Consider the following 523,174-nt stretch of genomic DNA (forward strand, 5'->3'; position numbering starts at 1 on the left):
GGTTCAAGCAGACCCCTTGAAGCAGACCCCCCACCCCACCCCCCGCACAGCTACAGCCTGGGCCACAGTGGCGGACTGAACATCACACGCAGCCTCGATGTCTCGGTGAGCCAGGGAGCATGGTGGGGTCTGCAGACTCTGGAGGGCCACCAGTAGGGACAGGGCACGGCCGAGGGCAGCGTAGACCCTGCATCGTTGGTGTGCCAACCATGAAGGACCCCCGGACCCTCAGCATCCTGGATGGACAGTCACCCGTGGCTGGGGTGTCACGAGCACTGCCCTGTCGATACAGCCGTGCAGGAGGCAGAGATCACCACCCCTTCTCCGGAGAGTACCCCCGACCACGAGGGCCAGCCCCGGCAGCTGGCTGGCTCTGTGTCGTCCCAGCCCCTGAGCGCAGCTGATGAGATTTCCGGGAGCACTGAGTTGCAGCCTAGAGGAGTTTCCATCCGGGCCACCGGGCTGTCACCTACAAGCTCAGTTGCTACGGGTGGCCACGTGGATGGTGAAGAAACGTGGGCCCCAAAGATGGGCAGGGGTGAAGAAGGGAAAGAGAAAACAGCAGAAGCAGAAGAAAGATGGGGCTGCAACCCTGACCGAGGCTGAGGCTGCTCTGGTCCTTGCCCTGCTTTCCGAGACGAGCCAGCTCGAGCTTGCTCCGAGGAGCCCCCACCGCTGCCGTGGAGGGTGTGGGGTGGGGTTGGGGGAGGGGATGGGGGAGGGTAACCGGGGGAACACCGAAGTGGGAGCTGGTCCCACCACAGGAGATGTCGGTGAGCCCAGTCCTCAGTTTCAACATGCAACGCTCGCGAGTTTCAAACACACTTTGCGTAAATTCAAATACATTTTCACTTACGCGTGAATATTAACAGCCTTCGTGGAAGAACGTCTTATTTAAAACAAGGAAGTGGCGGGGCGCCTGGGTGGCGCAGTCGGTTAAGCGTCCGACTTCAGCCAGGTCACGATCTCGCGGTTCGTGAGTTCGAGCCCCGCGTCAGGTTCTGGGCTGATGGCTCAGAGCCTGGAGACTGTTTCCGATTCTGTGTCTCCCTCTCTCTCTGCCCCTGCCCCGTTCATGCTCTGTCTCTCTCTGTCCCAAAAATAAATAAACGTTGAAAAAAAAAATTTTTTTAATAAAAAAAATAAAAAATAAAACAAGGAAGTGGCCTGCTTTGCCAGCCAAAAGAAAGCCAACCAGAACCTGAACTCATGGATTTGCTGATGCATCACCCAGAGTGGACGTTAACAGGTGTTGGTCTTTGGTTCCCTCCAAACGTGTCCAAGGGTTCGTTTTAATTTTTTTTTTTAATTTTTTAACGTTTACTCACGTTTGAGAGGCAGAGTGCAAGTGAGGGAGGGGCAGCAAGAGAGGGAGACACAGAATCCAAAGTAGCCTCCAGGCTCCAAGCTGTCAGCACAGAGCCCGACGTGGGGCTCGAACTCATGCCCCTTGAGATCATGACCTGAGCCAAAGTCAGACACTGTAACCGACTGAGCCGCCCAGGCACCCCAACGTGTCCCAGGGTTCAAAGCCACAAGATCCACGTGCGTGAGAGAGGACACGGCACCAGCAGTCCTGGAGACCTAGGACTCAGGAGATGGGCTTCCATTTCTTTAAGAATAAGACTTAAAAAAAAAGGCAGAGAGAAGAAATTATTTAAAACCTAAACTAATGATCATATCAAAAATAAACAAATACAGTCCAAGCTGACTATAGCTGGTTCCACCTTCTAAGTGAGACAACGTAACTGACATCACACTATAGTTTTCTATTGCTACACAACAAGTTACTACACGCTTAAGACGTTTGTCATCTCACGGCATCCAGGGGTCAGGAGTCCAGCACAGGGAAGCTGGATCCTCTGCCCAGGGTCCCTGAGGCTGAAATCAAGGAGTCAGCCGTCTGCACTCTCCTTGGAGGCTGGTGTCTTCTTCCAACCCCCTTCAGGTTGCTGGCAGAATCCAGTTCCTAGAATTCTTGAGACTGACATCCCTGTCACTCTTTGCTCCTCTGGGCCACCCTCAGGTTCCAGCCACCTGACCTTCTCACCCATAGCGGTTTGCCTCTTGGAAGCTAGGAGGAGAACGTCTGACTCCAGGAAGGGTGCCGTCCCTTTTAAGGATTCACCTGATTAGGTCAGACCCACCCAGGGAAAACTTAAAGCCTGTTGATTTGGGACCTTAATTGCATATTTATAACTCCTTCACCTTCGTCGTGGAAATGACTTAATCATCCAGTCTTGGGGAGACCCTAAAGTCTTCACGACCTTCGGGAAGATCCATTTCTTCTCCTCACTGTTACCAAGGACGATGCAAGTAGAAATTCCTGCTCACGGCCAGTCGAGGGGCTCACAGAACTCAGGTGAGCGTCCCCGATAGGCAGGGGCGGCCCCTTCCCTGTGTGAACTGCACCCACAGCCCCACTGTGTGTGACCCTCACGGCAGCCCTGGAGAAGAGGCAGAGGAAGGGGGTGCCCTTTGGAAAGGATGGAGTTGGGGGGCAGGACACTGGGGGAAGGGGCCCAGTCCAGTCCCCACTGCAAGCCGGGCCTGCCGGCTGTGTCCTCTCCAAGTGCCGAGCTTTGCCAGTCGCCAGTCCAGACCTCTCCAGCTGTAAGCAGGTCTTCCAGAGCCACCTGTGGTGAGGCGTGGTCCCTGATGTGCTCACCCTCCCTGCCTGCAGATCTCAGTTCAGCCTGGACTTGGTCATGACTGCAAAGGGAGGGATTGAGGCTGCCTTCCTGAAGGAGGAGGCCAGGAGCAGGGCCTGAGATGGGGAGGGGCCGGGCAGGGCTCCCAGGCAGTTGGGACCGGCAGGGGCTGTCCAGGCTCCTGGAAGGCCCAAGTTTCCCATTCCTGTGTCCACTGTGATCCTCCTCTCGTGTCTTTAAGTCTGAAATGCGGAATAGGGTGACCTTTGCCGAGACTGCTCATCAGTTACAGCCCCCGCAGGAAGGACTCAGATCCTTGCGCTGCCTTCGGGTGGGCGGGGGGCAGGAGCGCTGCAGCCGGGGAGGGGGTCAGGCGGCTTGGTCCCCAGCCGGACGAGGCAGCAGAGTGACCGCTGGCTGCAGGATGGACACCCCCTGAGAGCCCCCTACCCGTCCCAGCCCCCGCCCAGCCCCTGCCGGGCCCTCAACCCCGACAGCACGCCCCCCTGCACCCGCCCCGGTGCCCCCTACACTCCCCTGTCCAGCACCACCCACCCACCCCCACCCCGCCCTGCCATGCCCTGCCCTCCCCACACCTGCCCCTGCCCTCTCCCCCCCACCCATCGGGTCCTTGACCCCATCCCTGCCCTGACCCCGCCCCCCACACCCTCCCATCCCTGTGCTCCTAACCCTCCCCACACAGCGCTGCACGTCCCCCACCCTCCCTGGCCTGCCCAACCCCCTGCCCCCCAGCGCCCTCCCTCCCCCCTCCCCCCGCCCTCTTCCATCCCCACCTGACCCTGCTCCCACCCTGCCAGGCCCACCTCTGCTTTTTAACACATCTGTTTTGATGAAGGGGAGGTTGAGACCAAGCTAAAAAAGCTCCAAATACTGATCAACACCTCTGGCTTTGCTGCTTGCAAAGCCTCCCCTCCCTTTTTCACACGGAGGCACAAGGACGCTGGAAATCAGGGACCCAAGAAGCCCCTGCACACCGCGTCTGAACCGCATCTGAACCCCAGCTGTGACCCGCCCCCACCCAGTGCCAGACCTCTGCACATTGGAAATCCGTGCCTTAAAACCACCCAAGCGTCTGTAGATGTGGGAATGCTTGAGCAGCTGTGGCCAACCCGATGGACCAAGGCGCCCCCTTCATCGTGTTTTCACGGCTTGACTGACATAGAATTCACATGGCATACAATTCACTCGTTTCAAGCACACGGCTTGGGGCGCCTGGGGGGCTCAGTCAGTTAAGCGTCCAACTTCAGCTCAGGTCATGATCTCACGGTTCGTGGGTTCGAGTCCCGTGTCGGGCTCTGTGCTGACAGCTGGGAGCCTGGAGCCTGCTTCTGATTCTGTGTCTCCCTCTCTCTCTCGGCCCCTTCCCCACTCGGTCTCTCTGTCTCTCTGTCTCTCTCAAAACTAAACATTTAAAATAAGTTTAATAAATAAAATAAATCAAGTACACAGCTTGCGGGGGGTGGGGCGGAGTATACAGTCCCAGAAATGTGCCACCATCATCACGGTCCATTTGAGAACATTTTCATCACCCCCAAAAACAGACTCCACACCCCTTGACCGTCACCCTGTTGCCCCGACCCTCAGCCCCTGGCAACCTCTAATGTACCTGCTGATTCTGCAGATTTCCTGCTCTAAACATGGAAGCAGAACCAGACGACACGTGACCTTCCGTGTCTGGCTTCCTTGTCTCAACACAATGTTTTCGAGGCCCGTACGCACGGGAGCCCGTGTCCACACTGCACTCCTTTTTGTGGATGAAGACTCCAGTGTACGGATGGACCACATTCTGTTTCTCCAGTCACCTTTGATGGACTTGGGATCGCTTTCACCTCCTGGTGGTGGTCCCGCGGCCGCGGGTGTATGTGGTTTTGTGTGGACGGGTGCTCTCGTTTCTCTGGGGGGCACCCCTCAAAGTGGCATGGCCGCGTCGTGTGGCTCCTACACGCTGCACTCTTGCCTTGGGATCTGCGGAAATGTCACTCTTTCTGTTTGTCCGTCTGTTACCTTTCCATCCCCAAACTGGGAAGCGGATTCGAATCATACCGAGGGTTTGCTTGGCATGGATCCTAGGAGTCGGGCTGGGAGCCATCGAGCATGTGGAGGGTGTGGGCGCATCCACCCGGAGGCCACAGAGCTGGGGGGGGGGGGGGGCTCCCCTGTGTCTCCATCTGGAGAACGGGCAGGCGAAATCGTCAAGGGTGGTGTGGACAGCTTGCAGCCAGGGCACTGAGGGCAGCCAGCCACACGGCAGCGACCTCCCTCTTCATCCGCGACTTTTACTTGGGAGAACCTTGAGAAGCACCACGCGCAGCCAGCCGGGTAAACCGAGTCACGGGGCCCTGCGATCTGCCATCCCGGACGGGCCCGTATGTCGCATACGTTTCTTCATTTGTTCCCCCCAAAAAGAATGTTGGAAGAGTCACAACCGATGCATGGACCCAACACGGTCCCAGTCAAAATCCCAGCAGGGTTTCTGCAGAAATGGATACGCTGATCGCAGAATTCACGTAGAATAGAATAGCCCCAGCGACTTTGACAGAGAGCAAAGTTGGAGGGCTCACACAGCCCAGTCAGTACCGTCATCCTCCAATCTGTACTGTAAATCTCTGTAAAAAGAAAAGGGAGAAGGGGTCACTTTATACTCTGGTCTTTACAGAGGCTCTCACATATGGAGAGTTCAGTTACCTTATTTTTAATTACGGGGTATTGGGGCGCCTGGGTGGCGCAGTCGGTTAAGCGTCCGACTTCAGCCAGGTCACGATCTCGCGGTCCGGGAGTTCACGATCTCGCGAGATCTCGAGTGATCTCGCGTGAGTTCGAGCCCCCCGTCGGCTCTGGGCTGACGGCTCGGAGCCTGGAGCCTGTTTCCGATTCTGTGTCTCCCTCTCTCTCTGCCCCTCCCCCGTTCATGCTCTGTCTCTCTCTGTCCCAAAAATAAAATAAACGTTGAAAAAAAAAACTGATTTAATTACGGGGTATTATTCAGGAGCGACGTGCTGTGCGTGGCATATTAGGACACCGTGGACAGAGAAAGCAGCAGTGGCCACCACTGGGAGAGCTCACCTGGGGATCAGTCACAATACCCGAGCCGTGGGCATCGACTGATTGGTAACCAGAGTCGCAGACAACTTGATCTCAGAAGAACTTACATCGGGCATTTGCTTGTCCCAGGCACGTGCTAAGGAGTTTACTTACGGGATCCCATTAAATTTGCACATCAACCTATGACACGGTACATTCTGCCGTTACCCCCACCTACAGACAAGGAAAGGGTAGCTCGGAGAAGTCGAATGACAAGTGGCCACGTTAGAGCTTGAATTCCAGTCACTGGACCCCATTAGCCGTGATGTCGTGCTGTTCCTGCCAGGGGGCTGGGCCGGCTCTGCCAGACCCAGCAGCAACGACGGAGCAAGAACCCTCGATGGTGAAGTCGAGACACCGGCCACAGCTACTGTGGAAAGCAGTGTGAAGGTTCCTTAAAAACATTACAAGTGGACCAACCTGGCATTACCACTGCTGGGTATATATGCCCAAAGGAATGGCCATCGGGATCTCCTAGAGATGCTCACGCCTGTGCTCACTGTGGCATGATTCACAATAGCCAAGGTCCGGACCCAAGCAAAGTGTCCACGGATGAATGGATACAGGCGTGGCAGGCACACAATGGAATCCTATGCAGGCAGGACAAAGAAAAGCCTACCATCTGGGACAGTTTGGGGTGCGTTTAAGGGCACTGTGCTGAGCGAAATAAGTTAGATGAAATACAGTACGAAATGAATGCAGTACAAAATACAGTTCAGTACGAAATACAGTAAAACCCTGGATCACAAGTAACTTGTGCTGTGAATGTCCTGCAAGGTGAGCAAACATTTCTAACAAATGTTAACTTGATGAACGAGCAATGTTTTGCAATACCAGTCGTCCGTGACGCTGAATGTCACATGATCAGAACTGAGCCAATGGTTCTGTAAATTCGATTTGATATACGAGTGCTTTGGATTACAGCCATGTTTCCAGGACAAACTATGCTCGCAAACCAAGGTTTTTACTGTGCTACATGGTATCAGTCATATGTGGAATCTAAACAAAGCCAAACTCAGAGAATTAGATAATAAAGCAGTGGTTACCAGGGGCCGGGGGTGGGGGAAATGGGGAGATGTCTGTCAAAGAGTACAAAACTCCAGTTACCCGATTAACAAATTCTGGGGATCTAGCATGGTGTGGTGATGATAGCTAATGATACTGTATCATATACTTGAAAGCTGAAAAGCTGAAAAAAAGTAGCTCTTAAACATCCTCACCACACACACACACACACACACACACACAAATAGTAATATGTGAGTGGATGGAGGTGCCAGCTGACTTTGCACATATAATACGTGTATCCAACCAACACATAGGACACATTAACCTTACACAATGTTATGTGTCTATTACATCTCAATAAAGCTGAAAAATAAAACAACTACCCACCACTCTGCCATGCGGATGAATCTGAAAACAGAACTCATGGCTCTAGGGGCACCTGGAGGGCTCAGTCGGGTAAGTGTCCGACTTCGGCTCAGGTCGTGATCTCACGGTTTGTGGGTTCGAGCCCCACGTCGGGCTCTGTGCTGACAGCTCAGAGCCTGGAGCCGGCTTCGGATTCTGTGTCTCCCTCCCTCTCTGCCTCTCCCCCACTTGTGTTCTGTCTCTCTCTCGCTCTCTCAAAAATAAACATTAAAAAAAATTTTAAAGAACTCATGGCTCTAATGATATGAATTCTTGACCAGCTCTAGTCCTGTATCTGCCAGAAATGAGGGAGAAGCCTTACACTCTGATCCTTGAGATCACGAGTAGAGGGGGTTTTCTCCATCTCTTTATGGCAAAGTGGAGGGATTATTTGGGGAGAAATGAACCTCCCTGAAAGAACGTGTCGGTGCAGGCTTGGGGTGCTTACTGAGGCTGCCTGATGATGTCCTTCTAAAGGGAGGCAAAGAAATTTCTGGAAGAAAGGACGGAACTGCCAGCACAGGGGCTGCAGATTCTCCTAACAGTCTCCTTAGGGAGCACCCGAGTCCATGCTCTCTCTCCAGAGACCCCATAGCTTCACTTACAGGACAGAGAAAAACAAAGAGCCTTCTAGTGTTAGGCAAACAGGTACGTGCAGCCTAGGGTAAAACCTTCAGCACCAGGCACAAGTTCGTGGCATCCTGGAATCTTCCTCATTCCCTCCCGCACGGTTCAGCCCAGAAGCCGTCAGTCAGGCCCAAGCCAGACAGGCGTCTGCAGGGGCTGGAGCAGAGAGGGCCGTGGTCTCCCAGCACAAGAGGCCGGCGATGTGCAGGACGAGGCTGCCCCCGGGGCAGGGAGCTGCCTTGATGGAAATCAGGGGACGGGGTGGGGGGGGGGGGCGGTGCTGGAGCCCCAGCAAGGTGGGGTGGGAGCCGGCATGGAGGGTGAGGGGGCAATGATGTCTAGCCTGCAGGATTGGTCAGATAAATCACGGCACGTCCATACTGCAGGGTATTATGTAGCCGTGAAAATCAGTGTTGTAGAAAACCACTTAATGGCACGAAGAAACGCTCATGGGATACTGACGGAAAGAAGCAACTTACAAAAGGCGGCACCTAATGACCCTAATGACCCCTGTTGTGGTTTCCGCTGCACGACAATCCAGCCCGAAACTTGGTGCCGCTTGATTCACCCCTGGATTCTGTGGGTGGTGCTGGGGGCGGGGGGGAGGGGGGGCAGTGGGGGAAGGGCCCCCCCCCCTGCTCAGGGGGCCGGGGCTTCGGCTGGGGTGGCGCACGGGGCCCATGGCACAGGTAGTTGCCGGAGGATCCGGCCAAGGTGGCCGGTGGCCTCACATGCCTGGCGCCTGGGCCGGGGCCACCTCAGGCCAGCCAGGCCGGGCCTGTCAGCCAGAGCACCCGGTGCCCGTGCCCCTGTGGCACTTCTCACACGGCTGCTCGCGGCTCAAAGAGCTCGTGTCCCCGTGAACCAGGCCGACCCCGCGGGGCCTTTTATGACTTAACCCCAGGAGCCTGAGCATCACCGTGGCCACCCTCCGCTGGTGGCCGTGCTTCGGTCACAAAGACCCGCCCAGACTCAAGGGCCGGGCACTGACCACTCCCTGGGATTAGCGCCGAAGCCTTGGCGGCCAGACCCGGAAGCCAGCACACCCGCCCTCAAGAAGCAGCGGGAAGGCCCCGCGTGTCACCGCCCTTGTCCCAGAGGGCTGAGGGTCTAGACGACACAGGCTTCCTCCTTGTGCTTCTTGTGCTTCCCTCTACAGTGGGCGGTCTGTGGGTTCGAGCCCCGCAGCCCCGTGAGCGCGTACTGCCTCACTAAGCCGGGGAACAGATACGCGAGCTCAAGGTTAGGCCTTCCCATCCCCTCCCCACGTGCCCCCCTCGCTCCTCCTTCCGCGGGCGGGGCCTCTGCTGAGCAGGGAAGGGCGGAGGTGACCGGAGGAGCCACCGGGGCTGCGGCCGGTGCGGCCAGGACCGACCGCCAGGTCTCCCGGCAGACGGTCCTCAGGCCCGGGGACCCTGCATGCTCCTCTCACTGCAACAGTGAAGCAGAGCTGGGCCTGCGACGGTCCGAACGCCAGGCCCCCCGGGGCAACAGAAAGAAGCCTCCGAGGGTGTCACTCGACCCGCCTTTCCCAGGCCCTGCGGATGTGGGGGGCGGCGCTCCCCAGACGGGGCGTCCTGGAGGGCGGGGCAGGCCCCATGGCCAGCCAGCACGGGGCCGCAGCGCCCGGGCCACAGTGGCGGGACACGGCAGACCAGGGCTTACAGACCAGCACCGGCGGCCTGGATCCAGCCCGGAGACAAGGCTGTGTGTCCTTCCAGAGTTAGTTGGTGCGTTTTTCATTTGAGGTCACACTTAAAATTTAGGAGGCTGTGTGTAAAATCTCGACCTCCAGATTCTCTTGAGAAAGCTGGAGATTGGGCGACGCCAGCCCACCCTCGCGCAGGGCCGCCGGCAGGTGGCACTGGGCCAAGTCGCTCAGTCCTCAGCCGGACCAGCGCCACTCACACCTGGCCCGCAGCAGTCACACACTTACGCTGCCAGCCCCCGGGGACACTGGCTTTGTGACCCTTGCCAGCTTTGCAGTCCCAGGGTCCCGGCAGTGGGAGTGTCCTCAGAAGGGCGTCCACCCCTTTCGGGAATACACTGTGCCTGGCCGACGGTCACCACGTCTCACTGAAACACCTCCAGGGCCAGGGAACGCTCTCAGTGACGCGTGAGGCCTGGACCAGTCCGGCCCTGCCCAATTCTCCAGCCTCACCTTGTCCCACCAATGTGCTGAGCACCTTCCCCAGCTTCCTGTCGAACCCCTCTGCCTCTTCTACCAACACGCCTTCCCCAGACACCCTCAACAGTAGCTCCTTCTCATGCTTCCGGAATTAGCGTCAACGTCAGCTCCTTGGATAGACTTCTCTGGTCACCCAACCCAAAGCCAGCCCCCCCCCCGCCCCCATCATTTGCTTTCTCTTTCATGGCACCTCGCACAATATGGGAATGCTGTACTTGATTACGTGTTTAGTTATCTTCCTCCCCTACAAGGGTGTCACCTCCATAAGGGCAGGGAGTGGTTGTCTGTGCTGATTGTTGTATCATCACCACCTCAAACCGTGCCTGTTCTAATAATGAGCATCATAGGCGCTTAACAAATATGTGATGGATAGATGGATGGATGATTGTGTGGATGGATGAGTGGATGGATGGATGGATGGATGTGTGGATGGATGGTGGAGGATGAACGGTGGATGGAAGGACAGAGATGGAAGGACAAACCACTACTCATTAATTCATACTCTTATTCAGTGAGTGTGCCTATCTGTTGTAGACAAAATTCTAATGGTACCAATGGGAGCTACATAGAATTGGCTGGCCCCACCCAGGACAGCCTTTCAGATATTGGAAGACCCATAATTGTACCTTCCCATAATCCTTCCCCCAGGCCTGAGGGACCAGCTCCCACAGCAGTCGCTGCCGACCTCCATCCTCTCTGATTCACCCCCATTGCCCTAGCTCCCCTCAGTACCCCATTTAGGCCACTTTCTGCAGCCACAGACTTTCCCTAAATAGTGTCCGTCATTAATAAGTTGCTCTTTTTTTTTTAATGTTTCTTTCTTTTCGAGAGAGAGTGAGCACAAGCAGGGTTGGGGCAGAGAGAGAGGGAGACACAGAATCTGAAGCAGGATCCGGGCTCCCAGCTGTCAGCACAGAGCCCGACCCGGGGCTCGAGCCCACGAACCGTGAGATCATGACCTGAGCTGAAGTCGATCCCCCAACTGACTGAGCCACCCAGGCACCCCAATAAGTCTCTCTTAAGAGCAGACTTATCAACTTTCTGTGGAGAAGGACAGATTTTTTTATTATTTCCTATTCATCGTGAGCTAGTATTTTTGTAACATACAGTAAAAATGAATGGGTAGAAAGCAGTGGAAAGAGAAAAGACACGAGCTACAAGCCACAATTGTTTCATTACATTCAACAGACATAAAATTACCCTGAAAGTTACTGCAAGGATTTCCAAACGCTCACTCTCAATTCCTATACTTTTCTTGTCCAAACGGGTAACAGTTTGGGGACCACCCTTTGAGCAGCTGAATGAAGAAGAACCATAAGCCCAAGGAAATTTCTGGGAGGTGGGGTGGTGTTAACACCTGTGAGCAGATGTGAGTCAGAGGCCCCGTGCTGCAGGACACACGGTGTCCCCCCCACACGCACACACAACCTAGGGTGCTCCAGGGAGACCAGCAGGCCATGCCCCATGCGATCCCTCAGAGCCCAGAGAGCCCAGCCTACACAGCCCCTTCCGGCTCCGGTGCTGGCCCAGTTCCTTTGTTTTTCCGGGGCCAGAATCCAGTCTGGCCATGAAGAGCGCAGTCAAAATGCCAGCCTGGCAACAGCTTACGCTCTCACTGGGGAGGCAGAGAATAGTGGATGATTTAGTATCTGGATGTCAGGTGGTAACACGGGAGGACGGCAAGACTAGAGAGGTTTTAAAAAAATTTTTTATAATGTTTTTTATTTATTTTTGAGACAGAGAGAGACAGAGCATGAACGGGGGAGGGGCAGAGAGAGAGGGAGACACAGAATCGGAAGCAGGCTCCAGGCTCTGAGCCATCAGCCCAGAGCCCGACGCGGGGCTCGAACCCACAGACCGCGAGATCGTGACCTGAGCCGAAGTCGGACGCTCAACTGACTGCGCCACCCAGGCGCCCCAAGACTAGAGAGGTTTTAAATACGGCGGTCGGGAGGCCCGGCAGGAGATCCCAAATGCCCGAAGGAGGGTAGGAGGGAGCCATGCCCACACCCACGGAGTGTCCCAGACAGTGCAGAGAACAGCTGCAAAGGCCCCGGGGTGGGAGCACGAGAGGAGTGTTCCGGAACACCTCTTCCAGGAAGAAACGGGAGCATCTGGCACTCTGCTACTCTACCACCGCCCAGAGTCTTTGGCCCATAAGGGGAGGCCAAGGAGCAGCCACACCGTGCAATTTAGTTGCAGGTGGGGCTGGTATGGAATTTAGGACGCGGTCTCTGTCTGACGGGGAAAATTTTGAAGAAATCACTGACCTCGCCGAGCCTCACGGCCTTACCTAAAAAAAAAAGGGATAGGACACACACACACGTACATCCCCAAGGATGTTGTAAAAATTGAGCGAGAAGCCACAAAGGTGTCTGACGTTGAGAATGGCACATAGAATGACTCCGCATGTATTTAAAAAGAAAAAAAGAAGAAGAAGAAGGAAAGAAAAGCGCAACCTTGGAAGGAGACACACTCGGAGCCTCATCAGTCATTTCTGCTTTAGTGAGAAGTAGCAGCCGGGCCTGTTTGAGACCCCCGCGTGGGGACTAGAGAGCCAGGCCCCCCTCCTCCCAGGATCACACTCCCGTCTGAGCAAGCTCTTCTCCCTCCCGGTAGCAGGAAATCCTAGGGGTCGGCTTGTCCAACCTGCCGGCGGGGAGTGTCCTCTGGGTTCGAATGCCCCTAGCACGGGGGGCTCACTCGCAGGTCAGAGACGCTAACAAGAGCCCCTGCCCTCGGAGCAAAGGAGAACATGGCGAGCGACACTCAAGTACCTGCCGTGTCGGGAACACGTCACAGGCACATGTTTGAAAAGGCGTGAAGACATCTGCACACGCACCCTGTGAGTCAGGCACGATGTGTGCGGCCAACGAGTGTGTTTGCACAACTTGCCCATTTCACTAGGTATCTGTGGCAGAAAGAACTTAGTCCTCATCATGCTCCGAGCCTGAAAATAGGAAACGCATCCGTCTCCAAAAGATGAAAGCATCAATCGCCACTCCGCAACCAGGGCCATTTGGGAGGCATCCCCCCCAGCCCGTGAGGATCCCGCCCCGAGGACCCCAGGCCCCTGAAGTGGGGTCGGCATCTGAGGACACCAGAGAGAAAGTCCCACCGGGACTCCTGGAGGTGAGGTGATGCCAGGGGAGCCCCGGGGAGAGCGGATGCTCCAAGGATGGTGCAGAGCTCCAGAAGGAACCAGCAGCCAGCGAGAAGGGCTCCCATGAGCCACATCTGGGACAGTCGGAGTATGACAATAATGAGAGTGATGGATCGCAGCCCATCGAAATAACAGGAGGGGCGCCCGGGGGGCTCAGTGGGTTAAACGTCCGACTCTTGGTTTCGGCTCAGGTCACGATCTCACGGTTTTGTGGGTTGGAGCCCGCATCAAGCTTTGTGCTGGCAGCACGGAGCCTGCTTGGGATTCTCTCTCTCGCTCTCTCTCTCTCTCTCTCTCTCTGTCTCTTTCTGCCCCTCCCCCACCCACACTGTCTCTGTCTCTCTCAAAATAAACTTAAAAAGAAAAAGAAAAAAATAGGAAACTACAAGTCCATGCATACCTAAATCAATGAATAAGTGAGTACATTGAATAAAAATGGAACAAATTCAATAAATACAATTATGATAACTTTAATAAATTATAGGGGGAGACATGAAAACTCTTCCTTAGAGAATGCCTATAAATAAATATACATGACATGCTGAAATTAGGGAATCACCCATGCATGCTAAAACCAGTGGGTAAAAAGGGTTGTTTAGGGGGGTGCCTGGCGGGGCTCAGTCGGTTAAGCATCTGACTCTTGGTTTCAGCTCAGGTCATGATCTCACAGTTTGTGAGTTCAAGCCCTGCATTGGGCTCCACGTGGAGCCTCCTTGGGATTCTCTCTCTCTCTCTCTCTCTCTCTCTCAAAATAAACTTTTTTTAAAAGGTTGTTTAGGGGCGCAATGATCACCTAGTCTCAAAGCACCTCCCCATGGATGACCTGGTAATTATAACAGGAGACGAGGAACTCATAGCAAAGAGCCCCCAGGGACACAACCACAACCAAGTGATCAGTCCTTGGTCACCGAGGCCTCCTGTGCCTCCCGACATGCTGGGCTGGCGAGGACACAATGCCACCACCTCAGGAGTCCACCTGCCCCTGACACATAACCCAGATCTCCACACGAGGAAACGACACGAGACTCAAAGCCAGAGACGTTACAGAATAACTGGCCTCTTCTCTTCTAAGACGTCAAGGTCAGAGTTGCCAGGGGGAAGGCTGAGGAACAAATCCAGGCTGCGGGCGACTGAAGGAAAGTCTTAACAAAGGAAATGCACTGTGTGACCCGGGTCGGATCCTGGACAATGAGAAACAGGCACCAAGTACATCACGGGACGGTTGACGAAATCTGCACATGTGTACAGAGAGAGAGAGAGAGAGAGAGAGAGAAGGGTAAGGCAAATCGGGGAAAACGTGAACAGGGGTTGCATCTGTGGGGAACACAAGAATTCCTTGTGCTGTTCCCGCAACTTTGGCATAAACTCAGAATGACATCAAAATCTGAAGTTGCAAGAACTGTAACTTGGTTCTAATCACACTGGAGAGTCACGGTGTGTTCAAGGGTCCCCCAAACCACCCCCAGCTTCAGTGATTTGCTAGGAGGACTCCCAGAACTCGGGGAAGTCTTGATGGTCATGGTCATGGCCTGTCGCAAGGAAGGATACAGACCACAGTCAGCAGAGAGAGCGGGCCCGTGGGACAGCGTCCGGGAGAGAGCAGGCACGCGCCTCGGCTGCCGTCTCCCCGCGGGGGCGCGCGGACAGCCCTCACGTCGCCAGAAACAAGTGCCAACACGGACGGAGCGCTGTGAACCAGGGAAGCCCCGCCAAGCCGTGGTGTCCCGCGTTCTCTCTGGGGTGGTCACACAGGCGTGGCTAATGGGCGTGAGGCTGACCTTCAGCCTCCAGCCCCTGCAGAGGTCAGGGGTCAAGGGGCTGTCAAACCCTTACAGAACGTTCCGGTCAGTAGGATGCCGGAACTGAGGCCACTGCCCCTCTTACACAGCTCTGATAGATGGATGTCCTTGTAGGACTTTCTTCCTATCCTCACCCCCTGGGACAGAAGGGGATGCCTTCGCCAGGCCTTCTCAAACATCTGCATCTAACGCTTGGTAGCAGCATAGTCACAGCAGTGGCTAACGGGAAAACGACAAAAAGGTTCTCCAAGCACACTGACCATGTGCATAAAGCAAAGCCCTGTGCATTAACTCCGCTGTTAGGGTCCTGGTTTTAGAGGTGAGGCGGCTGGAGCTGAGAGACGGTGACCAGGGCGACTCTCGAACCGCTCCCCACCTGCCCCTATGCGGGGGCCTTCAGGACAGGTGGACGTGCCTCTGACCCGTTGTCCGCTGCTCCGGCCTCCTCCCCAGACTGAGAGCTGCCTGGCGGGACAGGTGCTGCAGGTGGGGGTGGGGGGCGAGACACGCTGTCCTTGTCCTCAAGGAGCACACCGCCCGGTGGGGAGACGGTTATTGATTGAACGGAAACGCCCACATATGTTAAGCATCACAAATCACAACTATTGTCCTGAAGGCAGAGGTGTGGGTGAGGTGCGAGAAACAACCAGGGGGACCTAGGGTTTAGACGGTGGCCGGGGAGCAGGAGGGACCCAGGCAGGGAGACGGCACACACAGGGGACTTCTTGGGCACAAGAGAAATAACATCCCCTCTCCCTGGCTGAGTTCTGCACCAACTGAAAACAAGACAAAGTGGCAGGCAGGGCAGGACAGAACTGTCACCCTCGTTACCATAAAAGGCAGAGCTGAAGGAAATGGCGTACAGGGTAGGGGTTCCCAAATCAGACACACCCGGCTCCCCTCCAAGCATGAAAGTCAGCCGTGGGCTGGAGGCGCAGAGGGACCAGATACTGCACCAATAGCCGCCCCTCCCCCCGAAAAAGCAGCCCCAGGAGCAGAGCCGCAGCCCCGCCCCCACCGCCCAAAGGGGCGGGTGAGAACAGAGCCAGAGAAAGTGCTGGACCTTCCTCCCCGGGGACCATGCGAGACCATCTGCTTTAGAGCAGGGCCATGCCCCGCTCCAACTTAGATTTCCTTTATTTTTTTTAAATGTATTTCCTCTTTCTGAGATACGATTGCCATACACAATGGCGTGTAAGTTTGTGCACAACACATCGGTCGATACGTTTACAGACTGCAGTGTGACTACTGACCTCTATCCTGTCACATCATTGTCCTTTGTTGTTTAAGGGCACCAACCTGCAAGTAGCCGAATGCCTAAGTCCTGGAGACCTAACGCACAGCAGAGAGAAGAGAGCCCGTGACCCTGGCTTACAAACTTCAAAGTCACTAAGAGACTAGATCTTAACTGTTCAAACTTATATTTTCTAAAGGTGGACATTGCCAGCGTGAGAAGAGCCGGTGGGGAGACGCAGAGGCAGCGGGACCCTAGGAAGCTGGTCCACGGGTCCGGGACGGTGGTGGTGGCCCGAGAGACGCGGGCAGGGGGGAGCTGGAGAGCTCCTGAGCGTGAACAAGCCAGGCCAGTTTTCGCCCCCAGGGAAGACGGCTTCAAGCCTCCCGGCCTTGGGCATTCTATTGTGAACACCCCCGATGCAAGTTATTTGGAGCAAGTATTAAAGGAAAGAAGAGAAATCTTCTTAATGATCTGGAGCACGACGGGGGTCTCTCTCCCCAGGCTGGCTGCAGCAGAGTTTTGGCGGCTCGTCTCCGGGCTTTCTGCTGCTGGCGCTGGGAACAGACCACTGAGATTTTGAGCTCCTACACAGGAGGCCAGGGCCCCGTGCAGCAGCTGAAAAGACACTGGATAAAAAAGAGGAGCACCAGGCTTTTCCAATAATAAAAGCAACACCAACACCGCTCAGAGTCACTTTGGAGAAGACTCCACGGAATCTGGAGGGCATTTAGCCCTTAAAGCGTGAAATGTTCTGTTAAATTACTAAAAGGAAAGATTCAGGTTTCTTTGAACCTGAAAGATATAGTAATTACTGAACCAGAACTCACAGCAGGAGATGTTTTATGGAACCTAATTAAAGCTAACCGGGAGGAGTGAGTCATCAGAACTGGTGTGAAAGAATCCATCACGGGGAGCTAAGTGAGCAAGCAGAGCTCGGAGGTGGCCATCCGGGGACAGGAGGCCCCCGGGGCGAGGACGGGCTGGTGCTGCTCCCGGTCTCAACAGGAGGCCAGGATCCCAAGTGATGCAGGGCACACAGGCGTCCCCTCCAGTGACCCCTTGGAAGGCAGGCCATTTTGTGCATGCACGCGCGTGCACACACACACACACGCATGTGCATTCCCACATACACTTGAGTGTGCATGGGTATACACAGGCGTGCACATATAGACGTGTGCACACACACATACACACACGTGCACACAAAACAGCTCCTCCCTTACGTCAGTTGCTCACAAGGAATACAGCCCTCTGTCCTCCTGATGCATCAAACAAAACTCTTGGGGGGGCTTGACCAGCAGCAGCAGAAAGACACAGATGGGCAGATGGTTGCTTATTCTCCACGGAGCCTTGAGCACCGCTGGGAGCCACGGTGATATTTTCTATCAGCCGATCCCGGGAGAATCTGCAACAAAGCAAAACCCCCTCCACCCCAAGCCGGGAGGTCTCAGCATGGGTTTCCCAGCACATCAAGCCTGAGGCAAGGATTAAAGTCCTGTGGCTTTAGCTGGGAGGTGCAAACCCGGGTCAGCCACAGTGAGAAAAGGAGAGGGACAAGTGTGAAACAAGCAGAGTGATGCACGAGGGCTGCGGCCGCTTGGCGGGGAGCCACGGAGCCCCGTGTGTCCCTGGGCGGGTATGTCAACCTGGCCCGTGTGGCTCCTGTGGCCAGGCTGCCGGCAGAAACTATGATCCCAGTCATTCCACGGTAAGGAAGAGGGGGAAGAATTTCTCTGGTCCGCCTCCCACTGGCCAAAGGTCAACGCCCAGGGCTCTGGTTCCCCAGCAGGGTGTTCAGGATGCGAAACCCCAATCTGGTGAGGCCAGGGCTTTCATCCAAGGCCACAAGTGGTGGAAGGAGCCAGAGGGGAAAGCCCCACCCCCCTCCCCCCAGGGCCAGTGCCAGGCTGGTCCTCGAGGACAGCACGCCCTCCGGGGCTGGTGAATATCACCGAGGACACCCAAGGCTTGTGTCCAATACGGCGAACCAGAGCCCCGTGTGAGCGCAGTGCTGGGCCGGGTTCCAAACTCCCCCACCCAGTTAGGTGGGCCATGCGCTCCGTGAGCCCAGCCTTGTTGGGAAGCCACGCATGCCACGATACCCAGGACACACGAAAGAATCCAGAATCTCATTTCTTCCTTTAGGGGGAAAGCTTGGTTTCCTAGAGGAAAGAAAATAAAATCCATGAATATGGGGGAATTTGGTTTTTTAATGGAGGAATGAAATCAAACAAAGGAAAGGCACCAGCCCGAAGGTCAAGCAGAGGCAAGGAAGAAATCAGTGGGACTTGCCACGTGCTTCATGGATCTGCCTCGTGTGGTCAATTCTGCCAGTGCCACTGGGGTGTCGACGGCGCGGGGCCGGGGTGGGGGGGGATGGGGAGCTCTGTGTGGAGCAGGAAGGCACTGACGTCCAGGTCGTGGAGGCCAGCAGAGAGGGGGCGTCCTGCTTCCTCGGCAGGAGGGGGGACTCACCCACCCTTCCGGGGTCAAGGAGCGCATTGCGGGAGCCCCTGCCGGAGAGGGCGCAACACCTGCTGGTCTCCCGCCAGATCCTAGACTTCTGATGTCGTTTCTCCACCTGTCCCCGCGCCCACACCCACTGCCGGGAAAGGGTCAAGCCTTCCCCAGGCAATCAGCAGGCTCTGTCCAAAGCCATCAGGCACACTGACAGCTCTCTCAGAAAAATGGGAGAAATGGAAGCTAAGCAAGGACACCATTTAGCTATTTTTCCCCAAGACCCGAAGGCATTTTTATGCACACCATTGTGGGGGCTGAGATTTCGCCTGGCTCTTTTACCCCCATCCATCTGGTTTCACTGGCAGCTGCTGGCAGCATGATGGAGCGGACGGGGCCCCCGGCTGGGCGCTGGGCCAGCCCCCTGGGCCCTGCTGGAGCCACGTGGCCCGGAGAGGCCCTCGACCTTCCCGACTGCGAGTGGGGCGGGTGGAGGGAGCGACGGCGGGGCCGGGGGCTCCCAGAGCTCAGCCAGGGCAGACTCAGCTCGAGCAAAAGTCGGGAAGGAGATGCGCCAGGGAAAGAGCCCACAGTAATTTAATCCATTAGGGCAGAGCCCTCCAGGGCGAAGATGCTGGGGGCTCGAGCAGGCCAGATCCCCAACATGGCGGGGTGGGGGGGGCTTTGGAGAAGGATTCGGGGAGCTAAGCCAAGCAGCGCCAAAAACCAGTCATCTGGCTCGCAGAAGCAGCAGCATTTCAGGCCCGGAACAATTAGAGCAGCTTTGAGCATCAGCTAACGTGCTCCATTTCCTAACAGCTGCCTCCGATCGGGACTCAACTCAGGAGGACACTTTCCTCAGGGTCACCCGCTAGACACACAGTCCTGCCTGAGACACCAGCACCAGGCCGGGACTCAGCTCTCCCCAAGAAACCCGGCCTCCGGCAACAGATGAATGTTCGGGCCGCATCCGGCAAGAAATAACGAGGGTTCCCCTTCCCTGTCAACAAGCAGCCAAAACCCGAACCAGTGGCTTGGCAAAGCCCCCTGGGAGCTCAGGCGACCAGGAGAGGGAGGAGGCTGCGGGCAGGCCTTCCCCCGAGGGACACACAGAGGCCGGGGGAGAAACTCTGGAGCCGCTCCTGGAGCTCAGAGTTCAGGGCGAAAAACCAGGCAGCGGATGCCAGGGCCCCTGACAGGTGGCTGGCGTCTCTGTGTCCTCTACCTCTGATGACACATACATGTGACACTGATGTCTGCTAAGACGTGGACGAGCCTGGAGAATATCACACGCAGTGAGAGGAGCCAGGTCTCCAAAGGCTCTGTGGTTATTGATACAAAATGTCCAGAAGCCGTAATTCCACTGAGCTGGGGTGGGGGCAGGGGTCCGGCGGAGAGATGGGGTTTCCTTTGGGGCGATGGGTTGCTTTGGAAGCATAGATGTGATGTTTGGACCACATCGCGAACGCATCAAACAACACTGAATTATCCATCTCAAATGGTTACTCTAACGTTAAGTGAATTTTACCTCAAGAAGGCAGTAGAGAAGGAGGAAGAGAGATTCGAAGTGGGTAAGACAAATGCTAAACAGAGGAGGAGACCGGGACAACAGGTGTAAACCCAGACTGTCCCAGCAAATGGGGGCGCACAGTCAGCTGCTTGAGGACATCGCCTGAGGACAGGGGCTCAGGCAGCCCAGGGGCTGCAAAGATGCACCCATCAGGGTCCCTCCCCCAGGCCAGCAGACATGGGAGGGGGGCACCTGGGGCCGGCACACGGCGGCTGCCTGCCCCACGTCCCTCCCAGCCCTGGGCGAGAACACCTGCAATTGACCCCATCTGCCCTCCGACTTCGGGCAAAGGCAATTCTGCCGACGATGGGTCAGCTCTGACTTCAGTTAGAAAGGAGGCTTTTCAGAAATGCACCTGCCTGGGCGCTCACGGTCACCTGTCCCGTCTCCAGAGTGGGGTGGGAAGCCATGCTGCCTTGTGAGAGCAAAGCCCAGCTCCGTCTCCCAACCCCTGTACAGCCAGGAGTCCTGACTTGGAAAAGCCCACGCTCCCACCCCGACAAGAAGCGGCGGTGGATCGGGGGGCACCTGCCCCCTCCCGGAGCTGCAACCCAAGAGCATTTCCAAGAGGCCGGGGCACGAGGAGCAAGCTCGCCCTCCTACACATCTGAAGATGCGCTAATTGATACTGAAATCGAGTTTCTAGAAATAATTACAGCCTGTGCCAGACAGAACACTTAACAAGACAGGGACGTTTTAAAAGGGAAGACATCCGATGCATCAAGAGGACTTAACAGCAGCGGAGACGGGTGAGCGAGGGCCCCAGGAGGGAGTCATTATCCTAAGAGGCTGGCAGAGTGGCCCAGCCTCGACAGGGAGGTCTGTGTGCTACAGCAACACCCATCATTAAAAAAAAAAAAAATCCCTCACACCCAAGGGAAGGGAAAGGCTCCCAACACTTCTCTACTCCGCCCTTGGCTGGCCTCCCTGTACATTTAAGCAAACCTTGGGGGGGGGACCCATATTCCTGGTATTCAGGCCTGGGGGGGGGGGGTCCATGGGAGAGAGTAGTGTGTTGAATAGTGGGCCCCAAAAAAGATACATCCACATACTAACCCCCAGAACCTGTGACTGCTATATTTTTGGAAACAGGATCTTTGCAGCTGTGATTTGAAGTTAAGTGTCTCCAGATGAGATCATGCTGATTATCCAGGTGGGCGCTAAACCCAGTGACAAGGGTCCTTATAAGAGAAGCCCGGGGAGTGCAGCACGCGGAGAAAATAGAACATCATGTGAACACAAAGGCAGAGGCAGAACCAGAAGCTGGAAGAGGCAGGAAGGATCCTCCCCTGGAGCCTTTGGGGGCAGCGCAGTCCTGCTGACACCCTCATATGAAAGGCCTTCTGTCCTCCACACTACGACAAAATAAACCTGAATCGTTTTAAGCCCCCAGTTCGAGGTAATTGGCAACGAAGGCCACAGGAGGCTAATGCCCACAGCCTGGCTCTTCCAGGTCTGACCATGCCCCCCAGCTGCTCAAACACTTCTCTGACTCCGTGGCACCCCCACAACAAAAGTCAAATTCTTTAGGAAGCCTCCAGGGACGTCTACAGCCTGGCCCCATGTGCCATTTCAGTGGCACTAGCCCGACCCAACTTCATGCAGCTTCAATACACCCTGGTGGGCCAGGGGCCACAAGTGGGGGCACAGACCAGGTCCCTTCTGGGGTGCTCTGGATTTAGAGACCATGAACAAGGCTCATGGCAGGGCAAGAGGACCCCAAGTCCACGGATGACTACTTACTCTAACCAGCCATGATCCCTGGTCCTCCACTGGCCTTCCTCTGAACGATCCAGGGCCAAGGGGGGCAGGTGGCCGGATGGCAGCCCGTAGGACAGTCTTAGCAGATCTCAGGGACACCCCACTGGGACAAAGCCACTGGGGCTGCAGGGACACCGACTGCTCCCGGCTGCCCCAGGGGCTGCACAGCTTGGCCCGGAGAGAAGTGGGACCCAGCTGACAGCATCCTGCCAAGGTAGGCAATTGATGAGCCTACTTTCTGCCAGGCTCAGCCCGCTCTGCTCCTCTGCAGGCCACGTCTGTGATACGTATGAGGAATGGCCGCTCCCGAGACCATTTCTGTCCACAGCCGGGCTCCACGTCCCCGTGGCCAGAAGACTCACCACAGTGCTCTCAGGTACGCGAGGCCACGGCCAGTCCGCCCCTTGAGGGATGCATGGGGGCGCTTTCACTGTCTTGCCCAGGGAGTGAGCAGAGAGGAAGGGAGGAGGTGGGGAGGCAGCTACTGACTACTGCTGGTATTCATGTGACTGGGAGACCAGCCCCCAAACATCCACCCTGGGCCCCCCACCTGCTCACTGCAGGACAGCAGCACATGGCCCTGGACCACTAGGGCCCTGGGTTTGCATCCTGGCACGGCCACGTACTAGCTATGTGACCTGGGGCGAGTTACCTACCCTCTCTGCACCCCAGTTCCCTCATCTGTAAGTTAAGAATGATGCTGCTGATACTAATACCTATCACAGGGCTGCTGTGCACTAGTATTCGTAAAGCTAGAAATTAATGAGTAAACTGTGTCTCTGAACCTCGGCTTTCCCAGCTGTAAAATCATAGAATTTTCCTGAGGGACAAATGGAATGGAGAATGGTGGCTACTTAACACAATCCCCGGAACATAGCCCATGGTAAGGAGTGGCTACAGTCCCTCACCACTGTCATCATCCTTGTAATCTCCCCATCGTCCCCATCGTTTGCAAGGGGGACAGTGGTGTCTTTGCCCCAAAATGCACAGGGCTGGAGGGAAGGCACCTGAAATTCAAGAATACCTCACAAAGGCATTGTTCTTATTGTTTCTGTTCCCCCCCAAAAAGCTGAGCTCTGCTTCTTTGAATCCCTGAACACATCTTCTCAAAAACCGATTTCAAGTTCCTGCACCACATTTATTAGGATGTTCACCGTGCAGTTCTAGGCTCCCTGAACCAGAAGTCTCATGCTTCCCTCAGTCCAAGGGTTAGGGGCCCCCATCTGGTCCTTGGGGTGCAGGAAGATTGCCCCAGACCCCAGCCAGCCAGAACCCAGTGTCACCAGAAGGAAACACCCATTGTATCAATTAAGCCTCTGACCTCTGAGTGCTCAGCCTTCCTCTGCCCCCAACCACTGTGAATCCACACACACACACACACACACACACAAAATCTCCTTGGCCAAGGAACCCAAGATTAATTGGGCAACAAGCCAAAACCTCCCCTCACCAAAAACATCTTCACATTTTACATTCTCTCTCACCTGCCACAACAAAATGCCACCGAGTCTCTGGCCCCTCCCCACTGAACCGATCTCATCAGTGTCAGGCATTTACACATCAACTGGGCATCACATGATACACCTGAAAATGTCAAGACCATCGGGTCAGACATAAACAATTTAACAGAAGCTGAATGAGTCTCATTCCGAAGCCTCCATTCAGTGCTGGAGCCTCTAGTGAGCAGAGTGGCAACAACGTGAATCTCCTCCTCAGACAGAAGTCAATGCCTATCAGGATGCCCAACACCTGAGCCTCCCCCACCAAAAGGAAGCGCTTTCTCAGAGCAAAAGAGAAATGATGGGGGGAGGGGTAAGAGTCAAGGACTGCCAGGTTCTCTGCCAGAGCCTGGGGCTCTGATATGGTTACTATAGTCTACCAAACAAGTCGTTTCTTCTTTCCGTCCACCCATCCATGCATCTTTCCTCTTCTATCCATCCTTCCACATGCCCATTTTTTGTTCGCTCAGAAGTGACTCTTTCCCAAAGCGTTTTGCATGCAGACTGGAACCTCCCACAGCCCCTGGGCGTCATAGGAGAACCCCTCACATGTAAACATATCAACTTGCTCTGTGTACTTTGGAGCCCAAGCTACAAATGGCTCCAGAGGGCATTTTTACACAGTGATAAAAATGGAAGAGGAGGGGCGCCTGGGTGGCTCAGTCAGTTAAGCGTCCGACTTCAGCTCAGGTCATGATCTCGCGGTCCGTGAGTTCGAGCCCCGCGTCAGGCTCTGGGCTGATGGCTCAGAGCCTGGAGCCTGTTTCCGATTCTGTGTCTCCCTCTCTCTCTGCCCCTCCCCTGTTAATGCTCTGTCTCTCTCTGTCCCAAAAATAAATAAACGTTAAAAAAATTTTTTTTAAAAATGGAAGAGGAGACCCTTTGGTTTCCTTTTACCAGAAAGACATGAAGACTTTTTTATTTTTTACATACCTCAGCAATAAGAGTGTTGTTTGGAATATGCCTACTCTGCTCTTATTTCATTCAGTTCTTACAACGTCATCACAGTGTTTGGAAAAGCCAGATCTCCCTGGGGGCAAATTATCAGGCAAATGTCACGATCTGCTCAGAAACCTCATCCTGCTACCAGCAGGAGACCCTGAAGACCTCGCCTTCACTGGGATCCCTCCTTGACCCACACTTGACCTCCACTGTAGCATTTCAGTCCTTCAAACGGGACCATCATACGAGTGCCAGCATGGCTTCCCGCCCGACTTTGGCACAGCAGTTGACTGAACAACGTGATGACGAGGTTGAGTAAATACCGAGCCACAGTTTTCCCCTAGGAAAATAGCAACAAATTAGGCACATTAGGAAGAGAAGTATCAGATATTATTCTGCATAGGTTTATTTTATTTTTTTATTCTGAGACTAGGCAATCAAACTTGTGTATATCCTGTAACAAAAAAGCCAACATAGGTATCCTTCAGGTTGTCTCTTTAAATCTTGTCAGGTTGGAACTTTGCAGGAGGACTATCAAAATAGGCATACTTAGCGATGCCCTATTCTAGAAGTCACCTTGGCAAAAAAAAAAAAAAAAAAAGAGTAGTCAATTTTAAGGGACCAGAATTATTGATACAAGCCCATAATTGTCCCTATTTTTCATGAGCTACATGCTCAAACTTTGCAAAATTAACTGGCCTAAATATTTTGACTACGTTCATCTCTCTTTCTGCAATTTGGATTGGCTTCAAGAGCCTTTCAGAATTGATTTGATGTAATGCTGCTCTGTTTCATTATCGATTTTAGTTCCAGAGTAAAACAAGAGGTTTATGTCCACATTTAGAATATAAATGCTACCACGCCATCTAAATATTATACCTCACTGTCACGGTGCGACACTGAAAGCGTACACATACTTTGATTGACCTTCAGGCACTTAGAGTAAACATAATTCATACTCACGCCAGGATTGGAACCTCCCTTCATCACGAATACAATACCTTCTGGCTGTGCAAACACTCACAAAGCCATCTCTCTTCATTAAAAAGCAAAGACATATGGAACCTTCCCCCGACAAGAGGCACTCCGTCTATTCACTCCAAGAAGGCCGGAGGGACAATGAGTATAAGTAGTGTGTCCTCCTACATGACAGGCAAGCGGGTAGGTCTTCACCAACCTAGAAACCGTTTTCTCTTTCTGGAAACACACAATGGTTTTGGTGAGAGAAGGTCAAACATGTCCAGCACCATGGACAGGGCACGGGATAAGCCATCCACCACATTTCCTAAAGGGAGAAAAATGTAACCATCTACCCAACCATTTTCTTCCAGAAAAAGAGAGAGAGAGAGGTAAATTAAATCTGGATTAGATGGCTTTTTTTCGTGTTTAATCCTTTAAACAGGAGTCAGCAAATGTTTTCTTAAAGAACCAGATGTAAGTAGTTTATCTTTACAGACCATACCCTCTCTATTGAAACTACTCAAATCAAAAGCAGCCAAAGACAACACGTAATAAATAGATGGGTGCAGCTGTGTTCTGATAAAACTTTATTTACAAAAGCAGGCAGATTTGGTCTGTGGGCTATAGTTTGCTAACACTTGCTTTAAGTTAGTAAAAGTGTTGAGAAATGGGCGAGGGCATCAAACAGACGGGAATTCTAGGGTGTCTCTGATTTTAGAAAGACTGCGATCATGTGGTCATGTCATGACTCATCGGGAACTTACCCTTCTGGTAAGGAATCAGCACTGTGTCTCCTGATACTCAACCAAGTCCTGTCGATAAACTTTTTTAAGTTTATCCCACGATTTCCACCTCCTTAAGCTTCAATTTACAAACTTGACAGTTAGCAGTAAAAACTGGAATGATGAAAAAGATCGGAGATCCCAATGAGCACCTCTCTAAAGATCGTTCCTCTACCCTTTACCTAGGTGGTCATCCCAAGGCTGGAGAGAGCCCCATCGAGCAGAGAGAGTCGATACTCGGGCTACTGATCCCTCACTGTTATCCTGGTAACAGAGCATCTCACTGACACCTCCACTAGCCTCAGAAATGGTGGAGGTCTGAACGGGAGGTTTGTAAGGGAAGCTGGTCCTTTGGAGACTACAAATGGGGGAAAATGAGGAAAGAGTAGGCAGAACTGTGTTGAAAAGCTTCAGGAAGGCTCTGTTCAGCGGTAGATCTGAGCGCTTCTCTCATAATTAAACACTCCAGCAGCTAATTGCCTCCAGCAATTTTTTAAAAGACTAGATTCAATTTCCACTCCCTTAAAATGCAATCTAGACAATTTATGAAAAGCAACCAAATATACTGCAGAGATGAATAGACTTTTTCTTGCCATAACCTTCCTTAAAAGCACTCGGAGAGGTAAAAATATTCTTAAATCAAAAGGAACACCATACTTAATAAAAGGAAAGCTGGCATATTTAATTTAGTGGCTCCTTTATTATCATAAAGGACAAACAAAGAGATTTGTTTCTACCTCTTAGGTTTTCTCCTGGATGAATCCACTAGGACAATTTCTAAATTTTATTTTAGAGAGAGAGTGCGCGAGTTGGGGAGGACAGAGGGAGAAAGACAGAGAGAGAGAGAGAATCTTAAGGAGGCTCCATGCTCAGTGAGGAGCCCGACATGGGGCTCAATCCCATGACCCTGAGATCATGACTTGAGCCAAAATCAAGAGCCAGATGCTCAACCGACTGAGCCACCCAGGCACCCCTAGAATGGACAGTTTTAAAATGAGGACGTTTCAAGCTGCTAAAGAGAAGTGCAGACCCCATGAAACCTCCTGCTATTCAGAAAACGCACGTGGCCTTAGCAGGAAACACAACCCTTAGAAAAGGGGAGGCTGAGAATGGCCTCCAGGTGCAGAGAAAAGAGGCAGGGCAATAGTGACTGGGGTCTACAGACTCAAGTGCAAAGCTGAGCTGGGAGTGTCTGGAAGAGGAATAAAAAGTGTGGTGGGAAACCTGTAAACAGGAGAGACAGAAGGTGCTAGAGGGAGATGGGGAGGGGTAAGGACCCGCTGCCAGGAATCCCCATGTGGATAAGGCCTCTCAGATCAGTGAACGCGAGCATACATGTGCGGAGTCCACGCATGGCACACGGAGAGACACAGAGGCTAGCGTAGACACACACGCATACAGCCACATACACACGTACACCCGCAGACACAGGCACAGAACAGCGGGCACGTGCACACACACACACACGCACACACAGCCACACCCTCCCACGCACTAAACACACAAGCACACAGACACAGAATAGGCCAAAACACACACATTCAAGTGCACGCATCTATGTGCACTCACACACCAGCACAACATACATATTACACGCAGCTGAAGAAGGAAACAAATTTGCTTCAGGGCCCAGGTCTCAGATGTCTCTTGAGGTGACTGGGAAAACCTCACCTGAAGAAGACGCGAGAAACTTTATGCACATCTTGCTAAGCACTGTGTTCGGAAGATGAGGAATAATGTATCATTCAATGATGTTGTCAACAGTCAACACGGGACCCGGCACATAGTAGGTGCTCCGTATATGTTGCACGAAGTACACATCGTCTAGAGTGTAAGTCCAGAATCTAAGACCAGTAACCTGAGGCTTCTGGCTCCTGACCCCCTCCCAGTCCTTCCCACACAAGGAGCGCATAGGGGTGCCCTTCTGGGCTGACCACTCCTCCCCACACAGGGTCACACAGACACCCACCGAGCAGGCACCTGGCTTCACGCCTTCATTCTCCAGAATCCGGCAAAGGAAAGCGGCCAAGCATGGCTCTGCCTGCCTTTGAACCTCAGCTCTGCCCCAAATCTCAGCTCCGAGCTTCGCAACCTCAGGATCCTTGCTCGGGTCTCCGCATCCGTCTCCTTGTTTGCGCGTGGGAATCTGAGCTTTAGAGAAGCTGAACCATGACGCTTTCCCCCCAAACCTGCTCTACCTTAGACCTCTCTGTCTCTGCCGATGGCAACTCCTTCCTGCCACCGGATTCCTCTCTTTCTCATGCGCCTAATAGCGGCTCTATCGGCCAATCCTGCTGGCTCTGCCGTCAGGACAGATCCAGAATCCAAGCTCTTCCCCCGCCCCTGCCCTGTCGTCTCTCACCCGCAGTGGCCTCCCACCTGATTCCCCAGCTTCTGCCCTGAACCCTCTGCAGTGAGCCCTTCACTCATCCACCAAAGTGACGCTTCACAATCCAGTAAGCAATCCCTACTTCACCCAGAGTAAAATGAACATCCTTACCCTGCCCCCCAGCCCAGGCCCACATGATCCGCCTTCCGTTAACTCTGGACTCACTCCAGCCACCCCCTTTCTCCTCCCTGCACACAGCAGGCGGGTGTCCACCTGGGTTCACAGCTGCTGCCGTCTCTGCCTGGAATACTCTTCCCCAGATACCTGCCCCTGATTCTCTCACCCCTTCCAAGTATTTGCTCAGAGGCCATCTTCTTCTGGAGCCCTAGCGTGGCCGCCCTGGTTTCTACAGCCTTCTGCCTCCCTCCCACCCTGGCACCACTATTCCTGAGCTTGGCATTTTTGCACAGCAATACCACCTTCTAATCTAGTATATCACTCGCTGATGTATTATGTAAATCTTCATTTTTGTTCGTCACTGTGCCCCAAGCACTTAGGACAAAGCCTGATGCACAGGAAGCACTCGGTGGAGATGAGTCGAATAGATGAATGAGTGGTCTATAGGTCAGATGCCTACCGTGTGCTCGGCGCTAGGCATGGGGGATGAAGGAGTCAGGAAGAAAGGGGGAGGTGCTCAGCTCCTCCCCTGCCAGACCTTCTCTCTTTACCTTCACAACAGTTCTGCGAGGTAAGACACCCAGGGTTTCCCTCCACGTCAGGGCCCTGCCCAAGGCACTCGGTAAGTGGCAGAACAAGAAGTCAAACCCAAAATGCTCACCCCAGATTGTGCACTCCGTCTTTTAAGCCACTCGGGAAGGATCGAGGGGAGGTGAACATGCTCTGTAAACTCCCCAACGCTGGATAGAAATTACTACGGTTACTAGGGACACACCTTACTCTGAATCTGCATATGGTTAACCCGATAAGCAAGCATGGGTTCAGAAGGGAGCAAAATCCAAGGAGAGGATCTGAAAGCAGTTAAAAGTGTACATAAGAACATGTAAATAAAGTATTTACCAATTCATTTCCCACCATTTTCCACCAGGTCTCAGAGCCACAAGAAGCATTGTTAAAAAATTCATTATGAGCTCAAAGAATAAAAGCCTAAAACCAAGAAGCAGAATACCCCTCAGTTTTGCCATAAGCGTGGAGTCTTTTTTTCTTTTTTTAATGAAAACATGCTGGGACCCAGGCCTGAGAGAGTCCTTTGAGGGACTCTGAAAGGTGATTGGGGGAACCTGGGGAAACCTTCTCCCTGCAGCACAGGATTGGGGCAAGGAGGCTGTCTGGGGGCTCATTCATCCACCAAGAAGGGCCATAACCTTTCTTCTTAAGGCCATGGGACAGCCCTTTAAAGGAAGCATTATATGTCAAGGCATGTTTCCTTCCTGGGGTCTCTCCTACCTTAATTAAAAATTTTTTTAATGTTTATTTATTTTTGAGAGAAAGAGACAGAGCATGAGCAGGGGAGGGGCAGAGGGAGGGAGAGACCGAATCTGAAGCAGGCTCCAGGCTCTGAGCTGTCAGCACAGAGCCCGATGCAGGGCTCGAACTCACAGACCGTGAGATCGTGACCTGAGCTGAAGTCGGACGCTCAACCGACCGAGCCAACCAGGCACCCCTCTCCCACCTTAATTTAAGTTGATGTCAGTTTCATCGTCCTTGACCCACAGAGAGCCTGTCCGTTCTCCATAAAGTCTCTTTCAATTGGAACCTTCCACTTAAAAGCCTTGTGGCCTTGGGCAGGTCACTTGACCTCTCTGAGCTTCCATGTATTTTCCTGGCCCACGTACCAGGCTGCTGGGAGAACCCAATGGGAAGAGGGAGAGGGGCCACCCCCCCAGTCATCCCCCCACTTTCCCACAGGCTCACTGATGCCTTTCTGTTACCTTCTTATTCTAGAATGTAGTTCCAGCTCCTCGACAACTTCTCTGTGATGGCTCCTCTATGGTTTCCTCATGCTTCTCACCCACCCACACACCATGCCTACGCCCACATCTACACACATTCTCTCACGCTTCTGTCCGCACGCACACGCACTCACACACTCACACACTCCGAGGTGCAGAAGCTTGTGTGGATCCCAGCCCCTCCCCTGCAGAACTTGATGCACCCACCAGACATGAAGTCTCCCCCCTGCAAAACGCCTGCCTGATGTTTCTGCCAGAGGAGGACTCAAAACGATGATGCCTCCTTCCTGACTATGCCCCATTTGCCAAGAATTTCCTCCCTGTGCCTAGTACACTGATCTCAAGATAATCAAAGTGGGCTCTTGCCCAGCAGGGACAGAGGCTGGTTAGGAATCTAGACAGTCATGGCCACGGCATGTCCTGCCTGCTAAGGAAGGAAGAACTCATCTTCCTCCCAGCCACTGCTCCATAAGTACTCATTACAGGTGTCTAGGACCAGCTGGTAAGCCCCTGCTAACAGCTTCCAACGGGCTCAATGGACATCAGCCTGGGAGCTCAGAAACGATGCTGCTTGCCATTTCAGAGCTGTTACCACTTTCCAAAAAGCAAGACTCCCTTCTGGGGTCTACGGGTGCTCTCTAGAATCCTCACAAGGTGAAAATCTCTCATGTGCAGAGCAGAAGGCAACTGTCAGAGCTCTGAGGCCCCTGGACACTTGCTAAATGTGTCTGCCTTCCAGCTTTGTGGAGCTGCTCAACCCCCACTTCAATAAGGAAGGAGCCTCTGGAGAGCTGGTGGGACTCCACATGAGGAAATTCCGACTGCATTTGGCTCCCCTGGATCCGAGGGGATAAAGACACCTTTCACGGATTTGAGTTGGGAAGGTTAAAATTGTTAAGTCAAGACAACCTGAAAAGGGAAATCGATTGTGCCCAACTATGAGCAGGGACCTCACCCAACCGCAGGTCTAGGCTATCACCCCCGGGGATCTGAAGAGACAAACCCCATGGCTGAAAATGAGGTCATTCAACTGGAAATGCCCTCAGAAGCCATTTTTAGATTGAGGTGATAACGGATGCATCGATCGGACCAGCCGAAGACCTGAAATTCTGCTTCGTTGAGCCCAGATGTGAAATGAGATGAAAGGAGGCCAGGAAAGAGAGTCTTTGCTGAGATTAGCTGACAGGGGGCACAGATTGCAGAATGGTCTGGTGTGCAATCTGCATCGCTTGAGATAGTATGGTCACACTGCAGGTCACCAAAGCAGATGCCACCTCGAGAAAGCATACAGCCTGCATTCTAGAACCCTTGGGTCAGACACCATGTTCTCTCTCACACCTTTGCACAGGCAGCTACCAGACCTGCCAGGCTGCACACCATTCTCTCCCCTCAAAATCCCTCCACGACCCATCCAGACTGAACGGATAAATCCATGGAGCGTGCTGACCGATGGGAAGACGGGATTCAGGCAGACCCGCCCTCAAACTCCAGCACCAGCTCTCACTGCCCATGTGAACCTGGCCGAGTCCCCCCTTCCTCATCTGAAGACGGACCCATCAATGCTCGCCTCCCCACAAGTTGTCCTGGAGATTCAACAACACGATGTAAGAAAGCATTTACCCCAGAGCCTGGCCTAGTGAGTGCTAAATGAATACCGATTGTTCAGATGAAGACAGCACTGCCCACAGCTTCTGCATCCTTACCAACGGTGATGATCGGCAGGAGTGTCTCCTGGTTAATAGGGCTCTCTGGCCAAGAGGACAGATTAGGCGGTTGGCTGCTCTCCGCAACAACACCAAGACCCCAGCGTTCTCATAATCCCAGTCTGTAGCCCTCTCAAGCTGCGGTCCGGAGTAGGCCAGACAGCCCTTTTGAGTCTCGTCCAGGCGGTGACTCGGAACTCCAGGCTCCTTCTCTCTTGCGGTGTCATCTTCAGACCTCTGAGGTTGCCAGGAAGGGCAAGTGCAAAAGGCCATGGCCAGGCCCGAAGGCGGTGTGCACCACTCCTGGTCTCATCCCATTGGCTAGGACGCCGTCAGGTGACCCCGATCTAACCGCAAGGGAGGCTGGGAAGTGCAGGCTTTATGTGTGCAGAGGGAGAGGAAATGCAATGGATCATCCTCTAACAGGCTCAGAGGATTAAATACGAGATCCTTTTTATTTAATCGATGTCGTTTTACGGTTTTCTTTTTCTCCCTTCTTTTTTCTTTTCAGTTTATTTATTTTGAGAGAGAAAGAGAGAGCACAAGCAGAGGAGGGGCAGAGAGAGAGAAGGAGGGAGAGAAGCCCAAGCAGGCTCTGCTCGGTCAGCTAAGAGCCCTACACGGGGCTCGAACCCGTGAACCGGGAGATCATGACCTGAGCTGAATGAAATCAAGAGTCGGACGCTCAACTAACTGAGCCACCCAGGCGCCCGTCTTTTTTTTTTCATTCATTTATTTATTTTTTTTAATGCACACAGTCTTCCCCTGTAGCAATAGTCCAGTCTTGCTCTGATGATTTCAGGGTTATCCGATACAGTAACGGAGATACGTAAAATGTTTTAGATTTGCCTCTATGAATACCGACAGCAGTGTATCCGTCCTATGGGGAAATTTTTTATCAAAACCTTGATACAGACATTTCCCAGACGTTTTCAAGAGGGGAAGAATTGGTTCATTCAAATGTTATTTTTGCTCCAATCTAAATTTCACTTCGAAATTTCACTTCGAAATCAGCCATATGAAGACCTCATTTTTCTTTTCAGAAAAAGCTAAAACCAGGAGATCAGGTGGCCACAAAGAAGCGGCCACATGTGTGTTCCTGGAAAGAGGGAGCATGGCGTGATTCACTGGCCAGCACACCTGGACAGGCATCAGACTATCTCTGCAGGGTCTATGCAGAATATCTCTGTTAAAGTGCAAATATCTAACCCCCCCCTCCCCCCAGCGACTGGAGACGGGATCCAGGTAGGTAAATAGTGGCACACTCTACCCGTGTTTCTGGGGCTCAACAAAGTGTGAGAACCCACCACTGTTGTAGAAAGTAAACAGCCTTTTGGGACTGGAGAGTCCTGGGTACCAATCTAAGCTCCCGCTCCGATACGATGGGCTCCCTTGGAGGAGGTATTAAACTTCCCGAATCTCAGCTTTCCCATCCATAAAATGGGGGTGATACTTCCCCCCATCGATTATTGAGAGGAGTTAACAAGACAACAAAGCACTAAGTTCAAAGCCTAGCACACGACAGGAGCACAGTCACTGGCGGCTTCTGTGAATGAGAGTGATCTCCGCGCGTTGCAAATGTCCGTCGGAAATCAAGTTTCCAACTCAGAAAGTAAGGGCTGTAAGTAACGCTGATCTGCTTTTACCTCAAATGTGCCAAAACATCCAGGGTGCACAAGAAAGGGAGCGAGGGACACAGAAGGCTGCTATGAGTCTCTGAATGCCTTTGGGGCGGGTGGGGGGTCGCCATGAAAGCAGAACCATTTCGAAGGAAGCCAGCGAGGTGGTAGTGAGAAAGGGGTGTCTCAAAGCACCCCGAAGCCAACCCGCTCCCTGGAGAGCTGCACAGATAGAGAAAAGCAGCTCCCAGCCAAGCTCTCTCTCTCTGCGGGGGGGGGGGGGGGGGGGGGGGGGGGGGGGCTCTCTCTGTAGGGGGAGAGCATCTCTCTCTCTCTCTCTCTCCCCTCTCTCTCTCCCCTCTCTCGCTCGCGCTCTCTCTCTCTCTCTCTCTCACTCTCCCTCTCTCTCTCTCCCCTCTCTCGCTCGCTCTCTCTCGCTCTCCCTCTCTCTCTCTCTCTCTCACTCTCCCTCTCTCTCTCTCTTCCTCTTGAGAGGAAGTCTCCCCCAAAGCAGTGTGAGGAAGTGGTGAGGACGAGAGGGGAAAGTTCCTCAAAGGGTGAGACAGGAAAGGCTTAGAAAAGACTTTGGGTGGAGAAGCCAAGCCCAGATGCTGCTCTAAATGACACCGACTCCAGACCCCCATGCAGAGAGAGCTTGAGTGGCCAGGAGAAAACCTCAGCAGCTCTCTCTAAACATGCTGACTTCCCTCCTTGATGAGAGACGGAGGGAGAGGTGGGGAGAGGGGGGAGGGAGAGGGGGGCAGGGGCGGGGAGGAGGGGAAGAAAAAGGAAAGAAAAACCACAACACAAGCTGCTCTCAGGTAAAAGCCAGTATTTGCCGCAGATAAAAAACATCGTTTTCACTTCCCGAAGTTTCTTTTTACAGTTACCCTTCTATTTTTGAAGAGCGGGTTCTGGTGTTTCATTTGGGACAATGCTATACATACATTTCCCTTTGGAAAGAAATGTATTTAGCTGAAACGCCGAGTCCGTCTGAAGAATTATAACGGTGATACGGTACCAGTGTTAACCGGGGATGGCCAAGACTGTGCAGAAGGTCAGAAATGACTGAGGTTTGGGCCGGGCTCCCCACGCCTTCACCCGACAGGTCAGAAGTCTGGACACCTATGGAGCTTCCTTTGCCCACACACCTTACGCTCTCGGGTGTGACTGGGTAGCATTGTTCCTCTAAGTATGAACCCCAGCTTTCCCAATGACACTGGCAGACGTATTTTTCATCCCAGCCCAGTGGCAAGGTCTGAGACTCAGGTCTGAGGGGTCGGGAGAGGATGGCACTCTCTGCACCCAGAGCCCAGCCGGCCAGAGACCCACAGGCGGCACACGAGGGCTGCGGCCGCTACCAAAGGTTTGCTGTGCTTCTCTTTGCCTCCTTAAGTGTCTCTCTTGGGGCTCTGCAGGGGGGGGGCTGCTGGGCCAGGGCAGAAGGCAGGGGTCCAGGCTTCCTAACCAGTAGCTGTCCTAAGAGCTCCCATCCCCCAACTTGACACCCTGTGTGACCAGCCCTGTGTCAGATGCCTCTGTGGATGTCTCATGTAAACATACCCACATTCTCCAAATCACGTTCAAGTGGCCTTGGGGTGCCATGAATAGGCTCATCTTGGTTGGAAAGTTGACCAAGGAAGAAGAAAGTCGAAAATGCCTCCATCAGCTGCCCGATTTTCTTTCACCAGCAGGGTGGCCAGCAGCTCTGATGTCCTTGCTTCCCCGATCCATCAAAACGAGGGCTTCATGGGAACCAAAGGGTCCCCCTCTCCGTCCAGGGGCCGACCTACACAGGACAGACACCTACCCACACAGACGCATCCCTCCCAATAACACCTCCCTCCTTTTCCAGAAGCCAGAAGGCACGGGCTCCCCTTAGAGACGGCAAAATCAGCCACCCGCCTTACAGGGCCGTTTCCTCCGTATCTTTATGATGGGTCGGAACTTCCCATGCGCACATTAATAATTAAAGCGTATCCCAAATTTGGGGAAAGGAAATATGACCACTCAACTCGCCGATATCCTGCGAGAGCATTTCCTCAGTCTGCCAGAGCATCAGATTCTCTGGGGAGCATAGCTTTGTTTCCCTAACAATGCGCAACAGCCAGGAGCCCAAGCATTCCACAGCCCTGAAAGTTAGGGGTTTTAACCTGTAGAAACCGGCAAGGAGTAATGGTTTTATGTTTCCAGTGGAGAAAATGGCCCCAAAGGTTATCTTTTTATTGCTCTGTAGGCCATTAAGTGGTCTTGAATCTAACTTAGCAAGCTTATTTCAGCTCATTTCAGCTTGCCTTTCCCCACTGACTTGCCCCTGACTTGTTCTTCAAATCAGCTACTTTTAACTTCCTGCTAGCTCATTAATTCATTCCTTACTAAAGTCAATTAAAGTTTAACATGCTCTCGTGCATATGTAGGAGAATTTTGTCTTAAGCAATGCAACGAGGTAGAACCAGTATTTGTAGGACAGGTACGTCAGCAATATCAATAATTATAGAGAACAAAACCCAGCATTTGTCAAATGCATGTTCTCTGCCAAGCAATGTGCTAGGGCCTCTATAAACATTATCTACTTTAATCTTCATATAAGTTCCAGAGAGTGTGTAATATGATTGTGCCCATTTTATAGACGATGAAAAATGAGGCACAGAAAAGAAGGAACCAAGGTCACGCCTCCAGGGGAGAGAGAGCATTCAGAGCCAAGCCATGGGCCCCGCGCAAAAAAAGAGTCAAAGACACGCTTGACAGGATACGAGTGACAAAATCCGCATCCCGTGAGTTTATGGCAAGCTTGATAGGTCGCAGAAGCTCCCAGTGCTAAGGAGTGAGCAATAGCTAAGATGCTGACACCAGTCCGGCCCTAACCTCTTACCTTCTGTCCTGAGTTTTAGGGGCCAACTTCCCCCCTGCTCTGGCAGGGTGGGAGATCAGGACAACGTGGTATGTAGCCCATGCCACCCTTTGGAAAGCGCAGTGTCCAGGGATTATGGGCTGTGTGTGGCCACGGGGCGCTGGCTCTCTCCATCTGTTCAGAGTCGGAGCACGCCTTCCTGGACTATGGAAGCTGCAACGCTAAGAACTACATTTCCCAGAACCCTTTGCAGCTTGAGTTCAAGCTGAGCTGTAGATTCCACCGATCACATGCACCTGTGCAGGACTTAGGCTTGACCTGAGCTGGGTGGGTGAGTGGGCCCGCCGGCTCCTGGGCAGCTTCCTGTCCTTCCACCAGGCCGGTACATTCCATGGCGGATTGTCTTTCCCGGACACTCAGCTCGAATCTCTTGTTTCCGGCCTCCCGATGGTTCCTGAAACCATTCAATACCCGATAGTGAATCCCTTTACACTTCAACTAAGTGAAATAGATCTTTTCTCTTCCACTGAACCCCGAGCCTCACAGGAACCGGCACCAGAAGTGGAATCTGAATTGGCTAGGGGACCCGACTACGCCTAAAGGGAGCGACGGATTTTCGGGCCCCTGAGGATAGAGCTCGGTGGGGAGAGGGAGCCATGGTAAACTTAGTGATGCGATTGCTCTGGGATCTCAGAGCAGCAGCGCTCATCCCCCAGAGCCCAGGGGGTATGGTGACCCCAATGAGCGGCCCAGCCAGAATGCTTACCGGAACGGCTTCACTCCTAGCGCTCACTGATAGCGAGCGATTGATCACGGAACCCCGGGGCTAAAATTGGTGGCAGCCTGCCGCGGTCCTGCTCGATCAGCCCTTCGGGCCTGGTGAACAGGACCCTGACCTGAGGCAATGCAGTAGTTACTGCCCCTTTGCGGCTCCGAGCCCTCTGAATGAAAAGGAGGCTGGGTCCCCTGGGGGTCGGCACGTGTATCTGCTAGACCTTGCTGCGTAACAAACCACTCGAAAACCAAGTGGCTGAAACATTACTATCGCTCATGAGTCTTGAAGTCAGCTAGGAAATTCTGCCTCTTAGGCCAGGCTCAGCTCGTCCTGGCCAGCCCCTCACGAGGCCTGGGGCCTCGGCCAGCTGGCCTATCTCTGCCTCCTGTGGCCTCTCATCCCCGAGGAGGCCGGCAGGGCTGCTTCCAATGGAGAAGGCGGGGTTGCCAGGGAAGGAATAGAAGCAACTAAGGCTTCTGAAACCCTTGGCCCCGAACTGGCACAATGTCATTTACACTACATTCTGTTGATCAGAGGAAGTCACAAGGCCACCCAGATTCAAAAGGAAATAGTCTCTACCTCTTGATGGGAATTGCCACAAAGTCACATTGCAAAGGGATGTGCGCACAAGGGACGATGGCCCTGTTTACAAATGGCCTCACACAGCCCCACACGTGTGTCCCGTCAAGCTTCTTAGCCTTCCCCAAAGGGACCTGTGGCCACAGACTGGTGCGCTGCCCACGCAGGAGAGAATACCCAGCCCTTGGGCATTCTTAGACATGGCTTTGAGCTAAGGATGATCCTGAGACCCCGGATCCACTGTGGCCCCGTCAGCATACAGGCCGGGGAGGCCACAACACCTTGACACTTGAGCCTCAGCTGTCTCACAGTGAGCCCAGCAAGCTCACCAACCACACCGGCTATTTCGGCACTTCCTGAGAGTGCGGTTGGGGGACACAGGCACGGAGATTGGCACAATCCTACACGGGCCCCAACCCACGCAGCGAGAGTCGTTATGAGAGGAAGGAGCAAGGCCGAGGCTCTGGGACTACCGTTTCCTCCCCCAGAGCAAATGAGAGCCACCCTGCCTCCCTGGAGAGATTCAGGTCCCGTGTCACCATCAGAGACATATTCCTATGTCTCCTTGTCACAACCCCGTTAGGCCCACCTGATGAATCCACGCAGAACACAAGTGGGTCTCAGAGAGCAACCGGGGGCCATCACAAACTTGCTCACGTGGTGACTGCAGTCACTGCCCTGGGGTGGTCCCCTTGATGGAGTGCCTGATACTTGGCTATTGACCTGGCACGTGCTTTTTCCTCTGCCACAATTCCATTGTCGTACCTGGAGCTACATCAGCTCTCTGTCTCAGAGTCCTAATTCCATCCATAGGGGCCTTCATCACCCCCAGGGCCCCCTAGGGGGTGCTGGTGTCCTTGTATGGATGACCCCATGGCAACAGGGTCTCAGAGAAAGAAGTCCTGGGCAGACCTCTTTTTTTTTTTTAACGTTTATTTATTTTTCAGACAGAGAGAGACAGAGCATGAACAGGGGAGGGTCAGAGAGAGGGAGACACAGAATCCGAAACAGGCTCCAGGCTCTGAGCTGTCAGCACAGAGCCCGACGCGGGGCTCGAACTCATGGACCGCGAGATCATGACCTGAGCTGAAGTCGGACGCCCAACCGACGGAGCCACCCAGGCGCCTTTTTTTTTAACGTTTATTTATTTTTGAGACAGAGAGAGACAGAGCATGAACGGGGGAGGGTCAGAGAGAGGGAGACACAGAATCTGAAACAGGCTCCAGGCTCTGAGCTGTCAGCACAGAGCCCGACGCGGGGCTCGAACTCACGGACCGTGAGATCGTGACCTGAGCCGAAGTCGGCCGCCCGACCGACGGAGCCACCCAGGCGCCCCTCGGGCAGACCTCTTAACCTTGCTAAGACCCAGGTGTGCCAGAAGGTAGGAGATAAACCTCTTGAAAATTCAGGGACCTGATCTGGGGTATGTTCCCATGTCCCCTCCAATGGCGACAATAAAGAGGGTGCTATACCTTGCCGCTTACCACTAAAACCAGGCACAGGCCCCCCCCTCCCCCAGGCAAGACTGGGGCTCGCAGCAGGAGGAAGCTCGCTAGCTGGTCCGGGCTGTGGCTCGAGCAGCATTTCCTCTTGGCTCTTAAGATCCTTGAGATCTGGCAGGGCTCAGAGTGTCTGTGGCAGATGGGGAGACTGTATGGAGAATCAGTGTCTGTCCCTTGGGTTTTGAAGTGAAGTCACAGCCTCTTCAGCAAACAACGATTTCCTTTAGAGACAACTGCGTCTCAGTTGCTATTAGACGGAACGGAGACTGTACTTCTAGTCAGGCACAGATCCCTACAGAGTGCCCAGGGACCCAGTGTCACCGGATGGGATCCCACCCCCTGGGCCGCGCCAAGCAGCAGCCCCATCTAAGGCGCGCACAAAAGACCAAGGCCAGCAGGTCCTGAAAACCCAAGATATCGCATCGGGAGGCAACTCACAGCTACTCCAATGGTGCGGCCACCTCTCCTTCCAGCCACCCGGAGGTCTCCCCGCGACCAGCCGACTAAGGAAGGAAAAGCCTAGTCTGCAGCCTCTGCACAAAATGCCGGCACCGACCAAAAGCAGATGTCGCCGTGCCAAGGCTCTCCCCCGGGAGGGTCCCAAAGTGGGTTGGCAGAGGGCGATCTTCCCCGTGGGCAGAACCCCAGCAGCACAGCTGATTTTCCACCGGGTCCCAGAAAGAGAAATGAGAGCACACAGGCCCAGTGAATGTGGGAACGTCTAAAGGTTTGGCCGAGGGGTTACACTTGGGAAGAGAAAGGGTGGAGGAGTGTGGGGGCTGGGCCTCTCAGAATGAGCCCCGGTCCCCACTGCAGGGGAGGCTCTCGAGAATCAGGTGGACCAGCCGACCCATTCTGCAGATGCCAGTGAGCCTCTGTCCCCGGCCACCCCCATGTGAGCTCAGCGGGCTCCCGGACACAGAGACGTGGAGGCAAGGATGGGGATTATGGGAAATGTCAACGGCCCGCTCTCCGCTCCCAAGGCAGCTCCACCACCACCCTCCCAAGTGCAGCAGAAGTGTCAGCTGAGCCCCGACGGGAGCACACCCCCTGGGGAACCAGGCTCTTTCCATCAAAGATGGGAAAGCCAGTCGGCCTCCCTGCAACAGACACGTATCTGGAATACAGATTTGTTTTCCCCACTCACCGTGCTTCTGCAAATCTATAGACCTGCCGACTGCCTTCCATGCCACCTCACACTGCGTGGCTCCTGGCAAAGGAACTTGCCACACACACACACACACACACAAAAGGAGGCGATGGTGTGGCATGTGGAGTGCACCGTTCTTACCCTGCACCTGTCACCCAGAAACATGGCATTCCAGAGTAATGGCGTGAGATAGGGGACCTTACAAAGACTCAGTCATGGTGCTGGATAGAAGCCGGTGACGACACATCAGGGTGAGCGCCATCTTGTGGGATGCGGGGTGAACTCTGAGCCCGCAAGTACCCTGCAACACTCCCCCAGGGAAACACTGGGTGTAGGCACCTGATGACTGTTTCGTGTCTGCACAACTCCAGGCTCTGCCAGTTTAGAGGCCTTGGTGTCCTAGGGAAGACCTAACTGGAGGACACAGCAATGCATCTGATGAAGAGAAAGGACCCCTTGGCCATCTGGGGCTCATCGTGCCACTGGATCAAGAGAGAACGTTGTCCGGGAAACTGACCCTCCAAACTCAAGGCTGCTCACCTCAATGGAGGTAGAGGGAGTGTTCTAGATGCCACACGATTTGGGGGAGCTGCTTCCTGTTACTGGAGTGTCTTGTGATGGGGTTGATCGAGTCTACAGTAGCCCCACAGTGGGGGGACCACCAGGAGCTCAGAGCCAGCAGGGATAGAGCCGTGAGTCAGCCTCCAGGTTGGGAGCCCAGCCCTGCAGAGGCGCTCACTGAGGATCAAAGAACAGGGAACAGCAGTGGAAGGAAAAGTTACAAATACCGACGAGATGGCTGACGGGCCAGTTGCATACAGAGAAGGTGTCTTGGGTTTCCTTTTTCCCTCTCTTTGCCCTACTACTTTAAATTGGGTGGGTGGTCAGTGGCTGATTTTAGAATTTGGTGGAACTTGGGTCCTCCTTTCGGGGAAGGATGTGGACAGTTGGCTTTTATGACGGACGTCTGCATTCCATCACACGGGAGCAGCTGGTCGCTCATGTTGTTTGCTCTGGAGTTGGCATTTGGGAAGGAGTAGGGTCAGGGGATCTTGGCTGCAGAGGGTAGACCGCCTGCTGGTGTCTGTTTCGGCCTCCTCAGGGCTGTCTTATTCTGCAGAGGCTGGGGAGGGGGGTAAAACTACCTCTCCCAGAATCCCCTGCGGCCCACCCCCAGGTGTGGTCTAGGCTCTACCGTCAGTGGAATGCGCTCCCACAAGGCGGGAGCGTGGACCCGAGCTCTGGGGAAGGGTGCAGGGATGTGCTCCACTGGTGGGGCTCAGAGCAGGGACCTCTGGGTGCCAGAGCCTGCAGTAGTATCAGGGGGCCCCAGTTTAGTGGAAACAACTTCCTGATCATACCTCAGAGCTCAGACTGGAATCTGTCTCTTCTGTGCCCCACTCCCCGCCCCCAACAGTTTAAGAAGCCATGTAATACTCCGTAATACACCCCTTTCTGTGACACTCCTGGGGTAAAATTCCTTCTCTGTGAGTGGACCCCACAAATCTCTGGGATCTTCCCACACTAGTGTGCTGCTCAGAAATTGAGAGGTGGGGGCACCCAGGTGGCTCAGTCGGTTAAGCATCTGACTTCGGCTCAGGTCATGGTCTCGCAGTTTGTGAATTCGAGCCCCGTATCGGGCTCTGTGCTGACTGCTCGGAGCCTGGAGCCTGCTTCAGATTCTGTGTGTGTGTCTCTCTCTGCCCCTCCCCGGCTCACCCTCTGTCTCTCTCTGTCTCTCAGCAATAAATAAACATAAGAAGAAGAAGAAGAAGAAGAAGAAGAAGAAATTGAAAGGTTGAGTTAATTGAGGGGTGATGATAGATTTAGGGTCCTGAGAAAGAAAAGGCACGTGTGGATTTAGATCATTTAATTCTTGTTTCCCTACTTAGGGTTCCTTCCTTTGGGCTCCCTACGAATATTTTAATGGCAAATTATCAGCTTAGAAAAGACACAGACACTAGATTCTAACAAGGAAATCTTTGAGTCCTTGATGTACAGGCTCTTTGGGCATCAGATTCACAAACCAGATCAAAGGTTAAATTGAGAAGCAAATAAGTGGTCTTCTCTACTCTTCCTCCCCCACCTGCCACCTCCCAGCACCCACCACAGGTGCCACAGGAGCCGCCTCCCTGAACCAGGCCTCATCTACACTTGGCCACTGCCACTGTCCTCTGAAGTCCTGCCCAAAGAATGGCCAGGGCTGGGCAGGAGCCCAAGTCCCAGAGAACGAAGAGAAGGAAAACACCAGCGCTCGTGGTCCATGACAGAAACTATTCTGACATCTTTCGAAACACAGAGGATGGTTTCCTCAATGCCTAGAGGCTTTTCCTCCAAATGACAGTGATTTTCTTCAGACAGGGATCCTGGCTGAATTAAAGACCTTCTCAGTTGGATAGAAACACAACTTAAACTTGCTCAACCATCCCAGGGGACCTTTTTGGCTCGTGTCACTGACAATTCCAGGACGTGTCCGAAACAGCTGATGCCTCGCACTGGAATGATGTCATCGGAACTCAGTTTCCCTCCGTATTGCTCACTTCTGCCCTCCCCACTGGTTTCGCTCCCAGGCAGGCCCGCTCCTGAAGCTCGCCCGTGACGATGTAAGCCTGCATTCAGCCGGGTTCAAGATCAGAATAAAGAGATTTTCTCTTTGCAAACAATTCTAGCAAGAGTGCCAGGATTAAAGCTCCTTGAGTCAAGGGGAGTCATGCATTCCGTTATTCTGAGAGCCCAAAGCCCAAAGGAAAAGTCCAACTGATTAGGTCTGGATGCCATCTTTACTCCTAGAACAGGGTCACGAAGCAGGGAGGGGCATCTAGTCCATATGACCCCCCACACGTAGAGTAGAGAAAGGTATTCTCCCCACCAAAAGAAAAAATAAATGGAGGGAGGGGAGTAAATGCCAGACAAGCGGAACAACAGATGTGCCGCCTCTGGCTGGCCGGAGTGGACAAGCTCTCCTTCAGAAGGGACAGCAGGAAGCCAGAACTCCACACAAAGTGGCGGCAGGCCGGTCAGTGCAGGGCAAGCATCCCAAAGAACAAGCTAGTCTGGGTAGCCTCTGAGAGCAGGACGGCAACTCTGCAGGGCAGGACACAACCAAGACCTCTCCAGCACGTGGTGCCCGCTCTGTGAGCAGGGCCAGAGGAAACACTCCAGTGCCTACAAGAACAGACAACTCTACAAAGCTCCGCTGCTCGAAGTGAACGCTGCAGAGGCCACTCAACAGGGAAAATGGCATCAAATAAAACGTTCCCCAGAAGGAAGAACAACAGATCACCTTCTTCTTCCCAGGCAAAGATGTCCTTCTTGACCTGCTCCTGGACGGGTCTCTTTTTGGCTTCTCTTCCCAAGAGTGGGGCCAGCCAGGCACTCAGCCACCCCCCCCCCCTCCAGTCCGTCCTCTTCAGGGAGCTTGAGTGCAAAGGCCCAGGCACAGGGCCCGGCGCAGGGTGGCACAGGCCACGGAAGGTGGGGGGAAGTGGGGGTCTGCTCAGCACTCAATGTCGGAGGCTGGAGGCATGGCTCGCTTCTCCAGAGTTCCCACAAGAAGACCGTTGGGGTGAGAGAAATGCAGTAGAAACGCATAGGTCAGGCTGCTTGCTGAAAGAACTCCTTTTGCAAATTATTTTGTGCTGTGAGAAGTCACCCCTATCAGTCTCTGTGAAAAGGATTCGTTTCCCAAGTGGGGCTCCCTTTACTATAAAAAATCATCGTTGCCAAGTAATATCATCTTTTGTTGGTCACCAGGGGCTTTTATGCCACCTGAAGCTCAGAGAGATCCTGATAGAGGGTGGCCGTGCTGGTGGCAGTGGTAGGGATGTGGATGGTTAGGGTGACAGGGTTGTGCTGGGCGGCAGTGGCTGGGGAGGTGGTGATGGTGGTGACGATTGTGGTGGTGGTGGTGGCCGGGGTAGTAGTGATATGGTAGCAATGGCGGGTGATGGGGACAGTGATGTCAAGAGGTTGGTGATGGTGGTGACGATGATGGTGCGGGCAGTGACGCGGGGGACAGCTCGCAATGGCGACCATGAGGCGACTTCCACTTTGCTGATCACGAATGTGACTTGAGACTCTTCAAGCTCACAATGTCTTGTCCAAAAGAGATGAAGTTTATTAGCTATGCTCCGGCCCAAACAGCGACTACCCAGGTAGGGCTGTTTCAGTAATGTTTAAACGATCAGGTACCTCATTTCACTTTAGCCGTGCATTTCACGAACTTCCTGGATAACTGAAATGCACAGGACCCGTGTTTGGTCCTTCGGGGAGCTCACTCTTGGAACCCAGCTGCCACGCTGTGTGTGTGTCTGCTTCCACACCTGGAGGGATTGCGAGAGGGCAGAGAATTTTAGCCTGATTTTCCTGGATGTCAGAAACTCCTTGAATGTCCTGAAAGTGTTGGCAAAAGCGGGTGTTAAGTGCATTTCTGGGAGAGGGGGCCACATTTATTAGTTATCTAAGACAGCATTAACAAATCGTCTGAATTTAACAGCTATGAACACTTATTATGTCACAGTTTCTGTGGGTCAGCAATCTGGGAGTGGCTTAGCTGAGTGGTTCTGGCTCAGAATCTCTCTCAAGGCTGCAGTGGGGCTGTCGGCTGGGGCAGCAGCATCCGAAGGCCGGCCTGGGGCTGGGCTGAGAGAGGCCAAGCTGGCTCACTCACATGGCTGTTAGCAGGAGATCTCTGTTCTCACCGGCTTCTGGCAGGAGACCTGGTCTTATACCATCTGGATCCACTTGAGTAGGGACTGCACGAGTGTCCTCGCAGCATGGCAACTGGCTTTTCCCAGAGTGATCCAAGAGAGAGCGAGGCAAAAGCCAGATGATTTCTGTGACCCGGCCTCAAAAGTCACTGTCTATCACTTCTTCAGTATGTTACATTACAGTCTGCAGAGGCTAGCTCTAGGTAGTGTGGGTGGGGACCACACGGGGGTGTGGATATCAGAGGCCAACTCAGGGGCTGGCTCCCGTTGCTTTCGTCAGTCTCAAAAAGGCCCTGACACCTCACAAGGGTGTCCTTCAAATCTTGAGTTCCAGGGGTCTGTTGCTACCAAGGACCCCCTCTGCTTCCTTCAGAAATGGAACCAACAGGAAAAGTGACAGTGGCTAGAAATGGGAGCGTACATTCTCTCCTGACCTGTCCCATCTCCAGCAGGTGACTAAGAACAGGGTGGGAGAGGGACGAGGAAATGTCGGTCTTATTCTCCCATCTCTCCCGTCAGCCCCCTCACTGCCCCAGAACAAGTCACCCACACACCTTCCACTCATCCCAGCACGTCCCAGAAAAGTCAACGGCCCTCTCTCCCGTCGGAGCATCTCTGCGGTTTCAAGACAGACTTCAAGGCAAAGATGTAGGGATGTCTATACGCAGCTCCCTGAGAGGAGGGCCGTAAGCCCCATAGTGACAAGCACGGCCTTGGAGGTGGTAGGTCTGACTTCTGACAGCGGGCCCAATGTCAATGGCAATATGTATAGGGCAAGTGCCTCAACCTCCATGAGTCACCTTGTGTCCTCTCAAGGCCATTGGGGATCATTTTAATAAGAAAAATGAATTGTTATCACATGCCCAGCCCCTTCCCAAGTCCCTGACATGCTCCACCTCCTCTGACCCCTGGCATCAGCCCCATTTTACAAGAGGGTAGAATGAGGAGAGGCAGGTCACGCTCAAGGCCACCACGTGTGCAAATGGCAGAGCCAGAAATGAAACCAAGAAGTCCGATTCCGGAACCGGGCTGTGATAAAGACAGTAATGGTGCTGCTGCTGCTAAGGTGATGATGATGATGGTGATGCAAACATGATCGCTGCTGCTGCTGCTGCTGCTGCTGCTGCTGATGTGAAAGAGGGTGATGGTGATGATGGTGATGGTGATGATGGTGATGCAAATGTGGTAGCCTGGGGAAGAACCTGCCTGATAGTGATGACGATGATAGTGGTGATGATGGTGGTGATGATGGTGAGGATGGTGATGATGCTGATGGTGGTGATGATGCTGATGGTGAGGATGGTGATGGTGATGATGGTGATGATGGTGATGATGATGATGATGGTGATGCTGCTGCTGCTGCTGATGATGTTGAAGAGGGTGATGATCATGATGGTGATGATGGTGATGATGATGATGGTGATGTAAACATGATAGCTGATGATGATGATGATGATGGTGAAGATCATGATGGTGATGATGGTGATGATGGTGATGATGCTGATGCTGCTGCTGATGATGATGATGCTGAAGAGGGTGATGATCATGATGGTGATGATGGTGATGATGGTGATGGTAAAGATGGTGATAGTGATGATGGTGATGATGGTGATGATGGTGATGATGGTGGTGATGATGATGGTAAAGATGATGATGGTGATGATGGTGATGATGCTGATGCTGCTGCTGCTGCTGATGTTGAAGAGGGTGATGATCATGATGGTGATGATGGTGATGATGGTGATGATGCTGATGCTGCTGCTGCTGCTGATGATGTTGAAGAGGGTGATGATCATGATGGTGATGATGGTGATGATGGTGATGATGGTGATGGTGATGATGGTGATGATGGCGATGGTGATGATGGTGGTGATGATGATGGTAAAGATGGTGATGGTGATGATGGTGATGGTGATGATGGTGATGCAAATGTGGTAGCCTGGGGAAGAACCTGCCCAATAGTGATGATGATGGTGATATGGTGGTGATGATGGTGATGATGGTGATCATGGTGATCATGATGTTGATGTTGGGGATGACTGTGATGATGGCGGTGGTGGTGATGATAATGGCGATGATGATGATGTGATAGTGATGCAAACTTGGTGGCCTGGGGCAGAACCTGGCTGATCGTGATGATGACGGTGGTGGTAAGGGTGTTAATGAAGCAGGGGAAAAGACAAGGTCCCAAGACAGGGGTGGGCTCTTAGGCCAAGATGACCAGGAGAAGTTAGGGGAAATGTTAGGCAGGAGACCAAGGTAACGGATAAAATTAGGAAACTTAACAAGGGGAACAGAAACCCAAGGCAGAAAAGAATGAATCGTGTTCAACTCTTCCACTTCCCAGATGACCAGACCAAAGCCTAGAAAGAAAACCCACTGGTCCAAGGTTACTAGTCTGCATCAGTGATCAGGCCCAAGCCCCATATCCCAGCTCCTAGTGAGGAGTTAGTCACCCAGCCTTTCCACAAATAGCTGAGTGCCAACACGGTACCAGGTCATGGGTGGGCTTCCATTCATATTTGTTGAATTCCCACTGACTTACAAAAGTTCCCAGCATGCACCAGAAATCTGGAAGGATGCCAGGCATGCAGCCAGCAGAGTACCCAGTCTTGCTTCTAGGGAAGACTGAGGGGTCCTCTAGGGCCCCAGAAAGATCCTGGCAAGAGGCAGAATACCCCAGCAGAGCCTTTCTGTCAACCACAGCTACCGTCTCAGGAATGGGGAGTAGATGTCAGGCCACCCAGAGCTGGGCTAGGCCAACCATCAAACCATAGCTGCTGACCTGATCTGCTGCCCTCCCCACCCATCAGCTGCTGACTGCAGACCCCCTTTCCAGCTACGGAGAGGTCTTAAGCTATCCCCAGGGTGCCAGGAAGCCAGCACAAGGAAGACCGTAGGCTGCAGAAAAGCCAGGAGGCGGGGGGGTGGTCAAGGCCAGTGACGCTGGCTCCCTAGCCAGGGCCGCCCAGCTGCTCCTTCCCTGCCCCTGTCCTGGTCTCCAGGCCCTCCCCTGTCCACTGTCCAGCCACTGTCCTCTCTGCCACCGAGGAAGTCCAGAGACCTCAACAAAACTCAGTGGTGGACTCGGGCCAGGAAACCTGCAGGGCTGTCTGGAAAAGAGAGGACTTACTGCCCAACCGGCTGCCCTAGCCTCCCCACCTCCCTCACTGGCCCGGGCCCAGGAGCCTGCAGAGCTGGCTGGCCCGCTGCCTGGTGTGAGCCAACAGCGCCACCATCAGATGCCAGCTGGGAAATCCTCCCTCCCCCTCCACCAAGACCCACCTTTTGAACAGAGGCTCAGCACCAACAGCTTGCCTGTGCCTCGGGAACCAGAGCCGTGATGGAGTGAGGGCCTTCCTGTCCAAGTGTGTGTGGAGAGCTACTGGGGAGCCTGAAAGATCACATCCGTCCTCTCCCTCAGCGGTTCTAGGGCTGGGGCGGCCATGCTGGGGCTGAGGATAACAAGCCAGGCCATCTCCAGGCACCGCAGGCCCAGCAGAGACGAAGGCGGACAGACACCGGCCTGCGGGCAATGACAGTAAAAAGAATAAGGAACATTGCCCGGGCTGCCGGCTTGATATTAGGGATCCTCCCTGGACACCCACATCCGAGGCAGCCACGGTCTTGTTCCCTGGGTCCACAAGAGGGATTGAGGCTCGGAGGTGTCAAGGGCGCTCCTGGCATCATCCCAGAGCTGGCAAAGCCACACGGGGGTGGAGGGGAAGCTCTCACAAGGTTGCTCTGCCACCTGGACCCCAGTCACGAGGGACGTCTGGATTGGCAGCTGCTGCTCAGAGAGAAGGAAGATTTTTTTTTTTAATTTTTTTTTTCAACGTTTATTTTTATTTTTGGGACAGAGAGAGACAAAGCATGAACGGGGGAGGGGCAGAGAGAGAGGGAGACACAGAATCGGAAACAGGCTCCAGGCTCTGAGCCATCAGCCCAGAGCCTGACGCGAGGCTCGAACTCACGGACCGCGAGATCGTGACCTGAAGTCAGACGCTTAACCGACTGCGCCACCCAGGCGCCCTGAGAGAAGGAAGATTTTAATATCTCCCCCTGCTTTGGCCTTCAGATGTGCCCTGGGGTCATTCCTGGTGACCCCAGGGTGCCCAGAGAAGATCAGGGGTGCATGCACCTGTCAGGACCAAGCTAGTCTCACACAGGCCCTTCCAGGGAATAACCCTGGATGAATCCATTTTGAGGTAACATGTGGCTAAGCCCCACCCAAGATGACCAAATCCTAGGTTTTCCCAGAGGTGACAGTAGGAGGGCCTGGTAAAGTGGCAACCAGCACAGGGTCTAGCACGTGGAAACACCCAACGTGACCACGCTGCACGATGGGTCCCTCTAGTCCCAAAGAGGGCTGCCTCGGGCTCCCCTGGGGCTTCGCAGAGGCGAACGGAAATCCTACAGGCCCACACAGAGGCAAATGCCACAACACAGCACAATGGCTCGGCGACGCTGGGGATCCTGAGTCACTGGACTGCAGAATGACCACCTTAACCGGCTGTGGTAGAATTTGGAATTTCCTGAGTAATAGAACCATGTTTTACTCTTCATGATGAGCCCCTTTCAACCCTACACGAGTTTACCCTAATGAGGTGACTCTTGGTGGACCTCTAGTAGCTTCTGGGTGGGGGCCGGTTGCCAGGGAAACCAACCCAGGGTTTAGAGGGTTGGAATTTACATCCCACCCCCTGACCTTTGGGTTCAATCGCCAGCGACCAATGATCTAATCAAGCATGGCTTCATCGTGGAATCTCCATAACAACCCTAAATGATGAGGTTTAGCGAGCTTCCAAGGTGGGGAGCCCGTGCAGGTGTGGGGAAGGTGGTGTCCACACCCCCCCACCCCACCTCGCCCTATGCATCTCTCCCATCTGACTGTTCTAAGCTGTATCCTTCAGGACAAACCAGTAAACCCAGGTAAAGCACTTTCCTCAGTGTTGTGACCTCTTCAAGCAAATTATCGAACCTGAAGAGGGGGTCGTGGGAACCCCCAATTTATAGCCAGTTGGTCAGAAGTACAGGTGGTCGGGGCACCTGGGTGGCGCAGTCGGTTAAGCGTCCGACTTCAGCCAGGTCACGATCTCGCGGTCCGTGAGTTCGAGCCCCGCGTCAGGCTCTGGGTTGATGGCTCGGAGCCCAGAGCCTGTTTCCGATTCTGTGTCTCCCTCTCTCTCTGCCCCTCCCCCGTTCATGCTCTGTCTCTCTCTGTCCCAAAAATAAATAAAAAACGTTGAAAAAAAAAATTAAAAAAAAAAAAGAAGTACAGGTGGTCTGGGCCGTGTGACTGGCCTCTGGAAGAGGGGGCAGTCTGTGGGACTGACCTCTTACACTGTGGGGTCTAATTCCAGGTAAGTCCGCGTCAGAATTGAACAGAATCCTTGGACACCCGGCTGGGGCCAGAGAATCAGACGGATTGCTTCAGAATGCTGACGTGGCCGGTAGGCAAGCCCGATTCGAAGTCCCCTGACCCACTGACAGCTCCCTCCAGGTGGCACCCATGTCGCCAAGGGTTCGGAACGGCCGTGTCGGAAATTCAGTTTCAAACGCGTTTGCCAGTGTCCCTCGGGAACATCCCCGTGGGGGCACCAGGGAGGATGGGCCTGAGGTTTGAGGGCTTTCCCGCTGGGTCTCCCCTGCCCTCGGCTCAGCCACATGAGGGAAACACCGGGCTTAGCAAGGACCGCTTCTGAGCCCAGGGGAGGCGGGCATCACCCCGTATGTCTGCTCGTTCACAAACACAGCCCTCCTCCTGCGTCGTTACCCACCCCGAAGTTCCTCCCCCCACACACACACTGAGCAAGTGAAACCCGGAGCCTGGGCAGCACCCCAACCTTGTCCCTCTGCCTCCCGGCTCCTGCCTGGGCTGCGGTGGATGGTGTGTGATGTCTGAATGGGCCGATGACATTGCTTTTTTTCCCCAGATCACAGACTCGATCCACAATCCAGCCAGACCTGTCAGAAACCAACAGCTGGGGCCGGTGCAGAGAGAAGGGGTGTCCCCATACCATGCCCCAAGTCCACATCCAGACCAGGATGACGGAGGTAGCCTCAGTCGCCCCGAGGTACAAGAGGACAGGAGGAAGGTCTCAACATCCTTGCACAACCACCATTTTGTTAACGTGACAAAGATTCTGTCTTTGACCAAATTCTACAGGGTCCTCTGAGCCCTTTACTTTTTTTTTTTTTTTAATTTTTTTTAATGTTTATTTGAGAGAGAGAGAAAGACAGAGAGAGAGCAAGGAAGGGAGAAAGAGGAAGACACAGAATCCAAAGCAGGCTCCAGGCTCTGAGCTGTCAACACAGAGCCTGATGCAGGGCTCGAACTCACAACCCATAAGATCATGACCTGAGCCGAAGTCGGACGCTTAACCGACTGAGCCACCCGGGCACCCCTCCTCTGAGCCCTATTCAACCAGGCCTTGATTTTAACTTTCCATGTTCACCTCCCCACCGTCTAATTTGAGTACGAATCCTGCTGGGTCAGTCTAGCCAGAATCCCCTACCCTCCATATCTGACGGGGTCCCTCATCGCCCGCCATCCCCAGGGGGTGTCTGATCACCCGGGTGTAGCCTGCGTCTCCCTCACTCCTGCTGTTTCCTCCTGGTGATTTTCCATCCACTGCCCCCACCCTTCTCGGTGGCTATAAATCCCCACGTGCCCATTTTGTGCTCTGAATTGAGCCCCACCTCTCCCCCACCGCAAAACCCCACCGAACCTATCGTGGTAGCCCGCCCCCGGAGCAAAGCCTGCCTTACTTTGTTCTTTAACTAGTGTCACTGAGTAATTTTTTTTAACCAAACCTTTGGGAACGTAGAATGCCTGAAGGCACGCCAAGCCGCAACTTGGCACGGAGAACCCCAAGTTTAGAAGCGATTGCCCGCTCCTTCCTGCCAACACTTAGCTGTTTGCTTTCTCCCAAGCAGCCCAGCCCCGAGTCCCACTCGGCGTGGGCATCACAAAGCTGCGTCTCAGGCTGTGAGCTCACGACGATGGGGCTGGGGACGAGGGGGAGGGATGTGGAGGCAGGACGCACATGGCACTCACCGAGTGGGGACAAGATCTTTGGTCTGCGGTGTCCCCTATGTCCAGGGCCCAGAGTGGCACCTGGCACAGAAGAGGCATTCAGACATCACTCAGTGATTGAAGGGAACAGACAAGTCTCCCTGGGGACACGGCTTCCGAAACACGCAGGTGCACAGTGGTGCAGGAACGGTCAGCTCCCAGAGGAGAAGAGGTGCACACGCCGGCTGGGTGCTATGGCGTGACCTCTGGCCGTCTGCGGCAAGGAAAGGCCTCCGTGGGAACTGGCTGCTCACGATTCCCCGCCAGGCCAGGGAGAGCGCCCCCACTCTGTCTTCTCGGAAACCTAGTGGCCCCCCAGGCCCGAGTTGTGAAGGGCCAGCTGGCCCGCCCAGATGGAGTCCCCGACCGTGTGCACGACAGCCCTCCCTCCAGGAGACAGACGTGGGAGCCTCCGCAAGAACAGGAGCGTTCCCACAGTGACACAACGCCCCTGGAAAGGCAGCCTGGCTCCGCCCTGGGGCCCCTACCGCGGGGTCCTGGACACTCAGCTCCATTTCCAACCCCAGGCACTGGCCAGGCTCTGGGGAGCCACCGAGGACGTCACTGTCCCCGAGGGCACTGGCAAGCCCTTGTCCCCTCGGCAGCCGAGCCGAGCTGAGCCATTTGCTCAGATTCCGTCAGGCGAGGCGGCAGGGCCTCAGGGAGCTCTGAGAGCCGGATCTGTGCCCAGCGGGGGCGGGATGTCCCCGACTGGTACAGCCTCACCCTTCTGCCAGACCTGTCCCCGTCAGCTTCCAGGGGGCTGGATCAGGCCCTGGCCTCAAGCGGGGGCGGGAAAGGGAAGCAGAGCCCAGGGGAGGGGGAGCCAAGCACGGGGTCGTGGCCCTGGCCCTTGAGTCCCTGAGGCTCACGTGTGGGGTTTCCTCCCCCAAAGCCTCCGCAAGATCCTGTTCACACACACGCCTCCCGCCCGCTCCAATACCCCTTACTGGAGCTTACCCCAGCTCCAGCATGCCCGCGGCCTCCTGCCCTGCAACACCTCCCCAAAACTTTCTTATTTCATTTTATCTATATTCAAGTAAGTTAACATACAGCGTAGTCTTGGCTTCAGGAGTAGAACCCAGTGATTCATCTCTTACATATGACACCCAGTGCTCATCCCAGCAAGTGCCCTCCTTAATGCCCATCACCCAGAGTGCCTGGGTGGCTCAGTCGGTTAAGCCTCCGACTTTGGCTCAGGTCACGATCTCACGGTTCTTGGGTTGGAGCCCCACATCGGGCTCTGTTCTGACAGCTCCGAGCCTGGAGCCCGCTTCGGATTCTGTGTCTCCCTCTCTCTCTGCCCCTCCCCCGCTCACGCTCGTCTCCCTCTCTCAAAAATACATAAAAATTGTATTTTACATAAAATACATAAAATACATAAAAATTTTAAAAATTGCCCACCACCCATCTAGCCCATCCCCCCACCACCTCCCCTCCAGCAACCCTGAGTTTGTTCTCTGTATTTAAGAGTCTCTTATGGTTTGCCTCCCTGTTTCTATCTTAGTTTCCCTTCCCTTCCCCTGTGTTCATCAGCTGAGTTTCTCAAATTCCACACATGAGTGAAAGCATATGATATCTCCCTTTCTCTGACCGACTTATCGAGACAATATGGTCCTGGCATAAGAACAGACACTCAGATCAATGGAACAGAGTAGAGAACCCAGAAACGGACCCACAAGTGTATGGCCAACTAATCTTCGACAAAACAGGAAAGAACATCCAATGGAAAAAAGACAGTCTCTTGAGAAAGCGTTGCTGGGAAAAGTGAACAGTGACAGGCAGAAGAATAAAACTGGACCGCTTTCTTCCACCGTCCGCAACAATAAATTCAAAATGGATGAAAGACCTAAATGTGAGACAGGAAACCATCGGAATCCTACAGGAGAAAACAGGCACCACAAACATTTTTAAGCCAAGCCTCTGCTTACTCCTGGGAGCAAGGAGAGCTGTTCCTCTGCTTAGCCCCTTCCTGTCGAGCCCCTTTCTGGAAGGATCTGCCCCATTCCTTCCCCCCACCCACTTAGGAGAGAATCTCTAACCGGCCCCCTCTTCTCCCCACAGGCAGCTGAGCAGATCCCGAGATGCAGTATTGATAAGCCCCTTGTTGCTGTGGGTTCAGACAGATGCACCCAGCCAGGCTGTCTGTCAGTGAGAGCCAGCTTCCAGCCCCCACATCCAGGCCCCACATCCCGCATCCCAACTGAGAGCTTGGCCCAGGGAAGCCAGGTTCCTCTTTGAGCCTTGTTTGATGTCTCATTTTTTCCCCTGGGCTTGCAGCCTGCCTGGGGCCCAGAAAGCCAAGTCTGGGCCCCCACCTTTCAGCACGAGGGCAGAAAACAGGCTAAAACCACACAGAAAATCAATTCGCTTTCGGAACCAGAGAGGACAGCTCTGTCCTCCCCACCCCTGCAGAAGTCCTGGGGGAGCCTCGCAGCCCTCTCCTCCCTCCTCAGCCTGCCCCTGCCATCAGACCCCAGGCTCCCTGGGACTTGTCTGCAGCAGGGCCAGCGGGACAAGGTGAGGGAAGGGGTGAGGGCAGCGGTAGCCCAGGCTGTGAGAGATGCGAGTCTGTTGTCAATCAGCCCCGTGTGGGGTTGTCGTAAAGGCAGCCCAGCTAGGAAGGGGCATGGGAGTGGCAGAGGGAAGTTCTCCGTTCCGATTAGCGTGCCCTATCTACAGGACCTTTTTCCAGAGTGTGTCTGTCCTCATTCTGAGCACTTACATATTCTTTCCTCTACGAAATGAGCGTGGCCAGAATAGTCCAGGTTTAGAAGGAATTCTTTAAATGCCCTTACTTAGCAAATAAGTTAGAAATTCCAAACTGATTCTCTGGCATTTTTCTAAGTTATTTTTATTGACCCATGACATCCAAAAGTTAGCAGTTCGGGTGGTGAAACATCTCCCCCTACCCCGCCCCGAGAATGGCCCACCCAGGAGCCCCTCAGCGGCCTAGCCGTGGCATCTGCCTGGCTACCAAGCTTAATCACTGGCTTCCAAAGAGCCAGTTAGTTGAGCAGGACCAGGCTGCTGCCATTAATTCTGTCCTAAGTGGTCACAAAAGGCAGTGGCTGGGTAGCAGAGGGGGAAGCTACTGTTGTAATTTCCATGAGCTGAGCTCATGCGTGTTAGAGAATTAAAAATAAAATTAGAAAAATTCTCACCAGAAGCAAGCCAGAGTCAAGCCCACCCCATTACATTTCATTAAGTCTGGACCACTGATGTGTCTCTGCGGAGACATGGACACGGGTGGCCAGGTAGGACACAGCCAGGGGGGACATTTACCAGAGGCTCTGAGCCCTGCGCAGAGGCGCCGGGGACAGAGAGCTCACCGAGGCAACTCCAGCGTGGATGATTCCAGAGACTCCCAGTCCCGTCCATCCTGGGGAGGTAGCGGGCGAACGTCCTGCCCGTGAGTTCATCTCACGGTTGCCAGAAGCTGATTTTCCTCCTGCTGGGGAGGGGACAGCAGGAGAATGACAAGCGGGAGTGATGTGCACACAGTGTCACTACCGGGGACAACTCCATCAGCCAGCCCAGACAACACAAAGATCACACTGGCTCCTTCCAGGTGGGTGCCCGTGGGAGACCCCGGCTTCCCCCCAGTCAAGCTGGCTGGTCCCTGCATTCTGGGGCGGGGGGATGTGTCTGTGGGTCCAGTCTGCCTGTGAAGAGACGGGGACGCTCCAGGCCTCTGGGGCCGCTGCCCTGCACTCTCTCCACTGAATTTTATTCTGGGGGCCACGGCCCGAGAGACCCCAGCCAGGACCCCTTGTAGCCAAGGTCGAGCGAGGCCGGGGCCACCAGGCTCAGGCCCAGCATCCTGGCCTCTCCCTCCCAGAAAAACCAGGCCTCTCCCCGGCCCAGCTGGGGTCCCCGCCCCACACCCCTGCACAGTTTCTCTCAAAAGACAGAATTCACACACGTAAAACTCACCCTTTTAAGGTGGTTTTCAGCACATTCACAACGGGGTACAACATCACCTGTACCTAGTTCTGGAACACTTAATCCTCAAAAAGGCCTTGGCAATGCTCCCCACTTCCCCCAAATTCTAGGCAACCACTAATCTGCTTTCTGTCTCTGGATTTGCCTATTCTGGACGTTTACGTGGAGGGAATCAGATGCTACGTGGCCTTGTGGGTCTGGCTTCTCTCACTCGGCACCACGTTTTCAAGACTCTTCCGTGCCGTAGCTCATGTGAGCGCCTTGTCTGTCTTTCCACGGGACGGATGGGCCACCTTGCTGTACCCGCTGATGAATGAGGCAGCTCCCGGACATGGTCCCCATCAGGCTGCACCTCTGATGGCACGGAAGTTCACGGTTTAGTCGAAGCTGATGTCGTGAGGACAGACTACCAGGCTCTCCCGGGATCCTGGAGGCAAGACAGGCGGGCGGCCCCTCGTAGGTATGGGGCGCCTCCCGCACAGAGAGGCTGGGGTTTCAGGCAGGGCAGTGCTGGGCCTGGCCGGAAGGGGGTCCGGGCCGAGATGCCAGCCACCAGAAAGGCCTTCACGCCTGGACTGTGCCTCCTCACCCCCAACACCGGTGACATCAGCAGACCGGCGGTCACTGCCCACCACCGTGAGTGACACCGTCCCTGCTCCCCAGGTCCCCACGCTGCGAGACGGCAGGAAACGACCACTTTCTGGCAGATGAGAGCGCCGGGTCTCGGGAGCTCAGGACCCCGAGGCCAGGAGTCTGCAGTGAGCCGTCCGGCCCAGGATCCCGGGCACAGGCGGGGCTGCTGAAGGGAGACGCGCTTCCCGGGAGAGTCGCCTTGCTTCCTCCTGTGCGCGAGATTCACGGCCAGCAGCGGCTGCAAATCCAGGCTCCATTCTGATGCTCATTAAGTGCCATATGTATTTATGAAGAAAAGGCCTCGCTAATTAAGGCTGTCACATCATCGCTTTATGGATCTCACCCAGGCTGAGTGCAGCCGGGCCTTAATTACCTGCTAAGGTGGCTGAACTTTCACAGGAAGCCGACTGCACTGAACAGCACCCCCTCCCCTCCGGCTCCCCCAGGTAACAAAGCCCTGATGCCAAGACTCGGGGCCAACACAGCACCCAGAGCGCGTCCTCTCCCTGCTCCAGACTCCAGCCCCACCCCCGCCCAGCTGCAGTCGGTAGAGTGGGGGTCCTTACACCCCACCCCCTGCCCGGCGGACCGTGGGGCTCAAGCGCTCTGGGCCCCACCCTCTCCGATTCAGGACACAGCCAGTCCCCCAGCGCCTGCCTGTGCTGGACGGTGAGCCCGAGGGTGGGTGGACCCCACTGTGTTCTCCCCACCCCCGCCCGTCTGCCTCAAATGCTCTTTCCTACCCACCCACACACCATTCTCCCCTCTTAAATCTCAGCACAGGCTTTTTTCCCTCTAGAAAGACCCCTGCCAGCCCCAGGCCTGAAGCCGGGCGAGCAGCCCCTCTCTCTGGGTTCCCCCAGCCCCATGGTCAGCTTGAGAGCCACACGCCCACGTCCAGGAAGCATCTCTCCTAACTGCTCTGTCCCCTCGGCCGCAAGCACAGAGCATCCCGGGGGCGCCGGAAGTTTCCCCTGAGTGGTCCTGGCCAAAGCCAACACTGTAGGTCATGCTGTCCCACCAGATTCCCCGTGGCGAGGGTTCTCAAAGCCCTGCTCCCTCAGTCACCCAGCACAGCTGCATCTTCCAAGAGTTTGTTCACCAGGCGGCTGGCCTCAGGGCTCAAAGATCTTCCAAAGACCCAATCTTGACCCTCATGCTGGGGTCGGAGCGGGGGGTCACCACACAAGATCCTTGGGGCCACACTGGATTACGGTTCAAAGTCCCGCCTCCGTCGCTGCAGGGGGACATCACCGCATGCCCTTTGGGGTGTGGCTTTGCAGTACCTCCCGGGAGGGCGAGCCTGGCGGGCCTGGCCGCGGGGCCTGCTTTGGCCGACAGAACATGAGCAGGTGTGAGTGAGCCCGGCTCTCACCCGCCCGGCGCTCTGCCCCCCCGCCTTGCTTCTGCTACCCGTGAGAACGGGCCCCGGGAGGCCGCTGGTCCCAGCACGAGATTCACCCAGGGCCAAGCTGACCCTGACCTGCAGCCCAAAGCGGAGCCGCCACTGTGACCAGAGAATCGTGAGCAAAGAAGAAACGCTCTGCTGTAAGCCACTGAGCTCGGGAGATGTTTGTTTCGCAGCATTATTACCGCCCGGAGCTGCCTCATGTGCCTCCTACGCCCACCACGCTCTGAACCAACTGGGATAAAGGGAGCATCAGGCCGGTGCAGATGGCACGTAGCTCACAGACAGTAGCTCGGGTGTCGGGCAACAGTGGCTTCCTGCCACTCGCCCCGAACTTGGGTAGAACCGCCTACCTGTCACAGGGAGGGGCGAGTAGCCCGGCACACGGGTCACCGCAGGCTGGTGAGTCCTGAGAGGAGAGGGCAGCGGGGACAGGCTGAGCTGCACGGGCCCGCAGCTCCTCCCAAACGCTCCCATCAGGGGTTCACGACACCCGCCTGGGGGAGCCCTGCCCCCACCCCCACCCCAGGGGAGTGAGAGGGAGGACTGGCTAGGGAGTCTGCAGGGCCCTGTGCAGACTGAAAGCCTGGATTATTCCACATTTCAAAACAGCAATAGAGCACGAAACCGAGTGCAGAGCCCCCCCTAAGCAGAGAGCCCCCCCTAAGCAGGGAGCCCCCCCTAAGCAGGGAGCCCCCCCTAAGCAGGGAGCCCCCCCTAAGCAGGGAGCCCCGTGCGACTGGATAGTCACACACCCACAGAGCCATCTGTGACGGGGAAGAAATGTCCCCGCCTCCACACACGTCCAGCCTGGGCCTGACAATGACTGGCTGACTTTCTCCCTGCACAGAGGGGGTCTCAGAACCACAGGCTCTCAGAGGCTGACGAGCTCAGGGTTTAGCCTCTCACTGACCTCACTGACCTGGGTTCAAGTGCTTGGGCTTGGGGGAGAAGGAGCTATTCCTGTCCCCCCGGCAGGTGCACATCCTCAAAGGCGGGGGTGGGGGGGCATTAAACTTTCCCACACCAGGCAGCTAACGTCTCCTGCAGGTGCTGGGGACCCAGCTCAGTTCCTCCCTCTACCTGGAAAGGGTGACTGGAGTCAGACAGCTGTGACCCCCCCACCCAGCTCCAGCCCCCACACCCTGGAGAAAGCTGATCAGAATCTCAGAAGTGCCCAGGCCCCTGGCCAAAGCCCAGCCCCCCTGTCCAAGCCGACAAATCCAAAGACCCAGCGGGATAAATCTTTCCCAGTCTCCTCAGTACCGCAGCCCCGGCACCTGCCGCTTCCTCAGCTGTTGCGCACGGGGCGTCTTAAAGATACCCGTGAGCGAGCACCTGGAAACTGCAGTCTCCGATCGCGTTTAATCTCCACACGACCCCGGAGCCTGCCAGGGTAACTCTGATGCCCGCACCCGCCTCCGTGTTCCCAGGGGAACCTAACGGGCCCTGCAGCTTGAAATGGTGCCCTGGAGCCACCCCCGGACATTTCTGGCTCGTGGCAGCTAAGGAGAGACCGGGGCTCATTCACAATCCTTAAGAAATGTTATTATTCTGGGAAAATTATTCAGTGGCTCCACTTTAATAAGCCTGTGTAGGGCCCTTGATGTACTGTGGTCTTGACAGAATTCTTTTCAGAAATACTAGCTGTCACTTTCCATCCACAGAGCTACAGAGGCACCCGGCATGGGCCCTGACGGGGGTGCCCACTTCTCAGCTTAATATGCCTTAAAAAGCAGTGACATTCCTCCCCGCAGGGCATCATCTCCCCGAGCCTAGGGAGGGTTTGGGGTGCAGACAGGAAGAGCAGTGAGCGGCTCCTAACAGCACCCCAGGCAGACCAGGGCCACCCTCTGCCTGACACTCGGGGAACCCAGGGCTCACCTCCATCAGCACACTGACCTCGGACACTGTAAGTGAGCAGCGATGACTGGGCTGTGTTCCAGGGATACAGAAATAGAACGGAGTGTCTGGGGCGGATGGACGTCACCCAGCACATCAGAGATCCCTGAGACACAGCTGTTGAATGAATGAGTGAATGAACAAATGAACGAATGAACGAACGAACGAACGAACGAACCGATCAACTCACACAGCCTCCCGGCAGAGTCATAAATACCACTTGATGCCCTGCCGGCCCACACGCCCGGGGAGATTGGCAGGCGCTGGGAGCTCCCACCCTCCCATCTGCCCCCCGCATCCTAAAGCCTACAGTCGTCTCTGCCTAGAGGCCCCCAGCCTAGGACACCTGCAGCAGCGACCTCCCGGCTGAAGACCAGGCCCTGCCCGGGGCCCAGAGCGGGTCAGGGGGAGGCTCCGGGTGAGGTAGCCCCTCCCTGGGGACCGGGGCCCCTCTCTCCAGTCTGTCCCAGGCCCCCCTCGGGGCCGACACTTCAGGTCTCTTCCAGACCACGCTGCTTCTGGAAATAAACTGTTTCCAGCAATGTCTGTTTCCAAATCCTCATTGATTTTTGTCTCTGTTTTCTCAGCATCCTCTCATAACGGGTCATTGCAGGTGACGGACGGGAACTCACCCTGCATCAACCCGCCTCCTCAAAGCTCTGGCCTGCTGGGGTGTGCGAAGGCCTCTCCCCTTCCTACCCCGGGGGTGGGGGGAGCCTGGGAAGCACAGCTGGTATTCTGGGAGGCCCAGCTGACCCATCTGTCCTGCCCCCACTCCCCACTGCAACAGGTTGCAGGGGCAGGTGGGCCTCCCCTCCTGCGCGGCACCTGCCACCTGCCGGCACCGTCCTGCCTGGCCAGCCTCTCCTACCCTCATGCTGGACACAGCCCCAAACACATGTCCTCAGAGCCCCTGTGAGCAGGCACTGCTATTGTCCCACCTTACAGGTGAGAAAGTCAAGGCCCAGACAGGTGAGTGGTGGGCACTGAGGGGACAGAGACCTGCCTAGTGACGAAGATGCTACTATTGTCCGGGAAGGGCTCATCAGGGCTTGCTGACCTGGAAGCTGGGGCTCAGAGGTTGGCCAGTCCCCTGGGCCGGGGTGAGGAGGGGACATTGGAGCGCAGCGGCCAGGGTCGCCCTCCCCCTCCCTGCTCCACACTGGGGACCTTTCAGACCAGTAGGGCAGGCTGCTTCTCCTCTGCCTCCGAGGGACCTGCTCTACACACTGGCCGTGGGGACCGCAGGGAGCGGGGCCACCCTGACCCAGGCAGGCAGGCGTGAGCATCTTCCCCAAGACCAGATTCACACACTGGTAATAACTCTAAAGAGAGAGGGGAGTGTCCCTGGGCCACACGTCACAGACAGTGGCAGCCACGTCAGCTTGGAGCTATCGGAACACAATGAGGGGGCTTCAAGCTGGAACCAGTGAGTGTCAGGAGGCCTCGGAGGCCGAGCACCTCCTCGTGCTTGGGAAGTGAGCAGACATGCCAGCCAGTGCAAGACGGAGGGGGGACCCAGCAGGGCCTCCCCAGGACACAGAGAGACTGGCTGGTCACCTCCCTCCTGGACCCTGGGGCCTGGCTCCACACAGAAAGCTCTGCCCAGGGGTGCAGGCAGCGTCCCCGAGGCTGAGGGGACGGAGCCTCTCTGAGCCTCAGTTTTCCACATCTGGTTCATACGGAAGGTTCCTACACGTTCTTGGCCACCCACCGCCAAGCGCAGCCACGCGGGAGGACAGAGCGGGTTGGCGACACAGTGGACGTCCCCGAGTCCGGGCCTCTTGGGGCACAGCCAAGCGTGACCGTCGGCAGAGAGCGGGGACCAGGAGCGGGGGACGGGGCGGCTGGAGGGAGACAGGCCCTTTCCTACCAGTGGGCACCACATGCATCCAGACCCCCCAGTGAGGCCCAAAGCTGCCATGGAGGAGGCTCAGAGGCAGGACCGGGGTAAGGGCCAGGCTGACCCAGCAGGGACCGCATCCTGCCAGCAGCACCTGAAGCAGGGACGGGGGGTGGCGGGCTGCAAGGTCCAGAGCACCAGCACCTGGTGACGTCAACGGGGCACTCCCTCCCCTCCCACCGCTTCCGGTCACTGGTGCCATGCGTCCTGTTGTAACCCAGCGCCGGGGGAAGGACCCAGGACGTGGACGTGGGTGGGTGGCCTAAGCTTCTGACAAGGCACCTAGGCCACTGAGCCTCAGTTTCCCAGCCCGTTAAGTACGGATCCCTGGGGGGGGGGGGGGTCCCTGAGGCCCAGACAGCGAGTCCAGAGAGAAGGCGTGGAGGGAAGCCGGGCTCTATGATCTGTCAGTCGATGAGTGAACGAGGCCAGGGGTTTGGAGGGGTTTGGTGTTGGCTACTATTCCGGAAGCAGGGCAGCCGGACCAGGACACGAGGAGGCTGTCAGGGGGCCCTTGCGACAAAGTGGCAGCGTGTCCACTGTTTGTTCTGTGGGATCCACCGGTCACAGTCCTACCGGGACGCAGGGGGCTCTCAGAGTGCGGCACCCAGGAGGGGAGCTGTGGGCAGGCCTTCCCTGCCGTCCCCCATGCCTGCTCCCTTGGGACACAGACTGGCGGGGATGTCCCCTCTCCAAGACGCCCCAAAGGGGGCACCTAGCCAGGACGTGCAGGTGGGCTCACACACAGCCCAGGGGGCCAACCAGGAAAAGCACCCACGGCCCTGACGCGTCAGATCCCCTAAAGCACCTGAGGCCACAGACCTGACCTTCCTCCGGTGACGGTGAATGTCTGACCCTGGCCTCACCTATGCAAGTACCCTCACCTCACAAGGAGGCGGTGGACCCCACCTCAAAGAGAGGACAGGGGACCCCATCTCAAAAGGAGGATGGGGGATCCCGCCTCAAAGGGAGGACGGGGGACCCCACCTGACAGCAAGGACTGAGCATGCCCAGAAAGGCCCCCGAAGGAGGGTCTGCTGAGCAGACATATGGGCAGGGTTGGTCCGTGGTCCTCGCACCCCCAGAGGGAAGCCAAGGGGTGAGGGAAAGTGTGGATGACGTGGGAGGGAGTTCAGAGACTTCGGGCCTGAGACAGCGTTGCCGTCCTCCCCACTGACGGGTGTACAAGGGAGGCCCTGGGACTAGGTTTGGGTTTCCTAGGGTCTCGCTGCCCGCCGGGGGCATGAGCTGGCGGGCCATGTGTAAGCAAGGAGAGCAGCCAGGAGGCGGTGTCTGGCCGGGCCCAGGAGGGAGAGAGGAGGAAGCGCAGATCCAGGCCTCCTCTCCCCGCACGTCTGAACGTCAGCACGAAAGGAGGCTCTTCCTTCTCTCTTCCCTTAAACGTGGTCAGAACCCTGGTCCTGGAGACCCTCCCTCCCGGGGAGGAGCGTGTCGCTCCAGCACGCGGTTATCTCACGGTTGAAGTCCGGCAGAGAAATGCCAGAAATCCTTGAGGCACAGATGAGCTCGGGACGGCTGACCAACGGGGACAGACAAGTGGAGGCTGCTCCCGCCAGAGCCGCCTCTGCGGGGAGGACGGCCACGCCGGGGCTTCTCCCCACGCACCAAAGTGCCCCCTGCCCGTGGGCCACTCCTCAGATCCACACCACCCCTCCCCCCACCCAGGGACCAGAAATCTGGACCCCCCGGGCCGTGTGGGCCCCAGAACTCCTTCCGTGTTCGTGTCCCAGGGCTGCCAGAACCGACTACCACGGGGTCAGTGGCCCTGGAACAAGGCACTTTCACTCTCCCACCGCCCTGGAGGCCACAAGTCCCAATGGCAGGTGTGTGGGGGCGGGGCTGCTTCCTTCCAGAGGCTCTGAGGGAGAATGGGTCCCAGGCCTCCGTCCTAGATTCTGGTGCCTTCCGGCAATCCTTGGTGTCCTTGGCCAGTCTCTCCTCCCTCTCCCGTCTCTCTGTGAAGCTCTCTGTGCACATGCCTGAAAATATCACCGATGCCACTACGCTCAGACCGCTGGGGGTCAGACCAACAAATGTACCTCGACCGCGTACAGGAGGAGGAAGGAAAGGTTGTTAGGGAAACGCAATGGTTGTTTTCTCCAACCTCTTAGAACCTGAAGCAACAATTTTAAAAGGCGCCTTAATTTATTTCTAAATCGAGACAAACATAGCATTAAATCATTATCAGACATGAGAAAAGCAAAGCAGCTAATCTGGCTTTCATTTGACTCCATTTAGTTAAAAGTGGCTTTCAACAGGAGTGGGAGGAGGAGGGGCAGGAGGGAAGGAATATAATAATACCCAAAAAATGCCCTTGATGGAAATGATAAGGTTCCCGCGTGAAGAAAGCCGCCGCGAGGCTTTCTCATGCAAATGCCCTGCTGCCTGGGAAGCCAGCTGCACCCTGGGACCGGAAACCGCACGGAGAGTCCCAGTGCCAGTCCTCGTCTAGGGCAGAAGGCTCTGGGTTCACGAAGGAGGGGAGAAGGCCCACCCTTCACAGCCCGGACCGCACAGCAAACCAGACCTGGAGCCCCGGCCCCAGCAGAAGAGCCTGAGTGGCCAGATCAAGGTCACGGTGCTGACCTTTATCTGACACTGGAATTCTGTCATAAGAGAAATCTCTGTTCTTTGTGAGAAAAGACGAAGGAAGGAAGGAAGGAAGGAAGGAAGGAAGGAAGGAAGGAAGGAAGGGAGGGAGGGAGGGAGGAAGGGGAGGGAGGAAAAGGCTCAGAACAGCGTCAAGTTTCAAGAAGCATGAGCCCCGCCTTGTGCCCGATGCTCACTTCCCGGAGGGGCCCCAGGTCCCCACCTGTACCCAGGAGAGGGCTCTGTCCCCCACAGGGACCAGAGGCCACGGTCCCGCTGGGGAAGGGGCAGGGAAGAGGAAAAGAATGGCTGGGTGTAGACCACCTGCTTTTCTGATGTAACCAAGTGCAGCCGCACCCTCCTTGCCAGCCGAGCCCAGCGCCCCAGCCCCGTAGGCACCGAGGCCGCGGGCAGCCTGTCCGTGCAGATGGCACACGCCCTCGGGTGGACACTGGGCCAGGTCACTGGGTTACAGCAGGTCACTAATTCGGCCCCAGGTGCCGGTGCCAGGGCAGGGCGTCTGTCCACCCCCACCCCATAGGCCCCTGGTGACCCCAAGAACCGAGTCCAGACTCCTCCCTGCAGGGCCTTTGAGCTGGCCCAGACCCTCGACTCCTGGCTCCTCCTTTTCACCCCGTATTTTGCTCCTCAGGCCTCAACCTCCTTTCTGAACTAGAAAACCCCAGGGTGTCTGCGGGGCTCAGTGGGATGAGTGTCGACTCTCAGTTTCAGCTCAGGTCACAATCTCGAGGTCTGTGAGGTCGAGCCCCATGTCGGGCTCTGTGCTGACAGCGCAGAGCCTGCTTGGGATTTTCTCTCCCTCTCTCTCTGCCCCTACCCTGCTCTTTCTTTCTGTCTCTCAAAATAAAGCCCTGTCACTGCTTTTCCCCTTCACAGACTCTATGGCTAACTAACCATGTAGGATGTGCCATTTTTTATCATCTGGGCCCCAGGAGGAGTTCCTGACCTGGGGCAGGGACTGTGTCTGTCTCGAAGCACCACAGACCCCTGCTCCTGCACGGTGCCCAGCATAGACGGGTGCCCATGAGTCCAAGTTGGGGAAAGGGAGGGAGGGAAGAAGGAAGGAAGGGAGGGAGGGAGGGAGGAAGGAAGGAAGGAAGGAAGGAAGGAAGGAAGGAAGGAAGGAAGGAAGGAAGGAAAGGAGTGGCGAGTAAGTGACGGAACTCTCCGACCTCTCCTTCATGAACCCAGGTCAGCTCTGGCTGATTGCATCCGTCTTGCCAAAGGCCCTGGGGCGCTCCTGGGGTACCAGTGAATGAGCCGCCTACAGGCCAACCCGGGCAAGTCCAGGAGGGGCACCCGCCAGCCACTGCCTGCCACCAGGGGCGGCACCGTCTTCCTGCCTCCACACGGCAGGGGCACAGCTGGGCAGAGGCGTGCCCCCTGCGCTAGGCACGCCGGTGTGGTGTGACGGCACACTTCAGAGCACTGCCAAGACAACTTGGCCAGGTTTCCACAGCCTCCTACCTGGGCACCCAGCACAGAAGGGCCCCAAATGACCCCTTTCAGTCTTGGTCTTACAGCCTACACGTGGGGTAAGCAAGGTCCATGACCCCACCGTTGCACAAGGACAAAATGGACTCGAGGTCGATCCGCCTCTCTAGGAAGAGCAGTAGTCCTGTGACTTCCCAGCTCTTGGAAGCATCTGGAAGCGAGAGGAGACGGAGGTGAAAGGGTCCAGCGCCCCCCTCCCCCACGGGCGACCCCTCCTCACCCTGTCTCACCAGGACAGCGAGCGAGCACAGTGACCAGATCTTCTGGCCGGGGCTCGGCAGCGCGTCAGGTGTGAGAGTAAAGTCGGGGCGTTGTCCGCTCGGCCAGTCCCAGCCTGTGAAGCCGGGAGGTGTGGGAACCCAAGTCCTCAACCCCCGGCCACTGGGAAGACAGACCCAAAATCCTGACCTTCCGCCGGGAGCCACACAGCACAGGCACTGAGGGGCACAAGCCACAAGCAGTGGGGAGCGGGGGTCGTCAGGGAGGGCTTCTCTGTAAAGAGCCCCGAAGGCACCCCCATTTCACAGGGTGTGCAGGTCCCTTAGGGGCACAACAGAAGAACGACCGCCCTCTCTGCTCCCTTGAGAAGCCAGCCTGCTTCCGTCACCCACGGCGTCGGCTGCCCCCAGGGAAGCCACCCTTCCCCCCTCAAAGACACACCCACCCGTGCGTCTGCCCTCAGAGACCCCCTCCTCCCACCCTCCCTGTCCCCGCATGGCCATGGGACCGAGGACCTGCAGTCCTGGAATCGCGGAGCTGGCCTGCTTCTGTACCACGGGGGCCCGCCGACTGCCACCTTGCAGCCCAGCGGGCCCTGAGAAAGGGGCCCCCCGACTCTCCTGTCCGTCTCTCACCTGATTCTCCCGCGGCCCCAGTCGTCTGTCGCCCACCCCCAGCGCGGACGCCGTGTCCGGACAGACCTCCGTGCATCTGGCCGAGGTCTTCTCCGAGAGGAGGAGGAAGTGGTCCCAACGCCCCTCCCCAGTGAGAGAGAGGGAGAGAAACGGAACATAGTGGCTTCACGATCACATCCACCAACACCGAAGTCATCTGGCAGGAGACAACCCCAGCAGCTCATCTCCCTGCCGGTCACGGGCAGTAGCGACTCACGAGCCTTGATCGCAGCCGCGCAGCCTTGCGGGAACGGCAGGAGACTCATGAGGCGAGGCCGACGGAGCAAGGCCGTCTCCCCGCAACACCTCGGTGGGCGAGAGCGACAAGGCTGCCCGGATGGCGGCCGTGAGCAACGAGACCCTGCAACCGCTGCCACAGCTTCGCCACGCGGGGCTCGGCAGGTGGCACCGCAAACCAAAGCCTGGAGGTCTCCCTGCAGGCTCGGGGCCGGCTGCCTGGATCTGGCTACACGTGCTGGGCCCGGCAAAGGGTGCAGACAAGCTGAGCTCTTGCCCTGTGACCCAAGTGCAAACTTAGAGGCCACCCTTTAGGAAAGCACAGCGTGGGGCACTCAAACAACAACAGAGTCGGAGATGAACTTTGGTACGTTGACGCACGGTAGAAAGACCCATAAGCACACCTGCTGAACGTGCCCCAGAATCCGACCTCCACGCTGCGGTGCACGTTCGGGGGCAGGGCTCGGGACCCGTGCCCGGGCAGGGCACATGGGCAGCAGGCCGGCTCCGGCACAGATGATTCTCTAACCCCGCCAACAGGGCCCAGTTCTAAATCAGGGTCCTCGAGGGCATCTGACGTCCTGCCCCTCACCACTGGGCTGCCTTGAGGACCGTCTCTCCAGCGTCTGTTCACAGCCGTTTGTGAGCACACCCGTGCCCTGGGTCTTGCTCCTAACTGTGGGAGGACCCCCGCCCCCAGCGCAGGGTGCCCCAGAGACCCACCCCCACAGGCTTCCTCTCTCGGTGGCCTCGGCTACCCGTCTGCACACTCGGACGGCTGGCCGCCACTCTGCTGCCTTCTCATCACCCCAAATTAGGAACAGCCTGGCTCACTACCTGCCAGGGCTCAGGGTCCCCCGCTTCCCGCTCATCTGTGTTTGCAATGAACTGAAAGTGAAGTTTTTGCGGTCAAACCGCACGATGCTCTGCCCCCTGGTTATGTTCCATCCTCTGTCCTGTCCCCCCACCTCCGAGTGTGCTCCCAGCCCACCCAGGTCGCAGCTTCTCCACCAGCAACTGTGGCAAAGGCCGCAGTCGTCCCCCAAAACCCGCTCCACCGGCTCAGTCGTAACACCCCCAGTTATCTGGACACACGACACCCAACAGAAGGGCAGTTCCCAGACCCTGCGGAGCTGAGTACAGCCACGTGACTAGGTTCTGGCCAAGCGGACTCCGGTGGACAGCAAAAGGCCCAGGGCGACCCCATCCTAATCCCTAGAAGCTATGACTAAGTGACCCGACATGCAAAAGGGGACTTTGTGGGTGGGATTAAGGAAAGGATCTTGAGACGGGACGGCCACCCTGGATTTTCATGGGGGGACCCAATGTAATCATAAGGGTCCTTGAAAGGGGGAGGCGGGGACCAGAACCAGAGGTCAGGCACCCCACCCGCCTCGGCCGGGTCCAAGCCGATTCCCTGGGAGGCCAGAGGCCCCAGGCCACCCCACTGCCCCTCAGCCATGTTGTCCTCAAGGTCAATACAGGCTTATCAGTGAAAACAGCAGAAAGCACTCAAGAAAACCATCAACAGAGAAAACCAGAGAAGGTTTAGTATTCCGCCACAACTTAAAAAAAGATATGAAATAATACCAATATAAAACATTGCATAGCAAATCACGTTTGTACAAAATCCAGTAAGAAAACATAATTTTATCATTTAAGATGATTCATAAAATACACTTTGCTGAGAAGCAAATCAACATCATAAACAGTGACGATCTCCCGAGCACAGCAGAGAGACACGAGCCCCGCGCTTCTCGGCGCCGTGCCCTCGCTGAGGACGCCCGCGGGGCTCGCCGCGTGGCTGGCGCCGAAGTAAGAGCGGTCAGGAGCACGGCGCCCCCTCCACCCTCGGCCACGCTCACCAGTGGCCCCAGCAAGGCACGAGGGGAGGAGGGGCCAGAGCACGTGAGTCTGTCCCCGTGCTGCGGCAGGAGGGCCGTGCCGGCCCCTCCGGCCACCACTTCACTGGTAGGTGACCTTCACGCAGAAGGCCTCTTCGTTTTTGTCTTCGTGGTCGTTGATGTAAATCAGAATCTCTTCCTCCCCGGCGCTCTGGCGAGATGCAAACCGCAGGCCGATGGTGTAGGTCTCTCCTCCCCCAACCTAGACGCACGCAGGTAAGCATCAAATCCTAGCCCCACCCCAGCCACTACTCTCTCTATTCCGGCAAGTTCTACATGCGCAACCCCAGGCTGACGGAGGATGTTAAGCTGAGGCTCCAGCCCCGGGTGCAGGGCGCGTGCGGGGCCGCCAGGCACCAGATGTTCCGAACTCCTTTCGCAGAGTCCCCGGCCACACCTGCTCTTCCCACGTCCCGGGGGACGCTTCCCGACTGAGGAAACGCCCTCCCCTGGCCACCAGGCTGCCAGCGCCGTACTTGCCTTGAAATACCCACAACGGAGGAAAGGCTAATTTGCAGGGCACTTGCAGATGAAAGCGCTGATAAGGTGAGGGCAGGCTGGCCACCAGAACCCCCACAATGGTGCCCAGATAGGGGGGCCCCAGACGCACAGGCAGAAGAGCTCAGTGAGGGGTGTCCGCTCCCCCCACCCCAGTTCAGAACGGCTCTGCTCCCTCCCGGGCTCTCAAGACCGTCACTGGATAGAAATGCTCCTAAACGCGGTGCTCACCTCACACCGCAGGGTCCAAGGGGCCCCCACACGGCCCCCCCGCCCCCCGCCCGGCGTTGCGCACCTGGAAGGACTCCTCCCTGAACTGCAGCAGGTCCGGGCGGTCGCTGAGCAGGCGGTAGGTCCTCGGGGTGGGGTAGGGGTTGGTGTAGGTGATGCGCTTGTTGGCGCCCTTGCCTTCCCCTGCGGCCAGCGTGATCTCGAAGGCCTGTGGGGGCGAGGACAGTCACCCTTCCCGAGCCGGCTCAGCTCGTGCGGCCCAACTTAGGGCACGTCCACGAATACGACAGACGGGGGCTCACCGTACAGGAGCAGCCCCACCGCCACCCCCAGGCCACAGGCAGCGGAGAAGGCAACCCCCGCCTGAGATCGGGTCGTAGGACCAGGTGACAGGTGACGAACCACCCATACCCTGTGGCCCAGCACATTGCCCCCTCCCCCACTGACCTTGGAAATGAGAGGAGGGCGGCACGAGAGGCACACGAGCCACGAGGCCACCAGCTGGTGGTAGTCCACATCGACCAGGTTGAGGTGGATGAACCGGGTCCCCGCCCTGCGGGGCGTCACGCCCACATGCAGGTCCTGCACCCCGCGAGGGGGCAGCACGAACACACCTCTGGGGTCAGTCTTCGAGAGCGGAAGAGAACCGGGTCAGGACACGGCCCCTCGCGCTGTGCAGACCAGGGCTTCCTGGACGCCCGCGGCGCAGGGAACGAAGGGAATCCCAAGGGAATCCCAAGGGAATCCCAAGGGAACCCCAGCCGTTCCGGGGTGGGGGGGCCCATGTGCCCTGCACGAGGTCAGCAGGGGCCCGAGGGACAATGCCAGCCTCGCCCTCAGTGTCACTGTGCGGCACGGTCCACATCGCCACCCATGCGGGCAAGTGCCCCCGTTGTGTGACGGTCCCCTGAGCACCAGGGCTGCCCCGGCAGGGGAGACCTCAACGAGCTCCTCTCTCCACCCTGGCAAGAGGCAGGGAGTCCGCACAGCCCCCGTGACCCGGATTCTAAATTAACTGCAGAGTCGCTCTTAGCATTTACCTTCCACCAATCCTAAATATCGGCCTTTGGGGTTTCTAGGTCACTCATCCAGGATGGCGTATCTACCAACCTGAATGAAGACGGCCAAGCCCCAAGCCTGTTCTTGGGACTCAGGCCGGCTGCAGCCAGTCCCCACGCCGTCCGTTCCCAGGGTGGGGTGAGGGTGAGGAGAGGCCAGAGAACACCCAGCGACCTACTGTCAGCTCCTGGGGGTGTGAGGTGAAAGCTCGCACTCTCCTAACCGCCTGTGTCCCCCGAAGGACAAGGGACAGGCGGGTCCGCTGGCCTGTGACGCAGGACACGTCCACGCGCTGTAAGGAGTGGAGGTGGATCCGCCATATTTGGACAGGTGTCGCCAGCCAGCGATCCCTGTGCGGGACGGAAGCACCAAGCGTGAGAGGGAAGCCAGGAGGAGGCCGACAAGGTGGCCAGGAGGACAGGGGCCAAGGGGACAGGGTGGAGCCCGGCCGCCGTCACGTTCACACCACTTGGACTCTCCACCACGACACCCTGCACGGATGACGACGCGGGCTTCTGCCAGAAATCAACAATCCCAAACCAGGGGGTCTGGGGCAAAGCGCGTAACATGGGAGTGCATGTGGGCCTAGAGGCCACGCGGGCCTGAGCTCGAGGGCCCCATCCTAGCTGCCTGGGGCCACAGGACACGGACCCTTCCTGTGAGTGGGGCTCAGGAGCGCTGCCCCTTGTCCACACAGCCCGAGACGGGCCCTGAGCTCAGTTAGCCCTGCCCCAGTCCCGGACGTGCTATTCAAAAGCCCCCAGCCGGCCCCAGTTTTTAAAGGGTCCTCAAGGGGTTGGGATAGGAGACTTCCGAAGAAAAGGTAAAGGAAAAGGGTCATTTCGACTGAGTGAGAGAAGCAGGAGGTGATGTGATCACCATCTCAGGCATCGAAGGACAATGGCCACCACCTCCTGTCTCCCCTCGTTGGAACCAGGCACCGTTCTAGCGCAGAGAGCGCCTTGGAGGGCTCTCTGTGCGTCCCCCAGGCTGCCGGTGCCTCTCTGAGCAGAGGGCGCCCTTTGCGAGGCTCCTGCCAGTCCTGGAGTCTCACCTCCCGTGACCAAAGACCCGACAACGACCCCCGTCAGGAGCTCAGGAAGGCTTGGGCCGGCCCTTCCAATGCCAAAGCCAGAAGTTTCTCACCCACGCCCGCCCCTCCAGACCTCCGGGGTTCAGGTTCTCGGACTTACGTGTAAACGAGGACAAAGAAGTCTTTGCTCTCTGGGCTCCGACCACTAGCCACCTTCAAGAACACGTCCCGTGGCTCCCCAGGGCCCTGCCGGACACAGGCACACCCTAAGGACACCGCCTGCCTGCCCACTCCAAGCCCAGCCCCCGGAGCCACACGAAGTGAAAACAGGCATGAACCAGGCTCCCTTCCCCCCAACAGGTGTTTAATTTTCAGTATTAGTCAGAATTCGCTATCTTTTTTCACTGCCAAAAAGAAAATCATTAACTTATCGATTTCATATTGAGTTCAATAATTATATTCTGCAGGAGACTTTATCCAGTTTCCTAACCAGTCATAATACAATTATTGCCATTATTCTTTACACAATGGCAATTAATAAGTGGTTTAATTACCACTCAATCTATTCACTCTGCTTCACGCCTTTTTTCTTTCATTTAAATTCAGATCATCAAAGAGCTGATCTCCTAGCAGAAGAGATGAGAATTCATGCATAAAGCTCCCACAAGGATGTCCAAATAGCCCTTGAGCACCTGAGAAAGACACCACTTAATGGAAACCTCACAATGAAGAGGCCGCAGGAGGTCAGGGGCTTGGACGACAGGAGGAGGGCTGGCTGGGAGATGGGCTAAGCGGGACTTACCACATTCTGGGTCTCACAAATGACGTTCGGGTCACTACATCGGACATGGACCTGGGGTTCTTCGCCAGGTCTTCCCACAGGAGCACCTGGTGAGGGGGATCATCCAAACAAACATCTTGGGGAGCCCGGGTGGCTCGGTCGGTTGAGCATCCGACTTCGGCTCAGGTCATGAACTCACAGCTCTGTGAGTTCGAGCCCCGTGTCGGGCTCTGTGCTGATGCCTCAGAGCCTGGAGCCTGCTGTGGATTCTGTGTCTCCCTCTCTCTCTGCCCCTAACCCGCTCACATTCTGTCTCTGTCTCTCTCAAAAATGAATAAACATTTAAAAAAAAATCTTTTCTAGACAGGCCTGGCCCGTCACAGGGGCTCAACAGATGCCCGCTGGGCGGTGGGCAATGCCACCCTACCCCAGTCCCGCCTGCTGGGGCACCGGCACCTCCGCTGGGAGCCGCGGCCTCGGGGCCTTCTCCAAAGGGAGGGACCAAAGTAAACGGGGGGCAAGGGGGAGACGACGGAACAAGGCGCCGTCGTGCTCTGAAAGCACCGGGCCAGAGCCACGCAAGTGAGTCGGGAGCGGGAGGCACGCGCGTCCTCCCCGCACAGCCCTCGGGGCCGAGAAGGCACCAGCCGCCGGCCAAGGACACGCCCCGACATCTCAGAGCACGCGGGAAGGTGGCCGTTTCAAAATCCAGAATCCAAAATTCAAAACGGCAGAACGTACGGACGGGTCACAGGTTGGAGTCCGAGCATCGGGGGATAACACGATGATGCCACTCGTGCCCCTCGGGGAAAGGCCCCTTCCCGTCCGTGGAGCCTGGCAGACGCGCGCCGCGGGGACAGCTGGGACCTGCCTGGGAGCGTGTGCCAGGGGGGCAGGCGGATGGCCTTCTTCAGGAAGGTGAGCTCCGGATGGTAGAAGCGGAAGACCTGGTCCGCCGCGGGGGGCTGGGTCTCCACGGTCACGCAGAGCACGGCGATGGGCTTGCCGCCGCCGCCCCGGAACACGACCTGCGGGAGCGGGAGGCGCCAGCGTCAGGACCGGCCCGCGGGCTCCGGAGAGCCGCACGCGCCACACCCCACGCCGGTCTGGTCTCCGCGGCCCGCTCGCCCCCGGGGGCAGGGGAGGGGCGGCCGCATCAGAAACGGGGCAGAGTCCGCGGCGACGTACGCCCACGCCGAAGGGGCGGCACCCGGCACGTGGCTGCACGCGGGCACGCCCCTGGGACACACGGGTCACGCGGGGCTGCCGCGACTGCCACTTCTCATCAGCCAGCCACGCCCCTCAAGCGCCGCTGACCAAGGTTTGCGGCCCAACGTCAGCCTCATCCCCCTCCACCAGGCGTGCGTGCGCCCCGGGAAGGCGCTCGGGGGCCTGACGCTAGCGGAGGGCAGCGGAGCACGGGCTGTTTGATTCCGGGCGGTAAAAGGGGGCTGTACCTAAAGCAGAATGGCTACGAACATAAACTTCCTTTAAAAAAAAAAAGTTACCTAACTTCTCTATCCCAAAGAGGCACTGCTGTGGACGACTGACAGGTGTCTTCCTTCCCCGAGACCTCCAGGCCCCTGAACGGGGGCAGGCAGGCAACCTTCCCACGGCCCCAGAGAGCCTGGGCCTCCATTCAGCCCCTCCACACACGGGACAGACGTTCCGCGCGGGCCTGTTCGATCGTGGAATCCCTCAGATGTACACACATACAAAGCCAGCCGTGTAAAACTACGTTCAAGCCGCAAATCGTAACAGGACGGCCACCAAGAGCCCACATCCCCGCGGGGACAGCCCCGCCATCCACACCGCTGAGCCCTGGGTGCCCCGCCAGCCCCGCCCGAAGAAGCCGCCCTTCCAGACTCCAGGGGCGCCGTCCTGGCTTCTCTTTGCTGGTTCCCCACCTTCGGCCCCTCGAGCAGAGCTGCGCGTGGTTGTGCCTATTCGGACCTTCAACCGAAAGGTCTCCGTCCCTGTCTCACGCGTGCTCACCCGGCTGCGAGAGCAGCTCCCACGGGCCCATCATCTGTGCCCGGACCCTCTGGCCAGAACTGCACCCAACGCTGAGACTTCAAGCCAAACACCTCCACGCATGGATCCAGCTGCCCATGCAGGGCCAGGTCTCTCTACCCCCCTGCTCTCGCAGCTGGGCCCCCCCACACCAGGTCTCTGCTCCCCAGGCGGCTCCTGGAAGCACAGAGGACAGCCAGGCTCCGGAGAAGGGAAACTTCCGGTCAGCCTCACCCAACAGGAGCTCTCCCTACAGCGGGGCTTGGATCCACACCGCAGACCCTGAACGGCAGGATGGCGCCCTCCTCGAGACAAGTCTCAGGCTCACCACCCACGCTGAGCCCCCGAGTCTTAGGATTTCTGGCTTCTTCCCTCTGTTCCCTAGCACAAGTGGGGGCGAGTAGCCACTTTCTGCCATTTCTGCCTCCTTGAAGGCTTCGAATTCTGGTTTTACCCTTCCAGTGACTTGGTAACATCAGGAGTTAGCCTAGTTAACGGTGCTTTGAAAGGGAGGGCGGTGCCAGAGGGAGGGCAGGTCCAGCGTCCAAGGCCGGCCTCAGCCGAGAAGCAGCAAATATAAACCTGCGTTCACAATGAGACTCCAAAAACTGGGCCATCTCTGGAGGTTGCTAGGGTACAATTCATTATTTTGAAAACTGATAAATAAAATGAAAGAGTCCAACATGGACCCTGACTTTCTGGTGTAAAGTATCTTTCAGGCACAGGGCGCCTGGGGGGCTCAGTCGGTCGGGCGTCCAACTTCGGCTCAGGTCATGATCTCACGGTTCATGAGTTCGAGCCCCATGTCGGGCTCTGTGCTGATAGCTCAAAGCTTAGAGCCTGCGTCAGATTCTGGATCTCCCTCTCTCTCTGCCCCTCACCCACTCACGCTGTCTCTCCGTCCCTCTCTCTCTCTCTCTCTCTCTCTCTCTCTGTCAAAAATAAACATTTTTTTTTAATTTAAAAAAAAAAGACGACATTTCAGGGCAACCGCACTGCTGGTGGGAAATGCTTATTTCCGGCAGAATCACAGCAAACAAGCACAGGGAGAAGGAGAAAAGTTGAATCGCCCCGTTTTCCACCCTGAAAATGAGCGTGGGCAATGAGTCTGAGGTGGACAGCAGAGGCAGGGCACGGGATCACTGGCCCGGACTCACACAGACCAGAGACAGGCGACCACAGAGTGGACTGTTGGCGGCACGGCAGGGACAGTGGCACCGTCCTCACGTGTCAGGCACACAGACTGAGGCAATCGTGGATGAGCTCCTAAGATTTCTGGGGTTTGCTTTCAAACTCCAAATTCACGTAAGGAAAAGGTATCAGCCTCTCGGATTTCATCGACAGCCCTAATAAAGCGCTGACGTATTCCTTAAGGCAAAGCTGTGCCTCCACGTCTAGGTAAAATACAGCCATTTGCACTGGTGATGGGGCTGTGGGCACCAGCTGCCACCACGGTGAGACGGGGACACAGGCCTGCCATTGGGAGCTGGCTCCTCATCTGGGATTCACTGGAATCCTCTGTCCTCGGCAGCGATGGGGCAAAACCTTGTCGCTTCTGTTTTTACTTTCAAACTACTTCAAACGGGCATTTGTCTCCCCCAGAAAAGCTTCAGAAACTCCTAACAACAAGCGTCCCAAGCTCTCACTGAGAACATTCTGAAGGCAGGCAGCTGTGTGTGCAAACACGCTTCCCTCAGAGGCGGCAAGAGGATCCCCAGAAGTAGCCCTCCCCCGCCCCCTGCACTGACTCTAGGGGACGCGGGAACGCCGCGGACGAGGGTCACGGGGCCCGTCTGACCCCCGTGTGTGGTGGCCGCATGCTGGGACAGCTGCACTTGCAGGGCCGTGGGGTGGCACACACAAACCAAGAGCTGCAAGGTGCCAAGCGGCCAGGGAGACGCTTCCACCCCAGACGCCCACCCGGAGGCTGTACCGGTATCGGCTGAAGCTGCCACCGCCCCGTCAGGACACGAAAGTCCACCTCTGGGGGCCCTGCCCCGCCACCACCCTCCCTGGGAGCAGGGGCAGGGAAGGGCCGAGGCCGGGACCCAGAGGCCGAGTAACAACAGAAATCATGAACACCTCACTGGGTCAGCTCAGAGGACACCTGGCTCTCACCGCAAGACCCTGCGAATGTCGGGGACCAGAGGCCTCCCGCCCCTTTACCTTGGCGTGCTTGGTCGGCGTTGCACTGCGCTTCTGGGGCGATCCGGGGTCCGTGCCCTTCTCAGAGCTCGGCTCAGCAGGGGCCTGTGAGACACCAATTGGCACCAGTGAGTCACGGGATGGGAGTCGGAGGCTGACAGGCACTGTAGAAACAGTTGTCCCCTTGGGGCCCCTGTGCACAGTGTCCTTTGCTCTCACGATAACCATCCAGGCGGCCGCTGTCACGAACCAGCCTTGCTACCCCAAAGAGGAAGCAGGAGCTGCCATGAGCCCTGCAGGCCACCAGACACGCGACCCGCTCTGCCTGAAGCCAAAGGCCTGATCTTCACTGTCCCTACGACCTCTTGTCCCAAAAGTGCACCCGAAGAGCCTGCATAGGGATCTGTGTGCCTCCGAGAGTCCCTCAGGCCCCTTTAAGTGAGGAGCCCTGTCCTACAGAGCTGACCTCAAAAGTCAATAAAACAGACGAACCGCGCGCCTCGCGCCCCCATCACACGGGCACGTAGCGCTCACGTCCCTCGATGGAAACCCCCACGCCCACATTTCCCGCAGCAGCGCACACGCCACGGAAGACATGGGCAAACAGCATTAACTAGAGAACACAAAGTGCTGGGAACTTTCAACCCGTTCGCTCTTCTGAGGGAAGGGGCGGTTCTGTGCCCACGCGGATAAGAGCATTCAGAGGGGACGGGCCGGCCCTTCCCGAGGCCCGCCGTGGACACACACGCGCAGGGGCCGGTGGAGCGGGTGACACCCGAAGGCTAATCGGCCTGCAGCACGGAGGGACAGGCAGAAACGGGCCACCGCTACTCAGCCTGGCGCGATTCCCCCGCATGCCTGTCCAGCCCGGCCGGCCCTGGAAGGGCGGCCTCCCCACCTGCCCCACGGAGAAGGTCTGGTATTTGAAGGGGATGTGGGCGGTCTCCCGGGGGCGCAGGAAGAGCTGCGGGGCGAGGCCGCCCCGCAGACGGAACATGTCCTCTTCCACCGGCGTGTGCAGCTTGGCCGCGTCTTTGAAGAACCTCCACTCCCGACTGTCCGAGATGATGCTAGAAGGTGGGGGAGACGCGCTGCTGAGGCAGAAACGTGCTTCCTGGCGAGTCCCCTGCCCGCCCGCTCAGAGATGGCACCGGGGACGGAGGACCCCGTCGGGGCCGCCGCTCACACGCACCTCAGCTCAGGGTTGTCCACCTCGATGGTCACCGTGTGCTGCGTGTTGTGGGGGTTCCGAAAGGCGAACTCGAAGAACTCGGCGGTGCCCAGCGTGACGTGCACGGTGTGCTTCGTGGTGATGGCCAGGCTCAGCGCGCTGGTGATGCTCTCCGCCTTCGTGCGCTCCCGATAGGCGGCAATGACCTGCAGGTCGCGTGCGTGCTGTGCGCGGACGCTCTGCTGAGCCTGCGGGGACACGGGTGCCCAACCGGGCCACAGTCCCGGCCTCACTCTCCCTCTCAAGGACTATGTGGCCACCTCCCCCCCCCCGCCCCAAATACCAAATTTCTTCTGGGATCACCACCAACCCCCTCCTCAGCCACCTGGGTTGGATGGGACTGGCCCGCCCCAGCTCCAGAGGACAGAGAACAACGGGTCTACGCAGCACTCCAGGCTCCTCGGTGCCCTGTCGAGGTCAACCCCCGGGGAGGCAGGGTCCGCCCTGCGTGTTCCCAAGAGACCACAACCGCCCGTGAGGCCAGCTCCCCCCAGGGCCTCGAGGCTGGCGTCTGGGTGTAGTGGGGAGTTGAGTAGAAGCAGAGGTTGTCAACAAAAGAGGAAAGAACGGCCTCAGAACGAAGACGGGACAGGCTGGCTGCGCAGGTCTCCAGCGTGGCAGCAGGAGCCTACTCTGCGAGCAGGGGCCCGGATGACCTGAGCTGGGCCAGAGTCCAGACAGTGGGCACGCTGCCTCAGTGGGGCTCAGCCACAGGTCCCTCATCCACCTCCTGCCTCGATGCCCTGACTCCTTGGCCTTGGCCAAAACGGGGTGTTCTAGAGGCCAGAGGCCGGCCTGCATCTTTTGTGTGACTTACTAAGGAGTGAGGCCCGTGGAGGCTGCCCCACAAGATCTAAGACCTAGAAGGGGACCCCCACACTGGGGAGGACCCGTGCTGAGAACCTCTGAACACCAGGGAGGCCCAGGCATCAGAGGGCAGGGCCGCTTGGACGCCTGTGGACTTCACCTCAAGAGGTAAGGACAAAATTTGGTGTAAATTATTTGGATATTGACTTTCCAACATCCTTTGCCCCCCGCCCCTGGCAAGGGGAGCCTTCCATTTCTCCCTGTGGATCTAGAAACAGGAGGAGGGTTGTGTCCACACTGGAGGCTTCCCTACACGGACACCGATGATTAGCGCTTCTTCACAGAGTACGGGGCAGCTCGGCCAGACAAAATTTAGGCCGAGAAACAGAACACAGAGCGGCTTTCCAACCAAATTGAGGCAGTGCACTATTCTGACCCATTCCCAAGTTGTGGGGACAAAATCTGAACTGCCCCCCAGTGGATGACACACAGCAGGCTCGAGGGGAGAGGCCGGGGCAGGGCACCACGACATCACTGCCTGGTTTAGCACAGACCACACGGTGAAAGGCCACAGGCGGAGTCGGCATGACCCTGCGGGTTGTGAGGAGGGCTCCTCGCCGGTCGCGCGCCCTTCCATGCATACCACAGAGGCGGCTATTACCAGGAGGCCTGGGCCTCCCTCCACCCCACTGACACGGGCGACTTCTCTGATAGAAAGTTCTGGAGTAGGAGCCAGGCAGCCACAGCCCTGCCCTCCCTTGCCTCTTCCTCTTGGGACCCGCCTGCCTGGACACAGCATCAGGTGCTCACTCTGGTCCTCGCCCACGGTGCGGGGTGGCGGGGAGAAGGTGCCGCCGTATGGCCTTGCCCGGGAGGCTCGGGTCTGGCCTTAGCTCCATACTCCGTGGCTCGAGCACCGCGCCAAGTCTCCAGGATCCGCTTTACGGTCACTAGAGTCATCAGTACCAGAGGTGACACTTTGGTCTCCCTCTGCCATACTCCTGACTTCTCAATTCAAGATCCAGGCGGGCAAAGGGTGAGGACACTTACCGGATCCCTCGGGTCCCAACAGGCAGCAGAGCCCCTCCCTGCATGTCCCAGTGACCAGGTCAAGGGCGAGCGCGTTACCCTGCTCTGGTTGGGCAGCTCTCCTCCGTGGCACTTGGCACAGGATGGCCACGTGAAATGGGGGTACTGCTGCCAGACGGCTACCGTGAGGGACGATCCGGGGGCTGCGGGAGCGGGAAGAGGCGGGGGCGGGTCCCAGGGGCTGACAGCAGCAACCTAGGACCGCCTGGCAACACCAGGCTCAGAGTGCTGGGCACCTGCTCAAACACGGAACAGCTGGTCTGGAGCCCAGGCGGAGGGCCCTGGGGACCCCACTGCTGCACAGACCTGCGTGCGCTGGGCTTTGTCACTGCCGCCTCAGAGGACCCCCCCCACACACACACACACACAAGGAGACAGCCTGCCAGCCCTCCTCCCCAGGCTCAGGGGGCGGAGAAGGGGCATTTGTGGAGAAGGCGCCCAGACCGAGTCCCGCAGCCTGGGACTCACACACAGCACACAGCAGCTGAGGCTGACCGACGCCAGAAGGCAGGGCTGGCCACTGCCCCGGGCACCGGACACAGATGAAGGGGGGCCACCCGCAGGTGGAGGCAGTGACTGTCCCAAGCAACAGCCAGGACACGAACACGGGGACCTGGCCTCTCTCCACGCTCTCCCACTGGCCCAAGAAGCCCCCAGGCCATCAGCATCCCTCGAGTCCGTCACGACTGCCGGGGAAGAACACCACACCCAGCGCTGTTCTCCGCCTCCCGAGGTGCAGCCTCCGGGGCCCAAGACCACCAGGCGGCATGAACCCGTCAGGCACCAAGGACCAGGCCAGGGGCTCAGCGCCTCTGCCGTGACAGCCTCTCCAGTTCCAGCGCTCCTCGCCCAGAGGACGGTGGATGCCCTGAGCTCCTACCCTCTCTCCCGGAGACGGTTCTAGATGCGAGGGAAAGTGCCGCGTACCCGACAAGCCAAGTCACTCTCAAGATCATGAGAATTTGGTGTAACGTTTCCTCATACTTAGAAATCCAATTACTTCCAAATTCACTGCTGTATTCAGAATGAGGGCTCCGAGCTGCTGAACCTCTACCAGAACGTGTCAAATAGGAGGAGACGCTTCCCCCGCCCCCGATATAAGAAGAACGACGACACCAGCGCCGACTCTGGCAGCTGCCTCACTGAGCACGTGCAGTGCGCCAGGCCCACCGCCCTCCGGGGCAGGGCTGCTGGAGAGCCCAGGTGGCTACCGACAGAGCCAAGGGGCCTCGGAGCCACCAGGCCCCTCAGCAGCTGCCGTAGGGGAGGAGGCCCATCCAGACCCCAGCCCCGGCAGCTCACTCCGGGCCTCTCCTCTCCCACCACACTCTACATCTTGCTCGCTGAGCTGTCTGCGCCTCTCTCCCTACAGCCTCCGCCTGAGGGCGGGGAGCCCTCTTCCCCAGCTTCTGGGAGCACCAAGGGCCGAGCAGGCTTTGCCCCTGGAGAAGACACATCTCTCCAGACACCTGCCTGCCTTGATGTAGACGGTGACCCTCAAACATCTTTCTCGAGATCCCTGCGGCTTCTTGATTCCAGAAACCCTTCAGGTACAACCACCCTCCTGTCACTTTGGTGCCGCACGATTTTACACCAGGCTCTTCTTGAGATTTTTAGCCCAAAATGGGAAGTTTTCTGGTCGGGATGACCAGTTGATTTGCACTGACAGCCCAAGACACGGAAACCGTTCGCAGCTCTGACCCCAAACCTGGGGGACCCTCAGGATCCCCCACGGAGCTTCTGAAGAGCCCCGGTTCCCAGGACCCCCGGCCCGACTGGACACAGGATTTGCAGGCGTGCCGCCCAGGAATCGGCTTCTGTCAAAGCTCTCCAGGTAATTCTGGCTTGAAAACCTCCCTTGATGGCTGAGAAGGGCATCTCCCCTACATTCTACAAGTAGGATTTGGGAGGGAGAGAGAGAACCACGCGGGGGAAGAGGAGACAAAGGACAAGGCTTCTTTTGCTCACAATGACTTTGCCCCCCACCCCCTACCCTGCACGGGGACACCCCGGGGGCGGCGGGGGATGGACGAAGCCCTCACCAACATGCTGGCCCCCCAGCAGCTGAGCTCTCCTCGGGACTCCTGAAGGCGCACGGACCTCATCCGCTCCAGCTTGCGCCTGCGGACGGCGTCCCCCTCGCGGCCGGCGCCCTGGGGCCCTTTGCTCCTGCGCTGCGTGGGCACAAACAGCATGGCGGCCAACTCACAGTCCACATCAGCCAGCTTCTGTGCTTGGACCACGTTTTTTACTGCTGGAAGGTTCAAGAGGGAGCAAGAAGTTAAAGTGTAGAGTTTACGTTCTTTAAGCAGACCCGGCAACGGGCCTCCAGCCACCTCACCCAGGGAGGGAGCCCAGCGATACGGACGAAGATGGTAATCCTATAACCTGGTCTCCACGGTGTCCCTCCCTGCCTCCCTCCCTTTACTAGCCTTTCAAATGAAGGAACTGATCTTGGTCCTTACTGACAAATTAATACACTATTAGATGATTTTCCAGAGGAGAAAAAGATCAGCGTTCTAGAAGATGATGCTCCCTGGATTCTCAAGGGCTGCCGACACCCTCACCCAGGACATCCACCCCTCTGCGCTCTCAGGTCCTCAGACCCACCTGTGAGCTCCCATCAGGAATCAGGGGCTCTGAGGAGTTGCCCACTTGGACTGAAGCCCCAGGCGGCTCAGGAGTGGGTGGGGCTCAGACCAGACCCGGCTCTAGAGCTCATGCCCTTGACTCTGCACCTGGCTGCCTCTAGACAGCCAGGCCCCCAGGGCATCGACTCCTTTGGGGGCCTCTGCTCAAACCACGGATGTACACGAAAGCCATGTTCGCAGACAAATGGAAGCCAAAATAGGCCAGGCACCAGCAGGAGCCTGAGGGTGCTGCACTCCCTCAGGTGACAAAGCCAACACGTGGCTCACACCAGGTCACAAGCTGACACACGAGGTTCCCGGACCACCACTCAGCTGGCGCAGGTGGGCAGATGAGAAGGAGCACCCAGCTTAGGACTGGGCCCTCCCTGACTCCTGGGACCAGCAGACCCCACGGGAAGTGAGTGTCTATTTTAAAGGTGTTTAGCTGCTTTTCAGACGCCATGAGTTGGTTTAGACTAGTAAAATGTCCACCCCCAAACAATGTTTCTCACATCTGCGGTACAGGCATGTGCGGGGGGCGACCCCACCCGGGCAGGGTTGGAGCGGCCTGAGGCCCACAGTCCCAAGGGGAGGAAACGGGCAAGAGACAAGCAAGGCTGGGGGTTAATCCACGGGCTCACGTGTCAGACTGCGTCACCCAGTCCCAAAGAAACCAGAAATGGGATTCCAGCACTGCAGAGAGCCTAGAAGCACTTCCTCAAACTCTGCACAACGTCCCGCTTCCCGAGCCTTGCCCGGTGGGGGAAGACAGGCTGTCCGATGAAGCGCCCCGTCCTCTGGCTTTGATCAAACAGGCCCCGGGTCGGGAACCAATGACTCCAGAGACTCTCAATTCGCTCAACAAACCCTCACCGGTCACAGCTGCCTGCGTTGTCTGGCAGAGCCCCTGACCTGCTGGGTCCCGAGGCCGTGCCTTTCACACATACTCCTAGCCTGTTCTTGGACCGGCCAGGGATGGAGAAATACCAGCCCCTAAGTGGGAAGTCTGGATCCCCACCCAAGTTCACCACCCTTACCCACTCAACGGGCCACATCACAAGACCTCCTCTGCCTCGGTTTCTTCAACACTACAACCAGGAAGCCTGGAACGCCTCTCCGCCTGACTGGATCACAGCTCTCAGACCCCTCTGAGCATCTGGAGCCCTGGGGCCCCTCTCCCAGGAGAGCATACGAACACCCACGAAGTCTTGGCTGGAGTTTCAGGGAGCTTGTGGGGTCCCGGAGGCCTCGAGGAGCGGGGGCACGGGTTCAAGGCCAACAGCATCAGAGGACCGTCCACACGGGAAGCGCAGGGCAGTTGTGGATCCACACCCGGTGGCCTACAACATGGGGACACTGCCCGGAGGGCGCACCCCGCTTTTCGTCCCACCGACACCTACTTTGCTTCCAGGTCTGCGGGTTATCTAAGAGGACGGAAACCCCTGGACGCTCCCTGCTATGAACAACATTCTCAGCAAGTGCAGCCTTACTCCCAGGCTCCGTAATGCTTTATTCCTCTCCCCGCCGTGGGGTTTTCAAATTTGCTTTTTAAAACTCAGTCTCCGTGCATCCTGACCTTTTCTTCGTTTCCTCTTCCCCTGCAGATGGGCAGCTATCCAAAAACACATGCTACTCGCAGGATTGGAATCTGTCTACAGAACAGCGCAGACAGCCTCCACAGAGCACGGTCTCCAGCGTGCTGGGTGCTGGGGCGGCCTGCCGGCCACTCAGGCAGGCACTGAGCTGGACACGACGGCCACGGCGCTGCCCCAGATCCAGAGGGACGGCAAAGCCCCACCCGGGCCCACACGTGCACCTGCGTGCATGCGCGCACACACACAGCCCTCACTCCACCCCACCCCCACACCAATCTCACATGCAAGTGACCCAGCTGCCCCCGCCCACTCCCCACTCACGTCTCGGCGCCCCGCGCCTGAGCAGGCTGCCTCCCTCGAAGTGGCCGGTTCTGTCATTTGAGATGACCCGTGACCTGGAGGGTGGCAACGTGCTGGAATCCCTTCCTCTCTGCTCACACACGTGACCTAAATGAAGTAAGTCATACAGAGAAAGACAGATACCATGTTTTCACTCCTACATGGATCCTGAGAAACTTCAGAGAAGACCATGGGGGAGGGGAAGGGGGAGAAAAAGTTAGAGAGGGAGGGAGCCAAACCATAAGAGCCTCTTGAGGACTGAGAACAAACTAAGGGTAGATGGGGGGTGGGGGAAAGGGGAAAGTGGGTGATGGGCATGGAGGAGGGCACCTGCTGGGATGAACACCGGGTGTTGTATGGAAACCAATTTGACAATAAATTTCATAAAAAAAAAAAAAAGGGGCGCCTGGGTGGCGCAGTCGGTTAAGCATCCGACTTCAGCCAGGTCACGATCTCGCGGTCCGTGAGTTCGAGCCCCGCGTCGGGCTCTGGGCTGATGGCTCAGGGCCTGGAGCCTGTTTCCGATTCTGTGTCTCCCTCTCTCTCTGCCCCTCCCCGGTTCATGCTCTGTCTCTCTCTGTCCCAAAAATAAATAAACGTTGAAAAAAAAAAATTAAAAAAAAAAAAAAAAAACAAAAAAAAACCAGCATAAGGTATTAACACTGAAAAGGAGTCTGATGAGACACATCAATATTCCCTGCAGGAAGTTCTGGTTTGCAAAGGGCCTGTCCGCACCCCCAGCCTGCTAACACCCCAAAATGGCACGCTGGGTCCCGAATCTGCTTGGTGGTCGAGACGCGTCCGCTTCCCCACAGCGAGCTCAAGCTGCAGGTACTCAGGGCGCCTGCTCAGACTCAGGTCGTGATCTCCCCAGCAGCCTCGTGATGTGGGACGGCTGTCACACCCCGGCGCCAGCCTTTCCGATGTCACCCTGCTCAAGGAAGGCCTCTGTGCACGTCCACAAAACCCTGACAACACGCTGAAGGTAAAAGAGCCTCCACAAGCTAGAATCTTCTGGAGCTGTTCCCATAAAGAAGCCTCAGACAGAAGCATGAGCTTCAGAGGGATGGGGCACGAGCCCAGAGGCACAGGGCACCGCACAGCTGCCCAGGCTGCTAATGGGCCGATGTCTGCGAGGCCCGGGGACAAGGAGTGTTTGCCTGCAGAAACATCTCTCCCGGGAGGGAGGACGGAGCCTCGGTGCCCGGACACGACTCCCACTGCAAGGAGGCAGAGCACAGCTGATGACGTCAGATTTCCAATGAAACACTCGTGCGGCTGGCTTCCCTGAATCCCACTGGCCGGGGCGGAACACCTGCAGGTGTGGGGCGTCCTGGCGATCTCTCTGGGAGTACCCCCTCCCCGCCTCCACTCTGCCCAGGGGAGGACAGGACAGAGTGGCTTCCCGGCTCCACTCTGCCCTCCTCTGCCTCTGTTCTGCCAGAGGCGGCCGCTCTCAAGGGCGAGCCCGGCGCCGGGCACACGAGCACGCCCGTGACCACGGTGTGAGCAGGTCCTCAGCAGTGGTGACAAAAGTGACATTTTCATCTCCAGCTGCCTGACAGAGGGTCTCCCTCTCGACGGGTTCGGAGCTGAGGTTGGGGAGGAAACGCCTGTCCTTCAAGGCAGGTCACGTGGTCTCTGCCGGCCACCAATGGGGCCACTGCTGCAGCCGCCCCTGCAGACCCCAGGGATTAGCAGCTGGACCCTGCAAGCGCAGCCGGGGACCCCAAAGATGTGGGTGTGACAGCAGACCACTCTCAGGAGGCCAGCAAGGACAAAGGCTCTAACCTGGGCGTGGGGGAAAACGCTCGATTCAAAAATGACAGATCACCAGCTCTGGCCAAATCAAGGAGTGACTCACTCGGGGTGGTTGAGAGGCCGGCGATAAACGGTAAGCAGGGTCCTCCCCTCTGGGGACTTTCATCCTTCTCGTTTGCAAATTCCTCGGTCGTCTTGAGCGCCTTCTGAGCATCCCAAACCAGACTGGCCTTCCCCCCAGCCTTCCTGCGACAGGAACTGCTCCTGGTCACCCGCCCTACTGCCCACAGGTGCTCACAGCTCCACAAACAGCCCCGGCAGGCGTCCGCGGCCTCCCACGCCCCGTCAGGGAGACCACCGCCTGGGGCAGAGGCGGAGCCTCCTCTGACACAGCACCTCACCTCAGGCCTGGGGAGCAAGGGGTCAAGCCACTTGCCCACAGCAGGCAGAGAGCAGTCCCCGAGCCCAGGCGCCGCCTGCCGGGTGCACGCCAAGTCACTGTGACACGCCGGACAGCAGGACTGCCTCCTCTGCAGCAGGCCCCTCACTCGTCCGGCCACTAAGGCGGCCGCTAAGGTGACAATCCCACCCGTGCCGGCCCTGTGTCCTGAGAACGCGCTTCTGGAGCCCCGAATGTTCTCCATCTCTGCTCTGCTGGGAAGCTGAGAACTTGCCCACAGGGGTCCACCCACCGCCCACCCTCTGTGACAGAAGCTGTGAGTCTCCTGCCAAACACACTCCTCTCATCTCCCGGGGGTCTGTTTACCCCAGTGTCACAGGCTTGTGATGCTTGTCCCCAAGAACAGAACCTGGTGTCAACATCCCTTTGCTGGGATCGGCGGCTGCTGACGCCTCAGGGCTGCTTTGTCCCCTCAAGTCCAAGAGGAACAGAAGTCGAGGCAAGACGGGCCCCCCGCTTGCTCTCCACCCGTTCGTGAATCTCTCACCACCAGGCCAGGTCACCATGGCCAGTGCTGGTCGAACACCCCCACAAGGCAGAACCAGCAGTGTCCCCAAGAAGCCCCGGGGCCCCTAGGGGGACAGATGGGCAGGGACACACAGCCTGGTCAAGCAGGGCCAAGCTCCTGCTCCCAGGAGCACAAGCCCCAAGTCTGACCCTCAACGCCCTGGTGCCAGCCAGCCACAGGTGCCCAGTTCCTGCCGCCAGCTGGGGCTCCTGGCTCGCAGCGCGGTTTCTTCCTGGTGAGGAGGGCGGCGTGGGGCCAGAGGGTCTCGCAAGCTCCCCACCCCACCCCGAGGACCCGCTCTGTCAGTCACCTGGCAGTGGATTCACGCCACTCCTGAGCGAAGCTGGGAACCGTCTGTGACCCTCCCTGAAGCACAGGCCAGGCGGCCTTCACCGCAGTCTTGCTGAAACGCGCAGACTGGTGACAGCTCCACTGGGAGGGACGCACGGAAACCCGGGGAGCACACGCAGGGCGGGGTCTGGTGCAGACAGCTCGCGGGGGCGGCCGGCGTCCTTGGAGCCCCGCCTCTCAGGAGGAGGGACGACGGTCACCAGAGCGTGCGGTCACCAGAGTGTGCCAGAGTGTGCGGGCGGGACCAGCAGGACCACGTGGTCACCTCCGGACGGACAAGGGCCTTCCCTGAGCTCCACCATTTCCTCTGACGGTATCTGTGCTCACATCGGTGATTCATTCGGAAGCGGGAAAATAAACCGGATAAGATGAACGTACACGTGCTTCCTCAAGGCCCGGACGCAGCGAAGACACAGGCCTCCTCCGGGCACGGTCCGCGATCTCAAACTGCTGCGGGTTTTCTTTCCCTTCAGGGAGACTGGGTTAAGCTGCGGACCCACATGTTTGCTGTGGGAGCAGAAACGGCCTCCAGGCGGGCAGGGCTCCCAACGCGGCGGCCGCAGAGCATGTCACCGCTGTCCGGCCCCAAATCCAGGCTCTCTGTCAGAGCGCACACCACCTGGTCCTCCTTCGGCCCTAACAACCCGGGGATCCACCCACGGGGCTGGGGATCGGGGCAGCCCCTCACTCTCCCGGGATGCCCCCAGGAAGGGCTGCAGACACAAGTGATAACTGAGCTTCCCGATGAGCCACAGCCACACCCACACCCCACAGCCAGGACCGCTGGGACGGGACAGCATGGCTCTCGCGATCCCTACGTGACCCACGATCACCGAGAGACACGGCAAACGAGGCCACAGAGACCATCACGGAGCCCATCGGAGCCGAGAGGCCGCCGGCAGGAGCACCACCCCCACCACGGGAAGATTCACGGGAGGCCTGGGCGCGGAACGGGCCCCTCGTCCCGTGGCCTCGCGCTTCACCCCACGCACTGGGAATGCAGAGCCACGGAGCATCATCCGGGAGAGGCCAAGCGGGCACTGTGACACCGGCAATGACCCCGCTCCCGTCCCCCGGAGGCTCACACGGCCCTCATCCGATCTGCAGGCCTGTGCCTGCAGCTCGGCGCAGAACAATCGGTTTTATAAAGAGACAAAAGCTACGACACCTCTTTGTTTTATCCGAAAAATGCAAAATTTACACAGGCAACCACAGCGCGGCCGCACGGACACAAATGTGCAGCTCGGCATCTGTCCTTTGTCAGCCCCCCTCTGCGTCCTCGCCCCGGCCTCGCGGCAGCCTCTCCAGCTCTCTCCCCTCAGGCGCTATCGCTCTCTGGCAGGCAAAGTATGGAAATGACAATTTAAGATAACATATAATGGAGCTAATCTTTCTTCTGAAGATAAGATTTAAAACCCGGAGTCACTGCACATTTGTGGGCTGGTGAATAAACATAAAAATAACCAACGCAATCTCAGAAACAGAGTGCCTCTCGAAGCTCCCTCGCTCGTGTGAGCTTCTGAATGATGTCTGCTTCTCACATGAGGCTCATTTATTTCTCCAGAACCTAATTGAGTTTTGCTGTTTCCATATTGTCTGTTTTCAAGGCTGCCTCGGATCCTACATTTGTAAACAAGCAGGCAGAAACCTCCAACCTGACTTAATGAGCTGTGCCCTCCTCCTGCTGCGGCCGCCCCAGCCCGCCCGCCTCTGCACCGCCCACACGGCCGGATGGGGCCCATGGGGCTCCAGGCTTTAAAGTCGGGCTGGGCTTTGAGGAATGGAAAATTCCCCAATAAAACGAGAGAGGTTTGAGTCCCATCTAGACAGACACGGCTCCGGAAACCTCAAATGGCTTGCTTCCATCCTGCTTGCCATTTCACCCCAAAAACCCCAACCCTTCCACAGGCCCCTCAAGGGAGACTGCGTGGGCTTGCCCTCTGGCCCCACAGGCCTCACTCCGGCCCTCTTCCCTGCGGGGGGCACAGGTAGGCGTGCCCGGCCCAACGTCCTGTCCATCAGGGCCTCGGTGGAGCCTCCAGAACGTCCAGGCGGGACCACCGTAGCCCCGCCCAGCACAGCCCAGCGCCCTGCTACCCACACGGGGACGGAGGAGCATCCGGGCTGCGCTCAGGGTCTCTGGGGAGCAACCCTCGGGACACCGTCAGAAGAAGGTCGGGGCGCTAGGCTCTAAAGAAATGTGTTTCTCTGTTCCTTCATCCCCAAGCTGCATGGAGGTCGAGGAACACTTCTTGCCTCTCTCGTGATGAGGTAATTCTACGGGCTGATGCTCTAGATGAAAATCTCCCCTGAAACCAGGCATTTCATCTCTGTGACAGGGATGCCCCATAGACAGCACCAAGAAACAAAACGTGGCCAAGGCTGAGATGATCAGAAATCGGGAACACCAGGGGTGCCTGGGGGGCTCAGTCGGTTGAGCGTCTGACTCCAGCTCAGGTCATGATCTCACGGCTCAGGAGTCTGAGCCCCGTGTCAGGCTCTCTGCTGTCAGCACAGAGCCCACTTTGGAACCTCTGTCCCCCTCTCTCTGCCCCTCCCCCGCTCACATATGCACGCACGTGCTCTCTCTTAAAAATAAATAAACGTTTAAAAAAATAGGTTTAAAAGAAAAGAAATCAGGAACACCAAACAACTGGTGCCAGGACAGGCTCGGGGGTCAAGAGCAGACCTAGTGGTTGAGGACAGGCTCAGGGGTCAAGGACAGATGCCCAGTAATCAAGGACATATTCCCAGTGGTCAAGGTCAGGTGTCCAGTGGTCAGGGACAGGTGCCCAGTGGTAAAGACAGAAGTCCAGTGGTCAGGAACAGATGATCATGGTCAAGGGTAGATGCCCGGTGGTCAAGGACAGATGCTCATGGTCAGGGACAGATGTCCAGTGGTCAGAGACAGATATCCAGTGGTCAGGGACAGATGTCCAGTGGTCAAGGATAGATGGTCAGTCGTCAAGGACAGATGCTCATGGTCAAGGACAGGTGCTCAGTGGTCAAGGACAGATACTCACGGTCAAGGACAGAGGCTCATGGTCAAGGACAGAGGCTCATGGTCAAGGACAGGTGCTCAGTGGTCAAGGACAGATACGCACAGTCAAGGACAGAGGCTCATGGTCAGATGCTCAGTGAGTAGTCAAGGACAAATGCCCAGGGGTTGAGGGCAGACTCAGTGGTCAGACGTGAGAGATTTTCTCAATTCCTACTGATTACGTGATGCCCACGATACGGCCACGAGGGCGCTCACGCACCAGCTGGGAAAATGAGCGTCCACCCGGGAGACGGCACAAGGCCAGGCAAAGCTACGGGGCCTCTTACCTATGTTGGCCAGGGTCAGGTGTAGCCAGCCCTTCACCACCGCGTAGACGCCGATGGGCTGGATGCTGCCAAGCCTGGTCACGTCCCCACTCACCACCACGTCCTGTTCATATTCGGTCGCCACGACCTCGAGCTCGTGCGAGACCTGCACGGCCGGCCGCCCCTGGCGAAGGAGATGCTGCAGAGAAAGCGGCAGTCAGAGGGCGGCCAAGGCAGAGCTCACCTGCTGAAAACCTAAGTCCTCTCGGGTTTTCCCGCAAATTCTTTAATAAAGTGCACCCGATTCACCAAGTAAACGCCACGGATTCACAAACAGGCCCGGCAGCCACCCTCCTGGAGCCCCCCCTTCTGTGGGAAGAACGATGGAAAATGAGCAACGGAACAAGGCTGGGGACACGGAGCGGACCCCGTCCCCGGCGAGAGCTTCAGGAAGGAGGTGTAAACCAGGCAGGGAAGGCTGGAGGCACAGCAGGCCCAGAACACAGAGTACAGACCTCCACACACAGCCGGGGCTGGGAACATCACACGTCAGCGGTGGCGGGTGGGAGCAGGGTCACGGGGTGGCTGAGGCCCGACTGTGAGGGTCCACACCAGGACCGGGCTGGTGAGACCCAGCACCAGGACCTTCCTGACCCGGTTCCCTCTGCCAACCCAGCTCACCCCTCAGTGCTCTGCCTGAGCCCAAGCACCAGTGAGGCCCTCAGGGGGGTGGTGGGACCACAGCCACGCCCAGGCCCAGCTGGGCCTCGGAGGCCGTGGAAAAGTCACCTGCCCTCTCAACTAGTGCTTCTCACACACAAACAGGCGCGTGGGACCAGACGAAGGTCCCGGCTTTTGGAATTCTTCTGCGTCTACAGCACCAGGCGTGACCGGCTCTGGGAGCAGAGGTGTCCAAAATGACCCCTCCTTAGTGGGTCTGGCGGCTGCCAGGTGCTTCAGACCCTGCCTGTTTAGCAGCGCGGGTCCCCAGAGCCCCACATAACCACACACACGTTCTCCAGGACCCCCCTGGAGAACGGCCAACCGATCTCCGTTGCAGGAAGCACACCCTGCCACACCGGGAAGCAGAAGTGCCAAAAACCCAAAATAAAACAAAACAAAAACCAAGAGCTATCACTTCTCACTCTGAGATTGGAAAGACAGTCTTTAAGCCAACACCCTTAAAGGTGGGTGTATGGGACCAGCAGGCGCCCTCGTCCTCATCCAGGAGGAGCGGCCCCACCAGGCTCCCGGGCGGCACGCCCGGCTGGCTCTGCAGGCCGAGGCTTTCGCACATGCACACCTCTGACTCAGAAGCACGCTTCTGGCAAGTTCTCATCTGTGGACAGCCGAGCGTAAGGGCAAGGAGCACGAGTTCCGAGTCAGAACTGCGCGAAAAGCCTGGCGCTGCTCTCGCCGGTGTGACCCGGGGCCTCGGTTTCTCAGCCGGACATGAGGATAACGCAGCGTGAGCTCAGGGCCGGGTGGGGACACAGTCAGTGAAGCACGGGAGCCACTGTCACCATCACCCTAACTACATGGTCGTATTCTCAGGAACTGAAGATGCTGCCTGCACTGTCGCTGGCTCGCTGGCTCCAAGGGACAGTCCCCGCCCGACACCAGCAGCAGGTGAGGGCAGCCACGCCCACGCCTTGCAGAGCACCCCTCCCGCAGGCCCAGCTCCTAACTAGCTCAGCATCTCGGAATCCAGGGGATTCTCTCCTCTCAGCCACAACTTTTAAAGACTTTATTTTTAAAAAGTAAAATTTAACTTGAATTTACCCAAGTAAGTGTCAATAATCACGACAGCGTTTGTTTAAGAGGCTATTCCTAGAGGACAAGAGAAAATAACTTCCTCTCCAGGTGATGGCACCCAGGGACATAGGGCTCAGCTGGGGATGAGGTAAGAGCCACAGTGGGGCCCAAATCCACAGGGGCTCCTCTCTGCCCCTCCAGCGCGGCCCCAGTACTGCCATGAGTATTCCTCCCCACATTCGTCCACTCCCTCCTTCCTCCTTCCCCATTCCCTCACCCCTCCCTCTTCCCTGCATTCATCTCTCCACTCACCATTCCCTCCTCCCTCCATTCCTCATCCCTCCTCCCTCCACTCTTCCTCCCTCCTCCCCTACTCCCTCCTTCCCTCAAGCCTCCTCCTTTCCTCCCTCCTCCCCCAACTCCTCATCCCTCCTCCCTTCCCTTATCCCTCTACCCCCTGCTCCGTCCTCCCCCCACTCCATTCTCCCTCTTCCCCCACTCCCTCACCCCTCTTCTCTCCATCCATTCTCCACCCTTCTTCCCTCCCCCCTCACTCCGTCTTCCTCCTCCCCTCCCGCCCACTCCCCTCCTCCCATTCCCTCCTCCCTTCCTCCACTCCCTCCTCCCTCCATCCATTCCACCACGCCCTTCCCTCCTCCCTGTCTTCCTCCTCCCCTCCTCCCATTTCCTCCTCCCTCCATCCATTCCCTCACCCCTCTTCCCTCCTCCCTCACTCCGTCTTCCTCCTCCCCTCCGCCCACTCCCCTCTTCCCATTCCCTTCTCCCTTCTTCTACTCCCTCCCCACTCCATCCATTCCCCCACCCCCTTCCCCCCTCCCTCATCCCTCCTCCTCCCCTCCTCCCATTCCTTCCTCCCTTCCTTCACTCCCTCCTCCCTCCATCCATTCCCCCACCCCTCTTCCCTCCTCCCTCACTCCGTCTTCCTCCTCCATCCTCCCATTCCCTCCTCCCTGCCTCCACTCCCTCCTCCCTCCATCCATTCCCCCACCCCTCTTCCCTCCTCCCTCACTCCGTCTTCCTCCTCCCCTCCGCCCACTCCCCTCTTCCCATTCCCTTCTCCCTTCTTCTACTCCCTCCCCACTCCATCCATTCCCCCACCCCCTTCCCCCCTCCCTCATCCCTCCTCCTCCCCTCCTCCCATTCCTTCCTCCCTTCCTTCACTCCCTCCTCCCTCCATCCATTCCCCCACCCCTCTTCCCTCCTCCCTCACTCCGTCTTCCTCCTCCCATCCTCCCATTCCCTCCTCCCTGCCTCCACTCCCTCCTCCCTCCATCCATTCCCCCACCCCTCTTCCCTCCTCCCTCACTCCATCTTCCTCCTCCCCTCCTCCCATTTCCTCCTCCCTGCCTCCACTCCCTCCTCCCTCCATCCATTCCCCCACCCCTCTTCCCTCCTCCCTCACTCCGTCTTCCTCCTCCCCTCCTCCCACTCCCCTCCTCCCATTCCCTCCTCTCTTCCTCCACTCCCTCCTCCCTCCATCCATTCCCCCACCCCTCTTCCCTCCTCCCTCACTCCCTCCTCCTCCTCCCCTCCTCCCACTTCCTTCCTCCCCCATCCATCCCCTCACCCCTCTTCCCTCCTCCCCCTACTTCCTCATCCCTCCTCCCATCCTCATTCCTCACCCCTCCTCCCCTCTTCCCCCATTGCTCCCTCCGTTTGCTCATTCTCAGCCACACAGCTCCATGCCTACTGTGGGTCACGACTGTGCTGGAGATGGGGTAACCGTCCCAAGCCCACCCTCCAGGATATCACCAGCCAGTGTGGGAAACACACAGTGGCCACGATGATCCTTTGGGGCCGCACCGGACAATGACCCAGGAAGGCCCAAGGGACCAGAGTGAGGACCGAGTGAGGACCGAGAACATGAGCTGACACCTGCGAGTGCGCGCTGTGGGCGACCCTGTTCCCCTGGGGGCAGAGATGGACACCGAGGCGGGTGGAGGGGGGACGCAGCCCCGTCAGCCCTTAGGAGGAGGAGGGGGAGCGTGGCGTCAGGGGAGCCACGCACATAGCCAGGGGCACCACGGGATGGCAGCCGTGAGCTCGTCGCAGTGAGGGCCACCCAGCAGCAAGGAGTGACTGGGCTGCTGCAGGGGCAGGGCTCACAGTGGGGGGTGGGGGGGGAACCGAGGGCCCCCGAGGCTGAATCTGGAAGGAGGTCAGCTAGTGGGTGACTCTCAGAGCCAGGGGGGCTGCAGATGTGGAAACGTGTCCTCTCGCACCTCCATGCCACCGTGGGGACGTCGTGTCCTCAGTCCCTGGCCCAGGAGCACAGTGCAACTACGCTGACCCTCTGGGGGCAACTCTGGGGAAGAGCCTTAAATTCACCCATGGACACAGGTCTTAGTATACGAGGAGGAGGGAAAGCTTAGAGACAGAATCAGGTTCCATTACAGTGAGGAAAGCACGACTCGAGTAACCGAGAGCAGGCACCAGGTGATCTTGGCACACTCCACTTGGTGCCCCAGCTCCTACCTCCGGGCTGAAGGGGGGACTCCCGCAGTCCAGGCTGCTGCCCACGGGGAAGGCGCATCCTCACGTCTAGGGGGCGGGAGGTGACCTAACCAGGGGTCAGTTTTGGGGGGAGTGGACCGATGGCTGAGAAAATAGAACCTGGTGTTGCACAGCTGAGACCCCGTGAAAACCTTCTCCTTGGGGCGGGACAGGATTTGTGAACAAAGAAGTCAGACCCCAGTCCCGCACCGCACCGGATGATGACCACCGAGCGGGCGGAGCCTCCCAGAAGGGCCACCCCACCCGGGCCGGGCTCGGCCTGCAGAGCGCAGCCACCTTCATCGGGACGGCTGCAGATCCAACGAGGAGCAGAGAGTCTCCATCCCAGACGTCCACCTGGAGGGCCTGTGCGGCCAGGTAGTGGCTGAACCGACTCTGCTCTCCGGGCCTCAGGAATCCAGGCTCCGCCAGGAACTTGAGCTGAAAGCCAGGAGAGCCTGTGCAAAGAGGCCCGAAATGAGTCCACAGGTAATTAGAGCCATGTATCATCTTCACACTTTGAAGAGATTTCTGCTCTGGTCACGATCACTAATTTCTGCTTCCGTCGTAACTACAGTTTAATAAACACATTAATCAAAAACGTCATAAAATATCCAAATTTATAAAACAAAGAGTCGTGTCCGGAAGTCTGCATTTCTTCCCAATACATACAATGAACTCCTCCCAAAACACGATTTAGGGTTTTCACCGAACCCTCGTGGAACAGTCCCTCCCGAACGGGGACAGGCGTCCCGGTGGGGCTGCGGGGGGAGGCCGTGATTCCGTGTGCAGAGTTTAAGGAGCATCACAGTCCGTGGTCTGCGTCTGCTTGTCAGAGCGGGGCCGGCAGACAGCCGTGGGAGCTCGCGCTGAGGTCGAGCTGAGCACACGGGGCTCGCGAGGCCCAGCCTCCGCCCCAGCACGGGGCCTTCTCGGGGCTGTCCCGGCCGCCAGGCTTATTACTGACAAGGGAGCAGACGGCAGCCCAGGCCTTCAGCCTCTCGAAGCGGCAACACCATCCGTTCTACGTCGGCAGAGACAGCGAGCTGCAGCGCCGGGAAACACGCTCACGGAGCCCCTGGTGAGCCCAGTACTAAGTCTCAGGAGGAAGGGCCACGTGTTTACTCAGCAGGGGGAACGGGTTCCAGGGTCCTCTCCCCACCCCAGGGGGGCCCACACAGTAACGCCCCGTCTGCTCTCAGGACCAGGACAGTGCTCCCTGTGGAAGGAGGGAAGCCGGTCGGGACAGGACACAGCACTGGGGGCTGAGAGCTGTTGGGGGCGGAGGGCCTCGCACGGGCCCAAGGGATACAGAGCCGGGACCAGCTGCCAACGGCCTGGCACCGGCCACAGCGAGGGAGGTCACAGGGGCACCTCCTGGAGCGGGGGAGCAGTTAGGAGTCAGGACAAAGGCTCAGGGAGGGCCGGCCATGACACCGTGCAGGCCAGTCCCGAGCATCACATCTCCAGTGACCAGACGGAATCACAGGCTGAATGGAGGCCAAGGACACCCACCACCCCTGCCCCAGTGCCACCAGCCAGCTGAGACATCCGGTGCTCTCTGGATACCCCTCCATAATGGGTGGCTCCTCAGAGGCATGGTGGACACTGGAACAAAGACCTGTGACCAGCCCAGCCCCAGCTCAAGGCACCGATGCCACAGCTCCACCTGCCAGGTGCACCTGCGCTGCGGAGAAGGAACAGCTCAGGCACCGGCTTCCACGCCGGTCCGACTTCTGACACAAAGAGGCAGAACAGATCTGAACCCTGTGGCCCAACTTCCCAAACGACACCCATAGACACCTGGCCCTGGGGGCTCCATGCTCCACCCCAGGGTCCCCCAGGCCCAGACTCTCCACCCGGGTTCTACTTGCTCGCCAATGTCCCCGCTGGACCCTGGACGCTCCTTCCCAGCCTGCGAGGCTGGCTCCTTCCCCCTCCCCATCGCTACCTCCTATCAGCTGCCCGGTCTTCTTGATGCAACATAATAACTGGGGCCCCCCCACCACGCACCAAACACCGAGTGGGGATCACACGGGAGAAGAGGACAAACGGGTCCCAGACTGATGGAGCTCACGGTCTCAGGACAACACACTGAGTCCAGAGCTGATGGTGTGCTGAGCACCTGGAGGAGGCCTGTGGGGGTCTGGGCCCGGCCTCAGGGCTCTCATGCGGGAGCCGCCCAGTTCCCCCGCCCCCCGCAGGCTTGGGTCCCTTCACTCTGTCCGGCTCAAACGACCGGCTCCTCGGCGGCCTCCCCTGAGGCCTCCGCTCCCTCTGGTCCATCCCACATCACTGCCACAGCATCCACAAAGAGAGCCCTGTGCCATCTCCACCACCCTCAGAAGTCTGCGATGCTGCTGACCATCTACTTAACCAAGACAGACCCCAGGGGCAGTGGCACCTCCCCAGGGTCCGCTCAGGCTCCCAAGCTTACCTCCCTCTCCGCCCTCACAAACACTGAGCCCCAGGCCCCCACCCCCACCCCCGGGCTCCTTCCTGAGCCTCAGTCCAGCCACACCCCTGTGTCCAAGTGTCGCAGAGGCTCTTCCTCTGGCTGGATGGTCCTCAGCCTCTGCCCCTCCTTCCTGACTCACAAACACCCCTGCTCCGTGAAGGCATCCACAACTCCCACAGATGACAGGCACGTTCTAAGACTACAGTCTACAATCACCAATGAACATACAGCAGCTAGGAATATCTAGGCACCAAATGACAATGCAAAAATCTAGAGACACAAGGAGAAACAGATAAAAACATAATAATAGTAGAGAACAACTAATCACTTTGTTTTCAAGGCAGGTCAAGTCCACAATAAATAAGGATATGAAAGATCAGACCAGCTAATCCCTGAGGTGGAGCGTGTGCATATACGTACGACACTGCTCCCCAACAACAGAGTACATCTTTCGAATGTATTTGGGACGTTAATAAAAGTTAATTATGTGTTAGGCCACAAAGAAAACCTAACTATACTCCATAAGGTAAAAATATTACAAATAATATTCTCTGATCACAATACAACAAACCAGAAATTGGAAACAACTTTTTTTTTTTTTTTTAATTTATTTTTGGGACAGAGAGAGACAGAGCATGAACGGGGGAGGGGCAGAGAGAGAGGGAGACACAGCATCGGAAACAGGCTCCAGGTTCCGAGCCATCAGCCCAGACCCTGACGCGGGGCTCGAACTCACAGACCGCGAGATCGTGACCTGGCTGAAGTCGGACGCTTAACCGACTGCGCCACCCAGGCGCCCCTGGAAACAACTTTTAAAAACAAATTTACAACTTACTTTTAAATAATTCAATGTCAAAGGGGAAACAAAATTGAAATAGATTTTCTAGAAAAGAATGAAAATTCTACTTATCTGAATCACCAAAACATAATGCAGCAACCAAAGGAAAATTCATAGCCCTGAATACTCTGCATCCATAAAGACAGAATTAAAATAAATGAGTTAAATAACTCAAATTAGTAAAACAACAGTAAAGAACACCCGCCTCCCCCCCAAAAAAAGTAATAAAGATAAAGGTAAGATTTCGTTGGTTTGAAAACAAATAAACAGCAAAACCCACCATGAGGTACACTTCTGAGTCTTTGGAAAGACGGGTAAATAGAAATGAGCAAGTGAGGAAATGTCCCTGTGCCAGGCAAGTCTGCTCCTGCCCCATGAGGGCCGTTCTCTTCATGTTAACCTATGGATTCCCCAGAACCCCTAAAAAGGGTCTAACAAGTTCATTTGGAAAACCAGCCCAGCCAGAATATACAGAGAGGTGGGGGACGGGGAGGGGCGGGGCTGCTATAAATACAAAGCACAGCCAAGTAGCACCTCTCACCAAATAGCATGCCTGCCTTTCGTGGTCAGATAATCTAATGCAGAGTCTGACAAACCACAGCCCACAGGCCGATCTAGCTGGGAGCTAAGAATGGCTTTCATCTTTTTAAAGAGTTGTTAAAAAAAAAAAAAAAAGAAAAGAAAAGAAAAGAAAAGAAAAAAAAAGAAGATTCCAGAGGGAACATATGTAACCCAGAAAGTCTAAAATATTTACTATCTGGTCCTTAACAGAAATCAGTTTGCCAACCTCTGGTCCAATGGAGCAAAATATAAAATCCAGAAATAAACCCACTTAATAAAAAAATGTTGGTATGTGATAGGGGTGGCCCTCAAGTCCCTGAAAAAAAAAAAGATGTCCTTTTTAATAAACAGCACTGGGTCAAAAGGAGAGACATTTGAAAAAAGATAAAATTGGATCCCTATCTCCGATCAAACAATAGAATAAACTGCAAATAAACCAGAAATCTCATGTGAAATATGAAACCTACAAACCCTCCAAGAAAACGTGTGCTTCTCTCTACGAGCTGGCGAGGAGGACGCCCTCATATCCAGGACTCGGGAAAACTCAGAAGCAATACAAAGGAAGACTGGCACATTAGACAGGACGAAAACAAAACTTTACTTTGGAAAACCCACCAGAAGCAAAGTAAAGACAAAGCAGGAGAACGTATCTGCAACTGACGTCACAGGCAACAGTTAATCCCCCTAATAAACAGAGTTCCCAAAACAGGACAGAACGGACAAAAACTCAGGGAGAGAAATGGAAAAAGATAGGAATAGAAGTTTGCAGACAAGGACAAATCTAAAAGACACTCCACTTCACTCGTTATAACAGAAATGCAAATTAAAACTTCACAAAGATCCATCTCACAAGATCAGACTGTAAAACTCCCAAAGGTAAACAACCCATTTTGTGGGCAAGACCCTGAGGAAAGAGGCAGCCCCAGGCACTGCCAGTGAATCACAGGAAGGTCATGGGTTAAGCCGGTGGGGGGGGCAGGGAGCGTGGGTAACCCAGTGGGAGGGGCTAACCCGGTGGGGGGCGGGTGCTGGCACATCTGTAACCTGACAGCTTGCCAACGCACCCTAAACACACAGCGCCAGGCGCAGAGAACACGTTGACCCCGGTTACTAATTGCCACCTTCTCTGAAAGGCAAAGCCCTGGCACCAGTCAGAGTGTCCCTCAGCAGGAGACCAGGCCGAGTGAAGCACAGGGCAGGCGCCCAGAGCAGTTCGATGCGGCGTGGAAACCAGCGCACAGGGGCTCCGTGTGGAGTCAGGTTCGGGGTGTAAGGTGAACTGAAAAAAGCAAGTGAGAAAGAGTGTTATTTGCTATGCTACCTGTTGAACAAAGAAACAAGGAGAAATAGAAATATCGTTGCTTACTTTTTAAAACAAACAAAAACAGAAGGAGAAGCTGGAAACTAAAAGGCTGGTTACCTCTAGGAGGCTGAGTGGGGTGTGGATGGTCTGGAGAGGACAAGGGGTTTATATTTTGAGCCATGTAAATATTCCAACATAAAATTAAAAACAAATGAAAACCAATGAATCTGACTGAATACCAAATTGGTACCAGCTCCCCAGAATCGTCTCCAGGTCTGTCCTCAGCGGGACGTGGCCCAGGAAGGGAGAAGGCCAGAAATCTGAGCCCTCCACTCAGTGATTGTGCCCTTAGCATTAACAGTAGCAATGTAATTCTTCTTTTTTTTTTAATGTTTATTACTTATTTTTTGAGAGAGAGAGAGAGAGAAGCAGAGAGAGAGAGAGAAGCAGAGAGAGAGGGAGACACAGAATCCGAAGCAGCTCCAGGCTCCTAGCTGTCAGCACAGAGCCCAACGCAGAGCTCAAATTCACGAACCATGAGATCATGACCTGAGCCGAAGTCAGACGCCCAACTGACTGAGCCACCGAGGTGCCCCAGTAGCAATATAATTCTGAAAATACATGATAGAAATTGTAAGGCAAAGTAAGTAAATACATTGTCAGGAAACACGATTCCCAGTATAAAAAGATACAAATAAATTCCTTTGAGGAAAAAACTAAATCTCAATGAGGAATACCAGTGTGAACTCATGCTATAATATACTCTCCAGCTCTACCCAGGGAAAGGCTTAGAAGCAATGCGACCCAGAATCAAAAGCACCCCAGCCCTGGGTCTCTAAGCGTGCCCCACACAGGAGAAGCAGCTGGTCCAGGTCGGAGGCAGAGAAGGCACATGGGGAGCCCAGGACATGGGGCCGTTCCAGAAAGCGAGGCTGCGTCAGGGCTCCTGGCCCACTGGGAGGTCTCCTACCGGCCAAACATAGGGAAGCCTGAGCATCAGAAAGTAGTAACGACTGGGGATGCCTGGGTGGCTCAGGTGGTTAAGCCTCCAACTTTGGCTCAGGTCATGATCTGAGGGTCTGTGGGTTCAAGCCCCATGTCGGGCTCTGTGCTGACAGCTCAGAGCCTGGAGCCTGCTTCGGATTCTGTGTCTCCCTCTCTCTCTCTGCCCCTCCCCCACTCACATCCTGCCTCTCTCACTCAAAAATAAACAACAACAACAAAAAAAGTAGTAACGATGAATTTAACACACTGAATAAATATCAGAGTGATGTTCTAAAAACAAAACAAAAACACGGACAGGACATATATCAACTGTGGACTGTCCCTACTGGGGTAGCTGTTACAACTTCTTACTCTGCAAACTGGAAATTCAAGGGAAAGTATCAAGCTTTTGTTCTGTTTTGGAGGATGTATATGTAGTTCACCCTTGGTTGATAAGGAAAAATTTTTCGCTAATAGAAGAATGTCAGTTAATGGAGGGAAACCAAATGATAAAATCAGAAAAACTACCACTTACAAGATTCCAACTCAAGTTTATTTATTTATTTTTGAGAGAGAGTGAGCGAGTATGCATGAGCAGAAAAGAGGCGGAGAGAGAAAGAGAGTCCCAAGCAGGCTCCACGCTGTCAGCGTGGAGCCCAATTTGGGGCTCGATCGCATGAACCATGACAGCATGACCTGAGCAGAAACCAAGAGTCGGGACGCTTAACTCAGTGAGCCACCAGGCGCCCCGACAAAATTCCAGTGAAAGACTTGACCCAGGCAAAGCTCCACCAAGGATGTTAGAAGAGTGGGTGAAGGTTGTTGGGTGGATACTCACGTGGAGCCCAAGAATGGCCTGAGAACTCCGTGCTGAGTGCCAAGGGGAGCCACCTCCCTTCCCCCAGAGGCATGTGGGGCGGTGCCTCACCCAAGGGACCAAACCAGCACCCTCACCATGAGCCCTGACCTCGAGACTGCAGATGGGATGTCACATGAGGCACGTGGAACGCTGGTGCCACATCCAGACCCTGACGGAGCGCGTAAGCCCTGACCCTCCGTGCGCAAGACCTACCGAGGGCCAGGGTCAGTAACAGTGTGTGGAAACCATCACATGCACGCAGAATGAGGGATGTTCTCCAGGACCACTCGCCTGGGCCCTTCAAACAGCCACTGTCGCCGGAAAGAGAAGGCAGGGGACTATTCCAGAGGAAAGGACGTTAAGGAGGTGACCCCCAATATCACACAGGTCCCAGACTGCGTGTCACAGAGAAAAAGCAGCCACAACAAACGTTATGAGGGAAAACGGGGACGGGGCAGTGAGACTCCTGTCCATTCCAGGACAACGGTGGAACCATTTCTCAGTAAAGCCTGACACTGTGTTTAGAGGTGAAGTGTCACCTCCCCTGATACTGGCTTTCAAATGATCGAGGGAAACAGATAAACAGCGAACGCAAGCGTGTCACAGTACACAGACACGGTTTTGGTAGGTGGGGACGTGAGATTGTACGCGGAGAAGGCACAGGACACAGAAGAGCCACCAAGGAAGAGGCAGCACCCAATGGGCCCAGAGCGGGGCTGGCAAACGCCAGCACGAGAGTTCTCCAGACCAGGGGGCTCCCGGCTGACCCAGAGCTCAAGGACTCCAGCTCCCGTGCTAAGAAAGGTCCCACTGGCCTAGACATCGGGAGGAACGTGTTAGAGACGCCCAACTCCAGGCCAGAAAGCAAAGGAAATAAGGGGAAGAAGGCGTCGCATGTGTGCGGGAGGATAGGACCACAAACGGCTGAGCCCTCCTGAAAAGAACAGGGACAGCAGTCGGCAAGGGAGCTCTGTCCTGAGGAAAGGAGGCAACAAAACACAATTCTCCTCACGAGCCGGAACACTGAGAAACGGGAGCCTGGGGCAGCCACCAGGTCCAGGGCCGTGGGTTCCGGAAACGTCTGCCCGGGAGGCTGCCACGTCTCCCGCTGGATCAAATCTACTCTAATGGATGGGCATTGGGGAAAACTGCTTGGCAAATCGACTAAAGATGACCACGTGTGCCCTAGAGCAGTTTCACTCGTGGGTGCACACCCAACACCAGTGCACACGCATACATACGCACCCAAAGAAGACGCAAAAGCCGGAAACAAGTCACATGTCTGTGGGCAACCGAATGGATAAATGGTGTGGAATACTCAGAGGAAGAATTTCCATACAGCCAAGATAAAGGCCGAACCACCGCTCCACGCGGCAACCTGGATGGACTTCGCGGACACGTCCAGCAGAAGTGAGACTCAGAAGGGCACGCACAACATGATCCGGCTCCAGTCCAAAACCACAGGTGCGCTGGTCTACAGTGACAGACTCTGAGGGGCGTTCACCCCTGGGGAAGCCAAGGATGGGGGGGGGGGGGGCGGGGGAGGCCCAGGTACCGGTCTGCAGTCCTATCAGGGTGGCTGGGCTGGTGGTCCACAGCGGTGTTCACTTTGTGAACACTACAACGTTTATAAACATTAACTCAAAACGGATCACAGACCTAAACTTGAAACGCAAAACTCTGGTACCCGGGAAGACAGGGGACACAAATCCAGGTGACCTTGGGTGTGGCGACAGGTTTTTCGCTCTAATACCAAAGACACAAGGCACCCATGACAGAAATAACTGATAAACCGGACTCCATTCAAATCAAAAACGTCTGCCTTCCCAAAGACACTGGTGAGACCACGAACAAGGGGAGCCGCAGGCGCAGAGAAAACATCCGCAAAACATATATCTGATGACGGTCTTTGGTGCAAAATAAACAAGGAACTCTTAAAACAAACAATAAGAAAACATAGTCTACAAATACGCAAAAGGAACGGGCAGACACCTCCCCAGAGAGACGGGCACGTGGCAAGTCACTCTTTGCGGACAGGCTCCCCATCGCACGCCATAGGGGAAACGCAAGCCAACCGGCAGCGAGATACCAACGTGTACGTGTGAGAACGGCTAAAACCCACAACACCGACAACGCCAATGCCGAGAGGGCGTGGAGCAGGCCCGCGCTCGTGGCTGGCGGGGACGCAACACGGTGCAGCCACTCGGAAAGACAGTCCTTCAACAGCAAAAGGCAAAAACTGGAAGCCGTCAACATGCCCTTCAGTAGGGGAACGGAGAAATACACGGTGGTCCCTCCAGACAATGGAACGGGACGCAGCGCTAAAAAGAAATGAGCTACCGAGCCCCAAGAAGTGATGGAGGAATCTTAAATGCATACTACTAAGTGAAAGAAGCCAGTCCGAGAAGGCTACGTCCTACACAATTCCAAGCATACAACACCCTGGAAACGGGAGACCATGGGGACAGGAGAAAGATCAGTGGTGGGGAGGGGGGAAGGGGGCGGGGAGAGGGAGGGTTGAAGACGTGGAGCACAGGGCATATGTGAGGGGTGAAGTTATTCTGCACGATACTGTACGGGGATCTAGATGTTCTGTGTTTGTCAAAACCCGCAGAATGTACACCACCAGGAGCAAGCCTTCGTGCGAACTCTGAGCTTTAGTTAACAACAAAGCGTCAACACTCGTCCATCGACTGTGACAAACGTCCGCACCTGATACGAATGGCTGCTAACTGGGGAGACTCTGGGAGCAGCAGGTATTTGGGAACTCTGGACGACCAGCTCAGTTCCTCCATAAAACTAAAACTTCTCTAAGAAATAAAACCTATTAATTTTCAAAGGCTGGTGCAACTGAACGCTTTGTTACACACATGTTCTGTCTCAACAACAGAAGAAAACATATCCTAAGTAAGGCTCAAGAGAGGCTAGGTGCTAGGCCGCGAAGAAGGACCCCAAGCTGGAGCTGCTGGAGGGAGCCCAGACCCGCCCAGGCAGGGGCAACATTGGCTACGTCAGCTGGGTAAGACACAGAAAGGAACTTCTTTTTTTTGGACTTGAACTTAAGAATTCTGGACTTTGAATTCTGATTCATAATGACAAATTTTGATTTTGGAGTTTAACTTCTTTGGACCTCAACTTGCAAGGAAATTTCTTTTTTTTTAAGTTTTTTTAAAGTTTTATGTTATTTTGTGGGTGAAACAGCACAAGTACGGGAGGGGCAGAGAGAGAACGAGAGAGACAGAATCCCAAGCAGGCTCTGCACCATCAGAGCAGGGCCCGATGGGGGCTCAAACTCATGAACTGTGAGATAATGACCCGAGCCAAAACCAAAAGTTGGACACTTACCCGACTGAGCCACCCAGGCACCCCAGGAAATTTAATTTTTGAACTAATTTCTCTCTGAGAAATTCATACGGTAAAGGAGTTTATATTCCAATCAGGCCTTCTGTACGGAATCGCCTAAACACTATCCCTTTAACCTCACCGCAGAACCTCCGGGAGCTGCCCTAGATAACGTGGCCAGATGGGGCTCAAAACAGGAAATGGAAGAGGAGACATGTTCTCGGCAACAGGTGCATGGGAGCCTTGAAATCAATGCACTATTCTGATCCATCTCAGAGCCTTCTGGGGACATGAGCTCAACTGTCCACCAATGGTCCCGGGAGGATGGGCAAAGAGAAGGCAGTCGGTTCGGGAGAAGTGGTCCCAAGAAGGCTGGGAAACCCAGGGAGCTGAGAGAACAAAACCTGGGAATGTGGCAAAGGTCCTTTCCTGGCCCACATGCTTCCAAGCAGAGAGACCTCCTGCGCCCACCCTCTGCCCAGTGCAGGCTCCTCCCCAGGCCAAGGACAGCTCATCAGCCGGAGGGATTTGGAGAAGGAGCAGACCTGAGCTGCACCCCCTTCCCCTCTGTCTTTTCAGACTTGCCTGCAGGGAGAGAGGATGCCAGGGGCCTCAGACAAGCAGGGGGCGAGGGCTCTGCCCTGGGGTCCGTGGCTGGCGTCAGCTGTGCAGCTACCTCTGCCGGCAGCAAAGCCCATCGGATGGAGAGGACCACCAGCAAGACGCCCGGCTCTCGGACCCACCAACGCCTGCAACAGCTCTGACCCTCTCGACCGATTCTGACCTTGTGACCTCCCCCCACCCCCCGGCCCAGCAACTTGGCTGACCCTGTCTGCTGTTTTCTAAGCATTTATGCTTATTTTCAAATTTCTCTCCCTCCACTTTTATTGGATTTGTTCTGGTTTTTCCCCAAACTTCATGAGTTGAACAATTAGATCGGCATTTTAAAAAATGCTTTCTTCTTCCCCAATACAAGCATTTAAAGCTGTAAATTTCCGGGGCGCCTGGGTGGCGCAGTCGGTTAAGCGTCTGACTTCAGCCAGGTCACGATCTCGCGGTCCGTGAGTTCGAGCCCCGCGTCAGGCTCTGGGCTGATGGCTCAGAGCCTGGAGCCTGTTTCTGATTCTGTGTCTCCCTCTCTCTCTGCCCCTCCCCCGTTCATGCTCTGTCTCTCTCTGTCCCAAAAATAAATAAACGTTCAAAAAAAAAAAAAAAAAGAAAATTTAAAAAAAAAATAAAAAAAAAAAATAAAGCTGTAAATTTCCCCTGGGGCACCTGGGTGACTCAGTTGGTTAAGCATCCAACTTTGACTCCGATCATGGTCTCACGGTTTGTGAGTTCAAGCCCCACACAAGGCTCTGCACTCTAAACATAGAGCATACTTCAGATCCTCTGTCTCCCTCTCCCTCTGCCCCCCTCTGGCTTGCTCTCTCTCTCGAATATAAATATAAAAACATTTAAAAATAAATAAATAAGTAAATAAATAGTCATGTCTATTTTTATTTCTTCATTAACCTATGGAATAATTACAAATATATTTTAAAATTAAAAAAACAAAAAACCCGGCAGTTCAGAGCCTTTTTTGGGTGAGGGAATGGTTGATTTCTGATCTGCAGCGTTTCGGTCAGAGAATGCCATACCATTAGATCGGATACTGAGTCTCCTGGTACAAGGTGATGCCTGCGTGATGGCCTAAAACATACACACATGTCTGTGAATGATCAGTTTCCATAAGTCTCAAAGTATGCTTGAAAAGAACACATATTCTCTAAACTGGTCCTGCAGGTTTTGTAAGATCATCTTTTTAGACTGTATTTTACAATTTCCCCCATTATTTTCTGCCTGATATGTCAACTCACTGACACAGGTCGGTCCAATCTTCTGTGACTGCAGGTTTGTCAATTTCTGCATAAAGTGTATCAATTTTTCTTTTATATTTTGAGGCTATGTTTTCTGGAAGTTCAACAGATACAGAATTATTTATTTTCTTAGTGATTATTCCCTCGATTATATTTCATAGGTTTCTTTATCCCTAGCACCGCATTTGCCTTTTGCCTCTTTTGTCTGTGCTAATGTCGTTAAACTACCCTCATTTGATTAGCATTTTAACACATCGTTTTCCACCTGCCCTTTCTACTTAAGAGACACAAGGTACCCAGCTCTGCCCCTTACCATGTGACTGGCCATCAAGAAAAACAACACTTTTGATCTGTTTTGGTCTACTGCAGTTTAAATCCACTGGTTTATAATGATACCAGAAACAAACTTTGGCCCCACTCTCGAAGGATGCTAGGGAACTGGCTAATTATTGTGAAAATTAGTAAATAAAAGGGAAGAACTGAGCATTATTCTGCCTTTCCTACGTGAACTGTACCTCAGAAAGTTTCTCTTCATGGAGGCATTCCAGCTGACAAATGAAGAGGGGTTCCAGAAGGAGAATGCCACCACTTAAACCCTGAGCATAATTATCCGGCCATCAGCAACGGACCTGGTGGCCACCGACACGGCACAGACAGAAGCGACCGGGCCCTATGCAGCTGCCAGACGTAGTGAATGCAACCCCGGCCCCAGAGAATTCCGGCCCAAAACAAAAACATGCCTCTGGCCACGCACATAGATCTCACTCCCAATGTACAGAAAAAACAGGGACAGAGAGGGACATTCTAAATGTCATCATTGGGAAGCAAAACCCCAGTGCAGACTGAGGGGAGCTCCACGGGACAAGCAACGTGGCTACTTCAACAAATAAATCGGAAGCAGAGACTGGGGACGGCAGGGGGACCGCGGACAGACACGAGAGCGACGCCACTGCAACGTCCGTCCAGGGAAACGTACCTGAGAAAACCTTTAAAAATGTTATCATCCTCAAAAACAAAACAAAACAAAACAAAACAAAAACCCTTCTTCAACCTCAAAATAAAAATGCATGAAGTTACTGGGAAAATTTTAACATCAGCTATTTGATGGCATTATGGGATTATTATTCATTTCAAGCAAGATATACTGAGGTTACAGTGTTCAGAAAGGACTCCTTAGTTTTTAGACACATGTAAGGAAATACTCGCAGATGAGATCAGACGACGTCTGGGGTTTGCTTCGAAGCGACCCTGGCTCAGGGACCCCTGGGGTGGGGGCCCGCCGGTGGACACACTGGTTCCCTACACCGTTCCTTCCAATTCTGCACGTGCTGGAAATGTTTCATCACGCGTCATTTGAAAATAACAGAACTTGCAGACAAGGCTCGGTGCAGGGCTTCTCACGCCCACCAGACGCACGAGCACTTACCAGCATCGGAAGAATCATCTCTGTCGGCAAGAACCAGGAGATGCAGCAGAGAACCGGGAAGCGTCCTGCCCGCCTCGTCCAGCCTGACCAGCTGCAGCCGCGGCGTTGTCACGGGCGGGAAACGGTAGAACTGGAAGGTGAAATACACGGTCTTTGGCCACGGCGCTGCCCGGCTGTCTTGGGACACTCTGAATCCAATAAGAGCCCAAATTAATCGAGCCTCCAGAGCAGAGAACCTGGGCTTTCAACAGCCCAGTGCCACAGGCCACACGCCGCCTCGTCCGCCCACCGGGCGGCTCCACCGGGAACTCGGGGAGCCCGCTGGACAGCAACCCACTTCAGCCCCAGCTGGAGAACCTGCCCACGTAGCCACACGAATACCGAAGAATTGACCGACACAACACATTCAATCACAGAAGACCAGGCAAAAGCAGGTTTGACCACGGTCAGAAATGGCTGAGTGGGCGTCATAGTAAGATGAAAATAAAAACAGACAGCGTCCCTTAGTCTGGTAAGATCTCAGCATGGAGGGTTCTCCCAGCTCAGAACCACACAGAAGTGTTTCTTCAACGCAAGGAAAGCGAGAGCCAGAAAGAGGAACACAGAACACTTAAGAACGTACCTGCTAAAGGCAAGAAACTGCAGTACTATTTCGTTGCCTTGTAGACAATCGGATTCTTCCTTCTGAGGGTTGAATTGCACGGGGTCTGCGGGATTTACAGTCTCGGCTGGTTGCTTATTGGCATCCAGAATCTCAGGAAAGCCGGAGGCCTGCAGGAGCACCATCGAGGCCCTCGAGAGCTTACTTCCAGAGCTGAAACAGAAAGACCCCCGCAGCCGGCCTCCAGGAAAGAGACAGGGAGGGGCAGGACCTGTGGCCCCACCTCTGGGGACAGCCTGTTGCTCGGGGTCCGTCTTCGCAGCACGGCACACGCCGGGACCTCCCACGGCCGCCCCTCACCTCCTGGCCTGGACGCCCGCGACAATCGGGACGTGCACCGGTGTGAAAGGTAGCTCCTGCAAGTGTTCGGCAACAGATGCTCCCAGGACCAAGGACGCCTGGCTCAGCTCGGCTTCCAGGTGACAGATCCTGCCCTCCAAGGGGAGCCCCTGCTGAGCAAAATGTGGGCCCGGGTGAGGCCAGCCAGGATCCCAGCCTGTAACAACCAAGGATGCTGGGGTGTGGGGGTTCACGGACGAACCACCTCTGTCAGACTGCCAGCTTCAGCAAATGAAAACACAGGAGGCCCAGTTGCCTTTTAACATCAGGTAAACAATGAATAATCTCGGTATAATGTAAGTACGTCCCGTGAAATATCCACGACTGACTTATACTAAAAAGTCACCGTTTATCTGAAACTCGGGTTTATCTGGGCATCTCGTATTTTGTGTGAGTCGGGAAGCAACGAGAAAGGTAGCATCAATTTTATGAACAGGTACCATGGGAGAGATGTGCTGTCTGAGAAGGTCAATTAACATAAAAACCACATTTATAGAACAGAAAAACAAGCCCTCCTTCAAACCACAAGACGCACTGGTCCCCAGCCCCCGGCTGGCGTGTGCAGACCTTCCTCTCATCCCATGTCACTGGGGTATTCTAGTCATCCCCTTGTATCCCACCTCCCACGTCCCTCCAGAGTAGAAGGCGTGTCTAACTGAAGAGCTTGTCCGGGGACCGGAATACTCTCCTTCGAGCCTGCTTCCCCAGCTTTCCGTTCCAGCTCAAAGGAACACCACAAAACCAGGGAGGACTCTCACACATCTCAGCTGTCGACACTAAGAGATTCAGGCTTTTCATAAACACACGAGCCCCGGACAGACTTTAGACCGAGGCATTTCACGGTCCTGGGCGTGTTCTCAAATAGATAAGGGGACGGCACTACTTTTCCTCAATAGACCCCCAGTATAGCACTGAAGACGTGGTTTACAGGAGCGGCAGCCAGCTTTTGGAATCAGACTTCACGTGCTCTCCCCAAGGTCAGCGGCAGCACAGGCCTGTCTGAGCCCAGAACGCACCGGGATCCAGGACGGCGGGTTCCGCTGCTTCTCCTTCAGCTGCTGACAGCGAGGAGAGTGTCCCGGAGTGCCGCAGGCTTGGGTCGGCCTCTATTTCTACCTCTGGCAAAACTGTCCTTCTCTTTCAGGCACAGAGACCTGAGGGTGGTCTAGCTCTGTCTGCTCAGCGGGAGCAAAAGCCTGATTAAGCCCTGTGGCAGGAAGAGCTCCCACCCCTAATGCTCCTTGGTCAGCAGGACAGAACGGTGGCAAACACCGGAAGCAAGAACTGTTAAGCCATGTCCACACACACACCCTCCCCCCCCCCCCCCCCCCCCCCCCGCGACCGTCACCATGCCCGTATCACGGAGAGCCCATGAGGGTCTCGGCCACCTCACCAAGGCCCGGCACAGCTCACAAAGCCAGAGGCCTCAGCAGAAGTCAGGGTTCGGAGCCACTCCCTGGAGGAAGGAAGGAAGGGAGGGCGTACTTACCGCCTGGGCCGGGGAGGGCTCAGAGCCGGCAGGTTGCGGGGACGACGGCGTGGCCGAGCGGCACCGGGCGGCGGACCGTGGGGAAGCCGCCAGCTGGGAGAGAGACAGCTGAAGGGGAGGAAGCGTGGACGAGACGTGAGACGCACCCCCGTCACGTCACGGCGCCCCCCCACCCACGCTGGCACAGACCCGGTAAGCGGGGCAGAGAGGGCAGCGGGAATGCGGCCTCGTGCTCGGAGGCTGCTCTGGAGCCCAAGACCGCTCCTGACTTCCTTCAGTTCAGCTGTGGACGCGCAAGGCCGTGCCCTCTCCCAGAAGGTAACGTTTGCTTCCAAAATCTTACTAGCACAGGAGAGCAAGTGGAGAGAGGGAGGGCCGGGGAAGCCAGGGTCTCTGCCACTCGCGGGCTGCAGGGCGGGCTGGTCTCTGGGCCTGGCGGGGTTTCGCTTCTAGCCGGGGACTGAACATCTCGAGACCCTTCGAGTCCCAGCACCTGCGCTCCCGTGGCATGAGCCTGGCACGAGGGCAACGACTGCGATGGCGGCCCAGGCGGGCTCTGGAGTCAGACCGCTGGGATGGAGTCCCCACCTCATCACTAGGATCACGCGACCGTGGGCAGGTCGCCAGACACCTTTTTTTTTCCCCTCGGTGTCCTGTCTGTACGACGAAGAAAGCACCTAAATCACAGGGCCAGCTGGGAATGAAGCGAGAGCCCGCGGGGAGGGGGTGGCAGGGAACCCGGCACGTGGCCAGCCTTCCGTAAACATCACAGGCGTTCGGAAGCTGAGTGCGGCCGTCAAGGGGGCCCACCGTCCACTGGAGACCCCCCTCTCAAATCCCGGACTCTGTCACACACAGCCACAGCCGGCCCGAGGAGGTGCGGGTGCAGAAGGACTCGACACACGAAGAGGTGGTGAGGGCATACGACCGAGTGGGGGCGTGTGGCAACAGGGGACCCCAGAGCCCTCGAGGGGGCAGAGGAGAGCCGCAGGGTCTGTTCAGCTCCCCTCAGACCCCACAAGCTGTCTTGAGCCTCTCCTGCCCCTGGAAGCAGACAGCGCTGTCCTGTGAGTCCCAAACATTTAGGGTGACATGGAAACTTCTGGAAGGAAAGTGCTTGAACAGGCCAGCAGGGAAGCCTGGGAGGCTGTCCCCACACACGTGTCTTCTGGCAAATACAACGCTCACTACTGAGCCAGTTTACAAGCTGCATGGTATACAGGAAAACTGCTTCTGTGGGGACAGTCTGATACTGAATTATTCGACTTTTCTAGAAAGTCAGTTCCTAGGGTGCTGCTGGCAGACAACGTTGGCTGGAAGACAAGCCAACCCTGGCCCTGTACAAAATGGCGCAGCCGGAACCATGGGCGAGCACCACAACCACTCGGGTTTCCAGAGGCCAGAGCAAGGCAGGCCCTTCTCTGCCTACGCAGGAAACCCTCCAACGCAGAGCCGTCTGCTGACTGACGGGCGGTCTCTGCCGGCCGCAGCCTGTCTCCACCAGCACCAGCTGCTCAGCCGCTGGGCCTGGCTGGTGCCCCAGGCGGCCATGACCTCGCTGGCCAGGACACTGGTCGCTGCCAGGCCCCCTCTCCTGGCAGAGACGGTGGGGAGGAAGGAGATGAAGACCATACTACGGAGCCTCAGAAAAGCAACCAAGGCTGTTCGGTCCCGAGAGACTCTCAGCCGCTAGACATAACTGCCGGGGAGAAGACGTCATTTCTCAAAAGTATTGAAATGTGCCTCTGATGGCTGACCGCGTGATCACTAATAACACTGGCGGCCTCCGGATGTATGGAGAGCCGGGCAGCCGCAGCCGGGAGGGTGGGGCACAGCGGGGGCAGGGCAGGGACGGGACGCAGCACCTCGGCCCCTCCCCTTCCCCAGCCCCAGCCCACCAGGCGGGACACCACTGTCCTTCAAGACGCAGAGAAATGTAGCTGGAACCTTCGGGTAACTGAATTTGGAATTCTGAAACAGGCCTCTCGGGCCTGGACTTACCCCCGGTCCCACGGGCGAGTCCTGGGGGGCAGCGTGTCCCCGGGCTGGCAGCGCTGGTGGGCCTGGGGGAGAAACAGATGGAGGTGGGGAGGGAGCCCGAGTCAGCCAGGACCTGCCCCGTCTGCCCCCTGGCTGTGACCGGTGCCGCCCGCGGTGCCAGGCAGCAGCTACTGGGCAGAGTCCGGGGACCCAGCACTTTGGAGCAGACTTGGCCTGGGCAAGAGTGAGGATCGCTCTGCGGGTGACAGAGCAGAGGATGGAGCCTGAGCCAGGTGTGCTGGGGCTCCAGCTTCTCTGCCTGGCCTCGCGCTCTCCGATCGTGTGGTCTCACCAAGGGTGGGCTTCGTGACCGTGAAAGTCCTTGCGTGCCTGCCCAGGGTATTTCCATCTTCCCGCCGTTCACACACACCTGACTTCAAAGAGCTGGGGTCCCGTGTCGGCGGGCCTGGCATCTCCCCAGCTGGGGTGGACTTGACGTCAGGTAAGGAACTTCTAAACACCCCACTTTTCCTGTCTCCCAGCCCTGCTGATGCCCGCTCACTCCAGGTGCGGACGTGGTGAGACCGGGAGGGGTAGAGGCCCCCAGAGCAAGGGGCCAAGTGTGTCCTTTGACCTCAGGGATGCCAAGGCAGGCTCCCACAGGCTCCAACCTGCATCCACCTCGGAGTCCAGAGGGCACCCCCGTCAGCGGCCTGCCTGCCCCTTGCTAACAGGCCAAGGCAGGTGCTTCCCAGGAACTTAGAAACACTTGAGTCCCAGAAACTTCAGTGGCCCAAACTAGCTCATGGCAAGCCACTGATCAAGCTGTGCCTCCGGGGAAAGGTGTCACCTCGCCAGAAGCAAATGCACATGAGGATTCGGCCAGCCAGGGCACCTCCGCTCCATTTCAGCCACCCTCCTCCCCGAAACTGTCCAGCCACCGAGTCTTGCTTTGTCCCACCCGGAACGGGGACGCTGGAAAGCCCCACAGCCTGACTTTGGCAACAAGCATAAAACTGCAGGAAACGCCTCTGTGGCCCTCCACTAAGAAAAACCGGAGCCTGCCGTCCAAGACCCCCTCCACGCACCCTTGTTCACCCACCTTCTCAAAGCTGGGTGCTGTGCGCCATGTTTCTTGAGGTAATAAGTCTTTACATTGGGACTTATGCAATCTTATCTTCCTAGAGAATAAATCAGCACAAGGAAGACTTTGGTCGCAGACTAAAAAGATGCCTGCCGGTGATCACAGGGCCGGGACGCCCGGGGGGGCAGGGCCTGGGCGAAAACACACCAAAACCACAAAACATCCCGGCTCCAGCTTTTTGTTCCAACGCTCTGGGCGGTAATCGGTGACCGCTGGCCATGTTGCTTCCCAAACAAGACCACCTACCAGCCACAGCCAGTGGCTGTGGCTGTGGCTCCTCCGGAGCGTGGCCACTTCAGTGCCTCCAAGAGGCTCCCTGAGGCCACAAGGCCGGACCCAGGATGGGAGGCCTGAGCTCCAGCACAGGGCACAGCCGGGCCGGGAGCCACCGGGCAGCACATGTGCGGTGACGGCACATCAGAAAGAGCCACGTGCACGCAACACGGACACACGGAGGGAAAAGCGGCCATGGTCACATGTGCGGCCTGGTAACAACCGGGGCGGGGGGAGGTCCTGATGTGGAAAGGGGACCAAGAGAGGTCATGGCGTGGGAAAAGCCAGTCCCCAAACAGCCTGTCATCTCATCCACGTTCAAGGGCGAAAAGTTGGAAAAGAGCGCCGTGGATGCAGGAGCGTAGACAAGGCCACTGAAATCCACGTAACGGGGTGCGAGGGCGAAGGGCTATCACCTCCCCCTTGATGCACCAGGGTAAGCGTGCACATTCACGGGTCGGTGATGAAATTACAAAGAACTTCGGGGCACCTGAGCGGCTCAGCTGGTTAGGCGTCCAACTCTTGGTTTCAGCTCAGGTCATGATTTCACAGTTTCTCCCCTGCACGCGCCCCTTCCGGGAACAGCACCAGCATCTGGCTGAGCAGCCACAGGGCTCTGGTCTCCTGAAGAACACGGAAATGCCGAGAGGACCAGCAGCCCGGCACGCGCTCTGGGCGGCTCAGGGGCCATGCAGCCTGGGAAGCCACGTGCACCTAGGCCTCGGAGGTGGCACAGAGGACAGCGGGAAGGGCCTACCCAGGTGGTTCCCCCACCACCAGGGCTGAGTGCTGTGCGGACAGCATCCCCACCGACCGCCTGAGACAGAGGACAGCAGGTCAGCCACCTGAGTGAAGACGCATCTTCCCCGACACCTTGCCACCCACTGGTTAGCCTCCACTTGCTGAAAACCACCGTCAACAGAAGCTCCCCATCCAAGCCGCCCTCTGTCAGTTTGGCTTCTAGAAGCCCAAACTGTGGACGCAGACCCTCAGGTCACGCAAAGACCTGTGTCCTGGCACCTCCTCTGCCTGGGGGATGCGTGTGCAGGATCACGCAAATCTGAAACGTCAACGCTCCACAGACCGGGCCTTTGGTGAGGGGACTGGGCAGGGGTCACAGAGAGTTAGGCAAACAAGTGCACGGAGCAGATGCCTCTCCGGAAATGCTGGGGGGCTCACAGCACAACCACCTCCCTGCCCGTCCCCAACCAGGGGCCAGCCCCGTACAGCCGGTACTACCAAAGCCCTTTGTCCCAAAATGCAAGCTGTCTTCCGGGAATGCTTTTCTTAAACACCGCTGTGCGTTCTGGGGGGAAACTGAAGGAAGGAGTCAGCAGGCGGGCCAGATGAGGGGTGTTCACAGAGGAATACGCTGTCCAGGGGAACAAACCCACCTATGTCCAGCTGAGGGGTCAGTCATTGACTAGCTCAGGTCTCGGACGGGGGGTGGGGGTGGAGGGTCTGGCAATATTACAGGGTCAGAAGAGCGGACACCAAAAGCATGGCTGAGGAAGGGTCAACACTGCTAAAGACAGCATCACCGTGATTTAAAGAAAGACCTGGAGAAACAGATTTCCTCACTGGGCCTTGAAAATAAAGGATAATAACCAGTATCTGATGGTTATTCAGACACCAAGAATTCATACGGCAAACCCATTTGAAAGGCCCTCATTCCTAATTATTTGGGGGTAAACAGTCATCCTCCCTGAGACTCTAACCACAGGAAATGGGGACAATGAACAAACCACAGAGATTAGGGACAGCCAGCTCAGAGATGGCGTGGCTATGGGGCTTGGTGCTGCACCCAGGGTGCATGAGGGTGGCCGAGGGGCTCCTGCACACCGGATGCCTGGGGAGGCCCAGCACACCTGGGGGTGCTGCGGGGGAGGGGATGGGGCTGTCCACAGCTGCACAAGCCCCCCTCCACCCCCCGCCGCAGCCGCCGCCATTGCTCAGGCAGGCCGGGCAGTCAGGGACAGAGAGGGACACGCATCCCGAGCACACCCGGGGGTCCTAGGGTCCTGCCTGCGCCAGCAGCTGCCACGATGCTGCTAAGTTAGGGCCCAGGGTCCAACATGCACCTGAGCACCTGGGAAGCGGCTCCGCACCTGCGGGAGCAGCCGGGCTCTTTGTGTGAGAGATGTGTGCACCTGGTAGAGACGCCCCAACCCAGATGTTCCCTAAGCACAGAGCACACGGGAGAAGATGCATGCTCCAAGGGCTGACGAGGGGGTGTCACTACAAAGGCGTCACGTCTAATGTCTGTCCATCCTGCTGCTAGAGGTGCACGAATGCCCCAACCAGGCCCCAGAGGAGTGGGGAGAGCCAAGGGGTGCCCAGAGCCTGTCAGCGTCAGGGGCTGGCCACTGCAGGGACCTGCCCCTTGCCAAGGCCTCTGCTCTGGGCCACCTGCTAACGTCCTCCCCCAGAGCGCACACCTGGGATCCCTTGAAATCTGCTGGCTCACGTCACTCCAGCTAGACAGCTCAAACGCCCCTTCCTGAATGACTGCCCTGATGACACAACCCAGGGCAGGGAGCCGCCTGTCGGAGAGGACGTCCCTGCAGTGCCAACACACAAAGGGTCACAACCATGGCAAGAACCCAACCCAGGGTATCCTGGGAAACACCATGAGGACAGGTTTCCCACGACCCCTTCTACCCAGCTGTTTTTCAAATCCGTGAAGCGAACACACGGACATTCTGAGACCGCCAGAACATTCAAAAGTAAAATATGGGTCAGGGAAATTCCAAGTTCCAAAAACCAAGAGCGAGTGCCCTCTAGTGGCTCCGTGCACTTGTTCCCGGCGGGTGATGAGTGGGCCTCTGCTCCCTCGTAATTCTCCAGAGGACGTAAAAAAGATAATTCATAACAGAGAGCCAAAGTCCCTCACTTAACGTGACAGCCGCGTGTCGTCAAGATTTCCCACAGAACCGGGTAAGTTGGTAAAATATCGAAGGAGGAAAGGTTTCCATCACCGCTTAAGCACGAGAGATATTTAAGTCTCTTGCGTCGGGTCCTGGGAGGCCAGGCCTTCAAATGCTTGGAATCTGGGATGAAGGCAATCCTCTCAATGTGATGTGAATGCAGCGATAAATCCCAATTAAATAAACCAAATGCAATCAGGTTCCATCCGGGCGGACCTGCTGGTCCCCAGATGGTGGTGGAGAATGGATGGCACTGCCACCACACGTCTGTACTAGGTCTGGATCCTTCCAGCAATCTGTCTGCCATGATGTGAACCATAACTCTCCTAGTAAAGAACTCAGAGGGCGCGAACCCTGCATGCCCAACTAGGGCTCGGTGAGCCCCGCACGGGGAGCACACACCCCCAGCCAGTCATCCAGAGAGATGTCCGTCCCACTGACTAACATGATCATCTCGAGCCCAAAGCCAGCGGCGTCTGTGGGGAGGGAGGATCCCCTTCCCCCTGAACCTCCACAACATGCCTGGAGCCCAGGAGTGTCTGGCTTCCCATGGGCACTGCTCTGTGCCTGGCTACGTGCGGAGAGCTGGAGAGACTGGGGTCCGAGGGACAGGCCAGCTCCCACCGGTCTCCGTCCTCGCATGGCACAACAGGGGCAGGACTGCTGATATCCGTTCATTCGAATATCTCAAAACGCAGGCAAAGCTGACCCAAGCTGGGAGGCCGCCCACGGCAGAAGTGGCAGAGTGCAGGGACCAAGCGGGGACTTGGGTCCGTGGGTGACACATCTGCCGGCCCCACCCTGACTCTCCACTCTCTTCCAAGAGCAGCACCGATGGCTGCCAGTCGGGAACCACGCGGACAAAGGCAGGGGACGCAGCAGGGGCCCCGGTCAGGATTTCTATGGAACGTGTGAACAGAGGTTCTTTCTGCTGGGATTCCCCAGAGCTTCCGGGGTCACTACGTGGAGAAACTCTTCCCGGAAGGAAGCCAACAACAAGAGAGCTCAGGGGTGAGGGGATGAGGTGTGGGAGGCAGACGGACAGACAGACATCACTCGAGAGCCAGAACACAGCCAGGTCTCACATCAGCTCTGCAAACGTGTGCTGAGTGCTTTACTGGGCAAGACACAGAGGAGGACACACAGCCCCTCTCATGAGATGTTCCCAGGACGTCTTCGGCATCGAACAAATGCCCACACCAACGATCTGCACCTCTTCAGCAGAGTGATGCTCCTCCTCCCGCCCCCCAAGTACCCACATCCTAGTCCCCAGAGCCCATCACTGTGATGCTCCACGGCAAGGAATCATGGCCGCTGATCGGGGAGACCATCCTGGATGACCGGGTAGGCCCGACGCCATCACAGCAGGCCTTGTTGGTGACAGGGTGACACGGAGCGGCATCTGTCGGGAGCACGGACAAGGGCTAAGCTCCCCTCTGCGGGCTGACAGATTTGTTCACTCCCAGCTTTCTAAGAGATGAGCCTCCTGTGATCTAGAACATTCTTTCAGCAGGCATGACCTCTAGAAGCCCCAGGCTGGGGCTCAATGCCCTGCAGAGTGAACTTCCCTCTGACATCAGCCCTGCTCTCCACCACTGGTGCGGTTCTCGGTCAGACGCTGCCCTGGGCATCCCTAGGCAGAAGCCAAGAGGCCCCGACCACCAGGTGCTGGGCCGGCCGGACACAAGGCCGGCAGCCGCGGTCACTGCTTCACCACTTGCACTCGTGCAGACACGTCCCCGCCCACGGGAAGGACGCTGCTCTGCTGGCAGCCCTCACGCCCTTCCTCACAGGCCCGAGCTGAGAGCAGACGCCCCCCTCTCGGACTTGAAGAGGGTGGGAAGCGCCTCGTCAGAAGGGCAAACCCACGACACGCTAACAGCACAACCCAGAGGCGCACCCATGGTGCTCAGCGCGGCTCCGGCTCTTGGGCCCGCGTCTGCAGGACCCCCGTGCCAAGGGCCCCGTTACGCGTCACCGGCACAGCCTTCCGCGGGCTTCTGGTCAGGGAGCTCCGGGTGACAGGTGACACCGCGCCAGGCCACCCCTGTCACCGTCCAATCCTGCACCTCCACATCAAGCAGAAGCTCAGCCCACTGGCTCAAATGACAGCAATCTGTGGCGATTCGCGGATGAATGTTATTGTACCAGCCCAAGTACGTCTCCTCGGGAACAGGCGGGAGTCACGCTGTGTGCTCCAAAACCAGTGCCCTGCAAACACTTACTTGCAGGGGACGCGGGTGGCTTCCTGGAGGGCTGTTGCTCCGCCTCCGGGCCGTGGCCGTGCCCTGGCAGCGTGTCCAGGTGTCCCTTGGGGCTCAGCGAGTACTGGAACTGGACCGTCCCCGACGCCACCTGCTCCACCTGCGAGGAGACAGCAAACAGCAGCCGCCTCCCTTAGTCGCGCCTTCGTGTCGAATCGACCCGGGAGCGAGTCCCCCTTCCTGTCACCCTTGACCCGGGAGCGAGCCCCCCGCCCCGAAGTCCGCGTAAAACCAGCGGCGTCTGAAGCCACATGCTCTGAGGTCATAATCGAGTCACTTGCCAAGCAGAAAAAGATCAGCGTCCAGCAGCATTCAAATCCCAGACGCCCACACGAGCACAGAATGGCCCCTACACGAGTAGAAATCACACCTCCCCAGTTTCGAATGTGTTTTTTAACGAATCTATGCAAAGCCAACCTTTTAAATTTTGGTGCATAGTGTGAGTGCCACAGTCAGTTCTCAAGGTCTTTGGTATGCTGTTCAGGGTCAGACTCGGGCACATGCACCTGAGGGTTAACCCGGCATTTCTTAAGCAACGTTAGGGGCTTGCTTTCCAAGCCCCTCCCTCTTCATGGCCCCCCCATCCGTACTGCCCAGTCCCCTTTACCATCCTCTAGGCCAGACCTCACTGTGCTGCACACTTCTGGCAAGAAATAGCCCCTGAATCCGAGGCCACAAAGTGGGAGGACAGAGTGGTTTCTTTAAACAGTGCGGGAGTGCATCAAAGGGCTAACGTTCTCATCTGTCATTACTGGAGGTCAATATATAACGTCTAAAATTAATCAACTAAGAAATAGAAGTAGAAGCATTAATATTTGGAAACAAAGTAAATGCCAGAAGTCACCGCTAAGAGCTGGAAGTGGCCGCCTCTGGCGATGGACATTTTTTTTAAAAGACAGTCATTTGCTCGTAGGAAAACTACAAGAGTTGTTTAGGAAAGAAAACATAATCATAACACACTGTTCTTTTTTTTTTTTTCAACGTTTATTTATTTTGGGGACAGAGAGAGACAGAGCATGAACGGGGGAGGGGCAGAGAGAGAGGGAGACACAGAATCGGAAACAGGCTCCAGGCTCCGAGCCATCAGCCCAGAGCCCGACGCGGGGCTCGAACTCACGGACTGCGAGATCGTGACCTGGCTGAAGTCGGACGCTCAACCGACTGCGCCACCCAGGCGCCCCAATAACACACTGTTCTTACCTTCACAGTAAATAACACTGAAATAATCATAACAGAAGCCCTCAGATTTACTTAGCCCAAAACTATGGGATGTTTACAATCTTTGTATTTTCCTCCAAGTAATATCTGCCACTTCCCCTTAACTGTAAGCTCACGGGATCAGGGATAGTTTCCAAGAATGTATACAGGTGCTCAATAGCAGTTCACTGAATGGGGGCGCCTGAGTAACTCAGTCGGTTGAGTGTCCGATTCTCGGTTTTGGTTCAGGTCACGATCACACAGTTCGTGAGTTCAAGCCCCACATCGGACTCTGTGCTGACAGTGCAGAGCCTGCCTGGGATTCTCTCTCTCTCTCTCTCTCTCTCTCTCTCTCTCTTTCTCTCTGCCCCTCCCCTGCTCACACACACACACACTCTCTCTCTCTCTCAAAATAAGCAAGTTTTTAAAAATTTAAAAATTAAGGGGCGCCTGGGTGGCGCAGTCAGTTAAGCGTCCGACTTCAGCCAGGTCACGATCTCGCGGTCCGTGAGTTCGAGCCCCGCGTCGGGCTCTGGGCTGATGGCTCGGAGCCTGGAGCCTGTTTCTGATTCTGTGTCTCCCTCTCTCTCTGCCCCTCCCCTGTTCATGCTCTGTCTCTCTCTGTCCCAAAAATAAATAAACATTGAAAAAAAAATTTTTTTTTTTAAAAATTAAAAAAAAAAGTTCACTGAATAGAAGAGTAAGATAAAGAGTGGCCTGGCGTAGGGGTGGAGACTAGGCACACGCCGGCCCGCAAGCTCTCTGCCTGCCAGACGCCGGCACGGCTGTGGAAGACAAACACGGGAGGAAGCAGAGGAGGGTACAGAATCGCGGCTGTGACCAGCTGGGGCCCACTGTGTCAGGTAGTTACATGTGTTTAGCACAGTGGTCCTATCAGGTGCAATTCTGCTCCCAGGAGACATCTGGCGACGTCCGCAGCCACTGTGTCCACACCTGGGGGCACGCTCCTGGCAACTAGAGGGCAGAGGCCAGGGCTGGTGGCAAACGTCCCCGCTGTGCAGGACAACCCCCGCAGCACAGCATTATCAGGCCCAAAATGTCAGCAGCGCGAAGGTGGAGAAAAGCCAATTAGAAGTGATATTCCTTGTGAAAAAATGGCAGTACTGGAGGTATCTGTGTCCTCAAGACAGTCGAAACTTCCAAACGCTTACCCCCCAACACAGCTTACGTACGCACGTAGAAAGTGAAGGAAACGTAGTGGCACGACAGGCTAAAATTAGATCCAATAAATATTTATTTAAACACATACATACACCCACACAGAGAGAGAGGGGGAGAGAGAGGTGATGGCCTCAGGATTTCCAGTGGCAATTTTATAACAAGGGCTCAGACTAGTCCATGGGGGGGATGCAGCAAAATGTGGCCCCATAATGAGACGCTCCCGGAACAAGAAAAGCCGCACAGTCAGCCGCTCCCTCATCCAGGTCCCCAAAGCATCATAAATAACAACACAGAAAATGATGTTTGTCACCTGAGTCAGCACACAGACGGCGTGCTGAAATAACACAGTGGCCCCTTCACCTAAGAAAAATGACACAGTTGAGCTCTAAAAGGTTCCCGGCCGCACCACTGACACAAGGAGAACACGTTTCAGGAACGTGAGCGGGAGAACCGAGAGCCTTTCCTCGACACAGGCACGGGGAGAGACTCCAGCCATCGGCCGGGGCCGCGGGGTCACGCGGTGTCTGTGACACCCCAGGTCCCTGCCATCCACCCTGCGAGGCTGCCGGTGGGGTGGGGGAGGCGGGGGACGAGACCCCTCACAACACACACGTCAGCTGGCCCTGCCCCCCCTTTTACCTGACTCCTCTACTGGGGTTCAGAGAAAGCTTCGTTCCAAACATGGATTTTCAAAACTGCTGCTGTGGCCTGCCCTCCACACAAAGCTGGAGGGAGCCAAGGGCCAGTGGGCATGAGGGACAAGTCACACGGACGGGCCGGGCTGGACGCGGATTGCCCGGCTCCAACCACAGCCCTGAAGCCCACCCTCCATGGCAAAACGCTCCAAGAGTCCTTTTTAAAAAGGCATGGACAGGGGCACCGGGGTGGCTCAGTTGACTGGGCGTCCGACTTCGGCTCAGGTCATAATCTTGCGGTCCGTGAGTTCGAGCCCTGCATCGGGCTGTGTGCTGACAGCTCAGAGCCTGGAGCCTGTTTCAGATTCTGTGTCTCCCTCTCTCTGACCCTCCCCGTTCATGCTCTGTCTCTGTCTCAAAAATAAATAAATGTTAAAAAAAATTTTTTTTAAATAAAAAAATAAAAATAAAAAGGCATGGATGGGGCGCCTGGGTGGCTCAGTTGGTGAAGCGGCTGACTTCAGCTCAGGTCACGATCTCACGGTTCGTGAGTTCGAGCCCCGCGTCGGGCTCTGTGCTGACGGCTCGGAGCCTGGAGCCCGCTTCAGATTCTGTGTCTCCCTCTCTCTCTGCCCCTCCCCTGCTCACACTCTGTCTGTTTCTCCCTCAAAAATAAAGAAACATTTAAAAAAAAAAAAAAAAAAAAAGACACGGAGAGCACAGAAGTGGATCTTGTTACACAGAGTGTACAAATAAGGGTCACAGGTCACCTTGCGAGACTGATGTGTGAACAGCACATCATAAGCCCCGAGGTGAAACCAGCCTCAGTGAGTTCGCAGCCAACTGTGACTCAGCAGTCACACCTGTCTTTTAAGGGCATATCCGTGACACGAGACACTCTGCTCATGACACATCCACAAACAGATCTGTCAACTTCTGGTTCTGAAAACATACGAGCTTGCTAAAAGCTTACGAGCCAGGACTCATACTTACAAAAGCACCTCAACAATTTACCTCTTTGGAGCTCATGCAGGCTGGGGGCACTTTATAGACCAGACGGTGCGATGGATTGGGCCGGATCCCACCCTGCAGAGGTAAGACCACCTTTCCGGAGCCGGCTTCCGGCAAGGGGTTCCACACAGCCCAGCGGACCATGTGCATGCATGCCACGCTGGACAGAGAGGTGACCGACGTTGCCTGGAAGGGAGACAAAGCACAGCGGTGTGTGAGTTACCAGCAAACCGGCTGGCAAACACCAGGGAGCAGGGCCGCCAGGCAGGGACCGTGCAAGAGGGGCCTGTGTAGCAGGAGGAGAGCACAACACAGAAGCTCGGGGGACAGAGAAGCAGCCGCCCACCTTGAGGAGCCCCCCTCAAGCTAACCAGCACCCTCCTCCGTCCAGGTCTCCCTTTCTGGCTCAAAGCAGCGGCGGCTTTTCTTTCAAAGACCGACATCATCCTTCTGACCTTTCCTGGTCCCATAAGGCTCTTTCTGCAGGTTTGTAAACAGGCTGTACCTCGCCCACGTCTGCACAAATCCATTAGGAAAACACCAGGAATGACAGTTGTGTTCGTGATAGGAAACTTTGTAAGATAATGAGGAACGCACATGGGAATTCAAATCAGGATTATTTACACACAGTTTCTGCAGCTAAGTCCCGGCTCAGAATGAATGGCACGTTTCGTCCATGGGACTCCGTGTACCTGGGAAATCAGCCAGGTCCTTCTCCTGCTTTCTCTATCACTGGCCAAGTGAAAGCAGTGAGGACACTAAGGAAAACCTAGGATTAGGGAAGAGTCATTTTCTCCAATATGGTTCGAGGGCTTGAGTCAGCAGTGTTTTAATGGCACACTTTCATCCATTTCACTGAGAAGTAAGAATAAAACCACATTCCAGGCCCCGGTCGGGTGGGAAAACCCCTCATCAGCTGGGCAGTGATTCAAGGCAGAAGGCAAGGTCAGGAACTCCGGCTCTGACCGAGCCCGACAGGCGGACACTGCAGGCTCCCTGGGAGGCAGCACATCGGGACCCCAGGAAGGCAAATTCTCGACCAGGGGCCACGGGACACTTGCAAGGAGGTCAGACTGGGAGCCCAGGAGGGCCCTTCCGGCCCAAGAGCACAGCGGCCCTAACCAGGGTCACAGTGACACAGTCCAGACCCGGGCCGCAGCCACACCTCCTCTGCCCCGACTCCAGGCCCGGCTGGTGACATGGGAGGAGCAAACCCCGAAGGTGGCGGGCAGTAACTGGAGCACGAGCACAGCACCCCACCTCCTGACGCTGTCCTCAGAGGCAGCAGAGGGCCATCTGCACCCGTCTGGCATGAGGACGGTGAGCCATGTGGTCCCTGGGCAGCCGAGGGAGCCGAGGGCCTCCGACCCTCTAGACCACCAGCCACACGCGCTAACCCAGGCAGCCCGGTTTGGGCCACGGTGACAGGGAGGGTGGACAGCCTGCGTGGAGGGGGCCTCACACTCTTGGAAAGGAACCGAAGCCCACACCCCATCTGTGATGGTGAAGGACATCGTCCCCAAGGAAAGGAGAGCCAAGGCGCCCGCTGACACGGGCTGCGTCCAGCAGAATGGCTGGGGCTCCCAGCGGACCCCGCCTACTTGCTGGACACGGGTCAGCTGCCACGCCCTTGTCCTGGCCAGAAGTCGACTGCGCTCGGATCCAAGGTCACACACGCACAAAAGGACTCTGGCTGGAGCCCCACGCGGATGGCTCGACAGTCAGCGAGGCCACACCATAGCCGAGCGTAGGTGCAAACAGCACCCAACATGGAAAAGGAAGCACATTTGTCTCCTCAGTCAGTCTCTCCAGACTGTTCCTTTGCCAGAGGCTCTTCCTTCCTGCTGTTTCCCTCAGTCACGTGGGGATAAATGTCCAGAGTCAGCGTCTGGTCTTGAATTAATCTCTTCCTGAGGCCCCATCGTTAGGGGACCGACCTCACTTCAGGGGGGCCTGTTCTGACCCTTTAACGGAGCCAAACTTCAGATAACAGCTGGGCTACCACCACCTCTGCCCTGGCTACAGGGGTGACCGGGGATTTGGGTCCCCACCAGATCAACGAGAAAAACACTCACATCCTGGAAGTACAAGGAACCAGCAAAGCGAGAAGCCGAAGCACATGACCCTGTGCGACACTCCCAACGCGTGTCGAATATGAAGACGATGCCTGCGGCTCCCCATCCCGTTAGCCGATGACAGGGACACAAACCAGCACCAAGCAACTATAAATCCACTGCCCTTTAAAAACAAAATAACTATTGGGGCGCCTGGGTGGCTCAGTCGGTTGGGCGTCCGACTTCAGCTCGGTCATGATCTCACGGTTTGTGAGTTCGAGGCTCTGTGCCGACAGCTCGGAGCCGGGAGTCTGCTTTGGATTCTGGGTCTCCACCTCTCTCTGCCCCTCCCCCACTCACGCTCTGTCTCTCTCAGAAATAAACATTAAAAATTTTAAAAATATTTTTTAAAAATGACTATACATGTACCGGCAAAAAAGGCCACTATAAAAACTACACAGACCCAATCATTTCTAGACTACTTTTCTAAACAGTCATCTATAAAATCCAGTTTATTATGGGATCAAAAATAAAATGAAATATGTGGCCAACTTTTCATGCTCTTTGTGCAAGTCCTTGTGGTTTAATCTTTCAAATTAGGTGATTCTGATATGCAATCTTCCAATTTCATGGTTCCTTTGGTTTCCCAGTCCTCGATCAATAGAGCTCTCCTCTGCACAGCGTATCCAGCTTCCCTCGCTCGTGTCTCCGACAGCTCCGACGAGAGGAGACAGTTAGCAAGTCACTGAGCGCTCCTTTGCAAAGATTTCTGCGACAATTAGGGCTCAATGGCAATTCAATTGCCATTTATTAGCCTGTGCTCCCTCTCACCAGGCCAGGGTGACAGCTGCAGGCAGGAACCTCCCCCACCCCACGTCCCTCAAATCCCCCCAGCCCCAGCCCCAGGCTCTGAGGAGAAGGTCAGGTGCATCCAAGCAGGTGGGCAGAGTGAAAGCAGATATTTAGCTGGCCAACATGACCAGGCTCCTCCTGTCGGTGAATTCTAGTGGTCGAGAGAAGATTGGTTACTGTAGAACGTCTTATCCTGTCCAATCAGGTTTGACTTCATGAAAAGAAGAAAAAAAAATACATCACATTGCTCCCACTAAGACTCTTAATTGTAACAGCAAACAACACACGGGAGGCCAAAGGAACACACTTGGAATGTGAGCCAGGTTTGTCGTGGAACAGAAGAGCCATGCCAACATTCACCAGGCAAAGCCCAAACAGACAGAAAACAGACACCTGACCCCAGGAATGCCGCACTCTGGGCTCCCTGAGGTGGGCTCGACGGTGGCCTCAAAAACACACGTTCACATCCTAAGCCCTGAGCGTTGTGACTGTGACCTTATTTGGAAAAAGGGTCCATGCCCATGGAATTAATTATTATGAGATTAGGAGATCTGGATTATCCAGCTGGACCCTAAATCCAATGGCAAGCATCCTTACAAAGCAGGACAGACAGAGAGACAGAGGGGGACGCCCAGAGGGAAGGCTGTGTGCAGGTGAAGGCAGGAGCTGCGCCATCAGATAAGGGCCACCAGCAGCCACCAACCCAGAAGAGGCGGGAAGGACCCTCCCCTGCAGCCTCCGAAGGGAAGGCTGCCGCCCTGCCTGCACTGGCTTCGGCCCAGTGCAACTGACTTTAAATCCGAGGCCTCCAGACCGTGAGAGAATAAATGTCAATCACTTTGAGACACACACAGTTGGTGGCAATTTGGGCCGGCCGCCCCAGGAAATGAGCAAAGTCCCCTTGGCTTCCGTCCTCAGACCAACTTGAAAGTCATCTAGAGGCAGGTAAAAAGTTCACGTTATTTCATGAGGGTGATTTTCTCCAGCATTTCGGGGAGACCTTTCTCTTCCTGCCCCAGGCTCCTGGCCAGCACGAGACTCAGGGCCTGGCCACACCATAGAGGTGACAGCAGCGCCTGTCGGGGGACATGCTTGGGTGAACCGGAATAAGGAAACAAATGTGTGTCAAAGTGCCTCCCGGTGTCCCCAGTGTCAGCCACATCACAGAGGGACAAGGAAGCCAGAAGAAACAAGACCAGAGAGACATCACAGCTGAAGGAGGGGCGAGAGGCCGGGCCCTGGGCTGAGAGCAGGTAAGCTGTGCCCCGAGAACGCCCCCCACCAACGCAGGTGGCAGGGACCAGGGAACGGCCTCCAGAGGGGCACACGGAAGCAGCCAGAGCCCGGCAAGGAGCAAGGCCGCCTATAAGTTGCTCTCTTCCCGGCATTCTCCTCGAAGGACGCCAAGTCCTTGATCCCGGAGGCAGACTGCACAAGGCCACCCGAGGTGAGGAGTCGGGAGGCAGACAGACACCCAGAGCCTGGGTGACGCCCACCGGGCAAAGCACAGGCTCGCACAACAGGTGTCACCGGCCCGGAGTCGCGCTTCCAAAAACGGATCGTTTAGATGCCAAAGCCCTTTGCAAATCTGACAGACAGTGAGGTGAGCTTGGCAGTGGCTGCAGGCTAATTCCCTTCACACACATTCACGGTGGAAGAGGAAACCCAACAACACAGAATGAAAGTCACTTAGTCTCCCCTTGTAGGACACAGTATACATCACTTAAAAGCATAGGAATCTTCAACAGGCAACATATTCATTTCATCCTGTGGAATAAAGGAATCATTTCTGAACATACACATGAGCAGTGAAAATCAACAGGACCGTGGTTTTAAGAAAGTTCCATAACCTGGGACAAGTCTTCATGCTGACTAAAGGGATCATAACGCTTTGGACCTCTCTGCAAAAAAAAGGTGTCACTTGACAGTAAAGGAAAGAAGCAAAGGCGAAACGGCCCTGCGCCTGGGTGGCGCAGTCGGTTAAGCGTCTGACTCCAGCCAGGTCACGATCTCGCGGTCCGTGAGTTCGAGCCCCGCATCAGGCTCTGGGCTGATGGCTCAGAGCCTGGAGCCTGTTTCCGATTCTGTGTCTCCCTCTCTCTCTGCCCCTCCCCCGTTCGTGCTCTGTCTCTCTCTGTCCCAAAAAAATAAACGTTGAAAAAAAAAAAATTAAAAAAAAAAAAAAAAAGAAACGGCCCTGAGCCCGGAGCTGTGCCTGGACCCTCTGGACACCGAGTCCCCAGCCAGCCGCCTTTGCACGTGCGTCCGCGGGAGAACCGCCCCCTTGCCTTGCTCTTCTTCCCGCCCCCTCCTCACACTGGGCCCATGGATGGCAGGGCCCAGGCTTGGCAGCCTGGCATGCCTTCCTGTGGGCACAGCCCCTCCACCTCTCAGGACCAGCCCCCCACCCCCGCCACAGGTCAACAGGGGACTGTGTGCTTTGAAACAGCCACTGCTCCAGGGAAGGGGTGCACGGGAGGCCAGGGCTCATCCCTGGGTGAGGGGACCCCCAGGGGCCTCGAGAGAAGGCAGCTGTCTTCCAGAGTCAGCATCGGGGGAAGAAGTGAGCTCCTCCCAGTGGGAGGGGGAGGGGGACAGGGAAGGACGAGGGGCTGACGAGGCTGCAGACGGTCCAGGAGAGCACTTGCCAGGCGTCCGACCCGAAGGAAAAGCCAACCAGGGGATGTGACAACACAGCTTCTGCTTGTCCAGAGACAGGCTTCCCCCTGGGGACGGTGGGAGAGGGACACGGAGCCCTCTGCGTACTCCTTACAGTGGGACTCACCTCAAAATACAGTGCAATTTTAAAACCAGTGTGTGGTATAGGGTAAGAGTCATGGGAACCTCTGATAAGTTTGTAAATGACTCTCCAGAAAAAAAACACCCACAGTGGTAAGCGAGAAGGTGCCATCGATGGAGGAAAAGGCCCTATTTACAACAGCAGCACAGAAATCAAGTACCTATCAATAAACATAATAAGCAACTGTTCGACTGTTTAAAAGCTACGTTTTAGGGGCACCTGGGTGGCTCAGTCGGTTAAGCGTCCAACTTCGGCTCAGGTCGTGATCTTGCGGCCTGTGAGCTCGAGCCCTGAGGTGGGCTCTGTGCCGACAGCTCGGAGTCTGGAGCCTGCTTCGGACTCTGTGTCTCCCTCTCTCTCTGCCCCTCTCCCTACTCTCTCTCTCAAAAATAAATAAGCATTAAAAAACAAATTCTTTAAAAAAAAAAAAAAAAGCAGGCGGCAGGGACGGGAAACCACAGCCCCTCACAGAAATGGCTGATTCCGGGGCTGGAACAGGGAGGACGCAAGGTGAGCCTGGGGCCTCTCATTATGCCAGGAAGTAGGAAACTGAGAAACAGAACATGATGGAGGACATCGCAAGGACACAGCCCGAAGGCACCGTGGACACTCTGGGACACTGTGAGCACCAAAATAATCAGGGATGGCAGCTTTCGGCTTCTGGGGTTTTTTTTAAAGGTGTCCGTGAGTCCATCCCCACAGGGAGCTGGAAACCCTCACGGCTAGATGAGGGGCGGAGGTCTGTGTAGCATAAAGGTCTCCCCACAGATTGCTTCTCAGCTGCAAGGAGGAAGACAGCAACTGCCCAGTGGGGACATCACACAAGACCTGACCAGGGATGCTGGGGTGCTCAGTCGGTTGAGGGCACAACCCTTGATCTCGGGGTCGTGGGTTCAAGCCCCACGTTGGGGGGTAGAGATTACTTAAAAAAAAAAAAATCTTTAAGGGCGCCTGGGTGGCTCAGTCAGTTGGGCGTCAGGCTGCTGATTTCAGCTCAGGTCATGATCTCACTGTTTATGAGATTGAGCCCTACGCTGGGTTCTGTGCTGACAGCTTGGAACCTGCTTAGGATTCTCTCTCTCTCTCTCTCTCTCTCTCTCTGCCCCTCCTTCACTCATGTACACACTCTTTCTCTCTCTCAAAATAAACATTTTTTGAAAATTAAAAAAAAAACAAAATCTTAGAGGCGCCTGGGTGGCTCAGCCGGTTGAGTGTCCAACTTTAGCTCAGGTCATGATCTTGAGGTTCATGAGTTCAAGCCCTGGGTCGGGCTCTGTGCTGACAGCTCAGAGCCTGGAATCTGCTTCGGGTTGCGTCTCCCTCTATCTCTGCCCGGCCCCCCCCCCCCACTCGTTTTATCTCTCTCTCTCTCTCTCTCAAAAAAATTAAAACATTAGAAAATAAAAAATAATAAAATCTTAAAAAAGAAACTAACTAGGCCAATGAGATGGGAGGGACCTCCCGCATCTCTGCTGTGGGATCCTGAGGGACACACCGCACCCCTACCCCTCTGCAGTGTTCCGGCAGGGATGCAGACACCGACTCCATCAGGAGGAAACACCACCAAATCTAACACAAGGAACACTCACTTCAAAATGTTTCTTAAAGAAGGGAGACTGTCCTATAAAAATAAAATCATGAAATAAAGCAAGTGTGGCAAATGAGAACAGGTGAATCTGGGTTAAGAGTGGACTAATATTCCTGGTACTTCTGTAACTTGTCTGTAAGCTTAAAATCATGTCCAGATAAAATGGTTTTTTTTCTTTTGTATTTGAACGCTTTATTGTTTGAGCATGAAGGCTTAGCCCGTGGATAGTTAAAAAAGAAAGAAGTTTGAGACAAATGCAAAGCAGTATTGCTCTACAGAGTAAATGAAACATGTATGAAATTTGCTTTCCTAAGCACCAGTGATAATAGAAATGTAATTTACAAGAAAAAACTACAAAGAGTTTCGTAGCAGGCCAACAGGTTTAGGGCACATTCCTGATCTGTTTAAGGGGCGACCAAAGGAGAGTATTTTCTCTAGCATGGAACTAAGTGGGCTGGCATGGGTCGGTACAGAGGCTGCCACCGTCCACGCCCACCTTCTCCCGGTGTGCTGAAATGCACAGTCATTCTGGGATATCCAACGTTCTGTGTTCCAACAGTAGGGACCAAGGCACATATGGAGACTGTGATTTTCTTTAGCATCCAAAGAAAAAGTTTTTAAAGACATTACATAAAGTCCTACTATGCCTTTTTTCCCCAAGAACAGTGTTAAGAATACGGAAAGGCAAGTGACAGACTGTGAGAACATATTCACAATCTGTGTATGTGACAGCAGACTTTTAGCAAAAATACATCAGACAGACTCCTATCTACCCAATAATAAAAAAGACACATGATCCTAAACAACGGAACAGCCACTTCACAAAGGGCTATTAGAATGGCCAACCAACACAGGAACAGGACTCATCACTGGTGACCAAGGAAAGGCAAATTAATGCCCACTAGAAAGGCTGAAATTAAAAAGACGAAACCAGAAGGTGGTGAGGATGTGGACCAACTGTAATTCCCAAACAGCACTGGCACAACCACTTTGGAAAAACAGGCATTGCTTGGAAAGGTAACCCGTATCTACCTAGGACCCAGAACTCTGTTCCACGGCATTCACCAAAAAGAAATGAAAACATACATCCACAAAGACTTGCCCAAGAATGCTTAGAGCAGCTTTATTTATTAGTTGGAAAAGCCAACCAACAGTAAAATGAAAACACAAATCTGCAAACACCATCACCTGATAAAAGATTAACACCCAGAACGCGGAGAGAACTCCTAAACCCCGCGACAATACAAGAGACCACCCGACTCAGAAATGGGCAACGGACTTGAACAGACATCCTCAACGAAAATACAGGCCCACAAGCATGTGAGAAGATATCTGTTCAGCATCACTGACCATCAGGAAAATGCGAATCAAAACCACAGAGAGACACCACCTCATGAAAACTATGAGTGCTGGTGAGGGTGTGGTGAAACCAGAGCCCTCAAGCACTGTTGCACTGTCCGTGGGGAACGTAACGTGGTGCAACCGACGTGGAAAAGTGTAGGGGTTCCTCAAAAAATTAAAAGTAGAATTTCCACACACTTCAGTAATTCTGCTTCTGGGTATACACCCAAAGGAATTGAAAGGAGGGTAGGGTCTCGAAGAGACACGGGTATTCCCATGTTCATATTAGCATTATTCACAATGTCTAAAATGGAGTAGCCACCCAGGCCCCTCAACAGATGGCTGGATCAGTAAAATGTGGGATAGCCGTCCTTCAGCCGTAAGAAGGAAGGAAATTCTCCAACACGCAGCAACATGGATGAGCCGTGAGGACATTATGCTGAGTGAAGGAGACCAGTCACGAAGTACAAATACTGTACGATTCCACATACGTGAGGTCCCCAGGGTTGTCAAAGTCATAAAGACAGAAAGCATATGGTGGTGCCCGGGGCTGGAGAGCGGGGCCAAGGAGGAGATAGTACTTCCTGGGGCCGGGGTTTCAGCTTTACAAGAGGTGAAGGGTTCTGGGGATGGATGGGGGTGACCACTGCCCAAGAGTGTGAACATGCTTAATGCCACCAAACCACAGCGCTTAAAACCAGTGAAGATGGCCAAGTTTATGTTGTGTATTTTTACTACAAGAGAAAAAAGACATTAAAAAATAAAAGTCAGAATACCACTAAACTGTACACTTTAAAATTCTTTTAGGCCTTGTGAATTTCTCAATGAAATATTTTTTAAAAAGACAAACCAAACAAACAATTTTCAAAAGACAAGTGAGTGCATATCTTTCTTAAAGCCCCGAGGGAAACCCAACATTCAGGACAAAACAGAAGAGCCGGCAGCAGATCCCCTCTCATTCAGCGCTCCCCCCGCCCACCTCCCCCTCCGCCGCACACACAGGGTGCACTCGGCGGGCGCCCCTCCCTGCCCCCCCCCACACGCACAGTGGGCACACTGGGCAGATGGAGGGCAGAGGCCCAGGTTGAGCAGGTGGAGGTGTGGCTACGCCATATGGAGGGCGCCATGGTGACGCTGGGACACCCGGCTCGCTGCAAGGGACGAGCCAGGTTATCCTGAAACATTTCCAGGAAACCCTCAAGACGCCTCTATTTCCAAGTTCTACAAGTGCAAATTCACATTTCAGGATAAATCAAGGCATGATTCGCACACGCCCGATACAGATAGTCAAAATGTTCGGCTCTGAGGAATCCCAGGCACCTGGCAAGCACCCAGATCTTTGTTACAGGGACTTGTCTTGTCCAGAGAATACCAGCAAACACATAAATAACAGACCAGCTCACCTTCCCCTTCTAGACATCCGGGAGGTATTCTGCCATGTGACTCCAAAAAGAAGGTCTGTTTTGATCCCTGGCAGCCCGTGGGGGCTGGCACTTCTGACATAAAAACGCAGCAGAGGACCTTGGGCCCGATTGTTTTTACGGCTGCCTTCGTTCTGTGTCTGTCTCTCAGGCCCCGGGAAGTCTGCTTTCTCGGCAAACGCTGATGGAGCCCACACTCCCGCAGCTGCCAGCGTTCCAAAATGCGCCGCCCCGTGCGGGCACACTGTCCCCACGCACTCAAATTCCCGGGAAGGAAGCTGTCTGGTGGGAACAAGTACCCCTCCGGCTCTTTGCCGCCAGCCCAAGACAAACCACCCAGGCTTCAGCTGTGCTGGCTAAACACAAGATGCGAAAGCCCCACAGCGGACCGCCACCAAGGGGCGTGTCTTCTCAAAACCGTTTCTCTAGTTTGTTTTTAGTGACCGAACAAAACACTCAGGACCAAAAACTTCTCTCAGACACAGGTGACGACTGGGTGTAAGCTGGACACACTCCAGCCCGGATGGTGTCTCCCCATCCGGATAAACCAGGTAAGAGTGACCCGTCTCACAAAGGGCCTCAGGAGACTGAGGCCCGTAGCTCCCGGTCCAAAGCGGGAGGAGTAACGGAACACGGGGTTAAGGGACGCGGCCAGGCCGTCCTGACAACAGGTCGCAGCACGAAAGGCAGCATCCGTGAGGGAGACGACCATGGCTGCCCCAGTCGTGCAGGAAGACCCGCTTCAGAAACCGTTTTCCAAAGAAAAGTAGTTAGCTTTCTGGCTCTGCCAGTTCCGATTCAGGAAAGGAGGCGAAGAATGTGCACGCGGGCTGCCTGGGCATCGATCGGGTGATACTGGAGAAACCCGCGTTAGGCGTTTAGGCACGTCGACGGTTTTGCAGCGGTGTTTTTAAGCCCCACCGTTAGGAGACACGTACGGAACCGTTCAGAGAGGCAGCGATGGGCTGTCTGGAACCTACGCGTCTGGCCGTGAGCAAGTAACTTCTGGGTCCACCACAGGCTTCTCTCTGCCATCGTATTTGAAATCTTCCACAACGAAAGGGTTAAAGGAAGAAAAGAAACGTACGTGCCACGACGTTCACAGAATGAAAGCAGATCGTGATTGGATTTTGCTTGAAAATAAATCAAAACGGACTGTGGGAGTCAGTCCAGACAGCAGAGGGCAGCGCACACAGGTGTAACACCACTGGGCCACCCGGTTCGTTTCACTGTTCGCCGTCTGCCTCAGTTCGTGTCTGAAGCATCCGCCATACGAAGCTCTAACTCAGGGAAGGAAGGGGAGACCTACAGGTGGAACGCAAGTGAAGAGTGTGCCCCACGACGGCCCAGAGAGGGTCCCAGGGCGAGCTGGCTGCGGCCTGTCCCCACCCCCCTCCCCGCCCCCGTCCCACACCCCACCACCTGCCACAGGTTAAGCATTTCCATGAAGAGTTAACAAAATAATAAAGTGTCACGTGAGACACATCCCTTTCTGCTTAGGTGCTCTGTAATCGCAAGCAAATCAACTGTATGCGACACCGTATGTCACATCATTACGTGGTATGACCACAGTCAACATTCTGGCGGGACACCATCTATGTAAATGGGACACAGAGGGCGCCGCGTCTCCCACCGCCACCCACGTCCTCCCAAGGGCAGCTCTGGGGTTCCAGGCCCAGAAGGCCCTCCCTCCCCGCAGAGCCCCCCCCCACCCAGGCCCAGGATGCCCACCCCAGGCAGCCAGGCACGCTCACACACGGCTGCATCTTAGATACAGTTCCTGGTAATAAATAAAGAAAAGCAACCTGGGAAGGACACAGCGTGACCGTGTGTCCAGCTACAATCACTACACCTGCCTCCAGATTTGCTCACCTGATCAGGACCCGCGATTATGCTGATCTGAGGTGTGGATGGCAGAGAGGTCAGCTCACTGCTGCCAGAGAACATGAGAAGATACAACCGCCCCTCCGCTCAGCACCCCGCTCCCCTTCCTAAGGTGCACCCCGGGGCCGTGCTCAGTCCCGCTCCTCACACCGGCCACCATGGAAGGTACCCGGTCATCCTGGTTTTGTTTTCCACCTACTTGTTAAATTGATAACTTGCTTTTTCAAACGGAAACCGGAATCTTAAGTGTGGCATGATCTGGGTTTTCCAAAGAATCGACCTCCATGATGTAAATGATGTCTATATGCGATACCGTGACCTCTGAATAAGGCAGGGGTGTGGGTACCGACCCCCACATGGACAAAAACCTGCGTGGAACTTTTGACTCTCCAAAAACATAACTGCCAAAGGCCTACAGCTGACCAAAAGCCTTACCAATAACAGAAACAGTCGATTAACACATGTTTTGTATGGGTACGTATTATATGCTATATTCTTACAGTAAAATCGGCTGGAGGAAAAAAAATGTCATTAAGAAAATCGTAACAAAAAACAGAAAATCTTAAGAAAAAAATACACTTACAGTACTCGACTGTATTTACCAAAAAACACCTGTTAGAAGTGGATCCTGTGTTGCTCAAGGGTCAACCGTATTTCTTCCAACTGAACCCTACAAATCCTTGCTCTTAGTTATGAGATAAGCACATTATCAAGTCACTGTAAGACATTTATCACTTGTCCAGATTCAAGCTTTACTACACTTAATGTCATATGGAAAATACATTAAGATGAACTCAGTTTCCAAAATAAGTATCAATCTGGTAATTGTGAATTAACGCTGTGGTCACGCCCACCTGTTGCACTCTTTATCACCACCGGCTGGCAGAGCGTCCTATCACCACAGAGACGGGAAATTACAGTGACAAAGCGATCACTAGGGAGAAGTGTTTTCTAGGCTCACGATCGCAATCCACACCTGTCACCCACACTGCTAATATTACGCTGCTCTTAACAGAAACAACATTAGTGGCGACTTTGTTGACTCTCGGGGCACGGAGCCCAGGGCCGGGTTCTCACCTTGCCGTCTGCCCCTGAAGGGCTGTTGAACACGTACTCCAGCTGAAAGACGATGGCGAACGCAGGGTGACGGACCAGCTCACGGAGTCGGAGGCGGCTTCTCAAAACTAGAGCCTGGTTTCCAGAGCTGGGTCAGGAACAGGGCAGAGGCACGTCAGGCTGTGCCCCGCTGCCCTACACCCACCTGGGCGCCAGGCGCTGCTGGTGCAGAGTCCCCCCCCTCCCAGCAAGGCCACTGGGCTCTTCTGTGTGTCCGGCCCCCAAGGCAGTTCCCAAATCAGAGCCTCTTCAGGTGCCTCAGTCAACACCTAAACAACAATTTCCAAATTGCCAGAGCGTATGTGAGGAGGACAGAACGGTATGGCCGGGTCTCCAGGGAGGCTCGTCCTCCAGGGCGCCCGCCTCTGCCCGGATTCCCACACGGCACTCCTCGGAGAGGTCTCAGGTTCTGACCTGGGAGGCACAGGACTCAACGGGATGCAGACCGTCCTGCCTGCTGGTTCTCCATCATGGGAGAAATGGATCACAGGCACAGCTGGGGGAAAGCGTGCCAGGGTCTCCTCAGACCCTAAGCAGCCATAGCGGGAGGCATCTCTAATAGCACAAATCAGGATTTTCCCAAGCTTATAACACTGAGGTCTGCTCCTGATGGGTACAAGTCGCCAAGACAAAACAAAGTCAGCCAGGAAGAACCCCAGGCGGGCGGTGCACACTTCTCGTGCAAAAACAAATTGCATTTCGCTCTGATCCCGGGTTACATGCACACTCATACCTCCTACCTCCGCAGGACCAGACCTCACGTCCCCGGGAAGAATACCTGGCCTTTGAAGAAGAGCCAACTTTCCTGCTGAAACTGGCAGAGCGCGTCAAGGCCACGTCCATCTCGGGCACCAGCACCACGACCTGCGGCCTCTGCACGAAGCCCAGACCGTTGTGCACACCCACGCACAGGCGCCGCTCCAGGATCTCCAGCGTGCCGCCGTCCCGTGGAATGCCCTCCTAGGAAAGCACGCAGGAGACAGAGTAAGTCCCTGCGCGGGCAGGCAGAAGCTCCCGGGGGAGGGGCAAGCAGAGAGAAGAACGTTCAACAGAAGTTGCAGGAGTTTGCAGATCAGATGGTGCTGAGTGAACAGGAGTCCAAGCAAATGACAGGCAAATAAGGCCATTGGAACTACTGGCCCTAGGCCATTTTCTAGGTAGTTGCAGCTTTTCTCACAAGGACAGCCTTCTGGGAGCAATGCACCCCGACACCACCTCCCCAAAGACGCCCGAATCGTTGAACTCTTGCTCAGGCTTCCATGGCGGAGCTCAATTCTCAAGGCGCACCAAACAAGCAAGCAGGGACCCAGGCCCCAGGGTGCAGGAGCCCACCGCCCCCGAGGCGCCTCCGCCCTCCCCGACACTCAGACACCGGAGACTTGGGCACAGGGGGCAGCAGGAACAGGGAGCATGTTTACGTGGGAAGTCATAAACCAATAAACATGGACTCTGCCCCAAAGTGATCGCTGGATATTAAAGTGTTTCATCTTAACAAAAAATGTACAGGCACTTTAACAAATGAGCAAGGATAGTCCTCCAGGCTATTACTGTTTATTAAATTGTGTGATCGTTGCAGAACGGTCCCTGAATTTTCAAGTTTTCTTCACTGCCCATTAATCAAGCTGAACAGACCTAAACTCAGCCTATGAGTAATGAAAATAAAGCGATGGAGGTAAGAGACCAGCTACCAGTTGGGTAGGAACAAAAATACAAAGCAGTAAACCACATAAGAAAGTGATTTTTATGGGAACACATAGAATTCAATGCTGATGCTCCTAAAGCAGCTCTCCCCTCACGCAATCCACTCTGAGCAGCAAGAACACAGCGGGAACCACAGCAAGAAAATGTGCGCTGCTATGGTTCCACCCTGTTCTCTGCTTGCGTTTCCGTGTCATACGACACATCACAGGGAGCTGCCTTTTCGAGAACGGGTAGTGAGCACAGAGTCCGTCTCACCCGTGCGTGCCGTACTGCCACAGAGTGCCAGGGGGGCACCCGCTGGTGGCATCACCCACCGTCACGGCACGTGAAGACTGAAGGTCTGTGACGGGACGGCACGGTGTGACGCACCTCGGCTGCAGTGGCGAACCAGCCAAGTCCCTGTCCTCCAGGTGCAAATACCCCACCGAGGGGACGACGACAGAGGAGCGGACAGGTAAGGAGACCGGGTGCTCTCGGGGAGGGCCAGGCACCCGGAGAAATGAGCCAGGGGGCGGGAGGGCCGCGGCCTCAGCAGCACGCTCAGGTGGCCGGTCAGGACAGCTGGGTTCACACAGAGACCTGAAGCCTGAGAGGAGCCACGTGAGGGTCTGGACACAGAATGTCCAGGAACGTGAGCTACGTGTCCAAAGGTCACCGTAGGGACGAGCTATGGCCCGTGACTGCCCGGAGTTTATGGGAATGTGTCACACGGGCAGGCGGAACTGGACACTGTGAGAGGAAGCCCCGTTCACAGAACGCGGCTCCACTGGGATAAAATGACAGATTTCTAGTCTTCTCCTTGGAATGAGCCAAGAATCTCGAAAATGGCCTTTGTAAGTGCAGAATGTTTTACTGGTTTCCCTATGCTCATTTGGAGGTTTAATTTATTTTTAAATGAAGACTGTTTTAAGATATAACAAAACCAACGTTAGCAGCTTACGGTAACAACACCTTTGTCACACCGAAGTTAAGACGACAGGCTAGATGTCCCTCTTCAGCCACAAAGAGGGAGCACACGGGACCGTGTCATCAGGGGCTGAGCCGTCCACCCTGGTGGCATCAGAGGCCGGCAGCACCCCCATCTCTGCCCTGCCCTGCCCGCGTCTCTGCTGATCAGATGAAGTTCCCTGATGGAAGACAGTACCTCCCGGAAGCGATCACTGACGAGGAGTTCCAGAAGCTCTTCCTCAAATTTCTCCAGGGAAGGATAGAGCGTGAAGAACAAATCATCCAAGTCCCACGTGACAGACTTCTGAAGGCGAGGCTTTCGGAGGGCGTCCCCTGAAAACAATGAGGGGGCTCGTGTAGAGTATCCGCGGGGAGGCCACGAGGGGGTCCAGGGCTCTCCCCCACTGAGGGCCAGGCCGCGGTGCCCGCCCTCCGGGCAGAGGAGAGACCACGGGCACGGCACTCAGACCGAATCAGAACCCACCTCCGTTCACACGGAGACACCAAGCTGATTCAACAAACCCAGATTTCATTTACGGCCCGATTTCTCCCTCCACCCTCCTCCAGACACACGTTTGATAATTCAGCAATCCAAAGAACGCAGACTACAGAATGCAGGCTAACATCTGTTCCTTTCGGTTTGGTTTCCCTTTGTCACTGACTTCCTCTCTAGCGAGAACCCAGCCAACGATGCCGTTTCTTATTTTTGTACATTTACCTTGAACCATTTGGAAACATGCAGAAATACTCACGAGCACATTAAGGCAACAAGCAAAAACACTGTCTGGGCTGGCACCACCAGGCAAGAGCCCCCGTCCTGGTCGGGAAGCAGCCCCAGACTAGGAGCTCCGTGAGGACAGAAGGGGACGGTGGATCCTGGCATCTAGCTCGGTGCCCGGCTCAGAACAGGTGCATAAACCCTCGGCCTCAAGGGGCGCAGTCAGATCTGTGCAGAGCCCTGCCCTCTGGGCTGTGGCGCAAAGACCAGGGCAGCAGGACAAAGGCCAAGCCCACTGCTTCCCCACGAGCCCACAGCCCAGGCTCCGGCACCATGGCCCCAATCCCTGCATTCGATCTTCCTGCCCTGCCGCCCTCTTTGTCTCTTCCCGAGCTTCTACAAGCAAGAATTAAGGTGCAAAGTCAGACTTTCAGAGCCGATTCCGAAGTCAGAGAACGAAAACAATCAATGTGAGACTGGCGGAGGAGAGCGCAGTGAGATCCCCCCGACGTCCTGCAGAAGGTCAATCAGCACAGCCAGAGGGGCCCCGTCGTCGCCCCCGCGTGTGCCAAGACCCTTAAAAATACCCACAGCCACCTTCGGCCTCGGTGATTCCACTTTTTCATCCTATTCAGCAAAATTAATCAAATGTAGAAGCAAAGCTTTATGTGCGAGAATACTCATGAAACCTGATTTATAACAGAAAAAAAATAAGAAACTACCTAGCACTCACTAGCGGGGGATGCCGAATAAACTACTGTGTGTCCATTTAAAATGAGAATGAACCCATATCGCCAAGGATGACTTAATGACTGAAAAGCAATCATAGCATCGCAGGTGAAAATAATCCACATAAAATTGTGCATTAGACCCTTTAGTGCCAGTTTTAGTTAAAAGTCTATGCACGTACAAGGACACAGATACCTGGGGGCAGTAATCGCAGATTATTCCATTTCCTTCTTTATGGTTTTTCTACACCTTCCCCGTCACAAACACGCATCAGATTTGATGCTTCTGAGAAATTTTCTGCATTCCTTTGTAACTTAAAAAGGAGCCTCTGAAGCTGGTCGGTTGATGAGTCAGAACCCATTAAAAGTGCAGGTATAATTACTCACAATGGCCAGAAGGTAAAAATAACCCAGTGTCCAACAGCAGATGAACGGATGAGAAAAACATGGTCAACCCACACGTGGAATATTCTCCAGCCTTCAGAGGGAAGGAAATTCTGACACGCGGATGACCCTTGAAGATGTTATGCTAAATGAAATAAGACAGTCACAAAAAGGGCGAATCCTGGGTGATTCCAGTCACGCGAAGTACCAGAAACAGTCAAAGTCAGAGACAGAACGCAGAAGGGTGGGCGCCAGGGGCTAGGGGGTGGGGGTGGAGAGTGTAGACAAGGAAGTTCTGGCCGTGGGTGGTGGGGGTGGGTACACGGCAACGTGAATGTACTTAATGCCACAAAAGTGCACGTTTTAAGCTGCTCACGTGGCAAATCTCATGCCATATCGACTTTCCCACAATTTTTCTTCAGAGTCCGACCTTTCTCGAAATGGTCCAGCAAGTGTCTGAGGCACATCCTGAATGGAGACCTTCCGTCAGAGGAGGAAGAACCGCATGTTTGCACAGCCTGGCCCCGAGGAGCAGAAACCACAGCCCCAGGGCCTCCCCCCACACAGGCCGACGGGCCACACGGGATTGCTCACGCAGGATTTCACAGAAGACGAGGCAGGGAGGCCACAGCCCTCCGGAGGCACAGAAAGGAGGAGCCGGGACCGATCCCTGGCCAGTCGGACCCGGGCAGGTGGCGCAGGTGAACGAGCAGAGCACCGGCGGCGACGCAGACCGGGAAGCGAGCACGCGGACGCAGCAGGAAGTTGAGGAAAAGGAGGACAACGTAAAAGCGAGTCTGTTACCTCGTTCTTTTTATAGGCTCCACGCTTCCCGTCAAGTAGAGAGCAAGGGCACGTTAGTCACTCGCCCACACGGTGGGCAAATAGGCTCAGTCCTCTAGCGGCCCTGGTGGCACCCTCAGCACACGGCCAGCGCCCCTCTCCCACAGTCACCAGAAGGAACACGTTGCCCGCACACGCGTGCTGCCTCGGAGCGCAAGCAACTCCTTCGCGGGTCACCAAACAATCCCTCCGCTCTTGACTGTGGCTGAACTGTCGGCCAACACAGCTGGCCAGAGACAGGGGCCAGTCTTGAGGGCTCCAAGGGGGCACAGTGGCCCTCAAGCTCCCGGTGAGACCCCCCACTACTGGCCTTAATGCAGTGGGACCACTTCCCCCTGCCCCCGACCTGGGCTCTGGTCACTGGCCCGAGGCACCCTGGGGTGGGGGGACAACCAGCTGTGCCCAGCGCCCTCCCGCCTGATGATCCTGTGCCAGCAATGGAGAAGGGCGCCGTCACCCTGCACGACACGGCCCGCGGGCAGGGAGGAAGGGAGCAGCCACACCGCACGACACAGCCTGCCGGTCACCTTCTAGGTGCGGAGAATAACATGCCCTCGGTGCCCGCCTCTCCCAAGTGCTAAGCCTTGTTTCTGCAGAAACACAAAGGGGAAGCCCCGGGGCCCGCCCACCACGACCCGCTTCTCCCCGAGCTACTCCTGGGCAACCCCCGGGCCACAGGTCCTTCCGGGGTTCCAAAAGCACCACTGACCGTGGAAAGACAGCCCACTGTCTGCAGGCTGCAACCAAACGCAAAACCTTGGCCCAGGACCAGGGGCATCACGGCCAGGACAGAGCCACGCATGCAGTGGTCGCTCAGAGCACGACAGCCAAGCGGCTCGGCAGGAAGGCAGAAGTACAGGAGGCAGCGGGGAGCAGGAGACAGAAGAACAGGGTGGAGAGGCACACCGGCAGCGACACAACAGCTCCAGGGCCCAACGTAACACCGCGACGGCGACAACAGACCAAGGACAGGCCGGCCACCAGCAGGCCACCAGCAGGCGCGGAGCCACATCCGAGACGCAGCAGACGGGGACGGGCTGGGCCCTGCGAAGCACAGGGGACGGTCACCAAACCAGGGCCCGTGAGCAGGAAGAGGACAGGCTGGCGGCGGGGTCTCCATTTCCCTGGGCCGACGCCACCGCCCGCCGGGGAGGGCTCGTGCGTCTTCCTGGCAGTCAGAATGAACTGTGCGCCTCCTGGAACCAGGGAGGGTAGCGGGGAGGTTACGTGCGCTCCGGGGCTTGGGGCCCGGGTGTGAACCCCAGTTCTAATCCTCAGCCTCCTCAGCTGCGAAAGCAAGGTGACAGCGCCCACCGCGGGACGGCGCTGCGGGGACCGAGCTAATACGTCAACGCTGTGCCCTGGAGAGGAGCCACGAGCTCGGAGTCACGGGCTCCCGGGAAAGGGCGCACACACATGTGTACGTATCTCCCAGACTGTCATCTTAAAGCCTCAGCACGGCTCATCCCGGGAAGAGTCTATTCTCTTTATCTTACAAAGGCAAACGGGCTTGGACAGCTAAGTGACTGGCCCGAGGCCACCCCACTCACAGGAACGTGCATGAGGGAGACTCAAATACTCAAGCTGCTGAGCACACGTCCACGAAGGGCCAGGCAAGTCCCGTGAGGACTTCAGGGAACAAGTGGATTCGCAAATGCAGAATCCGTGAGTAAGCAGGGCGGGGAGTGCTGGGAGCAGTGGACTCAGGCAGCACTTGGGGCGCTGGCTGAAGCCAGCCCTTGCAGAGACGGGCCGGCAGCACAGACGGACGGACAGACTCACGCTGTGTGCTGCCGCCACGGCCCATCCCGCGGCGAACCCGCTCCCCCTGGCCAATCGCCCACGTACGTAAACTGAAATGAACTAAATCGGTGGGGGGCGCGGGCCATTTCCCAGACAGATCTCCCCTGGGATGAGTCCTTCTGGTACCACAGCTCTGGGGGTGACAGCGCGGCAGCGGGGGCGAGCCCCGGGTGTTAGGAAGGGGGCAGGGCCCAGCGCTTCTGGAAAGGGCCCGGTCCGGCAGGAAGCAGGCTCTGCACAGCCTCCCCATGACAAGAGCCATCAGCACCAACAAGAAGAGCCATGACCCGGGGCGCCTGGGTGGCTCAGTCGGTTGAGTGTCCAACTTCGACTCAGATCACGATCTCACAGTTCATGAGTTCAAGCCCCGTGTCAGGCTCTGTGCTGACAGCTCAGAGCCTGGAGCCTGATTCAGATTCTGTGCCTCCCTCACACTGCCCCTCCCCCGCTCATGCTCACTCTCTCTCTCTCTCTCTCAAAAATATATAAACATTAAAAATAAATTAAAAAAAAATAATAAGACCCATGACCCTGGTCTCACAGTGAGGAAGAGCATCCCAGGCACAGAAGGGGGGGAGGAGGGAGAAAGGACACCTCTTCCATCAGGACACCAGGCTGAAGAGCCGTATCTGCACTGGCCACATAGAACCTTCTAGAGCCTGAAGGACCCGGGAGGCAGGGCTGGCTGGCATCCGGCAAGCTGTCCCCGGGCCATGTCTTGTGAAAGGCACAGGCTCCAGAGAAGGGCTCTCAGCAAAGCAGGCTTCCCGGATGCTGTACCACAGAAGGCAGCCCCAGGGCGGCCACAGCAGAGGACAGTGTCCCATGGAGAAAGGACAAGAGGTCCTGGGCTGAGCCCTTTCCAAGTCCTTGGCACTGGGCTTCACCAGCCCGGTCATCTGCTCCCAAATGCATCTCCGGGACAGGTCCCAAGAACGTCCCCCATTTTATAGAGAAAACGCAGCAGCAGAGACTGGGAGAGGTTAGGAAACTCAGGGCTCACCCCACGGCCAGGAGTGGAGCCACGCTCACCAAGGTCTGTCGGCCCCACTGGACGGCTCCAACACCACCATCTGTATGTACTTGCTCAGTGCCCCACCCACCTCAGCGGCCAGGATGGATGGAGCCTCGGCAGAGCCGACCTCCCCAGGGGGCAGCTCTTGGCCCTCATGCTCTGTAACTGGGCCTAGCTTTCATGTGTCTGTTGCCAAGCCTTTGGGTACAAATCTATTTCCCCAAAATAGCACTGCTCCTATGGGAAACAGACCCATTTCCCTCAGGGATTCCCACGCACGCACTGCCGAGAAAATGGGGGTTACAGGTGCTGAACAAGCAAGAATTCCCTCCTAGTGACATCCTTTGGGGAGGTGCTCGGAAACACCCCCAGGTGCCCAAGGAGCTCCCCACGAGGTCCCAACAGGGTCCACAACCTCCCGGGGACACAGCTCTCCTGGAAGGATACTGGATTCATCAGAACGCACCCTACCACACGAACAGCGTTGCAAGAGAGGCAACGGGAAGAAAGGAGGCTGAGGCGTGCGCTTCTACAACACCTGCTGCCTCCGATGGCCGTGGTGAGGCGTGGGGTCTGCCCCTGCTGAAATCCACCCAAGACATGAGCACTCCACTAAGAGGCGCGCGCCATGCCCTCACCCCTGCTCAGGGCCTGTGCACACAGATGCACCCAGTGAGCCTTCCTGAATCCCAGACAAACCAGAGCATCGGTGGCCAGAAAAGGTATAAAGGTGCACACCACACTGGGGGCAGTGGTTTTCTCTGGGGCGGTTCCCTGGGGACTGAGGCCGGAAGGAAGACTACCTTTGTCGTGTTAAAACTGGAGCTCACACAGGGCAGGAGCCTGCTCTGCTGGCACCGCCCCTGCCCACCCGCGCCCCGCGCTCACATGGGGCAATCCAGAAGCCGAATCCCCTCCTCACAAGGATCTGAATGGTCTGGGAGCCTGGGAGAAGAACCCCGCAGCCGCTGAGGTGCCTGGATGCCGTCTGCTGAAACGCACCATCAGCAGGTCAGGGGGCGGTGCATCCCTAAGGAGCACCTCAGGGCATTCCTGAGTGGGGACACCAACCAGAGCGGGCCACCATGTGGCAGCCGAGGGAGGGTCCGCGGGAAAAGGCCGCTTGCGGAGCATGTCTACAGGAGCGGACACGCAGGAGGGCGGGGCAGGGCCTTCCCAGTACAGAGCGGCCACTCAGTGAAACCAAAGGGAGGGACGAAGGAGGAAGGCAGTGAGGAAGGAAAGGTGGGAGGCAGATCACCAAAGCGGGTGTTCAGAGCGGATGAAGGGGTCAGAGAGCCACTGGTCTGCGGGTCAGGGAGGACGAAGGCTCACTGTGAGGACGGCCGTGGGGGACGCGCACGCAACAGGGACACCTCAGCGGCAGTCTTCCTCGGCCTCCCTGCCACGCACACATTCCCGGGACTCACGGCATCCAGACCACCTCTGTGACCTCCACACAGGTCTCCCCGGAGGCCCCGCCCCCCCCAGCCCAGATGCCGCCGCCCCACCCCCCGCCCAGATGTCGCAGAGTCACAGCTCACTCCCACTGAGCCCCTGGCAGAAGTCCATGGTCAAGTGCTCTGCTCCAGACGCTGCCGTGGTGGCAGCTGGCTGGGTGTGGGGGGAGCGGGAGGCCCTCCGCTTTCCTCCAGCTAGAAGCACCATGGGACGTGGGCCCAGGACCCCCACACCTCCCTGAGCACCTGGCGAGGAAGCCTCGCTCGGGACTCCGTTCCGTCCTGGCGTGGGCCCGTGGCCTTCGGGCCCAGTTCTAGAAAACGGGCTTCCCGCTTACATTGATGACCAGCTTCCACTGCACTCAGCCACTTTATGCAAAGCTCTGCATCTGCTCCAGGGCCGGATGAGCGACCCGAGCCCTCTCCCAAACCCATCTCCAGAGACCACCTCCCACGCCAAGAGAGGCAGCCGCACGGCACCGGGCCCGTGACCGGCTCACAGCTCTGCGGCCACGAGAGCAGGCCAAGGAACCCCAGGGCAGAGACTCGCTCGAAGCCAGGGTGTGGGGGCTCTCCTTGCAAGCGTCAGCTTTCAGGGGCACGTGAACAGTCACCCTGGTGCTGATGCGGCTGTCCAGGCCTGTCACACAGAAGCAAGGGAAAGGTCAGAACCAAGCAAAGAACAGAAGACAGAGCGAGGGAGGCTGCATGGATTTCCTAGTTGCAGAGAAGAAACGACAGACCGACAGCACCTGCTAATCTGCACAGATTCTGAAAGCGTCCCTCGAAGGGAAGGCCTGCCTTTCTTCCGGGGAGTGACAAGGAGCCACCAGAACAACCACAATTAAGACCTGTCGTTTCCAGTCCCTCCCAGGCTGAAAACCACTCTTCAAAAGTCAGTCCTCACACAAAGCGGGGAGTCAAACTAGGGAAATGGGGAGAAGGTCGCTGACTGTGTCGCCATATCCTGGTCGTGACGTCGTGCGACAATTTGGGGCAAACTGGGCAAAGGACACACGGACTCTCCCTGCATTATTTGTTAAAACCACATGTGAATCTGGAATGACCTCAATAAAAATTTCCGTTAAACAAGTCTCAATCCTCCTGTACTGTGGCATTTCCCAAGCAAACAAATATCCACGTCCCCCCATGACAGCAAAATAAAGTCAGACCCGCTGCAAACTGCACGTGAATTCCACCACGGAAGCCGGTCCCAGTCCCTGCCTTGGCCCCTTCAGGGTGATAAAACGTCACCTAGCAAAGAAACCCTTTTCCAAGACTGAGTCACAAAAGCCCAGAAGACCCTGGGCAGGATTTATAACACAGACCGTAACCGCTGTCAGGACGCAAGCTGAGGGTCGCAAGGCCGTGAGCTAGATTTTCAACCTGGCATCCTGCATGTGAGGCAAAGGCTGAGCACAATGGGTTTCCTTTCTCAGAGTCTCAGGTGGTCACTGGGGGCCTTGGTGAGAAGCTGCATTCTGGTCCTTTCTCCCCGAGAAGGGGGAATGTGCCTGCCTGCCCACCCAAGCATATTCAGGCTCCACTCCACAGTCCCTGGTCATTGGTTTTTATTTTTTATTTTTTTAATTTTTTTAATGTTATTTATTTTTGACAGAGAGAGAGAGAGACAGAGCATGAGCAGGAGGGGCAGAGAGAGAGAGAGAGAGAGACAGAATCCAAAGCAGGCTCCAGGCTCCGAGCTGTCGGCACAGAGCCCAACGCGGGGCTCAAACTCACAGACCGGGAGATCATGACCTGAGCCGAAGTTGGACGCTCCACCAACTGAGCCACCCAGGCACCCCATCCTGGTCATTGGTTTTTAAATATGACACAGAGGCGCCCGGGGGGCTCAGTTGGGTAAGCATCAGACTCTCGATCTCAGGTCAGGTCATGGCCTCAGGGTCACAAGATCGAGCCCTGTGGCTCGAGATTGGGCTCTGTGCTGACAGCGTGGAGACTGCTTAGGACTCTCTCTCTCTCCCTCTCTCTGTCCCTCCCTCACTCACTTGTGTACAAGCGCTCTCTCTCTCTCTCAAAATAAATAAATTTTTAAGAAAACAACAACCTAGGGGCGCCTGGGTGGCGCAGTCGGTTAGGCGTCCGACTTCAGCCAGGTCACGATCTCACGGTCCGGGAGTTCGAGCCCCGCGTCAGGCTCTGGGCTGATGGCTCAGAGCCTGGAGCCTGTTTCCGATTCTGTGTCTCCCTCTCTCTCTGCCCCTCCCCTGTTCATGCTCTGTCTCTCTCTGTCCCAAAAATAAATAAACGTTGAAAAAAAAAAAATTAAAAAAAAAAAAAAAAAGAAAACAACAACCTAAACTGTCATCAGTTTTGCAATTTCACAGGCACCGCCTGCATCCCGTAAGTGCCCCAGTGACCAGCTGGCTGCCCACACGAAGGGGGCAAATGGGAAGCCACTGGGGTTCAGATCCCTTCAGAAGACACGACCTTGGAGGACTCTGTAGCGGCCCCCCGACCCCTCGGACTGCCACGAGATACTGAGAACAGACCTGGGGCCGTCGGAGCTGCCCTCTTGCCCCAGCTGTAGTGACACAGACACAGGCCCCTGATGAGCTGTGGGTATTGCCAGGTTTTCCCTGCAGCTCTGCTGACACCCGCTGGCGAGTCTCAAAGTGATGGAGCCGCCTCGGGCCCCGACGAAAGGCTGCTTTCCCAGAACCCCAGGTCGGGTAAGACTTACGTAAGGGACTCTACGGCAGGTGTGCACCTAGGTTCTTGACATCAGCACACGGCACAGCGGCACTTACAGGGCCCTCCGTGACCGACGGGGCCAGGGTCTCCAAGCAGATGCAGGTTGTCACGTTGCTTTCAATTTCGACAGCAGAGACCCTGTGGCATTTTCTCTGTCTCCCTGTCTGTCCCCTCCTCCCTCTCGAGGGGACACAAGAGGATTACAGAGGGCGGTAAGACTTCCCATATGGGGCTGGGGGGTGGGGGGCTGAAGCTCAGTGAGCCACGGCAGACCCAAAGCCGGGACCAGTCCTAGGACTTGCTTCTGTTCATAGTTAATTTATCATTTTTCACGCATCGTTATCTCTTCTCAGGAAAAACAGTGACCTCGTGATGAGATGACCCCCACGGACCCATCCAAGAAACTCATGAACTCAGATAACAACGTCTGCATCCCAGCACGGACCAGAATACCAAGCCACGTGCAGGGACACCGTTACTGGAAACATCCTCATACTGGAGCTGAACTACACCTTTTCTTTGGGTTCTTGAGAGTCGCTGTCAAAACTCGGCACATCACAACTCACACTCACACCCCATCCTGCTCTCCCTGGGCCAGAACAAGGAGCCAGACCACCCAGGACAAGAGGTTCCGCCATGCGGGCGGGAAAGAACTGGGGTGGTCCCTTCTCCTGGATTCCTCACGCAGCCGGACTAAAAGCCCCTGGAAGTACCCAGAAGGAGCATAAGGCCCAGGTCAAGGCCCGTCAGCAGGACCCCAGAGCAGAGCACATCTCTGCAGTGATCTCCGAGGCATGAACGGGTTGTCCCAAATCCACCACTGGAGAACCTACTTCTAAATCACGCCAAGACGGAGTCCTGAGGCTTCCACGTGGATTCCAGCATTCAAAGATTACCAAGCCACTGCACGCCACGTTCATAACAGCATTAGGCACAACAGCCAAAAGGTGGAACGACCCAGGTGTCCATCCAAAGGTAAATGGATGAACACAACGTGGTCCATCCGTGCAATGGAATATTATTCAGCCTTAAAAAGGGAAGGAAATCCCAAAATGTGATTCAACACGATGACCCTTGAGGACATGATGCCAAGCGAAATAAGCTGGTCACAGAAGTGGAATCCTGATGATTCCACTTCTAGGAAGACCTTAGAGGAGTCAAATTCAGGGACAGAAAGAACGGTGGTGGCCAGGGGCTGGGGGAAGGGATATGGGGAGTGTGTATTTAGTGGGGACAGGGCTTCAGGTTGGGCCGATGAGAAGGTTCTGGATGCGGATGGTGGTGGTGGCGGCTGCACAACCACGAGAATGTGCTTAACACTACCGAACTGCATACTTGAAGAGGGTCAGAATAGTAAATTCTGTGTCGTGTCTATTTCAATACAATTTAAAAGTAATTAATAATCGAGCCACGGACAGGGGCGTCCAGGAAGGCCCAGAGATCTAGCAAGTGGTTTTCCTGACCTTGGTCATAAAGATGTGAACTATCTGTCTTACGAAAGCGTTTCCCCAGGAAAGAAAACAGAAGTGATTTGAGGGACACGAGACACTGCTCAGAAGGGATGACAGGCAGACAGGGCATTGCCCCTCCCTCCTCCTCCCTCTCATCCCCTCCTTCCCCTCCCCTCTCTCCCTCCCCTCCCTGTCCTTCCCCCTCGCCCCACATCACCACCACCACCTCCCCCCTCCCCCCTTCCCTCTCCCACCACCACCTCTACCAGGCCACTTGCTGAGGGTGCCTAGCCACACCCAGACCCCTCTGTAGAGCCCAATTCCTATGAGGTCTAGCCATCAGCCGTCAATAATACAGACACACCAAAGGGAGAGAGACGAGCAGCCCTTACCCTTTTCTCCGTGAGCGGGAAGGAGGCCAGGAATGTGCTGCAGACCAGACACCAGAAGGTTCTCGGGAAGAAGATGGAACACGGGCTCCAGGAGTGGGTGTGGCCTCAGCATGTACTGCAGGCTGCAGCTCTCCATGAGGGTCATATGCTTGTTTTCTGGGGGAGAAAACACCCATGTGACAGCTGTGACCAAAGGCCCTTTGGGTCAAACCAGTCGATAAACTGAGCATCTAAGAAAGAAACACCGCAAGCAGGAAACACATTTTTCCACGAAGGCAGGGGAAATGCTCTGTTCAGCCTAAAAAGCAAAAAGAATTGATCCTTAAGAACTCTCTGGTGAAACTACAAACACACATACCTGCTTTTTTTTTTTTTAATGTTTGTTTATTTCTGAGAAAGACCATGCATGCCACAAGCAGGCAGAAAAGGGGGTAAGAGGATCAGAAGCGGGCTCTGTGCTGACAGCAGAGAGCCCGATGTGGGGCTCGAACTTACGAACCGTGAGATCATGACCTGAGCGGAAGTTGGACGCTTAACCGACTGGGCCACTCAGGCGCCCTCCCAGATACTCGTTTTTAATGCAACACAACAAAATCCCTCCTGCTCACCCCTCCCCCCCAAGTCATGAAGTCCAGAAACCGCCCGGTCCCCATTATCACCAGGGGTCTAGAAGGCACCCTGGGCCCCAGCCTGCCTCCCTTCCCCACTCAGCACCTGCATCATCGAGCCCACGGAGCAGCAGGACTGGGACCTGGGAGCAGCAGCCTCTGAGATAGAACCCAGCCCTCAAGGACAGACCAAGACACAAACACCGCGATACCTGCAGCACAAGGGAGCACGGGACTGAACCCCAGGTAGGTGTGGACAGCAGATAGCAGACCAGGGAAAGTGAAGAGGGAGAGCATCCTGGAGAAAGCGACAGCTAAAAAGGGTTCGGACACAGAGCTAGGGAAGATGGAGGGAACAGCATCAACAGAAACTGAGGTTCAAGGAAGGGCGGCGCCCAGAACCACAGGGCCCTGGAGTTGAGACGGACCAGAGACAGCCCCTCTACACAGCCCCCCAAAAAAGTCTTGCTGGGACTTGATTTCTTCCACTGACAGGAGCCTAAGCACCTACTACAACGCGCTACACGATTTCATAAGAAATGAGCTAAATATGACCTACTGCATTCGTTGGAAAACGAAATGAACGAAAACTATATATTTAATACCTAACCACCACAGACACAGGGTCTGCTGCCTACTTTAAGATTTAAATGCCCTGAAAGGCACTCTCCGTATGGCTGGTTGGAAAGACGCTGGCCGGGCCTCCATGGAGGGAAATCAGGAGAAATGTTGCAAACTAGTCCTCAGACCCAGCACCCCAGCTTCCGGGAGTTCAACCCCCAGCTGTGCGGGCACGCGTGCAAAACGGCAGCTGTCCACACCAGTAACGTTCCCAAACTCTGTCCCCTGGGTCCCCCAAGGCTGGCTCGCAGGACCACTCAGTAAAGCACGGATCGCGACCTCAACGACAGCACGCGGCCGTAGGAAGAATGGGGGGCGCTCCAGGCACCAACAGGAAGACTTCACTAAGGCAAACTGTCAAGGGGAAAAGAGGAGGCAGAAATGAGAGCCCAGAAATGTGCTCTTGCCTCTGTTCCACACGAGGGTCCTAGAGACACCTAGGGGTGCAAGGGAGGGAGCAGAGCAGCGGGGTAAGGCCTCACTGGACCTTTTTAAACTTTTTTATGCTGTTTTAATTCTCAATCATGTGAATGTGTTGCCCATTCGAGCAAGAAATCGGTACATTTCGGGAAACGCCCGCGAGAAGGTGACCCCTCATGCTCTCAGCTCCCAGCACACAACCTTCCACTGCTGCCCCAGGACAAGCCGCTGGCTGTGCACATCCGTCTAAAGGTCCTGATCCTGGGACGCCCGGCTGGCTCAGTCGATGGAGCATGTGACTCTTGATCTCAGGATCATGATTCGAGCCCCACCGTTGGGCATGGAGCCTATTTAAAATTAAATTAAAAAAAAAAAAAAAAAAGTCTTGATCCTAAGGATGCACCAGGACACAAAATGCCAGCAAAGTAATGATTAGACTCAATTAAGAAATAACCTAAAAGTCAATTTGTATCAATAAAATTAAGTTTCAGGGGCACCTGAGTGGCTCAGCCGGTTAGGCATCCAACTCTTGATTTCAGCTCACATCATGATCTCAGGGTTCCTCGCGAGTTAGAGCCCCGAGTCAGGCTCTGCACTGACACCACAGAGGCTGCTTGGGATTCTCTCTCTCTGCCCCTCCCCTGCTCGCTCACACGCATGGATGTACATGAGCTCTCTCTCTCTCACCCTCTCCCTAAAATAAGTGAACTTTTAAAAAAATATCTTAGGTCGCCTGGGTGGCTCAGCGGGTTAAGCATCCAACTTCGGTTCAGGTCACCATCTCCCATTCCGTGAGTTCCAGCCCCGTGTCAGGCTCTGGGCTGACAGCTCACAGCCTGTAGCCTGCTTCAGATTCTGTGTCTCCCTCTCCCTCTGCCCCCTCCCCACTCACGCTCTGTCTCTCTCTGTCTCAAAAATAAATAAGCATTTTAAAAAAATTTTTGAATACTTTAAAAAATAAAATAAAGTTTTGGACTGATTGCTCTTCTGTAATGAAATTTTCGCCAAATTCAGTGGGCAGTGGAAGGCGTGGGATTGGTTCAATTTTTAACTCAGGCCACGGGGCAGGCTCAAAGTTCCTGTCACAGAATCCGGCAACAAGTCTAAGACAAGAAAAGCCATCCTCCCGAACGGATCCACCTCTGACCACCTGACCCCTCCACACCCCCACCCTGGGCCTCGGAGATGTTCTGCCAAGCGCCCCCATCCATCTGTCCATCCTCCACACGGCTGCTGGGCCTCGTGGGGGACGGCGGGAGGCCCCGCGGGACGCTCCTCTGCGGTCAGGCACAGCTGGAAGGCCGTGACGTGCCGAGCGGAACCAGCGGGCCTCACGGCGAAAGGTCTGTGGTGCCCGCGCGGCCGGTGACCGACAGCAACTACCCCATCCCATCTGGTGGGCAAGGCTGCCGCCCCGGCGGCCAGGAGGCTCCGGGGCTGCTGTCCCAGGTACGTCCGCAGGAAGCAATGCCCTCCTCTCAGGCTGGCACATTAGAGTTCCTTCAGTTGTGTCCAAACTCCAGGCCCGTGAGAAGTTTTGCCCTAATTCACTAAATAAATCTGCTAAGCTGATAGGTTTACACGGAGAAAGATCCCAAGATGGACTGAGGGCAGAGAGCACTCAGAGTTACAGGGTGAACCAGTGCTGCTGAGGACGGCAGGACCTTCCGCGGCAACACCGCGGGCCAGGCCGGGCCACGCCTCGTCACTTACGTTCTACGGGGTCGTGGAGAAGCGGGTGCAGGAGGGCTCGGGGGGTGCCGTGGTACAGCTTCAACCTGCAAGACACATCCAGGGGGTGCACGTCAACTCTCCGTGTCTTGCTTCCAGTCACCAGACATCAGCCACACGTCTCGGAAGGAAAGCACGCAACTCACCAACCGCCCCACACCTACTAGAGCTTTGTACACACCAGACAATCACACCTTCCACAGAGAAGAGAGATGACCAAGCGAAGCAACAGCCCCCCCGTGCCACCCACGCCCCTGGCGCCCCCCACAACCCCCCGTGCCCCTGGCCACACACTTCCAGCACACGGACAGCCCGCCCCCACGCACCCAGGTGCTAGAAAACTACACCAGGGAAATTTATAACGCTCTGAAATGTCCCAGCAAAGACAATGTCTGAGGAAGTGCCATGGTTGTGTATCCAGACCACTGGTTTTCTCAACCAGGGGTGAGACTGCCTGATATTTGGAAGCGTCCATAGGTATTTCCAATGGTCACAAGTGGGGGGAGGAGGCTGGGAGGTTTCTGGCATCTAGTGGGTAAGGCCAGGGATGTTCTCAGAGATCCTGCAGCACACAGGATGCCCCCCGGCAAAGACTTATCCAGCCCCGGGCGTCAGTCCGCCCAGGCTGAGAAGCCCTGCTCCAGAGGGACAACGTAAGCGTCAACCCCGGCCGGCGTGGGGACACACGGTCTTCTCCATCGTGGTCTGTGTGGCTCCTGGACAGGGCCTGGCACCAAGTGTGTATGGAGGAGTGCCCACTGCTCACCGGGTGCGTGCTCGAGAACGTATTTGGTACCCCCGCAGCCTTACGAGATGCACACCGTTCTCTCTCAGGCACACACGAGGGAATTCGGAGCCAAGAGTCTAGGTGCCTGGCCCAAAGTCCCCCAGGACTGAGTGAGAGCCTGCACCCGCCTTATACCACCCCCACGCCCAGGGCCAGAGCCGGCCTCACCCCCATCTAAAGGACAATTCTCTGGCTTACTCAGAAATGGCAAACACAGCTACTCCAAAGCAAAGACCTCCCAGGGTACACACCGTTGGGAACAGACCACAACACAAGTGGACAAAGGGAAAGCTTTCTGTGTGGGGGATGATGAGCAGTTAACTCTCCCCAGAGTGAGGCTGGAAAATCCCAAGGATAAAGAAAACGAGGCAGATACCGCTTGTCCTGGGAGGCTGAGGTAGGAGACTCCAGCTTGTTGCCGAAGATGCGAAGAATTCCAAACCCACATGACAAAGCCTGGAGGGAGCCATCCGGCCTCCTGCCCTCGGTGACCACTTCGACCACAGCCACGATGTTAGGGTGGTTTAAGGACGTGTGAAAATACAAGGACTGCAAAACAGAAACCAGAACGTAGGTGATGGACTGTCCTGCAGGTCCTAAAATGCCGCAAACGTGTCTCCTCCTGGGACACACCTCCTTCTAGGGCGCTGGGGCAGAATAGCTCCGTCGGAGTCGGAAGCTGGTATCACGGCTTTTCATTCGGACGGGAATGAATGAAGCTGTTCTGTTCCAGGAGCTCCCAGCCACTCCCATCCACTCCCATCCACGGAACGTGCCGCAGGCCCTGCACCTAAAGGAAGGCAGGAGCGACTTCACGCCCCTGTCACCTGGTGGGAACCAGTCATTGCAAACACACACGCCTGCCGACCCGTCCCACAGAACACTCACCGCCTGAAACTTCAACCCAGCTTGCCAACGTCGGCTCTAGTCCCTGTTTTCTGTGCAGCCGTTAAGAAGTTCCACCAAACCAACTGTTTCAACTAAGCAGGATCCTTAGATTTCTTGAGATGCTATGTAATCATCGCCAGTTCAGAGCCCAACTAACATCTTTTTACGACAAAAATCACCTCGACAGCATTTTCTTACAAGACTGTTTTTGGACCTAAGCCAAGTAGACGGTATTCAGGTGGCTCCTAAAAGGTTTCCCACCTGTCACCTTTTCGCTCCATCCTATGCAAACGGAGCCCCAGCTGGGCCCTGTCCCGCCCCGCCCCGCCCATCCTGGGGGTCGTCCTGGTGGTGGCCTTAAGGAAAAGACAACAGACGGGAGTCAGAGCCACCTGCCTCTCCGCCTGGCTGCACGGTGGCATTCTCCGTTGGCACAGAAGAGAACGCGCCTCCGCTCTGTGGGCTCTGTGGTTCTTTTATTTCGTGAGCCCAGCGCAGTCACCTCTGTTTAAAGCTAATAAACGTCGTCGGCACCGAGGATGCAGACAGGATCGTGGCCGGGCTTCGCAGGTCAAACCTAGACAGAGGTGCTGAGCTGTGGCTCTGCACTGGGAGCGTCCCCGGAACTGCGTCCCCACTGGGGGAGAGTGACGGGTGAGAGGTCACCCCCTTGCACACATAGACCCCCCCCCACCCCAGCCAGGGAGCGGTAAGGCAAGGCCACGCTGGGCAGCTTCAATGTGATTTAACCGTGGACTAATCCCCCATTAACGAGTCATTACCAGGGTGTCACCGAGAAAACGTTTCCTGTAATCACAGACTGTCAGCCCAGAATAACAGAGAGACACATTAAAACATCAGCCGTGAGATATAAATCGTTATTCTATTATCTTTTATGGCAAAATGATGAAATAATGGCCACTCACAGCTGACAGGTGGTGGGACCAACAGAGAATTATGTTTCTGTTTCCAATACTCAAGAACTGTTTTTGAACGGCCGGCCGCAGCGTCGGTTTGTCACCATCTCACCTGTCCTATCAATACCTGGGTACGTCCGTGTTAGCAACACCGCCCGCTTCTCCTTTCGGCAGCGAAACAGATGCTCCGATGCAAAGCCACGAAGGTCCCCCACTCGGAGGTCACCCTGACACTGCTCTGCCTGGAGCGGTAGCACCAGCTGTTCAGCAGGCCCAAGTTCGAAGTTAGGGCCGTGGCCCTTCCCTGCCATCTGCCCCCGAAGACGATGATTTGAGACCGGAAACGACGACAGCAGAGCCCCGCTGCTGTCTGTCCCCAAAGACCCCACCTTCAACCAGGAGCGTCGGCCGCCGGGAGCACAGCATGCCAACCGTGACCCGAGGCCTGAAGGGTGTTTACCCTGTCACTACTGACCGTGAAGGGTGCGTGCTCTTTTCCAAACGTCATTTACGGAGCCTTCAGTGTGGGGAGAGCACCGTGCTGAAGAATCTCTAAGGAACCTGAAGACATGACCCCACCCCCAAGTTCAGAGCTCAAAGGTAAGGCCAGCCTCAGCAGGTATAAAACACAAACCCAGTGCAGAACCCACCAGAAGCCTGTGGAAGTAAAAAGGCTCCCAGGGGTGAGAGCACAAGGCAGCCGTGGAGCTTCTCAGAAAGAACACAACAGGCCCCAGGGTCACCTGTGCCGAGCCCCGGTCAGCAAACAAGGCCACGCCTGACCTAGTACGGTCTCCACCTCTCGGGCACATAACCTTCAACCCGGCAACCTGGGACTCCCTGGTCGGTGCTGGTGACACAGACCACCTGGTTGACCCCTGCCTTCCCCCCACAGGAAGGGGACCTCGCCCAAGAACAACGTTCTCTCTGCAGAAACGACTTTTTCCCACCCTGTTCTATGAAAGCCCTGCACTCTGTCCAGCTCCCCGGAGCTCCTTTCTATTTGCCGGATGGGATGCCGCCTCATTCATGAGTCGTGAATACAGCAAATTAGATTGTCAAATTTACACAGCTGATTTTTGGTTTTTGGGGTTTGTTGGTGTTTTTTTTTTTTAGCTTAGTTATTTATTTTGAGAGAGAGAGAGAGAGAGAACACTCAAGCAGGCGAGGGGCAGAGAGAGGGAGAGAGAATCCCAAGCAGCCTCCACACCATCAGCACAGAGCCAACACAGAGCTCAGACTCACAATCCACGAGATGGTGACCTGAGCAGAAATCCAGAGTCGGACGCTTAACCAACTGAGCCCCCACGGCCCCTGATTTTTGTTTTCTAACAAGCTTTAATCCTCTGGTCGCCTTGCGGGGACCGTCCCCAGGAGGGCAAAGTGGGGCCAGCCCGGCTCACCCGGTACCGAGGTGCCATTCCCACCTTGCGGCACGCGATTGGACTCCGCCAGCACTCCCGCCAGCACTCAGCTGAGCCAAAACTGCAAATAAGCCCTTCAGTGTAAGGATGTCTAATTAACACCACGCGGCAGGCTGTGAGAGGAAAATCCTGTGTGTCAACTAAAACCGCGTGATTAAAAGTTTGAGTCAAGCCCATCAAATTACCTGCAAGAGAAGAACTCTCGGGACTGAAGAGGGCAGCTCTCGTTCACTCCAGTCACATCCCCACTCATCTACACTTGACAGGATTCCTCCCTGATGGGGTAAACAGGTTAATAAATCATGGAAATGCTCCTGTCTTAACGCCTTCATCTTCCAAAACATGGACACCATTTTGCCCAGGGGCCAGGTCCTCATTTCTCACCCACATGACAGAACTGAAATGGGGCGTCTGATGACGCGCCGTGATGGAGAGGCCACGGCCACGTGTCCCCAACTGCACTGCCACTCGACCTGCTCGCTTCAGTCGCAAGCGGAAGGCCGGGCGGCAAGGCCAGGGAAGAGAGGAACAGAGATCGCAAGTGTCTTCGAGCAATTCTTTTCCAACAAGCCTTTAACAGAGAATCTTCAGGAAGGCAGATGGCTTACCAACACTTCCTGCGGCCTCCCATTGGAGGCTCAGATGGTTTCCTGTGCACTTCCCACCATGAGCCCGAGTGCCCCAAACCCGGGGACTCCGTGACACAAAACTCTCCTCTGGGAAACGCAAAGTCTCCAGCTCCAAAGTCAGAGGCTTCTGTGCACCCAGGGCAGAGCCCGCCATCACCCACAGCACACAACACACAACAGGGCCAGCCCCAGGGGTCAGCCCGCCCAGGCTGAGAGGCCCTGCTCCAGAGGGACAACGTAAGCGTCAACCCCGGCCGGCGTGGGGACACACGGTCTTCTCCATCGTGGTCTGTGCGGCTCCTGGACAGGGCCTGGCACCAAGTGTGTATGGAGGAGTGCCCACTGCTCACCGGGTGCGTGCTCGAGAACGTATTTGGTACCCCCGCAGCCTTACGAGATGCACACCGTTCTCTCTCAGGCACACACGAGGGAATTCGGAGCCAAGAGTCTAGGTGCCTGGCCCAAAGTCCCCCAGGACTGAGTGAGAGCCTGCACCCGCCTTATACCACCCCCACGCCCAGGGCCAGAGTGTCCACTTTTTAATTTTTTTTAACATTTATTCATTTTTGAAAGACAGAGAGAGACAGAGCACGAGCAGGGGAGGGGCAGAGAGAGAGGGAGACATAGGATCCGAAGCAGCTCCAGGCTCCGAGCTGTCAGCACAGAGCCCGACGCGGGGCTCGAACTCACAGACCGGGAGATCGTGACCTGAGCTGAAGCTGAACACTTCAGGCACCCCTAGAGTGTCCACTTTTAAAGAGGAAATCACATGGCTGTCACCGCCTGACGAATAAGACCATGTGAGAGTGGATTCTCGTGGCACTGGCATGGTAGCAGAGGCTACCCCACTAGCTGAACCTCGAGCTCAGGCCACTGGGGTACCTACCCCTGTAGCAACACCAGGGGCTGAGGGGAGGCCTGGAGGCAGCCAGCCCGGTCTGTGTGGTGGCGGTCCTGTCTGGTCACTCCCATAAAACACGAGGAGGAGAGACACCTGGGTGGCTCAGTCAGTTAAGCGTCCGACCCTTGATCTCGGCTCAGGTCATGATCTCATGGTTCACGGGATCGAGCCCCGCATCAGGCTCTGTGCTGACAGTGTGGCACCTGCTTGGGATTCTCTCCCTCTCACTCTCCCTGCAGCTCTCCAGCTCTCTCTCTCTCGAAATAAATAACTTTAAAAATATACGAGGAGAAGGAAACAGGACGCTGTCACTGAAAGCCTGCATGTGCTTTGTTAGGGGGAGAGTTTAAAGGAGAATGACATACGTCTCAGAAGGAAAATGCAGAAACCGCACGGTACTCTGGCTTCCCAGATTATTTTTCAGAAGATACTTTTTGAGAGGTGGAACAAATTATTAACCATCTCAGCGGAAGTGAAAGGCGATTCCTCTGCACCAGGAGGGTCTCAAAGGACAGCACAGAACTCTGGTCTCTGAGCTAAGAGGCTACGCCAGGCAGCGCCTGGGTGGCCGAGCCTGAGGTCAGGAGGCTGAGCCTCAGCGGGGGAGGCAGGCAAGCCTGAAGGGGGAGGCTGAGCCTCAGCGTGGGGGGGGGGGGGGGGGGGGGCAGGAAAGCCGGAGGGGAGAGGCTGAGCCTGAGGAATTCATCACTCACAGAAATACCAGCTCAGGTTCAAGGCAAGACTTCTTTCTTCAATGTCTTTCTCCAAGACGTTATTTGCCAAGCAATAAAGTCGGGACCCATATGACACTGACAACTCAGTAAAAACCCTGAGCACACGGGCTTCGCTCATTAATCCACATTTAGACTGGACGGCCATGGTGATTCCAAGGATGGGGGCCTGCTACTGGCGGCCTGCCCACCTCTAATCAGATCTCCCCACGCCACTGCCGACCAGTAAAACCAGAAAACACAAGCAATTAATAAAACCAGAAAAAGATCTTCGCCAAATTCCGAATCCCCTCCAAAAAGGGCAAGTTGTACTTATTTCCAGAGGTGCGCGGGCAGGTGCAGAGCCTCCTGTCTGTGGGTGCCACCACGGGAGTGCTCCACATTTCCACGGCTCGCGTGCATGGAAACATGTATACGCGACACGCGCACACACACACACACTCCGCACGGGGTATTCTTTCCTTAACTAACTCGAAAGGAGCTGATTTTCCCGTATTCTGATAATCAGAATCAGAGAGGAAGTGCTGGGCTGGGAGGACTGTGCTCAAGGGCGCAGCAGGCCGGCCGGTTCCTGGGGCGCCACTGGCCTCTGCTGCTCGCCTTGGGCATAGCAGCTGGACAGCAGCCACTTCCTGAGCAACTCCTCTGGCATCACCGCCCCCCAAAAACCCTCTGCTCACCCACTGGCCCTGCTGCACGCTCCACTTCAGCAACTGCAAGACTGGAGGGCGCAGAATTTTCCAGAAACTTTAAACACTGTGTCCTCACTAATGCACCGTCCCCCGCCGCATGGCCGACTCAGCAGGAGACAAACAGCAAGGGAGGCTGAGCAGACGTGGAGGGCCCAGGACCGGGTGACATCTGACGCATCCCGCAGCCGGTGTGGCAGCAGAGGCCTCTGGGGGAAGCAGTGCTGAGCCTGGACAGGTCCAGCAGGAGCAGGGCAGTTCCGGAGGCTGTTTTCTACAGTGTGGCCAGTTCCGTGGGCCACCACTGCCTAGCCACTCTGGGCAGAGCGTGGCCTGGGGGACGTGACCCTGCCGCTACAGGGAAGTCCCACCACTAGGCACTGGTCAGGGACAGGGGTGCCAAGGGGGGGACATGGGAGAGGGACTCGTTCCCAACCCACGACTGCAAAGCACTCAGGCGCTGATTTCAGGGCTCACCTCCACCCAGTGACATGAGGGGCCCGGGAGCGGGCACTCCCGGCCTCCTGACCTGCTGATGACTCTGTAAGGAGGGACATATAACACCGTCCTCTGGAGGAGGGCTGGGGGGACGGAATCACAGAACGTGCTGTGAGCCAAGGCCCGGCCCACAGCCCAGCCCACGGTGAACTCCCACGTCCACCATTCCTCATTCACGTCCACACCTCCATCATTCGCTGTGGTCACGTCACAAACCAGGCTTCCGTGGGCCTGACCGGACACACAACAAAGAGAAATCCGAGCAGCCTGGCCCTCAGCGGAGGCTGAGCCCGGCCAGGTGATCCACGACCCCAGGGCCACGCTGCTCCTGGCGAACCTCTTCCAGCCGTGTCAGGGGCGAGAAGGCCATTCATCGCCCATGCTGACACAGCCCTGTAAGGAGTTGTCCACAGACCCACACGTGGCTCACATACGATGCAGCCAGCCAGACTCTTCAGTAGCATTTGCATAGGCTGTGTGACAACCTGAATATCAAACACATCTTTCGTCCCCAGGACACATGCTTTCCCAAGGCCTCATTTAACCTTCCTGACCTCTGGGGGCATGAGCGCCCTCCTACCCTGGGAAGGCAGGGCTCCAGCAGATGGATCCGCGCCCCGACCACAGCCCGAACCCTGGGTGGCAGCCAAATGCAGGGAGCGGCGTGCTCAGCCGGCCCCCCGCAGCTTCAGGACTGAGCCAGGACGGTCCCCAGCAGCAAAGGGGCACTCGGGCTGCGGTCACATGCGGTGACGCCTCCAAGGACGGCTGTGGTCACTGCCAGCTTCACCATTCACTGCACTACGGCTACAGCACCAGGCTCCCCTGAGCCCCGCTCGACACCCAAGAAGGATCAAGTCAACAGGGCACCGGCCTTCTCCACACCTGTGACGTCCCCACAGGAGCCCAATCAAGCAGACGGGCCGCGTCGGGAAGTTGCTGCGTGTGTGACCCTGCTCTACCTGCAGCGTCGGCTTCAACGTTCACTCAGGGGAGCCCTTCCTTCTTCCCCTCCCCGCAGAGGTCTCCCCGTCCCCCCGGGACAGCAGCATACTGGCCTCCTTTGGAAGCTCACCGCAACTTACGATGACTCTGTTACCTGCTTCTGCGCGTCACCCCCCTTCTGCGCGGTGAGCGCCGTGACCGTGACGTCCACCCTCACCCCCGGCACCCAGCCCAAGGCCCGAATACATGCTTGTATTGGGGGCAGCCGGACAAAGCCAGAAACCACCGGCCCGCGGGGCAGGGGCCAATCACGTTATCAGCAGTGCCAACGCAAGCACCCAGTGTGGACACAGAAGGCATGGGTCCCAGTCCAGGCTCTGCCCCCTGCCACCTGGGTAAGTCGCCTTCCCTCCTGCTAAGTCTCAAACACCCGTCTTGAAGACAAAGAAGGAAACCAAACTGAAAGAAGAAGGGGGACAAGGAGGGTGAGAGAAAACGGGGGAGTCAGTGAGACCGATAATCTCCTAACTTTGCTCCACGAACTCCAGGGTTCCTTGAAGGTGACAAGACCCGCGAGTGTCCCCCCGCCCCACTGCTTGGACCAGAGCCACATGCTCTCATCTGCCGGGACACGTGGCTGCCGCACGGGTTGGGTCTGGAAATGGAGTGCCCCAGGGCTAAGACCAGCTTTGCGGCCGCCGCGTGCCTCGGGTCTGAGATGCACAGGGCGAGTGCTTGGCCCCAGAGCAGCCCCGCCCACCGCCAAGGCCCACCTCATCGAAGACGATCCTGGACGGCTGCCTGGAGAGCTGCTCCACGGGCCTCACGGCAGTCTTCCACGTCCTCCCGAAAAAGTGTCGGTAGGTGACATCAAAGAGGGACACGCGCAGACAGCAGCCCACCTCCGAGAGCACCTCCAGCACTCCCTGCGAGACAGAAGGTGCCGGCCCTGAAGGCTTCCCCACATCACGAGCCATGCCACACGTGCTGACTGGCCAGCCTGGGAGAACTGGGGCACTCAGAATCCACTGGTTTTAGGGGTCAATATCCTCTGGGGGAACTGCCTCTCCCGTGGCTAGTGCTCTTGGGGTGTTGGGGGGGGGGGGGTTATGCGTCAAAGGGCTTAGCCTTCCCCTGGCCAATCCAAGCACTAAAGTCCCAAGGTACAGACAACACGGGCAAAAGACTCACCCAGTGCCAATGAGACACAAGAGGCCACGGCTGAAGAGACACAGGCACCTGACACCACATGGGCCCGAGAGAGAACAAGCCCAGGTTATGGCACTTGAGACCCTAGATCAAGCCACACCTGAAGTTTGTCCTAACTATGGATTTGTCTGTTGTGTGAGCTTTCTCTAACTTAAGCTGTTTTGAATGGGGTTGTCCTTATTATTTGCAAACAAATGAGTCCTTCTTGATACAATCACAAACTCTAAATCCTCAACTTGTCAGAATTATTCTGGGGTGGTATTAGCAAAGGAAAAGCAGGTCTTTGAGGACTGAGAAGTCATGGCTGCCAACACAGACGAAAACACCCAGGGACTGTAAACACAAGCCATCTTCCCAGAGCCACACAACCTACAGTGAGGCTCTCCTTTGTGCTCTTATCGTCTGCCCTGGAACCAAGAAATGGTTTTCATTCACTCATTCATTCATCAAACATTCATTAAGCATCTACTCTACGCATCTACTCTGTGCCAGGCACTGTTCCAGGCACTAGTGAGACAACAGGGAACAGGGCTCATGTAAAGAACAGTAAGAGTGGGGGAGACGGTGGGTGTGCATTTTAACAGGATGGCCAGGGGAGGTCAGGAAAGATGATGTTTGAGCTGAGAACTAAGGGGAGGGGAGACACCAGGCAGAAGGAGCAGCAAACCAAAGGCCCTGGGGCAGAGGAGAGCCTGCACCAACCATACTCAACTGTGTTAACTAGTTTTTCTGACACTGTGTTCTTGGTGCTCTGGCACCTGGGGCCTCACCACAGGAGACTGACCGCCCCCCTCCCCCCCGCCAGGACCAGCTAACTCCTACACAGAGTAAATGACTTGCCTTCCAGAACATCTCTGATATGCTAACCGGCCAATCCAGAGTCCAGACTCCCACCTGGTCCCCTATCTGGCTCCTAGCCTCCAGGAGGCCGCTGAAATGATTCACACCCGCCAATCCTAAACCTGGTCAAGTGCTCACCCTGCCTTGTGCCTTCCCTCCCATGAAAGCCAAGGTGAAGACTCTTGGCTATGGTCTCCCCGGCTGCTCCGCCTCCTGACAGACCCCATGACACCCTGGTGCCACCCCACATGGCCCTATGTGGCCTGGCATACCCCGCCTCTTAGGAACAATAATAAACTGTCTTCTCAGTGTTGCCCTCACCCCACATAGGTTTGTTTTTTTTTTTTTTTAAGTTTACTTGAGAGAGAGAGAGCACCCGAGCATGCAAAAGCAAGAATGGGGGAGGGACAGAGAGATCCCAAGTAGGCTCCACACTGTCAGCACAGAGCCCAACATGGGGCTCAATCCCACATGACCTGAACCAAAATCAAGAGGTAGATGCTCAACCGACTGAGCCACCCAGGCACCTCTCATGACATGGGTTTTAAAACTAAGCCCCCCATGGGGCGCCTGGGTGGCTGAGTCAGTTAAGTGTCTGACTTCAGCTCAGGTCATGATCTCTCAGTCTGTGTGTTCGAGCCCCACATTGGGCTCTGTGCTGACAGCTCGGAGCCTGGAGCCTGCTTCAGATTGTGTCTCCCTCTCTCTCTGCCCCTCCCCCACTCATGCTCTGTCTCTCAATAATAAATAAATGTTAAAAAAAAATTTTTTTTTAACATTTATTTATTTTTGAGACAGAGAGAGACAGAGCATGAACGGGGGAGGGGCAGAGAGAGGGAGACACAGAATCTGAAACAGGCTCCAGGCTCTGAGCTGTCAGCACAGAGCCCGACGCGGGGCTCGCGGGGCTCAAACTCACGGACCGTGAGATCATGACCTGAGCTGAAGTCAGCCGATTAACCAACTGAGCCACCCAGGTGCCCCCCAAATTTTTTTTTTTAAATAATGATATACCACCTCTAACCTCTCAGGTTAGCAACAATCAAAAACTTTGACAACTTCTGCCACAGGATGGGGAAAATAGGTATTCTTGTACAATTTTCATGGGCATATAAAATGTTACCGTCTCCATGGAGGGCATCTGGCAATACTGAAAATCTGATCAGATGCACCCTTTGCTCTAGCAACTCAGCTAGAATTTGTCCTCTGGCTACCCTTAGACAAACCCATAAAAATATGTGTATAAGAATATTCCCTGAGGCGCCTGGAGGGCTCAGTCAGTTAAGCATCGACTTCAGCTCAGGTCGTGAACTTGCGGTTCATGGGTTCGAGACCCGTGTAGGGCTCTGTGCAGACAGCTGGGAGCCTGGAGCCTGCTTCGGATTCTGTGTCTCCCTCTCTCTCTGCCCCTCCCCTGCTCAAGCTCTCTATCTCTCTCTCTCAAAAATAAACAAACATTTAATAATAAATAAATAAATAAATAAATAAATAAATAAATAAATAAATAAAATAAAATAAAATAAAATAAAATAAAATAAAATAAAACAAGGTCCCCCTGTGTAACTGCAGCAACCGTGAGAGAAGAGGGAGGGGCCGGATGTGTCATTTAACTCAGTGGGGGTCCTCACAATGTACAGTGTATCAAACCCCCCACTGGGCACCTTAAATAGCTCACAATTATTTTGTCAATTTCATCTCCCTCCAGCCAGCAACCAGGAGCTCAGCGAGGATGGGCTGGATGCGGATGTGAGGGACAGAACCACAGAACAGGTTAAGGATGGGGTGGCCAGCTGCCTCACGGCGCCCAGGCTTCTCCTGGGTCTAGCGCTCGTGAGTCCCACGTCCCTAGTCCCTAGTCCCTAGCAAAGGATGATGGCAGTGTTTTCTGTCCCTGGAAGCTGGGAGCCAGGAAGCACGAAGACAGCAAACAGGTAGGGAGGAGGCAGCCAAGCCTGGTTTCAATCACGGAGTTGTGGGGACCTCCCCACTCCCCAGGCCTCCACACACCTCTCTCAGCATGGCCCCTGTCTCTCTAGCCACATCCCCTTCCCTCCTCCTATTCCCCCCAGCTACCTCTTCTCAGGAACCTCATTCCCGTGCCTTCCCTGACCTCCACCATCTAGACCCCTGCCGGTCCTCTGACCTTGCTTTCCCTTTCCCCGGGGTTCATCCAGTTCTCTGCTGCCCCCAACCAAGCGTGAGCTCTGGGAGGATAAGGGCCCAGAGTATCCTCCCGGATACTCTTCCCTGCCCCATCCTTAGGGCCTAGAACGAGACCTTGCCCCATACTCAGTGCACTTGTCCCCAGGGGCCTGATCCTAAGCTTCCCCTCACTGCTGATGCTGCCCAGGGTGCCACCAGCAGCCTCTTAACCCTCCTTCTCTTCCCCATTCGTCTCCTCCCCTTCCCTCCTCCTCTCGCTCCTCCCCCCACCCCCTCCCTCCTCCTCCTTTCCCCTCCTCCCTCCTCCCCTATTCCCTGTTCTCCCTCCTCCCTGCCACTCCTCCCCCTCCCCTCCTGCCCCTTCCCCTCCTCCTCCCTCCCCCTCCCTCTTCCCAATCCTTCCCCCTCCTCTTCTTCCTCCCCATCTTCCTCCCCCCTCCCCTTTCTCTCCCCCCCTCCTCCTCTCTCTCCCTCCTCTTCCTCCCGTTCTCAGAGATGTAAGCACCAGCCACAACCTGCTAATTCCCAAACCTTCCCTGCTGACCTAGCCCTCTTCCCAGAACCCAGACCCTAACCACCCTTCCACCTCTATGTGACTCCGTACCCATTTCTAATCAGGTAGGTTTCTAAACAGTCTCTGCTGGTGTGTGAAGACAGAATGTGGGATGGTCATCTGTGTCCCCCACGCAGCTGCAAATATACAATGGTGCCCAAGAAACATCAAACTGAATTGGAATAGCCAAAGCAAAAAAGAACAATCAACGTTCATGGTAAAGTTAAACTCAATGGAAAAGGTAAGTGGGACAGCAAGAAAGACATACTAAAATTATTAAGAAAGTATCCTGAGTTCAAAAATACGTTAATATTTTTAGCCAACACCTTTCACAGGGAAGTTTGCTGTCATCTAAAGCTGTCAATTCCCAAAATAACTGAAATCGTATAAACTTTGTAAGACTATGCTTTTTACGTTTGTTTCCTACTTGGTCTTCTTTTATTTATTTATTTATTTTTTTTATGTTTAAGGAGGCTTCACGTCCAGCATAGAGCCCAACACAGGGCTTGAACTCACAGCCCTAAGATCGAGACCTGAGCTGAGATCAAGTTGGATGCTTAGCCACCCAGGCACCCCAGTCTTCTTTCAAGTGCTGTCTTTTCACTGATTTCTTGTATGTACAGCCGACCCTTGAACAACACAGATTTGAACCGTACAGGTCCACCTACACGTGCTTTTGTTTTATAAACACATTATAGGACTGTAGATATGTTTTCTCTTCCTTGTAATTTTCTTAATAGCATTTTCTCTCCACTAGCTGACTTTATTGTAAGAACACAGTACATAACACATATAGCATACAAAATACGTATTAATCAACTGTTTACATTATTGGGAAGGCTTCTGGTCAACAGCAGGCTATTAGTAATTAGGTTTTGGAGGAGTCAAAAGTTATATGCAGATTTTTGATTTTGAGGGGGTCAGCACCCCAACCCGCATACTGTTCAAGAGTCAACTGTAAAAGCTGTAAAACGTTCGGTTCCTGTGTTAAACCCCATCTGATTGTAAGGGACTAACTAGATCCTATGTCCCAATATTTTAAGGTTTTTTGTGTTAATATTCATGAGGGACGTTAGCCTGTACTTGTGATATCCTCGCCTGATTTAGTTATCAGTTATGGGGGCTCAAAAAAAAAAAAAAACCAACACTGGAAAGCATCCTCTCTTCTCTTTTCTGATAGAGTTTGTTCTAGAATTCATATTATTGCTTCTTTTAATATTTTATAAAATCCAACAGTGAAGTCATTTAAGTCTGGAGTTTTCTTTGGAGGAAGATGTTTGCTTATGAATTGTTTCTTTAATGAATATAGGACTATTTAGATTTTCTATTTCCTCAGGGCACCTGGGTGGCTCAGTAAGTTGAGTGTCCAACTTCAGCTCAGGTCATGATCTCACAGTTCGTGGGTTTGAACCCCATGTCAGGCTCTGTGCTGACAGCTCAGAGCCTCAAGCCTGCTTCAGATTCTGTGTCTCCCTCATTCTCTCTGCCCCTCCCTCGCTCATACTCTGTCTCTGTCTCAAAAATAATTTTTTTTTAATAGATCTTCTATTTCCTCTAGTGTCACTTTTGGTAAATTGTGCTTTTCAAGAAATTTCTCCATCTCAACTAAGTTATCAAATTTCTTGGCACACAAGTTATTCATAGTATCTCTTGATTATCTTTTTTAATTTTTTAACATTTATTCATTTTTTTGAGAGACAGAGACAGAGTGAGCCGGGGAAGGGCAGAGAGAGGGAAACACAGAATCCGAAGCAGGCTCCAGACTCTGACCTGTCAGCACAGAGCCCAATGCAGGGCTCCAACTCACGAATGTGAAATCATGACCTGAGCCGAAGTCGAAAGCTTAACCGGCTGAGCCACCCAGGTGCCTCTCCCTTGACTATCATTTTAACGTAAGATATACTGTAAGATATACTGTAATACTCCCTTCCTTCCTAATATTGGTAATCTGTGTTTTCTCTCTCTTTGCTCATGACCAGTCTTATAGGAGTTTGCCAATTTTATTAAGCTTTTCAAAGAACCAACTTCTAACTTTGCTGATTGTCTCTACTATTTGCCTTTTTAATTTATTGATTTCTGCTAAGTAAGCAGAAATCTACCATTTCCTTCTTCTATTTTCTTCGGGTTTAACTTCTTATGTAGATTCTGATGGAGGAAAGAGATCATTGATTTCATACCTTTCTTCTCCTCTAACATAGTCATATAAAGCTATAAATTTCCTTCAAAGGACTCAAATAGTTGCACCTCATAAATTTTGGTATGTTCTTCCATTCCTCACTTCAAAATATTTTCTAATTTCCCCATGATTTCTTCTTTGACTCATGGGTTAGTTGGTAGTGTGTTAACTTTCTGCTATTTGAGGATTTTCTAGATATCTCGTTGCTCATTTCTAATTTAATACCATACTAGTCAGTTGACGTATGTATACTCTATAAATTTCAATCATTTTAAACCCATGGAGACTTATTTTTATGTCCCAGCATATGGCCTATCTCAGTGAAGTTTCCACACTTGAGAAAAACGCATATTCTATTTGTTGGCTGTAGTGTTTTAGAGATAACAGACAGGTCTAGGTGGTTGGTGGTGTTTAGATCTTCCAAATCATTATGGGGCGTTTTTTGGTTTTTGGTTTGTTTTTGTTTTTTAAATTTTTTTATGTTTATTTATTTTTGAGACAGAGAGATAGAGTGCAAGCAGGGGAGGGGCAGAGACAGACAGGGAGACACAGAATCCGAAGCAGGCTCCAGGCTCCAAGCTGTCAGCACAGAGCCCGCCGCGGGGCTCGAACTCACAAATGGTGAGATCATGACCTGCGCTGAAGTCGGACGCTTAACGGACTGAGCCACCCACCGCCCCTGTTTTGGTTTTTGGTTTTTGGTTTATTTGCTCTATCAGTTAGTGAGAGAGGAGAGTTAAAAGTCTCCAGTGGTGACAGCGAATCTGAACAGCGCTCCCTTTAGTTCTACACGATTTTGCTTCACGTGTTTGGAAGCTGTGTTACCGGGTACCGTGCACAGAAGAGCTAGCACGGCTGGCCCAACTGTGTGCTCTGAAAGGTGGGTCCACGAGGCTGGCCCTTGGCTGGAGGCTGGGGGTTCCCGTCACTCTGCCGATCACTGCGTACTTTGCCTAAGCTGTACAAAGTGGTTTATGCTGAACACCTGCTTTCCTGCTGGGAGTCTGTGATCTGGGAACCCCCTAGGCAGAAGATGCCCACCTGACCAGTCCCCAAAACGTCCGGAGCCTCTAACAAGCTTCCTTGGCTGGGAACGTTTCACACGTGTTGTCATTACTGTTGTTGGAAGAACTGAATGCACCCTGTGGGGCTCCACTGGCAGAGCACCCCTGAAGCATGTGCCTGCCCCCACACTTCCCCCCACATGCCTCTCCCATGGCTGATCCTGCTCTGTATCCTCTGGCTGTAGTAAATCTTTCCTGGGAGACAGACCACGTGCCGAGACATGGGAGTCCTCCCAATGAATCACTGAACCTGAGGGTGGTCTTACAGGCCCCAAGAGAGGCACGTACACATACACATCTCACAGTTCATCAGTTCAAGCCCCGCATCTGGCCCTTTCTGACAGTGCAGAGCCTGCGTGGGAATCTCTCTCTCTTTCCCTCTCTCTCTCAAAATAGACGGAAGGAAGGAAGGAAGGAAGGAAGGAAGGAAGGAAGGAAGGAAGGAAGGCAGGCAGGCCCCTTTATCTCTGGTAATACTCCTCACCTTGAAATTGACTTTAGATTTCCTCCTGGGTTTACATGGCCTATCTTTCCTCCATCCTTTTACCGTCACACATACAGTTCACGTCTTTCTGTTTAAAGCACGCTTTTTTTATAAACAGCCTATAACTGGGTCTTAAACAATAACTTCTGACACGTGGCTCTGAATCCCAGGAATCCCACTTATAGGACTCATTGTACAGACACATGTGTACATGAAAAAAACCACGTAAATGAAGTTATTCATTGTAGCTGTATCTGTGACAGCAAACAACTGAAAAAAACTCTATGTGTTCATCAATAAGGGTCTGAATAAATAAACGCAGAATCATCCAAAGAAATACTATGTTGTCATAAGAGAGAATGGAATTCTTCACGTGATGACATGAACATCTGTAAGACCTTGCTAAGAATATTTTTAAAGCATAAAATACAAGTGTATTCATTTGTTGCATTTGCTTACAATTTCTGGAAAGCTATACCAAAAAACAGGTCGTGCCGGCTGTGTCCAGGGAGGGACACTGGGGCCTTAGGGACTCCGTGGAACGATACACTTTGCTGGCGTACCCTAGTGAATTCTGAACAACGGTAATCACCTTTTCCAAAATAAATACAAATAAACGAAATAAAATGGGACAATGAATAAAATCTCCTTCATAAAACTCCTAGGAGAGAGACAGTGCCGTCACTGACTCGTGCGCTCCTATGAGGCAGAGCCCCCTGGCTGTCTGCCCCGCCGGCCGCCTAGAGCCGGGCGTCCCTCACAACCGGCTCCGCTGGTCTCCGACCGCCTCCTCTTCTGACGGCCCCGGCTTCGGGACAAAGCAGGCCGGTACAGGAGAGTGCTGGGCGGTACAGCTGGGGGAACGGCAGCTACTGCGGGGCCAACGCGGAGGCCACACACAGCAGGCGCTGGACCAAAGGGCTTGGAGCCAGAGGGTGTGGGTGCCTTCGCGGCAGTGAGCTCTTACAGACCCAGCTCCCCAACGACTTGGACATGGAGCATCGCCCTACCAGCTCTAGGACCACCTGCAGAGGAGGACACGGCCTTGCCAGGCCAAACCCTACAAAAAGTCACATGCTCGCACTGGCAGGTCTGGATCCTTCCCACGCACCCCACTGGGCCTCACTAGAAGCCTCCAATCACGTGACTGTCCCGCGGGCAGCGCAGGAGCACCAGCTTCTCCCCAGGTTCCCTGCCCCGGAAGGACACGGACGCCTGCAGAGCCACGGAGCAAGGGCCCGAGTGTGCAGACGGCCGTGGTACGTCCAGGCACATGGCTTCTGCCAGGATGCCCGGAGCTCTGCCCCGGCAGCTCTAAGTGCCAGGCCGCAAGCAGGCGGTGTTGAATCGTGCACGAGCCCACCTCGTGCAAATATGCCGGCTCAAGGGACCCAAGAAAAATCAGATTACCGGGGTTTTAAAACTGCTCCGCTGTGGGCAGAAGAAACCTTCACCCGGTGTCAAAAGTGCTGACCGAGTCGCTGAATCAGGTATTCTCTTTGCTGATGGGCCACTTTGCCTCCAAACACTGCCAAAGCCCGAGGTAATGGGTACAGTGGTAAGACTCAGATAAATAAGTGAAAATCAATATCCTCTCAGCTGGAACAGTAACGACATGCAGTTGACAACAAATAGCAAATTTCTTTACCTGCTTAATTAGCGGCCCATCGAGCCACTTCAGGACGCACTGAAACGCAGTTGATTCCTTTATAGGCTGGCGTGCTCTCTGCGGGTGGGGAGGGACCAGCACATTTTGGTCAAAAATCCTGAGCCAGTCTTTCATTCTGCCAGTCCGAGGAGGACTCGGGCCTCTAGGATTACCTGCGTGATTTGTGTTCAAATAAATAAAGGAGTTTTAAGGGCCACGGTGCTCAGAGCAATTCTGAAAGTCTCCTACCTCCCACCACACCATCCCCAACACCCACCCTTCGCCACTCCTCCCTCCGAACCCCATGCTGCTTTCCCCAGGGTTGACGTGCCCCGTCTCGCTCCGGATAGCCTCTCCGTCCTGGCTGTCCTGACCCAACTACAGCATGACTAGGCTGGCCTCAGCCAGTGACCGGTATAGAGACAGGCACATGCAGGGCTGCTTTGTACAGTTGCGGAGGTTGAGCACTACACAAGAGTGCCAGGCCTTGGGGACTAGGGCCGTCTTGGAAGGGACTAGGAGGCATGACCCAGTCAGAGCCAATGAGATGCAAATTTCACAGCTTCTGCTGCTCCTATTGAGAGAAGGAAATACTCTTTTCTGCAGCCCTTAAAGCAGAGAGGTCATCAGTGTGAGTGTGAAGCTGTCAGGGGTCACCACGGGAGCAGCTTCCGTGAGACACACGTGGAAAAAGCAAGCAGAGCAAAAGGACCAGTGGGTCTAGGTGTCATGGTAAGAGACCCTAAAGCCACCCAGGACAGCTCAGCTACATGGGCAGTCCCTTGTTGCCAAAGCCGATTTGGGACAGGTTTTGAGTGCTAAGAGCTTCTTGGGGACCTGGCTCATCGAGGATGTCATCTGCCTTCCGGGCAGACAGGGATCTGAACCTTCTCTAGAACTGTCAACCTTGCAGCTGACACACAATCTTGGCTTTGATAAGAGGCTGAATCCTGTACACTCAAATGACAAGCAAGATAGGGCAGTGATCTGGTCTCCTAAGACAGCGGTTCTCTAAATGTGGTCCCCAGACGCTGCGGTTCCCCGGGGTTGTCAAGGGCTCCACAAGGTCAAAAATATTTCCACAATATTCAGATGTCATGGGCCTTTTTCTCTGTATGGACAATTTGTGTGGGCGAAGCTGCCGGGGCCTCAGGGCGCCCCAAGGCAACGGCACCAAACCCTTCAGGCCGCTGGGTGTTCTTCACCACTCACAGCAGAAGACACTGAAGCTTCACTTAAGAACGTCTTTGGTTGGGGGGCCTGGGGGACTCAGTCGGTTGAGCGGCCGGCCGACTTCGGCTCAGGTCATGATCTCGCAGTTTGCGAGTTTGAGTCCCACATAGGGCTCTGTGCTGACTGCTCGGAGCCTGGAGCCTGCTTCGGATTCTGTGTCTCCCTCTCTCTCTCTGCCCCTCCCTGCTCACGCTCTATCTCTCTCTGTCTCAGAAATAAAAATGTTAAAAAGATAAAAATTTTTTTAAATGTCTTTGGTAAAGCTGTGAAAACCACCACTTCTTGGCCCTTGAGTACACACATTTCTAATATTTTGTGATGATGTGGGAAATCCACAAAAAAGCCCTTCTGCTACAAAATGAAGGGTGATGGTCGGCTCGGGGTCAGCTGGGCATGATCTGTGCACTGTGCGGGGGACCAGCTGCTTCTGTCACTCAGCAGCACCGTTTTTACTAAAAGACCAGCTCAGAGACAAACCGTGCTCGTTTGAACTTGGGCACCTCGCAGACAGACAGACGTGAACAAAATGAGTCTGTCACTTCAAGGAAAACTTGTAAGAATTGAGCTTTCAGGCAAAAACCAGAATCGGGGAAATCGGTATCCTCCCCCGGGAACCTGACAGCTTCCAGCTCCTTGAAGGTTTTCCTGAGATGGATGGTGACGGTAAGGAAAGGGATCTTTTGAAATTGTAGGATTAAATCTGCGCTGTTTAGAAGAGGAGCCTACCTTAGAACCAGTATTCTCCTAGCTTGCAGGGCCCAACGATATAAAAGCCTGCATGTGTAAAAGACCCACCCAAAGTGCAGGACACATCAAAGGACTGTAGGTACCAGAGGATGACAAGTTCACTGGCAGAGTGTCAAACTCTACTTGGCAACAAACGTTCAAGAAACTACCGCTTTTTGGTGGAGCACCAGAGGAGAACATCCCTAATTTTTACCCAAACACTCCTCCCTTCTGAGTGAGGCCAAGTTTCTTTCAATGACTACGACCAAAACAACATAGCTCAACAGGTTCAAAACAGAAATCTGTATGAGACCCAGCTGCCTACTAAGCCAGACGTTAAAAAAAACTTACGAAAACGCAAAACCACCCCTCTTCCTGCTAATTTTTTTGTTCTGGGAAACAGTTGGCTTTCGTAAAAAAAAAAAAATACACTTCAGGCTAACACATAACAGGTCTATCGCTATCTTTAAATGAACAATAACACTGTTGACATTTCTGTTTTCATTCCTAACACAGTAAATCCTGGTAGATGTTAAGCTCCTTGGAGTCCTCAACGATTCTGTAAAGCATGAAGGGCTGTTCTAGCGGGACCCAAAGGACGAGGGCTTTTGTGCAGCGTGTGGGGAGCAGAGCCCACAGAGCACGGATGTGACTGGCCTGAGATGCTCCCCCACACCAGAGGGCCCGGGGAACAGAGTCCTGTCCCTCCACAGGAGTGCCCCCCACCCCGGGTCCCCCCCCCACCCCCCCCCCAGGCAGGCATCCACCCCAGCAACCAGATCTGGGCGGTTCCCGAGCGGGACAGCATGCATGCACTGGGGTCCTTGTCCTGCGTTACTTTGGTCTGCACGATACCCCGTTTTAAGGAATGACCCTCCCGACCCCGTGTGTGGGAAGGCCGCCCACGATTATGGGCAGAGCGCTCTAGTGGCGCGCTCACAGATGACATGTGACCCACGGTGTGCAAACCACCGTCTCCCCTGGGACTCCAGCCACGGTTCCCTCTGGAGAGGTTGTCTCTGCTCAGAAGACAGAAGCTGCCCAAGCCAGCCGGGAGCCCCAGGGGCCGCCTGCCGCTCCAGGGAGAGCCCGAGGTCAAGGCCAGCCCAGGGGAGACTGGCGGCGATGGGGGTGGGGAGGACCCAGACCTCCAGGTGGAGACAGGCTGACGGAAGGCAGCCCCACTCCCACCGGAGCCGAGTTGCCAGGAAAAGCCCTTGAAGGCTTTCTGTGCTAAACAATTGCCCCCAAAGCTGTCCCTGTCCTAATCCCCAGAACCTGAGAAATGTGTGACTTCACATGGCAAGAGGGACTTTGGGGGCATGATAAATTAAGCTAAGGACCTTCAGGTGAGGAAAGTGCCCTGGACTCCATAGGCGGGCCTGGTGGGGGACCCAGGAGGGTCAGAGGGAAGCTCAGGCGACCACAAAGCAAAACACATCCTCCCCCACACAGCCCTGCCCACACCTCGACTTCGGCCCAGTGAGACGGACCGTGGACTTCCGACCTCCAGAACTGAAAGAGAAGAACTCTGTGTCGTCCTGAGCCACCCAGCACGTGGTACCATTACAAAAGCCACAGGACACACAGGTGCACTTCCGAGCAGCGGAGGCCTGACACCCAGCAGGAGGGCCACCTGCCCAAGAGACCTTCTGGGAGGCTCCCAGGGCCAGCTGCTGGGCTTCCCACAGGCACGGCTGCCACCTGCCCTGTACTGGCCAGCCACCTGCACAAAGGGATCTATTTTCCCGTGTCCTTGGTACCTGGCTCATCATCAGAACTCAAAAAATTTTCATAAAATCTAATTGAAGTCTCAATAAAGTCAACTCCCATTTTTTTTTTTCTTAGGGAAAACGTCTTCCCGTGCACTTGTTATAAAACTGGGACATTGGGGCGCCTGGGTGGCTCAGTCGGTTAAGTGTCTGACTTCGGCTCAGGTCATGGTCTCACGATCCGTGAGTTCGAGCCCTGCGTTGGGCTCTGTGCTGACAGCTCAGAGCCTGGAGCCTGTTTCAGATTCTGTGTCTCCCTCTCTCTCTGACCCTCCCCCATTCATACTCTGTCTCTCTCTGTCTCAAAAATAATAAATAAACATTAAAAAAAACTTAAAAAAAAAAACGGGACATTAATTCATACCGAGCGAGCGCCGCGACAGCCTGAAGCTCGCCGTGTAGCGCCGTGTAGAGGCCATTCAGGCCTCTGAATGGGGCCTCTGCACACTGCCTGTAGGGTCTGCCCAGCTCTGGGGCCGTGCCCCCCTTGCAGGCCACTGAAGACCCTGCCCACTTGGCCCAGATTCCTGACAGGGCACCTCCTTCCCCTCCTGCCGGCGACCGCACTTGGCCGGCAGGTGCCGAGGAACACTCGCATTCTGGTCCACCTGGCAGGGAACGCACATCCACGGGAGTGCCCCCGGCACAGCAGGACCCACACCGGGCAGAAAGGCATCTGCTCTGAAGGGAACAGCCACCCAACCAAAACAGTGAGCTGGGCAGGTGGAGGTAGACAGTGACAGTCCGAGTGGGCGGTGGAGGGAGAGAGGACACCGGAGACACAGGCTCCTGGGGGTGGAGACCAGGCAGGCACAGAACTCTCCCCTTCCTCCCAACCCCCACAGAACAGCTGCCACCTGACCCTCCGCCACTCCACCACCCCTCTGCCTTTGCTACAGTCCCTCATAGATACCATGACCTCTCTGCTCCCCTCAACACACATACACAAGGCCCCTAGAAAACCCACACACATCCTTAGAAGTCAGATCCGATGCCACTTCCGCAGGGTGGGCACCCCCAGCCCCCTCCAGTGGCTCCCCCACAAGGGAGCCTGTCACAGAAGTCACCAGGCTCCCTGAGGCTCCCCATCTCTCTTGTCCTGCAAGACTGAGCTCAGTGAGGTCAGGGCTAGGTCCTCAGTGAAAATCTTTCCAATGATGAAGTATAATTAAATTGTGCCGTGCAGGAATCAAGGCGGCTACAGAGGAAAGACAGAAGGACCTCTGGGGTTGGAGGAAACAATAAAGAGAAAACATCGAGGGCTCCATGCTTCGAGCCTAGGGAAAGGGCTCTCTGGGGGAAAAACCATACGAGAAAACGCACCAGTTTTCACGAGTTCCCACAGTGAGCTGGGCCCTCTCAAGCCTTTCCACGTGTGTTATTCCAGCAACTGTGTAGATAAATATCACTGACGAGGACAGTGAGACTCAGGTTAAAGGGCCAGGCCAAAGTCACACAGCTGGTCGTATATGACCATTACAATCGAAGCCAATGAGACACCAGCTGAGGACCCAGGCTTACCCCCACTGCCCTCAGGCTTCAGGGAAGTCTCCTGCCCTCCCTGCATCTGTCTCCCACCTGTAAGATGAGAGGGCTGGGAGGTTTCCTAGAGGGCTCTGCTTCTGCTCACCTATTCCATTCCAGTGCATGCAATGGTGAAGACCCACCAAGTGCCCTGTTGTTAAGAATCTAAAAATCCGGGGCACCTGGGTGGCTCAGTCGAGCACCTGATTCTTGATTTCAGCTCAGGTCATGATCTCGCAGTTCGTGAGTTTGAACCCCATGTCCAGGCACTGACAGCATGGAGCCTGCTTGGGATTCTCTCTCTGCCCCTCCCCCACCCTGTCTCTGTGTCTCTCTGTCTCTGTCTCTCTCAAAAATAAACTTAAAAGGGGCGTCTGGGTGGCGCAGTCGGTTAAGCGTCCGACTTCAGCCAGGTCACGATCTCACGGTCCGTGAGTTCGAGCCCCGCGTCAGGCTCTGGGCTGATGGCTCAGAGCCTAGAGCCTGTTTCCGATTCTGTGTCTCCCTCTCTCTCTGCCCCTCCCTCGTTCATGCTCTGTCTCTCTCTGTCCCAAAAATAAATAAACGTTGAAAAAAAAAAATTTTTTTTTTAAAAATAAACTTAAAAAAAAAAGAATCTAAAAATCCAGTGGGAGCAAGAGTGAGCAGCACACAGAAGATGAGCCTAATCAAGTCTCTGTTTTTGTTGGGGAGAGGGGGGTGAGGGGACAGAAAGAAAAGGGGGCTTGGGTGCTGAACAGGGTAAGCTGGGACAGAGTTTCCCAATGGTTTACCAGAGAAAGACGGGCAGGAGCCACGAGGTGCTGTGCAGGCTGAGGGAAGCTTCTTTCCAAGAAGTGAACAAGATTTGGGGTGCCTGCGACCAAAAAGCTTTGGGAAGGTTTTCTGGGAGCAAGTGAGGTCTAGTAAGCGCTGCCTTGAATTTGCTCATTCAAGCAATCTTCTTTGCATACCTACCACGCGCCAGGGCCTGGAGACACCGCCCTGAAGGTAGCAGACCAGCTCCCTGCCCTCACGGGATGGATCTGGTGTGAAGCAGAAAGACAGGAGATAAGTTAGCACACAACGAAGGCAGGGTGTGATCTATGAAAATGACAGAGGTGGTGAGGGTGCAGCGAGCTGGGATGGAGACTGGGTTGGAAGTGGAGCCGGCTGTCCACAATCACAGGACACACGCAACACGGAGACCCAACCGCTCTGAGAATGCAGCGGTCTTCTACGGAGACAGGCGGTGGCGACATGTGCACAGGTGGGGCCTCTGACTCATTAGGAGCGCTTAGGAGAGCAAGCATGCGGGAGGGGCCCAGGTGGTCAGCTCTTAAGTCGGTCAGGAAGTCAGCGACACGGACAGCGGAAGGGAAGGCAGGACCAGCAGGGCAGACAGAACCTCCTGCAAGAGCCAGAGTCTCGCAATCTCCGCTGGGCGGCGGCTCTGGGATGCACCAGCAGGGGATGAGGGCCCGACCCGGGAACAAACACCCTGCAGGAGTCCCCCACTGCTGTCCGGCCGGGGAAGGGCAGCGGGACGCCGAGTGCAGTGGGCCTACGTTCATCAGGGTCTCAGCAAAGCCTAGGTCGTCCGTACCGCGCTCTCGTCTTAAGCCGAACGGCTGCTGACGGACGCCAGGGCCAAGGGCAGAGGGCGCGCAGGGTGAGCCCCAAGGAGCCCCACTGGAACCCCGGGCCGCACCAAGGGTCAAGACAGGGGACGGGATGCCACTGACGCGGGCTCCCTGTCCCCGCGGAGGGACGCACGGAGCACCCCTAGCCCCGGCCCCAGCCCGCTCCGCCGCCCGCAGCGCCCCGGGCCCCGTCCAACCTCCCCCGCGGCGCCAGCCAGCGTGGTTCCGCCCGCCGCGGACTGCGTTACCTAGGAGACGGGACCGCCGCCCGCCGCGGCCGTGCCGGGCGCGCCGAGGCCCAAGCTGTTGAGGAAGTGCCCCCACGACCGACCCAGAGCCCCGCCGGTGCCCTCGGGAGCCCGCCGGAGCCGCAGGCCTAGAGGAAAGAGAACCGGCAGAGGGTCGCCCAGTCCGCCACCACCGCGGGAGTAGCCTTGGCAGGCGGCGCGCCGCGCGCTCGCGCCCGGAGCCCGCCCCGCGTCAGCGTTGCTGGCAGGCCCGAGGGACCAATCAGAGCCCCAGTCCAGGAGCTCCGCTCCCGTAGCGCCAGCCAATCGGCGCAGCCGCGGGCCCGTCCTGATTTGCATGGCCGACGACCCCTTCAGCCAATTGGAATATGACTGACGTGAAGGCCAACCAATGAGAAGACAGTAGAGGCGTGGCCCAGGGCGTCCCACGAGGTGAGGATGCTGCAGGCGGAACCTGGCCGAGCGAGCGGGATTCGGGGGCGCTAAAGTCGCCGGGGCAGGGCGGGAAGGAAGATCCGGAGCGGGGCACAGGATTCGGAGCTGGAGCCCCCAGGTGAGTGCAGGGGGACCCCGGCGGGCCGCGCTGGCCACCGCCGTGCGCCGGGAGAGCAGCGGCGGGCACCCGCGAGGCCCGCGCTGATTCTCCATCTCCTCTTCCACAGCGCGTCCCCGCGCCCGCCTCCGTCCTCACCTCCTCTCCAGCCGGCTCACCTCCTTCTCCATCATCTCCCTTCCCCCATCCCGCCCGACCTTTCAGCTCCCATCCCCGACCCCTGCCCCAAACTTCATCCCTCCCCTCGTCCGGGTGCCCTCCTCCCCACCTCTGCCCCCTCCCCTTCCTGCAGCCTCGCCTCCCCCTGCCCCCAGCCTTCCTTCCCATCCCTTCCCGCGGCCTCTGCGCAGCCCCATCCGAGCGCGCCTGGCCACGGACCTCCCCATCTCTTCTCCTTATTGCTTCTGAAGGCTCATCCTGCCTCTCTCTCCCGATCCTTGTTCCCATCCTCCCATCCAGTCTGCTCCTAGCCCCTACATCTCTCTCGGTGGGCGCTCTCCCCCCACCTTGCAGGTCCCCAGGTCCTTGGCACTTCCTTCCTGCACCAGTTCCTCGGGCTACCTACACACCCAACCCCACCCCACCCCACCCCACTCCACCCCGTGCCTAAGCCCCTTCCCCATCTTCAGCTTCTCTTCTTTCCCTACCTCCCTACCTGCTGCTGCTCCCGCAGGATGCAGAGACCCAGAAGCTGCACCGTTTCGTGCTGCGGTAGCAGCAGCCAGAGTACCTGCCCACCTTGCCACCCTCCCACCCAGTCACACCCTGGCTCCGCTCCTCCTGGCGCTTATCCTGGGGGATCCCGTGGGGGGACTGCGCTTCACCTAGAGCATCCTGGGGGGCTCCAGGTGGGAAGCCCCTTAGCACCCTTTCCTGCCTTCCTCCCTGGCCACCATCTCCCTCCCCACCCCACCCCCACTTTCCTGTTCAGCCTCACTTTGTGATTCAGCATTTTCGGGGTTGGTAACTTTCTTTGCCTCCTGGCCTGACAGAACTCGACTGCAGGGCTAAAGGCTGGGGGTCTTGACCCTGCAGTTAGTTACAAGGGCCACCTTAGGAAAGAGACCCGAGCTGCCTGGTGGGGACATGGGTGGGGAGCAGGGGACCCGCCAGTGGGGGCTGCCTTCTCTCCCCTTCATTTGTCTGTCCTGTGTTGAACCGCATCCAAGGGGAGATGACATAAGTAATAGCTCTTGGGGAAATGGGCTATTAGCATTTATGGAAATTAATACATCCACATCCGAGGAGTGAGAACACCAAGTTCAGGCCACAGCTGTCCCAGGGTCTGTCGTTTCGGGGTTTCTTCTTTCTCTGCAACTTCTCCTCCCCCTCAAAAATGCCATCCCCCTTCCAGTGCCAAGAGCAAGCTCCCACTCTGCTAACACATTGCAGGGTTGGGGGACCTGCGTGTGGAGAGTCCCATCTGCCCTCCTGGTTGTTGCTTGGAAAAGCATCCACCTGCAGAGCCAGGCTTATGTGCAGTTCCTGGGCTTCTGCCCATGTGCTGTCTCAGTGAGGGGCCCAGAGGGCATTGGCTCCCCAGGTTGCATCCATGGGAACACTCCAGATCCACACCCAGCCTCAGTGGCAGTGATGGTGTTTGGGCTGCAGCTCGTTCCTGCCTGGAAAGCAACCCCGGGGGAGGCCTCCCGTATACAACTGAGGTTCAGCTGTTGTGTTTCTCTCTCCCCTGCCAGTTGCCAGACTCTGTAGACACTCCTCGGCAACCCCCCCCCCCAGGACTGAGCCAGGCCGTGGGGGATGGGAGGGGGGTTATGAAAAATGTGAAACCCAGGTCTTGTGCTCAAAACCCTTTGGGTCTGAATGTGGAGCCTGGTTGGGAAGAATTGGGCACAAAAGTGATTGCACACCACAGGTGTGGCGAAACGGGATACCACTTCCTGCCTTGCGAGGGTCCCAGCCGGCCGTGCGCTCTGGGAGCCTGAGGGATGAGTGAGCTCTGTGGACGGGGACAGCCTGAGAGGCTGGCTTTCTTTGCCAACGATCTCCAAATGATTCAGGAGGAAGTGAGTGGCACAAGTTTTGATTTGGCAGTTTCCGGTAGGGGCTCAGAGGCGGGGGGGGGGGGGGGGGTTGCTCCTCCAGACTTTCTGTTAGTTGGTGCTGGGTCCAAGGCAACCGGACACCTCAGAGTGGCGAAGGAAGGCCTCCTCTTTGTTGGAACGTGTGTCACGCGTTTCGTTTCCGGGGACTCCGGCTGAAAGCAGCACGTGTTTAGTCCTTGACGACATTCTCAGTGACCTTCATGTCACCAAAGGTCCCAGAGAAGAGTGATCTCCTGGAGTCCCTGAATAACAGGGCAGGGCAGTGGCAGCTGCAGGTGGCACTTGGGGAAGACCATCTCTGAAGGTGTGGGGGGCCAGAAACACCGAGCCTCCCTCCATCCCCTCTCCCAGCAGCCAGGGGGTCTCACCTCGTAGAAGCGAAAGGTCTTGGCCATCTTCCCCCCTGAGGGAGTCCACGGAAGCCCAGAGGCAGAGACTTCTCCAAGGTCACTGAGGGCAGGGGTGGATCCAGACCCTTCACACCCCACTAATGGAAGCCCAGGTCGTCTTCCGCTCTCCCAATCGGAAGAAGCCAGCACCCTGTGATGTGCCCAACCATTGGATTCAGCTGCCCTTTGGTTAGGCCACTCTGAGATGTTGCTGACATGTATAGAGGAAACCAGTGCCCTGGGGTGTGTCTGAGTCACTGGGGAGCTGTTGTGGGGGGCGGGGGAGAATGTAATCAACCACAGAGAATTCTAGTGATACCATCCTGCTTGGCCTGGCAGGTCCCCAGAGCCAGGGCGCCATGGTTCCAAAGAGGTCATCAAAGAGAAGGCAAGGGGCCAAGGCACCTGGCAAGATGAAAAGAGAGAAGAGTCTTAGGTCATCCTGGGCCTGCACTCTGGACCTTGCTCTGTGACAGATCTTTGTAAATCACCCTACAAGGTGGGCTGGTTAGCCAGGATGGGGAAACTGAGGCACAGAAGGGTGGAAAGACTGACCCAGCCTCCTAACTCCTAAGGAAACCTTGATTCTGTTCCTGCTGTGCCAAGACTCTGAGACAGGTACCACCCCTCCCCCTTCCCAGCAAGCTCCGGAAATGCCAGAAATCCCCGCCCCCCCCTGCCCCGAGCTCACACACACAGATGGGTCTCAGATCCACAGCAGGGTCAGGGTTCAATCCCAGCTCCCAAGGGACATGGAAACCCACCCTTTTCGCGAAGGGGAGCCTAACACACTCTGCCCTCCATTCACTCCAGGTCCTGCCTTTCTCTGGAGCACTCTGTGAACAGAGGTGGTCCTTGGCCAACCTCTCTTGGCTCAGCCACTTCAGGGGAGGAAGAGGGAACAGGGCCTCCCCAGGAGAGAGAGCACCCCTGGGACCAGATGGTGACCCACCTGGTCATACTGTCTCTGTGGGGTAGCTTGAGGCTTCCATTCAGCCTGCCCTTGGCAGGTAGGAGAGTCTCCCTGCCGGGTGGGCGTGAACAGCTGCCATGTCTTCTTACACTTTACCACTTCCTGTGGGGCTCAGCTGAGAGCTGGCCTTCCTCTCCCTGTATCCCCAGGATGAGCTCTGGGCCCAGTGCCCCCCAGCCATGAGGGTGCCCCACAGCCACACCCAGCTTTCTAACTCATAGCCCCACAGGATGTGGTCTCAGGAGGCTCTCCCTGCTCTGCCAGATCATCGCCACGTACTTAACCCTGGAGACCTTGGCATGCGTGTGGGCTTGCGTGTGTCCCTCGTAGCACAGCCAGTCCCCCAACACCTGTCTTGCCCACATCCCTGGCCCCTGCCTCCCTTGCTGTCCCCCTTGCAGCCAGCCTGCTTCTCTCTCACCCCAGCACACAGGCACCTGCAGAGTTGGCTCTCGATGTCGTGCGGGGTACAGATAAGATTGGGGCAAGAGAAGAAGCGGAAAGGGGGGACTATCTCCTCCAGCTTCGTACCCATGCTGCAGACTCAGTTTGGTCATTTTCTCCACGGAGATCTTGGGCCCTGGCTGCTGGGCAGTCATCTACCTGGAGGCTGAAAGCTAGGCAATGCCCTACTTCTCAGATCCCTGCCCCGAGTTCAAGACAGAGCAGCAAAGTGTTCGTCACTAGGCCAGTTTCCCCAGTAAATGAGCACATAAATACCGAGCCCATAAAGACCCCTAAATACCGGGTCTTGTCCACAGGGCCCTCGGTCACCAGTCTGGCCCGTGGACCCTGGTGGGAAGTTAGCTCCGCATCTCCCTCAGTCTCTGGCTCTCGCCTTCTCAGCCATCTGGCTTCACTCTCTTTCTGGATTGGCAAAACGAGACTATGTGAGTAAAAGCATAGGGACGATCCATGTCTCGTAGCAGGGTGTCCGGTCAATGTCGGCTACCCTGCCACCTTCCACTTCTAGTCATGGCCGGGGTCCAAATGATCGCCCTACCTGGAGCCCAGGGGGCTCCCTGGAAGGCTTGAGCAGTGACTCGGGTCCCCTTTTGAGTGACTTCACGATCCCCCCCAGGGCTGCTCAGAATGGGCCCAGCCGGCCACTTCCATGGGGAGGGGGTGCCGTCCCGTTGCCATTGCAGAGAAGAGCCTCTCTGTGAAGGGAGGGACGCACCTCGTCCTGTCCTCCCTTACCTCAGGCCTCCTGGAGGGCCAGGCCAGTCTGCCCGGCGCCTGTCTGCACACCCGCACACCCTTGCAGTGGGCGCTGGGGGGGCTGCTGAGCCGCTGTCTGAGCGTACCCACTCCCCGTCACCGCAGCATGTTTCCATGTTCCCTCGGCAGCTGGGGGATCCTTCGGAGCAAACTCCAGCCCTGATGCCCACAAGCTGTCAAATGCAGCCAAGGGCAGAAGGATCTAGAATTCTGCCTGCGAGCCATGCCTTCCTGAACGCTCTGTGGTGGCAGGGCCTCCCTGGGAACAGTGCCCTTCCCGCCCCTTCTAGATGGAAGAAAATCGGCTATACTAGAAGGCATGAGCAAGGAGATTCTGATTCTCCAGCTTCACTGGTAGCTGTGCACACAGTGTGACTGCAGAGCGGGGAAGCATGGGGCTCCGGGGGTCCCAGGGCTCCAGATGTGCCAAGGGCCATGGGCGCACACGCCAGAACCGCAGGGAGGGGCACCCGAAAACAGTCCCCCAAGGGTCCTGATGAGGCTCCATCTTTCGCCAGCACTGGTCCAGGGGTTCTGAGACCTCACTTTGAGAAACACTCCCAGCTTGTTGTGTTTATCGGTGAACTTGCGGCTCTCGCTTCTCCCTAAGGCAGCTCACAGGGAAGCTCCGGTCATTGGAGGCTCCAATGCCAAGGGCACCCTGGGGCTTCCTCGAGTCTCAGGAATGCGTGAAGCCCACTTCTGCAGGAGTGACCTGCTACACCTGTGTCATCTGTGACCTCAAATCCTGCTTTTATCTTGACAAGCGTGACAGGGTGTCATTGTCAGTAGCGTCGTGGTCCTCTCAGAATGAGGTTTGTTGGTTGGGGATGCTGACGGTCCGTGCACTTGTCTGATGGAAGCCAGGCTCTACAGAGGAGCGGGCTCTGTCCCTCTGGTCTCATCCTGTGACATCTCGCCTCCCCCATCTCGGTAGCCTGTCTCCCACCTCTGCTCCTGGCTTCTTCTCCCCGTCCCCCCAGCCCCGGGGGTATTGCCTTTCCCTCTCAATGAGAAGAAGGTATTTTTAGTCACCCTGGCCAGGAGGTGTTCAGGTGTCAGGGACAGCAGGCCCGGAGCCATCTCTGTCCCTTTGCTTCTACAAAGGACACATGATACCCGGAACAGAATTGCAAATCCCAACCCAAAACGGCCACCTTTCTTCAGGGCCACAGGCAAGCTTTGACTTTCCTGGAGCAGCAGACCCCTCCCCGTTTACACCTGTTGGAGAAGGGAGCCAGGGGTGACTGGGGGGGGGGGGAGTAGGAGGTCCCAGCTGCCCCGGCCAGGGCACTTTGGAGGCACCGGGTTGCCCCCTCACTGTGCTTCCCCTTCATGCTGAAAGATGGGTTTAGGAGAGGCCACCAGGGCACGCGGGGCATCTGCTGGGGGGCGTGCACCCACTGTCCTAACAAAAGGATTTGTTTGGATGAGATGCGTCAACCATCCCAGGCCTGATGTCACAGCCCGAGCAGCTGTGCTTGCCCGTAGGAGATGTTGTGCTCCCAACCCCGGCTCTGTGCAGTTGCGGCCTGTGCCGGGAAGTTACCCGTTCCTTCGCTGTCCCAAAAAGGTGTGGATGAGGCCATATCGGCTGGGGGAGAAGACATGGGGTCCGGGACACATGTGTGCCCCTTGGGCCACAACAGAAGTGTCTTCAGGCCGGGCAGGTGCCACCAGACAGCATGCATCCTATGTGGTCAGGAAGAGACATGAGGCTGAAGCCAGACTGTCAGGGGGACATAGGACGGGGCACCATTCTGGGCAGGGAGAGCTGCATACAGAAAGATGAGGGACGGGGTGCCTGGGGGGCTCAGTTGGTTAAGTGCCCGGCTCTCGTTTTCCACTCAGGTCATGATCTCACGGTTCGTGGGTTCTAGCCCCACATCAGGCTCTGGGCTGACAGTACAGAGCCTGCTTGGGGTTGTCTCTCTCTCCCTCTCTCTCTGTGCCCCCCCCCCCCCACTCACTCACTCTCTTTCAAAATAAATAAAGAAACTTAAAAAAAAAAAGTGCAGGGACAGCGAGAGGTACTGGCATGACCTCAGGGAAAGGACACTGGGCCAAGCGAGGAAGCGTCTAGGGGGCTGCTCATCTTTAGAAGATGTTTCCTGCCTCTTCTGTGGGGCTGAGCTGGGTCATTCATACAGTGTGGGGAGAGGGAAGCTGACCAGGTCCCATGAGCGCCCCCAGCCCTGCCTTGAGGGTCCCTCAGGTACTACCACCTTCCCAAACACGCACATTCACACAGCCCAGGCTGCATCTCACCCATGCTTAGAAGGTTCTGGCAAAGCCCACAGAGTGCCCCTGGGAGGGCTGCAGAAAAGAGGGTTTCTCCCCACCCTCCTGCAGGCTGGTAACCATGGTAACCGCTGGAGGTGCCCAGCCACCTGCTGGGCTGTATGGGTGTGAGGGCCTGGCTGGGCCCCATGGTATGCCCACGTGGGTCCCGGGGTAGCAGCCTGTGTGAACAGTAGGAGAGGGGGCGGCAGGTGCAGCCCAGGCTCTCACCCAGCACTCTGCACGCAAAGGCATCACAAGCCAGGGGGCCCTTCCCCCAGCCCCTCACAGAGACGAGGGCACCTGTCCCCCCACTCGGCCAGAATCCCTGGTCTCTAACACAGCCCCAGTGTGAGCAGGCACTTTAACTAATACAGGGCTTTATTTCACCCGGCATTGCTTCTCCAGCCAGTGGGCGTCAGCAAAGTCCCTTCAGGCCCCTCAGTCTGGTGCCCTGTAGTCCAGCGACCCCATTTTAGGAAGAAGGAACCAAGGCTCGGGGAGGAATCCTACCTGTTGGCTCCTGACCGCTGACCTGTGTTGGGTCCCTGAGCCGCCTCGCTAGCCTCCTGTATGCCTCTGCACTCCATAGTGGCCATTGTGGCTGGTGTCTGGGCCCTCCTAGACCGTGTGCCCACGAGGACAGGGCATGTCTGTGTCATCACCGCTGCAGCCCCCAGCTCAGCCCTCAGGGGGGACGCGCCAAAGCAGGCTGTCAGCGACCATCAGGAACAGTGGACACTCCCAGAGGGCAGGGCAGGGTGCACAATGGCACGTGGAGCTCCCGTTCGCCCAGCTGGAGGCACCCTCTGCCGAGCCGGGCACGGGTGCAAAAGCGTGGCCCACGGACCTAGAACAGTCAGAGAAGGGAACCCTCTGGGCAGAAACCGAACCTGTGCCATGGTCCCTGGGACCCCGCTCCATGCATTGGACCGTCCTTAGAGGAGGGGCCCACCCATCATGGGGGCTACTCTTGCAACCCCAGCCCAGGCCTTCCCACTTCCTGAGCCAGACAGCCTGTGCCTCGTTCTCCAGGGAAATGCTTGTTTCCCTGTATGTGTTGGTGAAATTGCCTGGTGCCACGGCATCGCCCCCTGCTCCCCCCACACGGGCCCCAAGCACACTCGCCTGCCCTGGGCTGACCTCACAGTCTCCCGAGTGCCCACAGTCCCTTGAAGCAGCACACTCCGTGCCTCGGAGGCCAGACTCACCACCCGACTCCCTCACGGCATCCGTGCCCAGGGCTCAGAGCTGCAGAGACAGGTAAATGCCACCGTCCAGATGAGTCCATGAGTTCCCTGTGGCTCAGGAATGAACTCACGCCTCCCGCCCTGGCACTGCCCTCCACCAGGACTGCTTTTGGGGCTCCCCTTCTGCCCACTCCTCCACCCCAGGAACCTCCAGAGGCTCCACTTGGAGGAGCTGAGCTGCGGCACGCTCCCCACCTCATGGGCTCTGGGTCCTTACACTGAAACCATGGGACCAAGCCTGGGCTCCCTGGGGGCGGGCAGAGGCCACCCCCACTGCAGGCTCCCTCGTTTCTTCTCCCCCATACTGGCTACCCGCCAGCAGATCCTCCCCCAAAGTGTCTTACCCACCACCGGATCCAGGGCACGATCCTGGCACACCCTGAACACCAGGCAGTGCCCCAGGGGGGGTCAGGGCAGCCACGGCCTCTGGGCCTGGCACCCAGCCAGAGACGGCGGCACGTGGCGACTGAACCTGCATGCTGAGACAGCTGTCGTCCTGGGGCCGGCAGCACCGGCTGATGGCCACAGCCTCCCAGCCGCCTGGCGTCTGAACGGACGGCCTCCGTCCTGCAGCCCCTCAGCCTCCCAGAACAGATCACATGTTCAGTGCCCAGCAGCCAGGATGCCCCTCATGTTTTTACAGCCAAGCCACTTAATTATGCGGAGATAATTCCTCCTAACTGCAGACACTGTCCCAGGGCATCCGGATTGAGTGGTCCCAGGTGGCAGGTAGAGAAGGCCATGGCCCCACCAGCAGATTTGCAGGGGAGCTGAGGGCCCGGCAGTTGAGGGGGGAACCTGAATAGCTGAACGCCTTTTGTCGTGCTGTGAGAAAGAGCTGGCACTTCATCTGGATGTTGGAAGATGATGTTGATGGTGACATGGTGATGATGGGGATGATGGTGGTGGTGATGGTGATAGTGGGGATGGGGGTGGGGATGGGGGTGATGGTGGGGATAACAGTGGTGATGGGGATAGTGATGGGGAGGATGGTGATGGGGGTGATGGTGGGGATAACAGTGGTGATGGTGATGGGGAGGATGATAATGGGGGTGATGGTGGGGATAACAGTGGCGATGGGGATGGTGATAGGGAGGATGGTGATGGGGTGATGGTGGGGATAACGATGGGGATGGTGACGGTGGTGATGGGGAGGATGATAATGGGGGTGATGGTGGGGATAACAGTGGCGATGGGGATGGTGACGGTGGTGATGGGGAGGATGATAATGGGGGTGATGGTGGGGATAACAGTGGCGATGGGGATGGTGACGGTGGTGATGGGGAGGATGATAATGGGGGTGATGGTGGGGATAACAGTGGCGATGGGGATGGTGACGGTGGTGATGGGGAGGATGATAATGGGGGTGATGGTGGGGATGGCAGTGGTAATGGGAATGATGATGGTGGTGCTGGGGAGGATGATGATGGGGGTGATGGTGGGGATAACAGTGGTGATGGGGATGGCAATGGTGGTGATGGGGAGGATGATAATGGGGGTGATGGTGGGGATGGCAGTGGGGATGGGGGTGGGGATGGGGATGATGGCGGTGGTAATGGGGGTGGTGGTTATGAAGATAGTGATGGTGGTCATGACGATGGGGTTAATGGTGAGGATGATGGCAGCAACGATCGCTGTCACTGTCATTATTTGTACCAGAGCTGCCTTTGTCCAAGAACAGCCCTGCTCTTTGTCAGGCCCCTGGTTAAACCTGGCACGCATTTGCTCTTAATCGTCCCACCACCCCAGGATTGGGTAATATGATTCCCTGCGCCTCACGGGGGAGCACAGGCACCATGCCTCCCTCGGGCCATGCAACCAGAGGACGGAGCTAGGATATGACCTCAGAGGACTCCCGATCCTGTGTCCCAGACCAACCTCGTGACGGTGCAGGTGCACACCCCTGGCCTCACTCCTGGTCTAGGGTCATCGGGATCCCTGGTCCAGGTCAGCATACAGGGAAACCCCAGGAAGGCGCCGCCTGGCCCCCAGCTGGCCACCCTTGCTCCAGCTCCATTGATGAGGAGGTGAGAACTGGCCCTGGCAGAGCACCACCCCCACCCCCGACCCTGTGGGATTCCCAGGCTGCCACCGGAGCCTTTCCCTGCGTTGTGCACACAGGCCGTCCTCACCAGAAAGGGGACTGAATCTGAAGCAGCAACAGGGTGGCTGGGAAGAGGGACCCCTCCCCTGTCACCTGTCTGCTTTCCCTTCTGCCAGCGGAGACATGGGAGCTCTCCACAGTCCTCACCCAATTATGGGGGACGCTCACTGCCGGTGACTGCGTTACACCCTATTGGGTTTCCATCATTCACTTAAACATCATTTCCTTAGGGGGTTAGCGGCTGTAGTGAGGTTTGTGTGTGTCTAGGTTTATTTGCTCTCTTGAACCTCTAGGATATACTTAGAAGTAGGGTTTCTGGATCCCAGGCTATAGATCTGTATTACCCTGGTTGTTTCACCAGAAGATTGTGCCGTGTAGCCCAGAAGTAGCAACGTCTGAATGCAGTAGCTTCATCGTAGCCTCACCAACAATGGGTATTCTCATTTAAAACTATTTTTCCCTGTGAATTATGATCACCAAGGCACGGCGCCTGGTGACTGTCTTCTGCGTAGCTCTTAATTCAGCAGAGCCTTTAATGGATGTGCTGGGGTAAAGCTGGCTTTCAAATTGCTAGTGTGGTGCTGCTTGGGCAAGATATTAATCTTCCATGCCTCCGTCATGTGGTGCTAGGACCGTAATCCTCTTTGAAACCATTTGTTATTTATTCCTACAGCCCCCTGGAGAGCGGGGAGAGCCCCAGGAGCCTGCTCACAGATGCTAATGCAGGGAGAGATGCAGAAATATCCCTGTAGACTCCCCGCCCCCACTCCTGACCAGGGTGTGGAGCTAAGCCAGGGCTGGGGACACGGGGCTCCAGCGCCCCCCCCCCCCAGGTGGTCTCCCCTCCCCCAAGAGAAGGCTGTTCCTCTGCCTCCCGTACAGCCTACTGAGATCACAAGGCAGCCTACTGAGATCGCAAGGCTTAAAGGGTTCGGTGGTGGGTATGTCAGTTTCCTAGGGCTCCCAGAACAAATTACCACAAATATGGAGGCTCAAAATAGCCGTATTTACTCTCTCGCAGATCTGAAAGCTACAAGTCTGCAACCAGGGTGTGGGCAGGGCTCATTCCCTTTGGAGGCCCCAAGGAAGCGCCTGCTCCAGGCCTGTGTCCCAGCTCCTGGTGCTGCCAGTGACGTTCCCAGGTTTCTAGATCTGTCATCTGCCCCCACCTTCACATCTCCTTCTTTCTGTGTCTGAATCTTCTTCTCTTCTTACGAAGACACCTGTCACTGGATTAAGGGCTCCCCCCACCCTCCCAATCCAGAGTGACCTCATCACTGGATCCCTACCTTAATTACGTCTGCAAAGACCCTGTTGTCATATAAGATCATACTCTGGAATTAATAGTTTGACCTTTGGGGGGGGGGGGGGGGGCGGGTACACACCTCAACCTTCTGCAGTGGGGTTCTGCCCCCGATGTCCACCAGCATCCCCAGTGCCCTACAGAGGGTTCTATGACTTTCTTTCTAGCCTCCTGTTTATTTTCCCCTTGGCAAAGATCACATGTCAGGTGTTGCTGGCTGGGGGTGAGAGTTCACGAGGACCCCGGAGTGGGGACACGGGGGAGAGGGGGTTGGGGGTTGTGTCAAAGGCCCACGGTTACACCGGAACTAGGGCTTCATGCTGTCAAGAATGGGGTCTTCCCCAGCCGCATCTGCCGGCTTACTTGGAAGGCAGAACCCCCCACCCCCCTTGCCCAACCAGGTTTGGCTCAGCAGCCTGGAGAGGCTGTGGGAAGCCCAGGCCCTCCTTCTAGAGCTGACCTGAGGGTGACAAGGTGAGCAGGTAAGACAGGGCCCTGTGTCTCATTGACGGTGGATGGGAGGCACTCAGGTAAACCCCCTTTTCAGGATGCCAGCCTGCGAGGGGGCCCTGGATCTGTCAGACACGCTGCTCAGCCAGAATTCTGCTTCTCGGGATCCTGCTTCCCCTCTGCAGCTGGAACCAGGATCTGGCCCCCAACTTCGAAGGGTCACTATCGAGATGCACCTGAGAGTGAGGTTAAGAGCTACCGTCCAGGGATCCGACCCCCACTGTGTGTGAAATCGGCACACGGTCGGTGCAGACGGCCAGCCTGGAGCTGTGCCGGGCACTGTGCTAAGCACAAGGGAGGGGTCTGGCTGGGGACATGATGGCCAGAGTGTCCCAGTGTGGGGCTGGCCCAGAGTAGGTGGCTCCGGTCCCCACAGCCCAGGACCAGCCTCCCCACCTCCGATGTTGCTGCAGAAACTCACATCAGTGAGCAAGATGGCAACAGCCGCTGCTCCCCAAACAGGCTGCACAGGGGGTGGCTTCCTGCAGGGCTCCAGAGGGGAAGAGACCTCAGCCCCACCTGGGGGAGGGCCAGGTGCCCAGGGACTGCTTGGGAACACAAGACAATGCCAGCGTGGCCACTTCATGTGGACAGACTGTGAAATTGCCCATCTGGGAACACCAGGAAGCTGGGGTCCCTCCTCCTCCCGTCCTGGGCTGTAAGCGGTTAAAACGCACCCCTGTGCCACGAAGCTTGGAGCAGCTCCATCCATCGGTGGATGCCACCTAGGCTCCCTCCTGTGTCAGCTGCTCTGACTGCTGAGTCAGGCTCTGAGACGCAGTAATCAGTGCTCATGGCTGTAACCACCGGCAGAATTGCCTGTTTCCTTCCCGTCCCTGGAACTGTGTTTTCCTGCCTCCGCTCAGCTAGGACTTGAGCCGTTTGTGAGAGATGTTTTCTTTATGGTCTCTTATCATGGATGCCCCCAGAAGAGAGGGGGAAGCCAGGCCCTCCCAAGGACACTGTGCAACACCGTTACTCTTGCCATCGCAGGGGACGGGGCTGGAGCGGGGGCCCCTCCGGGCCCCTCCCCTACCTTGAGCAGCCCCTTGATTCATTGATTACCCTGCTGAGAGGTGGACACGCGCCAGCCAGGTCCTCGCAACCCTGCAGCTGCAGCCGCGGCCTAGAGATGCTACGGCCGTGATGGCCATAGGGTGTCCTTAGCTCGGTGCAGTCTGTGGGTTGCTCGGCCACCCCCAAGGGGGCCGCTGCCTCACCCCAGATCCCCACTCTAGCACCGGTGAGGAGGGAATCCTGGAGGGGAGCCATTGAGACCTGCAGGCTTTCTACTTGGTGTGAAGGGCAGGGCTTGGGTTTTGCAAGGGAAATGACCCCCTAGTCTGGTCCTGCTGTAGGAAGCTGCACCCCCCCAGCCCCCACCCCTTGCAGGGCTGCCAGCACCAGGGACAGATCTCCCGTGTTCCCTGTGCATAATCTTTAAGAGCCTCTCCTCTCAGAAGGACCAGATCAGCTGGTCCTGACACTAGAATTGGTGAGAACCCTCCTTGCCCAGCCCCATGATCTCACACTGCGTGTAACTCCCACCCAGGAGGGGCTGCCCCTTGGGAACTCAGGCCTTGGGCTGCCTCGTGGGGAGATGCCTGTGGCCTCGATCATGGTCTGGCTCCCCCGAGGGAGGCACTGGGGCAGCCCTGCCATTCCTCTGGGAGCGGGTGCAGCTGGAGCTGTAGAGACAGGAAATTGGCCTTGGCCAGGGCCCAGAAGGAAGAAAGCAACAGCGCCCCTGGGTGTGCTTCATCCCCAGGGAGGTAGGAGCAGATCCAACCCCCTCTGCCTCCCTCCAGAAGTGTGGGACACGCTGAGTCTGTTTGAAATGCGCCGTGGCTGAATGTGCACGTCCCCTGAAGACGAGCCCGAGGGTCTAGGTGGCATCGTGTGCTTCTCAAGTCCTTCTGGCCACCCCACACCCCTGTGGGGACCCTGGGCCCTCGGTCTTTACCTGCCCCGTTGGCATCTACTTTGTAGAGCAGAAGGAGGCTGCCCACGGGGTGGCCTGGGACATCAGTGCCTTCTACACGTGGGAAGGTCAGCACTACCCGTCTGGCCTGCGCGGGGTGGAGTGTCTGGCCTCTGGAAGGCGAGGCCTTTTCCTGGCATCTCTGGGTACCCAAGCACCAGCAGGCTACGGGCCACTTGGCTACCGGGTGGCGTGGGCCCATGTGTGTGCATGTACGTGTGAGTGTGTGTGCGCACACACATGCACACACCCCTTCAGATCTGCTTTCTGCTTCCTGTGCCTACACCCCCCTCCCCGAGCTTCTCACCAGGGCTGGCCTGGAACACGCCATCCGCTGGGGCAGTGCCGGGGGGGGGGGGGTGTTGTTCTGGTCTCTCCCTAGATTCTCTTGATAAACTTCCTGTAAGATGAGAAACCCCTGACACACTTTCCCAAAAGCGGATGTAAAATTAGTTTCAAAGGCAAGCGAGAACCACACGATGTCCTGGAACTCACATTCGCCCTGGGCTTCTGCTGTGGAGTCCACACGCCCTCTCCTGGGACTGCTGGGATGAGATTTTGCCGGGATGTCAGAGACACTCTCTCGCACTCGGCTCTCTGTCTGTCTCTCTTTGGCAAGATTTCCCACGCTTCAGTCACTGGCCAGCCATCTCAGGATCTGGGTTATACGTGCACACTTCCAAGCCCGTTTCTGCGTTTATATTTTTCCCTTAAGCTTTTTTTTTTTTTAAATAAGCTTATTTTGAAATGAATTTTCTGCTCCTGCAAAAAAGAGAAATCCAGCATTACTTGTCATAGTTTGGAGATAACTAGAAAAGAAGTAGGTAGATGTTGGATTCAAGAACGATCTCAAGGGGCACCTGGGTGGCTCAGTTGGTTGAGTGTCCAACTTTGGCTCAGGTCATGATCTCACGGTCTGTGAGTTCGAGCCCCACGTCGGGCTCTGTGCTGACAGCTCACCTCCTGGAGTCTGCTTCAGATTCCGTGTCTCCCTTTCTCTCTGCCCCTCCCCTGCTTGCTCTCTCTCTCTTTCAAGAATAAAAAACGTTTAAAAAACATTTTTTTTAATCTCAAGTGTGATCAGGACATGCAGACTTTGACTGTCTCTGCCTTAGGGGATGTGGGATGAGCCCTTGCTTGCCTTCTGGAGATTCAGGGGTGTTCCAGTCACCCCATCCCCTAGGTCACAGGCAGGCTACTCATGTTCTCAAAGGCGAGCTGAGGAGTCCCTCCTGCCCCTGCTCTGGTGAATATGAGAGATGGGGAAGCCTTGGGGCATCAGCCCCATATATATATCCCCTTGTTGGATTTCGGCTCCAGGGCAGAGGGCAGTTATTGGGGAGGGGGTGCCCAGGGGCAGGGCTGGCATTCAAGTGTTGAAGACTTAGACGAGAAAACTATAGGGAGCGTTCTCCAGAAATCATCGCGGATCTGGGGGCAAAATGGCATAAGGTTGTCATTCAGAGTGTTGGCTTTGCAGTTAGGCAGACCCGTCCTAGCTCTGTGCCTCTTAGAGTTGTGTGACTCTAGGTAGGTCTCTGAGAGGACGCAGATGGTACAGGGGTTAGAAATGGAAAGTGCAGGCTGCCTCCCCACTGTTTCCCACCCCCGGAGTAACCCTGAAAATGCTGCGGGGTGACCCATCTAGGCCTGGGGACCTACCGTTGGACCCTGAGGCTGGTGAAGGCCCTGGCAGATGGGGAGACGTAGCAGTCCCCCGAGGCAACAGCAAGAACGAGGACGGGACTGCCATGGGCACAGGGGCATGAGGGAAGAGGCAAGCAGTTGGCCCCAAGGTCAGGTGTGCCAGAAAAGAGGTGCAGGCAGGTGGGCCCAAGGTCAGGTGTGCAGGAGGTTCAGAGAGGAGAGAGAAGACTGGAAAAGTAGGCAGGGCTGGCCGTGAGTGGTTCAGCATGCAAAGCTGAGGTGCTTGGACCTGACAAAGAAGGCCCTGGGCAGCCATTGAGGCCTTTAGGGAAAGGCATGATGTGATAGGTCCCTGGGTGGGCAGCAGGAACAGGACTCTGGTGACAGGGAATGACCATAGTCCAGGCAGGCACTCCCAAGGCCAGCGGTGGAAATGGGCAAGAGAGGGAATGTTCCAAGGGATGCTCATGTGGACAGAGCCCACAGAGCTGGGAGTAGGAACCTCTGCTCGGGGCAGAGGGGTGACATGGAGTCACGGCTAGCCGTGGGGCTCATGGTGGCGGCCAGAGCTGAAGCTGGCGGGGGGGGGGGGGGGGGGGGGAGGGGCAAAGAAGCGTCCTGGAGGGTCGTTCAGGGGAAAGGCTCCACGAGTAGAACACTGGAAGCAAGAGTGCTTGGAGGAAGAGGAGCAGCCTGGGGTGCAGGTGGAGGTGACAGAGTTGGGGAGGTGATGGAGGTGATACAGGTGCAGGGGGCAGAGGTGATGTGGATGTGTGCGCGCATGCGTATACGTGTGTCTTCACGCCCGTGTACGCGTGCCCCTGAGGCGCCCGGCTCTCCGCACGCTTCAGGAGCCCAGCATCGTCCTGCTGGGGGTCCAGACCTGGTGGAGACTCGAGTCCGGCTACAGCCTGAGATGCTGACCAGGGCCCGTGCAGGCTGCACTGTGGCACCGGGCGGCCCCTCGGAGGAGCAGCTGGAAGATGATGTGCTCTCACCTCACCACTCACCACCCTGCTTGTTTCGGCCTCGTGGGGAGTCCGTGTTAACTAGAAGGAAAGCACCGCCCGATCGGAGCAGCAGGACATGCCTCGTGCGTTCAGCCTGTCCTGGCAGGAGGGTCTCCACGGGGAACGAGGCAGCCCCGGTCCTGCCATGGGGGGCTCGCCATCAAGTTGGGAGACAGCCAGGTGAACAATCACGAGCTCCGAAGGAGAGGCACGCACTGACATGTGACAGACGGGTCACTTTGGAGAGAGCGCTCCAGGACACTGCCTCTAGAGATGTGACGTTTGAGCAGGGACACAAAGGAAGAGCGTGCCAGGCAGAGAGACAGCACCTGCAAAGGCCCTGCGGTACAAGAGAGGAAACCGCTCCGGCCAGGGACTGAGGAGCAGGAGAGGACACCACCAGCCTCTCACCTGGATGTCCAGTGGGCAGAAATCTAGAGTGGGGCACCCAACCGAGGGAGCCCCCCAGGCGCCCCAGTGGCGCTTCCTCTATCCACGCCACTAAGAGGACACATTGTACCCCATCCATGCAAAGTCCAACTTCAGGGCAGGACCTTGAAGGCCCAGCCTTTTCTCCGGGACTGCGCAGGTCACCGTGTCCGGGAGAGTGAGGTGTGGCATCTCTGGCCTGCTGTTTTCATCAGGTAGAGGCTCTGCCGGCGTGAGAGGGCAGGTGGCCTTACGGCGGAGGACGCTCTCCAGGTGCATCGCTCCTCCGCACTAATCAGGAGCATCACAAGCAGGGTTTAAAAATACTATGCTTATTTCATTTCAGTGCAGGAGCGAGAAAGAGAACGTACAGCCTGTATGAGCAACTCACATCAAAAATAAATGAGGCAAAAAGAGTAACCAAAAATAGTACAGCATCGGAGGCAGCAGCCTGTGTCCCTCGGCCAGCTGTCCCCGGCGAGCGGCATCGCAGAGAGCGGCCAGGAGGACGGCTTTGCGTGCTTATTCCGGAACAGATTAATCAGGCCTGCAATCCGATGATAGATCAGAATTACTAGCAAAGTAAGAGCAGGATAATTACTCGGGGCGCACAGGGCCCCTGTACGTCCTCCCCTCCAGCCCCGCACCCCCGCCAAGCAGCAGGCCAGGGTGCGGCCAGCAGGCAGTGTGGGGTCACCTCTGACCTTCCTGGCAGAATGTTCACACAGGACAGGCCCCAGCCCCCTGCGAAGCAGATGCTGTGGACCTCACGAGGGCCCACACTTTTGTCTTGATCTCATTATGGTGGATGTCGCCTTTATTTTTTTTATGTCGTAGATCAGGGTTTTACAAACTACAAGGACCCACTCCAGCCCACCACCTGCTTCTGTAAATAAAGTTTTATTAGAACACAGCCACCCCTGTCCAGTCACACACTGTCTCTGCTGGCTTTCGCACAGCCTTGCTGCCGAGACCAACTGGCCCACAAAGCCTAAAATATTGACGCTGTGGCCCTTACCCGCCCAATCTTGGGAGGTCTCCCGCCCTAGATGTTTTTCATCATATGCCTAAGCATCCTAGGCAAGCATCCTGTCCACCTAAAGACAACCATTGGTGACAGGGTTCAGTTTAGGGCTGTGTCTGTGCTGGTGTTGATTGGAGCTTTAGACGTGTTGCTGGGGGCGAACAAAGAAAAGAAGATTCTGGAATAATTAGGTTTCTCTTGTGTCAGGAACATCTTTGGGGCAGGGATATTTGAGCCACACAACTAGACTCAGACCCCCGCCCCCCGGCACACCCCTGTGAAGGGAGAGCATATATGCCGCCACCTATGGACAGCTACAGGTGTCCCACTGGTCCCCGAGGGCCAGGCGGGGTCCCCACGCCCACCTGCTGGCCTCCCTCCCTGCTCTGTTCCCCAGGCATCGGAGAAGGAGCAGGTAGAACCCTGCTGGGCAGGGCCGGGAGGGACCTCGCTCTTGGGGCGTTCCTTTCCCTGCAACGTTGTCTGGACTGTCCCTCTGGCTTCCATGAGTCATCGTGGAGCCCTTTCAAACCTCGAGCTGAACCTGTGGCCCTGCGTCCACCCATTCTGGGGCCTTCTGGGGAGGGGATCCTTTCAACAGACCACAGAGCCAAGTCCTGAATTCAATCAGGTGTTTTGACTTGGCCTGTCCTGAATGCTTGGGAAATCTGCACGGCATGTTCCCTGGGGAGGCGTCCCCCAGGAAAGAAATGCAGGGAGCTTTTCAACCGTGAAGGCTCACATTGCTGCGAAGGCTCCGGGGGACCTCTCACACATGGCGTGACAGGTGGGGAGTGTAGGCGGGATGGCGGTGGCATTACTGAGCACGTGCCAACAATAACCGCGTGGGGACACGTGGCCCCCCGCGTCAACAAGGGCTCCCCCTGATGTTGCTCGCCTCTTCGTAGTGAGGTTTTGGACGAGGATGAGCAGAACCCTAGAGGTCACACCGCCCCCGAAATGGGTCTGCCTTCTGGATAGGGGTTCTTAGCGTGGATTAGCGAGTCCAATCCCCAGAGGGGAGGTTGTGATCTCATGAGACGAAAACCCCCAGCCGACTCCCAGGGTTGCCTTGAAAGACACCAAACCCCCCACCATGCCCCCAAATGCGAGAGACAAATAACAGAGTCCAAGAGCATGCTTGTGGCTCAGCGCTGAGCACCACGCAGAGAGAGGTAAAGACCCAGACCTGGGTCCAGAAGCAAGTGTGGGCACAGGGTGGAGAGGGGTGTGGGATGGGGAGGCTCATGTGAAGCAGGCGGGTGGTGGGGGGTTCGTTTCTCCAGAAGGGAGGCCAGGCTGTCTAATGAGGCGTGGTGACGAGCAGTGTCGTCCTGGGTCAGGGCTCTGCAAACCTCTTGTACGAAGGACTAGAGAGCACATGTTTCTGGTGTGCAGGTAATGCGGTCGCTGTCGAAACCCCCCGGCCTTGCCATGTAGCATGAACACAGTTGTGAACAATATGTGACTAAGTGCTGTTGTCTGAATGTGACACACACCCCCGCCACCCCCACCCCCCCCCCACCCCGGCTCCAAATTCACATGTGCTGACCCCCAGTGCAATAGTGTTTGGAGGCGGGGCCTTTGGGAGGTGATTAGGATTTGACGAGGTGGTGAGCCCGGGGCCCTCTGATGGGATTGGTGCCCTCGTAAGAAGATGATGAGACCCCAGCAGGCTCGCTGTCTGCCATTTGAGGACACAGCCCGACTGTGAACTAGGACTCGGGCCCTCACCAGACACTAAGTCTGCCGGCACCTTGATCTTGGACTTCCAGCTTCCAGAACTATGAGAAACCCATGTCTGTTGCCGACGCTCTCCCAGTCTGTGGCATTTTGTTATGGCAGCCAGAGCAGAACAGCACAACAAATGAGCATGGCCCTGTGCCAATAAAACTTTATTTATGGATGCTGAAACTTGAAGTTTATGTAATTTTCATTCCCATGGAATAGTCTTCTTTTGTTTTTCTTCCAACCACTTAAAAGCCACTCTTCGCTCACAGGCCACGCAAACACAGGTGATAGGCTGGATTGGGCCCCAGGCCCTTGCCAAACCCTGTCCCAGAGCAAGGAAGGAGACCCCCTCCCTCCCTGACTGCTGACCAAGGCCTGAGATACTGTTCCTGGCTCCCGGTGCCTTGTCGTTTTCCAGAGAATCTCCACCAACAGCAGACTGGAGGATGTGACCTCAGTGTTGATGTTCCAGAAAGAGGCCATACCCAGGGGTGGCTAATTATGTGCCCAGGCTCTGAAGTCAGCCCCTCAAGCGTCAAATCTCTGCCCCTGCACTTAGCGGCCAGCTGACCCGGGCCCAGTGTCCTCCACAGCATGACGGAGTCTCCCAGCCACCTTTACAGTTCTGTAAGGGTTCCGTGTGACAGAGAAGCAATGCACATCGCGTGCCGTTGGCCCAAATGAAATTTAAGTCGGAAACCTCGGGGGGAAACATTGAAAGACGCGGCAGGGGAGCGGCGCGGGATGTGTGAGGATGTCTGCGAGATGGATAGGAGCGCCGTGAGACGTAGAGACAGGATTTGCCTCTGGAGAGCAGAAGTGGGCCTAGCGGGTGTAGTTACAAGGACAGGGATTTCAAATCAACATAAAAAGGACCTTTTTCATCATTTCGGTTGTCCTTGGGGGACTCTCATCTGGGTGATTTTCGAGATCTGCCTGCGAGGGAATCTTGCAGAGGGAAGCGGTGTCTCCAGCGCCCTGGACCTGGGCCTCTGCCGCTCACCCTGGGGGAGTCTAGCACGTGTGAGACCAGTTCTCTGGCTACATACGCCCGGGGTACACGCCCCCTCCCCGCCGCACCCCCCACCGGATCTCAGCCGGAGGAACATGAGTTACATCAAGGCAGTACTTGCTTCTTAAATTGTGGAAATATCCAGAACCGCTGTGAGGTTCCCCACCTAGCAGGAAGATGTTTGGGGGTGGTCTCAAGACCAGTCTGGGACACGATCTTGTTCTCTGGCGGAGTCGTGGGGGACAGCAGTAGACTCTGCTGGCTGCATGTCGCCCCACTCGGGCCTTTGTGGCACCACCTCCTGGACCCTGACCCTCTCTGAGACACCCCCCGCCCCTCCCCGAACTCCCAGCGTTACTCCTTCTGCTGAAAATGGAGGTAGAACGTGGTCAGCAGCCTCCTCCATGAGGAAGAATGTACCGGAAGACTCCCTTTCCATCAGGAAAGCGAAACTTTCCTGGAAGCCCCACCCACCGGGACTCTGCCGTAGACCGCGTCCCAGGCCACAGTAGCTGGGACATAATTCAGGAGCGGCGACTGGGCCAGCAACCCTACCGCCATGTTTACTGATCCAGCCTGAACGTGGGGCTCAGACTCATCGGTGCCAGAGAGGAGCCCCTCCTGTGGGGTGTCTCCAACGTTGCTGCCCCGCATTTGCGCATTCGCCAGCCCTCCTGGTCTAAGGTAACTGTTTACAAAGAGTCGGTGGATGCAATAGCCACGTAAGGGCCGGGGATGATGCTGGGGTGTGAGGGCTGCAGATGGTCATGTGAAATGTTCGACTTTTGCCTGCTTCCTGGAGGTCTGTGATAGCACTGAATTAAGCCTGCCTTCTCAGGGCACAGGGTCACGGGGCCGGCGGGCGCTGGCGGGGTCCCGAGTCAGGCCCGAGGGGGCGCTTCAGACCAGCAAGAGGAAAGAGCCCCGGTCCAGAGTCACACCCTCCTGGTTCCCCTCCCAGCTCTGCCGCTGACGACTGAGTGCCCTGGGATACGATTTCGTATAGTGAGCCTTGGCTTTCTCATCTATAAAGCGCTCCGGCCTGTGGGGGCTACAGGGCGGGGGGGAGAGCCTGGGGTGCGGCCCAGAGGGGCTCCCCTCCCCCACTGCCTCATGGTCTCTCTCTTCCATTGTCCCATTTGCTCTCCTCTCTTCTGCCTCCTGTTCACCTCCCATCACTTGGGAGATCCGAGCGCCCCAAACCGTTCACTTCTCTTACCCCTTTTCCCCGTCACCCCGTCCGTGTCTTAACCCTGCTGGGGACACGTAGCGCCACCCCTGATCTGAGGCACAGGGGCTGAGCTGGCCGACTCCCTGTGCCCACCCCTGGGGGAAGGGGAGCCCTCTCTACTCCCCGGAACCGTGGGGAAGGGGACGGCCAGGGCTGCGGTGGCACAGCACAGGGACAGAGGGATGCTCCGTCCGGATCCTCCCTTGGCCTCGCTCTCCCCCAGCTGAGGGGCCTCCCCAGGAAGGAAGGGTAGAGCAGGGAGAGGCTATGAGGAAAAACAGTCCCCTCCACCTGTCCTCCCCCCGGGGCTGCCCCACCTGCACACGGTTTGCTTGCTGCTGTGCCCTGGCACCGTGTTGGGACCACTGGGATAGGAAACGGGTGAGGCAGAGCCGTGCAGAGCTCAGAGCACAGCTTGGGAGCTGGGTCTGAATCCCAGCCATGGGCCTGACCTTTGACCCTCAGTGTCATCAGCTGTAGGATGAGGAGGGCAGCAGTACCCTCCGAGGGCTGTGGGGATGACCAGATAAGGGGAAACAGGTGAAAGTCGTGCAGCCCAGCCCTGGTACCAAGCTGGCACCGAGAAGCGGAAGTCTGTGACATCCCCAGGACCAGCCGGGAGCTGCACGTGTGTCCCTCTCCCCCTCCGGGAAAGGGGCCCACTGCTTGCCTGCCAGGGTCCACTCCTGTTCTGGAGGGAGGGGACACGCCCAGTGTCCTTCCCCTTCTCATCCCCTGCCCCCCCCCCCGGAGAGGCGGCTGTGCTGCCAGCCAGGAAGGTTGGGGTGTCCGCCCGGGAGCGGAGGCCCCACCCCAGCGCGGGGGCCCCTGGCTCGCCAGGAACCCTCCCACATGAGCTGCCACCCACTTCCTGGTTGGCCCTGTGGTCCCGTGCCTTCCACCTCATACGCACGAAAATGGTCTTGTCTCAGGAACAGGTACCTGGGGTGTTTCAGGGATCCTGTTTGCCGAATGGGGTTTGTGCTCGAGGGGGGTGGGCACCCCAGCTCCCTGAGCGGGGCTTAGCGCTCCCCTGACATCCAGGGTTAATCGGGCCGGCCACTGCCCTGGGGCCCCGTGCCCGCACGGGGCTGGCTGCAGCTGGGAGAGCTGTCCCTGCTGGACCCAGGCACAGCCCGTGTGGCCATCTGTCACAGCAGAGCAGCTACAGGCGTCCTGCCTGCACGGGGACACCGCAGGCCCCCCACAACCCGGCGACAACAGCCAGGGCAGGCGGGTGGGGCCGAGCAGGCTGGCACCCAGCAGAGGTGTCTGACTAGGACACGGGACACAGTTCTGCCTGGCGTCTGCTTTCATCCCTGGGGCAACAAGACAGGAGCTGCCTGGAGATCAGAAGCGCTGTGGGGCCACCTCTGTCCTGCCCTTGGGGGAGAGGGAGCGCCAGCTGCCAGGCGCTCCCACAAGCTCCTGGAGGGATCCCTGCCCATCTGCTTCTCCCGAACCCCTCTCCGGGGAGTTCCCGTCTCTGAGAGGAAAGTAGTTTCACAGGCAGAAGTGAGGGTCCCTGCCTTAGAAAGAAATGAGCGGGTCCCCACCCCTCGTGTCTCCCGCAGAGCTGAGCACAGGGCCAACAGCAGGGTAGTGGGGGGGGGAGGATAGGGGGGACCCTGAAGCCACTCCCCACCTGGCGGCTCTGTCTTGGGGAGACAGCCCGTGGCCCCCATGCGGGAGAGGAGGGCAGGGGTGGTCAGGGAGTTCCCTGCTGCCCAAGGGGCTTCCTCCCTGCCCAGAAAAGCCAAGTGCCTCTGGGACGGTGTTCCCTCCCTCCCCCACCAGCTTCTCTTCTCCACTTCTGTGCCAGGGTGTGGTCACGGTAGGAGGGTGAGGCGGGGGTGGCCAGAAGGAGGCGGCAGGAGGGGCCTGCCAGCTTCCCGAGGTGGGGCAGGAGGGCCACCAAGCTTTGCTGAATGAATGACAGAGGGGACGCCGTGGTTACAGGGTTCTGGAGCACGGAGCATGCGGGGGCTCGCGTCCTACTTCTTGCCCTGACTAGCTGCAGCTCTGAGGCCCCCTCTGCCCTGGCTCCAGGCGAGGGCCCGTCCCGCTTGTGGTTGGTGCGACCCGGATGGAGGGGGTGGTGCTCCTCGGTGCCAGGGGTGGTCCAAGCTTCCACTTACTCTCGGGGGGGGGGGGGGCGGGGGACAGTTACCAAGACTGGGGGGCTTCGGCCCCTGACCCCGGCGGACCCCTGTCGGTCGCTGTGCATCCCCTGGGTGTGACTGGGGGCCACAGCAGGGCTCCTGCTTCAGTCGGGAGGCGCTCAGCCTGCAGGTGCATGACGGGTGGGTGTGGATCTGGGTGGGCTGCATGAGGGCAGAGGCGTTTCAGTGTCGCTCTGGGAAAGTTGAAAGTTTGGGGCCATGATGGGTTTTTTTTTGTTTGTTTGGTTTTTTTTTTTTTTTGCATCATGGCACTAATGAGATATGAATGGGGCCTCTCCCTGCAAGAGTGTAGCCAGAGCCCCATGCTGGGGTGGCCTGTGTGTCATCAGGGGACAGGCACCCGAGTGTTGCTTTGAAAACAGTTTCTAGCCTGTCGTCTTTTTAAGAAATTCTCACTGGGACTCTGCAGCTTGGTCCCTCTGTGTCTGCTGCTGTCCGAACACGTGACATCCACGGTGCTTCCTGTCAGGTGGGCTGATGGCCATGCCGCTCCTGGCTCAGGAGCTTGGAGGACAGACGGAGGTTTCTCTGGGGCAAAGAGCAGGGGGTCCTGGCCGGGGCCCCCTGCCCCCAGTAGTGTTTTCACCGTTCTCCCTGCCCCCCATCCAAGGCTGAGCATGGCCTGGGGGTACTGCTTGGAAATGGGGTTGTGGATCCCCGGACCACCTCCCCACCGGGCCCCTGGGCCATCCTTCCAGCCCCTGGGCCATCCTTCCAGCCCCTGGGCCTCTCTGCTCACGCCCAAGATGCCCCACAGGCAGAGCCGATCCCCCGAGTGCGCTCGGACTGGCAGTGCCTCCGCGGACGGCCTCACTCTTGCCCGCCACCCCTGCTCACAGGGAGGAGTGGGCTTGCGTCTCGCGGCACCCCGCTTGTGGGAGAGAGAGGAAGGGTGTGTTACGCAAGCAGCCTTCCGGATCTGGTGGTTTTGAGCAGTTACACCTCTTCCTGTCTCTTTGTGGGGTGCACACTGGCTGCCGTGGCTGCTGCAGCTTTGGACCCATAAAAGGCGGTGGTTTCACGCCATGTCATAGTCACAGTGGTTCTTCGGGGCTTTGGCAGGAAGGATTTCCAGGGACGGAGTAGCAACACGCAAAGTAAGGTGAGCTCGACAGACAGGAGCTTGAGTCCCAGCCCCGAGCCCCGAGGCTTCTGGGAAGAGCCCCCCGACGTCCACCACCCCCAACAGCACGAACCTCTCCTGTCTTCTCCCCCTCGGGCAGTGTTCACGAGGGCCCAGCGTGTGCCTCGTGCTGCTCTGGGCACTCGGACCCACCGGGGAACAAAAGAGACAGAGCTCCCTGCCCTGGCAGAGCCGACGTCCAGGGGTCTCACAGGAGACGGGGAAGGAGTAAACATGGGGAATCATCCATTGCTAGTGTCTCGGTAATGACCCGCGCCAGACCTCCGGGTCCTCGCCCCCGCCCCCTTATTAGGGCTGGCCTTTGCAGCCAAGAGAACAAAAGTCCTGAGCCTCTGGCATAAAGGACATCGAAGCTTCTCTCTCTCCACCCCTCCCTCTGGAGGAAGCCAGCTGCCTCGGCATGAGAGACCCAGGTGGTGGGAAGGGGGCCCCTGCCCACCCCTGTGTGTGAAACATCTAGCGTCTCCAGCCCCCAGCCCAGCGGACACCCTCACCACAACCTCAGGAGAGACCCTGGGCCAGAGCTACCAGGCCGGGACAACCCCCAATCCCTGACTTTCCAAAGCCACGTGAGAATTCTTTGCTGTTTCCAGCCCTAACCCGGGTCACCTGGCAATAGGTGAACTCATGCAGTGTTAGAATTCTTTTTGTTTTTAAGTTTATTTTTGAGAGAGAGACAGAGACAGAGACAGAGACAGAGACAGAGACAGAGTGCGAGCAGGGGAGGAGCAGAGAGAGAGGGAGACACAGACTCCGAAGCAGGCTCCAGGCTCCGAGCTGTCGGCACAGAGCCCGACGTGGGGTTCGAACCCACAAACCGCGAGATCAGGACCTGAGCCGAGGTTGGATGTTTAATCCACTGAGCCACCCAGGGGCCCCCAGTGTTGTAATTCTTAAATCCTCCACTAGGTGGGGACAAGCCTTCGGGAAGCTTGGAGCTTCCAGGATGATCAGGAATTGGGATGCAGCCACAGACGGCCCAAGAAACACAGGTCCCACTATGACGCTGAATCATCTCTGCATGTGGCTGGCCACACGCACAAGGGGATCATCTCTTTCTGGGGAAAAGACGAGCACCCCCCACGGGCAAAGCAGAGAGGCGGCGAGGGAAAAGCAGATGTAGCAAATCTGAGGACCATAAGAAGATGAGACCACCGCCTGGGAGGAGGTGGGGGCACATCTTTGCCCCGTGGTGCACACCTCCTTGAGGAAGGAGGTATGATCAGGGGCTCCCCGGTCCTGGACCGGCACCTCTGTCCACCAGGGCCAGGCACAGGTGGATCCCAGCCCGCGGCCCTCCCAGCGCACCCCCACCCGTTAGCACGTCAGATCCTCCTCAACTCCCATTATCCCATTTCACAGATGGAGAAACTGACACTTAGGAAGGTTGAAAGAGCTGCCCCAGGTCAGACAGCAGATCTGAGCCCAACCGGACCTTGCCTCCCTCCCTGACACCTGGAATGGTCTCCTCGGGTCACCCACAAGGCGGGATTGTGTCATCAGACCAGCCCTGGAGGAGGATAGAAGCGTGTGTGGTGGCTCTGGTGAGGCTTCGAGTCAGGAACTGTGACCCAGGGCTCAGGAACTGTGACCCAGGGCTCAGGAGCTGACCCAGGGCTCAGAAACCCACTGCCCGGTTTTCTTGCGCTCCAGAATCTACGGCAGTGAGACGAGCGGAGGCTTTTTCCGCCAACTGGAGGTCCCTCCCGTGACTCACGAGTCGTAACTTCATGTAACGAGGATGGGCCTGAAGGCTGAAGCCAGTAGAACATACTCCCAGGAGGGCTGAAATCACAGCTCCATTCACCTTCCGTGTGACAGTCCTGGGGGACCAAGGGGTGCGTTCATCCGTGGCGATGGTGGAGGCAAGTCTGCCGCGGCTCAGGCTGGAGCTGACTCGGCCTCACTGCTCACCATTGGCCAAAGTATGTGCGGCCGTGTGTGCGTGCGCATGTGACTGTGCGCGAGCCCTGCGTGCGAGTGAGAGAGCGAGGGAGGGAGAGGAGGAGCAGAGAGAGGACAGAGAGCAGGTGTACAAACCAGACAAAATACAGACAATCAGGGAATAGAACGGAGGGCATATGGGCGTTCCTTGCTGTGCTGATTCTTTACAACCTCAATGATGTTTGAAAGTTTGCAGAATAGTAAGCTGAGGAGAAGAAAGGCAGTGCCCATAGATGGAGCCCTGGGCTTTGGGGGGCCTGCCGTCGTTGTCAGCCCCCCTCCCATACTGTCTGAGAGCTGGGACTTACCCATTTTCTTCCCTCCTGAGCTCAAAGCGTCTTCACTCCTTCCCTCTGCTTCCGTGAGAAAGTACAGGCAGGGCTTTGTGAATGTTTCGTGCCTCAGTTTCTCCGAGAATGAGTCAGGCGGCTTGCTCAAGGTCACATCCAGAACAAGTGGATGGAAGTGCAGGGGTCGGAGGGGCCCAGACTGCGGACCTCCAGGCTGTACCCTGGGCCAGGTAGGCTCTCAAATGGCTTCTGAAGCCTTTCTCCCAGCCTCCCTTCCTCCGTGATCCCTGGGATCGGCAGCCTCCCGCTAGCACACTGGCCCCTCGGCATGGCCGCGGGACAGACGCGGTCTCTCCTACCTGGACTGTGGCAGCTGCAAACGAGGAGGAGGGCTCTGGGCAGGCCAGCCGAATGCAAGGCAGGGGGCAGGGGAAAACCTCACGGGTCCCCCTCCCTCCCCAGGAGGTGGCAAAGGCACCAGCCCCCCGGGAGGAATGAGGCCTGTCGTTCCCGTGAAGTGGGCACGAGGGCGTGGCCAGTGCCTGGCTGCAGGTCGGGGAGCTGGCTGCTGGCTCCAAGGGGAGCCTGACCTTCGGAGTCCAGGCGAGGTGGAGAGGAGTGTGACAGGCGGCCTACTCAGAGGCACCTCCCTGAGTGCAGCCCATATTGTCCCTGTCCCTGTAGCTGCCCTGGGTACCACACCTGGGACCAACAGAGCATTGCCCCCTCCAGAGAAGACTGCCCTTGTCCCTCATGCGGCCAGGGTCCCCAGACCCACCCAGCACAGCGGGTAGTCTGTTTGCCCTTAATGCAGACGCCTGGCCCCTTCCCCTCTGCTTTCCCTGGATGAGCCTTCAGCAGGCTGAGTCAGACTCATTCATTCATTCATTCATTCATTCATTCATTCAACAAATATTTGAGTGTTTCCCGGGCACAGGTGTGAACACAGCAGACAGATTCATGGAGCTGGTGTCTTAAGGGGAGGGAGACACAGCCCACAACTGGGACACTAGGTGAAGTAGAAGGTATGTTGGAAGGTGACCGTGCTAAGGAGAAAAATGACCAGGAGAGGATTAGAGGAACACGGGGAGATGGGGTTTGCAATTTAAGACAAGGCGTCCAAAGAAGACTCAGCAAAAAAGTGACCTTTGTACAAAGAGGCAGAGGTTGGAGAGGGGGCCTTGGGTGCTTCACGGGGGGTCAGAGAGCTTCCGGCAGAAGGAAGCCCGAAGGTTGGAGTGTCTGTGGGTTCATGAGACACCGAGGCCACTGGTGAACTGCAGGCCTTCCCTCTCGACAGAATGGGCAGCCACTGGAAGGTTTTGAGCAAAGTAATGGCATCTGATTGATGTTCTAGTAGGATCGCTCTGGCTCCTGTAAAGTAGACCATGAGGCATAACGGTGGAAGCCGAGACCCATCAGGAGGCTGTTGTGAGGACTGTAAGAGGGAAGGTGGTGGCCTGGACCGGAGAGGAGGTGTTAGGGGCCACTGGGGCAAGCATGGGATTCTGGATGTTTCTGAAGATGCCCGTATAATGGGGGAGCCGGGGTAGCGGCGGCCAGGGGCTCCACGTGGGACAAGTGAATCTGAGATGCTTGCTCCGCACCCTATAGAGATGCCCAAAGGGCAGTTGAATAGATGAGTCTGGGGTCCGGGGGGAAGCTGGGACCTGGAGGTACAGTCGCACGGGTTCCGGTGTAAGCACACGATTCAGAGCCAGGAGACAGGTGGAAATACGAGGCGCTTCTTGTGATGCAAAAGAAAAGAGATTCACGGTCGCAGAGGTGAACGGGGCAGCCAAGGAGACTGAGAAGCAGCAACGGGGAGACAGGAAGAAAGCGTGCGTCCCAGGAGCCGGAGGGTGGGGGCAGCCCCGCCGTCACCCCCAAGCCGTGGGCACCATCAGCCTTAGCAACAGGAACGTGACCTTGGCAAGAGTAGCTTCCTCAGAGCGGCGGAGGCAGAAGGGAGAATCGCGGACCAGAAAGGACAGCTCTTTTGAGGAGTCTTCCCGTGAATGGAAGGAGGGAAGCAGGACAGTTGGTGGAGAAGGAAGGGGATCGAAGAAGCTGTGCTTTTTGTTGTTCAAGATGAGAGAAGTAATGAGCGACCGCGTGAGGAGGGCAGTGCTCCATAGAGGACAAAGAATCCGCGTTGAGAGTCGAGATGCTCTTGAGTGGGGGCGGGAATGGGGTGTGTGCTCAAGCGGGCGCCGTCGCCGTGGCCGTGGCCGTGGCCAGGCGTCCAGGTGGCAATAGGAGGGGAAACAGAAGGTTCTAAGTCACGTGGCAGAGGACGCGTTGGGGACTTCAGGGGAGAGGCGCCAGCGTCATGCTGGAGGCGGGGGTGGGGCCTACAGCGGGGTCAGCAACCTGCTGTGTAAAGGGGCAGGTGGTAAATATTTTAGGCTTTGGAGGCCAGATGGTATGTTGTGGTGGCCCGGTGTCACAGTGTAGCACACACACAGGTGCGGCTCGTGAGCTGACGGGCACGGAGGTGTTCCGGTAACACCTGACAGAGACAGGCGGCAGGCTGCATCTGGTCTGTTGTAGCTAATTTGCCAGTTCCTGGTCTGGGACCCAGGCTGTGGGCCAGCAGTCCTCAAAGCGTGGTCCCTGGGCCAGGAGCACGAGCATCACCCGGGGGACTAGTTAGAAATGCAGATTCCTGGGGCGCCTGGGTGGCGCAGTCGGTTAAGCGTCCGACTTCAGCCAGGTCACGATCTCGCGGTCCGTGAGTTCGAGCCCCGCGTCAGGCTCTGGCCTGATGGCTCGGAGCCTGGAGCCTGTTTCCGATTCTGTGTCTTCCTCTCTCTCTGCCCCTCCCCCGTTCATGCTCTGTCTCTGTCTGTCCCAAAAATAAATAAACGTTGAAAAAAAATTTTTTTTAAAAAAAAAGAAAGAAATGCAGATTCCTGGGCGCACCCCGTATCTGTGGAACCTGAGACTCTTGGTCCCCACAACCATCTCCAATTCAGACGGAGCTTGTGATTCTGGGATCCTGGGAGTTAAGTACCCCTGAGTGCCCAGGCTGGGGGTTGAGACACCACCGCTTAGCAACTGGACCCAGGGAAAAGCAGACAGGAGAGAGTGGGGTGTGGGCTGGGTCACATCCCCCAGTGAAGGGCACAGGCGTCCCGCAGGTGTGCCTGGCCCATCCCCTTCCACAAGACCCTGTGAGGACATGCTGCGTCCCCCACCCCTGTGGCCATCCCTCCTCCCCGGTGACCTCTGGACCACCGTGTTTGGACGCAATGCCTGGCACTCTGGGGACCCCCAGTTCTGTGGCTGTGGTTTCCTGTCCACGGACAGGGCTCCGTGTTGTACAGGCAGCCACTGGCACCTGCGCACAGTAGGGCCTCGACAGACATTCTGTGCGCCGGTAAATGACTTAAGGTTAATGACTTTCATGAGAAGGTTGGCTGTCGTGCCTTGAGCCACCTGGCAGAGCAAACCCCAGGAGCACCTGATGGGCACAGAGGGGAGCCTGCCTCTGAGGCCTCCCACCCCCAAAGCTGCAGGACTCAATTCCCCTGGAGCTGTGTAACTGACCTCTTTCTGCGGGAGAGGCACCGTGCCTCTTTCTTGCATAGATTTGGGTGGGGGCAGTCAGGCTGGTCCGTCTGGTGACAGTGACCCTGATGGACCCCAGAGTACAAGAATAGGTCACCAGGAGGCCCTCAGGGTCTGCCCGGAGCCATCCACCAGGTGTGGATGAACAGGGCCAAGCAGACAAGGGGCCTGGGGCCTGGGGAGAGGTGAGCCTGGGTCACAGCATCGCAGGTCATGAGGAATCAGCTGATAAGCCTGAAGACTGGATTCGGCATCAGCCAAGGATCTACTGCATTTCTTTTAAGGATTTAAGTGCATTTTTTTTTTCATTTTGTCATTTCTTTCTGAATGAGATTTCTTAAGAATGAAACTTTGCAGGGGGCGGGGGGCACCTTCATGGCTCAGTCAGTTAAGCATCCAACTCTTGATCTCGGCTCAGGTCTTGATCTCATGGTTCGTGAGTTTGGGCCCCGCATTGGGCTCAGCTCTGGGCGCGGAGCCTACTTAAAAGAAAGGAAAAGGGGCGCCTGGGTGGCTCAGTCGGTTAAGCGGCCGACTTCGGCTCAGGTCACGATCTCACGGTCCGTGAGTTCGAGCCCCGCGTCGGGCTCTGTGCTGACAGCTCAGAGCCTGGAGCCTGTTTCGGATTCTGTGTCTCCCTCTCTCTCTGCCCCTCCCCTGTTCATGCTCTGTCTCTCTCTGTCTCAAAAATAAATAAACGTTAAAAAAAATTTTTTTTTTAAAAAGAAAGGAAAAGAAGAAAACTTTGGGGACCTTTGCTGTCTGCATCATTTCCATCATTTCTGTGAGGTTATCTCTGTAGTGAGATAACCTCTGATTTGCATTTTCTCTCCCCATTTTTCCAGCATGTTCACACACATGCACACACCCCTCACTCAGAGGAGAGCTGAGTGATGAGTGAGACCTAACCTGCACTACGTACGAGCCCTCTGCCGGGGTTGGAACGTGTCCAGAGAAAGCCTGCTTCCTGCTGGCAGGAGGGTCACGTCCCGGCAGAAGGAAGAGTGATGGGCATTCACTGAGAGGCCCCGCTGGGAGCAGGCGGGGCTGCGTTTTCAGCCCAGACCATCCTTTTAAAGCCCATCGGCGTGGTGATTTTGGATCAGAGGACCATCACTCTTTTGGAAACCCTGTATGACATCCCTGCTGAGTACCAAGCCCTGTTTGAGGCACAGAGGATGTAACAGTGAACAAAACCAGCAAACTTTCTGTGCTGGTGGGGCTCGCACTCCAGAGAGAGTTAAGACCTCATAACTCAGGGACAGACCATCAAGAAGGTCCCTGGTGCTGACTACACAGGACAGCAGGCAGGGTGCTGGGAGAGAACCCCTGAGCATGATAGTCAGGAGCGGGCTCCCAGAGGAGACCCATGCTGAGAAGGTCGGTCATAAGGGTATTTCAGGCAAAAGGAGCTGTAAGTGCAAAGGCCCTGTGGTAGGTGTGCCCTTGGCCTGTCGGAGAAGAGAAGAAAGGGGTGCATGACCTAATCTTTTAAAGTAGAAATGGAAGGAGGGAGAGCAGTCAGGAGGTCCAGGTGACATGTTGGTGGCTCAGCCTGCGGGTAGCAGGGGGAAGAGCGAACGGACAGACATGTGTGTTGCATTCATTATGTGTTGCTACATAAAAATACTGCTGGAAGTGTAGGGCCTGAAAACTCAGTTTCTGTGAGTCAGGAGTCCGGCAGAGCACAGCTTACCAGGGTCCTCTGCTTCAGGGCCTCACAAGCCTGCAGCCAAGGTGTTTGGCCAGGGTCGGGGTCTCATTTGAAGGCTCGACTGGGGAAGGATACTCTTCCAAGCTCACGCAGTTCGAAGGATTCACTTCTCTCTGGGTGGTTGGACTGAGGGCCTCAGTTCCCGGCCTCACGGGCCTCTCCAGCACAGCAGCCCGCGTTGTCACAGCCAGCAAGGGAGAGAGTCTGCGAGCAAGACAGAAGGCACGACTGTATCACCTGATGATGGAAGTGACATCTTGTGACCTGTGCCATGTCCTCTAGAGTGGGAGCAGGTCACTAGGTCCGGCGCACACCCACAGGGAGGGCATGAGTCTCTGGAGCCGGGGTTATCTGACTGGCTGCCTTCCTGGAAGCTGCCCTGGGGCACCTGGGAATCTGCAGGCTCAGGGATGAGCCTGGGTGGTGGTGGTGCCACTTCCTGGGACAGGGGAGACAGCCAGAGTTCTAAGTCCACAGATTTCCCCTGGCACCGGGAAAGGGCTCCCGGACCCTCAGGAAGGCAGCTGGGGAGGCAGAAGGGAGAACTACTGAACCCGACCACCCACCTTGTCTGATCCCCCATGGGCTGGTCTGTCCATCTGGTGTGGGGTACAGGTGCCCGACATACAGGGCCTTCAGTATCACAGAGCCTTCTGGGCAAACCAGACTGCCCTTTTTGAACCACCTCCCCTCTACTCTGCTTTTCCTCCAGAATCTTCCGTCCGTGAAGAAGAGGGCAGGTCAGCACAAGTGAGGCCGGCTCCATGTATCCGGAATCGACAACGGGCTCCCCAGCGCGGCTCTCTCTGCGGCAGACGGGCTCCCCCGGCATGATCTACAGGTGATTCCCCCGCTCCCCCCACCCCAGCCACCTGGGCCACTCTCGGGGTCAGTCCTGCGTCTGGTTGGGGGGGGTCCCTGAGGCCAGCCCCACCCCTTGGCCCAGAGGGAAAGATTGAGGGAGGCCCACAGGACTCTGAGGTGCATGTAGGCAAGCTCTTTCTCCAAGGAAAGGAATGGAAACTTTTAAAACCAAAGTGGGACAGAAAAGCCCGCGATTTTCCCAGAGAGGTGAAGCCAGGATTAGACTTGGCCCTGACTCCCCTGAAATCTTGGAGGTGGCAGGCCCGGAAGCGAGTGGGGGACCCTCCCCAGTTCCTGTTTCTTTCTTACACATCACAGGCCGTTGCAGCCCCCTTTGAGGGGGGCTCAGAGCCTTGCACCGGGAGGGTGGAGGCATCCAGCTGCTCACCAGGCACCCTTACCTCCCTAATGTGGAGGCCGCCTCCCAAACCCAGCTCTGGGTCTTTCCGTTTGGAAAGTAGCCCAGGCTGAACCACAGGGAGGGCACGCCAAGGCGTTGGGTGAAGGCTGCTGTCCCGGGCACGGAGCACAGAACCCAGATGGCAGTGGTTGTCCTGAAAGATTGGGGCCCGGGCGGGACACCAGGGGGGCCCATCGGTCCCGATGGATTGGGCCTTTGTCAAAAATTGTTAGGGCCTGATCCAGAGCAAGTATCTGTAGAGCCCACAGGGAAAGGGGGCGTCTCGCCTTCATCCAAGTCCTAAAAAGAACCGCATGGTCACATGCAGACGCGCCAGCACGTGGGGTGGCCGGCAGCTTCTCGGCTTGAGGGTTTTGTACTGTCGTTCTAAAGCAGGTTTCGTTAAAACCCAGACGGTCACTCAGAGGTTTACCTCTCGTCTTCGCTTCCCCGCCTGCCCCGTGTGGGGAAGGAGCCTGGGCGCCCGAGGACCCCGCGTCCGCCCAGGCCGGGCCTCCGCCTCCCTGTGCCACTAGGTGGCGCTGCCACCGAGCACTTGGTACGCGGGCGCGCGTCCTCCCGACCCACAGCCTGGAGCTGAGCGGGGAGGGGCCGGGCCGCGGGGCCGTCGCTGGTGTGTCCCGCGGGGGCCGTCGCCTGCACCTCCCTGTGGCTGATGCCAATTGTGGACTCTCTCTCTCTCTCTTTCTCTCCTTTTGCTCTGTCCTCCATCGCTGTCCGCAGTACTCGGTATGGGAGCCCCAAAAGACAGCTCCAGTTTTACAGGTAACGAGCCCTCCGTTTTCCCTAAGACCCGCACGCTGAAGGCAGGGGAGCGGGTGGGAGGGCCACGCCCCGTGCAGGTCGGGTGTGCGGGTGACCTCTCCAGTGAGACACGGGCTCCGGTGGCCACCCACACGGCACCGTGGAAGGCTCGGATGAGCAGCGCGAAGCCGCTTCCGTGTGTGAGCTGATCTCTAGAGTTCGCTTGCGTTTGAGCAAACGGACTTGCGATACTTGCTTAGCCCTCGCCAGATCCACCTTAAAATCTCACTCGTGGGGCGGCGGATGTGGCTGTCTCCTGTTGTCTCTCGTGGGTTTGTGCTTCTTGGGTGATTAGAGTAAAAGAGACGGGGCGAACCCAACCGTTCTCCCCTTTTCTTTGGATGTGAGCTGACTTGTAATCAGAGGCCGATACCGCCTCAGGGGCGTGTGGCTCTGGCGCGACCCGGGTCAGGGGCGGACCTGCTGGTGTTTGTCTGGTGCGCGTCCCCGTTGCTGAACCAGCACAGCGTGTTCTTGGGTCGGAGGCTGTGCCCCAGAGGGACAGGTCGTCCAGGTGCGTCCAAGGCAGGTCAGCCAGCAGAGTCCTCCCGGGCAAGTCCCTTCGGCAGCCTGTAGCTCACCTGTGCAGTGGGGAGGGGAGCCACCAAGGTGGGTGCTCCTCGGAAGGCTATAACTCCAGAAATTTACTTTGATTGACATTTTGGGAGCCCCGGGTCAGCCCCGCCAGCCTCAGGACCACGTGGCTCTTGGGGGCAGGGCCCTGGTGCACGGTGTTTGTCCTGGCATTCGGGCCTGCGAGGTCTGTGTCCAGGAGCAGCTCCCCAGGGTCGCACACACCCACCAGCGCAGAGCCAGGGGGCGGTCGCCGCCGACACCCCCCAGAGGACGCGGGGACCTGGATTCCCACAGCCCCCCCGCACCTCTGAGCGTGACAGCGGGTCTGGGTCCTCGGGCTGATTTCGCCACTACTCCAGTGCCTCCCGTGGGGTCTCACTCCTTACGGAGAACCCTAAAATGGTGACTGGAATTGTTGCTCGATGAGATTTTGCCTGAAATAGTTAGATCTGAACCTGGGCTTGCAGATGCTTTTTTCGGATGACACTTCTGCCATCACGTACGTATGACGGCATGGTATATCAGGGCGAGTGCGAGACATTCGTCCCGGAAGGATTTGACCACTGGGACCAAACATGCCTTCGAGCTGCATCCTCTGAGACCCCGGAGGAGAGGCGTGACAGGGTGGGTGGCGGGGCCGTGGCACAGACCGCCGCCTAAGGGGCCCCGCCGCGGGACGGGACAAGTAGATTGCCAGGTATCACAGAGCCGAAGTGAAGGAGGGTCCCACTCCCCTTGCTGGCCCTCGGGGCCCCACAGATCCAACCTGTTGTCCACTCCCTGGGGAGCCTTCTGGTTGAACCCCCCTGTGCCCAAGAGGCTGTCTTACCCTGAGGCGAGCCCTGATGGAGAACTGCACCCCAGATCCACCGACCTCTGTCCCTGATGCCCACAGGCCCTGGCCGTCCTGCCCTTTGCAGCTCCAGTGTGGTTGCTTCTCACAGACACCGAGGTGTCTCCTGTGGGGTCTCCGACTATGACCTCTAAAGAGGCTGCATCTGTGTTTAATGTACTGGGTGCCACTCGCAGTGGGGCATCCTTGTCACCTGGGCCCTGACACAGCTACCAGAGGGTTAAGTCCATCGGCAGCATCCTGCCGACTGACCACCCCTCCCCGAACGGGGCAGAGGTGTTCAAGGTGTGCGCCCTGCCTTGGGGCGGCTCACGGACTAGTAAGGGAGGTGAGACCCTGTATCTGTCAGCTCTCCCAGAGAGTGCCTCGTAACAAACAGGCCCCAAACTCAGCACCTTACAAGGAGAAGCGTGTATTTCTCGTTTATGTGTCTGTGTCAGTTCATGTGGGCTCGGCTGGGTTTGGTCTGAGCCGCAGGTGGGACCCAAGTGTTCATCCTCCCATCGTTTTTAACCAGAGGCTATTCCCGGCAAAAGTGCCAGAGGAAGAGCAGAATCACGTAATGTCTTCGAAGCCCTACGGTTGGAACCGGCACACCGCTCGTTCTTTTGGCCAAAGCAAAGCTCACGACCGCGCCAGATGTCCGAGGGCAGGAAGATATTCTCCCGCCCTCCCACCCCAGGAGAACTACAGTCATGTGACGCAGAGGCGGGTAGAGGACCCGGCATCATAATGCAGTCTACCCCAGAACCCAAATAACTAAAATATCTAGAAGGCAGAACGTGTCGTGGGGGAAGTCTAAACAGCTGTTGGCGTTCCGAGGAAGGCCAGGCGTGGGCACAGCCCACTGAGAGTCGGGGAAATCTTCATGGAGGAGACAGCATGACGGCTTTGAGCGGGGCCTTGGGGGCTGGGCAGACTCCTACATAGAGCCCAGGAGGAACCTTCCAGGAGATGCCTGAGCCACAGCTTGGAGAGGTGCCAAGAACAGGAGGTGGTGGTGACACAGACCGGCCATGAGGGATGGGATGGAAAGGGACAGGAGGGACAGGAGGCCAGACTATAGAGGAAGATGGAGGTCAGAGGGGGAAGGGCCGTGAGTGCCTAGCAAAGGAGCTTGGACTGCATTCAGTGGGCAATGGGGAGCCATCGACGGTGTCTGAGCAGGGATCAGAGCTCTGCTGCGGCAGGGAATGAGACGACAGGTGGAAAGGCTGGGTGGGGGAGCCCAGGAATGATGGAGTGAAGGGCAGCAGGGCAGGAGGACAGGAAGTCAGGAACCATGTCCTCCAGGTGACTGATGGCTGGTGCTGAGAAGGATGTTGAGTTGACAGAGGGGTGCGGGGCCTGGGGGGAAGGAGACGGGGTGTGTCAGGGTATGGCAGGCTGATGCCCACCACCCAGCGGTGGGCCCTGTGACAGAGAGGCCAGGGAACTGACGTGGCAGGTGGGCGCCTTTGAGAGGGACCACCCGGCCCCGTCGCTGGGGCCTCTCCAGGTAGATACCTGCTGGCGTTTGCCTGGCTTCCGCAGCCTGCTTCCCGTTTTGTTTGCTTTCTACTCCGGGTCCCGAGCAGCAGTTCCCCAGCAGGGTCGTAGACAGATGTAGGTTTGTCCTCCGACAGCCACTCAGCCTCCATCCAGGATCCCTCGTGCTGGAGGGTCGTGTCATGCTGAGACTTCTTTGGGATCCTAGGATGACAAGAAACGCCCCCGGGGTCGTGACTCTGGAACAGGGGCTTGGCATGGCTACTGCCCAGAGCTCAGCCTCAAACCCCAGATCAGAATGTGTGCCGAGAGGAGGGGCCCCTGCACCCCTGACTGCAGGGAGTGGTAGCGTGGTGTTCAAATAGCAGACTTCCAGAACTTTCTGGCCATGTAAAGGTACTGACAGGGTAAGTACCCTTGACTGGGGCATGTCCCAGCAGAAGGGTGGAGGAACATCCGTCTGCCTTGCTGAGGGTCTCGCCAGACCCCCAGCCCCTTCACTGTAGGTGGTGGTCACGCGCTGTGGGACCCCTTACTGCAGACATACGAATGTGGTGGGGGTCCCGAGCTGCAAGCACGGGTCCTGGCCTCAGATCACCGGAAAGCAGGGCCTGCCGCTCTCCACCTGTGGCTGGTGTCCCTGGTCCTCGGGGGCACGGGAGGCCTGGTGGGCGAATGAGCCCCAGGCAATGCCAGGACCCCAGTGGGTGCCCCCTCCCAGCCCCACAGGCCAGGAGCTGGCCTCGGCCAGGCTGCACCGCGGGACTGCACTTCCCGGGCTTTTAGGGGAAAGAGACGCTGCTCGTGAATAATTCAGCCTTTCACTGAGCTGAAAACGCCCTAATAGACTAATGGACTCCCTGCCTCCAAACTCGACCCTCGTGGGGCACTTCTCATTCACCAATTGCTTCTGACGTCCTACAGTGACACTCCCTAATGAACCAGCTGCCACGCCAGATCCGTGCAGCGGCTGGTGAACCCTATAAACTAGACTGTGTCCTTTTTAACGAGCAGACGCCAGGAAGGCAGGTGAGTGGCCCCCTCAGCTCCAGGAGTCCAGGGGCAGCTGCTGTCTCCGGCGGTGGGGGGCGGGAGGGGGGGTGTTGCTGCTTGGGGACACGTGGCCCAGGAATGGAAGCCACAGAGGGACAGTATTGGGGGTGCACTTGGCTGATCCGAAATCAGATCCCCTATATTTTTTTCAAAGCAGAAAACCTTAAAAAAAAAAAAAAAAAAAAAGCCAGCCCTGAGTAACTGCAAGGTGACAGTGGGAGGCAGGATGGTGGGCTTTCTCCCGCTTCAGTGAGCTTGCCTCCCAGACCTGCTGGCTGGGACCGTCCGTCTTCCTGCCTGGGGGAGACCCAGACATCCAGCCACACCTTGTTGGGGTCACCATTAGGATTTGGCATTGTCGAGGTTGCCCCGAGAATGACAGCAGGGAGGTTTGGCGGCTGTCAGGAAGGTCTGTCTGGAAACACATGGCCTAGGGAGCTGGGGCAGGGTCTGGGATGGGGGAGGCAGGGCGCTTGTCTGGGCCTTGGCTCGCTGATTGTTCTCCCGCAAAGGTGGTTTTGTTTTTGCCCTGATGCGCTGCTGTGCATTTTAAAGCTGCGCTCCGGAATGATGCCGTATTCCTTTGCAACCCCGCTTTCAGGAACTCGGGCTGGTTTCTCTAAGATCGAGACAAATGTCACCGTTTAAAAGAGCTGTTCAGGATTCCTTCCGAACCTCACGTTTCATGCCTTGGTGGCTTTCAGTAAACAGACCACAGTTCAGAAATTCCAGGTGGAAGGCCCTTCGGGGCGGTCGTGGTCCCCACTGACTTAATGAGGTCGATGCCTTCAGTTCGGTTTTTCCGTGTCACGGTGTTCGTTTACTGGAATCCCCCTGAGCCCTCCCTCCACAAGAATAGATTTGCAAAAGGCAGGCCCCGGCTCAGGGACGAACCTATAGGCGCCTCATAATTAGCAATGGCTATCGAGGAGGGGGCGGGTTTCTCTTGAGATGGGGTGGGGGCTGGATCTCGAGGAGGAGGAACACGAGGTCAGAGTCACTGCGCCTTTGAGCCCTAGGAAGCAAAGGGCCTGAGGCAGGAGCCCCGGCAGTGGGCGCTCCCTTCTGGCAGTGTCTCCCTGTGGCCCCTTCGTCCAATGACCCCAGCCTGCCCCCAGTCATCCCGGGAGGAGGCTGGGAATAAGCCCCAGCGTGAGGCTGTCCAGGAGCTGGACTCTGTCCTCTCCCATGGGCACCACTGCTGACTGTCAGAGCCCCTCTGTGCCTTCTGTGTCCTTCCTCCTCGGTGGGGTCTTGCCTCCCCGGAGGCGAGGAGGAACGTGTCCTAGCTCCTCTCACGCTGTGCGTGGCCATCTGGCCACAAACCTGCTCGTGGGCACCAGGTGCTCACCCCTGCGGGCCCCCAGCAGGGCCACCGTGCTCTCCCACGCCCACCTCCCTGTGTCCCTCAGCCAGAGCCTGCCTGGCATCATGGGGACACTCTCCGTGCCCTCCATGCCCCCAGCGCTGTAAGGAGAGATCACAAGCAGGGGAGACCCCAGCCCCCACAGAGACGGTGCACCCTGCCCTGCCCCCGTCTCATAAGGAATGTGTGTTCTCTGCGAGACCCGGGTCGTTTATTAAGGTCTACGTTGATCCTATTCAACCTTTTCTAGTAATAACGGGTATCTACACCACTCCCTCGTATCACAGAAGCCCACGCTCACGTGTGCCCTCTCCAGAGGCCCACCCTGCCTTCCAGCCTCTGTCCCCTCCACCTCGCTTTGTGTATTTCTGCCACCACCCCGATTATCCTAGCTGGTATCCTACACCACGCTGCAACACTGTTGACGGCCGCTTCCCCGCACATGGCATGCGCCCAGCCACACCCACAGCCCCGCCTGGTTGTCTAGACAGCGGGTGCAATCAGCCCCTGCTGGGCCCACTTCACAGACATGGAGACTGAGCCTCGAAGCCGTCAGGGTGCCTGCTTGTGTTGCACTAAGTGGGTGACAGCCAGGTGCTCAGCCACACTGTCACCCCAGCCCCGGGACCCTGGCTGGACCTCCAGAGCCACACCAGCCCGGATTGCTGTTTGTGGGTGGTGTCTTGAAAGCTAATGGTTATTGATCTCTGCCTGGCTGGGCCTGTGTGCCTGCTTCCTGCTCCCTGCAGCTCCGGCCTGCCAGGCTCTTCTCTCTGAGGACGGACCCCCAGGGAAGCCAGAACTGGCCTGCCTTTGCCCCCTGCAGGACGGGCAGCCGGCCACACTGCCACATCTAAAGCAGCTGCCCAACGCTGCCCTGCCCCCACCCCGGGCGGGGCCAGGGGCCAGCAGGCAGGGAGGGAAGGAGGGGCAGCACTGCTCCCTGGAGGCATCCGTGGCTCCATTTCCTAAGACAACCCCCCTCCTGGAGCCCTGCACCCCTCCTCTGCCTCCAGAGTGATTCTCCTGGAACATGGGGATTTTCATGCCAGGGACATCCTCACCTGCTTTAGCAGCCATCAGAGAGCTTAGTCCAAACCCTTGGGGGAGGCCAGAGGTCCTGGGCCCTGCAGGCCCCCTCCCTGTGGATCTGAGCCATAGTGAATGGGAGTCCTGGCCCCAGAGCCCCCCACCACACCCTCCAGGATAAGGCATCCTTCTTGGTGCCTGGGCCTGAGTCAGGGGGCCATCCCACCCCTGCCAGGTGCTGTCCACACTGCCAGCCCAGTGGGAAGGCCCGGTCTCTGCTGTGGGCACTGAGCCTCAGTGGTAAAAGCAGACAGAAAGGTCCTGGCCCTCCTGGACCTGACCTTCAGGGGCTCAAATGCAACAAACAAACAAGAGGATTAGAGAAGACTCTAGCAGGTCAGGTGAGGACACGGCTGTGGAGAACAGTTGCAGCGGGAAAGGGGTCTATGAAGTGTCAGGTGCTGGTGGAGAGCTTCCCCAAGGAGGGGGGTGGGGCCGCAGCCTTTGCAGCTGCCTCGGCTCCCAGGACAGCTTTCCTTGCCCTTCCCAGGGATAATCGAGCTTGTTCTTTCTTGGGGCAGAGGTGGGGACCACGCTGGTTCCTCCAGCTGCCAGGGCTGGGCTCCGGGACCCTGCTTTGCTGACCCAACTGAAATGATGACTCCCATGTCACTTTCTGTGCTCGGTGATGAGGCGGGGGTCGTCCTGCAGGCATCTGAGCCCGAGGGCTGCGGTCAGGTGCCGACAGGAGTCCCCGGATCATAGAGCCCCCCTGCCCCACGACCGTGTCCTCGGCGCGTAGCCATGGTGCCACGTTCCTTGATTCACTCACTCATGTACATCCATTAACACAGATGGTAGCATGCCTTGCACACGCGTCTTCCTCTCTTCCTTTACTACTGTCTCCTAGGATTCATTGCATTATCAGCCCATGTAGAGAAACCTCACTGAATGCCGCACAAGTCCCATCATTGGGACGGACTATCATTTATGTAACCTGTCTCCCCGTTGATGGACATCTGTGCTGCTCTTAGTTTCTGAGAGAGTGTAGCCATCACTCAGAACGACTATTTTCTTTTTTAACGTTTCTTCATTTTTGAGAGACAGCGCATGAGTGGGAAAGGAGCAGAGAGAGAGGGAGACACAGAATCCAAAGCAGGCTCCAGGCTCCGAGCTGTCAGCACAGAGCCCAACGTGGGACTCAAACCCACAAACTGTGAGATCATGACCTGAGCCAAAGCCCGACGCCCAACTGACTGAGCCACCCAGGCGGCCCAATGTTTATTTACTTTTGAGAGAGAGGCAGAGTGCAAGCAGGGGAGGGGCAGAGAAAGAGGGAGACACAGAATCCGAAGCAGGCTCCAGGCTCTGAGCCGTCAGCATAGAGCCCCATGCGGGGCTCAAACTCACTGACGGTGAGACCATAACCTGAGCCGAACTCGGACGCCCAACCGACTGAGCCACCCAGCCGCCCCCAGGATGACTATTTAGTGATGGTTCCTCCCATTTTAGCCTTGCTCTCTCCCTGTCTGTACTGAGCCCCTGTCCCCCCCTTGTCACCCCGCTCCTTACGTGCATCCCGTTCAGTCTTTCTACTGCAAAATTTGTGGATTGTGACATACTTAATCCTCATGGAGGACAGGGCCCAAAGAGTCTGCAGGTGGCACGGTGCCTGCGAGCAGAGAACGTGTGTGTGGATATCGTTTCTCTTGATGAGGCTTGCGGGCAAACAAATAGGGCGTTCCTGGGGTGGGCTCCCCTAGCAAAATCACACCGGCGTTTGCTTCCATGACGGATGTGCTCCTGCCCCTTCCGGGAGACAGCCCCGAACCTGGTTTTACCTTGCGAGCACCTCCGGGGAGCACTGTGACGTGGCGCCTTCGCTGCGGGGGCCTGGGCTCCCTGCATGCTCTCTTGCCTCTGTTTGCATTCGGAGTCCCCGCTTTGAGTTCTCACGCCTGGAATGTGGCTTCGCCAGTGCTTGTCTCGGGGCCGCGCAGGGCGGGGGAGGGCGGCTTAGCCAGAGTCCACGGCCCGTGCAGAGTCAAGGGCTGACAGTGTCGTGCCAGGAGGCGTTTACACCCAGGGGCCCCGGCCCCAGGCGCCGAGACCCGTTCCGGCCGCTCTAGTTGGAGGAGGAGTCTCTGCGGCACCCCTGCCCCGGGGCCGGCGTCCCGCAGGGCACCGGGGCAGGACAGCGGCACCTTCGCTAACTCACGGCCACTCGGCATTTCCCGTCTGGACAGCGGCGGCTGCCGGGCTGGGCGGTACCATGTTGTCCATGACGTACAGCGAGAGCCTGAGGAGCGTGAGCAGCAGGTGTCACTCGGACTGGGCCCTGCACCCCGTGCGCCAGACCGACACGCTGGAGCTGCAGCGGCTACGGGAGGTGCGGGCGGCGGCCCAGGCCAGGAACATGGAGAGCTTCCTCCGCATGCACGGCCTCTCCCTGGACGGCTGCACCGCCCAGCGCACGGGCATGAAGTACCGGTAAGGGCCGGGCTGGGGCCGGGCGGGAAGGACTCTGCACAAGGCCGGAGCTGCAGCCCGGGAGACGGGGATCGATCGTGACATTATCGGATGTCGGGGTAACTAGTTTGTGTGTGAAAAGCCCAACCAGTTAAGCGTCCGGCTTCAGCTCAGGTCATGATCTCGCGGTTCGTGGGGTCGAGCCCCGCGTCGGGCTCTGTGCTGACAGCTCAGAGCCGGGAGCCGGCTTCGGATTCTGTGTCTCCCTCTCTCTCTGCCCCTCCCTCGCTCTCCCTCTCTCTCAAAAATAAATAAACCCCCCAAAATTTTTTTAAAGTCCAGCCATACCGAAATGTACGAAGAAGAAAACGAAAGTCTTTTCTCCAAAGGGTAGTCCTGCCCTCAAAGATAAGTGCTGTTACCGGTTTGATTTATCCTCTGTGGGAGAACGTGGTTTCCTGAAAACGCTTTGCAGCAGGGGTTAGATGCATCGTTTCATTTTTCTTGAGGCACCACTGGGACAAATTAATCACGAGGGGTTGGCTAGACATGAATTAACGAGAACGTCTCTGGTCATCTCTAACAACAAATTCATCCTGGTATCAGAATCCCAGGCTGGGTCCTGGGGGCAAAGATGTGCTCCCCCGCCCCCCATCTGACCTTAAGCTGGGCTGTCCTCGTGGGAAGCGGCTTTCAACAGGCAGCCTCTGAATTAGCACCTACGCTTGCGTCCAGAGCAAAGGCTGTGGCTTCATGTCCCCTGTGTTCTCCGGGTGATAGGCACGTCGGGCTCACTCTCCTTGGAACTTCAGAAGGACGTTCCCTTTAGCTGGCTCATCTTTGAATTCAGCATCTGGGGCAGAGCTCCGGCGGCCGGCCCACTTTCTCCTGTGAAAGCCTCGGAGAAATGGCCAAAGAACCCCAGAGCTGGTGTTTGCATATTCATACCTTACGTATATGCAGCTTTGCTCCTTTGTTAAATTTGAATTTCAAATAAACGTTTCCTTTTTTTAGTATAAGTATATCCCACACAATATCTGGGTCATACTTATGCTAAAACGTTGTTTATCTGAAGTTCAGACTGAACTGGGTGTCCCGTGGTTGATCTGGGAGCCCTAGACCCTTGGCTTCCATCTAACACAGGCCTCCCGGGGTTTTTCTGGTTGTTCTGTGGGGAGGAGAGTAGAGACCTATTGCTTAACATTTTCTCCTGTGGACAGTGTGTCTGGACCTTCGGTTCATTGTTTGAACGCGTGGTTGCCATTTAAAGAAACAAAACACTTCTTCTCGGAGTCCATTAGATGGCAGAATTCATAAGGTTTTGTATTCTGAATCCAGCTGTGTGGGAGGGACAAAGCGTCAGCTACTTTGGCCCCAGTAAGTCCTAATTCTAATGGAAATTTCTCAAGACTGAGAAATGGGGGGCAGGGAGGGGCACTGGCCGTTAATATTTGTCCTTAATTCAGGAGATGTTTGTTAAGGGTCTGTTAGCTCCAGGCAACCGGCCAGAAGCCACACAAACAAGATGGACAGGGTCCCCACCCTCACAGCTGGTGCGTCGTCCTCGTGTGGGGAAGCAGAGAAAAAAGCAAGCCGCCACCCAAGGGCGTGAGAGAGGCCAGGCACAGCCCAGACCTTAACCATCTGAAAGGGAGACATTTGAAAATGTGGGGTAGAACCTTCCAGGCCAAGGAGACAGGGGGACATCTGAGGAGCAAAGAGAAGGGCCCGGGTGGCTGGGCCAGAGCAAGGAAGGTAGAGGGCTGTAGGGTGAGGTGGGGCGGCTGGAGCTCGGCCTCCTCCCCTGGGAAGACCCCAGCCCCCTCCACTGTGGATACAGTTTATGATGGCGGTTGCAATGGAGTGCATCGTGTCCCCAAAATTTCATGTCCACCCTGAACCTCAGAATGTGACCTTCTTTGCCAATAGGGCCATTGCCGATGCGATCAGTTAAGATGAGACCCTACTGGGGGGGCCTCGGTGGCTCAGTCGGTTAAACGTCTGGCTCTTGGTTTCAGCTTGGGTCATGATCTCACAGTTCGTGGGTTCAAGACCCACGCCGGGTGCTGTGCTGACAGCTGCGGAGCCTGCTTGGGATTCTCTGTCTCCCTCTCTCTCTCTCTGCCTCTCCCTGGCTCACTCTCTGTCTCTCAAAATAAATAAATAAACATTAAAAAAAGAAAAAAAGGCAAGGCCCAGCTGGAATAGGGTGGGCCCTAACTCCGATGACAGGCGTCCTTGTAAGAATACCATGTGAAGACACACAGGGAAGAAGCCACGTGGTGGTGGAGGCAGACAGTAGAGTGTCGTGGCCACGAACCTGGGAATGCCTGCAGCCACCAGAAGCTGGAAGAGGCCGGGAGCGTGGTCCCCTGGAGCCTCTGGAGGGAGACGGCCCTGCCCACATCTGGCTCTCAGACGTCTGGCCTTCAGAACTGGGAGAGAATCCATTTCTGTTCTTTGAATCCCCGTTTGTGGTGCTCTGTTATGGGAGCCCCGGGACACTAACATGGGTGGGTACGGGGACAAGGACAAATCTTATTTGCCTGACCACCCCCCCCCCCAGCCACCGGAAAATCTGGGCCACATCTGAAATGTGGGGAACTGACCAGGGAGCTAAGTACCCAGGGAAAACTCGCTTCCCAAGTGGCAGAGGAGACCAGAAAACCACCGTGTCTTTAGCAGTTGATGGGTCAAAGGCTGTCACACCCACGCGGCCCTTTCTTTATCTGGCGGATTTGATCTTGCTGCATCCAGGGGGGTTGCAGTTATCTGGAAACAGGGGCCTCCACAACTAACACCAGCAGTTATTAAAGATCCCAGATAAATGCCGTTCCACAGTTAACGTCCCCACCAGCAGTAGGGCTGCGACTCTGTTAAACTCGGTCTTAAATATTAATGTAAAAAAGATAATGCCTTCAGATAACCAAGGGGACAGCTGTGCCCCAGGCCCGGGCGTTTTATCTGCCGAACCAAGCCTGCAGCTTGGGAAAAGCCTTCATGTTAACTTCCTCCGCTTTTTAGCTTTCCTCAACTCTTGTGATTAAAAAAAAAAAAAAAAAAAAAAACGCATCGAATTTTTAAATCCGCACAGTGCATGTGTAAGCTCCCCTCCCCACACCCACCTGGTGGTAGCAGCGGGAGGGTCCAGAGATGTGGCCTCAGAGATGTGGCGCCGGGAATGAACCCCAAATCCCTCCAGACCCATGCGGTCCCTTGCCTGCTCTGATTTCAGCTTAGACCCCTCTCCCTCCCGCTCAGGAGGCTCCTTCCTTCTGTATCTCGAAGATGCTAAGCTCCGTCCATCCTCAGGGCCCTTGCACATTCTCGTCCCCCAGATCTTCTCACAGCTGGCTCCCTCCGTCAGTCACATCTTGGTCCTCTGGGAGACTTCCCCGAGTGCCTCGTCTAATAACATCCTCGCAGGCGGTCCTCGAGTGCGCCGTCCTGTCCTGTGGTCATCCTCACATCCCCCTGCTGTCCCTCTTATCTGCACCCCCTAAGAGCAGGGCCTTTGTCTGTTCCCAGCACCTAGAACATCCGGAGCCTCTATGGGTATGGCCTGGGTGGTATTGAATGCTGCTGGCCTTAACCCCCTTTCTAGAATATTCCCCTGTAAAATGTGTCTCCTTCCTGCTGCTTCCTCGACCACAGTTCTGGAGGCTGGGTCTGCGTCTCTGTTGCAGCCCAGATGTGGAGGGGGGTGGGGGGAGCCCTGGGCAGTGAAGCTTGGTCATCAGCCCCTGGCACACCTGCGGGTTCGGACCCTGGACCATGGGCTCCTGCCACGAGCCAGCATTTGTCACCAGGCACTATTTGATTTGTGGTCAGGTTCCCGGAGCGGATTCTACGTAGCTGCTCAGTTATTCCTAGGAGATCCCTTGCAGGTGGGCCATCAGAGAGGGCTTCCTGAAAGAGCTGAGAATCCAGGTGTGCCTCAGAGGGCAGGTGGGCAGGACAGGTGTGATTCAGAGGACCCGGTGGGGGCGGTGGGGGGAGAAGCAGGAGAAAAAGAGCAGAGGCCAGAGAGGGATGATGTGTGGACCAATCTCAGAAGCTAAGTGGGGGACAAGTCCACCTTGAAAAATGTCCTGTACTGCGTTCCTGCATCTGCCACAATGAAATACCACAAATGGTGGCCTAAAACAACATTCTCTCACCGCTCTAGAGGCCAAAAGTCTGAAATCCAGGTGTGGGCAGGACCCCATGCCCTCTGAGGGCTCCAGGAGACGACCCCTCCCTGCCTCGTCCAGCTCCTGGTGGCTGCCAGTGTCCCCGGTGTCCCTTGGCTCATAGACGCTCCGGTCTCTGCCTCCGTCTTCACGTGGCTATTTCCCGTCTGTGTGTATCTGCCCATCTCCTCACAAGGACACCAAGCATTGGATTTCGGGCCCACGCTGCTCTGGGACAACCTCACCTTTACCTGACTACCTCTACAAAGACCCTACTTCCAAATAAGGTCACAGATACAGGAGTCAGGACCTCAGCATGTTTTGGGGGACGCATTCCCACCCACAATAGGTCCCAAGGGCTAAGTCAACTCCTTGAGCCTACTGAGGCCCGGGGGAGTGTCCCGGGAGGAATCCGGGCTCCCCGCAGGTACCTTTGTGACCTTGGATGAGTCACCTGGCCTCTCTGTGTCTCAGTTCCCAGTCTGGAGAGTGGAGACCGCAGGCATTCCTCACGGAATCGTCTGGAGGACTGCACTAGGCAGTGACATCACTGAGAGCTCCAGGCTTGGCTGCGGGTGGGAGAGAAACTCTGGTCCTGGGGATGTGGCTCCCCTGTCCTGTGCGGACAAGGAGCAGATGGGGAAGGGAGGGAAGGGAAAGAGGAGGGAGGAGGCGAGACCAGCCGGTCTTAGGGAAGAAGAGCCGCTCCGGCGCGACCAGGAGCTGGGAGGATGGCCGGCGTGGGTGACTTGTGGGTCTCCGTGGAGGGCCGACCGGGCCACGGGGTCGGCATAGCAGCCACCGCCCCCGCCACGGAATAGGAAGGGCCGCGGCGGGCCTAACACCTCCACCAGTGGATTGTGCTGTAACCAGCTGACAGCACAGCCCGCCTGGCCTCGGGAATCAGGGGCCTAGCTGTTAGCAGTCCAGACGCCCAGGCCTCCACCCCGAGGTCTGAGGGGATCCACCCCTCTCGTTGGACAAGGATGGGGACCAGGATGCTTGGTTCTGTACTGTCCACCTAGAAAGGCAGGGTCAGCACAGCCCGATCCAATCCACAGACAGCACCAGGCAGCCCCCCGGGACTGCCCCCCAGCCCTCACCCTTTAATCCGGGGCTCTGAGAGCAGGAGCCGCTCCATGGGAGGGGCCCTGACACCCCCCTCAGCTCCCACCCTGCCACCCCTGTGAATGAGGGCGGAGCCAGCGTCTGCCTTCCTTGCTTGACCCCTCTGTGCCTCAGTTTCCCCGGGTGTGGCAGGGTGTGGTGGGAGTTCAGCTACACAAAAAGGGCTTGGCAGGACGGCTCAGTGAGCACCGTTTCATTGATAGTGCGGTGGCCATTGTTGGTGCCTCAGAGGTGCTCCTGGCGATGAGGCAGGAAACGTGCCAGAAACACTTACTCAGGGCTTGCACAACCGCTTTGTACACGCATCAACTAAGAAGCAAAAGGAGCTGATTGGAAGCCACTTAGCCCTTTTCCCCTTCTGGTGACTCGGGTATGAGGTCCTGAAGGAAGCCCCCGAAGGGTCTTCGGCTCTTACCTGCCAGACGACACCTCCTCCGGGAAGGTTACCGGTCTGCCACCTTTTGCTCTTAGAAACTTCAGGGGCCAAGGACCTCCCATCCCACTGGAGCAGCCCCCAACTTGTCAGCATCCCCCCCCACCTCCTTGGGCAAGAAGTCACCTTTGGATGCAAAACACCCTCCATTCGGCACGGTCCGGGCAGCCTCGCGGGTACAGGGGAGGCACCCGGGCCTCTACAGGACACAGCCACTCGTCCTCACTCTTGAGTGACTATTGCAGTCTGCGCTTTTATTTTTTTTTATTTTTTCAATGTTTATTTCTTTTTGAGACAGAGACAGAGCAGGAGAGGGGCAGAGAGAGAGGTAGAGAGAGAGAGGGAGACACAGAATCTGAAGCAGGCTCCAGGCTGTCAGCACAGAGTCCGACGCGGGGCTCGAACCCATAAACTGGGAGATCATGACCTGAGCCGAAGTCAGATGCTTAACCGGCTGAGCCACCCAGGCGCCCCAGCCGTCTGGGCTTTTAAAAGCCATCTTTAGGGGCGCCTGGGTGGCGCAGTCGGTTGAGCGTCCGACTTCAGCCAGGTCACGATCTCGCGGTCCGTGAGTTCGAGCCCCGCGTCAGGCTCTGGGCTGATGGCTCGGAGCCTGGAGCCTGTTTCCGATTCTGTGTCTCCCTCTCTCTCTGCCCCTCCCCCGTTCGTGCTCTGTCTCTCTCTGTCCCAAAAATAAATAAACGTTGAAAAAAAAAAAAATTTTTTAAAAGCCATCTTTAAAACTTTTGCTCCAGACCTCGAGGCCTCCGTGGGCCTCACTCTGCATGGGGAGAGTGCCCATCACCTCCCCACTGTGAGGCTGTCACCATTTTGGAGGAACAGCCTGCCTCCTTCGAAAAGCTTCCAGCTTTTCCCCTCTTGCCTAATTCTTGCGACCTCCTAGGAGTATTGCAAGTGGTGACCCCTTGCAATACTTGGGGCAAGTGGAAAGTTACAGATTCTGGCCAGCCTTTAAAAACCTACCTGCTCCGGCTGGCAGTTCTCTGCTGAGGACAGCACCTGTTTGCCCTGGGTTTCCCCAGGGGAGTGCTGAGGTCAAATAGTCATCATTTCTATGACACACTACAATGGGATGGAGTGAGGGCTGGGGCTCTATCTCCAGGCCCTGCTCAGGAGTCCTGCTGACGTCTGGAAGGAGTGCGTCTTGCAGAGAGGAACCGGCAAGTGGTTCCCAGCCCCCTGATGTGTCGCTGGGTAGAGCGTCGTTGGCACTTGGAAAAGGAAAGGGTTACATGTGCTTAGGGAGCTGGCTTCTCTGAGGTGATATCAGAGGGCGAGGAGGACTTCAAAGGCAGACAAACAGGAAGGGTGCTCTCACAGGGAGCAAGAGTGAGACTGAGGCCCAGAGACTTTTGAGGCAGGTGGCATTTTGGGGGCAACAGCTTTATGGGGATATACTTCATATACCATACGTATGTTTAAAGTATACAGTTCAGGGGGCGTCTGGGTGGCTCAGTCAGTTAAGCATCTGACTCTTGGTTTCAGCTCAGGTCATGATCTCACGGTTTGTGAGTTTGAGCCCTGAATCAGGCTCTGCACTGACAGTGTGGAGCCTGCTTGGATTCTCTCTCCCCCTCTCTCTGCCCTCCCCTTCAGTCTCTCTCTCTCTCTCTCTCTCTCAAAATAAGTAAACTTTTAAAAAATAACAATAAAGTATACAGTTCAGTGATTTTAGTATATTCCTAGAGTTGTGGAATACTCACCACAATCAACTTTAGAACATCTTAAGCACCCCAAAAAGAAACACTATACCCACATTAACTATCACTCCCCAATTCCCAATTCCCACCCCCCAGCTCCTGGCAACCACTAAGCTACTTTCTGAGACAGAAAGCTATGTCTCAGATTTCTATGATAGCTGTGAATTTGCCTATTCTGAACATTTCATATAAATGGAATCATATACTATGTGGCCTTTGTGATTGGATTATCTCACTCAGCATAATGTTTTCAAGGTTCATCCATGTTGTAGCATATATCGGTGCTTTATTCCTTTGTATGGCTAACATTCTGTTGTATTGGCAGGCAGACCATATTGTGTTTATCAGTTCGTCAGTGGATGAACATGTTGGTTATTTCCACTTCGGGGCAATGATGAATAATGCTGCTGTGGACATTTGTGTTCAAGTGTTTGTGTGGGCATATGTTTTCGGTTCTCTGAGCACATACCTAGGAGTGGAATTGCTGCGTTGCATGGTGGAGCAGATGATATTTTACCCACTGTGGTGACTAAGTCATTGTGATTCTCACTTAACTTGGTGCTGCCTAAGCACACCATCTGAGGCACCTCTGAGGAATGGTAAGATGCCAGATCTGATAGTTTGCCAGAGCGCAAAGAGATGAAATATATAAGGAAGAAAGAAGTAGAGGGTTTCCACATCCCCTAGACCAGGTACACAGCACAACCAGAAGCTCTTGATGAAACACAGCTTCCCAAGCCCAGCCCCAAAGCCGCTGATTCAGTAGATCAGGGGGGGGGGCAGGCATCTGTATTTGTAACAAGCTCCCCTCCCGGGAGGAGCAGAGGCAGGCTTTGCCCCTGCAGCCTCTTTGGCAGGCCTGTGGGCTCCCTGAAGGCCAGGGCCCTGCTTGTGGAGGGGCTCGGCACTATAGGTTGCCCTTTGATCTTCTCAGGCCCTGCCCACTCGAGAGGCTCAGGGAGAGCCAAGCAGGCCTGTGGCTTATGTGGGCAGGTAAGAGACTAAGGCAGAGCTGGGCCTCTGGGTCCTGAGGGCCCCCTGCTGGCCTGTGTAAGTGGTGTCTGTGACCTGCCAGGGCTGCCTTGGCGAAGGCCCCAACTCCATCCCTGGTCCAGGTATCACCCTCAGGGTGTGTCTCCTGCTGCTGCGTCAGGCCTGTGGCCCTGAGGGGGTCAAAAGGGGTACAGTGACCAGTGAAGAGGTGGAGGTAGAGTCTTACACATGGGCCTGTACCAACTGCCACCTCCAAAAAGCCCTTCCTTCGGGGCGCTCAGGTGGCTCAGTCAGTTGAGGGTCTGACTCTTGATTTCGGCTCAGGTCATGATCCCAGGGTCTTGGGATCAAGCCTGACATCAGGCACTCTGCTGAGTGTGAAGTCTGCTCGAGATTCTCTCTCTCTGTCTGCCTCTGCCCCTCTCCCCCATTCATGCTCTCTCTCTCTCTAAAATAAAAAATAAAATAAAATAAATTTTTAAAAAATTTACAAAAAGCCCTTCCTTCCTGCTGAGGGATCATTCCATACCATTTGTGATCTGACCGTGCTCTGTGTTCTGCATTGGACACTGAGAACACTGAGGCCCGGGGACGAGGTCTCTTGCCCGAGGATGCCCAGCTCAGGAGCAGGGAGGCCAGATGGGAGCAAGGTTTTATTCTTAACTTCTGTGTCAAAAAGGCAGGGCCAAGGGGCGCCTGGGTGGCTCAGTCGGTTGAGCGTCCGACTTCGGCTCAGGTCATGATCTCGCACTCCGTGAGTTCGAGCCCCACATCGGGCTCTGTGCTGACTGCTCAGAGCCTGGAGCCTGTTTCAGATTCTGTGTCTCCCTTTCTCTCTGACCCTCCCCCGTTCATGCTCTGTCTCTCTCTGTCTCAAAAATAGATAAACGTTAAAAAAAAATTTAAAAAAAAAAAAAGTCAGGGCTGGGGCTGAGAGTGAGTTCAGGCACCATCCATCGTGAATATCTTTAGGCAGATTCATCTTTGGACAGTCAGCTGGTTGGGAAGGGCCCTGTGGGTCCAAGCTGGGAGAGACAGAGAGGCTTCTCAGGCCACGTCTCTCATTTTGTCAGTGGAGGCCCAGAGAGTGCAGGCCCCTTGCCTGCGATCACACAGCAAATTAACAGCAGAGCCTGAACTAGACCCCGATCACCTGTCTCCCATCTAGCTCTTTCTCTGCCCCTTCCTGCATGGCAAGAAAGACCCCAAAAGGTAGCTTTGGCCAGGGCTCACCTCACAGGGTGAAGGTGGCATGTTTGGGGTCAGAGGGCAAAGCCAGTCCCTCCTGCCAAGGGGGGGGGGGGGAGGAAATCTCCTTGGGTTTCAGGAAACCCCATGAGCTTTGTTCCAGGAGGAGAGCCTTGCTCCCAAGTCCATCCTGAACCCATGAGTGTGGGAAAGAAGGCTGGGGTCACGGGGACGGGTGTCCTCATTCACTCATGCATTCACGCATACATTCCAGAGCCATTTACTGAGTGTCTGCTGTGAGCTAAGAACTGTAGAGTGCCAGAACTTCTCAGGTCTCTGGCCCCACGACCCCCAGGCTTCTCTCCTCGGGTCGTCTAGACGGAGAGGTCTTTTCTCCACATTTCAGGTGATTCTCCTTCTCCTCGTGCTGGTGGAAGTCCCACTTTGCGGGGCGAGAACCAGAGGCAGCTGGGGGAGGGGGGGGCCACGGCTGGCTGCCTGTCCCCATCCCGGCCCAGCGGCTGTCAGCCTGGAGCAGCCAGGGCCAGCCTCCCGGGGATCGGGCAGGGCGGGCGGCGGAGCATCCGCGTCATTAATAATGAATCGCTAGATGCCTCCTGCGCTTCCCACCGGTCACCTAATTTACTTGGCAGGGGCGCCCGACGGCCCGTGGGGTGCACAGCCAGGAGTTGGACTCTGGGAAGCCTGGGGAAACAGCTGCTCCCCTGAACCCCCCCCTCGCCCCCGGCAGCCCCCAGGCCACCACCCTGACGGGAGGCGCCCTCCCTTCTCCCCTTTCCCCTGGAGGAGGGCGATGTCACGCGGAGGTCGGGAGTAACCTGCAGCCCAGCCCTGCCGGACACCGCCGGCCTGGGGACTCTGGCAGCCAGAGCCAGACCAGGGTGAGTGCAGGGGAAGGACCAGTAGAGCCGAGAAGGATGTGAGTGGAGAAAAAATGGCATCGCCCCCACCTGGATTTCCGAGTTCCCTCCGATAAGGTCTTTCCTCGCATGCTTCTGGACATTCGATTCCCTTCTCTCGGACACTGCACAGGATTTTTCTCTCGTTGCCTTGGGAAATCCTCGCTTCCGGAAGGAGTGCCTCGCAGCTTCCTGGCTTTCTGGGATAAAGCCTTGTCCTGGGAACAGGAGGACTTCTAGGGGCAGTTGACTTCAGAGCCCAGAAGGAGGGGGACACAGCCAGGAGCTGGGCCCCAGCCTTGGCATGCAGGTGTCTTTTGTGTGCTCGGAACACAGCCTCAAGGGCCGGGGCCCCGAGGAGCGGCTGGGCCGGCCGGCTGCCAGCAGCCCCAGCCTGGGCTCCCGTGGCCGCTTCCGCGCCGTGGCCATGGTGGCCCGGAGCCTGGGACACCTGTCAATGCAGAGCCTCCCGTGTGCCGGTGACGCCAGCGTGAAGCAGCCAGGGATGAAATATAGGTACGGGCTCCGGGGGTGGCTTCTCAGGGTCGAGGCTGCCTCCCCACCACCCCCATCAGGGAGAGCCGGGGAAATCTGCAATCCATTGTCAGATTTGGACACTCTGCGTGCTAAGAGGTGGCAGAGGGGGCGGGGGGAAGAGCTCCTAGCACTGGGTGGACTGGGTGAGAAACAACATCGAGGCTTGGCTCACGTTCAGCCCCAAATTTCTTTCTTCACCACCACAGGGCTAAGATGTATGATGGTTTCTCTTCCTTCCGCCCATTTGTTTCTTTTGTTGGGGGTGGGGGCAGTGGGCGGTGGTAACAGTAGCCAAACCATCCATGTGATGGTTTCCAAGACTCAGGGATGCTTTCTCTTCCTGGGGACCACCGCCAACACCGGCCAGAGGGCCTCCTGCCCTCCATGCCCTCCCCTAGGTGGTCTTTGCAGGTAGGCCCTCATGACAAGCGTTGGTTTGCTATTCAGGGACCATTGGGTGAACCGTGTGATGAAATTCATCTTCCAGACCCCAGGCCAGGGTCCTCCACAGGCAGGACCACCACTCGGCAGGGCACAGAGCGGCATCTGGACCCTCCTGCTGGTGGCTTAGCCCAGACTGCACTGTGTACGTCTGCCTGGGCTCAGTCCGCCGGTACGTGGAAAGGGTGCAGAGCATGAGCGTCAGGGCCAGGGACCTTCCTCCCCCTCCTTGGATGTCACCCCTTGTCCCACCCTGGGCCTTGCTCAGATGCTGGGCACATGCACCCAGGTGGAAGAGGAGAGTCCCCACTTTGTACCAAGGACCCCTGGGGTCAGGGTCGGAGGGCACCTTGCTTGGCAGTCTGGCCTTTATTACTATGAGTGTTTCTGTATGTCCACCCTTAGGCCTTTCTAGAATGATGTTCCTGGGAGATGATGTTACAGCAAACAATCCGCCACGGCTGGACCCAAAAGAGTCACATAGGCTCAAAAAGAGCCACAGAAGATTCTAGTTGTATTTGAGGAGAGTGTCTGGGTGTCTAGCTGGTGGTGCTGACAACTTGAAAAGTAATGAGAGATTCACTCCTAACACCTGAGATGTTTAGCTTGAACCTCCCCCCAAACCAATGCCTAAAGTCAGACCTCGCGTGAAAGAACCGTGTGGAGTTCCATGCCTCCCGGAGATGAATTTTGGAGTAACTCTGATTTCTTTTGCGCCTCTGCCTGTATCCCTTCCTTCCCTGGGTCCTTGGGGGTGTTTGATATTCTTTATGAGCCTTTGGTGTAAAAAGGCTTGTGTTCCCAGCCTCCAAGCTTGAGGAGGACCATCCAGATTGGAATTCTCCAGTCTTGGAGCCCAGCCGGCTTATCTCTTTTTGTTAAGTTGGGATCAAAAGCTAAGAGTAAACAGACTATATGTTTCAAGCTAGGTACCTGTTACCGGCTGATACTTTTAAGTCAGTCCCGGGATCATTAAAGGAGTTAATATGAGTGAGATCATTTCTTAAAATGTAAAGTGCTGTGTAAATGGAAAATATGGCTATTCACATGATTTCCCTCCTAAGATCCTGTGGTCGATTAAGGAGTAAATCTCAAAGAGCCTGGTCGCTCAGGATTACCGCGTGTGCATATGTATGTGTGTGTGCATATCTGTGTGAGTACACACGTGGGCACATGTATGCATATATTTGCACATGCGTGTGTGTGTGCATTTGTGTGTTCAGGTATGACACATGCTGGAGGCAGGGAGGGCGAGACGGATGATAAGGGGGTTTGCAGTCCAAGAGGCTGGGTTCAGATCCCAGCCCCAGCACTTCCTAATTATGGGACACCCCCCCCCCCAATCTGTCCTTACATGTGGCCTGGTGAGCTTTTCTGGACTACAGTGTGGGGGGAGGAAGGCGGGTTCTACCTCTAAAGGAAACGTAGTTGCCTAGAAGCTGAAGTGGGAGCTAGAGTCCAAACCATTGGGTACCTACCCTTGGTGAGCACAGGGCACCTTCCTTACAGGTAGATACCTGCCCCTCCTGGGGTTGCCGCATAGTGACTGTCCCAGCGCCACGGCTTGGGTGCAGATGAGGGCTGCAGGGGGCCTGGTTATTTGCCCCCAACTCCGATCACCTTAGGAAGCTGGCCAGAGGTGGGGGAGGCCTCCAGCCACACCCTTTGGTGCTGAGGGAACAAAAGGTGGGTGGCCAGAGCGCCACATTCTTGCCGGAGGGCCCAAGAGGGGCTCCGTGGTGGGAGAGGTGTGATGCCAAGTCCTGTGAGTAAGCGGCGGGGCCTGGCCTCAGGGCCTGGGCTTCCCACCCCCCAGTTTCTCAACAAGCAGCCCTGAGACCCTGCAAAGGTCAGCTGCAGTCTGAGGATGAAGGCCCAGAAACCCAGGCCTGTTCTTAGGGAGTCTGGAGTCTGTGAGTGCGGCAGACGTGTGAACAGGTATGTTCCCTCCTCCCTCCTCCGTATGACAGCTGATCAGAAAGTGGCCTGGTCCCCAGCCCCGGTCCAGCTGAGGCTGAGATGTCTGGGGCTCCCCCCCGCCCCCCGCCGCCGTCGCAGAGGAGTCATGTTTGTAAAGCTTTTCGCCCGGAGGTACCCTGTCTCTTCTCATCCCTTCTCCCGAGGCCTGGCAGCAATGGCAAAACTAATACCATCATTTTATCAGGGAGACAACTTGAGCGGGGTAATTGCAGCATCACGCGGTGTCCTAGTTTCATTCGATTATTCCTGTGGGCAGTGGGTGGAAAAGCAGCTGGAGAGCCTGGGTCGGAGGCGAGGAGCCCCTTCTGGTGGGCGAGTTTCAGCCACAGACCCAGGTGGACACAGCCAGGCGTTCCGTACCCTCATCTGCCTGTTGCTAACGCCACTCGTCTCCCTGAACGCGCAGCACGTTCAGGCATTTGGTTCCATGCTGGTAAAAGGGAACTCCGAGAGGACATACCTAACGCTTAGCCTTCTTTCTCAGAGCCTGGCCAGGAAATTGCTTCCCACGGTCACAGGTGGGAGCCGGTTTTGCAGAGTCGGGAGCTCAGCCTCCCTTCCAGCACCTGGATTTATTGAGAGCAGGTGCCCGGGGCCCTGTGAGCCACTCCCCCTGCTGCCCGCCGGGCATTGCCAACGGGGTTCTGGGGGTTTTCGTGTCCTTGCACATTTCCAGGGAAGGGGTCTGTAGCCTTTATCAGTTTCTCAAAGGGGCCTGTGACCTCCCAACAGTTAAGAACCACTGATCAGAGTCCTCTATCCTTTTTGCTTCGTTACCAGACTGCTTTTAAGCAATGCTCTGATTTCTCGCCACGGGTCCCTTCCAACTAGCGTGGGGAAAATTGTCTGCACGTTAAATCGGCCCGGCCTGATGCGTGGTCTATAGGCGATGTGCTTTGCCTTTCTTCCTTTTTTTTTTTTTTAATTGCTTTTTAATTCCAGTTTATTTACAGACGACAAAACAAAAATTACCTTCCTGCCTAGCAAGCAACAGCAATTCACACACGGTTTAAAGAATGTAAGAAAACTCTCAAGTCACGTCTTTTGACCACTCAGCCCTTGGATTTCATACATACTCTATTTTAAATTTCTCATAGCAGATCTGAAGTTAAATCAAGTATTTTCCCACAGGCTTCTGGAAATGTGGTAACACTGTGTAAGGCTAAGGTATACCACATAAAGATCTGACGTGTGTGTGTGCACTATGAAAGGGTCACCACGATACGTATGGTGACTGTCCCTCACCTCACACATCGTGCCTTCCTTGAGAGCAGCCAGAGATGCCAGGGGTTCTGGGTCAGAACATACGAGACATGCTGAGGGCACCCTCAGGTTATTTCACTGATTTCTAGGGGGAAAAAAAACTACTTGACTGGTCCATTGCTTCTCACGTGAGGAAAAAAGGCCTCTGTCTGTGTTCTGTGCCCTGTCTCTTGGAAGTGGGACACATGCAGAGTCCGTGTTCTGTGACTCTGTGCCCCAGGGGAACACATGTTATCTCGTGTCATCCTCTCGGCCGGCACTGTGAGCCCATTCTACAGAGGGGCACACTGAGGCATCACGAGGTTACATCGCACACCCAAAGACGCATAGCCAGGGTTTGAGCTCTGGCTTCAGAGCCTCTGCTCCATCTGCCCCCCTCCCCGAAAGAGAAACCAGCTGCTGTTCTGTTCTGTACTTTATTTAGGGAAAATCCCAGCCCTCCCTGCAGGAACTGTGGGCTGGCAGCCGGGCTGGTTTTAATGGGAAATTGAACAGAAGCCTGCGTATTCCAGAACTACTTTAAATTTGGAGACACGTGAAACTGTTTTCAAACCGCTTACAAGCTTATTATACCCCCTCCCCACCCCCCACAACCACCTGTGGACCTTGGGACCAGGAAACCAAAGCTTCAGAGGGCCCGAGGGGGCCAGGTTGGGGTGGAGAAACTGAGGACACAGCATCCACTAAAGTTGGAAGTGGGGTACCCCCAGGGAAAAGCTGGGGCCCTCGGGGACGGAGGCTGGGGTTCACCCTCGGGGTCTGTCACAACTCTCTGACTTCCTGGTGCCTGGCCGGGTGTTGCACCCGGGGGTCCCAGGACTGAGATGCCGGCAGTGGGGTCCCCCTGAGGGTAGTGGACTCCGACCCTGCCCCGGCCAACTTCCCCATCTGGGCAGCTCGCATCCTGTGTCCCCCGGAAATGCAGACAGGGTCATGCCATCGTGGTGGGGAGTGTGCTCTTGGAGCTGACCGCCTGGGTGGACTCCTGGCTTCGCTGCTCCTGGGCGGGTCCGGCATGCTCTCAGGTCAAGTGGGAATATTGGGAAAAGGAAGGTGCCTGACCCACAGAGCTGTGGAGGATCCTCGACGAGTTGCTGCCCCCGCAGGCCCCCAGCCGGCCTGTGCCGGGACAGATGGGCATCCAGTCCTCAGCAGAGCACTGCCACGCCTACATCAGCCTTGTCTCGCCCGTGAAACAAGACACTGTCCACTCTGCCAGCCTCTCTCTGGGGCGCTCTCCAGGCCCCACCATGGGCACCAGCAAGGCCCAGGCCATGGCCGAACTGTGGTGTGTGTGTGGCAGGGGCGGGGGGAAGGGGGCGGGAAGTGGACAGTTGGCTCTTGACCCCCAGGGGGCAGGTGAGCTACAGTAGGACTCTCTCCAAAGGACCCGTGGCCTTCAGAGCCTCAAAAGATGCATTGACTAGGGTGGGGGGCTCAAGGAATAGGGCACTGGGAATGGGGGGGGCCTGCGCCTGGCTGCCAGGTCCTGTGCCACTCCTGAGAACTCACACCAAGTTTGTTTTCCAGGAACCTGGGCAAGTCGGGCCTGCGGGTCTCCTGCCTGGGGCTCGGTGAGTGTGGGGCCCCCTTGGTCCAGTGCCCCCCAAGGGAGCAGGGGCTTTTGGGGGGACTCAAGGGGCCACTCCTGGGGGTAAGGGTAGGGAGCCAGGATGGGGGGGGGGCGCTGGTGAGGCTGTTGCCATGGCAACCAGGAGGTGGGGGTGTCCTAGGGGAGAGAGGGGGGAGACAAGGCAAGTTATCAGGGCCCTGTGCCCACACAGCCCCCTGCCTCGTGCCAGAATATTAGAGAAGCACACTGGCCCCAGGTGTGTCTGGAGACCATCTTCGTTCCTCACGTGGCAGAGTCCTCATAAAGGGCAGGTGGATTTTTTGCCCGGATGTGAGTTCTGCTCCCAGAATACACTGTCCCTCCACCTCCATGGAACACACAGTATGCTCCCGCCACACCCCTCCACACACACACACGTGTATGCCGTCCAGCAAGAGTGCGGGTGTGGCTGTCAGACGTAGCCTGTTTTCAGGGAGATACCCCTCATCCTGCTCCGTGTGGCTGGTCACCAGAATGGGAGCCGCGTCAGCGTGAGCCCCAACGAGCAGCTCAAAGATCTGCACCCGGCTGCCTGCTCCAGGCACGTCCTGTCCCCCAGGTTGGTGGCCCCAAGAGAGGAAGACTTGCCCTGAAGGCCAGGTGTCCACATGTGCCGAGGACATGCTCACCACAGAGCAGAGGGGCACGGTGGCCTGTGGCTGCCGCACCCCCCCCAGGCCCTGCAGCCTGAGGAGTGAGCACTCTGGGGGAGGTCCAAGCTCCCTGGGGAGGCTCTCTGACTTGAGCCTGTGTGTCTCCTTCCAGGAACATGGGTGACGTTCGGAGGCCAGATCACCGATGAGGTAAGACGGGGCTCCCTCGGCCCCCAGGTCCCAGCAAGGGCTGCCCACGCCGGGCACATGGTAAAGTCCACCACATGAACCACTGGGCCTGTGCTCACAGTGGCCACCGCAGCCTCCCTCTTTCTGTTCTTCAAGGGTGCCTTGACCCTTTGGGTAGCGGGAACGGTGAGGTGAGCCACGGCAGTATCGAACGGTCTTGTGCCTGTGCTTAGCAGCTGGGTGCCTTGGGGCGTCCATGAGTCCCCTAAAGGCACAGAAACTCCGGCTTCTCACCTGCACACCTATTCCACCGCTAGCCAGGAGAATTCAGGGAGCGCATGCTTTCCAAATTACAAAGCCCGATGGATTTCTAAGCTGCTCTGACAGAGAACACCCACGCGGATCTGGAACTTCAGTAAGTATCCGTGGAGGTCATTCCGAATGCGGATTCGGCAAATTTGACCGCAAGCTGAGGACTCTGAGTGGCTCCCCATTTCACCGAGCTCCTAACTGCGTTTCCCGGAGCTGCCGTCGAAGGTACTTGCTGGGGCTTCTGGCTTCCCACTGCCACGCGGCGTCTGCCGTGGAGAGGCGGTGCACCTCGGGCTGCTGTGCACGTCGGGCCAGTGAGTGAATATCCTGGAAATGAGAACAGTGGCATTTGCTTAGAGAGTCCTGGACATCTGCACAAGAAGCTGTCCTCATGTCTGCCCTACTTACTCTCAGAAAGGTCACGTTTAAAAATTAATCAGTGAGTTCATCTGAGACCGTGTTAGCTGTGATTGCCCGGTTCGTTTTCAAAGGAAAAGCTTTCCTTCCGTCAAAATCGAAATGTATTTAACTTGTGCTTTTGTTCCGTTTTGGTTTTGTGGCAGTCGCTGGTCCTCGAAGTCCCTTGCCCTTGCTTTGGGGGTTCTGGCTCTGGACTATCTCAGGGTAAAGTGAGGGGTTTTTAAGGTGCAGGGAATTGTTTCGCCTTCAGCTACCAGATTGGTTCAGAGCACTTAGAATATAAAGTCGGAGCCCCGGAGCCCATGTGGTTCACCCTAAGGAAGTAGTGAGTGACTCACCTGTTTCCCTTTTGACGTGGAGGGGAAGGACTTATTTTCCCCCACGTGTGACGTCTTTGTGAGAAAGATACAGAGAAGTGGCGAAATCATAACCATCCAGTTAGGTGACGTCTTCACCAACAGATACATTGCGCCCTGAGTATTGATTAACGATCCAATGGCGGCCTCGCTGGTTCCGGCCTCCGCCGCGTCTCCGTCCTGTATATAGTGACACGTGTGAAGATACCAGAAGTCGTTTCCAGATGACACAAAGCTGGGAGGACAGCGGACACAATAGATGACAGATTTGGGGTTCTAAAAGGTCCTGGCAGGCAAAAGTGATTGAGCGAGGGAGCAAACAGAATTTTCGTATTAAATCCTACATTTAGTGTCCAACAAGATCAATACGTCAAGGATGAGGGGCCCACCTCGCCGCGGTTCAGATGAATGGCCGGGTTTTATTCTCTAGCTGGCTGGCTTCCTGCCCAGACCAGGGTGGCCACGGGCCACTGCGCATTCCAGACGGGTGCCCCACCTGGAGCACGGTGTGTCCAGAGGAAGGTGCTTGCCCTGCCAAAGAATCCAGAAACGGGGTCCTGTTTTTAGAGCTTCCTTTTGTACACAAGACGCCGTGATGCCGGGGAGATACAGAAACAAGGAGCCGGTGGATTTTCTGTGGCAAAGTGGTGTTCCCCGGCAGGACTCCGCAAACGGCAGTGAGCAGCATGGCCCTCGGGCCAACTCTGGCCCCCAGCCCAGTTTTGGTCCTTTTTTTTTTTTTTTCTTTTAATTAAGTATATGAAACATAAGATTTGCCATTTGCACCGTTTTTATTGTGGTTAAGTGTGCATAATATAAAATTTACCACGTTAACCGTTTGTAAGCATACAGTTCGGGGGCATTAAGTACATCCCCTTTGCCGTGCAACCATCACCACTGTCTATTTCCAGAATTTTGCATCGCCCTAAACAAAACTCTGGAACCATGAGGGAATAATCCCCCAGCCCCTGGGGAGCCTCTATTCTACTATCTCTATGAATTCCACAACCAGGTGTTTATAAATAAAGTTTTATTGACTGGCGGCCACGCCCACTCATTTACATATTGTAATGGCCACTTTCCCAGAGCCCCACCGCCCACAGTCTTTACTCTCTGGTCCTTCCCAGAAAAGGTCTGCTGTTCCCTGCCTTCTGGGTTCACAGCAGCTCGCTGCAAATGTCTGTGGGGCTGTGGCCCCGGGGAGCCTGGCAGAGTGTTAGTAAAGCTCTGATCATGTGGCCTGGTGTGGGGGCCGCCCTGGTCAGAGTCAGGTTTCCAAACTCTAGTCTGGTGCCCTTCCTCTGACCTGACACGGCTGCTCAGGCGAAAAACTCCTCTTCAGAGCATGCGTTCAAAGCGGCCCGGGCATTAAAAATCTAATAAGGATAGTAGCTACAACCTTCACATTTATTTATTTTTTTAACTTGTTTAATGTTTATTTTTGAGAGAGAAAGAGAGTGTGAGCAGGGGAGGGGCAGAGAGAGAGGGAGACACAGAATCCGAAGCAGGCTCCAGGCTCTGAGCTGTCTGCACAGAGCCCGACGTGGGGCTCGAACCCTCGAACCGTGAGATCATGACCGGAGCCGAAGTTGGACGCTCAACCGACTGAGCCGCCCAGGCACCCCTAAACTTGACATTTATCATGACACTCCATCCTCCATCGACCCAGGGAGGTAGTGTTAGCCCTATTTCGAGGACACAGAGCTCCAGAGACACGTCAGGTGCCCGAGGTCTACCTGGAGAATCCTGGAGGGGGGCCAAGGTCTGGGATGGGATGGGTTCCTGGTCCCCTGAGTAGGAGCAGAAGGGAGGAGGCCCACGTGTCTCCCTAAAGTTCTTCCTGCCATTAGTTTCTGATGTTGGAAATAGCCACTCACAAAATAGAGGCCCCATCACATAAAGTAGGACAACGCCCACAGAGCGGAAGTCTTCAGAAGTCACGTTTTGAAGAATGACGGGAACAGGCCCAGAGAGGGTGCGTGGATAACAGCACCTGCAGCGGTCTGTGTGTTAGAGCCGTCGTTTTGCAGGGAAAAAGCATATATTCACATAGAAAAACCCGAAGAGGAATTATACCAAAATCCTAGCATTGACAAAAATAAAAAGCCCAGCCCTGAAAATTCCCGTGCCCTCATTCTCTTTATCACCGTCCTGGTGTGGTTAGGATCGTGCTTATGTCCTTCTGCTAAGCGACAGGTGAAATGGGACGGGTGTCCTCTGAGTCAGAGCCTGCTAATCTTCTGTGCATGGCGGCCAGGGCCTGGTTTGTGCGAATTTGCCCGGCTTCCGTCCTCCGTGGGGGTGGGATCTAGGCGTGTTCACAGCACTCGTGCTCTAGCTCAGTGAACAGGAGGAAGTCTCCCTGGCACAGGAAGGGAGGAGCAAGGCGCAGACAGGGGCAGTGAGGAGGTGGTGGGGGAGGGCGGTCAGGAGGCCACCGGGGCCAGCTGAGGACGGTCTCCACCCAGCTCGTGCCTGGTGGGCACCCGCAGAGTGCCAGGTCCCTGTCATCGGCTGCTATCTTTCTGGGGAGGGGGACAGACCGTAAGCACATCTTATCTCTGAGGGCGAGACGTGTCCTGTGGCTGCATTAACGAATTACCACCAACTGCATGGTTTTAGAACTACAGAAATTTCTTTTCTCACAGTCCTCTGTTTGTGACCACATCACTCCAGCCTCGGCCTCTGTGGTTACGTTCACGCTCCTCTGTGTCAGATCCTTCCTCTGCCTCCCTCCTACAAAGGACACCTGTAGCATTCAGGGCCCACATGACAATCTGAGAGCATCGCCTATCTCAAGACCCTTAATGTAGTCACATCTACAGAGACCCTTTTTCTACCCAAAGGACCATTCACAGGCTCCAGGAGCCGTTATTTAGTCAACCACAGAGAACAAGAAAGCAGAGAAAGGAGTTCTGGGATGTGGGCTCCCAATTTATGCAGGACGATCAGGAAAGCTGGAGTGAGCGTGAGCCATGTGGTGATTCAGAGAGAGAGCATTCCAGGCCAAGGGAACAGGACTGTCCCCAGCCTCCAAGAGTCCACAGGAGGAGCCTCAGGTCAAGAGATGGGATCAGAGGTGAGGGAGCAGATCTGGTGAGGACTTTGGCTTTGACCATCCGTGGCAGAGAAGCCACTGGAGATTTTTGGACAGAGGAAATTTGACCTGACTTAACTCAAAAGGCTCACTCTGGCTGCTCCACTGAGGACAGCCAGTCCCCTCCCGCCAGATGATGGGGGCTGCTTCTCAAGTTGTAATGTACGCATGAACCTCCTGGAAATCCAGTTAAAATGCAGGTTCTGCTGTGACAGGTCTGGGCCAGAGCCTGGGATTCTGCATTTGTGATGCTGATGCTGCTGGTCTGTGGACCGCACTTTGCTCAGGTAGAGTGTTGGAGGCAAGGACAGAAGTGGAGAGAGTCAGGGGCTGCCACAGAAACCCAGCCGAGGGCATTCTGGCTTGGACCAGAGGGCTGCAGTGGAGGTGGGCAGGGGGGTCCAATTTTAGATCAGCTTCAAGGGGGAGCTGGAAGGACCGGCCAAAGTTCTGATGCTGGAGTAAGAGAAAGCCGGGCAAGGAGGAGGCCCAGGTGTTGGACCTGCGCACAGGAAGGACAAGACACAGCAAGCTACCCTCCTTCTCTCGCCCCCCTCCACCTACTCTCCCCCTTCCTGCCTGACAAACTCCTAACCATCCTTCAAAGCCCAGCCGTGTAAATCCTGACCCACACTACAACATGGAGGAACCTTAAAGGCACCAAGCTAATGAGATAAGCCAGCCAGTCACAGAAAGACAAACACTGTGAGACTCCACTCATATGGGGTAACTAGGGGAGTCAAAATTATAGAAACGGAGAATAGATGGGTGGGCACCAAGGGGCTGCGGGGGAGGGAGGCATGGAAAGTGAGTGTGTCAGAGAACAGAGTTTCTGTTTGGGGAGATGAGAAAGTTGTGGAAGTGGGCGGGGGTGATGGCCGTACAACACGCACGTACTTAATGTCACAGAACTGTATACTAAAAAGGTTAAAGTGGTAAATGTTATGTTATGCATATTTGACCACAGTTTTTAAATCGTTTTAGCTAATTTGGGTTGATTTCCAAGATGTAGCGTGAGAAGAACAGAGAGCAGAATATCCACAGTGGGCAGTGTCCGAAGCATCAAAATAAAAGCCCTGGCCCTGAGTCACCTCGGCTCAGAACCCTCCCCAGGAGGCAGCGTCACCCCCAAACCGTCTGTATCACCCTGCCGGGGCCCAGCGCTGGGTGCTCTCCCGGGCAGAGCTCAGGCAGCTTGGTGGGACGCACCCCGGAAAAGTCTGGATGAAGACAGGACGAACTGGTGAGGGAGCTTGCTGTGCCTGGAGCGCTGAAGAGCAAGAAAGGGACCCCCGAGGTGGAGAGAGATGCATGGGGGTTTGGGGGAGGCTCCGGGAGGGCGCCCGGACGCCTCCCGACAGCGTGATCACACTTAAGTGCCAGTGAAGCCGTCAGCCCTGCCGGTGGATCCAAAAAATCCTCCGCGGACAGCCTGACCACCCCCTGGGCTTTCTGACTCAAACGACAGCTGCTGACTGATGGGAGTTAGCTTTGGCCTGCTCAGTATCAGAAATATTTGGGGTTCCTTGCCCACGTTTGAAAAATCAGGAAATTTTTACCACCCCCAAATTCCCTGGATCTCCGGCTTCTCTTGAAAAAAATCAAGGAGTGTGGTCACGCTGAGCTGCCTTCCCAGGGGCAGAGACGGAGTGTGGGTTCCCCACCGGCCACCGGCCTCACCCTCCATACCTGTCCGGCCCGTGGGGCTTCTGAGTCCGGTATGGAGAGAATCTCTGCGAACCCGAATGTGGCTGGCTGTTCGTCCTACGGGTTTTGAGGGTTGTGGAGTGTTACCGAGCCCACCCTGGGCAGCTGGGGACGCAGGCTCGGCACCCGAGCTGAGCTTTGAGGAGTGAGGGGCGGGGGAGTTCGCCTCCACGACTCTCAAAGGGACACCTGCGCTGTCCAGAGGACCGGCAGAGTTCTCCGCTGCAGCGTGGGGGGGCTGCTGATGGCAGGGGGGCCTCCCCCGGCTGCTCGAGCCTCACCCCCACTCCCAGTGGGTCACTGCTGGTGAAGCGCGAGCTCATACTTAGACCAGCCTGGGCAGCAAACTCTGGCCTCCCGTGAGGCCAGCGTGCCTGCCGGCTGAGGGTGGCATTTCCTCCACCTGCAAACAGTAGTAACATCATCCTCGTGCGGTTGCTGGGAAGGAATCGGGCATGCGGCCACAGGACACGTCGTAGCCGTAGCTTTAAAAACGTATTCATTTCCCGCCCCCACCCCCAGATCTATCGCCCTCCTATCGGGGGGCTGTGTTCAACCCGGTATAGGTGCTAAGCTTTGTGATGACCCAACAGATAAGAGTCCCGCTTGCCTGAAACTCGCAACCCATAAGCTGTTCCTTCTTGTGGGTCCGCTGCTGAGAGCTGCCTCCACGCCTGTCCCGCGGCAGGAGAGGCCGAGCGGAGCCCCGGGTGCAGGGCGTGGACGCCCAGGGGACCCCCCCCCCCCAGCCACGAGGCGATGCCCTGGAACCCCAGGCACGCCCCCCAGCCTGGCAGGACAGGGCTGTGCACTAGCAGCCTGGTTTTCTCATTTCAGATAGCAGAGCAGCTGATGACCTTGGCCTACGACAATGGCATCAACCTCTTCGATACTGCAGAAGTCTACGCGGCGGGCAAGTACGTGTCTTTTCTCGTGGGGAAAGTGTGGTGCAGGCCGTGGCTTCCCTGGGAAGAGCCAGAGCTGCTGGTACTCTGGTCCTTGTTCCCAAACGTCCACAAATGGGCCTCCCACTCTGCCTGCTTTTCTAAAGTCTAAGTGGCTTCAGAAGGTGTTGTTTTCATGGGGCCAGAATTGCAGAACACTGGGACACCGGTCACTTGCTAAACTCCCCATGTATCCAAACACAGAGAGGACCACAGTCCCTCTGGTGCCGGAGATGCTGTGCTGGGCCAGAGCCTGATTAAGCTGTCGTCCGTCCCCCGCGCTCCTGCGGCCAGTGCCACATGCCTGACATTCCCACGTCTTAATGGTACAGTGAGGGCTGCAGGGAACGGCAGGGCCTCTCGAGCTGGGGGGAGCAGAGTCTGGCCAGCCGAGCACTGTAGGACGCACTTCCCATCTTGGCAGTGAACTTCCCTACTCAATTATGTAAAAGCCCTCTTCAGCCAAGGCTGCTGGCTTCAGTTTTAAAGACTAGCTGTAATCAAATCATCCACTCTCCTGCATCGGGTTTCCAAAAGTCAGCTTTTGTTTGTGAAGTCATCTGTTGGCTCTCTGTTCGTCCTCCCTCTGGCCCCTCCTGCCTGGGGCGAGCCAAGTTCCCATCAGCTGGGTCGGCTGCAGCCTGGCTGGCTGTGCACCGTGGCTGCTGCGGGGCCAGCACCTGCCTTGAGGGCTCTGGGTTCTTACCTGCGGCTTGAGTTGGGGCCCAGAGCTCTGAGAATCAGGGGCCCAGCAGAGCGTTTTCTCAAGTCTCAACCCAGGGTCTGAGGATCTGACAGCCCCAGGAACCTGCACTGGGACCCCCAGATCTCCTCAGTCCCTGTCAGCAGCCCTCTGCCCGCCCCCCCCCCCCGCCCCGGTGCTACAGCCCCCTCCTAACCCCTCCCTGCTGGCAGCTTCTTCCCATCAAAGTGAAATGCTTTCCAGACAGATGAACCAAGCAAAGGGTCAGAGGTAGAAAAGCCCGATGCGGATGCCAGGCCCGCAGGCATTCCCTGGCCCTGCTCCTGTCTTGGTTTCGCTGCCCATGAGAGCACGCGGGAGACAGCTCCAGGCAGCCTTCTCGGGCTCCAGATGGCCTGGCCCCCGTGTACAAGCCTTGCACACCCCACTCCGCAGCCGCCACACTCCCTGTGTCCCTGTCTTCACTCCCCCCGAAGAACTGGACACCCAGGGCTGGCATAGCAGGGCAAACGCACTGGGTATCCGGCAGCCTCAGGGCCTCTCGGAGCCCCTTGCCGGCAGCCGGGGACTCAGAGCAGCTTCCGGGGGGTTATTGTTACCCCTGGAGGCCACTGCCCTCATCCTGTCCTCCTCTCCTCCGCACGCCTCTGCGGCTCCTTCTCAGTCCAGCCCTCAGTCCCATCAGTGGCATGGTGCCAGCACTGACCCACACGGGAAGCAAGGGACAGGCCAGAAGAAGCTGTTCTGGGGGGGTGGGAGGGCTGCCGGGCTCCTCCGGTGGCTTCTGGGCCCGGCACTGTCCCTCTTGCTAAGCAGAATGCCAAGCACATATTTTGCTGAGCCCCCTGCTTCTTATGCTGATGCTAATTTGGGCGCTTACCAGAGAGCTGCAGGATTTCTGTACCCGCTCCACCACCGCCCCCCCACCCCAGCCCCAAGCAGATGTCAGGCTTCCCAAATGCAGGGCCACAAGAATTCACAGCCACAAGCAACAGGCTTTGATTAGCCGATGCTCTACAGCTCCTGCAACCCCAGGACCACTCCTCATTTTTTTCCCTTCCTCCTTTCCTCATCTTTTGTCCCACAAATGAGGGGCCAAGGAATGAAAGGAAGAGGCCCAGGGCTGAGTGAATTTCTGTACATCTTGACCATGAATGACGAGCATTCAGAATGTATGCTGAACAGCTTGCAAATTAGAGCCCATTATTTCTGAGTGGATGACTCAGGCGCTTTTATAATTGGAATGTAGCACTGGGTATGGATCATTCTCCGTCTGTTGTTTTTACTCAGAAACATTTCGCTACAAGCAGAAAGTTCTTAAAAGTTAAGCCAGCGCTACAGTGCCAGGCAAGGCTGGAACAGCCCCGCCCGTGACCCCCGCTAGCCCAGGTTTGGTGCAGGGCCAGAGTGACGCCAAAAAGAACAGAGAGCAGTCCTCATGGCGTTTGTCTCTTTAGTGTTCAAAAGCAAGAAACAAGAGAGATGCATGCACCCACACTCGTGAGCACACACACGCGCGTGCACCCTGCTGGAAATTCAGCCCCTGGCCCTGAATACATGTTGATCGTCTCTGAAAAGAGAGGATGCACTTGATGAATAATTTACCTTTTTAAAAAATATATATACACTTCTCTGGAAACTTCACCCACGGAACGTTGCCAAACATCTTCCCCGGTGAATTTCCAGCAGGCCAGGGAAACGGGATACGGCAGGCCTCGCCAACAGGACATCAGCTCCTTCCTTCTCTGTGAGAGCTGGAGCCGTCTGCTCGTACAGGCTCCTGCAGGGGCACCGCTCACGGCCACCTTCATGGGGGGTGACAGCCGCTCGCAGGCTCTCTCCTTGTTCTGGAATGAAGTGTCCAAGGCAAGGCGAGCATGAACAGCCTGGCTCTCTGGCCCCAGTGGCATTTCCACAGAGGGGACCAAGTGGCCCATCGTCATGGTAGGGGCGAGGTTTAACGTTTTTGTCACGCTGTAATGAAATCCCCGTATCTCGGTCTTTCTTGCAGGGCTGAAGTGGTATTAGGAAACATCATCAAGAAGAAGGGATGGAGGTAATTACCCTGTTCTCTCTGTGGTCAGTGTCCAGGGCGCACACGGGGAAAAGTGTGGAAAAGGCAGGTGGGAGGGAGGAGGGCACCGTGAGGGACAGATGCGTGCTGGGTCCTGGGCGAGCTCCGGCTAGGGCCCCGAAGCTGCTCTTTCCTATTGCCCAGTGGAGTGCTCAGTGAGGCCTCATTGGCCCTTGGGCAGCCGGCCAGTCCTTCGAAAGCCTGGAACTTCTCAGAACTGTTCTCACTGGACAGGGGAGAATATTCCAGCCCCGGGGCTGCCTCCAGGGGTAGAGAGCATTCACACTGTGGTGGGGGGTGCTGCGGTGAGGCACCAAGTGAGGTGCCAAACTCCGTTCCCCAAGACCAGAGGCATCTCTGCTTGAGGGGGGAGTCAAGCGGTGGGGGGGGGGGGGGCCTTGTGCCCCTGACTCTGCCCCTCTGCCTCTGATCTCTACCTCTGGTCCAGCAGGGATTCAGGGGGCCAGGGAACTAGGTTGCGCTCTGATTTGTGTCAGGCCAAAAAGATCTGGACATGAGGACTTCCCAGACGGCCCGGGTAAGGCAGAGGGTATAGCCACTGAGGAGAGGGACATCCTTCTCCGGACTTGGACTCCACCCTTTGCCACTGGCCCTACCTGTAAAGGGTCCACGTCTGGCCTCCCTGGCAGGGCTGTCCTGAGGCTCGAGGGCCTGAGTCTGTCGAACGGTTGGCCAGCTAAGGGCTGCACATCACACTTGTCTGGGGAGTGGTGGCCCTTGTGGCTGGGGTCCCCCCACAAGGCGTTCAGAAGCCTGAGGGTTCCACCCTCCCCAGGGCAGACGGGGCTGGGCACTCGCCTGCACTTGGGGGCCCCTTGAGGCCTGCATGTGTTTATTTTCAGAAAGAGCAGAAGCTGTTGTAAAGCTGCCCCACCCCCCACCCCCCACTCCCGCCAGCGAGTGCAAAACCCCCTGGGGACAGATGACAGACACCCTTCCTCTTGTCCCAACGGAGCTGTTTGTTTCTTCTCGGCTCTAATTCATCACAAAATTCCTCCTCACACCGTAATAAAGGAAATCGCATGTATTAGTGGGTCCCCTGAATAGGTCTTAGGTGAATACTCAAGAAATGCATATCCGGTCACCCCCCTGCCTGGAGACGGAGCTCGAGGGGGCCACAGCTTCTGACTTTGAGGAGCTATTTCCTGAGCAGCCCCCCTGCTTCCAAGGGAGGAAAACACAACCACAGGGGACATGGGCACCCCCTCCCCCGGGAAGGGTCTTGATGAGATGTGGCCTGGAGGGGCCATCCTTATCCCTGCTCATCCCTCCAGGACCAAACAGGTGTCAGCTCCTGCCTCTTGTGGATTCACAGCAGGAGGCCCGAATCTATTCCTTTCCCTCGGGGCTTTCCATCACCCCACACACCAGCTCCCTCACACCCCGGGTCCTGCGCCACCCACCTGTCTCTCCCTCCGGATGCCCCAGGCTCTCCCCAAGGCCGTCCCGCAAACCGCTTTCTGAAAGCCTGTCTCCGGCCTGTAGGGGAAGAGCCAGGCTGCTTGGCCCCCTCGCCTTCGGCATCCCCACTGGAGCCCCTCCTTCTGCTGCAGCCCCTGCATTGACCTCCTGGGAGCGTGCTCCCTGCACCCCCCAGTGTGTGTCCTGCTCTGGGCTCTGGTCTGGTGCGTAAGACTCCATCCCCTCCCGGCCCCCACTGCCCAACTTCAAGATGAGTTAGTTGCGTCTGTGGCTTGTCTCCTGGCTCGGCGGGGAGCCCCAGGACCCCGGGCTCGCACACGGCAAACATGAAATGATCTCGAAGCACCCGTGTCACACCCCGTGCTCCCAGATGAGAAGGGTGTTTAGGACCCTCTTTGTAAACTGAACACACCCCTCCCCACCCCAGCTACGTCCAGTAACACCCCTCTTCTTCTGTTTGCAGACGGTCCAGCCTGGTCATCACCACCAAGATCTTCTGGGGAGGAAAGTAGGTGCAGCGCAGGCATGCTCCCGGCCGGGGTCAGGGGTCAGCAGCCACCGCCCCGAATCGGGAGGCTCTCCCGGGGCGGGGGGTGTTTGTGCAGCCGTCTGCCCCGGCCGGTGCCCAGCCCCACTGAGGGACATCAAGTCCCGGAAAAGCAGCTTCGGCTGAGTTGCCTTTTACTCAGACCTTGTTTCATTTGTATTTTTTACCTTCATGGGCTTGGTTTTTGTTTGTTTGTTTGTTTGTTTGTTTTCTTTTTCTGATTACAGGGGTAACATCCCCAAAACTCTGGGAAACCCAGAAAATTCGTGAACTGTCTCAACCACGTGCCACCTTCCTTGGCCACAGACCACCCCTGCCCCTTTCCAGCGGTCTGGCCCCTCATTGTCTCTAGGGCCGGACCAAATCGGCTTCCTAGGAATTATAAATATGATTCGTTCTTCACTTAAAAAAAAAAAATCTGGGGCGCCTGGGTGGCGCAGTCGGTTAAGCGTCCGACTTCAGCCAGGTCACGATCTCACGGTCTGTGAGTTCGAGCCCCATGTCAGGCTCTGGGCTGATGGCTCAGAGCCTGGAGCCTGTTTCCGATTCTGTGTCTCCCTCCCTCTCTGCCCCTCCCCTGTTCATGCTCTGTCTCTCTCTGTCTCTGTCTCTGTCTCTCTCTCTCTCAAAAATAAACAAACATTAAAAAAAAATTTTTTTTAAAGACAAGACACATGGGGCGCCTGGGTGGCACAGTCGGTTAAGCGTCCGACTTCAGCCAGGTCACGATCTCACGGTCCGTGAGTTTGAGCCCCGCGTCAGGCTCTGGCCTGATGGCTCGGAGCCTGGAGCCTGTTTCTGATTCTGTGTCTCCCTCTCTCTCTGCCCCTCCCCTGTTCATGCTCTGTCTCTCTCTGTCTCTGTCTCTGTCTCTCTCTCTCTCTCTCTCTCAAAAATAAACAAACATTAAAAAAAATTTTTTTACAGACAAGACACATGGGGCGCCTGGGTGGCGCAGTCGGTTAAGCGTCCGACTTCAGCCAGGTCACGATCTCGCGGTCCGAGAGTTCGAGCCCCGAGTCAGGCTCTGGCCTGATGGCTCGGAGCCTGGAGCCTGTTTCCGATTCTGTGTCTCCCTCTCTCTCTGCCCCACCCCCGTTCATGCTCTGTCTCTCTCTGTCCCAAAAATAAATAAACGTTGAAAAAAAAAATTAAAAAAAAAAAATCTAAGCAAAACAGAAGGGCCGATTGGAACCCAGAGACCCCTCCCCCTGCATCCACCCCCACTCCCCCAGGCCGGCCGGGCAGCGCCCCTCCTCCTGGCTGCATGAACGCACCCCTGGAGCCTGTGGTTTGTCTCCCAAGTGGAATCAGATGCACGTGGCACTCACTGACCTACTTTTCTTGGCCTAACGTTGCATCATGAACATTTCCCCCAAAACCGCTTGCAACATCACATACGCTGTTGTGCTGTTTTTCAGAGCGGAGACGGAGAGGGGCCTTTCCAGGAAGCACATAATAGAAGGTGAGGGAGGCGCGCTGGCCCCACACGGCCCCTGAACCCACGGAGCCTCCTGCAGATGCCCAAGTGAAGGACACAGAGTGCCCCCGCCCACCAGCCACACGCGCAGGCCCAGGCCTGGAGATGCCCCGCGCTCTGGTCCCACCCTCTCCTTCCGCCCAGCCTCCGCGTCACCGGAGCAGGGCACCACCGCCTTCAGATGGGCATTGTGGTCCTGGGGAAGACAAGACAGGCCTGGGCCGGGCCCCATGCTGACTGGTGGTCCTGAGCAAGGGACATCACTTCCCCAAGCCTCTGTGGCAACATCTGCAAAATGGGTGTGGGAAGAGCGGCCGCCTCTGGGATTTGGGGGAGGACTGGGAAGAGCCCAGGAAAGGTGCGTGTCAGACACAGCCAGGCGCTCCGTGCACAAGTGAGAGAAAGAGAGAGAGAGAGAGAGGCAGGGAGGGGGGGAGGGAGAGAGAGAGGGGTCGGGTAGGCTGTCCCGCTTATCCTATACTTGTGTCCTCTTTGTGCCTTTTTCCACCTGGGCTCCCAGATGATACACCCGTCCCTTTAAGAATCACACGATTAGGGGGGCTTTGCTGCGGCCCCCGCAGCCCCAGCACTTCTCTGTGCGGCTCTGCTCTGAGCCCTTGCTCAGCGCTCACTGGTGATCTGTGCCTTTGGTGCGTGGACAGGGATGCAGCTCCCACTCCATGCGGGAGAACCTGGCTCTCCCCGTCACCACGTGGGCCCCCAGGGCGTGCAGGAGGGCACCCCTTCGTGCAGTCACAGAGCATTGGCCTGTGGACCCGACCACACGACCCCCCGCTTTGGGGTGTGCACCCACTTAGGTCCTGGCTCTTCTTCACCTCCGGTGGCACCTGCCCACATGTGTCCCCACGCCGTGTGATGGCTGCGGGTGCCTGGGACCTCTTGCTCCCTGTGCCGCACGCAGGTGCGCGGGTGAGGGCCCAGCAGTGTCAGTGAAGATGGTGACCACCCCTCCTGACTCCTCCCCCCAGGTCTGAAAGCCTCGCTGGAGCGGCTGCAGTTGGAGTACGTGGATGTGGTGTTTGCCAACCGCCCGGACCCCAACACGCCCATGGAAGGTGGGTTCTCCGCGGGGCACCCAGGCCTCCCGGCTGCTGGGGGCGGGCGGGGCGGGGGGGCGTGGCACCTCCAGGCGGAGTCCCCGAGTCCCCGTCCTGGCCTTGGGTCCATAGGCACCTGATCCGTGCGGGTTCTACGCCCCCTCCCGGGTTCAGAACCGAGTGGAATGTTCTCTCCTCTCAGCTCTTGCTATTTCGTAGCTAAATGAAGTCACGATATGATGGCTGTTTGCAACCGCTGTGTTCTTTTCAGTCATACTCCCGTTCTGCCGGGAGGTTTTAGGGGCCTCCTGCTCTGAGAGATAAATTGTTACTTAGAGGAGAAAAAAAGAAAAAAGCGCGGTGCTTTGAAAAGCAGTTTTGGTTTCTTTGCCGCGTATTTATTCTTTCCTCTCCCGCCATCTCCGCCCTCCCATCACCCCCCCCCCCCCATTCCTGCTTCAGGCTCCTCATTTGTGCTTTGCTGCTTCAGGGATTTGGAAAATGAAGTTGTGTTCGAGTTATTTTTTCCTCATTTGTTTCTATATATACCGAGCACGCGTGCGTGTATATATTTGCGTGTGGGGTCTGTGTGGTCTGTTTGGTTTTTGTCTTTTCGTTTTTTTGTCTTTAAACAAAACGAGTATTCTGGGAAGATTTGTGCGTCCCCTCCCCACGCTCTCTGTCATACCGCGCCTGTCCGTGTTCCCACAGCTATAAACTCTGGTCTCTTTACATCTTTCTTTATCACCAGGGGACCCATTTAGTTCCTCCAAGTCAAGGACATTCATCATAGAAGGTACACAGTACCCTTAGCCCGACTATTGACTCCTGTGTCCGAGCTGCATTTTATGAGACAGTGTTTTTATTTACACTACTCTCTTTCCCCCCAAGACAAACTTCTCCATAAAATGCATAAAGGAAAAATAACGCCCTATGAGAACATCTTGCAAGTGAAGGAAAAGCAAAGCAGTGTGGAGCCCCCGCCCTCACCCCCGCCTGGCCAGCGCTGCCATTTCATTTCTCCTGCCCCCCCCGCCCCCCCGCCCCATGCATGACCCCCCCCCGCCCGGCCCCCCCAACCCCCCCCCCCCGCCTTGCACTGCCGTGATCCTCGAGGCCGGCTGTCTGTCCACCAGGGCTCCTCTTGATTTGAGGATGCTGGGATGGGCGCCTGAAACCTTGACCCTGGATGGTCTGGGAGAGGGTTGGGGAGACCAGGGGCCCACAGGAGTCAACACCGGGGGGATCCCTAGAACGAGCGGCCTCCAGCGCGTCTTAACGTTGTAGGTCACGTCTGCTAAGCTCCTGCCTCAAGCAGAAGCAAAACACACCGGTGGCCAGCTGCCCCGTCACGGCACGCGGGCTCCTCCACGAGCATCGTGGCTGCGCGTGGTGCTCACGTCCCCTGGGCGGGCTGGGCCACCTGCCGCTCTCGCCCCCTGCCACGCAGCCCCACCCCTCCATCAAAACGCGGTCACTGGCCTCCTTGCACGATACCTACACGAGCAGGCCAAACCCTGAGACCTGGCGTGGGCTCTGCCTGCCCCCGAGCTAAGGGCCGCCCCAGGGCAGGCCGTGGTCTCCCTGGGAGCCGGGCTGTGTTCCACAGTGGGAGGGCGCCTGCCTGCCAACTGGTGCTGCCACCTGACCCCTCCCATGTATTATTTGTGACGAGGCAGGAGGTACTGTGGGTTCTGGCAGCAGCTGGAAGGATCGGGCCCTCCTGCTGCTGCCGGCCGGCATTAAATATCGAGGTGCAGGACAGTTGTCCCCAGTGGTCCCTGCGTCTGGGGCCGCTGACATTGGCTTGGGCAGAAGCGCAGAGTGCCGGACTCCCGTGTGTGGGCCGTCCACCCAGCCAGCCGTGCCCGGGACCCCTTCTCTCTCAAGCTGGTCGCAGGCAACGGCGGGCTCCTGCCCCGGTGGCCCGCCCCGCCCCCCAGGCACCTGGCGGACCCCCTCTCTGCATGGAAGAAGGGGTGCTGCAGTGTATCGTGCCATTTCCCGGGTGGGGAGACAGCTGTGCTGAGGGATGAGAGGGAGCCAGGCTGGGGAACGAGGGTGTCCGCTTCCCTCTCCGGCATGTGGGCCGAGGCCGTGGCTGAAAAGAATCGGCCGTTATGCTGCATGGTCACAGGGGACCCTAGGAGCGTTTCTGAGGAAGCTGACAAGGACAGCGGCCAGAAGCCTGAGCTTGGCCTTGGGTGTGGGCAGATATCTTCCCGGGCCCCCCGGGGCTTTGCGACAAGAGCTGTCCCCCTTGGCATCGAGTGGTGTGGGCAGTCAAACCGGGCGGCCTGTCGGTGGTCCCTGGGGGTTGGGGCGGGGCTTCGGGCCTCCCTGCCAGCCTCCTCCCGAGGATGGGCAGAGAGGAGCCCAGTCCCCGACCTTGGAAGGAAGGAGAGGGCAGGGGTCGGCCTGAAGGCCTGGAAGCCGAGGTGTGATTTTTCGGGGGCCCTGGGCGTACCTGCCCCAAGACCAACACCCCAGAAGCCCCAGCTACTTTAGCTTTCTACTGAAAGAGGGGACCTCGGCCGAAGGGGCGCTCAGGGTCCCGGGATGGGGGCAGGACGACACCCCAAAACAGAGGTGCCGTTCTCTGCGGGAGAAGGTGCCCGAGGGTCTGTGCCATTCAAGGGGGAGCTTGGGTGAACAAAGCCCGCATTCTCCTTCCTTCCTCCGGCTCTCCCACCCCCCTGCCATCTTCAGGGGCCCCCCAGCCCCCCGCCATGTCGGCAGCCGATGAGCAAGCCACCTGGGGAGAGACAGAACTTCCAGGGGTCAAGGTTGCCGCTTCGTTTTGACAGACACTTGTTCTTGAGCCCCCCTTCCTGCCCTGCCTGTGGGAGTGAGACTTGCAAGCACTGTATGGGACCAGCGAGGAGTCTGACGACGCAGCCCTTCTCCCCGCAAAGCTGAGAGACATTTGAGGTCTTTAAATTCGAGGCCAAGTATGTTGTTAACACCACAGCATCCCCGTGGGCTGAAACAGCCTGGTGCGGGAGCAGTAGCGAGACTGTAAGTGGCAGATTTTCATCTCTCAAAAACTTTTTTTGAGTACTAGGAAGAGTGTATCGTGTAGCTGGGGCGAGGGTCCCTTGCCTGCTCCTGGGCTGGTTTGAGAATCCGGGACGGATACAAACGGGGCTTTCCATGTCCACTTCTGGCTCTTGGGGACACATCTGGAACCATCCAGGGCCCCACCCTGCCCGCTGTCCGGACGGATGCCATTATTACCTCTCTATTCAGTCCTCCAGATCCCAGGGAGAACCTGGGACACCCCGAAGCGGGGGGGACTCGAAACAGGCAACTTCCTGTTGCCCTCTGCCAATGTGATTCGTCCCCAGACTAGAGATGCGCCCCCCCCCACCATTCCACCGTCTAGAATGACATACTCTGATCTCACCTTTCCCTCCTCTCTCCAATCCGCCATAGAAATGCCACCATCCATCCAGAACCCATTTTTCAGAGATTCTGTAAGACTCGTAACTACTGGGGGAAATTGTTTTCAAGGCCAGCTGCTTGGGCTGTGGTTCCCTTTTTCCTGCGGTCCCTGGAAACCCCAGCCACACCCGACTCTGGAGCCAGGAAGTACATTGCTTGCAAGACATCTTTGCAGCCCCCCACCTCCTGCTCCACCTGTCTTTGCAGAATGTCCCCAGGCTGGGCCCCATGCCCCCAGTCACCCCACCCCCAACCCGCAGTGTCCCCTTCTCTCCCGACAGAGACCGTGCGCGCCATGACCCACGTCATTAACCAGGGGATGGCCATGTACTGGGGCACGTCACGCTGGAGCTCCATGGAGATCATGGTACGGCGACCTCTCGGCATATGTGCGTCCATGGGGTTCCCTGCCCCATTCTAGGGATGAACACCCAGGACTCTGGCTCGTTCAGTGCCATTGGTCCCGATGGCACAGACAACTGGGTACTACAGGGAGGGACAGTATGGTAACCTGTGGCAGCCACATCTGTAGGCAGTGCTCTTAACTTGGATCCCAGCACTGTGTGGCCCTGGACAGATGGCTTCACCTCTCTGAGCCTTGGTTTTCGCACCTGTAGAACAAGACCGCTAGCATGACCCCCCAGGAGGCTGTTCTGAGGACCGAGAGAACAGTTGCGAAGCTCTTAGCAGAGAACCTAGAGCTCAGCCAGCGCTCAGCAGCAATAACAGTACCAGCCACTTGCACCCGGCTCTCATGATGCCCCAACTGCCGTTAGACTTGAGGGCCTCATGCGGACTGACTCCCATTGAGACCTCCCAATGCCCTAGGAGGAAGCATTACTGTCATCCTGTTTCTCAGATGTGGATACTGAGGCACAGAGAGGTTAAGTAACACACCCAAGGTCAGCCAGCTCACTCTGAGGTGGGTCCCCAGGCTGCCTAGCGCCCGGCCTGGGCTGCCTCAGAATGTGCGCTGCTGTTGGGAGCCCGGCTTCCATCTCCTAATCCGTCACGTTTCCCACACTTTCAGGAAAGCATCCCCTTCCTTGTCATTTCCCTCCAGGAGCCATCAGGGACAGAGGACTGCAGATGTCTCTTGGTATCAGGGTGTCCCAGAAGGGTCAGCGGGGTGGCGCTGTGCTCCTCAGAGGTTGGAGAGCAGAGGCCTGGGGATCAGGTCTTCCCAGGACTGGCTCTGAGGCTGACCTGCCACCCCTGCCTCCAGGGCCCTCCCGTCCTCAGCCCTTCCCGTGCCCCTCCTCCCAGAATTCCCCACATCCCGGTATCCTTGGGGGGGGGGGGTTCTCCTCTAGTGAGCCCCAGATTTCTACTTCATCACAAAAATTAAGCAGAATCTTCAAGTTCAACACAACTCTAGGAGCCTGTGATTTTAATCAGCCTTTGGCACTCACAGCATTAATGAGTACTTGCTATTTCTCTGAAGCTGCCTGGAGCCAGAACAGGGCTCTCTGAGGTGTCAGCATCCTATTCCCATTTTTACAGATGCAAAAACTGAGTCTGAAACCAAAGAGGAAAGGACCTCTCATGCTGGCAGGCAGGGCTTCCCCAGGAATCTTGTCAGGAGACATCAGCCCTGGCTCACACCCATCCAGTAGGAGCAGAGGGAGAGTCTGCAGAGTCCAGGCCTTGAGCTCCAAGTCCCAGAAATGGGCTGATGCTACGTTTCCTCCTGATGTAGCCTTTTCCTGCCACTGCCACCATCATCCCAGGGCCAGGGCCCTGGAATAATGATCATGATAAAAACAGTTAACACCGTAGCAGGCAGGCACTGCCCTCTTGAAGGCTGTGAACGCCGTTGGCTCACTTGACCCTCACAACATACAGGGAAACTGAGGCACAGAGGGGTGAGCTCCTTGCCCAAAGCCACCTGGCCAATAAGTGCCAGAATCCTCCCCATGCCTTCAACGCTGGGGTCCCATCCCGTTTTCCCAGCAGAGACGGTAGGGGGACAGGCTACCGCTTTCCCAGGAAAGCGGTGAATTTCCCCGGGGAGGAGTGTGGGGGGAGAGCAGGTGAGCCGGCTGTTTCCTGGGGATGTCTTTGTGTCTCCTCCATGCTGCCCGAGCAGCCCCCAGACCCACTGACGGACAGGGACCATCCACGGTCCTATTTGCGTTCATAGGAGGCCTATTCCGTGGCCCGACAGTTCAACCTGATCCCGCCCATCTGCGAGCAGGCCGAGTACCACATGTTCCAGCGCGAGAAGGTGGAGGTCCAGCTGCCGGAGCTCTTCCACAAGATAGGTGGGCTCCCCCGCCTGGTCCCGTCCTTTCTCCCCTGCCCCGCCCCTTCCTCTCGCCCCGCCCCTCCTCGCTCCCTAGCTCCGCCCCTCCTCCTCCTCCTCGCTCCCTAGCCCCGCCCACCCCGGGCCTGACCTCGCCTGGCTTTCCTCTCCCAGGAGTGGGCGCCATGACCTGGTCCCCTCTGGCCTGCGGCATCGTTTCCGGAAAGTACGACAGTGGCATCCCGCCCTACTCAAGAGCCTCCTTAAAGGTGAAAAGAGCTGCCAGGCTGGGAGGAGGGGACGGGCAGGTGACAGGCATTTTGGATTGACAGGCATTTGGATTGATGGGTCTGGGCGGGGCTTCCCTGGGCCCTTGTGGGGGCGATTCCAGGACAAAGGAACTTGGAGCCCCTGCTGGAACTTGGAGCCCCTGCTGGCCGGATCCCACCTCCGGAAAGGCCATCCTCTTCTTGGGATGCGCCCCCGGTGAAAGGTCCCCTTCACTCCTTCGCCACCCCCAGCTGGGTTCAGCATTGACAACGTGGGCTGGGCGGACCACCTGTGCTATTTGGGATGGCCCCTCCCACGACGGGTACCCCCCTACACACTCTCTAGGCCAACTCTGAGACCTCTGGGCTGGGGGCTGCAGAGCTGCTTCATTTGTCCCTCAGAGGCCACCCCCTGGGACAAGTTCCCCCCATGCAGACACGCCTCTGGAGTGGGGACTCAGGAGGGTCTCCCAAATGCAGGGTTTGGGGGATGAGAAGCAGGCAGAGAAAGGCCTACTCAGGTCAGGGCAGATCCAGCACTGGAGCCCCCCTGCCTGGAGTTCAAAGACAGGAAGGCCTGTCCCACCCACTGCCCAATCCACACCGAGATCAGGGATTCCCTGGAAGGCATTGCAATCCCAGGGGTGGGGGCAGGTAAGACCACAGCTCCCCCAGAGCCTGGGGAAGGGGTCCTCTGGGCCAACGGCCAAAGCATTCCTCTTCCCCCACCCCCACTTCGCCCTGGGCTTGCCAGGCCCCCGGTCCTGGCTCAGGGGCCCCGCCTCGGCGACCCTGAAGCTTCTGGCTTCAGATTCAGCAGGCCCCATCCTTCCACCTGCCCAGGTCTTTTCTGCAGTGGGACACGGTTAGGCAGGGGTGGGGGTGCTACCTTGGCACAAATCACCAGCTGTCTGCACGCAGAGGTCCAGGTGACCTGCCCTCACCAGTGGGCTGTGCTTTCTCCCCACCACAACCAGGGCTACCAGTGGCTGAAAGACAAGATCCTGAGCGAGGAGGGCCGGCGCCAGCAGGCCAAGCTGAAGGAGCTGCAGGCCATAGCTGAGCGCCTGGGCTGCACCCTCCCCCAGCTGGCCATAGGTAACCGTGCTGGGGGGGGAGGGGGGGAGGGTTGATCGTGCTCCCCGGGGCCACCCCTCCATCAGGCAGCCGTGGGGCCCTTACATTCATGGGGAGAGAATGGGGGGTGGTCCCTGAGCACTTGGGCCCCCACCCCCACCCCCACCCCCCCCCCCCCGCAAGCAGTTGGTGCCTGGGCTTCCGCAGAACCCAGCATGCAGAGCTGTAGGCTTACGGGGACCTTCCTGGCCACCCTCAGCCCCATGACCAAGAGGCTGGATCTGTGTGGCCCAGTTAGGGACAGGGCAGAGCCAGAAAGGGCCCCTGCACTGGGTGTGTCCCCCTCACCTCTGGTCTTCCTGCCCCAGCCTGGTGCCTAAGGAACGAGGGGGTCAGCTCCGTGCTCCTGGGTGCTTCCAGCGCAGACCAGCTAATGGAGAACATTGGAGCGATACAGGTGGGTCGGGGAGGGGGCTGCTGGGTGTGTCCCCCCCACCCCCCGGCCCTTGGGCTGAACGCAAGGTACCGCTCAGTCATTTGTCCAGCACATGTTCGCCGGGCACCTGCAATGTGCCAGGCACCGTGCTGGGCGTCTGGGCTACGTCACTGAGCCACTAAAAGCCCTGCTCTTGAGTTCAGAGCACACAGTGGACAGTAAAATGAGGAAATTAGAACATGAGGGTGACAAGCACTGCGGGGAAATAATTGAGCAAGGTCCGGGGCATCAGTGGGCACAGAGCAGGGTGGGGGTGCCGTGGGCCCAGGTTTGAAGGGGGCCGTGGGGGTAGACTTGTTGAGAAAGTGCCGCGTGAGCAAAGGCTTGAAGGGTGAGGAGTGCGATGGGCAAATTACCTGGAGGAAAAGCATTCTGGGAGCAAAGGAGGCACAGGTGGGCATGGGCTGGAGCAGAGGGGGTGGGGCAGCGCCTGGGGCACTAAGGACTTGGGAGGTTGTTGGGTGAGACGGGAGTCCCCAAGAGCACAGGAGGGGCAGGACCCCTCTCTCCCCGGCTGCTGAGTGGGGGAAGGGCTTTAGGGAGCAGGAGGGGGTGAAACAGAAAGACCCACAGGGAAGTGACGGCAGGCCCCCTGGGAGAGGGCTGTTGATGGTCCCGAGCTCAGCTGCTTGGCTCCTAGATGTTCAGGACGGGTTGAGGGTGAGGGAGAGTCCAGTCAGAGTTAGCCCGTGGGGTTTTGTTACCTGGAAGGGTGGCCTTGCTGTTGGTGGAAATAGGGAAGGCTGGGAAAAGTAGGTTAGGGGTGCGGAGATCCGGTGTCTGGCCCTGGAATCTGTGTTTTATGCCTGCCAGACATAGTTCTAGCACGTTCTGGCATTTGAGGTGCAGAGCGTGTACCAGGGCAGGCTTCCTCTCTGCCCCAGACCTTCTGGAACCCAAAAGCAGCATAGCCCCCATCGGCTTCAGCGGGACGCTGATGTGACGAGGCAGGACAAGCCTGGGCCAGCAGTGGCCGGAAGATTGTCACCCAGCCTCCTCCACAGGCCCGTCCTGTCTCCTTGGCGGGATTCTGATTAGCCCTTGTCCTTGCCCGCAGGTCCTTCCAAAACTGTCGTCTTCCATTATCCACGAGATTGATAGTATTTTGGGCAATAAACCCTACAGCAAAAAGGACTACAGATCCTAAGAAGCCCCCGGCCGCTTGCCCGGACAGTTTCTGTTTCCCTCCCAGTCTCTCTGTTCGCTCGCTTAAGCTGTTTTGAAGCCAAGTCAGGGGTGTGGTTTGCATCAAAAAGAAAACATCATGCGGCACGAGATGTTGTGGGGAAAAGATCTCAAAAGTCGCTGCTAAGACACCATTCGCCGCTTCGCGGGACGGAATTCTGACCCGTGCTGGGGAGACCACGCTGACTGGGAAGGGTGTTGGCGCGGTCCCGTCCAAGCTCGCCTGCAGCCCTGCTCACCCTCCTGGAAGAGACCACCACGTTTTCTCCCAGCCTCGGCCTTTCCCAGAGATGCCCCGAGTCCAGGCCAGGCCGAGACCCGGTCGGGTGCTGGGGGCAGCAGGGCTGGCCTCTCCTCTGCTGAGCACCCCCACCTGGTGTTGGGGGTGGGAAAGAGGAAACCAGGTCTGGCTCCTCCCGTGGCCCCTCTGCCAGGACACTGGACATTGGGCAGGGCCTCCCAGGTGGGGCCCTCAACCTCCCTCCTTGCCAAGGGCTCCCGATACTTTACCATGGGCCCGACCTCAGATTCATTCTGCACCCTCTTCTCCACCACCCCCTGCCCCAGCGGGTCTCCAAGGGGCCTTCCAAGCTGTCCCTTGACCCCCACCCCCACCCTTGCTGGCAGGGGCAGAGATCCGGGGGGATTCCTTATCAGTTTGGGGTCCACAGGAAGTTGGGGGGGAGGGTTTCTAACCACGCTCATCGCCCTGGCAGCTTCCTCCCTGCACACAGTTGACGATCCCCGTGCCCAGAGCAGCCCTGAGCATTCGGGAGGGGCCTGAGGAGCAGGCTCCAGCCCAGGTCCCTCCAGGGCCCCACCTACCCTCCTCTCCAGGTGCCCTGCCCACTGCCCCTCTGTCCTTGCCCCAGAATGCCCTGAGGTCATGCATACTTAGCTAGACCGTGGTTGCTGGCTGGCCACATGCCAGGTGGCCCACCTCTGCTCTGCCTGGGTAGTGGCCTCAGGGTCTGCAGAGAGAACACACTTAGGCCCCTGGGGTTTTCCGTGCTGCATGCGCGGGGGAGCTGGGGAGGCTGAACATCCGGCAGAAGCCCCCACGATCTAGGAAAAGGCCCCAGGAGCCTCCCCCTGGAGCAGTGCCTTCTTCAAGGCCTCAGATCGGGTCAGGGTGAGGCACCCCACATTAGGGTGCTAAGTCTAGGTGCCCAGAGCAGGTTACCCGGGCAAACGGGCAGCAGTACCAACCCCGGAACCGCCACATGCACCCTGTGAGGAGGTCAGGACGGCTGGAGCCAGTCATTCCTGGCGATGCATCCACCCCCCGCCCCCCAGCCTGGAACAGGACAGAACCGTCAGCCCCCCGGCTGGGAGGATGAAGGGCACAGGCCTGCAGCCGGGAGTCCTGAGGTACCAGCCTCTGCTGGCTATTTGGAGGCAGGAGCCCACTCTAGGGTGCCTCTGTGTCTCCGGTCCCAGCAGGTAGCAGCTGGCCCCACCTCGACACCCCTCCCCCTCCCCCGCCAACGGTCTCACCTTCACTGCAGCCGGTATGCCCGGTCCTGCTTTGCCCTCCCATCCTCAGAGAGCCTCCTGGCCAGCCCTGGCTGGGCTGAGGCCTGAGAAAGCCACAAACTTCCTGACCTTTATGCTGACCCTGGAGTCTAGAACCTTCCCCCCCTCCCAGCCCAGGCCCCTGGGCTCATCACCGAATCTATAAGCTGCACACTGTGGGTGTGGGGAGGGGGTGAGCCTATCCTGGCAGGGGCCCCTGGCCTATGGACACTCCCCACCACCACACGGGATGGGTGTCTAGCTCCCAGGACAGGCAGGGACCAGGCAGCCCCCGTACTGAGGGACCAGATTGTCCACCCCTCACTGGGGAGAGCTGCTGGGCCCCCTTCACACTGCTGCCCCCTTCATGGGGAGCCACACCTGGGAAGGCAGTCCCCTGTTGGCCACATTTGCCCCCAGAGTTGAGCTGGGCCAAGGCCGAAATACCCATGGCAAGGACCCAGGCAGCCTCCCCGTCCTGGGGCACTGTCCACAGCCTGATTCTGAGCTGTCATTTCTCCCACACCCACTTGCAGGGAGGACCCGGCTCTGCTTCCTGGGGGAGGGCCCCTGACTTAGAAGGGGTCTGGTGGGGCGGCGGTCAGGGAGGGAGAGAGTCTGAAAACAAGCTGGGCAGAGTTGGGGCCTGGAGGAGTGTGGCCTGGGACCCAGCATGGGTTTACGCTGGCCGCCTGGTCGAGGGAAGCCTCCCAGCCTCTGGCCCAACCCTTGAGGCAGTTTGCCCCAGGGGACCCCCTCCGGGAATGCCCAGCACCGGAAGGAGGTCCACTCTGGGAACAGGGGTGGGATCCTTCTCCCTTGCTGACACACGGAGTACCCCCCCCCCCCCATTTCTCATCCCAGATCCAGTGCAAATCCGAGGTCCGGAGGAATGACAGAGGGGCTTGCTCGGTCTTCTGTCATGTAAATAATGTGCTTTTCTTCTCTCCCCCTTTTTTTTTTTAATGACTGTGGCTCCTCAGCTAACTGCACTCCCTACGTAGGCAGAGACTGCCTCATGCCTCGCGCTTCCAGACGACAGCGAGACACAGCCACCGTATTTATGGAATGACAAATAAAACCCCAGCCTGTCGGGGTCTGCGGCTTTCTGCTCCTCTCCTTTCCAGGGGCCGGCCACGGGCAGTGGGGAGGGGAGGAAAAGGCTGCCACCTGCAGGGGCCGGCACACTCGCCCCCCGCCCCCCCCCAATCTTGACCTTGGGGCAAAGGGTAGGGATGGGGAAAAAGGGCCCTGGGGAAGAGGCAGAGACTGGGGACTCTGAGGCACCCCATATCCCAAGTGATTTGGGGATAAGGGTGCCCCCCACTACCCTCAACACATTCTCTGCTGCTGGGAGGCTGCTGTGCCCTCTGGGTGCAGAGAGATCGGGGTCCAGGAAGGTCCACGAGGTGCCACTGGGGGCTCCATGTTGCCCTGACGCCACGTTGTGTCTGTGTTTGGGGTCCAAGCGGGAGAGACAGGCACCACACCTCCTTGCCCCCCCTTTCCCCGCAAGCCCCTCAGCCTCATGAGGCCATGTCTTCCCAGGGGGGCGGTGGTTTGGCTTCCGGTGACACCCCATCCCCCACATTCCTCTGCCGCCTCCAGCCCCCACCCCCATCCTAGATCATTGGGAATCTAGGAAAACACGGATTCTATCCTTTCCCAAAGGATTTATTAAAACACAGAAAACAAAGACATACACACAGAGTACAAAGTAAAGGGGATTGTGTCGGCTGCAGGCTCTGTCCAGCCTCTCCCGTGTCCTGCCAGGGACCGGACGGGTCGCCACTCACGGGGGCTCAGCTTCCAGCTCCAGCCCCCTGGCTGGGACCCTCCCAACTCACCCAGGCTCCTTTGCTGGCCTGGGGGTGTACCCAGGGCAAGGGGCCCGGCCCCCTTAGCTGGGCCAGATGCCAGCCTGCGCGGGAACTGCTCCCTCATACCCTCATGGCTCCAACACACAGGGAGCAGGACCCCCCCCTCATCTCCGCACACAGGAGCCGAGGGGGGCTGGGGCCCCCCTGTCCACGTCAGGGGTTCAGGACATACACACACACCCAACGGGCCCTTTCTGGGTTATCGCACCTAAAAAAATACTTTGTTTAAAAAAAATCTGAAAACTAAGAAAAAAACCCAAAACACAACGCCAATGACTTTGGGCTGATGCACCACGACCTGTAAACTTCCAGAAAGAGAAAATGGGGCAGGAGCCAGCTTCCTCGACGGAGGTGGTAGTGGGCACAGAATAGCCGCAGGTGTTGGGGGGGACCCGAGGCCATGGCCAGGCCATGACCTGACCCCCGCCTCTCGGCCAAGTCCCCCACTCCCGCCCCAAGCTTGGAGGCGCTCCTGTCCCTGAGCCAACCCTCACGTGAACCCCCCCCCCCCACCAAGCCCTCAAGAGCTCCGGGACCTGACACGAGAGCAAGAGCCACCGTGTCACTGGGGCAAGGCTCATCCAGCCACAATCTGGGCTGGGGAGGCCCCAGAGGACCCTGGGAAGGATCCCCCAGTGAGCAGGAGGGCAGGCACCTGCACCCCTTGTGGGTATCAGCAGGACCTTGGTCATAAGTTGGAGAAAACAAAGGAACTCCCAAAGGTGGCTTACAGGGAGGGTCTCCTCACATGGGACACACTTCCCGGGGCAGGCATATGCGGGGGGGAGGGGGTGTGTGTGTGAGGGGGGCCCTTCCGGACGTGGTCAGTCCAGCCCAAGCTCCCCTCATCACCTGGGAGCCCCCGTGGCCCAAAGGTGGTTTGACAGAAAGCCTACTCAGCACTGGTTTAAATAATAGGGTGGCTGGAAACAAAAATGCGGGCTGGCACTCTAGGATTCTGCTTGTACACAAAGACCCTCATTCTGCCAGCAGCAAAAACCAAACCCAGCCGGAAGATGCCAAAGACAGGGGACACCGCACCCGCTCGCCACCACTCTTGGCTGGAGAGAACTGATAAACTAAGAAGAAAACAGTCTGAGATCCATTTTCCTCTCCCAAACCAGCTGACCAGACAGCCACTCCCCAACTGTCCAAAGCCCCCGATCCCGGGCCTCTAGGGGGCGCTGGTTGCGGAGAGCTGAGCCCTTCCCGGATCTGGCCATCTGTGGGTGCCTGGCTCTGGCCCGGGGACGAGGGCAAGGGGGAGGTCTGGGATGGAGGCCAAGATGGGGGGCACAGAGGGAGGCTTCCTGGGGAGGAAGGGCTGACAGCAGGGGGGACCACCAGCCTTTGGGGCCAGACATTAGAGATGCAGACCCCTGCCCCGCCCCCGTGTGCCTCCCGGCTGGACACTCCGGGCCCATCCACTGCGGCCAGGGAAGGTCAGCACTGTTCCAGTGAGGCCAGCCACAGGGCCGACCAGAGGTCTGGGAGGGGAGCATCACAGGGCTTGTGGGGGAGGGGTGCTCACCTCGCCCGTGGCCCAAGCCAGGAGCCTTTGCAGGAGGCACTGACCACAAGACACAAGCACGTGCACGTGGCACTGGAGGAACCACAGCGGACAGGGATGACCCTGCCCTCCCCAGAAGGCGAGGCCAGTGCTGCTGCGCACGTGTCCTGGAAGCCGGCGGGCCACCTTCCGGATGCTCCCCGCTGCCCCCACCTCGGTGCTTGCGCTGCATCAGCCTTGGGGGCTTTCAGAGACGCTGAAGCGAGGGGACACCAAGATGGGAGAGGCTTTGGGGCCCAGCCCTCCCGGGGTGCACAGAGAGCCACTTACAGAGGACACCTGAGTCCTGGGACCCTGTAAGGGCTGGCTGGCTGCCCAAGAGGCCCCAAGACAAGCCCCCAAATCCTGGCCCCATCCTGGATTCTACACCCAGGGCACTTCCCCGGGAAGCCACCCACCCACGGCTGGGAAACCTCCTTCCAGGCCGAGCGAGCGCAGAGGAAGCATCAGACACAGACAGGCCCGGCCTGGCTGCTCCTCCCCGTCCGCTGGGGCCCTCGCAGGAGACAGGGGGTGTTCCCGGCAGGAAGCCCGGGATGCTCGAGGGTCATCGCGTCCAGTCCCCGGTCTCCAAGCAGAGCTTTCTTTCCCCAGGCCATCTGATAACACAGCAAGGGCGGCTGTGATACAGGCCCCAGCGGCAAGTGACCACATTGAGGCCTCTCTGGGGACAGGACGGCAGGGAGAAGCCCAGGCTCCAAGGGGTGGCCCTGTTTCCTTGCATCTGTGGCCATGACACCGAACAGGGAGAGTTTACCTGGAGGTGGGTGTGATGGGCCTCCCAGGGCACAGGGCAGGACCGGGGTCTCCTGGGCCACCCTCAGTGCCACTGTGACCTTCCCCGCTAGGATGCTAACCACATCCCGGCAGAGAGCAAGCCCCTTCCCACATAGGCCAAGAAAAAAGCTCTAGGAGGCTCTTCCCCTCCCTCCCAGGAGCACATGCTAGGCCTGCCTTGCTCAGATAAGAGTCCGGGGCCCTCAAGCCACTCTGGGCCAGGGCCAGACGCCTGCTGACCGGCCCCCTCCCCCACACAGATAGCACATACCTGGTGGTCTCCAGCCCTGGGAGGAAGGGGGTGGAATAACCCCCTGCCCTGGGCATCAGCCGAGGTCTCCACCCTCGGGCTGGGCAGCTGCTCCCCAGTCCTGACCCACCCAGCACTGGAGAGCCCCAGGGAGCAGGGGGCCAGGACACGGGTGGTCGGGCAGTATGGACGGGATGGGGTGGGCGGGAGCACAATGAGGGCTGCCCAGGCGGACCGAGTCCATGGGGCAACAGCAGGGCTTCTAGAATCTTCCCTTGCAGTCTGGAGCCCGATGACAGAGAGAGACGTTAAGTGTAGCAGGTCAGACCCCCTCCACGCGTCACTCAACTTTTATCAAGACAAACTTTTCAAGTCTTCAATAGGAAAGTGCAAAAGATGTACAAATAAATGAAATCTCTTCTAAGAAGTTGTCTGGCAAAGGCCGCCACGGGGCACGTCCCAGTGTTGGGTGGGTGTGACGCTGGGTGGGACACTTGCATTATGATGAGGTGGCACTTCTGGGCTCTGGCCCAGCCAGGCTGGGCCTCGTCCCCCATGTGATGGCATTACTCAGTTTCCCTTTCTGTCCCAAGGTGGCACGGCTCCTAAAAAGGCGGTAGCTTTTCTCTCCTGTGGCGGTCGGGCAGGTGGCCCGGCAGGCGTGGCTGCAAGAGGCAGATCACGGGTGACACGGCTGAGCGCCAGGGCTAGACTGGGACACCCAGCACCCTGCCGCCACCTACCGCCGCCTGTCACAGCCAACCACACACAGCCACCACCAGAAGGGCCTCCCAAGGGGCGCCTGGGTGGCTCAGTCAAACCAAGTCCGACTCTTGGTTTCAGCTCAGGTCATGATCTCAGCGTCGTGGGTTCCAGCCCCGCACTGGGCTCTGTGCTAACAGTGCAGAGCCTGCTTGGGATTCTGTCTCTCTCTCTCTCTCTCTCTCCCCCTCCACTTTCTCTCTCTCTCTCTCAAAATAGATAAATAAATTTAAATTTTAGAAAGAAAGAAAGAAAGAAAGAAAGAGCTCCAGAGTCAAGACCTCCCTACCACACCTGCAGTGCCAAAGAGGCCTGAGGAAGAGCGGCCGGTCTGGAAACCCCCAGCATCCCAACCCTAAAGTGGCAGTTCTCACGGGGACAGACAGGGCTTGGGGGGACCGGGGGGAGGAGGCCTGAGTGAACTGGCCATTTCTCAGGAATAAGCTCCCCTCTCATAGCCATTAACACTTGACCCCCTCAGTCCCTGAGCCACCCTCCTCGTCCCGGGCAGGGGGCCAATGTCCTGGGGTGCCCACCACCCAGCTGGGCAATGGAGGCGGAGCCATGGAGGCCGGGTTTGGGGCTGAGTCACTGCCGTGGACACGTGTCCACACAGCCATGCTTGTGGATACCAAGGGGCACGCCCGAGCGAATCAGGGTCCATTCTGGTTCTGCCAGTCTGAGGAGGGGACAAGGGACAGTGGAGGACCCAGGTGCAGGCTTACCTCAGCTGGAAATGAGCACTGCAACAGAGGGACATCGCGGGGACAGCTAGATATCTGTCAGAGAGAGAGAAGCTTGCTTGCCTGGGGTGGCGGCGGGCAGGCCGGGCCCCGTGGAGCACCCCTGCACGTGCCGCCCAGAAGCGACAGGCACCTACCGGTCACATAGGGCCCCAGGGGCATCTGGTTGTAGTTGACAATCCCTCCCGGTCCAGGGCCCCGGAAGTTGGGCCCAAAGTTGTTGTTGTACATCTGGGAGTTGCCGAAAGCGCCCTGGAGGCAAGGACTCGGGTTTAAAGGTCGTGGTCCCAACACCCCACCCCAAGCCCCAGCCCCGGGGCACCCAGGACTCGCGTGACGGGGACCAGGCCCAGGGCATGTGGGCCAAACCTGACCTGCTGAGTGGTGGGGTCACCAGCTCGGTTGGTCAGGCGGCTCAGGATGCTGCGCTCTGACATCTGGAGACGGGCAGCCACGGGGGGGATGCGCGACAGCATGGAGGGCAGGCGCGTCACATCCGCCTTCATATCACTCAGCAGCTCCTCCAGCTGGTTCAGGACTGCAGAGGAGGGGCAGGTGGAAAAGCTGCCGGGGGCCAGCACCCCCCAGGCCGGGGGCACGGCGGGCGGGCGCTCCTCACCCGGCCCTCCAGGCCCACGGAGCAGAGAGACGCCACCTGGGCCAAGAGCAGGCGTCCCCAGGGGCCCGAGGGCCGAGCCAGACACTCTGACCCAACGCTGGGCTTCCCCCAGGCCCTCAGCTAGCGTCCCGGCTCCCAGGGAGGCCCCCGCCCTAGCCCACCACTCAGGAGACGTCTCCCAGACAGAGCAGGGGCCGGCAAGTCCGGGGGCTCTGGTTTAAGCTTGGCCTTGGCTGCCCCCGGCCCTCTAACTGGCCCGGGAGCTTCCCGAAGTTCCGGAGCACAGGAGTCAAAGGTCTGAATCCCAGGAGATCTGGGGCACTGACTCCACCGCCCGTCAGTGTCTCTGACTTTAAAATGGGGTAATACACCTTACCGCTTCCCGGTATCACGAGCATTGAAGAGATAACGTGCTTATCTCTTTAATGCGCAGACCAGGGCAATGCCCAGACCAGGGCCTGCACAGAGCCCACCCTGAGGAAAAGTCCAGAGCACGGAGGGCTTAAATTTCCCTGGACCGGATGATGGATTGTCCCATCCCGGCTGGGAGGCTACGCCCTCTGGACTGACGTTTGGTCCCCAGGCCCCTGTCCCATCGGTGCCCTTGTCGATGGCGAAGGATCTGCACCGGCAGGAGGAAGGCTGGCAGGCCGGCCTCTGGGAAGGGGGCTCACTCACCCTTGTGCAGGACAGCATTGGCTGGCTTGTTCCCGGCAAGGGACTCCTTGGACAGGTGCTGGTGGCTCTCAGCAAGGCACTCCACCTCGGCCAGGCGGGCGTTGAGGGCCATGGCTGGGTGGTTGGGGTCCTGGGTCATGTTAAGGTACGCGGCCCTCCGGAGCTGCTCCTCGATGACCAGGGCCTGCTCCAGCAGCTGGGGGATGGAGCAAGGCGAGATCTGAGCGCTGGCCCGGCACCTCCTCCACCAGCACCCACCCCCGCATGCCTGGGATCTGGCAGAAAGGAAGGAGGGAGGACACGCTTCCACCTGTCTGTCCACCTTTGTCTGATCTTAGCACCCCCTTGGAACTGTCACCAAGCCGGGTTCTCTGCACCCATCGCCTGGGGCTGGGACACTCACCCGGTGGGGCTAGGCGCGGATCAAGGGCCCAGCGCCCTGTTGGTTGACTGACTGCATGACTCCCCTGGCGGACAGCCCGGCCCACGTCCGGGTATATGGGGAGGGAGCACCACTCCCTTGGCCCAGGCCCTCGTGTAACTCGCCCTCCTGCAGCCCCCCTCCCTTGCAGGCTCTGGCCCTGCTGGCACTGACCTTGAACCTGCGGGCCAGGAACTTGTTCTTCATCTCCAGATAGTTGCCCTTGTGGATCTCAGACTTGAAGGGCTCGTTGAGGATCATGTACCTCGGGTCATTCTGGATGTCCTGCCAGCGGGCGTAGCCGTGCCTGGGTGCAGCACTGTTAAGGGCAAACCTGGCCACGGTGGGGGGCGAGGGGGCCCAGCCCAGGTTCAGCATCCTGGCTGTGAGCTTGGGACATGCCATTAACCTTGGCTGCAGGGTGAGCAGGTTGATGATCATGCGACAGGTACCCTCAGAGGCCCAGACAACACTGAGGCTGCACGGGCTTAACTCTTCACCCTAACAACCTGGAGGGCAGAACCCTCAAGCCCCAACCCCTACACTTGTGGCCGTGACCTCACCTGGCAATGGGGTGTTTGTAGATGCAATCAAGTTAAGGAGGGGTCATACTAGATTAGGGCAGGCACTAACCCTGACTGGTATCCTTATAAGAAAAGGAAACTGGGGGGGGGGGGGGGGGGGGGGGCGCCTGGGTGGTTCACCCGGTTAAGAATCCAACTTTGGCTCAGGTCATGATTTGGCGGTTCACGTGTCTGAGCCCCGTGTCAGGCTCTGTGCTGACAGCTCAGAGCCTGGAGCCTGTTTCAGACCCTCTGTCTCCTTCTCTCTCTGCCCCTCCCCTCCTCGTGCTCTGTCTCTCTCTGTCTCTCTCTGAAAAATAAACATTGGGGACACCTGGGTGACTCAGTCGGTTGAGCGTCTGACTTCAGTTCAGGTCACGATCTCATGCTTCGTGGGTTCCAGCCCCACATCAGGCTCTGGGCTGACAGCTCGGAGCCTGGAGCCTGCTTTGGATTCTGGGTCTCCCTCTCCGCCCCTCCCTCACTCGTGCTCTGTGTCTGTCTCAAAAATAAATAAACATTGGGGCGCCTGGGTGGCTCAGTCGGTTAAGCGTCCGACTTCAGCTCAGGTCACGATCTTGCAGTCCGTGAGTTCGAGCCCCGCATCTGGCTCTGGGCTGATGGCTCAGAGCCTGGAGCCTGCTTCCGATTCTGTGTCTCCCTCTCTCTCTGCCCCTCCCCCATTCATGCTCTGTCTCTGTCTCAAAAATAAATAAACATTAAAAAAAATGTTTTTAAATAAATAAACATTAAAAATAAACATTTTTAAAAAATAAAAAAATTTTCGAAACAAAAAAGGAAAGGAAATTGGGACACAGGCACCCACAGAAGAAGGCCACGGGACGGGAGGCGGAGCCGTCAGCCAAGAGATGTCAAGGACTGACGGCCGCCACCAGAGGCTGGCAAGAGATCCTCCCCCCAGAGCCTTCGAGGGAACAAAGAGACACAATAAAATTATCTTGCCCAAAGTCCCACAGTTAGTGAGGGGCAGAGTCAGGATCTGAAGCCCCGCAGGCTGGCTCCAAACACCTTAACCTCTACAACAGGAATCTGTAAACTATGGCCCACAGCCTATTTGTTAAAAAATTTTTAAGTTTATTTATTTATTATTACTGAGAGAGACAGAGCGTGAGCGGGGGAAGGACAGAGGGAGGAGGAGACACAGAATCCGAAGCAGGCTCCGGAGTCTAAGCTGTCAGCACAGAGCCCGGCGCGGGGCTCGAACTCACGAACTGTGAGATCGTGACCTGAGCCGAAGTCAGATGCTTAACTGACTGAGCCCCCCGAGCTCCCCACCCTATTTTTTTAAACGAAGTTTTATTGGAACACAGTCACACTCGCTGGGTTAGTATTAAAGTCCGTGGCCACTTTTGCTATAATCACAGAGCGTAGGACCTGAAATATTCACTCTCTGGCCCCTTACCAGCAAGGTTTGCTGACCCCCATTCCAGAACACTCCCCCCTCACAGTAACCAGCCCATTCCAGGCTGTCTCAGCTTTGCGGAAGGGCAGCTGTGTGACCCTCTCCTTGCCTCTGGGAGGTCTGTGCTCAGATGTCACCTCTGACCGTCCCATTAGAAAACGCACCCCCCCTCCCCCAAAGCTCTCTTTGCTCCTTCCCTGCTTCATCATGTGCTGAATGCCACACTTTGCCCACTTAGGGTGTTTGCCATCTGTCCGCGGTAGGAGGTGAGCCCCAAGTCGACAGGGATTTGGGAATGTTGTCCACGGATGTACCTTCCAAGCCTGGCACACAGGAGATGATCAACCGAGCCGGAACAAACGAATACCAGCCCACCGTAAATGGTGCTGCGCCCCTCAGGCATCATTCCTGGGAGGGGGTGAGGTATGCACCAGGCAGGACTTACGGGGATTTGCCGTGGCGTCAGGTGGATGGGCTGGGACTCACCAGCTGTGTGGCCTCTCTGAGTACCGTGTCCTACTCGGCATGATGGGGATCATGGTAGCGCCCCCTTGAAAGGCTGCTGTGAGGACGGAGTGAGCACTGGGCATAAAGGGACGAGCCGCAGCTATGGTCATCATCATGTCATCGTCACTGCCACCACCAGGAAAGGGTCCTTGGCACCTGATCCAAAGCGCTGGCTCCTGACTCCTACACACCCCATGCCCCTCCCTGAGGCCCAGAGAGGAACAGGCCACATTCCTGCCCGGCCTGGCTTGGCCAAGGATACGTCACGATGCCCGCCAGCAGCCAGTAGTCATGACGCCGGTGCCAGATGTCGTAGATTTTCCCCGAGGACACAGCGGCACGTTCCTCATTCTGCCACAACGTGTGCAGCTCTGGGAAGCCAGCCAAGGGAGCAGAATGAGGTGCCCCCCCAAGTCCTTCACAGAGGTAGGCACAGGCACCCACCATCCTCCCACCCCTAGAAGTTCAGTGTTCCAGGGTTATTAGGAAAGGTTATAAAATGCACTTATATCAACCATTCACACTTTAGTATAAAATAACCATCTGCCCAGACTCCCAGGGCCCACATGGTTAGGAAGGACACAACCACCCTAGCTCTCTGGGCACCACCTCACCCCAATACCTGTGAAGCCCCCATCTGCAATGTTGAACATGAATTTGAACTTCCCATTCTTGTCCTCCTTCTTCCCCTCCTCATCTTCCTCTTTGTCACCATTTTGCTGTGTTTCAATGGGCTCCTTCTCCTCCACTTTGGTGTCATCTGTGGGAGGATAGATCCGTATTCACCACCCATCCTAAAGGTACTGCCCAGGGGCCTCTCTCTGCCAAGCACTGGGGACCCAAAGGCAAGTGGGAAACATATCTCCTCATCCTCCAGGAGCTCACTGCCAAGAGGGATTTTAAACAGACCAGCAGCTCCTTCCTCTGTCCTGAGCAGGGAGGGTGCGCTCCAGCCCAGATGCTGCTCCCCCACCAAGTCAGGACCACCTGAAAACACGGGGCAGAGCAGTGGGAAAAGTGCACATTAAGGGGCGCCTGGGTGGCTCAGTCGGATGAGTGTCCAACTCTTGATTTCGGCTCATAGTTCATGAGATCGAGCCCAGCATTGGGCTGTATGCTGGCAGTCTGGAGCCTGCTTGAGATTCTCTGTCTCCCTCTCTGTCTCTGCCCCTCCGCAACTCATGTGCGCGCTCTCTCTCTCTCAAAATAAACTTTTTTTAAAAAGTGCACATTAATCTGAGGATGGGTGTTCCAGAATATTCCAGCACCTACAGGTACACAAAGCCTCCAACTGAGCCCCAAATGCTCCAGGCCAAGCTCCATGACCACTCTCCTTTCTCCCGGTGGTGGCTGGGGCCACAGGAAAGATTCGGAGAGGGGGTGGGATCTTCCCCCCTCCAAAGCTGGTGAGCCCAGGCTCCCGCCCACCAGCACCAGTCGGGCCTGGAGGCGGCACCCAGGCAGCTGCAGGAGGCCCAACGGGGTCCAGATGGTGCCCTCCAGAGACCAAGGGACACAAGACAGAGCACACAAGAGGCCCAAACCTGGCCTGAAATCGTTGCCATCCCCTCTGCTGTGAATCAAGCTTAGCTCCAGCTTGTCCAGAATTTTCTCCTTCTCAGGAAGCACTTCTTCTGCAAGACAAGGGGTGTTTGTCGAGTGGGGAGGGGTCGAGGGCACTCTGGGCTGGTGGCTTTCCACCTCCATTTCAGCCATACACACAACCCCATCCATCACTTTACCAAGGGTCCAACAGGTGCCACTGAGGAGCGGTCCTCTGGGAAGGGGGGCATGGGGGCGCGGACCCCCCACACCCATCGGCTTGCCCCTTCCCTCTCACCCCCCACCCCCAGCAGCACCCCAGCCCCAAACTCCTCAAGGCGCAGCCTCAAAAATCTTCCCGACTGCAATGATAACCAGAGGACTCCAATTTCTGGCGACACGGCAGGCCTTCAGTGACACAAAACCCTCTTATAAACACCCGGAAATGTCAGGCAAAATCTATCACCTTGGAAAAACACAACAGTGAGCTCACAAGAAGCAAAGGAAACCGTTGGCGCCATAAATGAAGAGAAACTCGAACTTGAGAAGCACAAGGCGTGGGATGAGCAGGTGCCGGGAGGAGGCCCGGGGGGGTTTGGGTTACGTCTCCACACCCCGACCCGGAGGATGAGGCGGCAAAAGCCGCGAAGACCCAGGAACCGGAACCCAACACCCTCTAACGACACCCTCCAACTGCCACACACTCAGCAAAAGAGAGAAAGTTCCGTCCGGCGCCCCACGGCCGAGCGGAGGAAGCCTGGCTCCAGCGTGGAACCTAGAGGCAGAAAGTCTCCGGTAAGAGACCCAAACCCAACACGAAGTCCGTGCGGACTGTGGAACCCGAGCTGCGTGGCCCAGCACAGACCGTGCCCTAAAGACTGGTCCCATGGGGCGCCTGGGTGGCGCAGCCGGTTGAGCGTCCGACTTCAGCTCAGGTCACGATCTTGTGGTCCGTGAGTTCGAGCCCCGCGTCGGGCTCTGGACTGATGGCTCAGAGCCTAGAGCCTGCTTCCGATTCTGTGTCTCCCTCTCTCTCTGCCCCTCCCCCCTCCATGCTCTGTCTCTCTCTGTCTCAAAAATAAATAAACGTTAAAAAAAAAAAATTGTTGGGGCGCCTGGGTGGCGCAGTCGGTTAAGCGTCCGACTTCAGCCAGGTCACGATCTCGCGGTCCGTGAGTTCGAGCCCCGCGTCAGGGTCTAGGCTGATGGCTCGGAACCTGGAGCCTGTTTCCGATGCTGTGTCTCCCTCTCTCTCTGCCCCTCCCCCGTTCATGCTCTGTCTCTCTCTGTCCCAAAAATAAATAAAAAACGTTGAAAAAAAAAAAATTGTTTTAAAAGACTGGTCCCAGACCAGCCAGGCCACCAGCAAGACCACGGGGCCCGGGGCTTCTGGAAATAAAGCGGGGACATTCCTGCTTACTCAGGTGACCCAGGATCCCCATGAGCAGAAAGATGTACCCACCCAAATCCAGAGATCCACCACAGAGAGAGAGAGAGAGAGAGACAAAAGTGATGAGCATCCATAATAAGGCAAGTCCAAAAAATAAAGGGAAATTGGAAAAAGCCAGATGAAACTTCTAGAAATTAAATACACGGTCATGGGGCCCCTGGGTGGCTCAGTCTGGCAACTGTCTGACTTTGGCTCAGGTCATGATCTCACGGTTCACGAGTTTCAGCCCTGAGTCAGGCTCTCTGCTGTCAGTACAGAGCCTGCTACGGATCCTCTGTCTCCCTCCCTCTCTGCCCCTCCTCTGCTCGTGTGCGTGCGCTCGCTCGCTCTCGCTCTCTCTCTCTCTCTCTCAAAATAAATAAATAAACATAAAAAATTAAAATTAAACATTTTCACTGCAGAAATCTGAGATGTCCTCCAAGGCTTCTGGGCCCTAGAGTGGGAGCAGAGCTTGTGATGAGGCCCAGGTGACCTTAAAAGACAGAAACTATTGGGGTGGGCCTGACCTCATCATACCAGCCCTTTAAAAAGCAGGCTTTCTCCAACCAGTCGCAGAAAAGGACATCATAGATTTGAAGCAGGAGGGGGACTCAGCACACAAGCGCTATTTTGGAGCTTGAAGATGAAGCGGGCCCCGTGGAAAGGAATGTGGGCGGCCTCTAGGTGCAGAGAACGGCCATCTGACAGCCAGCAAGGAAACGGGGCCTCGGTCCCCCACCCCCAAGGAGCTGACGAAAGCCAACAACAAGAATGGGCTTGGAAGCAGATTTTTCCCCTAAGCTGCCAGTCGGGAACTCGGGAACTCGGCCCAGCCAACACCTTGATGTCGGTCTTTCAAGACTCTCGGCAGGGAATCCAGCCACACTGACCCAGACTTCTGACCCCCAGAACTGTGGGCTCATGAAATGGGTGTTGCTTTAAGAACTGAGGTTGTAGGGGCGCCTGGGGGGCTCAGTCCGTTAAGCGTCCGACTTCGGCTCGGGTCATGATCTCACGGTCCGTGAGTTCGAGCCCCGCGTCGGGCTCTGTGCTGACGGCTCGGAGCCTGGAGCCTGCTTCGGATTCTGTGTCTCCCTCTCTCTCTGCCCCTCCCCTGCTCATGCTCTGTCTCTCTCTGTCTCTAAAACATAAGTGTTAAAAAAAAATAAAAAAAAAAAAACTGAGGTTGTAGTCATCTGTTTCATAGCCACAGAAAATAGTACAAATGAGTGGTATAAAGAAACAAAACAGTATAAAGGAAACAGTATAAAGGAAGAGGTGGAAGCTAGATCTAAAGATGACTCAAAAAGCCTTGCAGAGAGGGGCGCCTGGGTGGCTCAGTCAGTTAAGCGTCTGACTTTGGCTCAGGTCATGCATGATCTCCTGGTTCTTGAGTTCGAGTCCCATGTTGGGCTCTCTGCTGTCAGTACAGAGCCTGCTTTGGATCCTCTCTCTCCCTCTCTCTCTGCCCCTCCCCGGCTCTCTCTCTCTCTCTCTCTCTCTCTCTCTCTCAAAAATAAATAAACTTAAAAAAAAAATTAAAAAGGCTTGCAGAGAGACAAAGAAGTGAAAGATACACCAGCCCCTGTTTCTGGTTAACCTTGTATCTGCTTTCTTTTCCTCATCACGTTTGGGATCTGCTGTTGAACAAGACGTATTTCTGTTTCCTGCTGATGGCCTGCCTCCCCCACTAGAATGCAATTCCACGTGAAGGTTTTGGCTATTCTGGTTTCTTGCTTGTGTCCCCAGTACTCAGGACGGCACCCAACACACAGCAGGCCTTCAATACATGTTTGTTGGATGAATGAAAGAATCCGTGAGTAGCAGGAATGCCAGGAGGAAATAAACATAATAGGGACAAAGGCAATCCTCAAAGAGAGAATGACTGAGAACTTGCTCATGATCAATGAAAGACAGAATACTTAGCTTTAGGAATCACAGTTAGTCACAAGCAAGGTAAATAAAAATTTCATCGTAGCGAAAACGCACATGAACATCTCTTCCTTTTTTGTTTTTAAGTAGTCTTCATGCACAGCATGGAGCCCAATGCGGGGCTTAAACCCACAAGCCTGAGATCAGGACCTGAGCTGAGATCAAGAGTTGGACGGATGCTTAACCAACTGAGCCATCCAGGCGCCCCCACAAACGGAGCATCTTAAAAGTTGTCTTTCCGTGCTAGGAAAGTCAGAAGAGGCAGGTTTCCGACAAAGGAGCAACCGTTACCCTGAGAGCAGCCTTCTCAGCACAGTGGAAGCCAAAACACACAGGGAATAAACATCTTCAAAGCACTGAGGGAAAACCCCTCTCCCGTCTCGTGCTTTGTTAACTATTATTCAAGAGTAAAGGAGAAAACAACACGCAATGAGAGAATTTTCCGTGCACAGAAATCTGCCGAAGGCACCAATAAAGGGGGTACTTTAGGAAGAAAGACATTGAACGAAGCAATGATGAACGAGGAACCAAACATAAAACTGCTAAGAATGGTCAGGTCTAAATAAAGATTAAACATTTAGAAACAAGGGGCGCCTGGGTGGCTCAATCAGTTAAGTGTCCGACTCTTGATTTCGGCTCAGGTCATGATCTCAAGGTTTGTGGGTTCGAAACCTGCATTGGGCTCTGAGCTGACCGTATGGAGCTTGTTTGGGATTCTTTCTCTCTCCCTCCCTCTCTCTCTGCCCTTCTCTTTCTCTGTCTCTCAAAATAAAATAAGCTTTTAAAAAAAAAGATTTAGAAAGAAGCACCATAACAAATTTGGGAAATTAAAACACGTTGAAACTAAAACACTGAGCAGCAGCACGTTGAAGATGTTAAGGGAGTGGAACTGTCCCCCATCCTTCTCTTATTCAGGAGGGATACATGTTAACAGCTTAAGAGTATCAAATAGGATTGACTATACCCTTTCCGAAGGAGCTGAGGGAGGCAATAAAAAGAAAATTTAATCAATCCAAGAGACAATAGGAAAGGAGAAAAAAAAAAGGCAAGGGTAATATAAAGCACAAAGTAAGAGAGTGGAAATCCATGCAAATATCTAGCTATTACACTAAATGAAAAGACATCAAACTTGCCAGCTAAAAGACAGAGATTCTGTAATTGGACTTAAAATAACAAATCCCGGGGCGCCTGGGTGGCGCAGTCGGTTAAGCGTCCGACTTCAGCCAGGTCACGATCTCGCGGTCCGTGAGTTCGAGCCCCGTGTCGGGCTCTGGGCTGATGGCTCAGAGCCTGGAGCCTGTTTCCGATTCTGTGTCTCCCTCTCTCTCTGCCCTTCCCCCATTCATGCTCTGTCTCTCTCTGTCCCAAAAATAAATAAACGTTGAAAAAAAAAAATTAAAAAAAAAAAAAAAGCTACAGAAATGTTCACAGCAGCCAAAGATTGAAAACAGCCCAAGCGCCCATCAACTGATGACAATACAAGGCAACGTGTTTCTACAACAGGATGTTATTCAGCCATAAAAAGGGGTGACGTGCTGATCCACGCCACAAGATAAATGAACCTCAAAAACATTATGCTGAGAGAAGCCAGACACAGAAGGGCATCCGTTTTATGATTCCATTTACCTGAAGTGTCCAGAACAGACAAATCCACAGAGACAGAAAGTACATTTAGTGACTGCTGGGGGTTAAGGAGAGAAGGAAACGGGTAGTAAATGCTAATGGACATGGGGTTTCTTTTTGGAATGATGAAAATATTCTAAAAATTAATGGCGCTGATGGTTGCAAAACTCTACGAATATGCCAAAAATCACTGACTTGTACACTTTATTTTTTTTTTCTTTTTTTTCTTTTTTTTTTTTTTCAACATTTTTTATTTATTTTTGGGACAGAGAGAGACAGAGCATGAACGGGGGAGGGGCAGAGAGAGAGGGAGACACAGAATCGGAAACAGGCTCCAGGCTCTGAGCCATCAGCCCAGAGCCTGACGTGGGGCTCGAACTCACGGACCGCGAGATCGTGACCTGGCTGAAGTCGGACACTTAACCGACTGCGCCACCCAGGCGCCCCTGACTTGTACACTTTAAATGGGTAAACTGTACCCATGTGATTACATCATGCGAAGAGTGTGCATGTATACGTGTATTTTTTGAAGTGAAAGTATAGAAAACCATATACACCAAATACATTCTGAACAAAAGTACGATCCATCCAAATCAGCTTAAATAAACCTTAAAGCAAAAAGTATCAGGAGAGATAAAAGGATCATACAAGAGGCACACTTCACCAGAAAGATACAGAAACCCTAAACCGATATGCATCTGTCAACCCAGTCTCAAATGATAATGAGGCAAACCCTGGCCTTACAAGGCAAAAGGGACTGACCCACAATCGTAGTGAGAGATTTTAACACAAGTCTCTCAGACGTGACGGATTAAAGCAAACCAAAACTGAGTAAGGATGTAAGGAGTTTGAGGGGGCCCCTGGGGGGCTCAGTCAGATGAGCATCCAACTCTCGATCTCGGCTCAGGTCATGATTTTACAGCTCGAGCCCCACGTCCGGCTCCGGGCTGGCAGCACAGAGCCTGCTTGCAATTCTCTCTCTCTCTCTGATCCTCCCCTGCTCACTCCCGCTCTCTCTCAAGTAAACAAATAAACAAACAAACAAAAATTTGAACAACATAATGACCTAACACATATGTTCAGAACCTCACACGCAGTAATGAAGAGAATATGCATTCTTTCCAGGCACACGCGACCACTTCCAAATCTGACCGTATTAAGCCAAAAAGCAGGTTTCATGAACATAATGTAGAAACAATATCACACGGACCCACGTGCCCCAACCACGATACAACGGAGTTAGAAATCACTAATAAAAAGACAGCCCAGTAACCCCCAAACTCTGTTTGGTAAGGAAAGCTAAGTCCACTATAGAGACCCGAGCCCCTGGCTCTCTCCTCCTGCGGATCCCGTCGTGGTAGGACGGAGTCTGCCGCTCGGCCAGGGAGAGCCAGCGCGGAGCATAGCTTGGCGGGAGCCAGAGACTGCATTGGCAGAGGTGGGGGACCGTGGGAAGCCTCACCTTTTGGCGGCTGCTCTGGGGACGGCGGGGCCTTCTCTGTGTCCTCCAGTCGCTCCTGGCCATCTGAGTTCTCATGCTTGTCCTCGCCCTCCACTCTGTCCAGGGCAGTTGGCAGGGCCTGGGGAGGACAGGCCAGGGATGCTTCAGGGCCTGAGGCCTCAACAGCATGGAGGGCAGAGGACAGGCACTCGGCTGGGAATCCACTCCCTCCTGGTTCCCGTCCGTGCTCCCAAACTGCTCCCCCCGGACCCAGAAGCCCGAGCGTGGAGCCAGAAGGTCTGGGTTTCAGCTGTCCAAGCAAGGGCTGAAAAGGTCCCTAGACCCAACCCCCACCCCGTACCCACCAGGGGCCCAGGCACCAGCATCCTCCACACCTGGATTTCTGGGGGCTTCTTTGGCTTCTGCACCCCCAGCTCCTTCTCATCCATGTAGCCCAGCTGGGCTTCCATTTTGTCTGAAAGATCAAAGGGAAGAGGTGAGACGGTGGGCTTGGGCAGGCAAGGGGTGAAAGGCAGGAAATGGGGCGCCACAGGGGAGACCTAGGCTGGCCTTCAGGAGGCTCCTCTGGGCCTGGCCCCTCCAAAAGGAGGACAGGTGAAGCAGGTAAGCCAGAGACCTCAAGCCAGGCCCGCAGACATGGGGATCCTTGGAGGACCTTGGGCCCAGTGAGGCCAAAGCCACAGGCTGATGGCACAGGGCTGCCCATGGCAGGGAGGGGAGGTTGGCGGAGGCCGGCCTAGGAGCCGGGACAGCTGGATGTGCTTCCCGCCTTCAGGCTGGCTGACAGGCTGTGTGCCTCCCCTTACTGAGCCAATTCCTGACACCCTGCCCAGTGCTCAGAGCAGCCCTGGGAGGTGTCCACTGTCCGGTCCCACATCACAAGGGAGAAGACGGGGCTCACATAGGACCAGGTGTGTCCACCTCCAGAGGGCACACTTTTGCCCAGGAGCAGGATAGATGTCCTTGGAGGCACTGAGCCTCTCAGGGATTCACGCCTCACCCGGGCATAGGTAGGTCAGAACGGGGCCTTCGAGGTCCAACGGAGGGAAGACGACACTTTGCCCAAATAAACACATGGGTCACCAAAAGACACTCAAAGACAGACAATTAACGAGGAACAAAAGATCTGAAAAGACACTTCGCCAAAGACACGCGAATGGCCCAGAAGCGCGTGAAAAGATTCTCAACGTCTTCACCCGTCAGAGAGACGCAAATCAAAACCACGGGAGACACCACTTGGTATCCACTGGGACAGCCGTAAGCAAAAAGTCAGAAAACAAATGTTCGGGGAGGGGGTGGGGAAACCGGGAAGCATCACACGTTGCTGGTGAGAACGTCAAATGGCGTGGCCACTCTGAAAAAGTCCAGCAGTTCCTCAGAATGTCAGGCCACGTGATGCAGCAGTGCCACTCCTAGCCACGCTCACAGCCACGTGACTCATGGCACCCCCCACCTTATTCACGATGGTCCCAAATCCACCAGCTGACAGCCGAGCAAACAGAAACACGGCACATCCCACACAATGGGGTATCACCCGGCCAAAAACAGGAAGGAAGCGGGACACGCCCTACAACGTGGATGAACCTCAGAAACACGCCAGACGGGGGCGCCTGGGGGGCTCAGTCGGTGAAGTGTCCGACTTCGGCTCAGGTCACGATCTCGCAGTTCGTGGGTTCGAGCCCCGCGTCAGGCTCTGTGCTGACAGCTCGGAGCCTGGAGCCCGCTTCGGATTCTGTGTCTCCCTGTCTCTCTGCCCATCCCCCGCTGGCACTCTTTCTCTCTCGCTCCCAAATATTAAATAAACATTAAAAAATTAAAAAAATAAAAAACATGCTAGAGAATGAAGCCGGACACAAAAGGCCAGGTGTTATGTGGCTTCACGTACATGGAACGTCCAGAACAGGCAAATGCACAGAGTAGATTAGTGGTTGCCAGGGGCTCGGGGGAGAAAGAGTAAGGAATGACTGGTAACAAGTATGTGATTCTCACAGGGGGATGAAAATGCTCTAGAATTAGAGGCAACTCACCCCTGTGAACACACGAGAAACTACCGAATAGTAAGATTTGCAAGGACTGAACGTTGTGGTGAGTAAATAGCCATTAAAAAGATAAACTCTCAGGACAGCGACATTTCTGCAGGCAGAAGCTTGCAGCGGGGGAAGGGAGGCTGTCCGTCCTGGGTTGTGCAGAGGACCCGGCGTCTCCCGGGGCCTTGCCACCTCCCGTGACCCAGGTGCCCTCCCCCGCACATCGGAGCCCAGACCTGGCAGGCCCAGTGGGGCCGGCAGGAGGTGGGCAGGGCTGGCGGGCACTGGCGTGTTGGGGTCCGAGGAGATGACTTCGCTTGGCTTCTTGCCCTCGGGCCCCTCGGGGATCAAGTCCGGGGTGCTGTACTTCCCGTTAACGTGTTCAAACTCCTGAACCTGAGGCAGGAGACAGGGAAGGAGAGAGGGAAGTGGTCTCAGCCCAGAGCTAAGGGCCTCAGGGTGGCTGGAGGGACAGGGGGTGTCCCGGGCTTGGGATGAATGCCACCTCCCCACCGAGGCTGGCCAAGCCGAATGCACTTCTGACCACAAACCTCTACGCCAGGCCCCACCCCCACCCCAGTGTGTGCTCTGCCCCTTGACCTACCGTCCCCACCTCCAGCCTCCCCACCCCCGCCCAGAGAGGCATTCAGAGGGGTCCCTCTAGCCTGACTCAGTGCCCGGAGCCAGGCACTTGCCCTCTGCCCGCTGACCCCCAGAGGGCACACAAGGGCCATGGGGGGGCCGCCAGGAAAGGCCCAGGCAAGGCTTACTCACCCACCTTCTTCCTAACCAGTGACATGACCCCGATGCGGGTAAGCACGTGCTGCCTCGAGAGGCCCTCACGGGGCACGCCGTCCGCGAAGGTCTCTGCACCGTCAGCCCCCGGCTCACACAGGTGCCGCATGAAGAGGGACACATAGGCTCTGGGGTGGGGGGGGACTGGGGCTCAGGGAGTGAGGGGCCAGCAAGGACCCTCTGAGAGGGCTGGCAGGACCCCCAGGTAACCCCCTGGCTGGAGCCATCATCCATCAACTGCCTCCCAGTCAGGCCTGCTGGGTCAGGCCCCTAGGGAAGGACTGGGGGCGGGGGGCCCAGAAGGGAGCCCCCCCGTGACAGCCCTTGCCCTGGATCTGGTCTAGCAGAGGCGGCTGCTCAGGGTTTTCTGCACCTGAGCCCTGCCCACCCAAAGGCCAGACAACAGGAATCCTCCAGACAGTAAGCCAGGGCGGGAACACAAACACAGCCCGGTGGGCAGGTGCCCTCAGTGGAGCCTGCCCGCTCTGGGGTGGGCAGCCACACCCCGGGCCACCACCTCAGCCCCTTTACCTAAACTCCTTCTCGCTCTTCCCTCGAAGGTCCCGCACCAGCCAGTGGGAGTTGAAGGCGTCCTGGGGGGGCATGCCCCAGCGCATGATGGCGTTCAGAAAGGCCTTCCGCTGCCGGGCGTTGAAGCCCAGCACCTGGGCAGGCGGGGAGTGGGACGGAGGAGCAGAGAACTCAGGGATGGGCAGAGAGGCGGACGGAGGGGAGAAGCTGGGAGAAACACAGAGGAGGCAGGACCCGAAGACCCAGGGGTCTGTCCTGGCCCCACCTCTACTTGGCTGTGACGCTGGGCAGGCCCCTCGCCCCCCCCCCCCCGCCTCTATCCCTACTCCACACCCCCAGAGGTGCAGCAGGGATGAGCTCTTTGTTCTGAGGAGGGGGAAGGGGAGCTGGGAAAGTGGGGTGCAGGCGGGCCCCACCTCGATATTGCCACCCACACGGGCGAGAAGAGGTGGCAGGGGCTTGTCCCTGTCGCTTTTCAGCTGCCTCCTGGATTGTCGCCGTCCACCTGGGAAGCAGACCCACCACGACACCTCACCGGAGCCCAGGGTGTCCCGACCCCCCGCATACCTTCCAGCAACTCACCCCAGGACAGCAGAACCCCTCAGGACATCCTCCAAAGGATGGACGACTGTCCTGGTGTCCCCAGGGGACCCCAGGCTGACCAGCAGCTCCCTGACAAGTGTCTGGGCCCCAGTCCAGGGTCACCAGTCCTGAGACTCACTCTGCCCTTCTGGCCTTTCCTCAAAGTCCTCATCCTCGTCCTCGGAGCCGATGGAATATTCAGACTGGTTATCCGAGAGCTCGTCCTGCCACTCTGTGAGGGGCCACGTGCAGAGGCACAGAGTGAGCCCCCCCACGCCCAGGGCCATGCCAAGCCCCCAAAACCCAGCCCAGGGGTGAGGGACAACGAAACGAGCACGTGTACTTCCTGGGAGCTCACTGAACCCCAACAGCCCTGCACTGTATCCTAAGGCATGACACCACCATCATCCCTCTCTCACAGATGCGGAAACTGAGGCTTCCCCAAGGCCACACGAGGAGCAGTGGTGAAGTCACTGGACCCCTAGCCACCAAGCTTCCCAAACAGCCGGCACCCACCCCTGCTCCCAGCCCCCTTTCTCCAAGCCCCCCCCCCCCCAGCCCTCTGACCGCCCGCACTCTCAGCGCCCACGGGCTTCTTGCCCGCCCGGGGCCACGCACCCTGGTCCTCCTGGGAGGCGTCGTTGTAGTTGACCTGCTTGCGGATGCGCTTGCCCTTGCCCAGATTGCGGGCCAGGTCCTCCTGCTGCTGCTCGTAGTGGTGCCGAAGCAGCTTCTCCCAGTAGTCGGGGTCCACGTTCTCCTCCTGCTTGATGATCTCCCGCTCCACCTCCTCCTGGACACAGGCGCAGGGCCCATGAGGGCAGGCCCCGCAGGCCCCGCAGGCCCCGCAGGCGCAGGCCCCGGATGCTCGGAGGTGGGACCAACAGCTCCCCCCGGGAGCCTCCCAGCGGCCTCCGCCACTCCCCACCCTCCAAGAGCCCAAGATGAATCGGAAAGCCTGCCTACTCCAGGAAGCCACCTTGATCACCCCAGCCCCAACAGGTCTTCCTCCTGCCCCTGACACAGTCATTCGTTCGTTCGTTCGTTCGTTCATTCATTCATTCACTCCAAAAGTATTTCCTGGCCGTGTGCCAGGCACTGGGGTACAGAAGTGAATAAGCCGCAGCCTTGCCCTCAGGAGGCTCCTGGTTCCTGAAGGATAATTAGCACCCAGGGTCTGCATGGAGGGTGATGGGAGTTGAGGAGGAAGCGGAGGAGGAGGAAGCGGAGACACCACCCAGGAGAGACCCAGGATTAAAAGTTTGCTGTGAGAGGAGAAGGGCCGCCGCGGCGGGGGCGGGGCCGCAGCGGGGGCGGGGCCGGGGCCGCAGCGGGGGCGGGGCCGCGGGCTTACCACGCCATCCTCCTCGCGCACCACGTACTGCGCCACCTTGAAGGAGCTCAGGTATTCGTTCATGTTCTGCAGCTCCGTGTCGTCCGTGGCGTCCTGGTTTCTGTCCAGCAGCTTGGAGATGGCCGCATCGTCATAGTGGATCACACTGCTGTCCTCCACGTCCTTGTTGTCGCCTGGGAGCAGACAGGGTGCAGAGTGAAGGGACAAGATGGGGTGCCCAGGTCCAAGTGTGGGGACCCCACAGGAACAGACTCCCGACCATGGCCCTTCCCAGCCTCCAGCAGGGGCGGCAGCAGAGGGGCATGGTGATCAGAGAGCGGAACCTGCACCGTATCAGCGCGGCTGCCTGCTTACCGGACAGTCCGCGGGCACCCAAGTGAGGGGCCAGTGGGGGCGAACACGGGAACCCGACAAAACACAGAAAGGGGTGGCGGGGCGAAACCCGTCCTCTCCGGGGACACCCCTCGAAACACAAGAGGAGCTGGGAGCTAGGCTGACTTCGCCCCTACCTGGCGGGGTACTGCCATGCTTTTTCTTGGCGCTGGCAGCCAGGGCTCCCCCTTTAGAGGACTGGACATCCGGGATGGGCGTGACAGGCCTCTGGCCCTGAGACATCATGCCTGTAGGACAGAGTCAGAGGGGTTGCAGGGCTGGGGGGCAACCCCTAGCCCCAGTGCCTAGAGACGCCGCCCTGAACCTACCCTCCGTGGCCAAGAGACGGGGGCAGAGGAGAAAGGCTGTGGGCCCCGGGGACGGATGGAGCGTCACCCCCACCCACTAGCCGCCCTAGACGCCCACCCTCCACGTCGTCCTTGAAGAGCTCCTCGGTGCCGAACTTGAGGATGTCGTCCAGCTCCTGCTTGGTCATGGAGCCAGACTTGGAACCGAGGCCAGGCCGCACCACCAGGTGGGTGAGCATCATCTTGCGCTTGGCCACCTGCGTGATGCGCTCCTCCACCGAGGCCCGAGTCACAAAGCGGTAGATCATTACCTTCTTGTTCTGTCCGATGCGGTGGGCGCGGCTGAAGGCCTGGGGGCAAGCCGGCAGCTCAGTGCTGGGGGTTCAGCCAAGGGCGGGGTGGGGGGGGGGGTGGCGCAGGGCCGGGCACCGCAAGGTGGGAGGGGCGTGCACGCGTGCTCAGGGGCATGTTCTGCATGGGGCTGTGCTGGCTTCCTGACCGTGGGTGGTCTCGGGTGGGCCTGGGCGCCCCCATAGGTGGAACTAGGCAAAACTGCAGGTGGGCAGGGGTGTGTGCAGGGGCGGGGGAGCCAGTGTGTGCCCCTGAGAAAGCCACACGGGGCTCTGACGGCAGTCCTGGGGAGGTGGGGTGGCACCTCCCTTGAAGCGAGCCGCTCGTGACCGCAGGAGCTCCTGTTGGAGACACTCGGCCACCCTGGGAGGGCAGCAAGGCCAGCAAGCTGCCCAGTGGTATGAGGACGTGCCCGAGGCTCTGTGCATCAGGCGTCTGCGTGAGGCGACCCTAGCGTGACTATCTGTGTGGGTGACTCTGCGTGGGCGCACACACGTGTGCGTGAGACATGAGTTTGTGTGTGCCCCTAACAGTATGTACTCAGTGTGTCCATCCCTGCCCCAGGTGGCCAGGGACAAGAGCGTGTGTCTTAGTTCCCACACCCCTACCTTCAGCCCTTCCATCCTTCCTCACCAACCCCGCTTGCCCCTCCTCCATCTCTTCTCCCACAGGCTTGTCCCCCCAGTATTTCCTTGGTTTCCCCCCCAAATTGCCCCCCGTCTGGGTCCCAGGACTCCCTCCTTTTGACTCCCCCCATGGGCTTGATCCTAAGAGTGATGGGACAGACGAAGGGTTATCAGCCACACAGACTGCTGTGTGTCCTTGGGCACATTGCCTGCCCTCTCTGGGCATTTCCTCTTTTGTACAGTGAGGAAGCTGGAGGGGCAGGGCATAGCCTCCACTCACCTCCCAGGTCCCCTCTTGGGGCTGGGATTCCATGAGGGTGGCCCAGGGGGAGGTGACACCCAGACACACAGTCTGAGGGGGAGGGGTGGAAAGCCCACAGAACCAGTGGTGGCAAGGGGGCTCTCTGACAGGGTTACGGTGTCAGGGCCACAGACCTGGATGTCATTGTGTGGATTCCAGTCCGAGTCGTAGATGATGACCGTGTCTGCTGTAGCCAGGTTGATGCCCAGGCCACCCGCCCGGGTCGAGAGGAGGAAGCAGAACTGCTGGGCCCCGGGGGCTGAGGAAGAGAGGCAGGTGCCCAGTGGGGCCAGTGAGGGGCTGCCCAGAGAGGTGAGGGTGGGCACAGGTGGACAGCAGATAGGAGGGCTGGAGAGGACAGGAGAGGGGGAGGGGGGTGCTGGGACACCGTGGCCCCATCACAGATGACATCAGCCGCAGCTGTGTTCAGGGTAAGCCTGAGGAGGCCCAGGGCCCAGGGTGGGGACAGAGCAGCCCCCTTGAGCCCCACTCAGCCCCCAGCTGTGCTCTGAGTCCTGACTCCACAGGAGGGAGCCAGAGAGAGAAGGAAGTTATGTTCAAAGCCTAGATGAGCAAAGACCAAACTACAGGGCCCCGGCCACCCCACCGGGCAGCTCCCACTGTCGCAGGACAGCTGGTTCTCAGGCCCACCTGAGCCCTTCATAAGTGACGGGGTCTGACCTGTGCGCCCGAGAGAGCTGCAAACAGGTTCCCGATCCTCCCGGGGCCTCGGCCACTCCCACCTCGGTCTAGATCTTGCAACTCTGGACTCGCTTCACCTCAAACACGAGTGGACAACAGGAACCCCTCCCCTGGGCGATCGGGCAGTGGGGCCCCAGCCCTGTTCTGAGGGTGGAGGCCAGCAGAAAGCCACAAGCCCCAGGGAAACAGCTCATCATCACTGCTGCAAACCTTGCCACTATAAAGGGGCACTGGGTCACCTGACCTCTCCCCCACTCCGGAGGTCTCCTTCACTGCCCAGCAAGCTCCGGTCTCTCCTTCCCGGGCCAGGAAGAGAGTACATTGAGTTTGGATGCGTAGGGCTCTGCTTCTTCCTCTCTGTCACTAGGAAGCAGCCTGCAGGGAGCAGGCGCTCAGCTCCACCCCTCCCGCGGTCTGTTTTAGGGTGGCAGCTTCTGTCCCACACTGCTGGTAACCGGTGGCTTATCTGGGGTATCAGAAGCCCACAGGTGCCGGCCAGACCCTCAGCCCCAGCTTCATTTAGTAACAGAGGTGGTAATTTCCTCTTTCTCCTGGTCTGGGTCTCAGTTCCAAGCAGGTGTTCCCTACTGGGCCCTCAGCACCCCAGGCAGCCCCCAGAGGTTCCGTGGAATTCATTCCTTTTAGCATTTAAAAGGGACAGCTGTTAGGACTTAGACACCAATCTGCAAACTAATCTGAACATCAGTTGGGTGGCCTGGCTGAGACCCCAGCCTGGGAGGAAGGGCAGATATAGGGTCCCAGTCAAGAATGCATGGGTAAGGCAGGGTACCGTTGAATCTGTCGATCGCCTCTTGTCGGAGGCCCCCAGTGATGCCACCATCAATCCGCTCATACTTGTAGCCCTCATACTCCAGGAAGTCCTCCAGAAGGTCCAACATCTTCGTCATCTGCAGGGGACATGATATGCCTGAGGGGCTGCCCCAGAGCAAGGAATCCCATGGGGCCACGGGCATGGTCCCCATGAGTTTGGGGAAGACAGAGCTGCCTGTTGAGTGGGGAGAGAGGTGGGACCCAGGCAGACCCGACTCGGGGCTCCCTGGAGAAGAATGCAGCCTCCAGCCTTGACCCCCAGAGTCACTGCATCACCCACACCAGCCCCACAGCCATCTGTCTAAAGCACAGCTCTGAGCAGCCCTGCCCTTACCTCACAGCACAAAATCCCAGCTCCTCACCCTGGCATTCTATATGGGCTTCATGTCTCAATGCTTCCATCATACCCTCAGCTACCCCAAATGACCTGGCCTCTCCTCCTGGAAAGCCCACCCCCTTACTGCCTAGGGAACTCAAACAGCACCTCTTCTGTGAGGTTTTCCCTGATTTCACTGCTCCCTATAAGAAGAGAATAGCAGTCCCTTCTGGGCTCCCATTACCCCGTGTATCTCCCTTCATTCTTGAGAGATAGTTGAGCTGGATATAAAATGATCCATTCCCACAGGATACTGAAGATTTTACGACTGCCTCCTGCCACCTGTTGTTGCCGATGAGAAGCCTAAGGACAGTCTGATCATCATTCCTTTGTAGGTACTAGGTCTGAAGTGCTGTGATTTCCCTGTAAGGTGCCTAGGGATTCGTTTCTTTATATTTATCCTGCTTGGTACTCCAGAGTACGTTTCAGATCTGAGACCTCACGTCTTCCCCCAGGTCTGCAAACTCTCACGGATTCCAGCTTCTTCGCCATTTTCTCTATTTCTTCCTCTGCAACTCCTGTTAGATGATTATTGGAGCCTCTCAAGGTGTCCTTCGTGCACTTTCTCCTTTCTGATCTTTGTGTCTCTCTGCTCCATTCTGGGGAGATTCTCAGCACCAGGTCCCATTCATCAGCATTGCCCTCACCAGTGCTGAGAGTTTATCCAAGGTGTTGAAATGTTTTATTTTAGTTCCATGCAGACCCTTTTCCTATCCAATTATTCTTGTTCATTTCTTCCTGCTTGTGCTTAACTGATTTCTTCTTGATTTATGGGTTGTTACTCCATTAATTTTGGGGATCCTAAACATGCTTGTCTGAAGTCTTTTTCAGGCTTTTCTATTATTCTTTTCGTTTGGAATGTACGTACTGTTTTGTGGGATGTCCTAATATCCGGTTTTGTCATGAGGTTTGGAAGTGGGGTTTGTGGGCCCGTTTTAGGTGCTCTGTCTCCGTCCCTTTCCCTCTGTGCCCATTTCTAGGAGTTGCGCAGTCCCTTCTCTTTGGTCCCAGAATCATATCTTATGTTGGCAGGGGGTTGGGGGCATTGTGGGTCCAGTCTCCAAGCCAGTCCACAGTGCCAGGCTTGGTCAGATTTCCCCAACGTCTCTGGGCCTCCTGCGGGCCCATGGTGGGGTCGGGGCTGCAGGCAGGAGCCGCGGTCACCAGCTGACTTCAGTACACAGAAGAGCCACATCCTCCTCTCTGGCTTTGAGCAAGGGGCCTGGCTCCGTCCCAGAATACAGGAGCATTTTTAGCACCAGGACCCGCAGGACCATTGCTGACTCCCATCACAGAGACGACCCCGGAACTAAATGTCTCTTTACGTCCGTCACCCACATCCGTCTCCCACACTAGACTGGGCGTGTCTCAAGGACAGGGACTGGCCCCGTGCCTCCCACAGAGCCTGACAGATGCAACCAGAGGGGTGAGGGAACAAGGGGTGCACAGACCAGAAGACCCCCGAGGCTGCACGGCCTGCCTCTGACCAGCCAAGAGGCAGTGGTACGCGTGCCATTTCAGGAGGAGCTGCCCCCGCACAGGCTCTGCCCAAACCAGCCTCAGGGCCCGCCTGTGACAAGTCAGGCTGCAGGGGTGAGGGCCAGGGGCTGTCGTCCCAGCCTGGACACCGGGGAAGGCTCTGCTGCTTCGGGGGGGGGGGGGGGGGGCAGGCCAGAAGGGGCAGGTGGTGAGGAAGACGCTGGGCTTTATGGCCAACATGCCCTGAGCTCCTGGAGCTTGGCACCCAGCCAGCTTTCTGGGCTGTGCCCGGCCAGGGTGCACACGAACAACCTCTGACGTGCAGTCCACCGGGAAAGAGCACCAGGCCTGGAGGGCCACCGGCAGGCGGCGCCCTCAGCTGGCAGGGGTGCCCTCTGCAGGATGTGGAGTGGAGGCTGCGGGGGGGGGGGGGGGGGGGAAGCAGGGAGGTCAGCTCACCTGGGAGAAAATGAGCACGCGGTGCCCTTCATCCCTCAGTTTCTTGAGCATCTTCTGTAGCAGCATGAGCTTGCCCGAGGACTTGACCAGGGAGCTGCCGTCATAGGAGCCATTGGGCAAGACGGGGGCCTCCTGTAGACACAGCAGAAGGTGGGGCATTGGGGGGCTTCCCGGGTCGGACCGGGCAGACAGGCCACTCATCCCACGGGGGCCCTCCGGGCACACGGCACTCCCAGGCAGAGCCCTCCGTCTCCCCCTGCTGGCACTCCACCAGGACACCAGGGACATCAGCCAACAGGCAATGACAGGGTCTTAAGCTCAGCCGGCCTTCCCAGAAGGAATTATGCCTGGTCTCTGTGGTCACGGTAGGGCGCATCCTGGCAAGGCCAAGCCCTGAACCCCAGCTGGGCAGGACGTCAGCCCAAGGGCCCTGCTGTGCCAGGGAGGTGAGAGAGATCTGGGGGGCAGATCACCCACAGCACGGCCCCCCACGGCTCCCTCTGCACGTGTCTGGCTGTCTGGGGGCAGGAGGCAGACACCGCGGAGGGTTTCAGCAAGAACCAGAACAGTAGTGACGGTGACAAGAACGGCCGTGCCGGGCTCTCTCTGAGGGCACTTTCTCACCCGGCCCTCACCCTTTCAGGCAGATGCTGTTACTGTCCCATTTTATAGAAGATAAAGCTGAGGCTCGGGGCAGGACCACTGGCTTTCCTGAGACCACAGGGTTGGAGCTGGTGCCTGACCCGGGTCCAGTCTCTCACTTCAGGACTACCTGGGGCCCCACGCAGGCCTTCCGGACTCCCCCGGTGACCGAGCACAGCCAGATCAGCCTGGGGTGCCCTGATGCCCCCCACTGCTTTGTGGGCACAAGGAGGGGTCAAGGGAAGGAGAGGGCCTGCCTGAGCAACGGACGGAGGTAAGTTTTCAGAAACTGGGTGTAACGGGGCCACATCACCTGTAAGTCCACACGTGCGGGGAAGGCTGGGGGGCTGAGGGTGCCACGGCAGCCACGGACAGGCACCACGACGGGCAAAGGGAACCTACCGCGGCAGCCTTGGGCCCTTACCGTGACGGTCACGGGCACCCACTACAGTGGCCACAGGGCGGCCATGGGGACCTACCACGGCAGCCACGGGGAAGAGGTAGGGGTGGTTGCAACACTTCTTCAGGTCCATCATGATGTTGAGCAGCGACACCTGGTTCCCGCCCCCCTTGGAGTTCAGTGCCTCGAAGTTCCGCGTGAGGATGAACTTGTAGTACTTCCTGCAGCAGGGCGAGGAGGAAAGGCAGGCTGGACGCCAGGGCCGCCCCGACCTCTGAGAGGACACTCTCTGCTCTGCAGGGAGAGGGGCTGCCGGCCGAGCACCACTTACAGAGACCAGAGGGGCCCTGCCGGGTGAAGCCCCAGGCCCCGACTCACCCAGCAAGTTACTGAGGACACTGAAAAGCCTCAGGCAGCCCCAACCCAGGCCGGTGAAAGAGGTCAAAGAAGGAAGCGTGTGCAAAAGGTGAGTCAAGGGGTCGGCGGGGGAGGGGAGGGAGCAGGGTGTGGGGCGCAGAGCCTTCCCATCACCCGGGGAAGCGTTGCTGGAAGGCTCAGTCAGACCTTCTGGGAGAAGGCAAGCCCAGGGGGCGTGAGGCAGGCCGCTCTGTGGCGGGGCCCCAGCGGGGGCGGAGCGTCCACTCACTTCTGCATCTGGCTCAGCTCCACGCGAACGATCAGCTCGGTCTTGGCCGGCATGTTCTTGAACACATCGGCCTTGAGCCGCCTCAGCATGTGCGGCCCCAGCAGGTCATGGAGCTTTTTGATCTGGTCTTCCTTGGAGATATCAGCAAACTCCTCCAGGAAGCCCTCCAGATTGCTGCGAGAGAGAACCAGGATCAGAGCCAGGAGCAGGGGACTGGAACAGGCCAAAGCCCTCTGCAGAGGAAGTCAGGATTGGGGTGGGGGACCAGAGGGTCAAGGGCAGGCCGGTTAGCTGGTGGGCCTGGGAGCCTTCGCCCTGCCCTAAGTGTCCCTTCAGTGTCCACCTAAGCCCGTGTCCCCACCCCTCCAGTATAGCTCGGCCACATAGGATAACTTCCTCTCCTCAAAGCTGTCCTGGAAACAAAGTCTCTAGGACTTTTACCCCTGTTACAGGAAAGGAAACTGAGGCTGATGGGGGCCCAAGGTTGTATGGTGCGGCCTGCCCTCCAATCTGTATCTCCTGATTCTGAAGTCAGCACCCTCCACCCTGAACCCCCCATTCTGAGCCGGAGAATGGGGTAGGTGAAGGCAAGGAGGCCGGGGCCCCCCACTGGCAGGGGCTCCGTGTTCACCCCATATCCACCACCACCCCCAGCCTTCTGCCCTCATCACTGTCACCCAGGTGGTCACTTAGGTGTTAGTGGAGGAGAAGGAATGAGACAGGGCATGGGGGGCAAGGACAGCAGCCCCAGAGGACGCCCCGGGGGTCTCCTGGGACAGAGCCGAGGATCAGTCACAGTATTCAGGGCAGCTCACGTCCACTGAGCCCCCTGCACACGCCAGGGCCGCGGCCCCTCCCGCACAGGTCATTTGGGGCAGGCTGCTGCTAATGCTCCCATTTTACTGACAAGGAAGCTGAGCTCCAGCTCCCACTGAACTGGTCTTCCCTGGCTGCCCGCCAGCCTGCCTCCCCGGCCACAACCCCTCCCCGGCCACACCCCCTGGCTCACTTGAACCTCTCTGGAGTCAGGAAGTTGAGGAGGTGGAAAAGCTCCTCCAGGTTGTTCTGAAGCGGGGTCCCCGTCAGCAGCAGCTTGTAATCGATCTTGTAGCTGTTCAAGACTCTGAAGAACTTCGGGGAGGAGGTGGCCAGTTAGGGGGAGCGGGGTGGCCAGCCGGCACCCCTCCCCACCCCACCCCTCCACCGGGGTGGAAGGGGTGGCTCCAGGGGCCAGCAGCCAGCACCGCCTACCTTGGACTGGTTGTTCTTGAGCCGGTGGGCCTCGTCCACCACAAGGCAGGCCCACTCGATGGAGCCCAGGATGGCCTGGTCGATGGTGATGAGCTCGTAGGAGGTGAGCAGGACGTGGAATTTGATCTGCACTTCTTTCTGGAGGGGAAGAGGAGCATCTGGGAGGGGAGCAGGTAGGGTCTCCAGAGATAAGGAGACGTGGAGGAGGGGTGGACAGGACTCCGGAGGGCCCAGGGAGGCTCTGGGACTGACAGGAAGGGCCGCGGGGGCAAGCCCCCTCATCCTCACAAGCCGCCCCCCCCACGCTGTCATTGTCCCCATTTACAGCTCACAGGATCTCAGGCTGGTCCCCAAGACCAATGGATGGCAGAACCAGGATTCGCACAGGGAAGCGATCCCTGCACGTGTGGTTAAATGCTCTGCCGTCGCTGATTTGAGATTCTTTTTTGTCTTTTAAGTTTTATTTTATTTTTGAGAAACAGAGTGGGGGGAGGGCAGAGAGAGAGGGGGGCCAGGAGGATCCGAAGCGGGCTCTACACGGACAAGCAGCCAACCCGACGCGGGGCTCAAACTGTCAAACCGAGAAACCATGACCTGAGCTGAAGTTCAACCGACTGAGCCACCCAGGTGCCCCCACGGACTTGAAATTCTTGATAATCACGTTGTTGAATTTGTGTTTTGTAAGAGGATATCTATGGAATGACGGAGCCCCCAGCTTCCCTGTCCCCACCCAGCAAACACCAATGCCTCACACCCTTGTGGGGGCCAGGCCCGGGCATGGGGGGCATTCACCCTGAGAGTAGCCCTGTGCTGAGGAAACAGGACATTAAATAGCCAATAAAAACCACCACCCAGGGACACCTGGGTGGCGCAGTCGGTTAAGCGTCCGACTTCAGCCAGGTCATGATCTCGCGGTCCGTGAGTTCGAGCCCCGCGTCAGGCTTTGGGCTGATGGCTCGGAGCCTGGAGCCTGTTTCCGATTCTGTGTCTCCCTCTCTCTCTGCCCCTCCCCCGTTCATGCTCTGTCTCTCTCTGTCCCAAAAATAAATAAACGTTGAAAAAAAAAATTTTTTTTAAAAAAACCACCACCCAGAGGTCGAGAGAGAGACTACTAAAAAAAGGAAAACGCTGTTTCTTGCATTTGAACCAGGGGCCCTGCGTCTTCAGTCTCCACTGGGCCCCGCAAAGGAGTCCTGGCCAATCCAAGCCCGGATCTCCCAGCGACCGACGTCCCTTGTGAAGGGGCCAGAGAGGGGCAGAGGGGCGTCTCATTGCACGGGCTCTGCCTGCAGGTGGCCCCTGGGTTTGCACCCGGCCCTACCCTTTCCAGCTAGACCCAAGTCAAGCTATTAGCCTCCTGAGCCTCAGTATCCCCTTTGGTAAAAAAAAAAAAAAAAAAAAAAAAAAGGAGAGATCCTGTCTGCGTGAGGAACGCCATGAGAATCCAGCGGGCAAAAGCTGTCCCTTAAAATAATTAAACGCACATGGGATCACTACAGGATCCAAGTATTCCGCTTCTGGATACAGACCCAAAGGCCCAACAGAAGGGAAGCAGGGACTCGGAGTAAATGTCAGCACATCCATGTTCATAGCATTTTCACAAGAGCCAAAAGGTGGAAACCACCCAAGGGTCTGGATGGGTGAATGAAAAAGGAAATGCAGTTCGCCAATGGAGTGCTATTCGGTCTAAGAAGAGAGGACACTCCGGGGGTGCCTGGGTGGCTCAGTCACTTTAGTGTCCGACCCTTGATCTTGCCTCAGACCATGATCTCACAGTTCATGGAATTAAGCCCCGAATTGGGCTCTTCGCTGACAGTGCAGAGCCTGCTTGGGATTCTCTCCCTCTCTCTCTCTGCCCCTCCCCTGCTCACACACACGCGCTCTCTCTCTCTCTCTCTCTCTCTCTCTCTCTCTGTCTCAAAATAAATAAATAAACACTAAAAAAAAGAAGAAGAAGAAGAAGGGAGAACATTCTGACCCATGTTACGACAAGGGTGAGATTGAGGGCACTTTGCTAAGTGAGATAAGCCAGTCACAAAAAAGCATACACTGTGCCATTCTACTCAAATGAGGCACTGATCGGTAATCACGGGGCGGGTGCCGGGGGCTGGCGGAGTTACTGCTTGATGGGGACCGAGTTTTGGTTCTGCAAGAGGAGAAAGTTCTGGAGACGAATAATGGGGGATGGCTGCCCGATGGTGGAGGGTACTCGGTGCCCCTGAACCGCACGCTTCAAAATGGTCACAACGGTAAATTTTATGTCTGTGTATTTTAGCACAATTTGTTTTAAGCAGGCTCCGTGCCCGGCATGGAGCCCAATGTGGGGCTTAAACTCACAACCCTGAGATCAAGACCCGAGCTGAGATCAAGAGTCGGACGCTTAACCAACTGAGCCAGCCAGGCGCCCCCCACGATTTTAAAAACTAAAGTAAAGGAGGTGAGTCTATAGAGTGCCCAGCACGGCACAGGACCCCAGTGTGAGCTCAGGAGAAGTTTTCTGTGACTAATTGGCCCACAGGTCCATCATCTGAGTCATCCCCTCATTCAGCAAATAGTTACTGGGCATCCCCTGGGGCCACAGAGGCTCCAAGATGCTGCAGCAAGCTGGGGTAAGAACCGCCCCCCCAGGATCCTGGGAGGGGAGCCCCAGCCCCCAGCGTAAGTGCTGAGATTCATTGAGGGCCTCCCATGCACCAGGCACTGTTCTGAGTGCTCTGGGGGAGTCTGGGGACCAGAGGCACCCACACCTCCTGGGACTTCGTCAGAAATGCGGAGTCTCAGGCCCCACCCCAGAGCTGCTGGATCAGAACCTGCCCTTCAGCAAGAGCCCTGGTGACCCGTGGGCACAATCAAGTGGGACAGACCCTGCCTGGCTCACTCGGTCGCCCCTCCATGACCCTGTGGGGTCTGTGAGCTCATTCTGCTGAGAAGAATCTGAGGCACAGAGAGGTCGCCCAGCTGGTGTACTCGGGGGAATTGTGTTCCCCCCAAAATCCGTGTCCACCCAGCACCTCGGAATGTGGCCCTTCCAGGAACTAGGGTCTTTGCAGGTGTGATTAGTTGTGAGCCAAGCTGTGAACCAAGGAACGCCAACAGCCGCCAGAAGCCAGAGGAGGCAGGAAGGACCCTCCCCTGGTGCCCTCAGAGGCACGTGGCCCTGCTGACACCTCGACCCCAGATTCCGAGCCTCCGGAACCAGGAGAAAGTAAGTCTGTTGTCAGCCGCCCGGCTTGTGGTGCTTTGTGACAGCAGCCGCAAGACGCGGGTAACTCTCCCTGCAGAGAAGCCCTTTGCTGGCCACAGGCCTCCAAAGGAGCTGAGGGACCCCCGCCAGAACGCAGGGCCCCTGCGGCCCCAGCGACAGACCCGGAGCCTCTCCGGGGTCCTCCCCGCGGATGAGGGGCACTCACCTTCATGCGGAACACCTTCTTTCCGCTCCGAATGGCGTTGTCCTCGAAAGAAAACTCGTTCTCCCGGATCACGGAGCGGCTCTCCTTGTCCCCCGTGTAGGTGACCACATAGAAGTCGGGCGCCCACATCTCAAACTCCCGCTCCCAGTTGATGATGGTGGACAGGGGCGCGCTGACCAGGTAGGGCCCCTTGGAGTGCCCCTGGGGACGGAGGGAGACAGAAGCAGTGAGGCTGCCCACCCCACCCCGGCCAGCACCGGCCACCGCTCCCGGGCCCCTGCCCCGGCCCGCGCACCTCCTTGTACAGGGAGTAGAGGAAGACGATGGTCTGCACAGTCTTGCCCAGGCCCATCTCGTCGGCCAGGATGGTGTCCGTGCCCTGGGCCCAGGAGAAGCGCAGCCAGTTGAGGCCCTCCAGCTGGTACGGGTGCAGTGTGCCACCCGTGGAGTCAATGTACCAAGGCTGCTTGTCAAACTTGACCGTGGGCTGCAGGGGAGGCAGAGGTTCAGATACACCCTGAATCCTGGGCACCGGAGCCCACCCCAGGGCCTTTGCACACACCATTCCTTCTGCCTGGAATACCCTCCCCACTCTCTCATCCCTGCTAACTTATTTATCCTTCATGTTTTGGCTGGAACGCCTCTTCCTTCAAGAAGCCCTCCCTGACTCCCACTCTGGCTCAGGTGTTCCCCTGTCCTCCTGCAGCAGCCCTGTACTTCTGCTATCGGGGCAGTTTCCTGATGGCTGGATTCTCTGACTTTGAGCCCAGGTTGTGGTCGCCACACTCCTCCTGTACACCATTGCTTCCTCTGAGCCCCACACAGTACCTGGGCTGCGGTGGGCACTCAGTCAACATGTGTTTGGTGCGTGCCTGAGGTGCTCCATCCACTCGATCCTAAACATCACCCTCTGTCTCCTTTATCCTACAGCTCAGAGCCGCCTCCCCCATGAAGTCCTCCAGATGGACCAGGCCCGTTTGCCTTTCCCTGGCATCCCACCGTCCCAGGTCGAACCCCTATGTTCTGTGTGTTCACGCCACAGGCCCCTGGGAGATGGGCACTTTTTGAAATGGGGCCAGAGTCCTTGTTCCCACAGGGCCAGCAGCTGGCAGACACCCCAGGGAAGTTTTGCTAAAGGAATAAAGGTCCACCCTTCCCCTCCCTGATGGGCTCAAAGCTGGGGGTGGGGCAAGTTGGGGGTCTCCTCTCCCTGAACAGGTAAGAAAGGTGGGGCGCCTGGGTGGCGCAGTCGGTTAAGCGTCCGACTTCAGCCAGGTCACGATCTCGCGGTCCGTGAGTTTGAGCCCCGCGTCGGGCTCTGGGCTGATGGCTCAGAGCCTGGAGCCTGTTTCCCATTCTGTGTCTCCCTCTCTGTCTGCCCCTCCCCCGTTCATGCTCTGTCTCTCTCTGTCCCAAAAATTAAAAAAAAAAAAAAAAAAGGTGTATAATTACCATGTCAGCTTAAAGTTGACTTAAATGCTTGGAATTAGCTCACCTAAAGTAATGTAAATTTGTGTGCTGAGCAGGGACTATTTGCCCCCCACTCCCCCCCAGTTGTGCACAGATAACCCACGGTGCAAATCTCACAGGAAGCCGTCTCTGTCCCGGGGGGGCGGGGGGGGGCTGCACAGGCTGGGGGACCTGGGCGGTCCTGGGTCTTGATCACCTTGTCCCGCCTCTGCAGGACGGGCCATCCTCTGTGGCCACGCCCGGGGTGGCGGGCCTTGGCAACCCCACCCGTCACCCGCCTCCCTGCTCACATCCACGATGGGTGTGTCTGGCGGCTTCTGTTTATCCTCCTTTGGCTTCTTGCCCTTCTTGACCAGCCTCTTGGGCAGCCTGGCATCCTCACCCAGCATCAGCTCCCTGCGGAAGAGGGGGGTGCAGATGGGCAAAGCTCCAGCCCGCCGGAGGCCACAGCCCGGGCGGGGACAGCCCGGCGGCCAGCCCACCTGTGACCCCAATAGGCCTGCTTCAGGTTGTCGTAGTAGGGGATGTCGATGTCGTCGATCTCCCAGGTGCATTGGTCATAGGGCAGGTCTTTCCACTTGATCAGGTAGTGCACGTCCCCCTTCTTGTCGAAGCTGCAACACAGCACACAAGTGGTGGGGGAGGGGCGGGCCACCGGGCCCGTGGCCTCGGGAGAGTCCAGGAGGGCTCTCTCAGGATGCAGACCCCACCGCGCCCGCGCCCGCAGTCCCCTGACATCCTGGGCCCAGCAGGGAGGGCAGAGCACCAGGGCTGTGACTCCAGAGAGGTGAAGCGGCTTGCCTGAGGCCACACGGCTGGTGACAGGGAGGAGGGCGCGGGCTGAGTGGCAGAGCCGGAGAGGGAGAGGTGGGAGGGCACGCTCACGGAGGAGCAAAGAGCCAGCCACATTTCCATCCTCCCGTCACAGTGACGAATCCCATCCGGGCCGGGGGTGTGGACACCGGAATTCGGCATTTCTTTTTTTTTTATTTTTTTTTTTTAAAATTTTTTTTTTTCAACGTTTTTATTTATTTTGGGGACAGAGAGAGACAGAGCATGAACGGGGGAGGGGCAGAGAGAGAGGGAGACACAGAATCGGAAACAGGCTCCAGGCTCTGAGCCATCAGCCCAGAGCCCGACGCGGGGCTCGAACTCACGGACCGCGAGATCGTGACCTGGCTGAAGTCGGACGCTCAACCGACTGCGCCACCCAGGCGCCCCTGGAATTCGGCATTTCTGAGTTGGGCAGTCCTCTCCCCTGACCACAGGCCTTTGTTTTCTAACTTAAAAAAAAAACTTCAAAGGACCAGAGCCATGCCCATCCTGGTCCCATCTCTGCAAAGTAAACAAGGGCTGATTCCCGCGGGTGCAAGTGGGATGACCTCTTCCGAAGACCCCTGGGGACGCAGGGACCTGGTGACCAAGCCAGCAGCACAGAAGGGCTGTGCCAGGGAAGCACCTTACACCAGCTTGACTCCGGCTGCTGGGAGGGTCCTAGAGGCCTGCCACCCAACTGAGCTGAGCGGGCAGCCAGGCTTGGGGAGTGCAGCGGGGTGGGGGAGTCTCAGCCCCCCAAAAAGGCTGTGGCTGCAACTAGCCTGGGAACCATTAAGAGAAAGTCCAGTCCCCGGGCACCATGGAAACTGATATTTTTGAAAATAAATAATTAGCTGTTACTCAGGCGTGGGGTAATAAATGTGGGGAAAAGTCATCAGCCCTGCCTTGGAGACAGGGGGGCAAGATTGTCATTTATGCTTTTAAAATGCAATTTAAGGGGCGCCTGGGTGGCTCAGTCGGTTGAGCGACCGACTTGATTTCGGCTTGGTTCATGATCTCAAGGTCATGGGATCGAGCCCCGCGTCTGTTTGGGATTCTCTCTCTCCCCCTCTCTCTGCCCCTCTTCCCCTCAAAATAAGTAAATAAACTTTAAAAAATAAATGAATAAAATGCAATTTAATAAAGGCAAAAAACCGTGGGTCAGTTCAGTGGGGGGCTCAGGTTCGCATAGTAACTAACCCCCTCTTTAAGAGCTGTTCTCAGTGAGGGCTGGGGATGGGAAGAGGCGGGCGGCTTCTCCAGGCAGGGCTTCCCCCTCTCACTGAAGGCTGCACTCGCAGCCCTGGCATGCTCGTCCGGCCCTCACAACAGCCCTGCGGGGTAATCTCCAGATCCTACTTCACATGAGAAACACGGGGCACACAGCCCAGAAAATGGGGAGCCAGGATTAGAATCTGGGTCTGGCTCTGGTTCCTAACCTCTGCAGTACCCAACTCCCGCTTCTCAGGACGCCTGTGGTTGGCTGGGCCCTAAGCCCCTCCAGGGCAGAGCCCATCAGGTGGACGCAGGGAGGCAAGAGCAAGGCTTTGACCCCCACCCTGCGCCCACCTGTCGGCCACTGCCAGTTCTCAAGCACCTGAGCTCAGGACTCACAAGAGCTCCCACTGGCTCTGCAAACCAAAGCCAAACTCAGGGGGTCCACAGGCTTCCCGCCCTGATCTCTTTGTCCAAATTTCTGCAGCCTCCGATCACTGTCCCTGGGGGATTTCCAGACCATTCAACAGAGGTTGGAATAGTGGCCAAGACAGCAAGACCTCCCGTCAAAACTCACCAGGTTCAAATCCCAGCTCCACCCCCTCTAGGCTGTGTGACTTCGGGCAAGTAACTTAACCTTGCTGTGCCGACTCACACATCCATAACAGAGAGAGAGAAATAAAACGCCTGTCTCTCGGGTAGATGGCGCTCAGCTGTGTTAGCTGCTGTTATAAAGGAAGATCACGCGTGTATACGCCCCCACACTCAGGCCACCTCGGTCCCCAGGACCCTACCCCAGGTACCAAGCACTAGCTCTGGCAGAAGCCCAGGAGCACAAGCATCCTGACCCAATGACGGTCCCACTCCGTGCAAGCGTCACGGGCTGGTCAAGTTGCCCCTTTATATGTAAGACTTTGGAACCGTGCTCCCACCGTGAGTGGGACACGTGCGCACAGGTGAGCCAGAACGCGTGCGCGCACACAGACCGGCGAGCACACGACGGCCCCTCCAGCTGGGCGGTCGAATCGCTGCCAGTGGGGGCCCTCCACCCCTTCCTCCTGCCCCCTCCGCACCCGCGTGCAGTCCTGTGTCGTTCCACAGGGTGAAGGAGCCACGTGTCCCGGCCCTGCGGGCACCCCTTCAGTGAGACCCGGGGCCACACCCCCCCGGGCACACACCTGTGGTTCAGGATACGGTGGATCATCATCCACTCGGGCTTGATGCCGTAGCGGTAGAAGCGCTCCTCCATCTTGGCATAGAGGGGGTCCTTGTTCTTCCTCTTCTCGCTTTTGCCGTCCTCGTCGCCAGAGCCGTAGTCAAAGGGCGGCGGCTCATCCATGTCGTTCTTTCTTTGGTAGTTGCGATACATCACCGTGTGGTACAGCTCCAGCTGCTGACACAGGGGCAGAGGTTATGGGAGGGAGATGGGCCACGGCCCCCCCAGGTCCCCAACCCAGCTCCCCCAGCCTGGGTCCCAGGCAGGACGGCCCCCACGTGCAGCCTCCCGCTCCCGGACTCCCAGCGGCGTGCCTCGCTCGCTCGGGGTGCCGGCCAGCGCCCTCAGGAGCGGCGCCCCAGCACAGCCACACCTGCCCGGGGGCGCTCACCTGTAACTCTTTCACCCAGGAGCAGTGCCAGTAGGAGAGTCCAGCCCACTTGACAAAGAACTCCCTCTCCGGAATGCCCTCCAGGGGCTTCGGTGGGGGGACACCGGGCTCCACGTCGGGCCCCGGCAGCCCCACCATGAAGGGAGCCGGGGGCTCCGTCCACCTCCAGTGCAGGATCCGCTGGACTTTGCCCTTCAGTGGGGGACACTGTGGACAGAGGAGGGTCCCCAAGTTCAGGGCTTAGCCACAGGGCCCCACCCTGAGGCTCCAGTGACATCAGGCCGTCACAAGGCTCTCTCCAACAAGTTGCAGTGACCCCCAAGTAGGCACCACCTTGACCCCACAATGCTGCCCTGTGCTCAGGGCACATGCTGTGCACACACGAGCTAGGCAACATGAGTCTGTGCACACTCACGCCCACGCACGCACGCACACACCAGAAGCCCAGATGCACACAGGGTAACTGGGGCTGGCCACAGCACAGCCCAGGATCCGGAGGGTGGAGAATCCAGCACTGGGGGTGGGCCTGGGGGACCACTCAGAGCAGGGGGGCCTTCAAATGCACAAAGCGACTGCGGGCGGGGCGGGAGGCGCTCTTCTCTCCCTGCCTCCTGCCCTCTCATCACCCCCAGCCCTGAGTCCTGGCAGGGTCTGAGCGCTCAGTTCTGTTGTTTGGCCTTAGACAAGTCACTTTACCTCCCTGGGCCTCAGTTTTGTCATCTAAAACTGGGAATAACAAAAGGCCTGTACTGGAAAACTCGGTACGCGGTAGAGGGGTGCACAACGGACAGATGGTAGGGTGATGGTAGGTCATGGACACCACTTGTTTCTTCAGAAGGGCTCGGGTTTCCGGTGGGAAAAGGCGGTGGGCGGGCCTCGGAGGTGGGTGGGTGGGGGTACCCGTGGTGGGCGGGGACTCGAGCTTGGGATGGTGGCCGGCTGGGCGGACCTGGAGGGGGCGGGGCCTTGGCTAGTAGGCCTGTGGCATCGCGGGGCCGGCCTAGGTGGGCCGGGCCTGCGCCAGCAGAGCTGGGTGAGGGGGTCCTCCGCGGACGGGGCTATACTGGGCGGGCGTGGCCTGGCCCAACAGAGGCGGAGCCTTTGGTGGACGGGGATCCGCCGGCGGGGCATGGCCTGGAGCGCCGCAGGCAGGGCTTGTGGGTAGGCGTGGCCTGGGCCCGTGGACGAGGGGCCTTCGTGGGCAGGGCCTGGCCGGGGGGGAGGGACCTGGCCGGGGCGGGGCTTGGTCGGGGAGGGGCCAGATCAGGGGGTGGGGCTTGGCTGGCGGGGCGGCGCGGGGCGGCGCGGGGCGGGCGTAACACTCACAGTACAGCGCGGGCAGAGCCATTCACCGTTTGGGATCTCGGGCAGCGGCGGGTTGAGGCAATGCAGGTGGTAGGAGGACGGGCAGGCGTCGCAGCAGAGCAGTTCGCCGCCGTCTTTGCACACGCGGCAGAACTCCATGTGGTCGTCCTCCTCCTCCTCGCAGCCGCCCTCCTCCTCGTCGTCCTCGTCGTCCTTCGGCTCCCACTGGATCCCCTCCTTTTCCTGGAGGGACAATCCGCGTCGAGGCACCTCGGGCCAAGCCCCCCTTCCGGCAGGGTGCGCCTCCCTCCTCCCTCCCGCGCGCGCCCCTCCACACTCTGCACCTCCCCGCGCCCCTGCCCCCGGGGCCTCTGCCAAAGGCTTACACAGTGAGGACAGCTCCACTTGCCCTCCGGAGCCTTCTCCAGCTCTGGGTCGAGGCAGACTAGGTGGTAGGCCCGCGGGCAGGTGTCGCACAGGATGATCTCCCCGCCCTGCTGGCACACCTCACAGTAGTCCTGGTGGTCCGTCTCATAGCCATCACCATCGTCAACTGGGGAGGGGCAGAGGTGGTAGTGGAGGGCCTGGTGCCCACTCCCAGTGCCCAACCAATCTCCACCCCAGACTGGACCGGTACACAGTAGGTGTTTAACAGATGTTGGATGAACGGATGGTGGACGGACAGGCGGAGTGTACAAATGTGGAAGAAAGGGGTGGAGAGGTGGGCGGAGGACAGATAAAGGGAGGGGGCATGGGTGGGGACCAGGCCTAAGGGGATAACTGAAGGTGACGGACGGATGGGTGGGTGACTGAAGGGGTGCATGTGCAGGAGGTTAGGAAGCACTGCCTTCTCCGGCGTCCCCTCTGCTAGTGCAAATGCCCCGAGTGGCTCAGAAGTCCCTAGCTTAGCCTCACTGGGACGGGACCCCTCTCCTGACCATAGAGACCAAGTGGGCGAGGGAGCACAGGCGAACCGTCTGGCTGAGGCCGGCAAAGGCCCAGACAGGAGGATGCACCCCCCCTGCCAGCCAAGGGGGGCTCTGCACCCCCTTCCACCAGGAGCCCCAGGAAGTCCTACTCCTCCTCTTCTTGCGCCGCCTCTTGCTTTTCTTCCCCAGGGCTGCCGAGCCCTCGGAGCGCACGGAGGAGCTGTGGATGCTGGCGCTGTCGAAGTCCGACTCCTCCCGCTCATCTTCCTCGCTCTGCGGGGGTGGGGGAGGGCCCTGTGAGCCCACAGCCTGCCCTGGGGGCTCATCCTGAGGGTCTCACTGGCCCGGGCAGAGGACGAGGTGGTGCGGGGCATGGTGGAGGCTCCAGAGGCACAGCGTGCTCTGTGGTTCGTCTCATCTCCCTCTGGCTAGGAACCCCAAGGCCCCACCCACCAGGCCAGCCCGATGTCCCACCACCCTCCCTGAGCCGGGCTCTCCACCCTGCCAAACTCCTATACATCCCTCAAGGGAAAGCCCTAAGTAAGGACACCTCCTCCAAGGAGCCTTCCCAGATCCCTCCTTAATTGGACCTGTTGCACAGCCTGTGTGCCAGGTCTGGCCTGTATCATCTGCCTGTCTTTGGCTCTCTCCCACTATATCTCCCAAACACCCTCCAGACTGTGAACACCTCCGGAGAAAGTCCCACCACAGATACTTGCTGAGCTGAGCTGGACCACCAGCTCTGGGCTGGGCCACACCTGCTGCCCCGTGCTCCTCTCTTAAAGCAGCTAAACTCAAGACCTGTCACTTGCCTCTACCAAGGGACAGAGAAATGGCTTCCAACTCTGCCCCTCTACAGAGGTGGGGCAAGGTGAGGGAAACAGGTGCGCTGCGGGGGTAGGGGAGAGTGTGAATGCCCTCCTCCCAGAGAAGGGAGGGCCAGAGGCTCCGGTGGGGACTTATGGTCAGTCTGAACCGGGTGCCAGAGCTGGCCCCGGAAGGGCAAGGAAGGGTCAGAGCTCCGGCCCACCTGATCCTGCCTACATGCCACCTTCCTGGGGTCCAGCCTCCCAGCAGAGCTGGCTTCGCAGGCCCCGTCAGGACTCTTAAGGGCCAGCTGATGCTCCCACCTGCTACCCAGATGGAGCAGAGCCGGAAGTGAGCCCCCAGCTCAGCGGGGCGCTCTCCGTCCCAGAGTCCTGACTCAGGAGAGTGGACTGACAGCCCTGCATTCCAGTCCCCCTGCCTTCATGGCGCACAAGCACACGAGCACGCTCACACTCGTGCAGAGTGCATCTGAAGGCTGCTCACACACCCACACACGCGGCCAAGTACATGCGGTCTCGATGCCTCACACCCACCCATCCCGGCCCACCCTCACACATTCACACGCTTACACACTCGCACGCTCCTGCTCCCAAACCCACACTCCCGCTCACACACACACATTCCAGTCCACCTTGTCTCACGCACACGCTCACCGAGGAGCCCTTCTTCCTCTTGTTGCTGATCCCTCCAAAGCGGAACTTGAGCCCGGCTACCTTTCTCCCTTTGCCCTTTTTCTTCGAGTCCTTGGAGGCTTTGATCTTCTTCCTCACTCCTGGCCCTGAAGGGTGACCGCAGATAACCCAATAACCCAGAGCCGCGGCGGCTCACTCACCCCCAGCCATAACTTGGGTCAGCCCTCCCAGGGGCTCCATAAGGGAAGGATGGTTCGGCCGCCATCCCTTTCCAGATGAGAAGGCAGGGGACTCAGAGCGGTGAGGTCCTTGTGTAAAGTGACACAGCAAGGAGGACCCGACCCGGTCTCTGCTCCGGCCACCACGGCCCCTGTTCCATGAGTAGTAGAAATGCCGGCCATCATGGGAACAGCCTTGTCCTGTCCCCTCTCCCCAGGAAGGAGCTGTCTGTCCCCAGTGAAGCCATGGGCCCCCACAGTTAGCAGGGCCACTGAGGGCACACCCACCCACCTGTGGTCCATACCTGGGCCCTGGAGGCACATGCTGGGCAGGAAGCCCTTTCCCCAGCCGCCAGCCGCCAGCCTCCAGATTGTCCCCAGGCCCGGCCAACACTGGCACCACTCAGGACTGCCCCACCTCTGCCAATCACCCCCAGGAAACACTAGCTCCCTGGTGGCCAGCAGGGTTGAGGCTATTTTTATGGAACTGGCCACAGGACAATTAGCCACCTGGGAGTCATGACCACCCCCCCCCCCCAGCAGCCTCTCCCACCGGCTGAGCAGGGAAGATGGAGCCCTTGGCAGCAGGTGGCCTTGACCTGGACCCTCCTCCAGCTCCATCACACAACTGAGATGGGACTAGGAGCCCAGCTGTAACCTCCGTGGCGCCACGGAAAATCTATTTCAATTTTTCAGGCTCTGAATGGGCAGCTCAGGGAATAGCTCAGTGGCTGGAGCCCAAGAGGAAATGAGAAGGTAAGGCAGGCTGGGGAGGCCCAGGATGGAGGACAGTGAGGGAGGAGAGCAGAAGCAGGCTCTAAACCCCATGTCACTCTGCCCACCAGGCCCCTGCAGAGACCTGGAAAAGGGGTACATCATCCCAGAAACCAAAGCTCCTTAGGGCTGAAACAGTGGGCCCCAGAGCCCCTTTAGCTGCCCACCAAAGTCCCGAGTACCCAGAAAGGCTGAGCTGCTAGTGACCGCATCTTTGAGAGCCCTGGGGAGATGTGGGTCTCTACCCCAATGGGGCCAGAAATCCTCCACCTAGGGGAGGTCCCTCCCGCAGGACTTGAAGTCACAGAGAGCTTCTGCTGTCCCTATTCTTCCCCAGAGAGACCCAGACACCCAGCACTGAGTCTGATTTTGTATCTGGACCTCCTTCCAGGTCTCCCAGAGCAGCCAGTCCTGACCACAACCACACCTATGCACGTGCATTACCCTGAGGGCTGGGTGCTCAGACAAGAGGGGTCAACGGGCTAACCTTGGGACCCCTTCTCCCTGAAAATGAGAACTCAAGAGCCCCCCCACCTCCAGCAGCGCGGACCTGCCCTCTCCCTACCTCCATACCATGTCGGAGGGTGCCAGTGCAAAAGTCCCAAAGCTCCAAGCACACTATCCCCTCTGCTTCACCCCAGCCCCGAAAGGGAGGCAGGCAGAAGCTATAATGCCACAGTACAGCAGAGAAAGGGCGAGTGGGTCCAAGGTCAACCACGGCCCTGGGTCCTTGAAGAAGACTGCCCCACCTGTCCCACCTGCCCGAGGCTATGGGGTCTGGGGTAGGACTCTGCCAGCAGGGCCGGGTGCCCATCCACCCACAGCCTTACCCTTGCCCTCCTTGGTCTTGGCCTTGCGGATAGGTACAGGCTGGGGTGCCTGCTGGGGGCTGACAGACAGCGGAGGGGCGATGGTGACTGTCTCCACGGCCGCGGCCACTGCTGCCGCTGCAGCCGCTGCCGAGCTGCCCTTGAAAGGGTTGTTGGCGCTGAATTCCCGCCACTTGGCACCCAGGACGGTCATCATTTTGGACATGGGGATCTTCGGGTTCTTCTTGGCAATGAGCGGCCTGTGTGGGGTGAAAGGCAGGCAGGTGAGGGCGCCACCACGGAGGGGATGAGACCCCCCACGAGACCCAGGCAGCCCTTCCTCTCCCGAGCCTGGGATAAGAAGCCTCGAGTTCCAGGCTGAGAAACTGGGCAGGAAGCAGGGAAGAGGACAAAGCTTTCGACAGCAGTCCAGCCCCAGACATTCCTGATTCCCTGTCTATGTAGTCGGCCCTCTTCTAATGAGGTTCCCAGACCCTGTATGACTCGAGAGACCAAAGGGACGAGCCCGCAGTGAGCCACTGGGTGCCCAGCCCCCGTTCTTCCAGAGCTGAGAGAGCCCATGAGGTCTATGGCCCTCGGGATTGACCGGGACCGCCATCCTGGGGCTCCGGACAAGCAGGGGAAGGTGGGACCACCGGGTAAAATGGCTCTGCCCGGGGTTGGCATCGGCCTGAAAGCACCCAGCACCCCAGGGGCCTGGGGCTCTGTCCTCCAACTTGTCATTCCCATGGATGCCCGGCCACGGCAGCCGGCAGCGCGCCCACCTGAGGAACTGACTGAAGGCCTTGTAGTTGGTCAGTGTGTGGTAGTCGGCCTCTGAGAACAGGTACTCCACATCGTCCAGGCCCCACTCGGCCATGAGCTGCCCCGAGGACTTGGGCTCCTAGGGACACCCAGGCCAGAGGTGGGGTCAGAGCAGGGTCCTTCTAACCCGTACCCCCACCCCTGGGGCCCCGTCCCAGGAGTGTCTACCCACAGCCTTCCTACCCACCCCCGACCCCCAGCCCGCCTGCCCCTTGATCAGAGGGAAGCGCTCAGGCACCAGCTCATGAGGGGGTGTGGGGTCAAGCCTGGGGGTTTAGTGGGAGGGGCGGGGGTTGGGGGAGGCTATATGCACACCCAAGGCAGGAACAGTAACAGAACTCACTCTCTGGGAGGAATATGTTCTGGAAATTTGGGCACTGGGAGGGAACAGCAGCCTGAAGGTGGGTTTTAAGGGGACAGGTGTCCCTGAGAAGGGAGCAGGGCTGAAGGGCTGCCTGAGGCATGTCGGGAAGAAAGGAGGCCGCCTCAGGACGTCGCCTAGTAGAGTCACACATGGACGCCATGAAACAACAGGGCCAGGAAGGTGTGCCCTGGCCAGGGTAGGGGCATGGGACAAATGGCCCAGCTGAAGGCAGACGCGGGAGAGGGTCCCTTGGCCACTGCTTCACTTTCCAGATGGGGCACGGAGACCCAAGGTGTGTGATTCCCTAAGGGCACACAGTGCGGCCTCAAGACAGCCAGCCCAGGGGTCTGATCTCTGGCCTAACCCGGGCCTGCGGGGGTCGGCTGGGGGGTGGAGGTGCTGGCCGTGAGCTCGGGCCCTAGAGCCAGGCTCAGACAGCAGTTCTGATCCTGGCGGTGAGAGCTGGCAGGCCACAGTCACCGGCCCAGGCGGGAGTCCAGTCCAGGGCGCCACTGGGTCTCCTGTGTGGACAACGATCTAGGACGCAGGCCTGCTTCCCCCGCTACCAGAGGGGGCCCGGGTGGCCAGGAAGCCCTGAGCTGCAGAGACATTCATTCTCAGCCACAAGGGTGTGTGTGGCCTGAGCCTGGCGCTGACCCCACGAAGGGCGAAAGATGTGAAAACAGGCCCTGGGTAACACCGCAAGCCAGAAGTCCCCTGGCCTCTCAACTCCTGGGCACTGACCCAACAAGCCCTATCGATGCCTGAGCCCCTCCGAGCCGGGCTGTCTCCCCCACAACAGTCGGCCACCCCGGGACGTGCGCTCAGCCTCCCTCCGTCCCGACTGCTGAGAAGCAGGCCTTCTAGCACAGTGCAACAGGGAGGCTGGGGAACCCGCCTCCTGGCCCCCTAATCTCCCGTGCGGGACCCCCTCCCGTGGCTGACCTGCCCCCACGACACGCATCCATCCCTGGAGACGCCTCTGACCTTGCTCCCACAGCAGGAAGCGGAACGGCATGAGCGGGTGACATGGCTACGGGACAACCCTGGACCGTGCCCACAAGTTCACCTTTCAAGCTGTCAGCCCTCAGCTATTATCAGTCACAGATGACTCACAACACACCTGCCGACTAATGAAATCCCTCTGGGTGTCGGGACACCACGGTGCTTCCTAACTCGAGCCGTTGACAGCCACCATTTCTGCCTCACCCAACAGCCACTCCACTGATATTTATGGGGCACTTTTTTTTTTTTTTTAACTCATGGCTAGCCCAAACTGAGTCTGGGTGCCTTAAGGGGAGAACAAAGGAAGCAGAGTGCTCTGTCCGGGGCCGCTCGCTGACCTCTGCCACTATCCCAGAGCGAGGGGGGGGGGGGGGGGGGAGGGGCAGCGCCCTTCCCCTCCCCGAGGAGCCCTGCAGTGGCCTCGGAGACCCGAGGGGCTATGGCCTGGTTCACATCATTCCGCACACGCACAGAGACGCTGCTGTCCCCCAGGGAGAGCTGCAGGCCCGCCCCTGCAGCCGCCCTGACTCGCGCTCACTGGGACCCTCTCTGGGATGCCCTGGCGGCCAGAAATCCAGCGCACACGCTGAGCGCCAAAGCTCCCCCTGCCCGAAGTGGAGCTGTCCAGCCGCTTCTTGCTGGCAGAGGCTCCGTTTGTCGGTTTATTTTCCGAGAGTGCTCCAAGGGAGAGGCTCCGAACTGGAAGCTCAAGAGAGAACACCGCTCTCCTACTCCAGCAGGCAGAGGAGCAGAAAATTCCTGAGCAGGAGGCTACTTCTGAACGTCAGCCATCCTTACTTCAAATGTGTCCCCGGGACTTGGGGCACGGTGTTCCTCACACGCTTGTGTCCAACCTCCACGTGCAGGCACACGTACACGCGCATGTGCACACCCACACACCCATCCGCCCCCGACAGCCATGAAGGGCGGGGGAGCGGGGAGGAAGCTCTGGCCCTTTTCGCACAGGCGCCAGAAGGCAGAAGAACCGCCTTGAAGCCGCGGCCCCGTCCAGGCTGGCGGGTCCTGGTGGAGCCCAGGTCCCTGCAGCCGGGCCCCGGGGGTTACCTTCAGGCACCCATCATCGTTATCATCCTCGTCATCATCTTTCCTCTTTCGCTTGGCTTTTTTCTCCTTCTTGTCCTTGAGTTTCTTTTTCTTCTTCTTATTAGGGGAGTAGTCACTGCCCTCACTCTCCGACTTCTCTTCCAGATCTTCTTCATTTTCCGTCAGCTCGTCATTGCTCCCCTGGAAGAGAAAGGGAGGTGGTGACGGCAACAGGGGCCCCAAGAAAATCCAGAGTCCCGGGCAGCAGTACTGCTTTCTGGATCATTCAGCGTTCCTGTGCCCACAGCTCAGCACCAAAGCCCAGCCAGAGGGGCTGGCTCGGGGCAGCACTGGGCAAGGAAGGGCCTGGTCCCCAGTGCTGGGGCCACAGCAAATGGTGGAGCGTGCAGGGAAAGACGAGGCCTCGTGAAGCCACACTTCCCCTCCTGGGGAATCCAGGGTAGCCTGCTTGGACTGTCCTGGGGTGAGGGCTCAGGCTCTGCGTCCATCAGAATCAGGTTTCTCTGGACTTTAGGATTTAACGAGTGTTTGGTGAGAGTGCCTGGATCCAGGAATTTGGACAGGACGTGATGTCCAGAGCCAAAATACAAAGCGCACCAGCAAACGGGCGGGTGAAGAGCCAGGGGTGTGAGCCAGCACCCAACCTCTGTTGGAGCTGCGTGCATCCTATGGTGCTGCGTGCGTCAGGTGAAACCTGTAATTAATGTAGCACGCACATCCCAGTTTCATCTGTCCGTGGGCTCTCCAGAAGCTGCTATGGCACGAGCCCACCTTCTCCACCACCCCCACCCTGGCCGTTTCGCCTCGATATGAGACAAGGTAATTTAGGCAGCTCTTAAGCTTGGCTTCCTTGATTTAGTTTCCCCGTCTGTACAGGCAGAAAATGGCCCATTTATATGGAGATAAGGGCGTTTACAGCCAGAGCATCCCCACCAGAAAGGCACTGCCCCTCCGAGAAGGCTGTTTACTCTGAGAAAGCTGTTTACTCTCCGCCTTTCCAGATGCAAGTGCACTGGCAAAGCCCTTCCCAGCCCCCTCCTGGCCTGGGTCTGCAGGAGAGGCTGGGCACTGACGTTCCAATTACCAGCGCGGGGCTTGTCATTTTCGAGCTGGCTGTTTACTGTTTTCAAGGTGAGCAAAGAGAGGCACGGAAAAGATGAGGAGAGAACTGGAGAGGTGAAAAATGAGCTTGAGAAACAGCACGGGGGGTGGGGGTGGGGAGGCCTAAGAGAAGGTGGGGAGGGGGTCAGAAAGGAGAGGAGGAAGGAGAGCAGGTGGGAGTAGGGAAGCGGGGGGAGCAAGGGTAGGGGTCTGTCTGGAGGCTCTTGGGAGGGCCCAACCTGATCTCTGCCCCTTCCAGGCACCCTGTAAAGAGCTAAGAGTCTTTTCCCAGGAGGAAGGCTCTTCCCAAGATACAGCTGGGAAAGGACTCCCCCACGGGCTCCCTGCACTTCCCAACTCTCTCCCACTGGGATCCCTGCTCCCAAACCTTTTATGCTCATTAAGCCGCTGAGTCAGTCTGCTGGCTGGCGGGTGCCAGACAGCAGGGCCTCTGCGCCTTTCCGGAACTGGGTGTTTCCCAGAATACTGACTCGCCATGCGCCATGCGGGGCCGAGGGGCAAAGCCGGTCCTGGCTGCTGGTGCTCCCAGGGCAGATGCCAATGCAGAGCCCTGGGACCACAGCTCCCAGCTCTGCCACAGTCCTTTGGAGAGGCAGAGGTCAGATAGGGACATCAATTTTCCCCATGGGTGTAGAGTTCAGCCAGTTGCAAGAGACCACCCTTCCAGAGACCTGAGAGGCAGGCTCTACCCCAGCCCTCACCCCAGCAAAGGTAAGGATGGAAGGAGGAGGCTGCCATGGATTTCAGCACCTCGGACAGAGGCTGTGGGGCTGTGGGGCTGCCGGGGGCGGGGCATGGGACTGGTCCCCAGGCTGCCCTGGGGTGGACCCATGACTAATACCCACTCAGGTGAGACCCGAGTGGCCTGACCGTGGGTCCTGGGGCTCCCTAGGGAGGTTGCAGGACACAGAATGCCTAGGATCACTGGCCCTCGCTAGCACAGAACTAGGCAAGTCACTGCGGCCTGACCTCAGCTTCATCATCTGTGAAAGGGGGATTCAAGAGGAACAAAGGAGAGGGTGTGAGAGGGGGCTATAACCATTTTGAAATGGGAGAGATCCAAGCACCCATGACTCCAACTCTGCTTGGAAGCCAGAGATGCAGGCCAGATGACAGACTTGAGGACATCACCAGCCTCACCTTTCTCATTTCTGCACGTGAGGACCCGGCTAAGCCAAATGCAAAGCCAGTGTCTGCAGCTGGGTGGCAATTACAGAAGAGGCTGTTGTGGCAACACCCAAGGGTGCATGGACCTGGGCATCTGATGGGAAGCCAGCATTGCCAAGTCCAGGAGTGGCCAGCGCAGCTCCAAATGTGGGGTCCTGAGGGAGCAGGCAGGAGGGAGGCAGGGAGGGAGGGAGTGGGGGAAAGCACCTCCAGCAGATTCCGCTGTCTGTGTGTGCCCTGGAGGCCAGGCCTGGCGCAAGACCCCAAGCTGAGCACTGCCAGAGGGCTGGCCCAGCGTCCATTCCAGGGCTAAGTGGCACAGCAGGAGGGCCAAGATCCTCCTTGAGGAATGAGTTAGTGCTAAGGCAGGGCACATATGCCACTCATCAGTGCCCTAGTCGCCCCCCGGGGTGACAGCAGTGGTGGCAGGGAGAGGGGAGACTTCTCCCTCCACGGTCTACTTGCACTGGGGAAAGTTCTGTCAGAAAGAAAGCTCTGGTTCCCCAATTCTTCCGACTCACCACCTGTTCCTTCATCCTCCCCAGGCCGTGCCTTATTCCCCCGACCAAATGAAGTTCATGGCGCCTGGGCCCGCCCCGACTTGCACCCCGATGTCATCCAGGCCCTCCTGCCTGCCCAGGGTGGGGCGGGGTGCTGGCTGAGGGTGGAGGTACAGGACAGGTCTTTGAAGACTGGTTTCCCACTGGCACAAGAAGCCTGTATCCACAGCCTATCTCTGCATCCAGCTGTTTGGCCCCTTCAAGACCCAGGCCTCCTGTTTCTTCCCCCAAAATCTTTCCTTGCAGAGAAACGGGCAAAAGGAAGGGCAGCAAGGGGTTCTGAAAACAATACAAAAAGGAGTGATCCATGAGCAGCACCAGCCAGTGGTGAGAAGGAAGGAGTGACCGAGAACCAGGGGTAGACCAGCCAGTTCAGTATCTTGGAACTTACAGAAGGGGTTTTGGGCCAAGCCATGTTCAGGGGAAGAGACACAAGCACGGAGCGATAATGTCCTAATAAAGCCCGGAGCCAACCTCAGCCCCAAGCCATAGTGATGTGCGAACATCAGTATGACCGTCATAGTCAGGGCTTTGACCTTGATGCTGTCCTTTGGGCTGTGGCAGCCCCAGACATAACTACAGGGGAGACACCTGGTAGTGGAAGAATCTTAGTGGACTCGGAGTCCCCATCGGAATCCATTGACTTCCTTAATAAACACCACGCCCAGGCTGTGTGTGTGAGAAGCTGGGGGTAAGTGGGAGGGCTCCCTGCCCCGACCCCCCTGGCCCCCTGAGGGCACAGCAGGCCACCAATGCAGGCCCCGGGGACCCCAAGCAGGCATCCCCACCCGCCCTTCCTCTTCCCCAGCTCTGCGGATGCCTTTTATCCAGGCTTTCCATTTCCCTCTCCCTTCCTTCTGCGCCCAGCGCCCAGCGCACAACACACACGCCCCGCATCTCTCGATAAAGGAGGCATTTACACTCAAAAGGAAAGATTCAGAGAGTTGGTCATTCTCAATTTGGGGTCCTTCAAGATTGAGAGGGAAAAAGAAAGAATGAAATATGAGCCTTCCCATTCACGAGTGTTATAAACAGTTATAATTTAGCACTGAATAATTGGTTGCTATGGTAACCGCTGCAGTACAGGTTGAAATCATTTCTCCCTCCTGCGCTGGGTCTGACAAGGAGCTTCATCTACATATGCTCAGGTTCTGGCCGCAGCCCGGTTGTTTTATGTAAATCAGGATCCATGACTTGCTGCCTGTCCCCACCCCCCACCCCTGGCCAAAAAAAAAAAAATCCGCCGCCCCTCTTCTGCCTCCACCCACTGACTTATCTTGGAGCCACCAGGTTGGAGATGACGAGGAGCACAGGCTGAAATCCCCCTCCCCGTGTCCTGGGGACCCAGGCAGGCGGGTGGATGGGTGGGGGGCACATGGCCGCCAAGACACTGCTCTCTGGCTGCTGCACCCTGCTCTGGACTCTAGATCTGACAGCCGGCCGAGCCAGGCTCTCAGGAGTACAGGGGAGGGGGCAGCAATGACCTAAGGGTCACCTTGGGGGCCTGCCAGGCAGCGGCTGGTCATGCACAGGCCTCCCATCCACCCGGCCCTCCGCCCCTTTTGAGAAGCAGAAGGAAGGAGAGAGGGTGAGGAAGTGAGGGGTGGGAAGGGGGGTGGGAAATGAGGCTGAAGGAGAAGGAGAGGTGGAGAGAAGGGAGAGGGAGGGAGAGAGAGGGTGAGGCAGAGGCCAAGCTCAGGCCTAAACAGCGGAGGGAGACAGAGAGCGGCCTGGACAAACGCAAACATATGAAAGCGGGTCCAGAGGAAGAAGGGAGGGCGAGACCCGAGGGAGCGGCAGTGGGTATGGGGGAGGCAAGCGCCAGCCTTCCCAGGCTCTGAAGGCCCCTCGCCCCTCCAGCCGCCGAACTACCCCCCCAGCCCTGCCCCGGTCTCACCACTGCAAAGACACTGCCCACCTCCAGCCTCCTTCCTGGCCTGGGGTTGAGGGAGGCGGGGGGGGGGGGGGGGGGGGGGCGGGGGGGCGGTTCCTGTTGCACCCTGTGCCCGGGAGGGAGAGAGAGAATTCAGCCCTGCCTGGGGCACCTCTGGTGGTCTTTCATCTGCACTTGGGGACCGGGCAGACTCAACCTAAAAGCCTGCGACCAAGGAACAGAGAGCATCGGGCCTCCCACCCAGGTCTGCTGCCCATGAAAGCAGCTGAGGGGGGGTGGGGGGGGCATGTGCAGGAAGCACGAGACCCCAGGATCCTAGATTCCACCTCCCCGGACATCGTCCACAGAGCCTCAGGTCTTGTGGGGTGAGGGCAGTGGCCGCGGCCAGGATGGGGGTCGGTCCCTGCATCCCGGCGTCCTAGCAGCCCCAAACCACCAGTGCTCTGGGACATACAGACCACGACCCTGGATCATCCCGTTTATGAGGACAGGGCATTTCAGACCCGGCCTGTGAAGCTCTGTACACACCGCTTTTGGTGCCTCGCACTCAAACCCAGCTCTCAGGACACCGCCCTGGAAGGTTCTCCGCAGGCCCAGGCAGAGCAGCCAAGACCCCCTTGGGGCCCTGACCCACCCCCAGCCACCCCGACCCCGGCAGGACCACCCACCCACGCACCTCCTTCTTCTTCCGTTTCCCTTTAGACCTGTTCTCCTTGGGCTTCTTGGATTTCTTCTTCTTGGGAAGGCCCACAGGCTCCTCAGGGAAGCAGTCATCGAAGCCCCCAAGACCATCTTCTTCTTCTGGAGGAGAAAGAAGTAGGAGAGGGTTACTCCGCCTCTTCCCTCAGGGTGGCCCCCAGGGACGCAGAGGAAGGGGCAGGGCCCAGTGAGACGGGCAGCTCCACAGGCACCCACCTGCCGGATCACGGCCACCTGCCAGGTCACGGCCACCGGCCTCCCCAGCACCCACCCCTTCCCTGCAGACCTTGCCCCTGCCCCAGGCTCCTCCCAAGACCCTCAGAGCCACCATCCCACACCTGGTGCATGGAGTCCCAGGCCTCAGGCAGGCTGTGCCCCATGTCCCCACTTCTCCAGACCTCTCCTCCCCTCACTGTAAAATGGGACCGTAAAGAACCCCCCCCCCGATAGAACCCCCCCCCATAGGATAGAACAGTGTTCTGAGCACAAGTGAGTGATTAATCATGAGTCCTCATTGACACGACCCCCTCCAGGGCAGAAGCAGCCCCAGAGAATCACAAACCCCCTCCAGCTGGCCCCAGGGAGGGGTCGGGGCCTACCTGCGCCCTCCAGAGGCCCACAGTGTGGCCAGGAGACGGCTTGTGAATGCTGGATGGTGGGGACGCACAGGTCACATCACCCCAGGACCACATGAAGCCACACAACAAGTGTCCGGAGTTGGGAGGGAGACCAACAAGGAGGAAGCCAGAACCCTCCCTTGATGAGGCTTGAAGACCACATCGTGTCTCCCGCCCGAACCGGCACGCGCACCCCCACGCAGTGCACACACCCCCAGTCACACATGCAGGATGCCAAGCACATTCCGGCTGGGCACCCAGGAAGACGTGAAATTCCACAGAGAGATGCTGCATCCGCCACACGTGGGCTTTCCACAAGCGGCCACGCTTCCCTCCCTCCCTCCCTCCCTCGTGAACTTCAAAGGCCAAGAGGGGAGCAGGACAGGTGTGTGCGCAGCGGGATATCTTTGAAGAAGCAGCTGGCTTCCAGCTTCATGCCACCCCTCCATCCCCACCCCTGCCAAAAAGGAGGGGGCTTGACGTGTGGCCCCCGGGCCTCACTCCCACCTAGGAGATCAGCAGCGAGAAAAGGGCAGCGAGCCCGAGTCCCCAGTTGGGGGGACGGAGAGTCAGACGTGGGCCATGAAGGGGACAGTGGCGAGGGTCCTCTTGGGAGCAAACAGCGACAAGAAACGAACCCCCCAGAGTAGAGATACATCCAGAAGGAAGCCACGGAGTGTCCAGAGTCCACAAAAGGGGTGCTGCATGCCAGCCCGGGGGCCTGAGCACCCCCAGTCAGGCTCTCCTACCCGCCCCCCTACCGCCAAGTGTGCCAGGGGAGCAAAGAGAAGAGCCCCCCGGGATTCTGGCCGTGCGGGGGCTGGGGCGGGACACATGACAGGGGATCTCAGCCAGGGCGGGTCTGCCACCCCGTGACCCCGAGGAAGGTGCCCAGGGGACTCTCATCGGGAAAGACGATAGGGCGTCCCCACTGAAATAAGTTAATAGAAACAGCTCGCACCCACCCGGCCCAGGAAGCCTGGACCGCTTGGTGTGGCGTTTGACCCCACCAGCTGCTCGACATCAGATGCTCAGACACGCGTGTGCACACCCAGGACACACCCACATCCGGCCTCCTGTCCTCCACACGGGTCTCCCTTCACCCCCTGCCTGGGACCCCAGTCCCCCAGAGTCCCCAGGGTCGTGTGGGTGCGGCTAGAGGGCACTGGTGACTCCAGTGGCCAAGCGGACGCCCTCCCACCCCGGTGCCCTACAGGACCCATTCCCACACGCACCACCCCCCCACCAGGGGCAAGTGGGGGTTGCACCACTGTCTGGCCACCCGTCTGCCCCAAGGCCCCCCTCTGGGGTGGCCGGGGGCCCCTGGAGTCCACGGGGACAGGCAGCAGGGCAGGCCCGAGTCCTAGAGCCCTTCCCATCCCGCTGGGCAAACACGGGCGTGCAGAGAGGCAGACTCCAGGCAGGACCTCAAGCTGCTGCTCGTGGTCACCGTACCAGCCGCCCCCGAGGGCCAGCTCAGTGGTCCTGGCTGGCACAGGGGGGGCATAGCTGCCGGGCCTTTGGCCGGGGCCATGGCACACAGGGGAGAGCAGTAGGGGGGCCAGCCCAGGGCTGGGTTTGATGTGGGCCAGGTCTTGAGTGGAGCCAGGCTGAGGCAAGGCTGCACAAGCTGACCCTGTCCCGTTTTGTCCCTCTTAGCCCTGGCAGGGAGGGGCAGGGATTTTTCAGACCGCTTGAAAACGCGCACGGGGACCCCCAGAGGCGTCCTGAAGTGGGGGGTCTGGAGGTAGTGACACAGCTGTCCGTCGACACCTGCCCACCCCCACCTGCCCCCACCTCCTCTGGAGCCGCAGGGAGACTGCCTGGGCAGAGCCACCCCTGCACCCTTGCAGTGCCCAGCGCCAGTTATGTAACAGGCTCAGGCTGATGCAATCGGGAGGGGCTCTCTCTCCCTCCTGCCACCTCCCTGAGTCCCCTGTTCCCTCAGCAGGGTGGTCCCCAGCCCGGGAAGGCCAGCTCAGCACACAGTCACCGACTGGCCAAGTGGCCAGCAGAGCAGACAAGGGGATGAACAGGTGGCTGCGGGAGGTTATCTGCCCGGGGCGGAGGGCAGGGGGTCGGGGGATGCCCCACACTCCAGCCCTAATCCACGCCCAGAATGAGCCTCAGAGGACAAGGCCCCAGACCCTCTGCCCATGGACAGAGCCCCTCCTCCACTCCCAGAAGACCTCACGGCCCAGGGCCATCTGCCTGACTAAACCCCTCCTCCAGGAAGGTTCCAGAGCTGGAGCACCAGGATCAGGGCCCCGCCCTGCCCACCCCCATCTCTGACAGACCCTTCCTCTCCCTGCACAGATTCTGGTAGCCCTGAGGACACCCCAGGGCTGAGCTCTGTGACATTCCCCGCCAACACCTCATGACTCCCCGGCACCCCAATCTCACCCCAGCCTCATCTCCCCGCCCTCCTTCTTCTGCAACATCAGGCGAGCTTCCGAAAGCCAGACCCTCCGAGTTATATCCAAGCACCCTTTCCTGGGCCCGTCTGCTGCTCCCCGAGCCCCCAGCCTTGTACCCTCCTCGGGGGGGGATCCCACTTGCCCTGGGGTGAGGGTCCAGGAAAGACCAGCCCCAGGACTCCGTGCCCCGCCAGCTCCTTCCTGCCCTTCCTGGCAGCCCCCACAGCCCTCTGGCCCCGCCGGGCTGTGCCCTCCCGCACCAGCCCTGCCCCTCCAGGGCCGAGGCTCCATCGATCCAACTGGGGCTATAATTAGGACCCATTAGCCTTGTTATCTCTGCTACCTCCTGAGCTTCCAGGTCGGGAGCAGGCTGGGGGGCAGGGGAGGGGGCGGAGGGGGGGGGATGCTGCTCCAGAGACAGAGAGACGGAGACAGGCAGCGGGGTGGAGACAGCGGGGCAAAGAGAGGTACGTCTGCTGCTTTTTCCTAAGCTCACCCACAGCCCTCTCACCAGTTCCCTGGGCACATGCTCCGGTGCCCCCCAGGCTGCCCTCACTGAGCCATTTAAGGCTGCAGCCCAGGCAAGCTGGGTGGGCCATTCTCGGGGGTAACCCGGCGTAACAGTGCAAGTAACTACGTGCCACCTGATGCCACCTGCACTGGGCTTGAGGAAGGTCACATGTGCTAATTTGAACCAATTTGTCTACTCCACACAAGAACCCTGGGGGTACTATTATTACCCCCGTTTGCAGATGAGGACACTGAGGCTCAGAGATCTCACGACTTACCCACATAGCTTCACAGCCAGCAGGTGGTACAGCCAGGAAGGAACTCAGACGGGTGGCTCCCACCACCATGCGTGGTCCTCACCCCAGCCCCTCTCCAGGCACCGGAGCCTCCCCCAACCCCCCACCCCCACTCCAGAATTCAGACTTTCCTCATATTTATTTAGCAAGGCCTTTGTGCCAAGCTCGGGCCTCACCCTGGGACCAAGGTGACTCAGATCAGCCCTTGGTCTGGAAGGTCCCACAGTGTCCCTCAGGGTCCCACAGGGTCAGAGCTGGTCCACACGCTCACCCCCCCGCCCCCCCCCCCCCCCGGCGGGTTATGCTTTGCCCAGCTCCTGCCCCCTCCTCTGGGCAAGAACGCAGCCCCCCGGGGAGCTTTGCAAATGCAAGGTGATCAGATTATGGAGGGAAAAGTTAGGTCATCTGATCTGAGGATGGTCGAAAGATTCGGGGGCCCAAGCCGGGTGCAGGGACAAAAGCTCCACTGCCAGGGTCCAGAAAGGCAAGCAAATCTGCGAGCGATGGGGACCCAGCTCAATGTCCACCATCGTCTCTGGGGCTTGGGGAGGAGGCTCCTTCTGTTCTCCACCCCCAACCCACCACCAGGCAGGAGACAAGAGCTGGTGGCCAGGGGAGTACAGGCTTCCAGCTACCACCCCTTCCTGGCAGGTTGCCCCCAATCCCTTTCCAGATGAACCTACTTCTTCTTCATCCTTAGATGGCCCTCACGGCGCCGTTCTCATGGGGTGGAGACTTAGACGTCGTGAGACACACAGTAAGTGCTCAGTGACAGCAGGCGGAGCCCGGGGCCCCAAAGCGGGTGGCAGAGAGCGGGTCTCCAGTTTGGGCATTGCCAAGCCAGGGGTTCCCAAGGCCACTCTGAGGCTAGCCAAGGGACAGGGCACCAAGACCAAGGTTCCCATCAGTCTTTGGGGCACCCCCACACCACAGGCCCTCTGCTGATAATGGGGGGGGGGGGGTCAGTACTCCTGTCCAAGAGAGGATTGATAATTTATTTATGACCTTTACCAAAACCTAGACATCACCTCACTGGCATCTCATCAAAGAGAGTGTCAGTTCTGAGCACTCTGGGCAGGCAAGCAGGGGGAAGAGGTGAAGCTTTTACCCTAAGGGACCGGGAACAGGAAGAGATCAAAGAAGAGAGGACAGGGACCCAGGGCAAGCAGGGACAGGACCCCATGCAAAGCCAGAGCATGGGCAGGTAGGAGGAAAGAGAGACAAGGAGGGAGAGGATAGAGAGACGCACCTGAGGGTCAGGGACAGACACGGACAAAACAGGGAAAGAGAGGGATAGCCAGAGAGAGAGAGAAGCAGAGGCAAGCACTCAGCGAAGACAGTGAGACAGACATGGGGACAGAGTGGGAAAAAGAGACAGGGAGAGAGAAATAAGGACAGAGCCGAAGGCAAGGCAGAAAGTCTCAAAAGTTGTACCTGCAAAAGCCCCAGAAAGTTAGATACCACATACTGTGTTCGGAGAAGATATTCAATAAATCTATGTTGGGGAGGCAGATGGATGGATGAAGGATGGACAAGCGGATGGATGGCGGATGGATGGATGGATGGATGGGTAGGATGGTGGATGGACGGATGGATAGTGGATGGAGAGTGGGTAGGATGGATGGATGGCTAGATGATGGATGGACAGACGGATTGATGGATGGGCAGATGATGGCTGGATGGACAGATGAATGGATGGATGGATGGATGGATGAACAATGGGTAGGAGGGATGGATGGATAGATGGTGGATGGTGGATGGAGAATGGATACGATGGATGGATGGATGGATGGATGAAGGATGGACAGATACATGAATGGATGGTGGATGGATGGATGGACGGACAGATGAATTGTGGATGGGTAGATGGAGAGTGGGTAGGATGGATGGATGGACGGTGGGTGGTGGGTGGTGGATGGAGAGTGGCTAGGATGGATGGATGATGTGGGCAGGATGGCTGGCTGGTGAGTGGTGGTTGTACGGCCGGTTGGCTGGTTTCATGGTTGGATAAACAGATGCTCGGTGGGAAAGTGCACACATGGGTGGGTGGATTAATAGGAGGGCTGCTGACTGAATAAACGGACGAAATGATAGACAACTCGGAAGGAAGTGACTCTCTCACAGGCCAAGGCACTGGGCAAAGCACGCTGGTCATTTTCCCTCCCTCCCCCCAGCAAATGGTATTACATACAGGCTCCGTGGGGCCCCCAAAACCCACATGTCCCCGGGGGGGTGCAGTAAGCTAGGAAAGTATGAACCTTGGGAATCATGGTCATCACTCCTTCTTGGATCCTGGGCTCCAAGAAGCCTAAGACGCTCACATGACTGGGGTCAGCCCTGTGGGCATGGGGACACGGGCCAGTCAAGTGTCTCTGCGGCCAGAGTGGTCACACTGCTTGGCCGGCGGAGAGGCTGGGCTCACCAGCCCTGAGAAACCCACCCCTCTGGCTGTAAGTGATTGACTGGGGTTGAGCAGGCTGGGAACTTTAAAGGACAAGGCCAGGGAGCCACTCCGTCTCTCCCTCCAGCCCCACCATGGCCTCACACTCCCAGCCCTCCTGCAGCCCAGGCCCCCGTGCCCCCCCAGCTTACTAGATGAGGGTGCAAGTCTCAGAAGCATTTCCTCGGGGAAGGTAGGTCAACTGCCCCCCTTTGGATGGTGCCAATTACAGTGGTCACAGTTTATGGGGCACCTATTATGTGCTGGGCACTGTGACCTAAATGTTCCACGTGCACTGTCTCACCAGCCCTCACAATAACCCTCTATGAGGTAGCTAGTGCCATATCCCCATTCCACAAGTGGGGACACCGAGGCACAGGGGCTGGGGAGTTTGCCCGGGGTCAGTCAGCTAACAAGCAGAGCCAGGCTGCACCTGACCCTTGAGCCCTCCGCTCTCCCGGCAGAATGTGGCAGCCGCCAGGGCCCGAGCCAGAAAGGCAGGGACCCGCCCCGCCTCCTCCTGGACACAGGCTCGCCCACCTGCCTCGGTGCCAGAGCACTGGTGGCGCAGAGCCCTGTGTGGGAAACAAGAACACGGCTGAGGGGGAGGGGAAGGTGAGGCACAATGGAAAGAAAGATTTGACAAGAGACGCGTCCAACCGCTGCAGATTTGAAAAATTAGCGTCACTGCGCCCCACACACTGGCTCCTCCCCGCAAAAGCTGTGACGTTTTGGAAGCAGCTGGCCCTAGGTCCGAGCGGGTCACAACCATGAGCCCAAGGCCGAGGGCCACGGGGCAGCTGTAATGGAGGGCTAGGGGGCCAACTGGCTGGCACTTCAGGAGAGACACGAGGCCCGGGCTGAAGCCGACGCCGTGTCCAGAGGCCAGGCGTGAGCTAGGGACTCCCAGCCCTCAGATGCCGAGACCACAGGCATCTCTTGAGCACCCAGGGTGCCGGGTGCCAAGCACGGCAGGTGATCCAAGGAGTCGCCCTCCAGACGGGGAGCCCACTGACACAGAAGTAACCTGGTGCGGCCGAGAAAATAAAGCGTTAAAATTAAAAATAAAATTAAAATAAAATGGCCCCTGAGAGGGACAGGGGTGGGGCCGTGCTTGGGCCAGGCCCAAGGAGGGCCTCCCCGCGGAGACATTTGCGCATCCTGGGACTGACGTGTCAGCAAGGAGGCCGCCATGAGCAGAGAAAAGAGCAGGTCAGACAGAGGTCACAGCCAGTACTCAAGGGCAGGACGGAGTCTGGAGTTGGAGGTGGCGTTCCAGAAGCATCCAGCAGCCCAGTGTGGCTGCGGCTGGGGAATGAGGGGGGAGACGAAGGTGGTATAGACCAGGAGCACATTGATCTACCCAAGCAGCGGGAGTCTGGGTCTGATCTGTGCTTACAAAGGTGACCCTGGCTGCTGAGGGGAGGGCGGTCAGGGAGGACTGCTTAGGAGGCTACGAAGTGGACCAGGACGGTGCCTGGGGCCAGGGACACAGAGAGGGAGTTGGGAGCTTGGGAAGGCTCAGGGCATCACGTCTTGCAGAAAGACGGGGCTGCAATCCCCAGGCCAGAGGGGCCCAGAGCAGGACCTCTTCCCTGCAGGGCCCCTGGGGACCACCTCACCCCTCCACCTCGCCCTGCCCCAGAGCAATGGGCACAAGCAGGGAGAACAGGTGGTGGGCAGGGGACTCTGACAGGGACCCAACCCCTCTGGCCCAAACAGAGTGAGGCAGGAGCCCATCAACCCTCCCCGCGCTCTGAGCCCTAACACAACCAGGAAGAGGCAGAGTATGGGGGGAAAGGGAACAGGGGACCCCCCACCAGGGGTTCCATGAAGTCCTGGAAATAGACCTGTTGGTGCAAGTTCAGCTGTCCACTGCCCCATCATTGCCACAAAGGGGCCCCGCCCCAAGCACCGCTGGGAATTACTGAGGAGGACAGCTTAGGGAGGTGCCCGCCTCCCGGGGAGAAAGCAGCCATGGGGTTTCAGTGCCTGTGCTGGGCCTCTGTGTTCCCTCCCAGAAAATGGGCCTAATTCTTTGCACCCAGGGGCAAAACAATGATTGTCCAAGCAGCCCCGCCCTTAAGGCGCCCCCTCACCCCCACTCCCCTAAGGCTGGCAGGCCCTTCGCAAACTTGGCCGGCGGTCTGAAAGGCAGAGTGAGGCCAGTCTCCCGTAGGGGCCCAGTCTGTGTTAAAGCAAGCCAACAAGTGGGGGGTGGGGAGGAGGCCCCCCAGTGGGCGGGGCCACCTGGTGGGAATCCCCTCTCCAGGAAGCCTCCTAGCAGCCGGGGGAGCTGCTGCTTGCAGGGCCCTCCCCTTCCCGCCCCCTGCACACAAGAGTCTGGGGACCCGACGACGACGTGTAGAATGTCCCATCCGCCCTCCCTGCAAGGCACTCTTGGGGCCAGACAGCACACTCTTGGGCTCAGGAGGGCCCCTGGGCCTCCCCCAAGTCTCTCGGGAGCCCAGAAAGGGCCATGGGCTTGGCGCCGGGCAGCTGAGAAGAGTCCACCAAAAGGGAGGGAGGGAGGGAGGCTGGCTGACAGGGTGAGGCCCTGCCCAGCTGTGCCAGGGGGAGAACCGTCCCAAACAAACGGTGAGCAGTTAACTAAAGGACGATCCAGCAAGGTTACCCCGGACGCACAAGCCCTGCTCATGCTGAACCCTGAGAGGGGCCCGCCAGGGCTGGGGCGGCGGCCCTGGGCGTCAGGCCCGTGGCCAAAGCTGGATGGGCTGGAGGCGCCGGCGGCCCGGGCAAAGTGTTAGGAGCGACGGCCCCAGCACCCCACGGCCGGGAAAGGGGAGCGGCAGTCAGTGCCCGAGCGCCCCGGCCCGGAGCCCTCGCGGGCCCGGGGGGTGGGGGAAGCCCGCCCCAGCCAAGGCGCTCGCCGGGTCCCCCAGCACGGCCGGTCCTCGAGCCGCTCCGGGCCCCACCCAGCGCGCCCCGGGGAGGGAGGGGGCCGAGGCGGGTGGCGGCCGGGTCCCGCCTGCCCCCGCGAGGCCAGAGGCGCGCGGCGCGGGTCCACAGCGCGGGGTGCGCGGCGCCGGGAGCCGAGCGCGATTCCCGCCCCCTTCAAGGGCACGCGGGGCTGAGCCGGCGGCGCCGCGCCCCCTCCCCGCCCGGGGGCGCCCAGCGCAGCCCCCCGCGCTCCTCCGCCCGCGCCCGGCCCGCGCCGCCGCCCGGGGGCCCCCGACCGCACCCCGCCCTTGGCCCGCCCGCGCGCCGCGCCCCGGCGCTCGCCCGGCCCCGCGCCCTTGGCCGCGCGGCGCCAGCAGGGCGGGAGCGCAGCCCCGCGGCCCGGGCTCCCCTCCTGCGCGCCGCCGGTCCGGCCCCGGGCCCCCGCCGGGCCCCGCGCCCCGCGCCGCCCGGCCCCGGGCGCAGCCGGCGCCCCCTCTCACCTGACATCTCGTCCTCGTTCTCCATCTCGTCCGCGAACAGCCGCGGCAGCTCCTCCTCGGTGCCCAGCGGGCCCCGCATGCCCGGCGCGGGGGGGAGGGGAGGTGGGCGCCCCCCCTCCCGCCGGGCGCGGTGCCAGCCTTAACCCGTGCGCGGCCGGACGGGCGCGCGCGGCGGGCGAGGCGGCCTCGGCGAGAAGATGGCGGCCGCCTGCCCCCCCACCCCCCCAAACCTCCACCCCCCCGTCTCGACCCCCTTCCTCTCGGCCGCCCTCGCCCCGCTCCCCGCAAAGCCCGGGCCGCTCCGCCCACCGCGCCCCGCAGCCCGAGTCCCGCAGCCGGCCGAGGGTGGCGGCGGCAGCGCCGGCGGCACGGCGGGGGGGCGGCACACATGCCCGGATTGTGACGTCCAGTCTGTTGCTGTGGCAACCCCATCCCATCGTTCCGGCAGCGCGACTAGTTAACAGCCGAGAACAAGTTGGGGGGACTAGTCCTGAGCCCCGGGTGCAGGGGGGCGCACCCGGCGCTCCGGCAGGGGGAGCCGTCGAGGCGCCCGCGAGCCCAGGGACCCGACGGCCGAGCGGGCCGCGGCGACTCGGGCAAGCCGGGCCCGTTGGGAGGCGGGGAACTCGCCCCCGCGCACCCCTGGAAGATCCGCCACCACCGTCGCCGCCGCCCGGTAAGGCGCCCTGCCCCCCCGAGTCCCCAAGGGCGCAGGGGCGGGGTGCCCTGGGCGGCGAGCGTCGAGCTCCCGCACTTCCACTCACATGCACCGAGAACCTGGCTCGGCCCTTGGGAAGGAAGATCGGAAGAAAAATGTGTTCCGCACTTGGGGAAGGGTCGCTCTGGAGACCGGGTGCGATTCCTCCAGAAAAATGCATGCAGGCTGGCTCCTCCCTCACCCCATGGCACCACGCTCCCACCGCCCACGTGCCCTCTTCCAAAACGCCCCTCCAGGCGAGGTCCGGTCTAAACACCTCCAGAGCCCCTGGGGGTGGTGCGGATCTTCGTTGTCTGTGCCCAAAACTCCCGCTCAGAAGCGACACCTGTCGCTGGGCGGTAAGGAGGCGCCGCCAACAGCCCTCAGTTAAAGGTGAACATGAAGGCCGAAGCCCTTGGGAGCAAGGCTGGAATTTTAAACGAGCGCGGCCAGTCTGGGCTGCCAGAGGTGTAAAAGCTACTCAGAGAAGGCCAAAGTTGCAGCGGCCCTTAGGATGGTCAGTTCTCTAACCCTAGAAGAGCCAGTAAAGGGAGGGTACCCTTGTCTCGCTGCCTCAGGCCAGACACGTTTGGGGGAACCCACTGGAAACCCATGTGGCTGCCAGGGACCCACAGGATCTGCCCGACTTGGGAAGCAAGAGAGAGGGGTAGTGTTGTCTCCTCTCTCACACCAACCCCTCTGGCCTTGGCTGAACACCTGCCCCATCCTGGCAGGGATTGACCAGTAACCCCTGGCACGCTGGCATTAACAAAAGGGCTCTTTTTCCTGGGGCCTTTGGGGAACCAGGAAAGTTGTGACTGCCTGGTGAGGGCACCCCCATGCAAAACCTCTCAGCGGGGGGGGGGGGGGGGGGGGGGGCACAGCCCAAGCCATGAATCCAAGCTGTGACCAGAAGGCGATGGATGGCCCGGGGGAGTTGGAAAAATGTGTAGGCAATTTTTCCTCCCCCTTCCGATCCAAATGAATTGGGAGCAAGCCCTGAAGAAAAGCTCCTCATCATTTATTCCTGGATACAGGCAGGTCTGTCCAGCCTCCCGGGTCAAAGTGCAGGGTGCTGGGGATCCCCTTCATCTGCCGAGTCACTTGTAAGCCACACTAGAGAGGGAGGTTGAAGCATCCCAGAGCAGGTGGCCTGCAAGGGCAGAGGGAAAGGCAGCAGGGAGTTGGGCTAAGAAAGCAAAGGGCTTCTCTGGTCTAAGGCTGCATTTCACGTCACTGAGCATCTAGCTCAGAGGCCCCAAATCGCCAATGCTTTAGCCAGCCTCCGTTTTCCCTGGCAAGGCTGCCTTGCTCTTTCCAGACCTCCAGTCTTTCGGAATGTTAACTATCCAGGGAAAAGCCCGAAGCACCATCAAACCTGTCCACCCCTCAGCAGCCCCGCCCCCAACCCCTCCCGGATGGCAGAGGAGGTCAGGACCCTTCCAAAGGTTCTCTGTCCCACTTGAGAGAAACGTGGGCTTACAGGATCTCCTATCACCAGAAAGCCCCCACCTCGGGCACACACCGCTAATCTTGGGTCCCATTCCCAAGGCGAGGCTGAGACAGTCAAGACATCATTCAAGGACAGTTCCACCTGCCGAATTTGGCAACAAAGAGTCCAAATGCTCACATTCCTAGTCCTCCCCCAGCCCCCTGGCCATCCCATCTTGCAGAGGGCTGTGGCTCAGTCAAGTTACTTACCCACCAAAAGCAAAACTAAGCAAAGACTGGGATGGCAGAAACAAAGGGATTTTTGACTAGAAATCTCCGAGAATATTTAAAGGAGAGCTCCGATTATTGTCAAATTATTAGCAGCCGTGACAATGGACCGCAAATGTCTGATGTCAAAAACAATCCCTAAAAAGGTGACAATTCCATAAAGACCGCAATTCTGAGAATAAGCCTATCCATAAGGTTACAGTTTCAGGAGACAAGGTCCTCCTGTTGGCTGATGAGAGCCTAGAATTACACCTGAGGGACAATTCAAAATCAAAATCATTTTAACTATACTGTTTATGAGGCACCTTCAGCAAACACCCCGATCGGTCTCCGTCCCCGGGCTGCGTGGACTCCTCATACAGGCGGCTCTCAAGCGCTGCCTGAGGACAGTTCTTTACCAACATATCCTACTTGTGACCACCTGACGGCCCCGCGAAGCCCCCGTCCCTACACCCCTCACGCGAGCCATGCAGTTCTGCCCCGGCCTCCTCTTAGCGGCTAAGCTGCATCGCTGGCATCGCAGTGTCTTCTAAAATGAATGGCAGGAGCCCCCGGGTGGCTCAGTCGGCCCTGTGCCAGGCTCTGGGCTGACCGCACAGCCTGCTCGGGGTTCTCTCTGTCCCTCTCTCTCTCTGCCCCTCCCCGACCTGTGCACGTTCTCTTGCCCTCATAAATAAAATAAATAAAAATAAAATGAAGGGTAAATGTCCCTAATGCAACAAGATCTCCCTTGTACCTGGAGCCTGTTTCTCAAGACGGGAGTCTTGCACTGCCTGAACCCAATTCACTTAGAGTTGCTGGGGGTGTTTCTCGATAAGGCAGACTTCTGGGCCCCATGGCCCTGGGCCGGAGGAAGGGGCTGTCTAAGACTTAAATCATCTTAGGGGTTCTTTCTGGGTTCTAGGTACGGTAGCAGCCAACTCAGCCGGTCAGCACAGCATTAACAGTTTTAGCTTGGCCAGAAATAGCCTAGAAAAAAAGAATGTGAATTCTCAGATCCTCCCAAAGAGAAGCAAGATAGGAAAATGTCTAGATTACAAATTCTTAGGTTTTTGCTCCCCGAGACAAGCAGCATGGTGGCATCCTTTAAAAGGCAGCCCTTCACCGGCTTTCTTCGGCACCTCCTCCTCACCCACCAGGCCTCTTCCTCACCTTCCTCCCTTCCAGAAAGGGATGCAACCTCTACAACCTATTACCCCAAAGAAGAGGCACCCGACAAGTCAGTCAACACCTCCAGCAGGACCCCACCCAGGCTCTCCCCAGCTTCTGACTCTGGCCAGCCCCACTCTCTGTCCAGGGTTACCAAGAAGCCATGTCCCCATGGTACTGCAGAATCTGTCATCCTGCCAATGACCCACACATCCTAGGTGTTATGCCCCCCCTCAAAGGGAGCGGCCAGCACCACACTCTGCTTCCAACGCTGGATAAGCTTGGAGCAAAGCCACGGGAAGGACTGTGGCAGGAGGAAGGAGGTGAAAGCCAGGTTGCCAAAGCCAATTTCTAGGCTCTCCTGAGGTTAAGGTGACAACCAGGGGACAGGCCAGTCTATCACCTCACTGGACTCCTGCTCACCTCCCCGGTCATCAAGTATCCTCTGAAAAGGCTGTGGTCTAAATGCCCCCAGAACATTCCATAATTTTGATCAGTTTGTCTTTAAAAGTATTTGGTGTGATCAAACTCCCCCACTTTGTTGAATGTCTTACGCACAAGTTGTTTCCGCCTGCCAGGAGCCACTGGTGAAGTTATGGTCCATGTATCTCAACACTTGGTTCTTCCCAAAAAGATAGGAAGAGAACACTACTCAGAAAAAAAATCACCCTTAACCACTGAAACTCACAGGAAAAGGTGGGTGTCACGGACGCTTTTGAAAGAAAACCAAATACTCAACCTTTAGCCCAGAAATGGTACTGGTGACCAGAATCAGCTAGAACAGGATTGTGCCAACTTCCTATTCCGTTGCTTTCATGAACGAAAATCTTGGCCTGAAACTCTCCATGACCCCCCCTCCCCCCCCATTCCTGGGCTGTATTTCCCATGGAGCAGGTAGGTCATCAATCAAGAGATGAAAAGGAAAGTGGTCTAAAGGTGGTCTGGACACAGCTGGCGTAACGGGCGTAGTGATTCAGGTTCCCATGACATATCCTCCATCAGAAAAAGTCGTTTGCAAATTTATTCTCTCGGCTCTGGATCTGACCCGGAGAGTTGGGTCACGACCAACTCCAGACTCTCACCGAGGCACAGCTGAGGTAAAGAAAATGGAAATAAAGGACACATTTTCTTCTCAAGCTTAATGAAGACCAAGGTCATTGTTGGTACAGCAATTAGCAGGAAAAAACAATCTGTTGCTAAATAGATTAACATGCCAATCCTTAAAAAAAAAAAAAAAAGGCTTGCACAGTAATAGTAGCCATGTGTTAGCCACTTTAATATAAAATGTGATCAAAACTCAATTACAAGAGTTCAAAAAGGCATAGAAAAACCAATGAGTTTCAATTTTATTACAAGTTTTAAAATTTGGGAGCAGTTTGGGGAAAAAAAAAAACTATATATGCTAATTTTAGCCCAGGGTTAATTTTTTACAACCAAACTAAGAATCACTACAGGCGAACATCAATGCAACAAACAAGTACAATTTGCAAACCCAGGTCATAAACTTACTAACAGTTAACGATCACGATCACGGTAGGGACAGATCATGGTAGGGACTGTGGCCAAAACCCAGCTGACGCCTCAGTTACATCAGAAAGAAACCTCGCCTTCACACATGCAAACAATTCTGCTTCACGAAATTTGCATAGAAATAGAAAATGCTAGAGCCTTTACCACAAATGAAATTGCAAAGATGCAACACGTTAAATTCAATCCAAGGAGCACCAAATGTTAAATTGGAGCAAAGGTAGGATTCTAATTTCCAGCTCCCCAACCAACAGAGCCCAAGAATGTCAGGTGTAGAAATTAGCTGAGAGAAACTCTTTAAGAACATTTTACACTGTAGTTTTAAGACAATGCAGACATTTCTGCAGAATTGCTTAGATTTTAGAAGGGCACCATAAGGCATCAGGGTCTCTTTTCAAAGTCACTCCCAAATACTCTGGATTCTCAGTTGGCAACGACACATCTTTACAACTTAATAACCTTGCTCAGATCTCCAGCCTCTGCACACAAGGCCACGAAATCCCACTTTCAGTCTGGTCCTGCTTAATGCAAGTTTGTAGGACTGGACATTAAATCCAGGCATGGCCTAGGTGGCTCAGAAGTGACCATTCCCTTGGCACGTCCACACGTGTTTCCCCGTCTCCTCGGCATGAACTGTCTCTCAATCGCTTCTCCTTCGCGCCCCACCCCCGTGACAAGGCTCCAATCCCGGCCAGATGCACAGGTCCATCTCTGGAAGCTCTACCACCGCTCAGCTCCAGCTCCCCCTGCTGGGGGCCAAAGGGACAGTTTGTTGCAAAGAGTTGCGGGAACAGTTTTTATTTACAAATTCATTTTTGTGCACTTTTACTTTTAAAACCTGGGACTTTTATAAGCACTCTCCAAATTCTTTCCTGAAGAGGAGAATACGCAGCGGTGGAAAAGGACATCCTATTTCTACAGGAAGAAAAAGGATGTACATATAATTGTGTGCATCGAGTAATTTGTAATCAAAAGGTGAAGTAAATGCCCCAGAACCTTGCATTTTTATCGACGCTGCCCTGTTCCTGCAGGAAGCAAACCTCAGAGAAGTCACTGGTTTTGCGCTCAGTGGATTAGACGTCCCAATGTTTGTATACCTGAATCTTTTAAGAAAAGCACCAGGTAAAACGGTCACACCTTTTGAAGTAAAATAGTGACTAACTAAAGTGCACACACCTCCACACCCTTTAACCACCTGCTCAAGGTCAATTCACGGGCAGTTCCCTTAAAGGAGGTTATTTCTATTTTGGTATTATTACCACAATAACTAAAGTTTTTAAGCAGGAAAAAAAAGTCTAATTACAAATAAGTGAATGGCAGCCCAAATGAAGCCCTTTGACTATGATTTCCAATTTTCTGGTCAATCCACACTGCAGTGATACAAGGAAAACCACCATTTTGGTTCCCACGTTTTATTGAAGAACTTATACAAAATATTTCAGATAAAGGAGTTTTAATCCTCATCTTCCTCCTCTTCCTCATCTTGGTTTATCTGGAAGTAACGCAATTCGTAACTCTCTTTGCTGTTAGCAACTACGCGCAACCAATCACGTAGATTATTCTTCTTCAAATATTTTTTGGTGAGATATTTCAAATACCTGCAGAGAGAGAACACTTGAGAACTCACCACAGGGCTCCGGCATCTCCAACAGTCACTTGTATAAAACCTGTGCATTCAAACCATCACCATTCAGGGTGTTCTCCCAGCATCCAAAAAGGCCAAAGGTAAGGCCGATATACCCAGCCAAGGTTCTAAAACAAGAGTCAGCCACATTTCATCTACACTGGCAATAAAAACGAGGACAGACAAGGAGAGGTCACAGTTGTCGGTTAAACACAGCAAAATGCCTATGGAGTGGTTTAGTGACCACTGGAGAAAGATACCATGGTAGTAATGACACAGTTAAGTACCCGATCTTAGTACCTTTTACGGAGAAATCACTGGGTTTCTAATGAGCTCCAAGTACTTCCCGCATCTCACCTCACGGAGTCTAACCTCCTCCTGAGGTTGTTCGGATGACGGGGATTGTTTGCCACACACACACACTCACTCCCGCCAGGAGATGCTCACCACCCAACTCCTGGGAAACAGGACGCCACCCTGCCACTGCCCTTGCTCCGCCTCTGCAAGTGACGGCACTCAGTCCTTTCAACCTGTCAGCCTGACTGCTGGCGTGGCCTGGGGGACAGCTAAGCAGTCACCACAGCAAACTGCTTAAAAAACTGGCTATTTTTATAAAGGCAGCAACTGGCTTCTGTGCTCAACATCCCAAATGCCCAAAGCCTGCAATCGTGTTTCTTCTCTCACTTGTTTACTTAGGAGGCCCTCGGGCATCTTCCCAAACCCAAAAGGAGAAGAGGGAACAGAACACCAAACTAAGTCCCGGCTGGGCAAATTAACCTTTCCAAGCCCCACTCTCCCCCTCCATGAAATGAGACTCCTGATACTTACCATCTCTTCAGGCTGTCACAAGGACTACGTGAGACACACAGGCAGACCGGCAAGGACCCAGATAGGAACGAACCAACAAACTCACCACCTCCAGGAAATGAGTACCGCTCAACAGCGTTACTTACGCCAACAAAGCAATCTTCACAAAGATGTGAAGATCTCAGTTCAATCCTATCCACTTTCCCCTACGTAAAAATAAATCAATTTGGTCGTTCCATCTAAAGTATTCTTTTCTGCCATTTACTGTTTCTACCATATTGTATTCAGGTGAGGTGCTTAATTTGAAAGTCCAGGTGGCTTAAAATTTTTCATAATTTTTAAATTAAACCGCCTGGGTGGCTGAGTTAGTAAGTGTCCGACTCTTGATTTCGGCTCAGGTGATGACCTCCACTGTGAAGGCAGAGCCCGCTTGGGACTCTCCTCTTTCTGCCCCTCCCCCACTCGTGCATGTGCGCACACGCTCTCTCTCTCAATATAAATAAAAATTTTTAAAAATTTTTTCTTTTTCCTTTTCTTATAATAGGATGTTGGAAAACTAGGTAAAAAGCTACAGAAGTGCGGAAACAAGAAAAAGTCCTAGATTAGGAATACCTAGAACACTTCAAGAAAACTATTACCATCCAGAAAGGAAAGCGATGAAGACAGGGCCCCTGTCCTCCTGCACTGGGGATGAACAATCTGTGCAAATGGAAAAGGTGTCAGGAGCCATTCTCACAGCCAGCCTGGTAAACGTTGGGGACAGGTCACAGATCATAGCATCACCCCCAGGAGCTCTGCAAAAGCCCAGTGTGTTGCAGGCTTTGTACGGCCTGGAGGCCCTATGGTTGCACCCATCTCCCGTGTTATCAAATCTCCTTCTGGGGGTGCCCGGGTGGCTCGGTCGGTTAAGCGTCCAACTTTGGCTCGGGTCCTAGTCTCACAGTTTGTGAGTTCGAGCCCCACATCAGGCTCTGTGCTGACAGCTCAGAGCCTGGAGCCTGCTTCCGATTCTGTGTCTCCCTGTCTCTCTGCTCTTCCCCTGCTTGTGCTCTTTCTCAAAAATAAATAAACAAACATTAAAAAAAAAAAAAATCTCCTTCTGCACAAATAACTGAACCAGGCAGAGTAGGAAGTCACCTCTTGACTGATAATAATTAAAGCTAAAAGCAAAAGCTGAATTATACCAAATTTGTCCTAACACACCTTCAAATTTCCCATTACTTGATTCAGTCTGACTGAAAGCTCCTAAGAACACGCCAGGCTCTGGGCTAGGAGCTAGGTATAAACCGCTTCAATTCCTTACAACCACCATACAATACTGCAGGACAAGCGAACTGGGGTCTCCGACTTAGAAAAATGGGCCCACAATGGCTTCAGTCTAAACTGAGATCTCGGAGTCCTCAGCCAACGATACTGGCACTTACAGGGAACTAAAAGTAGAATTAAAAATGGAAGCACACTGATCGTGAACACCGAAGAAGGTAGAGAACTGTCCTATCGCTGTGCTGTGCACCTGAGCCCAGTACAACACTGCGTGTCAACTATACCTCAATAAAATAAAAACGAAAGCTCTCCACTGATCTACAGGGAAAGGAGGCAATATTCTCATTCTCAGTACTGTCTAAGCAAGTCTGAGCATCTTTATTGCTTGAAATACGTGAGCCCGTGAAAAACAAAATTTTTAAAACTACCAAAAATTGAATGCTTTCAACCCCCACAGGAACATTCATTCAGTGCCTCCTTGCACTGGACCCTGTTCCAGGAATTAAGGGATGCAAGCAAAAAACAAATGGGGGGGGGAGGGGGGGTGTGGGGGCGGGACTCAGAGATGGGAGGCTGGCAGGTAGCACTTTTCTGTCCCATACCTTTTGGAAAAAGGCACCTCAGAAGTGACCGTAATCTTGCTCTTGCTCCGTTCGATGGTTACAACCCCTCCACCGAGATTCCCGGCTTTTCCATTCACTTTAATCCTCTCTTGAAGAAACTGCTCCTGTGGAAATCATCAGATCGATCAATAAGTGAAGCGACAGCTTTGCCCACTTGTTTTATGCTCTTAATACTCAATGAAGACTTGTTTCTCCTATGTTCAGTCTTCAAGAAAAAAAAAAAAAAATTACAGCACATATTTAGCTATTAATATGAGATCTGAAATCTAAGAATGGAAATTAGAAGACAGCACTACTCAACTTTATTTACACGTGGAACATGAAAACATCCCCGCATGAACACACGTGACTGCTTCCACACAAGGTCAAACAAATGTGCCTCTACACAAAAGGCTTGACTGATGAATCAAAAGTAAAGAATAGACAGGAAACCTAGGGCCAAACTGTTACAAAGTACAGACAATTCTGAATCTAAGGAGTATAAAACACCACTCTCAGTACCATGAGAGGAAATAAGTCAGTCTTCAACCTAGTAGTAGGAGCAAAACATAACACAGACCAAAACAACTCTACATCAGCTCAGGGGCCGTTTGCATGGCACAGCAGAAGGGCAACAGCCCAGGAGCCCAGAAATGGCACTCTTGGCAAAACCCCTTGGAAGCCTGGGACCCACCTCCATGGGGTGAATTCAGGGGTCTTGGTCAAAAAGGAGGACTCCGGGGGTGCCTGGCTGGCTCAGTCAGTGGAGTGTGCAACTCTTCGTTGTGGGGTCAAGACCCACATTGGGCTTAGAGCCTACCTCTTTAAAAAAAAAAAAAAAAAAGGGACAACTCTGGTTCTCTTGCTGTTACAAATGATATGAAATCCCTCCAGCCCCAAATCCCTACAATCATCTATTTAAAAACTCCAAGGTGGGGGGGGGGGGGGGTGCCTGGACAGCTCAGTCAGTTGAGTGTCTGACCCTTGATGTCAGTTTGGGTCATGATCTCATGTTTCATGGGTTAGAGACCCACATCGGGCTCTGCTCTGATGGCGTGGAGCCTGCTTGGGATTGTCTCCTCCTGTCTCTGCCCAGCATGCACACACGCACTCTCTCAAAAATAAATTTTAAAATACATACATACATACTCCAATACACTGTACATTAACTGAGGACAGAATAGAGTGACTAAGTCAGAAATCTTGATTTCTGCATCTTAGACTCAAGTTTGTTTTTTTATCCTAAGAAGGTTCTAGAAGGAAAAACAATTACACACAAGTGAGTGTAAAGGCAGGGAGAGGGAAGCGATGCCAGGGAAGGGCCAACACAGACACAAGCTGGAAGAGGCCACAAAGGTTAGGAGGGAAAGGTGGCCACAAAGAAGAGAAAAGTGTTACACAGAGACTGAGGAGCCAATTAAGGGACTTCCCGCAGCAACAGAGACACAAAAGGCATCACATCACACAAGGCAGGGACACGCAAGTTACGGGCATTCACTGTTGTTAGTGGCCATAGGCTGAACCTCTAGATTTTTTCACCTGAAAATTATTCTTGTTGTAACTTTATCTTTTGACAAAGAGAAGAGCAAATGGGAATTTAAGAGCCTCTGCACAAGAAGTCTGAATTCTGGGACACCCGGGTGGCTCAGTGGCTTAAGCGTCTGACTTTGGCTCAGGTCATGATCTCTCGGGTTGGGAGTTCGAGCCCCGAGTCGGGCTCTGTGCTGACAGCGTAGAACCTGCTTTGGATCCTGTCTCCCCCACACACACGGACACCCTCTCTGCCCCTCCCCTGCTCGCAGGTACGTTTTCTCTCTCTCTCAAAAATAAGTAAACATTCTAAATAAATAAACAGATAGATAGATAGATAAATAAATAAGTCTGAATTCCCCAGACACGGCTACTGAACAGGTAAAGAGTAAACTGCCAAGTTGCACAGTCAAAATATGGCAATGAGGTTAATTTTTCTAGGGCCAAATATGTGGGGTAAAATATCAATACAAAGCGGGATATGGAGAAAAAACAAGCTCCAATTACAAATCAGCAAACAGGATATTTTAATGTAAATACTGAAGCCCTGATATCTGATAAAAAGGAAAGCCCAAAGAAACGCTGCCATCTGTGCAATACCCATAGCCCAGCAGTCAGGCCGGGTGGAGACAGCCCCTTACTCTGTGCGGATCAGCGCCCAGTGCTTATGCTTCAACACACTAAGGTGCCAAGCGGGTACCGGATCCAGTGGAGTTGGCCGTTTCCTGGGAACTCGGAAGTAAATAAAACCACTTTTGGAAACAAAAGGAAAGAGGCAAAAGAAACTGAGGCAGTTCCCTAGCATTGATGTTTACTCCTCACCACCGATACACACCAAAGAAAGCGAGACTTAAAAACAAGTAACTAGACCAACTTCCGGGCTGTGTGGAGCCAGAACCAGAGATGCCCACAAGCAGGAGAACAGAAACGTGCTCCAGCAGGTTTTCTCGGCAACATCTCAGAAGGTCCCTCCCTGTCCTGAGTGGCAGCAAGGGTGTCACTTACGAAATTGGCAGCATCCATGATTCCGTCTTCTACAGGGTGGGTGCAGTCCAGAGTAAACTTCAGAACTTGCTTCTTTTTTTTGCCCCCCTTCGCCACAAGCTTTTTCTAAGGTGCGCAAACGACACACAGATGAAGGCACAACCGGTATGCCCCTCCCCCCAACCACCAAAAACATAACCAACCGAAAATGCCTGAGACGGAAAAGCCCACACAAATCCAAAATCCGCGAAGCTGTGCTCGCTTGCTTGCGGGGTCGCAAGAGACCTGCCCTGAAGAGTGATACCCAGAAGGCTGCTCTGTAAGCTTAGGGGCCGGGAGTCATGCCCTTTTGAGGGGGGAAATTCTAGCACTCTGACTTACTTGCCCTTTCCAGCCTCCCCCGTCTCTCTGGGCATGAAAAGTCTGTTACCTTATGAACCACAATAAAAGGAACATTTTCTTTTATTTACCATAACACTTTAGAAATACAGTTTCAAGAAACAGTGCATACTTTATTCCAGGACTAGGGCAAGCATACAAAGTATGCCTTGCATATCTAAGACAAATTGAATCCGAAATGAGTACTTGTCCTAACTCTCCAGATTAGGGTCCTGATCCGTTTAACTGCTCACCTACCTTCTTGAAAACCACAGTGGGAACTGCACGTCCCAGCAGCGCATCCACCCCAGCAGGGACAAGAAAAAGACTCAAACTTTCGTTCTAATTACACTACTGTCGATTTCTAGGTTTTGATTTAAATCATCAGTCTGAGCACATCCTGCGAGGATCCAATCCCCTTACTCTCACAAAGCTCAGTCTTCTCCCTCTGCAAACTCCAACATCGCTAAGAAAAGCACCTGCACGACCTTACCTAACTACTTGGCAGTTCCACTCTAAAAGTTTTACAGACTCTAAAAAGGACTTTCCCAAGAACACACCTGGTCCCCCTTCACGTTTAAAAAAATTTCATCTACCATTTGACTGGCTCAACCTGTCCAACATTTTAGCTACTCCAAAAATCACGGATTTCTCTTTAAGACATCTCTTCCTGGTAACCTAAAGGGATGCTTTAAGATCTAGTCCCGGACATACACAATCAGCAAGTAAAAGACCTGCCCACAATGGGATCCACACCTCCCATCAAGGTTTTAAATCAAAGGCATACAAATGCAGAGAGGTATTAAAAGCCTGCCCCGGCAGAAAAGAGTAGGTAAGCCGAAAATGTTAACGGTGTCCCAACAAAATGGAGGCAGGAAAACGACTTGCTCGAGCTAACATGTGAGGAGGGCGAGCGGCAGGCCGAGTGACACGAGGGCGCCACACGGCCGGTCCCAGCCCGGCCGGGGCTGAAGGGAGGTGGGCCCTGCCCTCGACCAAAAAAAGTCTCTACAGGTGCGCCCTGAGGAACTGCTTCCTCCATGAACACTACGAGGGTCCTCAAACCCAGGCCCCTCTCTGAAAGCAAGCCGGCCTGACACCTTCCGTGGACATTCCCACTCGTCTCCAAGTCCCGGGTGTAGGTTACCCGGATATGCGACTCCCGAGAGTGGCAGGTCCCCTTCCTCTTCCCCGCCCTCCGCCCAGGTAACCAGGCCCAGACCCTGGCTGCCTCACGCCAGCCGGGCTCCCCCGGGCCCTTGCCGGCCCAGGCTGTAGCCTGGGCGCCCCAGCTCCCGGCTGGCCGCAGACAGGGGCCCGAGCCCGAGCCGCGGGCTCCGCAAACTCCGGGGCTCCTCTCGCGCCCCAGGCCGCGGCCTCCTCCGCCCACAACGTGCTGGGCCCGGGGCGGCCCTGGCCCGCTCCCGCCGGCCTGCCAGCCCAGCCTCGGCCGGGCTCTGCAGAGCTCCGTCCCGCACGAGCCGGGCAAGAGCCCGGCCAGCGAAGCCCACGTGCTTGCCCCAGAGCTGAGGCCTCGCGCGGAGCCATACTAACCACGGGCGCCATGGCGGCAGCGGAGGCAGAAAGGGAGGTGGGCGCTCTACGCAGACGCAAAGAGCTCGCAGCGCGCAGAGCACGCAGGACTCAGGCCGCACCAATCGCTCGGCCACGCCCCTCGGCCGCCACGATTTCGCCCTGTTTTGTACGATCGGGGAGCGATTGCTTTTCCCTGAATGCAAAGCCCGTCCTATCGCAGGCCTTGGGCGGGGGGGGGGGGGGGCGTGCTGAGGAAGGAGGCCCTGTGGCCTGTCCCACTGCAAATGATCGGAGGGGGGAGCTAGACTGGATGAGCCCAAAGAGAAATAGAGGGTTCGCTCTACTTTTGAAAGTTTTGTAAAGAGAAAAGAAATAAGGAAATTCACTAACCCATAAATCACCAGCTAGTGGTATGGGAGTAGAACCCACCAACTTGGGGAGTTGAGGCCTTTCTGGTCCTGGGGTCCTAATGCCCAAGAGCACTTTGGCTTCTTCCTATTTGAAGTGCCCAGCCTTGAAGCTGGTGCCCAGGGGCTGTGTCTCCCAGGGCTAGCCCTCCATGCTGCAGTCAGGTACACTCTCCAGTTTGACCCCTTCGCCATCTCAAATACAAGCCGCCCACCCTCCGATCATCACCACCTAGCTTTCCAGCGCGTGCCTTCTAGTTTCCCAGTTCCAAAAATTCTTGTGCCAACACTTCTCAAACTGGCACGTAGACAGGAATCACCTGGGGATCTCCTCAAAATGCAGATTCCAATTCAGTGGGTCTCACTGGTTTGAGAGTGTGCATTTCCCACAAACTCCCAGAAGATGCTGCTGCCGGTGGTGATCTATGCACCCCAAGCTGAGTAGCAGGGATCTGCAACCCCCGAACTAAGATCCATTGACAGGACTGCTTTCCACCCACCCTCACCCCCCTCTTGTCCTCACCAGTTACATCCTAGGGTCCTTCGTTGTAATCACCCAGCTGCACACACCCTCCTCTCCCTTCCACCTGGCTGCAGTGGCCTCCCCTGGCAGAAATCCCATCCTGGCTTACAAGGGCTGGAGGAAACCCAGTGCACTGCCTGGTGACTGGTCTAGGTTTAAACTCAGGCCTGTTGTGCCAGTTAACCACGTACCAAACCCACCCTTTTATTCTTTTTTTTTTTTTTTAATGTTCATTTCCTTTTGAGAGAGAATGTGCAAGTGGGGGAAGGGCAGAGAGGGAGAGGGAGACAGAGAAAGACAATCTCTTCACACCAATTTTCTTGGAAGAGTTGCCTCTCTGTGGACTGTCCTCCCATTGTCCATTAAACCCACTCTGGTCAGGCTTTTGGCCCCCAGCTATCAGGACAGCTCTCATCAAGGTCACTGGAGATGTCCCCCTGCTAGGGACTGGGGTCAGGTTTTGTCCTCCTCTTCTTGCTTCCTTAGCAGCATCTGACACTGTGGGTCACTCCCTCCTCCTTGCTGACGTTTCTTGGGGGGTGGGCAGGACTTAGGGTCTCCTGGTTCTCCTCCCACTTCACTGGCCACTCCTTCTCCATCTCCTTACTGCTCCCTCCTCTTCCCTGGATTGAAGGGCTGCAGAACACAGAGCTCCCTTCATCTTTATCTGCACTTGACCTTTGGTGTGACCCAAGATCATGCCTTTGATTACAACTCCCCAAGTCTCTGTGTGCAGCTTCCACCCCTCCCTGGACTCCTGACTCACAACCAGTGACCTCCTTGATATCTCTAGTCTAGAGTGTGGAGTGGACCACCCTCACCCCCATGACCCCACTCCTCCTCCCCCTCCCCCTCCCCCCCCAAACCCATAACCCTTACACCCACCTCCGTCCTCAGCCCCACCTCCGTCCTCAGCCCCACCTCACCCCTGAGTTCCTGAGTCTCCACACACATTGGTCTACTTTTCTTTGCTTGACATTTATTCCAACTTCTGAGACCTTATACTTGCTGCTCCCTCCACTTTGAACTCTTTCTGGCTTTTCTTGTGTCTGATCGCTTCTCATCCTGCAAGGTCTTGGGCTCAGTGCCTGTCTCTGCCCAGGATTACCTAGTGTACCCTCAGCTCCACCCCTCCCAGCTGCCCTCCTTCACATCATCCTGATAATTTTCTTTGGAGCACTTAGCACTGTCATTATTGTACTTGTCCATGTTTATACTTGGCTAACCGTGGCTACTGTGGTCCCTCCCATGTGTATGACCTATGGCAGCTGCTTACTAACAGATGAAGACACGAATCAATGGATTAAATAAGCCCAAGTGTCAGGAAGGGACTTCCATTTCCTACAGCCCCTCCAGAAGGAAACTCCTGCATAATTCGCTTATGAAGTATCCTGTAGCTCTGTATATCAGTTCTATCACTTACTAGGGTAACGTTTTCCACCTTCTAAGGCTGTTGTTTGGATGAGTTCATACAAGTAAAAGAACTTTGAATAGTACCTTGTCCACAACATTAGCTATTGTTATTACAGTTCTTGTGGATTAGAGCACAAATAGAACCAGGGGTAGAGAGGGGTAGAACAGGTCGTTTAGGGGCACCTGTGTGACTCAGTCAGCTGAGTGTCCAACTCTTGATTTTGGTCATGATCTCTTGGTTTCTTGGATGACTGTGCCCAGAGCCTGCTTGGAATTCTCCCTTTCTCTCTCTGCCCATCTCCTGCTCAAGCTCTCTCTGTCTCTAGATAAATAAACAAACAAACAGATAAATAACTTAAAAGAGAGAGAGAGAGAAAGAACAGGTAGTTTATACCTAGAATTCTCTTCCTTTCTCCCATTGTCAAACTCCTATTCATCCTTCAAAACCCAGCTTTAAATATTATCTCCTAGCTTTAAAATATTACATCCTAACTGATAAGATTTTATCCAGCACCTTCTGTGGGTCAGTCTCTGGGCTTGACTCTGATTTCAGGAGGGGCAGAGACAGAGGCTGCCTTCCCAGAGCTCAGGATAACATGTGCAGAGAAGGTAGAAAATGACCCAAGCATGGCAGGCACTCTGGAGAAAATAACACTGGGATAAACAAGGACCGGCCTGGCCGTGAACAGCAGAGGGAGCTCTGCCGGAAAGGCTCAGAAACTCCTCTCCCTCCCCAACCCACCCCTTCTTTGGGGAACTCGGCTGGTGATGGGGTTTGAGGCCTTCATTACTTAGAAGCCTAGTAGGCTCATTTCAGTTCATTAAACTCTCGCGCATCACCGAGGGGCAGGCTCTGTTTCACCCAAGCAGAGAGGCTCTGAGAGGTCAGTCTCTTGGCCGAGAGACTCCAACCAGCCAGAGGCCCGCCTGGGATTCCAGGCCCTCCCACGCGCTGTCTGCGGAGGGGCGGCCGCTGCTCTCTGGCGCCCCCAATTGGCCGTGGAGGAACTGGGGACCCGCACACCCACTCGTGTCCCAGCCCCCGTCGTCCGGGAGAGAGCCGGCCTAACCAGAGCGCCTCGGCACCCCTGCGGAGCCCACAGTCGGGGTCCTCCGGCCTAGCCCTGCGCGGCGCTCCTGCGGTTCCGGGCTCCGGGCTCGGGTACCGGGCGGGAGCCAGTCAGAGCCTCGGGCCCTCGCGCCGCGCGGTCCTTTCCAGCCCCCGCGTTCCCGTCTCTGCCCTCGGAGCGAGACGCGGAGTGACCGTGGCCGTGGCGGGAGCCCTCGTCGCGGCGCAGCGGCCGGCCTGGGAAGGGTGCACGGGAGCATCGTGCCCGAGCAGTGCTGCGGTCCAGCGCGGAAGGGGTGTCGCCTGCAGGTCACCCAGAGGACACCGGGAGGGGAATTCCTGGGGTGGGAGTGAGGCGAGGTGGGCGACGTGGAGGCAGGGGAGGGTAGACGTTGGGTAGGACGCATTGCTCGGTCCTGCGACCTGACCTTCCGGGGCCACCAAAGGGGTGCGGGAGAGGCGGGGAGCGCGCACAGGGCGCGACCCCTCCGCACGCCTGCTGCCGGTTCTCCCCGCCCCGGGCGCTCCAGACCCCAGCCCGGGCCTAGGTGGTCCCCGCCCCACGACCGCTGGACGCCCCGTCGGGGCGGGGCGGGGTAGACGGGAGGGAGCCGCGCGCGGGCAGAGGGGACGCGCGGGCTCCGCGGCCGGCTCCCCGCACCGTGCACGCGCCGCCGCCTTCCTGAGCTTTTCCAGAAGATGTCGGGAGCCATCTTCGTGCCCCTGGAGGGCCTGGGGGCCCCGGACGCCGCGAGCGGCCACCCGCTGGTGTGCCCGCTGTGCCACGCACAGTTCGAGCGCCCGTGCCTGCTGGACTGCTTCCACGACTTTTGTGCCGGCTGCCTGCGGGGCCGCGCCACCGACGGCCGCCTCGCCTGCCCGCTGTGCCAGTGAGTGCCCCAAAGCCCAGTGGTCGCCCCCCACCCCCCGGGGAGACTGGCCCCGTCTAGATGCGGGGCTAGGTGCAGGGAGGGCAGGGCTCTGACTCCCGGCAGAGGCCGCTGGGAGAGGCTGCCCCCAGCCGGCACCTCTCAGCCCCAGAATGCGGGCTCCCGCCCATTGTACAGAGCAGGTTAACCGAGGCCCGGAGTAACTGGCTGAAGCCCTCCCCTAGAAAGCCAGGAGGCAAGAGGAAGGCTGTGCAGGATCTCAGCACAGCAATCTAACACTGACAGTAATTCACTTGGGGGATCCCTTGAGTATTAGATCAACAGAAGCAGGTTATGTTGGCTCAAGTTACAAGGGCTAGCCCTAAGTTTGTGCAATGCGATGAGAAAGGGTAGAGGGGAGGTGTCCACCTCTGAAACCCCAGGTCACCAACCCCATGGGCCCCCAGGATTCCCAGGATGGGGCAGAGTGGGGGACAGGGTCAGAATGAGCACTGGGTGAGATATTTATAGCAGACGCCAGCTCCTATTTTTAGTTCCAGCCTGAAATGTGGGGGGTGGGAAAGGAGATAAGGAGCCATGGGGAAGGGGCATCTGGATCTTGGCTGCAGCTTCTCCACAGACACCAGACGGTGGTGAAGGGCCCCAGCGGGCTCCCTCCTGTGGATCGGCTGCTGCAGTTCCTGGTGGACAGCTCAGGGGATGGCATGGAGGTGGTGCAGTGTGCCAACTGTGACCTGGAGTGCGGCAAGCAGGCAGGGAGGCCTGGGGGTGGGGGTGGGGGGAGGTGGAGTGCCTGGGGGTGGGGAGAGGGAGTGCCCCACATGTCCTTAGAGGATTATTCCCTCCCTGGATTTTCCAAAACCTAAGTCACCCTGGATCCCAAATGTGGGCCCCGTTTTACAGGTGGGAAGACTGAGGTCCAGGACAAGTGACCTGAGGCACTAGCCAGATAGTGGCAGAGGTTAACATCATTCCATTGGGGGAGGGCTTACCAGTCCCCAAACTTGGGGTGGAGTTGGGATGGCCCTTGAGGGCTCCTACCTGGGGAGCTGACCAAGCTACCTGTACCCAAGGGGAAGTGAGGACAATGTGCTGTTGGAGAGGGGTGTTCCTGCCCCCCTCCCCCAGTCTAAGAAAGAGGAGCAGAGGCCAGGCTTCAGGCTGGGCTGTGAACGTGAATGGCACGAGGGACTCTGGCCTGTGAAGGTTGGATAAGGTATTCCAAGCCCCAGGAGGACAGCCCTGTGGGGCCAAAAGCTCGGGATGTGCTGGACAAGTGAGAGCCGACAGTTCAGGAGGTTAGGGGTTGGAGGTAGGGACAGCATGGAAGGAAATGGCCTTGAATGCCAAAGTAAGGAGTTGGGTCTGTGCTTACACAGCCATTGTTGGGGTCAAAGCCACAGCGGCAGTGGGAGACCTGGCCTCTCAGCCCTAGGTGTTGTGTAGGGAAGGGAACCAATGGGCCCTCCTTCCCTCTCCCAGCCAAGTTGTGACACAGATGGCCAAGGTGGGCACCGTTACTTGGCCACTGTTGAGGGTGCCAAGGAGGGCTTGAGAAGCCTTCAAACACGAAATTTTGTTGTAGGTAAAATGTTTCTGCTCCCCCCACCCCTCATCTGTAAACTGGGTATATTCAAGCGTCATGATTACCTGGAAGGGCTGCATTTAGCCGCGTGCCTGCCCCAGGCTCAGACTGAGGCACTCTCTGACACGTGAGTGCCCAGGGACTCAGGCTCCTCGGCCGGTGGGCAGGCTGAGGCTGCGCTGGGTCCTCTGTCCTTAGGACGCAGAGACCACGTACTTCTGCAACACGTGTGGGCAGCCGCTGTGTGCACGCTGCCGCGATGAGACGCACCGGGCACGCATGTTCGCGCGCCACGACATCGTGGCCCTGGGCCAGCGCAGCCGCGACGTGCTCCAGAAGTGCAGTGAGTGCGGCGTGTCGGGTGGGGGCCGGGGCCGGGCCAGGCGGGCCTGCCCGGAGCCCTCACCTCCGTCCCCGCCGCCCCCGCCGCAGCGCTGCACGCCGAGCCCTACATCATGTTCTCCACCGACAAGAAGTCGCTGCTGTGCATCCGCTGCTTCCGGGACATGCAGGGGTGGGTAGGGGGGGAGCGGGAGGCGAGGGGGTGCCGGAGGGCAGCCGGGAGCGGGGCTGACGCGCGGGGTTCCCGCAGGGAGAGCCGGGCGCACTGCGTGGACCTCGAGTCAGCCTACGTGCAGGGCTGCGAGCGGCTGGAGCAGGCGGTGCTGGTGAGCGCGGGGTGCCCAGCGCGCCGGGGCAGGGGAGGTGCGCGCCTGCCGGGCTGAGGCCGCCCTGTTCCCAGGCCGTGAAGGCCCTGCAGACGGCCACACGGGAGGCCATCGCGCAGCTGCAGGCGATGGTGGAGGAGGTGCGGCGCAGCGCGGCGGAGGAGGAGGCCGCCATTCATGCCCTCTTTGGCAGCATGCAGGTGAGGGGTAGTGGGGACCCGACAGCCACAGGCTGAGCATCCTCATCAGCCACGACCCGGTACCCACAACACCCCACCTCCCGCCCGCGTGGAGTTTCTGGTGTAGCAGGGCAGCTGCGCATGGAGTTACTTAATCACAGTGGCCAGGAGAGTTCCGGCCCCAGGCTGGTGCCAGAGGTGCGGGGTGGTGAGGGAACACTCCCCGCCCCCACCACCCCGGGGGAGCTGCTGACATTTAAGGTGAGGGCACCAGGACTCCCAGGCAGTAGGGGGCAGGCAGGAAGAGCCAGGAGGTTGGAGGGACAGCAGCGGAACCAGGTGTGTGGCTGGGCCCCAGGTGTGGGGGAGTGCTGGGCCGGGAGGTGGCGGGATGACCGTGCCCAGTCAGAAGCAGGCCATCCCTCCCAGGACAAACTGGCCGAGAGGAAAGCGCTCTTGCTGCAGGCGGTGCAGAGGTGAGCGGTGGCGGGGTCTCCACTCCCTGTCCCTTGGCCTCCATACACCTATCTCCCTGCCTGGACCTAGGCAGACCCTGCCCCACCCTGGGGAGCAAGACATCTGGGCGAGGAGGGCCGGGTGGCTCAGGGCGCCGGGGAAGGATGCACAGAGCTGGTGGGGAGATAGAACCTCCCCTGTTCTGAGCCCCCCCCCCAGGTGGGGGTGGGCGGCACTCCCCTAGGAGTTGAGGCTGCCTGCCCCTCCCCCAGCCAATAGGAAGAGAAGGACAAGGCCTTCAAGGAGCAGCTCTCCCACCTGGCCACTCTCTTGCCCACCCTGCAGGTAAGGGGAGCTGGGGGTACAGGGCTGGGCACTCACCCCCCACCCCCACCCCGCCATTTACAGAGCAGTGTCCCTCCCGCAGGTTCACCTGGTCAACTGTTCATCCTTCCTCAGCCTGGCCAATAAGGCTGAGTTCCTGGACCTGGGCTATGTGAGTCCCCCTGGCTCCTGAGGGGTCTCCCTCTCCCCATCAGAAGCCCACCCTGCACACCCAAGACTCCCACCTCGGGGCCTGGCAACCTGCCACCCGGGGTCTGGACCAGGGCTCTCTGCGGCTGACCTCCTCCTCCTCCGCACCATCATCTGCATACCATTCAGGGGCCAGCTGAGTCCCTTTTAAAAGGACGGCGAAGCCGGAGGGGAGCGGGAGCCTCCACTCCGCCCACAGTGTGGGGTGTCTACTGAAGTCCGGCTCCCCCCAACTTGCCTGTGGATTTGGGGGCTGGGGTGGCGTGGGGGTTCTGGGACAGTCCCAGGGAAGGGACTCCAACACGTACCAGGTGAGTGCCAAAGTCAGCCTTGCCCTCGCGGCGCGGGGCCTCACTGTCCTGCCCCGCCAGCCCCCCTCCCCCGCTCCCGGCGGCCTGAGCGCCCTCCTCCCGCTGCAGGAGCTGTTGGAGAGGCTGCAGGGCATCGTCACGCGGCCGCAGCGCCTCCGGCCAGCGCAGAATAGCAAGGTGCGGGGCGGCGCGGGCTGGGGGGGCCGGGCCGGGGCCGGAGAGGGCGAGGAAGCCGCCTCACCAGCCGGTCCCGCCGCCCAGATCGCCAGCGACTACCGCGCCGAGTTCGCGCGCTGCCTGGAGCCGCTGCTGCTGCTGGGGCCGCGCCGGGCGCCGGGGGCCGGGGCCGCCCCCAACACGTGAGCAGCTGGGGGCGCCCTCCCTGCCGCCGGGGCGGGGTGTGGGGGGACACGAGGTACCCGGTCGCGGTAGGGACAGGCTGCCTGCCGCCCTCCCCAGATGGAGGGACCGGAAGCCCCGGGCAGACCTGGCAGAGCAGAGCCTGGTTAGGGAAGGACAGAGAGGACCCGGACCGTCCCCAATTGCCGCTCATTTCCTCCGCCACTCGGCCCCCGCCGCCTAGGGACTGAAGGGGAGGGGCAGCTTGGGGTAAGGCCTGACTTCCGGGCCTTAGTCTGGAGAGCCAGACGCCCAGGAGGACTTAGGAGAAATGCCTGAGCTGGATGTATGTGCCGGGGACCCGGTCAGGGGAGACTGGGCGTCAGGTGAAATGCCCAGAGTCCCGCGGGTGAGTGAACAAAGTTTATTATGCACCAGCCTTGACACATCTGGATGGACCTTTTCCTGTACATTGACATTACCCTGTATTTTTTTTTTCCAACGTTTTTATTTATTTTTGGGACAGAGAGACAGCATGAACGGGGGAGGGGCAGAGAGAGAGGGAGACACAGAATCGGAAACAGGCTCCAGGCTCTGAGCCATCAGCCCAGAGCCTGACGCGGGGCTCGAACTCACGGACCGCGAGATCATGACCTGGCTGAAGTCGGACGCTTAATCGACTGTGCCACCCAGGCGCCCCTACCCTGGATTTTTTAAAACACCATGCTGATGTCCTTGGTCTTGGGTGCGCCTTGCGCAGACTTTTTCAAAGTTCCTAAGTGGTTCTGGTGTGCAGTCCCGGGGAGAGGCTGAGAGCCTGGAGAAGGGGAGACCCTCCCAACCCCCCACATCTGCATCCACACTGGCTCTCTCCCCCTCAGGCTAGCAGCGAGCTCAGGCCCCAACGTGCTGATGGGGCCCAGCTGCCCTTCCCCAGCGGGAAAGATGCTGGGGTCACTAATCCAAAAGCCCACGCTGCACCGGTCCATCAGCACCAAGGTGCTGCTGGCCGAGGGTGAGGATACACCCTTTGTGGAGCACTGCCGCCACTATGAGGACTCCTACCGGGTGAGTGGGGCCAGGGACCTGCAGGCTGGGAATGTCCCCACCCCTGCCTGCCCAAAGTGCAGTGGCCAAATAGAGTCCTGACCACCTGGCCTGGAGGCTGTGCCTCTGCTGAGGCACGCTCACTAGGTGTCTGTGCACAGCGCCTGCAGGCAGAGATGCAGAACTTGAAGGACCAGGTACAGGAACTGCACCGGGACCTCACCAAACACCACTCGCTCATCAAGGCGGAGATCATGGGAGACATTCTGCACAAGTCCGCACAGGTGGACGCGCAGATCGCCTTGGAGTACGCCTCCCTGGAGGGGATGAGAGCGGTCTTCCAGGAGGTAGACCCTCCCCGGGCGCCGAGCCCCTTGCAGCCCCACCTGTCGGGCATACAGGGGAAGGAGAGAGGAGGAGGAGCTTGGCCTGGTCCATCATGAGGCCCTCGTGTGGCAGGCTCTGGAATGAGGCTCTTTGCGGCCTGGAACCCCGTGACCTAGCTGGGGGTGCCCTGTGGACCTGAGTAGCTAGAGGACAGAAATGCCACCAGTGGAAATTCCAGCTGATGACCATATGCAACGTCCAACTCCCTTTCTCTTTCAGATTTGGGAGGAATCCTACCAGCGGGTAGCTAACGAGCAGCAGATCTACGAAGGTCCCAGGCAACTGCTGCTGGGTGCACCCCCATCCTGGAGCTAACCCACGTGTTAGCAGGGGCAGGAAGTCAGTTACCCACTAACCAGATACAGACTCCCAGGCTCCTCCCCTTAGCCCTTGACTTTGCCTCACGATTGCTAATGCCCCAAAATGATGCATGTGAGGTCAGGATTCAGTAAACAGAATACCTCCGCAAGTCTCACGATGCTCTTTAATTAAAGAGGCAATCGATGACGTAGTTGGGATAGATACGTAGAAGGTGTGAGCCTGACAAGAAGAACCTGAAGCCAACAAGACCCAACGCTCTGGCATTGGCCCCCACAGCCCAGCTCCGTGACCTTCTCCAGCTGAAGCAGGAGAATGCCTACCTGACCAGCATCACCAAGCAGATCACGCCCTACGTCCGCTCCATTGCCAAGGTGAAGGAGCGACTGGAGCCCAGGTGAGAGCAGGGGTTGTTCACAGGGGAGCCAAGACACTTCTGAATGTGTGTGGACAAGGTGCCATACGTGCAGAAGAGCTCCTTTTAGGAAGTCAGTGGGCCAGGTCACGAGGGTTTACTCAGGGCATCTGGGCAGACCAGGTGCTGGACATCTCTCAAAGACACAGAATGAGTTGGCTGCTCGGAGTTTCTGCTTCGAGGCACAACATTGCCCACCTCTGGTCCTCAGGAATAGGCCAAAGCAGAAGACACTTCTTAGGGGTGAAATGAGGGCCCTCAACAGATCCAGGCAGCAGGACACGGAGGAGAGGGCAGAACTGCCTCACTACATGGTTAAGCCAAGTCTAGGCTCTCAGCACCATACTTGGGCATCAAAAGGTGTTACAGTGGCAGAGGGATGTTGGTGGCAGGTTCTCAATGTGCTTGTCTCTTGCATCACCTGGTTCCAGGGTGGGCTGGTTGCCCTGTAGGTCTGACCAAGGTCAGCCTGAAGTGTTTCTCCACCACCCTCTGGGGGACTTCCGTTGCCTTGCCCCTGCACCCTTCCGTAACTCTTTGAAAAAGGGTGCACAGGAGGTACATATTTTGGACAGCACAAGTCTGAAATGTCTATATTCTGCCTTTGCACTTGACTGATGGTTTTGCTGGGTATCAAATTCTAGACTGGAGGGGTGCCTGGGGTGCTCAGTTGGTTGAGCATCTGACTCAATTTTGGCTCAGGTCATGATTCCAGGGTTGTGGGACTGAGCCCCTCACCAAGCTCCTGGCTGAGTGTGGAGGCTGCTTGAGGTTCTCTTCTCTCTTCTCTCTCTTCCTCTCTCTCTCTCTCTCTCTCTCTCTCCCTCCGCCCCTCTTCCCTGCCCGTGCTTGCCGTCTCCCTCTCTCAAACAAATAAGTCATGAAATTCTAGATTGGAAATGATTGTCCTTTGAAGGCATCACTGTATTTCCTTGCTTCCGAGATTGTCTTTGAGAAGTTTGAAGGCATTCTGACTCCTATCTTTGTGATGAGATCTACTTATTCTCTTTCGAAGCTTCTGGAATTTTCTCTGGTCCCAGCATTCTGAAACTTCACACTGGTGAGGGTCTATTTCCATCCATTAGGAAGGACCTTTCAGTCTGTAAGTTCATGTGCTTCAGGCTTTTTGTTTTGTTTTGTTTTGTTCATTTTGAGAGAGAGAGAGAAAGAGAGCAAGCCAGGGAGGGGCAGAGACGGAGAGAGAATCCCAAGGAGGCTCAGCTCCTTGTGCAGAGCCCAATGTGGCGTTTGAATTCAGGAACTGTGAGACCATGACCAACCTAACCAACCAAGCCACCCAGGTGCCCCCATGTCCTTCATTTTTGACATGTCTTCTTGCATTAGTTGATTTCTTCACTTCTTCTCTTCCTGGAATCCCTATTATTGGCTTTCCTGGGCTGATGTACCTCCTCGGTACTTTCTTCTTTGTCTTTCTGCTGCACTTTCTGAGGGATTTCTTTTCTTCCAACCCTTCTGTTGAGTTCATTTTTGAAGAAAATTCCCAAGAGTTCTTTTTAAAATTTCATTGTTTTGGGGGGTTCATTGTTTGGTCGGTTAAGCGTCTGACTTCAGCTCAGGTCACAATTTCACGGCCTGTGGGTTTGAGCCCCACATCGGGCTCTGGGCTGACAGTTTAGAGCCTGGAGGCTGCTTTGGATTCTGTGTCTCCTTCTCTCTCTGCCCCTCCCCTGCTCGTGCTCTGTCTCTCAAAAATAAATAAAAATGTTTAAAATTTGTTTTCCATTTCCAAGAGCCCTTGTTTTGTACCATGGTCTTCCCCTCCCCCCCCAACACACAGCATTCTGTTGTTTTATGGACAGTCTCTTACCCCTCCAAGGCTGACAGGTGTTTGTTGTTTCTTTCTCCCTTAAGTCTCTTTCCTCCAAGTTCTTGTTTAGGTTTCTGTCTTCCGTTTTATTTTTATTATTTTTGGATTATTTTATTATTTTTTTTAATGTTTATTCTTGAGAGAGAGACAGAGAGAGACAGAGAGTGAGTGGGGGAGGGGCAGAGTGAGAGAGGGACACAGAATCCAAAGCAGGCTCTAGGCTCTGAGCGCACAGCCCGACTCGGGGCTCGAACTCACAAGCCGTGAGATCATGACCTCAGACGCTTAACCGAGCCACCCAGGCGCCCCTCTCTCTGTCTTCCATTTTAAGGACTTTTCTCAGGCCATCCTTGATCGTGTGCTCATACTAGGGGTGGGGGGCAGAGGGGGCAGGGCAGAAACTCAGAGCACATGGGTGGCACTTCACTGCAGGGGGGTGGGGGGACCAGGGTGGGCAGTGCTTTTTTCCTGTCGTTCCCCAGTCTCCCTCCTGGCGGCCGCTGTGTGGAGCATTTGCAGGCAGCCCTGGTTTTCGTTTCCCACCCGTGTTGTGCCCTGGTACTTTCGCAGAGACCAACCCTTCAGGGGGCTGGGGTGGGGGAGGGGAGGCCGCTCGGCCGTGGGGAGCTTGAGGCGGCCCCCTCCTTATTTCTGTCCCGTCCTCCCTGGTAGAGGCGATTCCGTGGTGTGAAGGCAGTAGGGCCGGGCGTGTCCCATGTCCGTTCCGAGCTCGGGTTTCTCCCGGCTGGCTGCTGAGGTTACCACTGACCCTCCAGCTTCCAAAACTGTGGTGTTACCCTTTTCTCTCCTCAACCTGGAGAGGCTCCTTCCCCTGTTGTTTTGGCCCCTTTCCTGGAGATTTCGTGAGTTTGAGGAAGAAGGAAAAGTGTGCGGTGACCGTGTTCCTCCAGAACTGCCAAGCCACCTCTCCGGTGACTATTCTGACATGCGCACGGAGAGGTGAAACGCAGCCCGGCCTCTGCACAATTGCGCTGAAATCCCTGTCTACCCGGGACCAGTTGCCGCGTCGGCTCCGAAGCTGCCATTCCGAGTCGCTTGCTCCGCAGACGGTGTGATTGAGACGTTTATGAAACGTCAAAATCAGACAGAACCACCTCTGGCATTAGCAGTCGGGATGGTGGTCATCCCCGGGTGGGGGTGGGGGGCTCTGGAAGGAGGAGACGTTCCGGGTGCCACTGCCCCACTTGTGCAGGCCACGTGCCTGTCCCGAGCCTCGTTCTTAGAGTTTGCGCATGTTTCCTTCTGTGTGCTGCTTCGGCGAGGAACTAGCTTCAAGGACGTGCTCCTGCCCGCCTGTCTCTGGGGACGTGGCGCCAGCAGTGGGTTTTGGCAAAGGGAAAGGAGGAGCTCAGGCTGGAGGTTTGGGGGGGCGGGGGAGGCTGGCTGCCTCTGTCCTTCTTCATGGCACCATTTTCCAGCATCTGGCGTTGCTGCCTCTGCTTCTTCCTCTCCCAGTGCCCGCAACCCGCCCCCGCCACCCCCGTCCCCACTGAGCCCGCTCCTGTGGCCTGTTGTCCTCCGTGACCTCTGGCTGCAGCCCTTGGCCTCTCCCGGCGCTCAAGAGCAGGCCGCTGTCTTCACCAGGCTCCTGTCTTGCTTCTGAGGCAGCCCACACCTGTTTGCCTCCTGCCCTTCAGGCTGTCCCTTCACAGACTGGCCGCTCTGCCACCTCTGCTCAGTGCCCAAGTGTCAGCTTTCCGCAGGGCTCAGTCCTAGAGCCTCTCCCCATCCCACACCCTATGCTTAAGGGGCTCCATCTGGTCCCCCCACTTTAAAACTCCAATGTGCCACTGACCACCCCCGAGCCCTCCCCAGTATAGGCCCCCCTGGGCTCCAGACCCCTCTCTAGCTGCCTCCTCCTGGGGCGGGGTATGTCTCCACTTGGACAGGTCACGGGGGCCTCAGATCCCACAACGGCAGAACCCCATTTCCTCCCCCAAACGTGCCACTGTTTGTACCCCTCAGGAGTGGCATCACATCCCCCAGGTGCCCAAGTGAGAAGGCCAGGGAGCCTTCTGATTCCTTTCCTTCCTTCGCCCCATTTCCTACATACCCTGAATCCTGCTGACGTAACTGTCTCTGCCCACTGTCCCCACGGCAGCCCCAGGCCACGCCACCATCACTGACCGTCTCTGGCCCTTCTAGGGTGTTCCACAGCCAGTGGCCTTCTTAGAGCCTAGAGTTCCCATCACTCCGGGGCCCAACAGCCCTTTTGGGACCCTCCCTGTCCACCTCTGACCACGGCAGCCCCTGGCCACACCCCAGTCATAATGGCCTTTCAGTTCCCCAGAGAAGCCAGACCGGATCCCCCTTCCCAGATTGTCCCAGGGATCCTGGGACACGCAGGTGTCCGTTCCTGCCATTCCCCACCACCTGGCCCCGCGGTGCCTTCTTCCCAACCACAGCGCAGCTGCCGTCCCCGGGAGCAGCTCTGGCCCTCAGTAAACAGCTGAGACCCAAGCCCTAGGCAGGCCCGAGTGCCTCATTCAGTTTGGTCTTGTCCGAAGAGGGGGCTGAAGGACAGTGACTGGCTCTGCTGCCTTCGAGCCTCCCAGGAACGGTCTCTCCCGCACAGGCTTCAGGTGCCCGCGGGGGAACAGCTGGACCACCTACAGAACACACATGAGGAGGACGTCAGTGCTGAGACCCAGGCCAGGTAAGGCGAGTCTTTCCAGCCGATTCGATCTCAGAGACAGGTCCCGGTTTTCTTTCCCATTTGGTCCAGGCTTGCCGCTGACCAGCTCTAGAGCCTTGGCTGGGTCTGTTTGTAAAACACGGGTCAGAGGGGTTCTGAACCCGGATGGCGGCTTCATAGAGGAGATGTGACCCGCACTCCAGAATTGCAGATGGCCACGGCTGCTGCCTGCATCACTCATGCCACCGAGGGCTGCTGGCTCATAGGCATTTACACCAAGTGAGTCAGATTCACTTGAATGAGGAAAAGTAACTGAGGGTTCTCTCCTCCAAGTGGGAGCATCACTAGTCACTGGAACCACGGGGTTTGCCAAAATCCTTGCCAGAGAAAGAGAAGAATGTGTGGTAACAGATCCATCACTGTCACGGGCTGATCTTGTAGTATTTTGCTCTCAGTTAAGCCTGCTGCGCACGGGGCAGAGACCAGGGCTGCAGGAGACCAGAGCTAAGAGAGCTTGGAGGGCACAGAGCACCTGCCACGGTCTAGAGTGGCTGGTGACAGAGCAGAAACTAGTCTCACCCTCCTGGGCACCACGCTCGGCTCAGATGCGTCAGAGGACTGTCCATTCAAAGCTGTTGTCGCAAGCCACAGACATAGCCTGAGCTGCTGATGTTTTGGCAACTAAAAACCATTAGAGACGAGAGGAGAATCCTTTAGGAGAGAAGGTTCTGGTTCACCCACTGATGTCGTCCAGAAAGGCTTCCCATCCCAGGAGCCATGCTGGTGCTGGCACACAGTGAAATGGGGGGTGCCAGGCAGCACTCATGCCAAGTGTCCCTTTAGGAATGACCCGGTGAGTGTCGCAGAGAAGAGAGAGAAGACGTCAGAACCCAGAGGGAACAGCCGGACTCCAAACAGCCTCAAAGAAGAGCCTCCATTGAAAAACAAAGACCCTCATAGACCCAAACCGAAAAACGGGGGCGAGGGCCCAACACAGAGAGAGCGCCCGACTTAGCAAACGGGACTGGTCCGGAGGGGTGGGCATTTCACAGCACGCAGGTCAAGACTGGGATATTTAAGAAAGGTTATTCCCACCAGGTATGTCATAAGGGGTAATCACCAATCAGCGGAAAAACCCAGACACTCCGACTGGTCCTAATCTCAGATTCTTTGGCTTAAGTTTCACTCTTCCCTGTGTTTGCACTGCATGAAGTCTCAGTCCTCCTCATGGGGACTGGGGGCGACGCCCCAGTCCGCCTGGAAAGAGTGAACACGTGAGCGTGCCCTGCGAGCCCCTCGCTGGCCTGGCACCTCCTTCGCGGGAGCGCCAGGCCCTGCCCCCGTCAGGGGCCGTGCTCAGACAGCCCTACCGTGCCTGCCTCCCAAGAATTCAGGGTGTCCTGAGCCACGGCCCCGCTGGGAAGTTCCAGCTGGTAATCTGAGCACTGACTCAGCAAAAGGGAAAACTGTCACTCCCGTTTTCTCCTGTCAAGGAAGGACTGAGCTGCCAGGGCAAAGGAGAGGCGGCCGGTGGCACGGGCTGCAGGAGAGGGTCAGTACAACTTCCCCACAACTTTCTGCTGCTTCTCCAGACAACGGTCACTCTCGTGTTCACCTTCTACTGGTATTACTAAAGGACGACTCAGAATCCTTTCTCCAGAAATTCCTACTCCTACATGGTGTCCTTTCTATCAAGCGTAATTTCATAAATGCTTTAAAGAGGAAAATTAACCCAGATGACCTAAAATTTTAAGTTTTGGAGTTAAAATGTCCACACAGTCACATTTGAAGGAAATATCCAGCTCGATGTGGTGGTTTAAACAGCAAACGGATGGGGCGCCTGGCTGGCTCAGTCGGTTAAGTGTCCAACTTTGGTTTGGCTCAGGTCATGATCTTGCAGTTCATGAGCTCAAGTCCCGCGTTGGGCTGTGCATTCGGTGGTATGGAGCATGCCTGGGGTTCTCTCTTTCCCTTTCTCTCTGCCCCTTCCCCACCTGCACTCTCCCTCTCTCTCTCAGAATAGATAAATAAACTTAAAAAAAAAAAAAAAAAAAAACAACCACCAAAAAACGAACAGCAAATGGCTTCCATGTGCCAGGTAGGGCAGCACATCAATCCGTGAAAATGTCACGTCAACATCCACCGTTCTGCCCCTGCGTTCAGAGCACTGATTTCCTCATTCCAAAGCCTAAACCCATGGGAGCCTAAAAGGCAGGAGGAACTCGTCACAACAAACTGGCTACAGATTAGAACTGAAGACTGAATTGAAGGGGCAAAACACATCTGGTTTTATGCTGTAGGTCCCGGACATTTCTTAGCCAGTGATGACGTGATCTTAGAGTTCCTACATCCCACACAATCACGCTACCGCTCATAGTGAAATCAAGTACAGTTTTATTTAAGAATTGGAAATAATCAGTATCTGTGAAAGAAAATCCAATTTAAAATATTTAAATAAACATTTCTGCATGTAAAAAGAAGAGTAAAATAATTACTCCATTAAGTTACTCTCCTAGCTATGGGACGGCTTCCTCTAGAGCAAGCGCTTGGGACCACCCCTGCCGGCTGGCCCTCCAAGCCCAGGACAAGGCGTCAAGCTCTCACAGCAGGGCGCAGAGAGCAAGCCTCTCCCACCAACCTCATCGAGCCACTACAGGAGCAAGATGTGGTGGGAGATCGCAACTATCTAAGGCAGTAAGAAAGTGCAGAGAAGGGACAGTGGGGGTCACTGTGCCTATTACGGAGGGGCTGCTACCAAAAAGCTGGAGCTGTGGCCGGCCCTCCCGAGCCTAAGCTACTAACACGTGTATTGGTTTAGGAATACTTCCCTATCGTGTCCATCACTCAGAGTGTTAAATAAGTGGAAGGGACTAATCAAGTTTAGTTTTGAGGCTCAAGAAGCAGTTCATACAGATGGAAGGGGCAGTGGGGTACGCTGCCTTTCGCTTTCGGCCAGGCTCACCCCACTCACTACCTCTTTTCTGCGAGCTGCTATTCTCGGCCACAGCCTGCAAATCCTCATAAAACGTCTCACTTTACGCTGCTTCAAAGTAGCTTTGTTCTGTGCAGTGCCTTTTTTTCCATTTAAGAATCTCCACTTTAAAACCTGCAATGGAAAAAGTAAGTAATCTCTTGACAGTTTCTTAATTTGAGGGAACTGGTGACGTGGCCTTTACCCAAAAGCTTTTGGGAATACCCCAAAAGCCTGCACTTCATTAACCTGATTCTCTGCATGCACACTGTCACTGCTAAATTTATAAAGTTAAAAATAATCTGAAAATGTCAGTACTAGATGAAAGTCAATCACTTGCCAAATCCTGCCCCTAAGCAGTTCATCTTTTCTCCCTAAGTAACTGCTGACTTCTGCCCTGGGCGTACCAAGTCGGGGTGAGGGCGCCCCCCTAGTCCCGCCCCTGGAAGAGCTCTTTAAAGCCCAGGTGATGTAACAGCAGCACCTCGCCACAAAACACCAGGCCCACGTTCTGGGCTCAGGGGCCCGGCAGGAAGGTGGGCTTTGAGAATTCTAGCAGGTGGGGCAAGATGAGATCGCCAAACACCAACACCTTCGGACTTTCTGTCCACAAAGCCAGGGGGCCATCATTAGCTGTTCTCCATCTATTAAAGACAGCTTCACAGCCCTCAGTGGGAATGAAAGTTGGGTCCAGTCCCGGTAGATACAGCACAGCACTTTCCCTCAAGCAGCTGGGGATGGCTGCCAAAACCCCAGCCACACCCTCCTCCATTCTGCAGTCCCAATGAGCGGAGCTGACTTTGCTAAGCGTGGTCTGGAGAACAAGTCAGAAGTGAGTCAACTCGAGTTCCCAGAGTAAGTGCATGTTGAGTCCCACTGGGGAGTGTTCGTGCCAGAAGGACCTGCTGCTGAGTGCTCCAGCGGCGGCCTCGGCCGGCCTGGCTGCAAGGCCCTCACGAGGGCCGATGGTAGAGTCCGCTCACACGGGCGAGCGGCATCCCAGGAATCAACAAACCCGTAAACCTCTTTGGTATACATAATAACAAAAAAATTAATTAGGCCATGAAATCTAGAAACAAGTGATGTTTCTGAGTTGGTAAAATGCTCTTCCGAACACACGTTTCCAGCGTCTGGTACAGCTAAGCAACGTCCACGTCTGTGTGACTCTGACACAGGATAGATTTCATTTACGCCATTCTCTCTCATCTAAGTATTAAAAACGTTTGACGTTGTTCTTCTAAGTTTTCACAACACCCCTATGAGGTAGGTGGTACTGACCCCATTCTACGGATGGGGAGTCTAGGCACGGAAAGGTTAAGTGGCTCCTCGAAGCCGCCCGGCACGGCGTGGCAGCACAGCAGCCCTCCAGCTGGGGCCGCCGCAGCCGTCGTCATCAGGCTCCGTTAGCGCCACCGTGGAACTGCAGGAAGGATTCCACGCGGAGACCAAGGCCCTCTCTGGTCCAGAATTAAACAAGGGTCCTAAAGCTTACGTACTTAAAGCCAACCACTTTCCCCAAACTTGAAAAACAAAAATACCGACTACATCTCTGTCGGGACCATTTGCTCTATTTAAGACTCTCGTACACTGACTTGCTTGAATGTTGCAGTGGTGTGTGCGTAAACCCCCTTGGGAAAGATAGTGTGAGATGATGTTAGAGATGGTGAAGTTCTGAGAACAGAACATAGAAATCAACAGTTGAGAGATTTCAAACGAAACAGAAAAGTATAAGCTATGGTGAAAGGCTGAAATCCCAAACCAACGGAGAGCAATACTTCCCGGTGTCTGACGCCGCCTTACACAGAGCACGTGCTCAGTGAGCATTTCTCTGTTCAAGGAAAAACGACACCCCTTTGACATGCCTGTGTCACTGATAACAGCCCCCTCTGGGGAGAAGAGCGGGAGCCAGGACCCCGGGGAAAGCCACAGGGGTCCAGTCTCCCTGGCCAGGGGTGCCCTTGTGAACACAAAGCCACTCAGCCAAGTTGTCTGGAGGTGTCCATTCTGCCAGATAAAAGTTGGGGCTATAAACGCCAAGTGAGTCCCCTCTGAATCTATACTGCTATTTATAAAAAATAGATATGTAAATACGATTAAATATATTAAGAGCCAAAGTGCCTTATAAAGAATTATCTTAAAACTGTATAGATGCTCATGCACTTAAGCACAGAAAGAAGGAGGTCGAAGCTGTGCTGTTTGTGTTTCTCGGTTAAAGATTCTGAACGAATTTCTAACACTAAGCACTGATGCCCACATACCCCTTCCTGCAGAAGAAGCCTTACTCGACATCATGAGTGAGCCCACCTCTCCCGAGGGGCCTTGGTTACACTAAATACCTCGTGGGCCATGGGCTCTCGCCAGGGCCCTTCTGGAGGGGCACTGTTGAATATTGCTGTTATTTGCTCCTTGCCCACCTTTAATCTATGTCCTACCTTGATTGAGCCCAAGAACAGACTGCTCTAGGGTATGGGGTCCTTTGGTCCTAAGGCCTTCTGACCGTTTGGTCTCGAGTGATATTCCAGAAGAGTCACTGGTGACGCATAAAATGATTCAGAAAATCCATTCTGTGGCGTGGCTGCCAGGGGCAGTTCTGTCCCGGGCTGTGTGGAGGGGGGAGGCCCCTCGGCCCAGCCTGGCCCGCTCCGGCTGTGTTAGAGCTCCACCTTGACCCCTTTTATAAAAGGCAGGCCTGTGGGCACCCGCTTCTTGTACTCCAGGTACTCGTCTCCAAAAAAGTGAATTAACGAGATCTCCTCCTCTTCTGTCCGATCTCGGAAGAATCGCCACACCGTCAGAGCGTAGCCAACGCCACAGATGGGGTTGCACAGCATCACCTGACAGGGGACACAAAGTCGATCGGGGTCAGAGTGTTCCGACACCACGAACGTCAGCAGCACTGCTTCCCTGAACACCCGCGGACGACTTCCCGTCCAGGGAAGGGCCCCAGAGATTCTCAAATACTATCGGGGTCTTGGAGAGCAGCGGCCAGGGCACACGCGCTGAAACCACCCCACCGCTTTCACGTTAGAGCTAAACGCTCATCACGGCAGTTTTCTTGCATACGCTTTTCTGTTGTTCCTCTTATGTGAGAGGTACCTAAAAATTAAAACATCAACTTCTCAGATTTCAGTCCTCAGGCTGACGGCAGCTCCCCGTGGGGCTCCTAGCCTGTCCCTTCCTGTTCCAGGCAGCCCCTCCAGCCTGCAGCTGCCTGGTCCCCGGCCCCTGCCCCGCCCCCCTGCCGCCCCAGCCCATCCCTGTACCAGATCCACTGCTACCTGAGCTTATGAAATCACTTCTTTCTTCAAACCACTCCCCTGCCCCAACCCAGAAAAGCAGCACCTCGGCTACCTCCTGTGGCCCCTTTTCTCTGGGCTGTACCCCCACTCCGACTGCCTCTCACTTCCTTACTCATGTGTTTTCCCCACCCTTAAGAATGTCTTCCCCACTGATCCACAGCCAAACAGTCCCTCCAGGCCAAGAACACCTCCCGGCTCTCAGGAACTTCCTGTGCTGTGTGGGAAACCCACTACTCCACCCCTGCCCCTTCTGATGGACCCCTACAGACACATGTCTTCCCCCAGTGGGCGATTTCCACCAAGAGCCAGGCACATGCCCCTGACTTCTTATTCCCATCACTACTTACTGGGCACTTAACTGTATTCCAGGCACAAGTTAAGCCCTTTACGACCAATAAGCCCCTACACTGAACCTCTGGGGCGGCACTGCTGTCCTCAGTGTGTGAGGACAGAGAGGCCAAGCAGCCAACATGAGAGCCAGGACTGGCCCTGTCAGAGTCAGAGCCTGTGCCCTCACAGCCAGCAACCACATGTGGCTTCCCAACACACCCTATACTAGGGTTTCCCAACTGCAGCCCACAACCTGTTACTGAGCCCCGAAATCCATTTAGTGCATCACAGCATCACAAATAACAAGATAGAAAACAGGAGTATTTTGTACTCAGTAAGAACAAATATTGCTCTGGGAAAGACCTGTTCCGTTTTCATGCATGTCTGTGTGCCGGGCCACAGTGTAAAAAGACCTATGGTCAAAGAGGTACGAAAACTCTTTAATCCTAGAGCACTTAAATACATAGGTAGCATTTATGGTAAATTACACGATTCAACTATAACCAACTTGTTCCCAGGGAGTATGATCGTTAATGCAGCAGTCTTAAGTTTCAGAAATGGAAGTTTTAAAATAAATCCTGGGGCGCCTGGGTGGCTCAGTCAGTTAAGCGTCCGACTCAATTTTGGCTCAGGTCATGAACTCACCATTCGTGAGACTGAGCCCCGAGTCAGGCTGTGTGCTGATAGGGTGGAGTCTGCTTTGGATTCTCTTTCCCTGGCTTCCAGCCCCTCCCCACTCATGCTCATGCGTGGTCTCTCTCAAAACAAACTTTAAAAAAATAAATGAAAAGAAAAGAGAAAAGAGGAAAGGAAAGAGGAAAGGAAAGAGGAAAGGGAAGAGGGAAGGGAAGGGAAGGGAAGGGAAGGGAAGGGAAGGGAAGGGAAGGGAAAGAGAAAAGAAATCCTGTGTGGTAACCTGCCCCTTCTACACCGTGGGGGGGGGGGGGTTCACCAGGGAGTCCCCTAAGGACCATGTATTGCCAATGGAATGCTTGGGGGCCCAGAATGGATTTTCTCAAGGAGATGAGGAGTTTCCTGAGCTCTGTTCACATTCTCTGGCCAAGTCTTTCTAGGACCAAGAAAACAGATTCAAAAGGCAATGGTCAGGAAGCAAGGCTCAGTCTGCAACCCGAGACACAGCCAACCTCGGTAGCTCACATTAAACCTAATACATGACCCAGGCCTCAACAAGAGCAGCTTCTGATGAAAATCAGAATCCACTTGAGCAGCAGAAGGCTCTCTCTCTCCCTGAAGCCCCATCTCTGTTCTCATCCCACAAGGGCGCTCCAGATCTAAGGTGAAGAAGCAGGGAAGGGGTAGGGCAGATGGGGTCACAGCACCTAGAATCGCCAGCAGTTTACAAGTTTAGGACACCCAGATTTTAGGTACACAGTGAAAACAAACAAACAAACAAACAAAATAACAAAAAACAACAACAAAAAAAACCCAAAAAACATTAAGGGCTAAATCCATTCTTTTGGGTTTTATTTCATTACCACTTGAAACACAACAGAGGGCACGTGCACCTATTTGAAGGAGACCAATAACCTTGCAGATCCAATGAAATCCACTGAACCTTTCAAAATGGTACATTTTATGGCGTTAGATTTTTTAATCTGTAAAAAAAATCCAAGGTGACCACTGTCATTTCTGATACTGTACCTGGGTTCCAATGCTCCAGTAAAACCACCCGACGTAAGAAGGATGCCGAAACCAAGCATACACTCCGCTTGTCACCAGGGTATGAGTCTCTGATTTTTCATTCTGCACCACGTGATTGAAATTGGAACCAGCTGTGAACATGGCCGCTTTCCTCAGACATTCTCCAAAGACCACCATCAGCAACCCCAAGGCACTGAGCCAGGTGATCTGCTTCAGTTCTGGAGGAGAGACGTGTGACACACAGGAAGTGAAGACATGGGCCCATGGAGCTCCCCCTGCAGATGCTTAAAATGAACCTATTTCTCCAAGGCCAGCAACACTAGGAAACATGCTAGTGGGCAATTAGCATTTGTCATCACATTAAAATTTAATTATAAGCAAAACACATTCCCCTAAGTCGTGCTGTTCATTTGCTTCAAGTGCCAACAACCCAATTAGAGCATCATGGCAAAGACCTGATGAGCTCTCCATCCGTGTCCCTCTGTCACATGCCCCTCCTTCCCTTGGGGACAAGGACAGCTAAGTGAAGCAGAGAGGGATCCAATGTTTCCCATTCTGGCCCTTTACCAAATCCTGGGAACCACATATATTTTACTTAATTTGCTGTGGAAAGTTCCATTTGAGAGTAGGTTTCAGGTGCAGAGGTTTTTGCTAATAACATCTTGACACGAAAAGTCTCAAGTCACAGAAAATGAACAGATGCAAATCTCTGACTGTAAAATTAGAATTATAGCTATCGAAGGTCGGGACTTCACATGAGGTAGTGCGGTACGTCGTGGAAGGCTTAAAGCAAACGGTCAACATGTCCTCCGTTCAAAATCCGGAAGCGGAACCCACAAGCTGTGCTTGTCCTTTATAAAGAGCTTAGTGAGGACGGAGAGCTGGGGAAAGTCACTCGGGGAGATTACACCTGGGAGGCGAGCCCACGTCACCACCCTCAGGCCTGCAACAGAAGCCACCCTTCTCCCCTCCAGAGGGAAACGTGGGACACACTGACCTGGCCAAAAGATATTTTCGAGTGTGAACTCTATCCAAGAAGAAAGAGCAGCTACTGTGTACTCCAGACTGTGATTCAGGAGAAAGGAATCCAAGGACAGACTTTTGGGGTTATTGACTGCTGTGACCAAATATTCGGAATAATGGAATAGTGACAAGGAGCACATATACCTATTTAAAAACAAAAAAAAAGAGAGGTAAGTTGGGGCAAGGGAATCAAGTTGGCCGTAAGTCCAAGTGCAGATCTGGGTCTGCCAAACTGTCCCTGGATTCTCTGAGGAGGTCCTGCTGTCACCTACCTGAGAGTGGACATCAGGCACCCACATGTAACGTTACTCTTCGGGTCTGCAGAAGGTGGGGCTTTGAAAAGACTACTTTTGAATGTAACAGACCCCACAAACAGACTAGGGTCATGAAGGCATTATGGGCCCTTCAGTCTTTTAGAAAGGATACCACACACAGTAAAATATGAAAGTGGAACACAGTCAAAACAAAGCAGTGATGTATGTTGAATACAAAAATTCAGCGAAACAAATAACTCCAGCAAAGAAGGATTAGATGGCTTAGAGAACTGATAACGGGAGATAAAGCCTTTTACCTTGAAGCCACTGGTTCATATCCAGGTCAGGGACTAGAAGGCTCAAGGGAATGAAATCATAGTGTAGGGGAAAATCCTACAGTGGCCGTGGGGGAGGCGCTAGATGTGACCTAATAGAAATTAGAGACGGAAAAGGCCTGTGAAGATGAGCCAGAGCCTTGCCCCTTCCTGTCACTGAGGACCTGTACCCTCTTCTGGGAAGGGCTCGTCACATTACTGATGAAGGCGCCTATGGGGAGGGTGCCAGGGAGACCTGTTTCTGCCTGCAACAGAAGCGACCGATGGGCACAAGTTCTCAAGGTCCGAGACATAGGGATCTAGCTGGACATCAGAGACCGTACAGAATCCTCAACAGCCTTCAGCCAGTCAGAGAGGAGACACAGGGATGAGGATATACCACTTCTGACCCTCTGATCCTCCCACCCTCGCCTCAAAACCACTCTTCCCCCAAATACATCTTACCAGCCAAAGTGACTCCAAGAAGACTGGCTAAAACTTAGCAACATGCCGCAGCCGAACACAAAGCCAAGGAAGCAAGCTCGGATGGCTATCTGAAATGGACCCAAAAGAAGCTCAGTCACCAGGCTGTTCCCTGAGCACACATCCGGGCTGCAAGAGCACACACCCCACTTCCTTGGGACAAGTAGGCTACTGGGAAACACTTAGAGCTGATCTGCTCAGAGACTAAGAGGGTAAGGCAGACGTGCCTGGGGTTCAAATCCCGCATCCACCCCTCTCTGGTTGTGTGGCCTTGGACAAGTTACTTAACCTCTCTGGACCTCCGTTTCCCCCCTAGACACAACGGGGACAACAATGGTACCTACCTTTTAGGACTGCTGTGAAGAGTACCCGCATAAAGCACTTAAGAGTGGTGTAAGTTCGAGCTACCATTGCTATTATTACTGCTATTAGGATTCAGAGCAGTGGGAACACCGCATGAACCTCGTTTACTGGCCAGACTCTCCCAAGTCCACGCAGTAAGTCTAGTCGGGGACGTGCGGGGCTCTGTGCCCAACCCCCTCCGAGTAACACTGCGGGGGCTTCTGACCTGACTTGGCGGCAGGTTAAGTGTGTCTCCACAACTTAAATGACATAAAAGAACTCGTGGGCCCGCTTCCTCCCCACGCCAAGCGCAGCTGCTGAACCGCACCAACTGCAACTTCCCACCCACTCCGCGGGAGAGAGGGCCCGCGACCCACGCCCCGCCCCCCCTCCCCCCCCCCCAGCCTAGTGAGGCGGGGTCCCTCCTGCCAACTGAACTTCCGGAGAAAGAACACGCCCGGGGGAGGCGGTCCCTCCCACAGGCCCAGCTCCCGGCCCACCCCGACCCCGAGAGGGACGGAGCCCGCGCGCTGCGCCCAACCCACCCGGGTCCCGCCCTCGCCCCGGCCCCGGCCCCGGCCCCGGCCCCGGCTCCGGCCCACCCCCGCCCGGCCCGCACCTGGTAGCGCGGCGGCCGGTAGAGCAGCAGCAGCAGCGCGTTGAGCCCAGCCACGTAGAGCGCCAGCCCGGTGCGGCCCTGCAGGCCGGCGCGCGTGAGCAGCGGCAGCGCGAGCACCGAGGCGCCCAGCAGGAAGGTGGCCAGGCTGAGGCGCGCCTCGGAGCCCGGCGGAGCCCGCGCCGCGCAGCCCGCCATGGCGCCGGGCGGCCGACGAGCGGGCGACGGCGCCGGCTGTAGCCCGGGGAAACCCGCCCGCCGCGCCTGCGTACTGCGCCGCCGACGCCGGCTGGGAAGCGCCGCCGCCTGGAGCCCCGCGCCGCCCGAGAGCTCTCGCGATACCGCCGCGCAGCGGGGCGGGGACCCGGCTTTGGCGGGAGCGCCCCGCCCACGGCCCCGCCCCACCCCGCCCCGTCAGCCCCCGGGGGAATCCTCTGACCCCGGCCGAGCGGCGGACGGCGGGCGGGGCGCCTGTGTCCCCGGCCGAGAGGCGGCTGCCGGCGGCTGCCAGAAAGCAGCCCCAAACTCAAGAACGCCCCTGTCCCAAGAAATCAGTCTGAAGCGACCCTGCCCTCGGACGGCCCCGCGCGGTGCCCCGGCGAAGCCGACACCCCTCGGCGCGCAGGCGCGAGCGGGGCGGCCCGCCAGGTGCCCAGGCTGCGACCGCGCGGGGACCCTGCCCTCCTGGAGGCAGCCGGAACACCCCGGACTGGGCAACCGCGCGCGGGACGACCGCCCACTTGGTGGTGAGGGAGCATGTTGGCCAATAGCGAAAAAGCGCAGGAGGCTACACCGCGTTTTCCAAAAGGCAGAGTCCAAAAGTTGACAGTGCGACTTTGGCTTCGCTGGGGAAAAGCACAAGCAGACGTGTGAGCATGGGGAAAAGATTGGAATTATGTAACAGCGGTCACCTTCAGGTGATGGGACTCGGGGTGACATTCATTGTCTTCTTTATATGTTGTATGTTTTTGTGTTTTCCACATTGCCCACAGTCAACATACATCACTTTTTGAATCGGAAATTGCTCTTTTCTTTGAAAGGGTTAATGTCCTTTTCTGGGGCGCTCACAGAGGGATGATGGAGGAGAAAAGCAAATGAGCAAGTGACCAGAATGGAGTATGGCGGGTGGGAGTGGACAGGAGCCAAGTAAGAGTGGAGGAGAGGGAGGGCCTCCAAGGAGGGGCCTGCGGATGGGCGGGCAGAGGGCTGGGAGGCAGCTTGGAAGAGATGCTGGAGCTAGGTCTTGGGGCACTCGGGGACCCGCAGCGTTAGGCTGGAAATGGGAGCAAGGACATCTGTGGGGAGGGAGGGAGGGAGGGAGGGTTGGCACTGAGTTTGCAGACACAGAGGCAGGAGAAAGGAAGCCTGAGTTGGGATAGGGGACAGGCCCCCGGGGAGGCTGGAGCCCAGAGTAGTGGGTCAGAGAGCGCGAGACCAGACTGAGCTGCAGTCAGCCAGGCCTGCATCTGAGCCTCTGGCTGCCCCACTCTCTCGTCTGTCCCTGCAGGACCTGGCAGGAGGCCTGAGGTCTGAGCAGCTGGGCTCAGGGAAGGATGGAGAGCCTGGGATTGAATCCTGGTCTGAGGACTGCCGTGGCCCAACTTTGTAACCTCCGACAAATCAACTCCCAAGTCTCAGCGTCCTGTAAAACAGGGGTCCTGATTTCACCATCAGGTATTGACAGTGTTCTCCCAAGCCTTGTACCATGTTTAAATGGTGCTCAGGAGACATTTGCTAAACTGGGTTCATGGGAATTGAAAGGAGATGTAATGTTTTTGTTGTTTTTAAGTCTGTTTAACTTTTTTTTTAAGTTTTATTTATTTACTTTGAGAGAGAGGGAAAGAGCATAAGTGGGGAGGGGCAGAGAGAGAGAGAGAATCTCAACTCGACTCCATACTGGCAGCACAGAGCTGGACATGGGGCTCGAACTCACAAACTGTGAGATCATGAGCTGAGCTGAAACCAAGAGTCGGATGTGTAACCAAGTGAGCCACGCAGGCACCCCAACTTTGTATTTTAAAACATTAAATCTCCAGGGTGCCTTTGGCCATTGGCATCTGCTGTCCACACTGACTTAGGGCCTTGATCTACCCCCACCCCCCACCCCCCAGGGACTGGCTCCCTTCTGGGGGCAAAGAGTAACATGAAATCCAGTTTAGCCAGTCCAGGCAACCCCCTCTCCTTTGCCCATCACTTCAGACCATCCTTCTCCATCAGCCCTGATTAGGGAACATGGGGCAAGCTGAGGACAAAGTACAGGCTAACAGCACCCCCACCCCCACCCCAGGTGGGATATCTGTGTCTTCCTCCGACACCCCTGACTGCTCAAGAACAGGGGAAAAGAAAGAAAGCAAATGTCTGACTGATGGAGACCAGAGTCATACAGAACAGGAGTCTCCTTCAAGTCTACGGATAACTTAGTAAACTGCAAGTAAAAAGCAATCTTCTCCATAATCTCCAGAAACATATAGACTCCGTTTCCTGGAGCCCTAATAGCACCCTCACCAAGATGGAAGGGGGTTTAAGTGCTTCCCATGGTGATGTGGGAAACAAAGGCAAATGAAAAATTGATTTCCCTGACTACCCACGGCCCAGTGATGAGTCCTTGAAAGGGGCAGAGTGAGCAACCTCCCTCAAGGAGCTCAGCTGCCTGGACGATGACACTTTGCTAGGGGCAAAAGGGAATCTTGGCTTAACATTATCCTGACACTCCCCCCCCCCCGCCCCCCCAGGATCCTGTGAGTCTCCTTAAACACATAAAAATTATTTTGCAAACCTTATTTATATTTAATCCCCAAGTATATGTTGGCAATTAAACTCCAAGTATATGACTCCTGATACACATCTGAAGGGTCTCATGACTGAGGTTTTACTAAGCAGTAATAAATGACATTTTGCTAACAACAGCTAGACCCTCAAGGTCCTGGAAACCTTTCTTCTAAAATTTCTTAGAGACTTACTCTGTCCCTAACCCCCTCCCAACCTGAAGGTATATAAATCAGTTACTCTTGGCAACCCCAGTGCAGCTCTTTCTTGCCACGGGTCCCGTCCCGTGCTTTAATAAAATCACCTTTTTTTGCACCAAAGACATCTTTGAGAATCCTTTCTTGGCTGGGGGCTCCAACCCCCCACCATCACCCCAAAACCTCATCAAGCCTCATCTTGGAGAAGGAAGAAAGGAAGGGGAAGCAATCTCTTCCCAGGTATGGCCAGACCTGAGGGAAGGGGGATCTTTAGAAGTGACTGGAGTTGCTGAATCTGTCAGGACCCAGGGCTCACAGAGCAGTAAGGGAGGAAACAGGCAAGTGAGCAAATATATGCACACACTGGCATAGACCCAGAGAAACAAAGTCACACACAGAGATACAGAGATGCACAGAGTAACAGTAATTCAACCAGCGATAGGGACAGAAACACACGATGAGTCCTGCTTTCCTACCAGAGAAAAGCAATCTGATCAAAGAAATCCACTCTGCATCTGGCTCTCATCCCCAGGCAGGAGAACAACAAACCCGTAAAAATATAAGAAAATAAAGGAAAACTACTCAGCCCTGGGATGCCTTACTTGCCTTCTTTTGTAAAGAAGCATTTGAATGTGTTTTGTTCTTGGAGCTGGGAGGCAAGGAGAAAGGGAGCCCTTTCTCATGCAGGAAGGTCCCTCTGCAGGGTCTCCCCTGCACGCACCGCACCCCCCCCCCGCCCCCATCCTGCTATTCACCCACCAGCTGAGGTGGTTGTCCATCTTGGGTCTAAGTGCAGTTCCCTCCTGCTTAAAGAGTCCTAAGAACCAGCTTGACTTTTCCAAGTTAAACTGTAGGCTGAGATGAAATTAGCCTCTCTCTCTTTTTTTTTAATTTTTTTTTCTCTCTCTCTCTTTTCTTTATGATTATTTATTTATTTTGAAAGAGAGTGTGGGAGAGGGGCAGAGAGAGAATACCAAGCAGGTTCCTGCTGTCAGCACAGAGCAGGACTGGGGCGGGTCGGTGGGGGGGGGGGGGGGGGAGCTCGATCTCGAGAACCATGAGATCATGACCTGAGCCGCAATCAAGAGTCAGGCACTTAACCGACTGAGCCACCTAGGCGCCCCTACCCTTTTTCTTAAACGGGGTTGCTTTATGGAGCAAGAGAGAATGTAGCAAGTGCGAAGCACACAAGACGCAGGTGCTAGCGTGAGGTGTGAACCAAACACCTCAACCCACACCAGCTTCCCAGGATGAAAAGTTGGCTCTTGTCCAAGCTTGACACCAAGTAAGAAAAGGTCTGAGAACTGGCCTCTCCCCTCCCTCTGCCGGTGGGTCTCTGGTCAGTTATTGCCGGAGGGGCCTCTGGGGCTCCTTGTCACTCACAGGCCCTCCGTCTCATCCACTTCCCACATGGAGGCCAGGAAGGGCCTGTTCATCTCCCCGGGAGGGAACCCTGATCCTCTAACAGTTTTCTTCTCCCTCCTCTGACCATTCTGGGCTCCAGGCATGAAAGCCTCCTCTCTCTAGTCTGGAAACGGGTAAATGATGTGAATTTATGAGCACATCAGCCCGAAGTGCCTAAGTCACAAGTGCACAAAAGGGCCGGGTAAATATTTAAAGATTAGAGCCAGCTGGGGAGAAACACAAAGGCCTGGGACAATGGGGGTCTCTCTGAATTCATTCTCCCTCAGCTGGGCCAGCCCGGTTCAGTGTTGATGCACTCACCGGAGTCCCAGCCTTTGTCCCCTGGAGGGCCCTTGGCTGCCTGGCCATTCGGAGTTCCAACACAGCTAAAGAGAGTTAAACAATCACAGCCACTCCAACCCCATCTGGAGACAAATGGCTGAGTCATTTCAGAGCTTTTGCTGTGTCCCAATAGTTAATTACACGAAGCAATCACTTCATTCCCCTTTGAAATGCATCTGCAGAGACGGCCGGCTGGCGTATTTCTTCCCTGAAGTCACCTCGCGGGCGGTGGCCTCTGCGGCACTCCCCAGTAAACTAGCATTGCTTTCAATCCCTGGGTGCTGCCGGAGGGAAAGGGGCTCTCACCCAGGGCGGAGAGGTTACACAGGGCCATCGCCTGGGAGGGTCGGTAGACTATCTGGTGCGGCTCTTGTCCTGGGGCCTGCAAACCCCCTGCCTACCTCCTTTCCAGACCTCAGTTGCTCTGTAACAGTTTTTCTTTAGACAAAGTCGAGAAAACCAAAGGCGAAAGGGAGAACGAAGGCACAGGCCACTTTTTGCCTTCAATTCCCAAGCCTGAGGAAGCAGAGGACTGAGTGTTCCTTGAATCCCCCCGAGGTCTCCAGAACTACAGAAGGATTTTTTTTTTTTCCCCTTGAATGAGCAAAGGGCAACCTGGGTCTCCCCAGCGCTTTGCCGGAACTCGTGCTCCTTTCCAGGCCCCCTGGGGAGCCCAGATGCTAAAGATGGAAAGGGAGTCGGTGGCCTACATCCCAGTTTGCATAAGCCCGGCTTCTAAGATAGTCCACGTCCTTCCCAGCAGCCGGAGAGGCTTCGCCCTGCTTGCTCTTAGATAAGGGGGGGGGGGGTGTGCCGCCCCTCCCACCCCACCTCGGAAAACGCACCCGCCCAACCTTTACGCACACCTTCGGAGCCCCCCCCCACCCCCACCCCGCCTGCCTGTGAGTGTGCTGAGGGTGGTCTAGCTCAGGACTCACAGAGTGGGGGAGGAGGGCAACTGGGTCTTAGTGGGGACGTGGCCGCCCAGGAGCCCGAATTGCGCATAAAGTGGGGATTTCTCCGCGCGCGGGGAAAAAGGGAGGGTGGAATCCTCACCAGGATCTGTTTCAGCCCTGAGTCCTGCCCGACCCTCGCCCGACTTAAGGGCGGTTCTCGGCGGGCGAGCCGCGCTGGGAGTGGGGAAACCTGGAAAGCAGAGAGAAAATCAGCCTAGGCGGGGAGTCGCGGGGACGCCAGCCCGGGGACTTGTCCCGGGATGGGGCGGGGGTGCTAAATGGGGGCGCAGGGGGCGGTGCCGGGGTAGGGGTAGGGGGCAGCGAGGCGGAGGCCCTTTAAGTGGGCGGAGGCAGAATTTGACGGATGCGAGTCCAGCCCAGGCCGCCCCACCAGGCTCGCCGCCCGCAGCCAAAGCAGAACATTGCGAATTAGCTCATTTTGCGGTCAATTTTCCACTGCTTAAGAACACACTAAGCCACCCACGTGAGCGGCCCCACCTAGCGCGACCGGGAGCCTTCCGCTCGGGCTCGAGAGGAGTGACGGCCCCAGGAGCTGCGGATGCTAGGGTGCGGGCAGGGGCGGGCCGCGGGCCCCTTTATGGCGGCCCTAACTCTGGAGAGGGGGCGGGCCGCGAGGGCTGCGCCGAGGGCCATTGGTTTGCTAATGCGCCCGAGTTGAAAGCCGCGGGCGGCGGTTTATGGGGAGGGATCATAATTAGAGGACAAATTGCCCCGCAGCCCGCGCGGCTGAGAGCGGGGGCGGGGGCGGAGAGCGACCGCCGGAGCGAGGCGCGCGCCCAGCTTCCGTGCAGATGTGCGGCCGCTGGAAGCCCGCGCGCAGCGGGGCGCCCGGAGTTTGGCCCCGAGGGGGCGGGCGCGGGCGGGCTTTGTGCGGCCGGCACAATGCCCTTAACACTCGGCTGCCCCCTTTGTGCCCGGCCCCGCCGCCCGCCTGCCCCGCGGCGCCTTTGTACCGAGCCGCCACCGCCCCAAGCCGGGGGAGCGCACGGAGGCCAGTGGGGCCCGCTCAGCCCCCGGTGTTTCAAAGCTGCCCGGCGCGTGCCAACGCTGGCCGGCCGGCCTCGGCCCCGCCGCCCGCCCCGGGCCCGGCCCGGCCCGATCTGGCCCGGGGTCCTGCGGCCGGGGCGGAAGAGCACCTCGGAACCCCGGCCGACGCAGCCTGGGCCTTGAAAGGAGGGCGGAGCGCGATTCTCCACGCTGCTAGGCGCCTGAGAAGCCCAGGCAGGGCCCATCAATACTCCGGGCAGGGGCGGGTGTGGGGGAAGAAGATAGCCCCTCTCCAGGGAGCCAGGGGGCCCATCCGGGACCCAACAATCTCCCCTCCCCCTCGCGCTGGGTCCCTCGCAAAGGCCGATTTGTTTATTCCTCTGCCGCAGGGCTCAACTGCAGAACTTTTGCGTCGAAGCTACTTCCTTGCCCTCGCGAGTAGCCGTGGGAGCCAGCATTGTTCGGAGCCCCATTTTATAAACCTTGAACCTGGGACCCTGCGAACCCAGGACAGGGAGGTAACTGGAGATGAGTCCAGGGACGTCATCCTGTCAGCCACAGCTACTAGAGTCCTGCTCCTGAGGCCCAACCCGGGACTGCAGCAGTCCTGCTGTAGGGCCTAACAGGTCCTGGGGTGGGTGTCTCTTCCACTGAGCTCCCTGGTCTCCAACCACAGCCCGAATAATGAACAGTGTTTGGGGGTCCCAGACCTCCAAGAGCACAGAATGATGCTCTCACCATATGACCAGTGATCTTTCTCACCCTCACCTTTCATTTGTTGGGAGCAAGAGAAGGCCGGTGGGAATAAACTCCCCGGCTGTGAGGGCAAGTGGCAGAGCCTGAGTTGTCCAGCCTGGAAACTCAGGACTGAAACTAGCCCAGCTGGAAGAGTGTGGGCTGGGGCCTAACAGGGCCAGAGGGCACCTGGGGTCAGGACACACACCTGAGCACAGGAATGCTCCCGGTCCAAGACCCCAGCTAGGAGGAGACTGGCTGTGGCCCCGAGGGCGGGCTGCACGCTTTAATGGGACACATGTCGCTGTGTGGCCCCCTCAAGCCCAGCCTGTGCCCGGCTTTGAGCAGACACAGGCAGAAAATCGCTGCATTGTCCCAACATTAGGACGACTAATGTGGCGTTGCCAGCGTGGCCAGAGCGTGAAACCCGCAGAAAGGCCTTGCTGGCGGGTCCTCCGTGCCTCCGCATCTTCATCAGACACACGGAGGCCTGGTGTGTTGTCATAGTCATTAGCGGGGCTCAGAACCAGCTGGACCCATGGACCTTCCTCAGTGGGTGCCCCCCAGAATGCTTGGAGGCAAGGGACGGCAAGCACTAGGTAAGTGGGACTAGTGAGGCTCGGTCCCTAGGGACACTAAACACTGGGACAGAACAGGGCACGGAGGGATGTGCATGGGAGGGGACCCCAGACTCGGGAAGTAGTGGGGGCGAAAGGGATATGGGAAAGACTGAGAAAGGGGAAGAGGAGGGCCCCTTGGAAGAAAGGAGGGTTCCTGGAGGTAAGGCTGAAGCCTGGGCTTTGAGAGGGGGTCGCACAGAGAGGTGGGGAATTTCCCAGTGCATCCCCCTCTCATCTCCTCCCCCTCGGGGTTCCTCGAGTCCAGGAGCGCCTCATTGACATGTAAACGAGGAGCCCCTATAAAGGCGGCACTGCCTCCCACAGGAGCAGATACGACAACATGGGCACTAAGCCTGGGACCCAGGGCAGCTCCGGTGGCCAAGCCGGCGGCTTCCGCAAGGTCTGGGGTCCTGAAGGGCTCAGGGTGTGGGCCTGCCAAGCCGGGGGTGGGGTGGGGCAAAGGGCAAAAGGACCCTGGCCCTGTCCTATAATGCCACCCCTCTACAGATCTCCAAGCCACTGATGGAGAAGAAGCGACGGGCACGCATCAATGTATCACTGGAGCAGCTGAAGTCGTTGCTGGAAAAACACTACTCCCACCAGGTGAGACGTGGGGATGTGGTGAGGTGGGGGTGATACGATCCCCAACCTCATCCCTTCCAAGTCGGACTGTGCAGCTAAGAGCCCTTTCCACGGATCTGCAGATCCGGAAACGCAAGTTGGAGAAGGCGGATATACTGGAGCTGAGCGTCAAGTACATGAAAAGCCTTCAGAACTCGGCTCAAGGTGGGAGGGAGTCTGGAGGGGATAGGGCAAGGATCTGGGGGGGGGGGGACACTTGTGGCGTCAGACCCGTGGATATCACAAGGCCAGATAAAGGAGGGATGGATGAGAAGAGAGCTCGGGGCAGTGGGCAGCTGGGTGAGGAGAGGGCCCCAGATTGCTGGAGGCAGGAGGCTGCGAAGACCCTGCAGGCTAGTGCAGTCGCAATCCGGGTGAGCGAGGGTCTGGACCCTGGGAAAGAAATTCAGGTTGCCTAGCCCCTCCCCTCCCTTCCCCGCCACATTTCTCCCCTCCTTTTCTCTCTCTACACCTCTCCTTTCCTCCTCCCCTCTCCTATTCTTCCCTCCCCTTCACATTTCTCCTGTCCGCTCCCCTCCCCCCAGGGCTCTGGCGGGTCCCCAGCGGAGCCGAGTTCCCGTCTGGCTTCCGCAGCTGTCTGCCGGGAGTTAGCCAGCTTCTGGGGCGCGGAGAGGACGGCGGCGGCGGCCTGCGCTGCCCCCTGGCGCTTGAGCGCGCAGGTGGCAGCACCATGGACAGCGCCAGCCCGAGCCCGGAGGCGCCCGCGCCGCTTGGCCCCTGCGTCCCCGCCATTTGGGTCCCTGCTCCAGCCATCGGCGCCTCGAGGTCCCAGCCACCCCGGCTTCTCTTCCCTGGAGGTCTCCCCGGCCCGTCCTCCAGCGTCCCGGGGCCGCAGCCGGCCCCTCGCCGCTGCGCCGAGAGCCCAGGGCCGGGTGTAGGGGTTTGGCGGCCCTGGTGAGTCCCGGCGCCGCCTCAGACTCAAGGGGCCCCCTTCTGGCCCCGGGACGCAGAGACTGTTTAGAGCGCGCCTGCGGTGATGGCCGGGACCCCAGTCTTCCGTCTTGGTCCCGTGGCAGGGGTGGCTGGGAGGGTGCCGCGTGCCCGCGAACGCGAGGAAATACACGGAGCCTCGAGGGGGACCTGTGCCCCCCCCCAGCCCCACCTACTCAAGCTGGACCCGCTCTCTCCTCGTCCCACCTTCTCGCGGGGCTGGGAGGGAATGTCCCAGGCTGCTCCTCTTTCCCAGGGCCCCCGGCGGGCAGCCCGCCCCCGCCCCCGCCCCGCAGGCTCGCCGCTGTGGGAAGGTCGCCGTCGGCAGCGGCGCAGAGCGGACCCCTCGCAGCGAGGAGAATCGCTGCCCCGCCCCGGCCCATTCAGCCAGCCGAGGACGCCCGGTTCCCACCGGCACAAAGCTCGCCGGGTCCCGCCCCGCCGGCGAGGGGCCCCCAGCCCACCCCCACCTTGGAGCTTCCCGGCTTCCACGGGTCCCCACCCCCTCCGCACTCAGCACAGCCCACCCGGCCGGCGCGCTCTCTGAGGCCCGCCCATCTCAGAAGACCTGCCCCGAGCTGCCCCAGCTCAGCAGCCCGCCCTGCCGCCAGATGCTCCGCCCACCGCTCGGGTCACCCCCACAACCCGCAGCGCACGGCTCCTGAGGGTTCCGGCCGCCGGACTTCCGTTGCCGCCACAGAACCCGCGACCCTCGACAGCCCTCCGAGCGCTCTGCGCCTGTTTATTCTTCCCAAAACGAGGTCATTGCTGTGCTCCGACCCTAGGCCGGGGTCCCGGTGTTCGAGGGGCAGCCCGGGGCTGGGGGATGAGAATCCTGCGCCAAGCCCTGGGAGGGATCCTGGCATTTCCAGCTTGAAATTCAGAATACAGACAGTGGCGAACCTGTGAGATGGGTACAAAGAGACCACGGAAGTCCAAATTTCTCCCACGATGCCTACTGGGGTGCATCTTTTGAACTACAAATACTGACTTTCTATAAAACATTTCCCATTTAGGGATACCCCTGCTTTGCTTATGTGTGCTAAGCCCATTCTGGTTAGAGTGCGGGGAGAGAGCGGCCCGGCTCCCCCACTCCGCCCATCAGTCTCTCTGGAGCGCAGGCGGGGAGGGGGTCTTGGCTATGGCGGTCGGCGGGGGGGGGGGGGGGGGGGCGGCGGCCCCTGGGGTCTCGGCCTCCTGCTGCGTTGGGGGCGAGTAGGGGACAGGAGCAGCCGCACTAATCCCTCTGCCAGCCACTAGGTGGCGACCTTATACCGCGGACCCAGGGAGCGGCCTCCAAACTCGTACCCGGGCTGGAGCGGGTCACCACCAGGCACGATAGGTCTGGCGCCCCCAGGCCCTGCCCTTCTTGCTCTCCCGAACCGACCTCACAGAGGCTAAACGTCCCTGAAGCCACTCCTGGTGCGGAGGCTGCCAACTGCTCTCATAGTGCTTCTCCTGCTATTAGCGCTGTGGTGCCCACCCCACTGCTCTGTCCTGCCGCTGACCCAGGCCATCCTGGCTCCCTGGGTGGGGCTGCAACGCTGGCATAGAAAAGGGGCACTGGCCCAAAGGATGGTGCACTAGGAGGACTTCTGGACCCAGAGGGAGAGAGACTTGCGGACAGCTGGCTAGCAGTGCTGCTCTATTCTGGAAAGGTGTTTCCATGAAACCACCCTAGGAATGCCAGGTGCAAATCATAGGAAGTTTTTATTGTATTCTGTACAGAAGAGAAATGCTCAGTCGTCAAAAAACTACAAACAGATTCCTGGCTCTGGGTGGGTGGTGGTATAAGGACAGAGCTCCCTCCCCTGTGAGCCTGGGGCCAAGCTGCTTCTCAACGCAGCAAATAGGCCTGGCGGCTGCACAAAGTGTGAGGGGGAGACCCAGGCCCCAGGGTCCTCCATCTGGGGTCCTTTTAATTTTTGTAAAAACCATAACTGGAGGGATTGGGGGGTATCATGTCTCCCTGCAAGTATTGCCATTGGATATGAAATACAGAGTAAAAACCCAATGTGACAAGTGGGCCGGCCTGAGCAAGGGGTGGGGGTGGGGGGGATGACACAGTGGCTAGCTGACGATCTCTGCCCCCACTGGACATGTGGGTCCTTGAAGGCACAGCAGCATTGGCCAGAGGTGGCCCCTCCCATGGCTGGGGCCCTACTGTGGTTTTCTGTCCTGCTCACCTGTGGCTGGCTCCTCCCTGCCCAGTTACCCCACAGCCTAGGACCAGTGGCCTCCAAAGCATAGATGGAGCCAGGTAGCCCCCTATCCTCGCCCCTCCCAGGGCCTTCTCTGGGGCCAAGACCTTGTCAGGGGGGTGAGGAAATGGGCCTGACCACCAGAGGGTCCGGGGCAGCGTTGCAATCCCAGGTGACAGAGCAGGAGGGAACACAGGGCCGGCAGGCTCTGTGCTGGCCCTGGAATCTGCTGGGGGAGGGGCTGGGGCTGAGGTGTAGGGGCCATTGTGTGGAGGCAGGGGCCAGGATGACACAGCCTCTGCATTTGCCCTTGTCCTTTCAGCTCAAGGTCACAGCTGTTCCTGGGCTTCTCCTTAGCCTGAGCCTAGGGTCTTTCTCCAAAGAATACCCAGCACGCCCTTCCCTAAGACCCATGGCAAAGCCAAGAGCCCTGTCCACGGGTGAGGGAGGACCCTAAGGCCCACAACCTGGGAGGACTCTAAGCCAGGATTCCTTCCCTGGGGCATCAGGATAAGGAAGCCCCTTTTCCCTTTCTTCAGTTCTTTCCCATCACAGACCCATGACTTTCATGATGGGAGTCACAGGCTGACTTGGTGGGGAGACAGGGATGGCAGGGTGATGAGGGTGGGGGGACACTAACAGTGGTCAAGGTGGGTGGTGGAGGAAAAGTGCTGTGCTTTAGTTGGGGTGTGTCCCTGGGGGGCCAGGGGCACTGAGAGTGGGAGGCCTCAGGTGCAGAGGCCACACTGGGCCACACACTGGAGACTGACGCCCCGCAAAGGGCCCCCAGAGGGCCCTAGATGCTCTCACACCCTGTCCATTGAGGAGCCAGTGCACAGGGACCAGGAGACTTCTCCCAACAGTCCTGAGAGTTAACATGGTCACCTGCTCAAAACAGATGGGGAAACCGAGGCAGAACTGGTCAGCAGGAACACCTGCTCAGAGAGCTTGTTTGGGCTTTGAAGACCCCTGTGCTTAGAGACCCTCTGTACCCTGCCCCCCACGGGGGTGAGACAGTTACAGTGCAAAGTGGAAAGTAGGGTGTAGCCCGGTGGCTCCTGCAGGGCTGGGCTTTGCTCCGTCTAGTGGTGGCCCTGTCCCTGGGCTCCCGGCCGCCACCCCCATCCCCCCAACCCAGCTGCCCCGGGGCTGCGCGAGGTGCATCAGGGCCTTTACCCAAGCCAGGCTCGCTCTGCCCCGAGATGCGGTACCCAGCAGCTGGTCCGTGCCCGGCGGTCGTCCAGGGCAGCCGCCGTCACTCCAGGAAATGCCGGCGGCTCAGTCACGCAGGGAGAGCTGGCCCACGGCCAGGCGCCGTCGGCGGGCCCCGCGTGGCGCTGCCCGGAGCCCGGCCTGGGTCAGCGCGGCATCTTTGGTGCTTTGGTCCCTGCGGGCGGCCCGGCCCGCCGGGCGCGCGTGGGGAGGCGCCGGTAGGCCCTAGGACGCGGAGCCCAGCGAGTCCGAGTGCAGCGTGACGTAGCCCGAGGACTCGGAGGGCGAGCTCAGGAAGCTGCTGGTGCTGCCGCCGCCGCCGCCCCCCGCCGCGCGCAGGCCCCCGGGCTCGCCCCATGACGTGCTCAGGCCGGTCCGCAGGGGCCCCGCGCGCGCGTGCACGGCCGCGCGCGGCCCGGGGCTCCGCTGCGCGCCGCCGCCGCCAGGGGGCGCCGCGTCTTCGCCGGGCTGGGCGCCGTCGAGGAGGGGCCCCTGCGGGGCGGGCGGGCGGCGCAGGGCCTGCGGCTCGCTCTCGAAGGCGGTCAGCGAGAAGGCGTCGGGCAGCAGCGAGGCCGAGGCGGAGCGGGCGCCGGGCCCGGGGCGGAGGCGCGGGCTGCCGGGGGGCGAGTCGCGGGCGCGGCGCGGGCCGCCGTCGGGGGCGGGGGGGCGCAGCGACAGCAGGCTCTCGGCCGAGCGGCGGCGCGGGCGGAACGGGGGCGCGTCCTCCGCGAAGGCCAGCAGGCTGCCGCGGCGCCGGTCAGACCCAGAGGGCAGCACCAGGGCGGCCAGGTCCTCGCCCGAGCCCCAGCGCGGCAGGAAGGCGGGCAGCGGGACGGCGGCCCACACCTCGGCGTCGTCGTGGGAGAAGCGTCGCGTGGGCGGGACCTGTCAGGACGGGCGGGGTTAACCCGGGCTGCCCTCCTGGAAAACGGGGACCGACGCGCGGCTCAGAGAGGAAAGGCCTTGGGGAGATCACGATACTTCCCCCCCCCCCCCCACACCCGCATTTTGGGGGTCTCGGGCCCTGCCCGGTGCCCTACCTGCAGGTACTGTGTCTTGTCCTCCTGCAAGGGCCGCAGCGGGTAGAACTGGGGCAGGCCCCCCTCCAGGGCAGAGAGCTCATACTTAGCCATCCTGTCACCTCCATAGCTGTAGTCGACAGAGTGCTCCAGCACCAGGTCCGGGGGGATGCCACCCTCCAGGCTGGTATCTGCAGGGTGGGGCAAAAGCTTAGGGGCCACGGAAACCTGGGGGCATCGGAGAGTGAGTTCCAGGGACCCTCAGACACACTCAGACACACACACACACACACACACACACACACACAGGGCAGAGTCCTGAGTTCAAATTCTAGCTCTGCCACCTTTTGGCTGTGGGGCTGGGGGACTCACCTGAGAGGAGAACACCCCAGGAGACACTTAGGTCCCTTAGGGGTTCAAGGCCATTTGAGCAAGGGGTCCCCTCAGTGCCATGGGGTGGTCACCTGACAGCTGTCACCCTGCTGACCTCGCCCAGGCCCCCTTCTCCCTGGGGCCTCTCCCAGGTCATCCTCACCATTGTCCGAGTCCTCGTCGTTAGCCATGAGGGCCACGCACTTCTCCCAGACGGCCTTGAGGTCGGCGCGGTAACGGTCGCAGGCCCAGAGGAACGCGGGCAGCAGGAGCGCCTGGGCCACGGAGCACCACAGCACACACAGCGCCATCCAGGGCGCCGAGGCGTCCGCCCGAAGGCTGCTGAAGCTCACCACCTGTGGGCACAGGGCTCGGCCTGGCACCTGGCAGGACCCCCCTCCCCCCTCCCTTCTCCCGCGTGCGGGAGGAGGAGGCAGCAGACGTCGCTATGGGCTCTTGGGCCGGAAGGAGCCAGAGTGTGAGGGAAGAAGTCCGTGTCCGGCAAGAGCCGCTGGCTGCCCAGATGCACGGCCAGAACCCACCGAGTGCACAGATGGTCCTTCACATGACGCCGGGCAGCACGGGGCGGGCCTTCCCTCACGTCGGCCTCATGACTGCCCAAGGAGAGAGGTGGGGGTGTGCTTTACCAATCCCTTTTTGGGAAGAGGAAACCGAGGTTTGGAGAACCAGGTCCCAAGCTTCCCAGTTCAGGGACTTTTTTTGCCATCCTCACTCCTCCGCGGCCAGTGGCCTCCTCGTTCGTCCCCTGCATGGTGGTGGATGCAGGGAACTCTCCCCCAGGAGAGTTCCTTCCCCCACCCAGAGTGACATTTAATTAGTCCCCCATCAGAGCAGAGTGGGTATGATACACTCATCACACTGGTTCCACTATGCGAGCTGTGTGGCCCTCGGAAGGGTGCTGAACCTCTCTGGGGCTCAGTTTCTTCATCTATGAAATGGGCCAAGAACACCCCACAGTGTGAAGTAAAGATCTCAGACACCATAGCAGGCCTGCAGCGTGGAGTGAGCTCCACAAACAGCACCCCTTTCCATGCCCTGAAGGGAAGGTGGGGGGACGCTCTTCCTCCACTGCTATCCCCTCGTGGCTCTGCAGTTCTGCACACGCTCCTTCTCTCCATCAGCACAGACTGGAGACGTAGGGCCCCACTGCACACAGCCCCTGCCTAGCTGCTTGGACAAAGTCTCGGGCTGGTCCTTGCCCCTAGACCCCTTCCTGTCCCACTCCAGACCCTTCAGGGGGCTGGGCTGGAGCCCTGTGGGTGCGAGGCCATGGCTGTTGAATCCAGACTTTATTCTTGGGGTCAGGTGGTCATGTTACTCCACGTTCTACATCCTCTGCTTGAATGGGCCTCACTCTGGTAAGAAATGTCCCTACAGTGTGCCAGAAAGATCCTGGGGTCTGTAGTCATCTGACTTGGGCTCAAGTCCCAATACAGCTGCCTTAACTTTAGGTGGGTCATTTTACCTCTCTGAACCTCAGTTTCCAAATCTGCAAAATGGGATGATGATGATGATAATGCCTCCCCCCCCCCCCCCCCCCGCCCCGGCCACGGATTGGGTGGGAGGATTCAACCACCTGACGCCTGGAGCGTGCCTGACCCCAGGGCTGTCCCGGAGCCCAAGTCCCCCTGACAGGCTCCCGCCAGCTGACAGTCTCACCCACCAGCACAGGGAAGCCCATGAGGCAGTCGTAGATGATGACGATGGTGGCCACCAGGCCCGTGATCTGCAGCGAGGTTTTGGCGGGCTCAGAGCCGTCGATGGAGGAGCGGCGCTTGCCCTGGGCGTCCTCCACCACGATGGTGGGCACGGTGAAGGCGCGGCGGCCGGCCCGCGGCCCCACCTGCACAGCCAGTGTCTGGAAGAGGGCGATGGCTGTGCAGACCACACCCATGGCCACACTGCCGCCCACCAACAGCAGGAAACAGACGCCGAAGCCCAGGCCGATCTCTGCCACGATGAAGCGGCAGCCGTGGGTATAGAAGCGCTCAGTCGTGTCGTGCCAGCCGACGGCAGGCAGGGCTGACAGGATGAAGGACACCATCCAGATGCCCATGACCGTATGCACTGCCTGTTTCTTGGCGTTGCTCAGCCTGACACAGAGTAGGGACAGGAGCGAGGTGTCACTCACCGGGTCTTCCCGGAGCCCCGACCGCAGAGGATCCCCGACCACCCCGGCCCCCCCAGTACATCACAGTCATGACAGTCGGCAAAGGGGGGCCTCGTCCCTTGCGCGGGGGATCCTCGTGTGTTGTCACACGTCCCCCCACCAAGCATTTCTGTACTGGATACCGTGTACCCCCAGGCACAGCTACACGTGCATGCCAGCCGCGGCCCAGAACAGCCCCTCCGGAGCCTCCCTGTCTGCCCCCAGCGCAACACAGGTGTGGCACCACAGCTGGGGGGGGGGTCATCAGCACCCTGGGGCCGTTTGTGGGTATAGACGCCCCTCGGGCCTCTATGCACTGCCCACCAGCCCCCCTCTATCAACGCCAGGTCCGGAAGTGCACACGTGCACACGCCCGAGAGCTCACCGGTAGTTGACCGGCCAGCGGACCATCCACATGCGGTGGTAGGAGAGGGAGGTGACGGAGAAGCAGGTGGCCAGGGTGAGGGTGTAGAAGGTGGAGACAAAGACCTTGCAGAGGCCCTCGTTCCACTCGTAGTCGGGGCGCTGCCGCCGCAGCTGCACCACGGCGTACGTGGTGATGGGCACCGCGACGTTGAGCATGTGGGTGGCCGCGAGCATACACAGCAGAAACTCCAGCGGCTTCCACTTCTTCTGCTTGGCACCCACACTCAGGATGCCCCAGGCATTGGCCAGCAGGGAGAGGCCTCCGCATGCCAGCCAGCCCACCGCACTGCCAGGCAGCCGCCGCTCATCACTCATGGTGCAGACGGGCGCCGGCCGGCAGCTGAGACATCCTCCTCGGGGCCAGGCCTCAGCTGGGAGCAGCGGCCCTCACACGTGGTGGCCCGGAGACACCAGGGACCGCGAGCATCTGCAGTGGGGGAGAAGCCGATGAGTGCGCGGGGACTGTCCCTCTGGCTCCTTAGAGTGGGGGATGGAGGGGTCTCCTGATGCACCATTACCTGTACGGTCCTGGCTTGAGCTGGGCTGCTTTGCCTCTTCTCTACTCCGAGGCCTCCAGCCCATGTCCCTGGCACCCAGGGGACTCGGCCAGGGGTGCCCAATAAAGTGCAAACACCCTCCCTTCCACCTGCTCCTGGCCAAGGTCTGGGTCTGGGTTTGCTTCCAGGACAGCTGCGTTCATCCCGGCTGGGCGCTCTTGTCCCCTGGTGCCCTGGCCCTGCCCAGGAACCAGCACTCACCATAAATGTCCCCAACCCTCACACAGCCCGCACGATGCGTCCCACACACATCATAAGGGCCCATAAGGGCGCACATCAGGGGCCCTTATCTTAATCAGTCCCGCTTCGTTTGGCCAAATGAGGGCATGCCTTAGAGGGTGAGCCCCCTGAAGCTCCCTGTGCAGCAGGGGTGATCTGGCGACCACTTCCATGGCCAGCTTGGGAACGGGCAGCCTGCTTTGCCTGGGTCAGCCCCCCGCACTACCGCAGGCCAGGGGTGCAAACTAAGCTCCAGCCTACCAGCTGTGTGGCTTGAGCAAGGCTCCTGCCCCCATGTCCTCTGGAACGGGGCGATGATGATTCCTCCAGGGTGAGGCTGGGGCGGACAGCCGCCACATCTCTAAAGCCCTGGGCCGGGTCTCACACCCAGTGGGCGCTCTGGGTGGTGGTCACATTCATGCTCTGGGAGCAGGTCTTGCACACGGTGGTGCTCTGGGGAGGCGATCAGTATTATGCTATGGATGCCTCGGACAGCATGGGTCTGTAGACAGCCCAGGGACCAGACCTTGACCCCAACGAGGAACGGCTGACAGCCGACAGCCACGAGCCAGGGACACAGGAAGTTGGGCAGAACGCACATGTTGGAGAGGCGCTCCATCCCGCCAGGCGGCCAGGCAGAGTCTCTCCCTCCTCCTTCCAAGCCTGGCAGCCCTAAGCTACTTCTTCGAGCGGAGCACTGGCTGGTCCCTCTGATATGAGGCCGGGACAACAGGACAATGTGGCCATAGCCTGGAGCAGGCAGCATGGGAAGTACAATGCTAGGTGAAAGCCTACTGTGTCCTCTGCCTATACTTGGCCCTTCTTACTCAAGCGCCTGTTTAATCTTACCGGCTGCAATTCTCTTGCCCCCAGCACTTTTGAGCAGCTGCTGTATCAGACACAGCCATGCCATCCCCCAGGGACTGTTTCCAGCTTGGAATGGGCAGGACACTGCAGGCCCCTGGCCCTCAGGGCAGGGTAGGCAATACCACTCGGCCCTTTCCTGTCTTGTCCGGGGTTCTTTTGGTCTATCTGTGGCCTGAGCCCCCTGGGCACTGAGGGACCTCTGAGGGATGCATCTTATCCGCCCCTGCTGTGGGCCTGCCCAGACCCGTGACCCAGGGGAGGAGACTGTCCTCGACCATACCAGCGCTCCTAAAGGCCTCCTACGGGGTTGGGGAAGTTCTGGGGCCAGGGAAATTCCCTCCCAAACTTCAGGCTTCTGCGTACAGAGCTTCCTCCTCTTCCCCACCCCAGACCCAGTGTGGGAGACGGGGTGGCCCCGTCGGACCCCCCACCAGCCAGCCATTCCAGTGTCCAGCAAAGCTCTTTGATATCAGCATGCATGAGGCCACGTGGGGTGGGGTAAACAGCTGCTAGACTCTGCCTCTAGCTCTGCAGCCAATTACTTGACTCAGTTGAGCCTCATTTTTCTCATCTGTCAGCTGGACACGACAGTACCTACCTCGGACAGTAGATACACTATGCCAAGGAATGCAGCCAAGCACACAGTAAGCATTCGATAAATGCTTGACAGGTAGAAGTCCGTACCACAGCCCTCTTCGCTCACTGAGCTCGGCTGTCCCTTAAGGGCCAAGACCCTGAGCTTGGAGGCGTGGGTAAGCCTCAGACCCGTGTGGGCAGACACAGTCACCCCAACCGGAACCTGGGACAGCCCGGCTTTGGGGTGAGGGCACAGGGTGTACCGAGGGGTCTAGAGCAGGCAGGGTGTGGGCGCCGCTGGGGGGCCAGAGACCACAGACAACCAGTGATCTTTACATTGTCAAGTAGGAAGCTGGATTCAGCATGCACCTGGTGGGCCAGCATCTGTTTCCACCCACATTGGGTCTCCCTGGCTGTCATATTGGGAGGCCTTCCCTCAGATGCCCCACAGGCTCTGTCCGACCCCTGTAACCCTGGGCCCTGTGGGTCACTGGGGCAGGGTGGTGGGGAAGGTGCCACAGGTTGGCACAACCTTTCACGGTGCCAGGCCTTCCCCTTGTCCTAACCGTCTCTCACTGCAGGGAAAGGCTCTAGTTCTGTGGGCAGAACGTGCCTTGCCTGGAGAGGGAGGAAGCATCTTCCCGCGAACAGGCACACTCCTGGTTAGCACCCCCAGAGATTTTGCGTAATAAATACCAACAGCATCCCCATTTTAAAGGTAGTCAAACAAAGACAGGGGTTAAAACATTAGCCCCAAGCTATCATGTGCGTGAATCAGGACCCAACCTCCCCCGCCCCCCCTTGGCTGGCAGCTAAATCCTGGCCTCTCAAACCCAAGCCCAAATCCAAACCTGAACCCTAGCAGAAACAGGCATTTTTGGTCCTTGAAAAGAGGCTGCCTTTCAACCCTCTGTCCCTGCCGGATGGGTCCTACTCTTCCCACACTGCAGATGGGAACACTGAGGCTCAGAAGCCAGAGCAACACAGGGAGGAAGTATGAGGGCTGGGTTTGCAGCCCAGGATTCCTGAGAGTGGTGGTCCTGGGGACAGGGGAGAAATGTCACTGGGGTGGAGGTGGGGAGTGCATTTCCCAGGTCTCCAAATTCACAGTGAGAGGGGGCTTAACAGTGTACGAACTGGGAGACCCCTTCCTCCAGGCTGATGACCAAAGACCCACTGATCACACGCCTGCTGTTCATTCTTCACAGGGAGCAGCGGACACTGAGGGCCAGACCCCAGGCTGGGCTCCAGCTAGTGCGGTCCGCACCCAGGTGTCGCCGCCCACTGCTGGGAAGTTTCTTCCGAGACACACTCAGAGCGTCCCCCCCAGCATTTCAGGTTGGGGCTTCCTGCCTCCCACAGATCCTGGAACCCCTCCTTCCTCCCCCCCCCCCCCCCCCCCCCCCGTCCCCCCACAGCACGTCGCAGATGCGACCCGCCCGGGACCCCGCCGGCCCAGAAGACTCCCTCCGCAGGGTCTGCGGGCGGGGCCCCGGCGTGACGTCACGGTCCCGGGCCAATGAAGCCTCGTGGCCCCAGGGCTCTATTGCGCAACAAAGAGAACCCAGAACTTGAAAGGATTCCCCGGGCTCCCGCTGCACCCGCCCGGCTCGCGCGGGCCTCAGCCCCGCCCGCGCTGCCGCCCAACTGCCGGTGACACCCGGCCCCGCTGCCGCCCAGGGCGGGGCTCTCAGCGCGGAGCCTCCGCATCTCCGGCACGCCCCCCCCCCCCGCCCGCCCCCCAACCCAGCGAGTGGTTCCTGCCTCTCGGCGCTTCGATACTCCCGCCCGGCCCGGCGCGCCCCAGCCTGCCGGTCCCAAGCGGAACCCCCGGCCCTACCCAAGCCCGAGGGCGCGTCCGAGCTACGGCCCGGGAACCAGCCGTCCCCACGGATTACGCTGGGCAGGGGTGGGCCCAGTACCCCTAGACTGGCCATCACCGCTCCCAGCAAGCGGCTGCCGCCGGGAGGCGGGGGGGGGGGGGGGGGGGAAGGGGAAGGGCGGGGAGGCGGGACGAAGGAAGAAGCGGCCCCTGGGAAGTTACCCCGAAGGTCCCCAAGTTGGGGGGGCGGTGCATGGCCCTCAGCGATGCCCGCCGCCCCGCGGACAGACCGTGAGACCTACGGGCATCAGGCAGACCCTCCCCGCCCAGAGCTCTCCCGCCGGGGGGGCCTCATGCCCAGAGTCCTCCCACCCGGCCGTCCCCGGGCCCGGGCGGCGGCGCTCACCCTGCGTTCGGGCGCCCGGGGCTCCTGCTCGCTGCTCCCGCCTCCGGCTCTGGCTGAGGCTCACGCGCTCCCGGGCCGAGCGCGGGCCGCCGGGGGCCGCGGGGGTGGCTGGCGGCGGAGCGGCCCGCGGGCCGGGGCATCCTGGCGGCGCCGCCCGGGGCCCGCGCGTTCCGCTCGGCCCGCCGCCCCTCCCTCCCCTCGCGCCGCCGCCACCGCCGCCGCCGCCGCCGCCGCGCTCGGCTCCCGCCGCTCGGCTGGCAGAGCTCGGGCGGCCGGGGGCGGGGGGCGGAGCAGGGCGCATGCCTCCGCGCCGCCCCTCGGACCGCCCCGCCCCCGGAGGCGCGGCCCACCGCCGCGTCCGTCTGTCTGCGCATCTGTGGGTCCTTGGTTTCCCTCCAGCCCTGCACCCCGCCTCTGCGGCGGCGGGCGCCAAAGCCCCTCGGGAGGGCGGCGCCTCTTGGGACGTCTGCGCTACGCAGCGGCTTCTCGCTGCCGTCTCGGGTCGGTTCACTGGCCCGATTCGGCCTCCGAGCCTCCGGGGAGAGGAAAGGCCTGGAGCTCTGGGGGGTGGCGGGCCCAGGGGGCCTAGGACTGGAACGGACAGTGAGAACCTACGGCCGGGCGTGGGGCTCAGGGAGGCCTTCCCGGAGGAAGCCACATCTACGGTCAACAATAAGGGTGGGGCTGGAGGGGACCTGGGGCGCCTGAGGACTAGCGACTTCCAGGAACTGGGGAGTCGGTCAGGATCAGGGGCTGGGGTGGGGAGAGGCGACGTCGGGCCAACTAAGGATTCAAACTTCTCCTGGGTTCTGGGGAGGTCCACCGTGGGATGGTGAATGGACCACGGGTCTGCCAGGTTGTTGCCCTTCACCCCATGGGCTCAGGAATGTTCTCTCAAACTGGAGGACGTGACGGCTGGGAGAGGCCAGGCCTGCAACTCAGCACTCCTGGTCCCCGCCTCAGGAGCTCCCTGCCGCCACTCCCCACCCCCCCACCTTAGCATTTCTAGCGGGGGGGGGGGGGGGGGCACAGGCATCCAGAAGGAATCCTATTAGTCTCCTTGATGGGGGCCTCTGGAGACTCCTGGAGTCTTGGTCTCCCATCCCTACAGAGGACCCTGCCTGTCTCTTCAAGGACATCCATGACCACACACACCCTTGGGCACAAGGCCTCGAAGTCATTCTGGGCTGCTTGGCACGTCACTGTCCTTCCCATGCACCTGGGAAGCATCCAAGAGTGTGCAGCCCAGTGTCTGGAGGAAGGGGGCACCTGTCCAGATAGAACCGGGCCCAACCAAATGCAGCCAGTGCTGCCCACACCACTCTCTAGCTGGCTCCCGCACCGCCTGCCCCTACACCACCTCTATATCCCAGGAGCAGCTGGGGAGTTAGGGGCAGCGTTAGGAGACCCAGGGCAGGCCGTAGGGTCAGTGCTCTGTGACAGAAATAAAGGTGTTTGTATCCAAAGCCTCCACAATGAAGTGGGGCTGGTGAATGGGGGGCCTTGGACCGTATACTCCATGTATGGCTTCTGGGCAGCCAGGACCCCTAGTGAGCTCTCCATGGATGGGCCAGCTCCCTGCCCAGGTGGCACTGGTTATAAATAGGCCACTGGCAGTGGGAGGCTGGCACAGGGAGGCTGGTAACCAAGTGTGGCATTTCTAAGACAAACACAGGTGACCCAGTCATCCGGAGCCTTTGGCCACACTGCTGTCCTGCTGGCAGAGCCCGCCCCAGGCCTATGGCCCCCAGTGCCCCTCCACCAGCCCAGCTCACCCACTGCCGCCTGTACTAGTGTCCCTGCCCTGGGCTCAGCTGGCTCTGGGGGCAGGTGGGAGATGGGCTTCCCATGACCACCCTGGGGACCTTGTGCTAAATGCTTTGCTAGCCTGGGCTCCTCCCAGCTGTCTTGGGAAGTGGATTTTAAGCACCTGGCTTGCCCAAAGCCACATAGATGAGTGGTCAAGACCGAGAAGGATGTAGATGCCCTGATGTCCCCTGTCCCTTGGGCTCTGGCTTCATGGACATTGGTTCGGCTGGCCTGGGCTGGGCTGGGCTTTCTGCTGGACCTGTAGGGGAGGCCTCCTGGTCACTCCCAGCCCAGGGCACCCACCCGCTGCCTTCAGGAGGTCTGAATGGGGCCTGGGTGGAGCCGGGGGGGGGGGGCAGAAGGGATTGGTGCTGTGGCCTCCAGTGGCCTGTTCCCTCCTCCTGCTTCCAGGCAGGAAATAACCCTGGCAGCTGGGACTGAGGCCTGAGACAGATTCCGAAGCTCTTGGCGGGTGTTTCTGCACATCTGGAGCCGCATTCCCTCTCTCTGGGCCCCGGGGAGCCCTGTGTGAGGCTGCAGCTGTTTGGTGGCCACTCTCCCCATCTCCAGGCTTCCACGATGAGCCTGGGTTGGGAACATTCTCCCATCACCAGGTGTGCTTGGTGGTGTCTTTCTCAGTCACGGGTGGGGGTGAAGGGTTGACCCCTGTAGTGCCTGGCAGGCTGCTGGCCGAGATGCACACGCACAGCCTCACATCTCACACATGCACACACACGTATGCACAGACAGGGCTACAGATGTGCATGCACGCACGCACGCACACACACACACACACACACACACAGCTACACGCTGACACCATTCACACACGCTGCTGCTCAGACCCCCACCCCACAAGCCTTCCCAATAACCCCGTGGCCTGAGCGGCTGGGGGTTTCCACAACAGGCACAGGGGCCCTGGCACCGGCTGGGAGGCTCCTTCTAGAAGAATCCCTGCCTCTTCCTCCAGGGGGCTAAGGAGCCAGAGCTGCTCCCACTGAGAAGAGGCAGAGGGAGGCCGGGGCAGGGCTCCCATTTGCTGAACGTGCCCCAGTCCGGCTGGGCTCTGCTCTCCCTGCACATCACCTCCCTGGGTCCTCACAAGCACCCCCACCCCCATCTATGGGGAGGCCACTCGAGGCTTAGAGCTGGCAGCCTGCATGAGCCAGATAGAGGGCAAGCGGGCTGCTGGCTGGGGTCTCCCGGCCAGGACATGGAGCCCGGGCCCTGGGAGGGAAGGGGTGTTCCCTCCAGCCAGCAAGTCATTAGGAGAACCCGAGGGCTGGGGTACACGCAGGTACTGGCACCCGGGCGAGACAGGAGTGCGGGAGGGCCCAAGGAAGCCTCTGGCCCCCCACCCCGTGCCCCACAGGAAAGCAGCCCCCCGAGACAAATGACGACCCGGGGCCAAGGTCCAGTCAAACAGCAGCTTTATTAGTGACGCTGGATTCCGTACACACCGTGCACGCGAGCATCCCCTCGGGAGCGCCTCCAGCGGGAGGGACGACACTGGAGTGGTATAAATAAAGCTTTGGTGTGTAGGTTTTCAGGAGAGAGCACGGGTTAACACTGCAAGACGAACACTTCACACAACACCAGCTCTCAATGTGGATTGGGTTTTTGGCCAAGGGGGTAAATTCTAAGTGACTAGACACCGGGGCCGCCGCAGACCTGGCGCGGGAGGGGGCGCCTAGGGCTGGGGCTCCGCCTGGCCCTGCCGTTTTGCCTTCATCTGCAGGTACCGCCCTTTGCCTTCCTCAAAGCGCTTCTTCTCGTCCTCGGTCTCGGGCTGCGGACCACACAAAGACACAGGCAGGTTAGAGACGCCATGGCACCCCGAATGCGGGTCATGGCCTGGGCCCTGCCCCGGGGGGGGGCCCCGAACACCCCACCCCGGCTCTGCTGGCGGCCTGGGGCTGCCCGGGGGCCAGGCACTGGCCCGGGGCCCCGCCTTCCTGCCAGGCGGCCGAGAAGACCCTGGGAAGGGGTCCCCGTACGGATGCCAGCGTCACGGGTGCCTCCCCACCACCCTCCACATGGCAGGCGGAATCCCAAGCCCAGTGCCTCTTTGATAATGAACCTTAGCTGGAAATGCACTTGATAAAACCTGGGAGGGAAGGCGTAGAGCAGGGCCGAGTGTGAGGAAGGAAGGGGGTCCCCGCTGGGTCCAGTCCCAGGGAGTGCCAGCTGCTCACAGTCCCTGCCCCAAAGGGAAGTGGAGACAAGCCCTGTGCCGGCTGGGTGACCTCGGGATGGCCACTTCGCTGGGCCGGGAGCAGTAGTGACGGTTGGGTGGGCAAAAGCCCTGGACGGCACAGATGACCGGAAGAGGCGCCTCGGGTCCTGGTAGCCCCTTCTCTGCATTTCTTTCCTCTGAGCGACCTAAGAGGCCACGTGCCCCTCCTCGGGGGGCAGAGCCCCCTCACCGGCCAGAGGGAACGGGCCGGAGGCTGGGCTTTGCCCGGGAAGTCTCGGTTCGTGCCTGCCCACGTGGCAGGATTGGGAACGGCGCCCCCTTCCGCTCTCAAGAGTGGCCCGGCCGCTAGGCGCGGAGACCACCGCAGCAGCTCAGGCGGTCACTTCCCGGGACCCCATCTGTCCCCCTGCAGAGTTCTCTCTGGCCCAGCCCCGGTCAGGAATGCAGGTTTAGAGCGCTCTGCGGATGCCCCCGGGACATTTCCTTGCGGTTCCCTGAGGGTGTCTGAAAGGCAAAGAAATGGGGCAGGTGCCCTCCATCCACGACTGGAGCCCCAGCAGCTATTTTTAGGCCTAAGTGTTTTACAGGCAAATGGTATATTGGCAAAAGAGAGAACAATCAGCTGGAGGATGGAGTGTCAGGTTAAGCCAAATACTTCCTCCCCCTCAGCCGCCTCTGAAATTGTTCGCTAAATGTCACCAGGTGTAAACTGTCAAAACCTTGTGGCTTGGAGCCAGCGGAACTTTCGGGTATTTAAAGAACTAGGCTCGTGCTCCTCGGAGTGGTTCCGGTGCCTGTTTGAAAAGCACACACGGAAAGTGGCTTTTCCAAGACACTTTATTGAGGAAGGCGCCCCTGCGGCTCTGGTTTTCTCTCTGGCTGACTTTTTTTAAAAGTGAAATTTGAGGCCAGGCAATCTGACCTGAAAGAGCCCAGGGAGACAAAATGTTCTCTCCGTTAGAGCAGGCAGTGCTAACGGGGAGCTTCCTGGGGACAGGAGGGCCGGGGGCCCCGTCCCTCTTCCTGAAGGCACCCCACAAACACAAGGCCGCATCCAGCTGAGCCCGGCTTCTGTGCAGCCCAGGCGGGATGTGTCGGTCAGGGGCTTCTCCAACGCCTATGTGTACGTAGGTCACCCGGGTTCTGATCCGGTGGGTCTAGGGCCCAGGGGCTGAGACGCATTTCTAATAAGCATCCAGGTGATATGTGGCTGCTGGCCTGTGGCCCACTCTGCTCCCCTCCATCCATCCCTGCACCAGATGGGGGACAGCCAAAGAGGCCAAGAATGCAAGGTCAAGGCCACTGGGCTGAAACAGTTGGGGGCCTCCCCCGCCCCCCCCCCCCCCCCGCTGTGGAACGTGCTTGGCCGTGGCTGAGGAATCCTGTGACTCCCATCCATCTGCGGTGGCCAAAGGCCACGGCTTGGGAGGGCGGCAGGGCTAGGCCCCTCCCACGGGGGAGGGACTGCGGTCAGGTTTCCCACCTGCCTTGCAGAGGACCCGCTCATGGGCAGTATGTTTGGGTCCTGGAGCTGGGAAAGGGGACTGGATGAGGGGGAAAGCAGATGGAGAGACGGTGGGCTGGGCCATGTGCCGAGGGCCCTCCCTCCAGCTGGTAGAGTTCCCATCCCTGGGGCAGGGGAAAGAAGGCAAGAGGCTTGGGAAGAAAAGAACTTCTCAAAAGCAAAGGCCACGAGCAACGCAGCGGGCTGGAGAGGGATGGCCCCGGGCCGTTTGCAGAGCCCAATGGAGCCAGGTCCTGCCTGACGTGAGGGGCCCGTTTCTCTAGCCCACCAGCGTTTCTGGAAACTGGCAGGCGTGGGATTCACGTGAGGAACTTGGTCCCCAAGTGCCCGGGTCACCAGCCAAGGGCTCTCAGGGCTCAGAAGAGTAGGGGGAGGTCCGGGGTGGGGGGGCGGGAGGCAAACGGAGCCATCCTCTGGGGGGTCCTAGAAGGTGGGCAGAAATGGCCCACTGAGGTCAAGCCCCTGGGCAGCAGCACCACCCTCTGCAACCATCTCTCTGTCCATCTGTCCGCCAGTCTTTCTGTAGCTCCCTCTGGGCCGTCCACACCATGCACTTCGGTTCCTTCCCTCGAGGACACGCATCATGGTTCCATTTGTGTTAATGGCGCTAGCTGCAAATCTGTAGCGGGAGTGGGGTCTCCATAGCCTCTGTGCCCCATCCCCAGCCTTGACGTCCCCACCTCTGGAAGGAAGATGTAGCATTCTTGAGGGTTGCTGGCCAAGTGGGTGTGGGAAGCTGAATGCTAGCTGCCGGCTCACAATAAACCGTGTGCACAGGGCCGCGGCTTTGAAGATCTCGACGTTACATAAATCTGTTCGACTTTGTTGAATCGGTGACCTCCCAGACGGATCTGGCCAAGGACCCCTCTTCCTCAGGAGCCGCGCGACCACCTGGGGTTGGCCGAATGGCCGGGTGCTGCCTACGCTCTCCCGCTACCAGCATGTGGCACGCGCCTTCAGAGCTGTCCCCATAGCCCTGGAGGATGCCTAGATAGACCCTGGTCAGCGCCACCCGGCCTATGGAATGGGCTGGCCCGCATCGGGACCCCCACCGCACTGCACACCCTTCCTGGAGTGGCCTCTTCATCCTGCCCCGAAACCCCGCCCAGCCTCCTCTCTGGAGCCAGGGCGAGGGGCCGGCCAGTCTGTTTTGAACCTGGCTTCGCCGCTTGCCCGTGGTAAGGCTCGCAGACTCCCCTACACCGTCCTCTATAAAATGGACCCGTACCCACCCTACCGGGTTGCTGGGGAGACCAAAGTCCTGCTAGCCGTCCCCAACGAGAGAGCGACAAAGCCCCGCCCACTTGACGTTAAGAGTCCCATTTCCATGAAACCTTTAGGATAATCACGCCCACGCAGAGAACACGGGTTAGTGGTGCCAGGGGCTGGGGGAGGGCTGACGGCTGAGGGGTGCACTGTTTCTTTTGGGGGGATGACGATGTTCTAAACTTGATTGTGGTGATGGCTGCGTGCCTCTGTGAACGCACTAACACCCACCGGACTGTCTACGGTAGGTAGAAACCGGACGGCGTGTAATTAGATCTGCAGACGACCAGAGGTGAACACCCTCCTCACAGTTCACAGAAAATCAAGGAGAAGGTCCGGCACGGAGATGCCTCCCACCCAAGTCCCGGCACACAAGCGGGAGCGGCGCAGAGGAAACGCTCACTGAATTCAGCCCGGCGCTTTCCCTACAGCGGCCGAGCCAGCACGCATTCATTCATTCATGCATTCATTCCTCCCTCGTGCGCTGCTCCGGGCCGGGTGCACGGACCCTGTCTCGGGAGCCGACGGAGTAGCCGGCAACACACAGAAGGCGAGGCAGATTATCCGGTACGCCGAGAAGTGACAGTGACACGGCCGCACTACAAAGTCAAGCAGCGCGAGGGGGTCTCGGGCCAGGTGCTGCCGGGGAGACTCCAGAGTGGGGGGAGCAGCCGAGTGGGTGCCAAGGCACATGGGGGTTGCTGGGAGGGTCCCGATCCACGGAGGTGTGCGGGTCACCTGCCAACGGCAACCGTGGCTGTCCTCCCCATCTGGTCAGGCGAGTGGCGGTGACGGGGCCCTCTCAGCAGAGTGAGCCACCACACGGGAAGGGCCTCCTTGGGGAACGGCAGGGGCAGAGTCCCCGGATCACCTCGGGCACCTCATCTGTGGAGTGGGAAGCTCCTAGACCCTCCTGTCTGTGTGGTTGCAAGGAGCAGGGGCAGTACCCATACCCTCTCCAACCCAAGGCCTCAACACAGTGGCCCCCATGAGCTGCCCGGGTAACCTGCCGCTGGGGTGGGCATCCATCTGGATGCCCCCCAGGCCCTTCTAACACTGGGCAATGCTGGGGTTACGCTCAAGAGCCTGCTGCTGGGGCCACTGGTCCTGCAGAAACTGAGAAGGAAGGCCGGGCCCCCGGGCCAGGTGTCTGTGGGGCAAGGGGCTGTCCAGAGTCCAGTCCGCTGGTAAGAATAAGCCGGTGACAAAGGACAAACTGGATACACACTGAAATACTCAGAGGCGATGATGCCGTCTCAGATCGGCCTCCACCGGCCTGGGTGGTGGGGTGGGCAGGGTATATACATGAGCAAGACTGGCCCCGTGTCGATAGCCACTTAAGGGTTCTTTCTTCTCTTCACTTTTGCATTTATTTTTCTATAATTAAAGGTAAAAAAAAGAAAACCAACTAGACCCATGAGGGCAGCTGCAGGCACCCCTTCTCCCTTCCCTGGGCACAAAGAACTTCAAGTCACACGCAGTCAGTTGAGGGACTGAGTCCGGCGTTGGAGGGGAGCTGCCCCTCCCCCCCAGGCTCTATCTCCCTGCGGCCCCCTCGCCCGCCTCCCCGCCTGGCACCTTCCTCCGGCCCAGAGCCATATCCACGGTGACCCGAGTTAACCCACGCGTCTGTGACAATATCCCTCCGGCTGCCCAGGTGAACCTTGTGCGGTGACCAAGCGTAGAGCCCTCCCACCCCTTCTCCCACGTGGGCTGTGCACAGGGGGCCAACCTGGGGCAGTTCTCAGAAGTTCTCTGGGCAGCGGCTTCTAGGGAACGGCCCGCACTGAGCCCCGGCACGTGCCAGCACCACGCCAGCTCGATACGGTCTGCACGGCAACCCACAAGGAGCACCAAAGTCATTGCGGTTTCTTTCACCAACGAGGACCCCAGAGGGGGTGGGTGGCTTGCCCAAATGGCATCTGGTAAGCCGCAGAGCCTCGATTTGAGCCTGGGCCAGGCCATCCCATGCCAATGGGCGCTTATCCGTGGGCTCCCCGGCAGCGGCAGGCAATGGGGAATATTGTGACCCTCCGATGTTGCCCAGAATGAACCTGGAGGCCCCCGGGGCGAAGGCCCCTTCTTGAGCTGGTGCCAGCCTGCCAGCCTGCCAGGGGCCCAGGGTCAGGGGTGTGCTCCTGGCCCAGCTCCTCACTCCAGCCTCGGAGCTAGGCGCCTCCCCAGGAAGCTTCTCGAGCTCTTGTGGGAGAGGGCGGGGGTGCGGTGCACTTTCCCTCGTCCGGCTCAGGCTCCAGCACCCAGTCGCTCCCGTGAGGGTGAGTCCAACCCACGGGGCTGACGGGGCCGGGTTTACTGAGGCACCACAAGCAGCCAGGGCATCTTCCAGATTTCCACAGACACGAGCAGTGTGCCGCCCTTCTGTCACATTCAGGGGAAGCCGGAGTTGGGGCTGTCGTCCCATGTTTCACCCCATGCTTCCCCTGCACTCACGAGGAATCCTCTCTCTAGTTCGTCAACTTCAGGAACGTCTGTACAGACACATCAGGGTCGCGAGCCAGGGGAGCATCATGTTGGGTCCTCCTCAGGGCCAGGGCTCGGGAGGCGAGCCAGGTGCCCCGGCACCAATCCTAAGGGGGCGCTCACCCCTGGGGCCGTGCACGTGCAGGGTGGCACCCTGCTGGCCTCCCCTCACCCCCCTGGGCCCGATGTGCAGCTGTGATGATCCAGTCTAGCAAGGCTTTCTAGAGCTCCGGCTCCGGTCAGGCCCGAAGCCCACCCTCCACCAGACTGCCCCCAACCACTGCAGCTACTTACCCCTCAGCAGCCAAGAGGCCATCAGGGGTTCCAGAATGTGTGTGCCAGAAGCTCTGGATGCTTCTCTCACTAGTTCAGTCAATGCGTGCCCTGAGGAGGGGCAGAGGCCAAAGCGCAGATGATTCCCGTCCACGCTGCTGGCACAAAACACGGCAAATTCTAGCGTCCACTCGGTGGAGGGAGAGGCCAGTGCACAGCACCAACGTTCAATATTCCGCAGCGAAGTCATCAGCCGGGATCTGCCCTCAGACAGAACGAACGCTGACTCGTGATGGATGTGCGGGCAGCCGGCCAGCTCAGCGAGGCCTCAGAGGAAGGGGCCAGCTGAGGGCTCATCTCTCTTCTGGTCTCGGGATGACGGCATGTGCTGAATGTTCTGGGCTCTGTAGAGCCCCACCAGGCCTAGGGGCAGTGTCTGGCTGACATCAGGCATCGAGCACCCCCCGCCCCCGCCCCGTGAACGCTGCGCCCTGTCCCCCGGCTGCCCAGGAAGGTGTCCGGCCAGGGCAGGCATTTATAAAGACGGTCAAGTCCCCTCACGGCCATCCGAGGGGGAGAGGGAAGCAAACAGAGGTGGGCAGGGCAGTGCTCGGCATTCTGTGGCGGCACCACCCTGGCCCCCCCGGGCCAGAGGACGTTCGGCCGCCCCAGGCTGTGAGTTCCAACTAACAGCCCTCCCAGCCAAGTGACTAAGAGGGGCCACCGCTTCCCTGCCGGGTGTGAAGCTGACAGAACGAGACAGATGGCTGCCTGTGCGGCCCCCGCCCACGGCCCGGCTGCCGCCTCCCTGCGTCCCGTCTCCCTCCATCCGGCAGAGTAAATAAATACATAAGTTGTTGGCTGTTGCTGTTTTTAATGGAGGGCTGGGGGCGGCGGGGAGAAGGAAAAAAGCTCCTCTGTGGGAAACCACATTTGCCTTCAAGGGCGTGGAGCTGCCGGCGGGGAGAAGGGCACAGGACCACAAGCCAGCAGCGCCACAGCCCGAGCACACGCCCGCGCCTTGGAGGGGGGAGGCTCAGACCCGGTGCATCCTCTCCCATGGGTGTGGGGAGGTGCCTGCCTAGTGGAGGGGACGGCGGAGGGGTCGTGAGGAAGCCAGGCTCTGGGCTGCAGGGATGGCCCCCAGCTTCCCAGGGCAAGGTTCTCACACCTGTCGACCAGCGACCTGAGGAGGTGACACGGCCGGGTGTTCTCCGTACACGTGCCTGGGAGGTACTCGCGTCACAGACAGCCTCAGAGACAGAATGTGCCAACTCCCAGCACTGCCCGGGGAGGAGGGCGGACGGCTCCGGGGGTCACCTAAGGCATCAGGCCCTCTGGAACTTCACACCCAGCCAGAGACACGGGGGTCATTAGTGCCCCTGCCCCTCTGCTCAGGGAGCCCCAATGGCCCCCGCCCGCTGGCTGCAGGGGCCGCAGATCTGCGTCCTCTCCCTCCTGCCAGCCGCTGTCTTCCGGGCTCCTTTCCACCGGAGGAAAGCCTGTGGCTCTTGGAGCCTAACAGCGCAGACCAAATGTTTTCCAGTTTGCAATTTTCTGTGCCGCGAGCACACACATTTGGAACTTGGCACAGAGGGCGAGTGACTAACTTCCACTCGCGGTAAAATCAATAGCTTGTCCTTTTTGTAATTAACGAATGTCTGGTGCGAAGAGGGTTTCCAGTGGTGACAGAACAGCTTCCTGCGAGCCTGAGGGACACAGATGTTCTTAATTAGGAAGCTGCGCACGCTCCCTCTCCCGTCTTCATAATGGGAGACAGGAGGGGTCTGGGGACAATTGTGCAGGCAGTCAGGATGTCTTCTGATGACTGGGGCCACTCAGCATGGCCTCGTGGGGGGCCCCGTGTGTGGCCAGGCAGGGATGAACTTGGCATCCGGGGCCCCTAGCCTGGCAAGCAGCTGTGTCCCCAGAGCGCGGCTGCACCCACAGATGCGACCTCAGCAGGCCGGGCGGGCAGCAGAGTCCCTCACCGCCCTGCCTGATGGCCCACGTGGGGGGCTCCCCACGACCGCCTCCAGTGATGGCTCCAACGGTGACATTGCCTGTGTCAGGGCCCCTCACCCGGCGGCACGGCTCAGCCTTGGGAACGACGGCTATCCTGTGCAGAGTGGCCGTGGACTCCCCTCTGAGAGGGCCCGGGAGCTGGGGACATCAGGAAAGGCAGCGAAGGGTGACGGGCTCTGGTACAGGAGGCAAAGCAGGACTCGATCATATCGGGCGGCTTCTCCTCAGCTTCACCCAAGACACAGGGGTGGGGGGGGAGGGGTGGCGGTGGTCACAGCACTCACTCCTGAGCCAGATGCGTTGACACGGCTGTCCCCACCGGACAGCAACGATAAAGATCGCAACTGCCATTTGCTGAGGCCGGGCCTGGCCCAGGGGGCATTTGCCGAATGAATGAATGAATGAATGAACGAATGATCGAACGAATGGAAGAGCGAAACAAGAGAGCCTTGATTCCAAACTGGCGTGGTGTTTGTGCTAAAGATTCAAACCAGCGGCTTTGCCCCAATGACACGCAGCCAGACGCCTTCCGTTCCCAACCAACTCAAGAGCTCAGACCCCTGAGGGGCTCAACAGGAGCCCCCGGTGGTGACAAAGGCATGACGGGGAGCGTCCAGCGCACCTGGGTGTGGATAAAGTCCCGAAGAAGCACCTCCCTCCGGCTGGCCGTTCCGACTCACTGTAGCCCGAGGCCGCGCGTGCGTGCTGGGAGGCCCCTCTGCATCCTTCCTACCACTGGGGGCTCCAGAGCCTGCTTCTCACCTGGACCTTTGAGTACAGGGTTCAGGAGTGTCCCTGGATTCAGCGGGTCTTTGCCACCTTGCGGAGAAAGCACGGTGCCAGTACGAAGCAGTGTTTCTTACACCATCAGGGGCAGGCGGGTCCGTGTCCCCCCATGGGACGGACCGGCCATGAGCTTGTCCTGCTGAAACGCCCTTCCTCGGTCCTCCAGCCCTGGCTCCCATCCGGTCCCAACCACCTTCACAGGCCTCTCCCCTCACTTACGTTCCAAGGTGGCCGCAGTGGAACCTGGGGCGCCCTGACCCCCGGGGGTCCCCCTCCCTTTCCCCAGGAGACTGCACCTCGGCCGGTGTCGCCCACGGGCCTCCCCTCCTCCAGCCGCCTTCCTGGTGCCACCGGAGTCAGGCCTCACCGTGCCCTCCGAGGGCCCGCTTCTGCGTTCTCACACTCGAGAGAAATTAAAACAGCCAGGGGTCACCCGGATCTGAAAACATCACAACAAAGCAACGAGACCAATGTTTCCAGAGTAGAACCTACGAGCGTTTTAACAAGAAAAGGTGTGTCATTGGTGCCGTGGGCCCTTCCTCTCGGGTAGCTGGCTGTTGAATGTTAATGGGAGGGTGGTCTCCAAAACACTTGCTGTTCAGGCAAAGGGCCCAAGGCGGACCGGCAGGGGCACGGTGGGGCTTCAGGGGACATCTGCAGGCGGCACAGGCAAAGGCGGTTGGAGGAAGAGCAGAGGGGAAGGCCGCGCTGGCGGGGACTGCCCCCTCTCACCCACACCCCCGGTTCTCACAGGCCACTAGAAACTTCCCAGCACCAACCACTGAGGTGACAGGAACGGCTTGGGGATGCGGGCATTTTCCCACCACGAGACAGAGTCCCTGGGAACCAAGCGAGAGAAGGGATCAAGAAGCTTCATGAAGTCCAGTCCCTGACTCACCCCTGCGCAGGGAGGGGCAGGGAGAGGCAGCAGGGAGCACAGGTTCCCTCGATAACGTGGCTTCTCACACCCTTCCAGAACAGCACCAATCCCGCCGCACTACAGTACATCTGAGTTTCTTCAATTGGGGAGCGAGTGAACATCATTGCAGGACGTTGAGTGTCCAGGACGCTGAGGGGCCCCCCAAGCTGTGCCACTGGGGACCCCGCCCATGACGGTCCCTGGGTAAAGACCCACTTTCCTACAACCTGGGGAAGGGATGTGTGTTCCCTTGCTGCGTTGGGCTGTGCAGAGCAGGCCCGGCCGCGGTCAGGAGTGGCAGCCTCCTTAGCCTCCTTAGCTGTTGATGCTTCGTCTCAAGGAATGGGGCCATCGGGAGGACCCCAGCCCCCTGCCTGCATGCCACGTGCCTGGGGTCCGGCAGGGCACGGATGTCCTCTTCAGGGCAAAGGAGCCGGGAGCCTCCCAGTTAGGTCATCTCTGGGACAATGCAGAGAGGTCCTGCAGAGTAACTGCTCAGCCCGTGATGGCTCCAGTGGGGAAACGGAGGCTCGGGGGCGGGAAGGGAGCAGTCGTGGCTGGGGCTCAAGGTCCTACACTAGGTCCCTTGGACCAGATCAGCCATGTGACTTCGGTCAAGTTACCTCCCACCTCTGTCACGGTCACCTGTCTGCAGGATGGCAACAACTGAGCCTGACCCCCAGTGTGGGGATCCGCCAGCCCAGAAGTGAGTCGGCACTCCGTGAGCTCCAGCTGTCACCTTCCCAGGTGACAGGGACTGGCCCTGCCTGGACACTGGCCTGGGGGGCACCCCCGGCCCCTAGAGTGGGTGCTCAGTAGGCGCAGAAACGGCTCCCGCCTGAGCGCACGTTCTCCCCGTTCTCCGGCTGGGGCGAGCCTCGCTCGGAAAGCAGACAGGCAGACTGTGCCTCGCTGCCTCCTGTTTCAACCCAGAAAATACTTTCTTGTCACTTCAGTGGCTGACGACGGAGGCCTCTGCGTCTAGGCCCCGGCACGCTGAGTGACAGCCTGGTGAGCCGGGAGGCGAGAATCCACCAGCACCAGCCAAGGCCATCTGCGGCGGGCCAGGCTCACTCGGTGGCTTGGGTTTTCTGGGAGCAGAGCAAACCGGCTTCATACCCTCCGCCCGCCCCATGTGACATGGCTCTGTAGTCGGGCCTCAGTTCGCTGGGGAAAAGGTTCCTTTTCCAGGGGCGCCTGGGTGGCTCAGTCGGTTAAGCGTCCGACTTCGGCTCAGGTCATGCTCTTGCGGTCCGTGAGTTCGAGCTCTGTGTCGGGCTCTGTGCTGACAGCTCAGAGCCGGGAGCCTGCTTTGGAGTCTGTGTCTCCCCCCCTCTCTGCCCCTCCCCTGCTCATTCTCTGTCTCTCTCTCCCCCTCCTTCAAAAATCAATAAACATTAAAAATAGGTTTTTTTTTTTAAAGAGAAAAGAGTCCTTTCCAAATGATCCACGAAGCAGCTGTATTCGAGGGTTCTCTCAAAACGTGCACTGCCTATGTGCCGGGCTGGGTTCCCCCTTGTCCTGCCACCCTGCCCCGTGTCGACACACCCCGGTCACCGCAGGCCAGCACACAGCACCCCTGGCACCCTGCCCTCCACATTCTCCAGCCACACCTCCTGTCTCCCCGGGGCCCTTGGGGGCAGCAGCATCCCCATCTGAACCAGAGAATGGGAGGCAGGCGGGGGCCCCAGAACAGTGCTCCCTCCCTTCAACACAGAAATAATTTGGTTCTCCAGTTTCTAAAAAGAAACTGAGACGAAGGAGGGTGCTGGGACCAACCTGGTGTCAGGTCCCCAGGAAGCCACCCTAGCGGTTGCCACGGTGTCTCCCTGCACAGGCCACCTTTCCAGCCCTGCTCAGGGCCATCTGGGGCGTGCCCTCCACCCCTGACGTCAGGGTGCATGGCCACAGACAGGCCTTCAGAGGCAGGCAGGGCAGCAGTGGGGCCTGGGCCTGGCGTCCAGCCCGGCAGCCCAGCTTCATACTCCACATCTGCCTCTTTAATGATTAGCCTGGAAAGTGCCGGCAGCTGCTGAGCACAGCCGCCCCAGAATAAAATATTCATCAAGAAAAACTCCAAACAGCAGCGCTGCCTTCCGTGTCAGCCGGTCCCTGGGGATGGAAGCTAAAAATAGCTGACGGGGGGGAGGGGCAGAGAGGGGAGGAGGCCGAGCGCCCACCACGGGCACAGGCACGTAGGCTGTGCGGAGCACACGCGTGTTCTGGGAGACAGACGGCACTGTGTCGGCGGGCCTCGAGTGCGCGCCCTGGAGGACAGGCCGGGGCTCCCTCCCTGCCACGGGGTGGGCCCCAGGGCGCCTCAGTGAAGAATCAAAGACCATCTTTAATTCTGAAGAGATAACAGCCTGGATCAACGTGAGGCAGGAAGACACGGCCATCGCTAGCTGCTGGCCCCTCAGACTTAGGGGATTCGGTCACGTGCTCTTTGTTCAAGCAAGTGTCTTTCCCCACCGTCCCGCTGCAACCCTGCCGGGCACCAGCACCTCCTCCTCTGGGCTGGCCCCCCACCGATGACGGACATCCCCGTCCCCCGTCACAGGTTTCTAGAAAGGGCACAGGCAGCTTTCTGTGCACACAGGCTGGCCCAGACCCGGGACTGTTTCCTATGTCCACGAAGGTCTTGGGCCTCCTTGACGGCAGGCCACTCTCCATGGCAGACTGGACCTCCGGGGAACCGAGGCCCTCCTCCCGGCTGCAGCCCTGGTCTCCCCAGCAGGCTGAGTTCTGGGGTGCATGTGGCGTGGGGGCAGCAGGGGCGGCCTCGGCACCTCCCATCAAGCCCACAGCAGCTGCCGGGCTCAGGAGCGGGCGAGCCTTACAAATCGGCTCTAGCTGGCACTTCGGACTGTGCCAGAAAACCCTGTCAATTTGCATTTGCTCAGAATGAGCCTTTGCGAGATGAAGATGGGCCGACTCCTTGCCTGTCCTTACTCTCCTACTCACTTGGGGAGCCCCACGGGCCCCTGGCCACCCCTTCAGCTGACAGGGGAGGAAAGGGCCCCAGTGGTCCTGGGGCTGGGCCTGGCTGGGACCCGCTGGGTGGCCTTAGATGTGTTCCCGCTCCTTCTCTCCCATGACGGGCAGCTGGCCACTGCCCCCAGCCCTCCGGGTCCCTGGTTCCTTTCATCCAGATAGTCTCTGGGAAATGGCTCCCCTCCGCCCGACCCCAGGCCCCCGTCCACAAGGCCACCGTGGAAGGGACCTACCTAGGGAACAACAGTGAATGCTGACCACCCCCCTCCTGCTTCTTCCCTCATGACCCCCGCCAGGAGGGCTCCAGAGGGTTCCAGGAAAGGCCAGCAAACAGCAGCTGACAAGCGTGGAGCTCCTCGTATAAACTAGCGCACAGGACCCTCACCCACCCTCTGTGGCGCGCGCTGGGGCCGTCGCCATTGTACAGGGGAAGAAACGGAGGCACCCAGGAAGTAGGAGTGCGCCGGGGCCCCTGCCCCGAGCCCCGGCAGCAGGATGCCCACACCCGCACGCGTGCCCTGACGGTGCGCGTGCGTCCGCAGCAGCGAGGGGAGGGAGCCCCTGTGGTGTTTAGGGGCCGGCACTCGCCAAGTGTCCAGCGGGGCACTGACCGGCGGGGTGGAGGAATGTGGCTGGAGAAGCCAGCAAGCCCACGAGCCCCCACAGGCACCTTCCCGAGCCCCAGTCTGTGCTGGGCGTCCTGGAGTCACACATCGGGGCCGAGGCCGGGGCCGGATACCGAACGAATGCGTGTGCACCAGAGGATCCGAGATGGTGCCGTGCGCCCGGAGGTGGTGCGGGGAGGGGAGAGGGTCACCGGGCCGTGGGGCGGGGGTGGGGGGTGGGGTGGTCAGGCTTTATCCAGGGTGCGGAGGGAAGGCCACCTAAGCAGGAACTATCTGAGAAACTATCTGAGAAGGAGCTGGCTCTGCACCGGTCTGAGGGAAGGCATCCAGGCAGGGCAAGAGCAGGTACGAAGGCCCCGAGGCAGGAACGAGTCTGGGGGCTGAGGACAGAGCCTCACCGGACCCGGTGCTGAGGGTGCCAAGGAGCTGCTGAGCAGATTAGGCAGGAAGGGGAGAAAATCTGATTTTGTTTCAACAAATCCACTTGGCTCTAGGGTGTCAGACCGAGGGCGGCAAGAATGGAGGAGGCGGTGAGCCAAGGGCTGAGCAGGGATCCAGCCAGGGATGGGGCCCAGAGACAGTTGGGTGTGGGGGGCCGAGCAGGACAGTGGACAGGGGGGCCAGGCGGGTTCCCAGACTCACTGAGAAAGGGACCACAACACGTGAGGACGAGTGGGGTTTTGGGGGGAAAGTTAATGAGTTCAATTCAGGATAAATCACGTTTGAGGCGTGTGTGGAGACCCCAGAGAGACGCGGAGCTGGCAAAGTCAGCCGGGGAGTGAGCGGTGACCACAGCGATGCCTGCAGCACAGGGCCTGGACCCCGCCGCCCAAGGATGGGGACGGGCACAGGGACCCGTCAGGGCCTGGTGTTTAGGGGCCACGGATGGATGGTCTGGACATGGCAGTCCTGTGTCAAGGGAGCACAGCCTTCACCGAGGCCTGGTGCGTGTGTCAGGTCGGGGAGACACAATGTGGTGTCCCTGGATCTGGCCACCCTGCGGAGCCCGGAGGCCAGAGAGAAGAGACGTCAAGTATTCGCCCGCGTGCGGCGGAATTCGGCATTTAGGATAAGGCACCGTGAGACATGGAAAAGGTGGGACACGGGTCTAGGCCAGCAGCGGGCAAGGCCTGCGTTTGGGGGCCACGAGGAGCAGGCAAGGTTCTGAGGAGACGTGGCCCAAGACCCAGAGACATGGGGCTGCAAAGGTCAAGGCCAGAAGTGGCCAGGAGTGGGGATCACGCACGTGGGCCGAGGGCCAGGTGGGGTGGAAGCCATCCTGCCAGCCTGGAGGGGGAGCCCGCAGAGTGGAAGGCGCGTCCCAGCCGGCCGGGCGGAGCGGGAAGCGTCCAGCTGACGAGGCCCACTGGAAATGGGGGGCTGGGGCCCGTCTGCCTGAGGGGGGCTCCCGCCCCAGCTCTTGCCTTCCTTCCTTTCAGCCCGGTTAAACCCCCTTACCCCTCAAGGCCAGGTTCACAGCCCTCCCCTTCGCAGCCGTCTCTGCTCTGTCATCGGAGACATCTCTTGACCCCACCTGACTCAGTGGAGGCGCAAAGGCAGAGGGTGAAGCAGGGCCCTGTAGGCAGCCGAGGCTCCTGAGGACACGGCCACGCCAGGGGCCTCACTGCCACGGTGGCTTTGGTGAGCCCCCCCCCCCCAAGCCTGAGTGCCACCCCCACGGGGCCTTGGGCGGGCCTCAGGCCGGCCACCAGCCAGGTGGCGAGGAGGCACGCGGGAGCCTGACTCCCAGCCCACGTGAGGAAGCGAGGTCTTAGCTGCAGCGTGTCCATCACAGAGGTTTCCGGTACCTGCTCTTCTGGAGGAGCCACGGGAGCGGGGACTGTGGGGGCCGCCAAAGTGCCAGGCGCTCGGAGACCCCACCCCGCCCCCGCCCCCTCACCCCACGGAGGGCAGGAAGCCCCGACCGCGGCCCCAGGAGAAACCAGGAGCAGCCTGAGCAGAGGCTCCCCGCCCAGAATGACGGCAAGTCGTGTGCTGGACCCAAACCCAGGCGCCGCGGGACTGAACGTCCGACCCTCCACAGGTGCCTCAGCCTTGCTGGCCCGGGGTGGGGGGAGGGGGGGACGGTCCTCAGCTGGTGACGGGGCGCAGAGGGTGTGCTAGCAGGTGCCCGGACACGCTCCAGGCAGGGCACTCACTGTGACTGGCATTGCTAAGGAATTCGTGAGGCTTACTGTAAGACCGTCACTGTCCTCCACGGAACTCTGGGAGTATCGTCCGCCCGTCCGTTCGTTTGTTCGATACGCAATTACCGAGTATCTCCCAGCCAAGCATCCTCACCACACACCCACACCTTCCCCATTCGCCCACCTTGAGCCTCTGCTGCTTCTGGCTCCCTGACTCTCAAGCAGCCCCGTGGTCAGCACTGGTCAAGGTGCTGGGATTCCAGCTCCGGACCCTTCGGTGCTGCGGTGGCAGCCCACGTGTGGGGTTGCGTGACAACAGCCCAGCCCAGACACCTGCCATCTCTCTCTGCGTGCCCGGGGCAGAGCCTGGCCAGGCGGCCGAGGCAGGGAAAAGGTCATGAGGCCCCGATGCCCAGCCCCGTGGCGTAGGGGTCTGGCCCGGTCCCCGTCGAGCAGGACGCACAGGCTTGAGAACCTGTCCCTCGGGAGGGTCCTCGGCCCCATTTTAGCTTGTGTGCACAGCACTAGGAGCTCCGGGGCGCCGTGCTCACCCCCAAGAGAGCACCCCCGGGGCAAAGAGCTGGTGAGGAGGCCGCCCCTGCCCCGTCTGCATGGACAGGGGAAGCCCCTCACGTTTGAGGGGCGGCGCAGCCAAGGACGCCTGGCCAGGGGGCAGCTGGGCCGGGGCCCTGCTCCCCAGAAGGGGCTTCCTTGACTCAGTCTCTCCTGGGCGCCCGGCAGGGCAGGCGGTCACTCACCACGAGCTGGGGCACGGGCAGCGACTTGCCCTCCTGGCTCAGGGACACGTAGGTGAAGAAGGCGCTGGCTGCCCGGTAGCGCTTCTGCGAGTTGTCCACCACGGGGTCGGCGTCCACCAACACCTCGATTTCCATGGACTTGTTGCTCGTGAAGGTCATGCGCCCGGAGATGGTGATGACGCACCCTGCAGAGCACACAGCGCGTCAGCGGAGGGCACAGGCGGGGCGGCCGGGTCGGGTGGGGAGGGCACAGGCACCGGGGTTACCGGGGGCGTTAGAAGACGCCTGGTTACGCGACATCACTCTAATGCTACGAGGACGTACAGATGACGAGACATCACAGCGCCTCATTAGTAGCGGTCCCTGAGCGGTCACCTTTCTCGGGAGCAGGTGTTCACTTTTGGCATCTAGGTGAGCAGTGAGCTGAGGGGTCGCTGGCCCCCTGCCCGAGCGTGGGTCTGTGCCCCCTGGGAGGGGCGGCGTCTGCTGGAAGGATGCCGGGGACACGTCTGCCCGAGGGCAAGGCCCCAACCTGCTTTCAGGTGGCTGCACGGTGAGCTGGCTCCGTCCCTCTTGCAGGAGCGTCGAGGCCGAGTCAACCCACACCGTCTACACCGTGGCCTTACTGGTGCCACGCGGCTGCCTCCCCGTGTTGGGCCAAGCGCCACCGAAGAACCTCCTTCTACCTCCCCTGGTCCCTTCCGTGCTCCCCAGCCATTGTTCCTGATGCTGGTCTAGTGGCAGCCTCGAGTGCTTGGTAGGGCCAGCCGTCACGGTGACCGTGGTCCTACATCCCCCAGAGCCACTGTGCGCACTTCGGGCCCCGCCCTCCTACCCTTCTGTCCAGCAAAACTACATCTGCCCTGCCAGGCTCTCCGTCTCTCCGTGAGGCTTGCTCACGGGACCAGAGCTCTCCCCCGAGCCGCAGCCACTGCCTTCCCACAACACACCCATGGCTCTGTCCCTGGTCAGAGTCCCCAGGTGCTCACCACCTGCCTGTACCAGCGTGGTTTCGCCTGTTGATTATGATAAAGTCCAAAGTCATACGTTCCCATGACACCATGCCAGGTGTCCCTCTCTCTCGACTTCAGCCCCAACCTCCCTGAGCTCCCCATGCCCCTTGGGTCACGAATATCCACCCTGGCAGCTGCTTCCTAACCTACAGTGGCTCTCCTGTTCGTGGGCCCTCACCTACCATCTAGCCTTGGCCCTGTATCTCCTGGAGCCCAGTCTTTTTCCTATAAACAGACTTGACTTGCCTCACAGGGTAACTACGGGGAAGCACAAGACGGGCCACATGCTGGCCTTGTGCCCAGTCGTTATTATCGCCAGTGGTGGTGCTCTGGACCATGAGGCGGCGCTAACCCTCGGGGACATCCAGGCGAAGGGAATATGCATGGCTTCCCCTCCACCAACATGTAGCCACAAGGGCTCCCCGACCCCCACGCCCCAGCATGGCCTCATTCCGGGCTGGGTTCAAGGAAATCCCTGCCCAGGTCTGGCATGTAATGCTGAGTCCTGCTCCCTGGAAGTGCTGGTTGTGGGGACCTTTGAACAACCCCGGGGGAGCCCCGACATCCTAGCTCCAAGGAGACAGGCCCCACAAGACATGTTTAAAGACCCAGGAAGACGGACAAGTCAAGACAGCGTGGTGACTGTTAGAGGTGAGTGTGTGGGCAGACCAGAAGCAGGAGCAGTTATTCCATGTTATAAAGTACCAGAATGTTCCATGCCACATTCAGTTTCATACTTACAGGGAGTGCTTCATGCCGTGCACAGCCATTTCCGGGAGGGAAGGAAGGCCACATGGTCAGTGACAAGTGGCACTATGTGAGCTACAAGGGTAGAGTCGTGAACAGAGCACTCAGCATACACCTGTGCTGGGCTGAGACCAGGGAGCAGCACGTCAGGGTCAAGCGTCAGCGGGCAAGTCCTCCTGCCCTGGACGGAGCTGCCTATGTGACCAACAGGGACAGGCCACCCATAGGCTCGCCAGGCCCTGCCTGAGTTATGGGAGCCTCAGCACCCAGTGCACATGCAGGGCAGGTCGGGGGGGGGGGTATAGATGCCTCTCCTGGGGTCCCTTCTATCATATGTCCCCTCCACCCTCTGAGAATCTGTGCTTGCCATGTGTTCTCCAGAGAGAAACAGAACAGACTGATTTTGCTTAAGATTTCAGGGGTTCAGGAGACCCCTGAAGTGTCCTATCGTCCCCAAGTTGAAGGCCATGGGTTTTTTTTTTTAAGTTTACTTACTTCTTTTGAGAGAGAGAACATGTGCACACATGTGCATGTGAGCGGGGGGAGGGGCAGAGGGAGAGGAAGAGAGAGGATCCCAAGCAGGCTCCGAGTTGTCAGCACAGAGCCTGGCTTGGGCCTCGATCCCACGGACCGTGAGATCACGACCTGAGCCGAAATCAAGAGTCCTATGCTTAACTGACCGAGCCACCTGGGCACCCCAGAAGGCCTTTTTTTTTTCAATTTATTTTTTATGAGAAAAAAAATTTTTTTAAATGTTTATTTATTTTTGAGAGAGACAGAGACAGAGCTCAAGCCGGGGAGGGGCAGAGAGAGAAGAAGACACAGAATCGGAAGCAGGCTCCAGGCTCTGAGCTGTCAGCACAGAGCCCGACGCGGGGCTCGAACCTACGGACAGTGAGATCGTGACCCGAGCCAAAGCCTGACGCCCAACCGACTGAGCCACCCAGGCGCCCCAGAAGGACGTGTACTGAACGACCCCGTAGGTGCACATGTTTGGAGGAGGGTCACGCCCTATGCCGGAGTGCACCTAGCACGAAGGAGGCACCCCAGACATGTCTGTGGGTCTACCACACCCAGCCAGGGGCTGTGTGACTTAAGGGGACTCGCTCACCTCCAGGGACCACCACTCCTGTCTCATGTGGCCAGAGGTCACCCGGGGAGGGTGCTCACAGCCCAGAGAGTGGTGACAGCAGCCATCATGCGCAGGGTACTGGGAAACCCAGCACAAGGCTCAGCCTGGGCTGGCTCCCCCTTCCTGCCGATTCCTCGAGGCTCATGCAGGGTGGTTTCTCACTGGATCCTAGAGGCCCCTTCACCACATGGAGGCCGGGCAAGGCTGGAGAGCCACCATGTCGACGTGGTTTACTGGCGAGCATGGGGCTTGGACACGAAGCCAGAGGCATGCTGCCCGAGCGGAGGCCAGGATGCCCAGAGACCTCACGGAGATGGGGCGGCGAGGCTCTTTCCCACAAGGTCTGGCTCATCCCATCTCTCCCCCAGTACAGGGGCAGGACCACCCGAGACCGGGAAGGACCCCAGCCTGTGCTCCCGTCCACCTCAACTTGCCTGGGAAACTGCAGAGAGGGGGGCCTACCGGGCGCAGCAGTCACATGCTCAAAGGCTCTCCGTAGGGGGCAGCGGAGGCCGAGCGTCCAAATCACTGACACATTGCCTGGGGACTTTTCCACTAGGTCACACGTCCAAATCCACCCAGAGAGTGGCTTGTTTATTTAAAAGACCAGGCATGGGGCACCTGCGTGGCTCAGTCAGTTAAGTGTCTGGCTCTGGGTCTCAGCTCAGGTCATGATCTTATGGTTTGTGAGTTCGAGACCCGTGTCAGGCTCTACACTGGCAGTGCAGAGCCTGCTTGAGATTCTGTCTCTCCCTCTGTCCCTCTCCCTCTCATGTGTGCGTGTATGTGTATGCACGTGCACGCGTGGGTGCTCTCTCTCTCAAAAAAATAAAAAAGACCAGGCATGACCAGGTCAAGGGGGAAAACGGCACCTGCTGCTGGTGCTGGGTGTCACAAGCCCACCTAGGACAGGCTCCTGGTGTCAGGGCCGCTCTCCTGGCCTGGGGGACGGAGGCCAGGAGGGCGCACGGAGTAGTCCTCTGAGCTCCTGAAATGGGAACGGCCAGACGTTCCCCAAAAGCGTCTCCATGAAAGGCAGGCTCTCTGAGGCCCGGTGCGAGCCCTGGGTGGCCGGCCATCCCCGCAGGCTGCAGTGGCTGGGGAGGTCCCCGGGGGCAGGCAGCAAGCCGGGAGCCACACTGTGCTGTGGCCTCATCTGCAAACAGGCACAGGAGTAACGTCTCTTGGGGAAGTTGAGGAAATGGTGGGCTGCAAATGCGGCCACGGGGAGGTCACCTCCCCACGTTAAGTATGTCATGGGGATGCAAGCCCGGGACAGAAATTTCCGGTAAGGTCTGAGTGTCCTTCCCTAACAGTCCTCCAGGAAAAGCCACCCCAAGCCAAGCACAGAGTGAGCCCACACAACGCCGTTAGTGTCTCGGGTGGAGATTTGTACCAACGTGGCGATAAGAAGTCAAGGTTAAAACAAATATAGCGTTTTTCTTTTTCTGTAGCAGGTGCATTTACACTGGCCAAGATGCCACTTCTAACACTGTCTAAATACATACAAGGGGCTACTGCATCAGCAAGAGAGATTTTACGTTTTCAGCCTGTGGGGAGCCCAGGGTAACCGAGCCTTAGAACCCTGCCCTTTCTCTCCGGGTTCCAGGACGTCAGCAGCTCTGCCAGACCTGACACTGAGATGTGACCACAGCAAGAGTGGACCCTGCAGAGGAAGGCCTGGGCCACAGCTCAGCATGCCCAGCACGCAAGCTTGGGCCGAGAGGCCGGGACTCAGCGGCGCTCACCGGGTCCCGGGACATCGGTACACAAAGTCCCCTCCGGACCCGAGTTCCAGCACCAACTCTCTGTAAGAGGCTGAGATTTGCCTGGAAGCTCGTCGCCTCTGTCACCTCATTGCTAATCTCCCAAACCTCAGAGGCACCTGGTAGCAGCAGCTGGGGGCTTGGGACAGACTGAGGGACACGTCCTCTCATGCTGCCCCGAAACCCCCAAGAGCTGACCCCCTTGTCGTTCCCCTGTGTTCTCTGTGAGAGTCCTGTCTACAGAGCTCATAGGCAGAGCTCAGAAATGGCCTGTGTCAACTGGAATGAGCCGACTTGGACTGCAGGTGCAGCAGTGGCCCCGGAAGATGTCTTAATCCCCTGAGCCTGTGAACTATGTGACCGTCCGTGGCAAAGGGGCTTTACAGATGTGGTTAGGTTAACGATGCTGAGATGTGGCGACCAGCCTGGACTATCCGGGGGGGCCCGATGTCCTCACAAGGGTCGTCCTAAGCAGACGAGGGGGCAGGAGCGGAGGGTCAGAGAAATGCTACCCTGGTGACTGTGGAGATGGTGGAGGGGCCACAGGCCACGGAAGGCAGGAGGCCTCTGGAAGGTGAACAGGCGAGAAACGGATTCTCTCCCAGAGCCTCCGGAAGGAACGGGCCTGCCCCCTGCCGGCTCCGTGGTGTTATCCCAGAGACCCGGGTTGGACTTGGACCTCCAGAATTGGGACACAGCAGGTTTGCTGTCCCAGCCCTCACATTTCTAGAAGCAGTCACGGCAGCCACGGAAAATTAATACAGCTATCCATGCAGATGCTACGCTTGGTGACTTGAATGTAAAATCCAGTTTCTTGGGGCCACTACTGACACTGCATCGTTAGTGACTATAAAATCAGAAGGGTGACACTTATAAAGCTCAGAGCATATTATTTTGAAAGGGTCTTATCGTACATTTCTAGCACTTAACGTGACATTTCCATGTTTGAAGCAGGATTCTACGACAATACAAAGAGCCTAGAAACGTGAACGAAGTTCCAAGTAAAAACAAACGAATCCCGAAGACAATGGGGCCAGGGTCCCGGCAGCCACACAGCCGCAGACCCAGTGGGCTTCTGAAGGGAAGTCAGTTTGCTGTTGCATCCAGGGCCCGGGAAGTCAATGCCTGTGGTTAGTTTGCTAAAAAGTATCCAAAACGAAGGGACAGGACTGTCACGACTGTCGACTGTCTTGTAGTTTGTACGTTTCGGCCGTCCGTGTGGCGGTGCAACCATCGGATAGATATCTAACTGAAGCTGGAGCTTCTGTGAAATTCCTCTTGTGAATTCCCAGAATAAAGCGGAGCCCCCTGAGTACCACCAAGAGGCGGGCCCTGCCTGGGGAACCCCAACCAGGCCCCTGAGGTCTGAGCGGGTGTCCCTGCAGATGGCATGCAGAGAGCACCCTGGGACCACAGGCGGCCTCGCAGGGAGGCTCTGCACTCAGATCTGTAGTGAGCCGCGGGGTCGTGGGGCCCTGCTCAAGGGGGCTCTGGGGCACCCGGCTTTGGGCTGACTGTCTATATGACTGTAGGGTTGAGGGAAATTCCTCCCAGAACGTCAGACACCGGGGACGGAGTCCAGAAGGTCCAGAGACCAGCACTGCCCAGAACTTTCGGCGATAGTGGGATGTCCTTGCTCTGTGCCGTCTGATGCGGTGGCTGCCGGCCACACGTGGCTACTGAGCACTGGAAATGTGGCAGGTGCGACCATTTTCCATTTTGCTTACCTTTAATTAGGAGGCAAAGAGCCATGTGTGGCCAGCAATTGTTGCGGGGGACGCACAGGTGGGCGCTCCCCCCCCCCCCCCCCCCCCCCCCCGCCCAGGCAAAGCCCCCCAGGCAAAGCCCGACTGGCAGCCGGAGGCAGGAGGCTAAGGTGCTGCCTTTGTCTCAGTTCAGTGGGAAAAGGGCTCCGGGCCAAGGCCAAGGCCAGTGCCAGGGGCCGGACTCCCCTGACAGCGAGGACGCTCAGCCACGTTTTCGAGAGGCTGGAGAAAGCCAGGAGATCCACGCACAGCTGTGTGGGCCGGCTGCCACTCGGGCGGCCGAGGGAGCGTCAACGGTGAACGGCGCTGCACGTGACTGTCCAGGGGGGAAGCTCAGCACCGCCGAGGTGATGCCTGCGCCCGGACGCCTGCCCTCCCGGCTCTGGAAGGGAGCAGCCCTGCCGCACGGGCGGTTTCCGGATCGGAAAACTGGGGATAAGTATAGCTCCCGGGCCGTGGGGCAGGCACAGCATACGCCCCACCAAGCGAGGCGTAAATCACCCTTGCGACCCCAGCTCCTCTGTTCCCGGAGCAGGGCTCAGCCGCCCAGAGTGGCGCGGCCCAGGGGGGCCGGCAGGTGCCCGGCCCCACCTCCCAGAGCCACTGCGGCCGCCGCAGCGGGGCCTGCGGGGATTCGGAAAAGAAAACAGAGGAAAAGAAAACAGAATAATACAAAGTTGCTCTTACCACAGCTGCGGGGCTGCCAAGCACTTCAAACGACAAGAACAGCTCAGCGCTCAAGCTCCAAAAAGAGCAGCGACAGTGTAGCTTTCTCAGAAAAGCACGGACATGGCGAAGTAACTTTGGCATTTCTTACATAACCGCTTTGCATCCCAAAGCGTTTTCTAGGCGATCCCTCACTTCCCACCCAAGAGTCTGAGGACGTGGCTTCTGCACAACACAGCTCCAGCTTCAGGCTTTCCTGCCCACGGCTTCCCAGACCATGGCATCAAAGGTAACGATGTTCCTCTTTTACTTCCCTTCACAGCTGCCTTGGCATTCTAACGTCTCAACTTAAAAAAAATCAGCAATGGAGCAAGCGACCCTATAAAAATAAGTCCCCGGGGACCGCTTTTAGACGCCTGACCTCCAGAACCGTAAGAGAGGGTGCGAACCTTCTAAGCCACTGGTTCTGTGGTGAGACATTACAGCAGCTGCAGGGAGCTCACAAACAGGCCGCGTGCCTGGCTGGCAACGTGTCGACATTTCTGGGCTTTTCTCCACTGCGTCAGATCAACCTTCAGAGGGTGGGGGATGCCCCTCCCGGGGGGGGCGGCCTCTTACAGCTGCATCCTCTAGGGCTGTGCATCGCAGAGATGGGAGGTGGCACGGCCCCGGGGGCTGGGCGCTGGCTGTGGACAGCGGCCACACCGTGACCACAGCCCTGGGATGTCCACCGGCTCCGTCGCCTACATGCGCCTTTTCTGTGAAATATCAGCACTTAAAAAATGGTCCTTGGGGGCACCTGGGTGGCCGAGCCCCGTTAAGTGTCCGACTCTTAGTTTTGGCTCAGGTCCTGATCTCACGGTACACGAGATCGAGCCCCGCGTCAGGCTCTGCGCTGACATCGCAGAGACTGCTTGGGATTCCCTCTCCCCCTCTCTCTCTGCCCCTCCCTGCTTACTCTCTCTCTCTCTCTCAAAATAAAATAAACTTGAAAAAAAATAGTCCTTATGCTGAACTCGACTCAGGAACGAGCTAGTTCACTGCCCAAGAAGGAGGGCAGTTCCATGTTCTGCACTAGAGTGTTGCCATTTTGTCATTTCCACACGTCTGGGTCTTGGGCCTGACCCCACCTCCTGCCACGCATGGGAACGTCGCTGGTCCCTCCTCGGTGCCCCTATGCCGGAGAAGCGTGGGGCCTCGATTCTGTTCCGGGGGGCTGCCCTCAGGTGTCAGGTCCCCGGGCTGTGTGCTGACTTTACCGCCGTCTCTCGCAAGGGCAGGACTCACGTTCATGTGGGGAAAGGGGTAGCGTGGGGCACAGATTTTACCCACCTCACCATTTTGCGACAGGGGAAGTGAGCTAGCATCTACCCGGAACCAAGCTGTTAGGAGAGACAGCATTGTAACGGGCTGAACAGTGGCACCCCAGAAGGTAAGTCCATTCAGAACCTCACAATGTGACCTTGCTGGGAATAAGGGTCTTTGCAGATGCCCCAGAGTCAAGGATCTCAGGATGAAATCCTCCTGGATTCTCTGGGTGAGCCTCACATCCTGAGACAAGAGTCATCAGAAGAGAACAGGCAGAAGAGAGAGGCCACGTGATGGTGGAGGCAGAGGGTACAGTGATGTGGCCACGAGCCACAAGCCACCAGAGGCTGGAAGGGTCCTCTCTTAGCCCCTCTGGAGGGGCCCTGCCCACACGAGGACTGGGGACTTGGGGCCTCCAGACTGTGAGAGAGTGAACGTCTGCTGTTTGAAGCCCCAGGTCTGTGGTCCCTTGTGGTGCAGCCCTGGGACACACACAGCGCTGTGCAGAGCACTGAACTCCGCCCCGGCCCTGGCCGTGGTGCAGAGGGCTGGATCCCACGCTGCCGGCTGGCCTGACTCTCCCAGCCCCCTCCTGGTAGGGCGGAGGAGATGTTGGATCACGGACAGCAGGAGCTTGGAGGCTGAGCTAGAGCCCCACACGTTTGGACTTCACGGGAATCTCAGCAGGTTTGCATCAGAAAATCAACTCAGAACGAGCGGGAATGTCAGTCTCCGGTCCCCCTCAGCGAGCTCCTGGCACCCCTGGATTGCCTACAGCCAGCAGGGCCCCCCCAGCCTCACGCTGCATGTCCCCAGAAAGGAGCAAAGAACGTGGGAGGACGGGAGCCCGTGACAGTGGCCGCACCTGCAGCGACCTTGGCCCCGTGGAACTGAAGACAACACGCGCCCATTCCGTCCCTGAAGCGGGTGTGGCCCTGAGCTGTCAGGACGGAGACCTTGCCTGGGAACGTCACTGCGGGCTCTCCCACAGAGGAGCCCACAGCTTCACACGGGGATGTTCCTCCCGAAAACAACAGATAAGGTGTGACAGCGTCTAACAGCCCCTGGAGGACATTGGCACAGAAACAGACCAGACTCCATCACTGCTGGCTTGGCCCACAGTCCTTGACGCGCCAAATGAGACATGACCCGAGAAAGCAGAGTGACCTCTCCGCTCCCCAGGGGCGGCACGGGCTCCAGGCCAGGGCTGGGACACCAGCCGGGGGCCCCGGACGGGGACTGTGGGGGCTATGCTTAACGTGCTCCCGGCATGTAGGGCGGGCACACGCCGCCCCTGCCCCCCCCCCCCCCCCCATTCCAGGACGTTCACTCGCTTGCCGTGTTCTGCAGGACAGAGCGTGGCCGTGCTGGCCCGGGGCCCTCCAGGGTCAGTGAGGCCTGGGGTGGGGGGCGGGGCGGGGGGGGCACGACAAGACTGCTTCGCTCGCTCGGCGGCGTGCCTGTCGTCACCCCCCCACCCCCACCCAGGACCGGTCTGACCCGACAGCTCTCCCCGCGAGGCTGCAGTCACAGCAGGGCTGACCCAGCATCAATGCCAGGCTCTCGCAGCCCTGCAGCCAAGGGCTACATTTCTGGGGCACGGAGCCTCACCTCGGAAGACAACACACACTGAAATCACCGTGTCTCGGGAGGGGACGGCTGCTCCACACCTGCAGCAGCAACGCGGGACGAGCGAGATGAGCCAGCCCCGTCTCCTGTGGTGGCAAACCCACAGGGAGACAGCAGGCGCCGTCTGGGTGGCGGCCGAGTCGCTGGGCCTGGGGACAGGACGAACCCCAGCGCTGTCCCGGGTGGTACAGGAGGACTGGCCCAGCACTGCGGTCCCTGGGCTTCTCGGCGCAGATCCCGCCACTACTTACATCAAGGGTTATTCCAACGCCAGAGGAAACGTGCACAGTGGCGTAAACTCTGCTGGCAACCGTCACCAGGACTGCGCACATAAGATGATCAGAGGGCTCCGTTCGCAGAGCATTTTCGGAAGATGGGTTCACAGTGCGCTTGAGTAGGATTAGGGCCCCCAACACGAGTTATAAATAAGTCTATCAGATTGAAAAGTCAAACGAGCAAATCCTAGCCTCACGGATGCAACTACGGGAACAAAGCACAAAACTCTGGCTTCCTGTCTCTCATGGCAAATGGGCGGACACCAGGGCGCTGGCGACACGGGGCACGAACCAAAAGCGAACCGGCAGAGGGAGCCCGACAGCCAAAGGCCACCTGCCTTCCGTCAGCAGAGTCCCGTTACCTTTTCTGATCTTGTCGTGAAAGTTAATGGCGTCCACAGAAGCGGTGACTATGTTGGTCTTGCAGTGACGTGCGGCCACGATCCCAGCCACCTCGTCCATGAGCTTCATGGTGACACCTGCATGGAGAATGGCCACATGGCAGATGAGACGGGGGGAGGCTACTTCCCACCCGGGGAACAAGTCATAAGAGACAAAGCCCTCCCGCTACCCACGGGCAGGGCCCGCAGCCGGCGCTGGGCCGGGCCGGGGGTGCACGATTGGGGCATGTTGAGCTCATGGTGTAAACCTGGCTTCCTTGGGAGCTCTTGAAAATCACCGCAGCTGATGGCCTAGGCCGCTGACAAAACGACGATCCTTTCTCTACCCTCTACAGAGATCACATTCCTTCGGGAAGGTTTTGTTACCAAATCCACCAGGAGGGCCGCACCCAAAGTCAGATGCCAAGTGAGAACGTGGAGAAATCAGGACCCTCGCGTATCGCTGATGGGGATGGAAAGAGCATAGCTGCTTTGGAAACGGCCAGGAGTTTCTCAAAAGGCTGACAAGAGTCACCATACGACACAGCAATTCCACGCCCAGGTATGCACCCAAGAGAACTCGAGGCTCGCGTTCTCACAAAAGCTTGTACGCGGATTCCGTGACAGCGTTACCCGCAACAGCTCAGATGTGCATCAGCTGATGACCGGATGAAGACAATGTGGCACATCCATAGGATGCAATATTATCCAGCAGGAAAAATAACCCGAGCACGGACCCGCACTACATCACAGAGGAGCTTTGAAAACGTGATGCCGAGTGAAAGGAGCCGTCCCAAAAGACCAGATGTTGTAGGATTCCCTTTACAAGAAAGGTCCAGAATGGGCAAAACCAGAGAGGCAGAAAACGGATTAACGTTTGCCTAGGGCTGGTGGATCGGGGGGAGGCGGGGAGGGACTGTTAATGGGTATGGAGCTCCTCTTTGGGGGGATGAAAATGTTCTAGAATTGACTGTGGTGTGGTTGTGTAGCTGGGAACACACTAAAAATCAACGACTTGTAACTGCGGAGTTGTATGGCATGTGAATTCTCAATAAAGCTGTTACGTAAAATAAACAAGAAGAGCAGGCTCACAGAAGGTCAAGCTGTCTTCAAAACCTCAGGCTGCAGACATTTGCTCACTGCCATGCTTTAACTTGACGGGATCATGACTGCACAGCTGCTAGTCTCCCCATCCCCAACTCTTGCCCCACCCCCTGTACGATACATCATACTTATTTCATACTTAAACATTGATTTTTTTTTTATTTTGAGAGAGAGAGAGAGAGAGAGAGAGAGAGCAGGGAAGGGGCAGAGAGAGAGGGAGAGAAAGAATCCCAAGCTGACTCCATGCCGTCAGTGCAGAGTTCGATGGGGGGCTCGATCCCACGACCCTGAGATCACGACCTGAGCCGAAATTAAGAGTCAGATGCTTAACCCGCTGAGCCGCCCAGGCGCCCCCATTTAAACATTTAAACCGTGTCTTGTCTTAGGCTGAGCTACAGGAGATTGCCAAGAGTCAACCATTTTTGACCTACAAAAGCAGCAGCGTGGTATCTATCAGAAATCCTAGAAGGCTATGTACATTCACCCTAGGATACAGAACGCCTTCTAAAAACCCGGAGAGAGGCAGAAAACAGACTCTATCCCACTCACGAAAGCCAGGCTCACAGGGGAAGCATGTTTAGGGTAAGGCTTACAGACTCGGATGCCAGTGGGGTCAGGCAGGCGATGTGGGGAGGGGAGGAGGCCGCTGCCCAGACCCGCCTACTGCCTCCCACCCCCAGGAACGAGGGGCCCATGCTACCAGCCTCCTGATGTTTCTAGGCAAGACTCAAAGCCACACATTTATGAAGAATCTACCAATTTTTAAACATTGGTGACTACTTAAAACTCTCTTTACTGTGTGGGGAAAACAAAATGTGATATAACTAAAAAGAATAGAAGTCCCTTCCGTACTGGACCAGAGGCCTCGCGCCAACACAGACGACGCTACTTAAAAGGAACGTGGGAGACAGAGAGGGGCCCTCTGCCTGGGAGAGGAAAACCTGGGGTCCCGTATACTCTTCTCTCCACGTCTGTACATATTTGAGCATTTCCGGAACACAAAGTTTAAAAAAATACATTAGTGTTCCAGATGAAAAACAATGCTTTTATTACCAGGACTTTTTAAAAGAAGGTACTGCTACATGATGGTAATGATGAACGACCGTGAGGAGTGGAGACTGAGCTGCGGCCTGCCATTTTAAAGGTGCCTTCAGAGATAACCGGTGCATCGATCTGGTTAGTCCAAGCAGGAAGGGATTGGTAGCCTCATTTTTCAAATGAACAACAGACGCTCGGACACACATTGGTCCGACGCCAAAGACTGCAGACAGAACGCTGGGGAAACGGCTCTTTTGAGAGGAAAGAACTGCCAGCACCAGGTTTTATCTCCAGGCGACTGGGGCTGGGGGCTCCGGCAAGGCCAGGGAGCCTCAGGCCTTCGAGCAGCTCGGCTCGAAGGTCTGAGACAAGGGGTCATACTTTGCTCTGCAAGGAGCCTCCGCTGGGTGGAGTTAGTATCGGAAACAGACACAGGCGCCTCCCCTAAGCCCACCCCGAGGCTCTGGGGCTTTCCTACCCATCCCAGGGGCCTCGGCGAAGGTGGGGCAAGCCCAGGCGTCCCCAGCCCAGCACTCCAAGGAGGGAAAACACACCACGGGACCCGGGGAAGTCACCGTGCTTCTCAGCATGGACCGCGTCCCTGGGGGGGGGGGGGGGGGGGGAATCACTCAGCCTCTGCATGAACCGAACTGCAGTGTGAGTGTGGCCCTGCATCACGGTGGTTCAGACGGCCTGGGACTGACTGCCCCATCACCCCTGCCTGGTGGGGACCCTGGGAGGGCAGATGGCCCTCTGAGTCCCGGGTTCGGCTACCGCAGGAACAAGAGGCGACGACATCTTCACGCTGGACGAGCCCCGTGCTGCCCGGCAAAGCAGCTACCACTACGAGACGCAGGACTAGTGAGGGTCTGTGAAACTCAACACCTACCTAATTGGAGACTTTTTAGAGATCTGAGGTCTGAAAGAGACACAGAAAAGGAAAGAGAAGTGAAATGTCCCAGAATGTCAGGAAATGGAGTGAGAATCACACACTTTGCTCAGGGGACAAGGGTGGAGTCCAAGTGACAGCATCCCCTCACATGTGCGAACCACAGAGGGCACCGAAGCAGGTCTGAGACCCACGGAGCGCCTCCTGACGCGGTGTGGCTTTGGGGTGTGCACGCGTGCACGTGCGTGTACATGTGGGAACATATGCACATGGGGGAGGAGCGTGTATGTGCACGCGTGTGCGGGAGTTTACACATGTGTGGGCAGGAGTGTCTGGGAGTGTGTGTGTGTGTGTGTGCATGTGCGTTCAGTTTTGCAGAGGGGAAGCCCACAGACCGAGTTCTCCTGGGTCGGTTTGCCTCACAAAGAATTGAGCTGTTCCGGGGCGCCTGGGGGGCTCAGTCGGCCGGGTGTCCGACTTCGGCTCAGGTCATGATCTCGCGGTCTGTGGGTTCGAGCCCCACCTCGGGCTCTGTGCTGATGGCTCACAGCGTGGAGCCTGCTCCGGGTTCTGATTCCAGAGAGGGAGCTCTCTCTCTGCCCCTTCCCAGCTCATGCTCTGTCTCAAAAACAAATAAACATTAAAAAAAAAAAAAAAAATAGAGCTGTTCCAACAGCTGGACAAGGGGCCCTGCTCCCTGGTTTTGAATCCAGAAGGCATTTTTCCACAGACTTACTCTAACTACAATAAGTAAACCTTCCTTGAGCAGCCAACAAAAGCTCACTCAGTGTGAAGTATTATTGAGAGAGGCCGTATGCGCCACGAAACACCAGGGCACCGGCAAAAATTTACACTCAGAAAATGCCGATCCCGGAGTCTAGGAAGAGTTGGACCCAAGAACGGTGAAGAGGCAAGGTCCCGGCAGAAACTGGGGCGGGGGGCACCTGGGGCATCTTAACTAGGAGATTTCAGACGTCTGTAACAGAACGTGTATTATGTGTGGCTGTCCTTTTCTCAGATGGCGCCACCGCCGGGGTCCTCCTGAGGAGCCAGGGACGAGGAGGATTTTTTGGGAGGAAACGGAGGAGGAGACACCGAAGTCTGGCACGGGAGGTGGGAATAGAGCAGAGAAGAGACAACGATGGCGGCAGCAAGCAGCCCCCGCTCCGCACGCCGCAGTCCCACGGGCTGGGTCGGCCCTGGAGGGAGCCAACTCTGTTTTGCTCCCTGGTAAGCCCTCCGTAAATACTGAGCGCAGGAATGAATGAATGAACACCGACGCTCCCTGGACAGCAGCCCTGTGAGGTAGGCACATCATGGCCGCCAGTTTTCGAAAGACACAGCACTCGCTTGGGGTAGAGTGGGGACCAGCCCCTGGTCACGGGGTGCCAGGGGCCACGCCGCGCTGCCTCTCGATCCAGGACCTGCAACCCTGAGATTTGAGGCGGCATTCCCAACCGAGGCGGGATACGGAGAGAGAGCAAGACCATGGTGACAGGTGGGGGTGGCAGTAAAATTAGCGGGTGTGGGTGTGGAAGGTCTCGAGACCAGGGCTGCCAGCCGTGAGCCACCAGGCGGTGGCATCAACTTCAGGGTCTGGGGGGCGGGGAGGATGGTAGGGAGGCGGGAAAGGCAGGGTCTGAACTGGAAGTATGTCTGGAATGCAGGAAGTACCCACAACCAACTTCTTGTTTATGAGTCCGGAAAAGCAGAAGCCGTTAAGAATAAAAGAATAGAGGGACAAAGGACGTACTCAGCTCCTTCAAACTGGGCTTTGGCTCAGTTTGCAGGTAGAGATTCCCCAAGTGACTTCGCGGTTATTCAAAATATTGCAGGATCCAGGGGCGCCTGGGTGGCTCAGTCGGTCAAGGGTCCGACTTCGGCTCAGGTCATGATCTCACGGTTCGTGGGTTCAAGCCCCGTGTCGGGCTCTGTGCTGACGGCTCAGAGCCTGGAGCCTGTTTCCGATTCTGTGTCTCCCTCTCTCTCTGCCCCTCCCCCACTTCTGCTCTCTCTCTCTCTCTCTTTCTGTCTCCCAAAAATAAATAAAATGTAAAAAATAAATAAATAAATAAATAAATAAATAAATAAATAAATAAAATATTGCAGAATCCAGAGCATGTGTTGACCAGGAGAGGCTCCGAGCCTGGGACAGACTCCGGAGAAAGACAGGAGCAGCTGGGTGACCTCCTGCTCCCAGATGCCCCTGTCAGCCCCCAAGCTGCATCCCCAGACCATCTGTATCACATGTGACATGGAGGCCAGCACCAGGTGGGGACGTGCCTGACAGTGTCCCCGCCCAATTCGGAACCTGGTGTAGAGTGCTCAGGAAAGGGTAGTGCTGAATGAATGAATGAATGAATGAATGAATGAATGAACGAATGAACGAAGGATCACCAGCTACGGATCACATTCAACTCAAGGACACTGCTCCAGTCGGAGCCGTAGGGTCCGTATTTGGGTAACAGTCTGGTCCACTGTCACTCGCTGCTGAGACCACAAGGGCCTGCTTATCTGGTCCAGAGCCAGCTGTGTCAGGGGATCTGTCAGATAAGGCTGGTCTTCAAAACTACCTGCTACGTCTGCTGAGGATGACATTTAAAAAGACAGCCTCCCCCTGACCCCAAGAGCTAGCATACAAATCTGAGCTGGGACAGCTGCAAACCTCACACAGAATGCTGGCTGGCATTTTATAGCCAAGGCCGCTCATGGATGGAGTCCACAGATTCTAGGACCCAGACTGGGGCACAGGCATGGTGGCAGCACGCGTGTCTCTTAGGAGATTGTGCCCCAAATTGGGGGTTCAACCCGGGTACCGGGAACAGTGACTCACAGAGGCAGTGGGCAGTCAGGGTGGGCAGCAATACCCACACTGCAGGACAGGTCTGCTCTGCAGGGGACAGCCGAGGGGGGCGGCAGGGTCCAAGCTCCGGGAAGGCTGTCACCTGGACCAACTCTGCCCACGTCCGTCAACCCATGCCTCTAGGGGAGGCCACGGCAGCCTCGACCAGAAGGGATGGCGAGGCAGACTCTAGGGCTCACTACATGGAAAAGCTCTGTCCACAGCTCAAGTGTTTGGCCTTGAAAAGAGAGGTCTCCTGGTGCCCACAGCGTTCGAGGGAAGCGCGGCATCAGAGCTGGAGGCAGAAAGGTCTGCCAGAGAAGACAGGCCTCGCTGGCAACCTGCCCGCGGCTCCTGGCAGCCCCCGGCGTCTCTGTTCTTACAAATGCGTACTTCAGCCGCTCCCAGACAAGGCAAGGATGCCGTGGTCCTTTGGGGTCCTGCGTGTCAAGTGACTTCTGGTGTCCACTTAGAGGGAAGAGAGCTGATCTCGTAAGAGTCGAGATTGTAATAAGATGCTGATTTCAAGCTGCCTGGGTCCCCTCTTCCTGGTGGGGTGAGGAACAGCCCTGGACGCAGCACTGAGCGGGGCTGGTTCTGGGACATTCTCGTTACCTGCTGCTAAGGCAAAATGATGAGGTCACGTGGCCCCTGCAGAGAGAAGATCACGAAAGGCCTCATCCCGTCCTGACACGTTTGCAAGGCCTGTTTCCACAAAACTCAGTATCTATGATGGAAGACGCCACAGGTCACAAGCCATGTGTCCACTGAGAAAAGTACATTTTGTTAAAACCAAACAATACCCTCCCCAGTGGAAACCCCCCTGACCAGTTCGCGACTGGTGTCCCCCTAACTTTGCTACTGGGCCCTCAGTCTGGCCAGAGAAGCCAAAGCCACCAGCCGTCCTTGACACTGTCACCACCTCCTGTTCGCTCTTCAACACTTAAACTCCCAAGTGCACGAGCCTTCCCCAAAGTGCCTCTGCCCAGGGTCCCACTGGAAAAGCTTGTCAATGTCTTCCCATTTAGGTACAAGAGGTGCTCCCGGTGATGGGAAAATCGCTCTGGCAAATTACAGTCTGTCATGTGCTGTCCTCATTACCCAAGCTTCGCCATTTAAAAAATGACAACAAAATTGTAGACGTGCTGTCCTTGGACTCCACATCCATTGCAGGAATCACGGGAAGGCAGAGAATGAGACCCGCTCGGCCCCCAACATACAGATAAACATCGGGTACCGGAGATATTTTTGAATCTAACATTTAACTGCTCAAGGGTTTTTCAAGTATCGACAGCGTGTCGGCTGGCTTAAAAATAGAGGCTTAAATTTATTTTCCCAGGCCCGACTGGCGGACTGGGTCACGCTCGCCTACAAACCCGCAGCAGCCGTGAGCAGCTCAGCGCCCAGAGCCACTGCCTGCGCTGTGGGTGGCGATTTGAGATGCCCCCGTTTCTATATTTAATCCCAACTGACGGAGTGTGGGTGCCAGCCTCCTATATTAAGAAAACAATAGTAAGTTCATCCTATTTTCACTGGCCCACCCCCAGTAACGGCAAGGGGTTATTCTGAGAGCCCGTGGGGTGACAGCCTCCTGAGACGGTCTGGCTTCTCCCTCCCAGGTTCCCAATGTGCCTGTGGTCATCTCTGTGAACCAGGGCCAGGGCCAGGGGACTATTCAATGAGGTGATTAATAAGGATTCTTTTTGGCAACTGACGGGTTTCTGATGCCAAAATGTCAAAAGCGGGAGCTCTGGCGGGGGCCTCAGACATAGCCCAGGAGCATCCCAGACCCAGGGAGTCAGGAGAAAGGGCTGCCCGGCCATGCTTTACCCCTCACCCTCGGTGTCAGGGCACTCGAGAAGGTCACAAGCGAATGCGCCTCCTGCCGTTTGAGAGTCGACGCTTCCCTGTTCTGAACGAGGCAGCAGGGAAAGTGGGGCAGGCGGACTCCTGCCCCAACAGCCAAGGGAGACTGGGGATAAGGTGGCGGTCCTGCGCATAAATGCCTTCGGTGCTCCCCACTTCGGGAAAGGCAGGCCGAGGCCTGGAGTCCACGCAGGGCAAGGTCGCGTCTCTGCAGGCCAGGCACCAGTGCAGGTCGGTTTCCTCAAAGGAAACACTCAAGTCGGGGTGAAGGGCTGCAGAGCTGGGAGCCTTGTCAGGTCAGAGCCATGCTCAAGATACTGAACAGGAAAGCCACTGTTAGGGGATATCCGCACCCCTAGTGATGCAGCGAAACAGGAAGCGAAGGTTAATGAATCTGGCACCAGAGACAGAAGACCCCCGTGCACTGGCAGAGGGGAGCATTCTGACGCTGTGTGGCTGACCGGGGTTCTCCAGCAAAACGCTCTCACTTCCGGAAGAAAAGCGGGACCGCCGGCCAGCCACACACGTCTCCCAGGCCGGAGGAGGCCACTGAGAGGGCCAGGCGGCCGGAGGAGACCCATCCCCGGGGTGGGCGTCAGCAGGCTCCTCACCACCGCCAGCCCCGGACGGCAGGAGCGGCAGCCGGGGTCTCCTGCCCCGCTCCCCACGGCCGCCTGCCTGGACACAAAGCTGCTCTCTGCGGCTTCGGACGCCGAGAACGACTTTCGCAAAACCAAAGATTCTTAGAAAGTGAGAACGGGGAGGAACGCGGCCGTCACCGGCACACCGGTTGGCCCCATGATGACGAAACCGAGACCCAAACCCGCATTCGCGTGCTCACCTCGGGGCCCCACGAGGCCGGTTCCCCAAGAGTCGGAAACGTGCCTCGCGCCTCTCTTTTCTCCCTCCTCCCCAGCCGAGGCCTCGACACACCGTCTGCCACGCAGCAGGGGCTCCAGTTAAATGAGGCCACAAAACTGGAAAGGAGCATCTGTGCCTTATTCTGGATTTTGCAGTGAAATCAATTCCTCCCACAGGTGCTGTTTCCCAGTGGAAACCAAGCGGTAAGAGCATCCGGGCGGGAGGCCTCCTCCCGCACCTCGTCTCCCAGACGTCCTCTGCTTGGGCCACCAGGCTTCTCCCTGCCCGTGTACCACCCACCTCCCTCCCTTCTGCCTTCTCCCTTAGGTGCCAGCTAAGCTGTGCGGTCCCCCAGCCTCGGGACCCCCGGGAGCCACGCGTGGCCCCTGGGCTGCCTGATGCTCGTGTGGCGTGTACGAGATCTGTCTCCTGCCGCTTCAGGCGGGCGGCGTCGGCGTGGTGCTCTGCCACGACCCTGGACCTCACACCCCCTCCCGCGCTCCTCCTGCGGGGCCGCCTCTGCTGCCGTGCTGTGGCCCTGCTTCCCGCGCAGGGGCCCCTCCGTTCTTTCCAGTTCATTCTGCACCTTGCAGGTCTACTCTGCTCCAGGTCCTGCACTCAGTGCGGGGGATGCAGCCGTGAGCACGTCACGCCAAGTCCCCACCCTGTGAGCCTGCGCTCCGGGAGGGGTGGGTGGTGAGCGCCTGTGAACACAGACAGCAGGTGGGGGTGGGGTCTACCTAACACAGAGTGCGGTGGGGGGGTTGGAGGGGGTGGGCGGTGTGGGCAGGGTCCACAGCTGGAAGTGCCCCAGGTGTCCTGGGACTGTGAAGGGGGAGAGCAAGGCAAGAGGGGGGACAAGATAAGAGGGGTCGGAGAGGCACAGGGGAGGGCCCTCCTGGAAGGCCTCATAAGGACAGAAGCGGCACAAATAAAAAGATCTGGCGTCTGCTGGGAGTGAGACAGGAGCCACCACAGGGTCGGGAACAGGCTCGGCTTGACCGGATTTCTGGTGTAACAGGCTCAGCGAGGCTGCAGCATTGGGAAAAGAAGTGGTTCAGGGAAGTCGGGAGACCAGGGAAGAGGCCATTTCCCTGGTAATGGGGACTTGGCGGGGGAGGGCGGTGGAGGAGGTGAGAGCTCACATTCTGGTATGTTCTGAAGGTGGAGCCCAAAGGACGGGTTGATAGATGAGGTGGGGAGTCCGCGAGAGAGCCAGCCAGGCCACAGGAGATCACGGGGATTCTGGCCAGATCACCTAGGGGATGGCCTGGCTGCCACTACAGGGGGACGCCTGGGAACAGGGTCTGGGGAACCCAGGGACCCCGGCAGCCATCCCAGGGTGGGGGGTCCTGAGGACTCAGCTGGAGTCCAAGTGAGTCCCAGAGGGATTCCCAGAGACAGAGAGAGAGAGAGCTCAGGGTGCAGGGAGGGGAGGAAGGGGTCTGGGGAGGGAGCTTGAGAGGGTCCGGATGAACTGTGAGTGCCGAGAAGGGCTCTCTGGCTTTGGCTCTGGCAGGTCAGAGGGCTCCTCAACAGGAGGGAGGTGCTGGGAGCAGGTTCGAGAGAGGACGATGGGAGAGACAGGAGGGACGGAGCGCAAGCGGCTTGCCGAGAAACCAAGCTGAAAGGGGCAGTGGAGGCATGGGGCACAGGTGGGCTGGGGACACCACTCTGCCAGGAAAGAGATGACCGGCCTCCAGCTGGCCTGAGGACACCAAGGCCACTGTGACAATGGAACATCAGCGACTCTGAAGACAAAGGTTTTGTGGCAGTCATGACTCCATCATTCATTCTTTTTCCAGCTGCAGAGCTGGGAGCCTTGTCAGGTCAGTAGGGTCACTCTAGAAATCAGGGGCCCCAGCCCAGCCAGTGCGCACCTGCCACCCCCAGACCGCCAGAGTGCATCGGAGCTAGGGGTAGGGGCCTCAGCGGTACACTCACTTGCAGACTCACGACAGCACAGGACAGAAAGCCCCTCGCTCTGGCCCCTTCTTCTCTGAAACAGCAGCATTGGCTCCCGGAGCCCATCAGTGCTCACCCTTACCATGCGGGGCGTCCATTCACTGCTCTGACGACACCCGGGGCCGGGGTGCAGGCATGGCTGAAGCTGAAGAGGCAGCCTCAGCGAAGAGGCAGAGTCATTCCAGCCAGTGACCACCCCACCCTCAAAACCAGGTGCCAGGCGGGGTGAGGCAGAAGGCGTGGCTCCCCCACTGGACGTGGCCTGCACACAGGCCTGTCCTACGAGTGGGAAAGACGCCAGCCTGCCAAGTGGGACCCAACCCGGCAGCTTGGTCTAGGGACACTGGAGCTCCATCCGCAGTTTGACTTACTGCCTGCGATTCTAACAGAGAAAAACTGCCAATAGCTTAGGACCCCCCTCCTGGACTGAGAGCCTGTAAGCTCCCTTCCGCTCCCAGCTTTGGGGTCTTTCACAGGGTAAATAAAGAGGACAAAAGTAGGGGCACCTGGGGGGCTCCGTCAGTTAAGTGTCTGACTCGATCTGGTCTCAGGTCACGATCTCACGTGCCCCACGTCCGGGTCTACATTGGCAGTGAGGAGCCTGCCTGGGATTTTCTCTCTCCCTCTCAAAATAAATAAATAAACTCAAAAACAGAGGACAATGATAATTGGCTGCAGGAACAATGTTCTCCCTCTTCCAGCTTTTAAGTAGTTAGCATGAAGCAGGGCACTGGGCAGCTGTCGTAGGGACACCTGGGCAGACAAAAGAAGGTTTCAGAGCTGGGAATGGTTTTCAAAGGCAGGAAACACACTCTGGGCATTGGGTCCAAGCAAGGTTCACCCTTCCCGGCTGTGTCCTCTCCCCCAGGCCGTCCCGACCAACAGAATCACCGGGCAGCTCCAGCAACTGGAACACCTGGGCCTCCCCATGGCCTCCGGTCCTACTGGTGGGGCCCGGGCACCTGCATTTTTGAGTGCCCTGGTGATCCCCGCGGGCAGCAAGAATGAGACCACAATCCACAACCTCTCAGGATAGTGGACAGACCAACACTGTGGGAAGGATGAGCCGGCCAATGGGGCAAAACCCCTGAAGGGGGCAGGAAGAGGGTCCAAAGCCCAAACAGAGGGCAGACCCCACAAAAGCTGGCGAGACTGCCGGGTAAGACCAGCTGCAAAGGCTGTGCTGGCAGGGGAGGGGCCTGGCGGGGGCAGGGTCTGGCAGGGGCAGGGTCAGAGCTGCAGGCATCTGATTCCATCTCAGGAGCAGCGGCTCCCCAGCGAGGTCCCCAGACCTATGGGTGCTTGGAGTGTTCAGGACCCGGTGGGGGGTGGGGGGAGGTCACAGCCATCCAGAGCAGTGGCTGCAGAGGGAGGGTTTGCTAAGCACAGCATGGGGAGGGGGGCCCGGAAACTGCAGACCACACAATTTGTTATTCAGGAAAGCAGACAGCAGGAAGATGGTGGAAGGGCCCTGGGCAGAGTCTAGAATGAGCAGTGAGGATCGGGGAAGGGGGACAGGCAGAGGTGTGGCCAGACTCCCTGGATTTCTGAACGGGAACCTCAGAAGCCGTAAGGTGACTCACCAACGCCTCCAAGTCCCTGGGAAAGCATGCCAGACACAAACTGCAGAGAAACCACTGAGCCCCCGAGAGAGTGCCCCCCATCAGTTCTCCCTTTCTTCTATGGCAACTCCAGTGTTCGACAGACGCATCTGGCCAGCTAGACCCACCAGCGGACGTGAGCGTTGGGTGCAGTTTCCCGGGAGCCCCACTGCCTCTGGGCGGAACACTGGTGCCACATTGTGCTGCCGCCCGGCAGAAACAGGGCCACCCCAGGGACAGCAGACCGAGGCAGAGGGAGCCTCCACGCGAGCCCCTGACCTCTCACAACTGCATCATTACACAGGACACAACAGTCCTCTGTCTCGTGGAAGCCACCATTTGGGGCCTTCAGCCCAGCAGCTGAATCTTTAAAAATTTTTTTAAAGTTTTATTCATTTTGAGAGGGGGAGAGAGAGAGAGAGACAGACAGAGTGTGAGCAGGGGAGGGGCGTGGGGGGGCGGGGAGACACAGAATCCGAAGCAGGCTCCTAGCTCCGAGCCGTCAGCACAGAGCCCGACGCAGGGCTGGAACTCACAAACCGTGAGATCATGAGCCGAGCCGAAGTCGGACGCTTAACCGATTGAGCCGCCGAGGCGCCCCTGAACCTTTAATCTGGCTAATACATACCTTTCACAGGAAGCCACTGGAGGACGTGTTCCACCTAAACCAGCAAAGAGGAAATGGGAAGCTCTAGGAGTCTGAGCGCCCGGCCCCGGGGAGCCGTGCAGCAGGTGCAGGGAACGGGCGGGCCGGCTTGGGTGGGGGGAGGGCGCTCTCTCCAGGGAAACGCGTACCGAACGACTGCCTGGCGGGCAAAACTGTACCGAGAAGCATTTTACAGAGGCACGGAGGCTTAGCTGGGTGTTCAAAGTCAGTGGAAGATGAGGTGACGAGGAGAGACCGCGGTGACAAAGCCACACGGCGACGCAGTCGTGGCGCTCTGCCTGGCGTGGCGCGGGCGGTACTCACGCCGGCGGAGTCTGAGGATGATGCGCCGAGAGGCGCCGGGGAGACGGAGCCACAGACATCCGAGCAGCACGGCCAGAGCTGCTGCTCAAGTGAAGCAAGGGCAGGGGCAGCTGGGTTTGGTTAAAGGCCGTCTTGGACCCCCTTCCACAGAATACCTCGGTTTCAAATTATTAATTAAAAGTTTTTTTAAAGTGCCAAAGGAAAAAAAATCCAAGGTCGCCAGAAGTTCAGAAGTGCAGAATTCGTGTGGAGGACACCTCCAGTCCGCCCTGAGCGGGACGCTGGGCCACCCCCCAGGGAGCCCCCCGCTATGGTCGTGGTCGGGCTGGTGGCGAGCAGAGACACCCCCTCCCGGGGAGCGGCCCACAGAGGGCCAGGCAGGGAGCAGCCCAGAGGAAGAAAGAGGCATAGGGGGCGCCTGGGGGGCTCACTTGTTAAACGTCTGACTTCAGCTCAGGTCACGACCTCACGGCTCATGGGATGGAGCCCATGACTCCGCCTCAGAGTAAGATGCTTACTTTCGGGCTCAGATACCTGTGTTTTATCCTGTCACGAAGTAACGTCAATTCCCATTCTTACCGAGCGTTTTCAGCAAGGATGGGTGTCGGGCGAGTCTATGAAAAGGTCCTCACTGTGGCATGACCCTAAACCCCCCACAGATATCTGCCAAGTCGCCCCCTCAGGGGCCACAACCGACAGTGGGCGAGGGGAGGCCTCACCCAGGACCCAGGGAAGGCAGAGGCCAACCCCAGGCTGACGCTTGTGCGGAGGCCCTGACGTCAGAAGCACGGGGCTACAGACGGCGGTCCTTCCCGGCACACTGGGCCAAGTTCCTCTGCACAGCCTCCTGCCAGCTCCCTGCTGCTCCTGCCTCCCTCAGTGAGTCACCGGAGGTCCCGTCCACGCACCCAGGACGGGACGCAAGACTGGGCATCTGACTGGCGTCCCGTATTCCATCTGGGACCTCCTCCCACACCCGCTACGCCCCCCACCATTTTTAGCACAGCCAGCAGCCAGCGTCTGTGCTGTGTGTTTCTAAGTGGCGGGACAGGAGCGGGTTCACTAGATTAAGACTATCTCGGGTGTGAAAATCACAGAAAATGGCACAGGGGAATGGTTTCTCAAAGACACATACGCGGTACAGGATGACTGAAGAAAAGCCAAACTGGCCTCCATTTCCACGCAAGAGCTTCCCCTGCAATTGGCACCTACTGAATTACAGGTTAGAGGCAACTTTGATTCAAATGAGTTTAGACACCATCTATCGACAGCCTTCTCTCTGTAGGAAAACACCATAAAATCCCAGGTCTCTCACGGGTGTTTCCAGCACAGTGTTAATTTTGTTCATTCGCTTCCGGTGAGTTACCCGGACGCCGTTCAGAGATCGCATTTGGTAAAAATATTAGGTGTGTTTTTTTTTTTAACTTGTGGGCACAAAACCCCTACCAAAATAGGCATTAAAAACTGTAAAGCCGTCGCAAACATGCCTTCGATGCACTTCTTAAAAAACCGTGCCGGTATCGAACGGACGCAGCAGTCCAGGCCCCGTGGGTGAACACGATAACCTGTGGGATTCCAGATTTCCAACAACTCCCTCACACCCTCCTGCCCGCAAAGACAGAGCCCAGGCTTTTCAACAAGGAGATAGCGGATGGAGGAAACACCACCTTTCCCGAACTTCCGACACGTGGACGAGACAAGCAAAAGTTCTAGCACAGAGTTTCACAAATTCCCGGCGGGATGGAGCTCAGGCAGGCTGAAAGGCCGTTCTCAGCAGTTACAGGAGCCTGGGCTCGGAAGAGGGGCCGCCCCCCACTTCCAGGAGGCAGGCGAGGGCTGGTGGAGAAGAGGAGACGAGACGGCTCATGAGACCGCCCTGTCCTCAGAGTACGGAGATGCCCTGCCTGCCACCACACGCACGCGCCTGGAAAGTACTGTTGGTTGCAAAGCACGGCTTCCGTTGGGTAGGATCTAAGTGAATCACATCTAAGGGCACCGCCGCCAGCATTTAGTTGAGAGAGGAAGACAATCATGAAATTAAAAATATACACGTATATATACACAAAAAGAGGACTAGCTAAAAAAAAAAAAAAAAAAAAAAAAAGCAACTTAAAAAATATATCTCAAATCCCACAGCCCATTACCCTACGCTTCTCATCCTGGAAGTAATCTGTGCCTCCTGTTCACGAAACAGGTCCCTGGAAAGCGGCTCTTTGACTCTGTGAGGCCCCGGAGGCCACACAAACAGGAAGATCAAGCCTCGCTCCTGAGGCCTCCCCTGGTGGAAGTATCAGTGTAACCCTGCACAGAGTGGCACCACGTGAGGTGGGCTTTGAAGGATGAATAGGAGTTTTCTGAGGAGAAAACGGAAGAGCTGGGTACTCCGGGCAATTGGAAATGAGAACATAAAGGAAGGGCATTGTGTCAGTGCCTGTATATCTATTGTTTTCTGTAAATCACAAAAAGCAACTACAGTTCACTAAGGTAAAAAAAGTGCCCCCTGTGAACCCGGAGCTAAGTCCTCCCTACCTCCCACCATACTTCCCGAGCCTTGTTTAAGGTGGAGTCTGACCAAAGGAAGAAAGAAAGAACACCTCAGTGGCAAAACCATGTTCAAGTAGCCACTCTTTGTTGGCGGGTCACACTGCTACTCCCTGGTGACATCACTGTCCCCGGGAAGGCCCTGGCCCGACCCACAGGCGTCCACCAAACACCTCACGGTTACATGGTCCTGGGGTGGCGAGTGACCCTCCATCAGGACAGTCATCCAACTGACTCTCATTTCCAATTTTAAAAACAGGCGCCGACTGTATTTCGGTGATTTATTATGCAGCCTCTTAAAAGTTTAAACTTCTCCTTCATTAAACACAAGAGCCTAAACTGGGTCAGACGGCAGCCTGGCTCCCGGGGGATTAACGGGGACGTGCAAACAGGAGCCGCTGTCTTCTTACCTCCGTGCACGAAGCCGTGCAGGGTGCAGTCGGAAGGCCCCACCAGGTGGATCAAGCTGGACTGGCTGTAGCTGACCGTGTTCGGCTCTGGAATCGCAAAGGGGAGAGATTAGGCCTGGGGACAGATCGCCGCCCGCGACGGAGCGCTACGCCGAGCGGACGGCTCGGGGGTGATTTCTCAACATGCTCCGGCCGGGGAAGGGGAAGGCTTTCTCAGAGGCTGATCAGCCGCTCTGTCGGTGGGTCCTGAGGTCACTCCCCGTGTCCCCAACAAGGCCCTGTCCCGAGCCACAGGCAGTCAGCAGACACCTCGCAGCTACACGCTCCCAGGGCTGTGGGCACCCTCCATCGGGACGGTGTTCGGTCTGGCTCTGACTCCCATTTTGTAAACGATCGTGGACAATGTCGCAGAAACTTACCATGCAACCTCACAAGCGTGTACATTTATAGCTCACCGAACGCAACGGCGAGGTGGAAACCAGGAACCTGAGGGAGATGCCACAGACTCGGCCTCCCTGGGAGCACCCTGGGACTCCCGCCAGCCCCCAGTCTGCCCAGGAAGACTCGGCACCCAGAGGCATGCCAGCCTCTCCCTCCCAGTCACCGCCCCAGCTCACCAAATCCCTGGGGGGCATCCCTCCCTCCCTTGATGATGCTGCCGAAATAGCTGTAAGAGGCTACGCTTAAAAACAGACGTGATAAAACCCTGTCCCCAGAAGGCAGTTGTCATACCGCGGCACTGCCTCCTCTAACACGTGCGGGTAACACGGGTATAAGGTCTTCTGAGCAGACCCAGCCGCCGCTCCCACCTTCCGGAGCCTTCTGGGCAAGAATGACCCTCATCTGTCTCTTGCCCGGATGGCTGGTGTTCAGGAGGGGCGCCCCTTCCCGCCCCAGCAAGGCCGAGCTGTCGAGGAAGCCGGCCCACAGGGCCACTGAGTGACGGGGACGCAGTGCTGATGAGCAGGGGTCCTCTCTACGTGGGGCTGTGCACAGAACAGCCTGCACCAACGCTAATGTCGCCCTGCAGGCAAGAGCTGGTGGCACGCCCGCCCTTGTCTCCCCAGCACCACCCGTCCTCCCGAGACTGTCTGACGCTCCTCCCTACGGAATTCAAACCACCTGCTGGCCTGAAGGGGTCACAAGGCAGGGAAACTGGAGCCCGTGGAAACTGAGACCGTTAAGTATTTAACTCCAAACTCAAGACATTTTGTACTGGTCCTCGAGCCTCACAGCTTAGGGTGATTCGGACTCAAGTTCCGAGCACTTGTGTCACGTGCCGTCCACTGAGAGGCCCCCGCGGAAGGCGGAAGAGGCCCTTGGCTGCGTGGGAAGCCATGAAGTGGCTCCAACTCTGGAAGGTGGGGGGGGTGTCTGGTTCTCAGGGGCAGTCGGTTCTCACCTCTAGGGGGTCCCGCGACTGGCCCTGCTCCCCCCACCTTCCTTCCTGGCTCACTGTGTGCGGTCAGAGGCAGGGGCCGGCTCCCGCGTGAGGTCCCAGCTCCTGCCTCGGGCTCTGCTGGGGGGTAGGAAGCAGCATCCCGTCCCGGGGTCAGGAGCTAGTGAAGGGTTCCCACGTGAGAGGCCACATCTGGGGACTTGGCCACCCAGCCCACCCGTCTGGATGTGGGCCAGACTGTCATCACAAGGGGCCCCTCCACGAGCTGGTGGGCAAGGACACTACCCAAAACCAACCGACAGACGACAGGGACAACTCCAAGAGAGGGGGGATGGGGTAACATCAAAAGCAGCAGGAAAGGCGCTCCAGGTGTCCCCTGGTGCCACAGGGACTGCACGTAGTGCAGACGGCCCGTGGCTTTGACTCCAGGGAGGAGATGCTCCTCCCAGCTGCCACTTGAGTGCAGGCCTCCCAGGCCCTAGGGGTGTCCAGGATTCTGCCCTCCCCGGTTTCTAATTCCACTGGGAAATGGCAAAGACACACCCCCAAATCCCTGTTGTGCTATGGGAGGTGCAGGTAACGTTCCCTGCTGGTGAGGGTGCACCCAGCCAGGGCCACGCCTACAGCCAGCCTTGGGGGCTCAGACACCTGGAGCGTCCCTGCCTGGGGACAGCCGGAGAAACCACAAAGCACACTGATGACGACCCTCTCCTCGCCTATCAGAGAAACACCCCCAGTCAGCGCTGTCCGGTCCACAACACGCTGATCTCAAACGCCGACTCCCTTGAGCCCTGTCTCTGCAAAGCACGCGAGCGGACAGCAGAAAGGCCCCGAGAGCCAAGGGGGCCTGCTCTGCTGCCCGCGTTCGTGTCCTACTCATAAAAGACGCGAAAGCCACTCTTGCAGCACAAATGAAAATTCAGTCTCAAATCTGGCCCGATCTCAGGAACTGCTTTGACCAGCAAAGAGGTCTGCAGGTGAAGGTTTTAAAACATCAAACCATGGAGAACTGCACACAAAAGCTCTGTCGTGTCAGATGTCTATTTACTCAAATGACAAGCCATTTGAATAATGACCACGATCTAGTCAAAGAGACGCCCCCCCTGTTCTCGAATGGCATTCAAAAGTTATCAGTTAGGCCATGTCTAATAATTTAATGTTCTCAGAACTTGAACCGATAAGCTTTTAATAAGCAAAAGCACCAAAATTCTGATGGGGAAAAACAACACCCCCCCCCCCGGCCACACCCCAGTCCTGCTTCCCTTGGCCGTGAACTTGGCACCCACGGGGCTCTTCGCAGGTGGGCCTGTGTCTATTTTTTTGTGTGTTTGGTTCCCGGTCCCTGGTCATCCTCAGCGGCCTCTCTTCTGTTCATTTCTGCACCTCAGGTGAACCACAGTGATACCTACGGGAAAAGACTCTGCCAAGTGCAAGGTGGAGCCACAGAGACTCGGAGGCTGTTACTGCTGCCCATGCTGCCTTAATGAATACGTAAGTGGGCATCAGAATTGGGGCCCCGCCCAAAGGAAACCCTTGAAACAGCCAGTTTGGAAGCAGAAATGAGAGTGAATGGAGCCCAGAAACCTGGGGCATCAAGGTGGGAAAAGCCTATTGCTTCTGGGGACCGAGGGGCACAGAGATCAAAGCCCATCACCACTCAGCCCACGAATGTGTCCACGCGAGAGAGTGTCAAGGAAGCCACCGTCCAGCTCAGAGAGCTTGAGAAGTGTGCTGGAAAGGACTCTCAGAGTGACCGTCACAAGCAGCCGACAGGAAGTCAACAGATCCAATGCCCACTAAGCTCAGGAGGGGAAAACCTCTGACGTCCCCCATCACAGATGAGCAGGTGCCCACTCCAGTGAGGCCGAGGAGGACAGTGGACACGAAGACCCTTCCGGACAGCTGAAAGGGACTGAGAGGACCCACCCTCACCCCGAGGGCAGCACCAGGGTCTCCTGCAGGCCCTCCCCTGGCCAGGAGGCTCAGCCCTGGGAACAGGTGAGTGTGTCCGCCCCTCACCTGCTGTCCTGCCTCTGTGTAGACAGTGCCAGTGCAGGGGGCCCATTGTTAGTTCACTGGCTCCCGGCCCCTGTCCCCAAAGTACTGCATCTAAATGCAACAGGAGACCACACACAACCCGAGACACTGCTCTCTGACGCAAGCTGGACAGGATCTCCGGGTGAGGTGACCCACACGTGCGAAGGAATGAACAGGCGGACAGCAGGCAGGACGGGGCAGTCCCTTCTCCTCGCCTTCTCCACGCATGGCCCCTCGCAGGCTGCCCAGGGGCGTTGCTGCTTCCGGGCCCGACCATCAAAATCCCAGATGTGTGAGCCTGCCTGCTCTTTCCCCTTCCAAGAGAACCCTGGAAGCTACCTGTTAAAGAGGCAGAGCCCCAAGACAGAGTCCACACCATCTGCAGGACACCCCCTGATTAGGAACACCCGGTTTGGACTTTATAGGAAATGAACCTCTAGTAAGTTAGGCACTAGGATTTTAGGGTTCAGAAGCTACAGCAGCTACCATGACTTTGGCTAATACAGAGCCAATTCTTTGAACCTCAACTATACGATGACATCCGGAACCTGAGTGAGGTCCCCAGGGCAGTGACAGGAGAGGATCAACACGGCCATAAACAAACACAAAACTCCCCTTTACTGTGTTTGCAGCCAAGAAAACAGAGGCGCAGGGAGACTAAGCCCCCGTGGAGGCAGAAGTGGGATTCAGACCAGGGCAGTCTGACTCTACACAATCTTTCCCTCACTGCCCGGCCCCTGCCTCCCCACACCTCACTCCCTCCCCAGAGCAAGTGCTCACGGGCACAGGATGGTGGGACCTGGTCAGATCCCGGTCAGATCTGAGACGGGCACCAAGCACTCTCACGGACGGCTTGGAGAGGACGTGCCCGTAGGGGTGGCTGGTCACAGGCCGGCCACAGGGAGACAGAGCCCGGGCCCAGGCCAACAACCAGAGCCAGGCTGACTTTGTCCTAAACCTGACAGCTCCCCCAAAAGGCTCCAGATGGCCAAACAGTCCCTACATGGTCAAAGCTGGACATCTGATGGCCGTGGATCAAAGAGTTCAAGGTAATTCTATTTTCTCTCGTCAGATGGAGAAAACAATAAGAAAAGCTGGGTTTTAAAGAGCTCCCAGACTCTCTGAAAAGGCATCTCAAGGATGAGGTCAGCCCTGGAAGGGGGTTGCTAGGCAACAGCTGGCTGAAATCTGGTTCTGGTCTCAACAGTGACAGAGAGCCGCAGATACGTGGGGTGGCGGGGGTCCTCCCACAGGAAGGGGCTCGAGTGTTGGAAAGACCCCCAGCGCTGAGCACACGCTCGGCCCTTCCTGCTGAGCTCCTGTCCTGCTGGCTCAAGCATAGCCACCAGACGCAGCCCGGGCTGAGCCATGCAGGAGGTGGTGACCGGTCCTGGGGAGCCCGTCCTGCTCCAGGCACTGGGAGCCCTGCCAGGCCGAGGGCAGCTCTACCGGGAAACTGAGGTCAGAAGTACAGATGACATTCAAAAACACAAGCAATGGACATATGACTTCCTGAAGAAGCATTTAAAAGCCGGTCCCCCTAAGCCAATCTTCTGAGAAAGATGCATTTTTATTGGAACACAGAAAAGTAAAAAATAAAAGCTTGTAAAAGTCTGTCAAGAAAGCTCGAGCTTCAGAAGGCCACCTTTGGTTAATATCTTTGGAGAGTAACAGATTCCGAGAAACATTATGTACCAGATTTACAGTCAAACACCATAGCAAACAGAAAATAACCCCATGCGCAAAGGGACTTTAACCTGGAAACCGTGAGCTTTATATTCAGTTTCCCAGACAGGCAAAGGAGGAAACCAGGACCGACCTCAGGTTCTCAAAGCCCCGGACTCGGCCTTCAGCCCAGCTTCCATCCCAAGCACTCGCCAGAAACCACCCACGCAGGGGAGCGCCCGAGCAGACCCCACGTGCCTCCCCGACTTCTCCCCAGCCCTGCCCTTGCTGCTGGCCTGACACTGTCTCCCCCTCCTGTCTAATGAGAACACTGGTCACGGGGCACCTGGGTGGCTCAGTCAGTTGAGCGTCCAACTCTTGACTTTGACGCAGGTCATGATCTCAGTTTGGGAGATCGAGCCCCAGGTCGGGCTCTGTATTGAGCATGGAGCCTGCTTAAGATTCACTCTCTTCCTCCCTCTGCCCCTCCTTCATACACGTCCTCTCTCTCTCTAAAAAAAAACAAAACCAAAAAAGAACACTGATGATGACTGGATTTGGGGCCCACTGGGTAAAGCAGAATGACCTCATCTCGGGATCCTTCACTTGACTACACTCGCAAACACCCTTTCTGCAACTAAGGGTCCAGACACGGACGTGTCTTCTGGGGAGGGCTGCCGCTCAGCCCCCTCCAGTTTCTCTGTCCCCGAATTCCCTCAGCGCTGAGTGTGTACCTCTCCTAAGAACCCCCACCTCGCCTCCCTCACATCATTTGTTGCCCTCCGTATCTGTGCCTGACCAGCCTGTGCGCTCGCCCTCCCAAAAGCAGAGCCCGGGTCTGACGCCCTCAGCAGAGGTCTTAGGGCCTGGGGCAGACCTTCGTCATCAGGAGGGACCCCAGGTCTGTCTTGTGGGTTACTGTGTTATCAACAGACCGTCTATTTACTTTTCATCTTTAGAGATACCGCTTCATAGAATTTCATCAGAGCAGCAACATTTCGGACGAGGAATTTGTCATTTTGGCGTTTGCTGGAAAGCAGAGGTAAAAAGAACGGTAAAGACACCAACCCACGCACAGTCCACCAGCCTTCCCTGTGGGCGGGTTTGAGGCTGGAACATGAGAAGGATAAGGGGGAGATGCACAGGAAGGGACCAAAAGGTTTGCAGACTCTAGTGCAAATAGACCCCGCCTGGGGAAGCCAGGACATGCTGGCTGAACGGCCCAACTCGAAGCCCAGAAGGTACCGTCCTCATGTGTACCCTGCTGTGCCGTCACCAGCGTCCCTACCCCGATGCTGGACGTGGCCTGCAGCCAGGGCAAGTGGGTGGGTGGGTGGCCGGAAACTTTGTCTGGCCTGGCACCCTGGAGCTCGCCGTGGTCCTGGTTAGTGGAAGTCGGGGCACAGCTCAGAGTGAGGAGAGGGATTCCTCGGGACAGGTCCTCAGCTGTCAAGGACCAAACCAGGAACTCAGACACTACCTGTGTCTGGGGTGCCCTGAGGTGTCACCTACGGAACCCGGCAACAACACACAGCATGTTCTGGAGAGCGCTCTCCACGCAGATAAAACGTGGTCACTGCATGTGCAGGGGAGACACAGGTTACCAGGAAGACCCACGTCCCAAGCACTCACTGTGTCCCGATGGGAACAGACAGCCCCAGAGACCCTGCCCTGAACTGTCTGGGCACCGGGGAAGCCGTCTGCTCAGGACGCGGTGGGGGAAGTCCCATCTGCAGGGGACCATCCCTGGACCCATGTGTTCGGATTCTGGATGGACACGCTGTTAAAGCCGGCCACCTGGACGTGTGGGCAAGGGGGCAAAAGACCCGGCGGACGCGGCCCGAGAAGGCGCCGGTGCACCCACAGAGCGTTCTCGCCCGCACAGCCAGGGGGGCCATTTGCCACGGCGACACGTGAGTGGCGGGCTGGCGAGGAACGACATAGGAAAAGCTGTTGCCATTTGTGTTTTCTATGAACTGGAAATCCCACACGAAATGTGCTCCTGAGCACATGGGGGGCGCGGGGGAGGACACAAGAGCAACTCCACGCCCAGGCACCTCCACTCTGCCCAGGTAGCAGGGCCTCTGCCCCAACACTCCGCGGGCTGCAGGGCCTCGCTGAGCCATCCCGCCCCCTCGTTGCTGACTGTGCTGCTGGGGAGGGGTCTGTATGGTGCGCAGACAGGGGACAGGGCCCCGGGGAGCCCAGAGGGCCTGGTCGCAGGCGACAGCGCCAGGTGTGGGGCCCGCACTGCCCCTGAGAGGAGACCGTTCCACACGGGCTGGCGGAGGTTCGCCCCCCATCCCGCACCCCAGCCTTTACCTGGGTTCGGGACGGGCTGCACGATGTCTCCGTTTCTCCACTTGGTCTCCATGCGCTCCAGCTTCTGGGCCTCGTACCGCTTCCGGCCCTCCTCCTCCTGCTCCTGTCGGGAATACTGCGGAGAAGCGCGGACAGACGGTCAGGCCGGCAGCAGTGAGCCTCGCCTGCCTCCCCTCGGCCTCCCCGGCCAGGCCCGGCTCAGCCTCCTGGGCTCAAGGCTTCCTTGTGCGGTGGCCTACATTTACGTAACTGGAGACATCTATTGTTTTCCTGATAACACACGTCTAATATACACAACAAAATACACAGAAGGTGGAAATCTCCGTCAAATGTTTGCTTCGTGTGCTTTCTAGAATTGTTGTTATGCCCACGTCTATATAGATAGTTCTACCTTGCTATGTGAGAAGTTTCTTTTTTTTTTTTTTTTTTAACTGTATACTTAAAAAAAATGTTTCTTTTGAGAAAGAGAGAGCAAGCCGGGGAGGGGCACAGAGCGAGGGAGACAGAGAATCCCAAGCAGGGAGACCAATGCGGGGCTCAGACTCCCGAGCCCTGAGATCATGACCTGAGCCAAAACCAAGAGTCCAAGATTCGGACACTCAACCGACTGAGCCACCCACATGCCTCTTTGGGAAGTGTCAAAGTAGCAATATTTCCTCCTTTCACTGCATTAGCAGAACTTATTAACCTAACATGACTTAGGGGAGAGGCCCGGTTCATATGCGTGAGCGTTTAGCCTGCTCCCAATGTCCCACTGCTAAAACAACATCACGTCAACAATCAGTTACTTATTTTGTTTTACACTTGCCCTTCTCTTCCTGGGATTCATTCCTGGACACTGAACTACAGAATCCAGGGAGCCCCAACAGGGTGAGGAGAGAGCAGGTTTTCTGCGTGCCCTCCACATCCTCACTCTGCTGACCCCCAGCCTGTCCAAGAGGCTGCAGGTTTGCAAGGAATGCTCCCCAGAGCAGAGACAGCCCCACTGGAGCTTTCTTAATGGATCACAGGGGTTTGGACCCAAGAAGTTAAGAAATAAACATGAATATACAACTGGCACAAAAACTGGGGTTCCTTGGGCACAGAGTTTCCTGTGGGTTTCTCTGATGTGACAGCAAGGGCCCCGTCCTCCGGCCCACTGTAGGGTACACACGCCCTTCCTGTGGGACATGAGAAGACTAGACCAGGTCCACGGGCCCTCTGACAGCTGCTTCCCCCAGGGGCCCGGCCCTCTCCCTTCCCGCCGCCACGGCCCAGGCCCCCTGTGCTGACTGTGGCCCAGCCATCCTCCTTTGGTTGGTTCCAACATCTGCCCCTTCATTCCCTCAGCCAGCATTCCTGGCTGAGCCCACGGAGTGGCTACTAAGCTCAGGGCCCCTTGTTCCCTTCTCTGTCCCCCCATGAAGGCTCTCTGACTTAGGCAAATTCATTTCAGGTGGCAATTTTAGAGCTTCTTTCGAAAGCTACTTTTAAACTTCTTGATCTTCCTGCTCGTGGCTCTGCCCCAAATCACACAGGGTCTGAACACCACTCTGTGGCTTAATTACCATTATCTGAGGCTCAGAGAGCCTGTCTCCAAAGGAGGCTGAGAAAGGAGCTGAGTGGTTTGTTCAAAAGAAACAGACCATGAGTGTTTAAGTTGCAGTGGATAATTTACCCTTTTCCTCCATAAGTAAATTGTTGCTTCCCGTCCCACTGTCCCGAGTAAAGGCCCTAAGAGCAGAGTCTGTGCTGTGCCTATCTGGAAAAATCCATGGTTGAACTCAATTGTCCTCAAGAAATGCCCTTTAAAGAGATTTAAAAAACAAAATTTTGTTTAATGTTTATTTATTTTTAAGACAGAGAGAGACAGAGCATGAACAGGGGAGGGTCAGAGAGAGAGAGGGAGACACAGAATCCGGAGCAGCTCCAGGCTCCGAGCTGTCAGCACAGAGCCCGACGTGGGGCTCGAACCCACAGACCACGAGACCGTGACCTGAGCCGAAGTCGGACGCTCAACCGACTGAGCCACCTAGGCGCCCCTAAAGAGATTCTAAGAAAGAGCCAACCCCCGCCCCGCCCCTGCCCAGAGCCTAATAAATCCTGGCTGTGTGCAGCCACATGGGGCCTGGCGGGGCCCCATCCAGACTTGAGCCACAAAAGCAGAGGAAACGCAGCCTCCTCACAACCGTTGCCCTGCTGGCTTTAAATCTGGGGACAAAATCACTAGAGCATCCCAGTGATGGGCTGGTACTCCACTCCCATCCCCAAGGGCTCGTCAAGCCCAGCTGATGTGAATGAAGCAGAAGCCAGCTCAGCCCCAATGTCCCAACTGTCTGTGCAAGACTCTTAAGCGCACATTCGGACACTGGAAAAAGCCCCAAGCATCCACTCTCCACCACCCGCCAGGTCTCTCCCGGGCCGTGCTGCCCCCCCGGCCACCGCAGGAATCTTTCTCCTGTCACAGGGATACTGGGGTCCCTGTTTCCTGGAGAAGAAGGTGGAGTTATTTAACACTGCACGCGGTTGACGGCTGGGCTTCTTCCAGGGAAATGTGCACATGCAGTAAATCCATGAGCACGTGAGCGTGTGTGTTCTAAGGTATGTGTGTGCCTGTGACATCTACATGTGTATCTGTGAGATATGTGTGATATACACGTAGGTAATACGTATATACACGCGAAAGAGACATGTAATACACATGCACCAAGACAGAGATGTGTGTTCTCGGATAAATGACAGCTGTCAAAGGTTGACAGGAAGATTCAGGGGGGGTATTAGGAAGCCTTGTGGCTAAGCTACCAGCAGATAAGCATAAACGCCAGAGAGACAGAGAGCTTTCCAGGATCAATCAGGACAATGAAAACAGCAGACCTATATTTCAAAGCAACTGAAGGCTTATATGTGGGCCTCACACGTGGGGGAAGAAAAGCTCCCATAAATATTAGCAGCGGCTGCAGCTGGGAGCTGGGTGGTTTCTCCCATCTGGAGAACTCGCCGCTTCCGCCTCTACAAGGGCAAAGTTGGTATTTATGTCTTATCAAAGCCGGCTGAACAAAGGGGTTGGGAAAGCTCTGGGCCCCTCCGGGATGTGGGGGTGAGTGCTCCCTAGGGAGGAGCTGCCCTGGCCCTCTGGGGGGACAGGAACCAGCACGCTACCCACCCCGTCCTGCTGGCTGAAGACCCAAAGCTCTCAGCCCCCGGGGCCCTGAGGAGCCAGAGGAAGCAAAAGCTTACGTGCTCAGCCCCAGAATCTTCCCTCGGTATCAACCCTGTAACACATATCAGATGGCACTGAAGCCACAGAAAAGGTCTGCCAGAGACTTCTAAATTCTGTGGCATCTGAAAACTAAATCAGTTTAGTGATTATGTTGTACTTACACGCGGATATGGCTAATTTAACGCCAAGTGCTTAGTGGGAAAGGTGAAGGCAGAGGCAGGTACGTCTGTTAATTTCTAGAGAGAAAAAGTCGCTGTGCCCCAGACTTCGGTCTTAAAGCCCCCCAGTCAGTGGTGCAGGGACGGGAGAGACGGAGGAGAAGGGAGAGAGGCGGCGGGGTGGGGCTGGACTGAAGGGCGGTGTTCTGGGTTGAACAGGGTCCTGTCAAAGCTCCTGCCTCTCCTGGGACCAGTACAAGTGGCCTCTCACAGCATCGGAGTCTGCGCAGGTGTAATCAGCGGGGATGAAGACATACTGCATGTGGACCCCGGTGCCACCGGCTAGGGCTCAGCTAGGCAGGGCACACACAGACACCCGAACGGGAAGTCTGAGGCAGAGGTGGGAGGGGTGCTCCCACCAGCCAAGGAGTGCCCGCAGCCGCCAGAAGCTGGAAGAGGCAGGAAGGGTCCTCCCTGGGGCCTCCATCCAGCAGCCCAAGGACACTCACACAGACATGACCAGCAGGAGCTGTTGGGCCCCACGCCCCGGCCCTGAGCATCCACACACTCTCCTCGCTTGTGCAGGGGTGGGTGACACCAGTGCTGTCGGGGGTGGGGGGAGCACTGCCTCCCTTCTCTCACAGTTCCAAAGGACTGGCCACCAACCTGACCCAGGCCAAGGTCTAAGCACCCTTCCTGTTCAATGCGGAGAGGGCTCCCCTGCCCCAAGGTGTCTTTGTAAAAATCTAGACTACACGGCAGCCGGAGCCCCGCGGCCGGCCATCCCCACCCGGGCAAATGTGCCACCTGGGCCTGGACTGTCCCCGGGGGCCCAGACAGGGTATATGGTTAGACACTGAGCTGGTGGGCAGAGGGTGGGAGGCCAGTCTTACCCTGCAGGGGCGCGGGGGAGTGAGAAAGCCTGTAGGGGAGACAGAGCGGGCCTCCCCTAAGTGGGAAGGGCCTGTGCCAGGGGGTCCCCAGGAGCAGGGCAGGGACAGCTGGAACCAGCCAGGATGGCCCAGCTTCTCTGTGAGCTATGTGAGCAGACACCAGTCCCCACCTATCTGGTTCTCGGTTCCATTACTTGAAAAAATGTTGTTCTCTGGGCACCAGGGAGCTCAGGTGGCTAAGCATCAGACTTGATTTCAGCTCAGGTCACGATCTCACGGTTCGTGAGATAGAGTGACGAGTTGTGAGACTCAGCTCCGCACTACCAGTGCAGAGCCCGCGTGGGATTCTCTCTCTCCCCCTCTCTCTCTGCCCCTTCCCTGCTCGTGTGCGCACGCCTTCTCTCTCTCTCTCTCTTTCAAAATAAATAAACTTAAAAAAATGTCGTTCTCTGTATGTCGTGACGGCAGGGAAATGCTAACTGCAGCCACAGGACCTTTCCCTCTGAGAAGAGCTTAGGTGTGGGAACCGAGAGCTGCGGGTGTCCACGGAGGAGCTGTCATGCGTGTCCTGGAAACACGAAGGGACTGGGGTCACGGGAGGAGGCGAGGGGCAACCTCAGGGAAGGAACGAAATCCTTCACTGGCACCACGTTCACCCTCCAAAGCCTGCCACCCCAGCGCTCCCACGGCGGGCCCAGAAACAACCAGAACACGATGGGCTCCCTCCATGCAAAGATGCCTCTGTCTGCAGCAAAGCCACAAGGACAGAAGCCAGGGTGGTGGCAGGCACCAGCAGGGGCAAGTGGAGGGAGAAGAGGCTGAAACAGAGATGTCTTAGCGTCTGTTTCCTCAGGGACCACGAAGGGGAGCAGCTGGCCTGGGCCAGGCAGCCTGGAGGTCCTGGCTCTCGGCAGAAGGACCCGTCACCCGACACCGTCCTGGCCCCCACCTCTCCTCCGGTCGGGGGCACGAGGAAGGGTCCTCCAGGAAGGGCATCTGGCTGCACGGGGCCAGCCTTCACTCACGTTCCCATCAGGGAAGATCCCAGGCAGGGACACCCCCTCCACTGGCATTTCTTGTTGGCAGGCCGGCGCCCAGCCCCTGTGGCTCTCCAGGGACGTCTGTGTGGCCGATGACCAGGCCTCTGCCATCTGTCCCCAGAGAGAAGTGGAAGGGGGTCTCCTTACCACGACTGGAGGCACCTCCAGGACCTTGTCCACGTTCTTCAGTGACAGGGGCACGTACCACAGGGTGGCCTTGTTGGTCAGCTTTTTAGTTCCTTCAGAGAAAAAAAACAACACATGAGTGGTGACACAGGGAGACCACAGGAAGTTCAGGGCACAGGGCAGGCGGGGCTGAAACACACCTCTCTCGGGACCCTAATCCCCAAGGCCTTTTTGAAAAAAATTTTAACGTTTGTATTTATTTTTGAGAGAGAGACAGAGTATGAGCAGGGGAGGGGCTGAAAGAGAGGGAGACACAGAATCCGAAGCAGGTTCCAGGCTCTGAGCTGTCAGCACAGGGCCCGATGTGGGCCTCGAACCCACGAACCGTGAGATCATGACCTGAGCCCAAGTTTGATGCTCAACTGACCCAGCCACCCAGGCGCCCACCCAAAGCCTTTTTTAGCCACAAGGTGCAAGCGGAGGGGCCGGAGCACCGGAAGCCAGCACCATCCCCACCACAATGCTGCCCTCTGGAGGGTGCTGGAGAGGCTTCAGTTCACACACCTTGAGCCTGGGGGTCCCGGCTTTCCAGCATTTGCTGACACAGAGGGCGCCACCTGCAGGCACTGCCTCCTTGAGGGTATTTGATGGAAGGGAAGTTTGGTCCGCAACACGCCCAGAAGCCTGAGCAGCCTCAGGTGGGGCCCTCACTCAGCACCTCCCGGAGAAGAGGGGACAAAGCCAGGGGACTCAGCCCAGGCCGAGCTCGGGTTCCCGCAAACAGGTCCGGCAGACCCTGAACTTCTAGTCAAGCACACTCTGCTCAGAAGCTTCACGCCACAGCGCTCAGCAAGGGGACATCCACCTGCCTCAACACCACTGAGAAGAGCTCCCGCCACACAGGGGCCAGAAGGACAGCGGCACGTGGGCGGGAGGCTCGGGGAGTCACCGAGCCAGGGCACACGTGGGCGGCCAGGGGGTGGGGGGTGCTGGCCAGGCCACAGACCCCGGCACAGGTGCACGGCCAGCCGGGTGGGGCCGGTCCTTCACACTGGACACTTGGATTCACTGCTGACTCAGAGCTCCCATCCAGAAACTTCAGAGTGGAGTGCTGAGAGACAGTCAGTGGACCACTGACCCCACTCTGGGCGGAACGACAGGGAACAGAACCCTCGATGGGGCTACCACAGAGGCCTGTCTGGGCTGAGAACCCTGGACCAGAAAAGTCGAGACTCACTTAGTCCACTCCCCCTCACCTGTACTGGAGGACCCCGGAGCCCAGAGGGGCCAAGGGATTTACCGAGGGTCGCACAGCAACTCGGTGCCACTCAGACCCAGGCAGGCCTCCGGGATCCTAGTAATTTCAGGGAACTATTGGCAAGGATGCCTTCAAAGAGTAGCTTCTCAACATGGAAGATCCCCAACGTGGAGACCAGTACATCTGCAGGAAGCAAGTGTAGCAGACAGGGGGCACTGAGGCCTGCTCTCTGAAGCCCCTCTTGGAGCTCCCTTCGCCTCAGTTCTTTCTGACCTGCCTTCCCAAAGGGGGCCGGGGGCTCTGGTCTCCTCCTCTACACACAGCCCTCAGGACCAGGCCGAGCCCCGCGGTCATGTAGGAGGAGGGTGAGCCCGAGGTGCCCGGGCCTGGTCCCGACGCCCGGCCCCGACACGACGGTACCATCAGCACGGCACGGGAACCACAGGCAAATCACATGGAAACTATTTTCACTGCGCTTTGACTGAGAGTAAATCTGACAACCTGCTTTGGGGAATAAAGATTTCCTGTCTGACTCTGCTGGAGCCGGCCTGACAAACTGGTTTCCATGGAAACCCGCAGTGGCCCGCCTCTGGACCTAAATGAACACTGCAGGGCAAATGAGGCAAAACATGCTAATTGCACTTTCTCCATCATTTAATAAAACCATCAAAAGACAGTTGCAGGATTAAAAACACCTATTTGAAAATCTTAAGGGCTCCCAGCTATTTCCTGGAGCGTTTGCAACAATCACACCCCAGTTAGCTTAATATTTTGACAGTTGCCGGAGATGAATGAGCCTTCTCGAAGGCGAAGGTTTGCTGGTTGTCTGCCTCGGTCAGTGCTCGCTCGGCTGCCTCCTGACAGGCTGCACAGCCCCCGAAGGAGGGGGACCCACAAGACAGGGGACCTCTGCCTGCTGGGGTCTCAGTTCCCTCCGCCGTCAGAATCCCCCTGGGTCTGCTGGGCCACACACTGCTGTAGGGGGGTGCCACAAGTGCACGGACAAGGCGGCCGAGCGCTGCCCTCCCCTCCTAGCCATGTGGACAGACAGACACACGTCAAGACAGAGCGGGAGGCCTCGGGGGACACAGAGCCCTAGAATAAGAGAGAGACACACGGATCCAAACACGGAAAGACAGAGAGAGGGATGCACAGACGTGGCAATTGGAGAAAGAGAGCCAGAAATGAGAGAGAGGGGGCGCCTGGGTAGCTACGTCGTTGAGCATCTGACTTCGGCTCAGGTCATGATCTCACGGTTCATGGGTTCGAGCCCCACATTCAGCTCCGTGCTGATGGCTCAGAGCATGCAGCCTGCTTCGGATTCGGTGTCTCCCTCGCTCTCTGCCCCTCCCCCGCTTGTGTGTGCTCTCTCTCTCAAAATAAACATTCCAAAAAAAAAAGAAAGCAAGAAAGAAAAGAAATGAGAGAGAGACCAGAAGTCACGGAATAAGAAAGGAGGCAGCAGGACGTTCTGGGGCAAGGTGACCAAGCCGTGTGGAGAAACCGCGGCCTCAGGGCTCCAGGCGTGACTGACCCCTTCCGTGTTACAGGGGAGGCCTGAGGTCAGGAGTGGGGACACCTGGGCCAGGGGCCCGTCCCTTGCTTCTCCCGAGCCTGTGTCTTCTCAGAACACAGTGGGATCACCAAGCCTGCCCCTCCGTCCTGCAAGCTGGACACCTGCAGGCCTCTCCTCACCGCCAGTGCCCTCCTGCACAGGGCAGATGAGGCCCCAAGTGCCCACCCTGCAGGGAAGGAGCAGAGACGAGGCCACGGGGGCCCAGGAGCCCAGGGAGGTGCGTCCTCACTGGTGGGGGGGGGCTGTTATCCTGCCAACGCGGCCCCAGGCAAGAGCCTCCAGCCCCCGCCCTGGGAGGGACCCCTCGGAAGTCAGGCAGAGCGTGTCGTTCTAGACAAAACCCTCCGTCAGCTTCCCATCTCTGCACAGACACAAATCTCCCCGGCAGCCTCTGCGGATTTGGTGGTTCGTTCGCTCCCTTGTTCTCTGCCCCCTGGTTGTCAGCTCCACATTTGCTTGGAGACGAGGAAAGTGCCAGGGAGAAGAAGACACGGCCGTTTCCCTCAGAGGTTCTCGATCCAGGGCTGGGTTTCTCTGCCTCGGCGCAAGGACACTGCATCACCCTTCGTGGTGGAAACCATCCCGCGTACCCCTGGCCTCCCCACACTGGATGCCAGTAGCTTAGCTCCAATTGTGACAACCAACGATGTCCCCTTGAGAGGCACCATGCCGGGGGGTCCGATGCCAGGGAGGTGAGCTCCACTTTCAAAGTCAAGAGCGCCTCTGTCCCCCGGCCTCTTCCCCATTCGCCAACAGCGATTCTGTTCCCCAGGGCTTCCTCCTGGGCCACAGCTTGGGACGTGCCAGAAAGGGGGCTTCGATGACAGAAATCCGGAAGGCATGCCCCTCCCCCATTTTTGGTCCCTGGCTCGGTGACACTGACCATCATGATGAACAGCAGCACTGCTGGGACTGCCATCGACAAGGAAGCATGAGGACAGAGAGCAGCTGAGGCAGTGACGTCCCCCGACAATGCCCAGCACTGCCCAGGAGAGACGGCCTGGGCCACAGAGGGACAGGCCACAGGGAGTGATGACAGACACCCCAAGGCCCTACTGTGAGAAGACAGTACCTAGGTACCCCTTTCTGTGCCATCACCTGACGCATCCAAGGTCCCTCTAATGCCAGAGTTGCAACAGGCCTTAGGCCACAAACATGGGGCACAGGGGTGCTGGCCACTCCCTGATCCCAGTCCTCACGCTGCACCCTTCACTGGGCCATGGCTGGGCCTGCCGGGGTCACCGGGATGTTCCAGATGGACAACTGTGCTCTGGGCCCAGGGAAGGGAGAAGCCTGAGCCCCTTAAAGCTCTCTGAGCACAGCACCCTGCAGGGATGGCCGAGGAAGGGGTGAGGGGGCATCAGGACCCAGGCAGTTCCTGCCTTCAGAACCAGCGTGGACTGTCCTCTGCACAGGAGGACAGGGTGGTCTGGGACAGGGAGGGGGCAGCAAGGGGACAAAAGGCCCTGCCTTCCTCGTAGTCAGCAGCCCTGGTTATAAAAAGCAGCAGCGGGTGCAAACCAGAGCCACGCTCCCCTGCAGAGCCCAGTGGGAGGATGAAAAGGGGTTTCCATGGTTACCATCCTGAGAAAGAGAATATTCAGATCAAACCAGAGTCAAAGGTTGGCCCAGTGAGCTTTCAGCCTAAGCCTGGTATGCAGGGCCTGGGGCGGGTGCAGGGCACCACCTTCACTTAGGAAGGCTTAGGAAGGGAGGGGGAAGGGCCTGTGCCCTCCCAGCCCCCCGCCGGAGGAGCAGTCACCAGGCCACCACCCCCCAGAAGGCAGGATGGGCGGTGGCTGCAACCCCAGAGCCAGAGCTCGAATCCTGGTCCAGACACGCGCTCCCCTGCTCGCTGTTTAACCCCTTCCTGTCTGCGAAACGAGGATGGCAGGGTGGGAATTAAGGGAGGTCATTCACGGACAGCGTCAGGACCGGCCCCTGCTGCAGGGTCAGCCCTCCATGCATGCGAGGCGCGGCCACCGCCGTGCTGTCACCGCTGGTGAGACGCGATGCGGAAGTTACCTGTGAGGATGTTTTCAGACATCACGTTGACCTGGACTTCCACGGAGTGCTTGGAGGTATAGGTGATCTCCGCGCTGACGTGCGCCACCTCCCCGATGCACATGGGCGACAGGAAGTCGGTGCGCTCGACCCGGGCCAGGGCGGCCACGCAGCGCTCCTGCAGAGGGACCAGAGACAGGTTACCCGCAGGGCAAGTCCCCACCCTGGAGACGCTCCTGAAAAGGGCCTTCCTTTTTTCCCCCACTGGGAAAGCAGCGCCACATTCCGAACTGCAAAACCACAGGGGACGTGGGAATGCCCGAGGGGAACAAACACTCCAAAGCGATCACTAACGGGATTCTCTGAGTGGTGACGGTTATGAGTGGCTTGTTTCTTTTTTCTAATTTTTCTACAAAAGACGTGTATTACTTGCATAATGAAAGGTAAAAAAAGATATACTCCTTATGGAACATTTGGGAAATACAGCGAAGCAGACAGAAGAGGGAAGATCACTCCTCCCATCCATCCGAAGAGAAGCCAGGTTTCTATTTTGAGATCCTCCCTCCCAGGCTCTTCTCCTTAAGAATGGGATCTCACTGGTTCGCGTGCGGTTAGTCTTATACGGTCATGCGAAAACAAACATGCGTGTCCACAAACTGCCTTTTTTCACTCAACACAAGGGAAAAGAACCTGGCTGCGTTACAACCAGGGCCCTGTAATCACTATTCTTTTATTTAAGTTTTATTTATCCTTCAGATAGGCACCCCCTCCGCAGAACTCAAAATTCAAAAGGGTATACAGGGCACCAGGGCTGCCTAAGGTCACCTGTCCCTAGCCACCCAGGACGCCCCAGGGTAATGGATCATCACGGCCACAGAATACACCCACACCTGGAGCGCCATCCGGAGGGCACGCGACAGACTACTGTGGGGCTCGTTCTCTATCAAACGTGACAGACTTCCTCATTCGTGTGCACGGCACTGCCCGTGATTGGTATTTCCCGCCATGTCACTGCAAAAGTACGTTTATGGCTGGATAGAATGGAATATTCTTTCCTCTGTTATTAGAGATTTGGGTCAACACCAATTGTTTGTTGGTTTGTTTGTTTAAATTCACTCTTCTCCAATGAAGTTTTTATTTTTTTTTTTAAGTTTATTTATTTGAGAGAGAGAGAGAGAGAGAGAGAGAGAGAGAGAGAGAGAACGAACACAAGTTGGGGAGGGGCAGGAAGAAAGGGAAAGAGAAAGAACCCCAAACAGGCTCTGCGGGGCTCAAACTCACGAACCAAGAGATCATGACCTGAGCCAAAATCAAGAGACGCTTAGCTTCACTGACTGGAGCCACCCAGGCACCGCCCTCCCACCCCCCTACCCCCCGCCACTAAGTACTTCTTCTTATAAACAGTCCTGTGATGGATTCCCTTAGGTCATTTTCAGTACCGGGGACTGTTGCCCAGACCGAAGGGACAGACACCTTGGTGCCTGCTCCCAGAGTACTTCTCAAGAGGACAGCAGCATGTGACGCGGCCTCAGCGCCGCCCGGCGCTCACACGGAGGACTGCTCACTTCTCGTCGGTGCTAACAGAACGACACGAAGGGTGCAGGTGTTTGAAGAGTGGGACTTCAGACCCTCACTGCACCCTCTACCGCTTCCTGCCAGAAACCAGTCATCTCTTCTGGAACGCTGAGCACACGTCTGGCTGCCCCCAGGCCGGGCAGGGAGCAGGGAGTGTGAGATGGGGCTCATTCTGACAGCCTGGCCCTCAGGGCCTGCTCGCTCTGGGACTCGCTTTCCCGATTGCTCCTCACAGCGCCCCCCGTCCCAGGGTGGGCCATACCACGCTTGTAGGTAACGGTCACTTTGAGCCCTGGCAACACCACCCACGGCGCCCGAGCCAGAACCCGCCTGCTGCCTCGCAAACGTGCAGACTCCCTGCCCCACCTCAACCCACAGGACCTGCCTCTTTTGGAGGGACGGTCAGGGAACCTCCACCTTCACCCCTCCCAGGTGAGTCTCAGGAACACGGGGGTCGGGGGTTCCTCCAGTGTCTGTTCCTGTAAACGTGCCAGAGGCAGGTGTCAGCAAGACAGGGGACCAGGGTGATGCGAAAGGTCCTGGGGCTAAGTTGGGGCTACTCTGATCGGCCCTCGCCCCCTACGTCGCACGGACACCCGGAAGGAGACTTCTGTGGCTGCAGCACCACCCACTGGTAGAAAGCTGGAAAGACATGCGCTAAGCGGAGCAGGACAGAAACCAAGGCCCTGCCTCTGGGCCGCTTGTTGGGGTTATCCGAGCACTGTCTTCGAGACCCAGGTATCTTCACTGGAGAGTGGCTGAGCTTTAGCATGGCTACGCTCACACATGGGTAATGTGCATGCATATGTATTAATAATTTCTAATGGAAATGCAGCTTACTCTCACATCTGTCCACGTCTAAGCCTCGGATGGACCTGAGCTTTCCCACGGCCACAAAAGCATTCCTTCATTCACAGTACAGCCCCCGCCCCCCGCCCCAGTCCATGGGGGATTCCTTCCAAGACCCTCACTGGAAACCTGACACCACAGGTAGTCCCGAACCCTATAGATACTGTTTCTCCCCTACATACAAACCTACGACAAAGTTCTAAGTTAGGCACACTAACTAATAATACCAGCTGTAACAACATGCTGTAATAGAAGCCATGTGAACATGGTCTCTCTCTCTCTCTCTCTCTCTCTCTCTGTTAGTGTACTTCTTCCTGGGACCATGTGAGATGAGAAAATGCCTATGTGACAGCTGCAGGAGGTGAGTGACGTGGGCAGGTGACACAGCGTTAGGCCGATATCTGACGGTGCATCAGAGGAAGGGTCATCTGCTTCTAGACCGCGGGTAAACCAGGGCAACTGAGACCACAGACCAGTCGGGCTCTGACGCACGGGGCCAGGCTGCGCCTCGAGCGCCATTCGGGGGAGTAAGTCAGAGCACCTGCCCTCGGCCTGGGTTCGGATGACAAACAGGGCAATGCCTCACAGTGGCAGGTGCTCTGAAGAGGGCAGCATGGGATGGGGTGGGGGTGGAGGCGGCCTCACTCTGCCACACTCCCAAAGGCTCTCATTGGGTGACCGCTCCACACACGCTTCTGGCAATGAGCAGACGGCCGGCGGGAGTCCACAGTTTTCCAGGCCTCCGCCCAGATGTTGAGCATCTGGCAGGGACCCGACAAACAAAAAGTCCCTCCCTTCGCGGGGCTTACACTCTAACGGGGTGCAAAAGGGGGCGAGCATACCAAAGATACAGGAGCAAAACACAGTGTTCCGGGAATACCTGGGAGCAAGGAGGGAGCTGGTCATCAGGGAAGGCCTGGATGGAGGCCGTATTTACAGAGACCGGAAGGAGGGGCGAGTCATGCAGATATCTGGAGGAAGAATAGCCCTGGCAGAGGGAAGAGGCAGTGCAAAGGCCCAGGGGTAAGAACACACTGGCCAGTTCACACAGCCGCAGGAGGGCCAGTGTGGCCCCGGCGAGTGTTGAGAGGAAGGCACGGTAGAGAAGACCCAGGAACTGGCCGGTGCTCAGATCTGGAACCACCCAGCAGGCAGAGCCAACAGGATCGGCCACCAGTGAGAAGGGAGTCAATGGGTGTAAGTAACTGAATGCCGCAGAGGTCATTTACGGAGGAGAGGGAGGCTGTGGGAGGAGCGGCCCGGGGAAAGGCTCAGGGTGTCTTTTTGGCCTTGTGAAGGTCAAGGGGCCAGTTAAGCATCCAGGTGGAGCCACAAGAGGCCCGGCTGGAAACAGAGCCCCGGGCCTACATGACGGTACTAAAGGCACAGACTGGATGAGGTCTCGAGGCGAGTGGGGTGGGGGTGCCCTCCCCGACTCAGAGCCCCAGAGAAGCCTCTCAGAGATCAGCATCAGCACCCGTGCCAGCATCTACCTGGAGCTGCCTGGGGCTCACATGTCCCCCTGAACCTGGAACTTCTACACCCCTATCCTGGGTCCGCCAGTCCAGAGGCATCTCCAAGCCAACGCGTCACAACTGTCCCTCCTGCGCCCAGGCTCCCTCCAGGGAGCGCAAGAGAAGCAGAGGCTCAAAGCACAGGTTTGGGGCCGATTCGTGGTCCAGACCTACCCCACACTCCCCCATGCGGCCTCGGGCAAGTAGGCGACCTCTTCTCTACGTCCTCACTTGTGCAATGGGGACAATGGGGCGTGGCGAGGATTATGAGTGGGAGCACTTCACAGCTTTGCAGAACATTAAGCACTTACTGACAGCAGTTACACAGGCCCTCACCCCCCATGTGGCCTCCCGAGGCCCCCCTCCTCCTCTCCCCTACCCTGAGGCTCTCCTTCCTAGTGTCCAGCCTCTCCCGCCAGGCCTGCGGGGGACCCTCACTGTCTCTCTCAACCCCCAGGCCCCACAGGCTCAGGCCCACCCTCCCCACGGCCAGCAGAGGGCGTGCTCTGGACACTGCTGGGTTTGCCCCAGAACTCCAAGGGCTCCTGAACAAATCCAGAGTCCTAGCCAGGCAGACGAGCTCCTCCTTCACACCCAGCTCCTCCTGGGTGCCAATGTCCACCCAGTAAGTAACACATTCACCCCGGCCTGGTTTATTACACACACCCACAGGTGCTGCTGTCGTATTCTCCTCGAGCCACCCCCGCCCCCGCCAGCATTCCTATCATCACAGCAGGTGGCTGGCAGAGGCCCATGGGGACACAGGTCACAGGACACAGGGACACAAAGGCCACGGCTTCCTGTGGTGCCGCATCTCTGCTGACCCCCAGGTGGCAGCGTGGCACAAGACAGAACCCCTTCCCCGAGCAAGGTGGCTGGCAGGCCTCTGGAAGAAAGGTCAGGTCCCTTGGGGCTGGAGGGACGGGAAGAGGTGATGTCCCAAAGCCCCCAGCTGCCTTGAAGTCCCAAAAGCAGAAAGCCCGGCCCTCGACCCAGGCGGTCAGGGCTTTGCTGGCTCGGTACTTGCCCTGGCTCCCCCCTGCCAGGGGGTGGATGGGGCAGAGGAGGGGTCAGACCCAGTGTGGCCAGGCTGGGGATGGGGGTGGGGGTTTAGAAACCAAGACTTTAAGGAGGAGGAGTTTAAAGGCAGCTCTCAGCTCAGTCTCTGGCTGTCCCCTGTCCTCCCTCGCTGGGCCCCAAACCAAGCAACCTACTCGGGGCTTCTGGAAATCCCCGAGGCCCAGGGGATGAAGGGAGGGAAGACTCCAAGCAAACTCCTATCCTGACCCAAGAGTGGTGCAGTGCTGCATACAGAGGGATGCCAGGCCTCCTGGGCCCTGGAACCTTCCATGCAGCCGGCATGACGGCCCCCAGACACTTACCCCGTTCTGGCTGTTACAGTGCCGGGTGCTGATGATGGCCCCTGCCTCCTCGATCATCTTCAGGATGGTTCCACCGTGGACATTGCCAGCCACATTGGCATCATCCGGCCTCATGATCCTAGGCAGAGGAGACAGAAGTAGGATGAGGCTCCTGAGAAGGACGTCGCTCATCAACAGTGACCACCCAGGGTGAGGAGAAGGTCCTCCAAAGAGACCAATGGCGCCCAAAGAAGGAAAAAGAACTTTCCATGAGTGTGGTCCCAGTGGGCTGCTGACCCGACAGCCCCAGGCAAGAGGCCGCCGGGTCCTGTTTCCACGGGACGGAGGAGGGCAGAGGGCAAGAAGTTGTCCCCGAGAGCTACAGGCACCCAGCAGAGAAGGGGTGACAGCGGGGACCTTTGGCAGAGGCAGCAAGGTGGCGGCATGACTGTTGGGAGTTCCCAGCACTCCTGCCCTTCCTGCTTCCCAGGCTCCCCAAAGACCTGGGGTTGAATGAGCAGGGCAGGGCTGAATGAACACGAGGACACAGGCTGTGACCCCCTTGGACAGCGGACAAATTCCCAGGACAGGACCCCCCCTATCAGGAGTCCCAGTGGGGCCGGCTGCCCTGAGAACTGGAAACAAGCCACAGCTCTAGGTACAAAGGCACAAAGTTCCACGGTAAGAGACATAAATCCTGGGGCCATAACGCCCAGCACGGTGACTAACATTAACAGCGCTGCACTGTATGAAAGTTGCCGCAGTGAAAGCTCTCGCCACAGGGAAAAAACACCTGTCAGGTGATGTGTGTTAACTAAACTCACGGCAGTGATCGTTTTGCAAAATGTACACACATCAAACCATCACCGTGGGGCGCCGGGGTGGCTCAATTGGTTGAGTGTCTGACTTCAGCTCAGGTCATGATTTCATGGTTTGTGAGTTCCAGCCCCATGTCGGGCTCTGTGCTGACAGCTCGGAGCCTGGAGCCTGCTTCCGATTCTGTGTCTCCCTCTCTCTCTGCCCCTCCCCCACTTGCGCTCTGTCTCTCTCTCTCTCTCTCAAAAATAAATAAACTTTAAAAAATGTTTATTAAAAACTTGAAATGTTATTTAAGTTAATAAATGTTTATTAAAAATTTACATGTTTTTAAAAACTTAAAAAAAACCCTATTGTTATCAACCTCTTTCCTTTGGAATTGTTTGCAATTTCGTGAAGGACAGACGGTCATTTCCACACAGAGAAGCTGGTCCTCCTGCGAGCACAGGTACCACAGAGGCTGCCGTAGGGCAGGGGCTGGCCAGGGAGAGCTGAGCTCCTGGGCTCTAGAGCGCTGGGGAAACTTGAATCCAGCCTTTCCCCTCGGGCCTCGCTTTGCCTGTCTGTAAAGCACAGCTGTGCCCGCCACTGTTGGTTGACCCACAGCAATGCTGTGCGACCTGGGAGAGAAGGGCAGAGGAGGAAGTGCTCACATCCGGCGGGACACTGAGTCAGGGGCTGATAAGGAAGCAGCCTGTGAGATAGGAGGCTGGAGATAGTGTCTGGAGTTGCAGACTGAGGGTCCCCAGAAACCCCACACCATCAACATCGGGCTGCCCCAGGATCCTGGGCAACTGGGAGTAAATGCCAGGAGCTCCAGACCACACGCTTGAGGCACGAAAGCTCACTGGGACACTTGCTGTCCCCCACCCTTCCTGGTCACCCTGGGTCCTGCACCAGGCACCGACCTAATTCCCCAGGCCAGCTGGCCACTCAGACACAAACCTCCCTCCACTGGACCTGATCCTGACCCAGCACTCCGCAGTTACCCTGAGCCCAGCTCACTCCCCAGTCCCCTGGGTCCCCAATGGCCCCCCACTGCTCAAGGCCATTCACTCTGTCAGGGCCTTCCTCCCCAGTTCACTTCCCCAGGGCTCTCCCTGCCCACGCCCTGGTCCTCCCCAGGCACAAGTGAGGGCAGCCAGGAGAACGTGTGGTCCCTCATTCAAGCTTCTGTTTTCCCATTTTTTTTTAAGTTTATTAAATTTATTTATTTTGAGAGACAGAGAGAGAGCAAGCGGGAGAGGAACAGAGAAGGAGGGAGACAGAATCCCAAGCAGGCTCCACACCATCAGTGCAGAGCCCAACGCAGGGCTTGAACTCATGAACTGTGAGATCAGACACTTATAACTGACCGAGCCACCCAGGAGCCCCTGTTTTCCCAGGTTTAATGCAGCCGTGGGTATGAAAAGGGCTTCTCTTTCCTCTTCACTATTAAAAAAACAAGTAAAGAAAACCCGGTGAGGCAAGCAGCACTGACCACAGCACCTGGTCGGGGAGGCATCTCTGCACCTGCCCATCTCCTCCTGCGCTCAACCAGCCACTCATCCCCCTGCCTGGAGAGTCATCTTAAGCAGGAATCTAGTCCTCAATCACCTCTCTCATCTAAAGAATAAAGACTCACCTCACTAGTGAGGAACTTGAAGCCCTCAGGCATCTGGAACTACTCCTGTGTCATCATCAGCCACCGCCCTGGCCAAACCAGAGCAACGGCCAGGGCCTTCCTACCACCCTACCTGGATCCACCTGTCCCAGCAACATCCGACCTACGGTCTGGGAGGAAAGGGGACTCATCCACGAATGGGGGCGGGAATAAGTAGACACAACCTCATGGAGGACAGCCCGGCATTCCCAAACTCCAAATGCACAGGCGGGCTCCGACCCAGCAATTCCAGCTGTAGGAGGGTGTCCCACGGATGTTTCCAAACGTGAGTAAACCTGTTTGTTGCCCATCGCATTCCGTGTAGCCGGCCTCACAGCAGACACCTTGAAGGCAAGCCCCCTCCTCCTGTTCCTTAGCCCCACATAGAGCTTTTATACTGGGTTGAACTGTGTCCCCCCGAAGGATACGTTCAAGCTCTAGCCGCTGGAACCTGTGAATGGGGCCGTATTTAGATACGGGTCTTAGTGGGGGTGCCTGGTGGCTCAGTCGGTTAAGCGTCGACTTCGACTCAGGTAATGATCCCACGGCTCACGGGTTTGAGCCCCTTGTAGGGTTCTGGGCTGACAGCTCGGAGCCTAGGGCCTGCTTCAGATTCTGTGTCTCCCTCTCCCTCTGCCCCTCCTCTGCTCGTGCTTGCTCTCCCTCTCTCTCAAAAATAAACAAACATTAAAAAAAATTTTTTTATGTTTATTTATTTTTGAGACAGAGAGACAGAGCATGAACAGGGGAGGGTCAGAGAGAGAGGAAGACACAGAATCTGAAGCAGGCTCCAGGCTCTGAGCTGTCAGCACAGAGCCCGACGCGGGGCTTGAACTCACAAACCGCAAGATCATGACCTGAGCCGAAGTCGGATGCTTAACCAACTGAGCCACCCAGGTGCCCCAAGATTTTTTTTTTTTTAATGTTTCTTAATTTATTTTTGAGACAGAGAGAGACAAAGTATGAGCAGGGGAGGAGCAGAGAGAGAGCGAGACAGAATCGGAAGCAGGCTCCGGGCTCTGAGCTGTCAGCACAGAGCCTGATGTGGGGCTTGAACTCACGGACCGCGAGATCATGACCTGAGCCGAAGTTGGACGCTTAACCGACTGAGCCACCCAGGCGCCCCTAAAAAAATTTTTTTTTAAATACAGAACAGGGTCTTTGCAAATGTCATCAAGTTAAGATGAGGTCGTTAAGGTGTGCCCTAATCCAGTGTGCACAGCACCCTTTTGAAAAGAGGGAAATGGACACACGCCGGGGAGCAGGCAGAGACTGGAGTGATACATCCAGAAGCCCAGAAATGCAGGACGCCAGGAGCCACCAGAAGCTGGAAGAGGCAAGGAAGGATCCTCCCCTCGGGCCCTCGGAGGGAGTGTGGCCCTGCCGACAGCCCCTGCCGGGGCTTGTGGCTTGTGGCCTCCGGGCTGTGAGAACATAAATTTCTATTATAAGCCACCCTATGTGTGGTCATTTGTCCTGGCAGGACACTGACACTCACATTCACACTCAGGGGGGCTTTGCCCCATGCACAGGAAACAGCAGGGAGTGACAGGCGAGCCCACAGGACCTGCGGGCGGGGCGGCCTCCCCAGGCGGGGAGCCCAGGCCAGGGGGTGCCCGTACCACAGGGGGCTGTGGTCAGCCTGATTGTCACCCAAACATGTCAGCGCTACAACGTAACAGTGCTGCAGGAGTCCATGGTTACTGGGCTGGAGAGGCCTGCTTCTGTCTCCCACGGTGGAAGCTAGAATAGCTCTCTGAGGGAGAAGGCCGGCTCCACGCACAGCCAGATTTCCGGGACAGATAAAGTCTCCCGGATTTTTCACCTGCACCAAAGACCAGCAGAGCCTCTGGGGGGGGTTCAGGTGGGGGCACACGGGGCAGCCAGGGCTAAGGATATCTCACAGACTGTGCAGAAGGTCCCTGGGCCCATCCTTTCTAAATGAGGCTCAAAATAGAGAGGCAATGATGGGTGTCCTGAGCAGGAACAACCCCCAGGAGCTTCTGCCCCGACCTTACCCACAGCGGCAGCTTTCAAGCTTCCTTTGTGCTCAGCGCAGGGAACAGTCGCCTTGGCAGGGAGACAAGGAAGAATAGGGAGTCCCATTCCTGGTGCCCACGGGGTGGGCACGGGCCTTGCCCATGGCACATGTGAAACCTCATGCTTCTATGAGGGCCTCTGCCAACCAGAAGCCCAAGTGACACTGCTTATCCCCTCTAATTTGCTGCCGAGGAAGGTTCCAGGAAAGTTCCTTCAGCCCCAGAGCCCCCCACCCCACCCACCCCCATCCCCTACAAGAGGCAAGGGAGGAGAAGTGGCTGGGCCAGGAAAAAGTCCCTGGGGCTCTTTCAGGTCCCAGAGCAGGCATGGGGTGGGGGGTGCCAATCACACCGAACACCCAGGCTCACACTTTGGCTGGGACAGGGGAATGAACCAGGAGAAGGCTCCAGGGGGTAGCAGACCAGCGCCCACTGATCCTGAGAATGCAGAACCTTTGGGGGCTGAGCAGGCAGGACGCTCAGCAGAGCCCTGCCCAACCAGGGACCCGGCTGGCAAGAGGAAGAAACACAGTTGCCATCATTCCTGGGGCTCCAGCCAGGAGGGAGACCGCTGAGCCCCACGGCTCCACAGCCCCACTCTTCTGGGAACCCAGGGTCTGACCCTGCCGGGCCCCCAGGCCCCCAGGTGTCACGCAGAGACTGGACTTCCCGTCCCAGCCTCCGCTAACCACTTCACATCGGACTCAGCAAGAATCAGGCCAGGCACAGCTGTCCCTGGCCACACGAAGGGGCCGTGTCCCCTCTACATCGGACCCCTTCAAAGGGCCCCCAGATGGATGCCCCTAAGAGAAGGGGGCGGCGCGTGACTTTGCGGTACCTGCTCATCTGAGAAGCCATACCCGCTGGTTCGCTCCAGATCCCGGGTCCCGAGAGGCAAGGCGGCTAGCGGCGGCCAGAGCACCCACCCTTCCCCACCGCAAGCACCGTCCCAACTCCCCGCCAGACCAGGCTGCCCAATCTAACCAGGAAGAGGCTGCCTCCCTCCCCAATCTGATCCGAAGACTCTACCAAAGGCCAGCTGTCATAGCAACCTCGCTTTGTAAATAATGACAGAGGAGAAGTACATCTTCGAGGCCTCCCGCTGCTGTCCCTGAGGTCAAGAAGTCACAGGTGCCTCTCTGAGAAGCCTCTAGGGGGCCCAAGGAGAGGGCAAACGCCCACCCAGACTTTTCTCAGCAGAGGCCAGGCCCCAGGCCTGGATCCCCTGCAAGCCTTCTGAGCCTCCCAAGACGCAGACAGGGGAGGAGGGTCTCGGGCCAGAGGGAGACTCACAGCAAGAGTCACAGTTGGTGCAGAGCCCCACATCCTGCTCAGAGGGGCTGGCATCTGACACCTGTCCCCGAAGCTACCTCCTGGAGGTCGAGGGTCCAGGTGACCCACTGGCTCTGCCAGCCCCGGCACTCCCCTGGCTGGCACCCCCACCCCCACACAGACCTGCCTCCTCCCCTCTCCGGTGCCAGGCTGCCAGGGACAGACCTTCCGTCTCCCCTCCTGCTGGGTGCCAGGCAAGCCGTCAGAGTGGCCGAGGAGCACGCGTGACAGCGGCAGTCCTGGGAGAGGAGGCCGGATGCGTAATTATTACCCCCGCGTCCCAGGGCACCCCCACACAAGGCCACTTTCCCCGGAATCCCGCAGCCAGGACACTGGGCAGAGCACAGCCTCCATCCATCGGGCAGGCTGATGGCCACCGCCAATGAATGAATCTGCCCGCAAGCCACCTGAGAGAGTCCTTCCTGAAAACTGTCATCCCGGCTTGGCTCCTGGGCACCGGTCCACCTCACCTGCAGGGCGACTCTGGCAGGTTTTGTGCTCGAGGGGTGAAGCGAGGACAGAGCAAGCTGGGCCCGCTGCTCACTCACACACGGCCCTCACCAGAGGCCCGGCACGCTCCCGGCTCCCAGCGGCCTCCCTGAAGTGCAGACAAATTACGCCTAAAGGTCCGGGTACCATTGTCCCCAGTCTTCCCACGTTTGTGCAAAGAGAGAGAGAAGGAAAACTCCAGACTGACCAACAGCACAGAGCCTGGTTCCACAGGGAGGGAGGCCGGCCGGCCGGGGCAGGAAGTGGCAAGGCTGTCCTCGGGCGAGAGGGCCCCTGAAGGGATAAGGGGACCTGCCGACCACACCCAAAATGTCTACCTGGAGGGGGGAGTCAGGGCAGAATCTGGGCGGAAAACCTTCCCCAAAAGCCTTCCCCGCCCACACCGCCTGACGGGGGCCCTGGCGGGACAGCAGACCTCCTTCGGCCTCTTGGCTGTCCCTGACGGTGCTTGATCCTGAGTAGAAATGACCCCATTTGCAGGGAGGTCCGAGGACTATTCCTGTAGGACATGGCCTGGGGCCATCCTGCTCACTGCTGTGTCCCCAGCAGCTGGCACCGGGCCGGGCACACAGCAAGGTGCCATGAATAGGTGTCAAATCAGGGAGTGAGCCAGTGCCTGGGAGACACAGAATGGACAGAGGCCCCACTCCATCTGCCCTATTCCCCTCCAGTCAGTTGGGTGCTTAGGCCCTGCGTGCACCCGGCCAGCAGCCTGCCCCACGCCTCGCCTGGACCAAGAGGTCAAAAGCGTTGCTCCCCAAGGCCACTAAGGACGCAGACTCCCATAGTGGGTTCTGGGTGCCCCCTAAGAGAGCCGTGTGCTGGGTCTGGTCAAACCCATCTATATCACCTTCAGGTCAGAGAAAAGGCCCCAAGGCCACAGGTGCCCACTCTGGCCTCGGGGCATCCCACAGCCATGTGTCCAGGCACCACAGCCCTTCCCACTCCACAACCACAACCAGGGACCCCCCCCCCCAGGTAGCACCACCCCCAGCCATCCCACAGGTTCTTACAGCTTGGCTTTCTCCCTAAGACAGGCCTCGTCAGCTCCTTTCCTGAACACTTTTAGGGACACACCTCGCCGAAGCAGAAGCATGGTCTCTGTTAGCCCCTTCTGGAGCTGTGGCCAGATGGGACCAGAGGGGGGCCTCGGCCCGGATGCTATGCCCTTTGGACTTGGCCCCATTCCTCAATGCAGGCATCGCAGCCTCCCTAAGCAACGCTGGCTTCTCTCCCCCTTGGTCCCAACCCTGGGTGTGCTGGGCACACTGCCCACGCCAGGCGACGGGTGGCCACCCCATCACTCCCATGACCTTTTCAAATCCCTTACAATCACAGGAAATTGAGTCGAAAGAGTCGCTGGAAACTATCCACTTCAGGCCCCAACTTTTACCTTTGAGGAAATCAGGCACACAGAAGGCCGGAGGCTTGCCAAGGCCCACATCAGGTAGACCTGGGGGACTGGGAGCTCGGCACCTTCACGATGGCGTCCTGGGAGGGGGCCGGGCCCGGGGCCAAGGGAGACGCACCCTCCTGCACGCTGTGGACCTACCATCAAAACACCACTCAGGTGACGCAGTTGACGATGCACATGCAGACAAGAACCGGGCACGACTTGCCCCACCAGGTTCGTTCTCAGTTATGGAAAGATCGTGAAGATACACAAGAGAAACAGTCCTCACGGGAGCACACGGGGGGTCCTGCAACCAGCGGGCACCTGAACGAGGGATCTGGAATCGAGAAGTCAGCCCGCGCTGGGCTGGGCTGGGCTGACGGAGCACACGGTGCTGTGACGCGGGGCTGGCCATGCAGGAAGAGGCACCCAAATCCACGACCGGGAAACGCTTTGAAACAAGCCGCTGAGTTAAGACCCTATTGTCACCATTAGAGGGAAGACAGTTTTCAGACTCGGAATGACCCACTAATGACAGGCACGATCAATCACTTAACATCTGGATACAGGGATACAACCTAAACCAGAAGAACCAAGATTTTAAAAACAAACAAACGAACAAAAAAACCGAGACAGAGAAAGGGAATGAGGGAAATCTGCAGGAAGTGACACAACCAGGGGCACCTGGGTGGCTCAGTCGGCTGGGCGTCCAACTTCGGCTCAGGTCAGAATCTCTTACTCTGTGACTTTGAGCCCTGCGTTGGGCTCTGTGCTGACCGCTTGGGGCCTGGAGCCTGCTTCGGGTTCTGTGTCTCCCTCTCTCTCTGTCCCTCCCCTGCTCATGCTGTCTCGCTCTCTGTCTCTCTCTCTTAAAAATAAACATAAAAAAAAATTTTTTTTTAATGACACAACCAAGTGAAATATCTAAAAGTCCACCATGGCTCAGTCAAATCAGCAAGGACCATACCTCACCTCCGCAGGCCTCCACAGCCACGCCGACCGAGCCATTAACAGACCTTTCCACAGAAAGGAATCGTTTGTTGTCAGCCTTATGAGTAAATAATTTCAAAGTTAAATAACCATGAGGTGGTTCCTCATGTTCTAAATTAACCAAGAACTATTTAAAAAAAAATTTTTTTAACGTTTATTTATTATTGACAGACAGAGAGAGACAGAGCATGAGCAGGGGAGAGGCAGAGAGAGGAGGAGACAGAATCCGAAGCAGGCTCCAGGCTCTGAGCCATCAGCCCAGAGCCTGACTCGGGGCTCGAACTCACGAACTGTGAGATCATGACCCGAGCCAAAGTCAGACACTCAACCGACTGAGCCACCCAGGCGCCCCAACCAAGAACTATTTTAAACGATACAACCAGACATCCGGAAAGGTTCACAGCAACGTTATTCGTCGTAGCCAAAAAAGGTGGGAAGGACCCAGATGCCCATCACAGATGAACGGATAAATAGGAAGTGGTCTCTCCAAGCAATGGGATATGATTTGACTCTAAGAAGGAATCAAGTAGTAATGTATACTACCACATGGAAGAATCTTGAACAAGTGCTGCTGAGCACAAGAAGCCAGTCACAAAAGGCCTGATTCTATCCACAGGAAACATCCAGAACAGGCAAATCCAGACTGGTGGTTGCCAGGGCCTGGGAGAGGTGAATGGGGAGTGATAGCTAACAGGCACAGCGTTTATTTTGGGGGTGAATAAAATGTTCTGGAATTCAAGAACTGTGATGGTTGTACAACCTGGTGAATATACCAGAAAACACTAAACTGTCCTCAAGAGTAAATGAACTTACAGGACATGAGTTGTATCGCGATAAAGCTGTTACACCTGTTTGCAGACAGCTGTGGAGAAACAGGCCCATCCCTCCACTTCCAGAACTTTCTGCGTTGGCCAGACCTCCAAAGACTCACTTGGCCAAGGAAGAGCGCTCTGAGAATGTAGCCCAAAGAAAACCACACATAGCTGGACATGGCAGGCTGCAGCCACAGTGTTTCTGATACTAAACGAAGTCCAGCTAGCTCAGGGGGCCCTGGGCATGGACGAGGTTGCGTCTGGTGTGCATATCTCTGGAATTAAGTGGCAACCCTTCTGTTCAGCTTTCAAAGGCATCTGGAAGCTGACAAAGGTCGAGAGACACATCAGGCTCTCTGCTGTCAGCTTGAAGCCTGCTTCTGATCCTCGGTCTCCCTCTCTCTCTGCCCCTCACCTGCTCGCCCTGTCTCTCTCTCTCAAAAATAAAAACATAATAATAATAATTTTTAAAAACTTAAAAAAAAAAAAGAGTAAGAGGCAAGCCACGGACCGGGAGGAAACGTTTACAAAACACGTATCTGATGAAGGACTTGTATCCAAAATAAATGAAGAGCTCTTAAAATTCGATAACAACCAATATGAAAACGGGCAAAAGGTATGGACACCTCATGAAACAAGACACACAGACGGTAAATAAGCATATGGGAAGATGTGCACCATCACAGGCCACCAGGGGACTGCAAATTAGAACCATGGCAGTGACACCACTGTCAGGAGTGGAACAGCAGGACCTCTCTCACTGCTGGTGGGGACGCAACACAGTGTGGCCGCTTTGGAAGACGGTTTGGCAATTTCCTACAAAACTAACTACCCGGGGTGCCTGGGGGGGCTCAGTCAGTTAGGCGTCCAACTTCAGCTCAGGTCACCATCTCTCAGTCTGTGAGTTCGAGCCCCGCATCGGGCCCTGTGCTGACAGCTTGGAGCCCGGAGCCTGCTTCGGATTCTGTGTCTCCCTCTCTCTCTGCCCCTCCCTTGCTCATGTTCTGTCTCTCTGTCTTTCAAAAACAAATAAATGTTAAAAAAAATTTTTTTGAACCGAACTGTATCCTTTAATTTTAACTCACTATATTCTACTCTCTCCTGCATTAATGATGTAAAATTTAGTAGGTACATGGAAGCAATTAAAGAAAAATCAAGTAAAAAAAACTATTGTTGGTTTGAATTGTTGGTTATTGAATTAAGAATCTTAGTGGGGCGTCTGGGTGGCTCAGTTGAGCGTCCCACTCTTGATTGCAGCTCAGGTCAGATCTCACGGTTTGTGAGTTCGAGCCCCACATCGGGCTCCAGACTGACAACACACAGCCTGCTTGGGATTCTTTCTCTCTCCTTCTCTCTCCCCTCCCCCACTCGCATACACTCTCTCTCTCTCTCAAAACAAATTAAAAAAAAAAAGAATAAAAATTTAAAAAAAGGATCAATAACCACGATCGAGTGGGATTTGATCCAGAGACTCAAGGATGATTCAATATCCTACAAATCAATCAACGTGACATACCACAAGAACAAAAAAATGAAGGAAGAAGTGAAATCGACCAAAACAAATCATACAAATACTGTATGATTTTCCTTATGCGTAGAATCTAAAAAAATAAAACAAAAAACCAACAAGATAACAGACTCATAAATAGAGACAAATATCATCAAGAATAGTGTAATAACTCCGTATGGTAACAGACGGTCACGGCACTTAGGGTGAACATTTCGTCACGTATGTAAATGTCCATCCACTATGTTGTACACCTGAAACTAATACAATAGTGTGACAACTACGCTCAGTTAAAAAAAAGAATATTGGCAACATGTTTCAGATACCACGGGATCAATTAGGCAGCTTCAGGCTGGCTTGTGAGTGTTACCACCTCAGCTTTCATAAGGCACACGACATAGTGGGCTCAGCCTGTCATCAACAGAGGCAGAGCACCAATCAAACAGGACTTAGTTTCCCGAGACACGGGAGGACACCAGAAAGCAGTGTCGCCGTTAAAGCTTTAGATTCCAAACACAAGCCACATCTGAGCGAACACAGCACCAGCACAGCCAAAAACACACACAAAAAGTGTGGCATTTACTGAGAATGATGGTCACCCACGCTCGCTCACCCTGATCAGTTACAAGGCTACAATTTCCATCTGCTAAGTGCCCACAAGGTAATGAAATATTTAGCTGGCTCGAAGAGAGACTGAATTGGAAGCCTGGGGACTTTCAATAGGTGGAGAGAGGGGCAGGGTCCGTCTCCAGCACGCCCCCTACAGACCCCAGCTGGGGTGTGCCAAGGCAGGCCAGGACAGGGGTTGAGGGATCAGAAACGAACCCCAAGCATTTTCCAGTCCCATGCCCTGAATGACAGCAAAGCACTCACACCAGGTGCCCTTCTAAGACCCATCAGACAAATCTTACGGGGGCGAGGACTTCAGGGTCTTCTCCCAGACCCAGGGAGCAACGCCCTGACCTCGCGGCATCAGGACACGCATGTTCCCTAAGGCTCAGAGACGCCCTCAGCATCATGCTGAGTTTGGGAGACACATCACACCTTAGACTTTTAATCCTACCCATTCATAAGCCAAAGTAAACAACAGGCCATTTCTGGGGCAGCGGGCGGGCTGGAGCTGTCTCCACCACCTGCCCCCTCCCTTTACAGCAGCATTTGCCCCTGGTCAGGGCAGGCGATGAGGTACAGAGAACTCGGTGTCGAGACCTGGGTTTCAGTGTCCACTGGTCACTCCCGCACTCGGTTTACCCTATCTGTGAAATGAGGGTGATTCCTGTGCACACCCCCCCCCCTGGGGCTGAGAGCTACGCAAGCGAGCTTGAAGGGTGCAGGGTGCAGATGGGAGCTGGGGCGAGCTCTCAGAACGCAGGTTTTGCCCCTGAACACAGGGCCACTCCCCCGTCAGCTGATGTCAGGCTTTGCTCCACATCAAGACGGTGAGAAAATAAGTTTTATTACAAAAGCAGTTCTTGGGGCGCCTGGGTGGCTCAGTCGGTTAAGTGTCTGACTTCGGCTCAGGTCATGATCTCACGGTTCGTGAGTTCGAGTCCCGCGTCGGGCTCTGTGCTGACAGCTCGGAGCCTGGAGCCTGCTTCCGATTCTGTGTCTCCCTCTCTCTCTGACCCTCCCCCCATTCATGCTCTGTCTCTCTCTGTCTCAAAAATAAATAAACGTTAAAAAATTAAAAAAAAAAAAAAAAAAAAAAGCAGTTCTTTCTCCCGATGTTTCAACCTCCCAGTCTGATGTTATCTCCCCGGCTGGATTAAAATTCTGATTTACTAGGGCGCCTGGGTGGCTCAGTCGGTGAAACATCTGACTTTGGCTCAGGTCATGATCTCGCAGTTCATGAGTTCAGGCCCCACGTCCGCCTCTGTGCTGACAGCTCAGAGCCTGGAGCCTGCTTCGGATTCTGTGTCTCCCTCTCTCTGTCTCCCACTCACACTCTGTCTCTCTCTCAAAAATAAATAAACATGAAAAAGAAAATTCTAATTTCCCTGGGGCACCTGGGTGGCTCAGTTAGTTAAGCATCTGACTTTGGCTCAGGTCATGATCTCTTAGTTTGTGAGTTCAAGCCCCTCATTGCATCGGGCTGTCTACTCTCAGCTGTCTGCTCTCAGCACAGAGCCTGCTTTGGATCCTCCGTCTCCCTCTCTCTCTGCCCCTTCCCAGCTTGTTCTCTCTCTCTCTCTCTCTCTCTCTCTCCCTCTCTCTCTCTCAAAATAAATAAATAAACCTAAAAAAAAAAAGGCCCTAAAATTCTGATTTGCTTGTTATGTCCAATGTCCAATTAAATGTCTCACGGGGCCACAGGGCACACTCAAGGCCATGACTGCTACAGGCAACTTCCCACCTCCCAGGGTTTTTAAACACCCTTTATTATTTTTTATGTTTATTTATTTATTTTTAATTATTTTTTAATTTAAAAAATTTTTTAATGTTTTTATTTGTTTTTGAGACAGAGAGAAACAGAGCACAAGCAGGGGAGGGGCAGAGAGAGAGGGAGACACAGAATCCGAAGCAGGCTCCAGGCTCCGAGCTGGCAGCACAGAGCCCAACGTGGGACTCAAACCCACGAACTGTGAGATCATGACCTGAGCCAAAGCCCGACGCCCAACTGACTGAGCCACCCAGGCGGCCCAATGTTTATTTACTTTTGAGAGAGAGGCAGAGTGCAAGCAGGGGAGGGGCAGAGAAAGAGGGAGACATAGAATCCGAAGCAGGCTCCAGGCTCCAAACTGTCAGCACAGAGCCCAATGCAGGGCTCGAACTCACGAACTGTGAGATCATGAGCTGAGCCGAAGTTAGATGTTTCACCGACTGAGCCACCCAGGCGCCCCATAAACACCCTTTATTATTTTTTAATGTTTATTTTTGATAGAGAGAGACACAAACATGGGAGGGGCAGAGAGAGAGGAGACAGAGGATCAGAAGCAGGCTCAGCACTGACAGCAGCGAGCCCAATGTGGGACTCAAACTCACAAACTTTGAGATCATGGCCTGAGCCGAAGTTGGACGCTCAACTGACTGAGCCACCCAGGTGCCCCTTAAACACCCTCTAGATGGGCAGTCACGCCTGCTGGACCTGCCCCACAGCAAGCCCAAGCCTAAGGGAGGAAATTCAGGGCACCAGGGGGTTCTGCCTGTCTGGCACAGCCCAGGAAGGTCCCCAACGGGGACCTGCCACACAGGAGGCCTGTACACGAGGCTGCCACCTTCCTGGGACAGGCTGGTCACAGCACGACGCTGCAAGGGGGCGGGGAAGGCCGGAAGGGGGCGGGGTTGGTGTTCAGGGAGGGGAAGCGGAACCCACAGACCCAGACTGAGACCCCACACAGCCGCCAGGAAGCGCAGCCTAGTCCTGAAATGAAACCACGTGTGTGATGAACACTCCACATTCTACAGGGCGCAACTTTTACTGTCGGTGGACTTTTGCTTCTGTCCTCAGGGTCAGGGATAACCCGGGGGTGCGGGCCAGGTGTGTGGCTTCAGACCTGCACTCACCAGCCTGGGACCCCGACAAGTCCTGGGACCCCGACAAGTCCTGGGACCTCGGAAGAAGGGGCGGGTCCACCTCAAGAGAACAAAGCTGGACCCTTACCTCACAGATTCAAAATAGGTAAAGCTCTGAACAGAAGGGCTGAGGCTGAAAGAGAACATACAGGTAAAAGGCTCTGTGACCCTGAGTCTGGCAACGGTTTCTTAGGCGCGATGGTAAGAGTGCAAGCAACCAAAAAATAAAAAACCGAAACTACACTACATGAAAATGTCAAAACTTCTGCGCTTCAAGGGACACCTGGGTGGCTCAGTCGGTCGAGCGTCTGGCTCGTGACTTTGGTTCAGGTCATGATCTCACGGTTCGTGGGGTTGATCCCCGCATCGGGTTCTGTGCTGATGGCATGAGGCCTGCTTGAGATTCTCTGTCTCCCTCTCTCTCTCTGCCCCTCCCCCACTCATGCACGAGCATGTGTGCTCGGTCTCTAAATAAACATGCAAAAGTAAAAAAAGGTTTGTGCTTTAAGACAGAACATCCAAAGCGAAAAGACTGAACGGGAGAAAATCTCTGCAAACCATGTATCTGAGAAGGGTCTTATCTGTAGAATATAGAAGGAAGTCTTAACAACTCAGTAACAGAAAGACAAATATGCCAAATGAAAAACAGGTAAAGAAACAAAACAGCCAAGCTGTACAAATGGCTGATAAGCACTCAGCATCATTACTCATCAGAGAAATTCAAATCTAAGCCACAAGGAGATAGGCGGCTGCAATCCAAAAGGCAAATACCCAGCACGGAGGGGGATGTGGACCGCCCCCGCACTGCCGGGGGGGGCGGGGGGGGGAAACAGCCCCGTTGGAAAACACCCCGGAAGTTGAACAGAGTAAGCGCATGACCCAGCAATTCTACTCCTACTCACACGGCCTCTGACCCCCAAGGTGCGGGTTCTTCTCTTCTGCACCACCAGCTGGGTGTCCTACAATTCAACGCAGTTCTGACAGTTCTAACAGCCCAGAGGTAGCACAGACCCCATCCAAAGTTCAAGGGCTCCAGGCTGTCCCTGCTTCCACGCCCCTCTCAAGTCCCAGGCCGCCTGAACTTCTGACAAACTGGCTCTAGACTTTGGGGTTCCCACAAAAATCTCCTCCGGTTGGATCATTTGCTGGAGCAGCTCACAGGACTCAGGCAAACTTTGCTTTATTCACATTTACCGGTTTGTTGTAAAGGATTCAGCTCAGGAACAGCCAGATGGAAGAGGCGCATAGCACAAGGTGTGGGGTGGGGTCAGGCACGCTGCCCTTCCAACACCTCCATGTGTTCGGCAACTCGGAAGCTCTCCCAACTCCACTGTTCCGGGTCTTTATGGCCGGGTCACGAAGGAGGCACTGGTGATTAACTCAACCTCCAGGCCTCCCTCCCCCCACCGCCATCCCCAGATAGGAGGTGGGGCTGAAAGTTCCACCGCTGTAAGGCAGCCTGCGCCAGGCTGGCCACCAGTCCCCATCCTGAAGCTATCTAAAGGGCTCCCGGCCACCTCGCATCTCATCAGCATACCAAAGATACACTCTCACTGGAAGAATTTCAAGTGTCTGAGGAACTCTGTGCCAGGACCCAGGGATAAAGACTAAATACCTTTGTCTTATTAAGCCACACTAGGTATACATTCAAGAGACATCAACGCACACGTCCACACAACAGCTTGGACAGGAACATTCATAGTAACGTTATGCATAATAGATGAAAGGTGGAAACACGGCAAGGTCCATCAGCTGGCAAATAGACATGCAAAATGTGGCATGTCCCCGCACGGTGAATTATTATCAAAGAAGCATGGATACACGCATGATGAAAACATCACGCTATGTGAGAGAAGCCAGATACAAAACACCATGTTGCATGATTCCACTTATCTGGAATGTCCCGAAGAGCCGGACTTGCCCAGAAAGAAAAATAGATGGAGGCGGTGTAAAAATTAATAAAAATTGAATGAACAAAAAATAAAAAAATATTTATTCGGGTCAGGTCATGATCGCACGGTTCGTGGGTTCGAGCCCTGCGTCGGGCTCTGTGCTGACAGCTAGGGGCCTGGAGCCTGCTTTGGATTCTGTGACTCCCTCTCTCTCTGCCTTTCCCCTGCTCGCTCTCTCTCTCTCTCTCTCTCTCTCTCAAAAATAAAAAAATAAACATAAAACAATTGTTTTAAATAAAACAATTCATAAGCCTCGTTTGTAATGGAGTCGGGAGGCCAGCAGGGGGAGGTCTCACACCCCACAGAGCCAGCAGGAGGAGAGGTATCCTCAGGTCCCACCACACCCCTCCTGCTTGACCACAGGCAGGCCCCAGAAAGGCTCTCCTCCAGCTCCAGCAACAGCCCAGCCAAGGAGAGACTGTCAGAGTTCAGCCAATGGGAAGCCGCTACACTTCCAACTCCCAGTTTGCTCCAAAGGACAGCCCTCCCAGGCCGCCCACCCCTTCCCTCTATAAAGGTTCCTCTGTTCTCCAGACTTGCCAGCGGTTTCACAGAAGCTTGCTTGTCTGGAGTTGTAATTCTCTGCTATTCCCAAAGAAACCCATTTTTGCTGGCTAAACTGTACCCTTCAGTGGATGAGTCCTATGGAACACGGATTACGTTTCGATAAATAAAGCCGGTACGAAGTAGAGGGTGATATACTCACCGAACAAAGTTTCTGTAAAGTTTGAAATAAACATAGGAAGGCCACGGTAACAGCACAACGTTGTGCTGCTGAAGATGAGCCCATCGTGCGAGGACAGCTCTGCTGCCCTGCGTAAGCTTCTGGTCCAAAAATCGCAGCTTGAGCCCCTGCCCCCGGAGACAGCAGATGCCCCCACGGCCCCGGACTCCTCGGCAGCAGGTGCCCAGGGAGGGATGAACGCGCACAGCTGTCGGCACGTGCGGTGCTTCAATTTCCACACCTGCCTCCTTCCCTCAAAGGTGCCAGCTGCCCAGAGCCCAGAGCCCACCAATCCCGAAAGCCTACCTCCTCCAACAAAGCCTGGGGGGGGGGGGGAGGCTTTGACTGGGCCCCGGCAGGGAAGCATGCTAGGTTTCCACTTGGATGAACACATTAGTGGGCATGCTCAGTCAAGCAGTTCACTGAACACCCGGTGCTCCAATGGCCCCTCCAAACCGTCAACAATAAATCCTGAGTCATGTGGCCCACGGCTCCAGGGCAGACTGCCCAGTCTGCCTTGCATGCTGGACACCAGCGGAAAGAAGGCGCTGCTGTGGGCACAGAAATGTCCTTGTCATCCTACCTTGCAGTGATACAGGGTCGAGACAGCAGATTAGACCTGGTTTCAACAGCCTGGACGGAAGCCCAGCATTTCTCCCCAGGACGCTGGGAGCTCCTGGGCCCCAGATGCTCCCAGGTGGCTGCCTGCCTGCTGAGCTCGCAGAGGTGGAGGCGGAGGCGGAGGGTGTAGACTAGCAGCTTCATCTTGCAGCGAGTGGTCAGTTCACCCAGTTCTCCGCACAAGGCTTAGCAGCCCCCACTCCTGTCTCCCCAGGGGCCCTGACCCACCCAGAGCCCTCCAGACAGGAATGCAGATGTCCCTCTCCCCGAGCCTCCTCCTGGGGCTGCCCCTCCTCCCATGAGTCCACAGTCAAACTGGCAGTTCTGCTTCCGGAAGCATCTCACAGGATGCTTCTCTGCAACCCCAGTGACGCAAGGAATTCATGACTTGGCCTGAAGTCATAGAGCTTGGCTCTCTCCTGAGCAAAGGAGGAAGGCGACAACAGGCCCACCACCTGTCTGCGGGATAGCAGCGTGACCATTCACAAAGGAAAAAGGCACAGAGTGGAGTCGGGAAGCTAGAAGGGGAAGCTACAGCACTTGGCGTCAATGACAATTACAGATTCCAACAGAAGGATCAGCTAAGTGCCTCCACGGAAAACCCTGTACCTTGCATCTTCCACAAGAACTTGACCACCCCTGCAACCCAGCCAACGAGAAACCCTCATCCCCCTGGGCTCTGGCTTTTCTCCAGTGGACTTTCACTCAGAACCCCCCTCCCAACTTCCTCCTCCTCCACCTCCTCCCCCCTCCCCATAACATTCCTTTCCTTTGTTGGACTTGCCTTTGTTGGTTTTGCCACAGCTTGCTTGTCCCAACTTGCATTTCTCTGCTCTTCCCAAATAAGCCCATTTTCGCTGATAAAATAGCTGACTTTTCTTATTTCTAAGGTTACCATTTTTTTGGTGATCAGAAGTGGGATCCAGAGGCGACCCCCCAACAACTCCGGGGGTGGTGGACACAAAGGTGCCAGTGCCCCCAAAGCCAACACGGGTCACGGCTTTCTTGCTGACCCTGGAGTGCAAGGGCAAGTTTTCTCCTGGATTTCAAGCTCCACTCTCTTTGTGTGTGAGCTCTCCTGGCTGTATTCAGGATCTATTTTAAGGCTTTGCCCTTTCAGAGTTCTCACTTGGACTTTGGTCGGACTTCTGTTTGGAACTGTGCTGTGTAGGACGTTTGCTTTCTGCTTTCTGCTTCAGATTCTGTGTCTTCCTCTCTCTCTGGCCCCCTGCTCGCCCACTGTATCTCTTTTAAAAATAAATAAACATTAAAAAAAAAAAAACTAAAAAAAAAAAGAAAAGAGAAAAGAAACAGGATCCCAGGTATCAAAACTGGGGATGCCCATCCCCCGTTTCTGGGATACACTTGGTTTTATGTTTAAAAACTATGGTCCCCCCAAAAAAAATTTAAAAAAAGAATAATAATAAATAAGTAAATAGAAACTATGGTCCCTCCTCGTGCACAGTTCTAATTAAATGGACCACCTTTTTTTTTTAATTTTTTTAATGTGTATTTATTTTTGAGAAAGAGAGAGAGACAGAGCTCGAGCAGGGGAGGGGCAGAGAGAGAGGGAGACACAGAATCCGAAGCAGGCTCCAGGCTCTGAGCTGTCAGCACAGAGCCTGACTTGGGGGCTCAAACCCATGGATCGTGAGATCATGACCGGAGCTGGAGTAGGATGCTCAACCGACTGAGCCACCCAGGCGCCCCTTAAATGGACCAACTTAACCAAAAGTAATTTAGAACATCAGTGGCCATTATGGGGAACTTCTCAGCTCCACAAACTTACGCTTCTCAAAACTAAACTGGATAGCCAGGCTCTAAAACTGTCATGACTGAATGGGATGTCTATCTGGACTGGAATTCTGAAGGTTCCAAACATTATCAGGAATCCAGAACTGCCTCTGCAAAACACACTTTCTGGACTGAGGTAAACGAACAGTTAAAGACAAAGAGGCTTCAGGGCACCTGGCTGGCTCAGTGGAGCCTTCGACTCTTGGTCTCTGGGTTCTGAGCTCAAGCCCCACACTGGGTGCAGTTTCCATAAATTAATTAAATTATATATATATGTGTGTGTGTGTGTGTGTGTGTGTGTGTGTGTGTGTATATATATATATATATATATATACTCTTCCTATATATATATATACACACACACACACACATATATACATAAACAAAAAGGCTTCTGGGGCCTCCCCCCCCCACCCCCGTCCTCTTTGTCTCAGGGCACACGGCAGACACCTCGCGCTCCAGGCCCACCGTCCTCCTTCCCTTCTGTACCACCTTCACCTCCTCTACACCCTCAGTTTCCCCATTCCAATTCCCTTGCCGATTTTCCATTTTCCTTTGACTCTCTGCCTGCTTCTTCCTATCCTGAACCTATTCAAACATGCCTCTTTGGGCCTGGGTGTCTCAGTTGGTTGAGTGTCCGACTCCTGACTTCGGCTGAGGTTTGAGGGTTCAAGCCCCACACCAGGCTGTGCTGACAGCACGGAGCCTGCTTAGGATTCTCCTCTCTCTCTCTCTCTCTCTCTCTCTCTCTCTCTCTTTCTCTCTCTCTCTGCCCCTCCCCCTCCAAAATAAGTAAACATTTTAAAATATATTTTAAAATAACAATAAAATAAAATGCACCTCTTTAAAGCTAAGTCTCCTTTGGATCCTATAAGGATCCAAATAAACCCCATATTTCTTACATTACCTAGACTAAGTTTGAGTTTTGAGCCATAGTTAAAGAGTTTCCTAAAGAGACGAAGGACCCCCCCCCACGGGTTTGCTGAAGAATTTAACACACGTATTCAAACTTGCCAACCTAGTTTCTCAGAGTTATATCAATTAGTCCACATGGCTCATAGGTGAGGGCCAGGCCAAACTCTGGATGAAACTAGCCCAATGGGATCATCCTGAAAGGGAAAGAGAGAAACAGACCCCTAACTCTGGCAAGATGCTAGAACACTTCCTGGAAATCTCCAGGGAGCAAGTATAGTAGCCTTTCCTAAAACTGTTGACTGGAACAGAAGTCAGGCTTGCACACAAAAGCCTGATGAACCTGTTCATGACTATTATAATCAACTCCAAATTGTCTTTAAAGAAAATTCTGGTCTTCCCTTAGATGTTGAATCCACCCAGGAAGCACTTAACTATGTTTATGAATGGGCTGAACTGGGATTTTTTTTTTCTTTTAGTTAAAAGGACCAGGATGGAATGGGAAACCATGTCCACTCCCAACTGAGTTAGTCTGGCAAACCCGCTCACTTACACCTGTGATGAGTCTCCTAATAAACCACTAAAATTCTCAGTTTTCGGTTCCAGCAAATGAAGTCCCTAAACAACATCAAAACCTCCTAGTTTCGGCTATTTCTGCAAAGGGCCAGGACATTGGGATAAAACTGCTATCATGTTGGGGCGCCTGGGTGGCTCAGTTGGTTGAGCGTCCCACTTCGGCTCAGGTGATGATCTCGCGGTTCGTGAGTTTGAGCCCCACGTCAGGCTCTGTGCTGATGCCTCGGAGCCTGGAGCCTCCTTCGGATTCTGTGTCTCTCTCTCTCTCTGCCCCTCCCCCACTCACACTCCGTGTGTGTGTGTGTGTGTGTGTGTGTCTCTCTCTCTCTCTCTCAAAAATAAACAAACATTAAAACTGCTATCACGCTAAGCGCTGTGGGCACCGCATCCCTCCAGCCGGTCTTTCCAATGTCCTCCTAATTCCCAACGTTGGGCTCCAAGGAGCTACAGGGGCTCTTGACACAAGCCACTGGCTGCTATGAGGGACTCCAACTTGCCCTCTACAGGACTTTCGTCTAGGACTTCCGAGCAATAAGTAATGTGGTCATCCCTCGGCACCTGCTGCCCCTCCCACCACTGCACGCTAGTGACATCTGTTCCCAGAGAAAGCCAGTTTTTCACCGTATTTGATCCATGCGGTGCATCTTTGGTATTCCAGTTGGTAAGGATAGCCACTATTCTCTTTACTTTCACTTGGGAGCATAAACACACTTGGACAGAAATGCCCCAGGGTTCCAGAGGGTCCTTACTTTTCAAAGATCTTAAAAGCTGACTTGGATGATATAAAGTTTTCTGTAGGCTCTACTTAATATGATACATAGATGATTTGGTTCTCCGATGCCCTTCTCAAACCTCTTCGCAAGAAGACAGCATCTACCTGCTACAACTTTTGGCCTTAAAGGGACAGAAAATCCCCCGAAGAAAAACTGCAGTTTGCTCCAATCCGGTTTGATTCTAGGAAACCTGATCTCAGAACAAGAACTCCATTTAGATCAGGCAGTCTTCCTGAACTTCCCAAAACCTAAAACTAAGCACCAATTACAAAGTTTTCTGGAATTGGCTGGCTAGTCAAAATTGGGTTCCAAACACCTCTCTTACGGCTCAATCTCTATACGCCCTACTTAAAAAATGAAAGATCAGGGGCTCCCAGCTGGCTGAGTTGGTAGAGCACGCGACTCCTGACCTTGGGATTATGAGTTCGAGCCCCACATTGGGCATAGAGCTTACTACATGTATAAAAGTGAAAAGGAAAAAAATGAAAGGTCAGGGAGACATAGCTTTGGGGACTTTAAAGAAAAGCTTAATAAGACCCCTGCCCTCAGATATCCTAACTCTTTTTTTTGTAAAGTTTATTTACTTTGAGAGAGAGAGGGAAAGAGAGTGTGAGTGGGGGAGGGGCAGAGAGCATCCCAGGCAAGCTCCGACTGTCAGAGTGGAGCCCAACTCCGCAAACTATGAGATCATGAGCCCAATACCAGGCTGCAACTCACGAACTATGAGATCATGACCTGAACCGATATCGAGGGTCAGACGCTTAACCAACTGAACCACCCAGGTGCCCCAGCTACCCTAATTGTTAACTTCCCTTTTCCTCTATGTAATGAGAGGGAATGGAATGCCTTGGAATACTCATCCACAAAAACACAGGGACCGTCATCGACCCACAGGGTATAGAGCCAACAACCAGGCCCTACGACATGGGAATATCCCCTCACGGCCATTCCTGCCACTAACTACCCTGTTAGTTGAGGCCGCTGAAGAAAAAATCAGGGGACCCGCTTCAGCCATCCTTGTATTTTGGCCAAGGGTGAAACCACAAACATTTATGCCAACAGCACGCCTTTGGGGCAGCTCGTGGCTTTGGGATGTTGGCTAACAGTTAGGCTCCCTTACCTCGACTGGGAATGGGATAAAAACTGGCTCCCGGCTCCAAAGTTTATCAGGTGCCGCGCTGCTGGCTGCTCTGCCTACGAGTGAGGCTCCTGGGCATCCCCGGAGACCAAAGGAAACCACCTTGCAGTATTTCTGCCAAAAACGATGCTCTTAAGGAAACCGACAGCCAAATCCGTCACGGTCCCAAGGGATGTCGTCCCAAGTGATAATTTGCAAAATTCGACAAGAGATACCCAACAACTGGCCCCAGAGAGGGAAAAACAAAACAAGACTGGAAATCTGTTCATTGTTGGCTCAATAAAGAGAGGGAACTCTGGTTCGAACCGAATTAACAATCTGGCCCTACCAGAAATTCTAAACTTCCCACTGCTTGCCTCCATACATGCATTGAACCATTGGTCTACTGACAAAATGATAGTGTTTGTGAACCAACATTGGCGGAGAAAAATTAATAAGGCTGCAAAAAGTGCCTACTTCACTTACCCACCTGTCCAGAGTGCAATCCAGGGAAATCTGTTCGCACTATGGATTTCATACATCTCACCTTGAAATCCTGTTCAGAAAGATTATCCCTACCTGGGTAACTCCTCTCAAACTTTGTAGTGATGGGGAAACCCATTTTTCTGGTCAGGTGCCTCAAAAAGTCTGTGTTGTTTGGCTAGTTTTAGCACACTTTTATCGTGCATCCTACCCTCAGTCCTCAAGGTTAGCTGAACACGCTAACGACACCACAACGATTCACCTGGAAAAATCTGTATAGACCTTCCAGGTCCTTGGCCGAAAACATTGCCATCAGTCCTTCTAAATCCCAGCTCTACCCCCTTTGGAACTTGTAGACTCTCACCCTCTAAGGTAGTCACAGGACATCTAATGCACTTGGCCCCTGCCTAATCTGACCCATAGTTGACAAAAGGAGACACATTCCAACATTTTAAAGGTTTAATTGCTTCTATTAAAAATAACCATGCTTTGGTACGGGGCGCCCGGCTGGCACGTCGGTGGAACGTCCACCTCTTGATCTTGTCATTGTGGGTTCAAGCCCCATGTTGGCGGGAGAGATTACTCAAAAAAAAAAAATTCTTTAGAGGCACCTGGGTGGCTCAGTCGGTTGATCGTCTGACTCTTGCTGGTTTCAGCTCAGGTCACCATCTCACAGTTTGTGAGTTCGAGCCCCACGACCAGCTCTGTGCTGATGGTGTGGAGCCTGATTGAGATTCTCTCTCCCTCTCTCTCTGCCCCTTCCCTGCTCATGCCCTCTCTCTCAAAATAAATAAATAAACATTTTTTAAATAAAAATTAAAAAAAAACATAAAAATAGGGGCACCTGGGTGGCTCAGCCGGTTGAGCCTCCGACTTCGGCTCAGGTCATGATCTCATAGTTCATGAGTTCAAGCCGCACATAGGCTCACTGCTTTCAGCAAGAAGACTGCGTCAGATCCTCTGTCCCTTTCTCTCTGCCCCGCCCCCGCTGGTGCTCTCTCAAAAATAAATTAAAACATTTAAAAATTAATTAATTTAAAAATAATAGCAAATAATTAATAAATAAATAAATAAATAAATAAATAAATAACATAACATAACATAAAAATAAAAATAAATAGCCATGCTTTGGTACAGCAATCTTTTCAACATCTGTTTCCGGGAGATGAAGACCTTAGGCATCACACCTTGCAACCTGGAGATTCTGTTGGAAGAGACACCTCCACAAAGCCTCTTCCAACTTGCTGGAAAAGCCCTTCCAAGGTACTGCTAACATGCCCTTGTGCTGCCAAACGCCAAGGAATAGACTCCTGGACTCACGCGACTCATCTAGAGAAAGCACCACACCCTGACCGGCCCGGCACACCACCTGTTGGCCTGAAAGCAAACACTTCCCAGAGTTGGAGCAGAGGACATCCGCCGAGACAGCCTTCCTGAGATGTTCCGACCAGGCCTGGGTTCCTCTTCCTTGCCGTTGGCTCCTACTCTCTCTCTCGAAAGAAAATGCTCTTGTCCACATTCCCCCAAGCCCTTGCAAAAGGGCGAAACCTCTCCTTTTGATTATGACCCTTTTCAGAAACAGCCTCATCACGATCCCGAGGCAAATTAGTTTTTCACTTGCCTTTTCTAAAGGAGTAAAAGGTTCAGGAGTCACAAAAGTCTTTGACCTGGGCTATTATTTGACTCTGGGTTCTTATCCAAATCCATGGTCACTGAACTCGCAAACTTACAGACTGTCTTATTGGATAACATTTGTTTTTCCAAACAGTTCTTTTGAGAGAACGATACTGTTCTCATACATCTTTAAAGTTTTGCTATTTTTGCAAAAAGTTCACCAGCTATCGCATCCTGCTCAGACCGGCACCGTATCCTCCCCAGTGTCCTGGGGAGGCCATTGCCAATTCTTCCCACATGCTCCAGAGGGACCCACAACTCTGCTCTCAGGGCCACTCAGCAGGGACTCCCAGGAAGAACTGTAACTGTGGCTTCGCCTCAGTAGGGAGAATTTTTCTCCCCTAAGTCAAAGTAAGTACCAATAAATATTTTCAGTTGGCTACTTTCAGACCTATAGTCCTGGTTTAGACCCATTATACAATTTGGAATTGTTAGGTTACTTCTGTTTGTATTTTTGTGTTTTGCTGCCCGTCAAACTTTTGTAAAAATGATGTAGCCAATCAGGAGATGATCTCCAACGGTTATGGCCTTGGTGAATATGTACTATATATTTTTTTAGTTTTTTTAACGTTTTATTTATTTTTGAGAGTGGGGGAGGGGCAGAGAGAGAAGAGGACAGAGGATCCAAAGTGGGCTCTGTGCGGAGAGCCCGACACAGGGCTCGAACTCATGAACGGTGAGTTCATGACTTGAGCTGAAGCTGGACTCTCAACCCACTGAGTCACCCAGGTGCCCCTCAACTCTGGTTTCAAATGATATGTTCCCACCCACTCCTCCACTCCACACGAGTGACATCACAGTTTGGCATTCGTAAATATCTTAGCATTGCCTCTGAAAGATAAAGACTACAGGCAGGGCGCCTGGGTGGCTCAGCTGGTTGGGGAGCTCAATCAGTTAAGTGTCCAGACTCTGGTTTGGGCTCAGGTCATGATCTCACAGTTTGTTAGTTCGAGCCCTGGCACCGTGGGGCTCTATGCTGACAGTGTGGAACCTGCTTAGGATTCTCTCTCTCTGTCTCTCTCTCACCCTGTCTCTCTCTCACCCCTTCCCTACTCACGCTCTCTCCCTCAAAAATAAATACTAAAAAAAAAAAAGATAAAGACTCCATTTAAAAACAGAACTACAAGGGGCGCCTGGGTGGCTCGGTTGGTTGAGCATCCGACTTCAGCTCGCGTCACAATCTCACCACTCACGGGTTCGAACCCTGCGCGGGCCGGGCTCTGTGCTGACAGCCTCAGAGCCTGGAGCCCGCTGCCGATTCTGTGTCTCCCTCTCTCTCTGTCCCTCTCCCGCTCATGCTCTCTTTCTCTCAAAAATAAATAAATGTCAAAACACACACACACACACACACACACACACACACAAAACAGAACTACAAAACAATTATCCCACCTGACACACAACACCAATTCCTTAGTATCATTAATACCCAGGAAGTGTGCTCAAGTTTCCTCGATGGTGTCCTGGAAGTTTTGAAATCTGCATTTGTGAACTGTATTCACAAATCGCCAAGAGCCGGAAAGACCCGGATGTTCGCTGACAGGTGAAGAGAGAAACATATTGCAGGTAATGGACACAACAGCAGCGAGCCCTGCAGGCACAGCAGTGGTGCTCACAAGCGCAGCGCTAAGCGTATGATTCCATCCATATGAGAGTCTAGAAAAGGCAGAAACTAGAGTGAGAGAAAGCAGCCCTGTTTATAGGGATCGGGGGGTGGGTAGGGACTGACCGAGAAGGAGCAGGAGGGAACTTTTGGGGGTGATGGAAATGTTCTAGGTCACAGCTGTCGTGGTCATTATGTGGATGTACACATTTGCTAAAACTCAGTGAACTGGACACTTAAAAGAGATGCATTTTATTATGTGTTCATTATACTTCATCATATTGCTTTTTGGAAAGTGTCTGGGTGACTCAGTTGGCTAAGCGCCTGACTCTTGATTTCGGCTCAGATCGTGCTCTCACGGTTCATGAGTTCGAGCCCCGCGTCCAGCTCAGTGCTGACAGTGTGGAGCCTGCTTGGGATTCTCTCTCCCTCTCTCTGCCCCAGCCCTCCCCACCTCCGCAGGCTCTGTCAAAATTCAGAAAAAAAAAAAAATTAATTAAAAAAAAAGCAGAACTACAATGATCTCACCTTTAAAAAAAACCAGAAATTCCTTAATATATTTTAAGTTTCAAAGGACTATTCAAGTTCCCCCAAATATCTCATAAATGCTTTAAAGTCTGCACTTTTGTCGATTTTCTACCTAAGTGTAATTTGCATACAGAAAATGTGCATTTGTAACAAGCTTCCTCAGTTACTCAGGTGTAGGTTGTCCCCAGGTGGGCTGACCATGTAATTCATCCCCCTCCCTGGGACACCTGGAGACACAGTGGACCTGGAAGCAGACCACTGTCTTCGGGAGGCTGGGCTCCCCTTGCAGAAGCCGCGCCACCGGGTGAAGACCAGTAAAAGACCTCCTCTAGGGTGGCGCCACAGGGCCAGCAGAGGGCGCACTCACACTGCATCGGTTGCAGGCCAGTCAGGAAAATCCTTGCAAGTCCACATGGCTTTAGCTACTACTTCCCGCTCCTGCAGGAGGAAGAAGGGTTTCCCCTCGCTCCGGCAACAGCGGAGCCAGTGAGAGACAGTCACAACTCGGCCAGTGAGAAGCCACTACCCTTTGAACTCCCAGTTTGCGCCCACAGACTTTGTGTTCGTAACAACCCTCCGAAAGTCCCCTCTCTCCTCTATAAAAGAGCTTTCCTCTCTTTTGTTCTCCAGGCGCCGAGGGTTTTGCTGTAAGCTTCCTTGCCCTGCAATTCCTAAATAAACCCAGTTTTGCCGGTAAAATGACTGACGGCTCTATTCTTTAATATTAATTTATTTGGGGGAGAGTGCAGGCGGGGGAGGGGCAGAGAGAGGGGGACAGAGGATCCAAAGTGGGCTCGGCGCTGACAGCAGCAAGCTCGATATGGGGCTCAAATTCATGAACCGCGAGATCATGACCTGAGCTGAAGTCGGACGTGCAAGTGACTCAGCCATCCAGATGCCCCCTCTGACAGCTTCATTCTTAACGTTAACAGGAGAAAGCAACTTCTGGCCTGAGTGAAACCCGGGAGCTGATGGGCTGTGGTGCCACGTCCAGGGTAATGCCAAGCTGCCAGGCCCCCTTACAGACGGAGGCTGGACGGTGGGTGAGAACGGCCGACCCAACCACAGGCTCTCTGAGCTGCAAGAACTGTGCCTTTTCCTAGGGCCTCCACATCCCAGCAAGAAAGGAGTCAGCAGCGTGCATTGTTTTATGGAATGTTCCAGAATATTAGCTCAGAGTGTGGTTTCCCTAAATCAGATCCGATGTTTTCCTTAATTCCACTGTAAACCCAAAGACAGAGCTCAAGGGGAAAAAATTCTAACCCCTTAACATGCTAAAATCCAGGTCCTTTGTCGGTACTACAGTGAACAAAGCAATCACTAATCTCAATACATTTCCTAGTAGATCTGTATCTAACAGCATGCAAACAAAATACCTTGTAGACCTCACACACTTACCTACAAATAGAGGATTCCTGGATTATCCGCCCTGGGCAAAGTCTAAACCAAAGTCCGCCTCCATTAGCTAGGCGGTTCCCAGAGAGCTCCTGAAATCCTTCCTCTCACAGGCCTGCCATAAATTCCAGTTTTTAAATCCCTCTCCATACTACACTGTCCCACAGTGTAGCCACCAGTCACAGGAGGCTATCTACGTTTACATTTAAATACATCTAAACGAATGCAATTAAAAATTCACTTCCTCCACATCTGGCCACATCCCAAGCACTCAATGGCCAGTGACTGGTATACTGTGCCACGATATTGCACAGACCTGGACATCTCCATCACTGCTCCACAAAGTCCTGCTCTCCAACAACCTGTTACGTGGCATGTCCTTCAGCCGTTTTTTCAACAAAGCCTCGGAGGCTTCTACTAGGGGCCCGCACTGATGCCACGATTAAGCCTCACAACCAAATATAAACTGAAGCTTGAGTAAGCGGTGGACAAATCGTAGCAGTGGGGACACCTGGCAGGGAGTACTCCACCAACAGCCTTCAGCTCCTGGTCACGGTCCGAGGTGTGCCCTTGACCAAGTCTTCAACCCCTGAGAGCCTCGTTTTCCGCATCTATAACATGACACAGCTGGACTGGGGCTCCTTCCGAGTCTGACATTCTAGAACTCTTGAGTCCAACAAGGAAAAGTGTAACTTAAGCAAAATTTAATTAACATTAGTTAAAAATAAGCCAAAAGAGGACACCTTGGTGGCTCAGTTGGTTAGGCTTCTGACTCTTGATTTGGGCTCAGGTCATGTTCCACAAGATGGAGCCCCGTGCTGGGCTATGCTGACAGTGCAGGGCCTGCTTGGGATAGTCTCTCTCTCCCTCTTTCTCTCAAAATAAATAAACATTAAAAAAAAAAAAAGGAAATAACCAAAATAGTCATAGGAAAAATGTTCTTCTGAACTTAAAAAAAATTTTGTTAATGTTTATTTATTTTTGAGACAGAGAGAGAGCATGAACGGGGGAAGGTCAAAGAGAGAGGGAGACACAGAATCTGAAGCAGGCTCCAGGTTCTGAGCTGTCAGCACAGAGCTCGACATGGGGCTCAAACTCACGGACCATGAGATCATGACCTGAGCCAAAGTCAGACGCTCAACCGACTGAGCCACCCAGGTACTCCTGTTTTCTGAACTTTAAATGCTGTCCTGGAACCTGCATCTTAGGGCCGGATCAAAGGCGGGAGGAGGACAGCACCCTACCGTGGCCTGACTGTCCAAAGTTCAGGCCCTCAAAGATAAACTGTTCTCTTTGTGAGCTCATATGCCCTTTACGAGGCCACTTTTATAACTGCCCAGCACTATGGCAAAGATTGTAATCCCTACAGCCACCCTGACACAGGCATTATCATCTCCAATTCACAAATAAGGAAGCTGAGGCCCAGCGAGGTTACGGAACACGCAGAAGCCGAAAGCAGCTCACCTACAAGAGGCAGAGCTAAGATTCGAATCCAGGCCCCTTAGCCTCTTGGGCCAGTGTCCCACTTTTTGGACAAAAAAGAGCTTTCATTTACTTACAAGGTGCCGGCCACTCTGCCAAGCACTGGATACACTTTCTTTAACACTCAGAACAACCCATGAGAAAATGGGGACACGGAAAGGTCAGGCAGCTTCCAAAGGGGCAGAGGCTGAATTCATTTCAGTAATGCCAATTAACGTTTAGTTAGCAAATTACGTTTTCCTTGTCGGACTCCAGGGCTGGTTCTAACCACTGCCTTCCCCAGCCTTCAGGGCCCCTATCTCTTCGACATTGCCTTCCACACCAAGAGCATGTGACCACTCTTAATTATCTAGGATGGTAGAGGTTTGGGCCTCCTTCTCTGCTGAACTGTGGACCCCAGAAGATGAGGACCGAATTTTCCAGGTGGGTGTCCCTCCGTGGCGCTTTGCTCTTTGGAGGCATCCAGTAAAACTTGTTAAATTCATGGGCTTGGCTGTCCTAGGGCAGGAGGCTCCTCTTTCAACATGGGGTGTCAGCTCAGATGTCCTTAAAGGGCTCCCCACCCTCGTATGTCCACTCTCCAGTACCCTGGGGTTTCTGTGGGCCAAGCCCTTGTGACCACGGCCGTTGTCACAGCCCCACCCACACTCCCTTTGGCAGTCATGCTGGGCACCTGAGGCTCACCTCAGCCAGGCATCCTGCCCACCTGTCCCAAGACTACTCAGAGACAATATGCGATTGTGAATGTGCCACAGGCAGCCCTGTACACACCATGGGTAACAAAAAGCACACACACATATGCTTGTGCACACACGGGAAGCGTCTAAAACTATCCAAGAACTATTAACTGCTAGAAGCTGGTTAAAGAAAGATGATATGTATAGACTGGCTATTCATCATCCTCATGAAGTAAATAAAAGCCTGGCCTTCCACGTGTAGACTGAAATCAGTATCTTCTTTTTCGGGTGAGCGCAGTGGAAAGTACACGGGTCTGGAGACAGAAGACCTGGCAGGGGCTGCCCTCAGGCTCTTGTGGCTGGATGACCTTACAGAGACATTGGGTCTCCCAGAACCTCAGTTTCCTTCCTCTCTTCACAGCGGTGAGACCCCTGCCATCCTTTCTCCCAGGTAAGTTGGGCAAACCGAATGAGAAGAGAGATACGCAAGCCCTTTGTAAACCATGATTGCCAAGGTCACTTGGCCAATATGAGGCAGAGCCTGATCCAAGACCCTGACTCCAGGCCCGCCTGTTTCCCAAAGTCAGTTGCTTCTATCATTTTGCCAGGAACTTATAGTTAGTGGGGCCATGACTGCCACACAGCCAATAACAAAGGGAACAGAGCAAGGTTCCCCTTAAAGATCTCCTCTCCCTAAGAACGCTCAAAACTGACCTTGAGGTTAGGAAAGGCTTCTGATGGCGTCAGAAGTAGGGGTGGAGTCAAGGCACCCCAAGAATCCAACACTTACTACACATCCAGTTGTTGTCTTTTCCAGGGAGATGTCACCATCCACAGGAAACCAACCTGGTGGGTGGGACCCAAGGTCAGTGTGATGCCCAACCTCCAAATCTGAGGAACCTACCCCAAACCAGGAAGCAGCTCATTCTTAGTGGTGTGTCAGGCAGACTAGGCCCGGCTGCAGGCCCCAGTCCTAGTGAGGCCTTCCCAGACTTGCCCTTACTCAGCTCATGCTCAAATACTAGCGTGCCTGCTTCCGATTCTGTCCAAGGTAATGAAGAGTAACCTTGAGGCGGCCCTCCCCGCTCCAGTGGGAAACGAGCCAGCTCACGATCTCCAGCTTCCTCTGGGGGCTTCTATCTACCCATGGATCTCCAGCTTCCTCTGGGGGCTTCTATCTACCCATGGCCCGTGGAGGAAGGCCGGGGGTGGTCCGCTGCGAAGAACAACCCGTTGCTCCCATTGTGTAAGATGCTACCAGGCTCTATGGAGCAATTAACCTTTCGAGGGGATGGGTATTTTCTGCTCCTCCGTTAACACCGACTCCCGAAAAAGCCGAGGCAGACAGGAAAGGGACTGTATCTCTGCAGCCTCCGCCCACTCCGGTACCCACCGAGGGGCTCGCCTGGCAAGCTGGTAATCTGCACCCCACCTCTCAGGGGATCCGGCAGGCGATGCACCACCGCCCGGAGAACGCCCTCGGATTAGGGGGCTCAGCGGGACCCCGGCAGGGGCTCTGGCGCGCTCGGGCACCGGGCGGGGCGGGGCGGAGCGCCAGGGATGCGCATCGACCTCGCCCGGGGACGGCGCCGCGCCGATTCCTCCCGCAAACGGCCTGCGTGGCCGCGGCGCCGTCCCCGGGGTGCGCCTCAGGCCGCCGGCGCTGCGGGCCTTGAGGAGCATCCAGGCCTCGGCGGGAGGGCGGCGAGTCGGAGAAGCCGGGCCGGGCCGCGGGCTGGGGCGGGGGGCAGGGCGGGCTGGGGCGGGCCTGGGAGGCCCGGGCGCTGACTCGGCGTCCGGGCTGCTCGCCGCTCCGCGCGCCCCGCTTACCGGCAGATCTGGATGGCGGACGGGGTCTCCGCGGCGGGGCCCGACATGCTGGCGGCGTCGGCGAACGACTGAAAGAGAACGCAGGTGTCTGGCAGGCCTGGCGCGGAATGAATGAGCCCGGGCGGCGCCATGGAGGGGGAGGGTGGAGGCGGGGCCTGCGCGTCGGAGGGGCGGGACCTAGGCGCCGGCGGCGAATCGAATGCGGTCTCTTGCGCAGGCCCCGCCCCTGCGCGCCCCGCCCCTCGGGCCGCCGCCGGCGCCCGGGGCGTCCGGTTCTGGCGGCGGTGGGGCGCGGCGGGGAGCCGCTTCCAGAAGGTTCGGCGACTGTTGGGCGGTGCCGAGCGCGGCAGCCGCGTGGATCAGCCTTGCCCCGCGCCGCGCGTGTCCGCGGGGGGGAGGGGCCGTCCCGGCAGCCGACGCTGGGCGGTGGCGGATACAGCGCCCCGCGAGGTGGGCGAGCCCGGGCTCGGAGGCCCTGGGGCTGGAGTGCGGCAGGAAGGCCTGCGGGGGTCCGCCTCCGGGGCTTGCATTCTCGAATCAGCCCCTGACGGGAAATTGGAGGTCCCCCCACCCCCCGTAAACGAGCATTTATGGCGGAGCTGCTGGGTATTGTGCTGGGAGGGCACGTGGGTGCGCAGAACCCGGAGTCAGGAGCCGGCGAGCTGGGCTGCAGACGACCAAGGACCCGGGATGGCCTACACCGCCGGCTGCAGGCAGGGAATCTGCCTACGCGGTCCGCTGCAGACCGCCTCGAGCTTGGTGCAGGATTTCCTGGAAGCCCTGAGCTTTTGCTTGGGGGTGTTAGTGCGGGCGGCGGTAGGGCGCCCTAAAGATGGTGAGCTGTTCTGTTGCACAGCCCAGGTCAAGTCTGGGTTGCAAAATAGGCTTAACACACACCAAAGAGGGAAAAGGTGATTACATCTGTGTGCCAGAATTGCAGAGAGCTTTTTTACTCCGTATAAGATGTGCCTTTTCCACATTTGTTAACCGTGAACATAAATTGCTTTTGTAGTCAGATTTTTAAAAATCAAATAAAGCCCACAAAATAGGCTCTTCAGTGAGATTTGAAAACCCATTTATACTAAACTAAATAGCTCTGAAGGAATCCTGTCTCATCCTGGTCAGTCCTGCATTATCAGACCCTAGAGGCAGCCCAGCTCATGTCTAAGTCCTTGGAATAGAGGGGACAGTCCGGATCACATCTATGTTTTAAGACGATTGCATTAGAAATTTTGTTTTCTAGCGTGAGTTAAATTGATGCAAGCACCAAGGGTCACCAAGCCTATTTAACCACCACGTCGTCCCAGGATGGGTCCCAAAGGGGATAGATTTCTTAGGATGGGACCTAGCAGCAATAAACCAGATTTGGACCCTTAGGCAAGGCAGTTTCCTTACCGGTTAATTGGGGGTAATATTTACCTGACCTTCCCCAGGAGAAATGAGGTAATGAATGTAAGGGGCCCAACACATCAATAATTTAGGGCCTTCCTTCCTTTTTGTTCTCACCTTTCCTACTCAAATGTCCTGTCTCTCCAGTCTTCCCAGACGATCAATGCAATGGAACAAGTCTTTACTGGGGCCCTGCCCTTTTTGTATAGGTGGGAGCATTCCCATGAAGTTGGATACCTTTTGTTCTTCGAAAACCTCAAAAAATCTGATTTGGAGACAAATCCGGGACACAAGAAACCTGACTGTGACCACCTGCTGAACCATATTCCTAGACTAGGGAATGGACTGAATGGTTCAGGATTAAATAGACTGGTCCCTCCCAGAGGGAGACAAAAAAAGAGATCTGGGACAACATCTGTACCTTTGGAAAAGGGTATGGCTAAGCTTTGGCCCAAAGACAGCATCTGTCAACACTCTCCATGTGACAGCTCTTCTTGTAGCAGAGGGAGCCAGGGAACATGACCTTTCAGCCCAGATATTGTTGTGTCCTGCTTCTGTAGAGAAAATGGTGCTCCAGGATTAACCACTTGTATGTCATTGCCAGTTGTATATGCTGTTGCCCAGTGTTCAAGGTCAGCAGTGGGGGGGGGGGGGGGGCAATCCCTTAGCAAAGCCATTACCAGTTAGCTTTACTACAGTGCTGGTGGATTTACCCTGGTCTTTCACCTTACAGCCTCCCTCCTTCCCACGTCAGGTTTGTCCCTATTTTCTCAAGCTGTTGAGCCATTTCCGTCCCTGTCTTTCGGGGCAAAACTTCTCAGAAAAGCTGTTTATATATACACCCTCTGTCCTCTATATCCCCCTCCCATTCTCTTCTGAACCCATTCCATCCCTGGGTTTTGTCTCTACAGCTCAGTTTGTCAAGGTCACTAATTCCTTCCCAAGTTGTTAAATCCAGTAATCTGTTGTCAGAAGTCATCTCTCTCGAAACGTGAACTCCTTGCCTTCCAAGACACCCCACGCTACTACTTTTCTGGCCACTCTGCTGGGTCTTCCCTGCTAGTTCTGCCATGTGGGATGCCCAGAACTCTCCCCCGAATTCCAGACTCTCGCCTAGACTCCTAGACTCACTAGACTCCTCATGCCTGGACCTCACATCACCCCAGTGGTGTTCTAGGCATCTCCCACTCCCCCTGAGACTGCTTCTCCCAGTCTTCCCCATTACAGTTTCTTTTTTCCAATTGTTCAAGCTAACAACTGGGGAGTCACCTGTGACTCGTTTCTCTCCCATCCCTCATCCAACCCATCCGCAAATCCTGCCAGCTCTGCATCCAGAGCAAGTCTAGGCAAGCCAGTTAAGCGTCTGACTTCGTCTTAGGGTCTTAGGTCATGATTTCATGGTTAGTGAGTTCGAGCCCCGTATCGGGCTCTGTGCTGACAGCTCAGAGCGTGGAGCCTGCTTCAGATTCTTCCTGCCCCTCCCCCGCTCACACTCGGTCTCGCCTCAAAAATAAATAAACATTAGAAAACATTAAACAAGGAAAGTAAGTCTAGAATGTGCCCTGTCTCCCTGTAGCATTCCAAGCATCGTCCACACCTCTGTCCAGATGTCCTCATCTCCTCTCTCCCCGTGCTTGCATGGTCCCCACCGCCGTGACCCCTCAGAGGGTCCTTGACTACACCTAACACCTCTTTCCTCAGGCACCCCCAAGCTTCAGCCCTCACTTCCTTGGTCTTTACTAAAATATCACCTGTAAATAAGGCCTTCCCTGGCCACCTGTCAAAAGCTGAGTTCCTCAGTAGTCCCTACTCTCTCCCTGGCTTAATTTTCCCCTTAGCTCTTAATGCCACTTAATATATATTTTACTCATCTATTTTTTTTAACGTTTATTTATTTTTGAGACAGAGAGAGACAGAGCACGAACGGGGGAGGGTCAGAGAGAGGGAGACACAGAATCTGAAACAGGCTCCAGGCTCTGAGCTGTCAGCACAGAGCCCGATGCGGGGCTCGAACTCACGGACTGCGAGATCATGACCTGAGCTGAAGTCGGCCGCTTAACCAACTGAGCCACCCAGGCGCCCCTCATCTATTTTTTTTTAATAAGTGAGTAAGACAGGTTTTTTTAAATTTTTTTTTAACATTTTATTTATTTTTGAGACAGAGAGAGACAGAGCATGAACAGGGGAGGGTGAGAGAGAGAGGGAGACACAGAATCTGAAACAGACTCCAGGCTCCGAGCTGTCAGCACAGAGCCCGACGCGGGGCTTGGGTTCACAGACTGCAAGATCATGACCCGAGCCAAAGTCAGACACTTAACCGACTGAGCCACCCAGTTACCCCAATTTACTCATCTATTTATTTTGTCTCTGCCAACCATGTTTTTCATTGCTGTATCCCAAGCTCCTAGAAGAGTGCTTAGCACATAACAGGTGCTCAGGAAATATTTTACAGATGATTGACTCAACAGAGGTTTACCAACAGCAACGAGTTGAACTACCTCAGGTATTTAATTCATTCTATTTCACTTCCCCACTCTTTCTTTGGACTAGAAATAGTACCCACAAATTGTCATTAAAAAAAAAAAACTTACAGGGGTGCCCGAGTGGCTCTGTGGGTTAAGCATCTGACTTTGGCTCAGGTCATGATCTCACAGTCTGTGAGTTTGAGCCCCACGTGGGGCTGTGTGCTGATGGCTCAGAGCCTGGAGCCTGCTTCAGATTCTGTGTCTCCCTCTCTCTCTCTGCCCTCTCCCCCACTTGTCCTCTCTCTCTCTCTCTCTCTCTCTCTCTCAAAAATAAACACTTAAACATTTTTAATAAAAAAAACCTTACATATATTATTTAAATAATTTCTGAAAATTTTTATGGAAAGATATTTAGGAAACTATTGACACTGGTAACCTTTGAGGAAAGGGGGGGTTAGACCTTCGCGTTCCATTGATGTATTTTTGTACTATTACCATCTAACCTCTCGACTGTTTTCTTATTTTTTTCAAAATTTTTTTAACGTTTATTTATTTTTGAGACAGGGAGAGACAGAGCATGAACAGGGGAGGGTCAGAGAGAGGGAGACACAGAATCTGAAACAGGCTCCAGGCTCTGAGCCGTCAGCACAGAGCCCGACGCGGGGCTTGAACTCACGGACCGTGAGATCATGACCTGAGCCAAAGTCAGCCGCTTAACCGACTGAGCCACCCAGGCGCCCCGCAACTGTTTTATTATTTTTTTCAAGTCAGTAGGGAGTATTGGATATGAAGCAATGGGGACCCTCATACACCAATGGTGGAAACGTGAGTTAGGCGGACTCTTTGGAGAATAACAACCAAAAATAATTGCTAAAGCTTGAAACTGCCATAGTCTTTGACCCAGAAACTCCACTACTGGGTACATCTCCAGTGTATTGAGCGTGAGGTCACCCAGAAGGGCTTCAAAAAGGATTCACAGCGGCACTGTTTGTGATAACCCCAAACTGGAACTCAAATGCCCGTCAGCAGTACACCAGATCAGTGGATTGCAGCACGCTCATCAGCGCCATACTGAGTAGCCGTGGAAACCCACGAACTTCAGTTGCACACGACGAATCACAATGTGGGGGGAAAGAAGAAAGATCCCAAAGAACGTACAGGATCAAGCCATTCATGCAAACAGCGAATACTCTATTCGTGCCAGTCCCAAAAGGGTAAGGGTTGGCGAAGATGTGGAGAAAAGGGAAACCTTTGACACTGTTACTAGGAATGCAAATGGGTACAGCCACTGTGGAAAACCATATGGCAGCTCCTCAAGAAGTGAAAAAGAGAACTACCTTATAAACCAGCAAGCCCACTTCTGGGTATATGTCCAAAGGAAATGAGACCACCATCTCGAAAAGGTATCTGCGTTGTAGTGCTCATTGTAGCATGATTCACATTGAAACAGCCTAAGTGCCCATCAATGGATGGACAGGATCAGGAAAATTCAATATATATAAATTATATATTATAATTTTATACACACACACACACGATGGAATACTATTCAGCCTTTAAAAATGAAGGAAATCTTGCCATTTGCAACAACATAGATGAACCTGGAGAACGTTATGCTAAGTGAAATAAGCCAGACAGAGAAACATAAATACCGCACGGTACGATTCAGGTAGAATCCTGTAAAAAAAAAAAATGTTGAACTCTTAGGAACAGAGAGTAGAAACGTGGTTGCCAGGGCTGGGGCTTAGAGGAAAGGGGAAGAGGTTGGTAAAATGGTGCAAGCTTTTATCTGTAAGGCAAATAAGGTCTCAGAATCTAATGCGTAACGTGGTGACTATAGTCGAAAGCGCTGTATTGCATAACGGGAATTTGCTAAGAATAAAAAAACAACTCTGTTAGGAAAATATAAACAGGTGGTAAGAGAGTGTTGTCATCAAGGAGGGTCACAGGGAACGAGGTGAGTGGGGGCGGTATTCACGTTTCTTCTCCTGACCGGGGTGATGGTATACGGGATCGTTATTTTTTTATGCTGTAAATGTAAGTTTGATATTTTGTTTGTAATATGCATTTATTTATCTTGAGAGAGACAGAGACAGCACAAGTCGGGGAGAGGCAGAGAGAGAGAATCCCAAGCAGGCTCTGCACAGCCAGCACAGAGCCCGATGTAGGGCTCCATCACAGGAACCGTGAGATCGCGACCTGAGCAGAAGTCAAGAGTCGGACGCTTAACCGACTGAGCCGCCCAGGTGCCCCTGAATACCATGTCTTAAACTGAAGATTGGACTCCGGTGTAAGCATGAATTTATCACTCAGAGCTGTGAAAGAGAAGGGGCCAAAGAAACACCGGGTGCATGCCCCTGAAACTGTCCGTGTGTCCTTGATCACCATTCACCTGACCTGCGCCTGGAAAGGGGTGAGGCAGAGGCGGGGTAACAGACTGGGGGCTGGCTATAGACCCCCAGAGAAGGGCTCCCGGGAAGTGCACTTAGCACCATGTATCAGTGTCACTGCCATTGCCTCCTTCACATGGGAGAGCAGGCCCTGTGAGTAAACGCAGAGACCTTTCTGCGAGCCTTTGTCCAGAAGTCACATGAAGCTCACCCTTGGGGAGCCCCGGCAGACTGCCAGAGCCAAGGGACCTTCTGTGACTGGGTGGGAGATGAGTTGCAGAGGAGGGAGGCCAATCAGAGAGAGGGGGATGTAGGCTTAGAAGCAAGGGCCCCAGGCCGTGCTGCATGAGCCCCGTGCGGCCTCGCATTGTCTCCTGATGCATCTGTGCCCTGGCTCTCTTGTTAGGAGACACGGGGAATCGACAGCAACTGCCCTGCTGGTTGTTGGAAGGAAGGAATAAGTTGATACCATAAGGCACTTGGAATAGGATGTGGCACAAGAGAAAAGGTCAGCTTAAGTTTTCGTGAACCATCTTGTGAAGCCCAGTTGTCCCGAGGTCCTGGGGGCTCCGGGGATGATTTGACCAGATGGGATTCCGTCTGCCTTGTGCCAGAGCGCTGTAACTGGGGTCCCGGAAGAAGACCCCGAGTAGTTCAAGCAGGCACCAGTACAAGAAAAGGACAGTGCTGGATTCTCCAGGGCTCACCATGTCCTTTTCGGTGTCAGGCACCAGATGCAGCCTGGAAAGGGCCACCTGGCCCCTCTGCGCCCTCTGTCTCCTTCTAATGTCAATGACGTCTAGCTGCTGTGGTTGTTGTTGTCTTAATGTTTATTTATTTTTGAGAAAGAGAGGACACGCGGGGGAGGGGCAGAGAGGGAAGAAAAAAGGATATGAAGCAGGGCTCGAACTCACGAACCTCGAGTTCATGACCTGAGCCAAAGTGAGACACTCAATTGACTGGGCCACCCAGGTGTCCCAATATTTAGCTGTTTTACTAAAGATTTGTTTTTCTTCCTAAGAGATGCTGGACCCTTCGTGATTCTAGCAACTTGTCTATATTCAGTAGCATCTTGTCTACTGCATTGAGTGGATAAGCCCCTCCATCTGTTGCCAGCAGGAAACCTACAAAGGCTGAAGCATGGCCTCTGTCTCAGGGAGGACTACAGAGGCTGCTTAGAGACCTCACTGGTACCCACCCCACTCCTAACACCTGTAAGATCAAGCCCTGGGGCTCTGACCCCACAGTGAGCCACTCTGAGGAAACCCAGACCTGATAAACCACCGGTTTGAAAGCAGGACCCATAATCCAAGAGGGCAAGCAAAGAACAAATTGGTCCTTACACGGAGAAGAAAAACACCCAAGGGTTTAGAATAGACAAGAGATGCACTTTCCAAGTGAAGCATTTAGAAATCATCCCTTCGACTCGTAAGTAGGTCAAACTGTAAATCTAGAATTATAGCCTTGTCCGGGTGCCTGCATTAGAGTGTTGGTGAGAGGTGATCTTCAAAGTGCCTTTATTTTTCTTTTTAATTTTTTTTTTTTGGGGGGGACAGAGAGAGGCAGAGCATGAACAGGGGAGGTGAGAGGTGATCTTCAAAGTGCCTTTATTTTTCTTTTTAATTTTTTTTTGGGGGGGGAGACAGAGAGAGGCAGAGCATGAACAGGGGAGGGGCAGAGAGAGAGGAAGACACAGAATCGGAAACAGGCTCCAAGCCATCAGCCCAGAGCCTGACGCGGGGCTCGAACTCAGGGACCAGGAGATCGTGACCTGGTTGAAGTCGGACGCTTAACCGACTGCGCCACCCAGGCGCCCCTTCAAAGTTCCTTTAGAGGTGACAGTTCCCTTCCTTTGTAAGCCCGGTGGCCCCTGGGCGCTGTGTCTGAAGCTCTGTGGCTCCACCTAGGGGCCGAGCCCCCAAACCGCTGCATCCTTCCCTAGGCCCTGGCCCCAGCCTGGGTTCCACCCGCCTTCAGACCCTGCTAAAAATCAAAATAAACTTCCCCTTACTAAAACTTATACCAGGAACCCTGTGATTACAACAAAAACCACTCAGAGTGAGAGAAATTCTATTTTTTTTCCCACACACGTGATAATTAAAAAAAACTGGGGTATAATTACAGTTTCTCAAAGGCCCTGGGGGAAAAATGATGCTGGTTTCATGCATCAAGTAATTGCTGTTTGAAGAGTCAAAGGGCCCTAATTTGCTAGAGATACTTAAATCAGATCCCACATGGTTGTGTGAGTCGCGAAGAACCCTTCAGGGCACAGCTCCCAGGCTCCCAGCCCCACCCCCTATTCTCTGCCTGTGACAGGCTCCCCAGAGAAGCGACTGCTGTGTAACCAAACCCTTGCCTGGCGAGAGCTTTAGGTGACCCCTCCAAATGCTCATCTAAATGCCCAGGTCACTGAGGGAACAGAACCGCTTTTATGCCTCAGCGGTCCAGTAACACAAGTTGGATTTGGTGTTCGTGTCCTTAAGAGGGTTCATTTCATAACTGGTCTTGGGAAGGCTGACTAGTTGGGTGAAGAGGTTAAAGGGAGGGATCCAGGGGCGCCTGGATGATCATGATCGCGCATTCATGGGTTCGAGCCCGGCATAGGGCTCTGTGCTGACAGCTAGGAGCCTGGAGCCTGCTTTGGATTCTGTGTCTCCCTCTCTCTCTGCCCCTCCCCTGCTCATGCTCTGTCTCTCAAAAAATAAAATAAAACATGGGGCGCCTGGGTGGCGCAGTCGGTTAAGCGTCCGACTTCAGCCAGGTCACGATCTTGCGGTCCGTGAGTTCGAGCCCCGCGTCGGGCTCTGGGCTGATGGCTCGGAGCCTGGAGCCTGTTTCCGATTCTGTGTCTCCCTCTCTCTCTGCCCCTCCCCCGTTCATGCTCTGTCTCTCTCTGTCCCAAAATTAAATAAACGTTGAAAAAAAAATTTTTTTAAAAATAAAATAAAACATTAAAAAAGAAAGGGGGGGGGAAGGATGCAGAGCCCTGCAGCAGGGCCCCACCTTCAGGCACACATAGCTGTGTGGCTTCAGGTAAGTTCCTTGACCTCTCTGTGCTTCAGGCTCCTTATCTACAAAATGAGAATAACAGTATATACCTCATAGGGTTTTTATGAGGTATCAGTGAGTTAATACATAAAAGTCGTTGAGAGCAGTGCCTGGTGCATAGGGAGGGCTCAATAAATGGTAGTTGACAGCATGACTAGTTAATGAAGATTATTGTCATGCATTTAACAAAAATTTATTGAGCATTTTATACATGCCAGGCCGTGTACTGGGCACCACCATCATGCCTATGATACCACACAGAAACCGTCTAGATATTTTTTTAAGCTGATATATTTTGAGAGAGCGTGTGCACTAACAGGGGAGGGGCAGAGAGAGAGGGAGAGAGAGAGAGAGAGAGAGAGAGAGGAAATTGTAAGCAGGCTCCGTGGTGTCAGCACAGAAGCCTGACGCAGGGCTTGAACTCACAAACCGTGAGATCATGACATGAGCTGAGATGAAGAGTTGGAAGCTTAACCTACCGAGCCACCCAGGCGCCCCAGAAACCATCTAGATATTTATACATAAGGCATACGTGCAGGAAAATGCACAATCATAATCGTACAGTTGATTATCACAAAATAAAGACACCCATTAGCCCCCCAGACCGCGAATGATGACATCACCAACACCCCAGAAGGCTCCCGCCTGTGCTCTCCCAGAAACGGCACCCCTCCCTGGTACAGACGATCGCTGTGTACAACGTCGGTGTGACAGGTGGCCGTGGCTGCTGCCGGGAGCAGTGGTCTGCTTGCTTTTGTCACTGCATAGCATCCATCGCATGAGCAAAACCTTCCTTACGTTTCTGACCCAGCGTTTCCAAAAGCGGTGTCCTCACTCCTCACTCTTTCTAGACCACTGTTCTCTGGCTCTCAAGTCCTCTGAGCATGCCGGCCATCACTGCCCTGTGGTAGTCTTGCGGTCACGGGGAGGCCATGGCCCCACATTCCTTGTCAAAGTGCTCAGCTGCCCCCGCACCATTTATTCTCTCACATTCTGTGTGTCCTCTAGCTCTTTTTGCCCTCTTTTCCTGCCCTCTTTTGGGTTGTGGGTTTTTTATGGTTCCACATCATCTCCCCATCGTGTCTTCTTCACTGTGCCTGTGCGTGCTCCGTGGACCCCTGGCAGTCCTCGTGTCTAACAAATATACAGGGTTTTCTCAGAAGCTTCCTGATGTGTGGTGAGACTATATCATGAAATCAGTCGGTATTTCGAAGATCTGCATAACTCAGGGAAGCGATATTTTTCAGATGACTAATGCATGATGTTACATAATCACACGTGGGTAAAAGACCCATTCAAAATGCCAGATAGGGCGCCTGGCTGGCGGAGTGGCTGGAACGTGAGAGTCTTGATTTCGGGGTGGTGAGTTCAAACCCCACATTGGACATAAAGCTTACTTTTTAAAAAAGTGCCAGATAGGGGCGTCTGGGTGGCTCAGTTGGTTAAGCCTCTGACTTCGGCTCAGGTCATGATCCCGCGGTCCGTGGGTTCAAGCCCCGCATCAGGCTCTGTGCTGACAGCTCGGAGCCTGGAGCCTGCTTCTAATTCTGTGTCTCCCTCTCTCTCTCTCTGCCCCTTCACAGCTGGCGCTCTGTCTCTGTCTCCCTCTAAAATAAACATCAAAAATTTTAAAAATAAATACATTAATTAAAAAGTGCCAGATAGATCAGTGGAATTAACGTAAGAGAGCATGACGAAGCAGTATATCCATATGGTTTTGGATTCTGCATTGCAGCTGACCTTGAAGGAGTTAGCACCTGTTGGGTTTTGATGTAGTAGCAAAGAAAAGTATCCACAAGTTTCTGAAAAGACTATTAAAACATTAAAATACTCCTCCTTTGGGGCGCCTGGGTGGCTCAGTCGGTTGAGCGTCCAACTTTGGCTCAGATGGTCCGTGGTGATCTCGTGGTCTGTGGGTTCGAGCCCCACATCAGGCTGGCTGCTGTCAGCCTAACAGTGTAGAGCATGCTTCAGACCCTCTGTCCCCCTCTCTCTGCTCCTCCCCTGCTTGCGCTGTCTCCAAAATAAATAAGTATGAAAAAAAATTTTTTAAATACTCCTCCTTTTCCCAACGATATATTTGTGTGTGTTTTCATACGCTTCCATGGGAACAACATATCAGAACACGCTGAGCGCAAGAGATAGGAGAATCTGTCTTCTAGTAATACAGATAGCAAAGAGATTTGCAAAGCTATAAAAAACCATACCGCGCTTGTCTCCAAATAGTTTTGTTTTGAAAAAATGTATTATTGAAAAGATGCATATGCTGACAAGTAATGCACGTATTGTTGTTTCTAGTGAATTAACACATAAAGTTTTAAAATTTCTTTTTAATCTCTACTAGAGTAAATATCGATAGATATAATCTACATAAAGTTGATTTTATTTTTATTTTTATTAAAAAAAAATTTTTTTTTCTTTTCCAACGTTTTTATTTATTTTTGGGACAGAGAGAGACAGAGCATGAACGGGGGAGGGGCAGAGAGAGAGGGAGACACAGAATCGGAAACAGGCTCCAGGCTCCGAGCCATCAGCCCAGAGCCTGACGCGGGGCTGGAACTCACGGACTGCGAGATCGTGACCTGGCTGAAGTCGGACGCGGACGCTTAACCGACTGCGCCACCCAGGCGCCCCCATAAAGTTGATTTTAAAACGTCTTCCAGGGGCACGTGGGTGGCTCAGTCGGTTAAGTGTCCGACTTTGGCTCAGGTCATGATCTCACAGCTTGTGGGTTCCATTCCTGCATCGGGCTCTGTGCTGACAGCTCGGAGCCTGGACCCTGCTTCGGATTCTGTGTCTCCCTCTCTCTCTGCCCCTCCCCCTCTCAAAAATAAACATTAAAATAAAATAAAATAAAATAAAATAAAATAAAATAAAACTGAGTGTCTCACTTTGGCTGAGCTAACAACACAAGTGGATGAACTTTCCAGGACTTCTATAACAAAGTAGCACAAACTGAATGGCTTAAAACAATAGACATTTATTTTCTCACAGTTCTGAAGCCAGAAGTCCCAAATTAAGATGTCAGCAGGGCCACGCTCCCTCTAAAGGCCATAGGAAAGAATCCTTCCTTCCCCTCTTGCTTCGGGTGACCCCTGGTGCTCCTTGGCTTGAAGCTGCATCACCCCAATCTCTGCCTCATCTTCACAGGGCCATCTTCTCTCTGCCCTACTGTCCTCTTGTCCTCTCCTCTTTTTCTTTTTCCTTTAAGTAGGCTTCATGCCCAACACAGGGCTTGAACTCACAACCCTGAGATCAAGACCTGAGCTGAGATCAAGAGTTGGACGCTTAAACAGCTGAGCCACGCAGGCGCCCCTGTCCTCTCCTCTTCTCATAAGGGCACCGATCCTTGGATTTAAATTTTTTTTAATGTTTATTTATTTCGAGAGAGAGAAAGAGAGAGACAGAGACAGAGAGAGCACAAACAGTAGAGGGGCAGAGAGAGGGAGACACGGAATCCAAAGTAGGCTTCAGGCTCTGGGCTGTCATCACAGAGCCCAATGCGGGGCTCGAACTCTTGAGCTGTGAGATCATGACCAGAAGCTCAACAGACTGAGCCACCCAGGCACCCCTAGCAATGTTTGGATGTAGAGCCCACCTTAATCCAGTGTGACATCATCTTCAATTAATTCCATCAGCAAAGATCCTATTTCCAAATAAGGTCACATTCTGAGGTTCCAGATAGACGCGAATTCTTAGTCTATTTTTACTGACCCCACTCCAACTAGTTTACTACTGAAAAGAAATGCCCTGAGCTGGGTGATATATCAGGAAGTAAAGTCATATGGGGGAGGGGGGACTAGAAATGATGGGGGGTGGAACTGTCCTCACCACGGCGGGACGGGAGCCCCTCAGGACCTGGCCTGCCTCCCCACCTGGCCATGAGGTTAATAACTAGGATTAAGTTATTACAGAGCCTAGCTGGGCTGTGCTGGACCTGGTGACAGAGGACAGGGACCACACCCCCAAGGAGCTGCAGGTCCTGGAGAGAACACACAGGACCGGATTCGGAGGTTGCTCGAAGAGTTGGAAAATAGAGTTGGTTAAGGGAGCGTGTATTGCTTTGGGAGCATCATCCCAGGACACTGGCTGTATCACACCGGCATTTACCCCTTGAGATGGTGCAGTCACACGGCTAAGGTGGCTCTCGGTGGCATGACGAGGTGATGGCCCACTCTAAGGGAGGCTGGCCGTGCCTGAAAGGCTCAGAGGAGGGGCCCTGCTACCATGGACGTGCCATGTAAGGCTGGACAAGCCCCCAGATGAGAAGGCTACTTGGGAGTACCCGGAGGACACACATTCGTAAGGAAGGCACAGCGAAGGTGCACCTGCGTCACGAAGAGGCGGAGCAGCGGGGAACAGCAGAAGACGCTGTTTCAGGAGCAGGACCACTGTCATCCAAGGATGATGGACTCCAAAACAGCAGAGGCCAGATGGCAGCGCTTAACCATCAGAAGCCGGGAGCTCGGGATGATTGTACTGAGTGGCAGAGACAAGGTGGCCACCATGGAGGCCTGGGCCACAGAGAGTTGTGATGGCCATGAAAACAGTGTCCCAGCGTCCCAACATGGGCGTGGCTCCGTCTGTATAGTTAGAGGAAATAAAGAATGCTTACCGGGGCCTATGGCATCGGCCCCAATAAAAAGCAATGATTCCTTGCCTGTCTTCCATTACCTGAGACAATTTTTGGGCGTGGATCCCACTGACTGAAGGAAGGCTGGGCCCCCAGGACTTTGCAACACGAAGTAAATGTATATAATACTGATTCCTCCTGGATTTCCCCCCAAGAACCAATGGCCCTTACGTGGCTAACTGTGCCCTAGGGGAGGTAGCATGTGTGAACATTTCCTGAGCCATTGGACACAGAGTCCAAGTTCATAAGGATCCTTGAAGATCCAAAGTGTCGTCACATACCCTCTTCGAATGGGAACGTGAGTGACGGAGGCCAGGTCATTAATGGAGCCCTTCCTGGTCCTGTCGGGCTCACAGTGGGTCCACCGAGTGTGTGAACATTTCACACATGTGTCATTTCTCTGGTCCCCCAAAGTATAATTGGAATACAGAAACTTGATATTTGGCACCACCCCCACATTAATTCTGTGGTCTGTAGGGTAAGACCTATCATAGAGGGGAAGGTCAGGTGTAAACCTCTCAATCAGAAACTTCCTGGGCTTTAGGAAATTACCTCTAATCTAGGAGGGAGCAGTATTATGATGTGTGGGTTAGGAGAATATAGAATGGTGAGGGGTGCCTAGGTGGCTCAGTCAGTTGATTGTCCGACTTCGGCTCGTGTCGTGATCCCTCGGTTCATGAGTTTGAACCCCAAATCGGGCTCGTTGCTGTCAGCACGGAACCCACTTCAGATCCTCTGTCCCCCTCTCTCTCTGCCCCTCCCCTGCTCACACGCTCTCTCTCTCAAAACTAAATACACATTAAAATAAAGAAAGAATATAGAATGATGAGGGGCATCTGGGTGGCTCAGTCACTTAAGCATATGACTCTTGGTTTCAGCTCAGGCCAGGATCTCACGGTTCGTGGGATCGAGTCCCGCATCGGGCACGTGAATTCGCTGACAGTGGAGCCTGCTTGGGATTCTCCCTCCCTCTCTCTCTCTGCCCCTTCCCTGCTGCAGACAAATCAAAGTGACAAACGTGATAAACGGCATTCTATATTCTTTTTTTTAATTTAAGTTTATTTCATGGTTATAGAATGGTGAGACACGGGACAGTTTGTCACTGTGGTTTTGTGTGCACAACTATATACACATTATAGAATCCTCTGTACCTGAGCCAAACTTGACAAAGTCATATTAACGAGATTGGGAAAGTGAAGGACTCAGCAGAGTATGCTTTTAAGCTGGAACTAAAGAAAAACCTGAAACAGAGACAACCAAGACTGGGGGGCCCGGGTGGCTCTGTAGGTTGAACCTCCAACTTTGCTCAGGTCATGATCTCGTGGTTCGTGGGTTCAAGCCCCACATTGGGCTCTGGGCTGACAGCTCAGAGCCTGGAGCCTGCTTCTCCCTGTCTTTCTCCCCTCCCCTGCTCGTGTTCTCTCTCTCTCTCAAAAATAAATAAACATTAAAAAAAAAAGATTAATGAAAGCATAGTGGGAAAATATCTGTCCCTTAATTTAAACCCCTCCCACACAATTCTTTGTTTAGAAGTGAAGCACTACCGTGTGTGTGTGTGTGTGTGTGTGTGTGTGCTCACATCATTTTCTTAAGTAGGGTGTTAATTTTGGAATCGAAGGATAGCATCTGTTAACAGTATGTATACTAATAAGTTACTAAACTTATCATTAAGTTACTAATGAATTCTTTCTTTTTTAAAATTTTTTAAATGTTTATTTTTGAGAGAGAGACAGACAGAGAGTGAGCAGGGGAGGGACAGAGAGAGAGAGAGGGAGACACAGAATCCAAAGCAGGCTCCAGGCTCCGAGCTGTCAGCACAGAGCCCAATGCGGGGCTCGAACTCACTAACCGCGAGGTCATGACCTGAGGGGAATGCGGACGCTCAACCGACTGAGTCACCCCGCGCCCCCTTTCTTCCTTTTTTTTTTTAAGTTTGAGAGAGAGAGCACGCACAAGTGGGGGAGGGTCAGAGAGGAGAGAGAGAATCCCAAGCAGGCTCTGCACTGTCAGCAAGGAGCCCAATGCTGGTCTTGAATTTGGGAACCTCGAGATCGTGACCTGAGCTGAAGTTGGACACCTAATCGACTGAGCCACCCAGGCATCCCTTTAATTATTTTTTTTTAAGTGCAAACCTCTGAGAAAATTGGATGGCCACATGAAAAAAATGAGACTGGACCACTTTCTCACCACACACACACATAAACTCACAACGGATTAAAGACCTAAATGTGACACTTAAAACCATAAAACTCCTTGAAGAAAACACAAGCAGTGATCTCTCTGACATCAGTCGTAACATCTTTCTCGACATTCTCCTCAGGCAAGGGAAACAAAAGCAAAATTAAACTCTTGGGATTACATCAAAATAAAAAGCTTTTGCTCGGTTAAGGAACCCATTAACAAAACGACACGGAAACATACTAGATGGGAAAAGGTATTTGCAAACAGCATATGTGATAAGGGATTAACATCCAAAATATACAAAGAACTTACACAACTCAACACCAAAAGGCCAAATAATTCGATTAAAATGGGCAGAAGACATGAATAGCTATCTATCCAAAGAAGACCACAGACGCATGAAAAGATGCTCAACATCACTCATCAGCAGGGAAATGCAAATCAAAACGACGAGGCATCACCCCACACCTGTCAGATCGGCTAAAATCAACAACCCCAGAAACAACAGGTGTCGGTGAGGATGTGGAGAGAAAGGAACCTTCTTGCCCTGTTGGTGGGAATGCAAACTGGTGCAGCCACTGTGGAAAAGAGTACGGAGGTTCCTCAAAAAATTAAAAATAGGGGCGCCTGGGTGGCGCAGTCGTTTAAGCGTCCAACTTCAGCCAGGTCACGATCTCGTGGTCCGTGAGTTCGAGCCCCGCGTCGGGCTCTGGGCTGATGGCTCAGAGCCTGGAGCCTGTTTCTGATTCTGTGTCTCCCTCTCTCTCTGCCCCTCCCCCGTTCATGCTCTGTCTCTCTCTGTCCCCAAAATAAATAAACGTTGAAAAAAAATTAAAAAAAAAATTAAAAATAGAATTATGACCCAGTGATTCCATTACTGGGATCTACCCAAAGAAAACAAAACTCTAATTTGAAAAGACATAGGCACCCCTATGTTTATCACAGCATTATTTGCAATAGCAAAGATATGGAAGCAACCCAAGTGCCCATAGATAAAGATGACAAAGAAGGATAAAGGAGATGTGAGATATATCACATATATATGTAAATGGAATATTATTCAGCCATAAGAAAGAATGAGATCTTGCCATTTGCGACAACATGGGTGGACCGAGAAGGTATCGTGCTAAGCAAAATAAGTCACTCAGAGAAACACAAATATGATTTCACTCATAATGTAGAATCTAAAAAACAAAACAAAACAAATGAGGCACACCTGGGTGGCTCAGTCAATCAGTTAAGTGTCCGACTTCGGCTCAGGTCATGATCTCGAGGTTCATGAGTTCGAGCCCCGCGTCGGGTTCTGTGCTGACAGCTCGGAGCCTCCTGGAGCCTGCTTTGAATTCTGTGTCTCCCTCTCTCTGCCCCTCCTTTGCTCACGCTTTGTCTCTCTCTCTCTCTCTTTCAAAATAAATAAACGTTAAAAATAACTTAAAAACAAAACAAATGAATAAACAAAGAATAAAAGAGACAAAAAAAACCCACACACTCTTAAATACAGAGAACAAACCGGTGATCGCCAGAGGGGAGGTGGGTGGGGGATGTGAGAGAAAGGGGATTAAGAGTCCGCTTATCATGGGGAACACTGTATAACATATAGAATTGTTGAATCAGTGTATTGTGCACCTGAAACTAACAGAACACGGTAGGTCAATTATACTTCAATGTTTAAAAATGGTTAAAAAAAAAAAAGGAAAGAAAAGAAAAAAAGTACAAAGCTCTGCCCCCAAGCAGGATAGGCTAGTAAATCAAAACAGCTTAGATTCCCAAAGTGGCAAAAATTGATGCCACTCTTAAAAGGCCTAAAGTGTGCATCATAGCTTCATTTAAGTCATCTCCAGGATGCCCCATGCGAGGCTCAAACTCGCAACCCTGAGATCAAGAGTCATGAGCTTTATGCACTGAGCCAGCCAGGCGCCCTGTTTATCACAGCTTAATTTAATTGACCAGTCTACTTCCTATGAGAACCGGATGGATCTTCTGCAAACTCGATCAAGGGGCAGCCCCAGTTTCAGATACCGTTTCTTTTCCTTCTTGTTTTTGGTGGTAAAATACCCAGAAAATTCGCCCTCTTAACCGTCTTTAAGTGTGCGGTCCAGTGGCATGGAAGCACATTCACGTAATTAGGCAACCAGCATCACCATCCGTCCCCGGGACTCTTCATCTTGCAATCCTGGAGCTCTGTCTCCACCGAACACTAACTCCGTCTTCTGTCCTTCCCCCCATCCCCAGGCACCCACAGTCCTCAGACGCGGTGTCTTTGCCCGAGCAGACTAACCTGGCCTCGGGTGTGTATGGTGTGAGGCTGTTGACTCAGACACGGGGCATCTGAACCCCTGGACGTGGGAGCTGGAAATCTGCATTTCACAAGCTTCCCAGAAAGGTGTAAAGGAAAAAAAAAATGCCGTAAATACTGTAAATGTTCGTGTAAATATATAGCTTGTAACATAATAGCCCATAATGAATGGATGCAGTGAATGGAAGACATTTACCGTGTTATTGTCATCGAGCATTCTGGACTCTTACATTTGACCACGGAGTGTCTACTCTGGATTTAGCAGGAAGCTGATGAAGCTCAAGCTTGGATCTGCTCCCAAGGAAGGGCATAACCTAGTAGAATGTTCTGGAACGGAGGAAAGGCCTGGGTTGTCACCAGGAAGATTTTCTGTGGAAGTGTGTCTGACAAATTGCTTGAAGAGAAACCAAAAGCATAGACATCAGTCTGCAAGAGCCACTCGTCTGATGTGATTTATTTTTTCACTGAGTATTTTCATACTAAGTCTGCATTTACAATTTTATATCGGAATGTAGCCCCACAAAACCTGGGTCTGCCTCTGATTTCTGAGGTCTAGAATGGTTCTTTGTTCTTTAATAACTTGGTCCCATTCTCCCTGAGGCTCGTAGTATGCCAAGCACCAAGGCAGGTGGTCTGGGCCCACCCTCCACAACAGAACGAGCAGTGAGCACATACGCGGCTGGGAATCTCCTTCCTTCACCAAGGAACCCAGCCTCACAAAGCTGTGACCAGCCCCTGGGGCCCCTGCTCCCTACTGCCCCCCAGTGGATCTCAGGTGACAAGACACCACCTGTACACTGGGTGTGCCCATTAAGTGCCTTTCTCACGCCGCTGAAAGTGCCTGGGGCTTTGCCAGGGCCTCTCAAAACCCAGAGCGAAACTGGTTGCTCACTGGGAACTCTCAGTGGGTGGCAGCCTTCTCCCGCACATCACATGCCCTGGCAGCTCCCTGCAGGGCGGTCACTTGGCTGTGAAGAGGGATACATGCACACACACACACACACACACACATGCAGTCAGTACCCCAGAGACACAGCCACACTGGTAAGCGGCCAGGCCAGAAGTAAAACCAAGGGAAAAAACACCATTGGCTGGGTTAGTTCTTTTCTGGGATGTCTATAGCAACCTAGTATGTTTTTGGTTTTGTTTTTTTTTGTAAAAAGGCCACATAATTTGCAGCAATGTGGATGGAACTGGAGGGTATTATGCTAAGTGAAATAAGCCAGGCAGAGAAAGACAGATACCATATGCTTTCACTCATATGTGGATCTTGAGAAACTTAACAAAGACCACGGGGGAGGGGAAGGGAGAAAAAAAGTTACAGAGAGGGAGGGAGGCAAACTATAAGAGACTCTTGAGGACTGAGAACAAACTAAGGGTAGATGGGGGGGTGGGGGAGAGGGGAAAGTGGGTGATGGGCAGGGAGGAGGGCACTTGGGATGAGCACTGGGTGTTGTATGAAAACCAATTTGACAATAAATTATATTAAAAAAAAAAAAATATATATATATATATATATAGCCACATAAAGGGACTCCTGCATGGCTCCATTGGTTAAGCCTCCGACTTCAACTCAGGTCATGATCTCTCAGTCTATGAGTTCAAGCCCCTAGTCAGGCTCTGTGCTGACAGCTCAGAGCCTGGAGCCTGCTTTGGATTCTGTGCCCCCCCCCCTCTCTCTGCCTCTCCCTCTCTCAAAAATAAATAAACATTAAAAAAAATTTTTAAATATGGCCACATATGGATATTTCAAACAGGAGATAGTTGCCCATGATGGGGAAGCCCCCCTCTGTCTTGCTGCTGTGTCCAGAGTGGTCACCCCAAAGCATGGGGGTGGAGGAGGTTCTGCAGAGCTGTAGATTTTTTCCAGACATTCCCCGCAGGCTATGTTCATTCTGATCCTGTTACAGATAAACCAGTGGGAGACTCATTGGCAGAGTCTGGGCTTCACAGGCAGAGTAGAGCAATTTGTAAATGTTTATTAGAGGATCCCTCCTTGGCAACGTGCTCTTTATCCTCCCTCATGGAAATGAGATTTGACCTCTCCAAAGTAACTGGTGCCGGGGAGGGGGGGATGTGTGGGGTTTGTCCCCAGCCTGAGTTTCCCAGACAGTTCAGTGCTCTGGTTATCCTTGGGCCATTGGATCATTTCACCCACTGGTTTATGAGAGACACAGGAGACTTTTGTCCAACCAAGCGTGATAACCAGACAGTTAGATTCAGTCATGGGATCATAGCAGAGAGGACGTCATAAGTGCTGGTCACCGGGCACGATGTGGGCCTCGTTAAAGATCATTAAATGCCCCTCTGAGTGAGGCAGCCTCCCCCACGTAGAAAAAGGCTGCACTGCCCTTCGTTCACCTGTAGGAACACCTGGGGAGGAGCCTGAGGGGGTCCTGTGGAGGAGGCTGGTATCATCCCTGTTTCAACAAGCCCAGTTCAGAGGACCGGCTGAGAACTTGTGGGCAGCTGTTGCCTATTCCGACTGGGAAGCCGGCTTCTCACTGCAGGCCCAGAACCTCACCTGCCTGGGCACGCCTCAGCTCCTTGCCAGGGCCCGGGTAGCCACCCGGTCCAGGCTCCCCAGAACGCCTGATCCCGTGAGTCACAGGTCTGTCTACACTCCCCTCCTTCCCGGCTGCTTGTCTTATAGCTTGATTGGCGTCAAGTCAATGGGAGTCACAGGGTTGAGGACCCAGGTGGGGCTCAGAAGCAAGAAGTGGCAAATATGACCCAAAGAGGGAAAGGGGCCTCTGGCCGGCCAGTTCTTACTGTCTTCAAACCTGTGTCCAAAGATATTACGTATTGGGAACAAGGACCCTGCTCACTGTGCACCCAGCGCGGAGTCCTTAACCCAAGGAGGAAACCTGACATCATGTGGTGGGTGTGGGCTGCCCCTCCTTATCCACCTGCTCCTGGAGACTCGGGAAAACAGGCTTACATTCTCAGGAACAGGGAAAACCAGCAGAAACTGCTCTTTCCGTTCTCCACACCCTCCCCCACGTTTGTCCCCGGGACGCACAAGTTTTGGTGGAGCCGATATGCAAAGTGACATTAGGGACTAGGGGTGGGAGTCGGGGCAAAAGGACTCCGTACAGCTGGGGTCCAGTCACACTGCCTGTTTGTTAGCTCGCGATGTTTATTAGGCAGCCACCACGTGCTGAGTTCCTGGGGGTCACAGAGGTGCACTCAGCCCTCGCCCTGCCCTCTAGGAACTTACAGTCTAGCCAACTGGGCCTGACAGGTGGCAGGACAACACTCCTGGCTGGGGGTGCACCTGTTGTCTTTTTTTTTCATTAAAAAAAATGTTTTTAATGTTTTTATTTTTGAGAGAGAGAGTGCGAGTGGGGGAGGTGCAGAGAGAGAGAGAGAGGGAGACACAGAATCCAAAGCAGGCTCCAGGCTCTGAGCTGTCAGCACAGAGCCCGATGCGGGGCTCGAACCCACGGATGGTGAGATCATGGCCTGAGCCGAAGTCGGACACTCAACTGACTGAGCCACCCAGGCGCCCCTCACCTATTGTCTTAACACTGACTCCTCCAAAAATGCCCACAGCGTCCCACCCAAATCAGTGCCCAGGCCACCATGGGTTTGTGACATAGTTGGACTTAGTTAACATGCCTGCCAAGTCAGCTCCTCTTGTCCCTAGTGCCCTGGTCCCTTGCTCGGGATGTTGGACTGGGGATGGCCGGGAGGACTGCCAACCTCCCTCGAATGCCCGCCCAGTGAATCCTCGTAAAACAGGAACATGCCCAGCAGGCTGCAGCTGCCCCCCCCCTCCTGGGCATGCAGGACTGGGGACCGCAGTCCCCTCCCTGGGTCTTCTCAGGCTCCCCTTGCTTCCATGCAGAGGGAAAAGAAGCCCGAAGAACAAGTTGCTTCCAGTAACTTGTCCTAAGGAGTAGCAGGGAGCAGTTTGCAAGAGAAAATGAGGAAAGGTGGTTCCCCGCTCCTTTATTTGTTCTTATCCCCTGAATTTCTGCCGCTCTGGGTGACACACAGGCCCTGCTCACCTCACACTGGCATGGACTCTGCTGGGCCCAGGCCCTCCAAGCGACAAGCTTCCTTGGGGCCACAGGGCACCCTCCTTATCCCACCCCTTCCTCACACCCCAAGACCCCCTAGAGGTAACTTAACGCTGAGGAAGTAAGTCCAAGGCCCTGTTACAATGCCCCCAACCCCAGCAACACAGAGCCTTGGCTGCACCCAGTCCCTATAACTGAAAGCATGGGACAGGAGAGCCCAGGAGCAGAGGTGATGGCTGCCCGGCCTGTAGAGCCCCTCAGGCCATTGCTATTGTGTGTCCAGAGGTTCCAAAGCTGAGCTGTTAAGGAGCCAGGCCCAACTGGGAGGGCAGTGGCCAGTCAGAATAGACGTGAGCTCCTGGCCCAGTCTTTGGGCTGGTGCCAGCTGCCCAAGCATGGCTGGCCCGGTACCAGGGCCCACCTCCAGTCGCTGCAGTGGGGGGGCTCCTTCCTCCCTCTGCAGCCACCTGCCCCCTTCGCCTCCACCTAGACGCACCCAAGTTGTGGTGAGGCTGGGCTGCTCCACTGATTGCCTTAAGCTGAGCCCGCATGGCCTTCAGTCGCCACACAGATCACGAACATCCAGGTTCCGGTCTGTGGATGCTGGGCTGCTACCTCGTGACGGGAACAGCAGCTGGCACCACGGGTTTCCTCTGTCTGCCCAGCGCCCCAGGTCTCTTGCAGCCAGCAGGGTCCGTGGACTGGCTAGGGGGCTACCAGGGCCTCCAGAGGCCGCGGGGAGGTTCAGGGGGCGCGGGCGCAGGCGCGGCCGGCGGGGAAGGCGCGGGAGGGCCGCAGGAGTCCCCAGCGCGCCCCCCGTCGGGGGGGGTGGTGCCGGCCGCCCTCCGCCGCAGGTGCTCCAGCAGGCGAGCGCTCACGGCGGGCTCCAGGACGCGGCAGGCGGGCAGCACACGGGCCAGACGCGCCAGGCAGGCGCGGTAGCCCTCACCGTAGCTGTCGGAGGGCGCTGCGGACCGAGAGAGGCGTGAGGCACGCGGTGGGGCGTGGGGCAGGGCTGCGGCGGGGCGGGGCGGGTCACTCACCGGGCGCTGCCTCGGGGCCGGAGGACGCGGGCAGCTCCTGCAGGAAGCGCACGGTCATTTCCAGGATGTCCGCCTTCTCCAGCTTCGAGCAGTGGGAGCTCTGCGCCCGGCCACGAGGGAGAGGGGCAGAGAGAGATGCGGACAAACGAGACACATCTCCGGCCGACTGCCGTGAGCGCCGGGGTGTGGGGCGCGCGTGGCCGGGGGTGGGTCGGCCCCTCGGCGCCAGCCACGCTCGGGCTCGGCCTCGGGCGCCGCGCGGAGGCCCCTCGCCGGCTCCGGGGACAAGGGCCCCTCGGCCCACCCGCCCTCCTCGCTCTGCGCCCCGGGAGTCCCCACCCCCGGCCCCCGAGAGCCCCGGCACCCACCTCCCTGCCCAGCAGCGGCAGGATGAGCCCCTTGAGTTGCCTCAGGCTCGCGTTGATGCGCGCGCGGCGGCGCTTCTCCAGCAGCGGCTTCAGGCTCTGCGGACGGGCGCCCAGGCCGAGGTCAGGCGGGTCGCATCAAGGTCCCCGCCCCGGCCGCCCAGCCCTCAGTCCCCAGCCCCTACCTTGCGCAGCTCCGCCGGGTCCCCCGCCCTCCGAGGCAGCCCCATGCTCTGCGGAGAAGCGGCGCGCAGACCGAGCCGGGAGGAAAAGAAGAGCGGCGCGCAGCGGGGGCAGTCCCGGGAGGGTGGCGCCCCGAGCCCGCCGCCCGGCTTTAAGGAGGCGGTGTCGCCCGCCCCGCCCCGCCCCGCCCCAAGGAGTCTGGCGGCCCGGGGTCCCACCTCCCGTCTTTGTTCCTTCGCCGGGTAGGGGCGAGCGGGTGACTGCAGAGCCCCCCAAGGTGCTGCCCTCGTGCGGCCTTCGCATCCCATCTGCGGCGCGGTCGCGGGCGGGGGGGCGCACCCGAGCACCTGCAGGGGGTCTGTGGGCGCCATCGGAACCTTCGCGGTCCTGACCTTGCTCCTTCATTCGCGCCCAGCACCTCCTGTGAGCCCCGCCCCAGGCCGGGGCGGGGGACCTAGCGGCGGCAGGAGTTCCCACGTAGGTTTCGGAACAAGGGGAGGGACTCCCCCCACGAGTAGCTCTGCCGACTGAAGGGCTGAGCTGGAAGGGGAAACCGAGGCCCAGAGTAAAGTGGCGGCTAGCCTCTGGGAACTGGCCGGTCGCTGGAGGCCAGCCCTCGCTCTAACGACCTCACAGAATCTTCCAGCGGCTCACCAAGTTAGGGATCATTGGGTTCTCCCGTGCTCGGATTTGGATGGGTAAACTGAGGCCCGGAGAAGATGAGGCAACCAGGAGCCCTGGGCTCGTTTTCATTTCAATTGGCTCCAGAGGCGGGTTCCTACCCGCGGGACGGTCGGAGTTCACGTGACGAGCGGGGCGGGGCGGTCCTGGGTGCCCCCTGCCCGCTGTCCGCCTCGGCCCCGGGGGTCCGCCGGGCCCGCCTCCGCGCCGCGTGGCCGTTGCTGTGCCAAACTGGCTGGGCGTCCCCCGCCCATCTGCTCGGGGCTGCCCTCCCCCAGCCGGCTGGCGGGGCAACGGACAGCCTTGCGGACTGGGACTGCCGGCTGACCTGTGGGCGAGTGGGGGGCGAGACCCACAGACCAAGGGCCAAGAAGAGGTACGCCCGGGCTGGACCGACAGGCGCTGTCCAGGGTACTAGACGGATGTCCTCCCTCGCTGCCCAAACCCCGTCTCTGTCCCCTACCCCCGCTGCTCCTCCAAGTCCCCCCGCCCATCCCCCCCAGCAGGGCCTGAGAAGACCGACTTGGCTATCAGGAAGGGGCCTGGAGCAGTCGGGGTGACCGGGGAGCTCAGGTCACCCATCCTCATCTGTGACACTCAAAGGACCAACTGGTCACCATTCATGGACCACGTGCTGTGTGCCAAGCACCTGTTAGCCCCCCCCCCCCCTCCATTAACCTCCATAGCAGTCGTAATTATGAGAACAAAATTCCCAGCAAGGCCTGGGAATGCCTGAGCCCCTGTCCTCTTGGCATCATTGAGCCCAGGGTATCTATGGACCAGCCCCTTCCAAGTTAATGAATTGTTCTTTAAGGTCTCAGAAAATGATTTTGCGGATCACTTAGTGGATCACTGACGCCTCACGTGTCCCATCCCCCCCCCACGCACCCCTCCACACACACGCTGCCTGACTCAGCTCTGTGCCCACAAGCCCACCCCACCCCAACATTTGTATCTTCGCTGACAGACCCTGATAGTAGCTCCTGGGGGGACAGAGTAGGAAGATTGCTCCTAGAACACCCCCCTCCATGCCTGTGGATCACCACTGGAAGACTGAAGGTGGGGAGCAAACTCCCTTTTCAGCTACTCCAGATTTTAAGGTTTTTTTTTTTCTCCATTCTCCCATTGCTGTGATGGACTTTGGCCAGGTTGGCCCACTGTTCCCTTCAACCAAAGGATTCTGGAGGTTTCGCTGGTTACCTAGAGCCAGGAGTTATTTATGACCAGGGGAAGAGGTAAGACAACTGAGTAGGCAGAGTATGGGGGTGCAGGCTTTAGGGGAGGGTATAGTGGGGTCACACTCTGCCCTGGCTCCCTGCCCTTGGGCTGGGGGAGAGGTGTGAACAGGGTGGGTGATTGGCCTGAGCCCAGAAGGGGGATGAGAAAAAGCCTCCTGGTGGGGAGGGAGCTGACATCTGGAGGGCACAGTGGAGGTGCTCTGAGCATTTGTGTTACCCCAGGCAAGATACATAAAAAAGAAAAAAACAACAACAATAATCTCCTGGTGCCTCAGTTTCCCCAGCTGTAAAATGGGAATAGTGATTGTACCTCTCTCATAAGTGTCGCTGTGGAGATTAGGTATACAGGTGAAGGTGAAATGACCACCTTTCACCGTGGCCATTTATATCACCCATCCTGTCTGCCAAACAAAGTGTGGCCCACAAAAATCATGGGGTGCACAAGATGGGCACACTACACGTGCAGCTGAAACCACAAAATAGGGAAATTAAGTGAAAATTCATCTGAAATTAAAAAGGGAAGAGCAGGGGCGCCTGGGTGGTCAGTCATTGGGGCGTCCGACTGTTGCTTTTGGCTCAGGTCGTGATCTCATGGTTAGTGAGCTGGAGCCCCACATCAGGCTCCGCACTCACGGTGCAGAGGCTTCTTGAGATTCTCTGTCTCCCTCCCTCTCTGCCTGTCCCCCCCCCTCATAAATAAATCAACATTAAAGAATCCCTACCAAATTGCTTTAAAAAAATAAAAAGGGAAGGAGAACCACATCACAGGTAAATAATATGCCTCCACCTGTTATCACCCAAAGCAGATCCTGCTGTTAAGAAGGCAGCCTCAGAACGTTTTCTGGACCCAAATGCCCAAACCCAAGCATTTGATCAGCTTGGCCATCTCTACCAAGGAAGTTCCTGGCGGGTTCTCCCCACAGAACTCTCCCAGCATCACAGCAGTGGGAGCTATAGGGCTGTTCGGAGGCTCCCGGACTGGCTTTTAACAGCATCTTCCAGAATGAGAACTTGCAGCTGCAGCTCATTCCCTCACCTGTGACCAAGGAGGGAGGCCTCTCTGGGGCCTGGAGACCAGAGACAATCCTAAGGCAACCGGGGAGGGACCCCGTTCTCTGGCTGGCTTGGCCCCCCTCTGCCTCCTCAACTTCTGAGCAGAGGTTCTGAGGTGCTCTTCCGTGCCTGGCGCTTTGTCGGTGCCCCCCAATTCCCCAGGAAGACTCCCAGCCCCTTGCAAGATCCTGCTGGGGCATCAACTCCCCAAACCCATCGCTTTTGTTTTGCTTGTTAGGCAAAGGAATGTCACATAACTCCCTCCAGCTTTTTCAGAAAATGCACTTGCCGGTTTCCCTGAAGCTTAGAGAATAGGTGGGGCTCAGGCAGGCGGCATTCCAGAGTCTGTCATACTCTGTCCCCTCCAGCTGCTGGGTAACAGGGAGGAACTTGAACTTCTCTTGCGCAGAAGAGGGACCGGTGGCGCCTGAAAGCAGTGTAACTGAGCCCTGCGCTGGAGGGAGCCAAAGACCTGTGGGGGCGAGTGCATCTCTGTTCTGATGCGTTTATGTTAAAACCAATTTGAGGGTAAGATTCGTCCCTTCTAACTCTCAATGTCTCTGTGTTAAAGTTCATATGCAGGCGGAGCTTAGCGTAGTGCCCGGGGAAGCCGAAGGGCTTCCACAAATGTGTCCCTGTTGGCGTGGGCTCCCTGGGGCTGTCGGGCGGGACCTGGTGGAGCCCGGAAAGGACAGGGAAGGCCTGGGTCTCAGCCTGAGTTTGGGCGGTGTTCTGAGAGGGGTCTGAGGAGATGGCCAGCGAGGACGGCTGCTCACAGGCGACCTTTATGGAGCTGTCCCTGTCCACGGTGAGAGAGGCTCAGGGTGTCTCCTCTGCCTTGCTGCCATGGCGACAGCACGTCACCCCCATCTGGCCCCCAAATGACAAAACCGTGTGAGACGTGAGGGTGTCCAGCACCAGGGGAGCCACCTTGGGAGTGAAGAACATGAACGGTAGGGATTTTTAGTCATGGAGGAGGTTCGGGGCGGGGGGCCCCAAAGACCAGCTGTTTTAGCTCTCTCTCTTCACAGCACCCCCTGCCACTTGCAGGCCCCACGGTGTGCCTGCCACTGGGTGTGCTAGAGAAAGGCAGCTCTAGCGGGCAGCGAGTCAGCTGAAGCATGGAGGATGCCAGGATAAGACTCCTCCCTCCCTTCCCTTGTCTGCAAACCACTGGGTAGGGGTCCCAGGCCCCAGTTGTCGCAGGTCCCATGGAGGGAGTGAGGTCGTCCTGGCCGTTCGGAAACGGGT

General features: G+C 56.6%; 10 protein-coding genes across 30 annotated transcripts; 3 read left to right on the forward strand and 7 right to left on the reverse strand.

Annotated features, from left to right (window-relative positions):
* Window positions 1-68,990: 68,990 nt before the first annotated feature.
* Window positions 68,991-180,709, reverse strand: NPHP4 (nephrocystin 4). Of its 5 annotated transcripts, none has more exons than XM_043573632.1 (31): window positions 180,470-180,709; window positions 179,557-179,624; window positions 173,345-173,517; window positions 163,981-164,133; window positions 155,962-156,134; window positions 154,781-154,845; window positions 151,419-151,574; window positions 140,106-140,242; window positions 138,039-138,220; window positions 137,222-137,348; window positions 124,208-124,390; window positions 120,141-120,279; window positions 113,593-113,654; window positions 111,592-111,699; window positions 110,064-110,215; window positions 109,725-109,916; window positions 109,103-109,290; window positions 95,770-95,930; window positions 91,225-91,402; window positions 84,800-84,925; window positions 82,296-82,507; window positions 78,319-78,545; window positions 78,025-78,196; window positions 77,148-77,231; window positions 73,840-73,996; window positions 72,990-73,075; window positions 72,348-72,433; window positions 71,333-71,504; window positions 70,543-70,722; window positions 70,160-70,303; window positions 68,991-69,568 (listed from the first exon to the last, which is right to left on the reverse strand). In XM_043573632.1, the coding sequence occupies exons 3-31, from the start codon at window positions 173,477-173,479 to the stop codon at window positions 69,428-69,430; spliced, it is 4,278 nt and encodes a 1,425-aa protein (XP_043429567.1). In that variant the 5' UTR covers window positions 173,480-173,517; window positions 179,557-179,624; window positions 180,470-180,709; the 3' UTR covers window positions 68,991-69,427. The 5 variants fall into 5 exon arrangements, with proteins under 5 accessions (XP_043429567.1, XP_043429570.1, XP_043429568.1 ...); XM_043573635.1 differs by having other exon boundaries at window positions 82,296-82,504; window positions 110,064-110,212; window positions 180,470-180,673; XM_043573633.1 differs by having other exon boundaries at window positions 110,064-110,212; window positions 180,470-180,673.
* A 175-nt stretch (window positions 180,710-180,884) lies between these two features.
* Window positions 180,885-267,601, forward strand: KCNAB2 (potassium voltage-gated channel subfamily A regulatory beta subunit 2). Of its 10 annotated transcripts, none has more exons than XM_043573641.1 (17): window positions 180,906-181,022; window positions 214,744-214,872; window positions 216,040-216,081; window positions 241,261-241,304; window positions 242,108-242,145; window positions 248,854-248,933; window positions 251,675-251,719; window positions 253,644-253,688; window positions 255,149-255,192; window positions 256,197-256,283; window positions 257,017-257,061; window positions 259,991-260,076; window positions 261,853-261,973; window positions 262,129-262,223; window positions 263,201-263,321; window positions 263,669-263,757; window positions 264,854-267,601. In XM_043573641.1, the coding sequence occupies exons 2-17, from the start codon at window positions 214,796-214,798 to the stop codon at window positions 264,941-264,943; spliced, it is 1,149 nt and encodes a 382-aa protein (XP_043429576.1). In that variant the 5' UTR covers window positions 180,906-181,022; window positions 214,744-214,795; the 3' UTR covers window positions 264,944-267,601. The 10 variants fall into 10 exon arrangements, with proteins under 10 accessions (XP_043429581.1, XP_043429576.1, XP_043429580.1 ...); XM_043573642.1 differs by lacking the exon at window positions 180,906-181,022 and adding an exon at window positions 204,027-204,121; XM_043573643.1 differs by lacking the exon at window positions 180,906-181,022 and adding an exon at window positions 205,133-205,232.
* Window positions 267,602-268,152: 551 nt separating this feature from the next.
* CHD5 (chromodomain helicase DNA binding protein 5) lies at window positions 268,153-331,278 on the reverse strand. Of its 4 annotated transcripts, none has more exons than XM_043573629.1 (42): window positions 331,106-331,278; window positions 321,402-321,526; window positions 315,983-316,162; window positions 313,509-313,627; window positions 312,745-312,983; window positions 310,944-311,068; window positions 309,612-309,735; window positions 308,920-309,086; window positions 308,555-308,776; window positions 307,229-307,435; window positions 306,800-307,011; window positions 304,073-304,204; window positions 303,881-303,986; window positions 302,416-302,607; window positions 302,121-302,321; window positions 298,711-298,848; window positions 298,469-298,590; window positions 297,460-297,633; window positions 296,893-297,034; window positions 295,772-295,903; window positions 293,417-293,534; window positions 292,059-292,183; window positions 290,765-290,996; window positions 290,476-290,586; window positions 289,967-290,139; window positions 289,231-289,405; window positions 288,752-288,844; window positions 288,447-288,535; window positions 288,031-288,164; window positions 287,483-287,627; window positions 286,941-287,100; window positions 285,052-285,131; window positions 284,678-284,795; window positions 278,234-278,323; window positions 277,312-277,449; window positions 276,952-277,060; window positions 274,371-274,503; window positions 273,776-273,971; window positions 272,853-273,016; window positions 272,616-272,730; window positions 272,461-272,514; window positions 271,569-271,638 (listed from the first exon to the last, which is right to left on the reverse strand). In XM_043573629.1, exons 1-41 carry the CDS (start codon window positions 331,182-331,184, stop codon window positions 272,507-272,509), a joined length of 5,844 nt encoding a protein of 1,947 aa, XP_043429564.1. In that variant the 5' UTR covers window positions 331,185-331,278; the 3' UTR covers window positions 271,569-271,638; window positions 272,461-272,506. The 4 variants fall into 4 exon arrangements, with proteins under 4 accessions (XP_043429565.1, XP_043429564.1, XP_043429563.1 ...); XM_043573628.1 differs by having other exon boundaries at window positions 306,800-307,014; XM_043573631.1 differs by lacking the exon at window positions 331,106-331,278 and adding an exon at window positions 327,857-327,951 and having other exon boundaries at window positions 306,800-307,014.
* Window positions 331,279-337,593: 6,315 nt separating this feature from the next.
* Window positions 337,594-345,049, reverse strand: RPL22 (ribosomal protein L22). The gene is made up of 4 exons (XM_043573649.1): window positions 344,940-345,049; window positions 343,029-343,133; window positions 340,494-340,618; window positions 337,594-337,795 (listed from the first exon to the last, which is right to left on the reverse strand). Exons 1-4 carry the CDS (start codon window positions 344,949-344,951, stop codon window positions 337,651-337,653), a joined length of 387 nt encoding a protein of 128 aa, XP_043429584.1. The 5' UTR covers window positions 344,952-345,049; the 3' UTR covers window positions 337,594-337,650.
* A 3,654-nt stretch (window positions 345,050-348,703) lies between these two features.
* RNF207 (ring finger protein 207) lies at window positions 348,704-362,429 on the forward strand. Its single transcript, XM_043573647.1, is given in 17 exon segments — window positions 348,704-349,223; window positions 349,843-349,975; window positions 351,007-351,151; window positions 351,241-351,322; window positions 351,401-351,476; window positions 351,551-351,676; window positions 352,085-352,131; window positions 352,384-352,456; window positions 352,539-352,607; window positions 353,065-353,133; window positions 353,218-353,315; window positions 354,177-354,363; window positions 354,504-354,689; window positions 354,949-355,000; window positions 355,327-355,444; window positions 359,887-359,967; window positions 360,790-362,429. Coding segments are annotated over 17 exon segments (1,905 nt in total). The 5' UTR covers window positions 348,704-349,032; the 3' UTR covers window positions 360,962-362,429.
* Window positions 362,324-371,946, reverse strand: ICMT (isoprenylcysteine carboxyl methyltransferase). Its single transcript, XM_043573648.1, has 5 exons — window positions 371,244-371,946; window positions 370,265-370,353; window positions 369,206-369,375; window positions 368,209-368,426; window positions 362,324-365,751 (listed from the first exon to the last, which is right to left on the reverse strand). Exons 1-5 carry the CDS (start codon window positions 371,436-371,438, stop codon window positions 365,569-365,571), a joined length of 855 nt encoding a protein of 284 aa, XP_043429583.1. The 5' UTR covers window positions 371,439-371,946; the 3' UTR covers window positions 362,324-365,568.
* A 5,953-nt stretch (window positions 371,947-377,899) lies between these two features.
* On the forward strand, window positions 377,900-380,816 carry HES3 (hes family bHLH transcription factor 3). The gene is made up of 5 exons (XM_043573651.1): window positions 377,900-379,247; window positions 379,593-379,668; window positions 379,776-379,871; window positions 379,973-380,054; window positions 380,435-380,816. Exons 2-5 carry the CDS (start codon window positions 379,609-379,611, stop codon window positions 380,806-380,808), a joined length of 612 nt encoding a protein of 203 aa, XP_043429586.1. The 5' UTR covers window positions 377,900-379,247; window positions 379,593-379,608; the 3' UTR covers window positions 380,809-380,816.
* Window positions 380,817-382,531: 1,715 nt separating this feature from the next.
* On the reverse strand, window positions 382,532-392,837 carry GPR153 (G protein-coupled receptor 153). Its single transcript, XM_043573650.1, has 6 exons — window positions 392,688-392,837; window positions 388,200-388,667; window positions 387,329-387,758; window positions 385,808-386,000; window positions 385,294-385,463; window positions 382,532-385,138 (listed from the first exon to the last, which is right to left on the reverse strand). Exons 2-6 carry the CDS (start codon window positions 388,553-388,555, stop codon window positions 384,479-384,481), a joined length of 1,809 nt encoding a protein of 602 aa, XP_043429585.1. The 5' UTR covers window positions 388,556-388,667; window positions 392,688-392,837; the 3' UTR covers window positions 382,532-384,478.
* A 3,072-nt stretch (window positions 392,838-395,909) lies between these two features.
* ACOT7 (acyl-CoA thioesterase 7) lies at window positions 395,910-495,652 on the reverse strand. 5 transcript variants are annotated; one of them, XM_043573654.1, is made up of 9 exons: window positions 494,934-495,652; window positions 462,260-462,377; window positions 456,961-457,117; window positions 452,123-452,214; window positions 446,686-446,800; window positions 439,263-439,349; window positions 423,158-423,274; window positions 412,494-412,678; window positions 395,910-396,285 (listed from the first exon to the last, which is right to left on the reverse strand). In XM_043573654.1, the coding sequence occupies exons 1-9, from the start codon at window positions 495,062-495,064 to the stop codon at window positions 396,187-396,189; spliced, it is 1,101 nt and encodes a 366-aa protein (XP_043429589.1). In that variant the 5' UTR covers window positions 495,065-495,652; the 3' UTR covers window positions 395,910-396,186. The 5 variants fall into 5 exon arrangements, with proteins under 5 accessions (XP_043429589.1, XP_043429587.1, XP_043429590.1 ...); XM_043573652.1 differs by lacking the exon at window positions 494,934-495,652 and adding an exon at window positions 494,497-494,819; XM_043573655.1 differs by lacking the exon at window positions 494,934-495,652 and adding an exon at window positions 480,985-481,115.
* A 21,598-nt stretch (window positions 495,653-517,250) lies between these two features.
* Window positions 517,251-519,083, reverse strand: HES2 (hes family bHLH transcription factor 2). The gene is made up of 4 exons (XM_043573382.1): window positions 518,954-519,083; window positions 518,772-518,867; window positions 518,404-518,503; window positions 517,251-518,327 (listed from the first exon to the last, which is right to left on the reverse strand). The coding sequence occupies exons 1-4, from the start codon at window positions 518,996-518,998 to the stop codon at window positions 518,074-518,076; spliced, it is 495 nt and encodes a 164-aa protein (XP_043429317.1). The 5' UTR covers window positions 518,999-519,083; the 3' UTR covers window positions 517,251-518,073.
* Between the last annotated feature and the right edge of the window lie 4,091 nt (window positions 519,084-523,174).

This window comes from Prionailurus bengalensis, chromosome C1 (assembly GCF_016509475.1).
Source record: "Prionailurus bengalensis isolate Pbe53 chromosome C1, Fcat_Pben_1.1_paternal_pri, whole genome shotgun sequence".
Taxonomy (NCBI): domain Eukaryota; kingdom Metazoa; phylum Chordata; class Mammalia; order Carnivora; family Felidae; genus Prionailurus; species Prionailurus bengalensis.

What these genes read in the sequence shown, in the direction of transcription:
- CHD5 (XM_043573628.1), bottom strand. Translation starts at nt 331,184, where the DNA reads ATGCGGGGCCCGCTGGGCACCGAGGAGGAGCTGCCGCGGCTGTTCGCG. An exon ending in TCTTCCCCGTGGCTGCCGTG is followed by an intron (nt 295,904 to 296,892) that starts GTAGGTCCCCAT and finishes CTGTGTCTACAG; the next exon opens with GAGGCCCCCGTCTTGCCCAA. An exon ending in CTTCAAGGACGACGTGGAGG is followed by an intron (nt 290,587 to 290,764) that starts GTGGGCGTCTAG and finishes TCTGTCCTACAG; the next exon opens with GCATGATGTCTCAGGGCCAG.
- KCNAB2 (XM_043573637.1), top strand. Translation starts at nt 224,758, where the DNA reads ATGTTGTCCATGACGTACAGCGAGAGCCTGAGGAGCGTGAGCAGCAGG. An exon ending in ATCAAGAAGAAGGGATGGAG is followed by an intron (nt 251,720 to 253,643) that starts GTAATTACCCTG and finishes TTCTGTTTGCAG; the next exon opens with ACGGTCCAGCCTGGTCATCA. An exon ending in AGAACATTGGAGCGATACAG is followed by an intron (nt 263,758 to 264,853) that starts GTGGGTCGGGGA and finishes CCTTGCCCGCAG; the next exon opens with GTCCTTCCAAAACTGTCGTC.
- ACOT7 (XM_043573652.1), bottom strand. Translation starts at nt 494,786, where the DNA reads ATGCTCCTCAAGGCCCGCAGCGCCGGCGGCCTGAGGCGCACCCCGGGG. An exon ending in GCACGGCTTCGTGCACGGAG is followed by an intron (nt 423,275 to 439,262) that starts GTAAGAAGACAG and finishes TTCTCCATGCAG; the next exon opens with GTGTCACCATGAAGCTCATG. An exon ending in TGCCCGTGCCCCAGCTCGTG is followed by an intron (nt 396,286 to 412,493) that starts GTGAGTGACCGC and finishes TGTGGTCCGCAG; the next exon opens with CCCGAGACCGAGGACGAGAA.
- ICMT (XM_043573648.1), bottom strand. Translation starts at nt 371,438, where the DNA reads ATGGCGGGCTGCGCGGCGCGGGCTCCGCCGGGCTCCGAGGCGCGCCTC. An exon ending in ACCGGCCGCCGCGCTACCAG is followed by an intron (nt 370,354 to 371,243) that starts GTGCGGGCCGGG and finishes GGTCCATTTCAG; the next exon opens with ATAGCCATCCGAGCTTGCTT. An exon ending in ACTGGAGCATTGGAACCCAG is followed by an intron (nt 365,752 to 368,208) that starts GTACAGTATCAG and finishes GTCCCCTGTCAG; the next exon opens with GTGATGCTGTGCAACCCCAT.
- HES2 (XM_043573382.1), bottom strand. Translation starts at nt 518,998, where the DNA reads ATGGGGCTGCCTCGGAGGGCGGGGGACCCGGCGGAGCTGCGCAAG. An exon ending in ACCCGGCGGAGCTGCGCAAG is followed by an intron (nt 518,868 to 518,953) that starts GTAGGGGCTGGG and finishes GCCCGTCCGCAG; the next exon opens with AGCCTGAAGCCGCTGCTGGA. An exon ending in CGGCCCCGAGGCAGCGCCCG is followed by an intron (nt 518,328 to 518,403) that starts GTGAGTGACCCG and finishes CTCGGTCCGCAG; the next exon opens with CGCCCTCCGACAGCTACGGT.
- GPR153 (XM_043573650.1), bottom strand. Translation starts at nt 388,555, where the DNA reads ATGAGTGATGAGCGGCGGCTGCCTGGCAGTGCGGTGGGCTGGCTGGCA. An exon ending in CGACGAGGACTCGGACAATG is followed by an intron (nt 385,464 to 385,807) that starts GTGAGGATGACC and finishes CCCACCCTGCAG; the next exon opens with ATACCAGCCTGGAGGGTGGC. An exon ending in ACAAGACACAGTACCTGCAG is followed by an intron (nt 385,139 to 385,293) that starts GTAGGGCACCGG and finishes CCGTCCTGACAG; the next exon opens with GTCCCGCCCACGCGACGCTT.
- HES3 (XM_043573651.1), top strand. Translation starts at nt 379,609, where the DNA reads ATGGGCACTAAGCCTGGGACCCAGGGCAGCTCCGGTGGCCAAGCCGGC. An exon ending in AAGCCGGCGGCTTCCGCAAG is followed by an intron (nt 379,669 to 379,775) that starts GTCTGGGGTCCT and finishes ACCCCTCTACAG; the next exon opens with ATCTCCAAGCCACTGATGGA. An exon ending in AAAAACACTACTCCCACCAG is followed by an intron (nt 379,872 to 379,972) that starts GTGAGACGTGGG and finishes ACGGATCTGCAG; the next exon opens with ATCCGGAAACGCAAGTTGGA.
- NPHP4 (XM_043573632.1), bottom strand. Translation starts at nt 173,479, where the DNA reads ATGAAAGACTGGCTCAGGATTTTTGACCAAAATGTGCTGGTCCCTCCC. An exon ending in AGATGATTCTTCCGATGCTG is followed by an intron (nt 95,931 to 109,102) that starts GTAAGTGCTCGT and finishes CTCTTTGCACAG; the next exon opens with GCTCTCCTGGCTTTCAGCTC. An exon ending in CCTGACCCTGGCCAACATAG is followed by an intron (nt 84,926 to 91,224) that starts GTAAGAGGCCCC and finishes TACTTCATTTAG; the next exon opens with GTCACGTGTGTGAGCAGAGA.
- RPL22 (XM_043573649.1), bottom strand. An exon ending in TCATGGATGCTGCCAATTTC is followed by an intron (nt 340,619 to 343,028) that starts GTAAGTGACACC and finishes TGATTTCCACAG; the next exon opens with GAGCAGTTTCTTCAAGAGAG. An exon ending in GAGGTGCCTTTTTCCAAAAG is followed by an intron (nt 337,796 to 340,493) that starts GTATGGGACAGA and finishes CTCTCTCTGCAG; the next exon opens with GTATTTGAAATATCTCACCA.